At 30.2% G+C, this 477,616-nt stretch overlaps 81 protein-coding genes, 3 long non-coding RNA genes and 5 other non-coding genes across 130 annotated transcripts; 52 read left to right on the top strand and 37 right to left on the bottom strand.

The window, feature by feature from the left end:
* Positions 1-2,661: 2,661 nt before the first annotated feature.
* Positions 2,662-5,087, top strand: LOC124494503 (aldehyde dehydrogenase, dimeric NADP-preferring). Its single transcript, XM_047057680.2, has 3 exons — positions 2,662-3,392; positions 3,657-4,559; positions 4,619-5,087. The coding sequence occupies exons 1-3, from the start codon at positions 2,972-2,974 to the stop codon at positions 4,855-4,857; spliced, it is 1,563 nt and encodes a 520-aa protein (XP_046913636.1). The 5' UTR covers positions 2,662-2,971; the 3' UTR covers positions 4,858-5,087.
* A 4,114-nt stretch (positions 5,088-9,201) lies between these two features.
* On the top strand, positions 9,202-13,319 carry LOC124494502 (uncharacterized). Its single transcript, XM_047057679.2, has 4 exons — positions 9,202-10,280; positions 10,339-10,792; positions 10,851-11,364; positions 11,425-13,319. The coding sequence occupies exons 1-4, from the start codon at positions 9,612-9,614 to the stop codon at positions 12,662-12,664; spliced, it is 2,877 nt and encodes a 958-aa protein (XP_046913635.2). The 5' UTR covers positions 9,202-9,611; the 3' UTR covers positions 12,665-13,319.
* Positions 13,320-14,734: 1,415 nt separating this feature from the next.
* On the bottom strand, positions 14,735-15,535 carry LOC124494953 (uncharacterized). The gene has a single exon (XM_047058244.2). The coding sequence runs from the start codon at positions 15,414-15,416 to the stop codon at positions 14,844-14,846; it is 573 nt and encodes a 190-aa protein (XP_046914200.1). The 5' UTR covers positions 15,417-15,535; the 3' UTR covers positions 14,735-14,843.
* A 360-nt stretch (positions 15,536-15,895) lies between these two features.
* LOC124494955 (uncharacterized) lies at positions 15,896-16,496 on the top strand. Its single transcript, XM_047058246.2, has one exon. It carries the CDS (start codon positions 15,985-15,987, stop codon positions 16,405-16,407), a length of 423 nt encoding a protein of 140 aa, XP_046914202.2. The 5' UTR covers positions 15,896-15,984; the 3' UTR covers positions 16,408-16,496.
* Positions 16,497-17,104: 608 nt separating this feature from the next.
* Positions 17,105-17,841, top strand: LOC124494954 (uncharacterized). Its single transcript, XM_047058245.2, has 2 exons — positions 17,105-17,642; positions 17,706-17,841. Exons 1-2 carry the CDS (start codon positions 17,199-17,201, stop codon positions 17,763-17,765), a joined length of 504 nt encoding a protein of 167 aa, XP_046914201.2. The 5' UTR covers positions 17,105-17,198; the 3' UTR covers positions 17,766-17,841.
* Positions 17,762-19,915, bottom strand: LOC124494945 (uncharacterized). The gene is made up of 3 exons (XM_047058236.2): positions 19,601-19,915; positions 18,607-19,536; positions 17,762-18,531 (listed from the first exon to the last, which is right to left on the bottom strand). Exons 1-3 carry the CDS (start codon positions 19,821-19,823, stop codon positions 17,837-17,839), a joined length of 1,848 nt encoding a protein of 615 aa, XP_046914192.2. The 5' UTR covers positions 19,824-19,915; the 3' UTR covers positions 17,762-17,836.
* Positions 19,916-20,054: 139 nt separating this feature from the next.
* Positions 20,055-21,216, bottom strand: LOC124494948 (motile sperm domain-containing protein 2). Its single transcript, XM_047058240.2, has one exon. The coding sequence runs from the start codon at positions 21,170-21,172 to the stop codon at positions 20,315-20,317; it is 858 nt and encodes a 285-aa protein (XP_046914196.2). The 5' UTR covers positions 21,173-21,216; the 3' UTR covers positions 20,055-20,314.
* A 657-nt stretch (positions 21,217-21,873) lies between these two features.
* Positions 21,874-23,244, bottom strand: LOC124494949 (motile sperm domain-containing protein 2). Its single transcript, XM_075728910.1, has 2 exons — positions 23,076-23,244; positions 21,874-22,829 (listed from the first exon to the last, which is right to left on the bottom strand). Exon 2 carries the CDS (start codon positions 22,796-22,798, stop codon positions 21,962-21,964), a length of 837 nt encoding a protein of 278 aa, XP_075585025.1. The 5' UTR covers positions 22,799-22,829; positions 23,076-23,244; the 3' UTR covers positions 21,874-21,961.
* Positions 23,245-23,382: 138 nt separating this feature from the next.
* LOC124494950 (uncharacterized) lies at positions 23,383-24,510 on the top strand. Its single transcript, XM_047058242.2, has one exon. The coding sequence runs from the start codon at positions 23,668-23,670 to the stop codon at positions 24,355-24,357; it is 690 nt and encodes a 229-aa protein (XP_046914198.2). The 5' UTR covers positions 23,383-23,667; the 3' UTR covers positions 24,358-24,510.
* Positions 24,511-25,271: 761 nt separating this feature from the next.
* LOC124494947 (motile sperm domain-containing protein 2) lies at positions 25,272-27,896 on the bottom strand. 3 transcript variants are annotated; one of them, XM_075728909.1, is made up of 2 exons: positions 27,754-27,896; positions 25,272-26,278 (listed from the first exon to the last, which is right to left on the bottom strand). In XM_075728909.1, the coding sequence occupies exon 2, from the start codon at positions 26,246-26,248 to the stop codon at positions 25,367-25,369; it is 882 nt and encodes a 293-aa protein (XP_075585024.1). In that variant the 5' UTR covers positions 26,249-26,278; positions 27,754-27,896; the 3' UTR covers positions 25,272-25,366. The 3 variants fall into 3 exon arrangements, with proteins under 3 accessions (XP_075585024.1, XP_046914195.1, XP_046914194.1); XM_047058239.2 differs by lacking the exon at positions 27,754-27,896 and adding an exon at positions 26,375-27,079; XM_047058238.2 differs by lacking the exon at positions 27,754-27,896 and adding an exon at positions 26,464-27,079.
* Positions 27,897-28,434: 538 nt separating this feature from the next.
* Positions 28,435-29,385, bottom strand: LOC124494951 (uncharacterized). The gene is made up of 2 exons (XM_047058243.2): positions 28,839-29,385; positions 28,435-28,769 (listed from the first exon to the last, which is right to left on the bottom strand). Exons 1-2 carry the CDS (start codon positions 29,383-29,385, stop codon positions 28,630-28,632), a joined length of 687 nt encoding a protein of 228 aa, XP_046914199.1. The 3' UTR covers positions 28,435-28,629.
* Positions 29,385-38,484, bottom strand: LOC124494943 (uncharacterized). 2 transcript variants are annotated; one of them, XM_047058231.2, is made up of 6 exons: positions 37,146-38,484; positions 32,807-32,860; positions 31,848-32,735; positions 30,674-31,784; positions 30,308-30,600; positions 29,385-30,213 (listed from the first exon to the last, which is right to left on the bottom strand). In XM_047058231.2, exons 1-6 carry the CDS (start codon positions 37,201-37,203, stop codon positions 29,741-29,743), a joined length of 2,877 nt encoding a protein of 958 aa, XP_046914187.2. In that variant the 5' UTR covers positions 37,204-38,484; the 3' UTR covers positions 29,385-29,740. The 2 variants fall into 2 exon arrangements, with proteins under 2 accessions (XP_046914187.2, XP_046914186.2); XM_047058230.2 differs by lacking the exon at positions 37,146-38,484 and adding an exon at positions 34,635-34,737.
* LOC124494946 (splicing factor YJU2) lies at positions 38,440-39,918 on the bottom strand. The gene is made up of 2 exons (XM_047058237.2): positions 39,786-39,918; positions 38,440-39,723 (listed from the first exon to the last, which is right to left on the bottom strand). The coding sequence occupies exons 1-2, from the start codon at positions 39,807-39,809 to the stop codon at positions 38,785-38,787; spliced, it is 963 nt and encodes a 320-aa protein (XP_046914193.2). The 5' UTR covers positions 39,810-39,918; the 3' UTR covers positions 38,440-38,784.
* Positions 39,919-39,954: 36 nt separating this feature from the next.
* LOC124494956 (putative peptidyl-tRNA hydrolase PTRHD1) lies at positions 39,955-41,123 on the top strand. The gene is made up of 2 exons (XM_047058248.2): positions 39,955-40,131; positions 40,252-41,123. Exons 1-2 carry the CDS (start codon positions 40,062-40,064, stop codon positions 40,527-40,529), a joined length of 348 nt encoding a protein of 115 aa, XP_046914204.2. The 5' UTR covers positions 39,955-40,061; the 3' UTR covers positions 40,530-41,123.
* A 2,132-nt stretch (positions 41,124-43,255) lies between these two features.
* On the bottom strand, positions 43,256-50,462 carry LOC124494416 (proton channel OtopLc). 5 transcript variants are annotated; one of them, XM_075728907.1, is made up of 8 exons: positions 50,448-50,462; positions 49,414-49,665; positions 45,571-46,035; positions 44,958-45,491; positions 44,391-44,910; positions 44,252-44,333; positions 43,639-44,198; positions 43,256-43,570 (listed from the first exon to the last, which is right to left on the bottom strand). In XM_075728907.1, exons 2-8 carry the CDS (start codon positions 49,622-49,624, stop codon positions 43,444-43,446), a joined length of 2,499 nt encoding a protein of 832 aa, XP_075585022.1. In that variant the 5' UTR covers positions 49,625-49,665; positions 50,448-50,462; the 3' UTR covers positions 43,256-43,443. The 5 variants fall into 5 exon arrangements, with proteins under 5 accessions (XP_075585022.1, XP_075585020.1, XP_075585019.1 ...); XM_075728905.1 differs by lacking the exon at positions 50,448-50,462 and adding an exon at positions 49,777-50,285 and having other exon boundaries at positions 44,252-44,330; XM_075728904.1 differs by lacking the exon at positions 50,448-50,462 and adding an exon at positions 49,777-50,284.
* Positions 46,215-48,424, top strand: LOC124494417 (uncharacterized). Its single transcript, XM_047057576.2, has 3 exons — positions 46,215-46,821; positions 46,884-47,744; positions 47,813-48,424. Exons 1-3 carry the CDS (start codon positions 46,215-46,217, stop codon positions 48,268-48,270), a joined length of 1,926 nt encoding a protein of 641 aa, XP_046913532.2. The 3' UTR covers positions 48,271-48,424.
* A 3,928-nt stretch (positions 50,463-54,390) lies between the features above and the next one.
* Positions 54,391-64,484, top strand: LOC124495060 (secretin receptor). 6 transcript variants are annotated; one of them, XM_047058371.2, is made up of 12 exons: positions 54,391-54,760; positions 55,174-55,687; positions 60,737-60,902; positions 60,983-61,478; positions 61,707-61,755; positions 61,871-62,146; positions 62,220-62,376; positions 62,472-62,532; positions 62,623-62,692; positions 62,944-63,186; positions 63,304-63,555; positions 63,658-64,484. In XM_047058371.2, the coding sequence occupies exons 2-12, from the start codon at positions 55,196-55,198 to the stop codon at positions 63,946-63,948; spliced, it is 2,553 nt and encodes an 850-aa protein (XP_046914327.2). In that variant the 5' UTR covers positions 54,391-54,760; positions 55,174-55,195; the 3' UTR covers positions 63,949-64,484. The 6 variants fall into 6 exon arrangements, 5 of the variants coding, with proteins under 5 accessions (XP_046914327.2, XP_075585017.1, XP_075585016.1 ...); XM_075728902.1 differs by having other exon boundaries at positions 54,970-55,687; positions 61,719-61,755; XM_075728901.1 differs by having other exon boundaries at positions 54,970-55,687.
* Positions 64,485-64,583: 99 nt separating this feature from the next.
* LOC124495067 (uncharacterized) lies at positions 64,584-65,086 on the top strand. The gene has a single exon (XM_047058382.2). It carries the CDS (start codon positions 64,643-64,645, stop codon positions 65,000-65,002), a length of 360 nt encoding a protein of 119 aa, XP_046914338.1. The 5' UTR covers positions 64,584-64,642; the 3' UTR covers positions 65,003-65,086.
* LOC124495061 (uncharacterized) lies at positions 65,001-67,126 on the top strand. The gene is made up of 2 exons (XM_047058376.2): positions 65,001-65,066; positions 65,135-67,126. Exon 2 carries the CDS (start codon positions 65,136-65,138, stop codon positions 67,059-67,061), a length of 1,926 nt encoding a protein of 641 aa, XP_046914332.1. The 5' UTR covers positions 65,001-65,066; position 65,135; the 3' UTR covers positions 67,062-67,126.
* Positions 67,127-67,184: 58 nt separating this feature from the next.
* Positions 67,185-69,238, top strand: sll (adenosine 3'-phospho 5'-phosphosulfate transporter 1). Its single transcript, XM_047058378.2, has 3 exons — positions 67,185-67,779; positions 67,863-68,186; positions 68,249-69,238. The coding sequence occupies exons 1-3, from the start codon at positions 67,533-67,535 to the stop codon at positions 69,199-69,201; spliced, it is 1,524 nt and encodes a 507-aa protein (XP_046914334.1). The 5' UTR covers positions 67,185-67,532; the 3' UTR covers positions 69,202-69,238.
* Prosbeta1 (proteasome beta1 subunit) lies at positions 69,203-70,065 on the bottom strand. The gene has a single exon (XM_047058379.2). The coding sequence runs from the start codon at positions 69,975-69,977 to the stop codon at positions 69,264-69,266; it is 714 nt and encodes a 237-aa protein (XP_046914335.1). The 5' UTR covers positions 69,978-70,065; the 3' UTR covers positions 69,203-69,263.
* Positions 70,066-70,149: 84 nt separating this feature from the next.
* On the bottom strand, positions 70,150-71,181 carry LOC124495066 (uncharacterized). The gene is made up of 2 exons (XM_047058380.2): positions 70,515-71,181; positions 70,150-70,437 (listed from the first exon to the last, which is right to left on the bottom strand). The coding sequence occupies exon 1, from the start codon at positions 71,179-71,181 to the stop codon at positions 70,543-70,545; it is 639 nt and encodes a 212-aa protein (XP_046914336.1). The 3' UTR covers positions 70,150-70,437; positions 70,515-70,542.
* Positions 71,182-71,475: 294 nt separating this feature from the next.
* LOC142597355 (uncharacterized) lies at positions 71,476-71,929 on the top strand. The gene has a single exon (XM_075728899.1). The coding sequence runs from the start codon at positions 71,476-71,478 to the stop codon at positions 71,794-71,796; it is 321 nt and encodes a 106-aa protein (XP_075585014.1). The 3' UTR covers positions 71,797-71,929.
* A 76-nt stretch (positions 71,930-72,005) lies between these two features.
* LOC124495062 (ATP-dependent RNA helicase DDX24) lies at positions 72,006-73,842 on the top strand. The gene is made up of 2 exons (XM_075728898.1): positions 72,006-72,285; positions 72,334-73,842. The coding sequence occupies exons 1-2, from the start codon at positions 72,020-72,022 to the stop codon at positions 73,571-73,573; spliced, it is 1,506 nt and encodes a 501-aa protein (XP_075585013.1). The 5' UTR covers positions 72,006-72,019; the 3' UTR covers positions 73,574-73,842.
* Positions 73,843-75,548: 1,706 nt separating this feature from the next.
* On the top strand, positions 75,549-79,693 carry mrj (DnaJ heat shock protein family (Hsp40) member B6 mrj). Of its 5 annotated transcripts, XM_075729297.1 has the most exons (6): positions 76,573-76,728; positions 76,835-77,029; positions 77,868-78,130; positions 78,209-78,318; positions 78,378-78,771; positions 78,837-79,693. In XM_075729297.1, the coding sequence occupies exons 3-6, from the start codon at positions 78,063-78,065 to the stop codon at positions 78,949-78,951; spliced, it is 687 nt and encodes a 228-aa protein (XP_075585412.1). In that variant the 5' UTR covers positions 76,573-76,728; positions 76,835-77,029; positions 77,868-78,062; the 3' UTR covers positions 78,952-79,693. The 5 variants fall into 5 exon arrangements, with proteins under 5 accessions (XP_046914497.1, XP_075585412.1, XP_075585414.1 ...); XM_047058541.2 differs by lacking the exons at positions 76,573-76,728; positions 76,835-77,029 and adding an exon at positions 75,549-76,335; XM_075729299.1 differs by lacking the exon at positions 76,835-77,029 and having other exon boundaries at positions 76,600-76,728.
* A 380-nt stretch (positions 79,694-80,073) lies between these two features.
* On the top strand, positions 80,074-81,860 carry TyrRS-m (Tyrosine--tRNA ligase, mitochondrial). Its single transcript, XM_047058408.2, has 3 exons — positions 80,074-80,465; positions 80,518-81,244; positions 81,309-81,860. The coding sequence occupies exons 1-3, from the start codon at positions 80,320-80,322 to the stop codon at positions 81,828-81,830; spliced, it is 1,395 nt and encodes a 464-aa protein (XP_046914364.1). The 5' UTR covers positions 80,074-80,319; the 3' UTR covers positions 81,831-81,860.
* Positions 81,792-83,387, bottom strand: Smu1 (Smu1 spliceosomal factor). Its single transcript, XM_047058405.2, has one exon. It carries the CDS (start codon positions 83,385-83,387, stop codon positions 81,840-81,842), a length of 1,548 nt encoding a protein of 515 aa, XP_046914361.1. The 3' UTR covers positions 81,792-81,839.
* A 1,567-nt stretch (positions 83,388-84,954) lies between these two features.
* On the top strand, positions 84,955-91,430 carry BRWD3 (bromodomain and WD repeat-containing protein). Of its 2 annotated transcripts, none has more exons than XM_075729302.1 (2): positions 84,955-91,105; positions 91,165-91,430. In XM_075729302.1, exon 1 carries the CDS (start codon positions 85,339-85,341, stop codon positions 91,018-91,020), a length of 5,682 nt encoding a protein of 1,893 aa, XP_075585417.1. In that variant the 5' UTR covers positions 84,955-85,338; the 3' UTR covers positions 91,021-91,105; positions 91,165-91,430. The 2 variants fall into 2 exon arrangements, with proteins under 2 accessions (XP_075585417.1, XP_046914528.2); XM_047058572.2 differs by having other exon boundaries at positions 84,955-91,109.
* Positions 91,431-91,535: 105 nt separating this feature from the next.
* On the top strand, positions 91,536-92,444 carry LOC142597393 (uncharacterized). Its single transcript, XM_075729303.1, has one exon. It carries the CDS (start codon positions 91,669-91,671, stop codon positions 92,320-92,322), a length of 654 nt encoding a protein of 217 aa, XP_075585418.1. The 5' UTR covers positions 91,536-91,668; the 3' UTR covers positions 92,323-92,444.
* Positions 92,445-92,516: 72 nt separating this feature from the next.
* On the top strand, positions 92,517-93,421 carry Pfdn6 (prefoldin 6). Its single transcript, XM_047058576.2, has 3 exons — positions 92,517-92,728; positions 92,807-92,931; positions 93,020-93,421. Exons 1-3 carry the CDS (start codon positions 92,600-92,602, stop codon positions 93,141-93,143), a joined length of 378 nt encoding a protein of 125 aa, XP_046914532.2. The 5' UTR covers positions 92,517-92,599; the 3' UTR covers positions 93,144-93,421.
* A 134-nt stretch (positions 93,422-93,555) lies between these two features.
* Positions 93,556-96,561, bottom strand: LOC124495236 (uncharacterized). Its single transcript, XM_047058573.2, is given in 4 exon segments — positions 93,556-94,140; positions 94,254-94,721; positions 94,723-95,375; positions 95,378-96,561. Coding segments are annotated over 4 exon segments (2,337 nt in total). The 5' UTR covers positions 96,009-96,561.
* Positions 96,562-97,590: 1,029 nt separating this feature from the next.
* On the top strand, positions 97,591-100,091 carry LOC124495237 (uncharacterized). The gene is made up of 5 exons (XM_047058574.2): positions 97,591-98,151; positions 98,212-98,532; positions 98,601-98,736; positions 98,804-99,271; positions 99,333-100,091. The coding sequence occupies exons 1-5, from the start codon at positions 97,774-97,776 to the stop codon at positions 99,446-99,448; spliced, it is 1,419 nt and encodes a 472-aa protein (XP_046914530.2). The 5' UTR covers positions 97,591-97,773; the 3' UTR covers positions 99,449-100,091.
* Positions 100,092-106,444: 6,353 nt separating this feature from the next.
* LOC124495324 (uncharacterized) lies at positions 106,445-143,741 on the top strand. Its single transcript, XM_047058685.2, has 9 exons — positions 106,445-106,786; positions 110,929-112,388; positions 114,438-115,014; positions 121,984-123,737; positions 139,842-140,372; positions 140,452-140,538; positions 140,595-140,741; positions 140,807-141,823; positions 141,955-143,741. Exons 1-9 carry the CDS (start codon positions 106,669-106,671, stop codon positions 143,341-143,343), a joined length of 7,080 nt encoding a protein of 2,359 aa, XP_046914641.2. The 5' UTR covers positions 106,445-106,668; the 3' UTR covers positions 143,344-143,741.
* LOC124495327 (uncharacterized) lies at positions 124,057-125,115 on the bottom strand. The gene is made up of 3 exons (XR_006959284.2): positions 124,977-125,115; positions 124,852-124,905; positions 124,057-124,692 (listed from the first exon to the last, which is right to left on the bottom strand). It is a non-coding gene; the product is annotated as an uncharacterized LOC124495327 (long non-coding RNA).
* Positions 134,275-135,909, top strand: LOC124495326 (NDP-glycosyltransferase YjiC). Its single transcript, XM_047058688.2, has 2 exons — positions 134,275-134,918; positions 134,991-135,909. Exons 1-2 carry the CDS (start codon positions 134,294-134,296, stop codon positions 135,791-135,793), a joined length of 1,428 nt encoding a protein of 475 aa, XP_046914644.2. The 5' UTR covers positions 134,275-134,293; the 3' UTR covers positions 135,794-135,909.
* Positions 143,742-144,456: 715 nt separating the features above from the next.
* On the top strand, positions 144,457-147,447 carry LOC124495325 (nose resistant to fluoxetine protein 6). The gene is made up of 7 exons (XM_047058687.2): positions 144,457-145,420; positions 145,487-145,734; positions 145,793-145,886; positions 145,967-146,225; positions 146,301-146,497; positions 146,559-146,706; positions 146,770-147,447. Exons 1-7 carry the CDS (start codon positions 144,495-144,497, stop codon positions 147,322-147,324), a joined length of 2,427 nt encoding a protein of 808 aa, XP_046914643.2. The 5' UTR covers positions 144,457-144,494; the 3' UTR covers positions 147,325-147,447.
* Positions 147,448-155,581: 8,134 nt separating this feature from the next.
* Positions 155,582-167,661, top strand: LOC124494964 (uncharacterized). Its single transcript, XM_075729033.1, has 5 exons — positions 155,582-156,003; positions 160,449-161,424; positions 164,922-165,027; positions 165,706-165,854; positions 165,943-167,661. Exons 2-5 carry the CDS (start codon positions 160,953-160,955, stop codon positions 167,499-167,501), a joined length of 2,286 nt encoding a protein of 761 aa, XP_075585148.1. The 5' UTR covers positions 155,582-156,003; positions 160,449-160,952; the 3' UTR covers positions 167,502-167,661.
* LOC142597365 (uncharacterized) lies at positions 167,520-170,304 on the bottom strand. Of its 4 annotated transcripts, none has more exons than XM_075729037.1 (8): positions 170,146-170,286; positions 169,678-170,079; positions 169,530-169,612; positions 169,345-169,435; positions 168,877-169,246; positions 168,408-168,700; positions 168,083-168,263; positions 167,520-168,007 (listed from the first exon to the last, which is right to left on the bottom strand). In XM_075729037.1, exons 2-8 carry the CDS (start codon positions 169,894-169,896, stop codon positions 167,706-167,708), a joined length of 1,539 nt encoding a protein of 512 aa, XP_075585152.1. In that variant the 5' UTR covers positions 169,897-170,079; positions 170,146-170,286; the 3' UTR covers positions 167,520-167,705. The 4 variants fall into 4 exon arrangements, with proteins under 4 accessions (XP_075585152.1, XP_075585153.1, XP_075585150.1 ...); XM_075729038.1 differs by having other exon boundaries at positions 167,520-168,263; positions 169,678-169,823; positions 169,917-170,079; XM_075729035.1 differs by having other exon boundaries at positions 167,520-168,263.
* Positions 170,305-171,943: 1,639 nt separating this feature from the next.
* LOC124494797 (uncharacterized) lies at positions 171,944-174,389 on the bottom strand. Its single transcript, XM_075729034.1, has 6 exons — positions 174,083-174,389; positions 173,845-173,963; positions 173,636-173,747; positions 172,995-173,389; positions 172,612-172,861; positions 171,944-172,537 (listed from the first exon to the last, which is right to left on the bottom strand). The coding sequence occupies exons 1-6, from the start codon at positions 174,323-174,325 to the stop codon at positions 171,968-171,970; spliced, it is 1,689 nt and encodes a 562-aa protein (XP_075585149.1). The 5' UTR covers positions 174,326-174,389; the 3' UTR covers positions 171,944-171,967.
* A 389-nt stretch (positions 174,390-174,778) lies between these two features.
* On the bottom strand, positions 174,779-176,878 carry LOC124494965 (uncharacterized). The gene is made up of 5 exons (XM_047058258.2): positions 176,501-176,878; positions 176,362-176,444; positions 175,856-176,292; positions 175,409-175,722; positions 174,779-175,345 (listed from the first exon to the last, which is right to left on the bottom strand). Exons 1-5 carry the CDS (start codon positions 176,690-176,692, stop codon positions 174,779-174,781), a joined length of 1,593 nt encoding a protein of 530 aa, XP_046914214.2. The 5' UTR covers positions 176,693-176,878.
* A 443-nt stretch (positions 176,879-177,321) lies between these two features.
* Positions 177,322-179,477, top strand: LOC124494967 (alpha-amylase). Its single transcript, XM_075729039.1, has 2 exons — positions 177,322-178,506; positions 178,604-179,477. Exons 1-2 carry the CDS (start codon positions 177,451-177,453, stop codon positions 179,108-179,110), a joined length of 1,563 nt encoding a protein of 520 aa, XP_075585154.1. The 5' UTR covers positions 177,322-177,450; the 3' UTR covers positions 179,111-179,477.
* Positions 179,478-179,807: 330 nt separating this feature from the next.
* Positions 179,808-181,938, top strand: LOC142597363 (alpha-amylase). Its single transcript, XM_075729031.1, has 3 exons — positions 179,808-180,351; positions 180,437-181,149; positions 181,229-181,938. Exons 1-3 carry the CDS (start codon positions 179,958-179,960, stop codon positions 181,697-181,699), a joined length of 1,578 nt encoding a protein of 525 aa, XP_075585146.1. The 5' UTR covers positions 179,808-179,957; the 3' UTR covers positions 181,700-181,938.
* A 200-nt stretch (positions 181,939-182,138) lies between these two features.
* Positions 182,139-183,706, top strand: LOC142597364 (alpha-amylase-like). The gene is made up of 2 exons (XM_075729032.1): positions 182,139-182,735; positions 182,833-183,706. Exons 1-2 carry the CDS (start codon positions 182,268-182,270, stop codon positions 183,337-183,339), a joined length of 975 nt encoding a protein of 324 aa, XP_075585147.1. The 5' UTR covers positions 182,139-182,267; the 3' UTR covers positions 183,340-183,706.
* A 307-nt stretch (positions 183,707-184,013) lies between these two features.
* On the top strand, positions 184,014-186,144 carry LOC124494966 (alpha-amylase). The gene is made up of 3 exons (XM_047058260.2): positions 184,014-184,581; positions 184,667-185,379; positions 185,459-186,144. Exons 1-3 carry the CDS (start codon positions 184,188-184,190, stop codon positions 185,927-185,929), a joined length of 1,578 nt encoding a protein of 525 aa, XP_046914216.2. The 5' UTR covers positions 184,014-184,187; the 3' UTR covers positions 185,930-186,144.
* A 114-nt stretch (positions 186,145-186,258) lies between these two features.
* On the top strand, positions 186,259-191,997 carry LOC124495301 (uncharacterized). Its single transcript, XM_047058656.2, has 7 exons — positions 186,259-188,257; positions 188,736-188,943; positions 189,171-189,751; positions 189,830-190,974; positions 191,066-191,167; positions 191,252-191,412; positions 191,480-191,997. Exons 1-7 carry the CDS (start codon positions 187,779-187,781, stop codon positions 191,963-191,965), a joined length of 3,162 nt encoding a protein of 1,053 aa, XP_046914612.2. The 5' UTR covers positions 186,259-187,778; the 3' UTR covers positions 191,966-191,997.
* On the bottom strand, positions 191,983-198,402 carry LOC124495300 (uncharacterized). Of its 2 annotated transcripts, none has more exons than XM_047058655.2 (5): positions 197,753-198,402; positions 195,686-196,619; positions 195,145-195,630; positions 193,092-195,092; positions 191,983-193,029 (listed from the first exon to the last, which is right to left on the bottom strand). In XM_047058655.2, the coding sequence occupies exons 2-5, from the start codon at positions 196,605-196,607 to the stop codon at positions 192,374-192,376; spliced, it is 4,065 nt and encodes a 1,354-aa protein (XP_046914611.2). In that variant the 5' UTR covers positions 196,608-196,619; positions 197,753-198,402; the 3' UTR covers positions 191,983-192,373. The 2 variants fall into 2 exon arrangements, with proteins under 2 accessions (XP_046914611.2, XP_046914610.2); XM_047058654.2 differs by having other exon boundaries at positions 195,686-196,636; positions 197,753-198,177.
* Positions 198,363-200,794, bottom strand: qin (tudor domain-containing protein qin). The gene is made up of 6 exons (XM_047058567.2): positions 200,728-200,794; positions 200,533-200,671; positions 200,084-200,429; positions 199,828-200,010; positions 198,954-199,776; positions 198,363-198,888 (listed from the first exon to the last, which is right to left on the bottom strand). Exons 3-6 carry the CDS (start codon positions 200,222-200,224, stop codon positions 198,689-198,691), a joined length of 1,347 nt encoding a protein of 448 aa, XP_046914523.1. The 5' UTR covers positions 200,225-200,429; positions 200,533-200,671; positions 200,728-200,794; the 3' UTR covers positions 198,363-198,688.
* LOC124494796 (scavenger receptor class B member 1) lies at positions 200,438-202,993 on the top strand. Of its 4 annotated transcripts, none has more exons than XM_075729027.1 (5): positions 200,438-200,522; positions 200,716-201,343; positions 201,418-201,586; positions 201,652-202,293; positions 202,356-202,993. In XM_075729027.1, exons 2-5 carry the CDS (start codon positions 201,007-201,009, stop codon positions 202,882-202,884), a joined length of 1,677 nt encoding a protein of 558 aa, XP_075585142.1. In that variant the 5' UTR covers positions 200,438-200,522; positions 200,716-201,006; the 3' UTR covers positions 202,885-202,993. The 4 variants fall into 4 exon arrangements, with proteins under 4 accessions (XP_075585142.1, XP_075585143.1, XP_075585145.1 ...); XM_075729028.1 differs by having other exon boundaries at positions 200,479-200,522; positions 200,984-201,343; XM_075729030.1 differs by lacking the exon at positions 200,438-200,522 and having other exon boundaries at positions 200,995-201,343; positions 201,652-201,665; positions 201,735-202,293.
* LOC124495231 (uncharacterized) lies at positions 202,800-203,811 on the bottom strand. The gene is made up of 2 exons (XM_047058568.2): positions 203,493-203,811; positions 202,800-203,358 (listed from the first exon to the last, which is right to left on the bottom strand). Exons 1-2 carry the CDS (start codon positions 203,666-203,668, stop codon positions 203,241-203,243), a joined length of 294 nt encoding a protein of 97 aa, XP_046914524.2. The 5' UTR covers positions 203,669-203,811; the 3' UTR covers positions 202,800-203,240.
* A 1,408-nt stretch (positions 203,812-205,219) lies between these two features.
* LOC124494461 (uncharacterized) lies at positions 205,220-207,416 on the top strand. 2 transcript variants are annotated; one of them, XM_047057631.2, is made up of 3 exons: positions 205,220-205,521; positions 205,614-206,339; positions 206,387-207,416. In XM_047057631.2, the coding sequence occupies exons 1-3, from the start codon at positions 205,315-205,317 to the stop codon at positions 207,350-207,352; spliced, it is 1,899 nt and encodes a 632-aa protein (XP_046913587.2). In that variant the 5' UTR covers positions 205,220-205,314; the 3' UTR covers positions 207,353-207,416. The 2 variants fall into 2 exon arrangements, with proteins under 2 accessions (XP_046913587.2, XP_046913588.2); XM_047057632.2 differs by having other exon boundaries at positions 205,222-205,521; positions 206,396-207,416.
* On the top strand, positions 206,849-209,438 carry LOC124494462 (acetylcholinesterase-1-like). Its single transcript, XM_047057633.2, has 2 exons — positions 206,849-207,443; positions 207,510-209,438. The coding sequence occupies exons 1-2, from the start codon at positions 207,382-207,384 to the stop codon at positions 209,305-209,307; spliced, it is 1,860 nt and encodes a 619-aa protein (XP_046913589.2). The 5' UTR covers positions 206,849-207,381; the 3' UTR covers positions 209,308-209,438.
* On the top strand, positions 209,414-211,333 carry LOC124494463 (lysosomal acid lipase/cholesteryl ester hydrolase). The gene is made up of 7 exons (XM_047057634.2): positions 209,414-209,903; positions 209,960-210,016; positions 210,078-210,167; positions 210,223-210,409; positions 210,478-210,634; positions 210,692-210,953; positions 211,025-211,333. The coding sequence occupies exons 1-7, from the start codon at positions 209,414-209,416 to the stop codon at positions 211,180-211,182; spliced, it is 1,401 nt and encodes a 466-aa protein (XP_046913590.2). The 3' UTR covers positions 211,183-211,333.
* LOC142597362 (uncharacterized) lies at positions 211,320-211,605 on the bottom strand. The gene is made up of 2 exons (XM_075729026.1): positions 211,483-211,605; positions 211,320-211,430 (listed from the first exon to the last, which is right to left on the bottom strand). The coding sequence occupies exons 1-2, from the start codon at positions 211,564-211,566 to the stop codon at positions 211,320-211,322; spliced, it is 195 nt and encodes a 64-aa protein (XP_075585141.1). The 5' UTR covers positions 211,567-211,605.
* Positions 211,606-213,293: 1,688 nt separating this feature from the next.
* Positions 213,294-213,399, top strand: TRNAG-GCC (transfer RNA glycine (anticodon GCC)). The gene is made up of 2 exons: positions 213,294-213,329; positions 213,365-213,399. It is a non-coding gene; the product is annotated as a tRNA-Gly (tRNA).
* A 447-nt stretch (positions 213,400-213,846) lies between these two features.
* On the top strand, positions 213,847-213,953 carry TRNAG-GCC (transfer RNA glycine (anticodon GCC)). Its single transcript has 2 exons — positions 213,847-213,882; positions 213,919-213,953. It is a non-coding gene; the product is annotated as a tRNA-Gly (tRNA).
* Positions 213,954-214,143: 190 nt separating this feature from the next.
* On the bottom strand, positions 214,144-217,948 carry su(r) (dihydropyrimidine dehydrogenase su(r)). Its single transcript, XM_047057791.2, has 7 exons — positions 217,807-217,948; positions 217,634-217,748; positions 217,223-217,504; positions 217,097-217,159; positions 214,742-217,030; positions 214,590-214,673; positions 214,144-214,515 (listed from the first exon to the last, which is right to left on the bottom strand). The coding sequence occupies exons 2-7, from the start codon at positions 217,691-217,693 to the stop codon at positions 214,291-214,293; spliced, it is 3,003 nt and encodes a 1,000-aa protein (XP_046913747.2). The 5' UTR covers positions 217,694-217,748; positions 217,807-217,948; the 3' UTR covers positions 214,144-214,290.
* Positions 217,949-218,130: 182 nt separating this feature from the next.
* On the top strand, positions 218,131-219,273 carry LOC124494594 (uncharacterized). Its single transcript, XR_006959228.2, has 3 exons — positions 218,131-218,254; positions 218,330-218,555; positions 218,624-219,273. It is a non-coding gene; the product is annotated as an uncharacterized LOC124494594 (long non-coding RNA).
* A 6,742-nt stretch (positions 219,274-226,015) lies between these two features.
* On the top strand, positions 226,016-231,201 carry LOC124496019 (uncharacterized). The gene is made up of 2 exons (XM_047059476.2): positions 226,016-226,164; positions 226,224-231,201. The coding sequence occupies exon 2, from the start codon at positions 226,401-226,403 to the stop codon at positions 230,997-230,999; it is 4,599 nt and encodes a 1,532-aa protein (XP_046915432.2). The 5' UTR covers positions 226,016-226,164; positions 226,224-226,400; the 3' UTR covers positions 231,000-231,201.
* Positions 231,202-231,262: 61 nt separating this feature from the next.
* On the top strand, positions 231,263-235,081 carry LOC124494897 (uncharacterized). 7 transcript variants are annotated; one of them, XM_075728954.1, is made up of 7 exons: positions 231,263-231,457; positions 232,450-232,527; positions 232,631-232,846; positions 232,909-233,116; positions 233,372-233,445; positions 233,548-234,052; positions 234,155-235,081. In XM_075728954.1, the coding sequence occupies exons 2-7, from the start codon at positions 232,516-232,518 to the stop codon at positions 234,163-234,165; spliced, it is 1,026 nt and encodes a 341-aa protein (XP_075585069.1). In that variant the 5' UTR covers positions 231,263-231,457; positions 232,450-232,515; the 3' UTR covers positions 234,166-235,081. The 7 variants fall into 7 exon arrangements, with proteins under 7 accessions (XP_075585069.1, XP_075585064.1, XP_046914136.2 ...); XM_075728949.1 differs by lacking the exon at positions 231,263-231,457 and adding an exon at positions 231,992-232,120 and having other exon boundaries at positions 234,325-235,081; XM_047058180.2 differs by lacking the exon at positions 231,263-231,457 and adding an exon at positions 231,994-232,120.
* A 1-nt stretch (position 235,082) lies between these two features.
* On the top strand, positions 235,083-236,550 carry LOC142597357 (uncharacterized). Its single transcript, XM_075728955.1, has 3 exons — positions 235,083-236,006; positions 236,247-236,257; positions 236,495-236,550. The coding sequence occupies exon 1, from the start codon at positions 235,166-235,168 to the stop codon at positions 236,003-236,005; it is 840 nt and encodes a 279-aa protein (XP_075585070.1). The 5' UTR covers positions 235,083-235,165; the 3' UTR covers position 236,006; positions 236,247-236,257; positions 236,495-236,550.
* A 1,197-nt stretch (positions 236,551-237,747) lies between these two features.
* TRNAG-GCC (transfer RNA glycine (anticodon GCC)) lies at positions 237,748-237,854 on the bottom strand. Its single transcript has 2 exons — positions 237,819-237,854; positions 237,748-237,782 (listed from the first exon to the last, which is right to left on the bottom strand). It is a non-coding gene; the product is annotated as a tRNA-Gly (tRNA).
* Positions 237,855-238,278: 424 nt separating this feature from the next.
* On the bottom strand, positions 238,279-238,384 carry TRNAG-GCC (transfer RNA glycine (anticodon GCC)). Its single transcript has 2 exons — positions 238,349-238,384; positions 238,279-238,313 (listed from the first exon to the last, which is right to left on the bottom strand). It is a non-coding gene; the product is annotated as a tRNA-Gly (tRNA).
* A 5,597-nt stretch (positions 238,385-243,981) lies between these two features.
* On the top strand, positions 243,982-264,545 carry LOC124494794 (uncharacterized). 3 transcript variants are annotated; one of them, XM_075729018.1, is made up of 10 exons: positions 243,982-245,108; positions 248,101-248,664; positions 250,024-250,328; positions 250,402-251,022; positions 251,100-251,701; positions 252,619-252,989; positions 257,838-258,532; positions 261,671-262,079; positions 262,137-262,321; positions 262,993-264,545. In XM_075729018.1, exons 1-10 carry the CDS (start codon positions 244,103-244,105, stop codon positions 263,830-263,832), a joined length of 5,598 nt encoding a protein of 1,865 aa, XP_075585133.1. In that variant the 5' UTR covers positions 243,982-244,102; the 3' UTR covers positions 263,833-264,545. The 3 variants fall into 3 exon arrangements, with proteins under 3 accessions (XP_075585133.1, XP_075585132.1, XP_075585134.1); XM_075729017.1 differs by having other exon boundaries at positions 261,671-262,321; XM_075729019.1 differs by lacking the exon at positions 262,137-262,321 and having other exon boundaries at positions 262,993-263,177.
* A 20,727-nt stretch (positions 264,546-285,272) lies between these two features.
* On the top strand, positions 285,273-337,199 carry LOC124494894 (uncharacterized). Its single transcript, XM_075729020.1, has 11 exons — positions 285,273-285,777; positions 300,087-300,196; positions 300,596-302,373; positions 329,720-329,860; positions 331,725-331,913; positions 332,949-333,064; positions 334,076-334,492; positions 334,560-334,829; positions 334,959-335,248; positions 335,304-336,351; positions 336,417-337,199. The coding sequence occupies exons 3-11, from the start codon at positions 301,590-301,592 to the stop codon at positions 337,092-337,094; spliced, it is 3,933 nt and encodes a 1,310-aa protein (XP_075585135.1). The 5' UTR covers positions 285,273-285,777; positions 300,087-300,196; positions 300,596-301,589; the 3' UTR covers positions 337,095-337,199.
* Positions 337,200-337,297: 98 nt separating this feature from the next.
* Positions 337,298-338,796, top strand: LOC124494898 (surfeit locus protein 4). The gene is made up of 2 exons (XM_047058181.2): positions 337,298-337,678; positions 337,738-338,796. The coding sequence occupies exons 1-2, from the start codon at positions 337,610-337,612 to the stop codon at positions 338,497-338,499; spliced, it is 831 nt and encodes a 276-aa protein (XP_046914137.1). The 5' UTR covers positions 337,298-337,609; the 3' UTR covers positions 338,500-338,796.
* On the bottom strand, positions 338,711-342,945 carry LOC124492797 (mucolipin-1-like). Its single transcript, XM_075729025.1, has 3 exons — positions 342,735-342,945; positions 342,520-342,679; positions 338,711-342,454 (listed from the first exon to the last, which is right to left on the bottom strand). Exons 1-3 carry the CDS (start codon positions 342,740-342,742, stop codon positions 342,281-342,283), a joined length of 342 nt encoding a protein of 113 aa, XP_075585140.1. The 5' UTR covers positions 342,743-342,945; the 3' UTR covers positions 338,711-342,280.
* LOC124495336 (U6 spliceosomal RNA) lies at positions 340,931-341,037 on the bottom strand. The gene has a single exon (XR_006959288.1). It is a non-coding gene; the product is annotated as a U6 spliceosomal RNA (small nuclear RNA).
* A 54-nt stretch (positions 342,946-342,999) lies between the features above and the next one.
* On the top strand, positions 343,000-345,319 carry LOC124492792 (pro-neuregulin-1, membrane-bound isoform-like). Of its 3 annotated transcripts, none has more exons than XM_075729023.1 (3): positions 343,000-344,205; positions 344,279-344,793; positions 344,858-345,319. In XM_075729023.1, exons 2-3 carry the CDS (start codon positions 344,730-344,732, stop codon positions 345,235-345,237), a joined length of 444 nt encoding a protein of 147 aa, XP_075585138.1. In that variant the 5' UTR covers positions 343,000-344,205; positions 344,279-344,729; the 3' UTR covers positions 345,238-345,319. The 3 variants fall into 3 exon arrangements, with proteins under 3 accessions (XP_075585138.1, XP_075585137.1, XP_075585139.1); XM_075729024.1 differs by having other exon boundaries at positions 343,001-344,536; positions 344,714-344,793; XM_075729022.1 differs by having other exon boundaries at positions 343,000-344,793.
* Positions 345,320-345,534: 215 nt separating this feature from the next.
* LOC124492803 (pro-neuregulin-1, membrane-bound isoform-like) lies at positions 345,535-347,981 on the top strand. The gene is made up of 3 exons (XM_075729021.1): positions 345,535-345,898; positions 345,960-346,256; positions 346,598-347,981. The coding sequence occupies exons 1-3, from the start codon at positions 345,721-345,723 to the stop codon at positions 346,729-346,731; spliced, it is 609 nt and encodes a 202-aa protein (XP_075585136.1). The 5' UTR covers positions 345,535-345,720; the 3' UTR covers positions 346,732-347,981.
* Positions 347,982-348,736: 755 nt separating this feature from the next.
* LOC124495034 (uncharacterized) lies at positions 348,737-350,978 on the bottom strand. Its single transcript, XR_006959250.2, has 2 exons — positions 349,425-350,978; positions 348,737-349,347 (listed from the first exon to the last, which is right to left on the bottom strand). It is a non-coding gene; the product is annotated as an uncharacterized LOC124495034 (long non-coding RNA).
* Positions 350,979-351,079: 101 nt separating this feature from the next.
* On the top strand, positions 351,080-364,243 carry LOC124495030 (oxysterol-binding protein-related protein 1). The gene is made up of 10 exons (XM_047058342.2): positions 351,080-352,648; positions 352,713-352,884; positions 352,986-353,167; positions 353,235-353,878; positions 360,642-360,861; positions 361,077-361,430; positions 361,629-362,304; positions 362,685-362,778; positions 363,309-363,478; positions 363,942-364,243. Exons 1-9 carry the CDS (start codon positions 351,320-351,322, stop codon positions 363,412-363,414), a joined length of 3,777 nt encoding a protein of 1,258 aa, XP_046914298.1. The 5' UTR covers positions 351,080-351,319; the 3' UTR covers positions 363,415-363,478; positions 363,942-364,243.
* A 7,896-nt stretch (positions 364,244-372,139) lies between these two features.
* On the bottom strand, positions 372,140-373,189 carry LOC124494431 (inositol monophosphatase 1). Its single transcript, XM_047057596.2, has one exon. It carries the CDS (start codon positions 373,148-373,150, stop codon positions 372,290-372,292), a length of 861 nt encoding a protein of 286 aa, XP_046913552.1. The 5' UTR covers positions 373,151-373,189; the 3' UTR covers positions 372,140-372,289.
* Positions 373,190-373,897: 708 nt separating this feature from the next.
* LOC124494882 (chromodomain-helicase-DNA-binding protein 4) lies at positions 373,898-380,721 on the top strand. Of its 2 annotated transcripts, none has more exons than XM_047058158.2 (7): positions 373,898-374,383; positions 374,441-377,327; positions 377,389-377,562; positions 377,625-377,766; positions 377,820-378,825; positions 378,893-379,026; positions 379,086-380,721. In XM_047058158.2, the coding sequence occupies exons 1-7, from the start codon at positions 374,263-374,265 to the stop codon at positions 380,595-380,597; spliced, it is 5,976 nt and encodes a 1,991-aa protein (XP_046914114.1). In that variant the 5' UTR covers positions 373,898-374,262; the 3' UTR covers positions 380,598-380,721. The 2 variants fall into 2 exon arrangements, with proteins under 2 accessions (XP_046914114.1, XP_046914113.1); XM_047058157.2 differs by having other exon boundaries at positions 378,890-379,026.
* Positions 380,722-381,911: 1,190 nt separating this feature from the next.
* Nup75 (nuclear pore complex protein Nup75) lies at positions 381,912-384,814 on the top strand. The gene is made up of 2 exons (XM_047058160.2): positions 381,912-382,470; positions 382,527-384,814. The coding sequence occupies exon 2, from the start codon at positions 382,759-382,761 to the stop codon at positions 384,736-384,738; it is 1,980 nt and encodes a 659-aa protein (XP_046914116.1). The 5' UTR covers positions 381,912-382,470; positions 382,527-382,758; the 3' UTR covers positions 384,739-384,814.
* A 136-nt stretch (positions 384,815-384,950) lies between these two features.
* On the top strand, positions 384,951-398,140 carry LOC124494883 (uncharacterized). 2 transcript variants are annotated; one of them, XM_047058159.2, is made up of 10 exons: positions 384,951-385,242; positions 385,308-386,086; positions 390,324-391,683; positions 391,740-391,971; positions 392,029-394,789; positions 395,443-395,671; positions 395,868-396,252; positions 396,950-397,323; positions 397,388-397,519; positions 397,575-398,140. In XM_047058159.2, exons 3-10 carry the CDS (start codon positions 390,869-390,871, stop codon positions 397,753-397,755), a joined length of 5,109 nt encoding a protein of 1,702 aa, XP_046914115.2. In that variant the 5' UTR covers positions 384,951-385,242; positions 385,308-386,086; positions 390,324-390,868; the 3' UTR covers positions 397,756-398,140. The 2 variants fall into 2 exon arrangements, with proteins under 2 accessions (XP_046914115.2, XP_075585130.1); XM_075729015.1 differs by having other exon boundaries at positions 385,303-386,086.
* A 353-nt stretch (positions 398,141-398,493) lies between these two features.
* Positions 398,494-399,598, top strand: LOC124494886 (uncharacterized). The gene has a single exon (XM_047058162.2). The coding sequence runs from the start codon at positions 398,494-398,496 to the stop codon at positions 399,505-399,507; it is 1,014 nt and encodes a 337-aa protein (XP_046914118.1). The 3' UTR covers positions 399,508-399,598.
* LOC124494887 (m-AAA protease-interacting protein 1, mitochondrial) lies at positions 399,529-400,596 on the bottom strand. Its single transcript, XM_047058163.2, has 2 exons — positions 400,092-400,596; positions 399,529-400,036 (listed from the first exon to the last, which is right to left on the bottom strand). Exons 1-2 carry the CDS (start codon positions 400,566-400,568, stop codon positions 399,557-399,559), a joined length of 957 nt encoding a protein of 318 aa, XP_046914119.2. The 5' UTR covers positions 400,569-400,596; the 3' UTR covers positions 399,529-399,556.
* A 121-nt stretch (positions 400,597-400,717) lies between these two features.
* Positions 400,718-402,418, top strand: LOC124494885 (uncharacterized). The gene is made up of 2 exons (XM_047058161.2): positions 400,718-401,577; positions 401,641-402,418. Exons 1-2 carry the CDS (start codon positions 400,731-400,733, stop codon positions 402,405-402,407), a joined length of 1,614 nt encoding a protein of 537 aa, XP_046914117.1. The 5' UTR covers positions 400,718-400,730; the 3' UTR covers positions 402,408-402,418.
* A 22-nt stretch (positions 402,419-402,440) lies between these two features.
* On the bottom strand, positions 402,441-405,774 carry LOC124494743 (uncharacterized). The gene is made up of 4 exons (XM_047058000.2): positions 404,819-405,774; positions 403,706-404,760; positions 403,335-403,627; positions 402,441-403,251 (listed from the first exon to the last, which is right to left on the bottom strand). Exons 1-4 carry the CDS (start codon positions 405,286-405,288, stop codon positions 402,754-402,756), a joined length of 2,316 nt encoding a protein of 771 aa, XP_046913956.1. The 5' UTR covers positions 405,289-405,774; the 3' UTR covers positions 402,441-402,753.
* A 5,580-nt stretch (positions 405,775-411,354) lies between these two features.
* Positions 411,355-414,821, bottom strand: LOC124495076 (protein apterous). The gene is made up of 6 exons (XM_047058400.2): positions 414,702-414,821; positions 414,487-414,604; positions 414,250-414,422; positions 414,165-414,186; positions 411,620-411,876; positions 411,355-411,539 (listed from the first exon to the last, which is right to left on the bottom strand). The coding sequence occupies exons 2-6, from the start codon at positions 414,542-414,544 to the stop codon at positions 411,393-411,395; spliced, it is 657 nt and encodes a 218-aa protein (XP_046914356.2). The 5' UTR covers positions 414,545-414,604; positions 414,702-414,821; the 3' UTR covers positions 411,355-411,392.
* Positions 414,822-420,043: 5,222 nt separating this feature from the next.
* On the bottom strand, positions 420,044-421,727 carry LOC124495077 (malonyl-[acyl-carrier protein] O-methyltransferase). Its single transcript, XM_047058401.2, has 2 exons — positions 420,683-421,727; positions 420,044-420,624 (listed from the first exon to the last, which is right to left on the bottom strand). Exons 1-2 carry the CDS (start codon positions 421,128-421,130, stop codon positions 420,176-420,178), a joined length of 897 nt encoding a protein of 298 aa, XP_046914357.2. The 5' UTR covers positions 421,131-421,727; the 3' UTR covers positions 420,044-420,175.
* Positions 421,176-423,595, bottom strand: CCT1 (chaperonin containing TCP1 subunit 1). The gene is made up of 5 exons (XM_047058397.2): positions 423,364-423,595; positions 422,885-423,308; positions 422,521-422,702; positions 421,894-422,320; positions 421,176-421,835 (listed from the first exon to the last, which is right to left on the bottom strand). Exons 1-5 carry the CDS (start codon positions 423,434-423,436, stop codon positions 421,274-421,276), a joined length of 1,668 nt encoding a protein of 555 aa, XP_046914353.1. The 5' UTR covers positions 423,437-423,595; the 3' UTR covers positions 421,176-421,273.
* Positions 423,596-423,707: 112 nt separating this feature from the next.
* On the bottom strand, positions 423,708-429,863 carry LOC124495074 (uncharacterized). The gene is made up of 6 exons (XM_047058393.2): positions 429,494-429,863; positions 427,975-428,708; positions 427,628-427,913; positions 424,726-425,307; positions 424,509-424,649; positions 423,708-424,449 (listed from the first exon to the last, which is right to left on the bottom strand). The coding sequence occupies exons 2-6, from the start codon at positions 428,406-428,408 to the stop codon at positions 424,222-424,224; spliced, it is 1,671 nt and encodes a 556-aa protein (XP_046914349.2). The 5' UTR covers positions 428,409-428,708; positions 429,494-429,863; the 3' UTR covers positions 423,708-424,221.
* A 91-nt stretch (positions 429,864-429,954) lies between these two features.
* On the top strand, positions 429,955-434,350 carry LOC124495071 (uncharacterized). Of its 3 annotated transcripts, none has more exons than XM_047058387.2 (4): positions 429,955-430,151; positions 430,236-430,426; positions 430,486-431,257; positions 431,308-434,350. In XM_047058387.2, exons 3-4 carry the CDS (start codon positions 430,507-430,509, stop codon positions 434,100-434,102), a joined length of 3,546 nt encoding a protein of 1,181 aa, XP_046914343.2. In that variant the 5' UTR covers positions 429,955-430,151; positions 430,236-430,426; positions 430,486-430,506; the 3' UTR covers positions 434,103-434,350. The 3 variants fall into 3 exon arrangements, with proteins under 3 accessions (XP_046914343.2, XP_075585056.1, XP_075585057.1); XM_075728941.1 differs by having other exon boundaries at positions 430,214-430,426; XM_075728942.1 differs by having other exon boundaries at positions 429,955-430,426; positions 431,314-434,350.
* A 561-nt stretch (positions 434,351-434,911) lies between these two features.
* On the top strand, positions 434,912-437,668 carry LOC124495073 (uncharacterized). Its single transcript, XM_047058392.2, has 3 exons — positions 434,912-435,220; positions 435,352-436,410; positions 436,467-437,668. The coding sequence occupies exons 2-3, from the start codon at positions 435,519-435,521 to the stop codon at positions 437,522-437,524; spliced, it is 1,950 nt and encodes a 649-aa protein (XP_046914348.1). The 5' UTR covers positions 434,912-435,220; positions 435,352-435,518; the 3' UTR covers positions 437,525-437,668.
* Positions 437,669-438,262: 594 nt separating this feature from the next.
* On the top strand, positions 438,263-440,141 carry LOC124494961 (ceramide synthase 1). 2 transcript variants are annotated; one of them, XM_047058255.2, is made up of 5 exons: positions 438,263-438,977; positions 439,038-439,218; positions 439,277-439,438; positions 439,493-439,640; positions 439,698-440,141. In XM_047058255.2, the coding sequence occupies exons 1-5, from the start codon at positions 438,446-438,448 to the stop codon at positions 440,022-440,024; spliced, it is 1,350 nt and encodes a 449-aa protein (XP_046914211.1). In that variant the 5' UTR covers positions 438,263-438,445; the 3' UTR covers positions 440,025-440,141. The 2 variants fall into 2 exon arrangements, with proteins under 2 accessions (XP_046914211.1, XP_075585831.1); XM_075729716.1 differs by having other exon boundaries at positions 438,298-438,977; positions 439,280-439,438.
* Positions 440,037-446,018, bottom strand: LOC124494958 (tetratricopeptide repeat protein 21B). The gene is made up of 25 exons (XM_047058251.2): positions 445,925-446,018; positions 445,810-445,869; positions 445,515-445,755; positions 445,393-445,457; positions 445,224-445,325; positions 445,069-445,166; positions 444,737-445,007; positions 444,580-444,678; positions 444,384-444,501; positions 443,925-444,322; positions 443,485-443,865; positions 443,222-443,422; positions 442,903-443,162; positions 442,774-442,846; positions 442,457-442,718; positions 442,263-442,392; positions 442,138-442,203; positions 441,850-442,072; positions 441,695-441,776; positions 441,434-441,634; positions 441,215-441,377; positions 441,108-441,162; positions 440,914-441,048; positions 440,622-440,846; positions 440,037-440,565 (listed from the first exon to the last, which is right to left on the bottom strand). The coding sequence occupies exons 1-25, from the start codon at positions 445,925-445,927 to the stop codon at positions 440,299-440,301; spliced, it is 4,179 nt and encodes a 1,392-aa protein (XP_046914207.2). The 5' UTR covers positions 445,928-446,018; the 3' UTR covers positions 440,037-440,298.
* Positions 445,987-448,248, bottom strand: LOC124494960 (L-sorbose 1-dehydrogenase). 2 transcript variants are annotated; one of them, XM_075729715.1, is made up of 4 exons: positions 448,125-448,248; positions 447,663-448,029; positions 446,336-447,598; positions 445,987-446,272 (listed from the first exon to the last, which is right to left on the bottom strand). In XM_075729715.1, the coding sequence occupies exons 2-4, from the start codon at positions 448,006-448,008 to the stop codon at positions 446,076-446,078; spliced, it is 1,806 nt and encodes a 601-aa protein (XP_075585830.1). In that variant the 5' UTR covers positions 448,009-448,029; positions 448,125-448,248; the 3' UTR covers positions 445,987-446,075. The 2 variants fall into 2 exon arrangements, with proteins under 2 accessions (XP_075585830.1, XP_046914209.1); XM_047058253.2 differs by lacking the exon at positions 448,125-448,248 and having other exon boundaries at positions 447,663-448,073.
* sli (slit guidance ligand) lies at positions 448,106-476,829 on the bottom strand. Its single transcript, XM_047058249.2, has 24 exons — positions 476,314-476,829; positions 467,971-468,821; positions 462,442-462,513; positions 460,627-460,698; positions 457,750-457,821; positions 456,963-457,034; positions 456,818-456,889; positions 456,676-456,750; positions 456,413-456,603; positions 456,155-456,335; positions 455,972-456,043; positions 455,335-455,406; positions 455,207-455,278; positions 454,714-454,785; positions 452,376-452,447; positions 451,993-452,307; positions 451,845-451,919; positions 451,626-451,769; positions 451,500-451,571; positions 451,230-451,396; positions 450,590-451,171; positions 449,231-450,535; positions 448,941-449,174; positions 448,106-448,883 (listed from the first exon to the last, which is right to left on the bottom strand). The coding sequence occupies exons 2-24, from the start codon at positions 468,216-468,218 to the stop codon at positions 448,636-448,638; spliced, it is 4,557 nt and encodes a 1,518-aa protein (XP_046914205.2). The 5' UTR covers positions 468,219-468,821; positions 476,314-476,829; the 3' UTR covers positions 448,106-448,635.
* Positions 476,830-477,616: the final 787 nt, after the last annotated feature.

The raw sequence follows: 477,616 nt of genomic DNA, 5'->3' as shown, positions 1-477,616 counted from the left end.
TGATGACGATGATAGTGACCGATATATATATTTAGTTATATAATGTACTTGAAATCTAAAATCCTTAATTCTTTTGATTTTGGAATCCCGGATCCGAATTATTCACGTATTCCAATAGATCATGAATGTTTTTTTTGTTTATTTTCATATATCCCGTACAACTGGAAAAAGCATCATCATTACATATATCATCATCAGTATTATTTCGACATCGACAATCATCATGATTCAATTCAATTATTATACACGCTGTTATGAACAACGGAAAATAATGTCCGGGAATAGTGTTTTTTTTTTCTTGTTCTTTCTCGTACGTAAATCTTTCAGTAACCAAGAAACAAAACAAAAGAAAACTAAAATTCAGATAGCATATTTTTTGTTCTTTGTTTTTTGATACGCTTTAGGGCTTTCTATGTTTTTTTTTCAATATATTCGTCGTCATACAATACCAATATATTAGGATCAAATGACAAATTGATTTTCAGTAAATATAGATTATTATTATATGAATATAAATCGTATTGTTGACAAATGCTTCAAAATTCGGGCCAGGTTACAAAGACTTATGTAAAGTAGTAATTTCTTTTCTATAATTTTGGATTCTACATTAAATTTAATGGAATTTTTTTTCTCATAATCTTCATGTACTGACTTTAATTCTATTTTTTTTGAAAGAATTTCATCCTAAGTGGAAGTTATTCGTGGATTATTCCAATTCCAAAGAAAAAAAAATAAATTTTTTGATTATTCTCGATGTTTTGGATTTTCAATTTCCTTTTATTATTTGTTGTCAATGTATTTAGATCAGCCGAAATGGTTGTTGTTGTAAATTTTTATTGTTTGAAAATTGATGTTGATTTTTTTCGTTTTGAAAATGTAAATGAAATTACTTTTTGAAATGAATGAATGAATGGATGAATGAATAAATGATTCAAATGTACTAAAAATGACAGGTAAAAATAGAAGAAATGATATGCAATTCATTGAAAAAAATACTGTAAAATAAAATCAATGTATCGATTGATTCATCATTATATTTACAAAATGGGAATAGGTAATTTTTTTTTTTTTTTTTTTTTTGGTCTTTTTATCTTTATTACCGGAATTGAAATCCATTCGTATAAGTATCACAAATGCACCGAATGATCATCATCATCATCATTGTTATTCCTAAAATATTCTATTTATTCTGTCATTTCTGACAAATAAGAATGAAAATTTTTTCCCATAACTCATAACGACATCTATCGTCGACGATAGAAAAGATTTATGAATATTTTCTCTTTTACAATTATGGACACAATTTCAATTTGCTAACTGTGTACTAAAATTATCAAATCAATGGATTCATCATAATCATGAAAATGGTGAAGAAAATGGTCAAATACACACACACACACCTCTCAATATACATTGTTGATGTCAGTTTGCTATTAGATTTCAATTTTTTTTTCTCTTGCCATGACTTGATCAGATCAACGTTTAGTGAAAAGTGAAAATCAAGGAAATCAACAGAAGAAAAAAAAATAAGAAATGAACGAATCTTTTTTTTTTTGACCATAAAAGGTGATTACTCGCACACACACACACACACAATAAACATTTACGTAAACGATTCAGTTCCAAAAAAGGATAATAATAATAAAAAATAAGAGGGAAGATTTTTTTTTTTTGAACAAATCATTTTTACAAAACAAAACAAAAAAATAAAAATAAAAAGACAAGACAATGGATAAAACGTGATGACGGCGGCGGTAACGCACACACAACACACATTTCGTAAACTGGTCCAATACTACAATATTTTAATTGGATTTTATTTATTTTCATTTTTTTGAATCAAAAAAAAAATGTTTACGGAAACGGATTGACAAGCAAAGATATCGTTGATTTTGTCGTATTTTATAGTTTCGTTTTCATTTGAGCTTTTTTTTCTCTGTTGTTGATTTTTTCTGGATCACCAAATGTAAAATTTATCGATTTATGTGATTATTTTCGATATATTCGATCCAATTAATATATTAGATGTATTGATGAAAATTTATTCATTGAATTGAATCTAAATAAAATTTCTCATTTTCTTATCGATATCCATTTTAATCGTTCGTATTTAATCATTGTCCAAAATTAGAGTCTAGACTTTGTTACCATAAAAGGGGAAGAAAGTTTTTTTTTCTTGTCCGATCAAAAAAAAAAATGTATATCGCTTTCGATTTTATAATAATCATCATCATCATAATCAACAAGTTCTAAACACAAAATATCTATTTCAAACAAAAAAAAAATGTTTCCATGTTTGCGGATGAATAAATGGCATCAAACAAACAAACAAACAAACACAAAAAAAAACAAAGCCAGAAAAAATAAATCAAGAGGCAAAATTAACCAAAAAAAAAAAAAAAGAGAAACCAGATGAGCCAGTTTGAGTCCATTCATCGGCATCATCATCATCATTATTATTGCTTGATGCTTTCTTTGATTTTTTTCTTTCTATCTATCTTCCTATCTTTTTACTTCTTACTCATTTCTATATTTAGAATTTATCTTGTTTCATCGTTTTTTTTTTGAAAAATTTTACCTTCTTACTTATATACCTTACGGGATTCGATTTAGGCCAATGTACCAAACATAAAATATGTCCGTATGTGAAAAGAGTCGAATATGATGATGATGATGATGATGGTGGTTGTTGTTGTATTAGGTTATTCACTTTCAACTTTGTTTTATGAAATCTTTGATGATGATGATGATGTGAGGCTAGCCATTGATTCAACCGTTGACTACTTTCGACGATAGACCATAGTGTCGTGAAATATTTGTCATTTTATTAAATTTTCAACGTAATAATTTTTTTTTCTTAAAATTGTTCCTGTGTGTGTGTGTGTATGTGTGTGTCAAGTGTTTGTGTGTTGTGGGTGTAAATATTTAATCTAAAGAATTTAATTTAAACAAAAACAATTTAATATACCTTATGATGATGGCATCTTCCACAATCATTAATGATGATTTTGAAATAATTACAAATGAATTACGTCGTGAATTTCGTACCGGTCGTACGTTACCTGTTTCATATCGTAAAGAACAATTAGGACAGCTATATCGATTCCTGGATGATAATCAAAACTTGATTATTGAAACATTGAAAAAAGATCTACGAAAACCATGGTTCGAAACTGTTATTGTTGAAGTGGATTTTGTTTTGAATGAAATTCGTTCAACATTGGCAAATATTGATCAATATTGTCAGAAAAAATGTGTAGCAAAATCGTTTACCACATTGTTTGATGATACATTTGTTCATCATGAACCGTATGGACTAGTCTTGATTGTTGGTGCATGGAATTATCCAGTACAAATTATTTTGGCGCCACTAGTTGGCGCTATAGCGGCCGGTATGTATGGTTTTTTATGATTCACTATACCAGATGAAATATTAGATCAATCATATAGTAATAATTTATATTATTATAAAATTCTTTAAAAAATTTAATCAAATCAGTTCAATAGGTAGTTTTATTTTGCTTACATACAGAGAAAATAGAGAGAGAGAGAGAGAGATGAACTCGTTTTTTTTTTGCTTCCGGTTTTGACTTTTTATTTTTATTTTTTTTTCTTTCCTGTTTTTGATTTATTGGTTTAACATTTATCGCCTGTAGGCAATGTAGCCATCATAAAACCATCAGAATTGGCACCGGAAAGCGCTCATCTTATATCAAAGTTATTGCCCAGATATTTAGATCGCCGTTGTTATCGTGTTGTCACTGGTGATGCTGAAAAATCAAAACGATTATTGGAATATAAGTTTGATTATATATTCTTTACCGGTTCCGGTAGTATTGGCCGTGTTGTTCATCAGGCTGCCGCACGACATTTGACTCCAACAACATTGGAATTGGGTGGTAAAAGCCCAATCTATTTACATGATAGTTTACCGCCATCAGCCATGAAAATTGCCTGTCGTCGAATGATCTGGGGTAAAATGATGAATGCCGGTCAAACATGTATTGCTCCTGATTATGTTCTTTGTAGTCAGAAAGTTCGCCATCAATTAGAACAACATTTAATCAATGTGATTGAAGAATTTTTCGGCCATGATCCACAAAAGACCGATGATTTTGGTCGTATTGTTAATCAACGCCATTTTGATAGGCTCATAAATCTTCTAAATACAAGTTCTGGAAAAATTTTCTATGGCGGTAAAATCGATGCTAATGATCGTTATATTTCACCGACAATCATATTTGATGTTTCACCGGATGATCCAATCATGAAAGAAGAAATTTTTGGTCCAATATTTCCATTCATAACAGTTCGTACGGTCGATGAGGCAATTCAATTCATTAATAAACGACCAAAACCATTGGCAATTTATTTATTTGCTGAAGATAAAGTTGTAACCGATCGTTTTATACAGGAAACATCTAGTGGTGCTTTATGTGTTAATGATGTTGTGCTTCATGTTTCATTGGATACATTACCATTTGGTGGTGTAGGCGAAAGTGGTATGGGTGCCTATCATGGCCATTATTCATTCAATACATTTTCACATCAAAAAGCCGGTATGTTCAATTAACAATTCTTTTTTAATCAAATAATAATCTCAAATAATTTTCAACAGTTCTAGTACGTGGATATAATGGTTTACTTGAAATTATTGGTTCAAGACGTTATCCACCATATAGTCATACAAAATTGGCACGATTATTACGTTTATTGAAAAAACGGCAGCTACCATTTGATGATATACCATATCGTTTGATTCTAACCGCTATTATATCGTTCATTTTTGGATTATTGGTTGCATATACATTAATCGAATCATTATCATCATCGTCATCATCATGTCATCATGCATAATTTTATATTTATGATTTACTATTGAAGATGTTCAAGTAGGGCATCGGGATCATTTCATTTCTTTCTCTATATTTTTCTTTTACCCTTTAAGCCTAATATTATTATTATTATCATTATCATAATATGTTTCGATTTTTGTTTGTTATATTTGTTTGTTATATTTGTTTTTCATATCTTTTATTTCGTTTTTTTTTAAATGTTTATTAAACTTTCATTTTGAATAATGATAATTCCATTTCATTTTTTTTTATTTGAATAAAATTCGATATAATTTAGTACAACTAATAGATAACTAAATGTAGAGTGTTCATTTTTATGAAACAATAACAATATATAGAATAGAATGAATTAAAAAAAAACTTGGTCGATTATTGTTTGGAAGGACATTTAGTGGTTGGTATATAATAGTTTTTTTTTCTTTGATAAATCCTCAAATTGTGATCATCATTACAGAATTGTTATTTGTGATGAATGATCCATTTTAAAGAATAATTTTTGAACATACGGTACACTTACGGTTTCCTTTCCCCCCTGTGCTCACTTAAACATGTACACAATTTTTTTTTTTTGGGGTCTCCCCTCTCTCTCTCTCTCTCTCTCTCTCTCTCTCTCTCTCTCTCTCTCTCTCTCTCTCTCTCTCTCTCTCTCTCTCTCTCTCTCTCTCTCTCTCTCTTTATTTCTCACTATATTCAAGATGTTAGCCTTGAACCAAAATCTTCACACGCACATAAGCACAAGTATTATTGCTTCCTGCATTCATATGGTTCAATTCATTCATTCATTCATTCATTCATTCAATTTCTAATGGATTCTGATTCGAATCCAAAAAAGTAGAAAAAAAACTGGGGAAATACGTTATGACACGTACATTTTTTTTCATTCACTCAGATACACACTTATTCATTCATAATAGACTTCCATGGTCATAGAAATATACTGCGAAAAAAAAACGAAACTGACACTCAATGATCATTCATTTTATTATACAATGGATTCTAGCTATGAATAATTCTATTGCATGGTTGAAACATTCATCATTCAATTCATCCAGAAGACAAAACCGGTACAAGTGTGTGTGTGTGTGTTTGTTATTCGATTAGAATGTAGAATAAATGAATGTATGGTCGATACATGTGTATATATTCTTGTAATCATCAATTTCAAATCATTTGCTTTCCGTTATTCAGTATTTTTCTGATGGTTTGGGTTTTTTTTGTGGTTTTGAATTTGATTAACATTTTTCATGCAGGTTTTCTAGGCAGAGAATGCTGATTGTTTTTGCCCAGTATAATCGTGTGTGTTTCATTTTGGTTGTCACTGGATAATATAATCGTCGTTTGATTTTTTTTTTTTGTTGTTGTTGTTGTTGCCCCAATAACCAAAATTCAAAGGGAAAAAAATTCAAGGATAATCCAAAAACCCATATACATAGTGTATCAATGATCAGATTATTCGGTTTGTTATTATTATTGCAATCAATTCCCAAGATATTTGCTTTTGAATGATCATACGATGATCAGCGGTTATTTTATCTTTAATCTTCAATCGATATATAGAAGAAAAAAATAAGGCTCATTCTCAAGGTTAATGAATATCCGGAATGATCACATGATGATGATGGCAATCATGATAATTATGTCGGATGTTCACCCCCTGGTAAAAAAAAGCAAAACAATATTCGTTCGAATTTTCATTTAATGAGAAATCAGAATCGACAGAAAAAAAAATTCCAAAGAATCCAGAGAATGTATGTAGGTTTTAATAATGGCCTTGTATTGGCGTCAAGATTCTTTTCCTTTCTTCTTGATTCTGATAATGTTAATAATAAAAAAAAGAAGAAAGAGACAAATCAAATCATTTCTCTCCTTGAAAAATTGAGAAGAAAAGAGTCATGTATGTATTTGTGTGGGTGTGATCGTCAGCATCCTATTCAGTCAGAATTTATTTATTTTCCGAATCTATGGGGCGGCTAAATATTTTCTTTCGGTCGACTGCCTATAGGGTTAGGGTCGGAAATTTTCTCTTTATTGTCAAAATCGGTTAAAGAACACCCGAAACACATATGACATATTATTATTATCGTCGATAAATTTTTTTTGCTATTATATCTTCGATTCGACCATCAAACACTATCATAATCATTCAACACATATGCTAAGGGGTTGGCTGTACGAATGATGATGATGATGATGGGAGGATTGAAAGAAAAAATTAGAAGACAGGACCAGAAAAAAAGAAACTAGATTTGGCCTAATTTCTTTTACTTTTTCTATGTTTTTCCATCATATACACCCCGTGTTCTTAACCTACTTTTAGTTTGGACCGTTTTTCCACTGTCTGCTATTTTATAATGGAACTGGAAAAATCGGAGTCAAACCAGCCATCCACAATGGTGCTATATGCATATAGCCGGTCCTAACGGTATCGGTAATTGTCCATTATCATTTGTGTTATTTGGTTCGGTTGCTATAACAAGTTAGTAGTGTCAATATATGTAGGATATATATCGTCAACGACGACGACAAAAACGACAACAATAATTTGTCTTCAAAATTTGTTTTCTATGGTTCATGATTTTTTTTTTTTGGTTAGTCTTTTTTTTCTTTATTATGGTTCAGATTCTGAACGGTTTCCATTGGTGGCGGCGACAAACGGAAACAAACCAACCAACAAAACATAATCACTGAAAAAAAGGAAGAGACAGAGCAAAACAGAGTCCTTATCTCTTTCTTTATTCCATATCTTTTTTCCTGCTTGTCATATGAATATACAAACACAGGCCTGTAAAGAAAAAACACCGACAAGTTTCAAGCCAAAATCTTCTTGAGGTCCAACGATAATATATCCAATCTTCTACTATAGAAAACAAGATCAATGAGATCATAGCTGCTGATTAGTGTGTGTGCGTGTGTACACCCACCATCAGGTTCCACCCAACACGCACATATTAATTGGGGAAGAAAGGGAAAAATAGAAGCAATAAATTTGTCATCAAATCAAATTAAAAATGAATCATCGACCTATTTTTGATCATCATAATAATATAAAGAATTGTAGTCTGTTTATATTTGTATGCATGCATGTGTGTGTGTGTGTGTGTGTGGTTATAATAAACAACAAACATATATAGAATCAATGAATCATTCTAATAGAAAAAAAAGAAAAAAATTCGGTCAATTTATTTGATCATGTAGTCATTTTTGAATCAAAAAAAAAATTTTAATATCCTCCCTTTTTCAAAATTAGAAATTCTTTATAAATGAACATATATAAACACAAAAGTTTCCAACAAGAATATTTTTGAGTTCCAGTTTTTTTTCTGGTTATTATTACTCATGATCATTAACTGTTATTGTTGATGATATTTTTATGTATGATTGAATTCAATCTTATCTATGTTGGATTCATCATTATCATCATCAAAAACAGATGACATGAAAATTATCTTTTTGTTTGCCAACCCGGTGTGTGTGTGTGAGTCAATATTTGACCATATCTACGAATAATAATGACTAGCCTTTTTAGACGTCATTTTTTTTATTTTATGTACACACACACACACACACACGCACATATTAGCTATCTAGTAGTCTGCGTTGTCGTTTCCGGTACAAAAATGATTAATTTCTGATGAATATCATCATACAGGAAGTGCATATGATTTTAACATGATGAAGACAGATTTGTGTTTTTTAATGTAAAAAAAATTGACAAAAAAAAATGTAAAATAAAATAAAACTATCATTATCTTCCTCTCATGTTTTTTTTGTGGTTCTAAAAAACATGACACCCGTTTCAAAAAAAAAGTAAAAAATCTGTTCCATATTAACACTGTGCGATTTGTACGCCCAAATCGATAATAATAATAATAATAATAGAGAATTAGCCATTTTTCACACTGATTGAAGTGTTGAAAGTTTGTTTGACGATAGCGCTGGCTCTTGTCCTTGATGTTGTTTTGAATCGAGAAAATAGAAAACAATTGTCCCGGGACCCGATTTTCTATCAATCTTTCTATTTCGAATCTTATAGCCATATTTTTTTTTCTTTGTTTTGTTTGGCATTGAAGATGATCGGAAATCAAAATCATCATTATCCGGACCGGGTTGGATTCTTTCTGTATTTCATTTGTTTCATTTAGCAGGGGTTGTTTGTCAGTTTAGCGCCTGACAAACTGAAATATTTAGAACCAATTTGATATATCATATATTGAAAGAAAGAGATAAAGAAAGAGAGAGAGAGAGACGGCGCACACATGGACAGCGATGAAAACAAACTACTAGAATAAACTTGATTCAATATTATTGAGGTATATCCATGTCTCTCATTTAACTTTGAAAATCTTTTTTCATCGGTTTCAATGCGACGTTCCATTTTATTATTTTATAAGAATCAGCTATGTATGGATAAACATTTGTCGGTTTGTGGTGACGGCACCATCAAACACACACGAGTTATTCAAGACTAATTAGAACGTGCGCGCGCGATTGTCTCATTTAAACTATCGACACCGACCGGTTGATTTCGAACGTAATGTTCGTTTTCATTTTATTCTTTTATCGATACGATTTCACCATAAGGCCTTTGAATCAGTATTATTTTGAAATGGATGATATATTATGATGTGATTTATTTCTTTTAATTCAAAATTTTCTCAAGTGATAATTTTATCGCTATAAATCATTCTGTGGCCATATCTTTGAATTGTGATATCAATTATTCTTAGTCATTTAAAAAAAAATGTGAGCAAAACAATGTCTTCAATAATTCGTGAACGACATCAACCAATTAGTGCCCAATCATCTACATCATCATCTTCGATTGATGGTGGCTATTCATCAGCATTAACATCATCATATCATCATAACGATCATAATAATCATCGTAATCAACAGCATCAAAATTCTTTATTGTCATCATCATGTGATCAGCAACAATATTGCCATTTATTTTCTGAAACTAATAATCATAATCTCCGTCATCACCATCTTCATCATCATCATTTTCATCATCATCATCATCATCCACATTCTGGATCAATTGGTCAGGTTGGAATCGGTATGGGTGGCATCGGTATCAATGGTAATAATGGTGGCGGTGATTGTAATACTAATCCAAGAAATTATTGTAAACTTGTATTCAAAATAACAATCGTATTGTTAAGTTTTGCCGGTTTTCTATATCAAGCAACCGATATTTGTGCACATTATTTCAGCTATCGTACAGTTGTCTATACAAATACAGAACAGGATTCATTAGTTGATTTACCATCGATTACATTTTGCTTGCCCACATATTTTACTAAACAATCATTGGAACAATTATATTCACCATACATCAAACGAAATCTAGAGGAAATGTCTGCATTTAAAAATCAATCAATGCTCGATGCAATCAAACCGGTCATCTATGAAACATTTCAGGTAATTAATTGAATTGATTTCTCTAATAATTTGTACTATGAAAATAATTGAATTATAGAAACAAGCATTCAAAGATCTAAGTGCTGCTCAAATTCTTGATCGTTCGATTTCTGATGATGGAATTATTGAATGTCGATTATTCTATCCACCTCAACATTGGCCCAATCTGACCAGAGAACGAATGTATGAAATCGTACAATATGGTCTGCCATGTGAAGAAGTGACCCAAGTCATTTCTTCCATCAATGCCAATGGAAAATGTTTCACATTTTTTAGTCAATTGCTCACCGATAATGATTCATTGAAAGCATATCATACTCAACATGGTAGCGATTCTCATCAAATGCTCGAATATCAACAATATCCACAGATGACAAGTTTCGCATCCTCATCTGCATCTTCAGCATCGACACGCTCAACCGGTCCGGTTGCACCACCAATCGTTCAACATTCCCGTTATGTACCTATTTCACATAAAATTTCCGTCAATCACGGTTATCGTTTTCATTCGGGTATGTAAAGTTATTATTTTCGATTAATAATTTCAATTCATTTATTCGATTATCAAAGGTCGTTTTATTCGTCTTCAAATACAATTTAATCGCAATCAATATACTGTGATTTCGGATGGTCATCAACGTGAATGTATACAAGTGCATCCACCATTTAAAATACCTTCTGAAGCCTGTATTCATTCAATTAATCCAGGAATGAGTTATGATTTTGTATTGACTAAAACAAAGGCCATACTACAGCCACCACCATATCAGACAAATTGTCAATCTTATCAGGCGGTTACACAAGCCGAAAGTGAACTTCTCGCATCAAGCAGTGATGCAAGTGAATTGAAAGAATTTTACCTTAAACCAATGTCAAGATCGGATTGCATCGATAAATGTATGATACATATCTATGAAAAATATTGTGGCTGTTTGCCTATACATATAAGTATATGGCAAAGAAGTTCATTATTTTTGAACATGTCCGTTTGTGATTATGAAGATTTCGAACGTATAGCGCCATGTTTAGAGAAAGAATTGAGTAGCACCTGTTATGATACATGTAAATCAGATTGTATCGATAGGTGAGAAAAAAAAATATTCCAAAAACTAGTTAAGCTAATATATTTAATTATGCTTTTTAGACATTATCATTTGCATGTTGAATCCAGAGTCTATCCATCGGATGAACAAATCAAACAGGCAACCGGTGTTGAACGTGTACGATTGAAACGTCTCAGACAGAGTGCAGCTACTATCAGTATATGGAGTAATTATCTGAGCGATATTACCTATGTTCATACGCCGGCAATGTCATTAATACAGTTGATTTGTTATCTGGGTGGTTTGGCTGGTCTATGGCTTGGCGTTTCCGTGATGACCGTTTCCGGTTGGCTAGCTCAACTTTATCCATTCATGCAGAAATGGAACTACAAACAACGTTATATTCTTCTTACAGCAAGACAGAATATACGTTATTTTTATGATTCATTCCGCTATAGACGTGCAGCTGAATCAAAGCTACCAGATTATCATAAAACATCGATGGTTGAAGATTGTTGTTATAATCGGAATAGTAAAACGTGTTGTCTACTTGATCATCATCATCAAAATAGTTGCTGTTCGGATGATTCTGGATGTTTTGATTTGAATGATAATCGAAATCATCAATATAATCATCCACCATCACGATCATCGTCAAGAATGGTGAAAGAATTGCATCATCAAAAATCTTCCTCATCACCCTCATCATCATCATCATCATCATCAGAATCGGCATCAGAAACCCCTAGTCATACTATCATGCATAAATCATCATCACAGACAGAAAATGATGAATGTGAAACTGAAGCGATACTACGAATGGAAGAAGAGGATATATTTCATCAATCAAATCATCATCAATTAGAACAATCATCTTCATCATCATCATCATCGAATAAATCATCTACAATAGATCTAATTGGTCATCAATTACAATCAACTAATATTAATAGTAAAAATGTTTCAAATATGAATCAGAATCGTTCTATAATCAATAACAGTAATGGTACTAATGATGGCGTTAGCGGAAGCGATTCATTGAGTCGTCATCATCACCAAAATAATCAACAACAACAAAATCATAATCAAATTCGTTCACATCCACATACGATTGCACGTCGTGCAGTTTATTGGTCAAATTATTCTTCAATGTCAACCTCTTCCGATGATTTATCATTAATTTCTTCCAGTACTAATAGTACTAATATTAGTAACTCGGGCATTAGCATTAGTGGTAATAATGGTGGTGTCAATGCATCAACAATTTTACGTCGTTTATCATTAATCAACAGTGCAAATCCAGCTATCAGTAATCTGGCAAGATATTCATATCGAGTTTAGTTTGATCATCAAATGGTCATTTTATATTATGAAATTTTTATTCCGTGATTGAAAAATATTGAGAAAATAATTAATTTATTTTATTTTAACAGTGAAAAAAATAATAATAATTATCATTACCATTAGAAATACATGCAGAGAAATACAATATATACCCTTTTGCTTTGAATTTGATTTGGAATTGAAACTAATACCATTATTTTTTGGAAAGCAAACAATGAAAAAATCAAAAAAGAAGAAAATCCTATCCCTATACACACACACCACACACACCTAAATAATTGTATTTTTGCTATATTTACAAAAATTTTATCATTATTATCAGATGTAAGGTATACATATTTTTGGATTCTTTATTTACACAACCAAACAGATTATATATTCTGATGATCGATTTACAAAAGATTTTCGATTCATTTACATCTATATTTATTTATATATGATGATAATAATACATTTACAATCCTATTTTCAATCGATATGCCATTACAAACAGTATATGTGTAATATCACAAAAACAAAACAAAACAAACAAATATAATTTCGGCAAAACCACGAGTGTCTTTCTTTTTTCTCCACCTAAATGAATTTTTCCTATCGACAGGTATCTTATTTTTTTCCGTTGGTTTAAAAAAAAATTGTTAAACTTTATTGAATTTTGTTGATATTATAAAGTATAAGTGAATGACAGTGTGGTTGTATGCCTGTATTCTATATTTATTTTTATAAAAAGTTATTATTATTACACGATTGGATACCAACACACAATGTAATGAATCTGTGATTAATTTATGTGTAAAACACTGATTGAAATTGTATGATGATGTAAGATGTTTTTTTTGTTTGTTTGTTTGTTTGTTGTTCATCATTATTGTTGATCTGAAAAATTCATTTGATTCAATCAACAGGGAAAAAACGAATAATTTTTTTTTTGTTAAATGGAATTTGTTTTATTCATCACATGTTTAGAATTATTTTAAAAACAATTATAGTTCATTAGGACAATATTAGATTTTCAAAAAAAAAAAAAACCAAAAAAAAAAAAAACAATACAACAACATGACCGACCAAATATAAATGAAACAATAGAAAAAAAACTAGGTCACTATCCTGAATAAAAAAAAACTACCTTGAAATCATCATGGCCAATAAAAATAAAAGTTAGTCAGAACCATTGAATATTTTTAATGATTTTTTTTTCGTTCATTTCAAAAGAATATAACCGATTTTTTCATTATGAAACAAAATTATTTTCGATTTTTTTTCTTCCTCACATTTATTCATTTACAGAAAACAGAATTCAACTGACAAAAAAAAAATAATAGATTTCATCATCACAAACATCAAAAAAACAACAACATATGAATAGAAAAATTTTCTGTGTAGTTGTGATATCATTCGATGTGGATAATTCACAATCAAATACATCAAAATTGTAACAGAATACGATGAATATAATAATAGAATCTATGATTGTAACAGTAGAATATTTTTCATTCGAAAATTTTACTTGATAATTTGTTATTATCAAAAATAATAATAAAAAAAAAGAAAGAAACACTCAAACATTAATCGATTGACTAATGTAAATGTAGTAAAGCTAAAGAGAAATGATCTGAATTCATTTGATCGATAATATCGATGTTCTTATATATGACCAAACAATAACTTTCAAAAAACATTGTGAAATGAAATCAATTGCCTTTGACCTATCCCCAATTGAATATGATTCATTTGAAAATGACAATATTCAAAAAAAAAAAAAATCCTGGAAAGGTAAACTTTTCATTCAAATGCTAAAAAAAAATAATGATAATGTCGATTGTTTGTTGTCAGGCAGACTGGCTGTGACTGTTTTTTTTTCCATTTCCATCGAAACATTATTTTAGTTCCATATAAAATGTGAACAAGTGAAGCTTTAAAATTGAACTCTCATAAATCGAAACTTGCGTGCCATATTCGTTTTTTGAAAGTCATTGGTCGAGTGAAAAAATGGAACAAGGTAAAAAATTGAGAAATTGCAATGATATTTCTAGGGAAATAATAATAAAATAGAAAAATTCAAAATAATTTCAATTCTCCCAGTCTTAAATTGATTTTTATTTATTGTTTTAAAACATATAAAGGTTAAGAATAAAAGAAATTAATGAAAATGAAGCCATTTGAATGAAAAAAAAATTCAAGCTTTTCGAGTTTCAGTATTATCAGAATCTTGATTAAACATTTTCACTTTGGATTTTGAATCAATTTTCAATGTACCAATATGAAATTGAAATCCCGTACCGGAAAAACGGTTAATTTTATTTGCAGTTCGTCGATTAGGTCGCTGGTGAAATTGGCAAACATTTTTATCTTCATCATCAGCATTTGGACAATCAATTTTAGAATCACAAATTTGGCTTATATCGATGCACATGCCAATAGTACCAGCACATGAATATTTTCCTGAACCACAACGATGACGATCTTCATCGTTATTATCATCATCATTATTATGATCATGATCACCATTAGTTGTTGTTTCTACGCTTGAATCGGTCGTACTGGTATATTTTCCCCAATCAAACGTTGTTCGTGTATGTTTGTCATAATCATAGGTTCCAGTGTGTTTACCCCAATCGTACGTGGTTCGCGATGATTCATCACCACCTGCAGTTAAAGATTCACTTGAGGTTTCGATATGGATTGATGGCATGGCCATAACTGAGATGACCGTCATGGTCAATATCAATGAAACTGCTGATTTGATCATTTTCAGTATTTCAAAATTTTAAATGAGAAAAAAAAATTAGAAGGAGTAACAAATTATAAAATTATATGATTTTATATATTGGATGGATTGAATGATGACAATTTATGGACGAAATATTGAAATATAACTCATCAATCTCATTATTATGTTATCAAAACACTTGAAAAATCACTCATGATGTTTTAAACTTTGGCCATTTGTCAATCATTAATTAATAAAACTATCTAATCAGTGTTTTTTGGATCGATTTTGTTTTTTTTTCTTTATTTGTGTCCGTACAGTGCATTTACCTGCAACCATTCAATATAATTAATTAAATATCGATTGCATCATAAATGTACCTTGGATTTCACCTTTACACCATTTTGATGATTGACCAATTGTTTTTTTTTTGTTATCTTAGGCAGTTATATATTTTCAAGTGTTTTTTTCGATTGACTTAAACAACAAATCCAGATTGCATTTAAATCCATTAGGTTTTACTTTCTATAAGTTTATTTAATGAATCGATTTTGCTTGATCCAACATATTTGTCTTGTAAATCTAATCATTCTTTTTTTTCAAAAAAATGTTTTCTTTCAAATCAATTGCAATTAGCTTGGCTTTAATAGTAGCTGAATTTTCTATCATTTCAGCCGCTTCGATTCCTGATGATTATTCTCCGCCTCAATGTAATCAAGCTTATGCTTGTGGACGTAATTCAACATATCGTCGAATGATCTGTATTGAAGTAAATCAATTTTGTAATGGTAAAATCGATTGTCCAATGGGTGATGATGAAAACAATTCCGTCTGTGAATCAATCATTCAAATGCGACAACAATTGCAACAAAATGGTGGCTTTGAAAATGATTTCTCCGGTACTGGTTTCATGTTTTCTGTCAATAATATGATCATTGATGGTGGATCGAATGTCAAGATGTTCAATCAAAATTCCGATAATAATGTTCCAGCAGCTGATGAAAATAACCAAATTCTTGCCAAGCATTAATTTTTTTTCCAATGAATGCTTTTTATTCATCAATAATTATATCGAAATATTCAAATAAAGAAACCTAATTTTTGCTATTACAACAATAATCAATCGACCAATCAATCAAATGAACAAATTTGTCATCAATGCACTGAGCCGATAGATAAAAACAAACAAATAAATTCATTATTGTTTGTCATGTGACAATTGTCATTGTCGTTTTGAAGATAGATTTCATTTTCGATTTCTAATACATTCAAATTCTATTCACTTTTTTGTTTACGTTTCTATTATTTGCTTTCATGGAAAATTGTTGACACAATTTTTACCAAACAGGAGACTAAGAATGAGAAAAAAAACAATATATTTCAAATTAATTGAATTGGATCGATCGATTGAATGTAATGATCTCAACATGTGGTCATCAATGACGTCGTCATTGGTGGTGGTGATGTCGATCAAATCAAATTGGTATAAATGGGCGGACAATATAATTCTTTTCAATTTTCAAATTCGGAGATTCTTTTTGATTCTATTACATTCATGACTTCTATTGACAATCGGGCAATTGAAGCTTGATTGATTTTTGATTATTAGATGAAAAACAACGACCTCCTATTTCTATATTAACAAAAAATTGATTCATTAGATATTGGTTATTTGTTTATACAGCTTATTCGATATATTCACCTGTTGATAAATTTATTAAATATGAAACAGTGATTAAGGTAATCAAGATTCTACAAAACTGGCGCCAACATCCACGAATAAATCATTTTATCCATTGTGATTGAACATAAAACTTCAAAATGAATGCTCGTATTTCGATCTTTTTTTTTGCCGCATTTTTCACTTTAACCATGAATTGTTTTGCACAAAACATTGAAACAGTTACACCTGAGCGATTGTTATCACATGAAAATACTGCCAAAATCGATGAGATGCAACAGCATGGTTTAAAATTACGAAAACGAATTTGTGAATTAGATGAAGATGAAGCTCGTTCATTGAATGATAAGATGAATGAATGTAATCGTTTGAATCATGTCTATCAAATTGAAGAATTATTAAAACAATGTCGACAACTTAAAGACATGTCTAAAGCACTCAACTATTTAGAATTCGAAAGACAAGAATGTCTTTATGAAGAATGTCATCTTGAGATTATGGCGTCTTCCGAATATAAACGAATTATGCAAGAATGGGAAAGATTATCACCTATGGAACGATTGAATCGAGATCATCAACGTTTTGTAAGTTTTAATTATCTATAATTTATTCCACTTGAAAATAACAAAATTTTTCCATTTGAATAGAAATGTGCAATTGAAGCTCTAGGAATCACTTCATCACAAACAATACAGCAACATTATTAATGGTTGAATTTTATTCTCGTGTGGAATAAACTACAGAATCTACATCAAATTCAACTTTTATGTAGTTCAATTCATGATAACAATAAATATTCATTTATAATGTATAAAATTATCTGGTTAAAGTCCAAATTATTCTCTTTGTTTGATCTGTATTGATCATCATATAACAATGTGTATAATGAATCAATTTCTTGTTCATTGATAATACATGGATTACAATTTTGCAAATAAACATCAATTATATCACAGATTAATTCCCTGTGAATTGGTTCATTCCAAAACTTTAATAATAAATCAAAGAGATAGGCAGTAATTAAAGCAAAATGCTTTCCTGACCATTTAGATTTCTGTGTTGAAAATAATTCTGGTACAGATTTTAGCAACTTTAATTGATAATTTATAGTAGAGGTTGAAGATTCGTGATCGAAATGAGCCATTAAATTAGTAAATAATCGTTCCGATTCAATTAAATTGGATTTGATTAAATTATTAAGTAGGTTTCTTAAATTATTCATTTGTATGAGATCACATTTATCAATGATTATTTGTAACAAAAACTTGTGTATCAAGTCAAGATTTGATCCATGTTCATCTTCATTGTTGGAAAAGGAAATGACATCCTGGACATTCATAGATGATGCATGCAAGATGTCGATCAATTGGTTTCCGAATAAATGGACCATATATCTATGAAGAAAATTTGAATGAACCATCACTATTTGATCCATAATTTGATGGAGGGAATTTTCTGGATCGACAAAAGTTCCTAATTTTGAAATGAAATAGAATTAAAAACGTTTACCATGACAATTTTTTAATGATAATAATTATATATACTAACCGTATAGGATTCTGAATGTAGTTTGACGAACTATGGTATTCATCCGAAAATTTGTAGAATCAAACTTAAGTTTTGAATCTAAAAATTGTTTGTCTAATAAAAGATGTGATTGGTTAAATTGTATAAATGAAAGCGATTTTAATGAGAAACGGTCGATTCGTTGACGAAATAATTTTTTCATTAGTGAAACATTTTCGACACTTTGATAAACCAATACAACAATTGATAAATCGAATAATCTTCGATGAAGACCTGGATATGATCGTAATTTATCCATTGTTATAATTTGAAAGATAAGGTCAAAATTCTCTATGGCTTGATTAGCTCGTATCCAAAGTGTCCAGAAGCAATTTGATTTTGCTTTTGTCATATATTCAATTGGATTTTCTATCGTAATCTCTAAGTTTTTGAGGATGAAATCAAATAACGGACTGTTATGATATTGATCAATATTTTCAACCATGAAATCAAAAAACCAAATGACAAAATTATCATCCCATTTTCGATGTTTGTATTGGTCGATTTCGTTTGAATGATTACAATTATCTTGTCCATCAGTGGCAATAAAAAAAACTTTTTCAATCATTCGATAACATTGATTCGAAATGTAATCACTGATCAATGTGAACATTTTTGTTTTTGAAATTAAAATTGAATCTGATGTTTGAATGAAATGCATATAACATTGGCGTATTGAGTTCCATAATGTATTAAAAAATTCTTCAGATTCACCATCCTTTAATAAAGATAACTGAAGTTGGTAGCATTGTTTCAAATGTAAAGCATATACTGTCAATTCAAGATCATGACAAATCTTGATGAATAAATCTAAATCAATAGAGAATTTACAACAGTCAAATAGTTCAAATACTGGTGTGAAATATTGCCGTATTTCATGACTAATGTCTTCGGTGTTTGTATTGAATAAAACTATAAAAACAGGAAAAACTTTAATAAAAATTGTAAAAATTTATGATTTATGATTAGGACTTACTTGAAGATAAAAAAATTTGTGTCAATTTGTAATCAATACGGCCAAAATTGAATGAATAATCGGGCGAAATTTGAAATGAATTTTTCACTATGTTTATTCGCAATAATTTCAAATGTTGGATGAAATTTTCATATTCATCATTGATGATTGGTGATCGATATGTAGAGAAAATGGTAGCCAATCTTGGCTTATCGATCGGATCAAAATCAAATTGTCTATTCATTTTATTTGAAAAAAAAGTTACATTCAAATTCAAAATCCAGCAATGGTAACATGTGATCGAGGAATGGTCAACTAATAAAATTGACGCTAGATGACGCGTTTGTAGAATTAAATTAAATTGGAATTTTCAAATTTAATTCCTTTTTTGAAATTTTGGTTATTTATTTAGAAAGACTTTAATTAATAATCATCCGATTCAATGTCGACCGAATCAAATAATATTGCTGAACTATTTTTACTTTTGATATTTATTATGGCTTGGATTTTATCAATTATAATGCTAGCATTTAATGGCATCATTTCTTATGGAATTACCAAAGAACATCGAATATTTATTAAACAAGCATCTCAGGCATCAATTCGCCATGAAGTGCAGTCAGATCTTTTGCTTAATATTGGAATTCCATTGGAATCTTCTAAAGACAAATAAATAATTTTTTTTTTCATTGATGATCATTAAATTTATTACACACACACACACATACAAATAAATCAATTCAATAACCAAATTTTTCTTATTTCTTCATCAGCTTTATCAAGAAACGGTTTCCATAATTTCATTACGTGATCAACGTCTTTTTCAGACCAATTATATTGTTGACCATAATCGTGCAACGTTAAACATTCATCGGGTACATGATGCGGATCAATTGAGCTATTACCACCGAGATATTTAGGTACATTATCTCGGTCAATATATTGAAAAATTTCATCATCATTACAAAATTTAAACATTTTTTCAATATCAGCCGGAATAATTTTTTTCAATTTATTCCAAATGGATGCTACAATCCAGGAAAAATTGTAAAGCATTATATAGTTCAAACCGGCCGGACAGCAACTGATTAGTTGTGTGATGCCCCATAAAGCGTAATCAATATCCAAATTATTCAGACCAATTGATTTCAGATCAACAATAATGGCCATACCTCGTCCTGAAGTTTTTTTATCCATAATCTCCATTTGAAAGCAAATAAATTGTTTAATTCTTTGATCAAGCTCTTTAATTTTACGATAAAAACGACAACGTTGGAAAACTACACCATTGCCTTGTCGATCGTAACCGCCATTGAAAATGAATCCAATTTTGAATAATTCTCTGGGAAAATACGTACATTTTAATTCAGGCATATCCATTTCAAGGCGGAATTTGAGCACATTGTCCAGTAGCTGTGAACTTTTTTCTACCGTTTTTCCTCGTCGAATAAATCGTTCCACAGCCCAGTCATCAGTTCGTACATATTCGATGTCCTTTTCATGGTAAAGTTCTTCATTATGTTCATATTGCTCTAATATAATCGAGCGAACTTGTTGAATTTTTTGCTCAATACTTTCAGGCGAAGGTACCATGATTGTTTGTTTCACAGGCTTCTATTCACTTTCAATTTATATGGCCATCAAATACAATTTCTAATCAATGACATTTATAATGATTAGTGTAATCAAAATCCATACGTCAATTTGAATTCAGTCAGATGTCTAATCATGCTATCAAACAATCTGCTGTTTGTTTTCCTTCACAAATTTATCACATTAGTAACATTTTTTTCTATTTGTTTTTGATATAAAATTTGGCCATAGTAATGAAGATTAGAATTTTATTGAGTTTTATTGATACAGATGTAATAAACTATGATAAAGTTACATTGGTAATAAGTTCCCAGCTATGATGGGTATTGGACACTATTGACAGATTGAATAAAGAATAAAGCTTTATTGATCAAGTATCGATCCCAGATATTCGATGGTTACTGATAATTTTAGGAATGGCTTAAATACTAGATTACAATCAATTAGAAACATTCATCAGGTTATAACATTCATTAAATCAAAGTCCAACATTCCATTTAACAATCGTGTTTTGAATTTCAAATATTTCACGACAAGCTTTTAGCATCATTGTAAATCTAAATCTAACTAGAAAAATATGCGATTTGTTTTCAATGATAATATTTAGTTATTACTTCCAGTTAGATCCGGTTTCGTATCTTTCCAATTTTACCCGTTTAGTTTTAACGGATTCAACAAAAAAAAACCAGACATATTACACATTTTTGACATTTCAAATAGATTTTAATCAGAATTTAATTCAAATTTAATTATCAATCAAAAAGAATCTTCTTCAGATTTCTCCTTTTTTCATTGATCCAATAATTTAATTTCATCTTCACATTTATCCAAATATGGCTTCCATATTTTTGTTATTTTATCGATATGTTTTTGTGGCCAACCTTTTTGTCGGCCAAATTCAGCTAGAGGTTGACAACCTTCCGGCACTAGAAAATGATTCAATCGACAATCGCCACCAAGAAATTTTGGTAAATTTTCTTTATCAACATAGTCGAATATTTCATCACCACTACAAAATTTCATTAAATGTGCCAAATCTTTTGGCAACAATGGTTTAACAAGATTCCATACAGTATTCATCATTCGTGGTAAATTATATATTAATACGTAATTAAGGCTGGCCGGACAATAATTTCCAAACGCTGCCATTCCCCAACGTGCGTAATCCATATCCATATTATCTATACCGATATTATTCAGATCAACAATAATTGCCATACCTTGTCTATTTGATTTCTTATCAACTTTATCCATTTGGTAGAGGACAAATTGTCGCCAAATCATATCCAATTCTTTGATTTTACGGTGGAATCGATAACGTATATACAAAACATCATTACCTTGTTTATCTTTGGTATAATCAAATGCGATTCCCATCTTGAAATATTCAGCTGGAAAATTCACATCACTTATTTTTGATATGCCTAAGTTATTTCGAAATTTCATGGTATTGATCAACATTTCAGCACCTCCTTGTACCGTTTTTCGTCGTTCCAAATACCGTTCTACGATCCAATCATTGGTTTGCATCAATTCAATAAGATCTTCATCAAAAGATTCTTGATCATTTTCATAGGCTTCACGAACAATTGATCGAAATTCATTGATTTTAGATTGCACACTCATGTTGATAATGAATAATAAACTATATTGAACACTTGTAAATGAAGAAAAAAAATCGGTATTAAAAAAAAAATCTTAAAACAACGTAACCGGCTATATATTTTCGAGGTGACTATAAAAATGGCATGTACATTATTATCATGACTTTGATGATAATTATTTGTAATCATCAGTATCATTGATGATTGGCAACAAGTGTTTAAAGCGATAGCAATAATGACAAGAGCAACACAAACAATAATGTTATCATCCATAAATTTAAGCTAAAATGTTTGAATACCTTTTTTCACTGCTATGAATGCTATTCACTGCTTTGAATTCATGGACACGAAACACGTTCTTGAAATTTTTTTTTCAAAATTTCATTTTACGTCATACATTTGATGAAAAACAAATAAATGTTATTTTTGTAACTATTCATTCTTATTTCTCTCTATAAAAGGATCTGTATCGAGTTTCTTTTTTTTGTGTTTTCAAAATTTTCGGATAAAATAAAAATCAATCAATTGTCATGGTGACTAATTTACAATTGGTCGTTTAAATTTGCTTTTAAATTAGAACAAAAAAAAAGTTACATACGCACACACGATTGAGCTCTAGAATGAAAATCGATAATCACTTGTTTTTTTTCAGGGCGGATGGGCGGTGGAGGATGGAAAAAAAGGAACAAAAAAAAGATGGATAGATTAAGTGTTTTAATCCATATAAATTTTAACAAAATATATGATTGATGGAGATTGACATTTTATTACCTTATTAATTCCATCATCGATCAATGATCACATTGATACAAACATACCAATTGATGCAAAACTCGACATCGACATCCGTTATTTATAAATAAATCGAATATTGAACATTCTTCTTGAAAAATGTGCCCAAAATTATTTATTTGTTTAATTCTTTTCATCACCATTGTATTTATTTCAACCATCAATGCTAAATATCAACCATATAATAATAGTAAAATTAGTATCGGATGCGAAACGGACGATGGATTCATTTTTTTACGAATTGATGAACTGATAATTAACAACAATAAAATTGAATGGAACCAATTAGTTTATAATCGATCATCGTGTTCATCCGATCAGATTATCGAAAATAAAAAAGAAACGACTATTGAAAAATTACAGCTAAAATTTCAACCTGAAATTGAAATGGATTTTGAATTCATCAAGATCAACAATAATACATATAAAATGAGAAAATTTGGCTTAATGATGAACGAAACAATTTATGGAAAAAATGCATTTGATTTACGATTTGATCATAAATTAACTATCGATAAACAGGGCTACCAATGTGATGATCTTGTCAACAATTTGGAAATCAATGGTACCAGTTCCTCCAATGATGATAATGATGAAGCGATTGTTCAATTCAAAAAATTTCAATTCGCCGCCTATCTTCATACAAAGAATATTACAGAAATTACATTTAAAGAATGCAACCCCTTACCTGGAAGTCAATTAGTACCTATTATTGTTGGCAGTGGTCTATTAGTTTTAATGGGCTTATGTTTGACCATTTATATTTTTATGCGATCACGGTCATCATAAAAATGTATTCGAATAATAACGAATTTTTTTTTCATTATTAAATTATTCAATATTAATAAATAATGTAGTTATTATTATATTTTTTTTCGTTAATGAACCCCGATGTTTGTTCAATCAATAAAAAAAAAATTTGTGACGCACATTTCTTATCAATTAAGATGCATTCTTTTTTTATCATTTTGATCATCATTTTTTTTTAATTTTGCAGATCTTCAATCATTCAAATACACATGTCGTGTTGAATCAAATATATCATCATTTGATAAAATATGCTGATCATAATCAGAGAAAAAAAATTAACACTACATCTTTTTGTAATTGGAAAACCGGATAATGGTCGATAAATCCATCACATGATTAGTCGGTAATCGATATTAAAAAAAAATTGAAAGACTACTTGTCTTTTGAAAGACAAAAAAAAACATCTGTTGATTTTATTTTTAATGATAATGATGATGATAATGTTCCATTAATTAGTTTATGAATTTTAAATTTTAAAAATTTTCCCTTGACTTTCAATAGTTTTTTTTTGTTCACCTAATTGATTCTTGATGTGCATTTTTTTTATGCTCATCAAGAATCGATTTCTGATGTAGAAAATTAATCAAATTTTTCACCAATTTACAAATGATAATGATAGATGGCATGATAATAGCTAAAAATCTGATATCAAATGAACAACAACAACAACAAAAAATTCAAACAACTCATGAAAGATTCGGATGAGAAAAAAATTAAACACCTTATTAAATGAAAACATTTCAAGGTTAATCATCATAGAAATAGAATTTACTAAATTCATACTAAAGAAAAGATGCAACCAATTGATTGATCATTTTAGACATTACAAAACAAAAAAAAACTTCAATTTTTTCACATTATCCTGGTTTCATGATTATGAAGAATTGGAAAAATTTCAAATTTTTAAAATCAATTTATTATTTTAAAAAGAATTTGCTTCACAGACATTGATAAAATTGTACAGAATATATGTTCGAATTGATAAAATTTAATCGTCTGATTGTAAAATTTTACTCTCTTCATCTGCTTCATCCAATAGTGGTTGAAAAATTTTCATAAATTTATTGATTTCTTTAAGTGTTTTTCCACGTTCTTGACCAATTTCCATTGATGATCGACAATTTTTAGGTACATGATGATAATTTAATCGACAAGTACCATCCAAATACATTGGTAGATTTTCACGATCGATATAATCAAAAATTTCATCTTCTTTACAAAATTTAATCTTGTTTCGTGTTTCGGCTGGTAACCAACCTTTGATTACATTCCATGCCGATTGAAATATCCATGTTAATTCATATACCAATATGTAATTGATACCGATAGGATAATAATTGAGCAATGAAGATACTAAAAACCAAATCATATCCATATCCATGTTCGATATACCAGCTCCTTTCATATCGAAAACGATACCTATACCATTACCATTGGTTATTCGATCCATTTTTTCCACATTAAAGAGAATAAATTGTTTGAATTCACGTTCCAATTCTTTAACCTTACGATGGAGTCGAATACGAAAATAAATCATACCATTGCCTTGTTTATCATTGGCATAACAGAACATTGTACCAATTTTATGAAATTCTTCTGGAAAATCGTCTTCCTTCAATCGAGGCATATCCATTTCATGACGAAATTTGAGAGTATTATCCAACATTTCTATCGATTCTTTCATGGTTTTTCGTCGACGAATAAATCTTTCGACAGTCCAATCATCGGTACGAACACGTTCAATATCACTTTCATCATATAATTCTTTATTCTTTTCATATTGTTTTTCAATATATTCACGAATTTCATTAATTTTTTCATCAAGATTTTCTATCACAGCCAATTGACTTCGAGTAGCTTCGGTTGCCATTATTAGCGGTCAAAGTAGATTATAGATAAACTGAATGATGAATAAAAGAAAATAATATAATAATATAGTCAATAATAATAACAACAAAGAAAATTAATAATCAAATATAATAATTATAAGTGTTACAATTTGAATTAATGAAGCAGTTGAAAGTAACGATTCATACAGTACAATAAAAATAAATATTAAAAAAATTTTTTTTTCTGTTTGCTTACAAATTTATTTATTTAGGCGAATCATACAGACAAAAGGATATAAACGAATATATGTAAAAACATTTTAAAATAGAGGTGGTCGTGGTCAAATAAACTGGCGGTAATTTTCCTTACACACATATACACATATGATAAATAATAAAATATTAAAAAATCATGTACGTATTCCATTCAACGTCATCAGTGACAATAAATTTTTTTTTTTCGATGGTTATGACGATCACAACGTACACTTGAAACACTAGCATTCATAAGACCAACCAAAGTGTATATCCTGGTTATAAACGATTAAAAAATCGTAATGACGAATCGGTCGTTATTGGACAAAATGATTAAATCTAGCAGTAATAATCTCACTGTACATTGAAAAATATTTAAAATGTAAATGTTTTTTTTTTGATTGCTGGCGGTTTATGGGTGAATGGAGGGAAAAAACTATCATCAGCTAAACAAAAGTTGTAGACTTGTTTAATTTTTTTTTTTAGCAGAAATTATTATTGCTGATAATTTATAATTTTGCTTTTTATCGATTGATAATAATCATAAAATCAATCAAAGTTGTATTGACGATCAAACATTTCTTTGACGTTTTTGGATGAATTAAACGATAAAATGCTTCAGGGTGTTTGCAAAGATATTTATATTTAATTAATTTGTTTGAAAATTCTTAGATCAAAAATTTTATGAGTTTTTTTTTACTAGATTAAATCGATGAAATGCAGAATTGAAAAAAAATAAAAAACGACTCAATTTTTTTTGTTGAGGGTAACTCCTTTTTCTTAAGAAATCAGGTTCCATTCAATAATGCAATGATTTTTTTTTACATTCATAATGACAAAAATATCGTTGAAAAGAAGGAAATATTTTGTGTACGCTTCATTTCATATTTAATAACGACAAACATTGTCGTAATCGAAAAAGGTTTTCCTTTCTTTCTTTTTTTTTAATTTTTATATATTTATTTCGTCATTTGAAAGTCAAGGGAATTTTTTTTGACCGTCATTTTTTTTTTTGTTTTTTGTTCATAAATAAAACTGCGTAGTTCCTTTTGTCGTCTATAAATATAATAATAATAATAATGTAAAGAAAATTCGATAAATTCAATTGTTGAGATAGTGATTGCATCAATCGAATCCAATAAATCGGGAAAAAAACTACAAAAAAGATGCTGAAGAAAAACAAAACAAATACGCAGTGGTAGCATATGATAATCGATTATGATGACTTCAAGAGATTCGAATACAAACACACACACACACACAAACACTTAGATCAAATCAATTCAATTACATGATTATGATGATGATGATGATGATTTGAAGGTTGCTTGCAATAACTGATTAAACACATGTAAATAGATACATCTTTTGAATGCATGACCAAAAAAGCAATCATTGATAATATTGTTGATATTTTTTCCAATTTTTTTTGCGAATTCGAAAATAAGATATGAAAATGTCAATATATAACGAAAACAAATCTTATGATGATGATTTCAGTGATAGAAAAAAAAATGGCAAAAAACCAAGACGAAAAATTTGGGAAACAAAAAATAAGAGATAAATAAATAAACAAACAAGAAACAATAATAAAGAAATTGAACTTTTAAATGTGAAAACAAGATTTCTGGATCGGTGAACAGTGCGACTGAACGAACGAACGAAAAAAGCCAGGCATCATGATATTGAATACCTGTTGAATTGTTAATATGGGACAATTGATCGGCCCAATTTCTCTTTGCTTTTTTTTCGTTCATTCACATTATTTTTTTGTGTTATCATATTACATCAATTTTTTTTAAAGCCCCATTTTGTTTTCACAAATTCATTTATTTATATTCGATTTGTCAATTTGAACATTTTCATTATCGTTTACTGGTGGTGGTGGTGGTTCTGCATCAGTGAATTTTTCTCATAACAATTTTCAACAATCAATAATTGGCAAACGATAATAAAAAAAATAGACTGAAACTTTCTTTCTCTATCTAAAATATCCATCAATAGCATTGGACCAATTTATTTTTATTGTTCAAAATCAAATTTCGTTTTTCAACAGTCATAATAAAATATTTAATGGGCTTTCGAATTTGAACAAATTGTTTCATTCATTCGAATAAACGAAATCACTTATAAAGAGATAAAAAACTGATAAAATGAATATTTAGAATCAATCCAGATATATGGAATCACTTTCAGGTGAGGTGTCACATGATCGTTCAATTAATTGTTGAGGATGAATAATATTATTATTCTCTGGTATGGTTGACAATTGATTACGATTCAATTGTGGCTGTCGTCGACGGATATCTGCGTGAGCAATGAAATTAAATAACAATTAATGAAATAAAATTTATATTAATTAAAAGATTGTCTTACTTTTGCGCTTATTTTTATCATTATTTTGATTATTACTAAATTCAATCAATCGATCAATAGCTTGTGATCCAATCTGATCGATACTATTCTTTTCGATCCATCGATATATTGGTAATAGATAACGTTTCATAATTAAACGTGAGCCATCAAAATGGCTAGAATAACACCAATAACCGAATAATAATCGTAATATATTGATGAATGGAATCGAATTCAATACGATATCTCCATAACGTTCGAATGGTATGAAAAATGCAAATACTGACCAATAGCTTAACCAACGAATTAATTCGGATTTATTTGCATTCGTATGGATAGCATGTATTGTTTGATATGATGGATAAAGATAGAAGATTAAATATGTTGAAAGCATAGAAAGATATGTTGTAGCCATTATCCAGAATATGGAAACAACGAATGCCTGTAGTATATATCGTTGAGGAATATTTAGACACTGTTCAATGTTCTCAATGATTCGTTGCAGCCACGGAATTCGGGGCAATAGACCAAATTGAATAAAATCTAATAATTTAAAATAAGTTTCCATTTTGTTTATTAAAAACTTTTTTTTTATGGAAAAATCAACAAATTTTCGACACAATTAAAAAAAATGAAACCCGAATAATTTAGATTTATATACAGAAAATAACAATAACAACATAAAATTTAACAACAATTGATTGACTTTTGATAAAACCCACCAAGAAAATAAATTGAATTAAACATAAAAAATTAATTAATATGAATCAACTACATTTTTTTACACACAAAAAAGAACAGGCTTGCTGTTTGTTTTTTTTCTTATTTTCTAATTCGAATGACTCATGATTAAGATTCAATAATTTCGGAAAATTTCTCCATATTACAAGCAAATGTTCTCGGTAAACACACAGTGGCTTTGATTATTTTTTGAATCCAGTTTTACCAACCCACGGATAATGTTTAGGACATTTTTGACAGGTTTTTAAGTATCTTGGTCCGTCACGATGTGATGTAGAACAAACTTTTGGTTGACGACAAGCTGGACGATCACTATAATCACATTGGAATGGTTGAAATGATTTGAGCCTTATTAATGGCGTTGGCTGCATCATCCATTGTAATAGCTGCCATTTTGTGACGAAATAGACGTCTTTATTTTTGCCAATATGATCAATAAATCGTAGGAATCCATTTTTATGATGTGCCGTATTAAACCATGCTGAATGAAAATAAAGTCCAAATGGTGCTTTATTCGAATGATAATGACGATTAAAGTTTTTCAATAGATTTTCAAATACACCATCTTCGGTTGACGGATGTGAACATGCATCGACCATTGAACAACGGCCGCCACGATGATCAATTAACATGACCATACCAACTTCCCAAAGTCCTATTGTTGTTTGTCAATAAATGAAAATTTTTTTCAGTTAATTAACATAAATAAAAAACAATAGGAAGAGTGTGTGTGCACACATGTCACTTACCAGGAAATGATTTACTTGGGCAAGGCGTAATCATACATTCATGATTCATTGCATAATCAAATGTATATGGCCAATATGGCGGATTATTTTCAAAAACAGGCAATGAAGAATCATATGTAAAATTTGCATCATAAAGCATTTCGTATTGTCGATTACCACCTGGTTGTAAAAATGGAGCCCGCATTCCTCTTACATCTTCATATTGAACACCACCATAAAGAGATAATATTTCACGTTGCCCATTAACTTCATTCAGCCATTTTTCTTTGGAAAATTTATCACCAAAGCTATGACTATATAGATATATAGAATCAATTAAAGAGTTAAGAATCAAGATAATTACAAAGAAAAATTCAAAAAAATTACGTGATTGTATGTGAAGCCATTTCATGGCCAACTGAATAAAGATTTTGTACTTGACTATAATCAGTCCATTCATGTGATACATAGAATGTACCAAGTATCGGACATCCGTTGGGATTAAATCGATTGGAAAAAATATCTTGATATAGATCCCAATTTAGTTCATTGATAGAATCATCGAATGTAATCATTACTAATTGTGCAATATCTTTCGGCTTTAAACCGGCTGGTATTGCTGATGAACCACAACGACAATAAGGCAAATGACAGGATTCTTCCGTACAACGTTCAGCATTAGTTCTTCCTCTTGTCATAACTATATCCGTTTTGGAATTTTTTAAATTACTCAATGATGACGTTCGTAATTTATTTGTCATCTGTCGTCGAGATGGGGCGGGTGTTGTTGTTGATGTAACAACCGAATGAGAAGCAGCTATACCATAATTGTGATAGAAATGATCATCAGAGAAATCGTAATCGTAATTTGAAATAGGATGTCGATGATTGTCGTTGTAGTTTCTGTTAATGGCAGTTCTTGAAAATGAAGTTATTGAAATTGGTGCTGGTGTTGTTGTTGTCGTTGTCGTCCTTCTTGTTATTGTTGTAGAAGTTGTATTTGTCATCAATGGAGTGGAAATAAATTGTTGTTGCGCAACAATCGCATTGTTTGTATTTGGCTTTCTTGGTGCCGACATCACCGGCCTTGCACCATATGATAAATCGAATGGTTGATTTCTGTTATGTTGATGATGATGAAAATTCATGGAAGTAACAGGCACATTTGTCCTTGGTGTTACGGCTGTTGAAAATTTTCTAGTTGTCGAATGTGTAATGAATGACTGAAATGGTTGATCATTGTTTAATGTAAATGACTGAGGCTGTAAATGTTCCGATGTAATTGTTGACAACGATTTCGCTTTATATCGACTTGTTAGATTAATTGGAGCACTATATGACCAATGATATGATGATGGTTTTGGTGCTGGTCGCCCAAAACTAGCTGATTGAATACGGAAATTTGGTGGGCTTTGAAAAGCCGATGAAATATTCGATGGAAGAAAATTGGGCAATGATCGTCGAAGATGTTTGGCAGCTGTGTTTGATTTAGAAATATCTAAAAATGAATGTAAATATTAAAATTCATAAATTTATCACAATCATCATAATGAATCATTACCATTTCGAAGAATATCAAATTCTTCATTTTCAGCAAATAGTGGACGAACTGCAAGGGTCAATTGGTTATTATCTACTCCGATCAATGGTGTTGCTTCAATTATATTGATTGTTGTTTCAGTGGATTGTGGTCGTGGATCTCGGATTTCATTATTTTCATTCGGAATGACGTTAACTCTATCTGTAACACTGTTATTAGTCCGGTTAGGAATGGGAATTGTAGGATTTGGCTTTAATTTCATATGTTTCAGTACAACTCGTTTACGTTTGGCTATAACCCTTCGATTGTGATGCTGACGATGGCGGGCGATCTTCATACGGCTTATCTGTAACATTGAAGGACCATAAAAATTTAGAAAAGATGGTGATGGTATTGCCGGTGACATTATATTAAGTGATGGCGAGACATATTTGGCTGTGACCATGGTTGCAGTTTTTTTGTTTTTGTCTTTTCCATCATCAACAACGCCATTTTCGTTGTCATTCGGAACGATGATTTCTTCATTACTTGTTATTAGATGATTTTGTGGTAAAATTATTTCTTGAAACGATGGTCGTCGTGATGATGTTATATTTGAATTTATTATTTGGCTAAGATGTTGACGATTATGATGATGAAGATGTGGACGTTTGAATTTTAATTTCCTATACGTAGGCGTTGTCATTACTACTAAATTTTCATTTTCGTTGTCAATGGAAGTGGTCGTAGACGGCTGACGACGTAATTGTAAATGTTTTGGAATTATGGATGCCGTAGTTGGTGGATTTGATGCTGGAATTTGTTGATTTTGACTGTTATTATTTATGATGAAACTATCACCTATTAATAATCGATTCCTTTCGACTAATATTATTGGCTGATATCTTGGGTGGTTTGATGATGAGCTACCTGAATACCGTCAAAATGTTCAAAAAAAATGATGAATTTTATTAATTCTTGTCATAATGAAACACACTCACCTATGGATGAATTTCTTATTTGTCTATGATCAACGGCCAATTTGGAATTGGTGGCTATATTTGAAATAATATGAATTATTCAAATATCATTATGAAAAAATAAAGAATAAATTTTTTAAAAATTCAATTTTGGAATCACACCTTTTTCAATTAAATTATCTCCTAAGAAATAGATCCAAAAAAAATTCAAGGACAACAAAAAAAACGCTATAGTCAACTACAAATCTCCACACATACATGGATTCATAATTTGATGAAATGATAATTTATATTTTGAAAGAGTACAAATGAAAATTTCATTGGTCAGACTATACAACTATACTTTATGATGATTAATACATTTGTATTTGGATTAAAATACGAATAGCATTCTGAGAATGTCAAAAAAAAACTGTGATATGAAACAACTTTTTTTCAAAAATCCAAAAAAACTAAAATTTTCATCCATTCATTGAAATTATGTTTTGTTTAAAAAATTCTTTTCACATCTATTACCATTTTTTTCTGTGTGTGTGTGTGTGTATGATTCATTTCACAATCATACAGACAAAAGCAATGGTGAAAAAGAGAAAAAAATCTGTTTTTTATCATTTAATTCAATTTTCAGTCATCATGGTCAAGCCAATAGGAGAGATGGGGAAAAAATGACCATTTCCATAATATGTAGGATTGAAAAAAAAATAGATTTTCTATTCAGTTTTCGCCTATGTCTGTCGAAATTTGTTTTTTTTGCTGTTGTTTGAATTTGTCGTTAGTTATCTATGTATATCAATGAAATAATTATCATTCGTATCTAAACTTATGATGATTATCATTATTATTTATACATATGTTGGTTAGTTTATCATGATTATTTAATTGAATGATTGATGGATAGATCGATTCGAATGCTGTGTAAACACAAACAACTACAAAAAAAACAAGCAGAAAGTTAAAGATCAAACATGACATGTTTTAAGTAAATAGGAAAACCCTTTAGGGTTGGGAATTTTTTTTTTTTTTTTTGACCACGAACTGAATAAAATTATTCAAAGTAAGAGATTGAAATATTTACATTATCTCATGAACACAAACAATGAAACATTGGAATCTTACGATTCTTAACAGCAAGCTTAAGTGTACAATTCATCATTGATTGATATTTTTCTTTTTTTTTCATATACACTATACTATCATTGGATTGTCGAATCTTGATTTGATTTGAATAATGTATACATTTGTACATTGAACACATACAGGGTAAGTCAAATAGAAAAAAAATTGCCTGTCAAAAAAAAAATCATGTATGTATAAATTGTCATGAGTTCAAAACAAAACAAAACAAAAACAACTTATTTGTTCAGGCCAAAAACGTCAAAATTAATACACATGATGATCAATCGAAATACAAACAGAGTCAAACTTGTTATGAAAAAATTAAAAAGGGCAACAAACACGACAACAACAACAACAAAAACAAAAACAAAAACAAAAAAACAAAATTAGATCACCAATCGATGCTCATTTAAACCAATACGGCAAATATGGATAAAAAATTTTGTTACAAGAATTTTTTTTGTCATTAATAAATATATAATGACAGACCGTTAAAAAAAATAAGTTCCAGTATCGGATCTCATGTGAACATTCACAACTTGACGCTTCCGTGTCATCAAACAACGATTATGATATGAAAAAAAAGAAATCAAAAATAATTTGTTCATCATCAACATCATCATCATCACCACCATCTTCAACATAGATGGACATTGGATATTATCATTATCATCATAAACATACGAGCAACAAAATGTATAGAAAATAATATAAGGCAAGACTTTAGATTTACCGAAACGTATTCCATTTTCATCGAATATGATGATTTGTGTGAATTTTTTTTTTGCTGTTGCTTTCAAAAACACAATCATCGAAAACGAAAAAAAACGAGAAGAAAAAACATTGATTTAACAAGCAATGAGATGATAAGAAGAAATAAATTATGAACAAAAACAACCTAACTTGTTTATTGTCAGCAAAATGATGATGATGATGATGAGATCGCATGTCAGATTTTAATTATCATTAAATGAAAGAAAAAATCTTTAGTCTATCTTAAATATTGTATGATATCACACACACACACACAAACAATCATAATGTTTGAATCTTTGAGAAAATAATGGCTACGAATAAAAGGAAAACATTGGAAAAGTGAAAGTGGAAATAGTGAAAGATTCATAATAATGTATGAATGGTCAGCTAAACAACGAAAAAAAATGACAAGATGATTATAGCCACAATGGTGATGAACGACTATTTTTTTTTTTTTTTTTTTTGATGTGTGTTGATCACAATCAAATTAGACATTCACATATGTATCGTCTTCCGATATGAATTGATCCATGTGCTATTCTTATGTGAATCTTATATATAGTTATTATTATCATAAATATTGGAATATATGAATGCAGACATGAAGAAGGTTGAAAAAACCCCATGCTTTAACGTTGATAATTCAATCGAATAAATCTGGCATTTTTTTTTCTTCACCTCGAACCGATAGTACGGAAACTAATAATAAATGATGATGATGATAAATTGTGTCCAACAAATAATAAAATATAATTGATTATGATTGATGAATGACAACAAACAAAAAAAAATGGTGAACAATAGAAAGATGGATGATGATTGCATATAATTTTTTTTCGAAAAGGAAAAAATCCAATTTTCAAGTAAAAAAAAAAGAAAAATTGAAAAGAAACAGGCAAATGAAAGAAAAAAAATCAAAAGTTTGTATGTCAAGATCATATGGATTGTGGTGACAAAAAATTTTTCGTTTTTTCTTTTGAATGAAAAAAAAATACAAACATAAAAGACCACATTTTATTTGAATGAATTAATCATAATATATAAATATTGTTGACAATTGATTTCTGATAAAAAAAAATTTCATTAAAAAAGGATGTATACCTTGAAAATTCCATCGTTTTTTTTTCTCGCTAATTGAATATAGAAGAAGAAGGTACAAGAGAAAAGTGGAGAAAAATCCTAATTTTATCTGAAAAGTGAATATTCGTGCCAATGTGATATTATGGTTTCTCATATACATTGGTATAAAAAAATTTCAAGATCACGACTCCTACCACTCTGTGTGAACATTATTAATCAATGAAAGATATACATAGCTATATTTAAACTAAATTTAGTCATCATCATAAATATTAAATGGATGAGTCAAAAAAAAAATCTTCATTATTGCAAAATCAAGGTGTAAAAATTAATTATACACTCACACCCATTACATATTATGATTTTATGGAAAAATTATAAAAAGCATCATCATCTACTCAGGTTAATCAACTATTGTTGTTTTTTTTTTGTTGCTCATCACCATCACAATTGATGGAAAATAATCAATTCTAACAGCAAATAAACTTTTTTCGGTCAAAAGAAAAAAATTTTCAAAAACACAAAAACTAAATCAAAGTTCATAGTCTATTTTCCTCATTCATAAAACAAAAAAAAAATCGTATAGCACGAATTTCAATCAAAACACGATTATTCTAATAAATGATCATATTATGATGAACAAATGATTATATGGATCAAGTTATTACTATTGACAACAATTCAATGATGTAACATGATGATGATGATGATGATGACATGCAACAAGTAGGATGAATATGGATTTAAAAAAAAATCTTAAATATCAAAACATCATATAATCATTATAATCGAATCGGATAAACAACGGGAAAAAAAATTTCATTGCTCTTCATTTTTCATTTATATTATCATAAATGGATCGTTCATTGGCTAGTGCTCAATTGTAAATTCATGCGGTTATCATACGCAATGAGAAATATGGAAAAATCTTTCTAATAGATGAACAAGAGGATATGCTAACAATAACCGAATGCACCATATAAAGCTTTATATTAATGAAACAAGCAAAAACAAATGTACAAGACAAACAATAAAAAAAATGGTAAAGATGATATTGGTGAATGTTTATGATTTTTTTTCCGCTTATAACATTGATCCTGAAATTAAAATTTTTTTTTTATTGACCTTACTCACTCTTTCCCTCACTAATGTGTGCAATATATTTTCAAATAAAAAAAAAATTAAACCGAATACAAAACAAAAACAAAAAAATTATGCCATTTTTTTCAATGATTCCTTCAGGGAAAACTATGATGACCTTATTGTAATTGCCATTTTATCATCATCATCATCAGAGATGATTAAAAAAGAAATAAAAGAAAAAAAAATCAATCAACTTTTTGGAGAAAAAAAAACATACAACCTTCTATAATAACAAGGAACAAAAACAAGGGACAAATAAACTTACCAAATGTAGTATGGATACAAAATCCAATGATGATTATGTTGGTGATGATTTTGATCATTGTGATGATATTATGGTGTTGGTTCAACGATGATGTTGATATTTCCGCATGTAAAATGAATTGACAATAAATTCAGGAAAAACAAAATTTACAATGAAAGTAAAAAAATTCAAATATTATAATGAATAATTTAGTATTGGGAAAAAATTATCAAATTAAAAATAATCATTATCGTTATCATCATAGTAGAATCGATTTTTTTATTTCGTTTGATATGAATTGAAATCAGATTTATTCATTTTTTTTCTTGAATTTTTATCAATGCAAATAAAGTGGATTAATCTATTTAACAAACAACAATGAATGAGAAAAGCCATGATTTGTCGAAATTGTAATCGACATTCTTCATGATGATGATGATGATGGTCATTGGTGGATGGGAATCGAAGAAAAAATAAATTGGAATGGATTATTTCATTTCATTTTCAATCGCGATATATACAATATATGCAAAGGTAACAAAAGCCGATTCGTGGAGAGAATATATAAGAAAAGTATATAAAATGAAAAATCAATACAAACGAAAGGCACCAATGTCGAAATGTGTTTTTTTTTCGGCTATAAAGGGAGAATGTATTTTCATATATGCACACACATTTACAATTAAACATTGAATCATGAACCATCTGAAGATATAAATGAAAGGAACATGATGATAATTTCTCTTTCATGATTTTCGATTTTTCTTTCTAACATCATCGTCCAAATGGCAAGCAAGGATTTCTCTTTTGCTCTTTTTTTTCTTCCAATTCCTTTTGGATCAGTGTTTTGTTGTTTTGAGTCGCTTTTTTCACAATTAAACAGGTTTCATTCATTCAATGCATACATGTATTATACATACACGAGCAGTGCGAATCGTATTAAATAATCAATAAAAAAATAAGTTCAAGAAATTATCGGTTGACAATTATCGGATGATGATGATGATGATAAAAAATATGAGATTAAATAAATTTTAATTTGAATTCATACATTGTCCATTTGGAAAAAATCATTCAATACAATGTTTTTAATATTTGAAAGCGGATCAACTAAACTTGATGGTTGTAATAAAGATTGTCGACATTCACGCAAATTTTTATGCTGAGATTTTTTTTCTCATTCATGATGGTTTTGCGTTTTTTTTTTTTTTTGATCGATCGCGTGCATAGTTAATGAATGATATTCACATCACATCATTCACAGCAAAGTTTATTTTATCTTTTTGTTTAGTGGATCATTGATAATCAAATCAATCAAATCAAAATAAATTTAATCATTAAAAAATCACAAATCAATGTTATGATTTATCGAATATATTTGAAAAATAACCAAAAATTCGAAATGGACATCATTAGACAACGTAACAAATTTTCATTTATTCAATTCAAATGAACAAAAATTTTTTCTGCTATTGTTTCTGTTGATATATTACATCACAATTTTGTATCAACACTTTTTGCCTAATTTTTACGAGCAAAAAATCCTTTTTTTTTCACAAAACTCAATGATGCATGATGTTGAACTGATTTCGTACATAATTATCATTATAAAATTTTATTCAATCTAATAATAAAAAAATATGGCCAAAAATAGCGTTTTTTAATCAGAATCACTACCCGAATAATCACATAGTGATGTGATGACATTAGATTTCGTCGAATTTGATGTATTGTTCTTTGATTGTAGTTGATCATCATCATCATCATCGTCAACTTTCACTTTTTTTTTGACAACTATCATTTTTTGTATTAGCTTTCGTTTATTTTTATTGTTGATTGATTTGATTTGGTCTTCATGGCTTGTTGTTGCTGTTGCCAAAATATCCGTACAAATTGGCCTTTGTTGTTCATTTTGAATCGATGATATTTCATTGCAGGAAGATGAATTCGGTTCTGTTTCATCAATTTCTTCAATGACTTCTTCACTTTCGCCATGCTCATCAGCACAGTCAGTTTCTTTATGGTGAAAGATTAATTTGATAAACATTTCATCTTCGGCTTCTTGTCGTTTTAATTCCTGTTCTAAATCTTCTTTCTTTTTCCGCAATAATTCATCATAATTGATGGCCACTTCACGTTGATTCATTTCTTTTATGTCTTCAAGGGCTTCAAGATTTTCCATTTCTCGACGTGATGCTTTCGTTCGATTCTCCAACATTTTCATTGGATTTAATCGTTCCTCTTCTTCTTTTTCTTTCTGCTCTTCGATCGCTTGTTGTTCGGCCAATTTTAAAGCTTTAAAATTAGGTGTGGCACCATGTTCGACAGTATAGTCATAGCTTTTAGGGTCCGTTTTAAATGTTATTTCTTGCATACATCGTGGACATTTAAAATAAAAACGAAATACTTTTAGGCCAAGATATTCTTCATTATCAACCGTTTCTTTGCGAGCATTAAATTTTTTTCCACGTGCAATATAATCTCCACAGGTGTTACATCGCATATTACATGGTGCCATAATTCGTACGGTGTATTGGCGATTTTTAGGCAGACGTAAACGTGGGATTTTCGATGGGTCAAAATCAGGTGGATAATATTTCTTTTTATAACAAAAATTAAAATGATTAATACAAATTAGATAAAATTAAAAATTTTACTTACATTTAAAACTTTTCTTTCAGACATTTTGCTTTCAAATTAATTTGAAATTCTCTTGAAAATAATCAAAATTAGCGTATTATAATGGATTCTAAAATTCTTCCAAAACCATCAGCTGTTTTACATGACGCAAAAACAAATCGATTGTTCACAATCGATAGTAAACTAATTCGTCAACATGTGAAAGTTTTGATGAATTGAAAATCTTTCAAAATTTTTTTCATTATTATTTCGCGTTAATTACCGTCCTTTAAATTGACAATTAGTATATCGAATAAGATGGCCAATAATATAGTACAATATGTCATTGTAAGAGGTGATTTAAAATGGCCAACCGGTGCTCTAATTGGTTTGTATTCGATTCTTTCACTTTGATTTGATCTGATTTTTTTTTTAATAAATGAATCTTTTTTGTTTTGTTTCCTATATTGGATGATAATAATCTATGATTAAAATCTGTTTATTTTAGGTCAAGGTTGTCATGCATCAGTAGCTGCTGTTTACAAATATTTGAATGAGCCAGAAACTGTAGAATATATGGCTAATTTGGATCGTATGACTAAATTGGTTTTAAAAGCCGAATCCGAAGAACAAATATTAAAAACAAGTGGATTGTTGACGGCCAGCAAAATAAAACACTACGTGTGGCGTGAACAGCCCGAAAATTTTGTTACATCATTGGCAACGGCGCCTTATGACCGGGATATTCTTCGACCATTGCTAAAAGACTATAAACTTTTTCGTTGATTTAGAAAAATGTTTTTTTTTATTAAAATTCAATTATGAAAAAAAGATTATTATATCAGTATAATTATAACATTGATTGATACAATTAAGCTTTATTCATTGATGCTTGTTCAAAATATGGTGGTGGTGGACAATTTGCTGTTCCTTGAGATGATACAGGCATTGGAAAATTCGTTGGGATGAAACCTGGTGGGGCCGGTGGTGCTTGTGTAGGAGGATATGGATTTACTCCCACAGGATTGATCAAAAACGAATTGTTGATCATTTGTGGTTGTGGCTGTTGATTTTGTCTTCGATTTATAACAACTACATTCGCAGCTGCTCGTCGTCTTCGATTCAATTGAGAAATTTTACAACAAAGAATGATGAAAAATATCAAAAATCCGATTGGTATAGCGGTAAATAAGAATGATGCCAGAACTCCAACACCATCATCGTCAAACGCCATGGATGGGTTAAAAGCCATCAACATCATCATCACGATGATTGATGAAAATTTTGCTGAATATCCCATTATATATCTAGGTTGATTTAATTTCAAAACAATTGATATAGAGTAGAAAAATTTTAACTCAAAATAATGTTATTTTGATTGAGTTAAATTGATGATTAATGTTATTGACAAAAATAAATGTAAAAAAAATGTATAAAGATTACGTCTTTGTTGCCAATGGTTACAATAGATAAGTGATTTCTTTTTTATTTTTAGTGAATTTTTGATTACGTAATTCTTGATCAAATCAAAATATTAATGTGGATTGTTCAAAACTCATTGCGTTTGAATTAGAAAAAAAACTTTATACGTTTTTCAAATATCACGTGTTCACAAGTGATAGTTTAAAATGAAAAAGGAACCGAACATTTTTATGATGGCATTCGTATTTACAAGATGACTCAAATGAGCCTTTCATATAGTGTGCTACGAGCTACTACTTTAGGATATAATAAACGTTAATTTTGATTTATTTATTTATTTGATAAGCAAAAACAATGATGAAATTTATAGACTTAATTTGTGAGAAAAATAAAATAAAATTATCAACAAAAAAAATGTCATCATCAAAATCTTGATGATATGGATTGTTGTTTATTGTTGTTATGATATTCATTATTGTTTGATGGATAATTATTTGGAAAAATATAACTATATGGCCGCTCCATAATGTGATTATTGTTGTTACCATCATCATCTGTCATATCATAATCGGGTGTAGCCGTACTAGTTGATCGTATCGATAATTTAATTAATTTTGGTCGTGGTATTTGAAATGGCTGATCCAATCCTCCATACAAACTATAATGATCATCAATTTGATTGTTTAACTGATGAATAGATTTACCCATCACATTTTTCAATGATAATCGCCGCAGATGAAGATTGTTACAATATGATTCTTCATTCGATGTTTGGTGATGTTGTTGTTCACTATTTGGATTATTCGAAATTTTCGTCATTTGTTTTGAACGAACAAAGTGTTTCCATAATGATGATATAAACCAAATTGTTATGGAAATAAACATTAGGCCAATGATTATTATTGTGGCCAAAATGATAAAATCAAATGAGTTCATTTTATCATATGAAACTATGAGAATTTGAATGGTTGTAAAACTATGAAAAAATTCGCAATTGCAACAACAATTTTGATTGCTACAGTTAGTGTCACTGATGAAATCATATCATCATCATCATTATTAATTGTAAGTATAAAAAAATCATCCTTTCAAATAACAAATTTTTTTTATTTAATTTGTAACTATAGCAATTAACAGCTATTTAATCGATAATCACAACAGCAACCAAAAAGATTAATGTATTACCTGGACCACATTTTGATCAATTCCATAAGACTTGTGAAATGATAAATTCATTTCGATTATTGAAAATTTCAAAGTTATCTTGTTTAAATCATTTCTCCATGTGGCTGTATTATTTGAACAGGATATTTTGGTGCTCGTGTTTCACAACAACAATGATAACATCCAATACAAGCAAAACAATAAATAACACAATTTAAGATGCTTCCGAGGATGACGACCAATAAAAATAATGTGCCTTCAAGCACCAATCCATCATGTTTCGATGTATGATTGAATGACTATGAAGCAAAAAAAAAAAATATGAATGAAAACCTATTCAAATTATATTCAATATATCGAGTCATACCACATCTTGACAGATATAATTTTCACATATTTGAAAACCTGGACATTTGGAATCATCATGACAAAAATTTTCTCGGGCTTGTATTGGTGGATTTGATGCTACCAAATGAATAAAGTTTACTAAACAAGTCAAGGAAATTGAAATTAATTTCACTTTCATCATGATAATTTAATAGAGGAAATATCTGCGTAAAGTAAAATATTTAAATGGTTATGATGATGGATTTTAGCTTTAAAATGAATGGATGGATTAAAGTTGATTATTGATATTGCCTTACTCTTTCAAATCAATAATATATACAATTTGATTCTTATCAGAAATTTTACAAAATCTGGAATCAATTTGTTCCTGTTTCCATGGAATTTATTAGAATTTAATAGAAGCCACTTATTATTTACATAAGTTTACTACAACTCACAAGAATGGTAAGTGTTTTGATATTATTCCAATTTTGTTGAAAATAAACATTTAATTAGCAAATTTTTTTTCATCATCATTAATCTTCGACGAAATTGCCTATCAAACAAAAACAACAACAACAACAACAATTCATACCAACTTTATGAGAATTTATGAAGTTTTTTTTTATTATCAATTATATCTAGTAAATGTAAAATGAATTGGTGAAATTTTTCAAAAAAAAATATATGTACATTTATCAAAAAATAGATATGAAAATCAAAATAATTTGACATAGTCAAAAAAAAAAAAAAAAACAAAACATATTCACTGTAACAAAATCATGATTCAAAGATATTCACTTTTGATTTTATAGGTACTTTTCCATATCTCACATAGGCTTACAGTTGAATGAAAACGATAAAATATAGTTAATGGTGTTGTCACGTGTGTAATTATTGTCCAGGCCCAGAAACTTTTGGAAAATTAAATTTAAAAAAAAAATTAATGAAAATATTTGAATATTTTCCATTGAATTATTACCCATAGAATGACATTTGAACCGGATTTGAATCGGCACGTCTTGTTTCCAATGTATTTATGGCCCACATGGAAAAATTACAGACCAATAAAAATGTAACCATTTCACGTCCCGGTTTTCGTCGTACTTGATCGATTGTCGATGCTTTTCTTTTGGATGCATCCAATATAAATATTGATTGCAATAATGCTTGTATAAGACAAGCGAATGCATTTATCAATACTAATCGGGTATTTTGTAATTGATTTATAAATTGTGCACCGATTATCGAAAACATTGTGAATATACAAAGGCCCGATTGTGCAATGATGAGCAAAATATTGTCCAATTCGACTCCACGATTACGATTATAATTTAATTCACGAACCTGAAACAATGCAATCAACGATGCAATGGCCGTTATACAATAAATGATCAATTCGACGATATGTGCCTGTAGAACGGCCAAATTTCTGTATTGATGTTTTTTGATGAAAACAAAAAATAGTATCAACGATATGATACACATAACCATTAAGAAAATCCCGGTGAATAGACCTTTATGAGCTTTTGCACAGTCGACCTGATAATTGTTCAAATATTAATTTGACTCAGTAAAAAGACGTTGCTACTTACCTGATAATGATGACGATGATGCACGAAAGTGGTCGTTTTGTTGAAATTCGAATATTTCGGACTATTCTTATGTTTTTCACTTCTAGAATAAAAACAATTAGATTATTCAAAATGATTTTTGAATTAGCCAAAGTATTACATTTCACTTATATTCTTCCACATGATGTATAGAATAGCAGCACAAATTAAACTGTATTCGATGGTACAAGGAAATAGAAATTGTGATGCGTCAGTCACCAATTCTCCAATGACATTTGATCGTCGACAATGACCAGTGGTGATGACATAATGATCATTCAAACTTCGAACAGTCCGATGTATTTCGAAAGTGGATGTAGCCATCGTTGTCGTTGACGATGTTAATGGCATTGATGTAGTTGTCAATGTTTTTGAAGCACTGAGCAACATTGATGGTAGATTATTATTATTATTGGTCCGATGTAATACCGGATAGGAGCCGACTGAATCAAGATAATCTTCTGATATTTCTTCAACAACATCATCAACATGGTCCCATGCGTTTGTTAGATCAGAACCGATGATTTCATGTGTTCCGTTCACCTGTACCATGACCATAATTTGATGTTTAGTTTCCTGAATGAGTACATGAAGCCATACGCAAATGTTTGTAGCAATCATGTGCATCAATCCAAATCTAGCTAAAATAAAATCCACATCAATCAATGTATCAATTGTTGCAACTTACCAATGAGCTTATGTCTTGCAATCAACACCCGAGAATTCATAAATATAAAATAAAGCTGTATGAATGTGAAAATCATATGTGAACTAGGTGTAAATCCATATATAAATGAATAACAATGTTCTTTTGATTCTAATTCAAAAAATTGCCCAAATTCAAGACCAGAATAAATCATTGATCCAACACCGAATGCAACGGCACCTACACGTAAATAGAATGAACCACATTGTGCTTGTTGTTGTGGATCAAATTCATAATGTTCTTCATCTATTGAATTATCTGTTGCATCGTGTGTATCATTATTGTGACCGATGCCAGTACCACCATCGTTATTTTTTTCACGAATCGTATTACGTACCATAATAGCCGAAATGGAACGACGAAATTTGGCAAATGGTTTACGTTTACGATTCAACAAGAATATGTAGACAAATATGAGAAATAATATGGAACCCATATAAAGATATAGATAAAATCCTTCATACCAACTTATAGGTATTCGATGTGATATTACTTCGGCGATTGGAAAACATAAACCTGTAAAATGAAATAGCAAAACCATAGGCATGACCAGAATTAAAGAATTGAATTTATAAAATAAATGATCATAACTTACCAATCACAACTAGAATTTTACAATAGATAGCGCTCAATAATGATACGATCCCATCGATTGGATCGAGATTTGGATCAGAATTATTAATCGAATTCAATAGATTATTATCATTATGGTGAACAATATTATTTTTAAGAATATTACTACTGCCACTATCGATAAGATCATTATCCACAATGTTGTTTGAATGCAGATGGCTTTGATTGTTTGGTGTGGCCAATGATTTCATCTCGATAAAACTGTTTTGTACACTTGGTGAACAATAAAATTGATTTGTTGATCCAACACCAAACATGTCGGCCATTCGAAGATTCAAACCTTCGATTTTATCGCGGGAAATATTCCTATTCAGATTGATACGTTGATCAATAGGATTTTCCTCTTTTGCGATTTGAATTTTTACGTTTTGAACTTTTAAATCATTTAGAAATGTAGCTTCACGTACACTGTTGGTTGTAGTTGAACCTAAATCATCATAAGAATAAAAAGAATGAAAAGTTTTAGCATTAATTCTAACCGTAAAAGAATGAAAAATTGAAACTTTCTTCCAATTGAATTTACATGAAATAATTAATTTTTTCAATAAATCAATTTTAGAATTTTTTTTTGCAATAAAACGAGAGAAATTGTCGATTAAATTTTTTATGCTCAGAATAAAATTCCATAATTCAACAGGAAAATTGATCGCAGAAACGAGCAGAGTGAAAATGAATAAAAATGGAAAAAAGGGCAAACGACAAAATCCAACATCATCATCACCATCATCATCATCATCAAGAAGAAGACAAAAACAATCCACAAAGATTGTTACCAAATCAGATGATGATTTACCATCATGGAGATCGGAATCATTTTCAGATATACCGAAATCCTATGATTCACCTAGTTTTTCTCATACAGAAAAACCAATGTCAAAAATAAGTCCATTAATAAAAACAAAAAAAGAAAAATCAATAACATCGAAATCATTGTCAATGAAGAATAATCGAAAACCGGTGACTACCAAATTACGACCAATCATATCGAAAACTAAATTAAAACATGGTGATAAGAAACGTGATACGCAGCCATTATCACCATCATCAAAAACAAAACAAATTAAGAAAAAAAACAAAGATACTAATAAAATAAAAGAATTAAAGGTGAAAACAATAACGAAGAAAGAAAAAATTTCCGAAACAAAGATAATCCCAAAATCTGTGTATGAAAAAGCAATCAGTAAACAAGTGAAACGTTTGACGACTCGAAGCGGTAAGTTTTCAAATTTCAATGTAGTGTAGTAATAGCTTTCATAAATTTTATTTATGATATAGAATTAAATGCTATCGCTAATTTATGTTTGAAATTAATGAGATATACGCCCAAATCGAATAATGATTCAATGGAAAAAAGGACAAAATTGTATCAATCTCCTCTGATTAAAGGATATCAGATCGTTGAAGCAACAACAACGACAGAACCAGGAAAGATAACAGAAGCTATTAAACGTGATATTACTACACTGAAAATTCATATAACTGAAACAGTACCTAAACAAATACCTGAAGATGTAACAAAAGTCCAAAATCTTGAACAAACGATGACTGAAGAACTTCCTAAAATCATATGGCAGCTCAAAGATGAGGAAAAACAATTAAAAGTCTTCGATCCATTTGGTGAAAGAACATCTCTATACTATCATCGACTTGAAGATTATGGAAATCTAAAGGAATTAGATACATCATCAGGTGGATTGGCAATTCGTTATAATCCATATCTTGATTGTCGACCTATATATCAACAATATGATCAACAAAACCTAGATTCGATAATTGAAATAATACCGGGATTAATCAATGATGAAATGGAAGAAACTTATATCACACCGATATCGATAGTTGATCTAAGAAAACGATCACCACCATCTTTAGAGCCAGTATCATCTTACATACAACCAACTTTCAAATGGATTGTAGCACCAACAATGGTTGATACAACAAACTCAATAAATGTCATCTATGATGATGATATAGGAAAAAAAGAGGGCACACAAATGTCTGCTTTTGGTGAACGAGATTCATTATTCTATCGAAGTCCATACAGTTATCCTATTTATGATCATTATGATGATATAAAAATTTCGTTCAATCCTTATATAAGAGGCACATCATTCTATAAGTACTACAATCTAGGTGGTAAGTGTGAATAAGACAATAATTATTTAATGTTTCATGGTTAAATATTTTTCTTGGTTTGAATTCAGAATTGGATACAATGATTGAGATTATTCCAGGAACATCTAACAATCATTATGATGATGACATTGATGGTGTTGTTGGCGGTGTATGTGTTGCTGGTCGAAAAATAAATTACTTTCAACAAAGTTTAACAAAATTTCAAAATACAACCACCACTCCTAAAGTTTTTCAACCAATGATGGTTCCTAGAAAACCGCCACCGCTACCACCACCACAACAGCAACAAAAACAACAATACCAATCATTGGGAAAAATTATATTTAAAGATATAGAAAAAAAGTTTACATCACCTATGAAACAATCGCCACCTTTTAAGTCTCCATCGCCTTTATCGACGATGATGAAGAATAAGACTGAAACATCAACCAATGAAGTGATGACAGTGGAAATAATTATTGAACCATTAGAATCAAAACAATTATCTTCAACATCAACAACAAAGGATACATTGAAATCAAAATAATTGTTAACATAACATTAATACTATACAAATGATATCGGAATATGAATTCTATTGATTCATGTTTATAATAATAATAATAATTTTAATGGTCATTCATGTTCTAATTCTAAATTTAATAAAAACTACAACTATAAATAAATGTAATGTAATAAAATTTTTGAATAATAATAATACGATGGGGAACCTATAGGGAATCCAGGAATTTTTTGGTTTTTGTGATATCAGAAAAAAAATCGAAAAGGCAAAAACCACACAAATGAATGAAAATTCTAATAAACATGATGGATTATCTATGGTTGTGAAAAATTCCATGGTCAATGACAGGTCATCGATTGATTCAATGAAAAATAAAGTACAATCCTATTTGAGGGAGATCAATAAAAGGATTCCGTATCAAGGTTTTCTTATCTATCGAAATCCAACATCAAAAATTTCGATCGAACAACCAGAACAAAAATTTAAATCGAAAGAAGAACGCCCAACAATACAATCAATTTCGTTGGGCGAAAAATTTGGTAGTAAAATTTTTTCACGTCCAACAACTTTATCCGTCGCCCAAATGATTCATGACAATGAATACGAAATTAAGCCCAACAACAATATCACGATCGACAATAAGCCCGAAAAGATTCGAAACAATTTGAAAAATTACTTTCACACACCGACAAAACGTCCAGAATGTTCATCAGCACCATCATCATATTCCAATGTTGAAAGTACAACGCCAACGATGGCAACAACAGTTCCAAAAACAAAAATCTCAAACGATTTTGCTGAAAATAGCTACAAATTCGCTGTCAATTATAAAAAATGAATTAAATGAGAAAAAATCAACATCATCATCTTCATCATAAATGATGAGAGGAAATGTCAATCAATTTTAATAATAATGTAAACATCATTATCATCATTATGATAAAACAATTTTAATGTTGAAAAATATATCAATATATCGATGGTATATATTTTATGAAATATCATCATCGTGATGATCATCATCAAATATTGATTATATACGATAATGATTAATAATTATTCTGTGAAAACAAAAAAAAAGGAAATTGAATTCTTTTCTCATATAGAAAGAATCAATCAAACCAAAACGGAATAATAAAACAAATTAGATATATAAAAAAAACTTACTACTACGTCGTCGTTGTTCAAACATAGTTGATGGTGATGGTGGTAATATGGTTGATGGTTGATGTATGATCGCTGATGATACACCAATGATTGTTGATTCTGAAGATCTAATTGGCGTTGATGTCTTAGTTGTCAATTTTTGTCGTTGTTGTTGTTGTTGTTGATGATGATGTATAACAGGCGTTAAAATTTGCATGGAATTTTCTGACATTGACTGCTGATATTGTTGTTGTTGATTGCTATTATTATCGTCTTGTCGTTTAAATGTAACCATCATCATTATGATGATCAAATCGAAAATAGCCAAAAAAAAAATAAAAATAAAAATAGGCTACAAATGAAGTTTTTTTTCTTTAAATATACTCAACACATAAAAAGTGATCAAAGTTGGTAGATCGCTATCGATAAAAGTCAAAAGTTCCATCAAATTTGTTTGTATAGAATGTTTTTTTTTTAATTTCACTCAATTCTATCAACATCATCACATGTCATCATCATCATCATGTATATATGTGGACTATATTGGAAAGAAACACAGTGGACTGATTGACAAAAAAAAAGCAATCCTCAATATATACATAAGGCCTATAGGCATGTAAATAATAATTGTCACTAACCATATGTATATACAAACATAAACATATCATCATCATCATCATCATCATACAATCAATTTCATCATCTTCGCAATGGCATAAACTATTTCAACAACAAAGAAAGTAAAATATTATAAAATTCACGAGTTTGAGCTCTTTTTTTTCTCAAATTGATGGATTTACTCTGAACAAATATGTACACAGCATAAAATCCATTCGACTCTGTTTGCTGAATGTGTGTGTGTGTATGTGGCGATTGTTGGATATAAAATAAAATAATTTTTTTTAACCAAAAAATGTATCGATTAAATTTGCATCTACTTTAAACAATAAATAATAATAAATATATTGTTGACAACAGAAATAAAGTTTATTGAGAACAAATATTGATGATTAAAAATCGAATCAATCAAAAATATTATAATATGATCAATATACATGATGATGATGATTATGATGATGATGATAATAATGATGTTAACACTGATGATGATAATGTTGATAATGATGAAATGATTGATGCCAGGATATTATTATAAACGATCAATATTCATATGGAATGTTGAAAAAAAAAAATTCAAAATAAACACTTTTTTTTGATATAATCAAAAATTTTGGCGAAAGAAATCAATCATTTTTTTTTGTCTTATGAAAGACATAGACAACTCCAATATAAAGAGCTTCATTGAGCTTATTTTCATTTTGTTTTAATATATTGATATATATGAAATGAAATGATTGGTGGGTGGGTGGTTGGTTGGTTGGTTAGATTAATTGTATATGTGAACTTTGATTGACAAATTTCATTTTTTGGTTTTTCAAATCATTCACATGTTATTGATTATTTGATTTTATATTTTTCTTTTGGCTGTTGTTGTTGTTGTTGTTGTTGTTGTTATTGTTATTGCTGACGATATCTAATCCACATATATATCATTATGAATTGATGACAAATAAAAAACGGAAAGATTGTATGTCAAAAATTACTTTCTGTTTTTTTTTAACAAATATTGAATGCTGTCGAAAACATTTCGGAAATGAATTTTTCGGACATCAACAAATAAAAACATGTCGATGTATAGGCTTGTTTTTTCTATTCTGATTTCTTGTTCCATAGTCTAGTTTTTTAGTTTGATAAAAAAAAATCCAACTATTGCTTATATTTGATCAAACAATTAAATGATGATGATGGTTGACATTTTGAATCTATTTCCATTGCCATCGTTTTTCCGTTTATTCTTTCCATTGCTCAATTCACGTATTGATGACTATAACTTGTCTTAATGTTAAATTAAATGGAATTTATCAACGGCAATAAATCCCCATTTTAACAATGTTTTTGTTTTTGGTTCCAAATGTTCATAAAATTTTTCTTATCAATACTTATTTTTCTATTGAATCAAATTTTGCACCGTTAGGATTTTCTGATTTTTTTTGATAGATTTCTTTTCCACCAATTCTAATGTTTAAACTAATGCAAAGAAAAAACGATGAGATTAAATTGTCCTAATTTATGTTAAGATTGACATTTGTAGAAACAAAACAAAACAAAAAAAAACCAAAAAAAAAGTGCGTCAATTTTCAAATTTCAAAACCCTGCTATTATGAAGAAATCTATGAATCCATTGTAATAATTAGAGCATCGATATGTTGATGTTGAAAATCTATAATGATAATCTAAAAAAAGTGATGCGAATAAAATTTCTCAACTGTGGATTTTTCAAAAGCTTTTTTTTCTGTTTGCAGCTACGACATAAAAATCCATTTGGCAAACACAAAAACAAAATGCTCATTAATTGATTTTGCTGTTTGGTTGTTTTGGTCATTTTATATTTTTCAACACAATATATTGACTGGTCATAGATGAAACAAATTGTGTTCCATTTGCAATTATAACAAAGAAAAATATGATGACCATTGAGATTCATTTTGCATCTGTATGGAATAACAAAAAAAAAATCATTTGACATTGATGAAATTTATGATTATTAACAAACATTGCAAATAACAACTAAATAATCTTCACTGTTCACTGATTTTAATGATTATTAGCCCGAATATAGTCGATGATTTTTTTTTTTTGGGAATCATTTTTGATGTTTGAAAAAAACTCCGGTGACAGCAAACTAAAAAAAAAAACGGAAGCGATTTATATGCGAATTGTTTTTTTTTTGCTGTTTTGTTGTTCAATAACAAAATTAATATGATGATGATCAAACGAAAAAACAATCGTTTTCACTTTTTTGTGATCGCCCAAGCATGTTTACATTGGCACACACACACACACACACACATCCACACCCACAGAAGAAAAATATTCTAAATTGAAAACACATAACAAGATGTTATTATCATTCACACTGCCTAGATGAAAAAATAGAATTCCATCAACCAAAAAAAAAAAAAGAAAAAAAAATAATTTTCATGCACACCCATCATAGAATCTGGATATTATATATTACAATAATGGTACCAACATGCGAAACTTACTTTATGACAAGTTTATTTTTATTTTTATTAGATTGCTTTTTTATTATTATTAACAACAACAACAAAATTATATTGTTCACATACAATTGCCTTGCCATAACCTGATGTTGGTCTTTTTAAAGTGATTCTTTCTTTTGTGTGTGTGTATGTGTGTGTTTGTATCTTGTATTCGTCAATGTCTTGACACATATAATAATAATCGACGTTTATCCAAAAATTATTTATGAATTAGTTTGTTGAACAACACGAAAATTGTTCAAATATGTTTGTAATATATTCCCGGTATAAAAAAATTTTCGTTTTATTTTTAATATTCTGATACTTGAATTTCATTGTATTCACCATCATTCATCATAATTATAGTTATTATTTGTTCTGGAAAAAATAACAATTCCATCAAAATGTAACAATTGATTTTTTATTTTCATTCACTGAATCTTGTCAAATTTGGATTATTGTTTCTAACATTGTTATAATAACCGTTGTTGTCATTCAAAACAACAACATTAAAATCTGGGCAATGTATTCCACTATTGATTGAATCATTATTATTCATGATAATTTGTTCATAGCTCCAATAATATCATCAATATGATTGTCATTACTATGGCAAAGAATAGAAAGTTTATTGTTAAAGAAGGGTCTGCCACACATGAACATTATCAAAATTCTGTAGTCATTATGTGATTATTTTATTCGCTATATGTGTATTACACTTGAAATTCAAATGTTCAAAAAAAAAGAAAGCAATTTGAGAATTTTCCTTTTTCATCATTGAAATGTAATTTTGCAAATGCTGCCAATGAAATAAGCTAATTTAATGTGAATAATATGACTCCCCGTGGATTGTGTTCACATCATTTTTTCCCAAAGTTTCATGGCATTTGATAACAACAACAACAACAACAACAAAAAAAAACAAATAGATTATGATGATCAGAATATATGAATTTTAGAAATGTTTATGAATACAAAATTGAAATGAACCCGAAAAAAATTATTAATTTTTTATATCATACATTTGTTATTGTTGAAATTGCTGAAAGACAATCGTTTCTGAATGGAACCCTTCTATCAAATTTTTTGGTTTTTTTTTGAATTCATCCAGTTTTTTTCTTACTGATGTTTAATTTGACTGAATGCAATGACTGAAATATTCGATTTTTTTTGAACAAATGGCAAACGAAAATACGCATCAGCATTTGTTTCTATTTACAGTAGTTTGTTATTTATTCAATTTTACACTATGGCTTAATAATGATGATGATGAGGATGATAATAATCATTATCATCAATGAAAATTTGAATATAATTTCGATTAAATTTAATTATTAAACTGCAATATCAAAAATTGTAAATTGGCCTTTCCACCTGATTCCATATGATTGTTAACATTCTAGATTCTAGATATCGAATAAGAAATGTCCGGTGAAATGTGTGAAGCCATTAATCGTTAAAACAAATAAATTAATTATCCAACTTACTCACCATTCGAGGGTGTTTTTTTTTCGAGCTACCATTACGATAATTATTTTTTGTTTTATTTTATAGTGTAAATAAAGTCCAAAATTTTCCAACATTTTTTATTGTGTCTGTGTGAATGTCTTGGTGGTCATTTTCCATGTTTTTTTTTTTGGTGTTTCCACTGTTACTGTTGCATCGCATCAATTAGATTTGACTATTAGATTCACTTTAGATAGATATTTATCTAAAGAGACATCGACAGTTGAATCTTGCGCATGTAACCACAATTTATTTATTTTTTTTTGGCTTTTAGACATGCGAAACTCTGTGGATCCTGAAACCAGAAGATACAAGACTACAAGACATATATATGATTCGTTGCCGGTGTTTTATATACAGTGTTTGCTATTATTGGACCAACGGGAGTTGTATATACACCAATGACGATGATCAACTGATATATTGAAACGCGCGTTTCTGACAAAATCATATTGACAAATTGAATCAATTTTTAGGGTATTTTTGTTTAATCTACGGAAAAAAGGCAAATCATTAATTTGAGATAAAGAGATGAAAATGTGACAAAAAGCTCGAAACTATCTTGTTCTTCGGATCTTCGAGTTTATTGCCATTGTCTTATTGAAATTATTAATTTTTCTTTTTGTCCAACATGAACACCAACGCTTGACAATGAATTGAATTCTTATTGATACGTAAACAACCAACAACAGAAATTATATTCAACATTCTTGATTTTCGAAAAAAAAACAAAATAAAAACTAGAATATTTTCTAGGGGTAAGTAGAATCGATTTTTTTGTTTTGCTTTTTTTTCTTTGTGTCATCATATTTGATTCGATAGATGGACCACAAAAGGCGGAGAAAAAATGTGAAAATCATAGCAAAAAAAAATATAATCGATTGATGTTTATCATTTTCAGTTTCATTTTCGATTCGAAAACTTATTTTATTTTTTGCCTTTGTATTTTTTTTTTTTATTCTAAAAGAATCGATCGTAGAATCTTTTTGTGACCAAATTTTCTGTTGCCAAACAGAATTGATGTAAATGTGTGGTTTTTTTCCATTTTCATCATCTTATGACAATTTTAATGCTAGTTATTTACAAACGATCTACAATTTATATTCTTTATTCTGTATTTTCAATCCATCAATCATACAATGTTATTGTGTCTGGTAACATGATAAAAAAGCAAAAAAAGTTTTGCAATAATAATGTTTAGGATGATGATGGAATTGAAGCAGTTCATAATGGCGAAATTGTCGCCAACATTGACAATGGAAACGATAATGACGAATTTCGACAAAACAGCCAACACGGAATCATTCTTCTATTCTAATCAACGTCAACGTTTTTATTATTGTTCATCAACAGAAAATTTTGGACAAATTCACTCCATTATCATTCCTAGCTATCGACAATATTGTCATTCGGTTCGGATCACCAACACTGAAAAGCATAAAAAAATTCACAAGAATTTAATCATCAACGGCAATTGTTTGGACAATTCTTCTTCACACTATAACCATTGGTCATTCATCATTATCTTTGTTGCAATTATTTTTATGTTTGCTGAAATCGTTTCATCCATGGCAACTTTATCTACAAAATCAATGACAATGGAAACATCAACTATTCCATTTTCAATGGAAACATCATCTTTGGCTACAATTTCCACATTATCATCGAAATCATCATCAATCAAAGTAAGCATTTCATTTTAATACTTTAATTTGAATGATGATGATTTAATATATAGATTATTTAAGGTGCTATGTATTACAAGCAATTTTTGAAACTTGCTATTTATGAATTAGAACATTTCAATAACAAAACTTTTCATGCCCTAACCTTTGGTGATCTCTATGATAATTTACAATATTTGAAATGAATGAACGAATGAATGAACAGTTGCAATGGACTAATTGTTAATTCATTTTGTGCTCAAGTTTTTTTTTCGTTACGAAAGATTTTTAATAGTGTGAAAATGGATCGAAAAAAAACCATATAGTCCACTTAATTTTGTATCCATTTCGAATTACAAGAGAAAGAAAAAATAATAACAGAAATGGTAAAAAACTCTTGTCGACCGGAAAGTTGAAGAGAAAAAACCGAACAAGCGGAAATAATTTCCTTCATTTCCTACTCTATCTCGTTGAAAATGTGATGATGGTAAAAAAAAATTCAAACATCAATATGGGTAAACAACATTATAATGATCAAGATATCAAAATCAGAATCAAAAAAAATGGATAATGATGGGGTTTCAAAATTAAAATCATGTTAATCATTTTTTCTTTCTTTCTTTTTGATGAACATAATTATCATCATCATCATCATCATCATATATTGCACTCGATATTGTTTATTTGGTTTTTTTTATCTTGCGTACATTCACCATATAAACAAGATACCAACATCAACCTATCGATTTTAATATCAATCAGCCATAATGAAATTTATTATGATTAGCATCCTCAAATCATATCATACGTTAATAAATCATTTTTTTCATCATTATTTTTTGACACTTTGAATTATATTCTATTTTTATTTCTTTCATGTTATTTTCAATAGATGTGTTGATATTATTTATCAAAAAGTAATGATTGAGATTGTCGTTGATTGATAAAAATTTTTTTTTTGTCTACAGTTGATGTCAATATTATTTTTACTTTTTACTCATTACCAATTTTTGGATCATAATTATGATGATGATGTTGTTGTTGTGTGTTTGTTTGATCTAATATCAAACTAATAATGCTAAAAAAAAAATACAACGACTAAGCAATAAGGCCAGCAGCTGCTATTGACATCCGTAATAATAATATTTTTTTTTTCATTTCGAAAGTTCAAGCCATTTTTATTTCTTACCATTCTTCATTCTTACTTGTTGATGATGATGGATTTATATATATATATTAAATATATATTCTAAATTCAGAATTGAACAAAATGTTGTTTGACTCTTGCTGCTAAGATTCTGTAGTATTATATTATGAGAATTCTTATTTCCTCATTCCAGAACATTTTTGTTTTTTGTTTCATAAATGCTTACGTTTGTGTATACATGTCTACGTGTAATGATGATTTATGATGATATATTTGATGGGAGATGTATTAAATTTCATTTCGAAAATATCCACACAAAATAGCCGAACATTTACTTTAATATAAATTGAATTGAGTTTATTATTCTTGATACATCTTAATAACGAACAAACATATAAATATTGGTGCACAAATTTCAATAGGTCAAAATCGCGTGTTTTTATATAAAATTAATGATCATAATTCGTATGGAAATTTGATTGTAAAGTTTCACAAATAATCAATAATTTATGATTACCCAGAACTATTATAAGACGTAACTATCTCAACGCTGATATTTTTTTTCATAAAACAACTATTATGCATAAGTCTATTTTTTCAACTTTTTTTGGTATAAGATTCACCTTATAGCCACGATTTTAAGGTTGTATGATCTAAGATTGAAAAATTCGACAGAACGACGCACGAAACATGTGTTCCGGGGATCAATACTTTTGATAAACAAAATTCTTTCACTCTCATACTGTTTGATGGACAAATAAATTGTATCAGTAATCTGACATTTTCATTTGCTTTTAATTCTTGTTTTATAAGAATTAATTTTTTTATTTTTTTCCGATATTCTTCATGAACAGTTATAACAATCTTATAGAATTCTTATGCATTCAATATATTGACGCAAATAATCGAATATATAAAGACTAAGATTATTCCATAGAACATTGGTAAAAACTTTTGACACAAAGTCATTGTAGTCATCAGTTATTATTAATCTTTTCCACTTTTATGACCTCATGATTCTTTCTTCATTTTCATTGAAATACAAAAACACAAATCTAAGAATATTTAAACAATCGAATAACATTAATTTCAGTGGATGATATTCGGATCGGTAAGTTAAAATGATAATTATTAGAAATTGGATTCTATATTTTTTGTTGTTGTTGTTACTAAGACACAAATCTATAAATTATTCATATAATTAATTTACTCGTATGAAGATTGAAATAAAATTTAATCATCGTTGTGGTCGTAAATGTTAAAAAGAGGTGAACAACGAGAAAAGAAAAATACAATTCCGAACCACCGGTAATTTGATATTATTGTTTTTAAGGCCTGAAATTTTTGCATTGTTGATTTTTTTTGTTGAGCACAAAATTTGATACTCGTTTGGAATTTTAACATTTTGACTAGGATTGCATAGAATTCTGGAACCTACCCACATACGCACACACGCAAACAAACACGCCCAACACACAATATGAGATTTACATCATTTCTACAATGATTATGATTATACATACTTAATTCTATGAAAAAAAGTTTCATTTGTCATTCATCGTAGAAATAATGTTAAACAAGAATAAATTGGTATTTTGAAAATTGAAAAAAACACATATTCATTCGTTTTGACTTTTTATCGTGAAATTAAATTTTTTTTTCTTATTTGTTTGTCAATGTGGATGCCAGGAACCAAAGATTCCTGCCAAGTTGGCCATCAACAACATATTCATTTTCAATTCAAAATGTTATTATGTTATTCGTTGTTGTTTATACTGTCTACTGTCTGGTTGATTAGCCGAATTTGTTAGATCACTTGAATTTTTTTTTTAGGACCAATGCGATTACAGAATATAACATCAATAAACATGTAAATAGCTTTATTTTTCACAAGAATTGTGACAACAAGTTGTAGACATAAAATTTCAATAATAACATCTTGATATTGGACAAGTATTATATAACGCAAAAAGAAAATGACATGTCGACATGATTGATCATCATCATATTCATTGCCACAACGAATATCATCCTTTCATTCATTTCTCATATGTAACAACAATGATCTATTGATCATACAAATTTTTTTTTCTCATTCAAATTTCATCAATTCTTCGTTCATTTGTTGACAAAAATTGTTGATTATTTTATTTGTTTGGTTTCATTTTCAAATTCAATTCAATAACCGTAGATCCAGTGGAACGAATTTGACATATTAGACATTTTTTTGTTTGTTTATTGTGTCAAAAAATAGCTTTCGGGAATATTGTCTTGGTTGACATGACAAACTCAAACACACACACACATACACACACACCCGATCGAATCAATAAAACAATCAATGGATCTATCAATTTTTTTCCATTCTATTCATCTGATCATTTCGGTTACAATGAATTAATTGAAAAAGCCTTACCGATTATAATCAAGTGTATAAATGAGCCTGAAGCAAATTTCATGTATCGAGTATAATAGAAATTTTAGTAATCATCTAATGATAGCTGAAAATAAAAAAAAAGTGTCTAGGTATATGGATTTTTCGGAACATTTTCAGAAATCACTTCAGTTACTTTAAGTATGAAATGAATATAACTCAATAATGTTGCAACAATCACCATTGAAATAAATAATTGATAATAATCATGAGAGGAAAAAAATAAATCAACTGAAAACAAACAAACAAACGAACGACCGAACGAAAAACATCAAGAATTTTCTCAAAATCAGGTTACATCATTGATGGAATTAATTTTTTCTCTTGTTATCTTTGCATTTAATAACGGAAACAAAACGAGATTCTTTTCAAAATCATATTCTGATGTTGCATTACGCATTTTCAAAATTCCATTTTTCAATTATTTAAAATAAAACTTTTTAAAACCCATTTTTTTTGATTCTATTATGGATTTTGTATGTTTTATGTGAACACGAGTGGAAAAAAAATTAGTTTTACTCCGCAAAAAAAATTGTCGTCAATTTTGAATAAAAAGAATAAATCAAGCAAAAAATAATTAGAATAAAAGCCAAACGCAAAAAAAACTGAACCTGGCAAAAATCTCAAATAACATATTTTTATTCACTGGATTTTATTATAAAAGAACATTTTCAATTCTTTCATTTATTTCATAAAACTTATGAACATGCAAATAAAATGGTAAGAATTTTTCTTCTTCTTCTTCTTCTATAAATCTTATAGCTTTGCCGAAAACAACTGGGAATATCATAATATTTTATCATTTTCACCAATGAAATGATTATTTTAGGAAAAATTTAATAATAATAATAATAATATAATGAACTGAATCCTAAGAATGATTGAATTCTATGATCACATATACATCTATGTCTCTATATGTTCGTCCATAAAAATTATGTAGATCAAAATGAAATTATCGTATGTCAGCGGGTTACCCGAACGACCAAGATGATGAAACTATTGTTTTTTTTTCTTTGTTTTTTTCATTTATTTATCAACATTTGTCAGCTGTTCAATGACAAATTTTCAATTACAGAAAAAAAATTCATCAATCGAAAAGCAATTTTTTTCAATATTTAGTTTTTTTTTTTTTGGTCGAAGCTAATAAATATTAATTTCAACAATAATCAATGTTGACAGATTTGTGAACCACTTAATTTTTTGTTTTGTTTTGTTTGTGATCGGCATATGATCAAGAACTATAGGTGGATTTGTCTTATTCTGAAATTTTTTTTCAGTATCATTTTGTATCAATTAAGAAATTCGGTCATTCATTCATTAAAACGAATCTCATGAGATTTTGTTTTATTACTAATAAAGTTCATTGACAGAATGGATAATTGAGATTTTTCTCCTTATTCTTTGAATTCTAATCCCGATTCTAACTTGCATTATTACTGGATGGTTTCTAATAAAAATGAAATAATTCTATTTTTCATTGATTCAGATGAACAACGATAGTCAAGAGATGAATACGAAAATAACGCAGATAAAAAAATTATCCGATCGTGATGAACAATTATCGGCATTGAACGCCGAAAAGGAACGTTGTGAACAATTGAATTTTGTGAAAAAAATGCCCATCGATTATGTTGATTATGATTCGAATCAAGGTTTGTAAAAAGTTTTCTCATTTTATTTTGTTTGAAATTTTTATTTTTATTTAATTTAATTCATATAAATCATCATAAAGATATTGATATGGGCGATGATAATGAACGAATACGTTGTCCAATCGTATGGGATGGTGCATTATGTTGGCCTGAAAGTCTTGCCAATCGTATTGTACATCAACCATGTCCCAAATATGTTAAAGGTTTCAATCATCAAGGCTGGGCATATAAGAATTGTACAGAAGATGGATCATGGTATTATAATAATGAAACTAAACGATATTGGACCGATTATTCCGAATGTATCATAACACATTCGGTTCATGCAGAAAATAATCATTCTCATCATTATCATCATCCTCATAATCATGCAACCGATGGTTGGCATTCAGGACAAACACATTCGTCAATGAACGGTGTTGTTGAAAATGATTTCTATGATGATGAAGATGAAGTTTCATCAAAAATGACCAGAATACGTCATCATTTACCAAACTTTCAAATTATTTCACATCTTGGCTATTCAATTTCATTCATTTCATTAGTGGTTGCATTTTTCATTCTTGTTTATGTCAAGTAAGCATTATGCAGTATTCCTACCTTTTGACCGTATTATATTTACTTATATATGCAACAATTATTTTGTTATGTTGTTTATGTTTTGGAAAGTCATTCATTTTTGTTTTGTTTTGTCTTGAAATTTCAAGATTCATTTATTAACAGCAATGTTTAGTTGTTTTACTAGTCCTATCCTCATCAGACTAATCATAAATTATTCAATTGTGTGTTGCATGTTAAAATTAGATTTATTTGCAGAAGACTACGGTGTCCACGTAACAGTCTACATATTCAGGTTGGTTGAAATTTTGTCTTTTCAACAGAATCAAAAACGAATTGTTTTCCCTTCGAATTTCTCTCTTTTCTGTTCTTATTCCTATTTCTCTCTCTTTCTCTCTCATTATCATTAGTTATTCATTTCATTCATTATGCGTTCCTCCATGTATCTGATAAAAACAAGTTTAGAACACTTTCCTTTTGATCCCAATCAATTAAATGTCAATTCAAAATTGAAACCAAATACTCCAAATCCATCGATATCATCATTTCATGATAGCCATCATAATTATCATCATCATAATCAACAGCTACAGAATTCCCTAATGAATAGTATGAAACTTGAAGATGAAAATGATTTGTCGAATTTATTGGGCAATTATGATTGGGAAAATTCTTTCCGTACTTCGGTATGATTTTTAATGTTGATTGGGATTTTTTAATTTCCTTTTTTTATTTGTTTAAACTATTAATTGATAACAGTCTATTGCATGCAAAGTATTCACAACTATATGGCAATATTCATTATTGGCTAATTATAATTGGATCTTTATGGAAGGCTTATATTTGCATAATGTTATTTTTCTTAACATATTTAATGATAATTCCAACATCATACCATATGTTATACTTGGATGGTGTAAGTGAAATTGATAATTTTGTTTCCAGTTTCAACATTAAAACATCTATACTTTATCTCTCCGTATATTGATGTTGAATTTTTTTATATACAAGGTCTTCCTATTCCGATTGTTACAACATGGGCATTAATGAGATCATTATATGAAGATACACGGTACGTCAATCAACAATTCAATTCAAAACAAATCGAATCAAATTTAGGTCAATCAAAAATTCAATTAAATATTTTTATTCTTTTATACAGTTGCTGGACAACAAATAGTAATTTGAAAATTTTCTGGATCATGCGGGCACCAATTACAATTGTTATTGTGGTATGTAGCTTTTTTTTAGTGAGATTTCAAATATTTTCAAATATATACCCTATATATATCCATCATCATCTACGATTTCACTATCATCATTAACATTAATTAATGATGCATAATTTAATTAAACTAATAAAACAAAACCAAACCAAAAAAATAATGTTTGAAACTAATCAAATATATTTGTTTTAATTTATATTGCGTTTTTTATTTTCATTTCTGGATACGAATTATTGATCAATTTATGATATATTTAGTTGAATTTTGTATTCTTCGTCAACATTATACGTGTATTATTTTTGAAAATGTTTGCTAAATCGGCGGCAACATATGCAAGAAAATATAAATATCGTACCTGGTTTCGTTCAACATTAGTATTGGTTCCTTTATTCGGTGTTCATTATATGTTCTTTTTGGCATTCACAACAATCACATTCAATTCATATGATATATTCGAAATTATCTGGCTATATACTGATCTAACATTTACAACATTTCAGGTATTTATTAATATATATATTTCATACATAAAATATTGAAATTATGAATCTGATATTTTTTTTGTTGTTGTTCAATATGAATGTTGTGGTTTAACTCATTCATCATATTTCAATCAGGGTTGTTTGGTTGCGTTATTATATTGTTTCTTCAATCATGAAGTACAAATTGAATTAAAAAAACTATGGCTATCATGTAAGCAACATTTCTTAAATAGACATTTTTCATTGGGCTATAATCATTCTACCATGTCTGGTAATGGAAACAACGGCCAACAACCACATACAACCAATCATCAGACAAATAATTTATCTAGCCGGATTACGAAACATTCGTTGATGTCTAATTGTAGCTCCTTCTTTCGTAGAGAGGTCTGTTTTTTATGATAAATTATAATAATAATAATAATCACATCATCGTAATTGAATTTATTTTTTTCTTCATTTTTTCGCCTATATGACTAACTTATGAAGACCGATCAGAATACATCGAGCGAATTGAATCGCTATTCCCTTCAATATCAGCAATCCCCACAACTTAATCAACCACCTAATAATCTACAGGAAAATCAACATGAAAACAACAATGAAAATGATGGTCATTTAAATGAATTAAATTTACCATTATCACCGTCTGGTGGACAAAGACGATTACATCATCAAACTCATCAAGTCGATAAAACGTACAATGTAGATGAAGAGGAAATGCCCACTGATCCAGATATGATCAACAAATTAATATTGATTGGCGAGACGGCCATCTAAGTCAGCCAATAAAATTAATCAATGACGAAAAAGGATTTAAAAAAAACTAAACGACATTTATATTCATCCATTTTCATTGAGCTTGTTTTACTCATTTATTTTCAGGATTCACACATTTTTTTCTGTACAAATAGATGAAAATAATTATTTTCCCATTCTTATTTGATATATATACCATCTTCAACAAAATTTAAAAATCTTTTTTCCCAATCTTTTTTCATTCATTGATGTCGAAAGTTGTCCACACACATTCTATATTTGTTTTAAAATTAAGCTAACAAATACATTGTAAATAACGATACAAAATCAGAACTGGAATCATTTCAAGAGTTTGGTCCTTACAAAAATACATACATATTATTTATTTAAAGAGAAAAAAGAACAAGAAAATATCCGAAAACAAATTAAAAATCACATATTTTCATTATATTTTTTTAGAAAAAAAAGAAAATTCCAAAAAATAAATTTCCAAAGATTTTCTGTCCAATGATTTGAAATGAAAATATATTCGAATTTAATAAAGAGAATTTGAACTATCCGTGCAATGATGATCTGATTTTTTTTTCATCATTGTATGAAATGATCGTTCCAGTCGTCAAAATAAACTTTCAGCGTATAAATTAATTAATTAACACGTGATTTATATTTTTTTTTATTATGAACAAGTTTGAAATTTTGACATTTATAAATCACAATGGATGAATCTGTACAGTTCGAAGATAAAATAATCGAAATTAATGAACATAGAATTAAATTACAATTCATTCGTATCTATCAAACATTCATGGTATGGATTGGTGATCCATCATGTCCTAAACTTGAAAGCTTAGCATTGGCTTTAGGTGTTAATTCAACATCGATCATTGCCAATCGGCAACAATTGGATTCGGTTGCCGATCAAGAAATGGCTAATAAATTAAGCCGTCGATTCAATGATAATCGTCCAGTATATGTTGCTTACAATTACTTACCGGCAATGGCAAATACTGAATTGAAATTGAAAATCGATCAACAATTAATTGAATTTATCCAATCCATTCACCATAAATCTTGATTTTTTTTATTGTAAATAAATTTGATTAATTCTTGTTGAATGAAATCGCTATCGAATAAAATCAGTTTTGTATTAAAATTTTAATATTCGTTTTATTATTTTACGAAAAATAAGCTTTCTTCTCCTATCTAGAATGCAACGAGGTAAAACAAAGTCCAAATCGAAAAAAGCTAAATCGGTCAAAAGTAGCAGCCGTAAATCGAACACGAAATCAAAATCTAAAAAAAATGCAACTTCATCAATCAATCGATCCAGTTTTACTGAAGCGTTGAGTTGCAGTACGATTGGAGCATCACAAAAATGTAAAACTCCACCATTGAAAAAGAAATCTAAAAATTCAAAATCATCAGTCGTCGATACGATGAGTGTATTGATGGAATGTAAAAAAATTCAAGAACAAATCGAAGATCAAACTATAGAAAAATGTTCCTCAATCAAAGAGATGAATCGTAAAGGATATAAAGTCGACATTAATAAAGGAAAGGATAATTTATTCAATGGTAGCGGTCCCGGTAGTCGTACGATGATGGTCAAAATTATAAATCTCAAACTGATGACCGCTCGATATAAACAAAATTTTGAACGACACAGTGTAAAGATTTATAAATTCATTGGAAAGAAACCGTTGTGTAAATCATTTCCAAAAATTTATGAAATATTTAATATTGAAAAAGTATATCTGATTTTCATGGAAACATTGGCAATGAAAACTTTGTACGATATAATTGTAGAAAAGCAAGCAATTCCCATACGGACTATACAACAATGGATACGACAATTGACTGAAGGCGTATGCGTTTTACAACAGTATGGTATTGCTCATCGATTCATTAAGCTAAAACATTTGGTTATCGATTGTGGACATATAAAAATTCTTGGCTGGAGTAAAGCAGTCCTATTCTGGGATAATCATAAGCAGAAAGCACTGCAACAACAAAAGGAAAAACGAATACATAAGAATAATTTCTTACCACCGGAAGCATTTCAAAATGTATATGATCCTTCAAAAGCGGATGTATGGTCATTGGGTACCATTATTGTATCATTACTTACACATCATTATCCATTTCATGTTCGAACGCGAATGACTTTTATCGATCAATGGAATATGTTCACAAAAAAACATCCTATCGATCCAGTCGCAAAAGAATTATGTGATAAAATATTTGTCATGGATCCACGAAAACGAATCAAAGTTGGTGACATTTTACGTGATCGATTTTTTACTACCGAAATTATGATTATAGAGAAGAATTCATCCAAATCATCAAATAAAAGTCGGAAAGAAAAATCCAAAAACGCATCAACAGCCGTCCATTCGGGTAAAAATGAATCAAGCAAAAAAGCAACATCGACAAGCAAATCAACAGAAACAAAAAGTAACAAATCGAAACAAAAGTCAACATCTTCTAAAACATCTAAAAAAGAAAAAAGTAAAGCCGAAAGTAATTATAGTTCCAAACAAAAAACAAAATTTACATCGAAAAAAATGATGAGCAAACCAGCAATCATAGCTACGAATGATTATAAAACAGCCTTATCATCAACATCTGATAAAGAAGTAAGCGAATCAATAGAAATTCAAGCAAATGAACCGACACTAAGACCATCATCAAATGTAAGCAATGGTGATATGGATGGTGGTGAAGAAGTGGAAGCAGATGAAATTGGTGGCGAAGAAGAAGAAGATGACGAAGGAAATATAACTAATGAAGAATTACAAGCAGCCGAAGAACAGGAGACATCTGCACAACCATCGGAAGCTGATGAAGCTACCGGTGAAGAGGTGAATCAAACGATGGTTGAAGCGGCTTCCGCTTTGAATGAACAAATCGTCAAAAGTAACACCAACTATAATAAAGATAGTGAAAGTGGCAGTGAACAAGCCGTTGAAAATGGCAATCCATCAGCCAGAATATCGAATACTATCGAACAACCAATATCGGAAGATAACAGTGGTGAAAGTAAAGAACAATCAGAAACAACATCGCAAACAACGTCATCATCAGCAGAACAAAGTTCAAGTTCCAAACAGGAAGAACAATCGAGTGAAAATTAGTGGAAAAAAATTTAATAAATTTTAGCAATAAATTCTGAACCAACAGATGGCGATCAGATAGAAAATTCTCTTTCAATGCTTTTTTGATCATAAATATAAACAAGCGACACAATATGATTATTTAGAGATAGAGAAGTGAGAGAAAACTTGTTGGCATATTTAGATTCAATGAATTTTTTTGTCATTTGAAGGATTTATTGATTATGATAATTATTGTGTAATGAATGTGTGTAATAAGTGTTTGAGCATTGTGCTAAAAAAATGGAATATGATAATATCAAATAACATTATATAATGTATAAACCATCGAATGTTGAAAATTATTATTCGAAATGAATACATGTTGATTGATCTTGCTTGATAATAATAAGAGAAACTTGAAACGTATCCTGTTTGCATTGATTCATCAATGTCTTTTCCTTTAATATTTGCCATTCGATTGATTTATCGCTGGCCAACGATAACAATATTATGTTTGTATCAATTTTGAATAGATCAATGTTTCGAAATCCAATATGCGCGATATTATTGATCTTTGTTTATCGGATCGAATTTACTTTAACCGAACAACCGTTAAATGATCATGATCATCATCCGATTCTTCATCATTCATCGTGGTTTATCCATTTCATAAAAAATCTTACCGATTATTTCGTTATAATAATACCAGTTGGACTTTTGGTTTTCCTAGCCAAACGAGATCTTTTACCTTCTTATGGTAGGTGCAAAATGATTTTTTTATATCAATATAATAATAATCTAATTCATTATGACGCTTGTCGGAATTTATTTTTGTAAAAGTTAAACACATACGATGGATAAAACTTTTGGTGTACGGTGTTCCTGCAAGCAACGAACTTCCATTGACCATCGAAGATGGATCACTATTGTTATCATCTGAAGCGGATGAAGAAAATCTAAAATCCAACAAACCACAAAAAGTGCGGGAAAAAAATACAAATGTTTTTCATTTATTTTATTGTTTTTTCGGACTACAAATTTCATTCTTAACATGGGGAATCTTGCAAGAAAAAATTATGACACAAAATTATGCTGTCCATAGCTCTTTTATTGATACACATTCAAATCAGATAACAGAGAATCTACTTTCGATAATTTCTGTCGGTAAGATTTATTAGAGCTAATCATTTTCATTTAAATTCTTATTGTTTTTTTTTTGATTTTAGATTCACTGGATCCGAACATGATTAATATAAAATTCCGAAATGCACAATTTTTAGTCCTCATCAATCGAGTATTAGCCTTCATTATTGCTGTGATAGTATTATTGTATCAACAGAATTACCATTCAAGCCACCAACATAAATCATTTTTTCGAACAAAACAACCACCATTCTATATGTACATCTATTGTTCATTATCGAATATTATGAGTAGTTGGTGTCAATATGAAGCACTTAAATATGTTAGTTTTCCGGCACAGGTTCTATCAAAAGGATGTAAAATGATACCGACAATGTTAATGAATCGAATTCTTATGGGTAGAACACAAAAACGTGAAGAATGGCTATTCGCTATTGCTATATCGTTTGGTATGTCCATATTTATGCTTAATGAACAACGAGAATCTCACCATGTGGATGATACAATAAATGATTCATTCACGTTTTCATCATTTATATCGGGCATCATCATTTTGGTTCTCTATCTAACATTTGATTCGTTCACATCGAATTGGCAACAATCACTTTTTGACCAATATCGATCATTGACGAGTTTACATATGATGGCCGCTGTTAATTTCTATTCGATCCTATTTACTTTGGTTTCTTTATTACAACAAAGCGATTTCTTTCCATCGTTAAGCTTATTATTTGCAAATCCTGCTTTGATGCGTGATTGCATAATATTATCAATATGTTCAGCCGGTGGACAATTGTTTATATTTCATACGATCTCAACATATGGTGCAATTATTTTCACTTTAATCATGACCTTACGGCAAGCATTTGCTATTCTTCTTTCCTGTTTTATCTATTCACATTCAATCACTTGGCTCGGTTTACTTGGCATTGTGATTATTTTCGCCTCATTATTTTTCAAATCCTATCGAAAATTTGATGAACGTAGATCAAAGACTAGCATGGTAAACAGTAAACAAAATCATCAAAATGTATAAATCAATGAATTAAAAAAAGTTTATTTAGAAATTGAAATATATGGGAAATATTCATTTCATAATTATCCTTCATGAAATTTAGGTAAATCACCAGATAATGTAACACGACGTTCAACACCTTGTTCAGTAATGATAGCCAATCTTGCTACACCACCACTTGATCCATCACGTGCCATAGCCAATGATAAAGCATTTGTTACGAGTTGACAACATTCTTCCTTATTCATTCCTGGTCGATATTGTGAATCAACATAACCATAGATATAAGTTGAACCAGATCCACCAATCGATACAGGTTGTCGCACGACCATGCCGCCCAACGGTATTGTATAAACTTGTGGACCATACCGACGATCCCATCCAGCACAAATAATTCCAGCAGTTATAGAATCACGATAATTGTAGCACATATCTCGAAATAGATTAGCGGCAATCGGAACTAATGCCGGTTCACCTGTTTCCATTTGATAAAAATCCAAATGATAGGCAACAACATCGGCTATTGCTTGTGTATCAGCCGCACTTCCTGATCGACATACATAAATCTGATCGGTAATTTTTGTCAATTTATCCGTAACACGATTTGCGATAAAAGAACCAGATGTTGTTCGCGAATCAGCTCCAACTACAACACCGCCATCGAATTCTAGGGCCATAATTGTTGTGCCAGTAGATACTGGTTCTTCGAACATACCATTAATGACCATATCTTCAAGATGAGTTTTGCCATTCGGAATGGCCGAAAGATCAGAAGCTATTTTCGGTTCAAAAGCCATCGTTTTTGATGTTCAAATTTTTTTGATTGTTGATTGTAATATCGCTCAAATGGAAAACAAATTGGCAAGTCATGACAATGAACTGAACTGTTTCAACAATGTGAGCAACAACAATGTTAAAATAGGCGATTGGATTTATTTCAATTTTTAAACTTTTTTATAATGAAAGCTATTTTCTTCTTAAATGGCAAACTTTTAATTTAAAAAATGATTAATAAATAAATAATAAAAATGTTTAAAATTGGCAAAATTTTAAGAATGCAATCTATTTATATGATTGAACAAAAGGCAACATTAACATTCGGCAACAATAAACACACCAGACGACCAAATGAAGTCAAATGTACGAAGAAAAAAGCTGGATCATCTTTGAATATGAAAGACAAAATAATGTCCAAAGTAAAATCAAAGACATTTATATCGAGAACTAAACGAACAGACAACAAAAATGAAAACCGATCTGCGAAAAAGAATTCCAGAAAAAGAAAGCATTAATTTATTTCATTTTTCCAAATTTCAAAAAATTTAAATATTTACAGATAAAATTCAAATGAAATGTTCAATGTTAAGCGACAAAATCTAATGGCCGATTAAATCCACCTTTTCGATTCATATATTGACGATATTTACGTTTCTGTAAGACATTAACAGCCGAAACATTATTTCCTTTGACTGGTTTACCTTTTGTCGAATCGAAACCAGCAAACCCCATCAATTTCATCATTTTTTGTTCTTCTTCAGTTTTACCTTCGAGATCTTTGTCAGTAATTTCCGGACGATTCATCAGATATTGAGGAACGGCTCCACTATTTTTTTCCGATTTTGGTGTTTTGGATCGCGATCTAGATCGAGAACGCCGACGAGCACGAGGTGATTGTGATCTACGATGATCATGATATCGATGTTGATGGCCACGATGATGTTTGCGTCCATCCCCTCTATCTTGATGCCGATCCCGATCATCAATTCCACTGCGTTCACGGTCATAGTTGCGATATCGCTGTTCACGAACTATTCGTCTTTCACCACCATCGCGTTCACGTAGAGGACTACGGGGATAATCTCGACCTGTTCGATGTTCGCGATGCGATCGAGAATCTCGACTTGTACCATTATCACGACCTCGTTCATGTTCACGTGGTCTAGGCCTTACATCATGACGGGAACGGCTTCGAGATGATGGTGATCGAGATCTACTACGCATTACGTTTATAATAATAATAATAATCAAATAACAGATAATTCGTGTGAATCCGAATTAATCCAATCAATACCTTGATTAAAAGAGAGAGATATTTCTTTCGAAAAATTCAATGTGATATCAACAAGATTGGAACCATGGATAAATACAATCGAGTAACAATCGAGCTCGCTTAAATTTTTTTCAAGACACCCACTAGATGACGCTACGGAATTTTGTTTTTAATGATCACACGCGTGTTTATTTCATGTTCAAAATATTTTTACTTGTTCTTTTTTGTTAATTTTTTCTTAAGAAATGACACGAAAACGAAAATCAAAGGATGAGCATCATTGGAAACCGGTGGCAATCGAGTGTGATGATGGTCTAACGGCAGAAGATTTCCAAGGTTTAGTTTCCATCGAAGAGCTAGATAATTATCAAATTGTTCGAGCTGAACCGAGTAAACCAGATGATGATAGGAAATCCGAAAAAGAAACAAAACATAAAGTCAAAAATATAAAAAAGAAAAAATTGATCAAGAATGTAAATTCATTTGTCGTGTCCAAGCAAGAAGATGAAGTAGAATTTAAAAGTGATGGCGAAGATGATGTTAAGTTGAAACGTAACAACGTTTAAGAACGGACAATTTGATAAAGCACGTTTTTTCATGTTTTTTTTGTCAGATCAGTTTAATTTTTATTTCTTTCAAATTATGAGCAACCAATAATAATAATAATAATAATAAAATTTAATTCGTTCATTTTCAAAACTGTGTTTATTCTTTTTCTTCGAAAGAAATTATCAATCAACTCAAATAATTTGCAAAATTGTAAAGTTTCGCCACAAAAAGACCTGGATAATGTCTGAGTGGAAAAAATTATCTGTACCAAAACCAATAATTCAATGTCTACGATCACTTCGGATGTTTACACCAACGGCCATTCAATCGGCTGCAATACCAGCTGCAATCAATGATCGTATGAATATTTATGCTGCCGCACCGACTGGTAGCGGTAAAACATTAGCATTTGCCATTCCTATAGTCGATCAAATTATCAAAGAAATGGATGAATCATCAAACAATGATCCTAAACTTAGATCGATCATTCTAACACCAACCAGAGAGTTGGCCGTCCAGATTAAACAACATATTGACAATATATGCAAATTTAGTTCAATGATCAAAGTGGCATTGATTGTTGGCGGTTTAGCCATACAAAAACAAGAACGAATCCTTTCTAGACAAAAACCACAAATCATTGTTGCAACACCTGGAAGATTATGGGAAATGCTTAATTCGAATACGGTTCCATATTTGAATCGCAAATCGCTTATCACCGACCTTCGATCGTTGGTCATCGATGAAGCCGATCGAATGATTGAAAAATCACATTTTCAAGAACTTGGATTTATCATCGATTTTTTCAACAAAGATGATTGTAATCCGTTAAAGTCTGGCAAATGTCAAGTGTTTATATTCTCAGCCACTTTAACAATGAATCGATCTACAAAGAAAAAACATCGATTATCATCAAACAAATCAGATCGAGATTCAATCGATTTAATTAAATCATTAAATCTTGACCGTAATACATTGAAAACATGTGATCTAACAGATGGTGGTCGAAGATCAAAGCCGGATGCCGAACATTTGACCGAATCAATAATACATTGTCTAAAAGACGATAAAGATCTATACCTATACTATTTCGTTCTGAATAATCCAGGTCGAACAATTGTTTTTTGTAACAGTATCGATTGTATACGACGCCTTTTGAACTTGTTTCGATTTCTTCGAATGAATCCCTTATCTATTCACTCATCAATGCCTCAAAAACGTCGCCTTACAAATATTGAACGATTTACCACAAAACGAAATTCATTGATATTCGCAACCGATGTTGCTTCTCGTGGATTGGACATTCCTAATATTGATCATGTCGTTCATTATCAGGTACCACGTTCGGCTGATATCTATATACATCGAAGTGGCCGTACAGCACGAATTAATAACAAAGGTTTTAGTCTAATTCTATGTGATCCTCGGGAGGAGGCTTTTTTTCTACGTAATTTTTCCAAAATTATTCATAAAGAATCCATAGCAGAATATTCGAATATAAATTCAAGAATATTGAAACGTTTAAAAGAACGTATACGATTAGCACAATTATGTGATATGCTGGAACATAAATTACGAAAAAATCGAACGGAAGAAAATTGGTTTCGAACCACTGCTAAAGCTTGTGAAATTGAATATGATTCTGATGAACAGGGTGATGATGATGTTGAAAATCAAAATTCCAGCATACGTGAACGTAAAGATTGTGAACGAAAATTAAAGACCTATGAACATGAATTATCGATTCTATTGAAGAAACCACTTCCGAATAGATCTTTATTAAATTCTAGCTAGTTATTTTTATACATTTTTGTTTCGTTATACGCCCAAAATGTATGTTTTTTTTGTTCAGATATTATCCTTTTTTTTCCTGTTTGAAATCAAATTCATACTATGACACCTACGTTGTTTTGTATTTTTGTGCGTATGCCATTTATCCCTCCTTCGAAAAAATATGGAAGCGTTTTTTCATTCGTATTTTTTTGAATTGATTATTTTTTAATGATTTACTGACCTTGCTATCTGAACAAAATAAAATAGATTTTCGATATTCGAATAGAAAATCGCTTTTTTTACATTATCCAAAATTTAATAACAGTTTCATTTAGATAAATTGATGATCAAGTTCACTTTTTTTCTTGCTATTCAAAGTCAAAGTCATTGGTTAATTTGATGTACTAAACAATTGGAGTTTTTAATCGATCAATTTTATTTGTGATTGAGCGAATTTTTTTTTTTTTGGTTGCAATCAAATGCCCAATTACATGATTGAAGAATAATGGAAAAAAGAAACCTACCTACTGGAAAGGTGAACAACCTAATTTTTGAATAAATAATAATAGCAATGTTCGTCCCAACGAATCGAATGAATCAAGTCGATCAAAAGAAATACTTTGTCCATTATTGCAAATTGTAAATACCATAATGTCCCTGAATTTTCTTATGGACCCTGGATCACCAATGGCAACGATATTCATCGAATTAAATACTGGTAAATACATAATGCTTTGAATTGCAAAACTAAATAGCAATATATGGCTGGAAATATTGTTGCATGTTCATATTTTTTTTACATATTCTTTCTTCGGTAAAGAGTCATCGACATATATGGTTGTCAAGACAACCCTTTTTTTTCTTTTCTTTTTATGAATACGAATCGAAACTACACATATGATGATGCAATATCAGACAATCAATGATATCGTGATGATCATGTTTTAGCGTTTACTTTGTCTATGCTATTATATCGGTTTTTTTATCAATTTTATTTCCGGGTACTCTTATATAACATTAAAAATTTCAAGTAGGAACTGGTATAGTTTTTTTTTCTAGTTATGAATACAACTAGAATGATGACCTCTCATTTGATCATGACAATGAATAATGAAATCTGGATGATATTCCAATGCTTTTGTTATCGGGTTCAATAAACGAATAATTGGAAATAATAGACAAAACAAAAATTCATTTACCGCAACCAAGTAAAGTTTTTTTTTCATTCGCAAAATCCATGAATTTCATAATCCGATCAAAAAAAAAAAAAAAATTAAACGTGCCATTATATAAGTATTTTTATTATTATTATATTATGACGTCTTGACCGTGGCAATATTAAATCCATCCATATGTCAAAAGCGTGCGTAACAAAAAAAAAGTTTGCAAAATCAAATATTGATCCAAAATATTTTTTTTTTTTTTTTGGACAGATGGCTTATGGATAGAAGAACAACAAAACAAAAAAAATTGTTCCATCAATAAGATCAATTAATTAGCTGCTATAGTAAAAGTATTACCCAATAACATTAACAACTGGTTGGTATTTGGATATTTAAATATATCATTGAATTACGATAGCATTAATGCATGACCACCATCATCATGAGCATTATTATTTTAATAATTTGAAGATAATGTTATAATCCAAAAAACAAAAACGCCATAATCACCATAATTATCAATGAATATATTGTAACCATACAAAAATACAGATATTATATTTTCAAATAGGAATGGTTTTTGAAAATATCAGCGTCATTGACAATAAAAAAAAACAACAACAGCATCAGTGATTACAAAGTCTATATAGCTACCATGATGATGATGATGATCATCATCGTTATTTGATGACGATGATCATTTGAATGGAAAGATGATGGAAACCAAGAGAGAGAGAGAGAGAGTCAAAATTTAAAAAAAAAACAAGAAATCCAATGTAGCTGCTATTAAAAAAAAAATCAAATATAAATGCTGCTGCTGCTGCTACAACATCAATGATCTTTGCATGTGTGATATATATAATGTCGAATGTTGATGCTGTCGTCATCATCGTTTTAGATGTAAACGCCTACGACTACGACGACAAATATCCAAAGCAATATTTGTTGTAGCCATAGCAGCAATAGTAGCAACAACAACAACAACAAAAAGTCAGTTAGAATATTGTGTATGTAGGTTTTTGCACGCGTTCTTGGATCAAAATTCAACATTTATTAATACACCAGGCAAAGCAGTCAGAAGAAAAGGAAAGAACGAAAGCCATTTTTTCAAATTTTATTTGTTCGTTTGTGTTACTCGATGATAACAACAACAAATTTTATATTGCTCAAAAAGTTTTCTCATTTCTACATTGTTTTTGCCTTTGTTTGTTTTTATCATCATCATCATCATCATTATATATGTCGTCCATCGCCATAATCCTGGCGTTTCGTCGACAACTCATTCATAATCCATTTGGAACGACACATTCCACATATGTTTTAAAATAATAATAAGATACATTGTTTCTTTCGAATCTATTTATTGTTGATGGTGATATTGAAAATTGTGTATCTATTATTTTGTTTTCGTTTTGGAAATTTACTAAATTTTTCGCAACTTGGTTCACTCATTGATTTATATGACGGTGGTAATGTGGAAAAATAATTATCTCAACTCATCATTATTATCAAAATAATTTCACATCCTTAATCCATATCATCAAAATCAAATCTATCTATTTCTAAATTAATTTCATTGTTTTTCATACAATTACATTGATTGTTATTTTATCTGAAGAGGTAAGTTTTTGCGTTTGAAATCATACATGTATTTTGAATGATAAATTTCGATTGAACAAATGATAAACATTGAATGACTGATTATAATAGCTCCATATCACTATCGTTTGATTGTTAATGAAAATTATCATGTTGAAAACAAAAAAAAAAAAATTTTTTTGTTGCTTGTTGATTGCAATCAAAAATACATTTTTTTATATTATATAAACTAAAAAACAAATAATACGAAATCATATCAAATCTTGTGAATCCAAAGTGAAATCCATATCATATAAACAAAAGAAACACTGTCACGCAAGAATAACGAAATCGTTTCTCGTTTTTCGAAAATAAAATAACTACGAAAAAAAAATTGAAAATCAATCAACCGAATCGTTGAAAATCATAATTCCAGTAATTATAATTAAAAAAAATTACGTTATCTCATCTCAGAAAGGGACCCAAGATTTGGGTCCTTGTCTGCTGCTGTATTTTTTTGTTTGTTTGTTTGTTTGTTTAGATTCAATTGATGAGCTCATGTTTAAATTCAAATTCGTGAATTCGTGATCTTTGAAAAAACGTATCACCATTTTTTTTCTGTGTTCCCATCTTTTCAGTTTATTGTAACAGTATTTGATAATCATTAATTTATTTTTAGTTTTGTTATCCTACCCTTTAAATCGTGTACTAAATATAATATATATTCTGATTTAAGGTAAGATGAAAAATAAATAAAAAAAAACTTGATCAAATTTCATTAATGACGATTATCACAAGAAAATATATAGTTTTTTTTCCTTCTTCATCCATCAGTTTGGTATAGGAAAACTAAAACCTTGTTTGTTATATGATCGTTCTTGGGTCATAAATTTTGTCACATGTTTTTGATATATTATGCAATATTTCGGGTGAAAAGTGAAAAAAAGAATCACTAGTTGGATTTTGTTTTTGATACATTTACCGCTACTCCATGAATATTGTAGCCGCCACCCAAGAATAAATTTTGACCATATATGAATGTGTACATTTACTTTCATTTTTGGGTCTAATAATTCAAACCACAAGTAAAAAGACATTCAACCCTTATGTTTTTTGTGTGTGTGTGTGTGTGATCAGTTCATTTATCTCGCCCATTTTTTTCCCGAATCGCATGCACAAGAATTCATTCATCCATTAAAAAAAAATTGTCTCTGAGTAAGTCAACCCAGAAGAAAAAAAAATGAACAACAAAAAAGTCATTGTCTTGTTAACAACAACAGTATAAAAAAAACATACTTAAACAGAAAAACAACTTTTACAGGATTTCGAATTACAAACTGTGACTGAAAAACGGGGCCAACTACCCCAACAAAATCATCTAATTATCATCATAGCAGTTGCATGATTGTCACAAGTCTAAGCATTTTTCCCGTCATAGTCATCATCATATATCTATACATTTGTTGCGTATAAAAACTGTTAGCTTTAATCAAAAACTTATTTATAAATTTGACAACAACAATAATTATTATTCAATTCAATTATAATTTTTTATTTGCTTTCAATTATTATAGATGCTTTACATAACAATTGAATAAAAAAAAATCCTGATAAAAAATTCTTTCATTGCGGATCAACTTGGAAACAAAACGTTTTTTTGACGAAATCCAACAAATAAAAACGACCAAAAATATTTTGAAACTACTCATATATCTGCCTGCCAACAACATCATCAAACGTGAGAAAGTAAAGCAAAGAACAACTTGAAAATGGCAGTCGATTATTATGAAATTTTACAAGTAACTCGTACGGCATCGCCTGATGAAATTAAAAAAGCGTAAGTTTTTTTTTGAGTGAATGAGAAATGAAAAAACTTGCTTAAGCTCATCTGTTTACTTTTCTATGGATTGTTTAGTTATCGCAAATTGGCACTAAAATGGCATCCCGATAAAAATCCAAATAATAAAGATGAAGCAGAAAAACAATTTAAACAAATTTCACAGGCATATGAAATTTTGTCTGATGGTTAGTCTATTTTTTTCATTCTTGAAACAATAATAACATTTGTTTGTTTGATGAAATAGATAAGAAACGTCGCCAATACGATAAATATGGTTCGGTCGATGATCAACAAGATTTTTTTGGCACAAACAACAATCACAATCCATTCGCATCTATGTTTTCATTTCGTGATCCACACGATATATTCCGAGAATTTTTTCGTGCTGATCCGTTTGCCGATTTCCAGCCATTTGGAGGTGGAGGTTTTCCCCCGTTTGGTCAAAACGGTTTTGGTTTTGGCAATCTACAACCATTTGTTGATCCTTTTGGCGTTGGTAATACCCATAGCTCTTTCACGACATTCACATCGGATGATCCATTTGCTCACATGAATGGGAATGGTATGCGTTCTAATGTCAAACGTACAACAACAACAACGACTAAATATGTGAATGGTAACAAAATTGAAACAAGAAAGTAAGTGATTATCGATTGAATTTAAATGAACTGTTCTAATTAAATTTTTCGTTCATAATAAATAGGGTGTTTGAAAATGGAAAAGAAACTGTCACTGTCCACGAGAATGGTATTCTCAAGTCAAAAGTCATCAAAGATGCACCACAAAATAATCTCAGTAAACAATCTATCAAATTCTAATCAAAACCATTCATCTTAATCCTAAAAATCATACACACACACACACACACACACATACATAATTAGTAATTGCTAACATACATACATAAATACAAATTTTACATTTTCAAAGATCAAACAATTTTAGGTTTAGACATGACCAATTTATTGTTATTTTACTATTATGAACAATTTTATTGCTGAAAAACGATTGATCTTTGTTCGATCAAAAAAAAAAATCCATAATCATTCCGATTTTCTTTCATTGTTAATTGTCAAGTTTTTTTTCCTGAATTTAGACATGATTTTTGCCACATTGCGCGCTCATACATACATAATAAACATCTCTTTTGAACAAGTATTAAAATCATTTTATTATTCATACATGAGAATTTATATGGCAATGGCACAAAACATAATAAATACAAAAACGAATTCTGATACTTTGAATAGCATAGATACATCAAAATAATTCATTATTCCTTGAATTGATTACATATACTTTTTACATGGAAAAAAAGAATCGCTTTATACACCATTGATTCCATAATTTTCAAAACATACACAACATAAAGACACCAACTCGTCCTGTTATTATCCATATTCACTACAGCCAATCATTTTGAAAATCCATATTGATACTCTTTTGTATATTATTTTTTCTTTTTATTTAATTTTATGGAATTTTCTCCAAAAAAAAAAAAAATAAATAATCAATAATTTAAAATGAACATTTATCGAATTCATTAAATCATCTTTACGAGAATCCTTGCCTATCTAAACATGAGTTTTTTTTTCTAAATATGATTCTTGTAATATTATCCCCTTTGTAAAAACTAAAATTGTGGTTGTTGTAAAATTATTCATTTGGTTGGAAAAAAACCTTGAATGGAAAAACGTTTTTTTTTGTGGTGGATTTATTTCAAGTTTGAATGATGATGATGATTTATGCTAAACATAGACATATTTTATTTGTTTGATGTTCATCATCAACATTGACAACGACTCACGCACTAATATGATAATTAATGAAAACTTGTGTGTGTATTGTGTGGTCGTTATTGTCGACAAACAGAAGCAATACACACATTTAAAAAAAAACTGATGATTATTGAAAATTTTATTAAGAAAAAGAGTAACATTGTTTGCCCACTCATGGAGAAATTTTTCGCGACCAATAGATATATAAACAAAATTGAACAAACAAATGATTCAAAATGAATTTTAAACGTGGAAAAAAGTTACATCTTTCATGATAATGGCGGGAATTTTCGATTTAAATCCGTGGATTATAAGAACGTCGTTTATGTATGATTTATATTTACATCCAATAAATGAAATACCATGTGACATGAAATAAACAATTTCATTGATCGGTTAACGTTAATAATGCAATCATTAATTGTCCGTTCCGTTTCGATTCTGAGATTATCATCTCAATTAATTAGCCAAAACTCATTGAAAAGATTTATTGGATCAAAAATTTATGATCAATTATCTTCGAAAGGATTGTTTAGTTCATATTTTCCTCAAAGGTAATTTTTTGTATTTTGGTTATTCTAATTTTTAATTTTTTTCTTCTCTCAGTGCTAATATCAATGAATTTTTATCACGAAAACAGATAATTTATGCCGGTTTTGATCCCACCAACAAAAGCCTTCATGTTGGAAATCTTTTAGTATTGATTTCATTATTTCATTTGCATCATCATGGTCATCGAATCATTCTACTCATTGGTGATGCTACGGCTCATATTGGTGATCCTTCGGGTAAAGTACAGGAACGACCTATTCTTTCTGACAATCTTATCGATTCGAATGCCTGTGGTATTGAACAAGACATTCAACAAGTCTTTGATAATTATCGGAAATATTTTGCTAAACATGTTGCTGATGATCGAGAATTTGTCATTCTTCGTAATAGCGAATGGTTTAACAAAATGAATGTTGTTGATTTTATCAACAAATATGCTCGATATCTTCGTATGGGTGATATGTTAAACAAAAGTGCCATTCGAGAGCGATTAGAATCACCAAGCGGTCTAAGTTTTGCAGAATTTGCCTATCAAACTTTTCAAGCATATGATTGGTATCATCTCTTCAAACAATATGGATGTCGAGTACAGGTTGGTGGTGTTGATCAAACAGTGAACATTCATAATGGTTATGATTTGATCAAGAAAATTGATCAACAACTTCCATGTGGATTATTCATTCCATTAATTACGGACAATAAAGGAAATAAAATTGGCAAATCCGAAGGTAAAGCTGTATTTTTAAATCCAGAAATGACGACACCATTTGGACTTTATCAAGTTAGTTATTATTTTTGTTTTAATTCTTCATGAGCTAAAATTAAGTTCATTTGTACAAAAATAGTATTTTATGCGAATACCCGATCGTGATATCAACCGTTTATTAAAATTATTTTCATTTCGGCCATTGGCCGAAATCGAAACGTTGATACTAAATCAGATGAAAAATCCAAAACCATGGCAATTACAGAAACGCTTAGCCGAAGAGATGACATTACTGGTACATGGACAAAATGGTTTAGATCAGGCAAAACGAATAACATCAGCATTGTTTGACAAAAATCTTGATCAATTAGGCAACCTTAATGAACAAGAAATCAACGATGTATTTGACGGTGTTCCTATCATTCATATGGAATTTATCGAACAACAAACTACCGTACTAAACCTGGCGATGCAAACAAATTTTTTTCATTCCGAAATTGAAGCAATCAATACGATTAAGGATGGTGGTTTTTATATTAATTATAATCGTCATTCTAAAGCGGATGATTTGATTGAAAATAAGCCAGAACATATATTAAAAAATCATATTACGATAGTTAGCTTGGGTAAACGAAATCATTGTTTAATAAAATGGTTATAATGAATAAAATTAAGCTTTCCATAATTTCAATAATCCATCAATACTATATGTAGCCAGAATATTCTGTTTGGGATGATGGCAGAGACCAATAATTTCAGCATCGGAAACTTCCATAGTATGATCGATCTTTCCAGATTGAATATCGAAACAATATAATTGTCGATTTTCAGCCACAGCATAAATGAATTCACCATGTGGTGAAACGGTACAGCAAACAAAATCTCCGCCATCCGCTACAGCATTTGTTAACGTTCGAACAATCTGTCCGGACATATTCATTATACTGATTGTATTGCTACGAGTACAGATTAGAAAATGTTCTGGTGTTTTCGGCATCAATTGTATGGTATTCACTGCAATTTCAATCGTTGCCGATCCAGATATGGCCGTTGATTTATATGAATTAACACATTCAGCATTTTTAAGATTCCAAATTTTTACCGTACCATCCGAACTACCACTTATGACATGATGTTGATCATTGCTAAATATAACGGTATTAATAAAACTTGTATGGCCACGAAATTCTTTAAGCATTTTTCCACTTTTCATTCCATGTACTCGCAATGTTCCATCATAGCTACCAGAAAGGATTTGGGTATAATCGCGATTAAATTGTATACAGGTGACACCTTTGTTATGTGCTTTATCATAACGGCGTATACACTGGCCAGTTTGAATTTTCCAGATTTTTATCTTACCATCTTGACTGCCAGAAACGAGCATTTCGGAATCTTTACTGAACGTTAAACACAGGACAGCATCATCCATCATCATGAATTGTTCCTGCGCTTGATATTTGAGATCTTTGCGGATTTTTCCAGTGATAAAATTCCATACTTCAATTAGGCCGTCAACGGTACCGGTAACCAAAAATTGCCCATCTGGTGAAAATGTTGCACATTCAACATGAATTTTATGGCCAAATTTAATCGTTTTGGATAGCCGTGTTGGATAAGTTTCATCTTCTTCCTCTTTTATTGATGTTTTACCACGGAACAGATCGATGGAGCTACCTTGTGGTAATAGGCCTTGGTGTTGTTGCCATTTTAATGCCTGACCAATGAGTACCATCAATCGTGATGATGGAACGACGGTAACATCTGAACTTAGACTCTGGGAAATCTGTGCACGTCGTTTTTCTTTGCAGCTTCCTTCTGGATAGGCTTCATATGGATCGAAATAACTTTTGGCCAATAAAGTTTCTAAATGAAGATATCGTTCGGCGTGATCATTTTTCAATTTTAACATAGGATCAGTTTGTCGTAGCAGACTTCGAGCTGCACCATATTCACGCATTTCAATCAATTCGATCACAATTTGTTCATATAAATCAATGAGTTTTTTATCCGGAAGATTTAATGGTTGTATAACTTTCAATACGGTTTCCCAATGACCATTTTGAATATCTTGTACGAATGATTCAATAGAATCGACCGTATTCAATTGAATCGATGATTCTTCTTCCAATACTTGCAATGTTCGATGAAGATTATTTTCTTTTAAAAATTGTTCAATCAATCGTATTACATCGGATGATTCGATTTCAATTGACATTTTTGTTTTGACAATAAAAATTTTATAAACAATTTAAAAAAAAAATCCCAAATAAAAAAAAGATATAAAAACACCCAAGTAAATAAATAGGTGTAAATAGCGTGATCAAATGATGAGAAGCTCAAATGAGAAACTCACACGCATCCAGACAACGGAAGGGTTCGTTTATATATAAACAAACACACACACACAAGAGTGTATTATTATTGAGAATTGTAAAAGTTGGAGAGAAAAAAAAAATTAAAAATTCAATATATCTACATTTTTATGGTCACTACTTTTGAGTGATTTGAATTATCATCTTAAAATAATAAAATAAATATAAATAAAAACTATGAGAAAATTAATAAAATCGAATCAATGTTCTAAATGGCCAAGTTGAATATGAATGAACGAAAATAGACAAACATTCGATCGTTCGAATGGAATTTGACTTTGGCCATTAGAATTGTTAATCGATAACCGTTATTTGAATTATCGGTAAACTTAATTTGTATTATTCAACACAATAATGTTGGTGATATGAATTATATTAAAATTATTTCGATTCAAATCATATGGATTCTTATGTCATATTTCTTTAGTTGACATGTTTACTGTATCATCATTGTTATTGATCATCCGTTCTCATCTGTCAAAATTTAGAATCACGTGGTATTTTGATTTTTTTTTTGTCACGTGGATAGCACATGGCTTAATATTGTGTTTCAGATGATAACCGATCGGATGGTCAAAAAATATCAAGAAATTGATTTGAACGCTTTGTTGAACGCAATTTGTAACTTAGCTTCGATTTTCTACATAATATCTTTCCATTTGTTCATTTTTCCTTTAATTGTTAAAAGTTCATGACCCAGGTCACTGTTTCCTATATTTTATTTGTTCATAAAATGGACCCAGGATCGATTATTAGTGTCTTTTTTCATTGAAACAAACATTGAGTCCAAAAAATGGTCTTGCTCTCACCAATATCAGCTAAATTTGTGTCATTGTCAATCTAATCGATCCTTAGGACCCTGTAGAATCAATTATCATCAAAAAAACAGGAAAAATTTAGAGAAAAATCTTCGAAAATAACGATCAAAATTTTTTAATTTCAATCAATGTAAATCAAAAATTTTTGAAATTTCCGAGTCACTTCCGGTTTTCATGGTTTTCACGTTGATCATGATTTCTACTTCCTATCAATGAAACATCGAAGAAGAAAGCTCAAACAAAAAAAAAACAAGACCCAACAAACGTAAAGGGAGGAATATAACAAATCACCTCAAATATCCTCCATCGTCATCATCATCATCATTCAATGAGCATATAACCGACGCTTGCGCCTGCTAAGACAAAAAAGTTTCTGTAAAAACCATTACATATATTTCAATCACAATTTTATTGTTGACCATATTTGATTATAATAACATTAATTAATACCACTACCAAATGTTAATATATGACATTGTTATACGTGCTATTACAGTGTTGTTGAATCGCCCTCTTTGTTTAGCTATGAACCACTACTACTTTACATTGATTTCTCAGTCAGTTGTTGGCCTTTTCTCATTTTCTCATTCGATGATGAGTCGTTGTCGTCATTTTCTTTCGCTCGTTTTACTGGCTTTAGCTAAATGTAATATTTAACCAATAACCAACAAGAATTCCTCATTATCCATTGAAACGAAAACGAATGAATTTTGATATTATTCTTTCGAATTTATAGAGAAACGATAATAGTTTTGTGTTTTGAATTTCGATCTCATTCAATTTTATTATTATTAATCCATCTTTTTAAAAAAAAACTGTGAACCAAGAACCAGATAAGTTATCGTTCAACGCTATGATTTTTAATCAACAACAACAGCAACGATTCGGCAATTTTGTCTCCTGATTCTATTCTTACCATCATTTATTGATATATAAATTTCTTCAATCAGAATTAAAATCAGTAACAATTTTACAAATGGAACAGGATAGCCCTTTACCATCATCATCATCATCAGATCATCCGGATGATCATACATCACATCAACAACAACATCAAGAACAAAATCAACAACAACAAAAATTAAGTGCACATCTAATACCGGCAACCATCGATGATAACATACTTAAACGTGAATTATATTTTTTAATTTATAAATTTTTGGAACGAAGTCCATTACAACAATCATTTCAAGTATTACAACGTGAATTAGAATCCAATGCATGTCTTTTACCACCACAATATGATTGGCGTACCGGTACGGAACGTTCATTGGAAGAATCTGGATTTGGGAAGGAAATACTCGAGCTAGCCATTAGGCAGCATCCACACATCACTGCCGATTATCTATTTCAATCACTAAAACAAGCACATCAGGCCTTAGGTCAAGTTGTGCCACCACCGATTGAAAATTCTATCGTTTCATTCCTATCAGCCGGACGTTTTTCATTGATACGACCTATACCGAAAAAATCATTAATACCGGAACAAGATGAACGTTTATTACCACGAAATCGTAATCCATATTCATTAGCATCTATATCCAATCATCGTAACCATGCACCACCATTGCCGTCACAACGTTTTTCATCGGTTCATTTTCCCGGGCATATTAGTCAAACATTATTCAGTCGGCAATTGGCTGGTCCTAAGCCCATAACGCATCTATTGCCAGTTGGATTCTATGAACAATATCAAAAATATAGTCGTGTACTTGGTCATCTTTCTTCCGTATTCTGTGTTCTTTTCGATCGTACTGGGCGATTTTTGGTGACTGGAGCGGATGATACTATCATTAAAATTTGGTCTGCATCCAATGGCCGTTTATTGGCTACCTTACGTGGACATCAAGGTGAAATAACCGATTTATCTATTTCACTTGAAAATGATATGCTTGCATCGGGCAGTTGTGACAAAAAAATTCGTGTTTGGGACCTACGTACGACTGCTTTGATCAAAACGTTAAAGAATCATGAAGATCAAATATCAGCTGTAAAATTTTGCCCACTTATGACACAGGATACTCGATATCTAGTATCAATCTCTCAGGATGGTAGTGTTTGTTTTTACAAATATGATGCTAAAACTCGCTTGTTTCAGGATGATCCGATTCGTTTTGTCGAACGTAAACGTCGCGATTCTCAACTAGTATCATGTTCGTTCTCGGCAGGTGGCGCCTTTTTTGCTGTTGGTTCAACTGATTGCAGTCTTTATGTTTTTCATGTTTCCGCACCGGCTGGTCCGGCTAAAATTCTTGAAATTGAACAACATACAGATCATGTGGATTCTTTACAATTTAGCAATCGATCAATGTTACGATTTATTTCTAGTGGTCGTGATGGTCTGGCGCACATTTGGAATTATGAAAAACAAAAATGGAATCATCTCAAAATTGATATAAATCAACGATTAGATGGTCGACCACCAGAACGTCGAGTAGAAATTGCTGGAACATCAAAGATTTGTGTTTTACGTGTTTGCATGGTTGCCTGGACAATTGATGATCGTTTTGTTATCACTTCATTAACAGATAGTTCGATTAAGGTTTGGTTTTCACATAATGCTAAATTAAAACATGTTCTTTATGGTCATGAAGATGAAGTATATATTATTGAACCACATCCTACTGATGGTCGAATTATATTGACCGCCGGACATGAAGGTGCTATAATGATCTGGGATGTTGTCACCGGCACAAATATAAAAACATTTTACAATGCATTGGAAAATTCTCAGGTTCCCGCATCATTGTTCGATGCTAAATGGAATCCGGACGGTACAATGTTTGCTGCGACCGATAGCTATGGACATTTAATTCTTTTTGGACTATCACCATCGAATCCATATGCCGAATTACCTGAACATATGTTTTTTCATACCGATTATCGGCCTATCATACGTGATGTCAATGATTTTGTTATAGATGAACAGATGCAGATTGCACCACATCTAATGCCACCACCATTTTTAGTCGATATTGATGGGAATCCCTATCCACCACGACTTCAGCGGCTAGTACCTGGCCGAGAAAATTGTCACGATCCACAACTTATACCGTTCGATGGTGGTGATCAACAAAATGATCAACAAGCTCAACAACAAGGAGCCCTTACTATTGACGATATGATTGAACGTTTACAGCGAGAACAACGAGGGCAACGACTACCAAGTGGTTCAGGAGATAATTCGGCTCCAACTTCAGCTTCTTCACCAGCTGCTGCTTTGCGAAATTCTCATTCGGTTGGTGACGGTGTACGTAATGCTGCCAATTTAGTCGATCCAAATAACCGTGTTAATGATGAAAATGGTAGACCAAATAGATTTCAAATGGGTATATTCATGCGAAAACCATTGATTATGCCGTTGCCTGAACGTGAAATCGAATTCATTCGTGAACGACAATGTTCGCTAAATAGAATGGAAGAAGAATATTATCGGGCAGAACAGAAAAAACGATCAAAAGAGATTGAACCAATTGAACCATTACCAAAATTTAAGCCATTTACACGACGACAACGAAGAATATTGTACCAGTCCAGTGGTGTCATACGTGCATCATCACGATCAAATCGTTCAAATACAAATAATGCCGATAGTAATGAACGTCGATTTGCATTAGTTCCGCTTGATGAAGATGATTCTAATGACGAAGATTTTACTGGTACATCAGAAGAGGAATCGAGTGATTCAGATGATACTACATCAGATTCAGATTGGAATCAACCATCAACATCACGTGATAGAACGCCATTCACAAATTCAGCTGCTGCTGTTGCGACTAGTGCTTCTACCAGTCGTAAACGCAAACGTCGTGGTACCGATGTTGATGATGATGATGAAGAGGAGGAAGAGGATCGTATTCAAAGTGATAATGATGATAACGCTCAGCATGGTCCTTCCAGTGATATAATCCTTTTAAATCAGCCATCAACTTCAAATGGAAACGATGGATCTATACGATCAAGACGGCAAAAAAATATCGAAGATATCCATAATCCATCTGAAAGACGTCAACGTTTTGAACAAATTCCTGTTGATCGTAGTGGGCATACATTTCGACAGCTTAGAGATGACCACCACCTTGATGAACAGTTTCGACCACCTGAATGGTTTACGAATAGTAAACCTAAACGAATGCCTTATTTTCCACAGATTGGTGATCGTGTTGTATATTTCCGTCAAGGTCATCAGAAATATATTGATGCAGTACGTGAAACGAAATGTTATAAAATTAATCTGGCAACAAAACCATTTCGATTACGTGGAAGTGATTCGGATGAAATATTTGCCAAAATTATCGGTATTCAATATCATGTCAAGCCACCACGTTTAGTTACACTGCGTATGGTTGTTGTAGATCCATTAGCTGAAGAAAACGAAGCTGAACAGCAACAAACAGCGAATAATGTTGATCCATCTTCATCCATTCATCATCCCCATAATGCCCAGCAACAATTTTCTATTCGATATCATGATCTAGATCATGTTTGTGATTTCATCATCCTGAAACAATGGTACGATATATCCGTTTCACGTGAATGGCGTATTTCTGACAGATTTCGATCAGCAATCGATGATCAATGGTGGATCGGTCGTATTCATTCGACGCGTTATACTGAAGCAAATTCTTATTTTCAATCAATCCAAGTTATTTGGTGTAATGGTGAAAAAGAATTATTAAGTCCTTGGGATTTGGAACCTCTAGAATCGAATCCAGATGATCCCGATCAACAAACACATGATGGTCAATCAGTAACCGATGAAGAGCGAATATCATTTTCAATGATTGATGATCAAGAATGGCCACTGGAACAACGTAATCGTGATCGTGAACGTATAATAAATGGCCTTTTACGTGTTATGGAATTTTCACATGCAGAAGAATTTGCCGCTCCTGTTGATCTCAATCAACATCCATTATATGCAATAACAATACCGTATCCGATGGACTTATCTACAATCATGTCGAGATTACGATCAAATTTCTATAGGCGTTTAGAAGCGGTTAAATTTGATGTGCGTTTTATTGAATCGAATGCCGCATTATATAATATGCCTGAATCACTTATTGTTAAAAAAGCCAAAATTATTACCGAATGTTGTTTACGTTTTATAGAAGATTCTGAATGTCAAGATCCGACACCAATCATGAATGAATTAAGTAATACTTATGCATCAGAATTAGTCACCGCTTCACCTGTCGATCCTACTCAACAACAGCAACAGCAACTCCATTCATCATCAGCTTCATCATCGTTTGACCAACAAAGGCCACGAAGATCTACACGTCGTATTCGCCCGGTAATGTTTTCTGATAGTGACATGGATGAAACTAATCACCAAGGTCAGTCATCGAGATCTGTCCGTGCCAAACGTAGTCATAATCGACATCCATACGACCATGATGATAATAATAGACCACGCAAAACATGGAAACAATTGTGTCGTGAACTTATTGATCAGATTTTCGAGCTTTCCGATTCTGAACCTTTCCGTGCACCTGTTGATCCGATCATCTATCCCAATTATGCGCACATAATCGATACACCAATGGATTTGACGACAGTAAAAGAACAGCTCCTAGCCGATATCTATGATTCACCGCAGGATTTTGCCAAAGATATGCGTCTAATATTTACCAATTCCAAACAATTCAATACAAACAAAAAATCACGTATTTATTCATTAACCATTCGATTGTCGAATATATTTGAAGAAAAGATGCGCTCAGTAATGAGTGAATTAAAGTCATCAAGAATGCTTAAGAATCGACAATCATCCAATGGTGGTCGCCGATCTGGTCGAAATAGTAGTAATGCAAGAATCAATCGCGGAACTAGTCGATATCCACAAAAATCATCATCATCGCTACCAATGTCACCGTCATTGCCTAGCCCTTATGAACAACAATTAAATGGGCCATCGACAAGTCGAAGACGATGTATGACACAGCAATTAATGATGATTGGTTCAAAACAACAATCATCATTGGCTATTGCATCTAATCATTATAATCAACAACAACGTTCTAGTCATAGAATTTCAAAATATTATTATGGTTCAAATTCGGTTGAAAAATATGGCCTTAGACATCGACGGAAGCGTATTCGAACGTATAAAGAAGATGATAGTAATGAAGATTTTGATGATGATGATGATAATGACGATGATGATGAATCTATGAATATTGATCAAAGTATTAATAATAATGTCAAAGGACATAGCGATAACAATAATAATAATACACAATCAATTGTTAATGAAAAATATCATTTACGGCGTAACAATAGAAAACCTCGACGATTCTATTCGGATGACGATGTAGAGGAAGAATCAGAATTACCTGAAGAAGAAGAAGAAACAAAAGATGAAGAAGATACAGATGAAAAGACAGATGTTGAAGATGATCGTGAAGAGGAGGAAGAGGAAGAAGAAGAAGAAGAAGAACAGCCAAATGATTCAGATGCAACTCAATTTGATGCAGATGATGATGATGATGATGACAATAAAGAAAATTCATCATCTCGTACCGGAACACGGAGGCCGATTCGAGCTGCAGCAAGAAAACGAGTAAATTATGATGAAAATGTCTCTGATTCTGATGATGAAATGACCGGAAATCGAATCCGTGAACTAAATGTTAGGCTACGGTCTCATTAGAACCTTTTCACCGAGCCAGACGACTCAGAACAAATCAAAAATCATCAAGTGTGAAAAGTTGTGCTAAAATTGATCCAGACAGCTTGTAGGTTGGTTTTTTTTTTAAAAAAAGAATGAAATTAATTTTCTTTTTCTTTCAAATAGGTTCAACAGTGGTCAGATTTGGTCATTGAATACAATATTGGTACGTGTTGATGTGATCTTTTCGTGAATGGTAACAACAATCAGAATAAGAATAAAAAAAATAGCTGATAAAGAAAAACAATCTATTAGTCCGTGAATGAAATGATTACGTGTGGATGTAAATAGCATGTGTGTGTGTACAGCTATGTAAACAATGCATTGAATGTCTTTTACAATCATGTTAACGAATATTCAGTATATTATAATAAATTAAGTGTGTATATCAATTTTGTGTTGTTAAAGTGTATGTAGAATGTAAACAAAAAGTGTTAAAGGATGAAGATGAAGATGCTATTCCACAGAGATTTAAAAATTATTTTTTCTTTTATTCTGATAGATGGCACTATTGTAGCTTGTCACTTTTACAATTTCTACGATATATTTTGAGCCAATACGAATCGAATGATAAAATTCTTGATGTAAATTTTTTTCATTTTGTTTCGTCAAATTACCTACACCTAAAACATGGATCTTTGGGGTGAAATAGAAGATTCTCCAATCGATACTAAATCTCAACAATTGTTGCTGAATTCAACTCCAAAAATTGTCAATCCCTCAGAATTTGAACTTCATGATCAACAAAGATTTCAAGCAAATCCATTGTTGGTTAAACATCATAGCACAGATTATATAATTGGATCCTCATCTTCAAACGAAATTACTAGCCCGTTCTTTGAAACACTTAAACTATTGATTGCCAAAGAACAACAAATTAATGATTATAAGAATGTTGAACAACTAAAAACAACGAAAAGCAACCATAATTCTGTTGCACAATCGATGCGTGAATCAATCATCATGATACTGACACACGTTGGCTTTGATCTTTCTCATGACCTCACCATTGATCTATTGGTCGATGTGCTCGAATATTATTTGAAATCATTTGGAAAATTACTACGTTCATTTACCGATTCGATCGATTTGCAATCACCGAATGATTTTTATGATATTATGGACAAAACTTTGCATCATATGAATGTACCAAATTTTGAATCTTTACGTAAATTTCATGAAGAACTTGTCGAAAATTATAATCGAGTAAAAACGGAAAATTCGTTTGAAGAAAATATCCAAAAAATGTCATGCCAAGGAACAAAAACAGCAGAAACAAAATGATGATTAGAAAAGAAACTATTCATGATAAATTTTTATTTTATTCTACTTATTCTTATCTGTGAATGAATTGTTTTGTATATACAAATTTTTGGAAATAAAATTAAAAATAAATGATTGTGAAATTGATAATTAGAATTAATTTTAGATTTTAGATATTTTCAACCGATTAGGTCATACCAACGAGGTAAGAATAGTCGATCTGGTTGAAATTATCATTGAATCACGCTGTTATTTTTATTCTCATATTTGAAAAAAAAATCCAATCATCCATATCAAAATGGACGTCAAACAGCAAATCACCGATGAATTGAATAAATTTCAAGCAATTAGAAATCAATGTAAAAAGATACTTTCACAACGTGGCCAATTGGAAATACAATTGAATGAGAATAAACTTGTCAAAGAGGTATTATTGATCGAAATTTTTTTTTATTATTCAATAAATTAAATTTTAAAATAATTATATGTCATTTCTATCAAATAGGAATTAGACTTACTCGAAGATGAATCGAAAACATTTAAACTAATTGGACCAGCATTAATAAAAATTGAATTGAAAGAAGCTCGAGATAATGTTAACAATCGTATCAAATATATTACCGAAGAATTGTAAGTTGTCATTTTTTTTCCCAATGGCCGGCAATAAGATTTTATACTCATTCAATTCATTTTCTATTTTTCTATAAAATTATAAAAGAAAACGATATGATCAAACATTGGAAACGTTGACTAAACAACAGGATAAACATCGTGATGCCGTTATGAAATTGGAGCAGGCAACACAGCAAGCTATGTCAGCAGTAGCATCGAATCCAAAATAAGAAACTCATTCGAATTATAATTGTATCTCTTTTTTTTGCAATTGTTCAATATTTTTTTTTGTCTAAATGAATAATAGCTTTAAGAAAAATGTCAAACAATGACACAAACAATCGGCAAGAAAATGCCATCAAAAAAAAAAAAAAATTCAATACAACATTGTACAATCAGCATATCTATAGAAAAGGATACATTAGATTTGTTTTAAGCTATTATTACTATTGTATGTTTCAACATGGATATGTATGAAATTCTGAAAAAATAAAAATTTTTATGTACAGTTTCAATGTGTGTCATTTTCTGCAAAAAAAAAGAAACAAAAACTAGAACATCCAACGAGAAGGCATCAACAGGTTATATGGCATGGCAATTTTTTTTTTGTTTTTTGTTTAACGAATGTCAATAATGACATCATCACATGAATGTATCATCAAAATGTCCATTATAATAACTTGAATAGGTACGAGCTTGAAACAATTCACGTATGAGCGAAGATTTTTCCCTTTCCAATTGTGTGATACGTTCACTTTTTCTTGTCACTTCATCGGTCAATAAACGATTTTGTTCTTTCAATTTGTTGACCAAATTTGGATTGACAACCAGTTGTCTTGGCTGATTTGGATCCATACGTCCGTTTGCTATTAATTGAGGTGATAATTGTGTTTCAGCTTGAGATGTTAATAATGATGGTAGGCCATTCAATGGTCTTATGGCAAGATTCATATGAATGGGAAAATTTTGTCCAGCATCACGTAATGCTGTTAAATGTTGATTCAATGTTTGTATACGAACTGCTTGGAAATTTATTCGTTCCTGATAAGCATCGATATTATTATAATCAGATGCAATCAGTGATGAACCACCTGAACGGCCAACAATATTGATTCGATCCTGTATGGATGATATTTGTCTCAAATACCATTTTTTTGTATGTTCGATTTCTTCCAATCCACGTATCAATATGTCTTTTTCCTGTTCAAGTTGTTGAAATTTTTTTACCTAATTTGCATAAAGAGAAAAAAATTCGGACATGATCATTATTCATCTGATTAACATAATTTATTATTTAAAAAATTAATGAAAAAAAATAGACAAAAAATCCAACTACTTACAGCATAAAGGTCGATCCCATTCGCACCCACGGTATGTCGGCGTGGTTCTCGTGGTAGCCTCTGTTGACGAATCGATGATCGTCGATGTAATGATGAGTTATGAAAACCACTCATCATGGCCATTGATTGATCATTATCGATATAATTGTGGTCATTGGTGATTGATATAACGGGAGCAACGAATTCTTGATCATTTAGTTTTTCATCATCATTGTTAGGCGAGGCTTGTAACTGGTTCATATTATTATTTTCACGATTTATATTTGATGTTGATGTTTGAGCTGATTTTATGACCAATGAACGTGGCCAATGAAAATCAGCACCGGTATTTTTTGTTTGTAGAATTAAATCATTGAATGATGGTAACGGGTGTTTACTTAGGATATTATCTCTCCAATTTTGTAATGTTTTCATTATGCAATTTCGAGGAACAGTTTTTGGTGCCGAGTTTCCATCAGTAATCACTTGTTTTGATTATCGGTGTTTGTTCATTGTTATCGTTTATTAAAGAATTTGCTGAACTATTATGATGATTATGTTGTTCCTTTGGATTCTCATTAGTTGCATGATGCTGTTGGTAGGTATGACTATGATTATGATAGATGTGTTTTTGATAATTCATAGGCAGTTGATGATGATAATTAGGTTGATCCGCAGTAACAAACGATAGTGACGAGGACTGAGAATTGTGCGACACATCTATCAAATGTGGCATACTTTTGGCACGACATGCTTGCTGATGTTGTAATGGTTGTGTTTGCTGTTGTTGATTATCATCATTAATCGATGGACGATTTCGTCCTGTTTGGCCATATTGACTTTCCAAATATTGATGATTGACCACACGTTTAATCTCTTCTAATTGATGTTGAGAAAGATGAGGAAATTGTTTGGCCGGTTTCGGTGGTGGTTTTTGTTGTTGTTGTTGTTGTGATTCTACATTCATTAATTCGGAATTTGTCGTCGTGGTAGATGTAGTTGCTGTGGGTGATTGGTCAGAATTTGTATGATGATTCACAATTAGAATGGGCGGCGGTGGAACTTTAGGTTTACTTTTGGCAGCCATAACTTGTTCATATGATGGAAGGGGTAACTTTTTAGCAGTTGGAACTTTCCGTTGTCAATCACTGGCTGTGAATGATGTGAATGCATTTGTTGAGGGCATGTGGCATTGTTTGTCAATTTAAGATTATTACTATAACTGATATTGTTATTATTCACTTCCACCGTTTTATTACTACTTGACGTTGGTGTTGGTGATGATAATGAAGATGGAGGTGGTGGAGCAAATATTTGTGGTTCTGAGGATGGTCGATCAACGGAAGTGGATAATGCTGGAGCAGGTGGTGGTTGTAATAATTGTGAACGACTACTATTACAATCAACACCATTGGGAATAGTGATGGATGAATCGGATGTAGCCATCGAACGACATTCATCATTTATTGTCATCATTCGAACATCATTAATATCAACTTGATTTTTGAGCAAACAAAGTTTAATACCGGCACAGAATCGATCAAATGTTAGCAGACCATTGGGTAGTTTAACTTTAGCTAAACAAGCAATCAAACCTTTAGGGAAAAATGGATCACCATCATCCTCTTCCCATTGATTGGCAAGATCGGCAAAACAAATTGTACCCAATTGTTCGGTATCCATTACATCGAACAATTGTTGTAATGCTGCAACAAATTGTTTGGACATTCCATGTATGAATGGATTATCTTCGGTTGCTTCACACAATTCAATCATTTTTTGTTAATTTAATCAATTTTTCAAAAAAAAAAAATTCTAATTCAAATGAAAAATGAACCAAGAACGTGTGATTGATGAATCAATTCTTTTCACTGTTTTGACAAGGTATCACATAATCATAATCAACTTCGTGGCCATCAATATTTAATATCACACCTGAATCTGATTGATTGATCAATCGATCATCCAAGTTGAACAAAAAAAAAAAAAATAAAAATCTCAATCAAAAGAAAACCATGAAACACTTCTTGATGATGATGATGTTGTCGATCGGTTGGCTAGTGGATTTTTCGATTGATCAATCCATGAAGACGTGGTTGGCTGTTCATCGAGTTTTTTTTCAACATTTCCATTTTCAAAAAAGGAAAAAAATCCACATACACTCACACATCATTGGGCTGGACACACAAATTTCATATATAATAACATTTGAACGAGCACTACAATCAAGTAGCATCCATCAGGTAAAACAAGAGCTTCAAATCGATGATGATACAAACATTGAATTGATTTTTATTAGAAAAAAAAAACACCAAACAGGTTGGCTTCAATTCATGTCAAAGTCCAGTATACTTGTCCTGTGTGTATATACTTTTGGTCGATCGGTTGGTTTTTCTTTTCGGTGGACTGATTATCTCCGTGTTTGTGTGTGTGTGTATGTATGTGTGCGTGTGTGAGTATTGTGCCTGAAGCCGTTCACATTTTAACAACGAACAAATGAACGAAAAAAGAGGTTCGATTGAGAAAAATGGCTTAGAACTTTTTGCTGAACATTGAACAAATGAATATACGAATAGAACGTTCAACGTTATAATGCATAGTAATGTTTAGTATGTCTTTGCAGCAGTGGCCTAACATTTTACGAACTATGACATTTTTTTTTCTCTCATGATTTAACAAAAGGACATATGGCTTGATTTATAACATAACGGTCTATGGAGAAAGATGATGATAAAAAAAAGATGGAAAACAGGCGACTTGTTGCTTAGAAATGTGATCTTAATACGAATCTATTAAACGTTATCATCACATAATGACATTTTAATTTTTACAAAAAAAAATTGTTTTTAAACTTTTAATTTTGAAAATTATAAATGCCCTAAAATCGCGTCTTATACAAAAAAAATGTTGATAGTCTTATTTTTATGGTAAATTATTTTGTTTTTTTTAATGAAAATTTCAATGATAATCATTGGAAATCATGATGAATATCATATGCGAAAAAAGAAGAAAATTTTTTTTTTGCATTAGATTTTGTTTGAATATCAGAAAAAAAATTAACAGCGGCCATTGGACTTTTTTTTTACAAATCCAGTTTGGCGCCAGTTTGTATATATCAATCGAATAAATTCTTGATTGACAAAGTTCATTAATAGGCTCGCAAGGTGGAGCAATATGCATTATCATTTCACAAACACACACAACCTACCGGCAATGATTGGAACCATGTGAAATTTTTCCGAACAATGATTATGGTAACAAAAAGAAGTGGCATCATAATAAATAGTGTGATCAGTTGTGGATTCTATCACACCGATAAACTACTAGATTGGTGGATTGTTGTGGCTAGCAGAACAGCATCGCCATCTTGTCTCGGTTTTTGACACTGTGTGTTGGACGGCTCGGCAATTTTTCTATGTTTGTGTGTGTTTTTTGTTTGTATTTTTTTTTTGCCATAAATTTTTGGTATTTTGTTCTTTGTTTTATATTCTGGTCATTTTGTTTATTATATTTTCAAAACAATCATTCGATTTACTAAAGTATGGCTTATCAACGACCATACGGTAATTATCCTCCACCGCCAAATTATCACCAAGGACCACCACCTGGTATGTCTCAACATCAACAACAACCACCACCTCCAAATCAATTTGGTGGAAATTCCGGTAGTGTAACTCAAACACAACATCAACCACCTCCTCAATATAATCGTAATGTTTGGAATCATCCGCCTGGTATGGCAGGACCTCCTCCTCCTCATCATGGACAACCACATCCACAATCAAACATAAGTCCATGGATCAATCAGAATATGCCACCACATATGAATGGATCACCATTTCGCGGATTCCCACCATCACCGGTACAACAATATCCAATGGATCGAAATCATATAAAACATTCACCAAACATGCGAATGGTAAACTTAAAATTCTAAAAAATTTTTAATCATAATAACATTTGTGTCATTCATTCATAGAGTCAGGGAAATAAACGTCAGGCCGATTGGAATTCAAGTTCACAGCAAAATCATCATCATCAAAATAATAACAAACGTAATCGCCCTAGTAATGTCAACAACAATGCATCAAACAATAAGAATAATAATGTTCAGAATCAGAATAATAACATTAAACAACAGCAAAGTCCAAGCAAACAGAACACTTCAAACAATAACCAAAACAACAAGAATAATCAACAACAAAATCGTAATAAACAATGGGTCAATTATAATAGCCCAAAAAATCGTTATAGTTTTAATAATAAAAAACGTATGAATAATAATGTAAAATCAAATCAGGTAAGAAATTCTTATTGAATGGTTTGATGATATAATCTAAATCAATCTTAAAATTTAATCCTTTTCAGAAGCAGCAAAACAATGCCAACAAAAAGAAAGAGTTATCTATTGTCGATGTCGATGGTAGTGAACAAAAACAACAGAATGAAGATCATAGTGAACAAATTGAAAAGTATTTCCAGAATGTGACCGGATTAATTTGCAGTATGTACAAAATGATTTCTCACTATGAACCAATTAAATTTCAATTATTATAATCTTATCCATATAGATCTTTGCAATGTATTTCTTCGAAATGTTCAAGATGCAAATGTACACTGTAAAAACAATGCCGATCATAAAACAAAAGTAGAATTAGAAATAAAAAAACAACAAGAAGAGGAAAAAAAGAAACTAATGGAAGAAGAGAAGAAAAAGAAGGAAGAAGCTGAAACTAAAACGGAAGCTAATGAATCTGCAAATGAACCGACTAACGCATCTGAAACACCGACAACATCTGATGCTTCAGCTACTGTCGCTAGTGGTAGCGGTGATCAGGAAACTACCGATGTTCAAAATGAATCATCAGTGAATGTCGAATCATCTGCAACGGAACCAGAAAACGCAACAGCTGTTGTAGTAAATACAACGTCTGAAGATAAAACAGCCGAAACGACCACTACATCTACTAATGATGAAGATGAAACGGAATCAGCCGAAGCATCATCGACTACTAATGTCGAATCAAAAGCAGATGAAGGTATAAACAAAAGTTTCACAAACATTATGATTAATTAAATTTCATTTTCATCCAAAATTAGATGCCGTTATGGCAGAACAGCCTGAACCACTGCAGCAACAAATGACCCGTGGTGGACGTGGCGGTGGCCGCGGTTATCGGGCTCGTGGTGGTCGTCGTGGTAGGGGGAGAAGATAAGCAAACTTCTGTCAATGAAAATTTGATCATCGATTCATGTACCTTAGATCATCTGGAACATATATTGACCATATTTAAGTCTTTATTTCAACATGTGAATTGGGTTTAGTATCGACCATCTTTTTCATTATCATTGTCATTAGAAACACTATAATTTTTCAAATTTTAGTTTGATATTGTATTTTCGGCGCTTAGATCGCACACACCTACACACAAACACAGACACACAATACATACATTACTTTATGTGTTAGTAATTTTTTTTTTATTTTAGACAATTACATTTGTCCTTATTGCTTCATCAACATTTTTAATCAAATTAATGATGTATCCATTACCTATCATTAATTATTTGAGAATTTTTCCTTTATAATCTATCAAAAGAATCTTGTATTACAATTTATTATTCGATACTCAAACAGAAACAAGAAAATGGAATAACAATCTCAGAAGCAAAAAAAAAACAGATTTCACATGGAAATATATATCTTCATCAACAATTTTTTTTTGTCACCCATTATATTTGCGGCTCTATAACTAATTTATCTATTAATGTATATCATATTGATGGGAAGATTTTTAATTTTTAATTCAATAAAAAAGTTTTTTTTTCATGAGAAAAAAAATAACTTCTGCAGATGTTTATCCATCGATAATTTTGAATTTTTACAGTAAAGAGTCAAATTTTTTATTTTTCGATTATAAAATTTTTTTGAAAATAAAAATATTTTACTTTATAGAAAATTATGTATTAGCATGTGGATTGATTTAATTTACGTTAGTATTATATACAATACACGTTCATTAATCCATATGTGTGTGTGTGAGTGAGTGAATGTTTTGAAGGATTCTGTCCAAAAAAGATGCGGATTCGATCAATTTTAAATGGATAAATTCTTGTTCTTATTTGTTTGTTTTGATTCGATAATGAAATGATGGCCTAAGATTTATTGTGGTTTTTTCCTCTTCTTATTCCATCTAATTCACTTTAATTCGAATTGGAATTATTCCCACAAATTGTTGATCACCAAGATGAACATCTGGGGATTTTTTTTTTAAATGATTTTTTGGATTTTTCTCGTTCTTCATCAATTCATATGGAATCTTTGAACAAGGATCATTTTTTGTGGTTTTTAATGGAAAATTGTGAATTTTTTTTTTACTATAAGCTTGAATTATTTTCATGAATGTTTTTGATTTTAGTTTTTTCTCCAAATAACTGATCATAAACATTTACACAAATGTGTTTACCATATGAAATGATTTGTCTTTTTTTTTTGAATTGAAAGAATTGTAAATCAAGAATAAGGGCCGAATGTACAAATAGAATTATTTCTGGTTTGATTTTAGAAAAAATTTCCTTGAAAAATAATAAAACAAAGACCCGATTCAGAAATTCGACCTAAATTTCTTTTCACGAATGATTGGGATTATGTGAACTTTAACCAAATGTCTGATTCGTTGTTGTTAATGGAAAAGCAAGTAGTATAGCCATTGGATCAAATCAAATAATAGCTAACGAATCGATAATCAAATGTACTCAACACACATGATTCAATATGAATGGCCAAAGGGATTCGAGTAGTAGTACTATTGAGCAGCACAAGAAAGAAAAATTTTTATACACACACACAGTTGGGGTCTAATGTGGCCAAACTACTTGTTGTTGTTGTCCGTTTGAATTTTGAATTCAAGTATTCAGCATCAAATGTCGACGGCCATCCAAAATGGGCAAAATTGCGCGCTTTAGAAATTGTTGGGAGGGATTTTTTTTTCGAGTAAGACGAAGAGAGAGAAAAAAATTAACTATAGCCACTATGGTCAGGTCGTCAACAAACTAGCTTATGTTCGGGTTTTAGCTTTTTCTTTCTTTCTCTCTTATTTATTTCGTAAAAAAAAATGATCATTCAATTTCATGTGGTCTTCATCGTCATGTCTTGTTTGTGTGTTCGAAGGCGAAAGCCTCGATATATTTCGAATGGTCAATATTTATTGGCCAACACAATGGACAACAACAACAAAAAACAACAGTGATTTTCAAGTCGACGACATCACCGAAATTTTCATCATCATCATCAAAAAATTATGTTGATGATGACGATGAAGAATGCAAATTATGGGAATAAAAAAAAATATTCAAATTATCTTGATATATGAATAAATGTGTGTTGCTGCGTGAACATATTCACTGCAGCAACTAATCATAATCATAATCATCATCATGATGGACATTGAAACTTCCATGACTTTATCATCATCATCAGCATTGTATCGGACATCATCATAGATTCAATTTATGTGTGTGTGTGTGTGTGTGTGTGTGTGTGTGTGTGTGTGTGTGTTTGTCTATGTTCGTTTGTTCTTCTTTCAAATTCATTTTATTCAAGTTTTTTTCGTATAAATGTAGCTCGAATATTTTGTTTTTGCTGCGATTTTTGTCCAATAAAGAAAAAAAACCGCCAATCTCAATAATGTGCATTACCAGAAAAAAATCATATCATTATCAACACAAGTGAATAAAATTTAACATATTCAGTCATTGTCACATTGATCAAATCGATAATCGGCCATTAGTTGACTTTGACACCAGTGAATTTTGTGAATTCGAATCAAACCATGTAAGATAAAGTAAAAATCATTTATTCGTCCGTCTTCAATGACCATCATGATCATAGATGATATGGTTATTGAGCAGCAAACAACAATCTGGCCCAATTTGGTCGATTTTAGAATTGAATAATAATGATTTATGAGTATAAATCTTATTTATTACGGATGATGTTAAAAACCTTCTAAACTTGTTTTCCATTCCAAATTTATTCATTTGATTCTCTTAGTTTGTGATCAATATTATAATTTTATATTTCAAAATTATAGATAATCTAAAATGTACTGTTTTCTTTTTTCCGGCCTATTCGATAACAAGAAGAAAAATACACAAAACAACTCTGATGTTTCTGGAATCTACATCATCAAAATTTTTTCCAAGATTAACTTATATAAAAGATGTTGATCTCTGATTGATTGACTGAATTGTTTATTGTATTGTCTTATTGTCTCTCTCTCTCTCTTTCTTTCTCGCTATGTGTCCATCGTCATTGTCATCGGATATCTTTGTTTTTGATATAATTCAAATAAAAACAACTAGAAAAAATATAGAGTTGTCTGTAAATGCATTATATGCAAATCATTTCATGTTATATCGATGAAAAATCAGTATTTTGATTTGATCGATTGGATTTTTGTTGTTATTGTTGTTGTTGGCCGCCCTTTCCGTTCTCGTGTTGATTGGTAAGTTTTGTTTTCCAATGATTTTAAATTTCCTTTTCGATTTGCCTGTTTGTTTGTTTTTTGATTTGTAACCTATTTCAACTTCGAACTGTGATCAATCAATAATTATCTCGTAATCCAAAAAAAATTACAGCGCTTGGAATGATCCAAAATCATTAGATCAGTGTTTCTTTTGATCAAATTGAATTGATACTCGATGTTTGAATGAAAATAATTTTATTTTTTCTTCAAAAAAAACCGATCAAATAATTATTTGTTAATTTCGGCATCTGATTTAAAAATGATACAGCATACACCTGCAACATTTACCCTTTATAAGACGATGATGATATAACCGAGGATTCATAATGAAAATTTTCTGTCGATTCATGACAAACAAATAGAAAATACTGCTGACGTTTGAATTTTTTTCCTTTGTTCTCTTTCATGATAAAATAATTCAATTGGTTATAGCGATATATCATACATATATCGTTTTGATGATCATTTGTTACCTGAATAGTTTTTGTTGTTGTTGTTGTTGTTGTTATTTATTGTATTTCACATTTCGCATTCCAATACAATTTATTTCATTTTGATGATTCACATCAAATATATTGATTATCGTTTTTTTTGTGTTTCTATTTATAATAAATTGATTCATTGATTCATCCATCAATCAATCAATCATTCATCGGATAAATTGATCGATCATCGATAAAATGGAATCATATTGAAACAACAAAATGATGATGATGACAGGAAAAAAAATTCTATTCAATTTTGTCACGAATTTTTTCTTCTATTCTTATTGCTTTAACATTAGTGTAGTTTGAATTTTTTGATTGAATAAATGTTATTTTCGAATGGATTTTTTTTAGAATTAAATTTTATCATTCATTGATGATGATTATAATGAATCAAATGAATTTGATGCATAAAAATGTGTGGTGTTGTTGGTGGTATAAATTCTTCTCGAAGAATATAATAATAATGATCATCATCATCGTCAATAACAATTAATCGATGATAAATCAATGACCTGTCCTCAATTTTTTTTCTTTTCATAGAAAAAAACCCTTTTTATAACTTAATAGCTTATGAATTAGTAAATGATGACCATTTAATGATCACTAGTAGTGATGGATGTTTCCATATTGTTCATCACAGTATGTATGAATTCATGCATTAATATGTCTTTTTCAAAATTTTTTTTTCTTTTGACAAAACCAAAATAAGTAACCTGAATGTTTATCATAGAGAGAGGTTAGGTCATATCATTTATCAAATCACCAATTGGACATTATTGTTATATTGCCGGTGGTGTATATCTATGATGATGATGATGATGATGATCATTTTCATTCATTTAGTTTTTTTTCCGCCTTGATCTATGAAAAAAGTTACGAATTTTTAAAATTTGTTTTCTCGAAAAAAAGTTGGATTAATTTTTTTTCAATTTATCCAATCATTTCCTATGTGGGTTGTGTTATAAAAATGTTCATAGTGTTAATTATGGTGTTTGAGATTTTGTTTGAATTTCTTTTCATTTCATTTCATTTTTTTTTCAACGAAAAATCTTTAAATATCTTCTTTCTCCAGCTTTTCAAGTTGTTGTTGTTGTTGTTTTTTCTTGTTGTTGATACTTATTATTATTTTTCGAGCATTTTGGATCATCAATTTTATTTTCAAATTTTTTTTTCCGATCCTTTCGTTTTCGTTTTTTGCGTTCCAGACGATGATGATAAAGACCGAAAAAAAAGAAAATAAATAAATGAAATATTTGAGACTCATGCCAGACACATGATTATGATGATGACGATGATGATGATGTTTGTGATAGATAATTGGAAGGAAAAATGAAAACAAAAAAAAAGAATGAAAAGAACGAATGAAATCGATGATCCTATTCGATCCAATCGAATTTCTGCTTTTTATTTTCAAATCATGTGAAAGGCGGTTGTGGTGGTGGTGAAGAAGAAGAAAAAAAGTTTTTTGTTTTTCTCTATTTACTTTGTTTTCAATAAAGATTCAATTTTTGTTTTTTTTTTTTTTTTTGATTGAATTCGACCATTGTTGTGAGATAAAAAGCAGTTTTTTTCATTTCTTTCTTATTATTTATTCTAGATTTGTGTTTATAAGTGTATTTGTTTTATGCTCATCTTTTTTTCTGGTAATTTTTTTTCTGGTGAATCTACAATTATATAGTCCAAGTTTGTTGTTGTTTTGTTTTTGATTCTATTCATCTGTATTATCAGTATTTTGGATTTTTGTTCAAAGTTTTTTTTGTTTGTTTGTCTGTATTACGATAATAAAATGAAAGTTTTGTTACTGAGGATTGCTGCCGTTGCGATCAAATCAAATCAAATCCATGTTTTATATACGAATGAAACTTATTGGAAATGTAGGAAAATAAAAATATTTGACGACAGATTGCATAAAATTTGATTTTCAGGTTAAGCAAATGAATGGATGAGACATTGAGAAAACGGTGAATCAAATAGACAAGGGTTTCACATTTTTTTCTGTTTTTTTTTTATTTGAATTTGACTTTTTTTTCGAGGGGAAAATGAACAAAAAAAACTTGATAAACATTTTTTTTCCTGATTAAAATTCATCTATTTTTAGCATCACATTCATTTATAATGTTCCAACCCGTTTTTTATCTCTCTCTCTCTCATTCATTCTAGTTCCTGTGTTTGATAATCAAAATATTTGTTCACATGTGGTAAATATATTTCCGCCATTCAAACTTATAAGTATTTCCATTTTATCAATCTTTTTTAATCTATGAAAATCGCATAAATATCATCATCATAAGTAGTATGAAATGTTGTTGTTGTTTTTTACTTTACTTTACTTTTTTTTGTTTGTTTGTTTGTTTGATTACCATAGTTGATGAAACTGTTGAGAGATGCAGACCAAAAAAAATGATTCCAATGATAAATTAGTATTTGAAAGAGATGAGAGATGGCCATAATCTAAAATTTTTAATAAGCAAAATAACTATAATAATAATGACGAAATATCTTAACATTTTCCGTTTCTTTTGCCTTTTTTTCAGATTAAATACGTATACATGGAAAAAAAGGATTATGGATCCATTTTTTGTTTGTTTGTCTGTGAAAAAAAATGAAAATTACCAACAAAAGAATCACCCAAATTGTTTTTTTCTATTGAATTGAAAATTTTGTTCTTTTTTATTTCTCCGTTTGAATACATCATTTGTCATTTCGACATCATCATCATTTGTAGTCGAATAAACATGTGGATTATCGTTTTCCTTTTTTTTCATATTCATTATTGTTCCACACACATATTGATCCAACATTGCAAAAACATGATGAACAACAACAAAAAAAAAGTATGAATAATCTTTTGGCCAACATCATTTGTTATTGTTCACGTTTTTCTTTTCCATTTAAACGGCTATTTATTCTTCATTAATTTTTTTTTTCATACATTCATCAAGTTCCAAAATATTTTTTCTCCGAATTTTCACTCCAAACATTGGTGCCCAAAAAAAAAAAAAAAATTCAATGTCATTTTTTTATATGTCAAACCAATTTTTATCTGTTGTTGTTGTTGTCTATCTCCATCCATAAGTAGAACAACAAGGAATTTTTTCTTTTGTTTTTGTGAAAAGTTTTAATGCGAAAAAAAAATTGTCACCACGAATTACTCATTCGAAAAAAAACGTTTACCATTTCATGACAACAGTGTGACGATCATTTTTATACTTACATCATCTTAATGATGATACATAATAATCTACTATCGCCATAATCATATTTGTGGTTTTCTTCATAAATGACCACAAATATCAATTTTTTCTTTTCCCTGTTAATGTCATAATCGTGCCATACACTTGGAGTTGTATTTACGAAAACAAGAAAAAATAATCTGAAAAAAAATTTAAATTATTCAACCCAAAAAAAAACTCATCTTCAATGCAGAAAACAATGTCTAAATCATCCGATTCAAAATCAACAACATCAGTACCGATTAAGATGATGAAATTGATTGAGATTATTCGTTCCAAATATGGTTATGGTTTCACATTGTCCGGTATGTTTTTTTTTGTTGAAAATTTTTCTTTTTTTTTCAATATTTTCTAATAAAAATTCCACTCATATCAGGTCATCGATATCACCTGTTATAGAGTAGGTTGACTGGTTTTTTATTTTTTATTTTATTTAGTATATAAGGAATAATTAGCTCGTTGAAATTCTCACACCTTATCAAAGTAAAAATTACATATACGAAACAGTTTTTTCTGCTTGATCATCCTACCTGAATTTCATTTCAAAATTTCAAAATTTAACAGCCATACAATATGGTAAAGTTTTTATATGTGAAATTCAACTTATTATGACTGATATTTTTTGATCACACACACACACACACATCATTACCAACAAAACAGGTGTTGAGAATGATCTTTCTTCCTCTTTGAATTTTTTTTGCACTTAATCAAGATCAAAATAAGAAATTCATAATTTAGATTTTGATTTTTTTGATATGAAATATTGATTGTGAGAAACAAAATTTTGTCTCCATTTTTTTTTTATTACTGTCGATTCATCAATTTCATGTTGATGATGTTAGAAATTTGTCGTTTTTTCAAAATGAAAAAAAAATCTGATCCATTTTAGATTTGATCCGATATGATCTTATCACAATTGTCAAATGGGGACATGTCGTTTAGTTTTCTCATCATTAAAATATTGGTTCCCAAATATTTGATTGCAAGAACACACACCGACAATGTTCAATTTGATCTTTTTTTCAATTCATTTCGTTTCGAATCAATTCAGCTTCATATAATCATCATTCTTATTGAGAATAGTTATATGAGAATTTGAATATTTTCATATGCATAAGAAACAAGATCCGTTTGACCTTTTTCTGGCATTTGGATTAATTTTTTTTTTGATAAATTTTCTTGGTTGATAATCCTAGACAAATTATTCTTATTGGTTTAAAATTCCTACGTTAATTGGATTAAAACGTATCATCATTCTAGGTTTTGTTTATCTATTCTTCTTCTTCTTCTTCTTTATCTCTCTGTATGTATGTTTGTTTTATCATTTTTTTCCTTCGACAATCTTATCCTGATTGATACAACAGCAATCGATACTTAATCCAATGATATGGTCATTCGTTCATTGAATGATCATATAATAGGATTATATATTGACTTTTTTTTTGCTTTTTTTCCAAAAAAAAATCAATTAATCATTCATTCATTAATCGTCATTTTAATAATAATAAAATAATTTTCAACCATAATGATGCTTAAAAAATTGCAAATAATTCCGCCTGAAAAATTGAACATGAATAAGTCAAACGAAATTTCAAAACATCAACAGGATGTCAGCTAAAGTCAGCAGACGAATTTGCAAACCACAAACAAGATGTTTGTTTTTTCGTTTTTTTTTTGTTCATCGTTTTCTGTCTAGAGATGGCCATTTCCTTTTCTTGATATTTTCCCAAGAGAATTTTCCCTTACCATTCATTTACATTCATGCCTTTGGGCCATCAATCATCATCATTGTATATGCACGAAACATGATGATCTGGTCTATAGACAAATTGTAATCAAATGAACATTGGTGGTGACAAATTCATCGTAAAATTTAGAATGACAACAAATATATAAATATAATTTGTTAATTAATGTGTTGGTGTTTTTTTTTCTAATTCAATTTTCATACGTTGATTTATATAATACATCTTCACCTGTAAATAAATTCCCAATACAATGACAACTGGGTTTCTCTATTCATAATTTCTATTCTTTAATACATCACCATTATTATTATCTTAATAATCAATAATTTAGATTATTCTACCCAAAAAAATTAATTAAAGCGTTTGTTATATATTCGTATTTCAGACATTATCATCCTGATTTCACAATAGGTTTCTACCAAAAAAAAAGTAAATAAATTAGCTTTACTTTCGTGAAAATAAAGTTATTAGCTACAAAGAAGTTTTTTTTCACCATTTTGATTATTAAGCTTATTAAGCTATTAGTGCTCATGTCTTAATATTCTAGCTTTTTTCAAGTAATAAAAAAAAACATTAAAAAATGTCATCATTTATTGTTTCACATTTTATATAGCGAAATCATGTCCAATGACATAACATTTTTGTAAAAATTTGGTCATATTTTGTTTAATTCTTTCATTCTTAATTTTTTTTTGTTTTAATATTAATCAGAATTCATCGATACTGTGCCAATTTCTTTTCACTCTTTCTATTTGAAGCGAATACTGTGCTTTCATTTATATTCTTCTGATTTTTGTCTATTCCACAAAATGGAAACAATGAAAAAAAAGCAAGTTTAGCACACACACACAATAACCATTTAGTAAAAATGTTTTATTGACAACACATTCTGGTTAAAATGGGAACAAATATCATTCTATCATTTACTATTTCGAAATTAAATTACCCGCGTCCTACATGTTTGTAAATGATAGAATAATATTACGGTATATTTACTTAATAATAATAATGTTCATCTTCATGATTCGTGTTCATGTTGGTCCAGAAACACCAATTCATAACATACATTAAAGAGAGGATAATGATAAAGGAATGAAATGAAAAAACAAAAGTTGAAAGTATTGACTTGCTGTCGACCTAAATCACACACACACATATATAACATTTTTTGTGTTTCTTTTTTTTTATTCCACTTGATGGTCACGCGATTCTTTATGTGTTTTTATGACTACTTGGTCTGTCATTTTTCGTTTCTTCTGGTTTAATTCGTGTCCTAGGTACCCAAATGGTAGTAACTCATCATCGTTGTTGGTCATTTTCATTCATTTATTCGTGTTAATCTAATAGGAGAATAAAAAATTTGACCGAAATAAAAATGTTCCTCACTTTTCAATTTATTCGTTACAATATTTTTTTTCTGTTGGTTGTTTAGGTGGTTGATATTATTTGGTCCAGAAAAAAAAAGTTATTTGCTGAAATGGATAAGCCTAGTTACTAAAAAAAAGTAGGAGAATTAAAATTAAAAAATTGTAGAAACTACCACTACACTTCCTATAAAAATTTGAATTGTTTTCCGAATCATCGTTCATTAGTTGTTAGACTCATCTTGTTTTGGCTTTTTATTTTGGAAACTTTTTTTTCATTTGTTGTAACAAGTTGCTAACCCTTTTGAATTTGCATAACTATATAATTTGATTGTTGCTAGGGTATAGACACGAATTCAAAAAAAAAGAAGAAGAAATAAAAGGTAAATGGTAGAGAAAAAAATTCATTCATAAATTGGCCTCATTTTCTATCTACTTTTGAGTATCCATTGGATACTCTAACTAGAAATTTTTTTTTATTTCAATAAATTCTTAGTCTGAAATTTTCTGAATTCTGATGATAAAAATCGCTATTTAATTTCAAATTTACATACAATTTTGGTCAAATTTTTATTGTTTTTTTTTCTTTTTTTTTTGAATTATCCATGAATTTCTCATCAAAAATATTGACAAAAAATGTCATGTCAGTCAATCGAACCAATCATAGATTTTCTAAAACCGTATATTGATTGATCGATATTATCCACTGTTGCTTGTTATTCATAATGATAGTGTTTATATGTCAATGTTCAATCATTGAAACCTGTTCGATTCTGGTTAGATGCCTATTTTTTCATTGAATGAAAAAAATTTCATGAAAATTTTTCTACGATGTCACCGGCACACACACATACATGACGCTGATTTTTGATCAGATTCTTATTTAATCATCACATTGTCATTGTTCGTTTCGCATTGATAGTAAAGATGATCCACACATTTTTTTGGGCGTCGATCATAATTATAATGAATTGTCCGCGAAATACGAATAGTCCGTTTTGTGGTTTTATTTGACAGGTCAAAACGAAAAACAACTACTTGCTTGATTGCTATTTGATAACTAAAAATAACTTGCTTTGGGCAAAAAATGACAAAATGCGTTTATTTTTCGTTTTGTTTTTCTTTCCATTATATTTTAACCATTTTACGTTTTATTGGCAAATTTTGTACAGAGAGAAAATTATTTCTAATGAAACAGGTCTCAGGTCATGGGTTTTCGATTATGTTTTTTGTCCATTCGTTAATTTCACTTATTCAATTAGACAGTAGAGATTTTTTTCTCATTTTTTTGAAAATAAATTTTAATTTAAACTTTTTTTTCTGATAAAATAGGTGAAATGCCATGTCGATTAACACATGTTAAAGGACATGCTCGTTTGGGTGGTCTTAGATCCGGTGATCGTCTTCATGCTGTAAATGGACAAAATGTTGATACATTTACACACGATCAGGTAGTCGAATTGATTACATCGGTTTCAGATGGACGATTATTGCTACAAGTTTCAGCTGCTTCTATCGATGATTCTTTTTCGTCATCATCATCATCATCATCAGCATCTTGTTGTTCATCTAGTGATGAAAATAATGATGACCAAAGGCCTAAAATTCATCGTGATAATCAAATACTAGATCAACGTCAATTTAATTCTACTTCCGCTAAAATTACGACTTCAGAATCAATATCAATGATGATTGATGAGGATAGAAAATCATCGATATCAGCTTTAACTACATCGAAACTTCCTCAACCACAACAACAATCCATTCAGCAATCATCGATACAAAAATATCGTCCACATCGAAATGCTAGAAATCATCATCATTATCATCGAAATAATCATCGTACTATACCTCACAATCATCGTAATTATCATACGAAAAAGCATCGATCAATGAAAAATAATCAATGCAAACGCCAACAGCAACAAGAGCCACAATCCTCAACCACAGCGACGACGATTTTAAGTCCATCGGAAACGTATCAAGATGAGTGTCGAATATCATCATCCAGGTATCATTATCGTAACAAACCTAGATTCAAAGATCATAAACGAAATAACCATCATCATAATCGATATAATAAAAATGGTGATCAATCATGCAATAGCGATGGTGATATTCATACTAATGTAGCCGAACATTTTGATGGCCTATGGAAACGAGCATCGAATCAAAGTGGAACGCCACAGCAAAAACAATCATATCATTCATTCAAATCAATCGATAATTTATTGGATCGATTTCAAAACTATGGCAATCATAAAGATGATGATGAATTATTGTTACATCAACATTATCGAAATCATCAGAAATTAGAGCAAAGAAAAATTCTTCAAAATATTCAACATCAGCAACAACAACAACAACAACAATCAAATAATATTACAGCAGAATTCAATAATAAGAAGCTATATCAAACGAATTCTAATCCACAATTTAATGAGATGAATTCTTTCAAAGTTCACACCGATGTTCATCATCATCATCAATATCAGCGAGGCTACCAGAATACTGATGGTAAATTATTTTCCCTTTCATTACAGAATGTCTCAATAGCAAATGATAAAGATTCGATAGCAAATGAACAACAATCAACATTTATGAATAAAAATAAGAATAAAATATCTAAAACAAAAACAAATTCAACAACATCAGGCTTCTCATCCATATCACAATCCCCATCATCATCTACATCCAATTCGCCAGGATCATCGCCAACATCGACCACTGAACGATTATTGGCCAATGAAAAGAAAATAAAGCCATCCGTAGCCAATATTGGACAGCATTTGGTGAGTTTCATGTTTCAAACTCAATTTTTATTTTTTTTCCATTCTATTCAACAATTTAATACAACAATTCAATTCAACAATTGGCTCCTTTTTGTTGTTATTGTTAAACAAAAAGCGAAAAGAAAAGCAAATTCCATTTCTCAAACTTGACCTAGTTTAGTTTCGCTTTTGTCATGATTTTTTTTTTTTTTTTGGATATCACCTGCGTTTTTTTGTTTGTTTCTTTGTATAAAGTAAATGTTTAAAAATGAAATAAAGAAAAAGTCTAATAGAATATCGGCTGACTATAACATCTCATATTTTTTTCAATACATTTCTCATGTATCATGTATTTGTCAATCGACTAATTGAGTTGACCTTATACTTGACTTTTCTTTAACGTTTTTTTTTATTTCAGTAAAAGAATGAAAACGTGGAATGGAGTGGATTTTTTTTTGTAGTCATTTGTCAACCGTCATAGGTTCAATCGTCATTGAAATCTATTCACACACACATTGAAGAATTCACTTTTCAAGATTGATTGATTGGATTTTATTAATGCCATTGCCATTATGATTGTCGCTTAATTTTTATTTATTTTTCATTTTTTTGATTTTTTTTTAAATTACACAATTTCATTATTTGCTTGTGAATGAAACTTTTTATTTTTTGTTTTTTTTTTTTACTCTGGTTAGTTGATAAAAACCACAACACACACATACACACAGAGCAGCCGGAAATCTCGATTTCTTACAAAAGAAAAGAAAAATACCACACACTTCTATTTGTCAATAACTTTGATTGTGTCTGAAAAAAAAATTTAGGCGAGGATTTCCGTCGTTTTTGTTTCGTGTGAAATAAAAATTCCATTGAAAATTGAAAATATAAACGCTGTTAGCTGATGATATGGTGATGAAGAAGAATATGATCCGGAAATCGGATAGACTATCGATCTCATTGGCATCAAAGAATGAAGGACGTTTTTTTCTGATGAACTTGTTATCATCCCAATCATCCATCTGGGTGTATCAAGCTGTGAATGGTTATAAATGTTTTCATTTTTTTTTTGTATTCGCAATTTGTGTTTATACCATCCATCCATCCATCTATTCAAAGACAGAAAAGAAAAGAATGGAGAAAAATAAATTGCAACAATCAATCACTTAACCAATTAACCTTTTCGATGCATGTGTGTGTATGTCGCTTTGCGTCATTTGAAAGATGTTTTATGTTCTTTCTTTTTTTCGATGTTGTTATTTCAACATCAAACTTGAAATTCTACTTATTCATTTTGGTCGAACTACTTTTTAAATTTGATCTTCTTGAATTCGTTTTTTTTTTCTTCACGCCAACGTCGTTGTTAGTTGAAGATAGTGTCATTTTCTTTTTCGATTTGGTTTTGTCCAAATTTTTTGCTTTCCTTTTTTTTCCTACTTCCAGAATGACGTTAAGAGTAATCAAGTCAAACAATTTTGCTAACTTTTTTTTTCTTCTTCATTGGCTTCTGGTCATTCTGGTATATTTCTATTGTCAAGATGTTGTGGCTTTCATCTTGTCACAGCAGAAGTAAAAGACAAAAAAAAACAAAATTTTCAACGACAAAAACTTGATAGCATTTCCATTCGTACAATTTTCATATTCGAATCAAAAGAAAAACAAACAAATAAATGAATAAATATTGCCGGAAAAAAAAAGAAATCTGAAATCATCATTGTTTTACTAGAACTTTCATAATATGGATAGTTTTTTTATTTTATTCTACAATAATATTTCACCATTTAAAGTAATCTGGTCTTTAACGAATTCTTGGATCAATATCTGGTACACATACGGAAAGAATAAAAAAAATCAAGCAATAAAAAAATCGATTTAATCGATTTTCAATCGATTGATTTTCATTAGAATTATCATTATCATTTGTTCTGGTCGTCAGTCTTGATTATTATTATTTTGGAAACACACAATCACACAATTGTCTCCTTGACCAGAAACAGAAGAGAAAAAACAATTTTGTTTTTTTTTGTTTGATGATTAAATTGTTTTTCTATTTTGTTTTGTTTTTTCTTTTAGTTGCAGCAGCCATCTTCCCAATCATCATCATCATCATCACCCCCGGAACTGTTTGTTTCAAATGCTTCAAGTCAATCAACAACAACAACTACATTAACCGATCGTGATCATCATTCACAAGCAATATTTCGTTCAATCGTTGAATGTATACGAATCATACGTTGTCATTATAATGATGATGATGATGATTATAATCATAATCAACATTGGATCAATATTCAATCAATATTTGATCAACATAATTCAGAAATCATTGATAATGATGATGAATTAAATTCACCATTATTGATTGCCATATATCCATGTGAATTATATTTATATGGTTCTGATATAAATTATCATATACGTGCCAAACAAATTATACAATGTCAACTATTAAGGCCAACCAGTAAAGAACATTTCGTATTAATGATTCGTGATGATAATGATGATGATGTCGATCGGATTCGTGCATTTATAATGAAAGTTTCATCAAACACCTGGCAATCTCATCATAATCATCATCATATAGCTTCACTATTATCAATCAAATGTACTCCGGATCCAATTTCCAATGATCATTGTCTTGAATTTCCTGGTAAGTGAATACAACCAAAAAACAAGGAAAATAAAAGATTTTTTTTTGTGGAATTAAAAAAAAACAGAAAAGAAAATTTACATATGAAAATTATCAACTGTGTTCCTGTCTGCCTTATTATTATTATTATCATCACTATTTTATTTTCTTCTGAATAATAATATCCGGTCTTTATTCAGATGGTGTATTATTCGAACAAAGCAAAAAAAAAACAGAATCTTCATAAGAACTATAATGATTACTATTATGGTTGTATTGATTTTTTTTTCATTAACCTGGAATTAGTTGTCGACTTCTCTATAATGATGATCATAATAATAATGACGATGACTTTATAGAATAATCCAAAGAAAAAAAAACTGGTAATTGTTATGTTGGTGGCACATGCACACACAGAAGCATTTGTATTTCTGTTTTGTTTTTTGGCTCAGTAACCAATTCATATATATGAATAACATGATAATTTTTTCCACTTTGCCAGTATTCCAAAAAAAATGATTTGCTTATTTGAATATATTATGATATAAAAGAAAAAAAAACACCAAACATCTTCATTATAATCATCATCATCATCATCAGTAAAATGGATCAGATAATATGTGTTTGTGCATCTGATTCATTATTTATCAATCATGAAAATGAGATTTTTTTTCTAGTTTTTCATCTTACTACTTTCCGAAAGATGGTGATTTCTCTCTCTCTTTCTCTCTCTCTTTGTGTAAGATCACCTTAACACAAATGATATTGTAATAAATTCAATGATTATAATGATAATGATAGTAGTGATGATGGTAGTAGTGGTTATTATTTTACATTATTTTATCCAGATATCAAATTCTATAATGGTGAATGAACAGTAACAGTACAAAAAAATGATTCTTTTGTGTATTGAATCAATGGAAAGTCACCCACCGGCAAAAATAAAAGTTAGCAAGAATTTCTCTTTCCACCTTCTTCATTCATTCATTAGAAAATGAATGAAAAAAAACATTGACACTCAAGGGAAATGGTATATGTGTGTGTGTGTGTGTGTGTTTACACTAAGTTCAAGAAACGACAAGAGTGAAACGAAAAAAAAGTGACTTAATAATACTGTATGTAAGAGAATAATGAGCCAAGAATGTTTGATGATGACATAGAAGTTTGTTGCAAAAATATGAGACAAAAAAACCTATGAAAAGAATCAATGTGTTCAAGAATCATTCGTATGAATCATGTATATTCTATGATTTTTTTTCTTATTCTTGAATCTTTAAAGATTGGCAGGTGATAATTTTTTTTTTGGTATACTGTACTGGTTTTTACTATTCTTTATACTATCGAACTTTGCGTTATAATAATTCTCACCATTCATTTAATTCACAATACTTTTGGATAATTTTCCTAAATTTTTTTCATTTTCTTATATGTGTAACAATATTGTAATTTATCGTTACTGATTTTATCATTTATTTTTCTTATATGAAAAGAAAATCTGTTTCTTAATTTTCCTATGGATTAGTTATCTATTATGTGTGTGTGTGTGTGTATGTTCTTTTTGAACTGAAAAAAAATAAAAAGAATATATTCATTCTGAAAAAGAACGAATGGGAAATATGGTTATGCAAAAAAAAAAGTATTATCGTTTCAAAATGAAGTCTTTTTATTTTGTTGTTATTGTGTACATAAATGATCGGTTCGGTTGTTTTTTCTATAGCATGTTGGGTTTTGTGTGTGTGTGTGTTTGAGTTTTTTTTTCAATAGAGTTTATTATTTTTTCCCTCACTGATTCTTCTCTCTTAGATGAGAATACCAACTTTCTTTGGTATTCTAGCTTTAGAATTCTTTCTCAAATTACCGGTGGAATGAGTAAGCAAACAATCAACAAAACCGAAACAGTAGCAGCACAGAATTTCTTGTTTATATGTGTGTTTGTTTGCTTGCTTATTGTTGTGTTTATATAATGGTTATTTTCCTGGGAATTGTAAAGATTTTTTTTTCTATTCGCATTTAGTTTTAGTTTTCAAGCATTTTTTTCTCCATTTTTCTCCTTTTTGCTTTTCAAGTGTAGAATGGAAAAAAAATCAATTTTCAATTCTTGAATGTAGTGATTGAACAATGATGATAATGTTGATGATATATGTTAACAGTGTGCATGAATAATTGTTTGAATTAATATCATTTGTATGATGATAATTGAGAATGAAAAATGAGTAAATCGTTCATCATCATCATCATCGTCATTCTGATAAATTCGATCGAATTCATGAAAAAATGAACACATGGATACACAGAGAAACGGTTGCCTAACTAGGTAATTTGTAATATGGAAAGTTTACCTACTATAAATGAGAAATCCCATAGGTCCTAGGATAATCGATATTCAAAGGGAGTGAGAGAGAGAATGGCGGATAAAAAGATTCAATCATATTGATTTTTTTATGTTTATGAAGAATCAGGACTTACTGGTGAAAAAATTCGAGAGTGTGGGAGGATTGCAATTGTGTGTGTGTGTGTGTGTATGTGTGTTTGGCTGGATGGGTGTTTATGTATACATGTATTGTTCTTTTCTCCCAATGTTTTTGTTGCATAAAAAAAACTTTTTTTTGTCCACTTTATTTTATCAATGATTATTTCCTACCCAAATGATTTCATTGTATGAATGAAAAAAAAAACATATATAGAGCGAATATGAAAGTCGTAACAATAACAACTATATATATTGAAATTCAAAAAAGTCATTGACAATGATGATTATGATGATGAAGACGGCGATGAATGGTACTTATTATTATGCAACAAAACAAATACCAATAGTCATCTCATCATCATCATCATCACCATCATGATGATGATTTCAACCATAATGGCTGGTGGTAGTGTTGTTGTTGTTGTTGTTGTGAAGTATTTCTCTTTTTTTTCATTCTTTTTTGTTGCTGTTTATTATGTTTGTTCCATAAGTTTCAAAATCAAACCAAAGAATATTATAAAAATAAGAAATTATGATGTATGAATGTTTATATGTCTGTGTGTGTGTGTGTGTGTGTGCATGTGGGCAAATGACTGTGATCATTTCTTATAGTGTTTATCGTAAAAGAATTGTAAAGTGGCAATTGTATTTCTGATTTTGACTATTTTATACATTTTTTTTATTTTATTTTTTTTTCTTATATTCTGCATTCTGTTTTTCTGTATTTTGTTTGATGAAATTTTTTCTATATTAAAAGTTTGATGATTTCTCTCGTTTAGTCTATATATTCAGGATGATTTTCGTTTCTGGAGCTGGAATATTACTGCAAGTTAAAGTTTCGTTGATTTCTGGATTTTCAATTTCGATTTTTTTTTGTTTTGTTTTGTTTTGTTCCAGATCAGAACCAAATTCAGAGAAAAAAAAGAACTAACATGTAATCTTTACACATTTTTTTCTGGTTCTTTTCGGCTATCATTATTTTAATTTTTTTTCCGATTTGATTTGATTTATTTCAGCGCCTCATTTGATTCCAAGAAAGTACATGTTTGTATATATGTTGAGGCTTTGTATTCGTTCCTTGTGTGTGTGTGTGTGTGTGTGTGTTTACAGATTCTTGGAACGTGTTTACTTTGGACTTTGTTTGAATACTCCAAACACACACATACACACAAACAAATCATGAACCATGAAAATTCTATGTACAATTGTTTCGTTATTATTATTGCCCTAAAATCACGACTATAAAACGTAACTATCGCAACTCTGATATTTTTTTCCATAAAATAACTATTATAAATAAGATATATATTATTTATCAACATTTTTTTTGTATAAGACGCGTCTTGTAGTTTTTAGGGTACTTTTAAATAATTTACATTCATTACTTTTAGTCATGATGATATATAATGATGATGATAATGATGGAAAAGTACTTTTTGGAAAATACAAATTTCAATTTCTTATGATCAGAACAACAACAACAACAGCAGAAAAAAAGGATGAGTTAAAAAAAATTATCTTCGTTAATCTGGTTAATAGATGAGTGAACAATAGAATTTGAATTGTATGTATATCAGGTACAACTGTACAGGGGGGCCCATTTATAGCAGGACACTTTTTGAACACTTCGATTCAAAATACAATAACTTTGCGACTACAAAAGCTAGACAAGTTCTGTTTTTTTTTTAAATAACAGTTATAGATTACATAACATCTCCCGAGTTTATTTGACAGATATTAATTCGTACCGGAAATGATACGACCAGTTTTTTCAGGTAATCAACGGCGATCGAATTCCATTTTTCATTGACTCGAGTCTTTAACTCGGCTATATTGGTTGAACGCGGGGCAATGAAGACAGATTCTTGTAATTCGTTAAATACATGTTCGATAACGTTCAAATCTAATGGGTTTCCGGGCCACACCCCTTTGCTACAAGTCTTCATACTTGCACCTTCGATCAAATTCATCGTTGACTTGGCCGAATGAACTGGGGCCATAACTTGTTAGAACATGATCTTTTTCTCATTCAGAAATAAAGTTTGGTTCTTCATAAACTCAAAAAAAATCGGTAAAATGGATTCTTCATGCATTTCGGCATTGATTCGGAGGCCGCAATTGAACACAGCAGTGGCGCCATACCACGGCTGCATGTCCCGTCGACAACCTTTTTTCTTTTCACTTTTTTGGAAACTGGATTAATCGGAATCGGTTATTAGTCACTTGTATGGATAACTGCATTATTGAAATTTATATGAGGATATAGTTCAATCGCAGATTCGTCAGTAAATAAGATGTGGGACCGGAAATCGTCATCGAGTCAAATATCGAGTTTCTTCAACGATTTTGCAGAAATTTTGCGGTTTTCGATATTTTTTTTTGGACAAAACTGGTTTATATTTTATTTTCCTTATTATTTTATCCCATTCTGCTTGTTTTAGATATCTTTGAATCGTTGATCAGGAGATATTACGTGGAATAGTAGTAGTAGCCAGTGGATTCGAATGTTTTTTAGACATTTGGCAACTGTTCGAGTTCCAACACCAAGTTCGTCCATTCTTTCACTTTCATTCATTTTCTTAATAGAATCTGTGATATTTTTCCTCGTTTTAAGCTTTGGTTTATTAAGAATTGAATTACGTTTTATCAAGCAATAAACCTTTGAACTTGCCATACCAGTTTGACGAGCAATTTTCGAGACAGCGTATTTACTTTTAAATAATTCTTGAACTTTACGCTTTTTACACAAAATATTTTGTTTTTTTATATTTAGAGTTTTCATATTTTGGTTTTTTCACAAAAAAAAGAATAAAAATATTCAAAATAACAAAAAAACAATTGTCGAAAAAGAAAATCATAAAAATCAAACAGCTGATCCGGGGCTGTCCTGATATAAGTGGGCCTCCCTGTACAGTACAAACTTTTTGTCAAACAATCAATAATGAAACAATATTCGTAACACAATGGGAAATATTATTTTTTGACAACTTGTCTATTGATAAATGACAACTTCGATATGGAATTTTTTTTCGCTCATTCATTTCGTTGTTTGTTGCTCTTTGTTTGTTTGGACATGGTATATATTCTATTACGAAGCAAAGTTATCATCATTATATACGAAGAAACTTTTTGCTTTGATTTGTATGTTATTTTTTTGAAATGTGAAGAAAAGAAACAACAACAACAACAACAATGACAAGCATCAATTTGACCAGCATTGAAGTTTCTTTCTAAATTCTGATTTTAACTCTTTCAATTCTATGTGTATTTTTTTCATTAATTTTCAATTCAATTTTCTTTTGAACTTTTATTTATGTTAGTTAGTAACTGTTTGGTTTCAGGGTTCGCCATATATAACAAAACAAAACAAAAAGTGATTTTCCCATTTGTGTTCCCTCATCTTTGCAATCTGGTTTCACTGTTTTTCATTTTTTTTCTTTTTATTTATTCTTCTAGTTCCAAAACACATAGTGATAAAAATGTCACGAACACTTTTTTTCCTCTTATATTCAATGAGTTTGTGTGTTTGTTGAAAGTGTATGATGCAAACTCAAAGAGTTTTCTTTAGGTTTTTTTTTCTTTTCAAGGAGTTTGAAATTTCTGTTTTTTTTCTCATTTCTATATTCTTGGCCATGAACATAATGTATATTATGATGGTAAATAACAACAACAACACAACAACATTAACAATCATGTTGTAACATTCAAACAAATAAAGAAAAAAAAATGTCTATAGAAATGGATGAAGAATAAACAACAAACAGCCAGAAGATTCTGTTCACAAAGTTCTAATTTTTTTTTTTTAGTTTTTTTTTGTAAAACTATTCATGTAAAAATAATTCATTCAATTTGTAACATTTTTTCCAATTTTTTTTTCTATATTAATATTTAAGTATAGCATTTCATTTTGCAGTCCATTTTCACCCACATTCTTTCTTTTTCTTTTATTCACAATTCATTCATAATATGTTAGTTTTTTTTTTGCAAAAGAAAAAGAATCCGCAAAGAAACTAATAATTCAACCATGAATGAAACTAAATACTACCAAAAAAAACACACATGCATAGACGAATCATTTTTCTTTTTTTTTGATAAAACTGAAATGATGATAATGATAGCGTCGGAAATAATAACGATGGCATCCAACAGCGAATGTTTCCATGTTTGATTTTATCTTATCAAATTCATTTATCCCCAATCAATTGATTGATTTGTGATTGAAAGATTGTCAAGAAACTTTTTCTACCCCCCCCCCCCCCCCCAAACACACACACACGATTCAAACCAGTTGTCATTTGATTTGTTTTTTTTTTCTTCTCTCATTGGTTTTATCTGATTTTCATCACTTTATCCCATCATCATCATCAATTTTCCGTTCACACATCCGCCTAGCATGTGATTATATAATTCTTGTTGATCCAAAATAAATAGATTTTTTCAGTTTTTTTTTCAATTTTCAATTTCTTATTATCGTAAATTTGATTATTTATTCTATTCATTTATCATTTCATTTTCTATAGAAAATTGTGAACCAATATTACGCACCATATATACACTATATCGTCGACATTTAGCCAATACTAATAAAAATAATAACAATAATGGAATTGAACTAAATCCTAGATCCAAAACAACAACAGAAACGAAGCCATCAAATGAAGACCAACAGGCGTCATTGACAACAACAACAACAACAACAGCAACATCGACGATGATGGCCAATGACCAGAACTTAATGTTACGACCTAGATTTCTCACAACAGATAAAATCCAAGGTCATTCTTTTATTACTTCAACACCACCACCATCATCATTCTCATCAATTCACACGGGTCATACGACGCAAATAAAAAAGAATTTAGCACAAACAATATCTGGTAGTTGTAGTAGTAGTAGTAATAGTTTTACGCCCATCAGCATTAAACATGGAACAGCAGCAACAATGTTAAAAAATGATTATACCTCTACGACCGAATTGGATTCTTTTTCGTCAAAACAACAACAATTCCATTTACCCGACATGCTCGGCCATGTGAAACAAAAATCATTATCATTGAAAGAACAGCCACCACCTCTTCCTCCGCCTTCATCGTCTTCTTCTACATCATTTTCAACAAAGACGACCACAGAATCTATGTCGAATATAAATGGTAGTAGTAGTATGATGATGGTTGAATCATCATCATCATCCAATTGTCAACTATCACAAAACAATCATCATAATACAGAAAATTCACATTTGAATTCGTTGAATTCATTGAACGTGATAACCGGGAAAAACGAAAACTTTAGTAACAGTGAAAGTAACGAAATTAATTGCAAAACTTCGATCAACGCCCGGTACACAGGTAGTGTCAGTCGTATCGATCCAAATATTACACCTGGCCAATTGCAACAACAACAGTCAATTATTTTACCCCCTAAAAGAAAATTGCCATCAAATCGTGAAACATATGATGAACAAAAATCAAATGAAATTTTGAATCCAAATTCATTATCTTATTCCTCGTCATTCGATGTTTTACCATTGAAAGAAAAAACCGATTCATTAACGAAAAATGATTGTTTTGTCAATGGAAATAATTCAATTCGATTCGAATCTTCATCATTATCATCATCATTATTACCAAGAATCGATGCATCTCAAAAGAATCAAATTACTAATTTTGAACTGAATCATTATGATTTTGAAACATCTAATCCACAACAGCAACAATATTATTTGTTAAATGTGGACAATGTACGACAAGCAGCAGAACGTTATCTTTTCCATCATCTACATAATCAAAATCAACATCAAAAAAATACAAATTATCGTCGTTTAAATAATAATAACCAAAAAATGAGTGATGATACTGATCATCAAATGAATATCAATAATAATAGTAATAATCAAAAACAAAAGGATATCCCATCAGAACAAAAACAGCAGCAGAATATAATAAATGATAAAAGTAGTTTAAATACTGATAAAATATTATCTAGTCAACAAACAAATACTGAAAATTTAACGGATAAAATGTCCATATTAACAATACAGCATCAATTTCATCGGCCACCACCGCAACCATCAACATCATCATCATCATCCACACAGCTACCACAACCATTAATGATTGACAATGATCAATTAAAATTAATTGATCATCAATCATCGACAAATGTTCATTTAACTGGTCATTCATTTGAACAACTTCATCACCATAATAATCATCATCAATGTTCACAACAATCACCACCTAAATCATGGTCATCATCAACAACAAATCCTAAGGTAGGTTATATAGTTTTATTTTATTGTAACTATGGCTCTTTGATTATTATATAAAACATTTCTTTTCCAGCAACAATTCTATTGTCATTTTATGATTCATTTTGGAAAAAATCAAGAATTTTTTCCCAGTTTTTTTTTGAATTCATTGAATTCAGTCAATGATGATGACCATTATCCTTTTCATTTTATTACATTATTATTATTATCATAATTTTTTTTGTAAAAAAATATTCTTGAAATATACTTCCAAATTCATTATGGAATACTAATGAAAAAAAGTTGTTATTTTTTTCATATTAAATTGAATTTTAAAATACACGCCAGGCTTGGAAAAAGTATCGAAATTGTTTTTTCTTTTTGATGTTTTGTGTCCAGGATATTTTGATTGAAATTAATGATGATTATAGCATAGAATAGAATGGAAAAAAAATTCATTCGTCATCATTGTCATTTTATTTTCCATAATAATGATGATGATGATGATGATGACTGAGTTGAATGTGTCCAGATTTATTTTGGACCAATGGACAATGATGATGATGGTAATGATTCTTGAAAATTTTTCAGTTGACCAATTTGGAATTCATTTTCGAATGGGCCGAATTACCAAGAAAAAAAATGTATATGAATGGGAAGAATTTTTTTTTTCTTTTTCTCTCATCGGTGAGTCGAATTTCAATTTCTGTCCATTGATGATGATAGACACCGTCTGCCAGTTTGTTTGTCAATCGAAGCATGTATAATATACTAATATTTTCATGGTTGATAGGAATGGAACCAGTTTTGTTTATTATTTGTTGTTGTAATGTGTGATCAAAGAAAAAATTTTTTTGATGATTGTCGATGATTATCAATAGTAGTAATAATATTGAACAAACGGCCATAGAAACCTTGAACAGTTTGGAAATTTCAAAATTTCAAAAAAACGCGGCTGATAAGATTCATTGTGAAAAATCTATAGAAAATAATAAACAAATAAAAGAGAAAATTTCAGATTCTAGAATTGAATTTTCAATCTATTGTTACTGTGCGGCTGTTTAATGTTGATGAAGAGAAAAATTCTTGTCATCATCATCATCATCATCATCATGATGGCCATCATGTGTTTTTTTACCTCATTAACACTTGTGAATTTTTCATTTATTTGCTTTGTACAAATTGAATTATGCTATATATATGAAAAAAAATACTTCATTATTATCATATGATTTCAACAAAAAAAAAATATTGGGATTCTACTTATCGGCAAAGAATTGGGAATTTTTTTTTGCAAACGAAAACATCGATTGTAATCGTATACGATGAATAAACCATTTTTAATTGAAGATTTTAACTCGTGTTTAAAGATGAATGAATGAAAAAAAAAACTAATAAAAAGTGATAAAAACTTTCGTGTTATATTAGTGTTTGGAATTTTCGAAAAGTTTACATAAACTTTTTCGTTCATTTATATTACCCTAAAATCGCAACTAATATAAGACGCAACTGCCGAAATGCAGATATTTTTTTTCGTTAAAGTAACTATTAAAAATAAGACTATTCTTTTTGTATAATACGCGTCTTATAGTCGCGATTTTAAGGTATTATTGCATTCTATAGAAAAACTTTTTACATTGAATTCAATCACACAGTATTTGTTTGAAAATCAATATATGATTATTATTATCACACCAAGAAAAGTTTTGTACAAACCTCTGTTTTTTTTTTTTTTTTTTTTTTTTGATCATGTGACTTGACCTTCAATTTTTCTGTTTTTTCGTCAACACATTTTTTTCATTTCTAAAGTAATGATAAATCAATGAAAATTATTCATTTAGATTTATTATTATTGATTGAACAAGAACAATGTCTCAACATTTCCGGTAATTGTTATATAAAAAAAATTAAAGAAAAAAAATTGAAATTTGTTTTCATCATCATGGAAATGCCATTTTCAGATCATCATTTTTTTATGTATAATAAAAAAAAATAGAAAATGTTTATTCATGTGTGTATGAGACTATAGTTGTCTGATCGATTCTGAACATTTCTAACATGCAAATCCTAAATAACACGTTTCATTTATATATATATAGCTATAGCTAATATCGACGACAACAACAAATAAAATGTGTATTGATCGATTGTCAATACAAATGACGTTTGTTTTTTTTTTTATTTTTATTTTGTTGCTATTATATCATTTTATATTTGTTCGGTTATCATTTATTTTTTTTTATATATCCCGTTAACGCTACCACTATAAAATGTAGTTGGTGTTGACATTTTGATCTGATCAGCAAAAACGAAAAACGAAAACGAAAACGAAAATAAAGAATTTGTCATTTTCATTGAATTTATGAATGAATTTACGGTTCCACAACAACGACAACATCACTAACGACAACCGAACAAAATTTTTTTGTCAAATTAAATTTTTTTTTTTACTTTACTTTACTTTACTGTTCATAAATTTTTTATATATTCATTCAAATTCTTTTCAATTTATTCATGTTTGTATGATAATTGTGATTGTCATTTTTTTTTCTATCCGTTTCACACGTTCATAACTGATAAGCTTATTTGAATTGAAATGGGAAAAAATTTATTTTTTCCATTATCAGAACACCGGATTTGTTGAGAGAAAGCGGCTTGACCCTAGGGAATTAATTTTTTTTTTTTTTTTGTTACTTCATCGACTTACTTACCTATAGTTGACATTTGATATTATGAATGTATAAAAAAGATATATATATATATATATGGTTGTCAATGATCATCATTATGGATGCAATTTTATTTTATATCATTTTTTTACCATTTTTGTTTTAAAAAATGTTTTGGAACGGGTTGTTTATTTAATCAACTTTTTTTTCACTGATATTCCTCTTGTTAACTAATTAATTTTATTCATTAATTGATTAACAAAACAAAAGCACACTGCTCAATTGAGCATTTGCGCCACAATTAATAATGCAATTCTCATGAATTACCTTCCTCTTGTTGTTGTTGTTTTTTGGTTATTTATTTTTGTTTTCTCAGTTTTTTTCTTGCAAATAATCAAACATTTATCTTTTGTAGAACATGTGATCTAAAAAAACGGTTGAAAAGTTGAAATTATCCTTGTGAAAATGGAAAAGGAAGGAAATGAATATGAAAAATATATTTGAAAAACCTATTCAGGGCTTTTTATTTGACAATAACAAATATTGAACATCGAGAAATCGATGACAATTTTGTTTCCGACAAAAATGAGTGGACAACGAAAAAAAAAATTACAACGATATCCAATAGAGGTGTTTCATTATTCTTTAAAATGTCTTCAGTGTTTATGTTTTTGTTTTTTCATCATCATTGGTTTTATTTTCTTTTATTTTTGTTCTTAATAATAGTTTTTGGTTGTGATCGATATGGATACATTGTATCAGTTGATAGTAAATTGATAATAAGGTATAGATTCTTTTTTTCTCTAGATCAATCGAATACGATGATGATTGATCGTACGATTCATCAATCAATGATGATGATGATGATGAGGAGGAGGAGGAGATGCTTTTCTCATGTATATCATCATCATTTAATGTTTTGGAAAATCTTTTTTTTTCAAAATTGTTGTTTACAATGATTACAATTCTTTTGTTTTATTATTATTATTATCTTTTACTGATTGATTATTTATATTGCTGATGATAAGAAACCGTTGTTTTTGTTATTATTTTGATAGCTTTGTTTTTTTTTCCTGTTTCGATGAAATTTATTTTGTCTACATTCTAGACCATTGATAGATAAATGATTTTTTACCATACCATATCCTTGAAATAATATCTATAGATTGGCCTTTAGTTGATGTGCGTTGTTATCATTATAAATCTTTTCATGGAAAATTTGTTTCCAATTTGTTTGATGTTTCATCTTCTTCAATAGCTCTTTTTTTCCGAATCATGATTGTAGTTATTTGTTCATCACCTTTTCGATTGAAGACACAAGTGCCTTGTTTGATAGTGTGTCTCTTGTATTTAAATAAATAGCCTTATCGACGAAAAAAAAACACCAGCAAATACTTTTTCTTTCTTTCTATCAGAAGAAAAACACAAAAACTTTTCTGTCTTCACATAAATCTTTGTTCAGTATTTTTTTTTCTATGGGTTTCATTTGATCCTAAATTGTCCATTACATTATTACATAGATTGATTTCGTTCTGATTTGATTCAAATATCACCGATTTTTCTCATTCTATCATTCTAGAATTTTTACCTACTTACACAGCACCACCACCCACTATGTTTAAACACAAAACAAACACAAATTTTCATTTGAAATCTATAGAAATCTTTTCTATTCAATGGATTTTTTCTCATGTTTGTTTTTGCATGTTTTTTTTCTGTAATGCTTCAAACTTTATTTCTTGATCAAAATTCAAAATCATAAGGATTCTTAATAGCAATGTTGGTCAATCAATTTTTTTTTTCAATGAAAAATAAAAAGTTTTCTATATCCAGAATTTTCGATTATCATTTTGAAAGTGAATTAAAAACTTTTCGATTTTATGACAAACAACAATTTGTTTGTTAGATAATCAAAATAAAAAAAACAAATTTCCAAGTAAATCGTAAAAAAAAAAATTTTTTTCCATCCATACAAACATTGCTTGAAGCAATCTAATCGATTTTTTTTTTCATTCATAGAGATAAGTTCATCATCATTTCAACAACATGTCGATTTTGAATATTTTAAAGTTTTTTCATTTTTTTTTCATTTCAATTTCAAGTTCAATTTTCAAAAATCGGATTACATCATATATATACAATCCAATAAAAACAAACAAACAAACAAACAAACAACACACAATTCATTCATTCAAATATATATATGGTGAATCACATGATGGTCGAATCATTTTGAATTTTTTTCTTCTCAAATTCTGGATTCTTGGTACGTGGTGTTGTTTGATTTTTATTTTATTTTGTTTAGTGTTTCCACTTTGTTCACTGTGCACGGATCCATTGTTGTCATTGTTCGTGATCAAATTGATTGTCACGTTGACATATACTGTGAATGAATGAAAAATAATGATTGAAAGTTTTTTTTCCTGTATGTGTGTCTGAAAATATTGTGAATTATTGTTATGGTTAGTTTTTTGTTTTTGTTGTTTTCCCGTCTGTATATTTATCGTATAGAATTAGTTTTTTTTTCTTTTTTTTTTGATTGAATATAATGAACATTGAAATGGAATCATTGAATCGACAATGAAAATTAACGAGAACAAAGAAAAATGAAATGAAATCTACATGGAACATGCAATTTCATTTCTGACATTCAATCAGATTTCTATTGGATCGAATGAAAAAAAAATTGGCTGATTTTGTTTTCTACTTTTTTTGATTCTGAATTTTGGATTCAACATTGTCAATTTGATGCTTTTGAATGCTACATGATGTTGATGATGATTATCAAGAATTGATCAGAAAATTGACGTAACGAGTAAAAAAAAATCCGTTGATGAATTCGTATTTTTATGCTTTCATTATTTCGCATAATGTTTTTTTTTGAAATCTAGAATCCTAAATGAGAAATGAACAGAATCCATTAGCATCAAATGAATGAATTCAGCTATATATATTGTTGTTTATTATGTTTTTATTCGGTAGTTTTTTTTCCTGATTCGATTCGATTCACATCCATCTACTATGTTTCAATATAAGAATGTGGCCTGTGGTGTTTCATTTATTTGCCTAATAATGTATGTGTTTGTGTGGAATTTTTTTTCCTTCTTCAATTGTATCGATTCCTATGATTCCTTTTTTTCGTTTCTCTCGAAACAACAATTGCAAATTACCAATCTATGGGTAAAATTTATTTTTTTTGATTTCTCATTTATTCCGTTTTTTTTATTCGATAATGGCATGGCATCAGTTTCTGGGCATCTGTAATTGTTATTACAATTGAGTGAAAAAAATTGAATTGAATTACAATGAATTGAGATGGATAGCTCAATTAACATTATAGGACACATTGATAATTTTGATGATGATGATGCAAAAAAACGATCCGTTTTCAATTCTATGTCTAATATTATTGCATAATTATTTTACTTAATCCGATTGGTGAAGCATTATATTATATATATTTGATTATTATGCTAAAATTTTCTTGTCTATCTCATACCATACAACGAATATTCAAGTAAAATAATAGTAAAAAATAACTCAAGCTGAATTTATGAATTCACATGATGGTGGATCTCATTTGAGTTTTACATGGGCATGATTTTCACTGTTTCAGTTTAATGGAAAAAAATTAAATTATTCGAACTAACGAACTGTTAAAAAAACTGGTTATATTTCATCATTGGTGCGATTCATTCAAATTGATAATATCATCATTTTTAACATTCAAAAAAATCGTATTGTCATTTTGATTTTTTCCCCTTTACATTAAATTCTTGTCCTGCATCTAATTTCACAGAATATTCTGTACATTATTATTATTGTCATCATCATGTTTTTTTTCTAACAAAATTAAATTCTCATATATTTTGAATAAATGTGTAATTACCATTTTGGGGACTGTCAATCTTATTATATAGAAATTGTTTCATAAGTTTGAATAAGTGCCAGAATTTTTAAATTAGGCTTAAATTCATTTATTTTTGTCGTTTTCGTCGTTTTTGTTGTCATGCTCGTTGTGTTGTTGTCATCAACTTTCCAAATGTCCATGTTCAAATTACTTCCTGGATCAAAGTTGTTTGTTTGTTTGTTTGTTTTTTATATTTTCTTAACTTGCCAAATCCATCAATTGCATCATATACGACAAATTAATGTTGATGTTATAGACCTATTTTGCCTTGGCCTTTTAAATGGGCTTTATTTTTTTTGCCATTACCAACCTAATTTAATAGTTTTTCACACACACACACACACAAAAATCGAATCAAACCATTTTTTCCAGAATTTTTTTTTCGTTCATTTCTTTTTTCTTGCCTGGAACTAAATTTTTTATTTTGTTCACTTTCAATTTTACATCATCATTGTCAAATCAACAAAAATGGCTAAATTGTGAATTTTACAATATTGAATCATTCTGTTGAATTACATCATCATCATCAAAGTTGTAATGTAATATAAAATGTCATTAATTGTACAAAAAAAACAGAATTTTTTTGTGTTAATTGTGAAAATGCGCAACCAAAAAAAAACAGATAGAATTTCTGAATTAAAAAATAGATTTCATTATGATGTGATAAGCTGTTTGAAACTAAACCTGAAAAAAACTTCTTCGTTTCTGGGACCCACATTCTTTTACTCTTGCCATTGTTCTATCAAACCAATGTTGACGATGAGCAAGCGCCTTACAAGAGACATGTGATTGTAAATGTCTCTGTGTTTATTTTTCGGGCTAATTTTTCATTTATAGAATCAATCTTACAATAAAGCTTTTAATTTCAGGTCTCCATCATCATTTTCTTGCAAATAATTGTGAAAAGAATGTTTGATTGAAACGAAACAAAACTCTATATACGATATATGATGGCCTTTTTTAATCAATTTTTCTATGTATTTCAATTGTACAACAAAAATATCATTCGAAAATGCCATAGTCAAGATTCTGTAGTTTTTTTTTGAAACAAGAAGAAAACCAATAACAAAGATTCATTATTATACGAATGTTATCATCGATGGATAGATAATGATGATCGTTAATTGATGGTGAAAACTGGAAATAGTAGTCATATTTTTTCATTGCTTGAATAAGTGATCATTATTATGATTGACGATGATGATGAAAATGATAATGATTATGGTAGAAAAATTGTCGAACAAGACTCGATTATTATATTCATCACATCATCGATTCGATATCATGTCTTATGTTGTCCGTTTTTGTTTTGCTTCTATGCTTTTTTCTCTTTTTGGGTTCATATATATTTCAATGAAATTGAAATTCTTACTCACTGATTCTTATTTTATTTCTATTGAACCATTTCGTTTTTTTTCATTCGTTGTCAAATTAATTATTTGCTCAGCATCAATATTAATAAATTACATGAAATCTCATATAATTTATATATAGAGAATATAATATCGTTAATGGTAAATCATTTTTATCGATTCCAGGGTATTTGTTACGCATGGACAACGAACAATTTCATTTTTTTTTAGTGTATCTGATTATACGGCTGCCATCACATATCGATCAGTTGAATGGTTAGAAAATTTTTTCCTTCATTTTATAGATTTTCATTTAACAACATTTCCAACTTCATTGTTATCATTAATTTGCATTTTTTTTTTGTTACCAGTCAAATTGATAATCAATAATGAATATGAAATAACTTTTATGATGATATGAATCCACCCCCACATTCGTTGATTATTATATTTGATTATTTTTATGGTGAAAATTCTCTTTATTGATAAATAATAATTAACGATAAGGTTAAATCAAATATGAATAATATTTTTCTTCCACTAACAAAATAAGAATTATAAAAGAATGCCCCCCCAAAAAAAACACACAATATTAAGACCGTTGCCATCAAGTGAGAGACAAAAGAATAAATTGATTGAATGATTTTTTTGCATCGCTTTTTTTCGATAATGAAAGTATTCAGTTATTAACCGATTTTGATTGATTCCCATAAGGATTGAATAATCATTGTTCATTCTTTTTACTGGTGATATTGTTGTCGTTCCTTTACACACTTCTCTATATATGGATTCGTTATAAAATTCTTCATCTTTATTTTAAATTGTTAGAAAAACACGCCTGATCATTATGTTTGCCAATTCATTTGATATTTGTTTTCCTAACAATCTTTGAGACCAATGATCTTTTGTCCATTTGAAATGTGAATGACATTCTTTTTTAATCACAATATATTGTCATCACTATTACAATTACAATAATAATAACAACAATATAGAATGCAAAACACATTTCTTGACTTACGAATTGATCTCCCAAAGATCAACAATCATCAATTTGATTTTGACTTTCTGTCTCTCTCTCTCTCTCTTTCCATGGATTCTTCCAATTATCGCCACAATTCCCCAATTTTAGCAACCATCCTAAAACACATTCGGTTTTTTCATTTGCTTTTTTTCTCTCTAATATTGTTAAAATATTCCTGGAATTTTCCCCTTTTTTACAAAAGAAAATCGCCTTGAAATTGTGTTGCTAGGCCGAATGATTATTTTCAAACATTTTCAATTAGTAACGGATCACGGATGTGTGTGTGTGTGTGTTCGTTTTGCTTTAACACTAAATTAGCTTGACATTCATTGGATGTAAACACAAACATAAACCGGCGCAAATATTTATTTGTTAGGTGTTGATGCAAGTGAATTGATTGAGAAAAAATATCTCAAATTCCTATGGGCAATGAAGAAAGTAAACACAAAAAATAACATTTTTTCTAGTTTTTCATTGATGGCCTATCATTAAATGGCATGTTAAATTCCATATTCAATGATCCATAAATCCTTAGAAAATCTTTCTTTTGGGACAATTTTTTTTATATTTGTAATTCTCAATGTAAATTGGTTCATCCGAAGAATTTACATATTGTACACAGTGCGAATTTTTATTCTTTATTTAAGAATAAAGAATTCTCTTTTAATTATCATTATTTTCATGGATAGATTATCATTTTGTTACTAAAATTTAAGAAAAGACAAAATTTTTTGTTTCTATTTTCAAAAATGAATTTTTCTTCGCATCATTTAATTAACATCATTATTAGCATTCATTTTCATTATAATCACACACAGAATGAAAAAAAGAATTTCGTTAATGTCAGCATGATGATGGAAAAAAAATAAAAGCCGATTTTTTCAGTCGATTTCATAACAATAGGATACTAGAATATTCTCCCTTTCTCCAGTTTTTTTTTCTAGGATCATCCATTTGTTTTTTGTTGTGAGGTTAAATAACCAGAAAAAAAACAATACAAAACAGTAACAAAATAAATTCATGATTCCCAGTTGAATGTTTTTTTTTTATTATCAATCCGTATCATAGTATTAGGATCATTATGATGTTAAATTGTTTGAACTATTCATTCAGTTTAGTCATTGAAACATTTTACCACTATGGATGTTTGGTTAATAACAATTTTTAATGAAATTTTTATCATCACATGTCCCTAATTTATTTTCCTGTATTTTTAGTTTCTCTCTGTCTTTATAGGATGATTTTCATATATGATAAATGTTTGTCCTTTTAGGACATTTTCAAATATCATATCACAATAAATGATTCACTTAACTGAGATCTGTCTTGATACTACAATCCAAAATGATTGACATGAAATTATTTGACCAAAAAAAAATGTTCGGAATACTTTGATGTTAATATTAATGATATCGGTACAAAATTTTAACTAAATATTTGTTTATCATAAAATAGCTTTGTATGCAAATGATGATACTTTGTTCTTTTGATAATGATAATTTGATATAAATGATTTCAACTTTTACTTGTATTATCTTAGAAGGCCAAATTATCCATATTTCCAATCTATCTTATTTATGATGAAAGTTTTTTGCTTATATAAACGAGAAAATATATCCAAATAAATGTATAAATCATTTTTTTTTTTTTGGATTCTTTCCGTGATTAAAACGCCAAGAATGTCTCCAACAATTAATACCAATAATAAACGATTGAAAATTTTTTTCTGTTCAGTTGATGGTGTTGGCCATATAAATGCATGTATTGGTATGGCACAAGCATTAGCCAAACGTGGTCATCAGATTTATTTTCTCAACAATCGTAATTTTATCTCTTTATTCGAAAAATTTGGTTTCAATGAAATTGTTCTTGGTCTTAAATCTGCTGCTAGTGACAAATCAGCTGAAAATAAAGTTATTGATGAAAATAATCATCCAGTTAAAGATGTTGAACTCAATGACATTTTTGCTGAATCTGGCTTATTGTCAGGTAAATCATCTTACGACCAATTGGATCTTTTTGACCGAAATAAAAATGATCGATTCTTTTGTGAAACCATGTACAATGATTTACGGAATATACATGAAGAAATGGCTAATATTATTGAAAAAGAAAAGCCTGATTTGATCATTATCGATTATCCATTAGTCGCTCCTTGTATTGCTTATGGTAAAATTCCATGGGCATTTTCATGGAGTGGCAATCCGATTCCAATTTATCATTCAGAAAAACTTCCTCCATTCACATCAGGTATGAAAAATTATTTTATTCTTTAAAAATACTCTATTTTTGTTTTTATGACATGAAAATTTTATAAAAAAGGCTATCCAACCTACGATAAAACTGGATGGGCAAAATTTAAAGCAAAATATGATCAAACAATTGAGCTATGCTTTGAATATTATCAAAATTTATTGAACGAGGAATTCGGCGGGCCTAAAATTACATCTCAAGGCTTTTTTATGCTATCACCTTATATGAACCTCTACGGTTATCCTGAAGAATTGGACTATACAGACATTGTGACATTACCTGATAATTACATTCGGGTGGATGCATTCTGTCGTGAATTAACCGAAACATTTAAACTTCCTGAGGAATTCAAAGTACAACCAAGTGATAAATTGATCTATTTATCAATGGGTTCGATCGGAAGTTCTAATGTTCAGCTAATTCGTAAAATTACTGCAACATTGGCCAAAACACCATACAAATATATTGTATCAAAAGGGCAACATCATGAACAAATTGAATTACCAGCGAATATGTGGGGCCGTGCATATCTACCACAGACTAAAATCCTACCATTGGTTGACATGGTCATTACACATGGTGGGAATAATACGGTTACAGAAACATTTTATTTTGGTAAACCAATGTTAGTCATGCCATTGTTTGGTGATCAATTCGATAATGCTCAACGCATCCAGGAAAAAGGTTTTGGTTACCGCATCAATTCACATCATTATGTTGATAATGAATTAATAGAAATGATTCATACGATACTTGATGATAAGAAAATGATTGAAAAATGTTGCCAAGCTGGTGAACGTTTACGAAGATCTGATTCAAAACAGAAAGCATGTGAAAAAATTGAATTACTTTTACAACGAATTTCTTTTTAAATTTATATTCATCAACAAATTTAGAGATATTAAAGTTGTCACAAGCGTCAGATTTTATCTGTATTAGTTCATTTTTCTTTTATATTAAAAAATAAATCCAATAGTTACTGATATGGTTTTTTTCTCGATTTTTATAATGAAACTCAATGATTATTTAGTGATCAATATCATTAACGGTAATAATATTTTCAACATTTGTTATTGAATTTCGTTTGAAAGTTTATTTTCATTTTTTTTCAAAACACTTAAATCTTCATATCTAGTTGATAATAATGGAAAAATTGTTATAAATTTCATTTCAAGTTTGTGATGGTATCGGTTTGCCATTCGGGTCATCGAATCTCCTTTCTAAACAATCGAAATTTTATCGAAACTTATCGAAAATATGGTTTTGTTGAAATTATTTTAGATGATTATGATCATAATAATAATAATAATAATAATGGCGATCTTGTTAAATCACATCCAATCAAATCTGTTCCCGTTACACAATCATTCGGTTTTTCTTTCCATCAAATTGTGCCATACGATCAACTAAATCTTTATTATCGGAATAAAAACGAAAATTGTTTCTGCAAGTTAAGATTTTAAAAGAGTTCATGAACAAATGGTTATTGTTATGTGGAATGAACAGCCGGATTTAATTATCATCGATAATCTATTAATACCTTCTTGTATAGAATTTGGTCATATTCCATATGGATCTATTCTTGGAGTGTCAATCTATTGCATATGTTTCAATCTAATTAATTTCCACCAATGATGCCGTTACTTGGTGATCAACATGATAATGCACAATGTATATAAGAAAAAGACTACGGTTATCGTGTTGATACACATCAATTCACTGACGATGAACTTGTACGATCAGTTCATAAAATTGTCAACGATGATAAAATGTTCGAAAAATGTCGAAAGCTTCGATAGTGAAAGCATGTTTTATAGTTGAACAATTTGTCTGGCAGAAAAAAGCAATGACCAATACATGAATTATTATTATTATAGATTATTATAGATATAGATCCTAAAAACAAATGAGGAGAAAACAATTTTCCAAAGTCAATAAAATTTTACAAGTCATAAATTTAAAGAAAAAAAAAGAATGGACATTCAATCCGAATCATTTTATGTCGTTGTTGTTATAATAATCTTATTGGTGTGGTTATATAAAATTGAAAAATATATTTATCCAAAATAAGATCCAATCTAGACAATCTGTTATGAAATTGTGGCCTGAAAAAAAATTTTTATGGCTTAATTCGAAAGTATAAAATTCGAAGTTATTTGTCACATCGTTACAAAATTTTCTCAATATTCTTTTTTCTTCTCATATGTTTAGGTTTTGCTAAAATTTTCAAGCCTACACTGGGTGTCATTATAATAATGGCTTGAAAAATAACTCGTAAATGAATACTCATACGCCATAGTGTTCTGTATAGAACGGATGTATCTGTCTGTGATGTGAATTGAAGCCAGATGTAGAAACATTCTAATATTGCTTATTTTGTGCTGCTAATGAAGAATTTCATCATTGCTTCTATACTCTAAAGATTACGATTCACTCTCACTTTGATGTTGGAACTCATTTACTGGTGCATTTCCATTTCGATTTGAATGAACAAAAAAAAAACGAATTGATGATGCAAACCTTTTTCCTGACCTTTTTTTTCATTTATTATTTGCTAACTGCTAAATACTCGCACAGTGTATATGTGATTTCCGCGAATTTTGGATTTCCTTGTGATCCATTTCATTCAATTCATTATCATATCATTAGCTTTTATCATTTGTTTGTTTTTCCTTTTCATTTTCATTTGTGCCGAGTTTATTTATTCTTATTTGGATTAGATTCATTTTTTTCTCTGACATTGCGTGAGGATTATCTTTGGAATCGCTTTGTAGCCATCACCACAATTATTGAATGAATGTGTTTTCGATATGTGTCAGTGTTTGTTCATGTGTGTGTGTGTGTGTTTGCGTAGGCGTTTATTTCTCCATTATATAATTATACTGATTTTTGATTCTTTGTCTTCCTTTGTTCAAATGTTTGTTGTTGAGCAAAGGTTCAAACAAAGAAAATTAATTAAATAAATGTGTGTAAAATTTAAAATTAAAATTAAAATTAAACTAGCCTAGCAAACACACAATGTAAACTGAGGTGATGTTTTATATTTTGAAAAAAAAATATTTTTGACAAAATTCAACTTTTGTTTATTTAAACTTGAAATTACAATGAGTGAAAATCAACGAAAAATTTCGAAAACAAATTCTTGTTGATGATTCTTTTTCTTCTAAAAAAAATATGAAAAATATTCAAGGACAATGTATGCATTCTTTTTTTTATCTTTCAATTTCCGCTTATTTAATATATTTGTAAATCTTGTTGCCAAAAAAACGTTTTTATCAATTTTCATTCATATTATTTCTTTTGACATTGCCATTTGTTGTGGCTATAATGGTAGCCAAAATAATGATAATTTCATTATGATCATACACAAACACACAAACACACACACATATGGTAGAAAAAAAAATCTCTGTTTCCTGTTTTGATTTATTAAAGCTTCAGGAAAAAATAAAACTCCCAGTGTTTATCAAGACATACTCCCTGATTTTTTGTTGTTGTTGTTGTTGTTGTAAATAAATGAAACAAGTCAGTCATCATTTCATATATGAGCACATCAAATCTAATCATATGATTCCTGGCATTAAAAAAAAAATAAATTCCAACATGAACCGATTCCATTGAATCCATTCGACTTGATGTTGTTTAGTGACAATAACAAGTAGTCCCGGCCAGTTTTTTCCCACAAAAACATTTATCCCGCTTGTTTCCGATCAATGAAATTTCTGATGATATCATGTAGTTCAATCTTTGTTTTTGTTTGCATGCAACAACAAAAAAAAAATGTTCATTGATCAACCAGAAAAAAATCGATAATTTTCAATACTAAAACAACAATTTTTTAAAACGTTTGCAAACTTCATCATCAATAAATCCGATGTATAATATCAAATAAATACGAATTTATTAAATGCGAAATTAGCATTTAATAAAAAAGAGGCATTAAAAAGTGACCATCATATCATAATACATGGCCAAAAAAAAAAACATTAAAATGGATAGAAATCATCGTGGCAATTTTTTCTTCCGCATTCGTTGTTGTTCTTGTTGTTACTGTTGTTTATGCCCTTTTCATTTCATTAACGACCATGATCATGATCATGATCCTAAATATCATAATAATTTTCAATCAAATTCACATGTTAAAAATTTGGATCGATCAGATGATCCAATAACAAAGAAAATGATTTTTCGTTTTCCATTCACCAATCATGCTCACAACAGCAATAACGACAATACATCATCGAGTATGAATTTATCTCGTCGAATGCATGAACAAAAATCTTCATCATTGAAATTATTTAATAGAAATAAGGATTTAATGATTGATCATCATCATCATCGACAACAACAACAGTGTCGAGCTTATGATGAAATTAAATCACGAACACGTAATTCAATGGTGTTAGATCAAGATAATAGTATTGGTTGTCTACATAATCATCTTGGTGCATTTAATCAAACAAAATCGTCCTGGACAATGGATAATCGAAATTTTCATTTTCAAATAACAATGGTGAATGAATGAATCGATTCAAGAAAAAAAAATTATTAGAAATTCTTTACGGGATATTTTTAGATTCTTATTATTTTTCTTCGAATCGGTCGATCATTTTTTTTATTTTTGTAAGATCTGTGACATATTTAGACAATACAACCGATTCTCATATATTTGTGTCTATTTTAGCACTAACCACAACACAATTATTATTGTTTGTTTATACGATAATCCTACTTAATTTGATGTACTTCAATGCTGTTGTTCTAAGAATCTGACGTAGTTACTATCAGTTTATGACGATTGTGATGATGATTCTTGTTATAGTCATTGTCATTTTTTATTGTTATTACAATTTATATGTTTATTTTCATGTTTTTTTCTACTTACTCATTAATGTGTTTTTTATTCATTTTTTCCTATAGGACAATCGTTATAATTTTGAACAACAACAACAGCAACAATTACGAAAACAAAAACAAACGAAAAAATTATCAAATAAACATGATCAAGATAATGACGGTAATCATATAAAAGAAATCATAGAAGAACATAGTGGTAAAGAGAATCAAGATCCATCCTGTCAGCAGCAGCAGCAGCAACAACAACAACCACAACAACTAATGACTAAATCCAACAAAAATGATGACGAAAATAAATCAAACAATGAAAATATCAATAAGTCACAAAATGTTCAGTGGCCAAGTAAGATTTACCAACAATTACAACATCAACAATCAGTGGCAGTTGATGAATATTGTTGTATGGATGGATCATCGCCACCTCCTTCAACTTCGTTTTTATTACATCATCATCGTCATCATCATCATCATCATCTGGATCAAGAACATGAAGAAAAACATGATGAACGTCCTATTGATGTTGGCTGGGTTGGCGGTTGGGCATCTGATTTTGACATTCTACTTAGTGATTCAATCGGTATCAAAGCTTTTACTGTAAGTATCGTACTTATCATCTTCATTAAGTAATGAATTTTACCTTGTTTTTTATTCACTTTGATTTTTACACATTTAGGATTTTCTTCGTAAAGAATTCAGCTACGAAAATTTGCAATTCTTTTTGGCCATACAAGAGTTTAAAAATCTTACTGATCCAGATGAGGTATGTAATGGATTGAGTAATGATTGAATTTTTTTTGATGATATTAAATTTTCCAGATACGGAAAAAATCTCATGAAATTTATAATAAATTCATTGCACTTTCGGCACCAGAACCTGTAAATGTTGATAGCAGAGCAAGAAAATCTGTCGAATCTGGCCTGAACAATCCGAATAACCGTATATTTTTGCTGGCAGAAGAACAAGTATTTTCAACTCAATATATTATGGTTAATTTTTTAATTAAAATTAATGAATTTATCCTTTCTAGATTTATAATTTAATGAAATTCGATAGCTACGTACGTTTCCTCAAATCAGATATTTATGAAAAATGTTCATTGTTAGATTTGAAAGGCGAATCATTGCCTTATGAAAATGATGATGCCATTATTGATGATACTAGCTGTGATACGTTATTGAATTTGGCATCATCTTCGGCCAATACTGTGATGACAAGTGGACGATCCGGTTATCATAGTGGTAAGAATAATCCGACCGCTGTTAAGAAACGACGATCATTTATACCTTGGGCCCGATTAAAATCATCAATTAATCATAAAGCAGCATCATTATCATCGATGGCTGCACCTTCATCCACTAAAACCGACATGTTTGGCTCAAAAAAACAATATATGATGAGAAAATTAACCAATTCAATTCATAAAATCCGTTCAAAATCATTGGATGAACATTTGACAAATCATGTGAATAATAAAACACAACAATCAATTGGATCTGAACCTCATAGTAATAATTCATCAATTGATAAATCATCCATCATTTCAAATGGACAAAAAAATCAATTTAATTCGGCTAGTCGTAGCTCATTAATGCCTAATAGTTCTGATTCAATCGATTCATCTGATCATAATGTATTTCCACCATCACCAGATAATTTGAAATCAGTGGAAATAGTTGATGCATCGTGTTCGCCACCAACTTCGATACCATCAACAATAGAACATTTGAAACGTCATTCCGAAAGTGATCCGGTTTCACCTGCGAAATTCGTACCTTCAGCAGTTGCTACGTCTTTAACTTCAACATCGACGACAGAAACTGCTGCCAATATTTCGATTTTCCCATCCTCATCTTCTTCTTCATCATTCAATCACAATTGTAATCGTGATAATTGTCATTTCTTGCGTATAGTTTTTCCTGACCGTTCACAAACAGTCGTTCCATCATCACCAAATGAAACGATTAATAATTTATTGAAAAAGTTGTTTGAAAAACGTTCATTAAAATATTTAGCTTGGGATGTTTTCATCACCGGTAATGAAAAGGTTAGTGTTTTTTCATCTTACGATGAAATTTTAATTCGAACGCAGATGTTTTCTCATGATTTTAGTAGATCATCAGCGTTTAAAATCAAATTCTTTTACAAAATTATCTAATAATATTTTCAATTTTATAGCCATTGGATTTATCCACAAATACTACACAACTGGGATGTGTTGAACTTCGTGTTGAACAACGTGTTATATTTCGTATTGAATTCCCAAGCCAGGATATTATTGGCGTCAAGACACGACCAACAAAACTTTGTTCAGAAGTATTTCATCCATTATTGATGCGTTATGGTTATCGACCAGAACATACTGTAATGACTATTGCTGAAACAGAACAAATAGTGCCACAAATGTCACCGGTATCAGTAATTGATGGCCAACATATTGTCGTCAGTTATTTTGATGATCTTGAAGAATGGGGTTGGGATACAACAAGGAATAACATTCCAGTTGCATTAAGTTTAGCTGGTAAATCATTTAGTGAGGATAGCAGTATAAAATCTAAAAAAAAAGATGAAAAATCAATGGGTGGCCATGCATTGATCGATCAACATCAACAGGCATCATCTGTGCCATCAGTGGCCACATATCATAATTTAGGTTCTATTCGTGATCATTTGTTGGCCAGTAGATATATTGCTGCCAAGAATAATCAAAGTAATAATTCAAATCTCGAATGCAGTCCACAACCAGATTCATATGATTCTCCTACAAATACATCTTCATCGACTCCAGGTGATGATACACAATCCGATATATTTTTTCGTGAATTAATGAAAACTGCTCATACGGTACCATCACCACCACGTGGCCCATCATCAACATCAACTTATTCGGCTGCCTATGGTATTATTAACAGCAGTTCTCCACCAAATGAGACTATTAATCGTTCTCAACCACCCCAAACACCGATTTCGAATACAAATCGAACATCATATCGATCATCCAATATAACAAATAATTCATCGCAACAACAGCAACATCATCAACGTAATCAACCTCTTCGGGATCTACAAAATCATCGACATTTTAAATCCTATCAACCCAGTCCATTGTCATATGAACCAGTGACTGTACCTAGAAGTCAAGAAATGGCTCGAAAACAAATGATGCCCGAAACTGAAATGAGTCAATCTGTTTCATCGAATTCGTCACCATCAATTAATACATTACCGATGAGTCATACTAATTATCAACATTCATTAATTAATCAGCCGGTGTCCATGCAGGAATCCGACAAATTAATCTTGTTACAACCAGAAAAACCGCCATTACGTCGTCAAAAATCTGATCCTCCATGTCGACCACCACCATTACCACCAAAATCAAATAACACGACGAATATGATGATCAATACAAATAATAAAGACACAAACACCATTTGTCCTCCACGACCCCCACCACGAACATCAATTTGTAGCCATCAAAATAAATCATTGACAAGTGATAATTGTCAAAAACAGTCCAGTTCATCAACTACATCGACCAATCCTAGTGATTCTAATTTAGCTTGATTATTCTTGAAGTTTATTTTGAATGATTTTTCAAATGTTATCAGTCAATTAAATAATAGAATCCAATATTTGTTTCTTTTTTTTACTGTTCAATCTGATGTTTTTAATCCTTTTAGCAACATACACATACATTTATGTACCGTACCGATATGTGTGTTATATTTTTCAAAAAACAGTCAAAATTCGAGTTATAAGTCTGGTTATCGATATTCATTATGCAAAATTATTGTTTGATTTTTTCAACACACACACACAAACCACTTATAAACCTCAGTTTTTTTCTTTACCCTTTTCTGATAATATATATTGGTTTTTCCTAAAGATTGATAAGATAATTATTTTTATTCTTCAAAAATTATCATTATTAATAAAAAAAAATATATATATTTATGCTTGAATTAGTGATGTAATGATCAATCTCAATAATGAAATGTTTGTTTCCATACCATTTGAGTTATTATACCTATATCTATCTATGTAACTTTTTTATGATAATTCATCATGGTTAAAGCAACTTTTATATACGGTTTTCTGATATTATGAAGTCTTTCATCTTGTCAATTCAAAAAGAAATTTTATGACATAATATAAAAAAAATTCTATAAGTTATCTAATAATCATCAATTATTCAAATATGTTTGAATTTCTAAATCATGCATAGAATTTTTTTTTAATGTTTGTTCCGTTGAACGTCAATCTAAAATGAATTGTTTTTATATTTTCATGATCTTCGATTTCAAGGACAACATTATTGATCGATGTATGGATGTACATGAATTTCTCTCCATTTCTCTTTTTTCGCACATCTCTTTTTTTTAAATTGATTCGTTTTGAATGGTGACATTTTTTTGTTTTTGTTCGATGTTTTTGATCGATGTTGGACTCTATACCGTTATTTGACTTTGTCAATCCATCTTTCACTTGTTTATTTGACTTGTCTATAGAAAAAAAAATCAGTAAACGATACAGGTTTCTTATCAAGATCAATAATGTTAATGATTGATGTTTTTATAGAACTCTCTCTCTCTCAATTTGTATTTTTTTTCATCCAAAGACTTATGTAAAAATTTATTTTGAAAATTATAAAGTAGCACGTATCCTCAATATTCAATCAGTCGATCAACGTTCATCTTAACCGACCCAATTTGTAGATGAAAAAAAATTTTTTATCATCGACAATGATACATTTAAATTTGATTGACAAACATTACGTATCAATGGATCATAAATATCGTTATTATTATCATCATGAAAGTGGTTTTCGCTTTAGATTTCGGTTTTATATTCTACTTTTAATCTCATTGACATTGCCACAATATTGCTCCACCAACGATGCAATTATCATCAATCATTCGGAATTCCTTTGGAGACCATTATTCAATGTTTCAAATGATTTTTTTGCACAAGCGATCCTACCTATAACATTTATTGATAACCAAAAATTTTTCTCCCAAAATAATCTCACTTCAACATGCCAAAATGATTTAAGAAAAGCCATTGAATCTACCTTGCATTTACGTGAAATATGGTCGATAAAATTATTTAATTCGTGGTCAAAATCCGTGATACCAGCTGGTATGTTTATGGGAACCTTGACAGATTATGGTGATTATGATCAATGTATGAGTATCATTGATGATCAAAAATCGAATCAATCATTGATCATTCCACAATATTGTTTGATTGATATGGCAATACCGATGCCTAAACCGCGCCCAACACCACACAATTATCATCATCATACTGAAGGTATTCTTCCTACCAAAGATTTTCTTGATAAAATTATCGAGCTTGACCTCATAGGCCATCATAATTCATCATCATCAACAATAATAAAACAAATGGTATTAGCACCGAATCCAACTATTTATGAATATTTAGCTCAAGTATCATCAAATTTTTACTATTCATTTATACGTCGAGGAATTTGTCTTCCCAGTTCATGTACAACAGAGGATGTACATACAATTATTAAAAAAAATTTTGGTCAAGAATTTGGATGGCGATTGAATACTGTGAGTTGTACAACAAAATCGTTGAAAAAATGGTGGCCCAATTTATTACAAAAATTTGCCATGTAAGTACATTTTATCTGATTTTTTTTTTTTGGTAACATAATGAAGAAATTTTTTTCGATTGATAGATTTATCATTAGTTCATTATTGATCATAACATTCATAGCTGCTATTTATGATCAAATGAGTAGTAAGAAAAATAAAACCATTAGTCGAGTAATTCTTATGTGGTTTTCACCAATTTCGAATACGAAAAAATTACTCTTCTCCAATACAGATGACGAAAATTTTAATTGCATTCATGGATTAAAATTTCTATCAATTTCATGGATTATCGTCGTACATACATTGGCCTGGATAGATTTGAATGGATTTAGTATGTTTGATTTATTCAATTGTCATTGTTATTTATTGAATTGAATTTTGAATTCTAGGAAATTCTTTTAGAATGAAAATTTTTCTCTCAACATTATATTTTCAGCCATTATTTAAAGGATTTTTTGCCGTTGAAACTTTTTTCTATCTCAGGTAGGCTAATTTTATATTGAATACTTATAATCTTATCAATTTATTAACAAAATTCACTATGACAAAAAAAAATTGGATAGCGGATTGTTAACCTCGTATAGTGCAATGAAATATACACGCGGTGATTACAAGAATTTGAACAAAACTACTTACATGTTGCTTCGCTATTTTCGTTTGACTCCACAGCTGATTTTATTTATGCTTTTATTGACATTATTTCCACCAATGTTTGATGGACCAATATGGTCACAATTGATGACTACTATTTCTAATCAATGTTCAAAAACCTGGTGGCATAATCTAATCTATCTACAGAATCTAATCGACATTGATAATATGGTATATTCCCAGTGTTCAAATAAACTAATTAAAAAATAATCATTCTATTTTTTTTTTTGAATATAACAATGATAGTGTGGCCTACATACATGGTATTTGGCTGCTGATATGCAACTACATTGGTTTTCATTATTTCCAATCATTTGGATTATTAAAAATCCTCGCAATGGTTTACTATTGACAAAATTCCTCATCATTATTTTTATATTCATTACGGGATTTCACATTTACTTCAAAAATCTACCACCAGGTGGCATTGTCACGACACAAAGGTATAATAATAAAATTGTAAGAATTTACTATTTTTATTAAATGAATTTCATTTTTGCATAGCGATATGCTTGAAGAAGATCGAACACCGGGAGCGTTTACCGATATATTTTTTAAACCATGGAGTAATGCTTATGTATTTTTCGCTGGTTTTCTTTTCGGTTTCCATTTGTATGATTCAAAACTTGTTCATAGTTTTTTCTGGACAAAGGTAATAATGACAATGGTGATCGATGAAATTTTCATTAATAATTTATATTAAAACTACAAATAGACCAAGATTGTCGCTTGTTGGCTATTGATCATCTATTCATATCTGTTCTGTATATACAGTACAATACCTTGGGTATACGGTCAACCATATAATCGAATTTGGTCATCCATTTTATATCCATTAAATCGTATTGTTTGGTCTATAATGTTAACGTTATTGATTTTTATGTGCATCACTCGACCACAATCAATGATTGCTAGGATTCTTTCATGGAAAGCTTTTCGTCCATTTTCACGTATGACCTTTTCCGTTTATTTGACACATGCACTTGTATTATATGTTGCACTTGGTAGTCGACATAATTTGATTGATTTGTCCATCACATCATTAACATTTTTATGTTTTTCAACATTACTTTCATCATATGCGTTTGGTTTAGTGTTTACCATTTTGTTTGAAAGTCCAATCATAAATTTGTTTGGTTACGTCAAACATGATCTACTTCGGCAACTTCAACGGCAACAATATTTGAATAACAAAAATAATAATGACGATAATGATCAAAAGAAACAAATGCCAATAACAAATAATGGAACGAATACATCGAATGTTTGAGTGAATTTATTACACAAATAAACATTAAATAATGAAAAATTGTTCTATGATTTAATTTCAATGATTATTTTTTCTAATGAAAGAAAAAACCTAAAAAAAAAATTAAAAAGTAACTCATATCCAGAATAATTTAATAATGGAAACGACCAAACATTTGTCAAGTGATATGATTAGTCAAAATGCTAGAAGAAATATCTTGAAAGATTGGAATGTGACATTGAAACTAGTACAGTATACCAAAAATAAATAATGATTGTCATGTTCATGTGTATGTGCGTGTGTGTGTGTTCAAATATTATTACCAGATATTCGACATAAAATTTTACGTTCCATTGTTTTTTTCGTTTAATCGATCTGGTTTCGTTGGAAACGATGACTATCATCAAACACAGATGATCATGATTATTCAAGTTGATGGTTTTTTTTTCTATTTTTATGGTTTCAGTCAATTTTTTTGTGAATTTCAAATTCTAGTTTGAAATGGTTTAAGCGAATGAAACGAAACCGGATCTTAAACTTTGTAAATCAAATGTAGATGAATAAAAAAAAACTAATTACTGATATAGAATGTTGAAACTCAAATGAATGTATAGATTGTCAACATTGTTTGTTTGTTTAACGACATACTTTAGTTCATTCAGTTATTTTTGATGATTTTTTTTTTCGTTTCAATCGAAATTAGTTTGAACCCTTTTTTGAATAGATTAGAAAAAGATTCTGGATGATTGTTAATCACGCTTTGTAACAAACCACCCACATAAGTAACATTAGTAAATAGCCATTCTTTGTAACACGATGGTTTCAAAATAGGAGAATCTTGTTTTTTTGGCCATATTGTTTTATTATATTGAAATGGATGGATACAAAGATGCCAAATGTCCATTAGTCAAATGGATTGTAGAACACAAGGTTAGAAACATTTAACCATTAGAAAAAGATTTTGTTTTTAGTTTTGTTATTTTTTTTCCTGAAACGTTGTTTAGATAATAAAAGAAACCTCAACATAACAAACCAGTGATAGTGAAAAATGAATAAAAAAAACAAGAAACAAGAATAAGAACCTATCATGTGACGTGCAATTAGCTCAACAAATTAGATGTCTGTTTTCTGGTTTGTTGCAATATAATTTCAGAATAACGTTACCCTATTCTTAATCATTGCATCACATTGTGTATTTGATTTCGCAATAATATTAGCAACAAAAAAAATCAGAACAAATTGAATGAACAAAAAAAGAATGAGATTCAGCATGGGAAAAATATTTTTTTTTCAAATTTTCCACCTAAACAAGCCTGTAAGAAAAATTTAAATAATATCTTTCCGAAACGAATAATTCATGACCAAACGAAATTTGAATAGAATTGGGCCAATTTTCAACTTTCTCTTATTATTATTATTTTATTATCATCATTGTTTGTAGTATGCATTATCCGTGCTGTATAGCAACTTTTTATTATGAAGCAGAATAAACTTTTCTGTTCGTTTGTTTCTTTAGAAATTTTCTCTTTCCAAAATCATTATCACCATAATTACGGTAATTGTGAAACAAGGTATTTTTAATGTTTTTTTTTCTTTTCTCTTTCTCTCTTCATTCATGAGATCAATTATTCGCTTCATTTATTCATTTTTATTCTCATTTTTTTTCCTACACTAGTCTGTTTGGTTTAATCAATAGGAACGGCAAAAAAAAAATATTAACAAAAATAACAAGTGAGAGAGAGAGATAGTGACGAAACAAAGAAAAATTCAACAGAATCAACAAGATAAATATGGAGAAAAATAGTAATTAATTTTTTGACGATATTCAAAATATGTTTACGTTGAAAAAAAACACTTTTTTTCTCCACAAACAATTCTAAAAAAAGAAATAAAAACAATCGATTGTTTTTTAGTAATAAATAATCATTCAATTCAAATAAATAAATGAATAAATTCTTTATTCATCGTTATCATTTCAATGATTTTATCATAAACTTATGATAATATTCATTTCGATAAAGATCTGTAGTGAATTTATCATTGTATCGATACTCTTTTTTTTATTGGAAAAATATTCAAAATTTTGTTTTTTTTTTTGTGCTTACGAAGCAAAAACAAAAAAAAATGGAAAAAGAAACAAATATGATGAGAAGCCAAAATATGTGTTCAAGAATATTCTTGTCAATGTGTTTGTATGTGTTTGGAATTTGATTTCGAATTAAAATACCATCAATACGTGACTTGAAAATGATTTGCTATTTGTATAAAAAGAAAAATTGTACATCTATGAATGTTTATTGGTTATACAATTTATACGATGCAAAGAAAAAACAAATATTTTAAAATGACCAACCTGAGAATCACTTCATTGTTAAAAAAAATTTTATTGATTTTTTTACATTGTATTGCTATTTGTCGTTTCAGATCTAAATCGGATTCATGAATTTTTGCTGAGTGAAGGGGTTTTGATGGAGAACAACAGCCGAATACAACACATGTGTCAAAAAGATATTTTACTAGCTGTCTAATTCGAATCCAGTTGTAGGCTGTGGTTATATTTTTGATGTGGATCGAATATTTGTGAACTACATTTTTTTTCATTGCTTTTAGAAAACTTTTTAAAGTATTCTTTGGTTGAAAATAGAAAAAAAAAATTTTTTGTGAAAATCGAATTTTGGATCTCAAATTTTCTTTTTTGTTTAATGGTATAACGATAGAAAAATTTTCGTGATCATCAATCAAACGAGCTATATTTTTTTTTCTCGGATTATTTTTCTCAAATCGACTAGAATCGAATCGAATGAATGATAGATGATAATCATGATGATGAATAAATGAATGATAGAGTTTATCCATCAATTCTAGACTTTTTTCTCGATTTTTTTTTCTGAAAAAATCTTATAAAATATTCGAATATTGCATGGAATGATTGAAATACACAGAAACATGTCAGAATCTAAAAACAGTGGTCGTCGGTTTATGACATGAACGGAATATGCGTGAGTGAATGATATGAATTTTTTTTCTTATCCGTATGAAATTTGTTGTCTTCAAAAATTTCGATTTCAAATTTTTTTTTACATTCTTTTACCAATAAAATTTTGTACATAATCATTGAACAAAAAAAAATTACCGGGAACAGAATCTTGTATTTTATCGAATGAATTATGATGACGATGATGACATGACAAATGGTTCAAATGAAATTAAATTCATTTATCCTTTTAGTCAAATATGATGCTGGTTGACATGATTGCCGACCAGGATGGATAAGTGAGACTATTCGTATACTCGTGTCTTCATCATCATCATTGTGATCGTGAATTAAGTGAAAATAAAGTCGAAAATAATGATGGATGTGATTGAATGGGCGAACAATAAGAAACTAGTGCTTTTTTAAATTGCTAGTCAAAAAAAAAACACATGATTTTTGATAGATAAAAGTGTAAAGAGGTTTGTCATAATAAAAAGTTCAGCGAAAACCATAGCAATAAAGCCAATAATTCTTGATTCGTTAGATTGTTAGAATAAGTGATGATATGGTGGGTGGCTACATCAACGTTTCTGTGTTTGATATTAAGGAACATAATATATGGCTTCGTTTTTATTTTCATTTTGAATTTTTTTTCATAAAAGTAGAAATTTGATAACTACGACTATTGTTGAATAATAAAATGTTTTTCTTTATATTTTTTTTTCATCAATAATATTGTGAAATGAATGTCGATGAAATGTATAATAGAAAAGATTCTTGTTTATCATTACAAAAAAAAGTATTTGATTTATGGTTATGTGACATCTTTTTTTTTGAAGATCACCATTTTTTTTTGTAATGACAATAACAAACAAGAATCTTACGATCAACGATCGAATATTATTGACCATGAAGTTGGATGAATTGAAATAATGGCCGATAAGAATGAGAGATAGAGCGTCATAAAGCCAGAGAAATGTTTTTTTTTCAACACACAAATTATTACCATCGTTTACAGTACACTATATCGATCTAATCCTCAACGAGAAAAAAATCATTCGAATAAATTTTTGAAATTGCACCGGAAACTACTCAGACATGCCTACAATAACCTAACAACACCGACAACAACAACAACAACAACAATAGTTATAGTTTCAGCAACCAACAAAGAATTTGTATGAAAAAAAAATTGAAAACAAATCCTGAAACAGCGAATTTTGTAAAAAAAAACTTTAGAGAAAAGCTGATTATTTGTCGAATAGTCGAATTGGCAAACAGATGAAAATTAAAAATGACTGTGACCGAGCCAAAACATAACATTAATTTAAAACTTTTCACAAATTCAATTCTATTTAACTTCTAAAAACGATGTTTTTTTTGCCTTTGAATTTGTTTTAATGGATTTATTCAATGTTTGAAATTTATTTTTTTAATCGTTTTTTTTTTCGTTCATTCTGATCATCTTGCCGTAACTAATGAGTTGATTGCGATATTATTTTGTTGAATTTTTTCATTTTATGTATTTGTGTGTATTGAATGAGTGGATATGCTAAAGTAGAACATCATTAGTAGTTTTTTAATGATCTGATAATGAAAATGATGATTAACAACAAAAATTCCATCCGATTTTGAATTCGTTAGCATCTGTACTTTTTCATTTTTATCTAGTTTTAAACGTTGTAGACATTGATGTTTTTTTTTGTTGCAAAAATAAACAACAGGAAGTAAAGTGAAAAAAGTTATCGTATTAATCGATATTTTTTCGGTTCGGTCGGTAGTTTTATTTTGATAAAAACACTTACACAAACAAAGAAGAGAAAGATTAATGTAATGTGTTTGCAGTAAGCTCTCTACTAATGAACAATTGCGTTACAGAAGAATGTTTGTAAGTCGAATTTCTTACCTAACATTTTAATGGTGACAATGCATTAAAAACGCTTCCATTCAAAATTAGGAAATTAATTTGAATATATATATGAATATTGAATATTGAAATGATAGACTTTCGCATATGTGTGTTTAATATAAACTAGTGAGAAAATTTTTTATTTTTCAAATTTTTAATGTCAAATTTCATCATTTATAAATGACGGAATTCATCAGTTTATTTGACAACCAAAAACCAACCATCATTGGTTGATTCTAAAAAAATAATCACATCGAGAATGTTTTTTTTTTTGCTGTTTAGCATCCATATATGCCATTCAGGGTTGTCATCATTAAGAATTTTAGTTATTTCATATTTCAATTTGATTTTTTTATTTTTATTTTTCTTTTACAAAATGTGACATTTTGTTTTTTTCTTTGTTTAGCTTCCATTATTGTCATACAACCGAATAAACCATCTTAAATCATATATAAAAAGTTTTTTCATATTGTATCAACATTCACTAACAATAGCTTTGTATAAACATAAGAAAATTGTAATGGAATTATAATTTCTTCATCGTCGAGTGGTTTTTTGTCTTCTATTCTTTGAGTGAAACATAGTGTAATAGTGAAAAATTGAAAATGTTTAAATTTTAAAACCAAACTAAATAACAAAAATAAAGAAGGTTCTGCTTATTATTGTTGTTGTTGGCGATGCCCTTGTTGTCAACTTGTGTGTATGCGTATGAAGAAAACATAATCCAAAAAAGGACATATTCTGGTAAATATAAATTAGAAATTTTTCTATTTGTTTTTGTTGCCGTTTCGATGATTCGAGATGGTTCGAGAAATCTTGTGAAAAGCTCAAAAATTTTTCTTTTTATCTTTTCTCAATAATATTTCTCATTTTTGATTGTTGAGCAATGGTTCGTTTCTTTACTTTTTTTAAGCCAATTTTGAAGAGAGGAACAAACACATAAAACAAATTGGGCTATCAACAACATTGAAGTGTTTATCTCTCTCTCTCTCGTTCTGCATATTTTATATTTTCTGTACATCATTTTCATCCGTAAAAAAAATAATAATCACTTTTTGATTTTTCACTCATTGATGGCTCTAGTTTTAGTTTTTTTTTTATTACTGAAATTTTTTCCAGAATTATATTTCATGTATTCTTCACGCATTGAAGAAGTACAGAATATAAATCATATTTGATCATAAAGATTTATTTGATTTGTTCAAATTTTTAATTTCTTAATATAAAATTGTTAGATACAAAGATTGCATGCCGATCATAACTATGAGTATAGTATATTATCGATTTGAAAAGTGGTTTCATCACTGAAAATATTCTGGTTGCTAGATAAATAATAAATTTTTCCATTATATCAAATATTTCTGGATTCTTCATTTTGATGAACACAGTTATTTCATCAATTAATTGAATCGAATTTTTTTTTCATCGTTGATTTTTTTTTGTAGAATTTCAATTGGATATTAATTTTCTTTTTCCATTTTTTTTGTTTGTTTGTTTGTTTACTTACTTTTTCAATGTTTGTGGCAAGTTTTTCTAAATTATATGATTAAAAATTTATGATGAAATAAGAATCTTTTTCAATATTTTGTAATTATTTACCACTTAAAATCATGGAAAGATTAGAGGATTCAACTATTAATTTATTTTTGTACTAAGTAAAAAAAAAAAATCTTCATAGCCATGTGCTTGACTTTTGTAATTTTTCTTCCAGTTTGATTCCGTTCTTTTTTTTTGGTTTTTATTTATATGTTTTACCACGTTGATCATTAGTTGGAACCTCGTTGATTTTTGTTTTTGTCAAGAATCATTAAGTTTTTCATTGTTATTTTTTCTACACTAATGTTTATCATTATTTTGATTCCAGTCTATTGTATCATTTGAAAAAAAAGTCACTGATCCATTTCAAAAAAAAATGTTTTTGTGTTTTGGTTTCGATATATTATCATAAATTAGTACGAATAAAAGATAAAAACATTCACCATGTTTTGAATATTCAAAAGATAAATAAATTATCACATAGTATCAACAAACGAAAAAAAAACAAGATGAGTAAGAGTAAAAAAAACATAAAAAGAATAATATAAAATGATGATGATTGCATCATTATTATCTCTGCGTAATTGTGTAATTTATTCATTCATATATACTATTCACAACTAACTAGCAAACAAATTTGTTTTTGAATTTGGATAATTGAATTTTTTTTTTTTGGCTTGTTGTTGTTGTTGTCATTATTACTTCATTTCACTAATTGTATGTGGCATGTATATAAGTGGATAAAAAAAAAGAATGTGAGAAACCGCAAAATTGAAAAAAAAAATTATTCCAGTATTTCTGTATGTGTGTGTTTGTGGTCCCAGAGTGATTTCGTGACGTGAATATATACATAGTGTAATAAGGATAAATGAAACGATATCAACATCATCATCTAAGCTGAAAGGATTTTTCAAATATGCATGCAATAATCATCCACAGAAAATTATAAATTTAATTAAATTATATTTTGATTGATGTTTTTTTTTGTCATACAGAAAATGATGATGATCATGATCATAATAATAATAATAATAATGATGATGATATCGTTGAAAATCATATGAAAAACAATGAAATTGCAATTCAAAATGAATGGATAAAGGACCGAATAACCGGAGACGATGAATAAGAAAAAAATGATGTGATAACAAAACGGAAATTAAATTTAATGAATCTGTGATGCTTGGATAATGGAAATGATTCTGGTCATTTTATACTGTCATTCTATATTCATGTATTGTGATGAATGTTTATAAGGTTCTTTTTTTCTGTTTGTTTGAAACCACTTATCGATAACCAGAAAAAAAAATTTAATTACAAATGAATCATTTTGATGTATGAACTGGTAAATAGATGGTTTTCGGTCAAATTTCAAACGAAACGAGATGAAATATTATTATCGTTGAAATAGGGAAACAACATGAAGTGATGAATCTTGATTTTTTTTCTATTTTTGTTTGTATACAATATTTTGTTCTTAAAACTATAATGTTAAATGATTCTTTCCAATTCTTTTCTTTTTTTAGTCTTTGTCATTTGTGATTCTTTTTTCAACAATATCTTTTTTCTCTTGATTATGTATTATCACTTTTAAATGTAGAAAAATTTGGCGATGTTTTTCCTATGTAGTTGTGTAATAGAACAATGTAAATGTTCCATGATGAAAAAAATAACACTCTCAACTGGAACAACAGTATTTTTGGTAAGTTTTTTCTTTAATTTCTATTCTCCACAGTTGTTGTAGTCTCTCATTCGCTATATAGAATCAAACATAAAAATCCACATATATATGAGTTCTGCTGTATCGTATCACATTATTTGTTTGGCGTTTTTGATTGTCGTTGCACACACATACACACACACACACACACACACACACAAGAACACACGCACTAATAAAGAATTGAAGAAAAAAATATTCATTTATGGTTGCGAACTGAATCTTTTTTCTCAATTCTTGAATGTTTTCATTCGATAGACAGATTTTACTGGAAAAGGATCCTTTTTATGAACCGATTTTTTTTCCACATCTGTTACTTTGTCAACCGACATTTACCATCAATTAAGTTATCGATACAAGAATTCTAAAATATGATGCTTGCCTGTGTGTGTGTTTGAATTTAATGAATGTTGTGTTTTCAAACGAAATTATTCAATAAATAATAAATGATTTTCTATAATCAAATAGCAACAACTAAATTAGATTAAAATTGCAAATTTATTCATTTTGTTGGTTGATTGGTGAATTTTTTTCATGTTCAGTATGCACATTTGAAATCTGGTATGTATGAATATGAATTTTGTATCATCCACAATATATTTAATCACTGTTGATTCATTATTTGATTATTTTAATGATGATAAAATTCATCGTCATTCCGTATTACATTTCATTTGTTCATTTCTGTTCTCAATTTATTCTATTCATTGATTATTAATAATAATCCTTATGGCATAAGAATTATAATGGATTTTCATCCATTATCAAATTGTGAATCTTTTTCTATGAAAATCACTATTTTATTCAGTGTTAAAATTTCTAAATAATTAAATGATGATAAATTTTTCATTTTTAGATTATATTATGATGGCTGAGATTATCATTTATTTTTGTTTTTTAACTTTGTTTGTGTTTGAATTTGAATCCAAATTTTATTTTTGAAACATGTGTTTTTTGTCTTCTTTAATTACTTTTGATAGTTCATTAATAATTTAAAAAATATTCATTCTAATTCACTGGAATTCTGTCATTATTTGTGTTTGTCATTGTAATTTTAATTGTAAGATTTTTTTTCAAAGGTTAGTTTGCCAGATATGGTAATGACATTCGTGTGTGTGTGTGTGTTTGATGGTTTCTGTTTTCAATAATGATTAAATAACAATCGAAAAAAAAATTCAATTTCAACGCGACAATGTATTTTTTCGTTAAATTTTTCTATAATCAAAACAACAAAATATAGACTTATAGACTATTAACTCGATAGTGGATCGTGTTGTTTTTGGTTATGCTATCGAAATGGCAATTTTTGGTCCCAAATGATTAATCCATTGTCAATTAATTAAAAACATTGGAATTCAAGTTTACATGCAAGAAATGATTAATGTAAAAGAATTGAAAAAAATATAAAGAATGTAATTTCATTGGAAAATGATGGTAATTATGATTCTGATGATAATAATAATAACAAATTAGATTAATTTAATGAACTTTACTCAACAATCTTTCATAGTCAATACAATGTGATTGTTTTTTTCTATATTTATATTTTCTAAATCCATCAAATTGTCCACAAAAAAATCGGTATGATCATGAAAATGTCTTTGTGTGTGTGTGTGTGCGTGCGTGCGTTTGGAATATCAAGGCTTTCTCAATTTGGTAAAAGCAAACTATATTGAGAATTAAAACGGTAAACAACTAAAAAAAAATTGAGCAGGTGGCACTTGACTTAGATCATAGATTATTTTTAAATTTTGTACTTTTTAACCTTGAATAAATTTTTTGAATATTTATCTTTAGACTTTGTCTGAAAAATTACTAAGAATTTTAGGTTATTTTTATCCTGAATTATACAAATAATAAAGTTGGTCAAACTAGTTGGATTTGTGAAACCACCACTTTTGTGAATGTGAGACGCATTCTCTTTGATCTATTGGTTGAATTATCATCCACTCAACAGTCATAGCCAATTTTTCAACAATATATGCCAAAGATTCATACTCTCTAAATCCCAATAATCTATAATATTTAATTTATTATTGTGTATTTTGTGACACAAGTGCCTTTTTGGCAGAGTGTCTTTTTTGTATTATTATTATGCATTCATGAATTTGTTTATATGCATGTGTTGGTACCACAAACATTTCTATATAAAATTCAGAATAACTAACTTTTCCCTCCTGAAAACACGGTCATCGAAGAAAAAAAAATCAAATCAAAATGCATTTACACACACACACATACACATCCATTCATACAATGAACCAAAGAAATGAATTTTGAATATATCGTACATATAGAGATTGAGAATATTTGTCATAAAGACTGAAGCTATTATCATCATCATGCTAGATTTAGATTTTAGATTTATGTGCGTTTTTATTTTTACTTATTATTTGAATTTGTCTATTCAAATTAGAAATTATTATTCATCTGATATTTGTTCATCAATCATCAACAATATTCTTTTTCAGTTTGTTTGTTTCTGACCATACATATTTCAAGTGGATATGTCAAAATAAATATAAGTTTTTTTTCCCTTACATTCAGATAGTTGTATAATTTTTTTTTCATGGTAATTTATATTCTGTGAATAATAATAATAATAACTTGTTGTAAACGTTTTTGTTTTCGTTCTTATTCGCTTTTTCATTCTTTAAGCAAATTTTTTTTTTGAGATTAATGCTGCAAAGTCAGCGAAAATCAGATAACAAAAAAAAATCGAAACATATTTGATCTTGTTTAGAATTTAATTTCATGGTAATTTAATTTTATTCTGTGAATAATAATAATAATAAACTTGTGAATGTAATTACACTTTTTTTGTTTTCTTTATTATTCGCTTTTTCATTTCTTTTGAAAATTTCGTATGAATTTCAATTTCATTTTTTTTTTGAGATTAATGCTGCAAAGTCAGCGAAAATCAGATAACAAAAAAAAATCGAAACATATTTGATCTTGTTTAGAATATGATAATCGGTACCGTTGCTTGTTCGAAAGACAAGGAAATTTTCTGATGTAAAATTCATCGATGAACCGATTCTATAGTATTTTAATTTTATTCTAGATTGTTTGAATGTTTTATCCAAACCTCACCTTCGTCTATGATAATTTAAACTAAAAAAAAATAAACATCCTTGAAGACCGTTCATCATCTTTGTTATTGGCAAACTTGATTTATATGAATGAATAAAATTAAACCGATAACCTCATTACACTTTATCGGTTTTCCTTACATATTAAACCATCTAATTGATATTTATCACCGTAAATAAAACTTGTGCTTATTCGTTATGTTTATCAATTTTGAAGTAAATCGAAATTTGAAAATTTCGTATGAATTTCATTTCATTTCATTTTTTTTTTTTTTTTTACTTTTTTACTATCTGTTTCTATCTGTGGTGTAACAATTTTCCTTGCATACTATTTCCATAAACTTTCAATTTTTTTTTGATTAGATTGAAAAAAAAAATCATTAAACTTTTTTTTCCATCACATTTTTTTCCACTTTTATAGTTTTATTCAATTTTACATTTAATTTAAATTTGAAAATATATGTATTCTTCTCTTTCATTTGAAAAAAAACACCAACATAAATGTAGGAAAAAAAAGAAAAATTTACTCTAAGTAAATATTCAGTTTTTTTTGTGTGCATAATTTTGTATTTTATGAAGGAAACTTTATTTGGTTTTTTGTTGTCATTGTTTTATACCAACCGGTATAAACAACAAGAACAAAAATCAGAATAAAATTCGTGTGTGTGTGTGTGTGTGTGTTTGTATGTTGGATTCAATGACGAAAAAACTTTGATTGCTAAATATTAAAAAACAAAAGAGAAGAATATTTACACAACGACACCAACATCAAGTAACCTTTTTTTTCTATATTCCTTTTTTCTCTAATCATATCTGGGTTGATTTCATCATTTATTCATTACACACACACATATTGACACAGAATGATGATTTTTTTTCGCAATAACAACAATGGTGAGATTTAAAAACAAAGAAAATGTGAAATTAAACAAAACTTTTTTCATATAAATAGGGTTATTACCAGACCCATGGAGTACAAAAGGATATGTCCACCTTTCAGAAACTTTCTCATATAACAAAAAAAAAATTTTTTAACAGATGTAAAGCTGTATTATTAAAAGCCCTATCTTGCAACCCTACACATAAGAATTGTAATCATTGATGATCTGTCTCTGTTAATCATCACCATTTTCATGGGTTTGAACATTTTTTTTATTAGCTAGTTAATTCTTGTTTTTTTTGATTCTTAATTCAAATTCTATACAATTGTTATTAATTTTCTTTTCTCTATTGTTTTATGAGATTATGTGTCGAAACAAATAAGATTAGTAGTGAAAAAAAAATAATGAGATCAAGATCAATAGCAAAAAAAAAGAAGAAAAGGAAAATGAATGAAATATCCATAAACAATAGTGCTATTCATCATCATAGTCAGAGAAAAAAAAATTATCAATCAAGAATAGATGCAAAACACACATACAGACTTACTACAAACTTGATGATGATGATGATGATGAAACAAACTCGACAAGATCATCAAGATCTTGATGATTTTTTCAATAGATGTTATTATTTTAGTTTTTTTTGTATTATGTATTATTTCAAGTCATTGCCATCATCCGGTTGTTGTTGTTTTTCTATGGAGTCATTGTGAAAGAATAAATGAATGAACAAAAATAAAGAACAAAATTAAATTTAAATCCTAAATTCCCTTCTGAATTGGTTTTTTCTTTATACTTAAAATTCAATTTTTTTCTATTGTTATTGTTGTTGTCGTTGCTATCTTGATCGTGTTTTTTTTTCATGATTCCAGTATCTGTGGTCATACATTATAGTTTTGTTTCATTTCAGTTCTTTTTTTTGGATAATATTAGAAACATTGTCCGATTTTGTTTGAGCATGCGTATGTTTGTATACCATTTATGAAATTATGAATTTGTCATTTTTTTTTCTTTTTCCTTGAATTCACTACAGATTCATCATCATATTGAATTCATGTGAAAATTCATCATTATCAAAACAACATACAAACAAGAATAACAAGAATAATAATGAGACGTTGTCAGCTTGAAAACAACAACAACAACAAAATAGAATGAAAAACAATAACAATGTCTGTTCTTTGTCATCACATCAACAATATTCTGAATATTCTGATTTTTTTTATATGATAACAAATATTTAATGTGTTTTATATTTGTATTTTCATTGTATACAAAAAACAAACAAACAAATAATGGATAGATGGATGGTGATGGAATGAAAATCTTTTATCGTTTTTATTCACCATTATTCATTTTCTCAATCAAATTACTGCTGAATAATAATGATAATTTGCATACGATTGATACAAAAAAAAGAAAAGAAATAGAATTACAAAAATATCAACAATAACAACAAGCTTAGCAGAGTTAACTAGTGATTTAGTTGTCACATCTAATTTGTTGTTGCTATCATTAATAATTATGATATAAAATCATGACTGAAGTGTCCATATTCAGTACAGGAGATAATCCGATGAATATTTTGACAGACATAGATCATCATCATCGTCATAATCATACTCATCAAGATACACATCATTTTCATCAAAATCATCAACAGGATTATTATCATCCTAATAATCATTATAATGAAAATCATCATCATCATCATTCAACTATACATCCAAATTTTAATAATCCAGAATTGGCCATTCATATTGATGATTATCAATTTTATGCAATCGTGATACAAGTAATACTTGGTATTACAACAAATGCAACAATCTTATGTTCATTAGCCATTAAAATAAGACGTCGTCGACGACAGAATCAACACGTAATTAATCATGGATTTGGTAAACAACAATCACAAATACCAGTGATTGATATAATCATCACATTGTTTTTCATCGAATCATTGCTTAAGATTCTATTTCGTTCAACAATACAGCTAGGATGTTTTTATGGTGAGTAAATCTTTTTTTCATTATTAATTAATTGAATCTTAGTTTCATTTTTTTGTCGTTGATATTTGGTTTGTTTCAATATATGAACACAATAAATTCAGATGAATTTAACAACAGAAAATTGAAACTTTATTCTCTGTATTTCTTGTGATTAAATGGAAAAAAAGAACAAAACATGACAAAACATTCACTAATGATTAATGTGTAATGTGAAATGATTTATATTGATATATTGGAATTGGAAACATTGTTGTTGTTTTGTTTTTCTCATAATAATAATAAATATATTATCATGTGACAAACTAAATAGGTAACAACAGCAACAGAATAATGTTGTTGTTTTTTCATCCATTTCAGGATAATAATTATTATTATTGGGTGTGTGTGATTTTTTGTTTCGGTAACCAATTTACTTTATTTTTGCGATGAACATAGTCACACACACACACACACCTACTTATCAAATACACAAACATTCAGGTGATTATAATGTATCGTCGTTGATGGATTGATTTTTTTTTTTTTTTGTCATCGATGAAGAATTTTTACTCCATATATTTTACAAATAAAATTCAATCGTTCGAATATAAATTGATAGGCATAATTTTTTGGTAAAGTTTATGTTTCCTTTACTGTGTATAAATTATGTTTTTTATTTAGTCTATAAAAATTATGGCCATCATCATTATTATTATCGGAAGTTTGTAGGTTTTTTTTTTTAATGAGAAAATATCATTTTATTGACATATATAATGACTTGTTTTCCTTCAATTTTATAGCAAATGCATCATAGGTAATCGACCAGTTTTTTCATCGTTCAATTGGTTCATTTTGTTATTATTATGTTCACTGTGTCTTGTTTTTACAGTTTTTTTTTGTGGGAGGTGAAACATATATTATTGTAATATAATATAAAACCTGAAAATTTGGTTTTGAAATTGAAATGATCAAAAAAAAAAAATATTTCGCAAATGTAACTCTGATTGTACATTTATTGATTACATGATGATATTTCGATTGAATTTTTTTTATTGTTATTTTTATTATTATTGATGTCGATTTTCAATTTATTATTATTGTGACCGCAAAAAGTGAAATAAAATTGAAATTGAAAATGGAAGAAATTTTTTTGACTATATAATATGGGAACCGGTGAAAATTAAAATATTGATTCGACTGAAATATGATTTTTTTGTATTGCAAAAAAAGAATATTGATCGTAAAAATGAGTATACCTGTAAAGGATGTTTTTATGTGATCAAGTCAATATTGGTTTGGTTTGTTTTGATAGATGTAATTGTGTGTGAAAGAAAGAAACTTTTTCCTTTGATTTTTTTTTTTTGGAAGCAATACGCGAGTATATTGGGAAAGAAAAAAAGAAATCATAAACATATAGAATTCCAAAGAATGCAATGAATAGTAAAAGTTTTATTTTCTACAAAAAAAAATTGAGAAAGAGAAAGATATTTTTGTGTGTATTTTTAGTTTCAATTAGTTTTTTGGTTGTGTCACAAATTGTCGAAAATAAAAATGTCGAATGCAAAATGGTCGAAAATATTTGATCGAAAATAATAAAGTCGAAACGACAAAAACGTCGAACAGACAAAAATGTCGAAAATAAAAAAGTCGAAGATTGAAATGTCGAAAATGGCTTGAGCCCTTATCCCTTAAAATTATCACTAACGAAAAAGACTCAAATATTATTTTTTCATTTCAATTCTGGATAATCACACATTAAGATGATAAAATTTTATTTTTATTCGAACTATTTGGATTCATATTATTATCAATTCACTTTATATTTTCATTCAAATTTGTTTGTGATTATTATTTGATTGTTTATCGATTTACTACAGCATCAAAATTATCTTTAAGTAATTATTGAAGAGTGGGTGATAAAAGGAGCATTCAATGTTATGAACGGTCTTCACAGGGCCAAAAATGTTTATTTTTTTCTAGTTTAGGTTAGGTTAGGTTAGGTGGTCTCGGTTCATTAGATTAATACAAACCTCACCTTCGGTGAGGTTTGGATAAAACTATTGTATTGACAAACAATCTAGAATAGAGATCAAAGTCTAAAATACTATAAATCGGTTCATCGATGTTTTACACTTTTGTCTCAGAAAATTTCCTTGTCTTTGACAATAATAAGTAAAGTCAACACTGACGTTCTCTGCATTAAATAAGGGAAAAGTCGCCACTGTGTATCCAGAATTAAAATGAAAAAATAATATTTGAGTCTTTTTCGTTAGTGATAATTTTAAGGGATAAGGGCTCAAGCCATTTCGACATTTCAATTTTCGACTTTTTTATTTTCGACATTTTTGTCTGTTCGACATTTTTGTCATTTCGACTTTATTATTTTCGATCAAATATTTTCGATCATTTTGTATTCGACATTTTTATTTTCGACAATTTGTGACAGAACCAGTTTTTTTTCACGTTGATTCTGCTTATCTTGGCATAATATTTTTTTTCTATTTTAGGATTCCTATATCAAGATTCTCATTTTATTCTCATCTTCATTAATATCAATGTTGTTTTTATCAAGAATGAAATTGGTAAATTTCTAGCTAGTTTCAAAACTTTTTTATCATCTTAGTGTAGATTTTTATCAAACTTTTATTATATATGTTTGATTCAGATAATAAAAAAGCTTTTTTTTGTTATTGCAAAATCATGTGATTATAAAAAAATAACCTGGTGTGTCTTGTCTACTTCAACCAAATGCAATCACTGTCTATCGTTATCGTATTTTACCATTTTTAAATTATTTTTGAAAAAAAACCTTTTTTGAAGAAAAATTTCCAAAGAATTCATTAGCCAAATGGTTGATTTGAAAAAACAAAAAAAAAAATTGATTTTATCTCTAAACATTTTCTGTTCAACAACCACCAAATTAATTTGGAAATTTTATCTTTCCAATTCTTTTTTGTTTCAATATCGATGTTGATATTGAATTTATTCAATTATATAATTTATTATTAATCAAATAATAAAACAGCGTTTTCTTTTAGAACTAAGAAACAATTGTATTTTTCCATTGCTTATCATCTCAAACTCATGAAATTCGTTTTCGATAATAGAATAAAATCATCAGTTTTGACTTTGTTATTTTTTTTCAACTTTTCATTCATTTTACATGAGATAGTTTCGCAAAACAATATTGATATTGATTAGATTATATCTAATTGAAATATAATCTATTTTCCATTTTGGTTTCATTTCACTATTTACAATAATGATCAATTCTATGATGGTAATGTTATTTAATTTGACCGATGATAATATTCTTGATATGGTCGATAAATCGAATACATTTTTTTGGAATTTAACTTGTTTTCTTTTTGACATATTTTCTTTCATACTTTTTTTTTTATTATGTATACATTAATGTTTTATTCCATCACATCCATTACGACTAGTATTTTTTTATGAGATTAGCACTAATAATGAATTCATCATTGTTTTTTTTTGTCATAATAATCAAATTGTAGGCTATTGCATCATATACAACGAAATACTTTGCTATCTACAAGGATTTGGCATTACATTCATGCATTATATACATCTATGGACGATGGCATTATTCATACATGATCGGTAAGTTTTTTTTTCTAATCAAACAGATCCCCCATAATATATATTCAATGTTTTTTTGACAGTTTAATGAGTGTTGTATTTTGTTTTCTTAGTTAATGGAAGGAAATAGAATTACTACCAAAATAAATCAGAAATGTTGTTGTTGTCGATATTGTCCATTGTTTTGATTTTTAATTAATTTTTTTCCTTTTACAAATACTCTAAATTGCTAATATTTGCTCTGATTGATTTTTTTGTTTGTTTGTTTGAGAATGCTGACAATGATGGTGAATTCGACTCGTAGTTGACTGGTTTCCGGTGCAATTACAGAATAATTTAAGACAAAAAAAATGAAAAAAAAGCTCCCAAGAATTTCACATTAATTCTTAGTCATAATGAATATATATTGAAATGATAGCTAAGAAAATACCAAATTCCACCTTTTCATTCATTCATTATTAATCGTAAACAGATTTTTTTTCTGTGATTATAATTTATCAATTATTCTATTCATCTTCTGTTTTATTTCCATGTTATATATGTACATTATCAATTATATATGAAAATTAATTTTTCATTTTTTTTTCATCCATTCGTTCGTCTTTTTCTCGATTTGTATTAATTAATTAATCATCCATATCATTCCATCAATCGTAATGTTCATTCAATAATCATGTTCAATATATAAAAACATTTCAGTTATATAAAACATTATAAACAACAGAGTGATTATCTTTGTAAATGTACACATATGGTACTATATTTGACAATGTCTTGTATAGTATTTTTAATTACATTACATCTTTGTGCACCAATCTATGGTTTTTCAAATTATCGTTTTCTATATGGTAAGTTTTAGATTTAAATCTAATTTTTTTTTGTTTGTTTGCTGTTGATGATAATGTCATATTTGTGTGTGTAATATATCCATTATAGATGAACTAACATGTGCAATTGATTGGTCCACAAGACATTCATGTCCATTCTATGTATATTCGTTGTTATTAATCACTGGGCCAGCATCTATACCATTAATTTATTGGATGATGAAAATAACTTATAATTCATATCGTAATAATAATATAAGAATCAATTGGAGAATGTTTTGTCAACATTATCGTTGTTGTTGTTTTCGTTCACAAAATAAAAATAATGTTGATGGTTCTATCGGTGATAATGGTGATGAAACAAAAAATTCCATATCCAATGATAATGATAAAGATAATTATTCTCGAACATCATCTTATCATCATCATGTACCTACAATACGTTTTTCTAAACATTCTGAACAAATTGAAATATCTACTCACCGACAACAACAGCCACATGTTCAGCAGCAGCAGCAGCAACAACAACAACAACAGAATCTAGAATCAGTGATTACCATAGCTGAATATAATAAAATAACATTTTCACCGTCTACAACAAAAGATGATAATGATAATTTTATAATTCCCTTATCAATGATGCCCATATCAAAGTCACAATCTAAGCCGCCTACATCATCACCATCGATAGAATCGATTAATCAATATTCAATGCCTATTTCAGTAAAAAAATCATGTGATCATCATCATAAACATTGTGTTTCATCTTCAACTATTGGTGAAACAATGAAATCCGAAACAACAAAAGCGGATATAATTGTTACATCATCCACATCAGCATCGATTACTTCGATAGCATCTAATAGTAAAGTTGCTATTGATATGGATGATAATGATAGTAATGGTAGTGAAAATAAAAAATGTTCACAAATTCATCGAAAACCAATTAAAACAATATTAAAATTGAAACGATCTTCTTTGTTATTAAAACATCGGACAACCACCACTGATCGACGATCATCACCATTTGGTAGTGGTTGTAAAACTCGCTGTTCCGATAATGGTAATGGTGGTAATCTTTCTTGTTCAACATCATCTGGGCTAGACAATCGTAGGACAGCAACAAGAACGAAAACAACAGTAGCAACTAGTTCCACACAATTTTCTCAACAACATCGTCAACAAAGTCGTTCAATTGTATTCAATGAAACAAGAGAATTAATTTCTATAACAATTTGTTCATGGATTTACATCTCAGGTTATTTGCTCAAATTATTCATCGATGGTTGTCATGCTTGTTTACCAACATTATTTCAAACAATGACTACTTCATCATCATCATCATCATCATCATCGCCGGAATCATCATCGAAATTCTTAATGTATCAATTTTTCATTGTATACATTAATGAAATGGCCTCTACCGTTTTATTACCTTTAATCATGTTGTTTACACATCCAAATCTACGTGTTATTCTATACGGATGTTTAGAATTATTATGGTCATCATTGATACGTTTAAGTATTAGATGTTCACGTTGTATAACATCATCATCATCTACAATGAGAACTGGTACCCATACGCCAATGGATACATTCAATCTGTCTAATGCAACAATCATTGATGATAAAGCCAGTCATCGACATCATCATCATCATCATCATTGATAAATTACGATAATTTCAGAATGGTTTTTTTTATTTCACAGATTTATTATTTATATAAACATTGTCAAGAAAAAAAAATTCATTCATTTTGCCATTGTTATCATGTTATTTATGTTGTGAATAAATTGAAAGAATTATTTTTAAAAAATGTTCCATTAAATCGTTTTATTTGTTGCTTGCTTAATTTGAACAGGATTGAGAATTTTATCCATTTATGACGAAATAAACTATTTCGACCATAAACATGACTATGGAAAGGCCCACGCCCAATAGGTAAATATAGATTAAAGACAATGTATTTGTCGTATCCAATGAATGTTCACCAATATTATTATTATGAAGAATTCTATTTTTAAAATTAATTTCTGATATTTCTTTTACATTAGTTTCGATATCGTTTATTGTTAAAATCCATTGATTTTGTAATCTAGACAATTCTGATTGTAACCAATTGAATTTAATCGATCTTCGCCATATCAGATTCCAGATTCCCATTCCATGAATAACTTTTGATAATTGACGTAAATAATGTTTTATTTTGTTGTCAAGATTTTTACGTATGGCTATATTTACTACCGTACCAGGTAAACCTTCGATTGATACATGAAGTTTAAGATTTTCATAAAAATTTTCTAATAATTGTGCACGTCCTCTATCAATGATCAATATATGTTGGCCATCCACTATCTTTTTTATAGTTTCCCATGTGGTTAGTTCAGCATTATTAACGGGTGTTATAAATTGTTCCAATTTCGGAAAATTCTGTCATTGATTTAAAATTGAATATACAAATAAACAATGTTTCTATTAATTGTAGTTTGATATTATTTTCAAATCAATCATTATTGGTTTTTTTCATTTTTGTCTCTTGCACCACTCCATAAAAAGAATCGAAAAAATTCTTGCCTCAAGAAAATTTTTTGCTGTCGTTGAATTTGGATTCAGGATGATCCTATAATCGGGATGTATTTGAAGAAATAATTCTAATTGATCAAAATAATCGATGGTTTGTTCTTTTTCCGATAAAAATAATGCCAATATGTCTAATGAGAATAATAATCGTAAAATCATTGAGCTAAATATCCAGATTATTAATGAATTTTGTAAAGTTTTTATGACCGTTTTTATTTTGAGTTGCCCCCATTGATGATAATGATGATCAGAACGAATAAGAACGGGATTTTTCCATTTGGGCAAATCTATTTGCAGACACACACACACAGACAGGAAAAAAAGAGGATATTAGATAAAGTAAAAAAATTAAATGAGACCTGAATCATTAATGATGATGGTGTTTTGTCATGAAGGTGGAGCAAAACATCGAAAAAAATGTTCCAATAATATACTCAGTTTTTATTCGTATTAATCATTTTACCTTGACCAATGAACAATGTAAACATATCAATCAGATTATTAACAATATGATGAAATCTGAGCCATTGATTCGAACGATTGCTACTATGATGAACAATAAACATTGATGGACAAAACTTTTCTTTCAAATTAATTGCAATTAAACATTCCAATGAATTTGTTAAAAATGTAAAACATAGGAAACTGGTTAATATTAATAACCAGATATCCAATGTATAAGCATGAAATAATCTAAATGGATCATCATTGATTAGATAATGTTTTTGAGTTAGCATTGTTGTGGTATGTTCTTGTGGAAATAATTGTTTATGATCCAATAATTGATGACGATTATATTCCATTGAAAACATATGCGGTATAAAATCAATCTTCTATCGAATGTAGCAACAACAACAACAACAACAACAAAAAAAACGAATCATCATGTTTAAAAAAAAAAAATAAAACATTCGAAATAAACTTTTCTTACATTTTGTTGTACCAATTTTAATATTCCGGTCCAGGAACCGTTAGATGTTAAATAGCCACCATAAGATTCATTGGAAACAACAAAACTTATGCTTTGAACATATAATAAATAAATTTTTCATTTAATTGGATGAAAATTATTGATAAACATTTGATGGGGTGTGATGATCATAAAAAATAACTAACCTACAACGATAATAATGTAACAACATTAAATAGATTTCATAACTTGATGAACAAATATATTGTTCACCATAAATGATGAAAATCTGAAATTGAAAAAAAAATTGAATTTTATCATAAATTGATAATAATATAACAAAAATGTTCATACCTCGTTTGGAAAAAGACCGGCACGTAAATTACAGCTAGTATTACGATCAACTTTTTCACGTTCAATTTGTGCAAAATTTTGAAAACTAGACATACTCCATGATATTGTTGATGAAATTACCGGCATCGAATTATATAACGAAATGTCTAATGGCCAAATAGTTTCATTTAGATCCATTTTAAAACAAAAATCATTGATCAATTTAGGTAAAATTGACATTTTCAAGAAAATTTTGTTACATATGTTTCGTAAATTGAATCAAATCGGTAATTGTTGACTATTATTTCTTCTTCTATAGTCATTATTTTTGATGTTGATGATTGAAAACTTTCAGTATACTCAATTAGTCAACTTCAATCAGATAAACAAGCAAAAAAAAGTGGAGATAGAGACGACAAAATTCTAGGTAGAATAAAAATACGGAACAAATTCAGTTATGAAGGAAAGAATCAGAGAAAAAGAAATTACATTTATGTTTGTTGTTAATGACACACAGTATACAGATGAGAATGCAGAATTTTTCTTGATGAACAAAATTACCAATCAAAACACATACACACGGTCAATTTATCATCATCGTTTATCGACTTTTTTGCTTGTTCTTGAACTCTTGCTGATTCGTTAGTTAAAAAACATACAAATGATTCAATGTTACAAAAAAAAAACAGCAACAACAAACCACACATAAAAGACAAATCAAGGAAAAACTTCAATCATTCTACTTCTAATGAAATGTATGTAAATCAAAGAATTTTTCATTTTCATTTTATGACATTATACATACAAAAATATTTTTAGCTTTTTCATATATTCAAAACAATTTTTTTTCATTTTTCATTATTATTCAATGGAAAATTTTGTTGTTTTGCATACATGTAGTTTTTTTTGGAGAAAAAAAATAAAAATAGAAATTGATTTAAGACAAGATTTCCAAGGAAAAACCTTTGAATATATTAAATCGATAACTAGTAACAATGGAAATACAAAAATGGTGGTTGTTTATGTAAAATTATGATGGGAAAAAAATTCATGTAAAAAACATTACATTTCCAAGCAAACAAAAAAAAGAAGAAAAATTCAAGTTTTTATGATAAGAATACATAATGTTTTTTGATAAGAATAACAATTATTAAATAGATATATCAAGCGAAGCGTTATAAACAACACTGAAATAACAAAAAAAAAACAAATGGTTTATTTCTTTATTTGGATCCAAAATGGATTCGTATACGAATACCATACGGAAATTTTTTTGGTTCGATTTCTTCTTTTTTTTCCTTCTACTCTTCTTTATTTGCACTTTGGCGTTTCAGTTTTTTTTCTGTGTGTATACATATTCTTTTTTTTCGCCAAATGTCATATGAACATTGTGGATAGAAAATAAAACAAAAAATAAAATAAAAAATATCGAAATTATAACATCTAAACATGTCAAAAAATATTTGGACCGTTATTGATTCACATATACGTTACATTCAGTTTTTGCAGTTTTTTTTGGTCATATTGTATACAAATATGTATTTGAAATATAAATCATCGGCAACAACAACATGCATTGTTTATGAAGATAATGTTATCACTTTTTTTCTTCTTATTTTCACAGTTCTAATTTCTTAATTGTTGTTTCGTGGATATGATCCAATTTCGCTATATCGATTCTTCTTCTTCAATTTTTTTTTTCATTTTCGTTCAATATAGCTTATCACTGTTGTCAAGTCAGTGATAATATTATTGTTGTTTTTCTTGTCACCATCGTTATGGGAAAAAAAATTTATTCTTTTTTCGCTAATCTTGTACTATTTTTTTTCTCGATTATGACGTCAACAAAAACGAAAAAAAAGAATAAGATCTCATCATCATCATCATCATGTTATGTTGCAGAAAGATATTTCTTTTATTCACATCTCTCTTCTTATTGTTATTGAGTCCATGTTTTTTCGTATGTGCGATACAATTTTAAATTAAGAAAACATTCGAATTTCTTTCTTTTCATATTCCTCTCTATTATTATCTCATTGCCTAGGATTCTAAATCCTTTTCTTAACTCTTTCGCATGATTGAATGTTCTGAAATGAAAATTGAAAGAAAAAAAAACACTTTTTTCTTGTTTATCATGATAAAAATGTGAATCATTCAATACACAACGAATCGATTGAAATGATCAAAGTTTATGAGAAAGTTTGTATGGTTTTTTTTAAATTTCTTCAATCACCCATTTTCCCAAGTTTTAATTCCTCTTCATTTTTTTTTGTGTAAAATTTTCGAATGATTATGCATTGTAATTTATTATTTACTTTAAAGTTATCATCAAATCCAAGCGATGTAATAATAATTCCAAAATAAAAATGATACAGGCATATATAATGGCAATTAAATAGAAATATACAAATAAAAACATATTTCGAGTGATTGCTGATCGTTTTTTTGTCGATTCATTTGAATGTTCATTATTATGTTCGATTGTCGTTCTTGTTTTTTGAATTCCATTAAATTTTTTTTGTTTCTCTAATCGTGTGTCTAAATTTTGATTCAAATAGGTTTTAAGCAAATTATAATAAATTAATTTCTTCCATATTGGTTGTAATAGACCATTGAAGAAAAGGATTCTGGATAATCGTAACAATATTTTCTTTTCAGGTTCACGTAAATCTTTACGTATAGCCATATTACCCAATGTATATTGAAAACCTTCACTTGATACATGTAAATCATAATTTCTATATGATCTTACTAACAAATTTGCACGTGCACGTCCCATAATAAGAAAATATGGTTCATTAACCACTTTATTAATAGTTTCCCATGTTGTCAATTGATGATTGGTTATTCGTACAATATATTTTTTAAGATGAGGATATTTCTGTTGAAAATTCAATTTGAAAATTAAATAATGTAATTAATTAATTAATTAATTGAATACAATAAAAGACTTACAAGTAAAAAAATCATTCCAGTTCTAGATTCAGAATTCATAAGAATTCGATAGTCATTATTGTTAATTAATAATTGTTCAAGTTTATAGAAACTATCGATAACTTTTTCTTTATCCGAAACCAATACGGCTAATATGTTTGATGAAAATAATAATCGAATAATAAACGAACAAAGGATCCAGAATATTAATGGTTTTTTTAATATTTGAATGGCATCACGCCGTCGTCTTATATTAATTTGATTTTTCCATCTAGGAAAATCTATAGTTTGGTAAACAAAAAAAAAGAAACAACAATTAGCGTTGATAAATTATTTGATTGTTTTTTTTCTGGAGGGGAACAAAAACGAAAAGCCATACGAATAACAAATGAGAAATGAATAACAAACCTTGTCCCATAAACAAAGCAAATATGTCACACACGTTGCGTAATAATCGAAAAAATTCTGATTCTGATTGAATTCGTATTTCACTATTCACGATGGTGGATGAATAAATTTCTTGATTATCAATGCCATTTTTGTATTCATAAATATGGTCATTTGTTCTGATTCTATCGGCTATAATTGTCATCAATAAAAATACTATGAAACTGATCGATATTAATAGCCAAATTTCTAATGAGAATATTGTGAATAATTTGGATAGATCATCATTGTGTAAATGTTGTTTATGGCTTAATATTGTAACGAGATGTTGTTGCGGTGTAATGAAATCCGTATCCAATATTCTATCACGTTTATCATTGCGAGAGAATTGATGTGGTAAAAAATCGATTTCCTAATACAATAGCATCGAATTAGAATTGAGAATCGTACAATTTAGTATTTTGATGAGGGGCAGATAAATGAAAAATCGATTATAATGGATGCAATGCAAAGCAAATTATTTCATCATCATTATTTAATGCAATCAATTCATCATGATTTTCTGTTACGAAAACATCTTAGAAACTTTTTTTTTCATTCGTCTACGGTAAAACCATAATGGAAAAAAGCTTTTAAAGTGTATATAAATGAAACAAACTTTATCCGCAATCATTTTCAGTATGCCATTCCAGGAATCGTTCATAAGCAGATATCCACCAAAATTAGCTTTGGATACGATGAATTTAATACTGTTCATATACGTATAAAAATAATCAATGAATATGAATTAGAATCCAAAAATAATGTGTTTTAAACATTTTTTTTTCGTTTTTGTTTTCATGACTACAGCTGTAACAGTAATATATACAGAGTTTATTTTTAGAATTATTTATTATTACTTGCCTACATCGGTAATAATGCAATAGCATCATATAGATTTCATAATATATTGTACAAATATAAGTTTGATTATTGATTATTTGAAGCTTTTTTTTTACCCATGAATATCCATGTCAAATATCCAAAGTTTTTTTTTCAGAAATCATTACACAATTTGAAATAAAATAAAATAATGAATTAATTTTTTTTCTAAAAAGATTCATACCTCACTTGGAAATAGTCCTACACGAAGATTGCACGTTGTATTACGTTCGATGAATGTTTCTTCAGTTAATATCATTGATTTGAATATAGCTGGACTTATGCTCCACGATAATTGTGGGATTCGATTAGAAAATTCTTGTATAATTCGATCAGATATTGGCCAAATGGTTTCATTTGATTGCCATTTAAAACAAAAATTTTCGATTAATTTTTTCATCATTTTCGATGATGATTGTTGTAACATTGTTTTGGATAATTTCAATCTTGACAAAATTATAATAATTTTCAAATTTCAATTGATATTCATTATTCGTTTGAAATCGTCCGATTTTTTTTTTGGAAACAGCTGCGCAGAAATGTAAATTCTAATTTTTTTGGTGTTATAAATGTTGTAAGTAAAAAATAGTAACATATGTACGAATCAATGTACATTCACTCAATAATAAATCATAGTACTTGTGAACCAGTTGATACAAATATATTGATTTCGAGACTATATTATCGATATGAACAATTTTTTTTCTGGATTTTATAAATTCTGTTACCAAGGTACAATTTCGATCATCATCGATAATGATAACCATTATTCCATTGTAATGCAACAGACAAGGTACATATCCTAATGGTGTTACAAAGATATTAATTGATTGAATATATGCCACAGAAAGGTAATTAAAAAATGAAAATTTTTCTTGATCTATTTTTTATTTTTCCTATTCAATATATAGTGTAATTGTTCTAGAAAAAATATAATCAATGATATTGCGATAGCCAATAGATAAAGATGGATCAATGATGATGCATTCGTTGCATTCGATGTACGAGTTTTCGATTCATTATTAAGTTGATTTCGTTTGAATCGTAATTCAGATTTCTCTTGGCTATAAAGATTTGTATTATTTGAAATTTTAAACTCTTGATATTTTAATCGTTTAATTTCGTTTTTCAGCCAATTATAACGAATAAGTTTACCCATACTTAATTTCCATATACCATAATGGAAAATTTTTTTCGACACTTCAAGCAAATGTGTTTTACCAGGTTCATTCAAATTTTTTCGTATAGCAATATTTGACATGGTTGATAGCAATCCTTCTTTTGATACATGCAGTTTAAGATTCCCATAGAAATCTGCAATTAAATTGGCACGTTCACGATCAACAATAAGGAAATATCGATCGTTAATTAATTTATCAATTGTATGCCATGTGGTTGCGTCTTCATATTCGATCGTAACAAATCGATCATCAAAACGGGCGAATTTCTGATCAAGCAGAAAAAGAAATAATCTTATCATTAATAGAGCCATATATTATGAACTCCTTACTGTGCGGAAATTTCTTCCAGTCGTTGATTGTTGTTCAACAAATATACGATAATCATTATGCTGCCATAGCCAAATACCTAGCTGTTGAAATGTATTAATCATTTGTTCTTTTTGCGATACTAATAAAGCCAATATATCAGTGGCAAATAATAATCGTAATATTAGTGAACAAACAATCCAGAATATTAATGAATTACGTAATATTCTTATTGGATATAAATGTTGGCGTTGATGTTGTGGTCGCCTTCGTCGACAATTATGTTGTTTCAATTTGTTACGTTGATCACAAATTGAATTTTTCCACTTGAAAAATTCTTCCCAATGATGATGATGTATACACATGAAACAAATTGATTAGTTTCAAATCAAATTAATTAGATTAATTATTTATTTTAGATCATCAATATGCATTAGGATAATTTGTATTATAGAATCAACAATACAAACCTTGTCCCATGAACAATGCAAATACATCGACCATATTATGCAATAAAAGGAATTCTGTCATTTGTTGATTAAAATGATGCTTGTTATCAAAGGGATCATTGTATTTTTGTTGAATTTTGTTCATCACATATATCGATAATGTAAAACAAATGAATGAAACAAAAATCAACGACCAAATATCCATGGAAAATGCCCGAAACAATTTCAATGGATCATCATCGGCAAGATATCGCTTCTGGCTTAATATTGCTACTAAATGTTCTTGTGGCATAAGAAATTCGTTATTCAATATTGCATTACGTTCATTGTTTCTGGATAACATATGCGGTATGAAATCGATTTTATTTTCATCAATCAATCGTAATATTCCAGTCCATGATGAACCGTTTGCGGTGAGAAATCCGCCATAATTCTCATCGGATACAATAAAGTTAATACTGTTTTTTTGTTTGTTTGTATGAGAAAAAATAAACAATGAATTTATTCAATTTCAAAATTTAACTTGCCTACAGCCACAATATTGTAGTAACATTGCCAATATTTCATAACTTGATGTACAAACATATTGTTGATTATCGATTATGACAAACTTGGGAAAAATTATTTGTTTTCCATTAAATGAATTTCCATTATGTTCATTCATACCTCATTTGGATATAATCCAGCTCGAAGTTGACAATTAGACTGTGTTGTATTTTTCATGTTATAATTAAAATTCCCAGATAATCGTCCAATTATTGATGAATCATTCATTTTACTCATAGTTGATGGCCATATTGTTCTATTTAAATCAATTTTAAAACAATAATCATCGATTAATTTGGCTACTGGTGACATGATCACAACACTGCTGTCCACTATAATGAATATATATCAAGAAATGTTTGGAAAATTATTTCAATTGAAATCTTCGTCTTTGGTTGATTATTGTAGAGTAAATGATTGAGTAATCATTCGAATGATTACATTCAAATTAAATCATCGATCATTTGACAGGTGTAAAATGACAGATTTTTTCACGCCAACATTATTCAGATTCAAATACATATTTTATTGATATTTCATGCTCTTTATTGAGACAATTGACAATTCCGAAAATTGTACTACGTTTGTCATCATGTAATGTTCAAGTACATTTTCAGACAAATCAAGTATGATTTTGTTTAGATTTTTTTTGTATTATCTGGATGAAAAAGAAGAAATTATCAATCATTCGATGTTTTAAATGAAATATTACTACTAATTTGATCTTTTTCATATAAATGAATGGCTTTTTTCATTTGTAATATTGATCACTACTAGTGATTCACTTGATGATTGACGTATCGATTACGATAAACAACCATATAATTATAAACTTTATCATAAAAAAACCTCCATATGTAGATAGAATATCTTTTTTTTTGACATTCAAAATTTTTGCAAGATGTTAGATTCATTTCATTCATGTATAATCAAATGATTTGACACGTTTTACCTCTTTTTCATTCATTTTATAAGATGTCCTTTTATTTCATTAATTTAAATGCTTAATTAATGATGAATAATGGACAATTATATTGTGTAATTCATCAATATAAAACCATTAATTCTTAATGGCATCAACAGTGATTCCAAGTGTATATAGTGATCCACATTTTATTGGTAATCGTAGAGTTATAACTCATTTAATGGAATGGAAATATGATGATATTGGTAATGAATGTGAACGTTTTCTTGGTCCTTATGGTTATGGTGGTGTACAGGTTTCACCGGTAAATGAACATGCCATTATGGATGGCCGACCTTGGTATGAACGGTATCAACCAGTTAGTTATGTGATTCAAACACGTAGTGGTAATGAACAACAATTTCGTCACATGGTACAACGTTGTAATCGCGCGGGTGTTCGAGTGTATGTGGATGTCGTTCTTAATCATATGACTGGTGGCCAACAAGGTCTCGGAACAGCTGGTAATTATTTTAATGGTCATGAGCAACAATATCCGGGTGTGCCGTTCGGACCTGAGCATTTTAATGGCCCTGAAAGTTGTCCTACCGAAAATTTGGAAATTATAGATTGGGATAATCCCGTTCAATCACGTAATTGCCGTCTATTCGGTCTTCGTGATCTAAAACAATCTTGTGAATATGTTCGCCGAAAACAAATCGAATTTTTGAATAAATTGATTGATTTCGGTGTAGCTGGCTTTCGTTGTGATGCCTCGACACATATGTGGCCTGAAGATCTGCAGAATATTTTTTCGCGCTTGAATAATTTGAATGAGGAATTTTTCCCATCGAATTCACGGCCTTTCATTTATCATGAAATAATCTATTATGGTGGCGGTGGTATTAATCCTAATGAATATATTTCATTGGGACGTATCATTGAATTTCGTTTTTGGAAAGAGATTACTAATGTATTTCGAGGTCATAACCAATTGAAATGGTTACGAAATTTTGGTACTGAATGGGGATTGATAGACAGTTCGGATGCATTCATCATGATTGATAGTCATGATCTACGTGTAGGTCATAATGGTGAACTTGGATTCAATATCAATTGTTTTGAGCCTCAATTACTGAAAGCGGCTACAGCATTTATGTTGGCATGGAATTATGGAATACCACGCATACTAAGCAGTTATCGATGGAAACAGATTGTCAAAGTAATGAAATATACAGATATGAATTTTCTCAACACAAAGAGAAAGTTGTTCATTTATCGATTTCTATTAATCAATCAATCATTTTTCCATTTCACAGGATGGCAAAGATCTAAATGAATGGGTTGGACCGCCTACCGATTTGTTTGGCAATATTATTTCAATAAAAATTAACCCAGATGAATCATGGAATAATCAGTATTGGATGTGCGAACATCGATGGAAACAAATCTACAATATGGTACGATTCAAATCGATCGTCGATGATGAACCAATTATAAACTGGTGGGATAATGGTGATAATCAGATTGCATTCAGTCGTGGCAACCGGGGATTCATTGCATTCAATCTACAAAAAACAAGATTAAATAACGACGATAATGGCAATGCCGACTATGACAAAAATCAACTAGATCTTCGAAAAAGACTACAAACAGGTCTACCGGCTGGAACATATTGCGATATAATCAGTGGTGATCGTGATGGTAACAAATGTACAGGTAAATCGATTATTGTTGATCAAAATGGATGGGCCAACATTTACATTGGTCATAATGAATTGGATGTTTTTTTCGCTACTCATTTGGAAGCTAAATTAACCGAATGATTTTCATTAAACATAGACAAACATTTTTTTTATCATTTTCTATGACTGTATACAGTTAAAATAATATAGAATTTCATAACAAATAAATACAGAATCTTATTGTATGTAGATTTCCTCAGGGAAATCAAAGCGATGTCGGAATGAAAAGAAAAATAATAAATACCGATACAGATATTTTTGATTAAAACTTTGTATTCATTGTACATAACCATTTGAACATTTTTCTTAATCGAAATAACACGACAATCTACTAGTTAGAATTAAAATTGTAACTGGAAACGAAATTCTTTGTAACATTATATGTTTATTTGTTATTTTGTTGTTGTTGATGATGTTAATAAAAATAATGTCCATTATTACAATGAAACTGAATTGAATTGAAATTATTAACTGGTTATTTATGATTCTTATCTAAACAATATTGATGTTTTTTTTTAAATCGATTCATTAATTATATACTTGAATTTGGTTTGCATCCTTGACACATTGCCAAATTCGACTCATTTTTTGGTTAAATTTTTTTTTCTAAAAAACACTTGAACATAAAAACGACAACATAATCATAGTTTTTTCTCAGATCATTATCTGTAGTATATACTTTTTTGTGTTAAATCAAATCCAATCAAAATAAAAATTTTTTTTTCGATTATAATCAACTTTAGGTTTTTGATATTAATTTATAATAATATAATATGATGTACATATCGAGTTTCGTTATACATGAGATTATCTGTTCAATGTTTTTTATAATTGGTTCAATTTGATTTCAAACACGTCGTTTTATTATTTGCTGTCAATCTATATTTAATGCAATCGTTTTTTTTCACTTTTATTCGTACATCCTATCATGTTGCCAAAATTTTTTTTCATATTGATAACTGTATTGACGTTGCTTGTTAGTTTATTTGTCAATGGCGACAGTAAATTCAGTAATCCACATTTTATTGGTAATCGTAGTGTTATAACACATTTAATGGAATGGAAATATGATGATATTGGTGATGAATGTGAACGTTTTCTTGGTCCATATGGTTATGGTGGTGTACAAGTTTCACCGGTAAATGAACATGCCATTATGGATGGCCGACCTTGGTATGAACGGTATCAACCAGTTAGTTATGATATACACACACGTAGTGGTGATGAACAACAATTTCGTCGTATGGTACAACGTTGTAATAAAGCCGGTGTCCGTATATATGTTGATATTGTATTAAATCACATGACCGATGGTCAATCAGGTAAATAAGTTTTTCTTTTGTATTGAAATTATTCGCTTGATTTTTATCAAATCTTCAAACATTATTTTTTTCATTATGAAAAAAGGCCTAGGAACAAATGGACATCATTATGATGGTGTAGCTATGCAATATCCTGGAGTACCGTTTGGACCAAATGATTTTCACGGACACGAAACATGTCCAACAAATGATTTAGAAATTCACAATTATTCCAATCGAATTGAGGCTCGAAATTGCCGTTTGGTGGGTTTGCGAGATTTGAAACAACAATCTGAATATGTTAAACAGAAACAAGTCGATTTTCTCAATCATTTGATTGATATTGGCGTTGCTGGATTTCGTTCGGATGCTTCCACGCATCAATGGCCCGATGATCTCCGATCCATTTATTCTCGACTACATAATTTAAACAATGAATTTTTTACAGAAAATTCTCACCCATTTATTTATCACGAGACTATTTATTATGGTGGCAATGGAATTAATTCAAATGAATACACATCGTTGGGACGCATCATCGAATTTCGTTTCTATAAAGAGATTACTAACGTTTTTCGCAATAACAATCAGTTAAGATGGTTACGAAATTTCGGTACAGAATGGGGATTGGTTCCCAGTGGAGATGCATTGGTTATGATTGATAGCCATGATTTACGTGTTGGTCACACTGGACAATTGGGTTTCAACATAAATTGTTTTGAAGCACGATTGTTGAAAGCGGCTACAGCATTCATGCTTGCATGGAATTATGGCATCCCAAGAGTGATGAGCAGTTATTTCTGGGATCAGATTATAAGAGTATATATAAACTATATTTTTCAACAATACTTTTGCTTTGATAAATGATAACACTTGTATTTTTATGCGAAAACAATAGGACGGAAAAGATGTCAACGATTGGGTTGGTCCTCCTACCGATCAGCATGGTAATATTCTTTCGGTCCATCCAAATCCGGATATGACTTGTAATCATGAATGGATATGTGAACATCGTTGGCGGGAAATATACAATATGGTTAAATTTAAATTGATTGCTGGTCAAGAACCTGTAAATAATTGGTGGGATAATGGTGATAATCAAATAGCATTTAGTCGTGGTAATCGTGCATTTATTGCCATTAATTTACAAAAAAATGGCAATGATCATGATAAAAATCTTCAAAAACGATTACAGACCGGCTTGCCGCCTGGAATCTATTGTGATATAATAAGTGGCAATCTTATCAATAATAGATGTATGGGTAAATCTATTCAAGTTGATAAGAATGGCCTATCCGATATCTATGTTGGCCACGATGAATTTGATGCATTTGTTGCCTATCACATTGGTGCTCGTGTGGAATCTTAATTTCCCAAGATGATTTTTTTCCCCACTTATTCAAGAATTTTGTCATATTCGTCTCACTCATCATCGTCTTTTTTTGGCAAGTTAAATGAATGGAATGACTTATGGTATTTTATGGTATGACAAAATACACATGAGAATTGAAAATTTTTTTTTTATTCTTTTACTCTTGATACAAAATGAAATGAATATAAAAAAAATTCCGTTATCAAATTCATCAATGGAATTCGTGGTTTTTTTATTTATATTTTTATTTTGTTGATTTTATATGTCGTTCTTTGTCTTTTTTTCATAGAATCGTATGAAGAGTTGAATGTAGAATAATCAAGAACTTTTTCCATCGAAACTTGATATAAAAAACGTGATAAAAACAGATACATTGTGTAGTAATGATTGAAACCACATCAATCAGAATATTGAGATAGACAAGAAAATTAAATAGCAAAGTTTTTTTTAGCTAAGAACATGAAAAGACCGATTCATTGGAAAAAAACGATGATGATGATGATGATCAATCTATATAGCAGGCCATTACTGAATCGATTTCACATCTATTCTTAACGAGCATTTGATGATGTTTGATGTTCAAACGGATTTTTTTATGTGGCCTGAAGATCTGCAGAATATTTTTTCGCGCTTGAATAATTTGAATGAGGAATTTTTCCCATCGAATTCACGGCCTTTCATTTATCATGAAATAATCTATTATGGTGGCGGTGGTATTAATCCTAATGAATATATTTCATTGGGACGTATCATTGAATTTCGTTTTTGGAAAGAGATTACTAATGTATTTCGAGGTCATAACCAATTGAAATGGTTACGAAATTTTGGTACTGAATGGGGATTGATAGACAGTTCGGATGCATTCATCATGATTGATAGTCATGATCTACGTGTAGGTCATAATGGTGAACTTGGATTCAATATCAATTGTTTTGAGCCTCAATTACTGAAAGCGGCTACAGCATTTATGTTGGCATGGAATTATGGAATACCACGCATACTAAGCAGTTATCGATGGAAACAGATTGTCAAAGTAATGAAATATACAGATATGAATTTTCTCAACACAAAGAGAAAGTTGTTCATTTATCGATTTCTATTAATCAATCAATCATTTTTCCATTTCACAGGATGGCAAAGATCTAAATGAATGGGTTGGACCGCCTACCGATTTGTTTGGCAATATTATTTCAATAAAAATTAACCCAGATGAATCATGGAATAATCAGTATTGGATGTGCGAACATCGATGGAAACAAATCTACAATATGGTACGATTCAAATCGATCGTCGATGATGAACCAATTATAAACTGGTGGGATAATGGTGATAATCAGATTGCATTCAGTCGTGGCAACCGGGGATTCATTGCATTCAATCTACAAAAAACAAGATTAAATAACGACGATAATGGCAATGCCGACTATGACAAAAATCAACTAGATCTTCGAAAAAGACTACAAACAGGTCTACCGGCTGGAACATATTGCGATATAATCAGTGGTGATCGTGATGGTAACAAATGTACAGGTAAATCGATTATTGTTGATCAAAATGGATGGGCCAACATTTACATTGGTCATAATGAATTGGATGTTTTTTTCGCTACTCATTTGGAAGCTAAATTAACCGAATGATTTTCATTAAACATAGACAAACATTTTTTTTATCATTTTCTATGACTGTATACAGTTAAAATAATATAGAATTTCATAACAAATAAATACAGAATCTTATTGTATGTAGATTTCCTCAGGGAAATCAAAGCGATGTCGGAATGAAAAGAAAAATAATAAATACCGATACAGATATTTTTGATTAAAACTTTGTATTCATTGTACATAACCATTTGAACATTTTTCTTAATCGAAATAACACGACAATCTACTAGTTAGAATTAAAATTGTAACTGGAAACGAAATTCTTTGTAACATTATATGTTTATTTGTTATTTTGTTGTTGTTGATGATGTTAATAAAAATAATGTCCATTATTACAATGAAACTGAATTGAATTGAAATTATTAACTGGTTATTTATGATTCTTATCTAAACAATATTGATGTTTTTTTTTAAATCGATTCATTAATTATATACTTGAATTTGGTTTGCATCCTTGACACATTGCCAAATTCGACTCATTTTTTGGTTAAATTTTTTTTTCTAAAAAACACTTGAACATAAAAACGACAACATAATCATAGTTTTTTCTCAGATCATTATCTGTAGTATATACTTTTTTGTGTTAAATCAAATCCAATCAAAATAAAAATTTTTTTTTCGATTATAATCAACTTTAGGTTTTTGATATTAATTTATAATAATATAATATGATGTACATATCGAGTTTCGTTATACATGAGATTATCTGTTCAATGTTTTTTATAATTGGTTCAATTTGATTTCAAACACGTCGTTTTATTATTTGCTGTCAATCTATATTTAATGCAATCGTTTTTTTTTCACTTTTATTCGTACATCCTATCATGTTGCCAAAATTTTTTTTCATATTGATAACTGTATTGACGTTGCTTGTTAGTTTATTTGTCAATGGCGACAGTAAATTCAGTAATCCACATTTTATTGGTAATCGTAGTGTTATAACACATTTAATGGAATGGAAATATGATGATATTGGTGATGAATGTGAACGTTTTCTTGGTCCATATGGTTATGGTGGTGTACAAGTTTCACCGGTAAATGAACATGCCATTATGGATGGCCGACCTTGGTATGAACGGTATCAACCAGTTAGTTATGATATACACACACGTAGTGGTGATGAACAACAATTTCGTCGTATGGTACAACGTTGTAATAAAGCCGGTGTCCGTATATATGTTGATATTGTATTAAATCACATGACCGATGGTCAATCAGGTAAATAAGTTTTTCTTTTGTATTGAAATTATTCGCTTGATTTTTATCAAATCTTCAAACATTATTTTTTTCATTATGAAAAAAGGCCTAGGAACAAATGGACATCATTATGATGGTGTAGCTATGCAATATCCTGGAGTACCGTTTGGACCAAATGATTTTCACGGACACGAAACATGTCCAACAAATGATTTAGAAATTCACAATTATTCCAATCGAATTGAGGCTCGAAATTGCCGTTTGGTGGGTTTGCGAGATTTGAAACAACAATCTGAATATGTTAAACAGAAACAAGTCGATTTTCTCAATCATTTGATTGATATTGGCGTTGCTGGATTTCGTTCGGATGCTTCCACGCATCAATGGCCCGATGATCTCCGATCCATTTATTCTCGACTACATAATTTAAACAATGAATTTTTTACAGAAAATTCTCACCCATTTATTTATCACGAGACTATTTATTATGGTGGCAATGGAATTAATTCAAATGAATACACATCGTTGGGACGCATCATCGAATTTCGTTTCTATAAAGAGATTACTAACGTTTTTCGCAATAACAATCAGTTAAGATGGTTACGAAATTTCGGTACAGAATGGGGATTGGTTCCCAGTGGAGATGCATTGGTTATGATTGATAGCCATGATTTACGTGTTGGTCACACTGGACAATTGGGTTTCAACATAAATTGTTTTGAAGCACGATTGTTGAAAGCGGCTACAGCATTCATGCTTGCATGGAATTATGGCATCCCAAGAGTGATGAGCAGTTATTTCTGGGATCAGATTATAAGAGTATATATAAACTATATTTTTCAACAATACTTTTGCTTTGATAAATGATAACACTTGTATTTTTATGCGAAAACAATAGGACGGAAAAGATGTCAACGATTGGGTTGGTCCTCCTACCGATCAGCATGGTAATATTCTTTCGGTCCATCCAAATCCGGATATGACTTGTAATCATGAATGGATATGTGAACATCGTTGGCGGGAAATATACAATATGGTTAAATTTAAATTGATTGCTGGTCAAGAACCTGTAAATAATTGGTGGGATAATGGTGATAATCAAATAGCATTTAGTCGTGGTAATCGTGCATTTATTGCCATTAATTTACAAAAAAATGGCAATGATCATGATAAAAATCTTCAAAAACGATTACAGACCGGCTTGCCGCCTGGAATCTATTGTGATATAATAAGTGGCAATCTTATCAATAATAGATGTATGGGTAAATCTATTCAAGTTGATAAGAATGGCCTATCCGATATCTATGTTGGCCACGATGAATTTGATGCATTTGTTGCCTATCACATTGGTGCTCGTGTGGAATCTTAATTTCCCAAGATGATTTTTTTCCCCACTTATTCAAGAATTTTGTCATATTCGTCTCACTCATCATCGTCTTTTTTTGGCAAGTTAAATGAATGGAATGACTTATGGTATTTTATGGTATGACAAAATACACATGAGAATTGAAATTTTTTTTTATTCTTTTACTCTTGATACAAAATGAAATGAATATAAAAAAATTCCGTTATCAAATTCATCAATGGAATTCGTGGTTTTTTTATTTATATTTTTATTTTGTTGATTTTATATGTCGTTCTTTGTCTTTTTTTTCATAGAATCGTATGAAGAGTTGTATGTAGAATAATCAAGAACTTTTTCCATCGAAACTTGATATAAAAAACATGATAAAAACAGAAACATTGTGTAGTAATGATTGAAACCACATCAATCAGAATATTGAGATAGACAAGAAAATTAAATAGCAAAGTTTTTTTTAGCTAAGAACATGAAAAGACCGATTCATTGGAAAAAAACGATGATGATGATAATGATGTTCAATCTATATAGCAGGCCATTACTGAATCGATTTCACATTTATTCTTAACGAGTATTTGATGATGTTTGATGTTCAAACGGATTTTTTTTCACACAATATATTTGTGATGAATGCAATAATAGCAATGATTCCTTCATTCTGTTTATCTCCCACTCTCAATTCCAAATTAAAGTTTACAAGTTTCAACTTCATTTAACTATATAGAAAATAGCATCAAATCACGTGAATAATCACATTGATTCATCCATGGATATATTCAAATTTTTTTTCTCACACATTTTCATTCTTGGATTCAAATTATATTTATTATTAGATTTTTAACTGAATTTGTTTATCTCATAAACATCAACACCCACGTCCATTCACAGACACACACACACACACACACACATACATACAAATGCATGAATTTCTAGAAAAAAAACTAATAGACTAATGGAATTTCTAAGAAGAAAAGAAAACAGTTATGATAAGATGGTTGTTTTTTCTATTCATCATCATCATCATCATCATCATTATTTTCACACTGATTACAGCCATGGTTAAACAGGATTTAATAATTTTATTTTTTTTCGATTAAATATAAATGCCTGAATATTATGAAAAAATAAATGTTATCGACACAACACACAAAAAACCATTAGCCAACCAACCATTTACAAAACCAACCAATACATATATGAATGAATGATAAAAATATCCAAAGCCAATATAATGTTGATATAAATTGAATTTTCAGGCAATAAACCATACAGTCAATTAGACGAACAAATTTTTTTTTTGTTCTCTAGTTTCCATTGAAATCATCTTCATCACCATTGATTCGTTTGTATTTTTTTTTTTTTTTTTTTGTCCAAAAAAATCAAAATACCACACAATATAAAAAAAAGACATTTGTCATTGATAGTATCATTGCACCTCCGAAAGAAAGAATGAAAATGTTTCGTCATTAAATCGGAAATCGAAATCGACAAACGAATATTTGGGTGAGAATTACATATTACGTTCATACATACATGTTTCCGTTGAAAACATTTCCGTTTTAATGAAAAAAATTTTATTAATAATAAAATGAAACTTTTTTTTATCATCTGTAAACATGAACATATTGAATATGAAATATATCATATAGAGTACTATAGAGTTTAATGAATGAAAAGAAAAAAAAATTTATTTAATTATATGAAAAATTATCGTTAATCAGATTTCGTTTTCATCTTCATCATCATCATCGTTTCTACATATTTTTTTCAGCAACATAAAAAGATTCGTATAGAGACAAAAAACGTTGTGAATATTTTTCCATTATAAATTGATTAATTAATTACAGGTCTATCAATGATCATTTTATTTTCATTATTTCTACTTCTATTCATCATCGTTATTATTATTATTATTATTGCCATAATATTCTCAACATCATTCCATAATTATAACGATTGTCAAAAAATTGAAGAACCAATAAATTGCAATAATAATGATAATAATAATATTGATAATGATGAAACTATGTCATCAAAAATAACCAAAAATCATTATCAAAAACAAAAAGAAGAAATGATGATGCCAACATCTTTGACGATAGGCGACCACCACCACCATCAACAACAACAACTAATGAATCAATTCGATCCAAATAATCATGATGATGATGGAATACATCGACCTCATCATAAACGATTTTCAAACAACTTATCAAATGATGAAAATAACGATCATTTTACTCAAAACGTTTTAGCCAATAAACTAGATCAATTTGATGATAAAAATAATAATCATAAAACAAACAAACGGAATGCAATTTATTTTGCCCAAAGGTAAGAATTGTGTATGAAGAAAAAAAAATATTGTTAGGCCTAAAATCATATTCATGGATGAATGAATGAATGAATCTGATTTCAGGTTATTTATTCTAGTCTACTTTAACATCGTCACAAATGATGATTTGATTCTTTTCAATTTTCCGAAATTTTTTCTTTATTTTTCAGTTCAATGAATCTTTTCGGCTACTTTTTTTTGTAATTTCTCATTTTCAGTTACTATTTGATTTTGACATTGGAACATTTTCGTAATATTCGATTATTTTATGGACAATAGAAAAAATTCTTCAGGTTTTTATTTACAATTCGGTTGCCCCATTGCCCCCAAAAAGCCACTTGACCGAATTCTGGTTTTTTAATCTACTTTTTCATAATGATTTTGATGTTATCTATTCGAATTTAAGAATTCTCATCATTCGAACTGCTCGAACCAATCTGATTATTCTTTTTTCTCGTCTTGATTTTTTTTAATTAGATCAATTAATTGTGGACCAGATAAATTTACACAAGCAGATTTATCATCATCAGAATTGAAAATGTTCACCATTTCATTATCATCATCACATGATGATGATACTGATAATGAGAAGGGAGAAAAAAAAGCTGATGATTCACAAGAAAATCTAATTAGCCGAGAAAAATTTGCCAATGACAATGTAATAGATAATGAAGATGCAGAAAAGGTTTGTTTGCATGAAATGCGGAAAAAACTGACAAAATTTAAATTTTAAATTTTCTTTTTCACTCAAATTGAAATGTCAATTTCTGGTTTTCAATCATCAATCTCCGATGCGTTCTTTTTCATTTTTTCAATCATTTTTTGTTCCATTTACTTTCTGGATCGTTCCATTCCATCGAAACAATATTCATTAATGAATATATGAAACTCATACCATGACATGAATACCAGACAATGATGATGATCAATCTTAATGAAGCTCATGGTGATGGTAATATTTATGAATGCAATGAAGAAAAATTCAAAATCACGAATTTAAATTCAAAAAACTTATCGTCATTAGTCGAGTTAGAAAAAATAACTATACAACCTGAGGCTGGAACAGAGAATCATCGACGCATACATTATGGTGATTGTATAAATCAAAACAAAAATTCAACTAAATTCGTCATTGATACAACGAATAATAATAATAGAAATAATGATGATGATGATGATAAAGACAAAAAAGCAATAATTGATGAAAATGACAATAATGATTCTATGTTGAAGATTCTTGAATTAAAATCAACTATAAAATCATTGCCAAATCAAATAATAATGTTGAATTCAAATTCAAACAATTCAATAGAGATGAATGATAATAAGAAAGCAAATAGAGATAACTTTAATCTTGCTAGCATACGACAAAGTATCGACAAATCTTGTTTGTCTGATGATGAATTGAATGAAGATGAAATTAAACAAATAAAATCTAATATTGGATATGGAAACGATGTACAAAAATTGAATAAAGAGATTGTGCGTTTGAGGTTTGTTAAATTAAATACTTATTATGAATGTATTAAGCAATTCTAATCACTGATATTTGCTATAAACCCATTCAATAGAAATATCAATGCTAAACTTCAACAGACAAATGGTTCATTACAGGAACAGATATTTGATATATTGAAAGAGGAATCCATATTAAATTTGATTGCTAACGAACAACAACAATCTACTAAATCATCATTATCGAAGCCATCATTTAATAATGTTGACAATTTTATTTCGAATCAAATGATATTTTCGATGAAATCATCATCAGCTGATTGTGTTGTTGATAAAACTAATAATCATTGTACCAATAGATCCAATAGTTTAGGGCGACAAACGAATGCATCGATCATTGGTAGACTATTTACTGGCGTTGAACCAATCAATATTGCAAAAATTCGTCGCCGATTATTTAGTTTCCATCAACGAGATGCATTTCGTTCGGATTTAATGCAATCATTGCCAACTAAACTTAATGAATCCAGAAATATGATTCCAAATCAAGATTCGAGGATTGCCAAAATTTTACATTTCAACAACATCAATAATCAAGAAAAACGACTTATGATTTCTCGAAATTTTAGTCATCAAAATTGGCATCATCATGATATGTGTAAAAATCAGGATAAATTGAAGACAAACAATTCCCATATGAATCTGCAATCTACACCAACAAATAACAGCGAAAAACTTAGACCACATAAGCACGGTTGCACAATGATTCCGTTCCAAAGACAAATGTCATTCGATGTTGATGATGAAGACAAAGATCAGGATAAAATTAAAAAATGCTTCCATCATCAAAATTCTCATTTCAAACATTCCATGAAGACATCGATAAACGAATCATTAATTCATAATATGCCGAATACTCAAGTTTATCATCATTGTTATTCATTATGTCAACATCAACATCATCATCATAAACAACAACAACAAAAACGTAATAATCCATTTGATGATAGCCATTACGTTGATTATAATAGCAATTGTATCAATTGTTTCAATGACGATAAAACTGTTGATGATAGCTATAGTTTCAATAAATCATTTAATAATGACAAGAAAAATAGCCTTAAGCGTGAAAATAATTGTAATCATTGTCGTGATCGTCATTCACTTTGTGATAAAAATATTCGGAATGATGTCATTGCTCGTAATATTAATGATGATGATGTGGATAACAATAGAAAGCCAAATGATGAAAAAAGTGATGGCAAGTTTATCTAGAAATAAAAAAAAATATTATTTACGATTATTATTATTAATAACAATCAACAAATATTGATTCTTACATTTTTCTATAGTGATAAAAGTGAAACATTCGATTCTTGATCGTTATTGTGATGTCGATGAGCATTTTATTTTTTGTCATAGAAAAATTACGATCGGTGAAAATGACTGCATTGGTAAGATAATGAAAATTATTTTTATGTTTTTTTCTTTTATTTACTTACCATTGCTTGCCATCTAAATTAAATACTTAAAAATAGTTCGTATTCAAACAAGGCCCCAAAGGCAACCGCCATCAAAACAAACACTTAAATTAATAATGATTGGTGATTCGACTGTGGGTAAAACATCGCTTATAAATCGAATTCGTACCGGGACATTCAAATCTGATCCATTTCCGACTATTGGTATTGATTTTCAGGTGAAAATAATAATAATTAATTGTTTCAATGTTGACATTATCATTATGATATTGATTTATTCCAAAGACCGTACAAGTTAAAGTGGATAATGAATTTTATGATCTTCAGCTATGGGATACTGCTGGTCAAGAACGTTATCATTCAATTACCAGAAATTATTACCGTCGTGTTGATGCTATTTGTATGGTATTTGACATTACAAAAGAGCAAACATTCCTTAACGTACGAAACTGGCTTACATCAATCGAAGATACTGTTTTCGAACCGATTCCATTGCTTTTGATTGGAAACAAATGTGATCTTCGTTACATTAACAATAAAGATGATAAATTAAGTTTCATATCTCGACAATCAGGTATACGTTTGGCTAATGAAATTGGACCGAATTGTATATTTATAGAGACTAGTTGCAAAACTGGTTTCGATGTCGATAATACAATAATTATTGCAATCAAAATGATTATTGCGAAACAAAATCAAAAGAATAATTGTAAAGTTAATGGTGGCATAAATGTAACACCGAAATCAAATTATACCAAAAAATGTTGTTGATATTAAATTAAATCCTATTTTTATCTTTGAACATAATAATTCATTCACAAAAACAGAATATTCTTATCAAATCAGATAAAGTTTAAAAAGTTGAATTAATTATCGCAAACATCAGTGGATGATGGTAATAACAAACACATGTTGATAATTCAAAGTTTTTGAGCAGTGGCGCCTTCTAGGTATTATACCTAAGAATTTTTTAACAAAAGATTTTTATTCAACAAAATACAAGAATATCCAAACTATAGAATTGTTAAAAAATTTTTTTAAAATCGTTGCTGTTAAATCAAACCATTGCACCAAAGAATAGAGAGACAGAAGATTTTTTTTCCGGTTATAAAAATGAAATTTTGTCAGTGAATAAAAATAAAAATTTAGCAGATTTATGATTGAATACAAATGTATGGCTCATATGGATATTTGATGTATAGTAAATTCATTATGACAAGACAATCCTGGTATTGTAGCATTTGATGGTGCTAATGTCCCATGATGATATAATATACGATCAGCACGAGTTCGTCGATTTTGATAAGGATTAGATTTGATCCATAATACTAAAAATGCTAGTAAACGATAGACGATGATATTGACAACCAGCATTAGTATAGAAAAAAATAAATCATCTTCTTCATGGGCTAGATGTAATTTATACAATATGACTTGTATTTGTTTTCGACCACATCGACCAAATCCATATTCTAACAAAATTAAAGCTTCAAATACGAAACGAAATGGTGATAAACAAGATAGGAACTGGTAAATATAATGCAAACGATGTACAGGTGATGTTGAATTGCTAAGCATTACGGCAAAAGTACTTAAACCAACAAAATAAGTTATAAGTGTAGTGAAATCACCGGTAGCTAAAATTGATAATAAATATCCAGCACCTTGTAAAGCCATTGCACCCAATATGAATAAGGCGACAATCCAAAAGTAGATACGTGGACGAACGACTTCATAGATATTAATTTCATAAGCAAATAGAAAAGCTATCAAAAACAAGGGCAATATTTCTATGGAAATTTTCATCACATAAAATGCACCAGTGCTATACCATCCTAGATATCGAAAATGAAATAAAATCAAAAAATAGTCATGAAATATCGTGATATTGTCTTACCATTACGATGTTCATTAAGAAAATAAACGAAATCTTTGGAGAACATTAAAGCACTCTGAAGCATAATCAAATTGAGAAACATGTTCAAATGAGTAACAGTATAGGCGAAATTTGTTCGTAAATCCGATTCATCTGTTAGTTGTTGTTCAGTACGAGCACAAGTATTATTAAAATCATCTTCAAGATTGATACAACCTGAAGGCAAAGCAATCTTAGGATCAAATATGAGGCCCATAATTAAACCATCAATCAATAAACATAATGGAAAGATTAATAGATGTATCCATTGGAATCCACGAATAAAATAACAATAACGAATGATTAATATCCAAATCGAATGTATTGAGAATCGTACACGATTATTTGGTATGCCATCCAATACCAATTGTGTTTCTTCATTCAGGTTGTAAGAATTTTTGTCAAGAATTTTTGTCTTAGTTGCTTGTACTAGATTTTTTACCTGAAAATTATTGTGGTCGAGACAAGAATATTTTATTAATTCTTCAATGGGAAACAAATCTTTATGAACATCATTACTGGCTGAATGTTGTGATAAATGTTGCCGTATTTCATTCGGATGTCCGGAATAGACACAAACACCACCTTTGGCTAGAACATAAACATCATCAAACATCATTAAGACATCAGTATTCGGTTGATGAATGGAGGTAATAATGCAAAGATTATGTAAACGTGCCAATTTACGTAAACAAGCCGTGACGACTACAGATGAATTGGAATCCAATCCACTAGTAGGTTCATCAATACAGATCAGATTTGGCATTCGTAAAGATGTTAATTCTATGCCTAAAGCTAGACGTTTTCGTTGACCACCGGAACATCTATCGACCATCGTATCTCTTGCTTCATAAAGATCTAATTCATTTAGGATATTCAATGAAATACTTTCATGATCCACGTGTTTTCCTTCGGAAACATTTTTCAGTCGTGAAGCAAAAATCAATAATTGTTTGGCTGTCATTCCGGGCATCAGATGACCAGAAACATCTTGTGTGATATAACAGGTTTTTGTTGGTGTGAATTTGCTTAGATAAAATTCACTTTCAACATTCAATCGAGTCTTTGATCGACCATTCAACACTTTTAACAGTGACGTTTTCCCAGCACCAGATGGTCCCATTAACGCATTCAATGTACCAAATCGGAATTGTCCGTTTAAATCACGAAGAATTAGTTTCGATTCGTGAATATCCTGAACTGATCGAATTTCATGAATGGATTTCGATGCAAATAATGTAACCGATCGCCATGCAATCATAAGTTTTTCACGTGAAAAATTTTCAAATTCAATTTCATCATCATTTTTAGTACGAGATATTCTATCCATATCAATTTCAAGTTTTTTAGGTGAATCAAAAATCTCCGAATAATATATAGGCAACAAATCGGCATCATGATTAGATTGGATGAATGTTTTTCGATGAATTCGCAAGCTGAAACGAATAATCATTACCAAAAATGTTACAATACGAATATAGGCAATAATGATGAGCGTTCTTTGTAATTCATTATATACGGTCAATGGATTGGTACCGAAATCTTCTAAAACAAATGATGTTTCTGTTTCTTGATCGCATCGATCTATTCCATAAAAGGCATAGATCAATCCATTTGTTATCGGTTTGATTGGTATAATTTCTGACATAATTTCTAGCACCGAGTTACCGTGTTCAAAAAAGAACATATAACCGGTACAGAATGTCATAGCGTTAATAACCGTAAGACCACCAAGAATAGCCACTTCTAAATATCCCAATGATAATAAGCTGAGAATATGTCCACTACTTTGTAGATATATGGCATATATCCAGATAAAATATACAAAATGTCCAAATCGAAACCAATTGATACGATTTTCATCCACATAGCTATGATCGACAAAGAAATAGATTGATGCAGTCATATAAACAGCCATTATGGTTATTTCAACAAGACGAACAATGACGAATGACCAATAGAAAACGCCCATACTATACCATTCTGTGGACAAATTTTTATCAGAATCATGTTTAGGATTCATAAGAAAACTTACGATTACGATGTTCATTATTGAAAACTTTTAAAATTGGTATGAATGAAATGCTCGATATGCATATAATGCCCATGCCAATAATTGCAATCATATACGCTTGATAAATCTTATATTGATCACTAAAAAACTGGGCATTTAAACGATCACGACAAGTAAAATTATGCATTGATTCTTCATCCATATTCAATGTATAACAAGTTTCTGCCTGAACCATTCGTTGATCAAACAATGAAGCCGTAATTAGAAAAATAAACGCATAGAATGCTGCCTGAAAAATTAACGTTCGATATTCGGCAATGAATACAATATTAAACATTCGACATAATTGCAGATAAAAATCAGTGAGGGAAAATATTTGATGATCATTTTTGACACCTTTCTGCATAAATTGTAACGTTGTAAATGAAAATTTCTCATTACCCATTTGCTCTTGTTCTTCAAGCAAAGTTTTATTTGCCAACAGTCGTACATTCTTATCATTAATACCTAGATTTAGATTTTATTTTGGTAAAAAAAATGTATAAATGATCAGTGAACATACCTTGACAAGCAATTTTTAGGTAAACTTCAACAGGTGGCTGTTCCAAATCTTCCAGCATTTGTACAATCTCAGGATCAACGATTGTTTGTTTGAGCTTTGGGCGAAGATTTTCTGGTGAATCGGAATAAATGCATACACCACCTTTAGCCAGAATATATATTTTGTCAAATAAGGCCATTATTTCCGAACTAGGTGCATGAATCGAACATAAAATTGTCATTCGACTTTTGATTATTAATCGTCGAAGACATTGCATAACCAACAATGCTGCATGACTATCCAAACCAGTAGTCGGTTCATCAATAAATAAAAATGTTGGTTTATTAAGTGACATTAATTCTTGTGCAATGGCGATACGACGTTGTTCACCACCGGAACAATTTTCAAATGTATTATCCAATATAGTTTCATCTAGAAGTAATTCTTTCAAGACAGCTTGTGTATGTTGACAGAATCGATTTTTTTGTCCAGGATTTTTGAAACAAAATGCATAGTACAATACTTGGCGAACTGTCATACGACCAATAATTGTTTCATGTACGTGTTGTTGAATGAAACGAATTGAGCGACTTGATGATTCTCCAAAATAAATTTCTGAATCTTCACTTAAACCTGAATATAATGCACCATTCAGACAATTCAATAATGTAGTTTTGCCAGCACCACTTGGGCCAAGAAACCCATTCAAGCTATTAAAATGTAAATGGCCATTCAAACGATTAATAATAATTTGTCGATCACCACAACAATCGAAACCCAACACATTATTTGCAATTTCATAGCGAAGATTTTTCCATACAATCGAAACATCATTTATTGCCGGTAATTTCGGTTTTTCGTTATTATTGATCGATATTGATTCGAAAGTCGGATTCGTATAAGATGATGATATTGGAGTTTGTCGTTGATGTTTTTCCTTCATGGTTGTTTGAATCTGAATGAAATTAATATCTGTTTATTTATTATTTTGTGGTAAAGGTTCAGAAAAAAACTTCACACTTGCGTGTTTAAGAACAAGCAATAAAAAAGAACCCTCACTGAATGATTGATGCAAGAATCTATGATAGTTAGTGTATGCTGATTTTTCATGTAATCGTTTATAAACATCGATGTGAATAAATGTGTCCAACATTTGTTCAGCATTCAAGTTTAAGGAAAAAACATAATAACCATATAGATATATTATATTAAGCTGGTTATATACACAAACACATAATATTATGGATAGATGTCACAAAAAAAAATTTTTTTGACATTTTTTATAATGTTTTTTTTTTTTACTTTCTTGTTAGAAAAAAAATAACAAAAACACATCAATATATAAGCAATCTATCTAAATGTTTATGTCGATTATTTTCATAATTGATTTATGTATATGTAATATGTATTTGAATAAAAGTTTTTTAGTTTTATTTTGTTTTTATAATCATAGTTCTGATGTTTTGAATATCATAAATTGAATGTTTTACCATTCATTTGTATTCAATAATGATTTCATGAATGTTATTATGACCTGATGAATGTTTAGATAAGACGATTCCAATTGATTGGAATGATAGTAGTAAAATCATGAATTTTAAAATTGATCATATCTACTTCTGGAGAAGAAACTATTGAATATATTCTGAATTATCAAACACCGTGTGAAGCATTAAAAATTTTATGATAAAGATATGATAAAGTCAGATTTCACGCTATTTTGATGTTGGAAAAAAAATCCGCCGAATTTCATCTGTATAAAGAAATAATGGTTTCGATAGAAAAAATTCGATATTTTTCGAATTGATTATTGTAATACGTGTAATACACGTGATTTTCATTTTGTGTCCATCTGTGAGTTTGCATTTGATGATGAAATCTTGCCTGAAGACTGCATTCATTCGAATTTATTTTTTCAGTGTTTTTTTGTTTTCATCATCATCATCATCATTAAAATTATACTTTTCCCATTTTGACTAATTACATCCAAAACATCATTATCAAACACAAACTTTCTTTTTTTTAATAACAACATTGTAATGAAACAATTTAACAATAACAATTATTTTTAATAGTTTATTTTCTTACCTGAATGACGTTAAGGAAACTTTCATGTTATTTTACCCTAATGGTTTACCATCTATTTTATCAACCAACAAGTATAATACAATCTTCTTAACAAATCATGGACCATTCAAGAAATTCCTCAATCAAATCAATCCTGCTAAATATCGATGAATGATAAAAAAAATGATGAAATTTTCAAAAGTTGGATTCACATATAAGATGATGATAATGGAGTTTGTAGTTGATGCATGTTCATAATCATAATCTTTCATGGTTGTTGGAATCTGAATGAAATTAATATATTTGTTTATTTTTTGATAAAGATTCAGAGAAAAAGTTCACACTTGTGTGTTCAAGACAAACAATAAAAAAGAACCCTAACTGAATGATTGATGAAAGAATCTATGCTGATTTTTTCCATGTGAACGTTTTCAAACATCGATGTGGAAGAAATTTGCAATATTCGTTCATCATTCAAGTTTAATGAAAAAACATGATAACCAATATAGATATTTTTAAGCTGGTATAAAAACAAATATGATATGGATAGATGTCACAAAGATAAATTTGAACATTTTTTTTTGTTTTTTACTTTCTTTCTTGAATATCATTTATCCACAATCGAACAATATTAAAATAATGAGATTCGATTTATTAACTCTTACAGTTCAATGCCATCATTTAACGCATTGAGTCTAAATTTATAGTGTGAATTTACAAAGAAGGCGAATAAACCAGTTTAAAAACAAAAGTAAAAAAAAAATAATGATAAAATTCTCGTATGGAATTTTTTTTAGTCTTATTCTGGAGTAAAAATTTAAACTTTAATTATTATCTCCATACTAAGAAAATCTGGTTTTTTTCATTTTGTTAATTGACAACTATTCTACATTAATTTAAGGGTTATGATAAACGAACTTATACACATATATAAATTGGCTGGCCAATGATGTTTGCTCATCCATCGATATCGGCATAACCATTTTCAATTAAATAATCGCCAACATTAATATCGTCAACGATTAGTGAACATTTTAAGAAATGTTTCTCATGATTAAATTCCATGGTTATAACTTCTGCTTTCTGTTCACAAATTTTTTGTTGCAATTCCATAGTGGTTTCCATATTCCATTCTTCATTATTTTTTGGCACAACACCTATAGTAAAAAAAAGAATTTTTAATTAAATAAAAAAATCTATTATTGACATTAATAATTTATACCGTAAAGGGAGGCACGAACAGATCGTGCTGGAAATGTAGCAAGATCTTCTGGGATTTTATACAAATGTGTTGACTTGTAGAAAGCATCCATTCCTTTATCCATTTCAAAACAATTGTATTCATTTGTCTTATCATCAAATGATAGTATGAATACGCGAATATATTTATTACGATGATGATCAGCGATAGCACCGTATACATGTCCAATTTTAGGAGCGCTAATTCTTTGAATTGAATTACTGGTCATATAAGATTGTAATTTTGCTTTGAATTTTTGATAATCCGGATCGGCAATGAATTTTAAATAGAAATCATTTGGTGATGTCACCTGTTTAACTTTCATAACGAATTGAGCATATGATTCCCAAAGTAAAGGATGAACAATCATTATGGATGATGATGATATAATTGATTCTGAAAGATGGCCATCAATGCCTTTTTCAGATGATTTAACATTTGAATTTGTGGCGCCGTTTTTAGTAACGACCATTTCAGTCTTAGAATTTATCTTTGATTTGATAAATTTTGCCAAATCAATAATTTGATCATGATGTTTACAAAAGACATTAACTTTACATTGGTCCATATTTTTTGAAAATGAAATCCAAAAATCACTACTTGATAGAACAATTTTCTGTACAGCAAGATTGAATTCTGATTTTTCCGGATGATGTTCAATCATCTGATAATCTGCATCATCTAATCGAAGACCAAATTGAAATCCTTGAATTGGTAATTTCAGAAATTCAGGATTATCATTCAAAATTAAATCATTTTTATCGGCAATGTATTCATATCCAAGGTCCAGAAATAATACGCGATACTGAAATATACAAATGCTAACGATAATTAGCATAAATATCATATTACAAACCTTTCGACCTGCAAATAAGTCAAGTATTTTCGCACGTAAATACAAATCATAATGATGATCATGATATATAAAAAGATTTTTTATCAATTGTTCATTGCTTGCTTTTTCAATAAAAACCATTTCATTCCAAGATTTAACACAGTAATATGCATGCATATCACTCGATAATTGAGCAAAGGAATCCTTGAATTAAAAAGATTATATTAATCTGTAATCAGGAATTATTCATATTCATATTTATAATGGTTAAACATACTCGATATTTTTTGAATTGAACAAATATTTCATTATAGTTTAAATATTTAGTGATGACACAAGGGATTTTTTGATCATCAGGATTCGGAGATTCTGGAATAGTTTCTTGAAATAAACAAGATAAATTTAATTCTGATAACATTTTGTAAAATAAAATTTATCTTGAATGTAGAGCAGAGTCAATCTAAATTTTAATAAAGATGAAAGAAAGATGATGTGAGTCAATTAATTAATGAAACATTAATGATGATGATGATGATGATTCGCAAAAACAAATTTTTTTTTATTACGACTCATTAAATTTTGTCCCGTACATGAATAACGTGCAAAAATTCCATGGAAAATTTCTAATGGCAGTAAACATTTTTTTTTGTTTCAAAAGCAATAAAAATAAAAAATTATTCGAAGCTCGGTATGATTGAATTGGAATCAAAATTAAGGTAGGTTAACCTTTTGTATTTTTACTATTTAGTCAATTAAATGGATCATTGCTTTCAACGATGATGTATTGATTTATTTGTTTCATTAAATCAATCGTTATGATCTTTGAGTCGATTTTTGTAAATGTTTATCTGGATCAATTATACAGCTATATTGATATATAGAATTTTTTATTTTATAACAAAAATAAAGACTTCAATCAACCTGAATATCAATCGATATATTTTGAAACCTTAAAATGAAAAAAAAAGAAAAAGATGAGCAAGATGAAAAACAAAGCACCATTCATAAGATTTGAAACGAGAATAGATCTTGTCATGGTAACGGTTTTTTTCTATGTGTTTAACCGCATGATAATCACTATAGAGTCTATGGCATTGACGACCGAGATTCGATCGATTTTGACATTGAAATTTTTTTCATAACAATTTTAGAACTTATTATTATATTCACATTATAGTTGGTTAGAATGAAAACGAAATAATGAGTCGTAGTTCTAAATTATCAAAATCAGTCAATCAATCGATACATTTGTTTGATGAAAAATCTTCCATCATATCATTGCCAAAAATCAAAGTGATACCATTACCAGAACCTATTGGCCATCATGAACCATTTCTAGATGGGATAATTCGAAAAATGTCCGGCGTTTCAAATCTCGAAGATTTTGATTCGATACTTCGAATGAAAATGTTACAGAAACGAAAACAAAATCGATTTTGGCGATTTTTGAAATTAATCATAGAAATCACAATCATTTCTACTATTGTACTGTTAACTTTATATTCTTATTTGTTTTTCGATCCAATGTTCAATAATGGTTTGTTTTTATTTTTTTTCCTTATAATAATTTGTAAATAACCATATAGATTTTTATTCTATATATACTTATAGCTATCGAGTCAGAGTTGAACTTTGATCAAAATTCTCGAATGGCCATCATGTTGCAAAATCCATCATTACCTTATACAATTAAATACTATCTGTTTGGATTAAAAAATGCTCATGATTTTCTTCGTGGCCAACGGCCAGTTTTAGTTGAATATGGACCATTTGTTTACAGGTAAGTTTTCTTAATTTTACTATCTGAATGTATTCATAATATTCGATTTTGATCTTTGATACAAGGGTGAATACAAAACGTACAATTAATAAATGGAAATCCCAAACCGTTGAATTCACGGAACAAGCATTTTTTCATTTTGATCCAGATCATTCATTACCATTGGAAACCGAGTTAACTGTACTCAATTATCCTCTTTTGACAGCTTTATATATGGTGAAATCAATGATGAAAGAGAATTCTATTTTAGGATTCTTAAGTCCAGTTGTTCAAAATGTTGTAGCGAATGTAATCCGATCTAGTGGCGAGAAGATTATTGTACAGCGAAAAGCACTTGATCTACTCGATGGTCATCGAGTAAAGTTCTTAAAAAATGTTCAACGTATTTTGAAACCATTGAAAGCTTTGGGAATTACATTCAATTCAGAATTGGAAAATATGGACCTTGAACATTATTCGTACGGATTCGGGCCACAAAATTCTGGTCAAAAATCAGAATTATATGAACATTTTCGTCATACAAAAAGTGGTCATTTATTTGATGGCATTTACAAAGTGGCTGGTAAAAGAAAACTGAAAGATTTCCGTCCGCCATGTAATGAGATGAATGGTAGTTCTGGTTTATATTTTGGAATGCATTTGACAGCTCCAGAAATTTCATTTTTCAATCATAATGTATGTCGAAAAATTCGTCTGATAAAAAACCAGTAAGCATAGAAACAAATTCAGACCATTATTCGATTAATGAGATTTTTTCATTTCTCTATAGCACACATTATCATCAATCGTTAATCAAAGTTGTACGTTATTCTGTCGATATTCAATTGTTTAATTCTACAAATAAATTGAATCGATGTTATTGTTTACAATCCAAATTATCCAAATGTCAAGGATGGATAGATACATCACCATGTCTTGGACAATTAAAAGTTGGTTCTTCTTTTCCACATTTTTATAATAGTTTAAGACGACAAGAAACCGTAAAAGGTTTACAGCCCGATTATTCTAAACATATTGGATATTTAGATGTAGAGCCAAATATCGGCATGCCAATCAATGGTCGTATTGCCATACAATTCAACATGCATGTTTCATCCATACCAATCATTGGACTAAAATCCATACGTAGTACAATGTTGCCAATGTTTTGGGCCGAACAATCCAATACAATTCAAACACCAATGATTTATTGGCTAATGATTATATCAATATGTTTTGATTGCGGAAAACATTTTATTCTTTTTATTGGAACATTTATTACATTGATTTGGTTTTATCGATTTTTTAAACATTTATGATGATTTATTTTTGTAAAATTTTTATTTGCATAATTTATATATAATTTTTTTATATGTATAATTTGAACCAATTATTTGTGTTAATAAAAACAAAAAGTGTTTTTGCTAATTTGGAAGAAATTTCTTTCATTTTTATGCGAAATAAACTAGATAGGTTTTTATAATCAATTGAAAATAGCCAATTTAGTGATTGTATGTGAATTTGATTTAAAAATGATGATGATGATGAAACGCCAAAAAATTTTAATAAGACAAACTCGATGACTGAAAGGTAAGTTGTTTATGTGATGATGATGATGATGACTGAATGATAATAAACAAACAAACAAAAATTGGAAAAAATTAACGAAATCAATCTAATAAACATCATGTGTATAGCTTTGGCTTTTATCATGATCATCATAGGATTCTTCTTTGACCACAGTCAACGGTAATGGTTCTTTATGTACGGAATGTTCTTTTTTGATCGTAATTCTGTTGTGTGGGTTCAATACATTATTATTTTTATTTATTTATTTTTTTTTTTTTGTTGGCAAGGAAAATGAAAATCAATTATGAGTTTTTTAAAATTAGATCGATAATGAAAAAAAAACAAAAAAAAAACTTACGGTATTGGTAGTGGTAATGGCAAAGGTAATGGTGCAATTATCCTTTTTCGATTCAATAATGATAATAAGAATAATAGAAGCATACGTTTCTTTTGTTTACCAGCTTCAACTTCTTGTAATGATAATAATAATGTGACTATCAATATAGCCATGAATAGAATGTATACGAAACGCATTTTTTTTTGTTAGTGTTTTTCGGGTTTTTGTCTGCGTTTAAAAACACGGATGAACAAACAAACAAACAAAAAAACAAATAAAAAAGACAAAAAATTATTAACAAAACACACAACGTATGGACTAAATGATAAATTGTTAATATAATCAAAATCCATGATTTTTGAAACACTTTTATACTTTCCGAAAAAAACCGGATATTCATAAACATCATTTGCTACTCATTTTTCTGGAATATTTTGTTTTTCTGTTCCACCTGTTGAACATAAACAGTGTTTTCTTTACTCTTTTCGATTCAATTTTCGACTCTTTTACGATTTAACTATAATTATTTTCTAGTGTTTTGTATAAAGGTAACTTTTTTCGTCGCTAAATTTATCCTCGATTTTCTTGGTGAATTTTATCCGAATGCGGAAAGAAAAATCATTATTCGGTAGTTGTTTATTAACATGACATATCGGTATTCACTTATCATCTTCATAATCATAACCATCAATGATGATTTCATTTGTCACAAACGTGAACGATTTTAAATTTCAATTCAACACTTGGATGAATAAAATTTCCAAATCTTGATAATTTTTTTTTGTTCATATTTCCAATTCAAAGAAACACGTACCATCGAGTTAATCAAATATGAACATTATTATGGCCATAAACTAGGTTAAGGTTAAAAATTGCTGTGAAAACCATTTCAGTTATTAACCACACCATATTTTTTTTTGCTATCACAATATTGATCGAAAACGTTTTTTCGTTCATTTCAATTCAAATCATCCCATACCATCGTATTTTTGTCTGAAACATATCCAACATGTTCGGTTCATACATAATTCATTCACAATTTCTAGTTTTTTTTGTGATCATTGATATCAGTCACATCATTGATCATCATCAGCATCATCATTGAAGACCAAAATTAAATCTGCTAGTTTTCCGTATTTTTCATCTAAATATTTTTGTTTATTTACTAAAGATAAAAATTGGAATCACATTGATTTTTCACGTACTACTACTGACTACTGACCACTGCATGGTTTAGTTATATAGATTAATCAATGAATAAACTATTTATAGAATCAAAATCAAGTAAGGAAGAAAAAAAAGAAGATTATCTTCAAGAAAAAAAAATTGAAAGTGTGTTTTTACCACCAAACCAAAACACATTTATCACAATCCACAAATGTTCTACTTATAGAAATTTAAGGAAATACAAATCCTTATGATGATTAGGTGGTTGCAATGAATGGGCAAAACTATAAATGTTTTGTGTGTTTGTTTGTTTGTTTTTTTTTGTATGGCATCAATTAAAATGACGATGTCAGATACGATAAATGATGATGATGATGATGATGATGATAATGTTGATGGGAAAACCAAAATGGCTAGAAAAAAAAATAAAATAAATACTCACCGTCAAACATTTTTTTTATGAATATATTTTGTTTGTTTAAACTGTTGTTGTTGTTGTTGTTGTAAAATTTTTCAATGTTGATTCATTATTATTATTTATCTATTTATCATCGTTGAAAAGAAAAAAATTCAATGCATCATCATTTCACACATTTATAAATGACAATGTCAGATAATTTTTTCTTTTTCTTTTTTTTCTTTTCTTCTGTATGATTTATCAACAACATTAAAAACCATGGATCATATTAAAGTTTCTCATGTAAATGATAATCAACAACAACATAGTATAGTAGTAAAAAAAGAATCACAAACACGTTTGTCATTGTGTGTAATATGCAAACAGTCCATAAAAATTCTTCATAATGAGAATCACCAACAAGTTGTAATCGATGATAATGTTGATGTTGATGGTGACAAAAGAATCGTTTGTCTTCAATGTCAGGTATGAGGAAAAGAAAAATTTTTTTTTTTTATTCCAGTTGTCTTTTGTTTTAAACATGAAATCAATTTATTTTCTTCAATTCAATATGACAGAAATTTTATAATGAATCTATTGAATTATCAATTCATTCTAAATTCAAATGTGTTTGTAATGATTCAAAACCTTTTGATCAATCACCATTGCATTGTGATTATTGTCGATTTAATAGATTAAATCAATTAGCATTTAATCGAAAACTCAAAAATAATTCATTAGAAACAAAAGGAATATCCGAATCACGATGTAAACGAATTGAAACCATAACCGGTGGATATGCAGGAAAACAATTGATGAATGGCCAGCAATCATATAGAATTTATCATGCAATGAATGATGATAATGTCGATACAGATAATGTAAAACAACAACCATCCGAAGAGCAACAACAAACAATGAAGCATAGAATCAATAATAACAATATTAAAACAATTAAAAAATTAATTTTTCTTTCACCAAATTCCTTATCGATGTTTCCATTTATTTCCCAAAAATCTGGTTCTCAGCAATCAAATGCATATGACTCTCACAATCCGATGATTATTGTTCCACAATCTAATCGAAATGAAAATCAACAGCTTCAACAATCATCTGCTAAAAGATTGTTGATACAAGCACCACAAAGTTGTAAAAATGTGAATTTATCACAGAAAAAATTTCAATCAACAACGGTGAACAACAAAAATGGTCCGAACAAAATTTCAAAATCATCCATTCGTTTGAATAAAAAGAATTTTGGACAGCAAAAAAATGCTGTCAAATATCGATTGTTAGCTAACAAGGTAAGTTTCACAAATTTTTATATTGAATGCTGAGAAATAATTTCCAGACATTTCAGACAGAAGAAAACAAACAATTAAATGGTCAGGCTGTTGTTGACGCTTCTATGGATAATGATAAATTTCAATCAAATCGATACACAAATTTTTCACTGGTTCAAAACCCTATTGATATGGATCGAAAATTGTCCGAAGCATTAGCCAGTCTTGATTCAAATCGTATTTCAAAATACCGTTGCCCTTTGGAAGAATTATTTCATAATTGGACATTTTTCATCGATCATATTAGTATGATTTATTGGTCTTGTTTTGGACCGAATGAATTAAGAATTGAATTATTCATCAAGAAATTCTGGTCATTTTTAAATGATTTTCTATGCTTATATCGTAGTGATCAAATTAATGATCATGCCGTGATTTCATTAATCAAATCCATAAACGATGAATCGATAATACATATCAATCAGATTTTGTTATTGCATATTTGTTGGCTTAAATTTGGCCCATTTAACCATCAAGATCTTAAAACTAATTCACATCCTTGGTGGATATCTATCAAACAAGTTGTTACCAATATGGATAATGATCCAAATCAAATATCGAACAAAAAGTCAGTCTTATTGACTGAAGCATTGGATAATATTGGCGCCATTGCTGATCGTTTTCATGTGAACGATATTGAATTGGCATTAGTATCAACAATTCTTCTATTGAAACATTCGAATAATCAATCAGTAAAAATGATGAACAATGATAATGTTGCATGTCATGTATGTCATCGACCAATGTTTCGTTTACAACAATTATTTATGGCCATGTTGGAATTGTTTGTCGATGATCATCAACAATTAACCAATGTGAATGATTCTAATAATATGGCTGGATTATCAACTGCTGTTTATGCTGGTACCAGCAACAGCAACAGCAGCAGCAGCAGCAGTAATGGCGGCCTCACACAATTAATGCTGTTTTTGTCACCAGAATTGGAATATTTTTTTGCTTTATTGAATGCTTGATTTGTTTCTTCGTCTCTATATACTTTGAAATGAAAAATAATAAAAATTTTGCAATTATAATCAATTCCATTTTTACCCTCATACGTAAAAGGTGAATTTCTGGATGATGTGAATTTGTTTACAAATTGATTTTTTATTTTCATTTCTAAATTTTCAGTTTCATCACCATCATCATCATTATGTTTTCGAGGATTTTTTTAATCATTCTAGTTACCTGTTCATCATGTTTGGCGGAATCAAACGTATATCCGGAGATTCGAACACCAACGAACATTATTGTAGGCAAACAAAATCCTGTTCAAATTGGTTCAAACACTGTTTTGGTTGATCAATTCACTGGTATCACATATGGACATGCAAAACGATTTCAACGACCAACACCAGCATGGAAATTGGATACAACAAAAGTGAAAATCGATGCAACAAGACCAGCAAGATTTTGTCCACAGCAATCGGGTTTTATTGAAATGTTTAAATCGGAAATGACAGCAGAACAAAAACAAATGGCACGTATGAGCGAAAATTGTCTTCAATTAAATGTTTGGGTTCGTAATGTCACGAACGAATCATCATTTACATTAAAACCAGTGCTTGTTTGGTTCCATGGTGGATCATTCATATCTGATACAACAGCTCGTTTATTGTATCAAGGGCAGCAACTTGCAGCACGTGAAGATATTGTTGTTGTTACTGTTAATTATCGATTAGATGCATTCGGTTTCATGTATATTGGTCATCAGAATCAAACATTAAAGACACAAACCAATGCTGGTATTTGGGATCAATTATTAGCCCTGGAATGGATACAAGAACATATTGAATATTTTCAAGGTGATTCAAAACACGTTACCATTGCAGGATTCGATTCAGGTGCTACTTCAGTTGGACTTCATCTTATGTCGCCTAAAAGTCGAAGATTGTTTCAACAAGCTATCATGATGTCAGGATCAGTATATACACAATTGATATCGGCTCGTTCTGCTTGTAATATGAATGTAGCTCAAATGTGGGCTCAAATGGCTTCGACGATTTCTTGTGGTCATGAATGGACAGAGAAAACTTTGAAATGCTTGAAGCAAGCTTCAATTGATAAAATTTTACAACTAATCAATCCATTTGGTCCAGTATCCACTGGACCAGAAATTGTCATGGACCAAACAGATGACCTTTTTCCATTCGATACACTATCCGAAGCAATCGATCAGATTGATACATCAAAAATGGTAATCATGATTGGCTCGACTGATGATGAAGGAAGTCAAGTTTTACCGATGATGAATGATAAACTATTTCAGCAATTTATTTCTGATCAACAATTATCATGGAATGAAGCTATTGAACAAATGGTACAATTAACTACAAAGCTAGTGCCACCTCGTGGTTGTAATCATAACAAAGTGAACGGAGATGATATTGCCAAATGTTATCTATCTGATTCCAATGTGCTAAGGAATTTCAAAACAATCGGCCAATCTATTGGAGATTTCTATGTTTCCTGTCCGATGACATTGTTTGCCGAAAAACTAATCGAAAAACGACAAAATCCTGCTCAATTATATCAATATGTCTGGTCACAAAAATCTCGTCCAAATCGTTTTGCACCATGTTTGGAATGGATGGGTGCCTGTCATGGAACTGATGTTCTTATGATGTTTGGCATTCCGTTCATGGCATCCAATGAATTTGATGAAAATGATCAAAAAATCTCGAAAAAATTCATGAAAACTATTGGCCATTTTGTTCATCATGGTCGTCCAAATATTAAAAAATGGTTACCATGGACATGGAATGAAACCAATTCATTGCACATGCCTTATTCACAATTCATAGACGGTGTTTGGAAATTCGAAACAAATTGGAAACAAGATCAATGTCATAAAGTATGGGCAAAATATTTAATGACCAACAATGACGATAATCGGAATTTGACATGCAGGCGAGAATCATTTCAATAGTATATTATAAATAAATAAACTGTATGAATGCTGGTCATGAATTAATCAGAACCGCTTTAAAATTCAAAAAAAAAAAATTTCATTTTATCGAAAAAGTTTGAAATAAATGATAAAAATTTTATTCAATCAAATTTTTTGTTATTTTAGTTGCATCTATACTATGACGAACAACGTTGTCATTTTAGTGGTATTGGTCATTTTTGGCCTTCCAACATTAATCAATGGTGGTTCAACATTTGAACTTTATAGTGATAATCCGGATATTTTTCGTAATACAAGTGAATTAATTGAATCTCGTGGATTTCAATCGGAAACTCATCGAATGATTACCGAAGATGGTTATATATTGACAATGTTTCGTCTGATCAATCCATACATGAAACATAAACGTCCATTACAACCGATATTGATACAACACGGTCTCTGTGGTAATGGTGATTATTTTATTTTCTCTGATCATGAAGCATTGATCGAAGGTGGACAATTTTTGGATCTAAAAACATTACGTTCATTGAATTGTACCGGATTGGATAGAAATTCTGCCGGAACAAGCATAGCTTATATTTTAGCATCCTGTGGATATGATGTTTGGCTAGGTTGGTGATTTTATGTTAGTGTTAATTTTATGTTTTATGTTTTAATTGAATGTTAGGCAATTTTCGTGGCAATCGATATTCAGATGGTCATATTGTATTGAATCAAAAAATTGGTAAGAAAAAAAAACCTGAAAAATGCCAATCAATATGTTTTTATTTGATTTCAATTATTAGATCGTGAATATTGGTCATTTAATATTGATCATTTTTCTCATTATGATACACCAACACAAATAAATTATGTACTCAATTACACTGGAAAATGTAAGTAAATGAACGGAAAATATTTCATAATCAACCAAAATGCTTGTATTATTAGCACATTTGACTTATATAGGACATTCAATGGGTACAACATCAATTTTGCAACTATTAACGGAAAAACCTGAATATTCTAAATATTTAAAACCTATTATTCTGATGGCACCGGTTACTCATGTTTATCATATACGATCACCAGTTTTATTGTTGGGAGCTTATACACCGGCACTTATCAAATTTTTTGAGTGGGTTTCCATTATTTCTTTATATCGAATTCTTTTTAATTAATTGGTTTGAAATCTTTTTATATTAGGAAAGCTAGTTTACCATTTTTTGGTCTACCAAGCCAAATTTGGGCTCTAGTCGATCAATTATTTGCAACATTTATCTGTGGAAATTCATTGTTCAAACCATTATGTGCATTAATTGTGTTCATCATCAATGGATTTGATTATCCTAATCTAGCACCGGTAATTTTCAACACTTTCTTGATATTGAAATTCTAATTGAATATATTTTTTTTTTAGCATATTATACCATTCTCAGCAGGACATTTTCCCGATGAAACATCGATGGCTGCATTTGCACATTGGGCACAACGAGTTGTTTACAATACTTTCAGTTACTATGATTATGGTGTCGAAGAGAATCTCTCACGATACGGAACAGATATTCCACCAATCTATAATTTATCTAAAATTGATTCGGAAAATATTATGCTTATTTCCGGTATAAATGATTGGCTAGCCGATCCGGATGATGTTGATATTTTAAGAAGTCAATTGAGTGGTCAGTTTAATATTATAATATACTATTTATTAATTTTCATTAACAAAAACAATTCTATATACTATATATAGTTCGACCGTTGAAAGATTATGTTATCCCTTATCAGCTATGGAATCATGCAGATTTTCTGGTCGGAACGAATCGTGGTTCTGAACAAAATTCAGTCATATTGCAATGGCTTTATGAATTTTTTGGTGAAGTAGCACATGATCATCATTATAAAACATAGGACGACCAATAATCAGTTGATTCATCAATGAGAAAAAATGAGAAAAAAAATATGTAGTTATGCTATAGATAACCTGATTATTCGATCATCAACAAAAAAAACTGATTAATCAAAAAAAAAAAAAAAATAAAATCATATTATTTATCCACGATTCTTACCCAACCATATGTGCTCCAAGTTATCGAAGAATCATTCAATAAATTAAATCCTGAATTTTTACCAATTAAATTCTGGCTTATCATTTCCAACTAATAAAAAAAAAAGAATTATTCGAAAGTATATTGTGAAAACGAAACAAACCTTGATCAATTTAGCGGAATATTTTCCAGTCATAAAATTTGTTGAAAGAAAACGATTGTTCATACGACCAATCTGTTTATTCATATTTGATAGTTTTGAACACCACCAGATTAATGTAGTTAAATAAAGTGTAATGAACATCGTGCATAAAATAAACGGAATAATAAATACTAATGGTAATTGTGTAAAAAGTAAAACATAGATACTATATGAAATGAATATACAATAACCAGAAATTAATACACTGATAACGGATCGCATCTGTTGATTATAACGACGAATTTCAGCATTTAATAATGAATATTGTCTATTAATTCTTAATAATCTGACATAGTATTGAAGTTTAAATAATCCTCGAATATTATTCCTTAATGTGTTGATTGTTTGCTCTAAATCTTGAACTATTTGATAATATTTTAGAAGAATATAATGAACAATAATGATGACAAGAATTGGTGTTGCAAAAACAGCTAAAACAATGATAAATATTGTAATAATCAAAATAAAATCAAACAATTGTAATCAACTTACATGGATAAACGTATGCCAACCAGAGAATAACAGTGAAAAACCAGAAAATTACCCAAAATATACTACGTTCAAATAAATTTTTATCAAAAATGTCATAGATAATCATAATGACAACAAAAAAAGTTAATGATTGTATCATCGTACTGACTGCTTGATAACATAATGATCGAAATCTTTTGAATTTTTGATATTGCCAATGATTTAGACCGAATTTTTCGAAATGCATGAAATTACGATTATCAGCATGGTCAACACCATTCTCAAATTGTTTGTTTTGATCTTGAATCAAAAATATTGTTAAAAATTCATAATCTTTTTGATGATAATTAAATGTTAAAATGATGATCATCATATGAATGGTACCCAAAATTATTAATGCCTGACTGAAATTCTTGTGAACATCGGTGGGTAAAAAATCCACCATCAAACAGAATGGATAATAATTTAAATAATCATTATGTAGAAGAAAAATTACAAAACATCCAGTCACTAGTATGGATGGAATGAATGAAATCCATAAATGCCAACATTTTCGTCTTATAGTTTGTGATTGAAGATTTTCAAAATTTTTGAGATTTTGATGTTTGATTTGTTTGGAAAAATTTGACCATACTGAAAATCGAGACCAATAATGGAATAATTGAGAAAATTTTGATGTTTCCATTTTTAAATTTTCAATAATTATTCAGTTGAACATAAACATGAAAATTGTTCCTGTCATACATTCGAATCAATTTTCTATGATGAAAAAATATGTTGTTTTCGTTTACAATTTAGCTAGAATTTCAATGATCAACAAAATGAATGCACATGATTTCAATTCATTGGAAAAATCATTATCATGTACTTTGAGAGTTTATTTTAGTTCTAACAATAACTACTACTAAATAACTATATTTAGACCATCTGTTGGGATTTCCCACATCAATGATAGTGAAAAGACAATCAGTTTTGCAAGAAAAATAAAAAAAAAGAATCAATAATTGAAAATTCATTAAAAAATGTCAATTCTGATTGCTTCAAAGATTTTATGAACCATGATTTTAGTACCATATTTCATACAGTAAACGCATGGATAAACGAGATGGAGTCGTTGTTGACTCTCTTAAAACTTGTTTTTTCTGTCCATAGTCATCGGGAAAAAAGAAGTCTTAGTCAGACAAAGATCATCTTAAAATGATCTAACACAAAATCATAATGAACAAAATGGTACCCGAAACAAATACTATTATTCAATGGTTCAAGACGGTTTAGAGTCGATTAAAAATGTTCGATTACGTGCGTCGTTGGTTCAGTGGTAGAATGCTCGCCTGCCAACAGTTGTGGTTCATTTCCGCCGGATCCGGAAGTACGCGGGCGGCCCGGGTTCGATTCCCGGACGACGCAATTGGCCATTAAATTTTTGTCCAAAACAAGCTTTTATTATACTTTAAACTTTTCAAACGAATCGATCATGCCACTCGATCGATAAAAAGGTATTATCTTTTTTTTATTGTTCAGAATATACGCAGAACATTCATATTCAAAATGTGTTGAGAAAAACCGGATATTTTCAATGAACATTGACAGTCTGCGTGGTTTGGCTGCATTGATGGTTATTATGTCTATGATGATTTACTCTTTTCTAAAAAAACCTGTTTTCATTTTCATCATCATGTTTGAGATTTTTGAGATTGCTTGAGATTTTTTCAATGCAATATTCAGAGAGTTGATTCAAAGAAAATGTCATCTAAAGCGGTTGTTATTATCTAATGACCAAAAATGGCTCAGATTGTTTCAGATTGTTTCAGATTGTTCTTCCGAAATTTGAATTTATAAATTCTGAATAATACAGCGTCGTTGGTTCAGTGGTAGAATGCTCGCCTGCCAACAATTCAAGGATCATTTCCGGCGGATACGGAAGTTCGCGGGCGGCCCGGGTTCGATTCCCGGACGACGCAATTGGTCAATTAATCTTTTTGACCAATTTCCAAACGAATTTTGAAAATCTGGTTCAAATGTTAATTCAAAATTTACTAATTGCGTGAACTAATTCTAGATGGCGCAATAGACTGTTTTGTGAAATTATTATCAAACCGCAATTTTGATAGCGCCATTCTTCAAATTATTAATAGGTACATTCATTTGCGATCAATAATCATTGAACAATAAATTTATTGCGATATTATATTAGTCATTCATAAAATTTGACGAAAAACAAAGTTTCAAAATATCAATTCAAAACATTATATTTCTTAATGATTTTTTACTGAGAAAAATGTCTGACATTCCATATGTTTAAAACGAATTGATTATTGGCGGTATACCACGTTTCACTTTATGCGGTCCTAATTTTGGTACCATTTCAATGCAATCAATAATTGGACAAACAGAATAACATAAACTGCAACCAGTACAATCATCCGTTACTTCTGGCAAATGTGTATTTGCATCGAATTTGATAGCCTGATAGCCAGAATCATTACATGTCATATAACATTTCCCACAATTGATGCACATGTCCTAAAAAAATTGTAACGATAGAAAGAAAAAAAAAATATTTTTAGTATAATGAAATTTTAGGCAAAAAAACCAACCTGATTGATTAATGCCACTTTTTGTTCGTTATTATTCAATTGATTAAAAGTTCCCATTTTTGGCAGTGAATAACCGATCAAATCCTGTCGAATGAATAAAATGGATTCGTGAATAAACTTTGTTGAATTTCTCATTCTCAACTGTGACATACTTTTAATTTGATTAAACAGATTGTATTTTCTTTATTTGCATTCAATGTTGATTCAATAAAAGGCTTACCAGGAATCGGTTTCCCTTTTTGATGAATCGGTGTCGGTGGTGATTGGAAATTCCATTTTTTATCATATTCTTCATTATTTAAACTTTTTAAATAAAGTAAGGTTTTCAATCCAGTTATAAAATCCTGTATGACGGTGAAATCTTGATTTTGAACAGCACTGCAAATTTGAAGTGCACTTGCACCAGCATAAATAAATTGTAATCCCGATTCTGCCGAATCGATACCACCAGTGGCTAGAATTGTCAAGTCAGGCACAGCACGGGCGATAGCCGACACGGCACGCAATGCCATTGGTCTAACAGCATTTCCGGACATTCCACCATATGTGGTACGAGCTTCGTTTCCTACTTTGGGCCATGGATTTCCATCGCTTTGTAGCCACATTAAACTTGATACCGTATTTATTACGGTAACACCATCAGCTCTTCCACGTTGAGCTGCACGGGCGATATCAACAATTTCGGTAACATTCGGAGTTAATTTAGCAAACACGGGTACGGTTGATATCGACTTGACCCATTTGCAAATATCTTCGACCATTTGAGGATTTTGTCCACAAGCTAATCCCATTCCTCTTTCACCCATACCATGTGGACAGCTTAGATTTAATTCTAATGCATCAGCACCCGATTCTGTTGCCATTCGCGTCAATTCAACCCAATCATCTTGATTATATTTAGCCATTATACTAGCGATTATAATTTTTTCTGGAAAATCTTTTTTCAATTCAGAAATACATTTACACCAGTAAGCGGCCGTTTTTTCGCTTATTAATTCAATGTTTAAAAATGAGCTTAAATGTGGCCCATAAAGATGATTAGATGTTGAACCACGAATAATTCGGGGGGATACATTTGTAACCAAATCTTTATCCAGACCAAATGTTTTTGTTAAAGCGAATCCCCAGCCTGCTTGAAATGCACGACGAATCATTGCACCAGAGGTGGTCGGTGGGGCACTTGCCAAACCAAATGGATTCGGGAAATGTACCCCACAAATATCGATGCTAATGTCAACCAAATCGATCGGTGTATACATTCGTGGTAATCTTGCTATAGGGCCAACATCATTGTTATGCTTACTTTGAAGATAACGATGAATAGACCATGCAGCCGTTTTACCATCATTAACGGCTTCTACGGTTGTTTCGGAAACTCCGGCCAAATCTCCACCACAAAATACCCATTCAATGCTTGTGGACATTGCATCAACATCGACTAACGGTAATCCAGTTTTTTCATTTATTTTTAATGGATATAATGCTTCGATCACATCCGGATCGGTTAATGCTGAACCAAAAGCTGATATTACAAATTGACATTTGATTTTTATTGATTGTTCCCGATCCTCAATAAAATTGCCATCCTCATCGATTTCTGTTCGATAAAATTCCATTGATACAATGCGACCTGATTCCATTTTGATATGATATGGAGACATGAATGGCATTAGTTCACATTTTTCTTCAATAGCCAGATTAACTTCTTCGGGTACAGCACGAATATTATTAAATCCTCGACGAAATACGAGCGATACTCGTTTGGCTCCACAACGAATAGCTGCCGTTGCACAATCGAATGCCGTATCACCAGCTCCCAATACAATTACATGTCCATAAAGTTTGGGAAGATTTTCCATTGAATCTAATGATTTTGATTCTCGTGAAACGGCTGGTAGAAAATCTTTCGATGTATAAAATCCATTACGAGAACTGAGACCATTGAATATAGAACTTAATTTTGGTTGAGGCAAACCAAGACCCAAAAATATGCAATCATATTTGTCCTGTTTACGAAGAGATTCCAATGTATAGTTGCGTCCTAAAGATTGATTTGGTAAAATTTTCACGCCTAAGTCACACATTAAATCAATTTCAAATTGAACAGCATGATATGGAAGACGATACTGTGGTATTTCAGTGGCACTTAAACCACCAAGAATTTTTTCTTTCTCTAGAATTGTCAGATTTGAATATCCAAGACGAGCTAAAAATGTTGCACAACTTATGCTAGATGGACCACATCCAATTAAGGCAATTTTAGATCGAAATACATCAGGCATCTGATTGATAGTCTTTAAACTTGGATCACGAATTTGTGGAACATTCATCTTTCGGAATACATCCACAGCGAAATGTTGAAGACCAGAAATATTAATTGGACCTTCTTCAGTGGCATACAAATTACAACCACCAACGCAAAGATTTGATGTTGGACATACCTAGGGTCGAGGAGGACAAAAAATTTTTTTTAATTGGAAAACTAGCTTAATAATAACAGTAAATACCATGCCACATGTAAGGCCAAGCGGATTGTCCGATAAAATACATTGAGCTGCTCCGTAATAATTCTGAAAAAAATAAATGATTGATCTATGTAATGATTGATCAAAATATATCAAAATGTTCATTACCCTAGTGGCAATCATGCCGATAAATGCCTTGATATCTAATTGAGTTGGACAACTCTTTTGACACGGACTATCGGCACATTTAAGACAACGAGCAGCTTCACGAAGTGCACCACGTTCACTTAATGTAGTTGGTTTGATATCATCAAAATTTTTGACCAATTTTGACCAATCACAATTACTACGACTACAATTACGTTTCCAATGCAATTTTTCTCGTTTAGTACGATGACTAGGAATAACGGTTGCACATTCTTGTACGCGAGGATTTAGAGAAAGTATGTCCTAGATAAAAAATTAAAAAATTCATTTCAAATAGTTGGATTGCAACATGGAAAAAATTTGATTAATAGAATCTATAGATAAAAGTGCAAATCAAAAATCAAATATTAATTATATGTTCATCATGCATACTTCAATGTCTTGTGAATCTTCGGTCAATTTGTGAATTTTTGCTGTTGTGTAATGGTCCATTTTTTTAAAATTAATTGTTCAATTGTGAATGAAGAAAGACGACTCAAAACTAGATCTTAATAAAAAAAAATATAATAATAATTTGAAGAAAATTAATGAATCATGAAGTTTACTATTATGATTGATGGATTAAATTAAAAATTATATCGAATTGAAGGAAAAAAAGTTTGCCAAACAAATTAGTCCAGACGTCGTTTCTCACGTGATCACATTGTAACTTTCATAATAAAAAAAAAGTTCCATCATTTTTGCCATGTTTTGATTTGCTATTTTCTTCATTGATATGACAAAGATTCACAATCTTAAACTAAATGCGTCATTAAGGATATCAATCAATCATCACCACAACGATCATCATAATCAAAAAATCAACAACAACATAAAACAATCACAGATGTTGTTTTTCAAACTTTTCACAATTCTCAACAAATTCATTTCTTTTCTGCTGATAAATAACAAAGCCAAACATTGACAAAATACTGAACTTTGTCAATTGGAAATTTTTCTTTTTGGAAATTAGACAAAAAAGCTGATCAAAAGAAAAAACATTTGTGGATCAAGGTTTTGTTGTTGTCGTGCTTTTTTTTGTTTTAAATTTCATCAATAAATTTTTTTTTTGATTTTTTTTGCCATTAGATGGCATTTCATATCTGTATACAGAAAAAAATGAGAAAAAACGCTAATTCATCGATCGAATCAATTAAGCAATCGAAAAAAACAAAAATTTTTCATCATCAATGATTGATTGGATTATCATCATCAAAGAAGATTCAGAAACAATTGGCAACATTTCGTCAATCGTCATTGAAATGAATTTTTTACGCTTTGTCTAGTAAATGTTAATCGATTTTTAATTGACAATGTAAATATAAATTCTGAATGAATATAGTGATAATAATAATAATCATTACCTTTTTTCAAATTATTCAGAAAAAAAATTAAATTGAATAAAATGATTATTTAGCCAATTTGGATCATCATCATCATAATCATCTTCGGTAACACACGAATTTCAATAACAAAAGGCCATATATATATTATATTGCAAAAGGAATGACAATGAAAAAGAAACATGAAAACCCAACATCAACATTGCTTTCAACAATTTCAACCATAATGATCATTATCAACACAGACACTGACAAAGACAGTCAGTTCTAATTTATTTTTGGAAATTTTTTTCTTTTCGGATCACGACCCAATCAACTATTATACTGGATTATTATTATTATTATTCATTCTCATCTTCATTATTATTAAAGGATAGAATATTTATCCTTGAAACATTTTTACTATATTGTTATATTAACACTATATGAATATTTGTAAAATTCAATGATAGAGTGAAAGCAAAAAAAAAAAAAAAAACAAAGACAAAAATTTCTCAACACATCATCAAAATATGTCGAGATCAAATCATCGTCATCAACATCGTATTCAAAACGGATGAAAACATTTTTTTTTTTTCATTCTCATTCTACCTGTGTGGACATTGTCCATAGTGCACAGCTATGCTAAATTGAGAGAGAGAGAAAAAAAAATATCCAAAAAAAAAAAAAAAATATTCAAACAAAAAAAAATACGAGGTCGATTTCCTTTTCGTTTGTTGTTTTTTCTACTTAATGCAACGGAATTTTTCCGTATTTTCATCGGTAAAAAAAATGTATATCATCAAAGATTTAAAATTATTAAATAAAGAAAAATATCTTCATAAGAAAATTTCAATATTTTTTCCCAATAAAAAACAAAACGAAAAAAAATGTTTGAAAATATCAGTCCATAAGATTTACGTAAGCGTTGATCCCCATCCTTCTCCTTCTTCACCTTAAATATAATTGCAATCAAACAAATTACATTCACGTATCTATGAAAATGAATAATTTTATCGTCATTTTTATCACATTCTCCCCATTTTAATTCAGACAAGAAAAAAAACAGCACAGAAGCGCCAACAAAAACGTGTTAATCAATCATCAAATAATATAATTATGTTATATATTAATTTCATTTTCGGTCAATCAAAATGACAATGATCATGATCAAACAGATGATCCAGATCAATAGATTGATCCAGGCACAAAAATAATTGGATTATCACTTATGGGGAAATTTAATTTTACAGAAAAAAATTGAAATAAATAATAATTAACTAAAAAAAAAAAAAATCAAATCAAATTACAATCATCATCAACGAAATGATCTAGTTAACAATAAACGACACAGTGACCATCATCATCATTGTCATCATAATGATGATGATGATCCAAAATCGAATAAACTTTATTTGCGAATGGAAAAATGAAAAATCTAGTCATTATGATCGTTATATCTTTTTAACAACAAGTTAACACTAAACACCATCTGCTATTAATTTGAAAATTCCTTCACAATCATCATGGATTGTATAAGCAGAGGTGGTGATAATGATGATGTATGGATGATCTAATCTAATCATCTGAAAAAAAATGATTTAAAAAATTTTTTTTATTTTTTTTTGAACCAATTTGCGTGGTTGAAAATTGTTCCAACATGCAACAGGTGCTAAAAAGAAAATCATTCATTTTTTATGTGCACGGATGATAGAATGAAAATGCAGCTGAAAATTTAAACCAGGCCATAGATTTCGATACAATGTTAAAAAAAATTATAAATTTGACATTTAGATTAAAAAAAAAAATTATTGTCATTTATATTTGTTTTCATAGGATCCTCATAAAAGTGAAACAAAATTATAAAGCTTCATAATAATAAATTGTTATATTAAAATGAATCGTCACTAATGGTGATGATTTGAATTTTAATTCATAATATCGATATGTGTTTTATATGCAATACGTGTGTGTGTGTTTGTGTCATTCAAAATTGATTCATTATATAATATTGGAATGAAAACAAAAAAAAAAAATTCTAAGACATTTACATGTTGAACTTTATCGATAAATCTCAAATGTCTATCATAATAATCAAGAAAATCTGCTATTTCTAATAATAAGATATCAAATCAAATCATCAGATCATTTACATAGTAAATCATTATTAAAGGTCATCATAAGACCCGATTTATTCAATAAAATTGATCATTTCAATATTGGTGAATCTTAATATAATGATGAAAAATATTTGAATTATGATATAATTCGAATGTCCATGGAAGAAGAAAAAAATTCAATGAGGATCTCGGACATTGGATACATTTAAAATCAATATGAAATATGTATCATCATCAGTGGAACGTGCACAAAAAAAAATCATCAATGAAACAATCTTTCAATTATTTCTTCAATTTACGGATGAAGTTAATGAATGAAATGAAATACTAAAATAAACTCATCAAATAGGATTAATGTAAATCAATATGGACATCGATGTTATTTGATTAAAATTGTCAAATGGCACAAATTAATCATCATCATTAAATTAATTAATCAATAGGAAAAAAACATGAAGAAATTTTCAAATGGAAAATTTTTTTAATTTTAGATTTAGCAGAGTATAGATGATAGTAAAGATGATTAGGATTCTGCTCGTGATTCGTCGTATTTATATAGCCCACTCACGAAAAACAGATATTCAATCCTTATCATGGATTCTTAAGCCCTTGTCCGCAAAAATAAACAGCAACGAAATATTTCATACACAAAAAAAAATATCATTCCCTCTAGGGGGGATTTATAAGCATCATCTCACGCATAGACAACAGAAAAATCATCATATTTCATCTTCATTGAAAGATGCTTTTTTGTATTATTATTGAATGGATCAAATTAAAATCGAATTAGAATTAAATCAAAAAAAAAAACAAAAAAACAAATGGTGACTTTGGCCTTGACTATTGCCACATACCATATGTAATATGTCCAAAATATATTCATACGATGATCATCATGTATAACGTGATTTGTCGTTCTATTTGAACAAATGTCGAATCTATATCATGTTTGACCATCGATTATAAATACTTAGATACTTGATGATGATTTTTATTATCATTATATTGTAATCTAGAAATGATTATCAGTATCATATGTAAATTTCAACAACACTACAGATGTTTTGTCGCTTCTTGAAATTTAATGAAGATTGAGGAAATTTAAAAATGTATATGTGATGTATGGCCATTAGAGCCAAACTATTTACGTGTCCATTTTTATATTTTTTTTTGTGATTACGATACATTTACTAATAAACATACATATGCGTGTATGTCTGTTTTTATCCACTAAACAAATGGACATTTATCATAATAGAATTTTTTTTGGTGATTATAAACAAAAAAAATATCTTTTTACCACGTTTTACCGTGGTTTTATTTTGTTCTTTATGACAACGATTAAACACGTTATATTGTATATATGACAATGTAATTTCTGTATTCACTCTGTATGAATGTTGAGTTGATTTCACCATCGTATTACGTATATATAGGATTGACTAACCGATTGAACGACCTCCAATATATATATTTTTTCAAACAACAAAAACAATAACAATTAACAGGTGTCAATGAAGATGAATTTAGAATGAGAATTCTCAAAGAAAAAAAAATATATAAACGACAATCCATTTTTTTTGATAAATGGATGGATGTGCAAAAATGTCGATTTTATAAATTAAAAAATTTTTTTTATATCAATTTAAATAAATGGATAGAAACAAGACAATAATTTCCTATATTCAGATGGACAAAATACAAAAAAAAATTGGCCTAATAATTGTTTATTGAAATTATAATTGGTTTTACATAGAAAAAATAGTTACAGTAGACATCATCATCATTATTGAAATGTAATCAAATTGCATATGAATAGACAATTTTGACGTCTTCGATGAATGACCATTCATCGATGATGATGATGATTATGATTGTTGAGACCATGACACTTATCTTATTTAGATTGAATGAATGAATAAAAACAAATGTTGTACATTGGTTATTGGAACAAAATGATAATAAACACATAATTAAAATGATGATGATGACAATGATGGCCTGCTTGCCTGTCTTAAAGACAAGATGATTATAATGATGGTCATAGTCAATGACCATCATCATCATAACTATACGTCAACATAAATGAGCACGTGTACTTGTCAACACGTGTTATTCTAACGAGAGATATGAAATTTTTTTTTCATATTGTATGTACTTGTCCATAATTCAATAAAATGGGTGCGAATAAATAGAGAAACGAAAATAATGTTATTTTCAATGAAAATTGATGGCCAAATTTTTTTCCCCAAATGATTAGCAACCGAAAATGGATTCAATAAAATAGAAATGTTTTGTATTGTTTTTTTTTCTATACTTTTGTTTTTGAAATTAATCAATTCAATCAATCGAATCTTGTTTCAGCCATTATTGATGAATGAAACAGGAAATATAATTCAATGGATCATCTTTCTTACAGCTGTCTCGATTTATTTGTCTATGTACATGTCGATTTTGGTCTATTTGATTTATGTTAATCAATAGAGCAATCATTGTACAGATTGACATGATGATGTTTTCTTCCTCACTCATCATCCATTTCATTATACACCATTTGCAAATAATTCACATGAAAAATACGATCACGCGTATCATATTTCCGAATCGATTCCTTTTCTCTGTCATTTTTTTTCGCAATATGCAACAAGTATTTCCGAATATTATGGATTCATTTGTAAATGACAGAGAAACAAAAAATGGAATTGGTGAGAAAAATCCAGTATCAATTGTTTGATAATAAGATTTATTTATAACTAATTGATATCTAAATACATCACTATTTTAGTCAGTTTTCTGAATCGGAAATGCGACCGGTAAATAAAACCAATTGAAAAGAAAGAGGCGGTACAGTGCCGCCCGAGTTTTTATAATATCATGAAAGCCATAAACTGAGCCTCTTTTTAATATTGAAAACATATGTTATCACGATTTCCGTATTAGTTCAAAGAAAAAAAATTGTGAATCCCGAGTGTTGATTACCGGGTCTGTTTTGTTGTTTGGCCGGCTTTTCTTTGCTTAAATATGTTGATGGTTTCGAAAAAAAAGAGTGAATACAAAATGAATTCAGTTTGTTCAGGTGGAGGGATAATTTAATTTCCATTCATAACTTTATCGAAAATTGTATGAAAATATATTCAATCTTGAAATTCCGAAATGGCCGCACCAAAAAATTTTTTTTCTATATTCATTTTTCCAATCATCATAATGATGGTATATCCGATTACAATTAACGGCATATTTATGATGATGATGATGAAAAAACAAAACATCAAAACTGGCAACATCGGGGATTATTAAATTACCGGAGACATACACAAATACTTGACTATTACCATGAAATTATGATCATTAAATTTATTATTTGATTTTCATCATCATCATTATGATTGTCGACAAAATAATGACGGAACATGATTTGAAATTCTGATAATTATTATTATTATTAAATTCATAATTATATAATCAATACACAAGTAAAATATCATTATGGTGCAACAAGCTATCGAGATTATTAATTTTATTATATATGATTATGATGTTTGATGATAAAAAACAATTTGTGATTTATGATTGTTGAAGATGGAAAAAAAATTGCTGTATAAAAAGATACCGTGGTTACTTTTTTTTGATTTTATTATTTTTTCCTGCCATAATACTGAATGATGATTTGAATCACTTGTTCATCATGGGCGTCGATAATTGTGTTGTCTAATTGTTTGTTTGTTGTTTTTTTTTAATAAGACACTATACAAAAAAGGAAGTAAGCAATGAAAAAAATCTGAATTTTATATTCAACGTAGATTAATTTTTGATGTTTTAAAATGAAAAAAAACAGTAGTAAGAGAATTGTATGAAAAAAAGCCAATTTCCATATTAATCATTTCCACTAAATGATGATGATGATGATTATCTTCATCATCATTTAATGGATAAATTGGCCATTCTATTGATTCGGTTATCCAACTAATTTACGGATTCATATCACATATTTTCCAATGAAAAGATAAATGTAGCAAATACGAAATTGACTTTTTTGAAAAAGATTTTTTTTTCTCTCTCTCTCTCTCTCTCTCTCTCTCTCTCTCTCTCTCTCTCTCTCTCTCTCTCTCTCTCTTAGTCGTCAATTTATATTTTTTTTTCTCCAACAACATTTCCTCTAAATCATCATGTTGTTGATGAACATCATCAAGTTGAACTTAAACCGTACCGATTTGATACGATTAAATATGTTAATGTATAAATTATTTGAGACAGATTTTCTATGTTTCTTTTTTTCGGATTTTTATTTATTTATCCAATCAAAATAATAATATATTAACTGACAAATCCAAAGATAAATCCTTTTTGAATGGAAATTTCCGCTGTTTAAATCATCATTATCATTATCATGTTGAATAATCTTTTTTTTGTTGTTGTTAATTTTTTTAATGTTTGTTTGAACAAATAAAACAAATAGTTGATTTTTTTCATCGTTCAAATCAGACAAATCTTTAAAACAAAAAGAAAAAAATTTCCATTTATTCCACATTGTATATAATCAATTTAAGTACTAGAAAAAAAAATGAAAATACTAATGATGATCGATTGACGATTCATCCTGTGTTCATAATAATAATGATAATAATAATTGAGTTGTCAAAATTACGAACAAAAAAAAATACAATTGTTTATAAACAGTTGGAACCTTGAGAGAAAAAAAAATGTCACCGACTTATTCTCCAAGACAAAACTCAAGTTTGGTCAAAAGAAAAATCCCAAATAATCGGTCAGCTGTAACTAAATGAATTTTTTGTTTTGTTTTGTTTGTACACAATGAAACACTTTTTTCTTTGGATTTGTGTCAATTCATTTATCGATCGATTTGTTGTTGTTGTTGTTGTTGTTGAATTTTGAACAAACACACACACATGTTTTTATAATATATAACGATAATGATTGTCCAAAATGTAAAATTAATTTAAAAAAATAAAACAACAACAACAAAACCAATCTATCTAGATAAATACACTCACTCATGAACGAGTGAGCGAGGACGTGCAAAAAATTTTTATAAATTGATAAAAAAAAAATTTTGAAATGAAAATTAAAACATAACCGAAAGGTATAATAAACCATAGAAATTGATTCTACATTCAAATTTGCAACAAAAAAAAAATCAATTCGTGAATTAAGCTTACAAGCTACATAGACATCTAACATAAAATCAATCAAGCTAATTATCATTTTAGAACATTATTACCATCAAAAGTCTTTTGAACGTGCACGTACAAGTGTTGATTTATTTAGTATAAAAAATTTGATTTGTATATGAAATGAAAAACAGTTTTTGTTGCGGTACATTGTTTGTGAATATGGCTGAATAGTCGAAAGCACATTTATCGAACTTTTTGATGTGAAAATCATTTTGTGTGTGTTTATGCTTTTCTTGTAATTTTGTGATTTTTGATCCAAGTGAAAATTATTAATGTTAACCCAACACTTTGTATGTTACCAAATTTTCTTTTAACTATTATAAACTAAATTTATTGTTCATTTTTTCAGAAATAAAGATTATAACTTTTTATTGTAACAAGTTTCTTTTATTTAAAGTGATTTGGCCTGGATTTGTATGAATTGAATTGAATTTATTGAATATCTTATTGAATCGAATTGATTTTTGGATTGAATTTTGAATTTATTGAATTGATCGTTTGAATTTGAATCTTGGATTATTGAATCATGGATAAATTGTCCGATCGAGTTTTTAAAGCAAAAATCACGAAATCTTTCAAATCGAAAAAGTTTGATCGAAAACTGGTGTCCGAACTGAACGAAGAATTCGAAAATCGTACGGCTGGACTTGATGAAGATGAATTGGAATTATGGAAAAAATATGACGATATATTGAAGGCAATGATCAATAATGTTAATCTGAATGAATTATTGAATAATGATGATGGTGATGATGACGTGGATCTAAATGAATCTGATGCTGATAATGATGATAGAAGTACTCATGGTAGTCATCTCGATGATGATGATCGTGTTTCGTCTAGTGGATCCAATCCTGATGCGAAAAATGATATACCGATTTACAAAATTGTAAATTCAATCAAATCGTTTAAGGATAATGTTGCTGAATGGCCAGCGTTCAAAAGTCGTGTTGAATCGCTGATTATTGAACGGAAAAATATTTCTGAAAGTTCAAAAAGAATCATCATTTCCGGTATTGTAAGAGGTAAAGCATCTTCGATATGGGATCGATGCGAAACCCAAAAAATGGATATAAAAAAGAGCTGGAAAGCCTTGTCGAAAGAATTCGAAGATCCTGAGCTCATAAATATGTACATCCAGTCGATGATACTGAAAATGACCAATGTGAAGGACAAATACGATACCGATGGTCTTGGAAAGATTGAAACGCAAATTGAAGAATTTGCGAATGCCATGTTTAACTTGGGTCCTCGTTATGTCGATAACACGTCCCAAATAGTTTGGAAAATTGCCAATAAATTTTGGAAAAAAGAATCAGAAAAAATCATTGCTGAATGTCAATCGTTGGACGATCTTGTGGAACGGGTTAAAAAGGCTCATCGCCATGCCCTAACGTGGGCACAACATAATGCTGAGCTTAAGTTGTCGGCAAAATCTGTGAAAAATGTTGAACCAAAGCCCAGAGTATCATCTGTTCGATCTGTGATGGCTAACCCAATGAAGAAATGTTTTTTGTGTGATAAGCCTGGACATATGGCTACCGTTTGTAAAAGTGAATTGTCCAGCTCCGATAAAAAGAAAATTGTATTTGATAAAGGTTTGTGTCATATATGTCTATGGCCTGGACACAAATCAATGGATTGCCGTCGAAAGGACGTAATAAAGTGTACATCATGTAATAGCAATCATCCGACATCATTGCATGGTATAAATTTTGCTGAAACTGAAGTAAAAACTGTGGCTACCGCGGACATGAACGTCGTGCGTGGTTCAACTGGATTTAATATTGGTAAATTCCGTGGCCGTATCGGCAGAAATGAATGTGACATACTAATAGATTCCGGCGCTGACGTATCAGTTGTTGCCAGCAATTTGGCTCCTTTAGAATGCCGGCGTAAAGTCACACCGATAAAGATTTGTGGATTCGAAAAATCCATGTCCCGAATCGTCGAACAGGTTGCTGATATAGTTATAACGCATCCTGATGGCAAATCAAACATAGAGGCCTATGTTTCTGATGGTGTCCCATTAAACAATGTTATTGTTGGTCGAGATTACATGGCCAAATTATTTCGTGATGGTCACCGTGTTTGGCATACCGTGTTTGGCGATATAGATCTTGAATCAATGAAAGTGATCAACGTTATTGAACAACGAAATGAAAAACGTGTTGTAAATTGGAATGAAAATGATTGTCCTGAAGAAGTTGATGATGGAAAAATGAATTTACAAATAGAAAAATTGGATAATGGTAGATTTAAAGTTAAGCTACCGTTTTTCTCAAGCAAAAGACCACCGAATAATTTTAATAAAGCGGTTGAACATCTTGATCGTCTGCAATCTCGTTTGAGCAAAAAAGGTCTTTTGGAACAATATGAATCTGAATTAATGAAATTTGTTGAAAATAATCATGCCGAGATTATTAATGAAACAGATGGGTATTTTATCCCACATCATGAAGTTGAACGACCTGATGCCGCGACTACCAAGTTTCGAATTGTATTGAATGCGTCATTCGGTTGGAATTCATTGAACGATTTGCTTTGGAAAGGTGAATCATTGAATTTGAATACATTGCCTCATCTTGTGAGAATTAGAATGGCTCCGTTTCTTTGTATTGGTGATTTACAAAAGGCGTTTTTACAAATCGTTATCGATGAATCTGATCGCCAATATTTACGATTTTTATGGAAGAATCAAAGTAATCAATTGATGATAATGCAAATGATTGTATTGCCATTTGGTGTTATTAGTGCGCCAGCAATATTGACGCAAGTTGTGTCAACCATTATTAATAACATGTCGTTGAATTCACGAAGTATTTTGGAAAATTCTATGTATATGGACGATTTGCTCGCCGTATCTCATTCAGAATCTTTGTTGTTGAATGTAATGAATGAAGCAAAATCATCGTTTGAATCGTCTGGTTTTGTTCTACATAAAATGGTCTCGAATTCTACATTTATTCGTGATTGTTTTGGAATCGAATCGTCAAGCTGTAAATTGCTTGGTTTGGTTTGGAATTGTATCGATGATTATTTGAATATTAATTGGAAAATCCCTGATAAAATTGATACGAAACGAAAATTATTACGATTTATTGGTCAACTATTTGATCCTTTAGGATTTTGTGAACCTGTGAAATTATTATTTCGTAAAGAATTTGCTACAATCCAGGATAAGGATTGGGATGATGATTTAGACGAAGAAATTGTATCCAAGATCAACGATCTTACGATTGGATTAAATGAATTGAATGAAATTAAATTTGTCCGTTATGTTGAAGATCTAAGGCAAGTGTCATGTTTCGTGGATGCAAGTTTTGATGGTTATGGTTACGCCATATATTTGGGAAAAGATCTGATTTTTGGAAAGTCTAAAATATCTCCACGTGGTCGAACAATCGTCGATTTGGAATTATTGGCATTATATGAAGGCGTTAAAGCCACCTCGCGTATTGTTGATTATTTGAAATATGTTGGCGAAGTTGAAATTTTTACCGATTCGCAAATAAACATTGATCGATTAAAATCGTCACCGAATGAATTTCAGATTTCGATTGCACGTCGATTGCTCTCGATTCTAATGACTGGGTTTGAAATTCATGCTAAGTTTCGGCACATAAGTGGTAAACTTAATCCTGCTGATTTGTTTTCGAGAGGATGTAACGCTGAACGTTATATTACCGTCAAACCATATGAAATCGATATTGATAAAATGATCGCTGATAGCAGTGAACCTGTTGTAACGAAATTGATTTGTACCATTCGAGAAACATGGATTCCTGATCAAACGGTGCGGAATTGGATGGACAAATGCGGTGTGATTTCAAAAATGACAAAATGGATACAACGATGTTTGAATTGGATGGAAAGTGCTACCGACCGAAAACCTCATTTTAGCGCTCTACATACCTTATACCTGATTTACCAACGTAGTGAATTGAAACGCGCAGATAATTTGGTCGATAAGAATGGACTGTTGCATTATTGGTCAAGAGATTTGGAAAATCGCCCTATATGGATTCCAAAAAATACAATTCTGGCTAACGAAATGTTGAAATTGGCACATAAAAAATCGCTTCATCGTGGATGTGAAATGTCATTAGCAATGGTTTTGAATGAAGTTCGAATTGCAAATGCTAATCGTCATATGAGAAAAATAATTAATGATTGTGTCTTATGCCGAATGATCCGAGGTAATGCAATTAAACAACCACTGGGACCATTACATGAAATTCAGAAACGGTTCATGAAGCCATTTGAATGTATAATGATGGATGCGTTTGGACCGTTAACTATTGCAAATGGTAAAAAATGCTATGGAATCGTTATTATGTGTCGAACAACAAAAGCGGTTAAAGTTAGTGTTCTCGAAAATTTGTCCGAAAATTCGTTATATGATACTTTGAGAACCGTGTGGAATCAAGTTGGATATCCGACGGAAGTGTGGTCGGATAACGCAACCAATTTTATGGCTGTTCGTGAAAAATTGAATAAATTGGCCCTATCTGGTCAAACAAATACTGTTAATTGGAAAACGTCAACACCATTGGCGCCTTGGATGAATGGTGCAGCCGAACGAATGATTAGATTGGTGAAGGAATGCTTGAAAATGTTGCCAAAAAAGGCCCGTTCACTTTTTTCTTTGCAACGAAATTTTAATTACGTGGAATTTGTTATTAACCAACGACCGATAATACAAAATGATGGCCGTTTTTTCTCTGCCTTTGAACTATGGATGGGTCGTACCATGAATCTAAATCAAGAAAATAATATGGACAACGTATGGGAAATGAAAAATGAGAGATCAAAATTTGTCAAAGAAGTTGCCAAATTATGGATGTCCCAATACCTGAAGAAATTGGCTCGAATGTCAACCAACAAATCGACTGATGTGCAAATTGGTGATTGGTTAATGTTGCCTGAATATCTGACTAAACGTTCTAATTGGCCTATTGGACAAGTAATGGAAGTCAAGAATGGTTCTGATGGCATATGTCGTACTGTAAAAATTCGAATTAATGGAACAGAATTGTGGAGACCAACGAATCGTTTGGTTTGGATATCACATTCTCGGCGGGAGAATTGTTGCGGTACATTGTTTGTGAATATGGCTGAATAGTCGAAAGCACATTTATCGAACTTTTTGATGTGAAAATCATTTTGTGTGTGTTTATGCTTTTCTTGTAATTTTGTGATTTTTGATCCAAGTGAAAATTATTAATGTTAACCCAACACTTTGTATGTTACCAAATTTTCTTTTAACTATTATAAACTAAATTTATTGTTCATTTTTTCAGAAATAAAGATTATAACTTTTTATTGTAACAAGTTTTTAATCAAAAAAAAATTTTTTTTTCATTTGTTCCGTTTCATAAATGTCATAATCTCAATGTATTTGTTGTTGTTGTTGTTTTTATTTTTTTTTTCTCTTTGATGATCATCAAAAGTATGATGTTGTTGATGATGATGATGATGATAATCTCGAAATGTTTTCTTGATCAATGTGTGTGTGTGTTTGTGTGTATCGGCATCCTTGATCATGTTCTTCAATTATTCTTATAAATGTATGTTGATGTTGTAAAATTATTTGATTAAAAAATTTTTCTTTTTTTTTTGCTTTTTCTATGACCGTATGGATCAAATTTTTTTGTTTCGTTAACATCATGATATATCCAACACGGCATGGAGGACCTTAATATTGAAGAGGTAATAATGAAAGATTGGATTTAGATTTGGATTTTGGAGAAAAAAAAACATTTCGATTTCGAACCTGTATATATGTTGTAAAGGGACCTGTTTAGTTCCATAATAAAAAAAAATCATTATGAAGCAATCATATATTACATACTAACAGATGCAAACACGGCCCAACAAATGATGATGAAGACTCTTCAACAATATTCGCTATTAATGAATCTCGCCCCTTTCTCTTGTTGTTGTTGTTGGGACAACACATTATGTACGACGTACGTACAGTGCCTACAGACAAGAAAAAAAATCCAAACTTTTGCACGTGAAAAGAACATTATGTTAGAGGATTTGATTTGAAGAAATTTTTTTTTTTTGAAGAGATGATGCTACAAAATAAAGAACAAGAAAAAAAAGAAAATTCTAAATGTCAAGTTATGAATGTGCTAAAGTATAAAAAGGCACCATTAAAATCATGGACCGAAAAAAAATTAATCTTTGATCAACAACAACAACAACAACGGTTTTTTAAATCGCCCAAAAAACAATTGTGTAAGTGGAGTGTTAAATTTTTTTTTCATTATCGTAACACTTGAGAAATCGGTTGGGAAAATCCCAAAAAAAAAAATATTCCGTGATAGGTGTTTATTTTATTTTTATTCAAAAACGTATTGTCCACAACACGGTATTTGTATGGTGTGTATGTGGCAAAATGGTCATCATTTGAATATTTTTTTTTGTTGATTGTAAAACATCCAATTTTTTCATAATATTTTAAACATCATCAACAGTGGACAATACCGAATCTGAAGTTTTTTTTTCATCCGTTTAATATACTTTGAATTATTTTTCTTACTACAATCATTAATTGTTTCAATAAGTTTTTTCTCTATTTTTTCCAGAATAATTTTTCAACAATATAAAAAATCCAGAATAATTCTATTATCATGCAGATCAAGGTGAATTTTTTTGATAAAAATATTGAAAAATCTCATTATTTTTTTCCGAATTTCATACCCGATAAAAAATAATCATCTTCATGACTCTTTTATCTGCATACAGTCTATCGTAAAAATTTCATTCATATTTGCCACATTTTTTACCACTTGTTTGGCACAAAAAGGTGGCTCATATGGTAAAACTTTATTGAATGAAAATCGTAGTCCAGCCCGTCAGATTCAACAACAACAACAACAACAAATTCTTCAACAAGCCGCTATTGCACCGAATGTTCAGCCAATTGTACAACAAACTTTTCAACCAGCTCCAGTTCAACAGGTAAGTTTGATTATTGATTAGCAATAAAAATATTTAATTTTAATTAAAAAAATTTTTCTTAGTACGAAGATGATCAAGCAGCCATTGCAGGTCCAATTCGTCAACGACCAAGTGATCAAGCAGCTATAGCTGCACCAATACCTGATGGTGATGATGATAATCAACATCCAGCACCTGAACCATATACATTTTCCTATGCAGTGAATGATGAACAAAGTGGTTCCGAAATGTCTCGTGAAGAATCACAAGATGCTAACGGAAATATTGTCGGTATGTTTATAAAATTAAAAGAAAACAAAACAAAAACTGAATGTGTCATACAAACGTAGAAAAACAAATACAAATTTATGATGATTCAGAAATCAGATTCGCCATATAAAGCAATTAATAGACAAGTAGGATTGAATCAAAATTTCAAATAAACAAAATAGGGGAGGTAACGCCTTATTTAATACAGTACATAATAGGTCATATCAAAATAAAATGAGAAAAAAATATTTACTCACGAATCATTTTCACTTTTAGGATTCTATCTTATTCGTGATTCTGAAAATCGTATGAGACGTGTGGATTATACCGCCGGCCCTGAAGGTTTTCGGGTAAGTTGACTTGTGTAATCCATTTTTGGAAATGTTACAAAATTTTCTTTTGAATTTCTATATTTGGATTTCGAAATGGTTTTTTTGGGTGTGGGGAAATAGGCCATAATCCGTTCTAATGAAGAAGGTCTAGCAAATAAAGATTCTGCTGATGCAAAATATGAGGTGGATGAAGTCCCAGCCGATCGACAAAATGCTGCTGCACTTGCAGCACAATCACGTTCACAAGCTGCCGGTTACGGACAACAACAACAACAAACAGGACCATCCGGTTCATTGAGTGGTTCATCGTATACGAGTGGTGCTGTTACGCCACAACAACCACAACAACAACAATCAAGCTATGCATTAGCCGGTAATGAACGTCAACGTATACAACCACAAACAATTAAAGGATCACCAAAAACGCCAAGTTCATTTGTTTCACCTGCACAACAACAAAGACCTGTTGCACCATTAATTAAACAAACATTTCAACCGGCTCCAATTGTTCAACAGCAACCAGCTCAATCCGATTCTTATTTTCCATCAAGATCATCTTCCGCCACTTTAGCTGCTTCTTCACAAGATTTTGAACATCAACAACAACAGCAACAAAGTGAAGAGGGTAATTATTATTTAATTTCTGAACCCATAATCCCTTAAGATTAATTTTATTCCTTGCTTCCAACCTTTTATTTCTCCTGGTTACCTCTATTATTCCGTAAAGCTTTCATTTGAAATCCAACATAAAAATATTAGCTCTCATCTAATCCATCCATTTACACCATCACCCACCAAAAATCATCATTTTTTAATATTATAATTCTTGTATTTGAGTGCCAAATTAAAATTTTTTCGTTGCTATGAATGCAAACAAAAAAAAAATAAAAAATCCAGAAACAGCTGCCATTCAACCAATCATAAATAATCATCATGCATCATCATCATCACATTCATCATCATTTCCATCACGAATAACACCAATAAGCCGGCCAGCTAGCCGATTACAGCCACAACAATTTGAACTAACACAACCATTTATTCAACAAGATTATGAAGAAGATCAACAACGAATGCAATCGACTAAATCAAAACGATGGGCATTACCATTAAATTTTTTCTTACCACAAGAATATCGTTCATGATCAAAACGATAATAAATACGATAACACATCAAAGAAAAAAAAACATAGTCATCCAGTAATAATAAATAAAAACAAATAACGAAAAATACACACACACACACACACACACACACACACACAGATAAATTTAATTCATTTACAAATTTTTCTTCAAATCAAATTAAGTGGTTTGTGGTGGTGGTGGTGGTAGTAATGGGGCTAGCAATTTTGGGAAATTAGGATTCATTCGTACCAAACAGATAAACAAACAAGCGTCCATATGGAATCAATTCATTTTTTTTTTTTTTTGCTTTAATTTAATACCAATGTGTGTGTGTGTGTGTATGAAGATTTTAAATTGTTTCATCATTCAAAGATTTGATACATTTGCATATATAATAATAATATATTGTTCCTTGTATAAAAATTAAAAATCAAATTTTTTTTTTAAATTTTTGTCAATATCATACACACATTGTTGATTATTTCGAATGAATGAATTAAATCAAATTTCATCAAGAAAAACAAAATTCGAAAAGTTTTTGTTTTGTTTATGATTATAAAAAGTAAACAGAAAATATAATCAACATTTGGAATGATTGAATCAATCGATTATGATGAATCAATTATGGTTCATAATGATGATAGTAATGATGAAATTGGAAACACTAGTAGCATTGAAATTGTCAACCAGCACTATTACCAGTACTACGACAACTAGTAGTAATAATTTTATTATTCCAGTAGTTGAAACATCAAATACATTGGTGGTGGTAACGACAAATAATCCAGAAAGTTTAAATGTAACCATTGTATTGATCATAAGTTTTATGGTTGGCTTTTTCATTGGTTTAATCATCTTTCTATACTATATTCTTTATTATGATGGTAATGGACGTTTATTATTTTCCGATCAATCAGAAGCTCAAACAGAGGATTTTTATCAATATTCATCTGAAACATTGATACCACATCCTACGATAAAATCAACAACGACGACGACAACAACAACAACAACAACACAAACACCAACACCAACTTCATTAACTACTTTATCCACTACACCTAAAATAGTTAAAGCAAAAACAAAAACTGAAAAAACAGCTAAAATTACGAAAAAAGTGAAAAAAATTAAACACCATATACCATTGTTAGAATCATCAAAATCAACAACAAAATCTAAAAATAAAAAATCAAAATTCAAGTTATGGATATCATGGATAATAGGATTTCTAACGAAACACATGACAAAACGTCGATATTCATCATCATCATCATCATCATCATCATCATCGCCAATTACAAACAAATTTTCAATGAAACCTTTAACAACAATCACATCAAAAGTGTCATTTAAAATAGAAAAATCAGCAACAAAAACAACATCGACAGCAACGTCGTCTTTATCGAAAACTATGACAATAATCACACCAAAAAACGGAAACAATGTATAATGTATAAATCACAATGTATCCATCAATATAAACAATCGAATTGAATAGGAAAAAAAACATTTGTTATCATGACCGAACGATGGCGGATCATATACGCTTATACACATGATCGTCAATTCTTTTCAATACAAACAAATATGTGTAGGTAATGTCATGATTATTTAGGAAAAGAATAAAATAAAAAATTGTAACCACAAAAACAACATTGACGGCCGAAAGTTTTTATTTTTTTTTCATATAGAATCAGGCTAGGTGAATTTTTATGCAATTTGAATGTTTCTTTTTCCGGGAAAGTAGAGGAGAGAGAAGTAGTGGGTAGAAATAGGGGGAAGTATACAAAATCATCATCATCATTTATTTGAATATTATTTTGGTTAAAGAGGCAAAAAGAAAAAATTGGGCCCATTGAAAATAATCAACCTAATTTTTTTCAATTTACAAAAAAATGACAATATTCTGAGTTGAGAATTTTTTTTTTTCAAAAAACAGGGCAATTTGAAATCAAATGATCAAAAAAAAAGCAATAGAAAAAATGATGCAACGGCAATGATCCGACAATCTCTCATCATCATCATCATAATATGGACCATTAAATTCGCCAATTTTTTCGGGTGATGTAAAAAAAATAACTGGACTGTATTGTCTATATATATCCAATGGTCCATCATCTGCCCATTAAGATGCATGTGTGAGTAGTTCTGGAACATCAAAACTCTCTCTTTCTTTTTTCTTTCTAATAGTTTACTGTCACACCGTACAGAACTAATTTCTTCAACCAAGTTTTTTTTGGTAAAATAACCTAAAATAACTACAGAAAATACATTTAACAATCAGAAGATAAACTCTTGACAAAACTCAGAAAACTTACAAATAAATAATACCGGGCATGAATTTGCCGACAAATGATTTGATAGAAAAAATTATGAAGTTTTGTCCTCACTTGTCCACATTTATGATGATGATACATTTGGAATAATTATTGTTCAAGTGAAAGTTCCAAAACAGCTAAAGAAGTAGAACTGAAAATTTACTCTTTGTGTGTGTGTGTTTGTCATCATCATCATCATCATCATCATTGCCTTCAATTGCAATAAAACTTTTTTCTTTTATTTTCACATCAAACATGAAACTCTTAATGGATGACGAATAATAAAAATGATGATGATCACATAACGTTTTGATGGACAACAAAATGGACGAAAAATGAGCTAATAATGGCGTGGCTACCAAGTATAGTAGAATTTATTATTCCCAATACGTGTATTTTTCAAACAAATTGAAAATGATACATTTTCATAAATTTTTATTGTTTTTATTTGTGTTTTTTGTTTGAATTTTTTTTCTATTTTTGTATAAAATTCCTATTTATTGGTATATAGGAATTGTTATTTGTCCTGAATAAAATGAATGAAATAAATTATTCTTTTTACTTGTTCTGTATTGGTCGATAATATGGCAAAAAAAGTTTACCATGACCATTATCATTGCGTCGCTCGGGAATCGAACGCAGTATATAATATCGCAATAAATTTATTGTTCAATGATTATTGATCGCAAATGAATGTACCTATTAATAATTTGAAGAATAGCGCTATCAATATTGCGGTTTGATAATAATTTCACAAAACAGTCTATTAGCGCCATCTAGAATTAGTTCACGCAATTAGTATATTTTGAATTAACATTTGAACCAGATTTTCAAAATTCGTTTGGAAATTGGTCAAAAAGATTAATTGACCAATTGCGTCGTCCGGGAATCGAACCCGGGCCGCCCGCGAACTTCCGGATCCGGCGGAAATGATCCTTGAATTGTTGGCAGGCGAGCATTCTACCACTGAACCAACGACGCTGTTTTATTCAGAATTTATAAATTCAAATTTCGGACGAACAATCTGAAACAATCTGAGCCATTTTTGGTCATTAGATAATAACAACCGCTTTAGATAACATTTTCTTTGACTCAACTCTCTGAATATTGCATTGAAAAAATCTCAAGCAATCTCAAACACGATGATGAAGATGATAATGAAAACAGGTTTTTTAAGAAAAGAGTAAATCATCATAGAAATAATAACCATCAATGCAGCCAAACCAAGCAGACTGTTAGTTTTCCGGTTTTTCTCAACACATTTTGAATATGAATGTTCTGCGTATATTCTGAACAATAAAAAAAATATATATTACCTTTTGATCGATCGAGTGGCATGATCGATTCCTTTGAAAAGTTTAAAGTATAATAAAAGCTTGTTTTGGACAAAAATTTAATGGCCAATTGCGTCGTCCGGGAATCGAACCCGGGCCGCCCGCGAACTTCCGGATCCGGAGGAAATGATCCACAACTGTTGGCAGGCGAGCATTCTACCACTGAACCAACGACGCACGTAATCGAGATTTTTTTAATCGACTCTGAACCGTCTTGAACCATTGAATAATAGCAAACCTTTCGGATACCATTTTGTTCATTATGATTTGATTTTGTGTTAGATCATTTTAAGATGATCTTTTTCGGACTAAGACTTCTTTTTTTTCCGATGACTATGGACGGAAAAAAAGTTTTAAGAGAGTCAACAACGACTCCATCTCGTTTATCCATGCGTTTACTGTATGAAATATGGTACTAAAATCATGGTTCATAAAATCTTTGAAACAATCAGAATTGACATTTTTGATTGAATTTTCAATTATTGATTTTTTATTTCATTTTTCTTGCAAAACTGATTCTCTTTTCACTATTGTCATTTGATATAAGAACAAAATTTGGTATCCATTTCAAATCAGTGAAAACCTTGTGCAATAATATTGAGAAAAAAAAATGAAGAGATCATATAAAATACGAAAATCTGATTCTATCATCATTAGGCAACGTTGTAGTATCCATACAATGAAAACCTGTTTGACTAATGTGTATGTATGTATGAGCGTGAGCCAAATCATCACCATAATCATCATGTTTAGATCAAAGATGATCATCGAAGTTTGTGCATAACATATGGGCAGAATTTCGTTTACAATTCCTAGAACTATTTGGAAACTAAAAATAATGAGAATAAAATCGAAGAACAAAGTTTTTGCTTTGCAAGTGAAAAATAGATATAGAGAAGCTAGCAATTCTCGCAATTCAGAAATTTTCTTGTGTTTTTTTTTTTTGGCTCAAAATGATGATCATCATCATCAACGTCAACCATAAGAAATGAATATTAATGGATCATCGAAATTTTCGTTTCAGAAAAAAATTGTAATCGTTTCGTCAGAGAATATATTATTTGCACATATTTGATAGTGAAAAAGTTTCAAAAAGGGAAAAAATTTCTTGAAAAAAGACCAAAGTTTCATTATTCCTAGATTTTCTTCTTTTTTTTGTCAATTCTACACACACACACATACGCCCTAAAAAGTGTTACTCAATGAAAAAATTCTTTTACATTTAATTTTATCATAATAAAATTAAATATATGATTGAAAATCATGAATGGTTAAAATTTGATGAAAACATGTTTCAGACACTAATGTGTTACCATCCAAATAATGGGTCATGGTTTTTCTTCAGAAAAAAGCCATCATCATCATCATCATCATCAGCTTGATCTTGGATTTTTCGATCGACGATTTCTTTTTTTTCTGGAATAGTTTTCCCATTTAAAATTAGTGTTCATCAATCAGGAATATTTTTGAAAAAATTTTTTTCAACATTCACTTTTTTTTGTAGGTGGTTGATGGTGTGTTTATTCTGTTCTAAATCCATTTGTTTCAATATTTTTTCCTTTCTTTTCATTCCAAGTTGATTTGCCATTTTTTGTTTAATATGTGTGTATCGCCAATTTTTTCCAGTATCATTATTTAATTTTTTCTCCATGAAAAAATTTTTTTTTTTTCATAATCGTTTACAGTTTTTTTTAGGCTGAAATAAAGAATTTTTCATTCAACAATAGAAGAAAAAAATCGATAAACCTAATGTATGTTTTTTTTGGTAAAAGAAAAAGAAGAAGGTGAAGAAATACGGTATACCATGATCGAAACAAAAATTTATTTTGAAAATATGATTAGTATGCATATGTGAATAAAATGTGTTTTATTTTCATGAATTTTTTTTCTATATGAATATTCGCATTCTCGCTTTGTATATATAGAATAAATAATGTTATGAATTCATTTTTCACTTTACAATACTGTTTTATTTTTGGATCGCGGGCATGTGCCACCCACACACACACACACACATACGTCATACATTCCAAAATGTCTTTTTATTTCTTCCAAAAAAATTCAATTTAACTCTCAATTTGATTTTTTTTTTCATTATATAACGGTTTTTTCTTATAAATTTTAATTTACGATGCTATTTACTTTGGTCGTGATCAATGGGAAAGGAAAAATGGTTAAAAAATGTGACAAACTATTAGAATAGAATCTGTTTTCGATCCATATGTGGCCATGAAATTATAACGAATTAGAAAAAAAAATTGGCAGATTGATGGTATTGAGAAAAAAAAGGATATCAACAACAGCATCTGATCATATATGAATCGACTTTGAAAAGACTAAAAAAAACTTTGAAATAAACTTGGTCCTTTTTTTTGCAGGAAGATTCACAAAACAGAAATTATCTATCCTAATACAATTAAATGAGTACATAAATATTGTGGTTTTTAAATCCAAAAAAATTACTAAAAATACAGATGCATTAAATGGTGGAATAATTTCCTATAGGAACCATTATAAAATTCTTTATCTTTATTTATATTGAACTAATCTTAATTCTTTCTGAAAAAATAAATTTATTAACAATGACGGAAACAAAACAATAATAATAATAATTGCAGTTCATATATGTTGTAGTGAGAATATATGACTAAACATAGATCACACCATTGGGGAACAATTTCAATAAATTTTGTGTCTGTCTGTCATCCAATGAGCTTTAAAAATTTTGAAAGAGTGTAAAGTGAAAAGAACATTTCCGGTGATACAGATTTGCAAATATTTGAATCACCATTAGGCATTACATAATTTATAAATATAGAGAATATTGAATATTCATATAAAAATAGATGAAAGATCATGAAAGTAAATAAGATTGAAATGTACATTCATTTTTTTTGTCATAAAAATTCCAATTCCATGATTTTTTCATCGGCACACACACACACACACACACACACTAGACATTGTGAATATTTTCTTTTTAGCCATAAACATACAATTGAGGACCTAGATTACTCATTTGACAATTGACCATTGATTTCATTCAACACACACACACACACACACACACATATTTATCTATCAGATCATTTCTGAAAAAAACGATGGATCGGTTTTTCCTAACGAAACATGAATTCAACATTAACAATGGCTAGTATAACAACAATGACAACAACAAAAACAACAACAACAAAAATTGTCCGTTTTCCCAGGAGATATAAATGACAAAGAAGAAAAAGACAACCAAAAGTAAGTGAAATGGATCAAACATGGAACTTCGTAGGGACATAATAAGACCTCTTCAAAAAAAGGAATCTTTACTTCATGATCTATGTATATGAGTGTGTGTTTGTGTATTGTCGTTTTGATCTTATTCTTCATTGAATTTTTTCTATTCAATCAATCAGTTCATGTACAGCTTTAAGGAAGGAATAAAATTGAATGTCAGGTTTGTTTGTGCTGCCCATAACACTGATGCTTGTGTCGAATTATTCAATTCATTCATGCTGAAATGGCAAGTCAAAAAGTTAAAAAAAATGGTCTTTTACAGTATCTGTATGATTCTTTGAAGGAACCTAATATGGGGAGAGAGAAAAAAATTAAATAAACGAATAAAAAGGATCAGCAAGGACAAGTCTATTCATTCAAAAAAGCAAATCAACGAGCCATGATGGGCTTCAAAATTCTCATTGGAATTTGATAAAGACGTTATTTTTTCTGGTGTAAATACTTTGTGTATACATATAATTAGAAATAAAACTATTATCTATGGCCTACCAATATTAAGCTCAAAGATGCAAACAAGATGATAATGTTGAAAAGAAATTGAGTATAGTAGGCGAGAAATTATTTCAATTATAACCCTGACACATACATACAATACTTTAGCATATCTCTTTTTGGAATCTCTGGTCATCAGATCTCATCGGGCTTGATTTGAATTTCTATTCAACAGTCCATTAGAAAAAAAATACAGTGATTTCAAGTAAACTAGAGAGAAAAAAAAAATGTCAAGTGCCTGTCAACTAGGCAATTCTATGCATATAAATCAATGATGGAATTCATGGAATGTTTTGTTATGATGTCATATTGCAAACAAGAAAAAAACCCAATTTATGTAAATGGACTTATGATGGTCAATCAAGATCACTAAAGATTGAAATGTGAACCTAATAATAATGATGATGACCATTATCATGATAATAATCAATAACAATTGTTAAGAAAATTTTTATGGCTGATAATCATCATCATCATCATCAATGGCATACATTATACACGTGGTCATATTACATATATTACATAACATGGATCGTTTTCGAGTAAGAAAAATGATAGAAACAAAGATTCCAAGCTCAAGAGAGAGAAAGAAAAAAATCCAGATGACGAATGATTCGGAAAATAGAAAAACAAGTATGGTGTATGGTTCTCACTTGTATATTTTTTTTTTTTGCTATACTTGTGTTTTTATTCTGTTTTCATTTTGATAATAATGGATATATTTATGTGTGGCTGTTGGGATGCAAATGATGACCAAGAGAAAAAAAATGATACAAGATAAGAATAAGAATGATGAACGATCATCGTCAACGAAAATGGCATCGAGATTATGACGTCGAAAATTGGTTGACATGGTCGCCGCCATCATCAACATCATCATCATCATCATCATCATCGGCTACGACCACAAATGCCAAATGATTGAATATATATGGTAAAAAGGCCCGGCTCAACATTACCGATAGCCTTGATCATCGTCGGATTTTGTTAGTGTGTTCCAAGAATATTTGCAAAACAATTTTGAAACTTTATTATAAACAATTAATACCACTACCACACGAATCAAGAATACACTACCATTACTGTCAAGATATAACTATTACAAGTGTTGTATATTGTTGGGTTGAACTTGTGCACGCATTTGCGATTCGGATTTTTTTCCTGTTCACAAGTTTCTTGTTTGCCAAATAGAAAAAAAACAATTCAGTTATAATTTAGCCGTGAAACGGATTCAGGCGCGAAAAAAATTGAAAATTTCACCAAAAAAAAAAAAAATCAACTCTGGTCAGCCAATAATGAATGAAAAAAAAAATTTCAATCGGCAAATATTCATTCTATGATCATCATCATCAATTCTTTTTGTTAAATTCTTTTGAACATAATCCAACTTTTTACTCTCTTTCCGTTAAACATCTTTGTGTTTTTATTATTAATGTTGGAAAACATTTTGGGTGCATAATTCGTTGATTGTCATTTTTCACTTTTACGGGAACGGAAAATCATATTCCTAACTTTTTTTCTTATTTAAATGTTTGTGTGTGTGTGTGTGTGTGCGATTCAATCAAGAATCGATTTATGAACAAAAAAAAAATATAGCAGTCATATAGACAGCCGCATTCATCATGTTTGAATTGATAATTGTGATTATTGTAGACTGCAACAAAAAAAAACTGAAATCACTATCATCATGTCAATAAATATTTATTGAATTTCCTCGAATTTTCTTTCATCTTCAATAATATACGAAAAACAAACTTTCTTTTTTTTCCTTCTATCTTTAATGTTTCATTGATTCAAATGAAGTTTATGTGTTGTGATGTTTTTTTTTTGTTTTGTTTTCATCCATATTCACAATTTGAATGATTGACAATCGATAAAAGTTTTTGTTTTCCGTTTCTTGTGTTTGTGAATAATCCAGGAAATCAAATAAAGATGAAACAAAAAAGTTTAATTTCTCATTTTGATGATTATGATGATGATGACCAATTATCTAGTTTCCGATTATGATTAACAAAAAAATATATTAAGAATATAAAATGTTGTCAAACATTTCATTAATAAATGAACAAGTTATTTCGTGGTCATTGATAATATTCATAATTACGACCATGATTTATGAATATGATAATCAGCATGTACAACAACAACAACAACAACAACTGCAAACCAACAAACAAATCAACAACGACAATTAATAAAAGTGGAAAATTTTTCAATTTTCTACAATACATTATTACTTTATGTTTTTACAGTTTAATGTGTGTGAAAAAATTAATGTTTTTGTGCCTTCTAGAATCGAAATTGATTAAATTATTAAAATTTCAACATCATAATAATCGATATAATCGAAAATTTTCAATTGTCATTATTGTTTTTATTTTGAATTTTCTTATTTTTTGTGCCTTATTAACCACAACGATGCCTTCTTCATCGATATCACCAATATTATTTGCCAATGCATTTATATTGTCTGATTCGGATAAATCAACATCATCAAAACAAACATCATTCTATAATGATGGATTACAATATGGCCATACATCACAATCAAGATTTAATAATTACAATGATGATAATGATGATGATGATTATTATGATTTTGAACGAAAATTATCATCAACAGTTGTGAAAATTAAATATGGTCTATTACAAGGATTACTTGTACGAATGGATAAAATGTTTAGCAATTCAACAAAAACAACAAAAAATCATCATCATCATCATCATCATCCAATACGATTACAACCAGTAAAAGCTTATCTAGGCATACCATATGCATCGCCACCAACCGGTGCCTTACGTTTTATGCCGCCCGTAACACCTGCACATTGGCGTGGTATTCGTTTAGCAACAGAGTTACAACCACTTTGTCCACAACGAATACCATATGCTGATCTAGTACTAAATCAAACAACATCAACTGAAGCGTTGAAATTAATGCCATTAGCACGATTCGAATGGTTAAGGCGAATCGTTCCAAGAATGTTGAATCAAAGTGAAGATTGTCTTTATCTTAATATTTATACACCGGATCTAGGATCTGAATGGCCAGAAATAAAAAAATCTTCAGTGAAAAAAACTGATTCAATTATTGTTGCCGATGATGGTAATCAACGTCAAGGTAAATTAATAAGTCATTTATCTTTTTTTTTTATTTTGAGAGAGAATTTTGTTGATTCACTATTCGTCCGGAAATACTTTATGTTATCAAAAAAGAAAATAATTTACAAATTTAGTGACAAAGAAAAAAATAATTAATCATTCAGAAAACAAGAGTAACAAACGCCCGACATTGGCAACAAAAAATATTAGTGAATATTCACAGTATAATAATACCGATATATCTAAACTAATGGAATCATTGAATCAATTTTTTTGATCTTCGATCATCATCATCATCATTATTATGATAATCATAAACGATATTTGTTCAAGTAGAGAACAGAAAATAACTAATATGCCCCAACCACAACAAGCCTATTATATATATTTTTTGATGATGATGATTATCATGTGTTTGTTATGGAAAAAAAGGAGCTGAAAATTAATGAAAAAATGGTTTTCGGCTTTTTTTTCTTGCTTCACGTCTTTTTAGCGTCACTCCAATTAATTGATTAATCAGGACTCGTAAAGTTTGTAACGTTTTTTTTTGGCTCCAGATTTATTCTTATCGGCTTTATTTGGATATGAAATTTTTTTTTCTTCTACGAAATAGAGAGAGAGAGAGAGAGAGAGAGAGAGAGAGAGAGAGAAAATCATACGATTAGGTTCGAAAATATAATCATTATAATCATGAAAATAACTTCAATTTGAATACACAATGTGTATACACAAGAATTGATCCGTTTTTTTTGCATAAAAGAATCTTCCTTGCACGCAAAGGTCGCATACAGTTATGTTATTATCACGTATTTCTTTTCTGTTTTTTTTCTGGTTGTATTTCACGCTTTGTTACCTCGTTTCATATTTACAATTCTGATAATTTTTTTCTCTCGTTTCTAGTTTACTATCTAGTTAGTAAAACAGAAAAAATTGACATCAAAAAAAAAAAAAATCTTCAGAAAAAAAATGTCAAGAAAAAAATGTCAGATTATTAGGACAACATACGGTAGGCCGCCAAAAATGATGTCAAATGAGAATACAACTTAGCTATGTTATATTCTATTACTGATAGTAACAGCAACCAGTAAGCGAATAATTTTGTAAAGTAGAAAAAACATTACATTATGGCTTGAAACTTGGTTGCATGCAACATTTCGATCCATAATATGAATATACTGGCCAGAATTGAAAAATGAATGACAAAATCGATTCAAACATTTAGCACATTGGTCTGATATAATGGTGATGATCTTTTCCCGAAAGGCAATGGATGGTTTTTTTTTTGGATCGACAATTTTTTTTTTATTTCTTTCTTTCTATTCGCTCAAGACTGTTGCTTATGATAATAGTAAATGTTTTCACTTTTTTTTCTATTGTGCAATTATTAAAACAAATGAGGATTATAGTGTATTTCAATGGTTGGCGCTTATGTTTGTGTGCGTTTGGCATGATCATCAACGACAGAATGACATTGAGTCCTATTGGTTAACGAAAAAAAAGGCCCGAAGATCCGAAAACCAGAATAAAAAGAAAAAAAAGAAATTTTCTTCTTATGATTCTTCGTGAATGATGATGGATAAAACTTATTGTTGTTTGAGATCCATATATATCCAATTGCGAATTGATTTACTGTATGGAATATTTTTTTTTCTAAATACAAATTCTGTGTTTGGGTCGATTTTCTTCCTAAATGTGTGTGTGTGTGTTTGTATTCCATTTAATTGAAAGTGAGATGTCTCCCTTTTTCTCTTTCTCTCATCGATTGAATTCTATTCTTTCTTTCTATGTTGATGAAGATGATGACTTAGGATCAGAATCAATAGGAATCGTTATCAACATCATCAAGACCACTTAGTCCATGTGTGTGTGTGTGTGTGATCATCGTTTATTCATACATTCATGTATTTTTTTTCTATTTCATTTTCAATTTTCACTATGTGAAAAATAAGTATATTTTGTCTGTATGTTTTCATATTGAAACGTATAACATCAACGAATGTCATGTTCCTTTCATATACACACACACACATACACAAAACTAAACATGTTTATCTGATTCTTGTTGATTATTCGAATTATTCGACCACACATTTAATGGTTATGATAAAATTCAATAATCGATCTTTGATTGATCTTTGATCTAGCATTTTTCTTCCCAAATAAAAAAAATACTTGAATCTGTTATAGAATTGGTTTGAGTTCATAGTTGTTTTTGTAATGTCATGTGAAAAAAATTTGTTCAATAACATTACAGTGGTATATATCATTACATTATACAACCGCTACCAATAATAAATCATTATTATATCATTGTTAAATCCATATATGGTTGACTAAATATATACAACATATATGAACAGAAAAAAGTGATTATGATGATCGGCAAAATTGTTTTTGACAATAATAATTCTTATTAATTCAAATGAATTGCGATTTGAAAAAAATTGACAAATTTTTTTTTCACTCATTCTCACAAGCTTTATTCTCTCTAGCTCTCAATAGCTATCATTAAAAATGAAGTGACAAATTCAAAAATTCATTCTTCATAAACCAACCTCTATGTGGATTTACCATATATATACTTTTGTAGCGTATTCCTTATTTTATGATTATTTTTTTTGTTTCAAGTTTTGTCAATAATGCTAGGTTATTATTATACTTTGCTTTATTGAATTGGAGTTTGTAGAAATTTGGCTATTATCGATACACCATTGATTATCATCATCATTATCATCGTCATCATCATCGTCATCGTTAACGAGAGCGACTGCTGACAATAACAATAATTTAGAATCCATTTATCATTGAAAGTTTCTATTTTTTTATATATTTTTTTTCACAATCAACATTTACAGTTTGAAAATTCTTTTTTTTCTATCATTGAAGTGAAGTGAGAAAAAAAAGGACAAAATAAGCTGGAAATAAGTAGAAATTTAATTTAATTTAAAACTTATAATTTTCTATTCTATTTTCGTTTTTTTTTCTCACTCTCACTCTTTTTTTCTCCATAGTTAATGACAATGATGACGGCCAAGACAACGATAACTATCATCATTACTATCATTATCACCAGCAACACCAAAAAAATAAGAAGCTTGAACATCAGGCCGATTCGTCATTGTCGTTCGGGAACAACAACAACGATGATGATCCAGATACGGAAACAATTTTGAATGAAAATGATGATGATGTTGATGACGATGATAATGAATCCAATGACGGTGATAATGATGATATGAATGATGATGATGATGATGTTGATGATGATGGAGTTAAAATAACCGAAGAGAATCTAGATTCAACTAGGTTTACTGATGAAGATGATGTAAATAATAATATACATCTAAACAATCGTGAATCTATACATCCTGATAATGATTATGATAATGGTCAAATACGAAAACAACGTCGGCAAACATCATCATCATCATCGTCATCAAAAAAATTTCCTGTAATTGTATTTCTAACTGGTGAATCATATGAATGGAATCCTGGATCATTATATGATGGATCAATATTGGCTAGCTATGGACAAACGGTTGTTGTTACATTAAATTTTCGTCTTGGAATTTTAGGTATGTTGATATTTTTCTTGCACAATTTTATTTATCGATTTTCAATCAAATTTGTAACAAAAAAAAAAAGAAAAAAGTCATAAAAATCAAAACAAAAAAAAAGAAAAGAAAAACCATTGATCGCTGTGGTCAAATAATAAACGATCTGAAGCTATAAAACAGGCAATCATTTCGCCGTTTGATTTTATCCCATATAAGAACGAGAACATAAAAGAGTTTGTGTGATGGAAAATGATGATGGACATAAATCTTTCAGCGGAAATACCAGAATCCATGAAATAATGACATTGTTCTTAAAATGTTTCATGTTTTGTATGAATGGCTAGAATTTATTCTTATGAAAGAATATGGTGGCATTTTCCCATTTAGTTGTTATGATGAATTTTCCCCTTAAAAATTATTTAATGTGTGGTGGTTTATTTATGTGATAAGAAATTTTTTTTTCAAATGGTAAAAGCGTGTGAATGAACGATAGTAAGTAAAAACAAGCAGGTGATAGCGAAAAAAAAAAAACAAAACAAAATTTGTTCTTTTCTCCCACTTAAACTATATCCGATTAGTTGCAGCCATATGTCAAATGTCATGAACATATATGACAAACAAAAACAATGTAGCCGGCTCAGAAACAATATTATGTCATACTAATAATCTATGATCACAATGTTTTTTTTGGTTGGTTGAAATCGATTTTAGTTTAGAACGCATTAAAAAAAACCATTCACCATCATATAACAATAACATCTAGAGAGTCCAGCATAAAAACCGCACATGGACACATTCTGACTTATCATAATATGGCATATATACTGTGTAAATAATGTGTATTTTACCCATAGGATTCATTGTCACATTGAAGTATAGGACTGAAAAATAGGGAAAAAACGAATACAAACAAACACTTGAATCTATAGAAACTTAGAAAAAAAAATAAAAATTATTGCGTCCATCACTGAGATAAAAATGTTGGCCACAGTGATATGTAGTCCCAATGCGATATATATCTAGTGTTTGTGTGTATGACATCAACAAAAATGTGGGAGAACTTTTACTCGAATGAATGCATTTCAATCGTTGTCGTCAAAATTTCTCTTGTTAGAAAATATAGAAAGAAAAAAAATTGCCGATTCGAGAATAATTTATTTCAAGTTATCACTTTTTTTTACAAAACAAAACTATGATGATTCTGATTCTTTGTAATATATATGATCAGTTGTGTTTTGTTATTGAATTAAATTTTTTTTTGTGTTCTTTGCTTTGCTGGTTATTCTCTTGTTGTAATTTTCAATGATCGTCCATTTAATTTGCCTTTCATTTCTTGGTTTGTTTGCCATATTTTTTTTTGGTTTTGTTCATTTCAAGGATTTTTGCCGGCAAACATCGATGGAACTATGCGTGGAAATTATGGCTTAATGGATCAAGTAGCAGCATTACATTGGATACAGGAAAATATTGAACACTTTGGTGGTGCATCCAATAACATAACGATTGTTGGCCATGGTTATGGGGCTGCATGTGCACATCTATTAATGTTATCACCAATGGCTAAAGGTCTATTCAATCGTGTAATTCTTATGAGTGGTTCAGCATTATCGCCATGGGCCATAGCTCGTGATGCTAATGTATATGCAGAACAAATTGGAAATCAATTAAATTGTCCAATCAAGGTATATTCATATATTTTCAATATCCGATTGCGTAAGAAAAATTTAATTTTAAATTATTAATTAAATTTCATAGAAAACTTCACTAATCATTGATTGTCTTCGAACACGAACGATTGATCAATTACAATCGGTCAATTATCAAGTGCCTGATCATTTGACTGGATTTGGTCCAATTATTGATGGTATTGTTGTACCACAAGAGCCAAGAATTCTTATGTATCAAATGCGTCAATCAATATGGCTAAGACAAAATTATCAACAACAACAACAACAACAGAATCAATCAGAAACAGCAATTCCATCTTGGTCAACTTTATCAGCACATTTACACAGAATTCATTCTAATAATGGTGCTCGATCATCATCATCATCATCATCGAATTCTAGAAATCATCATATCATTAACATTTCAAATAAAATGTCTGCATCCTCATTACCAGTAACAGCAGCATTCCAACAACCACAACAACAACAACAACAACAACAACAACAACCACAACAGTCATCAACATCATCATCATCATCGTGGTTTTATTGGACAACATCCATACCAGATTTAATGGTCGGTGTAACCCGAGTAGAATCACCAACAGCCATATTTAGCTCACATGAAGAACGTAATGGAATTTCAGTGGCACGTCGTGATCGATTATTACGAACATTAGTACGTAACCTTTATGATTATCATCAGCAGGTATGTGTGTGTGTGTGTATAACAAAGAAAAAAATCTAGGATCAAAAATTTGATTTAATAAAACATTTCATTTATAGGCCATTTTTTATACATTAATCAATGAATATACGGATTGGACAAAATCATCAATTGAACATCCATTAAATTTAATGGATTCATTGATGGAATTATATGCCGATGCATTGGTCGTTGCACCATTGATTGAATCATTGGATCATCATTATGCCCAATCGTCATTATCAACGACAACTACAACAACAAATTCACCAACAGCATCGGTAACACCTGGTGGTAGTTCATCATTTACTACAGACACACCAAACACCTATTTTTATGTTTTTCAATATCAAAATGATCATTTTTCTAAACAAAGTTATCATGAACGTATTGGTGCAGCCTATGGTGATGATATTGCCTTTATATTTGGTGTTCCATTCATACTTTATTATCATGGTGATAATTATTTTTTCCATAATCATAACCATCATCATTATTATCATCAACATATGGCAAAAATGAAAAATAAATTTCGTTATCCAATATTGGACATATCATCTAATTGGTATCCATCATCATCATCATCATCATCATCAAGTACATCATCATCGAATAAAACTATAAATGAATTAGAATTATGTCAACGATTCATATCCTCGTGGATTAATTTTGCTATACGTGGGTGAGTTAAAAATTCTAAATTACATAGAAAATAATAATAGAGTAATGATCAATTAGAGCATTAGAAAAAAAAGTGATGAAAACTTTTTAAAACACAATAAACATGTATATACAGAAAATAAAGTGCTAAAAAATAATCATCACATTCTACAATAGCATTTTGTTAACAATTATTTGATCAGTTCTTGTTAATTTTTATGTTGAAAGCAAACAAGCAATTCGTTCGACCATCATGGATGACAGAGAAAAATAAATAAATGACCTATGTTTTTGAAAAAAAAAATTTCATCTTTTCATTCAAAATTTCAGACAGAATTCTGGATCAAATTCAAATTCCTATTGTTATATGGAAAAATTTTTTTCCCCCTTTAGTTTGCACATAATTACATGGTTATTTGAAAAAACAAAACAAAACAAAGAGGAAAACATTTTTATTGTAAAAAAATGTGTTTGTCATTTATGTCTATAAATTGTATATATATATGAGCCAAACAATTAAAAGAAAAGTTCTGTGAAAGCTAAAAAAAAGCCTTTTGCAAATTTTTTTTTGTTTTGTTTAGAAAATAATTCACATACATATACTAAATTATCTTGGTTTTGACTTTCCACCATAAATGCCAGAAAAATGCGCGCCACTGTAATGTTGGTTTTTTATTCATTGCATTTTTTCGAATGATTGATTTGATATTCAGTGTTTTCTATTTTTTCTCTGTATGCATGCATGTATGTATGTATGTATGGTGAAATTTTAAAATTAATTAAAAATTTATTGATCATTCGAGACATGAAATAATGAAAAAGAAAAATAACCGCGTTCATACAAAATTAATCAAAAAAAAAATCGATTCGATTCAATTCTAACAACAAATAAAAAAAAATAATTAACAATTAATGATTTATCTTTGTCGTTCTCATTAGGAATCCAAATGATGATGATGATGATGATGATAATAACAATAATAACGAAAATAACAATGATTCACAGATTCGATCATCATTGTCAAATCATCCACGTCATCATCGTCCACATCATTCTCATCATCATCATCAACATCAACAACAACAACAGCAACAATATTTCTTGTCTTCATCAACGTTACAATCAAATGAAAAAAGAATAACAAAAACTCATGATCAATGGATTTTATTCTATGGTTATCAAACAATACATACATCATGGCCATGGCAATTGAAAACAAAATTATCCAACAATAACAACAACAACAACAACCAACATCAACAACAATGGCCACAATATGATACGACCAAAAGAAGATATTTACAATTTGGTGAGCAAAATAGAATTTTCAAACACACACACACACACACACAAACGTTAATAATGGCTAGGCTAGAATAATCTTTCATGGGCCATTAGATTACACCAAAATAAAATTTCTCACAATAGAAATAGGTTTTTTTTTATTTTCATTTTTTTTCATAAACACATTTATTGTGTGTATATGTGATTTTTGATAAAAAGTTCAAACAATGAAGCAGAGAAATGAAAAAAAAAATCACAGATAAATCTTCAAATAAATATATTGTAAGAATATTTCTCACATTTTATTTGAATTATCATTATCAATGAATGGTGATTGATTTGATTTGATTGAGAGAATATATAAAACTATATTCTCTCAATGTTTTGATTTTTGATAGCAATACGAATATGTCATTTCTAGGGTACTGCTATATCAATGAAAAAAAAACAAGAAAAATTGTTGAGAAAAAAAAATGATTCAGAATTCGTGCGTTTTTTTTGCAATCAATCGGAACCAAAAAAAAAAAAAAAAAAAAAAAACACGATAAAAAACCAAGAATAAATACGCTAGTACAAATATGAATGTTTGTGAAAAGATAACAAGGAATAAAATTATTTATTTTTTTTCATAACGCACAGTTAAATCGAGAATAAAAACGAAACGAAACTATTGCTTGTTGTAGTCAGAAACACGCAAAAATACACACACCAATTTGGAATTTTCAGAACCAGTGAAAATAATTCCGTAATATGATTGACACATGTGTATGTGTGTGTGTGTAAGTAAAAGCCGGCTATCATTATCATATCATTGATATGAAATTTTTTTTTCAACAACAATATAAATAATTGAAATTGAATTGAATTGGATATTGTGAAATCTTTGCCATCAACTTTTCAGAAAAAAAAAATGAAAAAAATTGGTTTCAAAAGAATTTTTTTCTTTTGTACTTTGTGTTCAATTTGTACAAGTAAATTGAGTGGGAAAAATATATATTTTTTTGTCCTTTCTCACTTTAGTTATCAATTCAATAGTGATGGAAATATATATAATAATATAATCAAATAAAATTGTCAATAAATGCATCAGAATTTTGACAAGAAAAAAATATAGTTTGAACTTTCAGAACAACAACAACAACAGCAACCAGAATAAAATCGGGATTTGTAATTCCATTTAATTCTTTAAGCATGAAAATCGTTTCTACTATGGATAAAAAAACCATCAAATGCAGCCAACCGAAATCGAAACGGATTGACAATAAATCAATTCATAATAAATGAAAAAAAAAGATTTCAGATCAGGTGTTGTTGTTGTTGTTTTTTTGCTGTTATTTCGCTTCGTTTTCAATAATCTTTACATTATAGAAAAAGTGAAAAAATTGCTCAATTTTTTTTATTAACGGCTGTGTGTGTGTGTGCGTGTGTGTTTATCAAAACAACAATCACATTGAACATGTGCATTTGTTGCAGCAAAAAAAGGCAAATTCTCGATTTTCAATGAAACAAACAAACAAAAAAAAAATTGAAATCAACAAAAATAAGTTGTCGATACAGATTTGTTTTTTCTTTTTCGCCTCATTCTATTTTTTTTTTTTTGAAGGGAAAAAATTTTTTATTGCTCAATTTCTACCGATATTACTGTTTTTTTTGCACTTGCATCCAACAACACGAATACACATACACACACAATTCTACTGACGTGAATGTGATCTAGTTCAAGTGAAAAAAAACACTGATTCTGTATGGAATCAGAGGGAATAAGAAGCAAAAAAAAAGTTAACATTTTTTTTTCTTCCTCTCACATTACTATTGGATTTGATGCATGAAAACCTACGGGGTGTACTACGAATAAGGGGGGAAGAAGAGAAGAGAAAAAAGTAATGACATAGAATTGAAAAAAAACTTGAGGAGAAAAAATTGCTTCGAATAGAGCTTTGACTTTGGGTTTGGCTTCGGTTCTTGTCATTCATTCATATGTATTCAGATATATCGTATAACGATGAATAAGAAATGAAAAAAAAAGAAAACGATCCAAACGACCAAATGTTTGAAGCAGATTTGCTTGCTGATCAAAAAAAAAAAAAAAAACGGCGACGACGACAACAAACACGATGATGACAACAAAAAAAAGCAGAAAAATAAAATAGAATAAAATAAAATAAAATAAAATAAAATAAGAAGCAAACGCTATTCTGGACCGGAATAGTAAATTGTTGTCTTCGTTTCGTTCTGTTTTTTTTTCTCTCTCTCTCTCTCTCTCTCTCTCTCGAATTTTTCCATTTTGTTGTTGTTGTTATTATTATTATTGTTGACTGGATAAATTTCAACTACAACCAAAAAAAAGGAAAAAAAACTACGAGAATATCTTACTTTTACTCGCTAGGCTTAATTCGACACAAAATAAAAAAAAACTTTGCCCCATGATAAAGCCGTTTTTTGTGTTATCGCGGGAAATTTCATTTATTCTGGCTTTTATGAAGGCGAAAAAAAGAGAAAAAAATTTTATCATCATCATTGTTGAAAAGATGAATCTTAGAATATGGAAGAATGATAAAGTAATACTATGATGATATGAAATCTAGAATTTTTGGAACCGAAGAAAAAAAATGAAAATTTCACACTTAAGGAATTTTCGTTTTTTCTATCATCGTTGAAGTATTCAAATAAATAATATTGATTCACAAACAAAAAAAAAGTTTCGTGAGAATCGTTGAAAAAGTTTTCTATATTCTCTGATGATTCTCTGGTCATATTATTTTTTTTTTGGTTGAATTCAATCAATCGAATTTTGTGTGTGTGTGTGAGCTTGTCGATCCAATCAATTTCAATGAAATCCATGACAAGAGACGAAGATGTTTCAAACAACTAGAAATTTAAAAAAAAAATTCGAACCAGTATCTCCGCTACTAAAACAGGATCGAAAATGTTTCAAGTGTGTGTGTGTGTCTATCGATGAATGAAAATTTGAAATTTTTAAATAAAATTCGGCAAAAACAACAACAATGAAGACGATAAAACAAGTTAACATTAGATAGAGAGAAAGAGAGAGAAAAAAAAAGAAATAAAACGAAACAAAAACTCCAAATATTCGACTACGAACTATACAATTTTAGTTGCTTCATTAGTCATTAGTGTTTGTTGTGTGTATTTGTTTGATTTCAAGAATCATTCGTATTGATCCCCCCCCCAATGTTATACCACACCATAAACACATAGTTAGCTCTCTATTTAGATTTGATTTGCTTTTACGAATTTATAAATCAAAAAAAAAAAAAAACAAAACAAAACAAAAAGAAAAGAAAAGCGAAAATAAGAAAACTTTTCATCATTTGTCGAATACAATACAATAGAATATGATCAGATCAAACGAAACGAAAGCAAAAAAAAAGAATAGAAAATTGAAGCTATACAACACAAAATGTAAGGAATCATTTTGAAAATGAAATCAACAACAATTCTCGCTCGTTTTCAATTTTCTTTACTTTATTTTACATCACTGCTGCTAATAATAATAATAATAATGTTATTCCCACAAAAGAAAAAAAAAGATGCCGAAAATGTCGAATGTTATGAAAATAACATCAAATCGAAAAGAATCAATGAATGAATGAATTGAATAAATGAATGAAAGTTATAACACAACAGGAGAACGAGAAAATTAATGAACAAAATCAGACCACCACCTCTTTCTACTATCATCTTCATTCATTGTAGTCACAATCAGTATTCTTAACGATATTTTTCTCCTTTACTTTCAGACAATTCTTCATGATGATGATGATGATGTTGATGAAAACCAAAATAATTGAATGAAATGAAAAAATGTGTGATGTGAATGACACCTAGATATGATTCGTCAACTTGATAAGGTCTTTTTTTTAAAGTTTTAAAGTTGATTTCAATTTCAATACATCTATATTTGAATGTGAATTAATTTTTTTTCTGTTATTAGAATTGGAAATCTGTTTGTCATACGTCGATAAAGACGTAGAGATAATACGGTCTGAATACATAAAAGAAATGATTCAAAGCATAAATCACCGATAGGATTATACTAGTTACTATGTGATAGTGATAAATATAAATTGAAAACTTTTGTATACAAATAAAAATACATACACGCCTCAAACAAAACAAAACAAAAAAAAAATAGGATGACCACACAAAAAAGTTTGAATTCGAATTGTCCACTTGTGCATCTACCAAATGCTTGTACAATTTGAATACATAGAAAGTTGTTATAAAGCAAGTATCCATCATATAGATAGATCAGATTGATGGATAGAAAAAAAGAATATTCTTGTCGATTTATAAAATGAATAAATTGAATTCATTCATTCAATTCCGGTTATATTTATATAAATAGAAATAAAGAAAGAGAGAATATATAACTATTTTGTATTTGATATACAGTATCAAGAAAGACGAAAAAAATATTTGTTAAGACAAATATTTGTTTTTCGGCATCAACATCTACATTTACAATACACACACACACAGTGAGAGAGAGAGAGATAGATCAAACAAATATGATGAATAAATGAATGAATGAATGAATAAATTGTGATCCTAGTTTTTGATTATTTAGTGACGAATACTAAATACACACCCACACAATGCTATTGGTCCAAAGGATAAATGAAAATAAAAATTCATTAACAAATTCATGAATTTTTATGCTTCAATATTATTTATGCATTCATTTTTATTTATATTCATCGTTTTTTTTATCATTTATTTTATCGTTTTTTTTCTTTTATCGATAAAATTTTCAAATTCAATATTGAAATTCTAATTCCATTATCTGAAATTCTTTTTCTTTTCACATACTTACGCACACACACACACACATACCGATGCATAAATAAAGGACAATCATCAATCGAATCGCGTGATCATTATCATAGTCATCGATTGTCGATTTGGTTATCGTTAATACCACGATTACATGTACCAATCGAGCTTAAAGATTCATCAATAATGCCTCTTTATGGATCAATCGATTCAATGATGGAAAAATCAATAGATAATGTTATCAATAATGATAATGATAATGATTTGCCCGGTGGTTTTGAACTAGATCAAGATCAATATTTTTATCTAAAACATCATTTATTGCCTGATCATGAAAATATAGATACATATGATGGTAATGTTAAAGAACTACCGATAAAAATACCCGAATCAAAACAATGGCAACAGAAACATTTACGACGAAATATGACAAGTTTATATGAACAACAACAACAAATGCTATATGGTCGTATTTATGATACAATGACCAATGTAATCATTAATGATGGTTCATCATCATCATCATCTTCAGCCGTATTATTGACAGGAATTCGTCCACAAATGTCTACATCACAGCAACAATATGCACGACGACAGATTGAATCGAATAAAAATAAAATTCTCATACCGGAACTAGTGGAACAATCTGGTTCGAAAACATATCCATCGAATCAAAATAATAACATTGAAATTGATGATGATAATAATTTAGCCAACAATATGATTCGAAAAAATTCTGATTCAAAAAGCAATAATTCACAATCACATTTGGTAAGTTTTCATTTTTTGTTTTGTTTTGTTTTTGAATGAAAGTCACAAAGAATCCTATTTAATCACAATTCTGTCAATTTGTTTGCATCCTGTTCATTTTTTTCAAGTTGTCAGATCTAATTTTGAATTACAAATGAATAACAAAATTATGTATAAATATTGGAAACATCGGTATAGTGATGATGATGACGACGATGACAATAGTTTTGAGTTTGTTCATGTATTCACATTCAGTTGTCAGTGGAATAATATAATTTCACATCTGAAAAATACTACAAGAAAATGAAAAAAAAGTGGGTGAAAGTACAACAAATGAACTATACTAACTAACGAGTAACCAAGTATGAACAAGACAACAACAACAAAAAAACCGGGAACCGACATAAGAGTAACCGTGTGAAATCATCATTTAACATGAACATCATCTTCATCATCAAAATAAAATGGATGAAATGAATAAAAATGCAGTGGGAAAACAAAACAGCAAAAACAACTTTAGAATTAGCATTATTAAATAGTAATAAGAACATTAGGAATTCTAGTTGTTTTTTGTTGTTGTTGTTGTTGTAAAATCCTAATGGGGATGATGGGTGTAAGTGTGTGTGTGTGTTTTACACGTATCAGAGAAAATTCATTTCATACATGATGATGAGTGAGAAATAAGTTCGGACCAAAGGAAAAAAAGGGTAGAATCTAATTAGGAAAAACAATCAGAATGAAAAGTCAAGAATCAGAAAGACTAAGAGATCTACAATAGAATTATGGTGGTTGAAAAAAAAGTTGAATAAAAAGGAGTGATAGGATAAATTCCAAGAACAAGACTTTTTCTAGTTTATTTTTGAAAGAAACAAAACAAAACAAAAAAATTTTCCTGGCGTATTTAATGCCATTGTTATTGTTCTCATGCGGTTGTTATGATGACATAGCAAAGGGCATTTTTGGTGATCAAAATTCTCTTTGCTATGTTTGTTTGTTTGTTTGTTTGTGTATGTCTTTTGAGACTTTGTAATATTTTTCGGTTTCCGTTTTGTTGTTGTTGTTGTTGTTCAACTGTCTATTCTTATTGGGATGGTTCTCAGAGTTTTTTTTTTGTTTTTTTCTGTTATTGAGATACAAAAACGAAAAACTCCAACAAAAAAGAAACAAAAGAACAATTGAATAGAAATCAAACAAAACAAATAGAAAAATAACCAAAAATAATGAACAAAAGATACTAGGAGAGGCCATTTTTTTCTGCCTTAAACGCATACAAAACGCAAGTGAGAATACATGGCTGTATAAAAGAATCAACATGAACTTGATCATCTTTGTAAACAAGTTCAAAATGTTTAATGTTAGTGAAACGTGATAAAAAAAACAATCCAGAATACATGGATCATGATCATCATCTTCATTAACATACAAAGTTCTATGTAATTCAAGTTTTTTTCTCTGGAATAGTAACAAACAAACAAACGAAAAACAACGACAAACAAACAAATATTGAGAAAATATGGTCCGAACAAAAAAAAACTATAGAAAAAATAGATTTTTTTTTACAAAAGCTGTTGTTAGAATCATGATGGTGTTGGCATAGAAAAGTTTAAAGAGGCAACATTGATTAAATGCAAAATAAGCCAAAGAATCTCATACAATCTGTCTAAACGAATGAACGAATCATTTTCACCTCACTTTCTTTTTTTTCCTACTTTTTCTGATATATTCCTTTCGTTCTTATTATTCTTCATCTTAGCTATTATCATTATTATATGCGAAAAAAAAATTTTGGCATCTGTATTATGCAAGTATATATTATACGTGTTTCTGAAATGTTTTCCTAGAATTGATCATCATCATTGAGTGTTGTTTTTGTCTTTCTTGTTGTTGTTGTCTTCGTCGTAAGATGCATTTAGTGATCAACTTTTTCATCATTTTCTTGCATTAATATTTACATTACTGGATAACAACAACAAACATCTTAAACAATTTATAGAAAGGAAAATGAATGAATGAATGAGTGAGAGAAAATTATGGAAAAATCTATTCGTATAGTGACGAAGAATAATCGAAACTAGTGAAGCATATTCTTTCACTGATTAATAGCTATTAACTAAATTAAAAAAAAAAATTATAATAAATTCACTGTATAAAAGACAATTGCGACATGACGACGGAAAAGTGAAAAATATACAGAAATGATTGAACAAATGAATATCATCATCATCATCATCATAATCAATAGCTGAACATGAGAAAAAACACCAAAATTCCATCATTGATATATTCATCATTGAGATTATTTTTTGAAATTTTATAATAATCAATTGAATGATGTATGCATCTGCATACAACAATAATGGTAATATATATATGAAAGTATAGAAAAATCCTAATAATTGGCTACAAAAAAAAAGAGAATTTGAATTTCAATTATCCAATAACATAAAATATATATTCAACAACTACGAAAACAAATAGCTAGATGTATGTAATTTACAATATAAGAGGTTTTTGTTATTATTATTATTACTGTAATGATGTAGATAGAATCATAATATTCTGTTTACTATTTACTGCGATTGGTCTTGTCGAATGTCCAATGTTATTGTTATTTGTTATTCAATACTTTAATCGACAATTGTTTTTTTGTCGATTGTTGTTTTCGTCGTCTCCGTCTTCGTTCGTTCTGTTCGTAGTCGTTTTTGGGTCATTAGTTATTATTATTGTTTTCATTTATTTCCATCGACCAAACGACATTTGATTGAAATATCTAGAATTCTGAAACGATTGCCTAGATATTTGTCGTAAAAAAATATTTGTTATTGTCGATGAAACTGACATTTACAGAATCTTTTTTATTTCTTTCATTCCATTATTAAAACCATCAATACTAAAAGTAATATCAATGAAATTGTTTGCAATGGAATGATGGAATATATGATGGAACAAATTCATAGAAAAGAATTTTCGAACCATCTTAGCTTTGTTGTACATTTTTGATGCAATTAATCAATAATTAATAATCTGGATTTTTTTTTGCTTTTATTTTCAATTCATTTCATAATACAAATTGTTATGATCTTGATTACATATTTTGGTCATGACATCCCCATGGATCATCATCATCATCATCATCATCATCATAATGATATATATCAGGAATCAACATCAGCTGTATCGGCACATCAAATTCCATCATCATCATCATTTGTATCCGAAACATATAGCACCTTAGTTTATATTTCATTCATAATTGGTGGCTTACTATTTTTACTCAATTTGATTATCGTTATTGGTGTATATCTGCAGATGAAAAATGGCCGCCAACGACAACAACAACAGCAACAAAGACGAAGAAGACGAGGACAACAAGAACAAAAATTTGGTACAACATTAGAAGATCAAATAACTATCACTGATCAAAATCAACAACAACTACTACAAACATCACAAGAACATTTAAATTGTGGTAGTAGTGGCGGTGGTGATGGTATTAATGGTGGCGTTGACTATGATGATGATGAATTCCTGGAAATGGCTACCACCACTATGGCCATAACTACAAATGGTCAGTTTATTTGTACACCAAGTAAATCCATTAACCAAAATCTACAACAACAAATAGAACACTGTCATAATAATCAAAAATCATTGAATAAAAATCATCATAGAAATGTAAATAATAACAATGAATCGACCATAGTGAAACAAAATGATATCAACAGTGGATACAACATGATTAAAAAATCTACATTACCACGGTCAACATTAAAAGTTGATCATCATAGAATAACTGGCTATAAAGATAAGGTAAAAAAAAAGAATAAACCCTCGAATCAAATCCCAAAATAAAAACCTAAGCAAATGAAATCAACAATCAGAATAGGCCAATAATGGGTGGAAGAAAAGCGGTCATATTTTTACTTTTATTTTTTATTTTTTTTTGTATGCCCAATATTATGATTAGAATTATTATTCTTATTGGTAACATAGTAGTCATTTGTGCATTTTATGAAAACCATGAAATGAATGCAATTTGATTGAATTCAATGGCCAGAATAAAACATGAAATTATTATTATGTTATTACGATAATAATAATAATAATAAATAGATATATGAAAGAACCGAATGTTTGACCCAGATTGCCAAAAAAAAAGAAAGAAAAATAAACAAATAAAACCGAGAGAAAGAGAGAAACAAATAATTAAAAGTCCCAAACACCAGGTACATTGTTTCATATTACCATATTTCAGCTAGATGAAATAAAAAATGAATGAAAAGATTATAAGCAACCCACAAAACAAAATCCTTTATTTTCCATCATTTTTTCTTTTTTTTCTATTATAATTGTTAATTAGAGAACATTTCTTAGAAGAGTAGTGGATTGTGATTGAGGATTGTGTAGTTTATCATTATTCTGATATTTGAATAAAAAATCTTTCATTCATTCATTCATTCATTCATTCATTCTATTTATAGTTATCAACAATATCAACGACAACAAGAACAACCACAAAAGATGAAACACGAAACCATCAACACCATCTTCATCATCATCATCATCATGTACATCAAAATAATTTCGATGGCGATAATGATGTAGAATTGTTACATTTAGCAGAGAATTCAAATGTTGTTGTTAGTAAAAGCGGTGAGCAGCAACAACCATATACAAATCATAATTTGAATAAGATTATTTCTGCTAATGCAAATAAGTTTCAAACATTGCCTTCAAAATATGGTAAACAACAACATGAAACATCCAACGAATTTTATACCGATTCTGAACCAATGATTACAACAGCGGCAACAATTTCCGAACAATCAACACCATTGAAATCAATATTAAAAAATTCATTGAAAAATCATCATCACCATCATCATACTCAACAACATTTAGAACCGGAAACAACAACAACTTATTTGGTGGCAACCGATTCTTATCATGTAATCGATCCAAACGCTAGCAATACAAATTCATTGATATTTTCATCATCAGATTCACAATTTACGAATCAATTACAAGATGGACATACATATTTGGATGGAAATGATTTTGTTGGTTGTTTTCTGACAGCTTCATCAACAACGATTGCACCTAGTGGTTCTCATACTAATGAATATCATCATCATCATCATCAACAACAACAACATCATAATGATGCACAAACATCAACAAATACGAATGATACAACGATCAATGTACATCATCAAGATTTAAGTCAACTACCATATATTACATTAACCGAAATGTATCAGCAACAACATCAACAACAACAACAACAGCCAAACAATAACCAAGATACGGATGGATCATAGATATACAACACACACACACACACACGCAAACACAAACGGCCATTCGACTAAAATTAAATCTAGTTGGTAAACATAGAATGAAAGAAAAAATATAAACTATGAACAGCAGGATATTTTTATCCAAAACCTTTTGTGTGATGAAATATTTCACATGAAAAAAAGGAAATCAGAATCGAAAAAGAAAAAAAATAGTTTGCTTCTTTCAAAAAAAAATGTAGGCGGTTACATTATCAATGTTGTTGTTGTCAACACTTATTTATTCCAGGATGATTCCATAACTTGCACACACACACACACACACGCACACACACATCTGACCAAAAAAAAAAAATTCAATGACAAAGTTCCAGCAAACAGCAACTGGAATTTTTTTTTCAAATTTTGTACATCATGCGAATATTTCGAAATAGCCATAAGCTAAAGAAAATAAAAATTCATTCATAGTATCTATGTTGTGTGTGTCTGTGTGAATTAATTCAATAAAGCCCTAGAATACAATTGGATGTGAATGAATGGATTCGTTCGAGACAAAGACATACACAATGTGAATGAAAAATAACGAAAAATCCTCTTAAATATTTATACATTATTATCATTATAATAATATAATCTAATGAACTGAATTTATAAACAAACAAACCGAAATAAACAACAACAACAACAACAACAATACACATCTATAACAACAAATATTGTCCAAACAAAACACCAAAAAAAAATCGACAGATCATATGGACTGAATTTTTTTTATATGTATTTAAATTATAATAAAGAATTTTTTTTTCGCTAACAATAAAACAAAAGAATGAAAAAAATTGCTTGAAAGAAATTATCGAAAAAAGAAAACTAAAACTTTTCCATTCATCATCATCATAATCATTCAAAGAATTGGTAAGATTGCAAAAGAATAAACTTCACTTTTAAATTTTACAACAAAATCTGTCTCCACTATATCGCATCGTATAGAACAGTGTTTCCCAACCTTTTTTTCTTCGCGTACCCCCGGGGGTTTTTTCTTTACAAAATTCTAGTACATACAAAGTTATCATTTTGCATATCCCACGAACCCCCAGGGGTTCGCGAACCACCGGTTGGGAATCACTGGTATAGAATATAAACGCGGAAAAAAAATTATTCTTTAGCTGAACGTGTAGGCCAATTGATGATGATGAGGAATTTAAATGAAAAAAAATATAGATTTTCAACGATTGCAAATACACACATTCGTTTGTTCACACACACACACACACACACACACTCAGCTTAAAAAAACTTTCATTTTGCTTTTTGCTACTTTGATCGAAAAAAAAAATTTTTGATTGAATCAAGCATTTCATAATTATAATTCTTTTTATTTTAAACAATTTTGGAATTCAATTATATAGCAATGATGATGATGATGATGATGATGATGATGAATATAATTAAATTTGCTCAACATTTATTTGTCAATCCGGAATTTTATTTTAAAGCAAAGAAAAAAAAGGGAAAAAAATAAAACTAAATATATGATTATGTTGTTTTATTAGTGGAATAATAATAACGATTCATAACAATTCTATTCATGCGAGCGCCCACATTCTGTCTGTGTACAAAAATGAAAAACCATTTCCATATGAAATTTTATAATCAATTTTTTTTCAATGAAAATTATCATCTGAATATATTCCTATCAACAAACAGAATGCAAACATACACACACACACTCACACCCAAGGCAAATGTAAATGATAAAATTGAAATAATAAATTTTTTTTCCAACTATTAGAACTGGCAATGTTGTCAAACATTAAAACTAGTGACAAAACAATGATGAATTTGTTTTTTATTTATTTGCTTCAATTCCACTAAAGGGAAATTCATCGAATTTATCCACAAAAAAATATCGTCTGATCAAACAAACATATGAATATCATCACTATCGATAATATGGCCAAAAGCATTTGATTCGTATCAATACAAATTTTAATAACAATTGATTCATTCATTCATAGTTTGTCTATTTTTTTGTTCTTTTTCTTATTCTTTCAAAATGCACCATATTTATTGCTTTAGGTTATTTCATTATCATCATCGTCAACATCGTTGCGTAGTTAAATTACCTTTTTGTCTAGCGAAACTACAATTCCATATTAATGCGGGCAATTCATTGGAAATTAGACACTATTATCGATATAAAATATAACAGAAATCTTTGCAAAAAAAAATATCCTAAAACACAACGAACCAGTCACGTTTTAATCGATTTTGCACAATGCAACAATCTCCGAACAATGAATTTTGAGCCAAAAAAAACCAGAGACCAAAATCGATAATATTAAAATAGGAAAAAAAATGCAATGCATTTTAGTTGGTTTAATTCGACGCTGCTGATGATGATGATAATGATGATGAAAGTAGCAAGCAAAATTGGGAAATAATCGGAAGTAATAATGATGGGGTAATGCCAAAATGGTAGTGTGATTGTGATTACAATTGGTGATGATGATGTGCAAATGTAGGCTGAGAAAAAAAGATTCGTAAAAGGGGATTGAAATCAAATCAAAAGTATCTATACAAACCAACACGTTCGGTATAAACTAATTTATATATTCAATGGAAGGGAAAAAAGAAACTTCTCTCTCTCGACCTCACAACACACACATAAATGCAAAGGAAGCAGAAAAAAATCCGTGTATTTTCAAGCAGAAAAATATACGGTTCCAATATGGGAAATGGAAAAAACGGGGCAACAGAAAAAAAAATTCGTGTCGGGTTCAACAAGCTTTGATGTTAAAGGAACTGTTACACATACACACACATTCAATTACATAGGCACACACACACACACAGATCATTGTGATCAGCATATCAGATTTCCTTCTTCAGAATGTTTTTTTTTTTTTTTTTTTTGGATACAAATAATGAAAAAAAGAAAAAAAAATTTCTACCCCAAAAATAGCTGTACAGATTGAATCGATCAAGTTTCAATTCTCACTCTCTGGTTGAACCGGAATATAAATTCTATGTGTCTTCTGTTTCCTTATAGGAAAGAAAGAGAAACGAAATGAAACCGGAAACGGAAATTAGGTTCTTCTTCGTTTTATTATTATTATTTTATATGATGATATAGCCAATGTGAATATGGTGGAGAGAAAAAAAAAATCAAAACTCCATTGAATATGGTGAACCGAAAGGGTGAAAAAAAACTAGATAAAATAATTGATAATGATAAATGTGACAAAAAACGTTCGAAAAAGCCAAATATCATGTGATGATGGAACGATGAATGAACCAAATGATGAATTGAAATGGGTTGTTCTCAATTCAATATTTGATGTGCTTGGTTGAATGAAATTTTGAAAAAAAAGAATTTCATTTGAATCTGGTATTTTTTTATACCAAGAAAACCCAATTACATTCAATCATAGTGGAATTTATTTTATGACTAACGATGTTATAATCCATATCAATCAGTTTCATTATCTTAACACATACATTTGAATAATGTAAAAGATTAAACGACAAAGGCAAAAAAAATTCAATCTTATTACGATAACGAGAAGAAACAATCATAAAACAATTTTGAAATGAACAGAATATTCGGTTCTTTATAATTTTTTTTATCTTTCGAAAAAAATGATGTGTCAATGACAAATGATGAGATTGATAAAGAAAAAGAGAGAGAGACACTCATCCGATCCATATGAATGGACCATAAAAAGCAGCGTGAAACAAAAAAAAAATAAAATAAAAAACGGAATATTCTTGGCATCATCATCATAAGCGGTGAATATTTGTGTGTAAGTGTAAAAAATTAATAAGACACAACTAGAATTTGAACAAAAAAAATTGCCGAACCACGAATGAGAAAACTCTAGTGAAAGATACGATGATTGTGATGATGACAATGATGAAGAATTGAAATAAAATTCTGTGAATGGAAATTTCTCTCTTGTATGCAGCTTCTCATTTAGTTGTTCATTTCAAAATTTTTTTCTTCTTCATTTTCATTTTTGTAGCTTTTTTGTTTGGCAAAGTGAAACCTGCCAAGTAAAATTTTTATTCATATCTATTCAGTTAGTATTCAATGAAATGAAGAAAAAAAAAATTCAATTCAATGAATAGCCTGGCATATTTTTCCATTTTGGTTTTTTTTCCTATTAAAGTTGTCGGCAAATATTCTATATGGATATAACAAAGAGAATAAAATCGTCCCAAGTGCCGTGTAAATATGTTGAATTGGCCATAAAATAGAATTGCATTCCCCATTTCCCTTTCCCACGTAAAATGATGATCAAAACCATAATAATAATAATTTCAAAGACAAAAATGGAATGAATGTAATGAAAGCACCAATGTAATCTGTAAGATCTAGTTGTCCATCTGTATGAAATGAAAATCAAGACTGAGTTGATGAAATTTTGCTAGGATTTATTATTGCTGAATTTGAATTATATATAGTATATATGTATGAAACAGAAATCAAATTCATTAATTGTTGTTGACATTCTTGTTTATCATATATAAACAATTGCTATGAAAATACATTTAAACAAATTCTAGGCACATGATAATTCGATGTGGCAATAAGGGGAAAGGAAAAGAAATTTTGAATTCTCCCGAAAGAATTGCAATAACATTAAGGTCAAGGAATGAATTCTCTGTATTTGTTTCATTTTTTTCCTTTTTATTTTCATTTTTTGCTCATCTAAGCAAAAAAAAATGAAAATATAAAGGACAATCGAAAACAAATTGGCAAATCAATGGATCAAGACAATTGAAATTGAATCCGTAACTTTGAGAAAAACAACATGAAAATACCAAAATGTAATGTTGTTGATATTGTTGTGTGTTTCGATGTCGATAGGCACAAAAAAAATTCCCCAGGAATAAGAATCCCATTTTTAGCTGAAATAATATAATATATATGGCAAAGTAATAATAAAATTAATCGAAAGAAAGAATGTTAGAATTCAGAATCTTTATTTTTCTACGGATCAATGTTGTTGTTATTATTTTCGATCATTCAAGTCCGAGGTGATTTAAACAGAATCCAGATGAGAATAAAAAAAAACATCTCTAAAGCTTTTAATATATTTTCTAACTTAGAAAAAAATATTTTTTGTTTTTGTTTGGCGTAAATATAAAACAATATAAAAAAGGAAAAAACAACAGAAACATCCTGAAGAATATTCTAAAACACAATTTTTTTTCATCTGGCTACAATATGTTCATTTTTTCAATCATTCACTGAAAATATTAGATTTTGCCGTTTGGTAGACCTTACAAGTTTGTTATTTAATTTCCGCAAAAGTGAAAAGTGAAAAAGCCTCATAGGAAAATGAATTTGTTCATATTTAAGTTTATCTATGAAACCACCACCGACAAAAAAAACAATAATTCAATCGAAATATTTATCATTATTAGAAAGCAAATTAACGCAATAAGAAAGAAAGAAAAATTTCATTTTTCAATAATTTTTTCCGAAAAAAAGTTTGAAAAAGAAACCAAAATGGTTGTTATAAAAAAAACGAATATCTATATGGAAATGCTGAACCAACAATCAAAATAAAAAGCAAAGAAAAAAAAATTCCGTTTTTGTGGGTGAATGATAAATCCCAGTTGGAAAATCGTCATCAACATCAAAGAAGCAGCAATCATAAAAAAATCCCATTATCAAATTTTATTATGGAATAAATTCATAAAACAATTTGAATTGCTTGGTGGAAGAGAAACACAACAACAACAACAACAAAAAAATCTGACTGTCAATCATTTTCACACACACACACACACACACACACACACACATTTACATTGGACCGTCATGATGATCATCAACATCATTTAGAATATGGATATTCATTGGAGGATTTCAAAACTAAAAAAAAAAATGAACAACTTGTGACAACTTGACACACACCTATTTAATATCATCGCTTGTAAAAATTTTTAAAAATCGTTTTTGAATTTTTTTTTTATTCCATAATCAAATGACTGTCGCCGTTCAAGGCATCACTCATTCATTGAAACCAATTTTTTTTTTTTGCTGGAACAACCGAAATACTTGAACGAAAATCTATTCTTTTTCATTTAAAAGAATTGCAAATTCTAATTAGAAATCCATTTCATTGATAAGGAAAAAAAGAAAAATTCGAATTCTCATCCAAAAAGACAGTAAAAACAAAAAAAAATTGAGATGAAATTGTACGAATTATCGAACGAATAGAATAACACACATACATAAGGAAATTTCGTTTTTTTTTCATTTTATTTTCAAACAAAAAAAAACGATGTAAAAAAATAAATGAGCATGATGACTGACTCCTGACAATGATCTTTTCTTCAATTCTATCGAAAAGTCAGAGAATCAGTCATTCGGTTAGTTAGTTAGTTGTTAAGTTACTTATAGCTTATTAGAAAGAGAAAAGACAATCAAACGAGAAATGAGAATCTAATTAGAACTTTAACAACCACGACATGATGACACGATGATGATGATGATGATGGTGGTGGTGGTGGTGGTGGTGATGCTGGCAACGGCTAAAATGATGCAAAAAAGCAATTAATTTATCCCAAAAAATTGTACGAAAAAAAACTATTGAAACAAATTATAATAAGAGTGTGTGAGGGATCAATTCAAATGAAAACTCGTCGTATAATAAATGAGGATTCAGGCAAAAAAAGTGTCGAGAGCGTTTTTTTTTTGGTGGATAATTTCGAATATTCTATTGTATACATCATGATTGTCTTTATGTATAAGACCAGAAGTCAACAGAAATCCGTAAAAGCCACTCAACAATAATAAAACTATGTCAAAAAAAAAATCGACAATGAAAACTCAAATGTGAAAGATATCCACAGGGGCCATATATATCGTTGTCATTGTAATTGATAGCTATGACAATTTGAATCTTTTTTTTACTTGAAAAAAAATTAAAAAATTGAGATGAATGTAATGAAATGATAAAAAATAAAATTTTGTTTCAATTTTAAATTTCACCAGAAGTGAATTATTGAGCAAATTTTTCAAATATAAAAAAAATATTTCAACAATTCAGTTGATTGTCAAAGTCAATTGAAAATGAGTATTTAATAATGAATAATAATCGTGGTTATATCTTTATTTCATCGGATTCTGAATAATATTCAAACATCAACAAAAAAAAGCCTAAATTGATTTATATCAAACACAGAAAGTGTGTAAGAACAAATTTCACCATAAAACAAAAGATAAAAATGAAGATTGTAATGAATAAATGAATGTATTTCATTTAGAATAAAATGACAGATTATAGTCATCTTTCATTTTCATTTTCAATTCTCATATTTTTTTTGAAATGCCATTTTACGCTCAACTTCAGTTGTCCAATTATTATTGTGAAAACAAAGAGCAAAAAAAAAAAATGCTAAAAATGCTGGACAGTATTTAGAGTCAAATTATTTATTAGCACAAATCGTGAGGAGTATGATAGCGGAAAAAAATAAAAAAATATTTCTCCGTCTTTTCTGATGTTGTTCTGATGTTTGTCGATTAGTTGTTTTCTATTGATTTTGGAACATTTCACCATAGATGATAATAATAATAATAATATACATACAGGAATTCCAGAATTTAACCGAAACAAGCAAGAAATCGAAATTGGCGTTGGAATTTCTTGTTTTTTCTTTTTTTTTTTTTTTTTGTTTGTTCATTTTCAAATTTCTTTGATATTCTAGAAAAGATGTTCTTCGAATAAAAAAACAAAAATTATTCGACCGAGAAATGAGCAAAAATAAAGGAATCGCCTACAGATCAGATAGATAATATGAGGCGTGTCATGAACAAGACGAAAAAAAATAACAGAAAAAACCGAACATGAATTGATGATCGTCAAACATTTCATCAAACAAAAAAAAGTTTTTCATTTGTTAACAAATAAAATTTTCATTGGATTCTGAATTTTTTTTTTACTGAGTAATTTAATATTTCAAACTCATACAATGTATTTTATTAATAGTAAATCTTGTTGATTAAATTTTAACTCTAAAAAAAACTTCAATCGAATCAAATCATAAACATGGAGAAAATTTCATAGAAAAAGTTCAATCAAAGCGGCAAATAATGAAAGAAAATTTTTTGGATCGAAAAAAAACGAAACCAAATCAATAAATATAGATCAGTTTTGTCTAATAATTTTTGTCAGGTAAGTGAATCATAACGGTGTGAGTGATTTATAAAAATTTACCAATTTATCTTTACAATATAAACTGATTCTTACTGGATCAAAATCAGGAATAGAAAGCAAAATTTCATATTGATGTAGTGTAATAGTTCACCAAGATTTTTCGTGTGAAATAGAAATCCTTGATCAGAAACAAAACAAAACATAAAAAAAAGAACAATTCATTTCAATTGAACTCATCTCTCTTTCCATCTCTCTCTCTCTCTCTCTCTCGTTTTTTTTTTTTTTTTTTGTTAAAATTTTTTAGAAACACACAAAAAAAAGACAAAATATTCTAGCATAAGAGAGATTATGTAATCAAAATAAATTGATGATGATACTCGAGCATGGACCTTTTATCATAATCTTGAACACAAACTATGATGATGATGATGATGAGTTCTTGTTGTACAACTAGAAAACAAACCAAAATTGAACCAAAAAAAATAAAAAACAGAATAGATCCCAAAACTATGAAGAATGATAAAAATGAAAAGAAAAAGAGTGAAAAGAAAAAGAACAAGAAAAATGAAAAATTATATTTTGTTTAACAATGTCAGTTTTTTTTTGTTATAACTCGAACAAGTTTGTTTGTTTGTCTCTAGAATCTCTCTCACTCTTTCTCATTAATCATTGGGTGTAAAACAAGAATGAATGAATGTGAAAAAAAACGATGAGAAAAAGCGTTAATTTATATAAACAAGGTTCACAATATCTTGTCAACCGATGGCCATTTATATATCATTGTTGCTATCTCATCATCATCATCATAATTATCATTGTTATTATTATTAACTGAAACAATTTTTGATAAACATTATGGTGTCTATGATGATGATGATACGAATTCATTTATATTCGAATTTTTTTTTTTGTTGACCAGCATTGAATTCTGGACACTTTTTTTTTGTCAACCAAATTTTATTTATTTTTGAATGAAAATCTTCAATGAAAAAAAACGGCACTTGTGTTACACACGGTATAAGAATGTCGAAAAAAATTCTACATAATAAAAGAGGAAGTGTGGGAATGAAAAAAAAACCACAGAAAAATAAACAAAATAAATGTGATTCACATAGGAAAAGGAAATGAACAAAATACAAACATACACACACACACACACATAAATAAACAACAAACACAATTACAGAAATACAATACACAAGAAATGTTGAAAAAAAACATAAAAAAAATTTCCTGTTTCACCATTTGATTTTGATTCGATAATGATGATGATGATGATCAAGACGATTTTTCAGTGAAGTGAAAAAAAAATTGATGAGCCAAAAACAGCAACAACAACGATAGAAAGAATTAATCCAAACGGCGTCAAGGGATGTAATGATCCATCAAAAAAAAGAAAAAAAAAAGAAAAACATTTTACAATGATCATATATAAACTGGACAAAAATATACAAAAAAAAAGTTTTCTTCATCATGATGATATACTCAAAAATAAAAATCTAGAAAACACGATGGAAAAAATTCCGGTTCAAACATTATGGGCTTTTAGTTTGTTTTGTTTTTTTTTTTTGGTCACATTTATAACCTCATTTCAAGTCGATTTTTTTTCAGTAGCAATCGAAAAATTTTTTTTGATGGCGAACAATTATTGTTATTTTATGACAAATTCTGGACCAAGAGCAGAAAAAAATACGACAGATACAATCCATCATCGGCGTAGAAAAGACAGAGACAGAAACGATTCCAGAATATGATCATTAATTTGTAATTCGCGTAAAATAAAAAGTAAAAAAAATGTAAGTGTAAAAATTATATTTTTTTCTTAAAAAAAATCACCAACAATTCTTGTAGAATCTAAATAATAAAAAAAAAAACAAAAATAACAATCAATTCTGTGAGCAATTTAAAATTCAAACTATACTTGTTCAAAAAAAAAATAATAATTGATAATCTTCTTATTCAAGTATCGATAAACAAATTGATGAAAATTAATCTCACAATTTTTTTTCAATCTAACAGACGAAAATTGTTGATAATGATAATAATAAAATTGGTTATTATGAGTAAACAAAGATTAGTTTACATTGACAACAAACAAACTTTCCTTATTGATTCCATATAATAGATTATTATTCTTGGATAGTGTTTGCGGGAAAGAAAAATTGGGTAATTGCAATTGGTTGAGAAAAAAATCTTTTTTTTGTAATTCAATTAAACAAATCCGATAGATTTATCAATATTGACCCATATGTATCGAGAACAATTACCGAAATGAAAATGACAATTTCAACATTTCAATCCAAATGTAGGAGGAGTGATGGAGAATTCCTAACAAAGGCGTAACAACAAAAAAAAACATGAAGTAAAAAAAATGTGATCAATTAATGGGATTAATACAGATTTAATGAAAATAAAGTAAAGAGATTTGATTAAATCAATCAAAATCAAAAAGGTTCATTCCATTAGGTGATGAAATATGAACCACATATATTCAATCCACATAGATCAGAACAAAAACAAAAAAAAAATTCCATCGATCAAATGATAATGTCATTTGATGGCCAAGAAAAAAAAATGAATCGATTGAAGAATCAATCAATCAAATCACATTTTGTCCAAAAAAAAAACGGGCAATCAAACAACAACAACAACAGCAAAAGTTCAATAGATCAAAAAGAAAGTAAAAAGTGTAACTGGTAATGGATAAGATCACCAAATCAAATGGACACACACACATCAGAACCATAGATCAGATTAATGAGAAAGCATTTGACCATTTCATTTGATTTTTTTTCTTCTTCTTTTCAATTTATGTCGTGTGTATCGATACGACGACATTTTGCAGATGATGATGATGATGATAATGATGAGATGACTTATTGCCATCGAAGCAAAGAATCAGGCAAAAAAATACTGAAAAAAAGAAACGAACCAAGCGAAACGAAAATGACCAAATATGTCATCCACAATGATCAATCGATCAAATTGAGTTGTCCACAAACATGCCACTGGGTGTCTGTGCGTATATGTGTTTCAAAAACCAACCAAAAAAATCAGATGTCTGTTTTGAGAATTTTTTTTTTCTTTTCCGCTTGACCAGAACTCATATTTCTTATTCAATAAACAACATATGACCAGCCAAAAAAAAAATAAACGAATTCAACCAGAAACCAAAACTGTCCAATAAATAGAAAGAGAGAGAGAGAGAGAGAAAGCGAAAGCCAGGGAAAAGTTTCAATAACGAAAAAATAGAAAATCTTTAAATTTTACAGCACTTTTCATAAAATGATTATAATCAACCAGAGGGTTTGGTTAGGAAAACAAAAACAGACGACAGTTAGGTCCGAAAAAAACCTACATAAAAAGGATTTCGTATTAACTACATTCAATTTGCAGTGAATCTCGTGAAAATATGTGCATCGAAAATGCAATTAATCTATATATGAATGCAATGAGAATGGTGAAGAAAATATGATTCATGCTTTGATTCCTTTGAGAATCATATTCCATTAGATTCAAATGGAGAATAAAGATAAAAATCCAAATGAAATAAATACCATCAGTTTTTTTTGCTGGAATTTTTCTTTTTCTCAGTAAAAACATCATCATCATCATCATCATCATCACAATGAAATGAAAAAAAAATCTTATGTAAGAAATAAATTAAAAAACTATAGCATTTCTCATTTTTTTTTCCAATTATCAATATATAATAGTAATATTCAATTAAAAAAAAGGTAACGGACCACCAATCTATCCTGTTTAGTTGGTTAGATAGGCTATATGATGATATTCGGGTATTATTACCGACAACTATTATTATTACTCTATCATCATTGGGTTTTCATACTATCATCGTGTTTCTTGAAATTGATTTTTTTTCTCTATCAACGAATTATACTTTATTCGAAAATAACGGTTGCTAAGTATAAATGATCTATTTATATAGAAAGTAGTTGGATAATACGAATATCGTCAAACTATACTATAGAAATGAGAAAAGATAAAAACATTGGTACATGGAAATATCGATGTCAAATTATTATTATTTCTTCTACTTCTATGCTTCTATTATTATTATTATTATTATCATACGATTCAGAACAGAAAAAAATTGTGATTTTTTCATCTTTACTAACGGATCTCTTTTTTTTGGTGAAAAAAAAAAGATTTTATGCCAATCATTCAATTACAAACACACACACACACACACGTATTACCGATTATGCTTGGATATCAAATAATTTTTAACGATAGCCTTCTTTCATTCAATCACTCAAATGATTCCGAAAACGTTATAGACGCTAATATCGTCAAATAAGTATTTTTTTTTTATTTGGAATTGGAAAAAAAGTTGGAATTTCTTCGATTAGTAGACAATAAATGAAATAATTTAATATTTATCATTATCGGATATTATTTGTATGTATTGATTGCCTAAAAACATACATGGACGAAAACAACAACAGAAACAGAAACAAAAACCAAGGAACCAAAAGTCACAAATATATAGAACAATAAATGACGACGAAAACAGGTTTGGAATATTAAAGACAATATACAAACGAACAACAACAATCATCATGATTAGATGTGTGATCCAGAAGAAAACGAAAAAAAAACTATCAAAATAAATGAAAATGGAATAGATCACAGTACACAAACAACACACACACACACACACACAATATGTGTGGGCTAGAAAAAAAAACGAAAATTCTACTTTCATCAAATGAATGTAATCAATTTATGATAAGATAGAAGATCTTGAAATTAATGAGAATAATAACAATAAACAAAAACCAATGATGATGATGATGATGATCATCATCATCATCATCAAAAATCAATTTCATTTTTTTTCTGCAACGAAAAGGTGAAATAAAAACCGATATATTAAAGTTGTCGATCATATAATGGCTTTTATTTTCATTTTTTTTTTTTTTTGGTTTTCCATACTTATTGTTTGTTTGTAATCAGAAAATGACGGAATCTTCTTCCATACATATTCTATATATATATATGTACAAGTGCGTGTGTTAATTGAATGCATGATCAAAGATGGATACTGAACAATAAGATGATAGCAAAAAAAAAAGAAAGAAAGAAGAAATAATTTCGAATGCCAACCACGAATACTTTTCAAAAAGAGAGAGAGAGAGAAAATGAGGTAAAAAACGAAATCCTAAGAATAAGACCAATATCAACGATTTTTTTGTTGAATTTCAAAATTATTATCATTACTAACTATACTATCATCATCATCATCATGTTTAAAGTATGTGAAGACAAACAACTTGAAATTTCATTCTTACACGTCCACGACCTGTGCGTGTGATGGGTCTGATGACTTGATGTTGATGTTACACATTTTCATCGTTTCACAGACAGAATTTCAGATTTTTATTTTTGGTGAAGAAAAAAAAAACTTCCTAAAACGAACGAAAATAAAAATAAAAAGCAAAGTTGGTGGTCCTTGATGATGAAGATGGAGATCATCAAGTTGAATGTTCCAATAGAGAATAGTTTCAGCGATAAGAGTGAAAACATTCCAATTGGTAATTGGAAAAAACTATGGAAACCCAACAAACAAATGTAATTAGTTCTAGTAGTAATGTATTATATTTGGAAATTAGTTTCATATATATATATGGTTTTCTAAATTATCGGACAATCGATTTCATTCATTGGATTGGTCATCATCATCAAGATCAATATGAATGAGCTTAAACGTCAATAGTATTGTTCTATTTAATAAATATGATAGAATCCGTAATAATTTTTCTTTGTTTTACTGTTTAATCAATCAATTTATATCAGTAAAAATGAGGAAAAAGTTTTCAGATCAAAATGTTTGAATCACAGACATAGACAAACACAAACACACACACACACACACACACACTTGAAACTTATCAATTATCATAAAAGTCTAAACGATTTTCAAAGTTTTCCAAAAAAAAAAAAACGTTTATTAACGTCGCTGTACTAATCTTTTTCTTTGGAACAAATGGAATTTTTCTCTTTTTTTTTTGTTTCTTCATAGGAATTCAGTCTCAATATCATGTATTATTAGAAAAAAACGACGACGATGACGACATTGACATTAGTCAATTTGTTTAATGTTTGAATTTAACAATGTTCTGAATTGATAAAACTAAAACATGATGATGATATATAGAATCAAATGAAATGTGGTTGTGCATTAAAAAAAACTAAAACAAAATCCTTGACCGGCCAAACCAAAAGAGCTATATGAATCAATGATGATGCGAATGAATGTCATCATCATTGTTATAATTTAGTTAATTATGCGAACAAAACAATAAATTTTGTCATATAGCATTCTGGAATGGTCACTTTGGTTTGTGTGTGTGTCGGAAAAGAAGCAGAATTTTCATTTTCATTCACACCATGGACAGTAACGAATAATTATCAACAATAGAAGAGTGGATTTTTTTTTCGTTCGAAAATTCAAAAATCTGTTGACATGAAATTTTTTTTTATATTAATATTTATGATAATTAGATTTGAAAATTTCCGGGATTACAAATATGTTACTTGGAAACTTGAAATTTCACATAACACAAGTTAATCATGATGGAACAAAACAACAACAATGATGATGACAAAATTTAAAATTTTAGTGAGTAGAAAAAAATAAAATGAAAACCACTTGGAACACTTTTTTTTTGACAATGTTTTGATCTCGAAAATTCTGCAACAGAACAGCATGGCCATCTAGTGTACAATATTTCAATTCCATTGTTTTCATTAAAAAAAATTCCTGTAAATTCAATTAAATATATTATATTCGATTAAAACACAAGGATTTAAATTTCAACTGTACCAAAGAATCAAAAATGTTGGATCATCGATTATGGTTTTTAAATCTTTTCATAATCTGATCCGATTTCTTGATCTGATTATAGCAATCGTAATTTGTGATAAAAATGTTATGGCCAATAATTTCAACGATAGTCATCATCATCATCATCATAATGTAAATGATACAATCATCAATGAAAATGATGATAATCAATTAGAACCATATGTAACATGTGAATATCATACACCGATGCCAATCATATCCGAGGTAACTAATATCAACGATTTAGCTATTTCTTCAAATTATCATTTCTGGATCAATATCTTTCCAATAATTATGGCCATAATTGGTGTATTATTTGCATTTACGTTACTCGCACATTTCATGATTAATAGTTTACCAATGGAAGATCAACAAAATCATAGAAATACAATCAATCTGGATAATCGATCATCAACATTGAATTCAGTAACAACAACAACAACAACAACGACCAATAATTGTCAAAAATCATCATCATCATCATCCTCATCGGATAATTCATATCCACCTTTATCATCGCAAACTTTGTCATCAACAATATCATCATCAAATCGATCATCGATTATCATGAAATAATCGATTATAAAAAAAAGGTTTTTGTTAAAAAAAAGTGTTGTTTTTATCTAACCATCACGAGATGGCGAGGTTTTCGTTTTGTTTTGAAACGAATGAGTTGAATTTTTTTATTCTTCGGAAAAATGTGGCTGAAAATTCTGTCGGCGTTTTTTTCTCTTAATTAATAAATGTAACTATTTTTCATTTCATTTTTTCTTGTTCTGATTTTTTTTATTGTCCATATATTCTTTATTAATCGAAGGCGAAGATCAACTTAAAAAAATTCTACACAATGAATCCAAATCTTCCACAATTTCATTTAGAATCTTCATTTTTCGATCAACCATAACACAAATGAATGAATAGAAGTCATGAATTGAATTATCTTTGTCAAAAAAAAACGAAACGATAATGATGATGAAGAGATGGAAAGAAGCATCCATTGAAATATATGGGCCAAAAACATTTGTTCATCTTAGATCAAGTAATTGTCGCCCAAATAGACAAATAGCATCATCATTTGATCTTGTCATCAATTCACTATAGCAGTTCTATGATAATTTGATTATTTTCATATACAAAAAAAGTGAAAACTCAATGCTCGATGATGATGATGATGATGATGACATATATTTTTATTATTATTTTTGAGTTCAAATCCTAACGATGAATTGGATGGTTGTGATTCTGACTTTTGATTGGGATTGCTGTGATTTTCTTCTTTTCTCAATTCGCGAATTCCCTTTTTTTTCTGTCTTGGCCAATTTGTAGTCGATGATTTTTTTTTTCGTTGGATTCTTTTAAGAATTTCTAATACAATCTCCTGTGTTGTCCTTTTTTTTGTTTCTATTGAATTTCCAGAATCAAATGTTGATAATAACAATTTTTTTCTAATGGCCATTCTTTACACATGGCATGAAGAATTTCCGTCTCATCCACAAATTTTTTTTTGTTGCTCTCAATTGAACCCACCCATGGACTTTCAATAATTCACGCAAAGAGATATTAATGATATTTTACTTTAATTAATCCATTGAAATGAAATGAATTGAAATGCACAAAGTCAACAATATTGGAATGAAATGATGTGTGTGTGTGTGTTTTTTTTGTGTTCAATGGCGGTGGGTTGCCATGCAAAAACAAGAAAAAATTTTTTCAAAAAAAATGAAGAATAAAAAACTATATATAACAAAACTCTATTGATTGTCCAGATGTGGCCCTTTTTTTGCTCATATTTTAAAAAACCGACAGAATCATATATTGTGACTTGGCATCGTTTAAGATGAAAATTCACAATTCAATTCATTCAACCAGATCAGTGATGTTGGGGGCAGATGGTTGACTAATTGAATACTATAGTTTTTTTTTGGATTCATTTTTTTCTGCTTAACTATGATGATGATGATGATAATGGAATCAAATATCGTTTGGTTGGCTTGATTCATTGTCAACCAAACGATATAATCAAAAATAAAAAAGAAGAAACGCTACCGTTGATAATAATGAACATTTAAAGATTTTATGGATTAGATGAATGAAATGAAATGGATGGTTGAATGTTTTCAAAAAAAAGGCGAACCCATAAGAACATTTTGCACACACACACACACACACATTGTCGTTGGCAATCATATATAAAGAGAATCTCATTGCCATCGACAATATGATGGATCGTTTCAAGAAAAATTTATCCTTCTGCTGCCCATCATTATTATCATCATCATTTTGTGTGATATTTTTTTTTGAAGACTATAGATTCATGTGTTTACATTCTTCGACTCCCCCCCATCCCAACATCACATTAATATCAACGATATGATCGGTAATTGAACTGTTAAGTCACAATACAGTACTGAACAGAATAATGGTCCTTCAAGAAAATAAAAAGAATTAGGCAAAAATTTTTTCTCCTCTTCTTTATTTCAATGTTCTTGTCTTGATGATGATCTTTAAATTTAAAGTTTTTTTTCATTTTTTTTTCAAAAAAGTTTCTTCATGTCTTTTCTTTTTGCGAATTTTTTCTCTTTTATTTGTTCATCGAGTGATATTTTTAACAGCTCCTAGTTAATTGTTAGCAATTCCAAAATATGTCACCCAAACAATGCTATGCAATGTCATCGTAAGAGATGGTGTAAGGTTCTGCTAAATTTTTTTTTTTTTTTTTGCTTCTGACAGATGACAAATTTCATTTTGATTGGTTTTTTTTTTCTTTGCTTATCGATTAATATACGAACAATATATGTAGCAAGGCAATTGCTAACGCAAATCACAGAAAAAAAAAGAATATAAATTGTTATGAATATACACACACACACACACACACCGATAGCCGTCATCCGTTGTTCCATTGTTTCAATGAAAAGATTTTTTCTTGTCTCAATTTTTTAAATCCAAGCTTTCAATTCAAAAGCTCATTCAATTTATAAAAAAAAATTTCCTTCATCATCCATTTATCAGTGTCAAATTCTAAGCTTTTTTGGTCAACGACAATGATGATGATTATGATGATGATGATGATGGTGACAAACAAAGAATAATAAAAAAAAATAAAAGAATAGAGAACTTTTCAATTTTCTTCCGACCAATGATAAAAAAAATAAAATTAAAATGATGAAATGATTATGAGATGAAAATGAAATGAAAAACATACAGATGATGAGAAAAAAATTAAATTTAGCATTATCATCATCAAAAAACAACAATGATAGAAAAAAAAGTGAGAGATTCTACTCTTGGGAGTTTGTCGTACGTATTTATAGTGTATGTGTTTTTTAAACTTGTCCTGTTTTTGAAACTTTTCAGCCGTTTGACTTTAATAAAAAAAAAAAAATAAAAATAAAAAACAGAAATACACATAACAACGGCAATACAATACAAAATATGAATACAAACGACTGTCGTCGTGTCGTGTACTAGACAAATTATGAAAACGAGTCAGGTTTCATAATTTCATTCAATTTTTTTATATTCATGAAATCTTGAAGAATTTTCTGTTCTTTGTTTCCATAATTTTTTTTTTTTTTTTTTGGTGAACAATCAAGTCATAAATCAAAATTCTCTTTTTCACTTCACTCACTGTTTCCTATTTTTCATTTCATAAAGATTCATTGAGTTTTCTTTCTTTTTTTTTATAGTGAAAATTTTGGCTTGTATACCCCCTCTATTTCGAATGTATATAGATTTTAAAATAATTGAATATAGCCTAGTGTTGAGAATATCTGTGTGTGTGTGTGTGCATGTAATACCGGATACATTACGGACACGTATACGATCGAGAGAGAATAAAAAATTTTGTGCCAAAATGGCAAAAACAACAACAACAACAATTTGACAATGATCGCTTAAAATAAGTGTAATAGCATGCTACGAAATTATATGAAAAGTGAAAGTCAATCTTACTAACAGCCAAATAATTGTCAAGAGATCCATGATTCTGATGTACATGTGTGTGTCTGTGTGTGTGTATGTTTAGTATCTTCGAAGTTGTGTCTTGTTCATAATTTTATGTGATGTGAATGTGGATCTTTAGCAAAAAAAAAAAAATTTTCTATGAAAGAAAATTTAAAGTGAAGCGAATAAAAATGAAATTTTTCGGAAAATTTAATTTTGGTTTTCAAAGTTTTGTTGTTGTTGTTGAGAACACACACACACACAACTTACCGCTCATTTTTTTTTTATTTGGTTGTTTTTTTGTGTTGCCTTTTCCTTCATTTAGATTGGATGAAGACAAGTTTGGAAATCTGGACGGTGTGTGTGTCAACACATTCAAGAATCTCGTACAAATAAACAAACAAAACAAAATTAAACAAGACAGGACAGAATTGAATGGAAAAAAATTGCTCTTTTCTTGTCTATCTGATTACTTGTAGAATCTGACATAAGAATTCATTTTTCATTTCTGTTTTTGTTCATGTAATGAGAAAAATTTAATTTTTTTAAATCCATACTCACACACACACGCACATTTTTTCGTGGCATTATGATTGCATGAGTACATTATTACATCATGGCTACAACTTCATTATCGTTTCATTATCATAATCATTTTTTTGTTCTTTCCTAAATTTGATGAAAAAAAGGATAAGAGATTTTTTTCACAAAACCAAAAAAAAAAAAAGTTTATTGTCCGGATACTGTGACTTAATGTAAATTAAATGGTGGAGAAAAATATTTTGCAATTTCTTCAAATCATCATCATCATCAATAATCAATTGATATCCGGTATTGATATCGATATATTTGATATTTCTGTATAAATTGAATTGAGGGAAAAAACACCATTAAACCCAATGGTCATGGTTTTGTTAGGTTTGTATTTGGAATTTTGTTTTGCTTCAAAAAAAAAAAATATGAAATACGGAAATTCAACTCAATTTACAGACAAACACACACACACAAACGTAACAATGGTAAAAAGAAAAACATTTCTCACAAATAATTCCAGGAATTTCTTTGGTTATCAAATCGAATCAAAAAATCAACCGGAAAAAAGAGATGTTTTATTCTATACATTTCTCAAAAAAATTTTCAATTGTAAAAAAAAATTCTTTCAATGATATAAAAATGATGGTTATTCGAAATTGCATTCATTTTGTGTTGTCCTTTTTTATGCTTATTCGTTTTGCGAATATTACAATTGGTTAAAAATGCATCGGAAACTGTCGGTTATCAAATCAATAGATATATCACACAGCCAGACACATTCATAGACATGTTAACGTTTTATTAAAGGTTAAACAAAATGAAAAAAAATCGATTCCTATATCATTGTTTCGAAATCAAGTGAAAAAAAATCAATATTTTGCACTTACAAAATAGAAAGAGATGTTTGTATTCCAAATGTTCATTCTTGTTCATGATCAAAACATTATTTGACTTTATAGAATTCAATCATATTTAAAATATATATTCATAAACAGTGACAAAATTCTTTGAGTTTGAGTGAATGAACAGAATTTAACATTTATTTTGCATTGTTTTTTCATTCTGTCATTAACTCTTTTTTTTCTGTGGACTTTTATTTTCATTTGAAGAAAGTTGTTTATTGTTTTATCATTGTTTTCTCATATAATATAACCATTTTACATTTTGTTTAATTTTATTTCTGTAAATGAACTACAAAAAGTTTTACATGTTCTTTGATTATATAATTTGGCTATATGTAGGTAAAAATAAAATAGATGATGATAATAGTGTATGATCACGAAACACGTAATTTCAATGTCTGAAAGTGGTTTTTTATGTATATATCACTAATGGAAAATTCGCAGACTTTTTTTTTTTTTTTTTTCGATTTTGTATGTGTGTGTGTGTGTGCATCTACCGGATTATTTTTTAGGGAGTAAAAAACGATCAATGAATCTTAGATGATTATTCTATTCTATGTTTGTATGATTGTAGATGACAAAAGTTAAACATAATAAAAATGATGATGATGACTACACAAACTACACACACACACTATTTCCTTTTTCAATTTTTGTTTCCATTTTTTTTTTTGATTAAATATACAGATGTTTACTATGATTATTGTCGGAAGAATTTTTTTTTGTTTCTTTAAAATTTTTTTTTTAAATTGGTCCCCGCCATGATCATAGACATCATTGTTATTGTTTTGGCGCTCATTTTTTTTATCCGGAAGCAAAAATTCTTCAATTGTGCGCAGTTGTCAGTAACAATAATAATGATCATCTTTGATCAATGCTGCCAGTTCTTTTGGAATTTTCACCACCTCTTCAATATTCATTCTTTTACATATGTGTATATATAGGTTGAGAGTATCAGTATTCACTATTTTTGCTTGGTCCAAAACCATTTTACAAAAAAAAAACTGCTTTTTTGTTGGTTCTTAATAGCTGTGGTACACAGTTGACCGTACGACAGCTTTCAGTCATGATCGGTTGTTTCATTATCATCATTTTTGAAATCGAAAATGATTGATTCATTTTTCATCTTTATGACAGTGAAAATTATGAAAATAATTAACAAATTTTGATTCATTGTTTGTGTAATTTTTGTATTTGAACATCTATGACATTTGACATTATCGTTTTTTTTTCTCTATGACAATGACATGAAGTGAACAAATTTGATTTCAAATTTTCAAATCAATTCACCTGATATATTGTGACATTACTACAACAACTTATATTACATTGATTAGTTTGTCTTTATTTGGTGGTTAAATTTATTCTGATTGAAATTAAATTATTATTATTATTATGATCAAATGCATTGATCATACCAAAATTCTCAAATATAATCATTTTCTTTGTAATTATTATCAACATTATTATCGTTTGTGGCTAAATGTTTATGTTTCATGGATATATAATAGTTTTTTATATCCATATCTCCGTATATATAGCGGTACGTTATTTGCGAATTAACCGACATACATTTAATCGGATTATTTATAATGATGATGATAGATTTTCAAGATGGAAACATCAGAATTTTTCTCCTGTCTTCTGTCCAGTTTTGTTTCGTTATTATTTTTTTTTGCGTTAATTTCATTTTATTTTTGTTCTTTCTGCTTCTCAATTATCTAGTCCCAATTTTTTTTCCATTGGTTCGTTTTTTTTTAGGAAGTATACAGATATCATTTCTTTTACTGTTTATGATTATGATTGTAGATTTCAAGAATGCCGACAAGTGAATTTGTTTATGTGTATTTATTATATTGATATTATGGCAACAATTTTTTATTTCATTTATAAATAAATTTTTCTTTTTTTCATAGAATTGGATTACTATCCATCGAAATTCTTCGAATAATGGATGAAAAAAAATAAGAAGCAGCTGTATAGAGAATAAAAAATAATTTTTGTTTTTTTTTATCTAGAATACAGAAACATTGAACAGAATTCGTCATTTTTGTTTTATTTCAAGAATTATGGTTTGTGTGTGTGTGTGTGTCTGCCCTGAAACAAACATTTCTTTCAGTATTTTTTTTTATAATGAATTTTCCAAATTTTTTTTTCTTTAGAAATTGTCTATTCTGTTGTCTAGAATGATTCTATGTTTGAATTTATTTTCCCATTTCCAATTTCCTTATTCGGATCAAAATGTATGTTGGTTATTTCTTTTTTTTTTCAATCATAAATGATGTTATATTATGGTTTATTCTATGTTTTCTACTAAGGACTAAAAAATTTAAATCAGAAAAAAGATCTACTTTTGTTCACAGAAAGGGTATAAACTCAATACTATGAAAAATTCTGAAGCCGATTCATTTTATAATGGATTGTAAAAAAAAATAAAAAAAAATCCCTTCGAATTTTTTTTCTACAGAATTAACCATTACTTATTGGAAATTTTTTTTTATTTTCTGGTCAATGTCAAAGGCAATCGACTTGGTTGTGTGTGTGTGTGTGTGTGTGTAAAGCCTAATAATCGGATTTTTTCTACTTGTGGAAATTCTACTGAAAAATGAATTTTTTTAAATATTTTTTTTCCACTTCAAATATCAAATATAAACAACCATTTATTGTGTATATCCTTTTGTCGTTGCTGTTCAGTTTATTTCAATTAAAAATCGGTGAACAGAATCCAAAAGCATAAACGTTTGGATATTTTTCCGGCCTCATTTTGATTTTAAATAACCTTTTTTTGGAAGATATCTATTGGATAAAGTTTTGATTACTTTTGTGCCCGTGATAATGTCTATATCTGGTATTTGATTCAATTTTTTTCTCTTCTAATTTAATTATAATAACAATGTGACAATCAATCATTCAATCGGTTGATAAATTGAAATCATTTTTTTTCAGCTATTCCAGCATATTCTCTTTAATAATTATCAAATTCTTTCAATCAAAATGAATTTATGAATGAATAGAAAAATACATATTTGAAATATCAGAACGGTTATTGAAAGTCAAACGATATATTAGCATTTACATAATTATTATCTTAATGCAATCAAAATCAATAGCAAAATTACTTGTGCCAAATGCTTGTATTTTAATTGAATTAGTCTGCATTTCAATTAATAATTGTATGTGATTTTTTTCCATCTTTTCAACCGATATACTTTGTATAGAAAAATGTAGAATCTGTATGTGACTAGTGTTTGTTTCACACACATATGATGATAAAAAAGCCAGATTGCTATTTGTTTATGTTATTCTTTCTTTATTCTTCTTTTTCATTAAATTGCTGATTATGATAAAAATTTTTTTTTGTTTATCGATATTTGTCATTCAAATTATGATAAAGAAGAAATTTTCCATTTTGAAAACAGCATAAAACCACCGTTTGTTTTGAGTATCAAAAAATTCATTCATCCACATAGAATAACAAGAAAAAATTCTCTCTTTTTTGTCTCCTCTCACTGTTTACTACCACCATGGTCCCATTGGAATTTTATTTTTATTTTCATTGTCAATTGGTAGTCATTGATATCAATATGTGCTAGAATAATAATTGAAAAACATCCCAAAAAAATATTGTCGCTCTGTGCAATAAAAAAAACCAACCAACACAGAAAAAATATGTGAATAATCAAACTCTTTTTTTCACTTGGTGAATATAATGATCACAAATCAATTTTACTATTGAATTGTATCAGTAAATTATCAGCACAATGATGTCTCGGTTTACGAGACCATACTGATGTGTATGGTTGGACAATAAGTCAATTTTCTTTCCTTGATACTATCCTGGCATTTGTTTATATAATTGCTAATGTACTGTGTAGTTTAGTTTGTTCATATCGATGAACTTATAACCCATTATTTTCTATTCACATTTATTCTCAAAAATTATTTCCATTCTTTTCAATGATATTTATTTCGAATATCTATTATTCGTTTTTTTCCCAAGTGTTTTCTCATACTCAGTTATTTTTGTTTGGATATCCAAACGATCAATATTGGTTCTTTTCTAGCTGGTTTTGTTTTTTTTTGTTTCCTTTTTTATTCTTTGAATTTATTCATATTATCATCATCATCATCAACAACATTGAAAAAAAAACAAAAATTCATGATCAATACGAAATGCATAGTCATTTTATCATCATTCCAGGAATTGAATTTGTCCTTAAGGTCAATTTTTTGCATTTGTAAATTAGAAATTTTTTTTCGCAATTTTCTTTTGTGAAAAAAATTCCTTCACTTTGAAAAAATCACACAGACGGAATCTTCTGGATTTAGATTTGGAATTTATTTCTGAAATTGTCAATTTTTATTTTGTCGTTATTATTGCTGGTTTTGTACATTCTTCAGACTATTTTGTTTGTTTGTTTGTTTATTCGTTTTATGTGGGTTTTTTTTGTCAAAGAATTTGATTTGAATAATTAAATTTTTTTTCAAATGACTTTTTAAAGTGAATTTATGAACAAAAACAACAATGATGACATTGACAAATGTTTTTGCATAATAGATGAAATGGAATGGAATTGGAATGAAAATGCCAATGGGTTTTTTGTCATTTGGTTTTGTGTTTATCTTCACCATCCATTATTATTATTATTATGTATATGAAGCATGCATATACAGGTTACGATCGAAATACGATCCTTAGATTTAATTTCCGTTTGGAATTTAGTCATACTCCCATCACCACACACACACACACCCACACACACAATAGATAATAATGTAATTTTGGTTGAAATAAAAATATTTATTGATTCAACTGATCATTGTTTTTTTTTGCCTCTATGCATGTTGTTGAGAGTATATAAAGGGAACAAATTGAAAAAAATAGATCCAGAATAATATGGAAATTGAATTATTAACAAAAAAAAAAAATTTTCTCTCAACAAAAATCTTGCTGATCCACTATCATTCATTGTTTCGTAAACATCCAGAATATTGAAATGAACAATGACAACGACAAATTCTTTTTGAAAAATAAGATTCGCTTTAATTTTTTATGATAAAAATTTAATTTTACTTTCGTCTATTTGCCTTTTGTGTGTTCATTGTTTTGTTCATTCATTCATTCATCAATAAACAATAATGTTAAATATATCTTTTATGGTTAACCATGGTTGTTTGGTTTTCATTCATTTCAATCAATTCTTTGTTATATATTCTCTTTTTTTTATTTATTTTATTTGAATTCATCATCAGAGAAAAAAAAAACTACACTGTTCACTTTGAATTTTGCAAAATTTTTTTTTTGTTGTTGTTATTCTGATTCTCAAGTTTTATAGTTTTTTGTTGCATTTTTTTTCATCGATCCACTGTTTCCTCCGATAACGAATTGGCCAATATTTTCATTTTTTTTGTTTGTTTTCTGCCTCGAGTCACACACACATAAAATGAAATAGAATATATTAAATTTCTATAATTTTTAATTTTCATTTTCACCCCATGATAAAAAAAATTGTTGTTGTTGGTGGTGTTGTTTTTTTTTTTGCAGAATTTCAATGTTGGTGATGAAACAAAACGGAAAAAAATGCTACACTCAATTGTTCTGCCTATAGCTATATCGGATATAGAAATTCTATCAAGAGGAATCTACCAACAACAAGGGAATCATAACCATCATCAATATTATTTTTTTCGGAACTGTTTGTTCGATGTTCACAAGAATATCAAAAAAAAAAATCATCAATTTCGATTCTAAAATTTTGTATTGAAAAAAAACGATACAATATTGTTTCCCAATAAAATTGGACCGGATTTTGACAATTATTGGGAACAGTGAAAAGAAAAATTCTGATTTTCATTTGGTCATTGGTTTTTTGTACACTAGAATTTTTTTTCCTGTAGTAAAATATTTGACAACAACAGATGATTCTATTGGTTTTGTTTCCTTGTAATATTATGACCACATATGTGTGTGTGTGCTACCCAGAAAAAAATAATCGATACATGAAAAGTTATTATAATATTTGTCGTTGTTGTATTAATCCTCAATTTCCTTTGAAATGAACAGAATAAAATCATTTTTTGAACTTTGATTTCTGTGTATGTGTATCGATTTTGCAAAAGCAACAACTAAATGTCATTTACGGACAAAAAAAATAATGCTAAAAATCATAATCATCATTACTGATGATTTCTTTTTTTTCTCATTGTATTTAGATCATTAAAATAAATTCATTGATCAGTATCAAATAAATTTGATGTGTAAGTTTATATCTAAATCATCATCATCATGTATGATCGAAAAATAACTATGGTCAAACAAATAGAAAAAAAATTGATGGAAATCTATCCGAATGAGCTAACAACAGAAAAAAAATAAATGAAAATAAAATAAAAAATCGAATTTCCTATAATAATGATAATTATAAAACAAGATAGAAATATTGTTGGAATTTTTTTTTCTCATTCTTTTTTTTCCAGCCATTTTGATTCGATCATCGATTAAAATGAACGCCTACATTCCAAAACACAAAACAAACCCAGTAACATCACTGGGAAAAAAAAGGATAAAGTCATCACACACAGAATTCCACTGGCCATATATTGCCCAATGGTCAATTTGTGAAAACGACACATCATGTTTTTTTTCATGTTGGTTAGACCAGACGAAAGTTTAAAATTTTTTATTTTTTGAAATATTAGTGCAAATAACAAAAAAGGCGTTGTGATTTTTTTTCGGAATCTTTATGTTATTGTTGCTTGTAATTTTTGTCGCCATTGTTGTCATTGATTTTCGATTAAATCGAAAATCAACTCAACCAACTGGCTAATAGGGCTGTATGTTTGGTATTTTTTTTTTTGCTTTAAAATAGTTTTTCTTTTGTCCGATCCAAAATAATTATTGATGAAATAGTTGTGTTTATTTATGGAATTTTTTTCCTGTTATTATAAAACTTTATATTTTTAACTTTGTTTAGAATTTTTTTTCTATGAAAATCAGAAAAAATTCAGAATTTACATTTACCACTTTTCTTTTGTTATAAAATGTACCATTTTTTTACATGAAATTTGTCGGAAAAAGTTTCCACTCAAAACAAAGAGAAAAAGTCTTCTTTTCATTTATTCAGAAGACAAAATTTTCATCATTGTTCCTTTTGGATTCTATTACAAAATGCCAAAAACAAAAATCATCATCTAAAGGACCAAGATGATTCAAATACGATTCTATTGGTCTGTTTGAAAGCCAACAAAATTAAAGTCATGATAACTTTGGAACAAAATTTCAGAAAGGATTTTTCTCTATCTACAGAATAGAGAATCCATTGAAGAGTATGAAGAAAATAAGGAAGAAATTCTTTCCTTTTCTAGCAAAGAATAAAAAAAAATTCTTCAATTATTCATCTGAAAGAAGAAAATGAAGTGTTTTCATCATAAGATTTTTTTTTGTTATTATCAATCTTCACAATAGTAGCCGTTGGTCATTTTTATAATTTTTTCATATCTTGTTTATCATGAAGATGGTTAAAAATAGATTCTGTGTAATTCTGTCAATTCGTGTGAACCAATCGCAAACGATGATGATGATGATTATAATCTGCGGTATTACATGTACATACAATTTTTTTCTGTCACTTTTTTTATGTGTTGGTGTCATTATTCTTGTTTTTTTAACACTATAATTTTCAAATGTTTTCTTTTTTTTCTGCCTTAAATCATCATTATTTATGATGATGATGATGATGATGATGACGATAGCCATGATCATCATCAGCATAACGATGAAACACTCATATGCAATGTGTGATATGTAATGTTACAAAATAACGAAAATATAACAGTGAACGAGAGAGAGAGAGAGAGAGAGAGAGAGCAAAAGCATCTTTCATTTTTATACTTGTCATCGGGTGAGCAAAAAAAAAAAAAAAATGATGATGAAAAAAAAGAAGACAGAATATTTCTCACTAAAGCTCTATTCATTTTTTGTTCAGCTTGATTCTAAGTGTTTTCTTTTTTTTCGGTGAATGAATGATGAAAAATCCGAAAGCAAGGCAAATTTTTGTTACAAAAAAAAAAATGTTTAGAAGAGAATTTTTTTTCATAGCTAAAAAACATCTTTTTTTTCTTTCTTCATGTCCTTCATCATCATCAACATCAATGATGATTATGATCATCATCATTATCATCAGCACTGATTGAATGATGACAAGAAATAAATTGAGAATAACGGTCATTTTTTTCCTGCGTATGTAATGTGGATTTTTGTCCCCTACAGATATGGCTGAGAACCTTTGGATTTTATTTTATTTTTTTTTTTGTCATCATCATCGCCATCATCCGACAGAGATCAAGAATTACTGAAAGCTGTTAGTTGAACGAGAATAAAAAAAACCAAAAGAATCTGAGTAACTTTTTTTTCACGATCAAAATTAAATTTGATTTTTTTTTCTATGACAAAAATTTCAAATATAGAATTGCTAAGAAAAAATTCTAATCACGGCTAAAAATTATATCCGAAAACACTTGGCTTGCTATTCGCCGCATTCATTCATCCATTCAACATACAATTTATACACAAAGCTTTTTAGACATAAAAAACGAGTGATGTATTTGATCAGCACATCATCATGATGATGATGATGATGATGATGATGATCGTGTCGTGATCAGTGGTTATTCGTAGTATGACCCATCCATACAATCAATCTATGCATTAAATTCTTTTTAGCCATTTGTTAAGCCGTATCAAAAAAAAAGAAAAAGAAAAAAAACGAAGACCAAAGAATAATGATCTGAACATGCAGTTTTTTTGAATCACATTGGCTAGTGGTTTTGAATTCATTCTTTATCAGAGTATTGTTTGTTTGTTCGTTTTGATTTTAGTAGTTTTTTTCACATATATTCAATCCAATGATCCAATGTTCAATGATGAAAAAAAAACGAGAGAGAAGTGTTTTATTTTATTTTGCTTGCTAAAAAAAATAGAGATTATTTTTATCCTGATTCTATTCTGATGTTATAATAATAATGTTGTTATTATCAGTTACGATTTTTTTCTTCTTACACACAAAAGAATTGCGATCAAAATCAAATTTTTTTTTCAAACATAAAATTCTGTTGGTCGGTGAATTTTTTTTTTCTCTCTCATATAAAGTTCTTTTACCAGTTGTAATGGGTGACACATATGCATTGTCCATTTCTTTTATTTTCTCCCGATCGAATGCTTAGAAGAAGAAGAAGAATGATTGCAAGATGTCAAAAAACACAAAGATTTTTTTTTCGTAGTTTGAGATTAATTGACCGTTACGCTTTTTTTTCACTGAAATGACAAGAAAAAATCAACTTGGATATTTATATTTGTATTGTTCGGGATGAATCATCTGCGATCGAACAGAAAATTAAACATTGTTCAATTTGAATGTCCAAAACTTTTTCTTTTCAATTGAATTTTTATTCTTATTTTTTTTTGTCTGAAAAACTGAACAATAATTTCAAAGTTTTTTGAATCTAATTTTGAATTCTCAAATTATATTGTCACATTTTGATCTACAATGCAAGTTTAAAACTTATTTTGAAGTTTGAATTTCATGAGGAATCCAATTCTCGGAATTTTCACATACGAATTATGTGAAATGCATTGAAAAGCATTTAGGATTGTTTGTTTGAGGAAAAATTTTCTTTAAATTATAATACAATTTCTTTGTTGATTTGCATATTCTGTTAAGGGAAAAAATTTTTTTTCTGTTTCATCATCACAAAAGAAGAATAATTCCAAAAAGATTATCTACCATTATCATTTATCGAAATGAAAATAGCCAAACGATGGATCCCATTTTCACTATTCAACCGTTTTAATTACTGCATTTTGATTATTTTTTTCCACTTTCAATGTCCGTTTAGTTTCACTATATCCGAATGCCCCTTTGTTGATGTTTTTTTTTCTATTACGATATCCCCATTTCACCCTCCTTGTGGTTTGTATTCTAGTTGTTGTTATTAGCATCTGATGTTACATTTGGGATCTAAAACCATCATATTCATTCATCTGTTTTATATATTTGTTTTGATGATTCGCTGGTGAATATTATAAATAAACATCTGCTGCAATAGAAAAGTTTGTTCGTGTGTCTGTATGTGTGTTGTGTGTGTGTGTGTGTGCCTGGCCAATTGGAATTGAGATTTTTGCCTCAGCCACAAATCTATTGCATTCGAATTGAATGAAAATATATTATACCTCAATATATGAGCAACTCATTATAAATAATTTGGATTCAGATATGGCCATGGGATTTCTAACTACAAAAGTTTTCACATGTTTTTTTTTCTTCTTGATCTTTCAGTCTTGATTTTTTTTCGTCTACAAAAAAACTTGTTTTTTTTCAGTTAATTATCCAAAATGATGATGATGATGACAATGTTTATTGAGTTTCACAAATAATTTGTTGGAAATGTTTACTGAGAATGTTTTATTTTTTTTTAAAGTTAACCACGTGATGACAACAACAACAATTTCATCAGAATTTTTACAGATCCTTTTTTTAAAAAGAAGTAAAAAAGTTTTTAAAAAATTTTCATCCATACACAATTAATGATTCTTTTAATCATGATCATAATGCTGATCAGATTCTATAAATTATACAGTAAAAAAAAGAGACATCTTGTAACTTTTTTCTTTACTTTTTGTTTTAATTTGTTTGCACCATCAAATTCAATGTTCCTGATCCATGAAAATTATCATCAATTGCAAATGTTTTGTGTATATTTTTTTTCTAGTTGGTTACATTCATGTTTATATGTAACTTTCGTTTAATTTGAATAATGATAATCTCGATTTGTCATTCTATTTTTATTTTCATGCTATACTCAATATATCACATACACATACACATACACACACACACAGATATATAGATTGGACCATGTGTTTATGAGTGAAAAAAAAATCTATCCACATTACAGAGATAGGGCAGACAATTCCTGCGAAAAAAAAATCATCATCCATCAATCCATGATCGTATACAAAATTCATTCCGACCACGAAGAAGAAAAAGAATTGTTCGTACAAAAAGGGAAAAAAATTTATACTTTTTTTCAGAATCGATTTTTTTTTATAAATATATCAGAAAAGTACATATTATAGACTTTTTTTCTACGTTGTTTGTTTGTAATTTACTGTTTTTGACAACTTACTTGAATCAAACAAATTAGAATATTGTGGAAAAAAAACTTTAACAAAAAACAACATCAATATCATCTATTCAAGAAGAGAAGGATATAGACCTTTATTTTGCAACCATACTTGACATCAGCTGAAAGCAAAAAATTTCACATACAATCAGAATAATGTTTGGCCTCAATTTTTCATTTATTTATTTATTTAAATTTTCTTTAAAATTCGATTGTTGTTGTTGTTGTTTGTTATTTAAGTGATTGATAGATTCTTGTTGTAAGTCAATAACAAACACACAAAAAATTTTATCGATCACATTATTTTGATAGATCCTTCAGGATAAAAAAAAACTATTATTATTAACATCGAAATGATCTGTAGAAAAAAATGGTTGCCTAGTTTATTGAAAATGTGCTTCATTTTTATTATTTTTATTATTATTATTATTTGATTATCATAATAATAATGATGATAACGATAACGATAATAAAATGAATGAATATTGAGTTTTGGTCCAATTGAATCTTTTGAGCTGGTTGTTATTGGTATCTGTGGACACACATAATAATGTCTGACATATTTGATGCTTTCATTTTTTTTATAGAGATATTATCATCAAATTTCGGATATTAATCCAAAGATATTATGATCATTTGCTTTTTATTGATCTTCATTTTCAATTATTATTGCGTTAATCCATTCTAAAAAAATGTCCATAATTTTATATTATTTCTGAGTTTTATGAATTCTACATTCTAAAGACATAATCATGGTAATAATATTGCCATGATCATTATTGTAGCAATTAACCACTAGTCGTTTGTTTTTTTTCTTTGCTTATGCCCAACAAAAAATTCCATCAACATATTCAAACAATGAATCAGTATGATTGGTTGGAAAAAATACAAATGAAATGTCGATAATGTGCTATTAATATGTTTGTCCAGTTTTTCATGCTGCTGCTAGTTCTTATTGCGAATTTCAATAATTTCTAAAATGTAATTTATTCTTTATTTTCACACTATTATCAGAATAATTTATAAATCACTTTCTATTCCAACACAATCAATAAGTTATTGGTTTTTGAGCTGATTTAATTGGATTTATTTGTCCCAACTTTAATTTGTGTGTTTTTGGTGTTTAAATCAACATTTTTTTCCGAATTTTAATCATCCAACATTGATTCAGCTAAAGAATCAGAAGAATCAAACACACACACACACACACACACACACACGCAAAGCCTATCAAATCATTAAAAGAATTGTAGTTCATGAAGAAAGTTTTCTGATATTCATTCCAATTTTGTTATGCAAAAAAAACAAATTCTTCTTTTTTTGCACTTTTTTTTTCGCATGAATTATGCCAATTGCTGATATATTGATTATTTTGATTGTATGCATCTGCAATCATTCTGAATAAATATCATCAACTTGAATGAATGAGGAAATTTTTTCCCCTACATTTGATTTTTTTTTTCGCCATAGTTCAGAATCATTTAGGCAAATATGATGAAAAACTTTTTCTTTTCTTTCTTTCCACAAGTTTTTAATTTCAAATTCCTAAGATTTTCTAGTAGAAGAGTTTCTAAAAAATTTTTGTTTGTAATTTTAGCAAACACAACAAGTTTTATATAAACAAATCGGAGTGTATTTTTTTTGTCGCAAATGTTGGCCAACATTTTTTTCAAATTGAAATTTTTAGATAATTATGTCCTATTCTATTATCGCATCATTGACTTTTTTTTGATCACGTGGCAGTTTTCTTGTATTGTTTTTTTTCTTTGGTAAGATTCTTTCAAATTCTTGATCTTTTTTCAATGATGATGATGATGGCATCATTGAGAATATAGAATTTTTGATTTAATATTTGTTTTTTTTTTGGAGAAAAATCCAAAAGAATGCACTAACACGACTTTAAAAATCCATTAAACATTGCGACCAATCCTCCTCTAACTTACTTACGGAAGATCATCATTATATAATAAGTCTATATAAAATCGTTACACAGTTGCAAGTATTTTTGAACAAACGAAAAAAAACATGCAGATGTTTTTTGATTTTTTTAAAAAAATTCTCTCTCTCTCTCTCTTAGCATCTTTAATGATCTATCAAAATGTTCAAAATAATGCACCGACAAAATATTGTTGAATAAAACAAAACAAAAAAAGAGAAAGAAAAAACCTAGTTCAAAAATTCAGTCGTGTGTGTGTATGTTTTAAGAATCACAAGATTTGTGTTTCATTCATGTTCACTTTCCAAGAATGGTGATACAACGGAAGAGAATCCCGGCTATAATCAACAATAACTTACTTATTCATGATTTCATTTCATTTTATTTCATTTTTTTGTTGTTGTTTTTGATTTTATATTCCACAAGCCGAGAATAAAATATGCTTGCTTTTCATTTAATTTCAAGATTCAAAAAAAAATGAAGTTTAAATCTTCAAGATTCTGGTGCTGTTTTCTTTCTAATTTTAATTTTTTTTCTTGTTTCTCATTTTCTTTATTTCATTTCTTTGTTCCTAGAAAAAGGTAACAACAACAAAAAAAAATTCCGTGATTCACTCCTTTTTTCACGTGAATGAAGATTAAAAGTTTAAAATTTTTTTCTCTTGTGTGTCTACTGTTAATTCATCTATCACCGTCTTAGGATTTTATTTTTTTTTCTCCTGAATGTGTCTGTGTTTTTTTTTTCATTTCCATTTTTTTCTCATTTCATCCATTCATACTGATTTCATTTTCAGTTCAGTGCTATTTCTTTGCACAGAGAATTTTAAAATTGACTTTTACTTCTTTACTCACTATTATTTTTATTCACTTCACAAATGTAATTTTACAATTTTAAAATGAGAGAAAACAATTTCAACACCAAATTTATTGTCAGATTACATTTAGATTACATAGGTACAAATTTTTTTTTCATTTTTTTCCTCATATGCAACATAGGTAATAATAATAGTCATTATCTTGCCTCAATAATCATTTTGTTCATATTTTAATCAACAATAGGAATCCAAAACTCCATGGCAATCCAATTCATTATAACAATCTAACGAATAAAAAAAAATTTATAAAATTAGACATTTTTAAATGAAAGACAAGTATACTTAGGAAAAGATATGCATTGTCCTGATTTATATAAATTGTGTTGTAAAACATTTCATTTTCTTGGAAATCAAACAATAGATTTTCTGTAACATTTTTCTTTGATTCCAAGCCTTTCTTTTTTTTTATTACTTTGATATAACCAAAAAACACATAACTTAATTAGTTTTTCTTTTATGTGAAAATGCGATATATCTCTAACTTATTCAGTTTTTTTTTGTTTTGTTTCGACACTTGACTTTGGCTATTCATTTCCATTGGTAATTCTTTTTTTTTCTTGTCGCTAATTTTGTTCTGCCAGTTATGCTTCTTCAAATGGATCTGTTCGATTTATTCGCTTGGAAAAAAATCGTATATGAACAAAGAAAAAAGTAAAGCGCTCAGATTTCACTTGGAAACGATTTACGACAGTGAAAACAACTTTTTCTCTTTTTGTTTTTTTTTGCTGTTGCTTTCGTTTGTTGTTTACGATCGAATTGGAATGGAAATTTCATTTCAAATGATGAAGAATTTAGAAACAGAATATGAATCAAACAGTTTTTTTTCGTCTAATTTTTCTTGTATATATGAATTATTATCTTTGATGTAAAGAATATGATTCTCATCAGAGTATCAATGATTACATTATACATATAGACTAACATAAAATATCTGGACACTTTTGATTGTTTTCTGCATTGATATTGTCCATATAAATGTTCAACTATGAATTCTCTGAAAGGAACAGAGAAAACACACAAAATAAATCTAATTTATTCATGTGGTTTTAGGATCAGAAAAAAAGATTCAACATTGATGACCAATTATATTAATGAAAATTAAAATTTTCAAATCCGATTGAATTTATATGATTGCAACCAAATATTTGTAATAATAATGTAGATGAAATTTGTTTTTTTTTTTCATTATCAATAATCGATTACAATCTCATTTGATTTCTTCATATTTCCAATACGTTACCTTATCATCATTTCAATATTTTTAATAGCATGGAATTTTTTTTATTCCATTTGCAATCATTTTTCCATCGATAATGATAAAAAAAAGAAACAATTTCTTGTCATTAACTCTAAATTATTCTTTTATTCTTCGTATTTTTATTCTATAGAATAAAAATTTTCTTATTATTCAACCAATCATTGCATATTTTTTTCCATCATTGTCATTTGTCGTTCATTAATTCAATTAAACTAATTATTATTTCTGTTCTAATTAATTAATATAATGTGTTTTTTCTTTTCTGCATTTTTATTCTCGATTTTTTTTTCTTATTTGCAACAAATTAAGGGGTGTAAAATTCCTGTATTTCCATTCCAAGTTCTTACTATCGTATAGTCTATTTTTTTTTGTACGTTACGTAGCATGAGTCTGCATGTAGTATTTTCTTTCGTTTTTTTTCCACATTTGAAATTCTTCTGCCTCGTCAATATTCCAAAGACGTGCACTATAGATATGAAAAGAAATCATGTTGCTCACAATAACAAGCCGCCGATGCTAGAACTAGCTAGAAATGAAATACATTTTATTCCATTCCAGAATTGTTGATTATAATTCTTTCATCATTCATTTTAACTATTTTAGATTCTCATCTTTGAACTTTTTTTTTCGTTGTTGGCCGTTTGTCCATTGCCATACCAATATTCTGATGACGATGATTTTTCTCAATGAGTACATAGAATTTGGAATTTAAAGTAAGTAAAAATAAATCTGTAAAAATTCAACTGAAAAAAAACAGCCAACACCCAGCTGGAATTCTTACTTGGCGAGAAAAAAAAATTCATTATTCTTTTCATACTTTGTTTTTGCTTGTTTAATCTAAATTTTTGTAGTGAAAATCATTTTAAAAAAAATTGTTTTTAAAGGTAACTTGTACGCTTCAAAAACTATCGTTTAAATATTTTTTTTTTAATTACAAGAAAAAAAATTAACATAGATCAGATACTAAAGAATTCCGATTCCGGCCAAAAAAAAAAAAAATTCTTTTCATTCACACACAAACACACGCACACGCACATCAAAAAAAGTTTTCCAGAACCAAATAAAAAGATTTTACCGATATTTTTCTTATCTTTTTCATCCATCCGCTCTAGCTTTTTTTTCATGGACCTTTTATTTGTTGACATAAGATGATGATGATGATGCGACATGTTTTTCAATTGGAATCACGTAATGTTTTCGTGTTGATATCGACCAAATCATTATCATTATCATTATCATCCTCATCATCAATGTGATCATCATCATCATCATCCGATTTATGTGATGTGATGTGCTTGTGACATAATGAAACAATAAAAAAAAGCCACCGTCTTTTTCATCCTAATGATTAACAACCAAATGGTACAACCACATCAGACATTTATTTCTGCTTGACAAAGACAAAGGAAAAAAATTTGCTTACGATTAAATTTTTTTTTTTGAAATGTGATTTCATATTTTTTTCGTCAAATAAAAAAAAAGAAAAAAGAAAAAGATAAACAACCGAAAAATTTTTTTTTCTCAGAAATTACATCTTATGAAAATCCAATTCAATCAATGATTGCACACACACATTATCATTTTGAATCACAAATCTTTATGCTGACCGAAACAATAACAAAAGAAAAAAGATTGTCTTCAGCCTACTGCAACAACAAAAATAAAATACGCCACCATGTTTATTATGATAATAATCAGATTAATGATGGCCAACATTGTTGCTGTTGTTTGTGAAAACTTGCGGGCAATATGATTTTATCATTCATTCATTATCAGATATGTTTTTTTTGTGTGTGTGTGTTGGCCAGCCTTCTGTTATCATAAAACGATCCTAATGTTTTTCTGAAAGTTTTTCTTTTGATTGCCCGTATCAAAACTTGAATTTCAAAAATTTATCTTTTTTTTTATTTATGATTTAAAATTTTCAAAACTAACGTCTTAAAACCTCCATTATTTATTTTTTTTTTTTGGTTCAATGTTTGTGTTCATTCGTAATTGGTTGTGTTTATTCATTCTGTTATCTTTTGTTGTTTTTTTTGTTGAAAATATACTTTAAAATCATTAGTTAAAATATTCATTTACAAATTATCATTTATAACCACAATTATGTCAACATTTCATCATCATCATCATCATCACCATAATAATCGTCATAGTATAGAATCGTTTTGTATATATGACCATAAATCATCATCATCATCCATTAGAGTCTATCAATTTTTACAATTCTCATCCTTGTTATTTTTATTGATGCCCTATTCTGCCAAAGCATTTAGTTCATCATCATCATCATCCCAACAACAATCAATTCTAATCGAAACGATTGCTCATCAATATGCAAATAGTAATCTTAAGCTATCATCATCGCAAAATATTGCTACCGAATCGGTTACATTATCACCACGAACCATACAAACAAAATATGGTTCAATACGTGGTCATTTAGTTAAATTATCACGAAACAATAATAATCAACAACGTTCCTTATCTTCAACTTCCTCATCGTCATCATCATCATCATCATATCCACAAGTGTCTTCCTCATCACATACATCATCATCCATAGTTCTATCGGATGTTGAAACATATTTAGGTGTACCATATGCAACACCACCAACCGGCGGTTTACGTTTTATGCCACCGGTTACACCAACACATTGGCGTGGTGTACGTCTTGTAACACGTTTACGTCCAGTCTGTCCACAGCATATACCGGCTCGTGATTATCATGCTATTCGTTCAAGAAATGAAACTGAAGCCTTACGTTGGATGCCACGTGCTCGTTATGAATATTTACGTCGTCTTATACCGATGCTTGGCAATCAATCGGAAGATTGTTTATATCTAAATATTTATGTTCCCACACCTTCCACTAATCGACCATCATCAGGTAGTTATGTTGTACTTTTTATTTCATTTAATTAGGGTTACCATACGTCTGGATTTAGTCCGGACTTTTGTTTGAAAAAATATGGTAGCCCTACCTTTAATCAATCACATAAATAAAGCTAGATACCTAACATTTGATGATCATAAATCATTATTCAAGTCGATTCAAATCACGTTTCTCTATTTCTTTGAGAATTTAATGATCCTTGCCTTTTTTTTGTTTTTGTTGTTGTTTTATAAGTCATATTGACTGATGCCATTTACATAATGTATCATAATGTCTTTCAGTATTCATATAGATTGTTTATTTTGGTGTTGCGAAAAAAAAACAAATTGTCAAAAAATATCCATTTTCATATTTTTCACCAGTATTCTCAAAAATTCTAAAACAATAAACCAAATATATATGATGGTAACAAAATCAAAACATGGATGGCTACCAAAAAAAAAAAAAAAACAAAACAAAACAAAACAAAACAAAAAAACATTAATCACCGCTACATTCAATGAACTTTTTTTTCAAAATATCTAGGCTTAGCAAATGAGATGATCAATGATTTTTTGTTTTGCATTTATTTTATTTCCTTTTCTCGCGCATAAAAGTATAGGAATAGTGTGGCCATTGATTTTGATTGACCTATAGAGATTTATATATGCAAAATACAGAACACTTCTAACAATTTATTCAATTTGGGTTTGTTTTATTCTGATTACAAAAATGAACCGTACCAAACACTCATTTTTGGATTCGAGCCACGCTAATTTTCAATTATCGATTCTCACATTTTTTTCGACTTTTTTTTTATCTAAAGTTATTATTTTTTTTTTTTGATATTCCAATTCTACTATATATTCCGTTTCTTTTTTCTCTTTTTTTTTTGCTATTCATCATCATGATGATCATAACTATTTTGTTGGAAATTTCAGAATATTTTATTTCTGGTTTGTTAGTTGTTGTTGTTGTTGTTATTTTTTTTCATATATGCACCAAATCAAATCATCGAACCAATAAACATGAGTCTATGTTCTATTATTATTAATAATATGGATCTAACAGACCAGAATCTCAACAAATCATTATTTTTTTTCTTTTTATTTTGTTATTTGAATGTTACAATAGACGCACAGACATTGGCACACCATATTCCAATTTCACAATCATTATTATGATTGCCATGTTCATAATATTGTCATAGTCATGTCATATATGAAAAAGAATCTATCCATTATGCATGAAAAACTAATAGGCCTTGGATTCAAGAGTTGAAAAGAGACAAGAAAAATATTTATTGCTTTTCTTGCAATCATGATTGTTGATGATGATATAAAACTTGGAATAGTTTTTGTTTCTATCCACCATAAAGGTGATTTTGATTATAATCAAATTGATTATGATTATCTGATTGTTGTTGTTAGTCAGAATAGACAATAAACTTGAAAACAAACAATTATATACTTATGGTCAGCTCGTATTTGAAAATCTTTGTAATTTAGATGATTTAATTTTGTATGATATTCTGGTGAAATCAACAACAACAACAACAATTGCTATAATAAACAGCCGGAAGTTATAAATAATTTTGATATCAAATAAAAATGAAAAAAATTATTATTATCATTGTTATTGCAATGACTACAACATTGAATTTTCTTTGCATTCGATGCGTTAAGATGAATGAATATATATAAAAACATTCCATTCAGATTCATACACAAAGAAAAATTGGTTGAAATAAAATTAAAATCTGATAAACTGAATACACAAAGTTAGTATTCAGTATATCTGAGATTGGATTTTAGTGACAAAAAAATTTGACAACATTGGTCAATGTATGGTTGGAAAATTGAAATGAAAATTTTCATATACAATCCAGTATATTCGATTTATCGATTTATAAACAACTCTTTTTTTGATTCTTTTTTGAATGAATGAGAAAAAAATAAAAAAAATTTTTCCATTATTTCTCAGAAAATGTTTTTTTTCCTTAACTCATTTTGTTTTGGTTAGCCACAATTTGTTGTTTTGTATGTTGTTGATGATGATGATGATATCCATTACTATGATGATGGATACTAAAGATTTGCATGTATGTGTGTGTGTGTGTGTGTATGTTCAAATGAAAATTTTATCAAAATAATATTATCGATTCAATATAATTTTATTTTTCAACCATCATTATCAACATCTGTTTGTTTCGTATTCTGTATCCGAATTTTTTTTGTGCTGTTTTCTTTGTTCTGACCATTCAATTTTGTGTATATTGAAAATGATCATGATGATGATGATGTAACAATTGTAAATAAAGGAAACAAAACCAAAAAAAAAAATCATTGAATACATGCATCATTTTTATTTTGGCTCCGGAAAAAAAAACGTTTCAAGTGTGTTATGTTGTATCATCATCAAAAACATCAGTAAACGTTTCATAAAATCAGTGAATAAAAAAAAAGATTGAAAAATTCAGATTCTTTGTCGATCAAAAATTTTCGATTATTTGTTTGTTTGTTTGGCGTTCAGCTGAAAGGTGTTGATGTACTGTCGATAACGACAGCTAAAAAAAATGAAATGAAATTCGTTTTCATTTTTTTGTTACATGAATTTCAAGTTATTGAACGTGATATTCTTATTTTTTTTTCTTCAGTTTTCAATAGATAGACCAATGTTTTTTTTTTGGTCATTTGGCATTTATGTAAGGCCAGAAAACAAAAAATTGTTAGCATCCATTCATTGAAATCTAGCCGCGTAATGTTCTCGTATGTATTCGTATCATGAATTGAAACAAACCAAACGTTTCTTTTTTTTTTGTCTAGCAAGTTTTTTGTTGTTGTTGTTATTATTATGATAAAAAAGGAGTTTTTTTTCATAGAAAAAATGAATGAATGAATGAATGAATGAATGGATGAAGTACATGAAAATGAACTAAGTTTTATTATGGCACAAAGAATTGATTTATCCATTTTTCAATGGTATTTATCATTGAATTCTGATCTAGGCTGATGATGATGATGATGATGATGATCCACTGGCTGTATTTTTTCTTCTTTTTCTTCTTCTTTTTTTGCTTCACCACCCGTATTCAAATGGAATATAAATGATGAAAAGCAACAACAGCAACAGTAATAGCAAAAAAAAAAAAAAAAAGAAAAGAAAAAAAATAGAAAAATTCAATAAAGTGTAAAGTGTACGCGTGGAAAAAAAATAGAAATGAAAAAAAAAATTTTCAACAATATCAAAATGGCAAAATCTAACCGAATATATTTCGGCTTCATCATCATAATATAAAATAGGAACCAACAACAACGGTAGTATAGATATTATTATAGATTTTACATTCAAGATATGGCCATTGTGTGTGTGTATGTGTGTGTCTGTGTGCCTTTGTCGTTTCAGATTGATTCTGCTTTCATATTTTTTCATTCGTTGTTTTTTAACCCATGTTATATTTCATCATCATCACTTTTTTTTAGCGAAAAAAAACTAGCTCTTATCAATATAACAGTATGATGACGATGATGATGATAATCGTTGAATAAAAAAAAGTTGAATAAAAATTGTTCAATATATTAATATATTGTAATTCTGTATATAACCGGTATCATGTTTTAGTGAAAAAGAGCCATTTTTTCCCGGAATAACGAGAAGTGGTTTATTCTTTACTTTTTTTTGCATTTCTCATTTGTATGTACCAATCTCAAATTCTAAAATTTAAAATTATTCTCCATTATCATCATCATCTTTGATCATTCAATCGAGAATATATTAATGTAAAAAAAACGTTCACTGAAAAAAAATGTAATAAACTGCTATAAATGATGATGATAATGAACACTCGATTTTTTGATCATTGTCAAAATCTATATTTATAAATGTGTGTGTGTGTGTGTGCGTGTGGTTTTAAATGATTGTCGATATAATAGAAAAAAAAATCTTGTCACTGTGGTTCTAGCCCCAAACATTTTCACATGAATGACAATTTTTTTCAATAATATGAATTTCAATAGAAAAATGTTATTCGGATTCGATCAATAGGTTAATCTATTGTTTTTTGTTTGTTTGTTTTTTTTGTTCAATTGATGAAAAAAATTTTACAATCCAAAAACCAGAATAAAAAGACCAGCAACATTTTCTCTTCATTTATTTTTTTTTTTTTTTGGTCGTCAGATGTTTGGTTTGTATATCTATTTTTGCCCCATTGAAAAAAATGCTCTAGACTATGGATGATTATGGTGGTGGAAAAAAAATCGCAAGATGACATTATTTTTTTTTCTCACCAAAAAAAAGATGGGCACTTAATTTTACTTTGTTGTCATTTTCATAGTTTGTCTTTGTTCATGAAAAAGTGCAACCGATTTTTTTGTTCATACTGTTCCATATAGGTTTCTGAAAATTTTTTTTTTTTTTTTTTTGGAAAAATAAATAAATAAATCTCGATCCCAACATTAACCAATAGACTTGAGAACTAAATAATAATGATGTTGAAACGAGTTAGAAAAAAAAGAAATGAATACCCGGGAAAGAGAATAAGAAGGCAAAGGAAGTCTATAGGCCAGATGTAGCAGATGTGAACGACACACACACACACACACGAAGTATCCAAATGATATTTTAAGAATCCCACTATTCCTGCTATATTTAAATGTTCAACTCATGGTCGGTTTTTTTCCAACCGTGTTTGTGTATGAGTAAGTAAAGGGGTTTTTTCTTATACACATACATATTAAAGCAATTGTTCATTCTATCAGTAAATCATTAAGAAAAAAAAGAAGAAAGGCCCAAGAACACGACGAAGTAAAAAAAAAACAAAAACAAAACGAAAAGAAACATTTTTCTTCCCGGAGTTGTTCATTGAATCTCAATCGAAAAACGATTTTCGTTTTCTTACTATTCTTACTTTTTTGCCCCTAAAACTGAAACGACAAACTTGCTTTACTGCGATTTACTAGGTTATGCTATTCAAAGATAAGCTCCAACATAGATGATAATGATAGTGGTCGTTTAATTCCTCCATAAGTAATCGAATCTTACTCTCCTCTTTATCTTTTCTTTTATCGATTCGGTTCATTCGTTTCTGGTTAAACGCTGATTTTATTTTTTTGTATATTCATTTCTATTAATTGCCTCCCCCCCGCCAACACACAAATACACAATCATCATCTTTTCCTAAATGGTCTTATAATTAAATTAATTACAATCTATTTTCTATATACCAGTAATCTGTGTCAGATAATTTTGAATTCTTTAATCTCATACATATAGCTTTCAAATCAATAACCATTAGAATAATGAATTAGAATAGTTAGTATTAAAAAAAAATGGAAAAAAATTGCTTTGCAGAATTAGTGAATGCATTTTTCTGTCTGGATACTGAATGTGGCTTTGTGATCAATATTTAAAATTGGCTAAATTTTCTTGTTAAACAAAGGAAGGAAAAAATTATCATCACTTTATCATCATATTAAGAGATTTTTTGTTTCGTGGTTTTCAAACCAAACACTATCCATTAAAAAATACCCCACCCCAAAAAAAACAAGACAACCAAATATCGAGAAACCAGAAAAAAATGATGCAGCAAATGATGCTTAACAAATGATTTTTTTTCTCTTGTTTCATTTACTCACACAAGTTGATCTTGTTTCTTTCGTGTTGTTTGTAGATATTTAGCAATGAAAATAAATTTTTTTTTTATTATCATTTTTCATAACACTTTGTATCGTTCGTCTTTATTTTGACCGATTTGTTTTCAGGTCTAGCAGAAAAATGTTCATCCATTGTCGTCGTATGATGATTTGTTTTTTTGTTTTTTTTATTTTTTTTCAAATTTTTCTCATCTTATTTTGGTTTTTCTTAATGTTTTTTTCCATAGAAATCCTGTATGATACAAAATCTATGGATGAAAAATGTCTCAAAATGAAAATTTTTTATTTTCGTTCAAAGTCAGTTTATTCACAGTACAGTATATGTACGATGGAATTTACTACAAAGTAGTCGCAGAATATCATGAAAAAAAATTCTTACAAACATCAAAATGATATTTTGAATTTTTTTTTCTGTATTCAATTCATGGAATCATATCCTTCGTGGTCCATGTATTTATTTATTTTTTATTTTATTTTTTTTTGTACGTTTGGTTCCATTCGAATAGTTATATTGATATTCTGTTTTTCTCCCTTATTCATTCAATCCAATTGTTTTATCATTTATTCTTTGCTGCTGGGATTTTTTTTTTGTTTTTTTAGTTCCGCTTGGCATTTGTATCTTTTTTTTCGGTATACACAGCTTAGTTTATAAAGAAAAAAAGAAAAATTTATTTCCATGGTTGCTTGAATTCTTTTTTTTTTGGAAATCATTGATTCAAGTTTTTTTTTGGCCCAGTCGGTTTGTATTTGTACGTTTCAAAAAAAAAAAAAAAAAAAAAAAATAGAAAGAGAGACTGACAACAACAACAACAACAAAAAAATTCAACGGTATAGATTTGACTTTGGATGAAAAATTATGGCGATTTTTTTTTCAATTTTTATTTTCAATTCTATTCAAAAAAAAAAAAAAAAAAAACAAAACAAATTCTTTGGTTTTTATTTTTGTGTTGGTTGATTTGCAACCAAAGAATCTATTACTAATCAATTGGAAATAATCGACAACATTTGATGAATATTGTTGATTTTTTTTGTTAAAGTTTTTCCATTCTGTTATTCTATTGTTCATTCACAATGGGCTTTAATTTGTTTCAAAGTTTTTTTTTGTAAAGTTAATGTCCATGAACAACAGTAGTTTTAGTATAAAATAATGAACAGGATTCAATCTTTTTTTCTTTGTCTGTTTGTGAAGTGAAACTCATAATTCTTTTTATTTTTTTCTGTTTGAAAATTGTAAAAACAAAGTAGAAAAGAAACTTTCATCTTAATTCGTTATTACGCTAGACAAATTGAAATACAAATCTTAATTTTGAGGAAAAACCAGATTTTCAGTCTATTCGTTTTTTTTCCTTTTCAAAGACCTTGTTACTTGAAAGAAAATGAAAAAAAAAGTTCGACAATGCCTACGGGTCATCGGATTTTTTTTTTAAATCATTCAGTTCAGTAAAGAAAATTGTTGCAATTTAAATGGCACACATTCACACACACACATAGGGCAATACCATTTACCCTAATGGTAATAATAATATTGTATAAAAAGTTAAAATCACAACTAAATCGAAAATGGTTGAAAATTATTTTTTTCCCATTCTCTCTCTCTCTCTCTCTCTCTAATTTCGATTAAGTTTCATTTCCTTCATTTTTTTTATTTTATTTAATAATTTGAACAAAACAATACAGCGATACCACGGTTAACAATTCGATACATGGTCATCGTTTTACCAGTTCACAAGTTAATCGATGTATCAATGTATATAGGCTGAAACTTGGGTACAATTTTTCAAGTGTATGGAATTAATTTTTTAAAATTGAGTAATAGGAAAAAAACAGTAACACGATGTCGTATAGAGTGAAACTTTTTTTCTACAAAGTTTTTTCTTCAAAAAAAAAACACTAAAATCAATCTCAAAATTAGTGTTTACATTTGATTTAAAGTTTTTTTTTGTCAAAAAAAATGCTATTGATAATAATAGTTTTATTGAAAATAAGAGGTTTTTTTTAGTTCAGATTGATCAAAAGTTTCAAGATTTGTTTATTGCTTGTTCCCCCCAAAAAAAAAAAACATTAATTAAAACTATTTCACCTGTTCGATTTTGGCAGCTGGTTTTTCTTTTGCTCTTAATTCTACCAAATTCTTAACGATGAATTTGATTCTATTACCAGATACAAATCATTTTATTTTGTTATTTTCCTATCTTCATGACAATCTGGTCATTTTATTTGAATACTTTCAACTATAGTGTCGGTTAATTTTAAATTTTTTTTATTTTCTTTTTTTTATTATTATGTGATGAGAAGAAGAAGAAGAAGAAGAATGATCCAATAAATCATTCTACTCATCTCACATCATTATAGTAGCCGGTAGCCACATTGTATCATAAAGATAGGAATACATAATTATGCATGCATATATATAAAAAACAAAAAAACAAAATTCCGGCATAATAAATGAATTTTCACTTCATTTTGATTCATTTTCTTTTTCTTGATAATGAATATATTGGCTTTTATTATTATTATTATAAAGTAAAAATCTTATACAAAATACTGTAAAAATTATACGTACTATAAATCATTCGTTTACATAATGGTTTGTCCCAAATAATAATAGTTTCTTGTATCCATTGTTGTCATAGATTTTTTTTTCATGAGTACAAAATATGACAAATGTTTTTTTCTTTCCGTCCTTTTGGTTGTTTTTTGTTTCTATTATTCTAACTTTCTATTAATATTCACTTGTTTTTTTTATCATAAATTTTCATACGACAAGATTAAAATTTTTACATACACAAACACACACACACACACACACGAATAGACTTGTGTTCATTGATTCTTGAACTTTATGATTATTATCATCATTTGACTATGATAATCATTTATGATTATATAAATGTACAATACTTCTCTTGTTTTTGTTTGTTTGTGTTTGTGTGCATATTTCTATGAAAAAAAAACAATCATTTGACCAACACACTGGTACAGGAAGAAACATTGAACTTGTGATTTAATAAAAATTTACATTCACACATGAATTATATTTATTGAACTGAATTCTGTGTATTTTTTTTTGTTGTTTTATTTATTTAGAGCAAAATTTTGAAAAAAAATTCCACCAAATTCTTGTCTATAAGATCTGATGGGAAAAGAACAAATTGTTGTATGATTTGAGACAAAAATAACATTTTACAATGGTATTTCAAAGTTTGTTTCAGTAACCCCACATATATCGAATGAGTATTTCGACAGTCACACAAAAACCACTGATATTCTTCATTTTGCTTGTCTTTGTTTTTTTTTCATTTTGGTTTTCGGCTATTTGTCGTATTGTTTTTTTTCACTGGAACGTGCCATCTAAAACGTATTTACCATTCGTGTTGTGGATGTGCATTTCGGTTCGGATGTGTGTGTGTGTGTGTGTCTGTGTTTAAAGCATTAAATAAAACAACTAACAAATTATTTGCTTTTATTTTTCCATACTTTCATCAGTATAATACTAATAAAATGTAAAGAATAAAGAAAATAAAAACGATGCAAAAAGATCCTCTGTATGTGTCTGCGTTTGTGAAGATGTTTCTTTGTTGGTGGCCAAAGATTTTGTTTTTTTTTTGGCCGCTCTATCCCTATGTTTGTGTATAAATATTTTCAATGGACAATTGGTTAACATCAGCAAAAAAAAAAAAAAAAATAGAATTTTGATGGCTTTAGCCTCTATAGATTCGTACAGGTCCCAAGAATAAAGGAAAAAATAAACGTGATTCATTGATGGCCTTAGAAAATTGAAAAAATGGCAATATGATTCTGAAGAAAAAAAAAGTCAAATACCATCATATGAGTAGCAAGTAAAGAATAAATTGAAAATTTTCTTCACGAAATCATTATAATGATGATTATGATGATAATGATGGCCGCTAATATCTATCGGCATTTCCTTTTGTGGAAATGAAAAAAAAACACATACATACATACATACATACAACTACTTGTATTTCAACTTGGAAAAACTTTTCCTGGACCAAAAAATTCATTCATTCATTTCTTTTTTCTCCTTTATCATCGAGTATTTAAAATGAATTTTTATACCATCTCTTTTTAGACTGACAAAAAATCTCTTTGAAAACAAAAAATAAGACGAATGACATTTACGACGACTACGACAATGATGATGATGATGGTTAACATTCATTTTTCTTCACAATTCATTCATTCATACTTTTGTCTTGTACCAAACAGTGATATGACTATAGTGTTTCCGAAAAAGATATGAATGTTTAAAAAACAAAAATTTTCACTTTCTTTCGTTTTTACTCATAAATATACTGATTCATTCATTCATTCATTCATTATAGGAAATGTAAAAAAAAAGATTCCTTATTCACAACTTCTTGTTGTACGTTAATGATAATGATTATGATGATCATAACCGTTTCAAGAATCATCAACGAATTCGATGATGATGATGATGATCGGTTGGTTGGTTGGTTAGTTGGTTGGTTGGTTGATTTAATGACCGGCCAGATTTTTGTTTCCTTTTTTTTGGAATATCTAGTAGAAATGTTTTCGGAAAAAAAGTTTTTAAAAAATTGCTACTCATAAAACAAAAACGTATAAATGCCGCAAAAAATAAGAAAAATGAAAAAAACTGGATTATTATGAAATCTTGTTTCCTTTTTTTGTTCTTCTGTTGTTGTTGTTGTTGATTATTTCTTTCACGCCTTGTTTGTTTGTTGTATCAGTTTCATTCTTCTTATTCTTATTATTATTATTATTAATATCATCATAATCGTTGTCACGATTGTTCTGTATTATTATTATTTATTGTCAACATTGTTGTTGTTGTTTCGTTTTCGTTATAATCGTTTTTTGGTAAAAGAGTTAGTGTTGTTGATATTATACTGTACATGTGTGTGATTCTGTGTTTGACATGCAAATTACTTCATCATCATCATCATCATCAACATAATGGCTATCATTTTCTTCATATTCTTATCATTATTATTACGGTATATCACATATTCTTTATGAAACAATTTTCTCTTTCATTGAGAATAGCTTTTGAATAAATGAATGAAATGTTACTGAATATTTGTTATTATACAATATTGGATCATCATCATCACTAAGAAAATCGGTTAGAATAATAAGAAAAAATTACACAAGAATCATTGTTATGAAGAAAAAGTGGTTTGTAATATACGAAACAAACAAACAAAAAAAAACAAAACAAAATGTATGCATTCACTTGAATATGGATTTTTTATGTTGAATTTTTTTCTCTTTTTTTTTGTTTGATTTAGAAATATTTTTTCGATATGTGAAGCAATTGTATATTGTAGAATTTTGTTTATAATAATGATAATGGTAACCATACACGCAATTTTATAATAATAAATCGAAATATCATACACACTGGATACACAACAATATGACAATCTGACATCATACATACTGGATTTTTTTTTGTTGTCTGATGATCACTGTTTCGAATACTGTCTGTATTTTTTTTACGCAGTAATTTTCGAGAGAAAAAAAAATTTTTTTGTTTCTTATTTTGCCACGTTTTTTTTCGTCTTTCTTTTCCATACTGCTTCGAATAGAATATTTTTTACTTCTACATAGAATGATCATAGTATTTGATGTAAACTGAGAATATCAAAGAATGTAGGTTTCATTTTCGTTTTAGTCTACTCAATTGACAACGTTACGTAACAATAAGAAAAAAAATAGATTCTAGTGTAAATATACGAAGAAATAAAGAAAAAAGTTATTTTTGCAATATAGATTAATGGGTTCTAAAGATAGATAATGTGTCCCCATCGTATCCAATGATAATAATAATGCTAAAAGAATAAGCTCGAAATGGATAGTGAGAAAGAAAGATCGAAAGTGAAATTTGTTTTTTGTTTTCATCTTCATCGTCTTTTCGTTGTGATACTGAATATTTGTATGATGGATATGATACAGATACAGATACGAATCACCATGCCACCACTATGAAACATTAAAAGTTTTTTTTTATTTCTCTTTCCAGCTTGTTTGGTTCGATTTTACTCAGTAATATTATTTTTTTTTTCGTTTATTTTTGTTATTTGAACATTGTCATCACTCTAAATACGATGATAATCTTCTTGGTTCTTATTGTTGAACATGAACAATTTTTCCGGTTTAATATTCAAATATCAAATTTTGACCAAAAAAAAAAAAAAAAAAATGAAATGAAATTGGATATTTGAATGCTGAAATACTTGATGTGAGAAAATTTTTCTTTCTCTTTTCTAAATGAAATTAGCACACATACACACAAGTAAGTTTATGAAAATCGAAATTCTAGACTGACAAATATTGATATAATATAATTTCATGATCAAGATTCGTTAATGTCCAATATTTGATGATGTCCAGCTGTAGAAAATTATCATTGGAAAAAAATGAAAATTCTTCATTTTTTTCTATTTTTATTTTTATTTCAAAGAGTTTTTCGCTCCAATTCATTCATTCACATTATTCATTGATTCACAATGTGGCCAGTTTTATTCATATTTTTGTTGATGATGACGACTGTCAAATGGCGAATTTTCTTCAGAAATTTTCATGCTATAAAACCCATCATCATCATCATTATTTTCATTTTTATTCACTTTTTCAAGTTTTTTTTATACATTTTCGTTTTGCGAAAAAAAAATCAAAAGTAAAATGAAAAAAAAACTTTAAATTATCCACAAATTTTCTATTCAAAGAATAAGACATCAGTACATTTTTGCCTTAGCGGCAAAATGAATATAAAACAAAATAAAAAAAAACTTTGCAGAATGCGAACTTTTTTTTGTTGTTTATTAAAAATAAAAAAAAGAATTCTTTCTTTGCTTTGCATTCTGTTGATTATGGATTTGAATTTTTTTCGCTTCTATTTTTTTTGTTGGTTGTTGGTTGTGAACAGAAAAAAAATGAATTTAACAGAAGACAGAATTTAGTGAGAATTTTCTTTTTCACACTATCTGTCTATGGCATGATTGTTTTGGATCGTTTCGTAAACTTGTTTCCACCATCATCAGTGATTATATTACAACAATGATGACGATAATGAAGTCCATTGAAAAAATCGATACTTTAAATGACAGTTTTCGTCATCATCATCATCATCATTTTGACAACGAATTGTTTCTAGTGAAAATAACCAACGAAAAAAAAGTTCTACATTCTAAAATACCGATAGTATCGATAGTACCTTATCGATTTTTTTTGAATCAAAAAAAAAAAAAAATCGCCATTATCCTTTGTGTGATAATCATAACCATCATCATGCATATATGATGATCATCGTGTTGTCATTTTAGTTCTAATTTCCGTATTTCAATAACTGAATTTTTGACTGTCATATTAAAAAAAAGGAACACACTTTCGATTGGAAACGTATGGCTTACCCATTCCATTTTATTGATGTTCAACGACGACCAACTGAATAACTTTAAATATCAGATTTGATAACTGATTTTTTTTTGTTCCAAATGACTGAATCCACAATGATCTCGTGATAAAGAAGAAGCATGCATGGAACAAAGAAAACTTTGGACATTAAATTCTAAATACATGGACAATCTGTGTACGTTATGATGATTATACGTTTTATCTTACATTATCGAAAGTTGATTTCACACACACATAGTCGTTATAGTGATTATTATTATTATGATGACGTGATGAACAAAAGAAAAATACACAACTATCGAGCCGGTATTCGGTCCCATCGGGATTTTGGATCCAGGCTGATATTTCTTTTTTTGGTTTTTTTTATTGAGCATTTTTTTCTCTCTTTTTTTCTGGTTATCGGATGCTTTACTACTTTTTACCACAAATAATACACACTCACACAAATAAAGTAGTTCAATCACTTTACCCCCTTTGTAGAAGATTATTGTCTTTTGATGATTGTATTGTATTCGAATACAATAATGGGTGGTGGTGGTGGTGTTGGTGGTGATAAAGAAAATGAATTACAATAGCAATGATCGCTGGTGATTTTATTGATTATCAATTAGTATCTACTATTGTTTGGACCACTGTTGTGCACTACTCTTTTTATCTCCTCTTTTTCTATTTTCTCAAATCAAAATCGAATGACGTCCAATGGACAAAGTCAACGACAAACAAAAAAAAAGTAAATTGTCCATCTATTGAATTGTATTTTTTTTTCTGTTCAGATTACTTTCAATTTTTTTTCTATTTTGTCGCTGAGTTTGATATTTTTTTTTTTTTTTTGGTTTTTATTGAATGGACAAAACTTTTTTTTGTTTTGTTTTGTTTTGTTTTCCAAGTCGATATTGCGATTAATTGATTAATCTGGGCTAATTTTTTGTTTCTTTTGGTTGTATTCGAATAAATAAATAAATGAATGAAAGACACGCACACACACACACAATCGGAACAAATCTTTTTTTTCGCCTCTTTTATTTTCTAGTTGTTGTTGTTGTTGTTGTTTTTTTATTGAACAACAAATTTCATTGGCTGTCCATTCCGGGTTAGTTGTTTTTTTTCCATTTCTGGATCGAATTGTTTCAACAGACATTCAGATACCAGTGTGTGCTATCATCATCATCAGCATTATCGTCATGATCATCACCACTATACAACCCGAAAACAAAACAAAAAAAAATTCGTGATGTTATTAAGAATGTTTAGAATCGTGATCGCTGATGGCTAGTTGTTTTTTCAGCAATGCTAGCATACATACACACACACTTATTTTGTTTAGATTTCGATTCGAGTTTCTTTAATCAAGTTATTTGTATCTCATCGTACTCGTGATGGATTCCATACTATTCTGTTTGTTGTTTTGTTTGTACATATATATTGTATATGTGTGTTTGTTTGTGTATTTATTTTTCGTCTAATCTTGCATACTTTTGGGACCGAAAATGCATTTATAGTCAGAGTTTTTTTTTCTGTCTCTCTTTTGTCATCATTGTTTTGGACAAAAGAGATCTCATGGCAAAAAAAAACATGAAAGTTGAAGCGGAATAATAATGATGGAAAAAAAAGTTTTCATAGTTCCCATGAGTTTTTTTTCCATAGTTTTTTTTGTTTTGTATACTTAGCTTCCGATTATTCGTAGTTTTTCTTTTACATTCTTGTTTTTTTTTGAATCACTAAATTGTTGAAAATGTCGACAATTTAGTGATTAATTTTTTTTTTTTGGTATCGGAAAAAGCTATTTCTATTTTTTTCCCATTTGAATTGTCGATTATTATTATGCTGATAATGAATCAGAATGTAGAATTTGTCACATGGCAGTATACATGATGATGATGATGATGATGATGATTCGACATAACCATGTGTAAATGTCACAATTTTTTTGTTGCATCACTCTTTCGGGTAACATTGGTTATCATAACATGAAATTGTTATTTACATTTTCATGTTTCAATCTTATCATCATCATCATCATCATTCGAATTCCATTGTCGTTTTTATTGTCTCAAAAACAAAACAACTAATTCAACGTCGTTCAAACGAAAATAAAATGTAGCATCGAATGTTGTTTTTTTTATCGCTGACGTTTGCAAAACATTGTGTGATGAATTGTGTGAACATGATATATTGGACCAGTTTGAAAATGAAAATGTCATCAATGTTGTTTGTGGTTTTTTTTTGTTTCTAGTCATTTCATTAATTCTCATCATTGATGTTGTTCAATCGAGATTTTTTTTTTAATCACATTCATCATGATTTCAATTTTTTTTCCATCCATATCTGATATTTATACAGATATTCATTCATTTTTTTGTCTCATATAAACATTATTTTTAATTAATTTCTTTTTTTCTTTCACAAAATAGTTCATTTGATCCTGATTTTTATCCAAAAAAAAAAAAAAAAAAAAAAAATTGGCCCAAATCAATACGGCTGCCAATGAGAAAAAAAAATTTGTCATTAAAGGCTTAATTTAATGAAGATGAATTCAGATTGAATTTCCTTTCATATATCAGTTCTATATATTTATTGATATTTTTTTCCCACAATTCATTATTCATAGAGACATGATTTTTTTCGTTGCCATTTATGCTTTTAATTTCAAGTTTTCTTCTTGAATAAATATTTGATATAATTTTTCCATCATGATGATGATGTTCGATTTCATCATCAACATTTTTATCGATTTTTAGATATAAATTTCCTGTATAATGCGATTTTCATTATCACACACACACACATACACATACACACTTGTAGACATTATTTCCTATCTATGGCTATGAAATAAATAACCCTGAAGCATAAATGTCCTTTCCAATCCATATGGTTTGAATCGAATCGAATCGAATCGAAATAGAAATAGAAATAGAAAAGAAAAAATGCAATAACAATAGCCATGAATGAGCATGATGTTTATTATGAGAATCCAAAATGATACTATTATATAAATATTTCTTTTGAATCGAAAATTTTCATTCATTTCAGAATTTTTTTTATGGTAAATGTCATGAATGTTGTTGTTCGATGGTTGTCCGTACCGTATTTCATTGTGATTGTATTATTCCATAGTAATTCTTATAAAACAAATTAAACTTTTTACATGTTTCAATGCCAACATTTTTCATCTAATAATACGAATTTCTTATTTTTTTTTACATAATTCATTATTAATAACCATATATATGATGAAATGAATGAATGAACAAAAATTTTGTTCATCATCTTAGAACGTTTGTGCATTATTACTGGTGATATTTTCATTTTCATTCCACGTTTTCATTTTCTTATATGATGATGGTGGTTCCACATGAATATTGGATCTCATGAAAACGGAACCAAGAAAAAAAAGTAAATCGATTTTTCTCTTCTTTTTTTCCGCTACTGTGCCTTTGTCATTCTATCAACGAATATCAGCGCATCCAATTCTATACATTCTTTTGCCAATATAAAAAATACACACACACACATATAGTTGACTTTTCACTTTTATTATTATTATTATTCGCGTTGGTCTCGCTTTTTTTTATTCGATTCTCAAGATTCTTTGAGCCAAATATATCTTTGTCTGTGTGAGTGTTTGGGTATAAAATCACTACTAAAAAAAAGATCCAGTCAAATGGAATATGGAATTTTGTTTTGCCCCTTTTTAATTGGGTGCTATATTTTTTTTTTGCTTTCACATATTCTTTTTCTACTTTTATATTTTCTATACACTAAAAAGGTTCCATGGAAAATGATTCTTTCTTTTTTCTTTTGTTGTTTTTTATTTTTTTTCTCCATTTATATATCGGTTCAATATACGAATTTTGCCTTTTTTTGACATTTTATCACACTTTTAATAATGATGATTATGATGATGGCAATGAATTTTTTTTTCGTTCGAAAATTTAAAGTATCGATTTCCATTCTTCAGTTTCTTAGTTATTTTTATCGCACACCCACCCACACACACACACACAAAGATTACACAAATGATTCATTGAATTTGTTTTGTTTGATTTGTCTATTTTTTCTTGTTGCTAAAAAAAAAAAAAAATTCTTAATGATTGTCATAATGACTGACCTATCGAGTGAATGATGATTAAGATGTTGTTAAGGTTACGGCAAATTTTATTCTTCATTTTCATTTTTTTTGTTTGCCACTAATGTAGATTCCCAATGGTACACTTGATGTTTTTATTATTTTCTTCAAATAAATGGCATAATATTGTGAATTCTGTATCAAGTAAGTATACATAGATGTCGATGTAACGGTTATTAGTTCATAGGAAAAAAAGAGGGGGAAAAAAATAAAAATCGAATTCCATTCTTCCGTTTTTTCAATTTTTAAAAAAAACTAAAACTGAAACTAAAAAAAAATTCCTTTTACCATCATCATCGTTTATGACAGCAAACAAAACGGATGTCATTTGACATTTTCAAAACATTTTCTTGGTTTTACCCTTTTTTTTCTTTATTTTTTTTTCAATGAACACAATCATTGTTGGAAATGAAACTATTCGACAAAAAAGTTTTTTTTTCTATTTTGCATTATCTATATATATATATTCAGCAATTCCTTCATTACCAGAATTTAAAAGCCCACCAATGTGTCTGTGTGGCTATGTGAAACATTGTTCCTAATTAGTTCCAGTCCACTTAAGATACCAAATTTTATGTCCCCCGTTGAATATATTCTCGCATATCAAGTTCAATTCAAGTAAGTGAGTGGTGTATTGTTGCGATACAATCAAATTTTTTTTTGCAATAGTATACCACCTGACAAACATTTACAATTAAACTAGCTCCCGTTTACAATGATAACCGGATTTCATCTCATTTTTTTTGGGTCTTATCTTTTTTGAAATTTTTTTAATGGAACAAAAAAAAATATAATCTTGAACCATGAAAAAATTCTTTAAATGAATCCACCGACGAGCCCTTTTCTACTTTCATTGACTTGATCATTCACTCTCTCTCTCTCTCTCTCTCTTTTTAAAGAAAAAATGCTCATTTTCCAAAGCACACTTTGTAGTGAATGTTCACAGAATAGAATAAAAACCTATAATTTTCGGTGAATAATCTAAATGGGCAAATTCTCTGTGTAGAATTGATGATGATGATGATGATGATGATGAAGAATTGAATTGTTTTAATTTGAAGTAGTACTCAAAGGATGTGTAGTAATTTTTCTTGTTGTTATTCTTAATGGGCTATTTTGAATATGGAGAATAAACACAAACAATACCATAAATGCATAAACAAAACAAAAAAAACAAACTTGAAATAGCCAAAGAATCGAAACATAATAATATGAGTCAATTAAGATATTGAATGTGTGAAAATGGAAATTTGTATTTTGTGATAATAATCACATTGAATGTGATGTGTCATAACAATAATAATAATTTTTCTTTTACTATTGTTTTGTATTGTGTTGTAAATGGGTGTGTGTAGGTATAAAATATTTGATCAATAATTGATCATTGAAACAAAAAAAAACAAACAAACAAGAATTACATCATCAGCATCAAAAGTTGTTGTTTTTCATATTACATAAAGTTATTCTTGCTCTTACCACATTGGAAATAAAAGTTTCGTTTTCTATATATAAATAACACAAGTAATAATAATAACATTTGTTTTTTTTCCATTGATATGTTTTGTTATTGAAAAAAAATGGAAAAGAAAATATATGAAAAAAAACACACACACACACACAAAACACCCATTTACACACATATTTTGTTGTTGTTTACAGAATCCTTGACATTTTCTACTTTTTATTATTATTATCGTTTTTTTTACATTCGGATCAAAAGATCTGTCTGTCTGACACCAAATATATAACTGATGTTCGTTCAATGAATAAAGATGGATAAATTTTGTTAGGTCGTCAGAATTTTTTTTTTCTCGATCATCATTGTTATATGTTTGTTTGTCTGTGTGTGGTTGTGTGTGTGTGTGTGTGGTGAATTCAATAAGTTTTTGGTGTTTTTTTTTTGCTATAGCTAAGCAAAAAATGAAAAATAAAGAATTGACCCATTCCCATCATTGAAAAAAATGGCCAATTGCAATTGTGTTTGTAATGCTGTTGTTGTTGTTGTTTGATTTCAATTCAATTTTTCATTTGATGGTTTTTTTCTATTTGTTGTTTATTCGATCTTTTCCTTTCTGAATTATTCGATTGTTGAATGGATGATTTAGCCATCATGATGATGATGATGATATCTGACTGTCAGGCCTGGATGGCTGATATTTGAATGTATTGGTAGCCATATAAAGATTTTTAGGCTCAAAATGAGTTTTTTTATTACTTTTTTTTATCCTTACGTAATATCACCGATAAGAAAATGAGTAGTGGGAAAAAAACGAAAGAAAGTGATGGAACAAGAAAACGATGATTTTCACAAACAACTTTTTGTTTTCTTTTGTCTCATAATAAAGTTTGTTGATGTCCATACTTACACACACACACACACACAGTGGAACTTAAGCTCCGCTCCAATTCTTTTTTTTCGTTCTTCTTCTTCTCTATTGCCATTCTTCATTTCATAGAAAAGGAATTGCATAGCAGACATTAAAAATAACACAGATCATGACGATGGCTTTATGATGATGATGATGATGATTGTCAAATGTCGTTATATTCATCGTACTCATGATGATGATGATTTTATTCTACAGAAAGTATCGCTCTCTTTCTCTTGGTTCTTCAGGCAAACATGATACAGCAGAAAAAAAACATCTTGTGGAATTTGCCTGCGTAATAATATCTTTATGTTTATGCATGTTTATGTTTTTGTATGTGCTTAATGATACGAGATGGCCATAGGAAAATCAGCTGCAGCAAAAAAAAAATTATCTTCTGTTTCCTGTCCGTTATTTTCTCACTATATATCTGTAGGTGTGTGGATCATATTTTTAGGATTTTTGTTGTTTTTTGGGTAATCATTTTATTATGTGAAAAAAACAACATTCATTTATACAATTCTGGTTTGAACGTTCTACGTTTGTTTTTCTCTGTTTGGTTTACTAAATTCTTCAGTCATCATCATCATTCCTTTTAATCCTTATTGTTGTTGTATTTGTTGTTTTATTCTTATGGCTCAATTGCTCATCATCATCATCAAAATTATTGTTTTCTTAGTTTGGTTGTTATTGTTCGTATTTTTATATTCTTGATTTGAATTTATACATTCAGAAGCCAATTTAATAATTTAATACCAGAAACCGAAATTCATTGTCTTATTACTGGTCTTTGGATTTTTTTTCGCTCTATTAGTTTGTTTCTACTATTTTTTTTTGGCCATATTGTACAAATACATTGTTTTGATATGATGATAATCATCATAAAGAATATTTGTCTACATACAGTGATTATAATGATGATGATGATGATGATTAGTCCAAATAGACCGAATCACTGGGCTATAAAAATGAAATTTCATTCCGTTTCATGCATTCTATGGTGGCTTATATTCAGGAATCTTATATATCATCATCATCAGAATCAATTCACATTTCAACCATCCATCCATCTAGCGGTCTATCCATATTTTTTTCAGTCAGTCATCATCATCATCAATCATCAATGGATGTCTATTCTATTCCACCAAAACACATTTTGAATTGATGATTCTCTTATTATTTAGCTTTAGTATAAAGCAGAATACATCCACCACTTTTAGCGTATAGAGAAAACCTGGTTCTTTACCGTTATTAGTTGTTGATGAATTTGGCCTCAATCATACAGTGTGCGTTTGTTTGTATTTGTATCATTTCGTTTTTTTTTTTGATATTCGTTTCATTCGTTTGTTTTATTTTTTTTTTTTTCGTTCTACATATATTTATGTGTTGAATTCTTTTTTTTTATTATTTCTATAGAAATTTTTTCCAAGTTTTTATTCGTTTGTGTGTGTGTATGTGTGTGTTCCAATTGGATCCATTATCTTAATAACCCTGTGGATTTTTTTTCCGTTTTTTTCTTTGGTGAACACAAATATTCTTTGCATGAGGCACAACAAAATGGTATGAAAAACAAGAAATAAGAAAAAAAACAAAAACAAAAAACAATATCATTTGGATGATGATAGTAGTGGTTGGATAGAAAATTGAAAAAGAAAGAAAAAGTTTTTTTTGTAACAAGAAATGCAATTGATTTCAATTTCATTCGTCATCATCATTTGTATGTGAAGATTTTGACGTGTTTTTCGTTGAATTTTTTCTTCTCTTTTTGTTATTGTTTCTGTTTTGCCATGTGTTTTTTTTTCTTCTTCATTTCTTTTTTGTTACTTATAGTTGAATTCTGTAATCAAAGAGAAAAAAAATTTGCAATCCAATTGGATGGTTATTGAATATGATGCCACTGGAATCAGATTCTTTAAAAAAAATTTGTTTTTTTCAATAATTTTTTTCTGTTTTTTTTGAATATTATAATCGAACAATTTTTTTGTTGTTGTTGTTGTTGTTGAATAAATCCTCCATCATTAACTGGTTTTTGTCTTCATTTTTTTTTACTGTCTCTCTCATGCTTATCGTTTTCACCCTTTTTTTTTGTTTATGCTTTATTCTGCATGTTTTTTTGAAAAAGAAAATTTATTTTTTTTCCACCATCTTTTCTCGTTTCATTAATGTTGGGGTGTTTATATGAAAGAGAGATTTTTATGCATTCAAGATAGTTTTCTAATACAAAGCAGACAATGTTTTAATAGACCGAATGACTGAATGATTCTTAATTCGTCTGGGTCATTTGCCCATTAATGAGTGATCGTTAAACATTTTTTCTTAATTCCAATTTTGTTCTTGATGATTCTATCAACATTTTATGTAGAAATATTTTTTTTTTTTGTTATTTCTTCAAACGAATTTCATTCATTGATGAAACACATAGGACTATTGCCAAAAAAAAAGACAACAATCGATGTCCATAATGATGATGATGATTATCATTATGGTTGGCACCATAATGATGATGATGATACGCATGATGGTGGTTGTATTTCCATAGCATGGAACCATAATTCTTTGGGGATCAATTCTTTAAAATGATCGACCATCATGAACAAGGAATGTTTGATGAGCAAGGAACGGTCATTTTTTTTTTTGATGACTTAACATTTGTTATTCTTGTACAATGAATATTTGTGGATTCCTGCAAATTCAAGGTTAAAATCTTTTCATTTGTAAAGAGTGAAAAAAAAATCAAAAAAAGTTTCACACATTCTGGTCTATGCCATTTATTTCAATAATATTTTTTCATTTCTATGAAAAAATGTCTCGACAACCGAATTTTTTTTTCTTATTGTCTACCACATTCGTTCATACATTATTATGATCTGTCAATGTTTAATTCAATAAGAAATTTTAAATGATTGGAATTTACATTTGAAAAATATTTGACAATATTTCCGTTTATTTGAATGGATTCTATTAATAAAAAATTGGTTTTTTTTTCACCGAAACAATCATAAGAATCCTCATAAATTTGTATAGATTTTTTCATCACAACATAATTATGGTTGTGTGTGTGTGTGTGTGTTCAATACGCCCATCATCATCATCATCATCAATATTGGTACCCGGAAAATCTTAACAAAGAAAAAACTTGTATTAACATCCTCATTGTTGCAACATTATGTTCATTGGCATTATATTTATTTCTATTTATATTACTGAATAATGGTAACAAAACAAAAACCAAAAAAAAAAAAAAAAAAAAAAAATATCAATGATTATTTTTCGTGTTTTTCTTACATAAATCGTAATTTGTGACCTTCCATGGCAAACACACATACACACACACATACATATGGATTCATCATCATCATCATTTACATATATGTGCCAACTGATTTGTTTCATCTTCTTTCGTTCTTATCATTCTTGTTTTGTTTGGAACATTTTTTTCCTCAATAGTAATCATCAATGTGGATCGTTTAAATGCATTTCTGTTTCTAGAGAGGGGAAACTAAATTGTCTTTTTTTTTCATATAATAATCATCATCAATATTTGTTGTTTGGATGTTTTGTTCTGTTTATATGTTTGGATTGTATCCATTTTTGTCGTATAATATCGTATTTAGTCAAAATTAGTTTTTTTTTTGTTACAAATGAATTGTATATCGATATTTCCTATCAATAATAATAATAATGATGATGATGATGATGATAATAACAATAAAATTTCTCTTTCACCTCTTTCAAGTACACCCACTTATTATTATTTGCTATTATCATGAATAATGTTTGTTCGTGTGTGTGTGTGTGTGTGTGTATGTTTGTGAATGTTTTGATTGTAATGATTGTCATATTTACATGAGAAATATATAGAAAAAAAACGTATAGTCATTTTTTTTGGGTTAAAAGATATAACATCATTATTATAATAATATGATGACGAAATCTCTTCAAATGATTCTTAATTTAAATCACATTGATTTTATTGCATAAAGAATGCGATTTATTCTTCAACAAGATGTGCTTAAGATTTTTTTTTCTTGCTTCAGGATAGTTAATTTTTTTCAATTGCCATGTTTGCAATGTGTTGATATTTGACATTTACAGTAACTTGTTCATTCTCGATCTCTGTCTTGTTCATTTGATTCGTGTATTGACAATTTATTCAAATAATAAAAAAAAATGAAGATAAATCGATCTGTTTTCCTACCGATGATGATTATTATTGTCGCTTGATGTTTTGATCAGAAAAATATAAACATAATTAGAATCGGGAAGAGAATTTCAATTCGAATGCCAAAAAAAACAAGGGAGAGAGTGGCAAATGAAAACTAATTTATGTATTCCATATCTAATATCTAGATCGATTTAATATTTCCACCTACATAAATCTAAAACCACAACCCCAAAAAAAAACTACGGCGAATGGTGTGTTTGAATAACTTGTCTTTATGAGCTACCAATGTATTTCCATCTATTAAATCGAATTATGAAATATGGAATTCTCCAATTGAATTACAATGTAGCTCAGGATCGAAAGTATTCGCCATATTGATGATGCTGATGATGGCTTTTTTTTTTTTTTTTTGGTTGCTTTGTTGGTTTGCAAAAAAAACTTAAAATTCAAGTGAAGTTGGCTTTATTTTTCTTTTTTAATATAGTCTAAAAATACTGAGATGACAAATAATCATGCTTTTGCTATGGATTCCATATTTTTTTCTTTCTGATGAAATTATAAAATTTTTCTTGTTTTTTTTTTTTTTTGGTTCATGGATAAAACAAAAGTCATTTTTTTTTCATTGTCCTGCAGGCCATCATTGGAATTCATCGTTTGATGAATTCATAATATTTGTCTTATGTGCGTGCGTGCTGTTTAACAATTTTTATTTGGTCGCTACATCACTATCATTAGAATTTTCAACACAAAAAAAATCTTCTACTTTGTAAAAGCTTCATGATCCAATATGATTTTTTTGCCTTTAAGTCACAAAAACAACAAGAAAAAAAATATGTTCAAACAACAATAAAAAAAAATGGGAACTGCTCAACCAAACATCAAGCTGATTTAGCCGAATTTTTTTCCAAAGAATTTTCCTGTAATTCGTGATCATCTTGTATCGATTATTATTATCGGTCATAATGTTATCATCGATCAATGATGATGATGATGATGATGATGCCTTGGAAAATTAATCAAACACATATACAAAACGCATCAAAATGCATTGAACAGCAGAAAATATATGGTCAAATGGATATCGAACATACATACAAAAAATAAACATCGATCGAAACAAATAACGAGAGGGAAAAAGAAAAAAAATTAATTCGATTCAATTTGATGAGATTGGCTCTTTTTGTTGTTTGGTTTAATTTGACTTGTTCATTTTTTCTTTTATTTCTCCATTTGAATCTTCTCCATTCCATCCAATAAACACTGAATGAATCGATCGATGTTTTTTCTCTTGGTTTTCATCTGGTTATTTCAAGAACAAAAGAAAAATAAAAATTCTACGAGCCTTTTAATGGTTGGGTTATTGATGATCATCAATAACTTAATGAATTGACAATCGTTCAATATGGCCATATAGAGCATGATTAGTTAGTGATATTTTTTTTTTTTTACATTTGTGGTTATAATCTTTTTTCAATCAGCCAAATAATACATGTTGACAACGGCTCTATGAATTTTGTTTTTGTTTTAAAAAACTATCATCTATTTCAATTGATTTCAGTTATTCATCATCATTATCTTTCAAAAAAAAATCATTGAATAAATATAAATTTTATCGATTTCTTAATATTTTTGTCATCAAAATCAAATCAAATCAAATCAAATCGAATTGAATTAAAACCCAATTCGTTGTAGTTTACATACAATACACAACACAACACTAGCATGAAAGAAATTCTGATTCTAAAAAACAAACGGAAATTTTCTTTTCCATGTTCACACACACACACACACACACATACACATGGTAAGAAAATCGATTTCGAAAATCGGAATAAATTATTTTGTTTGTCGACGTGTATCTTCTTTTTTTTATCACAGACACACGCGAAGCTTAGATTTACTCAAGAATGGCAATCTTGAAATTATTTTAGAATTAACATGATAGCTGCTATACAAACAAACACATTCGTAATAGATTCTAATCTTGTATAGACAAAAATCCAGTTACACGAATAACGGTAACATTTGTAACGAATGAATTCAAATTGTATATTTTATTTTATCATCATATTCACAAAATTTTTACAATTCAAATTAAGAAATAATTTTTTCATCTGTATCAGGATTCTGGTTCATTTTATTTTCATCCTGATTCTTGTGTTCACCATTATCATCTTCATTGATTTTGTTGTTGGTGTTGTTGTTGTTGTTGATGACGCATCGTAATCCATGTTTCGAAGCCCATTTTTTAGCCAATTGCCATTCTCGAAAACGTCGTGCACGCCATAATGGTAATTGTTCAATATAAAATTTAAGCCAAAATTTTTGTTCCATCATTATCAAGTTGTTTTCACCATTCATTAGTATTGGCGATTTTTTCCAATCGAATGCTGTTTGTTCGTAACAAGGTTTTTCTCTTTGAAACAATAACGGTTCCAACGATCTATTTTGACAATATTGTTCAAATAATGACCGATCTCCATACAATTCATAATAACAATTTCTGGTTAGATTCCATTCAAGTAACCATCGATGTATTTCTGTATTCAATACGGCTAATCGATGATTGAATTCATTCTTCGTGAATAATGATGATGATGGTGATGATGATGATAGTTTTTCACTAAAATAATAATAATCTTTTTTGATTGACAAAATAAACAGAATAAATGATACTAAAACCAATATGGCTAGTATCAGAATGATGATATTTTTTCTTTTGTTACTATTCATTTTTTTTTTGATGAATGATGTCAATTTATTCACGTGTATGTATGAAAGCCCACTACATATGATTTTTTTTTAATTTAATTTTATATTTTTGAAACAAAAACGTTTAATGATTTACATTATTTATGAATGATGCATTATCATCCGAGCCATCATTAATTTTTACCACTCGCTCTTATATATAAAAAAAAATTCATTCATGTTTATGTTTTTGTTGGTGTTGGATCTATTATCAAGCAAGCAAAAAAATTTCCTCATAATATAATAGAAGATAAATGAATAATATATGGAACATGGAATTATTCGAGAATGTTTTCTATTTTGTTTTAATTTAAATTATTAACAAAAGAGAAAAAAAAATTAAAGCAAATAACTAAATTTTGAAAATGAATAAATTCATTTGAACTTGGCTTTTGTGTCTGTGTGTGTGTGTGTGTGTGTGTGTGTGTGTGTGTGTAAAATATTTGATCCACAATGTTTGAAAATGATGAATGTGGTGAAAACGAATTCAAAGGATTAAAAAATAAACCCGGGTATGCGACAGATTTTTTTTTCTTCGTTGGCATGTCAACAACCAACTATTCATTAATTCTAACTAAGAAAAACAAACATGATAAATTCACTTTTTTTTGTGCAACATTCAATTCAATAATTCTGTCTGTGTTGGTGTATATATAGAAATGAAATTCATAATTATGATGAAGATGAAGATGATGGTAAAGTTAATTATAATTTAGCATTTTAGCTGAATCGACAATGTGTGTGTGTTTTTGTTATCCAAAAATCCTTTAGGTTAAAATTTTATTTATGTTGAAGATAATAGTTGTAGTTTTTTTTTGTATTAATAAATCATATTTTCTTTTCTCTCTCTTTCTCTATTTTTTTTTCATCATAGATTTACAACCATTTCCGGTTCTAGTCATACTACATGGTGAATCATATGATTGGCATTCCGGAAATGTTTTCGATGGATCCATATTGGCTTCATATGGACAAGTGGTAGTCGTTACTGTCAATTTTCGTCTTGGAATTTTAGGTCAGTATACAGTTTTTTTTCTTCATGCAAAAGATTTAATCCAACCAATAAACAAGACATTAATGTTTAGTCAATGGACCACCATGAACTATAAACCAACTAGTCACCACGGCCATAGACGTTGATCCATTTAATTTGCCTGACTACATTGGCCTTCATCATTTTGTTTTGCCTGATTTGACCAGAGCTTTTAAGAAAATTATCTTTTTCTTGACTTTCAATCATCAAGATTCGATGCTGGCCATTGCCATTTTTAAATCCGCACCAATAGTTTCTGACTACATTGTGTATGCACACATATTGCAATTGCTGCTTATGGATCTCTGGTATAAGGAGGAATTTTTTTTTCAAACTATCTACACAATAGAAAACAAAAACAACAATCAAAACAATAATGGCCGATTCTCATCTTCTCATTGTTGACTTTAACAATTCCGAATAAATGATTATTATCCTAATTCATCATCATCATCATCATCAGAATTTGAAAAACAATTCTTTCTGAAAAATATACAGAATAGGCAATAATTTCAACCATAACGATCATAGCAATAATCATTATCATTATTCGTTTGGAAAAAACAAATATGATGGCCAAAAAAAGTTACAAAATTTGACCAAAGATTAGTGAATTAAGAGTTATTATTTCGATTGAACATTCTCGCTCATTCGCTTTAGAATCTATGATTGCCAAAATTCTAAATTTGATCATTGAAGAATACAGACGAATCCGATCTTCAATTCCTATCGAATTTCTTTTTCTGTTCATATATTTATTCTTTTCATACTGACATACAATCAGACACAAATGCAGAAACAATTCAGAAGATAAATTCAAAGTTTTTTTCGATTCCGAAACAGAGAAAAAAAGTTTCAAATTTCAATTTTCTATTTCACTTTTGTTTTTTTTTCTCTCTTCAATATTATTAAAGGATCGGTCACATTAAATGTGTAATGATCTTGTTCTAGTCGAATGAATCACGTCAAAACTCGATTTATTCATTTCAATCCTATAGTATGCTTCTAGTAGTCTATATATTCGTGATTGTGTATTGAAAAAATCAACAATGCTAGAGGGAAACAAAACCTAAAGGGTAAAATATTTAGGCTATCCTGAAAAAAATGAACATGAAAAAAAAGTTTCCTGTTCATGTTGAATTCAATTGATAAGTCATTTTTAGTAATTTTTAGGTATTGGTTACATTGCAAATTTTATACTGTGTTTATTCTCCTATAGGCAAACATGGATCATGATAGATATCATTCGATGAATGACGAAACGAATTTCTATTTGTTTTTTATAATTGTTGAATTTTGTGATTGATCCAATACCGTATATACACACTAACGGGTAATGATCACTTCTCTGTTGATGTTGCAAACGATTTTCATATACATTTTATCATAAAATTGTTAAAAGAACCGATGCAATTAGTACTTTTGAGTGTCGAGAACAAAAAAAATCATTCGGTTTTTTCTTCTGAATGCACATGTATTAACCAAACAAAAAGTGAAAAATTTCTATGTTTCATGCTTGAATAATGATGATGAGTTTTTTTTCTGATGGTCAAGATGGCAAAAATAATAATTAGAAGGAATTGATTGTAAAAATCCCGAAAACAAACATGCACACATTCATACAGAAAGATAGACAAATAGTATTGTATAACATAAAATCCTTTCGTGGTTGGTGGCTGATTCCATAGTTCTAGTTTTTCAATTTTCTCTAATTAGTTTGTTTTATGGATTAAAAGTACATTTTATCAATTTTTAGTATCTGTTTATGATGGTACAATTCTCATCAACTTTTGTTTTTAATCGTTTCGTTTTGTTTATTATTTTTTCTCCATATGTGCTTATACAGGATTCCTCCCTGCTTTTGCCGATGGTACTATTCGTGGAAATTATGGCCTAATGGATCAAGTAGCAGCATTACATTGGATACAAGAAAATATTGGTGAATTTGGTGGCCAACCATCTAATGTAACATTGATTGGACATGGGCACGGTGCTGCATTTGTTCATCTATTGATGCTATCACCAATGGCTAAAGGTGGGTCCAAATTACAAATTGTTTTTTCCATTTGCATTCGATCTAATTAGTAACACTGAGAATATAAATGTATTTTCCACTTTAAATATGAAAATAATGATGTCCAATGAAAAATTCTTTGTAGAGCCAGTCATATATTAACGACAAATGATGAAGCGTTGAGAAAATGAATGAGAAAAAATGTATTTTTATGTGTATAAATCAAATAAATTCTGATACATTGAATCGTGATTCGTAATTCAATTCAATTCAATTTGAAATCATTTACAATTTTCGAATTCCTGGTAGATTTGAGCTAAAGCTTACATAAATACAGTAGTTCATCATAAATAGAATTTCAAGAAAGAATTTCTTTTTAAAAAAAAAAGTCTTGAAGACTGATTTTTTTCGATGTATGTTTCTTGTAGTTTTCGGCGCCTCTTTTTTTTCACACAATCTAAAATGCCATAGTGAATATGAAATTCGTCCGTAGTGTTTTATCTTACTTTTTACGCTTTGATAAGTTTTTTTTTCTCTTCACTACATCAAGTTGTTTTGTCAAGATGATTGCAATTTTGTTTGCAAGTTTTTTTTTCTTCTTACACTACTACCAACACATCCGCAAAATTATCAATCCCGTTACAATAACCATCGTACAACAATGTTTCAATGGAATCAAAAAAAAAAAAAAAAAATAAAAAAAAAAATTTTCTTTTGAAAATTCGATCTTCAGTTTTCAAACTACTACTATGATTTTCATCTGGACTGTAAAGAATTTAATGAATTGAAATATTTTCATTGAAAAAAAATCAATGTATTCATTTAGAAAACTGTTGTAGTTTGTTTTCGATTCATATCAAATCGATTCAAATTCTATTCATTCAAAGTTGTATGTTGAAAATAAAATAAAAAATAAAAAAATTTTTATCCAAAATTCATAACCGAATTCATTCGGAAAAAAATAAATGATTCTTTAATATATGATTGGAAAAATTTTTTTTTTCGTTTTTTTTTTTACTTTTTTCTGCTTTATTCAATGCGGGAAAAAAATCACAGGTTTATTCAACCGAGTGATATTGATGAGCGGTTCAGCATTGAGTCCATGGGCAATCGCACGCGATCCAGAACATTATGCTCGTGAATTGGGCAACAAACTAAACTGTACTAATTTGGTAAGTCAAATATTTTTTTTTTCTGTGATGATTTTAAATGACATGATATTTTTCTTTGATTCGATGATTGAAGTAAAATTTTTTTTTTAAACGAGTAATTTTTCTGTAACACAATGCAACAGCATGATGCCAAAGCCTATGATATAATTGATTCATCTTAGTTTCTTGTTTAATTCTTTTCAATAACTATGACCAACAAAAAAAAACAAGAGCAAAATCGAATTATAATCGAACCTAACTATGTCCAAACAAATCAGGATAGAAAAAACTCAATCGATACTCATTTAGATATTTTGTTTCTGACATTGAAGGCTTTGTTATTTTTTCTATGTTCATGTCTTGTAATTATCTTTATCATCAATTTTATAATCAGTTTTTTTTCTTATTGTTTTGGTCTGGTCATTTTTTTTTTTGATTCTATTCATTGCTGTCCAATTGTGTACCAGTTGGCATGGCATTAAGCAATCAATCGTAAGAAAGCCACTTCTGTTTGTGATGGCTGATTATGATGATGATGATGATCATAATAAAATAAAACAGAAAGTTTGTTGAGGATAATTTGAAAAAAAATTCCAATGTTTTTTCTTGTCCATCAATTGTTTTTAATAACTGTATTAATTGTCTGTATTGGCTATTCCTTTTGATTCAAAGAAAGAAATAGAAAATTCATTTCATATTAATCGAATCGAATAGTCATAAATTGGGTGATCAATCAAATGCACACATACCAATAAAAAAAAAAGTTTATTCGTTTTCAATGTGTGTTTTTTTTTCTTTCCATGGTTAGCGGTTTTTTCACTCTGTTCCTTTGTGATTATTAATCAAAATCGAATATTAATAGTGAATTGACTGATGAGAATTGAATTTAGTCCATCTTTGTATGTGTGTTGAATCGGTATTTAAGTTATTTTCCATTTGTCGAATCATAACATTTTCTTTATCATTTCTTTTTATTTGATCATTTACAATAATAATAATAATTTTTTTTCTTGTTATGTTCAATAAATGTAGGATGCAATGATCGATTGTCTACGTACAAAAAAAATTAGTCAATTAATTGCTCAATATGAAAACATTGCACCCGAACATTTGACCGCATTCGGTCCAATAATCGATTCGATTGTTGTGCCTTTTGATCCGGTTCATATCTATCATTATCATCAACATCATAATGATGAACTTTATCATTCATCATCGCCCTCATCATCATCATCATCATCATCGGAACGAGCTACAAATCATAATAAAGAACGTTCACATTTTGATCCATTAACACTGGCCCGATCATATGATCTGATGGTTGGCGTTACTGATGTTGATTCACCTTGTTTATTCTCCGATCAAGAATCTATTTATGGTGTTGAACCAGATCGTCGTGATCGTATACTTCGTACTCTAGTACGTAATCTCTATGATTATCATCAACAAGTAAGTTGATTCACTCAATAATGAAAAAAAATTGATGACAATTTTCTTTATTTACATGAAAATTTAGGCTATTTTTTTAATTTTATACAATGAATATTCATCATGGAATGCTGCCACTACTAATCCGGTTTCATATTCATCATCTTCATCGTATTTGAAAACGAATAAACGATCATTCGATATACTTGATTCGGCTAAATCCATACTGAGCGATGCATTAGTATTCGCTCCATTGGTCCGTATGGCTGATTTACATTCGAATGGACCATGGTCTTCATCATCATCTCAACAATCATCATTTGGTGGCCGTTTATTTTTTTATTATTTCGATACAAATGTAACGAAACGGAAAAATTTTGAATATTTTTTCAATTTACTAATAATAGATTTACCTTTTTGTTTTTTTTCGTTTTCGGGTCTCTGAACAAATCAAATCATGACGGGTATAAAAAAAAAATAACAACAGCAAGTGAGCCAAGAATCATTGTACAGTGAAAGCCGTATGTCTTTGGCATCATTATCATCGTCATCTTCTTTTTCTCAGTCAACCGATCAATTGCATTTGTCACCATCCAAGCGAATCGTCTGTTCTATTGAACATGATTTAGCCTTTCTATTTGGCGATCCAATTGCTCATCTCCAATTTGGTCTCAATAGTCAGGTTGGTCCATTCTATTATCCGGTCAATTTGACACAGACACACCAGATTGTATCAGAATTATTCATACAATATATTGTTAATTTTGCTCGTCATGGGTTCGTATTTTTTTTTGTTGAATTTGGATGCTAATTATTTTGATTATGTGTTTAGGGAACCAAATACTCGATCATCACATTTTACAACGACATCTTCATCGTCATCCTCGTTGACAAGTCGACAACAATCAAAAATCAAAAACACACTTACTCAACGACATTTTTGGCCTCGATATGATCTGGAACAAAAAAACTATCTATTATTGGGATCGACAAGTCCAAAACAAATGGATCATCGTCAAAATCATCGCCTTTCTCTATGGCTTAATCTTATACCACGATTGTTGATTGATGATCATGATTTTTATCAGACGAATTTTGGTGCCAATCTCACTACTGAAAATGAATCAAATGATCCAAACAATCCTCGTAATAACATCATAAAATCATCATACAAATTGCCATCTAGATTTTCGTATTACTCACGAAATTTTCCCAATTATTATTATGGTTCCACTAATTTTTCAACAACAGGAAATTATGGCGGAAACGATCGTGTGATTGGTGAAACTTCTAAACATGTAGCTGGATCAATGGCTATGGCATCTGAACCATATTCTAGCCAACAACAGCAACACGAAAAACAATTGTATAGACAACACCATCTTCTTGTTGATTACGATAATCCCAAATCCTATGATGGTATTGTTCGAACATTCTCAAATAATACAAATACCTTGAATAACACTAATAATAATAATAATAATACCGATTCCCTTGGATCAAACAATTCTCACAATGCATCAATCTTGGAAAATCATTCAGCTGCAACAGCGAATCTTTCATCTTCATTGTCATCATCGATCAATCATAATTGGTATAATGTTACACATCTTCCAATAAATTTATCAGATATTCATGGCGATGGAAATCGATTGTTACATACACGATATGATAATTCCGGTATGAGCATCGGTCATCCAATGTTTTATGGACCAGTTCCCGATGGTTCGGCATCATGGTGGTTGATTATGATTGGTGCCGCTTGTGCCATATTATTCTTTATCAATGTCATATTTTTTATTGCTCTTTTCTATCAATTAAAAAAGAATCGCAAAGTACAGAAAAATCAAAAATCTAATAACGACGACAAAAACGTTGAGGTAATTGACTCATCGATTCCATCATTTATTCGAATAATTTATTAATTTCTTATTATTGTTTATAGATAAATAGTATACAATCAAAATATCCTATATCTGGTGATCAATCTCCAAGCGCATCGGCAATGTTTAACAATAAATGTGGAAATAAATATCGTGAATCAACTCTAACCGATCAAAATGTGGATGATAATCTAATGATACTACATACGACAAGCAATAATACCAACACCTTTAACCGTAAAAAATCAAGTAATATAGATGGTCCTTCTTATAGCATGTATCCGGCACCTAGTGATCACAGACAGCCAATAAGTTTTGAATTAACACCATCGGATATAACGACAACTACTACATCAACATCAACAAATACATTGGGTAAACGCACAAAGACATTATCGTTTGCACATCAAGGACCCGCTACATCTGGTTTAAATGATCATCATACAACAATCCTATTGAATCATAATCCAGACGATATAGGTGGAACTACGGTTGCTACAGGAAATTATGTGCCTTTTTTAACCGCAACTAATTCGAATCCTACAACATTATCATCGTCGCATCAACAACAAGCAACATATTATTGCCTTCAAGTTAATGCAACAAATCATACAAATCCTAGCAATGATGCAGGTGATTATGGTGATCAAATGATTGATGATGGTACAACAAATACAATTCAATTGCAAACTCAACAGCAGCCATCATCAAATACTGGATATCATGAAATGTCCGTGTGAAAAAATTATCTATATTTAGCTGTACAAAGTTTTGTTTTTTGTAATTGTTAAAGTTTTATTCTGAATTGAAAAATGAATAAAAATCGATTTTTAATTGTTCGAAAACCTAGTCTAAATTTTTGTAATAAAATTTTGAAAATTTTGTGTCACGTCATTGATGAAGGGCATGTGAAATTGAGTTTCATATGTCCATGCAAAATGCTATGGCACAATCAAACTGCTGTGCTTACGTGTTCGTTTACAAATATTTTTTCTTTTAATTTTTTAATAGATTTGATGATCGATCGATGTGGTTTAGGATCGGTACAATAGTGAACTTTGAAAAGATCAAGGATATTCGCCAAAAAACCAACATTTAAAATTGAAATAATAATATTTCATACCATTCATATAGAAAAATTTATTCTTGTGATTCAACATTCAGTTTTTTTTGTTTCTCTTTTCCATTTTGAAAAAATAAATTTTGCAATAATTGATTGGTGATAATTTATCGTTTCTTTACTTGTTTATAAATAATGAACAATTTCATACAACAAAATCGTAAACAAGAATTCTTTTCCAAAGCCGAAGATTTTGCAGATGAGGTAATAATGATTCATTATAAGCGACAAATATTCATTATTCTTTTTCATTATACTTTCAGTTTCTTCGGCGTTCCAAAACGATATTACCGACCGTTGCTCGTGCATGTCTTGTATCAACATTCATTGAAGATGGTTTTCGTATGTGGGTACAATGGTCAGAACAACGTGATTATATGAATGCACAATGGCATTGTGGTTATTTTATTGCCACATTATTTGTCATAATCAATATGTTTGGTCAACTAGCTGGATCAAGCTTAGTGTTGACACGATTTTATGTTCAAGCAGCTTGTTCCACATTGTTTGGCATTGTAGTTTTACAAACATTTGCCTATTCAATACTATGGGATCTGAAATTTTTGATGCGTAATATGTCATTATGTGGTGCTTTACTTTTATTATTGGCCGAATCACGTGCCGAAGGACGATCAATGTTTGCCGGTGTACCAACTTTGGGTGAAAATAAACCCAAAACTTATATGCAATTATTGGGAAGAATTTTGGTGATTTTCATGTTTGTCACCGTTTTACATTTCGATATACATCCGTTGATTGTTTTACAGAATATCGTTGCTATTGTATTGATGGGAGCAGTAACTGTTGGATTTAAAACAAAACTCAGTTCACTCATACTTGTATTGTGGCTAACGGTTTTAAATTTCTATTCAAATGCATTTTGGACTATTGAATCTTATAGACCAATGCATGATTTTCTTAAATATGATTTCTTTCAAACATTATCGGTGATTGGTGGCCTATTGATGATTGTATTGCTTGGTCCTGGCGGCATTTCTATCGATAATCATAAAAAAGATTGGTAATGTTCAATGTTAATCAGAATGTCAATCTCAATCAAGTTTTATTCAGACAAATATAATTCGATTGAATTGAACCAAATATCATATGCCGCCAATGACAATCATAATCACCATTATAATTAAAATCGATGAGTTTATCATCAAACAAACTCAAAAAAAAACAACATGGATTTTCGTTTCTGTTCAAGTTAATAAAGATGTTTGTGTATTTGTCCATGTACAAGCATCTTTTATTTTTGTAATTTATTTCATTTTTTTTAATATTGATTGAAAAATAAAAAATAAAATGCATTTTAAGATTAGATATAGATGGCGCTTGATTGATTTACGAATTTTCTATCTTGCAAAATTGTTTATTTAAATGTATGGCTGTTTTCGATATAAGACGTTCTTTTTTCGCCATAAATTAACACAATTGGAATGTTTATTTTGTTTTTTTTCTGTATCTCAATACGGAACCCAAAGTAACCAAAAGTAACCCAAAGTAATCAGTAAACTCAGTAATCAGTAATTGATATAAAGAGAAATGTATGTATGCGGCTAAAAATCTATTGTACAGTTCTTTGGATGACGATAATCATGATAGAATCATCGGATGTAAAAGAGCAAAGCAAATTTATCAAGCATTGAAAGCAGGTAGCATCAAGGATCATCATCAGCCGAATGGCAACATTTAGACAAGATATTGATAATATCGAAAGATTGGTCACTACATTTTCTACATATCCAATTATTGTTTCTGGTGATTTTAATGCACATCATCGTGCTTGGGGTGGTGAGCTTATTGTGGATCTTTTGTGCCGTCTAAATTTGGTGATTTTAAATGATGGAACCATGACTTTTGATAATGGTCGGTGTCAGTGTGCTATTGATCTAACTTTGGTTAATCAACGTGCGATTGGTCATGTTTCCGAATGGAATGTTGAAGATATCATCATTATTAAAAATTATTATTGAAAACATCATTATTTTGTCGCCTTTTTCTGATACTGTTGCTGATCTTATGTCTGCTGATGATGTTGAAATGTTTACTAACAATTTGATGGTGTCTATCAAACAAGTATGATTCGAATCGTATCGTTGGTGATTGCTAATACTGTTCCGATTGACTTGAAGATTCAGTATTGGTCAGAAGTTTTTGATGCCAAAAATCTTTCTGCATCGGTATTTGGTTCTTTTCAATTACCATTAAAGTATGCTGATACAGTTCATCCGGCTTTGATCACCTCTTTTGATGTCCATGGAATTTTGTTCTGCTTTGCATAATTATCTTATATTCACGGATGGTTCGAAAATTGATGGTTTAATTGGCGCTTCTTTTGTGGTATTTTACCGGGATGATTGTAGTCCGGTGGCGATTCAATCTTTTCGTTTAGCTGGTCAATGTACTGTCTTTCAAGCCGAAGTTTTTGCCATCAAAAAAGCTTCGGAATGGATTGTTGCTAATAATATTATTGATGTTCAGATTATTTCAGATTTGAAATCTGCAATTCAATCAATATGTAAAATTTATTCATATAATCGTATTATACAGGAGATATTTCGAACTTTCACTGGTTATTGTGGTCATCTATGTTTTGCCTGGACGAAATCGCATGGAATGGAATAATCTATTCATTATTATAGCATCGAAGCTATCCGTTTGGCAAACGTATGACTTTTAATCAGCTGGAACCATTTGTCATGGGGTCGATGACGGCAAAAGCTGTTGAGAAGAAAGAGATCGAAATCAAAAAAAGGAGCCTGAGACCAAAAATATGCTGGCTATGGCAAGACGAAAGAAAAGTTTCAAATGTCACCAAGAAGGTCATATTCGACTCTATGGAGTCAGAGTACGATGATGATTTGTGGAACAATTATGCTCCGGTGGTAAACACCGACACCACTCGACTAGTCTTTTCAATAATCGCCACTTATGACATGGATATATAATCCAATTTGATCATGATGTGTATATCGAACAACCAACCGAATCGTCGAATCTATTTATCGCAACCAAAACACGACCCGATTTTCGCTTTATTGTATCTCGTTTTGTGGTCAAACCATTGGACGCGTACATGTGTGAAAGCTGTAAAACGAATTTTCAATCATCTTGCTGGCACACATAGTTTTGGTATACAGTTGGGCGCCGAAAATCCTATCGTGTTGAGTGTGCATTCTCTGATGCTTACTTGGCTGGTCGTAAAATTGATCCGCGGATATGTGGTGATGATGGCAAATGGACCGATATTGTGGCGTACTAAAACACAAAAAAAATGGTGGTGGACAACACGTCCGAGGCTGAATTTATCGCATGCAGTATGCAATCAATCAGCTATCGTACAATTGAATCAGTTGGCTTCCCCTTCTAAATTCAAACATATTGACATTAATGTTTGGGGTTCGGGAAACATTAAAATTACTTGAACAAGTTCGGAATCGAAAAAAAATAAAAAATTTGGAACGCTTCACGATTTTGCGCGTCATCCTTAATGCAGGGGCCATGCTAATCTTCTCTGTATCGTTCCAATTTTAGTATATGTCCAGCCGACACCGGACAATACAAAATGGATACACGGAACCCATTTAAAGTTTCCCAAATCAGACCACGGTTCTATTACAGTATTAATGATGCTAATTAAATACTTTGATGCAAGAAATATTGTTATATAGTATCCGGCGCAGCGTTTCCCAAAGTGTGGGTCGCGAGCCGGCACTGGGTCGCAGAAAAATTCAGCTGGGTCGCGGCGAAAATTGTAAAAACACAAAAAAATGTTGTTTCATATTATTACTAGTTGGTTATTCACTAGGAATAGTGCCAAAGTATATATTTGTGCTCTTTCATAGCGACGTTAGCGCGTTGTGCAATCTACGCAATTAAAAGTATCCGCTATCGCCGTGTGAAAGCTGGCTTACTATTGTCAATTCAATGAATTGAATTTAAATTTGCAAGGCTTTGGTTTAAATATCTTCAAAGTATCAGAAAAGGTCGCTGCAATAATTAAGTAACGACTTTTAAAAGGAAATTTTAAATCTTTTGAAACACTACATAAATTTATTGAAATCCATTCAAACTACGATGAAGAAGATTGAAACATCTTGAAACATTATCAGTTTCAATTCAAGAACATCTTTCGATGCTAATAAATAGTTTTAAAGACTACTTTCCGGGTATTGCCTCAAATAATATGAGCAATAAAGATCCTTTTTCTGTCGAAATTGAAAAGGAAGAAATGCTTAATCTTAGTGAACAAGAAGTTGATAATTTAATTGAAATTTCATCGATGATAATTTAATTAATCTTAAAAAAGTGTTTGAAACTGCACCACTAATTAATTTTTGGTTGCGCTGTCAAAAGGAATATCCAAAATTTGTTTTGTAAATAAATGTTTTTTTTTCATAAGGTGGGTCGCAAAAAATTTTAAAATCTCGTACCGGACCGTGGATTATGGTGAATTCTATCGAATATCAACTAGCTATAGATGGATGGACCAGATACCGAGACCGAGAAGCCCGATATCACCACGAACAGTGATGATGATAAAAAGACTGAAACAACAACAATGATCATAAAGATGGCAACAAAAACTCTTATGACGAAGGTTTCTGGTTTTTGGGATTGTTCTTTCGGTTGTGGCCATGATCACATTCTGGGCATATTTCAAGATGGCTAATGTTAAGAAGAGTCCTGGAAGTATTGATTCAATATGTATATAATATTCAATAGATAGGCTTTTAGAATGGTATAAATGATTTTTAATAATAATGAATAACTGGTAAACATGCTTAATTTATAGAACTATTACACCATTGATCGTAATCGTATAAGACTTGATTTTTTCACATCAGTGGAAAAAAATGTAGCAAACATATCATCACCGTTCATAATTGAAAACAAACATTCCAATGTTAGCTTAGCGTACGAAATTTGAGATGATGAGGACCCAAAACGACCGAACCACAAAAACAAAATCCTCTGTAAAATGATAAAATTTTTAAACAATTTTTTTTTATAAACTAATGATGAACAATTACACTAACCAATAAACTAAAAATGCACAGAGACAGAACCGCAAAACGTTTAGAAAAGATTTCTTCAATGTTACAATAAGAGAATGTTGTATGATTGAAAATAGGCAAAATAACGTAATATAATGGAAACCAAACCAAAAGATTACCAATGCCTAAAAATAGCGAACAGCTAACAGAAAAAAAATTATAACCAATTTAATTTGAAACATAAATATTTAACAAACCTATTCATCTTTTTTACTGATACAATTGGACTATCACCTTTATGGTTTCTACAAATTGATAATAATGATGAACCATTGTTGTAGTGAGAATCAATTGAATGCAAAACGAACAATATTTAATAATAAATATGTCGTGGGATCGTTTGTGAAAATCGGATTTTTATTTGTTGTCGAGTTGTGTGTGTTAGTGTTCCAGACTCGGAATTTTCGGCTGAAAAACGTGCTCGTTCTCTCTCACCGACATTCTCGGTCGAAATAGGGGAAAGTAGAAATAGGCAGGAGCATGCGCAGCCAGTAATGCTACATATATACAGTGATATAATACAAATATACAGTAATACCCCGCTTAACGCGGGGTTACGTTCCAAAAATATTGAGCGTAAAGCGAAACAACAGCGCAAAGCGGGGTTATTTTTGCATAATTTACATAATGCATTTTTACTCTTCATATACAATGTAACAATGTATTGCAATGTAATGTAATTGCAAAGCGTTATATCGAAACAGCGCTAATCGGGGCAGCGTTAAGCGAAGTATTTCTGTAATGTCGTAAAATATGATTGTTATATACGACCATAATTACGTTCTATATTATGGGGGAGGATAATGGTCTGGGGGAAAATTACCCCATCATTTATAAATTTGCCTCCCCCATTTACACACATTAACACATATACACGCATATACACATTCGACGTCGGTTCAAATCCCATCGCGGCCGCCTGGGTTAATATAAAAAATAGTCAGTGCTGGGGGTGGATAGTGGTTTGCGCATAATCACTTATAAATTTGCCTCCCCCTCGCTTATAAAACCTATTTGTTGGGGAGGATAGTGGACAATCACTTATAAATTTGCCCCCCAATTATTTATATACACATACACACTTGCGCATAAAGTAATTTAAAAAATAGTCAGTGTTGGGGGTGGATAGTGGTTTGCGCAATCACTTATAAATTTGCCTCTCCCTCGCTTATAAAACCTATTTGTTGGGGAGGATAGTGGACAATCACTTATAAATTTGCCCCCCAATTATTTATATACACATTTACACATTACATATAAATTAATTTAAAAAATAGTCAGTGTTGGGGGTGGATAGTGGACAATCACTTATAAATTTGCCTCCCCCTCGCTTATAAAACCTATTTGTTGGGGAGGATAGTGGCATGGACCATAATTGTCCAATCACTTATAAATTTGCCCCCCAATTATTTATTAAACAAATTAATCTCGAGTATCAAAATATGACTTTATTGATGGAACGACAAAAACGAATTAATAATTACAACTATCATTTAAATCACACAACACTTTATGTGTTGACTTTTTGTACTCGCTGTCTTTGTGCAAAAATGCTCGTTTTTTCTCAAGTTTCGTCTTGTTCATTTTTGATGAAATGATCATGAAATTCTCAACCATATCGAGTTATGATGATTATTTGGTACTGACAAATGTTAACCAATATTTCGGGTATGTCTCATGTTATGATAAATTTCACCTTGCAGTGTACACCGCAGACTTTCGTCTCTGTGTCTCTGTGCAGAAGTTAATCAAATTGAAAACGAGGTTTATGAATATTTCCTACGTGACCTATCACATGGAACAAAATATGAAATCTTTGTTAAAACTTAAATTTTGGCCGGAAGTGGACCACAATCACAAGTAGTGCTGAAACGTACACTTGATGGAGATATACCACCTGCACAACTTCTAATTGCAAAAGGAAACCACGTCAAATTCTATTTCATTACGATGGCATCAAGGAGATAATCGTAATTCGATTACAAAAAAACAAGACAAGGTTTGCTTTTAATTTAATTGTGGTATCGAATTTGAGGTTTAGATTAAATTCTAAATTTTTCATCATAATTTTCACCAAAACGCGGCGCTAATTATCTTATTGAAAACTTGATTTTGAATTTTCTGTCCAAAATACTTTTTTCGATTGTGTTACTCACATTCAATGTTTGGTTACAAGAAATTTGCCTGTGAAAATGCTGAATTTTATTTCCAAGTTTTTCGCTTTGATCATTTTTATTTCATCTGTTCACAGCGATGGTAAGTCTGTTTGTCAATTATTCATTGCTTCAATTAATTCAATTTTTTATCTTTTTAAATATAGAATCTCCAGTACTCGTTAAACTTTATTCAAAAAATGAACAAACCAAAGGTTCAGATCTTGTGTTGACTTGTAATGTAGCCAAAGGCAGTAAACCATTACGGTTTCAATGGTTCAAAAATGGTGTTGAATTATCCAATACTGGACGATCGACAATTGAAAATAAAGATATTTTCTCTTTTTTTACATTGAGAAATATCGATTCCAATGATGTGGGAAATTATTCCTGTGTTGTTACCAATAAATTCGGATTCGATAAACTTTGGATTCAACTAACGGTTACAGGTTTGAACAATTTATTCAATGTTTTTTATTGGCCAATATATGGCGCTAATTTTACCATTTTGTGGGTTATAATTTTTTTTTTGTTTTGCATAAAATAATTTTACCCATGAAATGTATACTTAAGTTTAAGAGTATGAACACACATTGTTTCTGACATAATAATAATTTTATTAACGGTGATTTTTTCAACTTTTTACTTTCATTCAATTGATGCTGGTAATTCATTTGAATTTTTGTTTTCGATGTTTCTGAATAAATTTCCTGCATCTGAAATTAATCTTTCCATTAATTCATCATACATATTACCATGTTCCATTTCATCAGGATCGACATCAATATTTTTTGAATGGTACAAAGATGATCATAAGAAATTATCTTCGACTGAATATAAAATTGTTATTTATGATACAATGTCATCGATTGTATTCAAACGTCTTAATTCAAATGATGATACCGGAACCTATACATGTAATGCCAGGAATGTTCATGGTACTGATTCGATTACAACAAAACTTGTCATACAAGGTTTGATTGCTATTTATTATAATCGTGATTTGCTTGACCAATAGGTGGCCCTTTTAATGCATAATTTGTTTTACCAAAAATTAATTTTTTCTGGTCATCTTCATTTTTTTCTACTTGAATTGATTATCATTTTGTTGTTGTTGTGTTGTGTTGTGAAATGTTTAAAAACATTCACAATGTTTAAATTGTTGCTGTTTTTCTGTATTTCATTCACGGTTATTTATGCTTCAAAAGGTTGGAGAATTTTTTTTTCTAATTTTACGTTTCTAATGTCAATCCCTTGTTTTTCCTTCAGATGCACCTCGAATTTCTAAATTGTTTTCAACAGAATTGAATCAATCTGAAGGATCAGTATTGAATATTCCATGTTCGGTTATCAGTGGTTCAACACCACTATCGTTCAAATGGTTTAAAAATGAACAAGAATTACTTAGACATAGAAATCCGGAATTATCATATCAGATTAAAACAGATAATTTTCTATCATTTTTAACCATTTCAAAATTGAAAGCTGCTGATTCGGGAAATTATTCTTGTATCGTAGGCAATCAGTTTGGAATCGATATTCAATGGACATTGCTTCAAGTGCAAGGTAGTTGTTTGTTTTTCCGTTTGTTTGTTTGTTTTTGATCATGTTTTCGGCCAAAACGCGGCGCTATCGATTCAGTTTTAAATCATTAATTTTTTTTATCTAAATTTACCATTGTTTGAGTGTTTTCACATAATGCTGTCTCTTTCTGTTCATCATAATAATCATAAAGCATTTTTCAAAATGTTTTGTCGGTTTAGTGGTCGTATCATTTTAAAATGGTGTATTCAAATCATCATTTTGTTAATATTCCACACGTTAATTATTAACGGAAATGGTAAGTTAAAATTAATTGAATTTACTTGACTTGAATTGATTTGTTTTCTCTGTTTTTTTTCTACCAGAATCACCATTACTTTTGAAACAATTTGCTCATTTAAGTTCGCTAAAAGGATCAGATATAGTGTTCACTTGTAATGTGGCCAAAAAGTCAACACATAAAGTGTTGTGTGATTTAAATGATAGTTGTAATTATTAATTCGTTTTTTTCGTTCGATCAATAAAGTCATATTTTGATACTCGAGATTAATTTGTTTAATAAATAATTGGGGGGCAAATTTATAAGTGATTGGACAATTATGGTCCATGCCACTATCCTCCCCAACAAATAGGTTTTATAAGCGAGGGGGAGGCCAATTTATAAGTGATTGTCCACTATCCACCCCCAGCACTGACTATTTTTTAAATTACTTTATGCGCAAGTGTAAATGTGTATATGAATAATTGGGGGGCAAATTTATAAGTGATCGGACAATTATGGTCCATACCACTATCCTCCCCAACAAATAGGTTTTATAAGCGAGGGGGAGGCAAATTTATAAGTGATTATGCGCAAACCACTATCCACCCCCAACACTGACTATTTTTTAAATTACTTTAAGCGCAAGTGTAAATGTGTATATAAATAATTGGGGGGCAAATTTATAAGTGATCGGACAATTATGGTCCATACCACTATCCTCCCCAACAAATAGGTTTTATAAGCGAGGGGGAGGCAAATTTATAAGTGATTATGCGCAAACCACTATCCACCCCCAACACTGACTATTTTTTATATTAACCCAGGCGGCCGCGATGGGATTTGAACCGACGTCGAATGTGTATATGCGTGTATATGTGTTAATGTGTGTAAATGGGGGAGGCAAATTTATAAATGATGGGGTAATTTTCCCCCAGACCATTATCCTCCCCCATAATATAGAACGTAATTATGGTCGTATATAACAATCATATTTTACGACATTACAGAAATACTTCGCTTAACGCTGCCCCGATTAGCGCTGTTTCGATATAACGCTGTGCAATTACATTACATTGCAATACATTGTTACATTGTATATGAAGAGTAAAAATGCATTATGTAAATTATGCAAAAATAACCCCGCTTTGCGCTGTTGTTTCGCTTTACGCTCAATATTTTTGGAACGTAACCCCGCGTTAAGCGGGGTATTACTGTATATTTGTATTATATCACTGTATATATGTAGCATTACTGGCTGCGCATGCTCCTGCCTATTTCTACTTTCCCCTATTTCGACCGAGAATGTCGGTGAGAGAGAACGAGCACGTTTTTCAGCCGAAAATTCCGAGTCAGGAACACTAACACACACAACTCGACAACAAATAAAAATCCGATTTTCACAAACGATCCCACGACATATTTATTATTAAATATTGTTCGTTTTGCATTCAATTGATTCTCACTACAACAATGGTTCATCATTATTATCAATTTGTAGAAACCATAAAGGTGATAGTCCAATTGTATCAGTAAAAAAGATGAATAGGTTTGTTAAATATTTATGTTTCAAATTAAATTGGTTATAATTTTTTTTCTGTTAGCTGTTCGCTATTTTTAGGCATTGGTAATCTTTTGGTTTGGTTTCCATTATTACGTTATTTTGCCTATTTTCAATCATACAACATTCTCTTATTGTAACATTGAAGAAATCTTTTCTAAACGTTTTGCGGTTCTGTCTCTGTGCATTTTTAGTTTATTGGTTAGTGTAATTGTTCATCATTAGTTTATAAAAAAAATTGTTTAAAAATTTTATCATTTTACAGAGGATTTTGTTTTTGTGGTTCGGTCGTTTTGGGTCCTCATCATCTCAAATTTCGTACGCTAAGCTAACATTCTAATGTTTGTTTTCAATTATGAACGGTGATGATATGTTTGCTACATTTTTTTCCACTGATGTGAAAAAATCAAGTCTTATATGGTGGTTTAGTCGCATTTATCTTTTCATTTCATTGTCCATAATACTCGATGCATACGAATCGGTTCGTATAAAGAAATCAATGACTTATCACAGTCAAATTCAACTCTAAAAAAATTTATAGAAGAATATCCAATGGAGAATTTTGATTCTGGATTCCATAATAACTCATTTGTTGACCAAATTCAAAACTATTTTCGAATCTGTTTTCGCTCATCGTCGAATGCTTCTTGACATATAAGAATTTAAATTTTACGACTAAAATAGTTATGATTTTATAACTCAACTTTTAATTAATATATTTAAATGAATAAAATATAAAATAGTGATTTAATTTACGAAAAATTATTTGATTCAATTATTATCATTTTTTGTCACATGTACAATATTCCATTGTTGTTGTTGGTGGTGTTGAAAATTATGATGCTGTAATTGTGGTGACATTATCATCATTGTGAATTCAATTTTTTCCAAACATCTTCCATTTTAGTTCGTTGATTAAAATTCATTGATTTATCACCGATAGAAACAAAACAAGCTGTAACTAATCGTACAAATGTCACAAATACTGGACGTTGACTAAATTGAAAAACATTAAAATCGATTCAGGAATCAACTATATAAGATTCAATATAATCGAATGCATCTTCCAATGAAAAATTTAACAATGTTTGCGATTCATCACGTGATAATGAAGGTGTTGTTGTTGTTGTTGTTGTCCGGTTAAATTCCACAAACGAACGTAATGGATTCGGTGTTGCATTTCTCATTATTGTACAATTTATTGTAGGTGGTGTTCGATTGATGTCCAATGAGATACTTTCGGTATTTGTGGTTCCATTTGGTTAATTGATAATGATATTATTATTGAATCGTTACTCGAATGAAAAAAAATATTGAAATTAAATAAAGGACAAGTTGTGGTGAATTGAAATGATATGAAAATCAAACTTACGTTTTTTATACTTCATTCATATATCATACCGAGAGAAAGAGAGAGAGAGAGAGAAAAAAAAACAACCGACCACAGACAGAGTATTAGTTTCAAGTTCAAATCATTCTTTCTCATATTCATCATTGCATCAATTTTTAAAATTATTATGATAGGTTTATACATGAAAAGTACTTGTATGGTGTGTATGAAAAAAACTAACCCAAAATGGTTAGTGCTAACCTTTGTGGGTTAGCATTGCAGGTTAGTACTAACCATTTTGGGTTAGTACTAACCCTACTTTTTTTTCTGTGATCATCATTGTTTGAATCAATTCATATTCATATTTGATGAAGAATGAGATTGAAAATTTTTATCAGACAAACATCTTGATGTTTTAAACCAATCATAATACATTCTATCTTCATTGAATTTTACATCATTTGTAATGATGATTTCTTCAGTTTTTGGATTATGTAATCCATAATTTGTAACTGAATTCGTATAACCAATAAACATTAATTTCTTTTTTTGATGTTTTGTCAAATTTCGAACGTTTTGATCTAGGTGATCTAAGTTGATGATGGTATGCTTCACACCCAAAGGTTTTTAAATGATTATAACATTTTTTTTACCATACAATTTTTAATATGGTGATTTACTATCATCTTTTATCCATGTATTGAATACATAAATAGATGTACACATAGCTTTAGCCCACAATTTATGAGAAGCAGATCCAAAGATTCGTGAATCTTTATTCGATCGAATTGTTGTATAATCTGAAATCACAATTTCATACTATTAGAATGGAGTATAAATTTAATATGAAAATCAAATAAAAACTTGATTTAGTTATAAACATAAACAAATTTCGCATGTTTAAAATTTTTTTTTCAATCCTAACCATTCATATATTACGTAACATTGAGTGCTCCAATTTACAGTAAAAGCTCCTTATTCGCGCTTCCTTCATTCGCGGTTTCACTATTCGCGGACTAAAAAAATGCGACCCAATTCCTATATTCGCGGCTAAAAATTTCTTTATTCGCGGATTTAATAAGTAAAATAAAAAATTGTGAGCGAGAAAACATTTCAAATCTAGTTTTAGACAATGCACCAGGTCATCCTCGCGAACTTGAAACTGCTCTGACTGCGGAAAATGACGAAGAATCTGTGCAAGTTCAATTTTTGACTGCAAACATAGCCGAAATCGATGAATTTGAAGCTTTGCGATTTCTTTATGAACATTGATCCGTCTATGGAACGAAGTCTTATTTTTAAGAGGCAAATTGATAATGCGACTGCTGCGTATCAGTCTGAATTGAAGGAGCTTTTAAAAACTGCCAAGCAAGAGAAAATTACAAAATTTTTCAAACCATTGCCTAAGCCTTAAGATAATTAATAAAAATGTTCAAAAACTTCAATTAAATTGATTTTTTATACACTTGTTTTTTTTATTTTGTCACCTAAGAACGTATCCCCTATAATCCCATATAAATTTCCATTCCTTATTCACGGTTTCTGTATTCGCGGCATATTTATGGAACATATACCCCGCGAATAAGGAGCTTTTACTGTATACAATTTTTAACAGCTTGTATAATATATTCTTGCAATTGAAAGTTTGTGTAAATTCATGACAATAGATGACACTAGAATAGATTGACTATTTCAACATTTTACGAAATGATTTTAAATTGAATGGCGTTGTTTGTGTGTTTACATTGGAAAGGTGTTGATGTATATATAAAAATTAAAAATCTTATCAATCTTTATATAAATATAAATAAATATATTGAAATGGTGATCGGATCATCATTCTCAATAGCTTTCATCTTTTGCCTTTGTTTACCGTTTTTTGTGCATAGTCAGAATAGTAATAAATTATCTATATATTCATTTAATTGATCAAAAAAATGTTTTCCTCTTATCAACCCAATAACAACAACAAACAAAACGAACAACAAGACGACAAAGAATCGACCATCAGCAATGCCGATTTACATGATGATCAAAAAACTGAACAAAAAATTCAACCATTAAAACTTGATGCTCAAGAATTCTACGATATCCATGAAGATGATCTTGTTGATTTTGAAACTTCTGAAGAATTCCTTCTACATTTTTCTCGTATCGGACAAGTGCAATTAGTGAAAAAATTATTAAGTCTTCGTAATGCTCATGAGATTGCTCTGAATATTGATTGTAAAGGTACAGTTAAAGCCAATTTTGGCTGGTCACCATTACATTTGGCCACATATTTCGGTCATTATGAAGTGGTAGAAATTCTATTGAAAAATGGTGCCGATGTTAACATACAAAATGAAGAAGGTGATACACCTTTGCATAAAGCAGCCTATACTGGCCGTGAAAATATTGTCATATTATTGCTTGCACATCAGGCAAACGTTTTCATTTCTAATGGTGATTCTCTTCGAGCATTCGAATTAGCTAAAACCGATTCAATACAGAAATTATTATCGGCAGCCGAAAAATTTGACATAAAACGTCGTGAAGAACGTTACCTTAGTGCAGCACGATCTGGACAAATTTCCGTCATAAAAGAATTGCTTGAAGATACAAACAATGGTATCAATATTAATTGTACTGATTCATCGGGCAATACTGCCCTACATTGTGCTGCTTATCGTGGACAGACCGAAGTAGTCATTTTTCTACTCAAAAATGGTATCGACACTGCGATCAAAAATAAACGCGGACAATTGGCTTCTAATGTGGCAGCGACAATTTCGCTAAAACAATTAATACAGGAAGCACATTTGTCAGTGATGACACCAAGAGTGGTTGCATCATTGAAAAATAAATCTGTTGCTCGTTTCGAAGGATGCCTTTTACGTAAAGCACGATTTTTTGGTTGGCGACCAGTATGGGTCATTCTCGAAAGGGGTGTGTTTTCGTATTTTCAAAATCGAGCTGATGCAGCTACCGGAGTCAGAAGAAAAGGTTATAAATATCTAGATAACGCCATTACCGAAGTCGTACATGATAATGTTGGCAATAATAATAGCAATAGTCCATCCATTTCGAGCTCAATATCCAGTAATCTTGATCATAAACATCAACAACAATCACCATCTCCACAGCCATTGTGTTTCATTATCATATTCGGTGATCGATCTCGAGCAATGTTAGGACTGCCGAAAAATCAGTCCGAACTTAATTTGCAAAAATGGATTAACGCCATCAATGATCATATTTATTTCAGCACGAATTTTATCAAACAAGTATGTTTTTTATATTTTATTTTTTTTGACTCAAATATTATTTTTTCTGAATAAATAACCACAGGGCACTCATATGGGCGATGATTCGGATGATGAAGAGGAGGCTGCCAAACAATTATTATCACCAATGGCCATACAGGATATGATAGTGACAGCGAATGCACATCAAAAAATTCTTGAACGACATATCAATGCATTACAGCAATTATTGAATGATGAGACCCTATTCTTTTCTCGTATGTTTTGAATGTATTTTTTTATTATTATTTTTATATTTAAATGATAAATATTGATGACAAAATATTGATTTTTTTCCTATTCATTTTCGAAAATATAGCTGAAAGAAATCGTGATGACCAATTTTCCAATGATAGTTTTCATTCAGTGCAATCAATAGATTCAATTTCTCGTTCTACAATACCTTCAATTAAATTTCATTTAAATTTGATTTTGGAATCATCAAAAAATGCCAACTCATCATTGACACAATGTTTAGTATTGATATCTCATCAGAATCAGGTTCGTAATTTATTATTTTTTTCTATCTAAAATTAATAAATTTTATGCTTACAAAATACTGATGTAGTCACGACAAACATTGATACAACAAGAACAGGAAAAGGTTCGTGCATTGGAAGAAGCTTTACAATTATTAGCCCATGAACATCATGATCTAGAACGATCAGTTACACGTTCCATTCTTAATTCTACTGCCAGACAGCAACATTCTATCTCAACATCAATGCCGACCGATGTTGCTCAAAATAATTCGATTATAGCTGATCAATCTATACATAATTCTAATCTAATATCATTGAATCAGAGTCTTGTACGATCATTTGCATGTCTATCGCAAACATCAATGGCGACCGATATGGATGAATTTTATGATGCTTTCGATGATGCGTTTGATGATGAAGATGATCATCATCAACATTCCAATTCAAATCCACAACATCCAGATCAAATTGTTCATTGTGATTCGTCATCAACTAATAACAATAACAAAAATAGTGATGATCGAATAATCATAATGGATAGTATTGATAATAAAAATGAACCATTAAATCAATTGAAAACATTGACAACATTTCATACTGCAAATGATAATAGTGAACAACTGAATGATCTTACAATCAACGATTCGATATCGACATTATCACCCGATGATGATGATGGTGACGCAGACAAAACTATTGCTTCGGATGATTTACCATTAAATTCAATGAGGTGGGCATAATTTTTTTTTACTATGAAAATCAAATTGTTCACGGAAAATTTAACGAATTATATTTTAGTGAATTCATAGTTACAAAAAAAATGTTTTTCCTCCTTTTTTTACGACAATGTTATCGTGCGTCTGCAACCATGATAAACATAAATGATGAAAAAAGTGGGTTGTAATACATTTTTTCTAGTTAGTCGAACACGAGGAAAAATTATCAAATACTTGCTGGCTGGCTGGTTTTTTCATCTGTTTATACTATTTGAAATTCTAGAGCCTATTATTATCACCGTTATCACGGTTATTAGTATTTTTTTTATTCGGTAAATTTATGATGAGACAAATTCAATTCTTTGTCATGTTTTGTTATTGCTGTTCGATTCTGTATTGAATGCCAATAAGTAATGATATTGGAATACAATGCTAATAATATATGCATGCATGCAGCAACCGATGATTTTATTTTCATTCAAAATTCAATTCGTGTCCGTGTTTGTGAATTTATAGAATCTAGCTTGTGAAAGAAAAGGAATAAAAAATAATTGCAATACATTCACATGGAGAGATTTTGTGATGGAAATTCAAACGTTGGAACGAAATCATACATTTTTGCTTTCCTGTTTCTCTCTGCTTTTTTTCGTTCGGGCGTTCTAGAAATTGAAATCTAATTTACTTATTTATTACAAAGATGGTTAGGAGGGATTCACAGGCTGTCTCAATCGAGCAAAGAATTGTACAATTGCAAATAAAAAAAAACGAGAATATGAAAAAAAATTCAATTTCAAATTTACCATTCAATCAGCCCCATCAACCATCCATTCATTTATTCATGTAGTAAATCGAATAATAATCTATGCCAGTGTTCTCCAAACATTTTTGTTTGCTTGTGTGGACCAATCGATAGGTACTGTAACATTTTTTAACGGACAGTTTCTTCCATTTTCTATTGATGCTTAAACTAATCCCAAGTTAGATGGCTGGACCGAAAAAGATAACTAGAGACAATTGGACTTTTTTTTAATTTGCCATTTACTCCTTTTTTTCTTATTCGTTTTTATAGTGTTATATATGATAATGGAAACAATCAATTGGTCTTGACGTTGTTTTGTTCGATAATAATTGCCAACACAAACTATGGAGTGTATTAAAAAAAAAAGACAATCCGAAAAATTTCGTTATTTTTTTATTATTATTATTTTTGTTTCTAATTTAAAAATCACATGAATGTAATGTTTTCTTTTTTTTGTTCTTTTTTATCCTTATCCAAAATTGAATGAATGAATGAATGAATGATGACAGAAAAAACAATCGAATCGAATTTCAATTTTGTTTGTTTCAATATTGATTAAACCATATGTGTGTATGCTTTACTATGTCAAATGTATATATAAATTGATTGAATTTGATTCTCAATGTCAAAGGAAAAGAAGAAAATTGTGTTTGTTATTCAAATTTTCAATTGGAATGAAATTTGTTTTAGAATATTTGTCAGATAATATAATTGCCGGTAAACAAACATTAAATAATAATAATAATTTATTATCACATAGTTAAATATTAATGTTGACATTTTCACAATTGTTTTTTCGAAAATTGGCATTTTTTATTTTGAATTCGTTTGGTTTTGCTCATATGATTTGTTCCATACATGTCATGTTTGTCAATGCACATTCTATGCTCTTCATTAACATTATAATATCAGATAAATAAACTATCTCTAGGAGTTCCAGTTCACTGGACCTCAATCTATTTTTTTTTTATTCAAATCCTATGATTTGTAACCCTGGAGATTTTTTTTCTACTTTATTATCCCGATTCATTCCATCTAATGATGATAATAATAACAATAATAAAAGTCTGGTATGGAATCTCTACCCTATGATCTGATTCTAAAAGATCATTTCTATCGAATTCTATGATTCTCATTTGGTTTTCCAATAATCTTCGGATATGGTTCAGTTGTCATAATTTTATTCTGTTTTTATTTTCTTGTTTGTTCTTTTCATCATCTTAAATGATTGCAAAAACTAATGGTATAAGTCTATTTTATTTTATGCTTAACGTTTGATTTTACTGTCCGGCACCGTATATATACGACAGATTTTTGTAATTCTTATTTTTTTTTTCGCCGTTGATCATAACACATTTATTCCATGAATGTGTGTCTTGTCGTGTTTGTATGTGAATGGTGGTGAATGTTAATGAGCCAAATAAACGTGAACCATTTTATTGTTATATATGTAGAAAAGCCCAAAAAAAAGAAGAAGATTCGATTTTTTATGGTTGAAAGAATATTCTATTTCGATCATAGCATCAGAATAATGATGATAAGCAATGTATTAATAGTTGTTTGCCTTTATATATATTCGAAACAGAAATTTGGACAGAGGATTTAATGCTTTCCATTCACTATAGTGACGTATTGACTGTGTGTGACTATGTTTATGTATAAACGGAAATGTTTTTTTTTTTATTTCAAGTAATATAATGAATATAAGAGTCTTATCATCATTATAATAATAATGATAATGACTGTAGTGAGATGATCAGAATGTTGTTGCTTTCATCACTTTTTTTACGAGATTTTTATTTATACGGATGGCTGTTTATGTTTGTTTGTTTGTTTTTTTTTTATTATCATATAAAACTGAAAAGAAAAATTTTTGGTGGTTCTTACTTGTTTTTCATAATCTATTCTTCTGGTTAATTTTGTTTCATTTTGTTGTTTTGTTTTTTCTTATTTCTGTGTTTATTTATTTATTTTTTTTTTTGAGAATTATTTTCATTGTTTCTTTTTATTTCCGTCTGTAGATCCATTTGTCAAATTGTTGATGTATGTTCCATATTCAATGTTGTCGTCGTTGATGTTTTTTTTTCTATTTTCATGTTGAATGATTCACTGTAATTCATCATTCAATCTTGTTTTGTTGCTTATTTTTTTACTTATTTTTTTACAACGACCAAAGAAAACGAAGAAAACATTTGTTTTTCAGTTTTCTTGTTGTTTATTTGACCGAATTTTTCTTCTGTTTGCTTCCGGAATTTGTTGTTTGAAAATTTATGCTCAATTTTTTTTTGTTGCCATAGAATGGTTCCTGTGATTAACATTTGTTTTTTATGTATTAGTTAATGATGATCATTATTATGATTACTGAAATTTTGTATATCTACCATGATGTTTTTTCTTTGTTTCGGGTATCAAATCTGATTGATTTTTTTTCCTTCACTCTTTTATGGAAAATTTTTTTTGCCTTTTTTTACCAGAGAGACCTTTTTTTAGTCTTGTCTGATTAGCAGATCTATTTATTTGTTTTTTTTTTGTGTTTTGTTTTCGTTTTCATTGTTATCGCAACAAACATATAAATAACAAAGAAAATAAATAAAGAAAACGGATCCAATTTAGAAGCCACATTAAACTATAGTTTTTTTGTCCTCTTTTTCTTTATTTATTTGTTTGATGGAAAAAAATTAGGCACCCACAAATATAAACATATAACCCGATAAAATTAGTGCGAAAAAAATCGAATTCATTTTGATGTCTGTATTTGTATATATATATATATATATGTGTGTGTGTATGCTTGTATGGGCATGAAGGATTCATTTTTTTCCAACTATAACTATGGCGCCATTATTTGGCCAACTTGATTCTATGGTTTTTTATTCATTTCGTATCTAATATTTAACGCGCACGCGGCAATAGGTCATCACCAAAGAAAGAAAGAGAGAGAGAGAGAGCTAAATGTTGTCCGCTGTTGTTTTGGAACTTCAATTTCGATTCAATGTTTTTATTCTCCTCATTGAACATAGCCACATGTGTTGGTTATATATTGTAATCTTGTACGTCGTTCCAAAAGGCCACTACCAACTAGCAACTGTTTTGGATATAGAATATTCTTTATGGGCCTATGCTTACTTGTTTATATATGTGTGTGTGTTTGTGACAATACCACACGTTGCCAACACAAACATTCATTTATCCATTTTCCTACAAAGCAGTTGCATTTGGTTTTCTTGTCATTTTTTTCTGTTGTTCTTCTTCGTTACTTTGTTGTTGTGTTTCAGGAACTACACGCGATGAAATGAAAAAAAAATCCTTGGACTAGAATATATCTATGTTTCAGTCTGCCAAATTGAATCGAATCACGCGGCTCCATAAACGCTATAAAATACACATTCTAGATCAGTAGTGTGTCTGTATGACAACAGAATTCATCTACACAGCGATACAGCAGCAGCAAAATAAAAAGTATAGAACGCAAAGGGAAAAAAGAGCAGTAACTGAATTTGGTTCCAGTTTTTTTCACATTTATTTATATTCTATGTATGTGTGTTATTATTTTGCGCTGGATTTTAGCGTCTGTGTCGGTATTATTCAATGCAAAACATAGTTATATTGAGAATATTATTGTTGTCATCATCAGATTTTTGTTTTCATTCATTCAATATTTGGTCATTCATGATATTCATCATTCGTCGAACATTTTTAACCATCGTTTTTTTTCTGACAAAACAAAATACTTTCAGCAAGTTTATTATCTAAATATCATTGTCATATAGTATATTATTTTGATCAAGGATAAAATAGCCATCAATTGAAAACCTACAATTTCTTCAATCTGATCAATTTGAATCATCATTTTTAGTGGATTTATTTTTTTCCTCGTTTCATCTTCATTCGATCACGACGACCTCACCAAAGTCTATTGCCGAGCCATTTTTTCTTTTATTATTTTTTTTTGCTGTCGTATATAAATATATTCGAGCTTCAACGTTTAAGTTTACTTTTGATTCTCTCTTCATTTGGTTTTTTTTTATTTCATTGGATCATTCCCGTGTGTATAGTTTTGTCAGAAATTGAAGTCATCATTTTATTTTATATGTGTGTATGTGACATTTATGATCGATTTCTTGGATAGCCATATATTTACGACCTGTCTTTAGAAAAAGGCGTATAAACTCTTTTATCGATTTTGACCAAAATTATCATCAGTCCAATACTTTGAAAATGATGAATTTTTTTTTTGCTTTGTAATTTTTGATCTTTGAACTTGACATTTTACATGAAGATTTTTTTCCTAGATCTCTTGTGGTAATATCGATTATTTAATGTTTGTCGATGGACTTGTAAATTTATCCCTTGTTTATATATTTGAATTGATGATACAAAGAAAGATATATAATTATCATCAAATAAGCTAAAAATAATCGATGAAGAAACAATTTGACATCAACAACAACAACAACAGCATTGACGAATGTAAAGATTTCATTTTCATGTGGATGATCCTGTTGTTGTGAAGAATGTGTTCACAATTCGGCCATTTACAATTCGTATAAAAAAACAAAATGATTGATTGAATTGAAACTATAAAACTTTGAACTTTTTTTTTTATCGTTTGTTTCAATATTTTTTGTTGCTTCACTAAGTGTGTGATAAATTATATCGAACGAAACGACTTACATCTGAAATACATATTGTATTCACCAAATGTGCCATTCTTTAAAACATAATTTTTCATATATTCGGGAAGCAAAAAAAAAATAAATTATCGGAGAAAAACGCTAATTAATATACATCAGCGTTTGTGTGTGTTTTTATAGATTGTTGCTCGGATTTTTTTTTTAGAATCCAAATCCATCGTTATTCTTTCTCCATTCAAGTAAATAATATCATATCATAATCAATTCATTGACGACGACTAAAAACGAACCAAAAAAAAACCATCCCGGGCACGATTATAGTACCCGGCCATCCATAAAAAATCATTCAAAACGACGCATACGTTGATACATTTGACCGCCACCCTATTAACACCATCATTGATCATCATATTTATTCTATTCATCGTACTAGTGTTGATTGCGATCGAAACGACAAATTCGATTGCAGCGAAAAAAGCTGCAGCTGCCGCCGCAAGGCGACGGCGACAAAATCGTCACAATAGTTATAGTAGTAGTGACGGACCAGATCCGGTCTGATTATTATCATTATTATTATTCATTCTTCTAATAATAGCGTCAGACCACAAATATAAAATATCAGACAGTTACTCAAGTAATCACAGCAACACGCTTACGATTGATTACGAATAATATCGATTCTATTTTCAACAAGTCTGACACTCAATCTAAATCGTAAAAGAAGAAGAACTTTAAGTCTTAAATGTTATTGAACGAACCATATCACATTGTACATGACAATAATATCAAATTATTATCGAACAAAAAAAGAAAAAGAGATGAAATATATATATTAATACATTAAAAAAAATCAAATTTCTTCATAATTTTTTTGTGTTTTACAATTGGAAACATTATCAACAATTGTCGTTGTTAACGAATCCAATCTTCTTCTGATTCAATCAATCAAAATCATTATCATCATTTCATGTTCTGATGACTATCAAATCTATAACAACAAAATTATGGAGAAATCTAGCCTTATTTTACACACCCTTAATAATAATAATAATAATAATAATACACCCAAAATGGATAGCAACAATGTTGAACAACACAGTGATTTATTGTTCTCAATGGAAAATTGTAACAAAAATCACCATGATAATGGTCATCATCATCAAGATGGTGACCATGTTGGTGCTTTAGCTAAATTTAACCACAATAGGTTTGTCATTTATCGTCTAATGTTATGAATTTTTTCTTCAATTCACTTTCAAAAATATTGATTAATTTTTCTAAATTATTATTATTATTTTTAATAACTATATTTTTGCTGATTTGTTTCTTTTTTTTTCGAAATAGCCAACATAGAGATCGTTTACCAGCACCGATGGTGCCTAGAGATGAAATTGGCCTTTGGAGTATTCTAAAGCATTGTATTGGAAAAGAATTGTCGAAAATAACATTCCCAGTGATATTCAATGAGCCTCTTAGTTTCTTACAACGTATGACAGAATTATTCCATTATACACATTATCTTAACATAGCCGATCAATGTGATGATATTGTCGAACGTATGGAGGTATGTTATGTTTTTGTTGTTGTTGTTGTTGTTGTTGCTCTAATGAATTGAATTGAATTGAATGATGCGATCTTAATCTTCAAAAAGAATAATTAATTATTATTATTCTGTCTTATTATGTTTTTTTAATTTGCTTTTTTCTTCTCATCATTTTCATTATATATTGTCATTCAATTAATTATCTTATTTATTTATTTGTATATATACATCTTTAGAACATCTGTGCATATATCGTTTCAGCTTATTCATCAAATTGGCTTCGACTAAATAAGCCTTTCAATCCATTATTGGGTGAAACGTTTGAATATGAAATAAAAACATCACAAACAAAAATTGTTTGTGAACAAGTTTCACATCATCCTCCAATCAGTGCCTGGCATGCTGAATCACCACATTTTATTCTTCGTGGAACTAGTGCACCAAAATTACGATTCTGGGGCAAATCGATTGAAGTGAAACCCGAAGGAACGGCAACACTGGAACTCAAATCCTGTGGTGAAATTTACACCTGGAAATCGGTCAATTGTTGTGTACATAATATTATTGTCGGAAAAATTTGGTTCGAACAGGTGCGTTTGATAGAATTCATGTTTATATTTATGATGATGATGAATCAAATTGTGGAACGGCAATGATTTTAGATTTCATCGTAAATTGATTTTTTTTGTTAATGTAATCCACATGAACAAATTCTTGTACGATTTTAATAATTCAATTCCAAAATCTTTGGGAATACTTTTTTTTTCTTTTCTTTTATTATATAATAGTATGGTACAGTAGAAGTTGCGAATCACATGAATCAATTCAAATTGCTCATCAATTTCAAACCGGCCGGTTGGTTTGGTTATGATCTAAATCGTTTGGATGGCTATATACAGAATGTAAAAAAAGAGAAGCTACGTTTTGTATATGGAAAATGGAATGATTATCTTAAATCTGCCAGCATTGAAGATTATGACGAATATCTGAAAGCTAATAATAATAAATTTCGTGCACCCGATAAGCCGATTGATATCGGTGCGAGTGATGGTAGCGGTCAAAATGATCATCATTCATTTAATCGTAGTAAAATGATGTCAAAATTGAATTCATTGACCAAACAGTTGACAGGATCGTTAGATCTTGGTGTAGCGATCGGTGGCAGTAGCAATGATCAACAGCAACAACAAACGGATGATAATAATCTTCCACCAGAAGCTATCGAAGGTGATATGCCTAAAAGTGATTCATCACATTCATTAGATATAAATAATTCTCGAATATTATGGAAAGCTGAACCAAGACCTGAACATTCGTCGCAATATTACAATTTCAATTGGTTTACATTCGGTCTAAATGAATTGCCTGGAGATAATAATGAACGGCAAGAATTATTAAAACGATTACCGCCCACTGATTCTCGTTTAAGACCTGATATAAGAAAATTAGAAGAAGGAGATCTTGGTAATGTATTTTTCTTGAATCAATATTATAGATAAAAATATATATAGATTTGGACATAAATTTTTACACAAAATTTGGTTGTTTTTGTTACTCCATTGCTTGGAGCCAACAAAAACAAAAAAAAGAAATATAAATGGATTCATCATCAACAACATTAATGATAAACTAAATGATGGCTAAACAATGATACATTCATGTAGCTAATAGATTCCACATGATACAAATGTAAAAAAAAATTTTGCTGTCGAAAATGATATTCGAAAAAAAAGAAGAATGAAAGAATTCTGAAAACTATACTTTCTATCATCAACATTATCATTAATAATAATAATATTTCTCTTTTTTTTTTGTTCGTCAAAAATTAAATCATGACATAACAGATGCAGCAGCTGCAGAAAAGAATCGATTGGAGGAAAAACAACGTGAAGCACGGCGATTACGGAAAAAGGGCAAAATGAAAGAATTTCAGCCTTTGTAAGTTTTTTTTGTTGTTGTTGTTGTTTGATTGCTATTTGTTCTTTTTTTTTCTTTACTATTCGTTTGTATATTTGTTTTTTGTTCTGTGTGTGTATTTTTCTGGTTGGTGAAATTCGAGATTTGAAAACATAACTACTGCTGCTGCTGTAGAGAGAATTGAAACAACATTTCACTCACGCAATTGTTCAGAATTTTTTTTTCGTTAATTTCTTTTTTACGTTTTGTTTTTGATAACTTTACTTTTCGAAATTTTTTTTGTTTCCACTTTTTTCATTTCATTTTGTTTGTTTATTCATGTTACTACCGTATTCAATTATACTAATTGCTTTTTTTCTCCATTTACAACTACTCAACTCAACTGAAAAATAATCAAAAAATAAAAATAACTGCCCATATAACTGACGAACTGTTGACAATCGAACAAACCAAACTTTATTTCATCGTTGGCATGTTATTCTATCATGATAATGATGGTACCCGTATTCAAACTTGATAATTGTTATGAAAATTATGTCAATGTCATAAAGGTGGTTTCGGCCTGAATTTAACCAATATACTGGACAAGAGGATTGGGTGTTTAAACAGGAATATTGGACCAAACGTGATTGGTCTAGATGTCCCGATATATTCTAAATATACAAAAAATGATTCTGATTTCGTTTTGTTTTTTTTTATCAAATAGAAAAAGGCTATAAAGGTATGTTCATGAAAAAGAGTATTTTATTCTATCTGTTTGAAATGAAGCCTTTTTGCTAAATTAAATACTGTTTTATAGGGAAAGCAATTTGAATATGTTTCATTCATTCAATTCATTAATCATGCTAAATGAATAAAAGGTTCACCAAAGAAAAAACAACAAAAAATATGGTTAGGGCGAATATATATTACATTAATCATTATCATGAATAGTAATTGAAAATTTGATTCTTGATCTCAAATTACCAAAAAAAAAAAAAATTATATGAATGTAGGTTTTCGAGCGTCACACCCTTTGATTTTATTTTAATTTTTCCACTACTCTATCTTTATATTTATGTTTTTTTTTGGTTCACTTATTGATTAAATCTCTTGGATACATTTTTTTTATCAAAATACTATAGAATTTCTAATTATAAAATAACTAATAATTATATATTATTCTTTTTTTTTATACCTAACAGCGTCTTTGTTCCAGCTCCTGGCCATATCTATATAATAATTAAGAAGGAATTTGTTTTACCATCTGTCCGCACTACCACATTATCAGAAAATGTGATGGCATTCAAAAATAAAAATTCCTTGAATTGTTGAAAAATATTATCAATCGGAACAAGAAGATTGCAGCCACAAAAAATTCAAATTCATCTTGACAAATGCTCAACTATTTTTCATTCAGTCTTAAACATTCTTATTATTATTCAATATAATAAATGAAATAAATTTTTATTATATACCATATAAATCAACAAAATAAATAGAAAAAGAAGAGGTGTTTTGAGATGATGATGATGATGATGATAGTGTGATTACAACACATGACATATAAACACATTTCGGATATGTGCAAGTGTACGAGTGTGGAAAATGTATCAAGTTGTAATGCAAAAAAGAAATACCCGATGAACATGAAGAATCTCAATTCAAATCTATTGGAATTTGGGCTTTTCGCTTGGCTGAATTCAAGTATATGTGATGTTGTTGTTGTTGTTGAACACTTCAACCAAATATACGACCTGCGAAAAAAACTTTTTCTTACAAGCCGTTTCAAAATAATATACAAGACAAGAAACTGACGTCCGATCGAAAAGAATAAAAAAAGACCGTATAAATCGAATCATTCTATCAATCAATAAAATCGATACATACAACGAAATCGAGCAGCTTTTCTATAACATCCTATTGTATATACATGAATCTAGAAGTTGATGATGATAACATAGCCACTTCTGTTTCATGAAAAAAAAAAGAAATTCGACTTTTACCATGTAAATGTGAAGGATAAGAAATAATCGAATTCTACTCAAGTGGCAAGATCGAAAAATAAAATTATTCATGTCGAATTGCAGAGAAAAAAAAACTTTTCCAAATGATGATGTAGTATTTGATCGTGGCATTGATGGCCCACTTACGATTCTTCATGATGATGATTTTTTATGATAACTGGGTGTGAACATATAGAAATTGTGGAAGAATCGTTGACCAATTATCATCATGATGTTGATTTGGTCTTGATCATCATTTATTATTGAATTTTCTTATTCTTGACTATATTCGATTGATCGGTTTGTCTATTATGGTTGTGGATGAAAAAAGAATAACAATTAGAAAATCGATTCAAGCTTTTTCTGGATTTTTCCGATTATACATTCTACAAAGCAAAACATCAGCCTATTGAGAATAATAAAAACAAAATTCTGATATTATTTTCAATGTTTTCATTGTTTTTTTTTGGTCATTATAAATCATTAAAATATCAGAGTTGGTCCAAATGTTTTTCGCCACTAACATTTATGTTGTTAGAAATGATGATGAGTTTGCACTTTATTTTACATAATGTTGTTCTTCGGCTTATCAATATTGTTATCATTATCATCATCATTATTGACACCATTTTCGATTTCTATTGACATTCATTTTACATTGGAATTTACATCATTATTATCATTTCTAAATCAATGATTGTTCATCGAGTATTGTTATACGATGACAACAAATACAACGACGTTTTGAATTTTTTTTTTTTTATTATAAATTTCAATCATAAATCAGGATTTGCGCAAATGTCGATCATATTTCGTTTTTTTTTCTTGATCTTGTCTTCTATCTGTAATAATTGTACACACACAAACAAACGATCAGAAGATTATTCATTCATATATTATTGTTGTTATTATTCTTATTCTATTGCTATCGTTACTTGTAATCCGTTTTTTTCTGTTGTTTCTGTTATTGTTGTTGCTGTCGTTGTTGTTGTTGTTGTCATATAAAATTGAATACGAAATTAATTCTTGATGATGATGACAACGATGACGATGATGATGAAAATAAAATTAAAGTTTTCAACAGAAAAAAAAACGAAATTATAAATGAAAAAAATAAAATAAAATAAAATGCCAAATTCAAAAAAAAACAAAATCATCATGACCATTATTTGATACACACATCAATTCCAGTTCTTATTTTTCGTTTTTGTTCTTTGTTTCCGTTTTTTGTTGTTGTTGTCGTTGTTGTCAACGACGACAATGTTGGAATAATAAAAATGGTGAAATACACAAAGAAAACGAATTGTTCAACAACAATCGATTCAATTCGATTAGATTCATTCATCTTAATTTTCTTTTCGTTTTTTTTTCGGGGCACTTTCGACATTTGTGTTTGATCAGAGTACGTTATATATTTTTTTTCACTTTTCTCTCCAATAATTAAAATTTCGTTTTTTTTTACTGAATGTCGCTTGTTTTTTCGTCAGCATATAATGAATTGTCTTTTTGTATTGTAAAATGAAAATACACGAGGGCCATATTGTTTTGTTTTGTTTTTTGTTTTGTTCATGGACAACACGACGATGTTGTCAAAAACACATTCTTCACATACACACCGATACTCGATATATGAGATGACAATACTACAAATCAAAAAATGGAACAGCAGTTTTTTTCATTGTTGTTCTTTTTTTTTGTTTTTCGATATGAAAAAAAAATTCTGGACGGAATTTTTTTTTGTTGTTCACAATAGAATTCATGATGACAAATAATAATAAATACCACTCCACATCACCAACAAAAACAAAATGGTTGAATTCAAATTATTTTTGTTTTTGTCCCAACAATTTGGAATGAACAAGTCGATTGATCATTGGGAATGACCTTTGTACAGAATTTTTTTTTTGGACCAACAGATTCACATATGGATTTTATCATCATCATCATCATTATAATCAATGATTCTTTTATTTCTAAATGAAACGAAAAACTTTCAAACAAATAAATAGTGTTGAATAATGTGTTGGTCGATGTTTGTATCCTAGCAATAATCAATCAATTTTCGACATTTTTTTCTTGTCGAATTTTAAATCCATCATTATTAGTTTATAATAAAATATCACTTTACAGAATCCATCAGTATACATTTATTATGTAACAATTGATTGATTTGGGCAAACATGTCAAATTTTTTTTTTGTTGGCTACACTTGGCTGACTTGATCTTCATTTTTTCCATGCGTGTATATTCTGTAATTGCCATAAAAAGGATCTTTTACTTTCATGTTAATCCATTGACAACACTTTGGAATAATGTGTTGCTGTGGATTCAGATTTTAATTTAAATGTTGTGTAATATATGATGTTTTTGGAGACAGTTAGAATAGGAAAAAAATGACAAATTTGTTTGACATACAAAAATTGTAAAAGTTTTCTTAACAATCTTTAATGTCTTTTTTTTGTATGATATAGAATCGACCACGAATTACCAAGTTTTTCTTATTATTCAATCAATCACAAAAAAATTATTTACTTTAAATAAATGGATGGATGGAAAAAAGTTTAAATCTGTTTAGAAATCGTTTCATTTCGATTCTAGCATTCTATTCTATAATCAGTATAAGAAGTTTGTTATCAATAATGTTTGTATATATATGTTTATTTGTCATTTGTTTTTATATATTCCCATTTTTATAAGTATCTCTAATGAGCTTTTTTTGTTGTTGATGTTGGAATTCATTTTTTCCCTCATCCACTTTCGTTACGACCTTCAACAGATTTATTATCGTTTGCTTTTCCATGAATTTTTCTTTTCGTTTTTGGCCTAGGAAATTTGATAATAATAGCTTAACGTTAACCGTACAAACACACATTGCAATTAGATTACTTGACGATCGACAAACTAATAAGGACCTGTGTAGTTTTCGAAAATTTCCTGAACTTGATGTTTTTATTACTATATATATTTGTATAAGAGGCCAATCATTTTCATCATCAAGAATTGAATTTCATTTTCAATCACATTTTTTTGGGATTTTCATTTTTCTTTCCTTCATAGTTCTGATTATATATAATCTACAATACAGTAATGCAAAAGAGAGGAAAAAATTTTTACAAACTTTGATTCTACATTCCCAAAATTCGTTTATTCGTTTTTTTTCATTTCAAATTCTGTTCTGGATTTACAGAAGTCTATTCCGAGCAAAAGAAGAAATTCATAACCAAAAAAAAAAAAAAAAAAAAATAACGGCAATTACCGTCATTATAGACCGAAATACACAATTTATTTAGCTTTTATAATCATAATAATAATAAAATCCATATACGAATATGTAATAACTGAATGTGGTCCAAAAATGAAATCATTTTTTATTCTTTCGCTGAATTCCCATCATCATTCCAAGATCTATATATATGGATAGAGAGAAAAAAATGTGATTATTATGTACATTACAGTTTTCATTATAAGGTTTGATAATTATCATTTTCATCAACGTCATCATCATCATTTGGGTGACGATAATCGTTTTTTTTCTATTTGCTTCTCTTTTTTTTCCAACCAGAATGGAAAAATAACCGAATAATCGTTTGGTTTTTTTTTGGAACATTTATTTGTTCATGTACCGTATATGATGATAATTATCATTTGCAATGATCATTTGCTACCACCACTGCTACTGATGTTATAAGCTATTTTCATAATTTTTATTTTCATCAACTTTTGTATATGTTTGCTTGCCGGCTGAATCTATATATATTTATTATTTATTATGTTGGTTGTTTTTTTTGCTGCATGAACATTCGACGGATGTGAATAAATATGATTTTATTTTTTAAATTTTTCTCATAACGATTGATTGAATCAAACGGAAATTTCAATCTACTTTTTTTGTATCGACCTTATTTCTATAAAGTCATTCACAATGATAATGATGATGTTGATGAGAATCGGATTGGGCGAACCCAAAAAAGCCAATCGATCTTTCTATTGCCTTATCTATCTATAGTTTTATTATTATTGTTATTATCATTATTTTTTCATCAAAGCTTCTGTTGTTTTGTTGTGTTTAGATCAAATCGACCAAATCGAATACAAGATCTTTCCTTTTTCTTTTCATTTTTTTTGTGGTTTCGTTGCTAGGCCACATTTTTTTTGAATCTTTTGTATGTGCGTGTATAGGTTTTGTCCATTTTTTCCGGGAGATTTCAACACATAAGGGAATAAAAAAAAAAGAATGAATAATGATAATCATATATATGGTCGAAATATCTCGATCCTCCTTTTGCTTCTAGAAAATGTCTTTGATCCGCCTTTGATTCTGGTTTGGTGGTTTTATTTAGTTCGATTTTCACTGATGGCTGTTGAAATTTTTTATTTCCTATTGAACGTTTTTTTTCGTTTTAAGATAATTTTCTTTATATTCCAATATCCATATACATTTCTTTATCTTTTATTCTTCCTATACACTGAATGTGTGGATGCTGATAATATGGGGTGAAAAATGATTTATCGTTTTGTATAAATCACATCTATCAATATATGTGGAATGTTCTTGATTCCATATTTTTTTTGGTTCATTTTCAAATCCAGTTTCCCTAAGTCTTTCTAACATCAATGGAAGGAATAGTGTAACTATAGTACACAAAAAAAAATTTTTTTTTTAAATTTACGACCTACCGGTGATTTACATTTATTTCTGTCGATTTCGTTGTTGATGGTTAGAATTCATTGGAAAGAATCGAAAAAAAATTATAATTCCTTGTTTGCATACACACAAAGTCATTGAGTGACTGTTATTGAGGTCATTCTTTTCTTCCATTGTTAAACGATATACATTTTTCTGTGAGAATATCGTTGACTGAGATACCATCACATTCTGGTATTGTTTTTGTTTTTATTTTTAAAAATATCGTTGATCGTTATTTCAATGCAAAATTTATTTTCATTTTTTTTTCATCTCATTCGATATAGTTTAAAATTGTCCACATTGACTATGAATTTTTTTTTTCTTGTTGTTGTTGTACATTTTATTGAAAAAAACTAGCCTTTATAATAATGTCATGATGTGCCCTATAGGGAAATCCATTAAATACCCGTATTATAATGATAGCAATGTTAAAAAAAATCGATAGATCGTTTGCCAAAAAAAAAATTCTTTCTCTTGTTGGTTTTCAGGATATTCGATTTTTAAGCTTGATTCTCATGTATATATGATTAAAAAAAAACAAGATTCATGATGCTCGTTTTAACCGAATCAATTTTTTTCGTCATTCATCTTTTTCTTTCCTTTTCACTACTCTTTCTCATCATCATCATTGTTGCTCTGGTTTTGGCTTCATACGAAATCAATAATAATACGATTCTTTCATTCATTCAACATTAGATAGGCATTTAACTTCAAGGAGAAATTTACTAGTGAAAGAGAAACGAAATTCTTTTTTTTTCGCACTGAATCCATAATATGGATTTGTTTAAGGTTTTGTTCATCTGTTCTATTTGACTTCAATGGCAAAATATGATGTGCGTATGTTTAGGAAGGGTGAAAAATTTCAACATTAAAAAAAATTGAAAAAGATAGGATTTTTTTTATAATGCAATTTTTAATCACACCCATCTAAAAATTGCCTGTTTTCGACACATGCACACGATTTTCAATTCACGTCTAATATTTTCCATTTTGAATTTTTTTTTCCACTGTCTCTCTTTCTCGTTCATGTTTGATGTCATAATACTTTTTTTTCATTGAATTTTTTTTTCTTTCTATCATTTCTCTTTATTAGGTTGGATTTACAAAAGAGATTAATCTCACCCGTGTGTGTGTGTGTGTGTCACTCGTATGTTGAATGAAATGAATCTATAGATATTCTTGTTTGAATTTCAAAAGTCTACACAGAATATTCTAGATCTTTGTTTGTTCTTGTCTTGTCTTGTCTTTTCTTAAGCTCTTTTGAAGAAACTGAAGTCCCTTGACGAATTATGGTGTTCTTTGTTGAAATTTTTTTTTGTTTTGTTTTCGTTCTTAATCTTGAACCAGCCATGACGAGAAAATAAGCCTGAAAAATGGTTTTGAAAAAATTTCAATATATGCCAAGAGAAAAATTGTCTGAAATTTTAAATGAAATTTTTTTCTCCATTGCAAGTGTTACTGTCGATTCTTTTGTCCTTGAATCGGTCGTTTGTCGAAATAATATCCTATCGATCCGATTAATTCACATTAAAGTAGATTCAATAGCTCCATATTCGTGGCTTAACATGATGATGATGGTGGTGGTGGTGGTGGTGGTGATGGGAATGAGGGTCATCATCATTATCAAAACTGATGATACCGACATGTTATTTTATAACAATGCCAGTCTAAGCTCGAAATAAACGAAATATTTTATTACATAATGATGACTCCAGAAACATTTTACAAAAAGTTCAATGCAAAAACGAACTGAACAGAAATTATGGTCGCTCTAACGACGATTCTATTTTATAAAATAAGCTTAAAGTTATTTTTCTATATGAAAAAGAATGAAATAAAGTTTATTGCCATTTCTAGTGGTTGATGATTTCAAATCTAGGTTTTTTTCATTTAAATTGTTTTTCTTATTACTATTCTTTTCAGGCATTGTTTTCTCGTTCTACGTTCGGAGATTTTTGATAAATGTAGAAAGAGCAAGTAATAAAGAATTTGTACTTAACAAAAAAATCCAAGAAATTGATCATGATGGCCAATTTGTTCGGTAGGGTTCAGCATTTTTATTGAAAACAAAAAGAATTTTAAAGAAAAATATGAAAAAAGTTTCAATTCTCAAATAATCTCTTTACTACAGCAGGATTTGTAACTTTTTTTCTCATTAATTCAAAAATATTTTCCTAAATTTCTCTCTCTCTCGCTCTCTGGTTTATAATTGATAGATGCGGTTTGATGCAAATCCTTCTTAGAATTTCAATGTCTAAACTGTTGTATCTTTTATAAAAGTTTTATTCATTTTGATCTCCAAAGATCTGTAGATTGTAGATAATATTTCATTTTTTTTCATGAAAAATCTAATTATTGATAATGGCAACAACTATTTATCTGAAATCAGTGGCATTGATATGATATTATTAAAAAAAATTGGCAACAAATCATTTCATTCTCTGGGGCTGCAAACCAAACCAAAAAAAAAAGTTTCTGACAACAAACAGCGACAGGACAAACTTTTTTCCTACAAACACGCGCCTTTTAACGACAATGATCAAACACAAACATCTCTTGTTATCGTTCATTTTTGTTGTCAATTTATTATTATAATAAAAATGTTTCAAATTTTCTTTCTATTTTCATGAAACATCTGCTACAACGAGAAAAAAAAAATATTATTTTTTTTCTATTATAAAAACCAACATTATTATTGGATTCAGAAATTTTGTCATAACGATTTTTAGTGACAATGTGTATGTTGTGTTTGTATTTTCATTCGTAAATAATTTATATATTTGTTCAACATTAGAAAATGAATTTGATAATATATAAAACAAAAAATTCAAAAAAATAAAAAAAATATCGCCATCTATTGTTAATGTTTGTAAATGATTCCTTGTGAACATTTTCGAAATAATTTACCAATTTTATTTGCCAATTCAAGATTACCGGTGGCCAGAATATTACCACCATTTGGATCAAATTTATCACCATGAATATTGAAAACATAACCACCGGCTTCTTTGATTATAATATAACCGGCAACCATATCCCAGATTTTTATTTTAATCATAAACGATGCATCAATACTTCCATCGGCAACCATACACAATGCCATACAACAGGAACCAACACAACGAAACGCTTTGCTTGGCCATATGATTGTATTAAACAGATCTGATGAAAAATTGACTGGAAATTCAGCTGGTGTATAACCGATTGGAATTCCCGTTTGAATCATAGCTTCGGATAATTTCTCGACATTTGATGATACACGAATCGGATAGCCATTACAAAATGCTCCACCGTTTTTGATGGCATGATAAAGTCGTTCTTGTCCAGTACAATAGGTAACTCCCAAAACAATTTCTTGATCAATTGCCAAAGAAATTGAAACACAAGACCAAGGAAATAAATGCGTAAAATTTGTTGTACCATCAATAGGATCGACAATCCAAGTTGGTCTATTGGATTCTAAACAATTCATTTGATTGCCATCTGATTCTTCACCAAGAAAATCATGATCAGGAAAACGATGACGTAATTGAGTGAAAATAAAATTTTCAATTCCAGCATCAGCATCGGTAACCAAATCTTTCATCGATCCAAAATGAATGCCTTTTTCCATCACATCGAATCCATTTGTTTGCCATTGAATTAATTTTTGACCAGCTTGTCTGGCTAAATTAATAGCAAAATCTAAATATTCTTTCAATAAGGATGATGATGATGACATTTCACAATAAAAGCAAACTGAACGAAAAAAAAACGCAAATAAAACTCATATTTCATTGACTTACAATTTTTTATTAAATTATATCTGAAATTAAAATATTTTCTATCATCACATGATATCGAACAACAAAAAAAATTGCGATAAAAATCTACAGCTATTATCGCTACGTTATCGTTGATGATTGTGATTCAATTTTTTTTTATGAATGTAAATCAAATCATTATGAATACCTTTATCATCATTAATACCGTATTTCCTTTTATTGTCGCCTATATAGATAGTTTATTTTAATAGTAATAGATAAATCAACTAGTAGTCCTTGCATTTTGAAATTCATAAACTCATTTCCATCTAGTTACTTTAACTGAATTTCTGGGTTTCAAATTCAAACAATTCAAATGATTTTCAGCGACTAACGCATTTACATAGGAAATCTATAATTCCCCTTAAAAGATGGTAACTATTTTACCGTTAATTAATACCTGATTAGATTAGAATTAGTTCAAACAAATGAACCTTGTTTTCAACTGGTGGTTCTTTCAATATTCGTAATTTGATTGTTTCGGATTTTGAATTTGATTTGGATCATCAACGTTTGGTGGCGCAACATAAAACATCCTTATACCGATAGGATGGACAGACGGACAGCCACACAGAAACAAGCATATATATGTGGCCGTGTACCCCGGTTGTAATAGCTCTCCCGGTTATTCTGTCTGTAATTAGAATGAATGTCCAGCCCCATTGAGTTTCGATCGCAAAGAAATCTCAAATCAAGCCCCTTTATCTCCGCATGGTGGCGTTAGCAGCTTTGGGGTGGTTAAATTCATGGTGGCTGGCTTGTTGGCTGTCTTTATATGCAGTTGCCATTCGCGGTGTGATCGTTGTCCTCCACTGGCTCACCACATTCGCTCCGTGTGTGTGTGTGTGTGTGTGTACGAGTGCATTGTGAGCAGTAATTCTCCCACGTTAACCAGTGGCGGCCATATTGGTGTTTTGTTTATCTAATATTTGGCTCCTCAATAATTGTTCCTTTCGTTTGATGTCCAACATTCACCTGTCCATCTTTACTATCGGATAAGCGTTCCAGAAACTCAGCATCCTTTTAAGTGATGAGTGATAGCGACAACAATAGTGTTGGTGATGATGATCAACAGTACACGGTCATTGATCAATCTTCATATGGCCAAGACAATGATGATCGCGATGGCGATTCCAGACATCACCGAAGAAGTAAGTGTCACTAGATTCCATTGTTCTGATTCTAATTACATGATTCTTTTAAAACAGGCCGACGACGAGAATCTTCGAAAATGAAAAAACATGAACCTATTGATTTGGGTGATGATTCTGATGATGATGACGATAGCTCTATTGCTGGAAATACAGCAGCCGGTCGTTATGAAGAGGACGAAGATTACCACGAACCTGGATCATCTTCAACGAAAAAGAAACGTACGAGTAGTAGTTCAACTCGCACTATGGCCTCCAACAGTAGCACTGGTCATAGTGACAATCGTAAAAAATCAAAAAAATCCAAATCATCCTCATCATCATCTTCATCGTCATCAAAACATCAGCTACAAGATTCAGATAATGAACAATCGATGGCTGCCGAAGATGGTGGCTCAACAACAGCGACTAGCCATGATGATCAACATTCGAACGGGCAAAGATTGCCTCCGTTAAAAATAAAATTATTGCCACCACGAGAAAAATCTAAACGATCCTCGAAGCGAAATAACAGAGATAACGAGGATTCAATTCACTCAGCCAATGATGATGATGATTTTCAAATGGATAGTCACCATTCTACTGGTATCACAAGAAAAAGTTCTAAAAGTTCTGCTCCTGATCTTGAATCATCGACAACATCTAATATACCAACACGCCGTTCAGAACGAATATTTGTTTCTAATGCCAAGAAAGTGGATACCGTTCAAGAATCAACGGGTGATGCAACCGAAGGTGTTGATAGTGGCGCAGGTGATGAATTAGAACCAGATTTCAAAATCGTTCATAAAGATGTCTGCAATTCTTGTAGACAAAGTGGCGAGCTAATTCTTTGCGATTATTGTCCACGAGCATATCATAAAGTTTGTCTCGACGACGATCTAGGTGCAAACGATGAGCTGCCTGATGACTGGTGTTGTCCTCACTGCCAAACTCACGGCAAACCAACTCCTAAAGAATTAAAGCAGCAAGTAGCCGCTATTGTTGCCAAAAAAAAGAAAAAACAAATGTCAGCTGCCGCAAAAAATCAGCAATCAACTTCTCAACAATCATCGACATATCCAAAAGCAACCGGATCCAGTTCCAAAGGAAAAGAAATTGAAAATCGTGACTATTGTGAAATTTGTAATCAATGTGGTGAGCTATTGCTATGTGATACATGTCCACGGGCCTATCATCTCGTTTGTATGGACGAAGATATGAAAAACATACCGGAAGGTCAATGGTCATGTCCATATTGTCAGGAACATGGTGTAGATGCTAGTAATGCCGAGCTTGATGCTTCCACTATCGAAAAGAGTGAAAAGGTTGAAAAGATTGTTTGTAAATCATGTCGGCAAAGTGGTGGTGACATTGTATTCTGTGCTTCTTGTAACACTCGTATCCATATTCAATGTTTGAATCCACCGCTCGACGAAATGCCCGAAGTTTGGCATTGTCTTGCTTGTTCAGTCGAACCATTAAAAGGAAAAGTTCAACGAGTCATCACTTGGCGTTGGAAAAAAATGAATACTGCTAAAGAAGATGAAGTTAATGGCGACCAGAAGACACAAATGTCGGCCGAAGATACAACGAAAAATTTGCTCAAAAATCTTAAAAATCGCAAACCTCGTGAGCGAGAATTTTTTGTCAAATGGAAAGACATGTCCTATTGGCATTGTTCATGGATCGATGAAGCCCAGCTTCAGGTATTTCATTCAAACATGTATCGTTTCTATGCACAGAAAAACGATATGACCAATCCTCCCATGTTCGATGAAGCTGGAATGCTAACGACAAATCTTGCTGAACCGAAATCAATAGACGATCTTGGTAGATCTTCGGCTGAAGAGCAACAACAGAATAAATTGTGCGAAGATAATCCAGCTGCACTTGCTGCTTCTATAGCAAGTAAACATCGTCGCCGTAAACGATGTAGTAATCTACCATCAGAAATAGAAGAGACATACGTTCGATATGGTGTGCGCCCAGAATGGTTACTCATACATCGAATCGTTAATCATCGAAAGAACAGAGGCAAAATTTACTACGTCATCAAATGGCGCGATCTTTCTTACGAAGAAGTTACCGCCGAACCTGAACCAGAAAATTGTGATTTTGAGATACCAGATTATCAGAAAAAAATTGACGAATATTGGAATCTTCGTCGATTGATCGAAGAAGAAACTTCTGTCGATGAAGAGAAGCTACGTAAATCTAAAGATCGCGATGGTGGTGAGAAACACCGAAAAAGAGATAAGCATCATGGCAGTAGTAAAAAATCAAAACTGTTTGGTGCACATCCAAAAACCGATCCTAAAAAGAAATGGGAACAACAACCAGAGTACATTCCTGAGCCGCTTAAATTACATGATTATCAGATGGAAGGCATCAGCTGGCTTAGATATTCATGGTCATCTGGTATTGACACTATATTGGCCGATGAAATGGGTCTAGGTAAAACCATTCAGACCGTTAGCTTCTTATACTCGTTGTACAAAGAGGGCCATTCCCGTGGCCCATTTCTTATCGCTGCTCCATTGTCTACGATAATTAATTGGGAGCGAGAACTCGAAGATTGGGCTCCCGATTTCTATGTGGTAAATTATACTGGTAACAAAGACTCACGTATCATCATACGAGAAAACGAATTAAGTTTCGATGCCGATGTCATACGTTCAGCAACTAAAGCCACTCGTATTCGTAAGCATGTACCTGTCAAATTCCATGTACTGCTCACCTCGTACGAATTGATTAATCTGGATTCTGCTTTACTGGGCTCGATCGATTGGAAAGTGTTGGTTGTTGATGAAGCTCATCGATTAAAGAGTAACCAATCGTTATTCTTTCGTACGCTCAATCAATACAGCGTTGGACATAAGCTTTTGCTTACTGGTACCCCGTTGCAGAATAATCTCGAAGAATTATTTAACCTGTTGAATTTTCTTAGCCCTGATCGATTTAAGTGAGTTTGACAATTTAATATTTAATAATAATGTGATTAATGGACAATTTATTCTTTTCAGTGATATGGATGGCTTTCTCAACGAATTTGCTGACATAGCCAAAGAAGAACAGGTAAAAAAATTACATGAACTACTTGGACCACATTTATTGCGACGATTGAAAGCCGATGTGCTCACCGGTATGCCTTCTAAATCGGAATTTATCGTTCGCGTTGATTTGGCTCCCTTACAAAAGTGAGTGCATATTAATTACTCTCATTTACTACAATCTAATCAATTTTTAACAATTCATTTAGAAAATACTACAAATACATATTAACCAGAAATTTCGATGCATTGAATTCAAAATTTGGTGGTAAACAAGTGTCTCTGCTTAACATTGTTATGGATCTAAAAAAATGTTGCAACCATCCTTATTTGTTTCCTGTCGCGGCTGAAGTAAGTAATGAATATTGTTACTTTTCCTAGTGGCTAATGTTTATTTATTTTAGGAAGCACCGAAAACAAAATTAGGATATTTTGAAGGCAGTGCGTTGGTCAAAGCAAGTGGCAAACTGATTGTTATGCAAAAAATGCTTCGTAAACTAAAAGAGGATGGCCATCGAGTCCTTATATTCTCGCAAATGACTCAAATGTTGGACGTACTTGAAGATTTTCTTGAAGCCGAAGGCTACAAATACGAACGTATCGATGGTGGTGTGACTGGTTCCGTTCGACAGGAAGCCATCGATCGTTTCAACGCTCCAGGTGCTAAGCAATTTGTGTTCCTGTTGTCTACACGTGCCGGTGGCCTCGGTATTAATCTTGCAACTGCAGATACGGTCGTCATCTATGATTCTGATTGGAATCCTCATAACGATATCCAGGCGTTGAGCCGTGCTCATCGTATTGGCCAAACGAACAAAGTAATGATTTATCGATTTGTGACAAGAAATTCGGTCGAAGAACGGATCACACAGGTGGCCAAAAAGAAGATGATGCTTACACATTTGGTTGTACGTCCCGGTCTTGGATCGAACAAATCCAATGCTACCATGTCCAAACAAGAATTGGATGATATACTCAAGTTCGGCACTGAAGAATTGTTTAAAGAAGAAGAGACAAAAGAATCTGAAATGATCCATTACGATGACAAAGCAATCGATGGTCTACTCGATCGGACGCAAGAAGGTATCGAACAAAAAGAAATGTGGGCCAACGAATATCTATCGTCTTTCAAGGTGGCAAACTACGTAACCAAAGAAGCCGAAGAAGTGGAAGAAGAACTAGAAGAAGTGGCTTCATCAAAACAATCCAAAGATGAAGCACAAAATGATCCTCATTACTGGGAAAAGCTATTAGGAGCCCATTATCTTCAGTATCAAGAAAACATTTCGCGTTCATTGGGCAAAGGCAAACGAGTTCGAAAACAAGTCAATTACTTGGATTCTGCTTCCGGACAAAATGATTTCCAGAATCAAGAATCCAGCGAAAGTTCGGACTTTTCAGTTCCTTCTGGTCAGTATTCTTTATTCACACATTTTTTCGATAGATTAATCTTCGTTTTAATTCCATACACTAGCAGATGCAAGTGAGAATGATGAAGATTTTGATGAACGAACAGAAGGTCGAAATCAAAAATTTACTCGATCAAACAAGAATGCACCGGCTAAAGAGAAGATGCCCCCACTATTATCATCGATTGGTCAAAACACTGAAGTATGTTTTGCGCTCTTTTTTCCACCCTTTATTCATTATTACTTTTAAATTTTCTCTAGGTACTCGGTTTCACGCCCAAACATAGAAAAATATTTCTTGATTTGGTCATGCGATTTGGTTTACCCAATCTGGATTACAATCTCACCGATTCACAATTTTTTATCCGTGATTTGAAAAATAAACCCGAAAAGCATTTAAGGGCCTATACATCTCTTTTTATTAACCATCTTTGCGAACCGGGTGACGATCCTACCGCATTGACATTCGAAGATGGTGTGCCCAAAGAAGGCCTGAACGTTAGCCAAGTATTATCACGTATCGGTATTATTTCATTGATTAAACGTAAAGTATACGAATATGAAACAAAAAATGGCTGCATATCGCTGCCAAATCGGCAATCCAAAACAAAGCCCAAACAAGAATCATCACAAACCACAGGCATGGACAGCAATGAACAGAATGCTGATGGCCAGAACCAAGCGAATGGTCAGTCAGCTGACAATCCAACTGATAACGACACGAAATCAGATTTTGATAATAAAATGAATGTAGACGAAACTGCAGTCAAAACTGAGCCAATACCTGATCAAAGCGAAAATAATGCAGTCGAATCAAGGGAAGATGACAAGAATGCACTGGTAAAACAAGAGGAAGATGTTGGTGAAAAAATGGATATTGATCCACAGCCATCAACTGCCGATCAACAATCGAATGCTAATAATAATGATAAGGAAGACGACAATCAAGTAAAAGAAGATAATAGTCAAAATGATGAAGATGATCAGGTTGGACCATTTGAATTCAACATCCAAGATGGCGGTTTCACTGAATTGCATACTTTGTGGTATTTTGAAGAAAAAGAACTGCAAAAACGACGTGAACATGAAATATGGAACCGACGTCATGACTATTGGCTTTTAGCCGGCATTGTCAAACATGGTTATGAACGTTGGCATGATATTACCAATGATGAAGATTTTTCCATCCTCAATGAACCTTTTAAGAATAGCGGTAATATTCGCGATAAATTCATGGAACGTCGTTTGCGACTACTTGAACAGGCATTAGTATTCGAGGAACAGCTCCGTCGTTTTACTCATCTATCTAATCTGGATGTATACATTGCCGCTGTTGAGGAAAAGAAGTTGGAAAAAACCGAAGCTAACGGTCATGATGGAGTAGACAAAAACTCGGTGGATGAACAGAAAGAAACAAAAGAAGATCAGAGATCGGATGATAAAGAAAAAGAAAAGAATGAAGAATCCAGTACCGAAAATGGTGGTCAAAACAAAGAGAATGAACCTTCATTGGAAGCTAAAAACCTTAATCCAATTCTACAACGGGCCAGTAATCAATTGGAAGACCTGTTGATCGATATGAAAAGTGATTGTGCACGAATACCGCAAACAGTTCAACGGATACCATCAATAGCCAATAGGTTACAAATACCTCCTCGTGCAGTACCTAGTAATAGTAGTGGCCAACATCATTCACATCAACCGCAACATACGACAATGTTGGCATCGAATTCATTGCTTTCGTCCAATCATCATCACCATCATCGAATTTGAATGCAAGCCAGATTCTTTATATCTTTATATTCTGATTAGTTTCATTGTAATTTGTACTCTTGTTTCTATCACTTTCGTCTATTTGCTTTAATAAATTGAACCAATTAAATTATTAACCCTTGAATTCAAGATTGTTTAATGAACTAAATGCGATCAATGAAATTGTTAATTAACGTTAAAATTCACTAGAATTTATCAAGTTGCGATATTTTTAAGTTTCTGCATGGCAACTTATTTGACAAATAATAAAGCACATTTATAGATGAATTTATCGGAAATGTTTTCAAACTGGTTTTACAATTACATCATGGTCCCAATTCCTCAGTAAAACTATTCGTCAGCGTAAAATTCTGTGAATACATAGATTTTTTACACATTTCAACCATGGTAACCAGTATCAAGAATGTCGTTTGTCAAATTTGGCCACAATCTATGAAAGAATTATTGTAAACCTATATATGATAGATTAGTTGACATTTCATTTTCAATAGTCATCAACAATTGGTGATTAACTATGCAGTACAGATTCTTTAGATTCTTATATACGGACTTGAAAGATATTGTCCACCTTTATCATGATCGGAATTATCGTCTTCGCCATAAATGGGAAATGATTCTGTTGTTCATATTGATTGTTCGATTGTCTTTCGTACCGCTCACTCGATTGAAATTTCAAAAATGGTGTTCTGTCTGGAACTATGATCCGATAAGCGTATTCATGATTAACGAATATGACCAACTTTATTATTATCTGTTTGTAATATGTTTAATGTTATTCATCTTGGGAATAATTGCTACAAATATCTTTCATTTTACTACACCGGTTGATACATGCACCATGCTCTATCCTTACGATTTGATTGTTCGTAATTTTGATCAATTTCAACAATGTATTTTGGATGATGACCAGAAAAAGAGAATCTGGCAAACAAGATTCGATCATAATATGAAATGGTTCATCGGTCGAGGACACTTGCCTCGAATGATCACAGAGTTTGCTTGCCGAATTTGGACCGATTGTCAATATCGATTATATTTCGATCATATTGATAAACAACTAATGAATGGCAAATTTCGATTGGTTTATTTTCCCTACATTGAATTTCGAGCTCGTCGATATTTGATTATATTGCAGATCTTATTGAACAGCTCCTTTTTCGTGTTGCATGTCATAGCTTTTCCGATTATGTGTCTACTATTCGCTCAATATTATCGAGGTCTGGCTGAACAATTCCATATGAATCGATGGTACAATAAAATATGGTTCGCTATCGAAGTGATTACACTCACTGATGCTGTTTATACATCAGTAGAATGTGGATTGCTGGGAGCAGGTATGGAATTGATAATTGGAGCATTTCATTATTTCCTAATAAACAAGTGGAATCCATCGCTAAAATCCATACGAATTCAAATGAATGCTATCAACACCAGTCAACGACGCCGTTGTCAAATGAATCGTGAGCTAAGTAAAATTCATAGAGATCATGGCCGCTTGTCTAAAATTTATCGAAAGGCATTTAGTGAAGCTTGGGGTTCTATTCTGCTAGTCTATCTCATGATCAGTATACCGATGAATGTGAGCATCATTTTACTATTGCGATCTGGAATTCTTGAAACCTTTGAATATATGTCTGGTTTTGTTGGTATCGTGGTACATACGATCATCACCATGGTGTTGATTGTTCCGATGTGTTTTGAAGTCGAAACATTACATCAAACTAAAAAAGACCTACCAGCCATTGTGCCCAACATAAGACACATAAGATTGAAGCTCAAATACGATGATTGGTATGGACGTCTAATTCATGGACCAAAATATGGCCCTGTAATTGCTACATTAGGATCGATAACATACAAAATGGCCTTAGAGGTAAAATACATATACTGATTATTAGAATCGTTTTTTAAAACAACTATATCTTCTAGCTATTAGGAATGTATATCGCTTTCTGGCTATTCACTTTAAGTCGATTGAAGAATCTCTAAAAGAACTACATTTTCGATGGTATCGATTCTATCGAAATATAAACGTGTTTTCTCGTGTTAGATTTCAATGAGCCTGATTTTTATGTGAATTTTTTAGTATTATAGTCATTTTTATCTTAATAAATCATAATTTATAAATCATAAACATATCTATACCATTAACTATAAAATAATGTCTCGGATGGAAAAGTCCAAAACTTTGATCCAAGTTTCCTCTGAAGATTGGCTACCAAATTCATGTTTATTTGCCAATTGTCATTCACGTGGTTTCATATCTGAATCTGGTGTTGTTTTTAATTTTGTGCAACGTTTATCCAAATGTCAAGAACCGTTGAGCCATTCGGAAATGATCAAAGCTAGCCGGAAATATCGTTCGGTCATACATTCATGGTACCTCAAAATTGTTGACGATTTAACTGCTCAGGATGGACAAATGACAGCAAACGATGATTTGATCCGACAATCGAATGTGTTACATCAGATGGAAATTGCCTGGCATTTGTGCGAAATTCTCTACATAAACGTTTCAAGTACTGGAACCTTGCTAGCACAATTATTGAATTGGATCAAATGGCATTTCACCTACTATGTAAAATTGGCTGACGAAATGATTGTGAGCAGTCTACCACAGATGCATGAAAACTATTGGGATATTATCATGTTTTTTGCCTTACGCGGTGATATGGAAAATGCGGCCCTATTGCTTGAATTGCATTCCGAATCCAAAAGTGATCCTATTTTTATGGTCGTTCAAGATTTATTGAAAAAATTTCCCATTATAAACAGTAGTAATTCATTTGTCATACATGAATATTATCTTCGATGGGGATTCTGGCATGAAAGCGTCGAACAAGCGATCGAGAATCATTCGACTAATACAAGCCAGAAACGTTCTCATCAACAGTTACTGTTGCTTTTGAAATTATTGGTTGGTGATTTAGAATCATTCAAATCAGTGAACCATCTTTTTCATTCATGGTATCAGTTGATGGTTTCATATGCCCTATTCACCGACCCTTGTCTTAAAAGTGATGTCGATATTCTCATAGAAAAAACAATGAACACCTATTATGAATCGTCCAACGATAGTGGAAAATCATTGTTCGATAAACTTATCCTTTCTTCATTGAACTACGATCTTATCGATGTTATTAAACAAAGTTCTCTATGCTTCGATGATAATTGGTGGTTCGTCACACATTTTGTCGACCTCATCTATAATTCGGCTCGTTATGCTGATTATCAGATTACCGATATTAGTTTGATAAGAGATTCGTTTGTAGTCAATTATGCCAATGCTTTGTTTGCTCACCGTAGAAGATTCTGGCAGTTGAGCATTGAATATCTGATTCATGTAGGTGAACAAGCAGCCGATCGACAACATTTTATCTTGGCTTCTTTGGAACGAGTTTCATTCGATTCAGAAAGTGAATTACAACGTTTGCTCACCACTTGTCGTCGTTTCGAATTTGGTCTATTGGAATTGTCTCTGTGCCGGCAACAAGCTCGAAAATGGTTACGTGGTTCACATCCAAAACTTGGTTCAGCTCTATTTTGGGCTATCCGTGCTAAAGATAAGTTGCTGATAAATCACATTGTCGATCAAATCTTGCGTCAATACCTTGAATCTAATCAGGATAATGATGTGGATGCAGACACTATCACTAACATTGGAGGATCAATTGTTCTATCTGAGCGGCTGATATTTCTCTGTAAATACCATGAATTCAGACAGCTATGTCAACGTGGCCAGTATGAATTGGCAGCCAAAATTCTCGTCGACGACATGATCACATCGAATGCCATACCAGATTTTTTTCAAACCAAAGTTATCGAAGATTGCCTTCCATTAATTCAGCCACAGAAATCACCCATTTCGATGTCCATGCCAGGGCCGTTACAACTAAATAGTAAACAGATTTCTAAACTTATCTCATCTCTGGAACAGGTCTTATATCGTGCTCGATCTCATTTTAGTCATGATGGCGACCAACTTACAATGACCATGTGGTCAGACCATTTCGGCAACCATGATCAACAGCAACGACAGGATAAGGAGGGTGATGAATCCTATCGACGTCGTATACAACGTATTGAAAATCAACTTCGCGTGGCTGCTGCCTGTCATCTAGCCAATCATTTTGTACTCTAATCTCTGTATTCATTATTTTCATTAAATATCCCTCACAATCATTGAAATAAACAATTCAGCCGGATACAAACCAAAACATTGGTCCTTGGCCAAAGCTTATGCGACTTGTGCACAGATGTCCGTTAAACAATAGTCATAGTCGGACCTAGCCCCTTAAAATCTCAGTTTTACAGAGCTCTATGGGCCATATGTCAATACATTTCCGGCCAGAAGTGTGTCAGATTGCCTTCGATTGTTGGCATAATGCTAAAGGAAAAGGGGCTGCACGGGCAATCATGTGGAAGAAGCATTTCTGCTAACAGCATAATTGTAAGGCATATATCCAGACGAATTTTTTTTTTTAATGTTTACATGCATTAAACTATGTCACATTTAAACATTTCAGTCTTTAATGTGACTTGATGCTGGTTAGTTGTGTGTAAATCATCAGCAGTGAGAAGAGAGCGTTTATATCCTCGTTTTGGCGCCAGTCATCGATTCTTCCTCGGTCATAACCTTTAACCGGTATCTTTTACTGAAAAAATTGATACTGTTTATTATTATTATCGTCAAGTCTATTCGTAGAAAAGACCGTCAAACTACATGTAGTATTATGGTGGTGCAGTAACAACGCCCAATACACTCGAATCACACATATGGATGGTAATCGTGTTTACTGGAACCAAGAATCGTATCAACACCTCTATTGTTTGATGAATTGTGCCACTACTATGTAATAATGCACCAGGATCCCGACTGATATCGGCATTTGTGAATATATGTTTGCTAGTGGTCACAACATAATACCGTTGGATGTGTGCCCAATATATCTTCTGGTATCGGCAGTGAACCACTTAAAACATACAAATACATACACTTGTCCCGTTTCTATTAAACGAATTCAGAATATGGTTTTTATTCTAGCGACCAAAATGTGTAGCCGCAATATTTTATTGAATCGATCAACACTACACATGTATGCAATAATAATATAAAGATGCTCTTACGATATTCGGGTCGAATATAAGTGAAAAAAGAATATTTAGAACAGTGCCAAATTCTATGGAATTGATGGCTGTATTTTGAGTATATAAAATGTTGACAAATATACATTGCTGTGTCTATGTGTGTGTGTTGATTTTAAAAAAGCAAAAGTTCATCCAAAAACAACATAATTGGTTTGTATAAAAATCAAACTTTTCAATGTGGTTTCTTATTTCGACCTTTCAATAATGGATCAATGATAGTCTTGCATTTGTGTGATTATTATTGTCTTATTATTATTGTATGATTGATTATTTGAGATATTTGATCACAAATGAGATTGCCTACCATCATCATCATCATCATCATCCATGCATTAAATCAAGTAAGTTTTCAATAAACCATTTTATCAACTCACTCATCAATGATATGAGTGTTTGTTTTATTTTCACTATTATATCAACTAAAATTTTTGATTTCAAACTGTCATCAATTACATTGTCCATGATATAACTGTCGTCACATCAAACAAACATATATAGATTTATTATAATGATTATCGATCATAAAATAAACGGAAATGACGATGTTTCCTTTTGATAGATCGATTTTGTTGATTGATTTGATGTTTTTGTCTATAATGAAAGTATGTGTGTGTAGTTTTTATTATTATTATTATAGCTTCGATATAACTATTGTAAAGGAAAAAAACAGCTTAACCGGAACTTGAAAGATCCGGTTAAACGTTAGTTGTAAACAATGATGTTTGCTTTGTAACACAATACTATTTACAATTGAATTTTTTTTTAATCAATAGATAGGCCTAGAGGCCATAAGTGATCAAAAAAAAAAAATTCATTCAGTTAGATTTTATAGTTCTAGTTCTTGTGAATTGAGATTGTTATGCCCACACATAGATTATTGTGACATACATATTAAATTTTGGTTGCCATAGCTTTACAATTCAATATAATTGGTTTGGCCGTATGGATGTTAATGAAATATTTATGAAAATATTCTACATCATTAAAGGAATTTGATGATGAATTTTGATATTCACATTCGAAAAATGGTGAGAGGCTGCTTCTAAGTTTTGAATTGAGTTACAAATGGACAAGTTTCTAGACTTGAATTATTAATTTTTTTTTTTTTGACATTTAAACATCATCTGAAAATTGGTTGTCTGGTTGGTTGACATTATTTTCATACAATTCATCATATAATTATAATAATCATTATAAAAACATCATCATCATATAACATGGAACAAATGATAACTGTGACTATTTGTGGGTCAATTGTGTTGTTTAAGCATTGTTGAATACCGCTCACCATTTGTGTTTATGTGTGTGTGTGTAAAGAAAAAAATGACAAAAACAAAATCTTTTTTTTGTCTTTCTCTTTTTCAAAATTCAGTTCAAACAAACATGTCGCCAAAATAATTTTCATCACTTTGTAATTATCATGAGTCAACTCTTTTCTTTCGTCGCAGTTTGAAGTATTTAGTCAATATGATGATTACTTGAATAAAAAGAACACATGAATCGTCAATTGTTTGTGCACAACCCACATAATGATTGAAACCAGAAGTATTTGTGTACACAAATATTTGAGCTTAAATTGTTTCTGAATATTAATTTTGTAAAAAAAAATGTTTACATTTTCATTTCCGGTTAAATATGGAGAGCCAAATTGACCGAGAATTAGAATAGATTCATAAATTGAAATAATCTATTTTTGGAATAACGACATTATCAAACAAACAGTAAAACCAAAACCAAAGAAAAAAAATTCACTTTCTGAATTGATAGAATTGTACAAAAACAGTACAAAAAATATATATAGATGACCAATGGCCATTCAAAATGACGCATTCAGATTATTTTTTTTTCTTGTTTGTTTAAAAATCATGTAAATGTAGACGTCATTTCTAAAAATAAAAATAAAAAATTTACCCACATCATTTTTTTTCTGTTCATTATGTATGTTTGATCAGCGTGTTTCTATATGAATGTATCAAATAATGGTGAAAAAAAATGAACCCGGTAGCTGATGTGACATTTCATTTTATTTTCTTTTGTTCCTGGTTCTATGCTATAAATGCATATCCGTTTCTTTTTTTTTGTTTATTTATTGATTTTCGAATCCTTTGTTTTTCCAAGTAACCACTTTTTCATTCTCATCATAATCATACACATTATGTGAACCATTTGAATCAATGAACTTTATATATGCTGTATATTTGAATAAAAAAAATTTGAATTTTTTTTTCATAATTGATAGTGTTGTCATGTGTGTGTGTGTGTGTGTGTGTGTGATGGTGTATAAGTGTTGCAAAAATTTTTCATTGATTGTCATCATTTTGTTTACTTCCTTAATCCGATTCACTTGAATTGTTTGTTTGAACTGTTTTTGGCTTTCTTTTATGCTATGAATCATTTCATTGTTTCCGGTGTAATTATTAAATCTGGCAATAATAATGTTGGACATGGTAACATTTGTTCATTCATTAAAAAAATTATTATACGAAAATACTACCATTGCCAATTCGTAAATGTGTGTGTGTGTGTGTGAGACAGGTATTTAGAATAAACTAATAATTTTTTTTTCTGTTTGTGAGAATTCATCTTGACATGTCGACATAAATGACGTTATGCATAATGGATATGCAACATCCATACAAAATTGATATAATTTGGTTAACATGAACAAACATTGCCTAATATTCCTATTGACTGTTGAAGTATGACGTCAAATGCAACCAACATTCATTCATTCAGTGTTTATGGTTCATACGCCTTTGGTTCCCTTTCCTGACAATTTGAATTGAAATTATAAATTGATAAATGCCATTGTCAATACTGATTCAGTTTCAATTTTTATATATATCAGCAGCCATCAACCATCCAGTTAGCTTGTTCCGTGTGAATATTCTATAGTTGCCAATCAATGGTGTAACGAAAAAATAAAAAAAAATCTCCCACAGTGGATCGGTAGACAATATCAGTGTTTGTGGATCCTATGAAGCGTCACACACACACACACACACACACACAAACACATTTTTTTAGGTTTCATTTTGATTCATTAAAAACATGTAAAATGATGTTAGGACAATTAGGATATTTTTTCTTTCGTTACATTCAGGCATGACAGATTTACTTTATTGAAAACTGAAAGGTCAACGTTATGTTTGAATTGAAAAAAACCTGCTATCCATTATATTTTTTTATTGTCTTTTTTTTAAAAAAAAAGTAGTACACACAAAAAAACGAAATTCTTATTCTTATGACACTATTTTTTCATTTCTAACTTAATTTATGATTTGTCAATTTTTTTTGTTTTGTTTCGTTTTTTTGGTTGTGATATGAGATGTCACCGATAGGCATACATAACTGACAGGATGTTGTTATGTTGTTATAATAAGAAAAAAGGCTTGGCCTTTGTTTTTTGTCACCCACACTTCCATATCATTTTGAATGTGATGAAATTATCACCCCCCACTATCTATCTAAGAATAGAATGAATCAAACACGTGATGGACATGGATATGGCCTATGGGTGTATATTTGTTTATTTGTATGTTGTAGGTACAGTAAAACGGTAGCATTGATGCTATACATTGTATAGTATACAATTTCTCTAAAAGACCTGTTTTTGAACAAGTTTTTTTTTGTCTGTTGGATAATAATAATAATAATAATGCTGGCCATATACTGGGAATGATAATTATATCCAATTACTGAAACACTGGCTGTCTTGTCGTGATTGTTACGCACACACACACACACACACACACATACACGATGATAATTACTTTACCATTGTGATTGTCGTTGATAACGTGAACAATCCATCCATTGAATAAATGTACATCATCTAAGAGAAAGAAAAAGAGAGGGGACAATTTTTTTTTCTATGACCAACCAACGTTTTCCGGTCATTAAATATAGTAAGACTGAAATAATTTACTATTCAAGCAACCAACCTGTCTTAACTATGATGAGCTACCTATGATTTGATTGTTGTTGTTGTTTAGTTTGAATAGACCATGATGATTGTCATACTGTCATTATTTTCTGTCGCATTGATGGTAATATCTTGAATATATTTGTCTGAATGGATGACAGGATGCCTTTATAATAATAGCAGGTTTCATTCATTCATTCTATTGTCCTAGAGTTTTCGCTTTTTTTTGTTGTTGTTGTTGTTGTTATTGTTTTGTTTTGTATCTTATTCTTTATGCTATGATTATTTTGGGCAAGAATTAGTTGCCAATAATCAGTAAATATATAACAGTTAATAGTGTTATTATTTTGTCAAAATCAATTTATTCAATCAATGATATCAAATCATTTATAGGATATTAAACAACCATTAGTGCAATAATATATCACACCATTTAATCATCAATGATAATGATAACGGTAAAATTTTCACATGCCATTTAGAAAAATCAATATTCAATATTTTCAATGAGTCTCTGTTTATAACATCAATTCATCATCATCATCATCATTCCAATTGACTTTTCATTCATTTGATTTCAATTATCTTCCATTATAATGATCTAATTGAGTTTTTTTTATTTCTTTTTGATTCTCACTCTTCCTATTATTTAGGTTTCCTATTTTTTTTTATTGTCTACTGTTATTTGCGTCCGTAAGGCATTATTTTCAATGATCTATTCGAATTTTTAAATGAACATACAATGAACAGAATTTCCTCCGGAACTAGAAGTTCGACCAACCTGCTGTCTTTTTTCTTTCTTGTTTCATAAAATCAGTTTGATTGTAAACTACTGACAAACGTTCTCTCGTGGCTATCTTTTTTTCTTCTCTTGTTGTTGTTGTTGTTCTGGAATCAAACCAAGCGTATCGTGGTAGATCAACTCAAACGACCTGACTATACGCGTGACGACGACCACAATACGACGTTCATTTCTCTTCATTTGATCTACACACGAGCAACATCAAGTTTGATTTTATCCATTCATTCATTTAGATTACCTTTTATTTTTTTTCATTCAATTCACCGCTTGATTGATCAGATCTGCCAATCGATTACCTTTCCACTCCATTAGTGTTGTGTTTGTTTGTTAGTGTGGGTGTGTGTGTGTGTTTGTGTAAAAAGAAACTATGTAAACGGCAATTTGAAACCTTTAAAGATGGCAAAGACGCCTAAAAACGAATCATCATTGGCGTCATCATCATCTTCAGCATCATCAGCGGTAGCCATGTCTACTATGGCTACAGCTAGTTTAGCATTTGTAGCTAATGGCAATCCTGCCTCTGTAGCCATTCCACCAGCCAAAAATCGTAAAGTTCCATTCAAAAAAGTTTTTTCCTCGAGTCAATTGACCACCAACAGCATCAACAATCAGCCACAACAACAACAAAGTCGGTCTTCAATATGTTCGATGAATTCGTTTCAGCTATTGAATCATGAGAAAAGCCATCTTAGCTCTAGTCTTCCGGGCATGTATGAACAGATTGCCGATGATGAGCAACGACAATCGTTGAGAACCACTAGTCAGAGACATGATGGCCATAGTAGTCGCCATCATGAAAAAGAATTCAATTTCAATGGTCATACAGTATTGACAAGACCTAAAGCTGTGATATCGACGTCAACTAGTAATAAATCTGAAAGTGGTCACCTGTTAAACACGATACCAATAGCAGCAATAGAACCATCATTGATAGGATCATTAGCATCATATTTGGCAGATCTAAAGCATTTTAATGCAGATAAATATTGCAAAGAAATTGAATTGATGCTAAAATATTTTGAAGATGCTGTCAGAAAGGATAAACTTGAATTACTCAATGGTTCCTGTAATATATTGATTGAAACAATTGCATTGAATTGTGCCCGATTACGTGATACCTATCTACATCTACAACAAGTTCAGCTTAGATTGCAGATTCTTTGTACGATTCATATGGAAGACAATGGCGATACGAATGTTTCTAACAAAAGGTTTGCCCAATTCGATAATTTTAAATCTGAATCAACTAACATTTTGTAATGCTCAGGACATCTCCCATCATTGAGGCTACAAATGAGCTCTACAAAAATCTTTCCGATCTTGTCAAATGGTCTGATGAGATCTATTTGCGTCAACAGGTTCGACATTTGTATAGCTCTGATATGGATCCAAGTCAATGGAACATGATGGATCATGCTAATGAACACAATGAACCGATTCCTCGCCAATTGATCGATGATGGTAGTCGAATTTCACGTTTAGTTTTCATTTCATTCAAGGTAAGTTCTAAAAACTATTTGGCCATAAAACTAATGAATTTTGTTGTCAATGCATAGAATCTGGTCAAAGCATATCGTAATCTGGAATGTGAATTACGAAAATGTTACCAAGACTATCTGTATAACAATTCCAAATTGGCTGATTACATAATGGCTGATGCAGCCAGTCAACGACTACAGGATAATGAAACATCCTTAGCTATGCAGGAATCAATTCAGCAAGCTATACGACGACGATCAATAACTCCACCACCCAAATATGATCGAATAGATTTAACGTTGGAAAACAGCCATCAATCAATTCGAAAAATGGCCAATGGATCGACATCGACCATCGCTTCTTTGTTATCATCAAATTCTTCACATTCAGCTACAACCAATAGTTCTACATCATCCACATCGCCATCCGCAATTTTCAGAACCCATAGATTCATTCCTAACATCATTTCGCATCAGGCTCAAAAGATGGCACAACATTTTGAATTGAAGAAGTTCCGTTCTAATGCTCAGCATGGGGGAAAAAAAGATTCATTATCCAGGCAGCAGGAAAAGGGCAGTCAGCAACATTTATCTGAAAATCAGACCATGCTCTCGTTTTTGTTCAGTCTTTCTAATTCATCTTCTTCATTGAAGCGTTCGGAATCTGCGAGTAATATTCATCGAATTAATACAAATATTTTATTACCTAAACACTTGTTGCAAATGTCAACGGAACCAAATTCTCCATCATCGAATCGATCACCTACATCTGACCGCCATCTTATTCCCCAACATCAACCCCGAAAACATTCGATCAATGAGGGTGTGCCGACAGACACTAGTCATCAAACTTATCAACCATTACCAACATTAAAACAAACTGTCGATTCCAAATCATTCGATGATCATCATTCATCAGATACGGGAACTTTGCGGCTACACCAAAGCCAACAATCGTCGAATTCACCAAAGAAGCAAACTTTAAAGACAAACTCTTCTTCTTCTCCTCCTCCATTGCCTCCCAAAACTTATAATCGTGGTTCAAATAGTACTACAACATCATCATCTTCATCTTTGAATAATTCCGGTCGCTCTTCGATTGCATCGAACACAAGTACCATGTCATCATCTTCATTGAATATGAGCAAAGATACAAACCTCAGAAATTGCCATAGTCGAATGAAAGATTGCGATTCAGGTTTCGGTTCATCGACATCAGGAATGCCATCGAATAGTAATCATTACCAACAACCGATCGAGAAACAAAATTCTATTGATTTTGCATGTCGAAATTTTGGAAAAGATCCAAAGACAGTTAAAGCTGAAGTGACGGCTATAGTCAGCAATACGCAAGACTCTGGTTATTCTCAAGTAACTTTGCGATCGAAAAAAAATGATCGCCGAAATCGTACAAGAACAATCCACGACAGTGTAGCTGATGATGAGAACAACAATTGTACAACGGCATCATCATCTCATACTATTGTGGAGTTGGATGGAAACAATGAAACTGAACGATGCTCATCATCGTCGCCACCACCATTACCAGCACCAGATTCTTTCCTATGTTCGGCCATAGAAACGCATGATTCTCTAACAAATAAGAATATAATGGAAGAGAAGGAAAATAGTGAAGAAAATATAATGCATAGCTACCCAAATCAGAATGCTGGCTCATCACCAACGTCTGAATGTTGTTGTTGTTGTTGTTCAAATCGATCGATGATTCGAACTTATCGAAAACCGGGAACAAATCGTAGACCATTATCAATGCATCAGCCATTGATAAAGAGCCGTTCATTGGCTGTGAATACCAATAATTCTATGCTGAATCGTCAACCAAGTAGTTGTTGTTGCTGTTCAACACAAATCGATGAATCTCATAGGCAACAATTACCACGAAGACCATCATTGTCAATGCATGAGACACCATCGTTATCTCCACCACCATTACCACCAAAACGTAACCTTCATGCTTACATGGGAATGGTAGGTAATTATTGTTCTCCTACCGTTGATCATTCTGGACATACAACACTTCGTGCAACCAAATCCATGTTCTGTGAAAAACCATCGCCTCTGCATATCAAAAATCATCACAATAGTCAAGCATCATCATCCAACAGTTCCATATCAACAGCAACCACATGTTCCAGTTTCTCATCGATTACTGATAGATTATCACAACCACACGATACATCCATTGTCGATCCAACCGATCAATATGAACATCTACCCATGGCTCCATCACCTCCTCCAGAATCTCCACTTCCGAATCTTCCACCCAGGCGCGGTCAAGTTATCGATCTATTACCACCTCCAATTCGATCACGTTCAACGGCTACAAATACTCAGGCAACCGAATGGCCAATTGCAATTTCATCAAGCGATCATGTTCAACCTCATTGTCAACACCACCATCCTCATCATGATCACAACCATCATCATCATCATCATAAGATATTATCTATTAATCCTATAGAATCAAATAACCAGCATGACCATTCTACAATCATAGATCAACAACGGTCTACGATAGAAGAACTAGATGAATCATCCAGTGATAATGATGAAGAAAGTATTGTAGATGAAACGAATCGAATTTGTTCATATTGTTCACTTGGAACTAATCATTCGGAAGATGAATGCATACTGGCTCAAGTAGATATATCATCCGAAATGTTTACGCTTGAAACGACAACTGATTCTGAAGGATCATCAGCAGATACACAAGCTGCACTTACTACGAATAGTAGTGAATTAATAACGACCGATATGATTCGTGGTGGTCAAATTGATGCTCTGATTATCAAAGCTACTCAAGCCAGCATGGATTCAGGTTAGTAAAAGTAAAATCTGATCATCTGTTTCAGGTTTAACCTACCCAACAAGCAAAAAATTACATCAAAAGGGCAATGTTATTATCATTCAGATGAAGACAATAAGGCCATATAATCAGAAAGCTCTCAAGGACAATTGCGATTAGACCATCTGTTCTCTCCTTTGCTTATGGTTTTATGTTAAAGTTTTCTCTCTCAACTCCTCCATCATTACAACAAATCCAATCCTAAGAGCAAATAATTGGTGAGAAAGCCATATGGATTCACAGCCATGAAAAACTTTTCTTCATTTGTACAAACACATATGCAACAAGCTTTTGCTTGGCAACAAGTGCATTTTATTTTCATACAAACGAAAAGTGAATATTTATGGCCATTGTGCGAATATTCCATTCATAACATTCCTGACATGACAACGGCCATTGATAGCACATATCGGGTTAGTCGATTCGGCACACTCGACACTTTTATTTAGCCAGCCAAGTACAACAAATCTTCAATGCAAAGCAGATTGAATCTACAAAAAATGCGACGATTCAACCCAATTATTATTTGTGCCATTAAATTTTTATGTTAATCCTCATCGTTGTTTGATACAGAATCCTAATAGATCAAATTTCATTCTTAATTATAACGGTTTGTTTGTCTTTAGATGATGAAACATTTGTCGATTGTTTCCTGAGCACATATCGTTCATTCATCTCGGCCAATGATCTCCTTACAAAGCTGACATTTCGTTATCGTTATTTTAGTGGTGGCCAAACATCATCATCATCATCATCATCGACTAATAATAATAATAATACAACAACCGATATTATAAGGCAATCCGTTGCCCGTAAAGTGGTTAACTTTATCACCCTTTTCATCGCCAAAATTTAGTAAGTCCTTCCAACATGTTTGTTACATTGCAATAATTTCATTTGATTTGAGTGGTGCTCATTCATTCATGATCGTGTGCATGAATTTCAATTTGATGATACACGATCATGTTCGATATACACCTTTGAATACTCCTAACTTCAACTGATACACTAAACATTCTTTTGTCCTTTATCTATTTTTTTTCTGTATAAGTATCTACGATTTCGATAAACAACTGTTGAATACAATGATGGAATTCATTTATCAACTTGTGAACAAAGGAGATCTGGTAAATGCAAAATTTTTGCGTGAAAAATGTTATGAAAAATTACGACTCAAAGAGCGTGAATTCCGTCGACAGCAACAACAACAACAACGACAATATCAATTACAATCTAATGATAGTTTTGATGGCCAACAACAAAATGATAACAACAATAATGTTGGACATGTTACATCATTCAAACCAATGACGGCTCCTAATGTGAATACTGTCGATATTGTTCACCTGAAAACGTGGAATTTGCTTGATTTTAAAGCTGAACATTTGGCCGAACAAATGACGTTACTTGATTCGCGGCTTTTTTATAAAATCGAGGTTTGTTTAATAATGCCATCTTATACGCCCTGATCTACCACCCACACACACACACACATATACAAACATATGTGTGAAGATAAAATTAGAAAAACGGCACATCTGTTGACGACCAACATTGACGAGTGAACAATCAATCAATGTCTTCATCGTTGATGTTCGATGTATGCCAAACATCCCACTCAATTAATATTGCCAGTGTCATTATATGAAACCAATAGTGTTTTCTGTTTAAACTTGTTTGGCTTTGTTTAGCCATCCTGATATATCGAAACCAATGGCTTCCTGGCCAATACCAGCCTTATAACAATCCTATAGTTGAGATATATCGATTAAATAAATACCAATAATCATTCCATGGCCCATGCTGTTGGCCTTTATTGAATGTGTGGCCCTACCAAGTTTGGATAAGAATTCAAAATATTTTTGCATGCCCAAATGATTATTATGCCTACTATGGCTTAATGATGATGATGCTGCCATTGTTTTTCAATGTTTGTTTGTGAACTCATCTCTATGTATTAGTTCCAGTTTTCAGTTTCATTTGTTCATTGAATTTATCGAGGGATCGAATATGTTGACTTTTAACTACATTAGCGTAGGCAGCATATTTTTCTTTGTTTAACATTTGATAGTGAAAGAGAAAAATACCCGAGTCTATATTATTAATCTAACAAATATTTTCATTCTTATTTAGCCTCCAGAGATCTTGATTTGGGCGAAAGAACAAAAAGAAGAATGTATCCCGAACCTTAGCACGTTCACCGAACATTTCAACAACATGTCCTATTGGACACGTAGCCAGATACTCAAATGCCAAGAACAAAAGGAACGAGAAAAATTTATGCTCAAGTTTCTAAAAATTATGAAATATTTGCGTAAATTGAATAATTTCAATTCTTATCTGGCTATTCTATCGGCAATTGATTGTGCTCCAATCAGCCGATTGGATTGGCCTAAAAATGTGACTGATATGATTAGAGAATATGGGTCATTGATTGATTCATCATCATCGTTCCGTACATATCGTAACATTCTGGCCAATTCGAAACCTCCTTGTATACCATACATGTAAGTTATACTTTGTCAATTTTTGACATCCCATTCACAATTTTTTATGTTGATTCCTTGACAGTGGCCTAATATTACAAGATTTGACATTCGTTCATATTGGCAATAGCGATATCTTACCCGATGGTAAGATTAACTGGTGCAAACATTACAAACAATACAAGATACTCTGCCAAATGGCGCAATTTAAACAATGGTAAGTAGACTATTGTTTATCCTCCCACATTAACAATTTTCTTTTACAATTACAGTCAATACTCAATCAACGAGAATGAAAATATAGTTGCCTTTTTTGGCAATTTCCAGGATTTCCTACCTGAAAATGTCATGTGGCAGATATCGGATTCGCTGAAACCTCGTTCGATAAACAGTTCAACTAGTCTGTCGGTGATGAATACCAATGCCAAAAAGAATTTGGTTCATAATGATTAATGGATCGTTTGAACAAACCTTTAGCAACCCTAGTCGCGGAAAACTGCCGCTGGTGACCAATTTTTAAAAAGCTAAAGAATATTACTATCTATTGTTGTTAATTATGATCCGCCGACAATTGTGTACATAATTATCTACCTGTTTGATTATTCATCATTCACTCTAATGGCATAAATACTACATTCAAAAACATACATTATGACTAAATTAATGTCAACGTTATTCATTTCAATCTGTTTGTTGTTAAAATTTTTATCCACAATATCTATCACAATGTTCTAGTTGTTTGCAAACGTTTTATATAAAAATTAATAATGGCCATTTCTGAATACTGGTCAGATTTTGTGTGTTGGCCGCCTCAAATAATAAAAATTTTGAACTCTGATGTATTCGAAAATTTTTTCACTCAGGTAAAAAAGAGCTTCTAGCTATTAAATTAGAACAAGTGAAAGTTTTGTTACAATAAAAAATTTTCAATTAATTAATAACCAGTGATTTTAAAATGAATGGAACCATATCTTGTAAGCAAAAAAAAAAAATAAATAATTTTTTGATCTTTAATTCGCGCGATATGCTTTTTTTCAATAAAGAAATCAAACGATACAATCGATAGTATGGAAATTGCGCCGTTTTTTCACCATCAACAACAGCATTGAACGGCGGCTTGCATGTTGTTTTAGTATTCAATAATTGTTATTCGAATTTCGTGAATTGAGCAAACTGATTTAACGTATCATCATGGAAAGCATTGAAGATTGTTTTGTCAAATTTTTTCTCCGACAAGCCCAAGAAATTGAACCTGATACCATTCAAACATTGATTGATCATGACTATCGAACAAAGTTGTCATTGACTGCTATGGATTTAGAACGAGATTTACCTTTGATCAAGGAAATTTCTTTGGCTCAACGATCCTTGTTACGCCGATATTTGGCTGCCTTACAAGAAAGTCAACCGTTTCAAGTAACATTGACCAAAGATCCACCTGTGGGCACGGTTTGTTACGACTATCAAATGGGCATCCCAATCAAGAAACGCAAATACGATGTCTACATTGCCGATCAAAGCTTTTCTTATTCTCAAGACAATGACAGAGATAATCCGGAAAATATGAACCGTTATGGAACGAACTTATCGGAAACACCATCAAAGAAAGTCTTTGATTCGATCGTACAGAGAATCAACAAACGAAAATCCCAAATCGGCAGTCATGCCAGTCCAGAAATGCAAACTAATACAGAACAAGACCAACAGATTGGCACTTCTGCTTCAACACTTAGAGTCCATTCGCCAGATATGATTGAATCGTCAACACGAATGGCTCATGATTTCGACAATATGCGTCCCTCGATCAACAATCATCGTAATGCACAGGAACAAAAACTATCGCAATTAACTGCTATGGAAGCATCGACAGTCCAGGATAGTGAGATGATTGAAGAACAAAATGTTAGTATTCGATCAAAACGAGGTAGAAAATCGCTTGTATCTCGAACTCCTTCACAGTTACGCTACGAAAAAATTCGACAATCGATTGCAGCTATCAATAACAATAGCGATGCTAGTGTCTCGCCTGAAGCTGTGGGAAAAACACGCCGATCAAAGTATACAGCACAATCAAAATCAGATTCTGAGAATGATGAGAAAAAACAAACTGTGATGACACCAGCAGAACGTGAGATACTGGCTCGAATTGAAGCAAAAAAACAACAAGTTAAAGTAAACACCAAATCACGACGAAGAAGGAAATAATGATACAGATGTTTTGATTAATTTTTCTGATTAATTGAATGATTTTACTTTACATATACAATTTAATTAAATCTTTTTCTTTAATGTGTAACAATTTTGTGATTATCCAATCAGTTTTTTTCATATCATCAACGCCGTGTACACCTTCGATATATTCACGTTGAAATTCATAATTACAAATGAATTTATGGTCATTGAATTCACGAAATAGTTCTCGTGCATTGATCTTTTGATTTGAACGAGCTTTCTCTTCTAATGTTTCCTGTAGATTTTTAATGCAATCGAATACGATAAATAAGTTGACCACATGTTTACGAGTGCCAGTAAATTCTTCTTTCATCGTGGTCACATTGATATGATGAGCGAAACATAGTACAATATCGTTGGCTTGTAGTTGAAATTCTTGACGTTGAGCCATGCTAAGCTTTTCATAATTTCGACGTATTTCTGTCAAGGCATTCGGTTCAATGAATCCTTCCAAATCATCCAGCTGGTTGTTGGCCAAATGCGAGGACACATGAATCAATGCCTGTAAACGACAATGAAAGAATGTAGATTTTTAATTTGATTCATAATCAACATACTTGCTTTGCACCTTCGACAAAATCTTTGAATGTAAAATTCCTATCAATCTGATTTCGTATGACCATATTGATAATGTAAAAATTCTTTAATGACATGAATAAATTCGGCATTCCTCTTGGTATAAAGTTCATCAGTAAAGGAATCGAACCTTGCTCATCATCATCTTCGTCACCTTTTTGGTTGTTCGAATCATCATCTAATTTCTCCGAAGTACCAGATGATGAAGAACTTAATGGTCGGATCGTTGTTCGTGATTTAATCAAAATTTTTTCCTTTATTTTATGGTTGACGCCTTTTGTCATTGAAACAATGGGATCAAGTGCTTGGATTATAGTTCGTTGTGATGAGAATTGTCTATTGATGCATTTAAACCATCGACTAGCGAGTGGTAATGGCCTGTATAAAAAGGGTTTGATGATAACCATTGCCTGATCAAAATAAACAAAATCAACTTCGAACAAATACGACCACAACATATGGGAAAAATGTCAGGGAAACACGATTGTTGAGAAGTTTTTCGTAAACAATTATTCGATATTTTGAATTCAATCGAACTTTATTCTGGGCTTATATATAAAGTCTCGTTAGTTACATTAATAAATGGCGATTACAATTCCTTGTTCCGTGATACTTGGTTCATGTTTTTCGAAAGTGATTTTCGACCAAGTGCTCCGTTTATAACGGTCGTGGCTACCTTTATCATATTTATTGTATTGATATGTTTAGTTCGTCTGTTCATTTCGCCATACATCCTGATGACAGTTTATGATGATTGTAACTTTCTTAATTATCAACATCAATACGTTCTTCGTTTGCTATTTGCCGGTATTTCATCTACATATGAACCCGAAACGACAACAGTTACCGTACGGATCGATCATTCAATTCGACGTTGTCGAGACATTCCATTCATGCCAGAAATAATGGATCGTGCCACTTTGTACAAAGGTCTACATTGTGCCAAAATATTCATCCGTACTTGTGAACGATATCAGGATATCAAATGTGTCACCCTGTATCATAATGGCCGTGGTTCAATATTGGTCGATTCTGTTGAGCTACAAGATGTGGACCAAGCTAATTCAATAATTGCTACTGTCCAATTTCCAATTGGCGAAGAGCATTTCATGCAAAAAGTTCGAGCCTTTCCATTTGGTCGTGAAAAATTGACCGAAATAGAAGATGACATACGACCCACAAGCAATGTAACCTGTTTGGAGACCTATTATTTCATTTATGCATCCTTGAACATTATATATGCATTGAATGCATTTACTTTCATGTCTAAATGTTCTCAACCTGGCGCTGAATGCCGTTTGCAGATGATATTCGTGCTTGGTTTGATTTCCTGTGGACTAAGTTGTGCTGCGTTTATTCTTCTCATCCTGCCTTTTCGTTATGTCATCAAAGTCTATTATCATAACAATATGGGTCGAGGATTCTGCAAGTTGGCACGATTCGTCTACCTACTGATTGTGCTTCTAAGTAATCATTTTTATTTCATATTCTTACCTATACTTACATTCATTTATACAATAATCGTTTTAGTTGGTTTCATGACTGCTGGATTCGCGTGCGAACTATCGACCAAGAATCAATTCCACAGAGTGAACGAAGCGAATCATTTGTTCCGCGCTGATACATTTTGGTTGGTGACCACCGGATTCAGTGTTTTCCTTTATTTCTGTGTCGTTTGCATGGCCATACCATTAGCCATTTGTATCAATTACATTCAATTACCATCCGACCAACATTGGCGTCAACAGCTACAAGATACATGGGCTCGTGCACAACGACATGGCCATGGACACAAACAACGACGACGTCCTGTGGCCAACAATCGGAATCGATGGCATAGTTATCGTAGTGATGAAGCACAATCGCTTGTAACTAGCCGCAATCAACCAGACAACAAAGGATATGAGGATGATCGTCGAATCACCACAACAACTGATACATCTACCGATATGGATAGTTATTATAATATGCTTATCAAACGTAAAAATGAAATTAAATCCATTTCAACATTCGTCAAACCAGGTTTGTTAGCCGGTGGAATACGAAGACATTTCAAACGACAACAACGCCAAACACCAGTCGGAGCCACTATCGCGTATGGACATGATAACTTGACATTAGGAAAATATCATAAGCCAACAAACGATAAGCCGCGACCGATTGAAAATAAGAAACAACCGGCAAGAAACGATTCACTACATCAATTTAGTTCTGCTGGTGAAGATTATTATCAATTAATGTTGAAACACCAAAAAGTTCGATCCGTATCACAATATAAAGCTTTGGCGAATAAATGATGATGATGTTCTAATTTGCGAACAGTTTATTACTTATTTTTTTTTATTTATTCAAAACATTCTAAAAATCGATCCATATATACAGCCCAAGTAATTTTATGCATTAATCATTGCTGCTATTTGCGCTTTATGCACGCGATTAATTGTTTATAATTGGTGTGTTATTCATTCATTCATTCATTCATCAATTGGCGAAGGAAAGTTTTTAAGTAGAACAATCAAAGTATAAGAATTGTGTGACCCTACTCTGTTTTTGGATCTCCTATTGACGACCTACTGATATTATTGAACACACAAAAATATTTACAAATCTGCAATTAGTTGGAAAATATTCTGTCGATGGTGTTCAGTATAATTCTTGAAAATTCATCGAGATCAGGTTTCCAGTGGCAATTGATGATGATGATGATGATGACGAAGAATTTAGATGATGATGATGATGGTGATGATGATGTTCATTCGTGTTCGTCCCCGATCCTCTTCCGCCACTTACGAAAGCTGCTGCTTCCTGTAAATTGGATTTTGATGATGGAATCGACTGTGGTGATGGTCCTCCTGCTGTAGCTACTGCATTCGATACAGAAATTATTGCCGCTTGATGACTTAACGATGAGGTATCGGCCGTCACTGATGATGGTGGTGATAGAGCAGCCGGTGATGGTGATGAATAAGGTCTGGTCGATCCACTAGGACTACTAATAATGGTTGAAGGCGTGGATGGATTATGTGAGCCGATTGCAGTGTTCAACATTGTCTGACCATTCAGGCCCAATTCATGTTGAGTATCGGGCATCATTTTCAGATTATTACGCCGCCATTTGGCACGAGCATTCTGGAACCATACCTACAAATTGACAGCCATTATCATCATTATATAATCTGTATACAATCACAGCATCCATTGTGAACACGCAAACACACACGTACCTGCAAGACTCGTTTAGACAATCCAGTTTTCTGGGCCAATGCTTTTAGGTCTTTAGCATCTGGATTTTGATTGATACCAAAATAGCTTTTCATCGTTCTTAATTGATGATGTTTGAATGATGTTCGCATTCGTTTTGTACGTTGATTCGAACTATTACCACCGTTACCGCTGCTACCTAATGATTGATGTGAAGAAAGACTATTCAATGCTGATGAGGCCAATTGTGAATTGCATGAATTTTCAATCGATGCAGCTAGACCTGACAATGGACCACCACCACCATCCAATGAATCTATCGAATATAGATTACACAATGGAATTCATAATCAAAAGATAAACATGCGATTATCATTTATACAATTCGACTTACTTGTCAAAACTGGACTATGAGCATTACGCGACGATGGTGCTGGTGGTGATGATAGAGATTCGTGTGATAACGAATTAATTGCACCGCTTTCCGGATCGGATTGTGAATGAGAATTGGAATGATGTTGCTGCTGGTGGCCATGTGAATGAGGAGAATTACTTAGCTGTGACTGTTGTTGATGATGATGATGATTGTGTTGATGATGTTGATGATTACTGGTCGTAACATTTTTACGTTTTCGTGGTCGACCTTTTCGAATACTTTGTCCAGTATTGGTCGTAGTGGTCGTCACTGATGTAGTTGATGGCGATTGACCATTCATAGAATTCTGCATTGATGATCCTCCTCCTCCTCCTACAGGTGTAGCTGGACTACCGCTGCCACCACCCCCACCGCTAGATAAATTTGTTATGGACAATGGTGAATAAGGTAAATGATGTTGACCCGTTGATGGATAAGGTGTGGCAGCCATAGTACTACAAATATCGCCCATTAGATGTGAATCATTAAGATGTATCGATGCCGATGGTGGTGAAGATGATGATAATGGTCCAGAGGAATGATGATGTTGTCCTAAATGAACTTGATGATGAAATGATTGATTCATGTTATGATAATGATGAAGAGCATTTGGTGACGATGATGATGATGAATGAGAATGGTGATGATGATAATGATGTACTGGGTGGGAGGTCTGCATATGATGATGACGATTCAGTAAATCAGATGGTGTCGATGATATTGAACCTAATGATGATGAATACAGTGTTGAATTCAATTGTGGTGGGGGTGTAGAAGTTGATTCATAGCAACGAATCGGTGATAAGGGAGGATTTCCTATCTGACCATTGTTGGTGGACAACATTTCATAATGGTTTCGACAATAGACAAGATTATCGCGGACACCAAACAGGTCACCTTGTGCAAGTGTTACATTACACCAGGCGCAAGTGAAACATTGAAGATGATAGACATTATGATCTCGGACACGCATAACCAATTCTGATGCATATATTCCTTCACCACAGCGGTTACAACGACGCATAGTGAATAGCCTGAATAGAAAACATGATTAATATTCTCCATTGTTCTATAAGACCTTGTCAATATTACCTGTAATAATCAGATTTACAAAATATGAGACCATCTCTTGAGAAGCAGCTTGGTTCAGCCTGAAGATTCACTTTGCACTGGGAACATTTGAGGCAAGATACATGCCAGTGTTGGTCAACAGCCGATAAATAATAACGATCAAAAATATGAGAACCACAGCCTGCACATTCAACCATTGAGTCACATTTGATCATTTGCATATTGCCGTTTTCGGGAATTGTTGATGCCTGTACAACAGTCGTTGATGATGAATTTGGCGATAATGATGAACCGATTGGAACCGAATCTGCTGCTGGATTCGTCATTATATCGCTCATCATGACCACTGATGATGTTGATGAGGTCGATGTTTTTATCGATAATGATGATGCTTCCTCCTTGATCATCATAGAAGAGGATGAAGAAGATAATGAATACGATGGTGATGATGAAGACGATGATATTGACAAAGACGATACAGGTAGAATCATGGCTTGATTGCACACCACCTTATTTCGTGATTTATAATGACTGTTGGTGATACTTTCAATAACATGTGGTCAATTGCTTTTGATGGTTGATAATGATTACAATGGCGAATCATCATCCGTATGCATCAATCAGATGTAAGGCTATGGTTCGATCGATTGCTCTATTGCATCAACACACACACACACACACTACAATTTTCTGTTCAACTTGAATCGTAGTTCATTTTTAGATCTATCCGTGTTCAACCCAGATCGAATTTACCGTTATACTATGGTTGTTGGGTGATTGTCGCGCCCATCATCCACTATTGTCATTTATTTTGCGAAAATAATTTGATCGTAATACCGAAACGAAAGAATTGATGCACACAAACACACACATATGACAAGTAAAAAACTATTCTGTTAGCCATAATGTTGAATAATATGAATCAAGAACTGTCTATAGACGATGCGTTGCACCAGAGTTCATCTGGACAAATAATCACTGCCAGAAAGTAAAGCGCCCGATTTTAAAAACATAAAAAACTCTGTCATTTTCGTATGTGAAACATTCATTCAATAACAAATGTTTTGAAATACATTTGCCAACCTTATTTGTTGTATTAATGCTCATATACAAGAACCGCCTTATGGACGGCCTTATGATGCCGCCCATCATAACAAAAGCATGTTACTGATAGTGATTCATTCAATTGAAGACGACTACGAACTACGAATACAGAAAAACCAAAACGATAAAATAAAGAAAGAATGAGAGTCAAATAGCAAACGCGCTTGAACAATATCGAGTTACGTCTTATAAGATTCATCATTTTTCTTGTTTTTTTTTTTTTTTTTGATTATAACGGATACGTTTTTTTGTGGGGATATATATAGCCATTCTATTGGTCGATATTATTAGATGCTTTATTCTTTTACATTGTGCCAATATGCTGGCGGCGATATTCGATTTGAAACACAACAACAACAACAACGACAACAACAACAACAACGACAACAACAACAACAACAACAACAGATACATGCATAACATTGAAGGTAACATAGCTGATGACAGTCAAAAACATCATTGATGATGATGAGCTACTAAATTATTAACATGCAACAATTCCTTGAATTCTATAAATTTGACAAAAAACTTGGTACTAGTGAAAAAAATAATGTTTAATTCGCAAAACTAGATTATGTTTCTTTGGCGGCAAATTTTTATTTTTTTTTTTTTTTGCATCGATGGTGACAATTGCTCGGCTATTGAAATAGATAAAAACGATAAGAATTATTTCAAAGTCATTTTTCGCTCAAATCATCAAGGTGTTGATCATCATTTTCATCATAGTAGTTGATTTTTTTTCTAATTCAGACTGATGATAGTATGGCTTCAAATCGATTCGACTTGGTCAAAATTGCGGCCGATTTATTTTTCTTTTAAAATGTGGCTTCACTTGTCACAACTAACAAAGTTGAGGGTTCATTATCATCATTATATGATGATGAACAAGTTTTCTTCGAAACATGTTCTCTATGTCCAAAGATTTTGGTTTCGATTTCGTTTGCTCTCATCATCAACATGTACATATCAATGGTGACATGGAAGCATGTAGATGCCGACCCTATGATATACGCTCAATGATCCCTGACAACAAAGAAAAAAAATATGATGACAATCTCAACATTGTCTATGATCCTGGATCGAGTTGCATGGATTGCATGACAATTGCAGCGATTCTGAATAGTGATCAGATTTGTTATACAAGCTTGTCTAGGATGATGATGATGATGATGATAGTGGTGTTTGATAATGATCAATGCCACACATATTTGAAGATGCATCTGTCGTTCTCGATGTCATCAACGATTATTTTTCAGAGGAAGAAAAAGAGAGAGAGAGGCGACAGTTACTATAGATATACTTTTTGAACCCAAGTTGATGACAAAATCTACATATCTCATCAACGCCAGTCAATCTTTGCTATGATATTGAGCTACATTCTTAGCATCAATTCTCTCTCTCCCTCTCTCTCTCTCTCTCTCTCTTAATGATGTTTGAATATTCGTCAGTTGGACAGATGATGATTTCTAGTTGCTTTAAGATATCTTGAAATGACACTTGTCACTTGTTGGCCTACTGATTTGCGGTAATGTTTGTCAGGGAAAAAACTAATCAGATTTTCACGAGGATGATAGAATCTGAATAAATAAGCACGATCTGATCAAAAAGGACAAAAAATTGATTGAGCATATTTGTAAGAATGAACATCATGAAAATGCTGAAAAAGGAATCAAGTTTCGAGAATTCATTCAAAGCATTTTTTGATCATACAACAGAAGGGTTCGCCATCACCAATTAGTCCATAAAGATCTCAACAACATCATGGAAGTCTATTACTTTAATAATCTGATCATATTTCATGTAACCTATCTAAAAACCGAATATTAATTTGAATGAACAAGATTTTGGTGGCAAATTTTTTTTTTGGCTATATGCACGTGTCCAACTGCTATGTTCCGACGGCGAATCTGAGAACAATCCTTGTCATCATCATTAACAACAACAGCACCATACAATGAAGCATACGATTTATGATATTTGGCTAATATATGGGCGCATACACACGACCCAAAACATTCATTCTTATTTTGCGGGAAAGACCATGGACCATAACCAAAAAAAAAACATCTCTGTTTTGTAAATCATTTAAATAAAAACACTTTTTTCTCCCTTTATTTTTGTTCCAAAATAAAGATAAAACACTCATACGATGTGTGCACCATAGTTTCTATGTTGATGCATGAGCAACTCCAAACTCCATAATGAGCAAGCAATCATTTCCATCTATCAGTGTGTATTGGTGTCGATACAATGTATATTCCGATTCAAGCAAAACATATTCTCCATGAGATTCGTTTTTTTTTCTCTTTTCATTTTTGCCCATGACATCTAGAGCAATTGTCGATCAATTGGTCGGAAGTTTCCGATTTTATTTTATTTTTTTTCGACTTTGATTTGATTGTCATCACGATCATGATCATCATCATCAATTGATGATGATGATCATGAGGATGGCACGCGACTTGGCATGTATGCCTTGTGAACACATATACACAATGATAGCACAATTTTCACCTTGATACTGGCGATGAAACTGTTTTGAACCACACACACGAACATGAACCAAAGAGGATGGACTAATCATTCAGGATTCTATTTGTTCGTCCTGTTCGGTGTGTGTATGTTGTATTTCAACTATCTTTTTGTCTCTTTTGCTCAATGTTCCAGTTGGTTTGAAAATAATTGGGATCCAGCGGTCTAGCCATACGCCATATTCACGGATGTACAGATATAATGATGACACTCGCACACACATAAACACAATGGCAATTGTCTGTCTTATGTCGTAGTATGACAATAACAAGCACTCATGCTGTGTATGATGATTTTTTTTTCTCTGGAACAGATAGAAACAATTTGCTATGGTACAAAATGGAACAAATAAACAAGGCAAGGTGCTTGTCAGCAGCTTTTTTTCGGCTTTAAGTCACGTACACTCAGGAATAACCGTACGATTGCAATGAATGTAGAATTTATCCCGAATGACTTATATTGGTATGTCAAATACAGAAAAAAAAACAAGAGTATTGACTTTGACATCTTTACAAACCAATCTTGGATGTTTTCATAGTGATGGAATCCTAAAATGTAGCATATTGAAACATAGATGGATGAGATATGATTATAGTCAGATTGAATAGATGAGGTCAAAATTTGTTGATAATTATCTGCTGCTGTCTTTTTTTTTATTTGATTTGATTCAATGTTGATGATTTATATGCCATCAACATGGCGAATAAACAAACAAAAATGAGAAAAATTTCATCTGTATAGCAATATCGACTTAATTGAAAAATTTTCAATCACAGATAGTAATCTGAAAATTTAATCCATTTATTCATCGCCGTTTTTCTGTTCAGTTCAGATAGCCCTACGATCAACATGATCGTCATCACACACACACACACTAGCCGAATAAAATTCAATTCAATCAGTATTTAACCAATAGGTAGGATTTCGCTATCACCGTCATTGGGTTGTGAAATTCAATTTGTCTCGCTTTTCTTATCTATTTTTCGTCATCTAGTTTTCTTTTTGATAAAAATATTATGATCTAAGTAAATAAGAACATATATTCTAGTTTTATCATCATGGATAAGGTTGAGTAATTTTACAGTTATTAAAAATTTTATTATTTTTTTTTTTGTTTATTTATTCATTGGTGAAGATTTATTTGTCGATATAATATAATCAGCCGGGCTTTGTTATGTTGTTTGTCGAGAAATTGTCATCATATTTAAATACTATGATGATGATAATATCGAGCTGAAAACAATCATTGATCTAGTTGGTTGAACACCGACACAAACAAATATTCCTATTGATGATCATTATATGTCAAACACTACTAGAAGTACATGAAAACAAAACTAGTTCTATATCCGTTTATCTTGACGACTACACATGATGATGATGATGATGATGATAATGATAATGATAATGATGGGATGAATGCCTCTAATGGATTGACTACCTTCGACTAACTAAGTTTTTCAACATTGGTGGTAGGTCTTTATTAAATTAGACCTGATTATCATAATTGATTACAATAAACAGGAGTCTAATTGCTATACATCTGTTCAACTAACTTTGGATTATCAGTGAAGCGGTGACAATAACATATATCCAATATATGAAGTATGAATAAATGAATACCCGAATTCCTAATAAATGGCTGTCAAAAAATGCCGACTGTGATTTATTCGTTCGCAATGTACAATGTACATATATGAAAAAAAACCGGAACGATAACCAATTATTGATAATAATCAAGCTGTTGATTCTGTCACCACCGGTGTTGTTTAGACCACCATACAAGCCAATTTTTTGTCTTTAGAATTCTATACACAGTTAGTCTAAAAAAATTACAATACATATTCCTTGTTCATCTGCATATTATTTCATATGAAAATAAAAAATCTTCATCTTCGTTATTCCCATCGCTATCATCTTCATCGTGATGATTCGGACAAAACAATCGAGACAATGAAAATGATATTCATATTCGATGCTTGTCGCTTCATTCCCATCGAAAATGAAAAGCAGCAGCTCATCAATCAAATTCATCTGTCTTTGATATTTTTGTTTTTGTTTTCTACCACCGATGCCTCGATGACGACAAATATACAAATCATCTTGACATAGCTTGATTCTCTCATTATTGGGTCATCACACAACTATACATTGTCAGAATCTTCTTCAACCTTCTTTTATATTGTCGTACGCGATTAACGAATTGATATTGAAAAAATATGGAAATAAAAAAAAATGTCTACAATAGAGAATATTCCTCTTTGTTGTCATAATCTTTGTGATCAAATGAATGACAGTCTAAATGAATGAATGAATGAATGAATACATAATTCTTTCATTTGTTTCCTTTTCAAATTTAATCACAAAATGAACATCAAAGATTTTAGTTCTTGTTAAATATAACTTTATACAGACATTTTATGTTATGCAGATGGTTCGACGTTCATATGATGATGATGATGACTATGAATATATAACTATTTACAGACATTAGCCTCAATGAATGCCAAGTTTCCGGACCATTTGCTAGCTAAACGCCCGTGTTTTTTGTGCTATGTGTGTGTATGTGTGTGTGTGTGTATTCAACATTATTTCGACAATGTCATTTTAGCATTGCAATAACAAACATTCACATTGTTAAAGCCAATGAGTATATGAACTCATCATCAGCATAATCGATATATATATTTTGTTATAATAACCAACTAGTGTATACGAGAATATAAATCAAATATCTAATTGACAAACAGACAGTGACTACGATTGTCTTGTAGTTGTCTGTATATAAAGTATTGTAATATTAACAATGTTACAATCAAATCAACCATTCAACAATTTTTAAGAACAAAAACAATAAATTGAGAATGGTAAACATTTTACTAAACATCGAAGCAATAGAATTTTCAAAAACTATAGTTTGATCCTCTCTCTTTATTATGATCAATATAAAAAAAAACTACTACTGCTGCTGCTGTTCAATGATCGCTATGGTTTGTGCAAATGATTCGGCTGCAACTGTACAGGCCATAACTTTGATTGGACCGACAATGGGCGGTCGTGACATCATCAATCTCGACCATTTGGATCGTTGATTTTGAAACCAAATCTATCATAGGATTTTGATAAAAGGTATTGAAAATTTTTTTATTTTTTTTTTTTTTTGGACAAGACTTATCATACACTTACTTGAAGAACACGTTTAGAAAGCTGAGTATGTTGTACTAATCGATACATTTCATCAGCATTCGGCTTATGTGTTCGTTTGAAACATCGGTGCAGTAAATCAAGCTGACATTTCTGAAAACTGGTCCTCATACGTTTTGTACTACCATTGGTCCATATACGACTGCATGAAGACGATTCTTCGAAATTTCGACCACGAAAATAACTATTACTTTCACCGGAATTCATTTCATTTGTTGTTCTAGCTATTCGATCAATAGCTATGAAAATGTAAAAAAAAACCATTATGCAAGAAACGACATAGATTTTCAACGAAATCGGTCAAAATAGAAATTCGACTAAAGATGGAATGATTTAATCTTAAACTACGTGTTAATATGTCACTGTACAATTGACACTATTGTACAAATCGAAAAACTACATCATATATTCAAATTTTCTTTAGTCCTTGACCATGATCACTTGCTGACATTTTAGCCAAAGGTCAACCATAGGCCATGAACACAGCAGGTTTCCAAAAATATATGCATATGAATGAACAAACAAATAAACAAATAGACACACAAGGTCCTTTTGTTCAAAAGCATTCGTTCTTGATCCATGATGATGGGTAACAATTGTCTCGATGGTCCAATATATTTATCAATAAGTGGTCCTATCAATCATGTTCATGATGAATTGACTATATGACAAAGTTCAAACAAATCGATGATGAATAAGAGAAATACGTATTACTTTTCAATAGAAATTTGAGGGATTCAAAAACAAAACGGGTTTCAAATACACAAAAACATGTTCAAGCTCAATGGGAAACAATGTCCAAACACAGTATATACAGTAAGCACGTGTTTTATTACCTATTTGAATTTTTTTTGAATATATATGCACACACACACACTCTATTAATCCAGAGGGTAAGAAACATAGAACCCTTAGTAAACACGTGACCAACTGATCTGGTCCGGATTTCGGTACTCCTCACTATGTAACTACTACCGATATACTCACATCCTTTTGACTTCGATCAAATGGTCTATTGATTTCTGGGGCCTGACTTGACTACATACTGTTTTTCTAGATATTATTTGGTACATAACATGACAGAGACCGCATTCATGTTTCATAAAGAATAAAACAAACGACAAAGCTAAACAATTGACTCTACGGGAACAAATATTGAGCTATAGCCAACAACCAGTAGCAAAGTCGAACGTCGGCCGTTGTTATCCTGGGTACAAAAGAAACTGGATTTTCAGTCGATAAACAAAAGATACTCTCTTTCCATGACAAATATTCGGTTAAAGGACAAAAGCATAGTTGTCTAAACATATTCAAATCGAATGGGATTTTCCCACCAAGCCTAGAATGTTTTTTCTGTCTCTAAGCAATAACATCGATCCACTGTGGAATATTGTGGAACATCAACTATTACTATCGAGATAAACATGTCAATCTATCGTGGTTGAGATCATCTTTCATTTCTTATTCGTCTTGCCTGCGATCATAATTAGCCGAGAATGTAGACACACATACACATTCATTTTACCGTTTGTCAAGTGTCGAATCGGTGGACATTTTTTTTTTTTTGTTGAATTGATTATACGTGCCAGAAAAAAAGAACCTTCGAATAAAACTATCTGTGAAAAAATAGACAATCGGCTCTGTTTGTTTCGTTTATGTTCAATTCGGTTGGCTTGTTGCTGGTAATATAATCGGATTTTCTTTCGTTCGGAAACACGAGAACCAAGTTATTAGAATCCAAAAGAATCAATAAGCCAGAAGAAAAAGAAAAATAAAAAGATGCACACGAGAACATCACGGCGATAGGCAAAAAGTTGCCAGATTAGTGTACACTACAACCTCGATGATGATGATGATGATGACGATGACTACGACCGTTCCAAATTCCGTTTTTCATTTGTATTTACGCTCATGTGTGTATGTTCGTCATTCAGGCGGCCTTGGAACTAATTTATATGCATTCAATGATGATGACTATAGGACCAGAAATCTTTTGCCTCCTCCTCTATATATATATACAAACACACATAACCATAACCAATAATAATCTGGCTTTTGAAGAATAGTAACTTTTTTTTATAAATTCAAGAATCGTATCGGGTTTTTTTTCTCTGAAGCCGATCTAGTTCTTTACTAATATTGGGTCGCGCGTGTGTGTGTGTGTGCGTCGTTTAAGCTGTTTTAGTTGTTTGTTTGTAGGATTATTTGAATCAAACGACAAGATACTGCATTGTTAGCTATGAATGGATAGATACTATGATCAATATCTAGCTAGAGCCATAGCTAAATATTGACAGTTTTAGACACAAATAGTCAGTTTCTCTCATTCAACACCATCATTTGACAGTTGACATTTTCGTTATGGATCGGGTCAAACGATTGTCATAAAATCGGATTTTGGTGATTGCAACAATCCGATTCTATTATGATCCGTTGAATTCTACAGCTGGAGCCAATTAGCTCGACAGAATTGAATTTCGTAAAGATTGAAAGGATAAAATTTGCTACTTTACATCAGACATTATACCTTGATTCGAACATTTCGATGACTGTAAAGAAGAGAAGCAACAAAACTGATTGAATGTTTGTTGTTCATCACATGTCTTACGTACTTGTCTTTGTCGTTGACAATAATGTTGTTCGCAATATATATTTAGTCCAGTATGGGTATTGGTTGTCAGGCCATAAAGTTCGCCTTTATGCAATTGACGTGAACATTCAGAACAGGTAAAACAACGTACATGGTAATGTATTAGTTGCTTATGACCATATGGTATTCGAAACGCTAATAAAATCATGGAGCCATGACATTAAATTTGTCCATGATCGACCGACAGGAAATAATTTACCCAATTCCAATGGTTCAATCAATTGTCCACATTGATAACAATCGATTTGAGCAGCCATAAGCCAAATTCCTCGTGAATTTCGAATCCCATTGATATCGATTGCCGCCTGTTGTTCATCCTGTAGCACGGGATATAGAATGACCAAGAAAACAAAAAAACAAAGAATAAAACTATTCAAAGTCAATAACAAAAGTTTCGGATATTTTTTCACTGACTCATTCATTCATGTAGACATGCATGCGTAGCTATCGTAAACGTTTTTGTTTGAGAAATTGGTTCTTTTGTAGCCGATCATGCATTCATGCAGGTATAATTTGCATTCATCTTTGAGTCCGGTACAACATCGAATGAAATTGATGATCCACACAAACACATAGGAACGTGTCTTGCTAATTTGCATAGTTGCATAAATTAGCATAACTTTGTTACGGATGTTTCGTCAATAATAACAACTTTTTCTGTTCTTGTTTTTGATTGTAATACGGGCTTGTTGATGAATATCGATAAATATATTCTCAAGCAAACATATTATTGTCATATATTTTGTCAGCCCTTTTCCTGTTTATTTGTTAGGGGTCAAAGTGTTCGATCGATATTGATCATGATGATTCAGCATCCGGATGTAGAAACAAATATTAGTGATGCATAGATTTAAATCTCTTATGTCCAATTTCCGGAGTTTGATTTCAACAATTTCTTCCGATAATGTTGACAATCGTCATGGCCACTACAATCAGGTGTTAGGAATCAGTAAATCGAATCAGAAACAAAAGTCTTAATATAGCAACAGCAATAGGATATCCTACTAAATCCTAATTATTAAATGAACTTTGAACTTTGCTCGACAAGCTTGCTACCGGACTATCGAACATTACATTTTCTATACCGTCTGTGAATTGTGAATGGTATTCGATTCGAAGCGTGGGAATTCACGATCATCATCATCAGCAGCATCGACATCGTCATCACTGTATCGAGTTTTGCAATTTGATTCGGCGTCGATTGCTCAAGTGATGACAATCTAGCCATCAGCAATAACCATTGAATCGAATTGGTCGGCATTGAAGATAGAAAAAAAATAAGATCACATTTGTTATGTATATGTGCGACAGTTTTTTTTGGCAACTAAACAACTATCACTAGTTGAACATCTAAAAATCGGACCGACAGTCCGACACAGAAGATGGTCAATCAAAGAATCAATTGACTTCAGACCAATCAAATAATCTGATAAGTGATTGAATATAACATTATCAACTTGATTGCACAGTTGATACCAATGCTACTGAACAATGTTTGATGACCAAGTGCAAAAATGACGAATGTTTCTGGTCTACGACAATGATGATGATGATGATGATGATGATAATGACCAACAAGAAAAAAGGGGAGAGTTTTTCTTCTTTTTTTTACGGATTCGTCGATGCGTGAATTATGTATTTCACGGCTGTCGTCAGTGGCAGATCAACCAATTCATTCAATTTATTTAATCCGTGGGCCCAATGGTAGATCCGCCACTGGCTGTAGTTGTTATAATAACCATACTTTTGGGTTGACATTTTCATTTAGAGAGACAAAAATTGCCGTATAAATTTTTCGGTGATGATGACTTTATTATGCTAATGAAAATCCATTTGCTTTTTCAAATAATATACGTGTCTGACATTTTTTTGTTTTGTTTTGTTTGACCTCTTTGATTTACCATTTCCCTATGGATGATATACAGACACAAACACACAAACACACGCACATATATAAACTCTCTAATACACGTGGCTGTAATTGATAAATGATCGTGATGCAGCAAACGGTCAGTCAATGGAATATCACATTGAATACACGCCCATATTAATATATTGATGAAAAATAAACTTACCATAAGATGATTGTTGATTTCTGTTTCGATTTTTGGTTACTGAAATATTAATTTCATCAATTTCAGGTCTTTATATACGGGAGCTATACAAATTGAAACAGATGAAAGTGTTGTGTGATAACAAAAAAAAAAAATTTTCTAAGAATATAGATAATAGCAAAACTAATTCATTTGCAATATAGCAACAATATATGACAATATCATTATCATTGAATTTCATTATTAAATATAATGAATGAAACGAAACTGGTGCTAGGTATTTGTCTGAATTAAATGAAAAAAAAGAAAAAGAAAAAAAAGAAGTCAAAACAATAAAGTGAACCGAATCGGAAAATCATAAAATAAATGCAACTAAAGTGAGAAAAAGAGAGAGAAGAAGCCTCATTCATCGATTTTCAAGTGAATTGGATCGATAGTTGTGATTTTATTGCGATCGCAAAAAAAAAACTTTTGATGATTTGCCCCGAACTACTAAGTTAAGCAAATCAATTTGAATGTAATACAATTGAATACAAAGCTCGATGAATGAATAATGTTTTTTTTTTTTTTGATTTTATGATTTTTTTTTTACTACAACGTTATGGTTGTATAGAGTCATTCGATGCTATTGTCACGTCGTAAAATGAAGGCCGATAAACTGGGCGAATAGACAGACAATTTTTTTTGTTGTTTTTGTTTTTGTTTCGATATTTCGACATTTGTATTCGTCTTATTTTCTGACCTGACTTGAAACTATGTGTCTAGTGTCATAGAATCGAATATCGATTCGTTTGAATTTAAACAATTTTTCAATCGGAATCTGGCTATCTGAATATTCAGCCATGTTAAATTTGTTGTTGGCGCTTGGCAAGCCTACATTATGAGTTACATCATTGCATTGCCTCGCCTTTATGTTCAATGATGATGTGTTTTAAGTAAACATTGTTGTTGAAAGAACTGTCAGCCTAAGCTTGTAAAATTTTTCACGACACATACCTCAATGTTGTTGTTGGTTCCGGTCTAATATCCAATCAATAGATACACGAACTTGGTACAAGACCTTGCGGTCTCGTAAGCAACACAAATACTGTCTAAACAGGTAGTTTGAACGAAACCCAATAGCCATATGATAAACTCATGAATTTGATTATAATCAAGATGAATCTTGATAGAGAACCGTGATGTGTACATCTGACAAGTAAATCGAATATATATGTGTGTTTCATGTGACAAGTCAAAATGATTGATACATTCATGCATCGTAATAAAACTTATCTGATGATGAAAAAATCGAGCATCAGATCAATCTATCATGAACCCAAATAGAACCTTCATAATCAAATCGTCTTGTTTCACTCAATTTATTTGGAAATTCGTTCATCACCTTAGATATAAGCATACCTCATGAATGGTTCAATAATGATGACCGTTCTATATAATTATCGTTCATCTCTAAGATGAATGATTGACACGGTCAACAAAACGAAAAAACCAAACAAACAAACAAACAAACAAATTTAGTCAAAATCAACCAAACATTCCATTCGGATGGTATCTGATTTTATGTATTTAACACCGTAGGGTGCCCAATTGTCGTTTTCCATGTTAAGGTGGATTTGGTAATCGAAAGTTTCGTTGCCTAAGCTTAAAATATCCATCAGCTACCGTGTTTATCATGTTCACCTAGTGACGATCATATCAATTGAATAAGACCCATTGAACATATAATCAAATGTGAAATGATTTATTCAACTGTGTATAATGTTTATAAGGTGGTGATGTTTAGATATAATCTATCATCATTGAAGCTGTATTATCAGCCTTATTGATGAATCAAGGAATAAACATTTCAATTGAAACAAATCGATGAGGACAACCAAAACGCGATTCATTGAACAAAGAATCATTCGTCGATTTAATTCATTCGGACAATTCGCTACATTTTCAATTTAATGTTATGCATATTCTGTTCTAATGACTACTGGATTTATTCATCATTCGATCGTATCGAATTCTCATCATTTGTAAGGCAAAAACTCATCGAACGAATAAATCAGACTTTAGGTTCGAAATTCACATCCCTCTCAATACAATCATCAAACATCAGAGAGATGATGCCGCCGTTCACCTGCTTCTCTAACAACTTTCATAAAATATTTCGTTCACTCATCTTCAACTGGCGGAAGCCATGGCCAAATAGAAAAAAAACGTCAGACCAAATGTATTGCATTGGCGACAAAAGAAAAATAGTGGAAAAGAATTTCATTTTTCAATAATGAACAAAAAAAAAGAGAAAAAAATTGATTAGATTGCACTAACGCTTTATGAACTATGGCAATTATGTCCGTTTATGATCATCATCGACATAAACATAGACTCAAAAATATATTATAAGCCAGTCAAGCAAGCAATGAACGCCTTTATATAATGATGATTATGATTATTATTTATTTTCAGATTTTCACTTATCAGTTTTCAGCGATGGGCGCTCTACTCATCATCAATTGTTGACACTATTTTGTTCATCGATTAGATTGAATTGTATACCTAAAGCAATGAAGTAATTGCAATTCAACTCAATTGTTGATTATTATGATAACCACCTCAAAACATTGAGAATCGATGATGATCACTATTATCAGTCAATCGATCGACATGGATATTATATGTTGGTCATGTACTTGTGCATAATTTAATCATCAACATCAAAATATTGGGCACCGTGTGATTAAGATGTTTGTTTGTTTGGTTTGGTTTTTTATTTATTTTGATAGAGACAAAGAGAAAAAAAAATAAAATTCGATACGATTTTGATGCGCCTCCACCTTGTGATCAATGATGGTCAAGTGATGGCAATACTTACAATCATGGCCGCCATTTTTTTTACATGTAAATTATTCAAAAATTTTGTTGTTATGACGTTACCAATCAATCAATCAATCAACATTTTTTTTATCCAATTGATTTGTATATCCTGCTCTCATCATCATAGACTCTCTCTCTCTCTCTCTCTCTATCTATCAGCAACTCATCTCGATTCTCATCATAACGAGTGTGGGCCAGTTAGTTTGTTCGTGGTCGCCACATTCATTCCTCATTTGATGAACAAACAAAAACAACAAAACATCAAGTTCTTGTTTGCGATTGCTCCTGTCCAAAACAAATACGGATTTTTCTTCGTTTGCATGGGCCGCCATAGCTAAAGAAAAATGAAGATAAAAAATCTTTGTGAATGAAGGAGAAATTCTCGAATCATGAATGAAAAACTTAACATGCAACATGCCGGATAAAACAAAAGAACCACAGTCATTCGACATGCATAATATAATGGCAGTTGTTTGCTAATGGTGAAAAAGGATCGTCGTAGGTGGATTGGATCGCCGTCATCATCGATTGTCATGCCATTCGGTCATGATTTGATCCATCATCGTGTCAAGTCAAGTAACTATAGATGATGATGACAACAAATAATGGCTTGCAAAGCATGTGATTTTTGTTTTGACAAAAACTTTGGATATTCTTTGTTCTGTTTCTAATGTTGTCTGACTGACATGACACGACACACATTCATTGGATGTTTGTTTTTGCTGTCCATCTCTTTTTTTTCAATCATCTACTCATTCATCAAGGCAGGCTAACACCATGTCAAGAATCGCATTTTGCTAGTATTAATAATGAGATCAACAACAATCAACCATTGAATCAATCATAATCAAGCGTCAAGTGTTTGAATTGTATTAAAATTAATGATGCTAGTTCATTGGAAATTGCATAAATAAACAAAAAAAAACTGAAAAATTCTCAAAACATGCAAACATTCTTTAAAGAATATATCTATTGACTGCCGGGCCCATATTTGGTCGTACAAAGCGATAAATACTGATATGGCAAATGATATATTTCATGTTCCTGTTGCCAACCATCTGACATTGAATGATCATAAACATTGTCGAAAAATTTGCTAAAAAATCTCAAACGTTTTGATTCCGGTACGAATGGAGTTAATGGATAAATGAAACGGATACAATCCTGTATTCGTTTCAACGTATCGAATTCCATCCGTTGTTCGACCATTTCGATTACTGTTGAGTTGTTGTCCATACGAAATCTGTATTTGTCAAGTAATTGTTTTAATTTTTCCATTTCTTTATTCCAATCTGGTTTTGTTAATTTGTACATTGAATCATCCGATATTCGCAATGACATCTCATCGGACATGAAGACTTCATTGCCAATTCGAAATAGATCACTCCAGAATGAAAATGTAACGCATAATATGCCATCTAGTAATCACAGATGAAATTATTTTTAGATTTTTTTTTCATTGTTTCCTAAGCTCACCTGGTTTTAAAATGGAATTCAAATTAGCCAATATGGTTTCTATATTTGGATCCATCATTCGAAATGAATGGATGGCAATAATCAAATCGGCAAAAGGTTCGCCATCAGAAAGACCATGTTTAATTAGATGTTGGCCAAAATCAGACTTACTAACATCTGCTTGAATGAAATGACCGCTTTGTTTATAATGACTTTGGGCATAATGAATCATGTTTCCATCGGATCCAATTCCCATCACATTACTGGATGGGAATGCCGTCGATAATGAAGCAGTGGTACATCCTGTCTGGCAGTCAATATCCACAATTTTACATGGCACTTGATCACACTGTTTTCGTATCACCTTTTCAATTATTCGATTTAAATCAAGCAAGCGAATTTTGGATGCCGATTTATCCAGGCATTCAAATTGTTTCACTGTCGTAAGCTTACACAATTGTTGATCCATTGCACTTGAATTGAATTGTCAGAAGTAATACGCAACACGAGTTCATTTGAAAATTAAAAAAATCCAAATCAATTTATTCGGAATTTCATAATTGTTGAAATAAAATATAAAAAAAAATTAATTTTCGAATCGAATTATTCAATTTAATCGTCGCCAGCATAGCATTGATCGCCTCCATATCTGTGGTCTTCTTTTTCTTTTTGAAGTTTTATCAAATCATCAATTCGTAGGATAGTAATTGCAGCTTCGGTTGCGAATTTTAAGCTTTTAATTTTCGAAATAGCAGGTTCGAGAACGCCCATCTTTACACAATCTTTGACCGAACCTTCAACCAAGTCGAGGCCAACATTTTTCAATGCAACATGTTCAGATTTTTGTTGAGAACTATTATGGTAGGCACGAAGTTTAGCCACCAAATCGGTTGCATCTTTAGCCGCATTCACGGCTAATGTTTTTGGTATAACCAACAAAGATTTAGCGAATTCAGCGATAGCCAACTGTTCTCTTGATCCAATAGTGGTGGCAAAGTTTTCCAAATAGACGGACAAAGCTGCTTCAACAGCACCTCCACCTGGTACTACTTTTTTTGATTCAAGCACACGTTTTACGGCACACAACGAATCATGTAATGACCGTTCCATTTCATCAAGAAAGAATTCATTTGCCCCACGAAGAATGATTGACGCTGAATTGTGATTTTTTGTTCTATGAAGAATTTCAAATCAATCAGGTAAATTATCCTATCATTCAAATTGTTACTTACCCTTTTACCAATATAAGTTCATCATCGGAAACTCTTTCTTGGACAACTTCTTCAGCTTCACCTAACATGGAAGCTTCGAATGTTTCTTCACCTTCCATGTTGGCCAAACTGGAGATTAATTGACCACCGGTAGCTTTTGCAATACGTTTCAAATCAATCTTTCGACAACGACGTACAGCCATTACACCACCTTCGAGACAATATTTTTGGCAAAGTTCATCGATGCCTCCGGTCGTTAGGATAACATTGGCACCGGCATTGATTATCTTCAATATTCGTTCTTTGGTTATGTCACTTTCTCGTTTACGCATGTCTTCCAATTTGTCTGGATCTGTGATCAGCATCTGGACACCCATTTTCATTTTTGCTTTTTGGAGCGAAAAATCCAACAGGGCAATCTTTGCATTCTTTATATATTTGGGCATTCCTGTTATTGTGATGGGATGAAAAAAAATCAAACATTAGTAACTAATTATCAATGAATCTATTATGTCTATATCGATCCATTGTTTCTCATATACATGGATAACAGAATTACAATCATTTGCATGTTGCATCAGTTGACCATTATTTTTAATCATCTGCTCAAATTTTGTATAGAAAAGGCATGTCAGAAGCATACTTTACCTTGCATAGCGATCACACAGTTCAAAGCAAATCCATTGATAAGCATTGATTCACGCATCGATTTACCATTCGCTTTAAGAACACGAATAGCTTTGACTGGATATTTAAATCCACCGCGGCCATCAGATTGTTTAATGATGGTAACAGCATCGACGACCATATTGGCAAAAAAATCTGAATCACTAAAAAAAATAATGTACGATTAGATCAAGTTATTGAAATGATCGGTGATAATCAAATTCCTTCCATTATTCTATCTGTCCGCATTTAATTTGTTCCCAGCGTATAATCCATTTCGCAAATTATAAATGCATGGCGAAATGGATAAAGTTCATGGGACAAGAAAACTGTCAGAATAACTTACGATCCAATCAATTTTGATGATAAAGACGTTTTAGCCGCGTTAATTATTGAGTCTTTTCCGAGATCATCCACTGAAAGGCAAAGATTCTCCTGAATATATTTCACAGCTTCTTTGCAGGCTAAACGATAACCAGAAATGATCGATGTCGGGTGAATTTTGTTTTGAACCAATTCATCTGCATTTTTAAGTAGTTCGGCCGCAATAATGACAACCGATGTTGTTCCATCGCCAACCTCTTTGTCTTGCAATTGAGCCAAATCAACAAGAACTTTAGCAGCTGGATGTTCCACTTCTAATAAGCTAAGTATAGTGGCACCATCATTCGTAATCGTCACATCACCAATATCATCAACAAGCATTTTATCTAATCCGATAGGTCCCAATGAAGATTTGACGACATTGGCGATTGCAGATGCTGCCATGACTATGAAAATTGATTAAATAAGTAAATTACAAAATGTAAATAAACAATAGCAAACCATTCTGTGTTCGGACATTCTGTCCAGAAATCCGTTGACCAGCAACTGAAAGTAAATTTTGTACAGCTGACATTTTCACCAATTGAACAATTAATATATCTAAAAAATGTTATAAATGGCTAAGAAATAAATCTGATCAGATGAATTGGTCATACAAGGCGTGTGTTTCAATCAGCTTCACAATGGAAATCAATATCAGCATGGCAATGATTTGATGATTCCCGAAAAGTTTATTAGTATGGAACCAAGCAAACAATGCCGAAAACTTTTCGGTAGACTCAGTCATGCGCTAAAGCTTTTACCTGCATTTTAATTTAAATATATACAAAGTTTATAGACATGATTTGAATGTGGCCATTTTATTTTTTCACAATGAACATATTTGTAACAATGATATATTGACATGATGATGACTGTAAAAGTAATTGAAAAACATGAAATGTTTTTTCAATCATTTTTTTTTTGTTCTCCTGTATAGTTTATTCGAACGAAAAAAATCCATGATAATCAAAAAAAAAACATGATGGACAATTGTCAACAATGGATGTTGTCACGGCCAAAACGGAATGACAGATTGAATCAATCCTCAATCGTATAACGGACCAAAATTTCAATTTCAAATGAAATTGATCGTTCTTTTTTGAAGGCTATACAATAATCATTTATTGAATGAATCGTATATATTGTACATAAAAAGCAAAATGATGGAAATCTGTTGTTTGGAAACGATCATCCATTGGGCCATACTTTTTTTTAAACATAAGCCCATTGAGTTAAGTTCACCATGGTTGCAGTTAATTCGAATTTATGGATTCCATGTTCGACAATTACATATTCGAATATTTGCACTCGTGTAGATTATTCGAAACTATTGTTGAGTAACATGAATGAAGATCGTCGAAGATCAAATTCATTTCTAGATTTTTCTCGCACAAGAAATTCCACATAATCTTTTTCTGGTGTATTATAATAAGCATGAGCGATCATTTGTGCCACTTGAGCATGGTTCATCAATTGAGTTGAATGACCATCCACCTCTAGGATAATATGACCAACATGTAGGTTTTCCGCTGCTGCACCACCTTCCTTTGGTATGAAAAACGGCTCATTGATTTGGTTGATCCCTGTTATTATGATAATCAAACCTGAATATTGATAATCCTTGGTTGTGATTGAGCCGATACATTTGATCCACCTTCAATAGCAATACCAAGAAATGGTTTGCTCTTTTTCACTTTGATTCTCCAACGGCCGTTTGGTTCCTGATGAATCAGGCGATTGTTACTCTGTTTCGAATGAACAACATGACAGATCAATAGTTGAACGGATTTTTCTATTCAATTTGCAATCATTATAACTTACCCTAACACGAAAAGAAGAACTCCGCTGTTGATTAGCTCGTACTGATATTCCAAACGATGGAGTGGATGTACAAGATGTTGCAGGCAATGATCTATGTCGACGAACAGGTAAATGATGATGACCCTGTGAAAGCCAGGTTTCATCAGGCCAGTATTCGGATAATTGATCAGGACTTTCGTTCGGATCAACAGATTCATGACCAATGCTCGGTATCTGTAACAAATTATGTCGATCGATGTTAATACTCGTTGCTGGCAGATTCGCATCATTTAGATCAATTTCATCATTATTCTGTTCGCCTAGTTGTTGATGTTCATTAATCACTTGTTCTACTTTTATTGATTCCGGATTAAAGGTTTCGTTCGTTATCCGATTTATCATAGTTTCTGAAGGTGATAATAGTGGCAGTGCATCATGTGACATCAACAATTGCATATGGTTATGACTTTTCTGTCTTGAACCAACGGGTGGTGATAAACATGGCGAGGATAACGTAGTGGTTGTGATTGCCGAACAACCTGTTGTCGTAGTGATCAAATTGTTCGAATGTTGATGTGATTGCCGTCCTCTTCCATCATTTACCTGAAGATTTTAAACGATAAAAAAATCAAACAAACAATGATAAAGGATTCATCATTATATAAGGGAGAGGGATATATGGCAACCAGAAAAAATGGCATTTATAAATTAAAGTTGAACCATGGACAAAAATTAAAAAATAAATAAAATGAAAAAGAAACATGTACAATGGCCATTCATCATTGTCATCATGTTGACAAGCAGCACACTATATTTATGTTTTTTTTTGTGAAGAATTCGATCCGATTGGATAATGTTTATGTAACAGTAAGCCATAATTATACCGATTATCTTTCTGTATAAATGTCATCATCATTAAATATGACAACATACAACAGGACACTAGGTCACGTACGTCGAAATAACTTTTGCTTGTTCTCGTTTTCTTTCTTTTTTTCTTTTTTTGACTATTTGATGAATGATAATGACATCGATTCACTGGTCCAACTAAATTGTCCACCTTTCACTCTCTTAAGCTCTCATTCGACAGTGATTACCATGGATTTGTTCAAAATGGTTCTGTTTGCATATCTCATGTGACAAAATTTAATTTCAATACCAAAAAATTCAAAATTATAATAAAATTTTTAGACAAATTTTTTTTTTATTTTACAGTTTGATAAAACCTGAAAATTGTTGATACAACAAAAACAATAATCAGAATGAAAATGATTTGAAATGTTTAATTTATATTTGTTCATCATTCTCAAGAAGGTTCCATTGGATATGATCCATTGTCGATCGAACCGTTGTTTATATTGGATCCGATCATATCAGCACTATTATTGTTTCCATTACTGTTATGACCGATATTATTGTTTAATGTTCCGGATGTAATAGATGGAGCCATATGTCGATGATCATCACCATCAAATAAATCCATAGCAATAACCGTTCTGCTAGACATCAATTTTGGACGAGGTATTCGTATGGGTTGTATAGTATCAAACCAAGTTTCCATTGTGGATCGATTATTGGGCATCGAAAAAAATCCAAAGTAATCAATAACATCCAATATCAAGTAATGAATGGAAATACAGCACTCTATGACCACCAAATGGCAAACACTCACTTCTGTCGATCAATTCAATTGAATACAAGTGGATTTTACAAAAAAAAATTAACTGTTTATGAATGTCGTTGTCATTAACTTGTATAATGATGGCCAAACATACAAATTGACATTGTTGAGAGTTCCATTTGTCGATCAAAATAGTTGATTTGTTCAATTTGCTTCAAAACATGTAACCAGCATACATGAAACCGTTGACACAAAGAAGCTGTATGTTTTTGTAAATTTTAAGAAATAAAAATGCACTTTGTAAAAAAGAAGAAAAAATACAACGACAACAATCAATCGATTTCGAACAAGATGGCAGAAAAAATGACAACTCTCAGAAGGCAAATGACAAAATTGACTCGACAAAATATAATAATTGATCAACCAAGCAAACAAAAAAAACGAAAGAGAAAGAGAAAGAAAGAGAATTCAAACTAGTCTCATCATTATCGAAAGTAAGAAATGAAAAAAAAGAGAGAAATAAAAAACGAGTCGAGTCTATTCGAATTGACTATGACTAGATGCAATGTTGAGAGAAAAATTGACGCCATGATGGCAATGATGATGATGGCTCCGTAATTACCTGTGCATAGTTATGACAAATATTAGACCAAATTCAGTATTTATACGCTTTGCTGGATCAGAGGACAACAATTGTGATATTTAATCACCCTTTACAATCAACATTGGTTTGACAGGAAATAAACCATTACACAAACAAAAACATTGGATCAATAAAACAATCAAAATACCAGTGTAAGCAAAATAAAAATCCAGTTAGCCAAATTGGTTATATGAATTAATATTATTATTAATAATTATTAATTATTAATGTTATTGAATCAAGAAGCAATTTTTATCACTTGGCTTATCTTTCATTGATTTATGACGATAAAAAAAATTAGATTACTGATCTGGCTCCATATAAAATGATGTAATAATCATAAATGATAATCAGAATCATATGTCAAGGCCGACATTGAAGGTACATGGAAAAATATCCATAGAATCCATATTTGAAATATTTTATTTGGAAAATTCTATGCTGTTTTTTTTTTTGTTTTAAATGTCAACACAAACCAAATGCCAACATTTTTTTGAAAATAGTTTACACATTTATAAAACAAAGCACGTCTATTGATGAATTGACAAGCAAATAGAATAAAATTTTGAATTTTTTTTTCATTGTAAAAATGTTTCAATTGAATCAAAAAAAAATAAATTGAATTTTGTTCAGAGAAAAACGTTTTAAGGGAAACTTACCGGGAGGATATGAAACGTTGATGGCATACTTGGTCGACGATGGATACCAACATCATTCAGAGAAAGACTATGTTTATTATTATTATTATTATTGGTCTTTGATCGTGGTGATAGATCTCTGGTACAATGTATACGATTAGATATACGAAACGGTGATGTTGAAACAGTTGTCATTGCACTACTATGTCGTCGTGGAACAACGATTAATTCATCTGATCCATCGGGTGAAACATTCCGTTGATCGAAAGGTATCATCATTAGACATTGATCACTATTGAATGATGCCCTGTGAATTACGATGCTTTGAAAATTGATTCACAAACAGTCAAATTTATCTTAGGACCTACCTTTGGCGAAAATATGAAAGACCAAGTTTTTGTTCATAACATTGATAATAGTTGTCATTATCATTCAAATAAGGATCCATATCTTGAGAATCGACTGCAATTGTAGGCCTCTCAGTCATCATTGCCATTGATGATGTGACACCGCAAAGATTGTCGACCATACATCCACTATTGGTTACCATCAATGTCGGTGGCGACGGAGTTGGTGTTGATCGTTGATGATGATGATAGTGATGAGGTAATGATGGTAATTGTCGATGACACGACGTTGATGGCCTTCTAATCTGTTTAATAATAGGCAATATCCGATGTTCATTGTCTTGAATTGATACATCGGAAAGATCTTGAAGATGTTGGCCAATATTTGATTCTGGAATCAATGAAGAATGTATGTATGGATTCATAGATAAAATTGATTGTATTGTTCGAATCATAGAGTAAAATAAGTTTGAATTTGATATTCACAAAATGACGATGAAACTATCACAATCGATTTTGAAAATGCAATAATCATTCTATGATTAAGTGTATGACTGTTGTGCATGAATTCTGGATTGTCACTGGTTTAGATACACTATTATTTGTTTGGTAGTTCCTCGATTGTTTTTTTGTTTGAACATTGTCATCGAATCGGAAAGGTTCGTTCATAATAGTAGAGGTCCAAACAGAAAGGAATGTGGTTAGCAGGCTAGTTTGTCTATATAAGACTTGCAAAAATGAAAGTTTCGCTTGCGCTATTCATGAATAAAACAAAACAAAAAAAAAACAGGCACAAGAATAATGGATATACATGACATGCTATTCTCGACATACATACGACATACTCGAATCTAAAATTAATCTCAATGTTGATGTATTTATTTACAATCATTTGTTCAACATTCAGTCCATCATAATCAATAAACATTTGAGCTTGAAACGAAAATTAATTATCACTATATGCATGTGTACAGCTGTAATTATGCAATGTACAAGCTTGATACAATTGAACGTTTTTTTTTAATTTTATTGGATACAAAAGGATTGATTCATTCATTAACTAACAAGTTATCTGACCATTATGATCAAATTGGAATGCATTGATGTTCAATTGACAATCGTATTCATAGCTTGAGTATATAATTGGACACCTATGCACAATATGGCTGCCTGCTCTTTGTTTTTTTTATCGATTCGTGCGTTCTATAGAGTAATGATTCTGCTATTTATCATGTGCATCAGAGCCAATGAGCAGAAACATTGGAAAGTACATACAATATAAAAAAAAATTTTGGATGCAAGTTGTATGAATGAATTCCCAATAAAACATCTATCATTCCAATCGATGCAATAACCTTGATAATTTGATCATATTGAACTATTGTCAATAAATAAAATGAATAAAATGAAATATTTGATTATAACTACAGATTCATTTTTATTAGATAAAGAATTAACAATGCTAATTCAATTGGCCACAATTTTTTTTTTTTTCAATGAATAATTTACATTACAATAAATCGAGATAAATAATAATTACATTTTTGGCACTAATTCTCACATCGATCACACATGGTTAGATGATTTAAGCTTATCTTGTATAGATGAATGTACGAGCTCATAATTCCCGGAATATAATCGGATCATGATATTTTCTGTACATTGTTCAACTGTTAGAATTTGACAACTCTTTTGGTTGCAGTTGACGTTCATGGATCTGTTTTGTACACTTTCATTTGATTCATGTACATGCATCTCTCAGGAAACCCGTTCGAAAAATGATAGATCTGTTCTAAAAAAAAATCCTGTATTCATTGAAACATGGTTAAAATCGTGATACTTGAGGCACAAACAAATCTGGAGTGAAAAAATACTATGTTGATAAGCACAATTCATTCGAGTCATCGTCCAATGGGAACAACAAAAATCAGCCAACAAAATGTCAAACTCATTATAATTCACAAAGATCATACTCTCACAAATTCAGCTGATGGATTGTTTTCAACTTTTAAATCGCCAAAGTTTGGGCAAAATTGTGTTTAGTTACATTGAAAATTGAATTTCTCGGTAAATATAACAATAAACAGCTTATGTAATCCTCTTTAAATATTCTAGCTCAAGACCAGAAAATCGACAGGAACCAAATCGAATCAAGCAATCAGTCACTGACGGTTCGGAAATCAGGAGTAGACAACTTGGTATGTTTACTTGAATAAAATTTCTTGTCTGTCAAGCCATGTATATCGTTAATGAAAAAAAGTTTCATCTTGACAACCAAATAGAATAAGTTGGGACAAGATTCTAAATGGCAAAACCGCACAATGGCACACAGTGTATATTTGGAACGTGTAAAATCAAAAATAACAACGGAATCAATCAATTAGTTTGCTAACAGCTGAAATTGTTGGATTATAATTTAATTTTGTTATAGATTAGCCGAACAATCATGGCCTTTATAAGAAACAAGTAAAATGTGTGAGCCATTTGTTAATGCGTGCGTGTGTGCTTTAATTCTATCGTGTCCTTTTATAGAATTTTAAAATAAATCGACAAATGTCCTCTTCATCGGAAAAACAATCGATCAACGACGATAGTAGTACAGAAGGTAATGGCGACAGCAACAAAAGCATTCAAAATTCCTTAAATGATAGCAAATCATCAATGTCGACGGCACTGACGGTTAACGAAGAAAATAGTGTGCTAATGGATATTGTTAAAGAACAAGTACAACGGACTTATGTACGCATCGAACGCAACCGTAACAACCCTAATCAATTGCTATATGTAACAAAACAAAGCCAAGAAAACTGGATTAAAGGAACAATTGATCCACCGGCTTCGCGAAAATCGGCTACTGTAATGTCAGCTAAAGCTAGAGAATGTTTGCTGCGATCGTCATTGACCAAAGCATTGATACCAGATGAGATTGGAGCAATTAATTTGGAAAGTCGAGGTACCAGTAATAGGAAAAAACAAAGAAAAAGGCGAAAAAATCGACGAGCAAAAACAGACTTGAAAAGTTATGATGAAATTCGGGATCGATATGAAACACAGGAACTTGTAAAAACAATCGAATTGGAATCAAAATCATTGGATAGTAGTAACAAAGGACGAGATAAATCTGAAGACAAGATTGACAGCCAAACAATCTTTATTACACCGAGTGAAAATTTGATTTGTACAGCCATTATTGAAAACGAGAAAATTGATGCAACAGAAAATGCTCAAGAAGACGCCATCACGGATAATTTTCAAAGTTTCAAAACATATCCGATTGATCAATTCAAAACAACTGCAGTAGCAGGTATGTAGATGTTGATATATTATTCTCATTTATTTATTATGATTATACAGCATCAGAATCATCCGATAAAGAAGGCGACAATGACAGCTATGAATCGTCCATGTTACTTGCCGTGCCTGATGATCTGGTTCAATGTCTTCAAGATTATCTTGAACAATTAGAATCAGAAAGTTGTTTGAATCGAAAACAACAACTAGAACCATCATCAAAGCCATATAGTTTGTATGTCACTCCAACCGATTATATTGTTCAAGATTTACCAAAACAATCGGAAGCTTTATCATCAGTCCCAATGCGAAAGACTGAATATGATGAACAATCTAGCCTTCATTCATCAGGATACATACCAGCACCGTCATCACTGAATGATGATTCAATCACAAGCGATCAATTCGAATCGGTCGATGATTCATGCAAAGTTGAAAATTTTAGATTTGAAAAATTGAATAAAAGCGTAAGCTTTTCACCTAGAACGCCAGCTGATTCAATGATTATTAAAACAAGATCTTCATCATATAAGTCAGACATTCCATATTCAGAAAATGCTTCTGTGAGCATATCAAAGGAGTCGGTCAAGCAAGAAAAATCTGATTTGAAAGTCCATTCATCACCTCTAGCTCGACAACCGGAATCAGCCCGTGAGCTCACAAGTGAAAGTTTACGCAATGATGAACAACAGCATGAATTAAAATCAAGTGAAGATTCTTACAAATCTATTCAGTCATCTTTTATTCCTAATGTTTTACAGGAACAACGAAAATCGGAATCTGATAAGATACGATCGTCTTATGAGCAAAGTTTCAAAACACCTTCATCATATGTTGCGGATGATGATGAGAGTTCGATGTTACTTCAAGTCGATCCTACTCTTTCCCGTATGATATTAGATTATATGTCGGAAACACCACCATCTCGATTAACAGAATCGGCAGATCAGCAATATCAATCGCCAAAATCTTTGGATAATGTGGAAAAATTTGATAGTAATGTGAAAAAAGGTCAGGAAAAAATTATAACATTGAAGAATCGTAAATCGCAACGACAGAAACAAGGTCAAAAGATGAATTTTATCAATGCCGTCACGGATAAAGATGATGAACAACTTGGAAATCTTCAATCACCATTGCCTACACCAAAATCTTCATTGAATCTATCAAGCAAAAGCATGTCTATGAAAAGTACTGTGTTGCCTAAACCGAAATCATTGTTAATCAAAGCTCAAACAACAATTAATGAAGATGAGTTTAGTGTCAACCACCGTTCGAGTCTTTTGGATCAGGATGAGCAAGAAATCGAATTTACCTCGAAAAAACCTGCCACATTAAAATTTACAGTAACTCCACCAATATCGAGACAGAAAGATAATGACCAATGGCGAACAGTAAAAAGTCCACCATCTAAAGCTATCGATATAGAACTAAAGCCGACAGCCACTGAAGTCACAGATCGATCAAAAGAATCTCTTTACACGAAAGAATTAATATTGGAATCAAATAAAAAACGAATTGCCAGTGGCAGTGCCAGTATGACACCTACAGCTTCATTCAAATCACAAATCACATCAATTATTAATCCAACGATATTGAAACAATCACAGGATGACAAAACGATTGTTGCGGTTGAAGATATCAATCGATCAATCCAGGTGGAAATTGAACCACTCGAAACGAAAACGGTTATTCTAACATCGTCAGCTTTAGCATCGGGTAAAGAAGAAGTGATGGTTGAAGCTGAATTGCTTAGCCCAGTTTCTCATAAAGAAACCTCCTCCACTCAATATTATTTGATTCGAACGACCGAAAAAAATGTGATGCCAATCGAAATAATATCGTCAACCCCAAATGATAAGCAACAAGAAACAGAGGCCAAAACAATCCAATTATCTCCTTCATTGCCGAAAAGCAGCAGCAGTGGTAGATCAGTGGAACATAAATCTTTGTCAAAGTCATTAAACATGAAAATTGATTTGAGCCCGTCAATCATTATTGCCAGACCAAAGACCACGCAATTTGAAACAAAATCTTTGGATGAATATAGGTCTAGCCCAATGCAACCCATCGTTGATTTGCATGATTCCACAAAATACGATATGATCGAAAAGTTGAATCAAATTTGTGAAGACGACAGTAGTAAATTGAATAAATTGCCATCACCAACTTCAAGCAAACGAAGATTGTATCGAAAAAAATTGGTATCTAATGTTACAACTGGACCAGCATCGAGAATTGTGACATCAGCTCGATTAGATCCTTTGCATCAATTATTATTGCAAGCCAAAATCAAACAAACGACAAAAGTTGATAAACAATCATCTGAACCGAAATCATTCATTATATCCACCAAACAGCAACAACTGCAACCGGATGAGCAGATCAATGATGATACTTTTAGACAAAAAATGGTCGATTTTTATATTAATGAAGAAGAATTTGCCAGTTCAAGCGAAGATTTAGCTAATTTGGAATTAGAGTTTGAAAAATTGCCGCCACCACCTTCTGTTGTTAATCCATTGATAATAGAAAGCGAAGTGGATCGAGAACGAAAGCAATGGCAAGAAGAATTAATAGTCAATAGTAAACGATTATTTGAACAAATCGAACAACTAAAGCATAGACAAAAATTACATTTGGCCAATCTACATCATATGCGTCGTATTTTGGAATCAAGCAATGCTAGAAAATTGAAACAGCAGAAACCGAAAGAAAATGACAATGATTCGACAGTTACAGATAGACAACAACCAATCATGAACAATGGTAATTTCTTAACCATTGTCACAGCAGCTGGAGCAGTAACCATAGCAGCCATTGGTGCCACATTTTTAGCTATTAAATATATGTTCTGAGTTCTGATTATATAAAAATCTAATTTTGTTTTTAGTGACTTGGTGGTGAGAAAAAGAGATGAATAGTTGGGGGGAGTGTATCTATGTTAAAATTATTGAAAAGTGTAGCGTAGCTTGTTTTTTCTTGTCTAATATGCGGCCGATAAAAAAAAATGAAAGAAAAATCAATCAACTGACCACATCTGACCAATTCAATTATTATAAATCATTAATCGATTTGGTTTGATAAATGTTTCTCGTTCATTTCAATTCAGACTGATATATTATATTGATCCCATCGAATTCTCGTTTTTTATTTGAACTAGAAAACCCGATACAATGTGAAATACAAATGAATTTGTATTGTAAATGGGTGTATGTGTGTATGTGTGTAGATATTATAAAAGAAATGACAAAACATTGATGTTGATAATGGAGAAAGTATAATCTCCCATCGCCATTGTTGATGCGGAATAGGTTTGGTCGGGCTGATATGGTTAGCATTTTTTTTCATCATTTTGTATCAATCTACTTTAGGTGATTATATGGTACAATATGGTCATCATCATTGTATATTCTCTGTTATTCAAAATGAAAAACAACGCCTTTACGACTATTTATAAGGCTTTCTCTACACAATCTATTATAAAAAATAATTTGAAATGTTATTATTATTATGATGTTCGTATCGGGCGATCGAAATCGTGCCGGTACAATACCAAGTTTCTATCTATAGTCATAACTCGTGGTACATGCGTGTTTTCATTCCTTTTTTTCTTGATATTTCGTAGGCCATTTTCGTTTTATTCATTATATTCTTATTCGGTATAGATTTTTTTCATACTGGATATCGAATACAAATGTAAGAGAAAATAAAATCAATGAACCCGTATCATATAGAAAACAAAGGATGACAATATGGATTTTGAAAAAATAATGATAAATACTGTGAAATTAAGAATGAATAACATGAAGATAAGCAATACTGTGGGCAAGAAAACGGATGGATAGGATGACAACCATTCTTCTATTGATATAGAAATATTTGACATCACGAAAAGAGCAAGAAAAAGATGATGACGAATGATGATGATGATGACAAGATTCGGATATTTCGGTCAGATAATATGCGCGCGTGTGTATGTAATATTGTATGTGATTTGTTGTCAATCGTCAATCGTTGCCTGTCAAACGACATATCTATTACATTCTTTTTTTTTTGGCCATAAACGACATCCATATTCATCACATCTGATTTTCACTCTAACAGATAATGTTGTTGTCATGATGACAACAAAGACCAAGTGGTGTTTGCCGCGATAAATGTTCGACGATCACGACATTCATTCGTTCCACGAAGGATCGGAAACATATCCGGACGGAAAGAACTTTTGTCAACATTATTCTGAATCGGATCTGTTCAAGTGAATTTTAATTATGATCGCCATTCATAGAATTCATCATCGAATTGTTGGAATGTTTGAATTACATTTAATGCTGTTATTCTTGATTGATACCGGGCCTATTGATCGAACAATGGCATTGCACGGTCTGGATGATTCAACAATATCTTTATCATGGCCTTCACCATTTTTTTCAAAGACTGCGCCCAAATTATTGACTGATAACCGTCGTTACTTAAGATATCACAATCTTTATAGTGGTCGTGGTCATCATTATTTACATCGACAACAGATAATTGGTAGATCAGCATCATCCATCACGAATGATTCAACCGTTATAATAACATCGCCTCCAAGATCAAATCAAATGTTTGCTGATGCCAGTAATTCGAATATTATCAACAGGACGATTATAACTGATCATTTTTTGTCATTGGCAGACTCGTTCAATGTTCATCCGCAACAACATGTTGATTGTCCACCTACAGAACTTGTTCGTCCTTGCAAATGTATTGAACATCGTAATGATTTATTTTTTCGAACATTGTTACGATGTAATGGGTCAGATTTCAAATATGAACGTAGATTCGAAAATATATTACTACGTCTAAGTAAACGTTTAGGCAATCGTCATTCGAAATATTTTGATTGGCTACATCTGACAAATATGGATACGGTACGTAAGATAACCAAGCATTTTTTTGCCGGAATTCGTTTTCGACATCTGATCATTGAAGATGCTCCACATTTAAAACACCTTCATCCGGCTTCCTTTAAATTGGTCACCAATTCATTACGATTTTTTTATGCATACAATACCGGGCTTGAACCATATCGAACACAACCAATGAAAGCTCCACTTGGATTGATGCGAAATCTGACCGAAGTACATATTGCATCTCGTAAGAATATCTGTCCACCTAAAGGTGAGTAATCATACAAAGAGGAGATAACATTTAATAGCCATTGATTGTTACAATAGAAATTATTTTCCCATGTGAATGTAATGTACGAAAAGATCAATTAATGCCATTCGGGATTGATCGACAAATATTACAAATTCGTTGTATCAATCAACGTGGAATTGTTTACAATGTGACCAATATATTCAATCGTTTACAAAAGTTAGTTGCCATGAATGCTATGAATGAAAGTAGTTCATTAAGAAAACATCATCCGCAATGGTATTTCGATGAGGTCATCTTACGAAACGTGACTGAATTGGCACTTAATTCATTCGGTGATGTGGCCATATCTGAGTTGCATATTGAACATGCAACCCGACTTCGTTTTATTGCTCGTCATGCATTTCCCGAAAATTCTACAATGCAAAAGCTGCGAATATCTGGCGCTAATTTCTCAAATGAACGATTGCCCGAAACTTTCGAGGCCATTAATAGCCTTAAATATCTTCGAAGTCTTTTTGTTTGGTCTTGTACCGTCGAATATATTCCTGAAATGGCTTTCTCTCAAAATCAATTCTACTTGAAAGAGATCGTCCTTTATGGCAACAACATCAAAGCGATTGGGTCTTATGCATTCGCTAATTTGCCGAATTTGGAAGAATTACGAATCGATGGCAACAACATTATTTTGGTGGACAAATATGCATTCGCTACCAACTATACAAGCTTTCATCCATTACGTTTAACTATGGTGGCCAACAATTTGAATGAGAATAGTTTTGCATTTATGGCCATGAATGGAGCACAACGTCCCGTTCATTTATCATTCGCAGAAATCGGTGGTTGCTATTGGAATATGAAATATCTAGATGAACAAATATTTGCACCATTTTTGGATAAATCGACTAATCGTGTATACATTGAACCAGAATGTGAACTTCAATGCAATGATTGCCGTATGAAATGGTTGATCGAAATTCCGAAACATGCACAGAAAAGAATAACATTGTTGACCGACTCTAATTATCGTAGCATTTACAATGTAACCAATGAAGGTTATGTACCATGCGAGAATGGCGTCAATCTATATGATAATCTAAATCAATGGATCATTGAATGGAATAATTGTCCATAATAAGCATCAAATTGTTATGGCACACCAATGCAATTGATGTTGTTGATTATCATCATCTCAAATATTTTTCATAATGTTAACGATTTTGTCATAATGTTTAATGTTTAATTTTTATTGAATAAATTCAATTTTGCCCACATTTAAAATTATTGAATAGCAAGCAGTAAATTTCATGTGAAATAAAAAAAAATCAACCAACATGGACAAAGAAAAACGCGACCAGAAGTAAACAGTATCTACAAACAAAATTTATTTTTAGTAACAAATGTCAGGGTTTGAATAAAATTGAATTGAGCTATGAAAAATGTAATGAGAAAAAAATCATAGGTCATGCAATGCTCCAGGATCAATAAATCTGGCAGATACGTAATCAAACATGGTATTGTATTTGTTCATGTTTATTCATTGAGTAAATATTGATTCAATCCATAATCGTCAGCAACCAATGATCAATGTTGATACACTGGAACAGTCCAAATTTGTGAAGATGGATCCATTAATGTTGCAACATGATTTTCATATTCTCAATATCCAGTTATCCTGGTATTGCAGTGTCATCTATAGGTGATACACGGTCATGAATGGGAAAAAAACTTGCAAAACTGGATTGGCTAGCTGTTTAATTATGATGACCGTCCAGTCAGATTAACCTTGGTCGATGTACAGACAAAACCGGAATCATTTTTCCATTAGCAACAGATCAATGTACGGATTTCAGGAAGCATCAACATTCTCATTAACTCAATGACCGAAGAAATGAATGCTTGGCATAGTGATTAAAGATTTCAATGTGAAAATTTACCATCAACAATTTTTCAGAAAATCAAACTTTAAATATCTTTTAATTTTTCTTATTTTAATGAATAAAAGAATCTTCAAGACAAGTGACATAACTCATTACCATTGCACTGTGCCGAGACGATGGATCGGACTAATAATACTGAATCATTGATCACGATGACAACAAATAATGGATCCAATGCTACTAATGCCATGAAGATGATGATAACGATCCAAGAATTGAATAATATTGGCTATTTGGATTTCATACAAGATTCCATAAATTATTTTCATAGAAATCTATATTCATTTCTATATAAAGAGTTCTTCACCGTTGTTGAAACGCGCGTACAACAACAAGAAAAACAAAAAAATTATTTCAGCCAAGAATTCCATATCGATTTAGCTGAAATGTTGCGACAAATAAATCGATTCGACGTTATTTTTGTCATCGGCTTGAGCATCGCATTGACAGTTGGACGTTATTTAATGACCAGATATGTATTCATGCCAGTCACCAGAATATATGGAATTGGATCAACGGATGCATCAAAAATACCGGAGAGTTCGTGGAAATTATTGTTTTATCTTTTCACTTGGATTACCAGTAGTTATTATATATTTGTTAAGAATGGTGGACAATTATTTTACAATCCGACCAATTTTTGGGATGGTATGTTGCATTTTTTTCATAACTATCTAAGCTGATTGATTAAATTCTTTACCGAAAAAGATTACTCAATCAACAATCCGGTCGATTCAATCACTTATACATTATATATGGTTGAATTCAGTTTTTATCTCCATTCACTTTACACGACATTGATGGTGGATGAACGACGAAAAGATACGAATACCTTGATGTTACATCATATAATCTGTGTTGCTCTAATATTCATCTCATATTGTAACAAGTAAGTCGTTTGCCATGTCATTCTTTTTTTTAGTGATTGCATTTATTCCTTTTTATAGAAGTCATAAAGCTGGCTTGGTCACTCTGTTTTTGCATGATGGTTGCGATATATTATTAGAGGCAACCAAATTAATCCGATATTTTAAAGTTCAACATGGCCGAACATATCAAACGGCTGAGATATTTGTCAACATTGGCTTTATTGCTTTTCTGATCACTTGGTAATCTTTGTTTTTATTGTGATGTCGTAATTCTTATTATTTAATGTCTACCAGGATTACTAACCGATTGTATTGGTTTCCAATTAAAGTCATTTATATGGCTTCCATTCAATTGGAAAGACTACGGATACGTGTACCGTTCATGACATTATTGGTCATCATGCTTTGGATCATATTATTTATGAATTTCTATTGGTTTTCGGTCGGTACATTTCTATGTTCATTGAAAGTTGATTAATTTTTTTTTATATACACACAGTTTGCCATCCGTCTTCTGTATAAAGTTGCTACGGGACAAATTGACGAACTGGAAGATAGCCGAGAATTTCATCCTCATCATAATCATCAGCAAAAGAAATCTAACGAAAAAGACAAAAAAGAGGAATGCAGAAAATTGAATTTTGATAGTGGTGTTTCTTTTCAAAATGATTTTTGCGATTCTTTGACGCCTGAGAAAGCAATCAATGAGAATGTACGAATAAATCAAAAAAAACCTGACCGACAGCATAATGATTCGAATGAATCTCACATCAGCAACAATATACAGCCAAGCTACAATTTACGGCAACGAAATCGTCAACGATAAAAAACGATCTACTATTAATTACAATTTTATTTGCTAGTAAATCGAAATTATCAGTGCAATAGAACTGATTTTTGTTCTTAGAAACCATCTTGAACAAGATTAATTTAGTTTTACAATGAAGATCTGTCTGTCTCTGTTTTTATTTGTATGTTTTGTAAATGATATTCATGTGTCATGTAAAAAAATTCACTAATTGCCATGATTCTTCGAATTGTCAGGAACATATAAGAATCATATGAACAACAATTACGCAACGGAATTAACTAACTTGGTTTCAACATTTGAGCATAGCAACACATTTATCAAGAATGTCTTTCTTAATTTTTGGATAGTCCGGATAACGGGACAGTATTTTTTGACAGATATCGATTGCTTCAGGCCAACGTTTTGCTTTCATATAATTGAATGCCAATTTATAGCCAATGGTCGGATTATTCTGGTTACAAAAATGCCATGCTTGTTCATAGTTATAAGCAGCGTCTCGATAGCATTGTTCTTTTTCCATTATGTAACCACTATATTCGTATGCTTTCGAACACGACTATAAAAACAAAAACGTAATTATATTTTAAAGTAAATTCTCAAAAAACAACTTACTCGATTATAGCGAAGAATTCGTTTCAAGAGTTCGTTGGCATTATCGAACTTGTTTGATTGTATGTGAATATCGGCTAGTAATAGCCAAGCTTTTTCCAGGTAATCACCTTCTGAATATTTCCAATTATTTTTAGCAATTCGTTTCAATTGGTTTCGAGCTTTTGGAGTTTGCTTAAGTGCCATATAGGCCATTGCCATGCTATAGATAAGGGCCGAATGTTCACACTTGACAATATAAAAAATATGAATACTTATAAGATTTTGCCATAAGAGCTTTTTGCATCTAACATACGTAACGTTCGTTGCTCAAATATTTCATTAAATCTGAAAGGACAAATTCAGCGTCGTTTTTCTGCTTTTTTGCTAACAATACCAAATTGTTTAGCAAATGTACGTGAAAGTCTTCCGGATTCTGTAATCTCAATACCTGACGAATAACAAACAATTGAAAAGAGAATAATCGATCAGTATGATATAAAGACATACCTCGACTAAGGTTTCTGCCGTTTTCAATGTCGAGTTCGATGATATTGAATTTGACCTGAACATATTAATAAGCTTAGCTAGTAATTTTGAGAGAAGTAAAATCAAACCTTTGAACATCTTGGTTAGAATCTACAGTAGAATAAGTATTATTGTTTGTCGTGATTGAATCAGGATGGATGCAAATTTCGATTATTAAAATGGTTGCTTCTTTTCCAAAGCGGGCATCATTACGAATCGTGTACAAATATTTGATTGCTTCATTACCGTCGCCTATAGTGGGAAAAGGATATTATGAGTGTAATCATAAGCAGCTCTCACCTGTATACCTGTATACCAGTGATATAGAGCTTTACAGAGATAGAATCCAGCTTCAAGTGAACCAGATTTTGCCATCGTAGATTCATCGTTGATACGTTCTTCAATGCCTGTGCATTTTTTACCCGCTTCATCTAATAGACTGACTATTGTTTGCAATTGACCACATCGTCGAGCAGCATCGATGAAACGCATCAACGCAATAAAATTAGCTTTAAAATCGAAACAAACCGTGAATGAAATGACTAAATTTTGTAAAAATTAAAGCTTACTTTTGTTCTTGTTCAACAATTCTCGATAGAGACTAAGAGCGCCTTCAAAATCTGCTTGACGAAATGTAATATCGGCCATCAACTGGGTGTTGAACATGTTTAGATAGAAAATTGAATAAATCAAATAAAAAAAGGCAAAACAATAATCTACCCACCAATAATGCTTCATCCATGTTGGCATTATTTTTCAATACATTCGTACAATAGGTGTGAGCTTGATCAAAATGATCGTTTCTCATTTCAATTTTAGCCATTTTCAAATATATTTCATCATTGTGACTATCAAATGATAATGACTCTTTGTATATCTGTAATGCCGATTGTTGATTATTATCATGATCGACTGACAACAACAGATCGGCCAAATGGTCACATAAACTAATTGAATTAATTGACAATAATTTTAATGGTATTAAAAAAGTGATCAATGAAGCATTGCATACTTGATTGAAAATTTTCGATGTTCTTCCAGTCGATCAGGATGTTCGACGGACAAACGACGCATCAGTCTGTGTATGAGATCGACAAACATCAAATACGGTCAGAAAACAATGGCATAATTAATTACTTTTGATTTTCATCATGAGCATTGCGTAATATTTGAATGGATTTTTCTCTATCACCTGATTGTCGATGAATTTGAGCTAATAGATTGAATATTCTTATTTTGATTATATGAGTATCGAGATCAATTTCATCTTTAAAAAAAAAATTTCATATTATTATTTTAACAGAAATTCATGATAAATTAAAATGACTGACTTTTGTTTGTATCCAATAATTTAATAGTTTGGGCAATAATATCCTTACATTGGTCATCACGGCCAAGACGATGAAGCAATTCGGCTAGATCGTAACAATAAGAAGGCATCTGGCCACTGGATTTGATGGCTGCTTTATAATAGGTAACAGCTCGTTCAAAGAAATGAGCCTTGATCAATGCCTGACCAACTTTACGTACAAGTGTCGAATCTTTTGGATTTTTCTTTACCGCTTGTTCATAGATTTCGATGGCTTTTTCAGGCTGTTACGGTGATCTCGATTAATATAACAAGTGTATAATTATGTTCTACACTCACCTGTAGGATATGCATATATGCATCGCCAAGCATCAACTGTGACTGTTGTGACGGAAAATTCTCCGCTATTTCGCTAGAAAAAAAATAAAGTGTGTGAATAAGCCTTGAGTGGATAGAATTAAGAATTACTGATAACATTCGGTAAAACGTTTCCGATCTTTATATTTGCTAAGATAGATGGCTGCCATCATTTTTTTGGATCTAATATAATGGTCTGCACCCATTGTTGCTGTTACATTACGCAATGTTTGCAACGTCGCTTCATAATCACCAGAATAGCAATCAATTCGTGCCTGTGATAGATAAATTCGTGCTCGCTGTTCCTGTTTTCCATCATAATCCGATGAAAATTGTTCACTTAATTTTTCTATAATTTTTCTTGCTTCAATCTAGAATGAAAAATTTTTTTAGAATGAATGATTAAGTAGATTAATGTATTGATAAATACAGTATTATTGTTTAATAAATGAATGTCGACCATTTCAAACATAAGGAATAGCTCAACATTCGTTGATTCCAAACGATCACATAACGTTGACTTGTGTGATGATTGCAATGCATCCTTCATTAATTGCAATGCTTCATTATATTTTCTTTCAAATTTCAATATCGATGATTTAGCCAATATGTAGGAAATTTCGTTACGTATCTGTATTTATAAATGAATAACATTAAAATTAAATTAAGCCACCTTTAGAAAAAAAAACAAACCTTAAAATCAAGAACGAGTGCATTTTCTAAACATTGATTAGCTGTCTTGAAGTTACGATCATATATTGATATCTTTGCCATTAATATGAATAAATCAATAAATTTGCCATCATATTGTAGACAACGATTCACTAGATTAGCTGCTGATCGTATCTCTCCAGACAAATATTTGATCATAGCCATTCGATATAGAATTTGTTTATGATTTGGCATAACTGCAGCCAATACATTTATGAATTGTTGTGCATAATGCAAGAACATAGGCACTTGCTGCCCCCTTACTAATGGTTCCGGTGCACATAGAGACAGACAGATTTGCACGATATCCATAACTTGATGGATTTGTAGATTAGAATAGAAATGTACTGAAAGTGGTTTCGCCTGATTTGTTGATCATTAAATGGAATCAGTTTTGGAAATAGATGCAACATTTTTTTTACCTTGAGTTGGTTGTAATGATTTAACAATTGCGTAAGATAGTTTTCGATCAATTTGCTATGATTCTTTTGTTTTCGACCCACGTGAGATTTTAGGCAAAGATAAAGCAAATCTTGCTGTTGTGGGAGAAGATCAATCGAATTCAAAGATTTGGTTTCATTTTTCGATCCTACATTGACCGTTGTCAATCCAGTTGTAGTTCTATTGAATTCTTCCAATTGATCAATCTCTTCGTATACTTTTGTCAAATTAAGCTTGTTATCTTCTCCAACATCTCCAGTCATTGAATCATGATCATGCTGCATCAATTTTGTCATCAATAAGCCCGATATCGGCTTCGAATCGGCAGGATTCAGTTTCATTGCATTTTTATAATGTCGTTCGGATTCTTGAAAACGCTCTGTTTATATACAAAACAAAATGATTATCCATTGAACATTGGGAAGTAAACTACTACTAACTTAATAAAGCCCATTGGAAAGCATTTTCACAAATATAATCAATATTTGTTGGATCCAAGAAAATTGCCCTTTCAATCAAAGACGATGAATGCATCAGAATGTTTTGGTTATTAAGTGCCTACCAAATAGATCAAAATAGTCATAGAAATTGAGAATCTACATGTAGATTTCTATATGCATATTGGGTTAAATTTACCAGACGAGCTATTAGTCGAGAACTCTCAAAGTAAATGTAGGCATTTTTCGGTTCACGTAATTCTAACGATGATATAAGATCTCGAATTTTGGACAAAGCCTAATTATATTAATTAATAAAACTAGACAATTAATAATGATATATTTCTTAAACTTACTGATTCTTCATTGAAATCCCAAGCAAGATAATATATGATGGAATATCGATGGGGTTCAATACAGTGTTTATCCAAAACTAATGATCGAAATGCCGAATCCATCATTAATTCAAATTCTTTCAACATTGCATGGACTTTTATCTTTTCAATTAAAGCGGGTAAAAATCTTGGATACATAGCAATTGCGTGATTGAGTTTTTCAATGGATCCTGAATAGTTATGTAATTTTTCCTCCACTTTGGATAAAATGATAAGCACATCTGGTTCATTTCTAATATAAAGTAAAAGTCAGTCCATACTGTGAGATTATCAATGGAAAATCAAATACGTACACATTGGCAAATAAATGCAAATAGCTTTTCAGTGATTTTTCATCCATAGAATCGTCGTTACAATGATTTACAATTAACCAGCCATAAAGAACTTTACCCTAAAACAAAAATATATGCAAATAAATGATTCTCGAAATCATATTCAAGTCACTTACATCTAGAAATGTACGATAATTTTGATTCAATTGTTCAATGTATTGACTAGCTTGTAAAAAGTTTTTTGATAGTAACAAGAATAAGCTCGCATAATATAATGTCTATTTATTTATTAAGTAAAAAATTTCACTTAATCTTTCAATCAGTTTAACAAAAACACACACACACCGTTTCGTTTGATTGTTCTTTCAATTGTTTCAGTCGTTTTTCCAATGAATCGATTGCATCCTTATCTATTAATCGTTATTTTGTGGTTATTATAAGCATAATACAATAAAAATATTACAAACCAATAATTTGACATTTGGAATGTGAATAAATGAGAGCCAATGTGGCTGCCATTGTCAAATCACGATCATTAACACAATTCTCAAATTCTCGTATCGCTTCCTGTATACGATTTTCAAATGCCAATGCACATCCGGAATAGAAACGATATGCTTGATCTCCTGGATACATTCTTTGGCCTTCAGATGCTAATGATGCCATCGTATGATACAAACCATTGAGACAATAATAATGTAAGGAGGACTTTTTTTGGAAAAATTTAAAAAATGTCGCTATCATTGAACATCTTGAACTTACCTTAACAATCTTGTCATTATTCGTATTTTCCATGTTGATAATATTAGTGAGAAATTCTTTCTAATAAATGGATTATGCATTTCAATTACAGAAAAAAAAACAAAAACAATATTACCATGGTAACCGTGTGACAACAATTTCAGAAAAAAACAAAAGAAAAATTTGTCGCTTCAATAATGATAATAATAATAAATTTATTTATTTCACATTGTTTTTTCAAAGTTACATATTAAAATCAATAAAAAGTCAAAATTCAATTGTTTGTTTTAAATATCATTATCATCGAGAATCATTTGAGCTCCGCGCTCAGCTATCATGGCAGTAGCGATCCAGGAATTGGCATTTATGATTTGCGGCATGATCGATGCATCAACGATGCGTAACTTACTAACGTTTAGAACATTTAGTCTTTCATCAACCACAGCATTTGGATCGGAACCGGAACCACATCGGCATGTACCAGCTATATGAACAAAATGAAAAATAAATACAATGGCCAAATTAATTTTGATAATTATGAACTAACCATGTCTAAACACTGCCACAGACGTTTTCCGGACAAAGCATTCAATATATCGTTCACATAATGCACCATTCAAAGGGCAAAGGTTTTCACATCCCGGAACCGGATTACCAATAAATTTTGCTAAATGGGCAAATGGTCCTTGATTTGTGATCCTAGTCAATACTTGTTTTATCCCATTGATCATGGCAGCCATATCTCTAGGGTCGCCCAAGTAATTGGGATCAATTAACGGATTGTCAAAAGGATCAGTTGAATTTAACCGCAGTGTTCCACGTGCACGCGGTCTAACCAATTGTACATCTAATGATAAAAGTCTACGCCCCACATATGGTCCCCAATACTCAGTCCAGGCTTGTTGATGTTCCGGTGGATATTGTGATAAAATAGTTGTCAGATTATCCCAACGATTATTGCTTCTAACCATTTCGGTCATAATATCTGGCCATTCTGTATCGTTATTCTGATCGCTGACTAAATAAGTAGCAGCGTTTGGAAACATTGTCAATGGTCCACGACTATTGACATAATAGTTATACAAATTCTGCACAGTCAATGAGACTGGTTCATATGATTGTCGTTGATCAGGAACGTCAAAATATAAAATGGTATTGCTGTGATCATGGAGATTTTTTCCCACCGGAAGATCCGTTACAACTCTTAAACCCAACTGTTGCAAATGCTCTCTAGGTCCTATTCCGCTTAACATTAGTAATTGAGCAGACGCAATCGTACCAGCAGACACCACAATTTCCTTGTTGGCCATGACTGTATAATTACGTCCGGCACGTTGGAAACGCACGGCTGTAGCTGTTGTCCCATCAAACAAAATTCGAGTTACATGTGCTTTGGTTACGATATGCAAATTGCTTCGATTACGATTAGAATTTAGGTATGCGGCCGAACTTGTTACTTTAATGCCTTGATTGATTGTGTGTTCAAACAATGTGACACCATTTTGAGTAAGACCATTGTTGACATCGATTAACGGATAGCCGGCCTGTTGAGCGGTTTTTATGTAAGCTATATGAGAAGGTAAATTATTAGATTCTGCCCAATCCGATGAAACGGAAATTGGCCCAAAAAAATTGTGGTTGAGTCGATAATTTCGGTCAGTTTGGTTTTCCATACGTAAAAAATAAGGCAAAATGTTTTTATAGTTCCATCCTCTACATCCAAAACGATAATCCCATTCATCGAAATGACGTGGATTTCCACGATTGTAAACCATTCCACTAATTGTCGTAGAACCGCCAAGCACTTTACCTAAACCGGAAGTAAGTTAGGTTAGGTTAGGTTGGTTAGGTTAGGTTGGGTTGGTTAGGTTTACCTACGGACATATGGGCTGGCATTTGATATGCCTGGCCTAAATTCGGTTGATACAGCATCGGATAATTCCAATCAATATCCGGATTTCCTACCCATTCATAATACAGGGCTGGGATATCAGAAGCAGCGGTTTCCGATCCTCCAGCTTCTAATAATAAAACATTTCCGGATAAATTTTCAGATAAACGTCTGGCTACTATGGCTCCAGCACCTCCCCCACCAATAATAATAAAATCATATTCAGAATTCCATGTAGATCGGGATGCAATTTCATAATGCAATAGCTGTCGTTGTAATGATAGAATCGAAACGGTCAGTAATTGTGTTGTTAGGCTAGCCATTACCATTACAAAAAAAGTCAACGAAGACTATATCAATATTAACATGGATTTTATCTCTTTTATATAATGCTGAAAAAACGACTGATACCAGCATCAAAAACACTTAATGGTAGACAAATTACCTTTAATTAACATTGTCATTTTCATGGTTTTTTGTTATGTCAATCATTATTATTACCATTCCAAATAATCTGCATCATCAAGTATTCGGGCAGTATTTACAAATATGCAAAAAAAAACTGAAACGAAAAATTATACAGGCTTCAAATTCGATCGAAACCCGAAAACACACACACACATACATTGATCAAATACAATTTACAACCAGAGAAAAAAAATAAAAGCGAAAAAAAATAAAATAGAAAAATGTCATAGATAGAGAGAGGTATGTTGTGTCAATTATGAGGGATGAATGTACCGTGATTTAATTTTTTTTTCACTTCTTCATGTAATTAGGGAATTGCATTGTGTAAATTTTTTTTTATACAAGTGATAATGATGATGATGATAATGAAGATGATGATGACCAGACTAAAATTGAGGTGATGGCAATGAAATGAAGATCATATCGTAATAATATAATTATATAATCTATAATAAGATCTGGTCCGTATCTGATCGGTCCATGTTGAATTAATAAAAAAGTTCTGTATATGTTGATGATTTGGCACTGCATCCACATTTTCTTATGATTTCAATTTGTTTCGTATATTTGGAACCATCATTACAAGCTAATTTGATACTACGTTTTTTAGTTTTTTGTGCCCGACATTGTGCTTCACCACAAGAACCAACACAGATGGCCATTTTTAATTTCTTAGTCGAACGACATGAATTTTCGTAATAGAAATCTCTTTTGATTTCCTTCTGACATGTTGGTGCTAAAAATGAAAACGATGATTAGTTAAATCATTTACTACAATGATATTAACAAATACCTTGATCGCAGAATGGTCCGCTATAACCTAATTTACATCTACAATGATAACTTTGTCCATCATCAGATGGAACACATTTACCATGTTGACAAAGATTAGCATGACAAGCATCCACTGGTTTGGGCTGTTCGTAATCCTCACAAGAACCATCGCCACCAATGATAATATCCTGTTTCTGCCGTGCTTGATTCAAATCGGGTGGATTCGAATTAATATACAATTCTTTCATGCAGCCTATGAAAACAAATGAATTATGTTAGAATGTATAAATATTAAATTAAACAACGAACCTTCAAAGCTAGTATCATTCCAAATATGCCATTTCTCTCGAACTTTGTTTCCAACAGTTTTAGGCATGCCTCCAATGTAGAATGGCTGATTCTCCACGTCCAGATATTCATTTTTACCTTCATTGATAATTGTACGCGTTGAACCATCATCGACAATCATTGTAAAGTTCTTCTTGATCAATTCGAAATTCACTTGATGAAAGCGACCATCGTTAACTTTTTCATATGAGAACATTGTTGACACAGGATAATTGCCTACATTCAAGCTGATACGGATACGACCTCTGAATAATTCTGCAGATAAATGATGACCTTGTTCACTTCCTAGATAGAATAAAATTCCGTTCTCTTTTTTGGTGATAAATTTAAACTTGATCGATAGTGTTGGTTTAGATTGCAAATTCATGTCTTGCACTAATTCAATGTAGGATCCAGATCGAAAAGAAACGGAAGAAATAACGTCACATCGTTTACCCGTATATCCAGGCGAACATTTGCATTGATAATCTGAAGATCCGGGTGGTAAAAAACATACGCCATGTTTACAATCATGGTGCTGGCATGGACTTGTTTGCTGATACAGCAGGTCTACGTTAGGTGCATATTCGCAAAATTGTCCCGAATAACCAACTGGACATTGGCATTCATAGCCAGAAATTTTGTCTAGACAGGTGGCACCGTTTTGACATTCATTAACAAGACAATCGTCTTGATTATCCGTACAATTCTGACCTGTCCATCCAGGTGCACATTCACAGTTATAATAATCATTAACTTCATCTCTTATACATTTGGCTTTGTTTTGGCATGGATTCCATTCTCTGGTCATACAGTATTCAATTTTCTTCTCGCAAAAGAATCCTGAATAACCGGACAAGCATTCACAACGGTATGAGCCAATATCATCGATACAAGTTGAATTGTTTTGGCATTTGTTATCTTCAGCACATTCGTCTACATCGATTTCACATCGATGGCCTTTATAACCTGTTGGACAGTGACAGCTGAAACGACCAGTCTCAAGAACCTTACAAGTACCACCATTATCGCATGGATTTCCAAAACATGCGTCGATCTTGTATTCACAATTCGTTCCATGGAATCCTGGTGCACACATACATTCGTAAGTGTGCATTGGTTGTGAAATACATGTGGCACCATTTTTACAAGGAAAAGTATAACAGGCATCACATTTCGCTAGTATGTGAGGTTCGGTTTTGCTCGCACAAATGAAATGATTAGGCAGTGCTGACATTAAAAGTTTGCCACGCATTGGACTTGGTTCGATACAACGTGCTATACCGTCTTTAAAAAAAATTCGTTATGATGATATCCGTGATAAGAATATTATCTACTTACTCTCTGTATTAGTTTTTTGTATCCATTCAGCAAGCCATCGCATATTGCAATCGCAATAAAATGGATTTTCACCAATGGCTAAATGTGTTATGACATTCAAGCTATCGAATGAACCGGTTGGAATCAATGAAATGTCGTTGCCATGAAGCGTTAGTTTACGAAGCGACATTAAACCTTTGAATGCATCCGGTTGAATGCATTGGAGCTTATTGTAACTGATGATCAACGTATGCAGTTTTGTCATATTTTCAAATATCTTTGTGGGTAGAATATTAACTTGATTGTTGCTTAAATCCAAAAGGTTGAGTTCGGATAAACGATTTAGATCCGTTGGAATTAGAGAAATCTCGTTCATATCAAGATAAAGTTCGGTTGTTGTGGTTGGTATATATTTCGGCACACGTTTCAATTTTTGTCGTGAACATCGAACAACTGTTCCTGAACATGTGCAACGTGAAGGGCATAGACCGTCAGGCCCACATTCAGCTTCTTCTTCGTCCTCATCACATCGAAAATCTCCTGGTTCAACATCTTCTATCGGTACATTAGCAACGTTTGCTGGCGAATAACATCGGATATTGCCTATGATTATTACAATGAATAAAAATCAAATTACTAAAAACATTTGAAATAAATTTACCAATCAGAATTTTATTATTATTGCTTTTCTTTCGTATCCAAGACGACATCCAACGTAAATGACAATTACAATTAAATGGATTATTCTGTAAATTTACTTGTAATAATGATCGTAGTTTGTCGAATGCACCAGATGTAATACAACGTATTTTGTTATCATTCAATGAGCTGTTATACATACGGACAGATAGACATCCGATGTTAAATGAACGAACAAAAAAGAATCGATATAATTGGTAATCGATATTGAAGAGTGAAAACATTCACTTACAGATAACGTAGATTTTCAAGATCGGCAAACGTATCGTTAGTGATGCAGGTAATTTGGTTGTCATGTAGGACTCTGTTGTAAGAGTAGAAAATGTGAAAGAAACCAACAAAGAATTTTCGTACTTACAATGTAGTCAGATTACGGAGATTAGCAAACATTTTTGGGCTGATTTGTCGTAATTGATTATTGCTCAATAGCAAATCTTGTAACATATCGGCACCATGTAATGAACCATCTTGAATCTCATTTAATTTGTTGTTTCGAAGATCACTACGAAGGGGAGGAATATGTAATGAATTCGATTCTAGTGAGTCGTTGTCCGGTCGGAAATTCAAATAGACTTACAGTTTTAAAAGATTGGGTAATCGTTTAAAGTAATTACTATTGGTCAAACGACGAATGCGGTTATCAGTAAGACGTCTAAGATTTTTATAGAAAAAATAAATTATTTCAATTTATTATTTCAAATTATTCAAATTCTCTGAGGACTTACAATTCGGTAGCAAATGTGGGTACATCTTCCGGTAGATGATGTAGATCCAGTCGTGAACAATCGACAATTGTACCTTCGCAAACACAATTTTTCGGACATTTATTATCCATACATTGTGCTGAATATTTTGTTCGCAATTCTTCAGTTCCTTTGCAACGAAATCTTTCTGGATTCAATTGTGTTAATCGTTTTCGGCTATTACGTTTAGGTTCTTCACAACGTGCATCCGATGTTTCCAGGTTGGGGCGTTCGCGTAGATAATTGGATAGCCATCGAAGATTACAATCGCATATGAAAGGATTTCTTCCTAAATGTCTATCAATCATAATGAATGGAGTGGTTATCATCTCTTAATGGTCTTAGTGATCAATCATAATACTTACAATGTTTGTATATTAATTAATGGATCGAAAATTCCTTCGGCCAATGATTGAATATTGTTATCGTACAATGATCTGCATGATACCGGAAAACAGAAAACATACATCAAAAAAAAAAAAAAAAAACAATGAAATACAATCGCTAGGATTAATTGACACAAACATTTGCAATTCAACTAATCAACTAACTTTCTTTTTCTATCTCATACACATTCGGATAGCTGTTATGTAATGTATGCTGGATTATCATTTTATTCAGCCATTCAGATAACAAGAAAAAAGTTTGTATTCAATATGATGAAAAATTGATAATAAACCAGATAAATGTAACATATGTACGATATTCATCATCTTAATGGACTATTCGAACTTACAAGATATATGATAAAACAATAAAGCTTATGGATTAAAAATACAGAAAAAACTCAAAAGGCTGATTATTAATTAATTGAATAACTAACAATAAGAGTAAAATATTTTTTTTCAACAACCAAGAATTGGTTATTATTTGATCAAATTCGATATATAACATACTGGTTTGTTCAAAAGTATTGAAATATGAAAATGAAAAGAAGGTAAACTCATAAATCATTCGATAAGCGATTGAATTGTATGTGAAATAGTTATGGCCAGTCTCATTATATTTGAAAAGAAATTTTCCTCATAATTTTATTTCTATTGGTCAGAGAGTATAGGATTAATCAATTTGGTTCAAACAATCGATTGGGGCCATTGATCATGACAATCCATAACGATAAACATTTGCTAAACACCATTAACTATTAGTCTTTGGTCTGTTTGGGCTATTTTCAATTTCTGATAGTGGTGTTCAGTGTGTCCAGACAATTTTGGAATAAAGTTTATGTATAGATAGGCAAATATATTCAAGTATGAAAAACACGGTAAAGTACGCCATGGCGTACAGAAACAAAAAAATAAACATGAATGATCAGTCGGTTAAAGCTCTTTTGCAGGGAGATACATCTATAATTTGCATGCAATTCCATGCCCGAATGTACTTTTTATGCTTTATTTGGCCATATATACCGGATGCAAATGGTATACCTGTGTACTGTAATGTGCTATCATTATTGAAGCTAGAAAATATAATCGTTTTTTTCTATTTTTATTATTATTCATACATTATCACTCGATCAAACAAGAATCCTGAATTCCAGAATCTTCATTATATATTGTTTCTGTGTGAGTAAGAGAATACTATAAAAAAAATGAGCCATACATATGGATAGTAACAAGAGAAACAGGTTATTTATCTAAAGATGAAGCCGCATCAATAATAATGTGGTCACCAACAAACAAACAAGCAAGCAAGCAATTTGTATGAATTGTATTGTAAATTATGTTGTGAATGCATATCAGTATAATGTGTTCGCGAACCAATCCTCCGTATTTGTGTGGTGTGAAATTAATTTATTCACCATGCATAGTTTTCATTGCAATAACTGTACATTTGTTTCCAAAAGATTTCGTAATTTTATTTCATTCTTCCGGTCGAATAAACAAAACAAAAATAAACTAGAAAAAGAATCATATGCCATTTGTTTTGTGGGTTTTTTTTTCTCTCAAATCTCACCACCTTACACATCACTATCATATTTATAGCGAATAATAGCCTCAACGGATATTTGGTTAGCAGGCCGAATAAGAATCCATATAACTTATGAGCTTGAGCAATCAAATACTAAAATCATGTGAGTATAACGGTTTTATTCTCAGATATTTTATAGAAGCAGATACCTTAAAAAAGTTTATTTTCGTCCAACTTCATTGCTGTGTTGAATTGCATTATGTGGAAAAATAATTTACGACCCTCATAGTTTTGTACGATTCTAGGATTTTTCAAAAAAAATAACAGTAAACAAATCTATTGAAGATATTTCAATGTTTATGTGGTATACAAATCAAAGAATCAATTCGTGTGAATCACCATCAGCATCGGTAGATTTGTGTTTGACAGATTTACAGTAAATGAAATACTGCAACTAAATATGCATGTTTGAAGCAAACAAAAATCTGAAGAATTTTCATCAACAAATGTACCAATCGAAATTAGCTATAGTAATCGGATTTTCAATGTTTTGACAATCATGTCTAATGTATGGAAAAAAAATTTTGATCAAAGCTTGATCAAAGTTCTTTTCAAAAAATCATCTTAAAGAAATAAGAATCCTTAAGTAAACTTAGATGTGTAGTATGATTTTACATTTTGTAAAAAAATTCAATTTACAAATATTTTCATTGGATTAAAGTACCTGAAGCAATGTTATTGAGTATGAAAAATAAAGAAATGTGTGTTGAAAGAAGACAAAAAAAAACTTACAAAAGATTCAAATGTTTGAGGTCAGCAAAAATTCCACGACGTAAACATTTGATCCTGTTCTTGTTGAGCAAACTGGTTGAAAATCAAATTGGCGTGAACATCGACATATTTTTGTTCCGTTTCGTTCAATTTTTCGATTTTGTTTTATTTACATTTAAAACGATTATCATCCAAAGGTCCGTTCAAAGCCCATCCAAAAGCATTCATCATCGAATCAAATCAAAAATAGCCGTCGGTTCATTCAACCACGAATAGAATCAGAACCGTATGGTCGTTTGTTTGAAGAATTGCATTTATTTATTTATTTGTTCGTTCATTCGTTTGTTCAAGTATTCAGGAATTGGTTTTGACATCGGCAATGATCATATCATTTATTTGAAATAACAGAAAAGCAAAACAAAGAGAAAGAGGGTTTTTTGTGTTAAAATGAAAATTCCGGAATTAATCCGCTATAATAGGAATGAAAAAAGAAAAGTTGCTGAATGACACTTACAGTAGCTGTATGTTGGCTAGACCTTTAAATAGGGCTTCCGGTAGATCAGTGATTTCATTTCCAAATAAAAATCTACAAATGAAATGAGAATAAAATAAATGGCAATGACAAACAAAAAGAATACCTACAGTGCATTCAATGATTTCAGTCCATGGAAAGCATCTTCGGCAATTCTTGAAATGTTATTCTTGCTTAAATCGCTGTCAATATTGAAAATAATTACAACAACTCAGACATTAGTTTTTATTTAAAGAATCAAGGAATAAATTGTCATTTATAATAATTACACAAGACATCATTTAAATGAGGGGTTTAATTATTATAAAAAAAATAGCAGAAAAGTGAGAAAATTCGCTAACCAGATTGTCAAAGAACTGCTCACCAACTCTTTCACTTATTCTCGATCATATCGAGCAGTTGATTCTACGTTTTTAGAAAAATTAATTTAACTTTTTTTTTCAAAGCAGGCTACAACGATAAAAATTTGCAAAATCAAAAGAAGTTTTTTTTGCCATATCGAACACAACGCGAACAATAGCCTATTATCTAGACTTCATTTGTTTTTTTCATTCATTATTTTTGTTTAGAACTTTGAAAGCGATTGAGTGAATCATGCCAGAGTGGCAAGGATGAAAAAAAATAAAATCATAATAGACAGAACAAGAAAGGACAACTGATTGAAGGATGGAGAATCTGGGTATTAAAATTAGCAAATGAAAAAAAAATGGAAACTTTCATTCTTTTTTTATGGTTGGTGCAACTTACATTCGGCCCAACTGACGATACGATGAGAATGCACGCGAAGGCACTTCAGTAATCGAATTCTGTTCCAATCGACTGCATTTGTATTTGCATCATAATCATTTGAAATGATTATTATCGAAATGTATTTTTTTTATTGTAAATATTCATTAAATTAAATTTCAATATAGATAAATGGTCACTCACATTTCGATGGCATTGTCTGGTATAAAATTCGGTATACGGGTTAAATTTCGATTGCGGCAATCGATGACGCCATCCTGACAGGAACATTGATATGGACATTGTGGCTCTATTCGACAAGATCTCATTATAGCCATGCCAGCATCATCATTCTGAAGGAATTCGTCATAATATGGTTGATCGCCTATTGATTGAGTAAATGTAAATGTGAAAACAATGCTTTACAAAACCTTTCGTATATATAAAAAAAAATATTCTTACAATGAAAATCTTTTGCCGATAATGACGAGATTTTCATTCCAAACAAATGAAATGGAGCCACACATTTGGCACTATCAATATCGAATCGTTGCTGTGATGATTGTTTATGTTGCATGATAAACAATTTTCGAAACCATTGAACTAGCCAGGCCATTGAACAATCACAACGGAATGGATTGTCGGCAATATGTCTATAACAATTAGATCCAAAATGAATCATTATATAAAGAAAGAAAAAGGTGAATAAGAAAAAATATACTTACAAAGTTTTTAGTTTCGTAGCCAATCCATCAAACACCGAATAGGCCAATGTTGTAAGATTATTTTTGTTCAATGTTCTACAAATGATTACAATGTATATAACAAATAATAATGGTGAATGGGGATTCGTTTATCATTACTTACAGGAATTCTAATTCTTTCACTTTACTAAAGGTTCCATCTTCGATACAGGACAATCGATTATTGTCCAAATGTCTGTCCAAATATATTTAATGACGTAATTGAATCAATCAATCGAAATCAAAATGTCTATTCGAAAACAACTTACAAGCTTTTCAACGATTTAAGACCATAAAAGACATTGGATGTCAAGCCCATGAGCCTGTTATGACTAAGATCGCTATTTTTGGAGAAAGAAAGAAAAAAAAATCAAAATTTATTACAATCCAAATTAATTTATTGAACCCATTTGATTTTGTCCACTTTCGGTCATTGTCTCTTTTATGCTGTAAAATCGAGTTTTTCATAATAAAAAAAAGTATGAAAAAAAACTAAATCGACAGTCCAGAATCAAATTGACACTGGACCCATCTTTCTTCTATTTTCGAAAAGCAGGAATCTCAGTTTAAAAAATCAGAAAAACTGTCTGTCTAGATTGTCAAAATGAAACAAAACAAAAAAATGAAATTTTATTCTCGATGTATTCTAGTTGGAAAAATCACATTGGATGGATACCATCGTGAAATTGGTTCAAGATGTTATTGTTTCATTTCATTTCCTACACACACACTATTACAATTTTGTCAACTGGTTTGTTATCATCATATGATGATGGTTGTTTAGAATTTTAATTCCATTTCAAATAATAACAATTCAATTTCAACACTCAATCAGATGTCAAAAAAAATGAACAATGACTGAATCAAAAATTTTTGCCAAACAATAATCGATTTGTCATCTTTTTTTTTCTTTTGATTTCAAAAAAATAAGTGCTTCACTTGAGTGAATTTTTTTTTTGTTCTCTCGTAAAACTTGAATATTCTGTCTATCTATTCTAGTGAATATATATTTTGTTTTGTTTTTTACAACACAACTAGTACGGTCAATGTACTTACATTAGGTGTAGGCCAAAATTTTTGATGAATACATTATCCGGTATATAGCGAAGATGATTACGACTTAGCCACCTGTTTTTTTTATAGAAAAAAAATATATATAAAAAAAACAAGAAATCATTCAACTCATGCATGGAACAATATCTCTGTAATATTAATTTCATTGTCACTGTTTGAACGGCAATGTTTGAATGCCATAAACATATGTAATATAACCAAACAACAGAATAAGAGAAATGAGAGAGAGAGAGAGTTGTCGAAGTTTTCAAGAATTGTAATTTTTTTTATTGAACTTTTTTTCCTAATAAAAATTGGATAGTCATAAAATCAGTTTCAATCAATTATCACTCGACTGATGATGGTTCATTGTTTGGTTCATTGAATTGTCGAAATCTATCACCAACGAATGGTACTTTTTGCATTAATTCACCAAAAGCATTTTTGTGTATAAGGGTGATCAATGCTATCAACGTTGGTAATGCAGCAATGAATGTTTCGGCAAAACCCGGAAGTTCAAGTGCTAATTCTTGTTTCAATTTTGGTGATGATAATGTTACTGTAGTAGTGGTGGTGGAATTGGCCATCGATTCATTCGTTTTTTGATCAACTAGCAGAGTTTTTGATTTTGTTTCGGATTCTAAATTTGATGATTGCTGTGAATGTAACTGGGTATTGACCTGTTTTTTTACATTATAACTTTTGACAATTTGTACCAATGATGTCAATGTCGGTAACGATGTGATCAATGTTTGTCGAAAGCTTTGATTCTGTTCGGTTGATGACGAAGATTTTTCCGATCTCTCAACATCATCGCTTTCTTGTTGCTGTTTCAATGTTTCAATGGAATAGACCAATGATTCGAGAGGTGCTATAGAATTAGCAATAGTTTCTTCATTTGCGATTTCCTCTGTTTTAACATCTTCACTTTGTTTTTCACTGTTGTTAGCATCAGATGTGGATCGAGCCAATTGATAGGCTACTGTACATAACGATAACAAGGTAGGCATTGCTTCGATCAAGGAATCGGCAAATGCGGGTAGCTGAATTTCATCACCAATAATCCGTCGTAACATAGCCGTTCCATTATTAACCGTTTTACGAACGATTGCCGTTTTTAGTGAAGATAATTTCGATAAGGATTGTCTATCGGTTTTCGATACATCATCATCCATACATACAGCAGCCATCTCGGATTCATTTATCGAACAATTAGTTATCACATCACCATTCGTATCTGGATTTATTGGCTGAAAAATTTCGGACACCTGTTCCATGATCGAAATAACTTCGGGCCATTTAGCCAATGCATTCATTGACATATTCCACAAATAACTAGTGGTCATTTGATCTTGAAACGAAGACATTTCAGAATAGAAATTTTTCTTTAATAAATAAAAAAATATGTCGAAATTAAGTGAGATTTAGCAAGCTAATGGCAAAATAAAAATCATGTACATAAGTTTTTAACAATGTTCAAATAGATTGATTATCATCACTATCAATATCAACTACTGAATCTTGTCTTGTCATTTAACGCCCAAACCCAATAATCATACGAGTTTATTTGTGTTGATGCCAAGTTTCACATGAACCCATTTTATGTATACAGTTCATCCGAAATGAATTATCACTGCATTTTAGATTTGCTATGATAATAATGGCAACCGAATTTATTCACAAACGTTTTTATTCAAATATATTATATTATTATTATATTTTAGCAGAAAAAAATAACAAGGTAAAGCCAATAGAAATGACTCATAACCTGATGATTTATTCTAAAACATTATTGATATGGTCTCCTGATGATAAAAAGAAATTGATTATTCGAACCCATGAAAATGAAGATTAAATCAAATCATCACATTTTTCAAAAAATCGCTTGCCTGATTGTTGAGCTATCTACTTGCATTTGTGAATATTGTTTTCAAATGTAAAGTTGTCACTTTTTGTGAAAGGTATTGAAACTTGGGAAAAAATTTCCCTTATTTTCATGACTTGTTTTCAAATACAACAATATGTTAACAAAAAATTATTACACCTTTATTAAAAACTCATCATTAAAATTGCCAGTTAATTTTACTAATTAAATGGGGAAAACAAATCGAATTGATGATGCAAATTATTATCACGATGACAGCCATGATGACGACGATGTCCATGGTGGCCATGATGATGGCCAAAGTGACCAAAATGGTGATGGCCATGGTGATGACCATGGTGATGACCATGGTGATGTCCATGATGGCCATGATGATGGCCAAAGTGACCTAAATGGTGATGACCATGGTGATGACCTTGTTGTCCATGATACAAATGATCTAGATGACGCCAATGATGTCCATGATGATGATGATGATGTTGATGACCATCATACCCATGGCGGCCCATTTGTTCTTCATGGGCTAAAGCGGCAGCTACTTGACGATCAATTTCTTCTTGTTGTGTTCGTTGTTCAGCCATTATTCTTGATGTCCACTTTGTTTTTGTCAATGTGTTGATTTGTTATAACTTTAAAATGCACAATTCTATCATCTATCATCAATCAACTTGTTTATATTGCTTTAAAAATTACAATGAGTAGAAAAATTTTCTCCTTTCTCTCTCTCTTTTCTGATTAATTTTTGATTGATAATTTCTCGGACATGCGTATATCAATCGAAAAATGTGAAAAATTGCATAATCAAAGTGCAATAATTACAGTCATGTGACAAGATTTTGTGTTTTATACGTATAGATTACGTTATTTAATCTCAAAAGTCATATGATGATAACCATAGTGCACGATAGTCATTTGCAATATCATAGTAATCAATTGTTTTACAATATTATATTACAATATATAATAATTAATATAAGAAACAATTAGTCACTTACAGTCTTTCCAAACTTTTGAGATCATCAAAAACGCCCGGTTCCAATGTCTGTACCTGGTTGTCCATGATTTGCCTGTGAAGCAAAAAAAAAAAAAATAATTCATTTGAAGTATTAAAAAGGTTGAATCATGATCATCATGATATATTGATGATATTTAGTCCTATGTGAGTCATTTAATAGCTAGGAGTTGTAATCGATTCTTGGCATCTATACAATTATTATTTTTGATCCCCTATGCGTAAACACGTGGTAATATGTGAACATAGCAATACTCCATAGAGGGTAACAGAGTTCCAACATACGCATGGAACAAACACGTGCAAGCAACTATGAAATATAAATTCGGGTATGATTCACCTATTGGATCGAGCGAACACGAGTGATGGAAAAAAGGGCCAATGACTCACAGATTATTCTGACATTCAATTTTCCGGGACATATAACCAAAATGTCTATAGACTGATGATGATGAAATTTGCTCAATGGTCCGATCTAGTTGAATTGAGGGAGTGAGGAAAGTTGAGTCATCATCCATACACTCTATAATGATAAGTACGATGAATCGATTTTGGATTCTATTCTGATTCTGAAGCCATAGGAATAGAATTTTGGGCAATGTACATTTTATCATTGTTATAATGAAAGATAGATAAAGACTGTGTAAAAATCAAAAGAATCTAAATGTAGAAGAATCAATTTTTGCATTGATTGGTAGTGCTAGAGAGATTGGAGCAAAGAAGCAATTCTGTAGGTCACGTCTATTATTAATTATAGCAAAGATTCGATGCTAATAGATTTTTCTTTTTTTTTCTCGAGCTCCAATCATACAAATGATTTATTGCCTGCCTTGTAGCAGCAACATCCAGGAAATTTAACGAATCAATGAAGAGAAACATTTTTGTTTCTCGGCAAACTAATCGCAATTATTCCAGAGATCCGAAGAAAATATTATTTCATTCGTTGAATTGCATCGTTTTTTTTCTTTGGTTCTGCCAACGTGTGATAACTGATAATGATTACAATTAATATTAATATAGCTGGAAAATGTTTGCTATACAAATCAGAGATACGGCAAAAAAAAATCAATTTGTGGTTTGACAGTTTTTCTTTTGCTTGTTTATTGCATCACAACAATTCAAGCAAAATCAGGCGTCATGAAATTTATAAAAGTAATGAATAAGAATTGAATTTTTTTTAAAATTCATTACGACAAGATATAGATTTTCAATGATAAATATGTGCATCTTTTTTAATTCGTTTGAAAACAACAACAAAAAAACTTAATTAAAATGCTATTAGGATTATTATGATGATTTTTTGTTTCACTGAAAACCATCCTTGGACAAAATGATTAAATTTATCGATAATTTTGTGTACAAATCAATATGGTTATACTGCAAGTGAAATAATGTAGTGCGTGTGTGTGTGTGCATTTCATTATAGACTGTCAAATGATCAGGTATCTGAAACATTTACAAACGATTTAAAAAGATGCTAATTTCATTTCGTTTTTGTTGTTGTTGTTTTTTTGTTCTCATAAATCATTTGGGGTTAACGAGAAAAAAAAATTGCAGCATCACTGATACTTTTACGAATGAAATAACAAAGAAAAAATGCTGAAATTTGGAAAAAAAAATTGAAAACGTTTTCTTCTGATTGCCGTCTCTTGTCATAAATCACAGACACATAAACATACGAGGCAATTAGTTATTAGCATGCAAATCAAATCAAAAAAAAAAAAAATTTAACAAATGCTTCACTAGCCATATGGATAATCCGTATGGAAAAAAGTATTATTAGTATTATTATACTTACAGAACTTTCAAATAAGGTAGACGTTGAAAATCATTCTGACGTAATACGGTTAGATTGTTGCCATCAAGGTATCTGGATAAAAAAAAGGAGAATAAGGAGGAGAAAATGAAAAAAAAAGTTATCATCATTATTTTCAATTTTTTTCAAAAACAATTATAATGACTATAGAAATCAGTATGATTCGATATTTGAGATAAAAAAGAGAGGAACTTTTTTTTAAGGAAAAAAATTTGGGCGCCTATCAAGGTGATGATGTGACTTTTTTTTTGGTTTGTGTGTGTGTATGTGATTTTGATTGTTATTTATGATCGAAATGTCAAAATTGCGAAGACCCATCAATACCCATTAGTGATGGTGTTCAAATACAAAGAAATGAATGTGTGTGTGTGTGTGTGTGTGTGGTGTGTGTACAACACGCAGCTATAAACGCTTATATGTTGTATGTCGATTATTCTCATTTAGATCCAGATTTGGAGATATTTTTTTCTGGATGATATATTTTTCTGAATTAAGTAACCGTTTTTTTTCCCTTCTTGTTTGATAAATATAAAATATATAAAAAAACGTCCTTGTTTTTCAATGATTTTTATTCGGTAGAAAAAAAATGAGCCAAAGAGTAACCGAATCGGTATCTAAGACAATGATGATGATGATGATTGAATTGAAGCAATGAAGCCAGTATATTCATAATGGCTTGGTTTCATGTCTTTCTATATGCACATCTATACATCATTGGAATTATTGAACCGTTCCCTACATATAACTATTGAACTACATTCGAAGAAGAAGAAGAAGAAGACTCAAAGATTTCCAAGCTTAAAGAAAAAAAAGCTGTTTCAAAATTCTAGCTACGGTACATTTAATCTTTATTTTTTCTGGGGCAAACAAAAAAAAACATTTATTCATTTCAAATTTCAACCCACAACCAACCAACTAACATTCATTTGGTATAAAGACTTAACTAACCAAGCGAATGAATGATGGAATAAAATGAGTTCCAAAAATATGGGCATACTATACCATATCGATCCAACAACAAACGGCAGGCACCTATTGACAATGAATATAGAGATGCTTGGATTGCATCTCATTTTTTTTAAAGTGTCGACCGTCCGACCAACTTAGAATAAAGAGTAATTCATTGAATTTATTCAAAGTAAAAAAAAAACGAAAAATTTCTTGAAAGAATGAAATGCACAAGAATAAAACAAATTAAAATTGAATTAAAACACTTTTGTCGCAAAACACTTAGCATTCACATTTTTGTTCTCTTGAAAAAAAAACCCGAAAAAATAAAAATCATTAGTTTTTGGTAACAAAAAAAAAAAAAAAAAAAATTTCTCAACACTAATGATTATGTCATTCGCTTATACAAAATACTCCTCTTTGACAAAATAAAGATGCATTAAAAATCCAAATGACAGAAAATGTCTGCAAATTATTATCATCATTCGATTTAAACCGAGGTGATAGACATAAAACAGACAATTTTTTTTTATCGTTCTCAAATATAATAATGATGAATTTCATACAAATCGGATTCACTGAATTCAAATTTCTAACTAGAAAATAATTAGATGTTTCAAATGGACAAAAAAAAGGTAGTCATTATTATTGAAAACAAGGTGAGAATGTGATTTAAACCAAAAAAAAAGAGAAAAAATTCAGAATTCTGAGGTTAATATTAGCTACTTTCGCTTTTTTTAAGATGAAAAATTCACATCACCGCCATCATCATCAAATTAAATAAAGAAAAAATCACGAACAAATGTCGTTTGTTTTCTCTTTTTTTTTACTAGGGGTCTATAAGGTCATTAAAATACAAACAAAAATGATAATCCATGTTCAAACAAATGTTCATACATAGTCTCTACAATCCAACATTAAAAAGCAGAATGACATCTCACATTGGTCAGGTGATCATCATCATAATGATTATATATGTAAGTTTGGCTGATGCATAATCTTCTTGGTTGGCAAATAAACAAATACCTAGATTTGTTGAACCTGAACTTTTTTGTATAAATAAAAAAAACGATAATGATTTCGGTGATGATGATGATAATAGGCTTCTTATAAATTTGACCTAATGATCAGCAAATGAGCGAAAAAAATATAATACAAAAATTTTTGAATTTAATCAATCTTCATTGGCGATTCACGTCTAATCACGATCGTCTGGTAGTCATTCTTAATAAAAGCTAAATTTTTTTTTATATTGGACATGTTTGATCGCTATCGTTTTCGGATTAGCAATAAATGATTATATGGCTAACCAAGTAAGAAAACAAAAACAAAAAAAAGAAATCAACGATCAAAAAAAAATTGTAAAGTAGAACAGCAACAACAACAACGACCAAAAGACATAAAAGACCATCAAGATGATCTGTTTCTGATTTGATCGGACATGTCCATATCAACATCAACATCAATCAACCACAACAAACTTGAAATATTTAGCCCAATTAGATTTGATACTATCATCAATGATGATGATGATGATGATGATGGCCATCATGACAACTCTTGTATTTGTTTGTCCGTTATCTTTGAATTTTCAACGAAATCATTACAATTTGAAAATATTAAATGTAAAATAAAAATGAGGAGGAAAGATGAAAAAAGGATGAAAAGCTCAGACAGTGGCTGTTGACGATGATTACCCATTCATTTGTGATGTAACGAAGGGAAAAAATGTTCTTCATGATGGTTTTTTAAAAAAAATTCAAACGTCATTCAAAACTTAATATTGTGAATGGAATTGAAAATTTTACGGCTGCCAGTATTAATTATATTACGATCATCAATTATTGAGGGTTAAATCATAAAAAAATGATAGTGGGTATCCGAAAACTTTTTGACAAGTCATCGATGAAAGACAAACATTTACTTTGAATTGATTTCTCTTAATGATAATTCAAAGAATGAAAGAATACATTGAAATGAATTGTTTGTGTCAATGTTGATTGGTCGTTGTCATCATAATTGCAAATAACAACTTATTAATATTTATAATCAATGAATGATAATGATGAACATTTCAAGTTTCTTGTATACAAAATAAAATCTAGCATGCATTGATTTCTGGTAATTCAATGTGTATTGAAAACATGGAAAAACTTGAAAATAATGACAATCAAATCTTAAATAGAATTATTGATTTATAGGGAACGTCCCCAATACAAGAATTGATACTGTGTATAAATAAAAAGATTAAACCTGTTGTCATTTGCAGATGATTAAATCGAAGAAATACCAATTATTAAGCAAAGCCATTATGATAGAATTGGAGTTTGCGCTTGATCAAAATGAATCCGCCTTATTCTGATGATATAAATGCAACAAACTATACGGGAAAAAAATATACCACCCACATAACAAAATATCCGGCCATCCCCCTTTTTTTCTGTAGAATAAACGCCCAGATGTTATTGAAACTAGACAATAATAACAACAATAACAAATGAATTAAGCATGTGAAATAAGAATCCGACACACAGTGGTAAGATGAATGGTAAATTGAAATAATTGCTTTTTTTCTTTTCACTTTTACACTTCGTCTATATTAATGATAATGAATATGAAGATGAAATTCATCAAACCATGTCATCAAAAAGAAAATTTTTGCTAAAAATTCATGATGAAGAATAGCATTCATCATTTATGTTCACAATGTTAACCAAAAAAAAAACACATCTGAATTGTGTATGTTTCGCGAAAACGATGTATTCGAAGCTTAAAATAGTCTCGAGAATATGGTAAGATTCTGTCGGGTGCAAGAAAAAAAAATTCATTCTTACGATTCTTCTTGTTAAAAGAAAAAAGTATAAATGTATTTTATGGTAATTGACAAACAAGTTTACAACAGTGAGAAAAGAAAAAGCAATTAGCAGTAAAAAAAACGATTATTCTGATTAAGTGTGATGAGCTCGTTTACATCGTTAACAATAATAATGTTAATATGTACACACAGTCAGTCGGATATTCCTCATTATCATCATCATCGTCATCATCATCATAATCCAAAAAAAACCAGTCGGCCACATTTATGGTGACCAAGATAAATGAATGCAAATAAAGATGGATGAAAATCTAATAATCTTGGTTGAAAAAGAAAAAGTTTTATTCACATTTTTTTGTCTCTTTCGTTCCTAATAATGGCAATAATAATAAATAGAAACTGAAACATTCATTTTGTATACCTTCAAGATCAATACAAGTTCAAGAACCGAAACATTGAAACATTGGTTGGATGATTGTTTCTCTTTACTAAATTGCTATGTAATCGAACCCATTATGACCAAACAACGATCATTTTATATCATTTTAGAATGTGATAACTTTTTTTTCTCAAATTATCAAATACATTGATGTTATGAGATGAGCATTTTTGTTGTCTATTGAACATAATATAAAAAGTTTAGTAGGGGACAAATAGATTCGTTGAATTGGTTAGTGGATTGTTTGTAATTGGATCGTAAAAATTCCAGAATGGCCTCTCTTTCAATAAACTTGGTTGGAACGATAATGTCTTCTGATTGTAAACAAATAGAACGCACCCTGGTTCAAGATGATGATATTCGGTCATAAATTAGTAACATACACACACTCAGAGAAAGAGATAGACATTTACAATCAACCAAACTGAAAATGTGTTTGAAAAAAAAATTGGTTATCCATCATGATCAACAACGAACAATAACAACACCCATTATGATGATCATGACACTCCTATTTTTGTTTTTTTTGTCGTAAAAAAATTTTGGGTTTGTTTCGCTCATCGTAAACAAAACGAACATAAACATACACTGCATATCAATAGCAACAACTGGTCATGTATATTTATTAAAAAAAGGCCAAACATAAACGAAACAAACAATGAAAAACAAATGACAAATATTTGGCTTTTGATTCTATAATATTCAAAGAGATAACTAGGCATTTTACACCTGCAAATTGGAACCTATGGTTTATTATTGTTCATGTATTGTATATATAACAAAATTGTAGCGAAATTGGACAATGCAAATAGAATTTTTTTTTAATCTAATGCTAAACTAGATTATAAAGAAAGCCAGCGATTCCACACATACACACATATACACACATTTATATCAATAATGATCCGCATCTACTGTAAATGGCAAACTATTGTGACTACTTAAAGAAACAAAAGGCAAACAATTGTGATGACAAATTGCCTAAAATTGATCGCCATTGGTTCCCGACAACTACGACAACATCAGCCAATGACATTGTTGATGACAGAACGGAAATTCAATTTGCCTATGATGAAAAGCTTTTCGCATATTGGACATATTGTTCATTCATTCATTTTGTTCTAATTTTCTTCTTTCCTCTTTTTTTATTGGTTATATTATAAATGGACAAAAGATTAATGGATGATGTCAAATGAAATAAAATAAAATAGACGCCCTAAATAGCTTGGTAAATGGCAAAATATAGACGACAAAAAAAAACCAAAACCTGTATACAAGCAAAACAAAATTGATATTGGCTAATACTTACAATCGTCGTACTTCCAATGGAAATGTTCGTGGAACATAGGATAATCCACGATGTGAACAATCGACAGTCAGACCTTGACAATCGCATTCAAGTGGACATGATGATAATTGAACACCATAACTATTCGAATCAAATGATGGTGATTGACCGATATCAAACAAGGCATCACTATAATGTGCGCCAAGTAATATGAACAAACATAGTAGAGCCAATGTGAAAAAATGCATGGCTGTTATTGTTGTCATCATTATTGTTGATCTTCGATTTTTATTAGTATGAATGAATGATTCACCAGTTACCAATGATGATGATGATGATGATGAGGTTAATCCTAATAACGACAAAACGGATGAAACCCAAACGGAGAAAATGGGCAATTGTATCCAGTTGATTGATCGTGAAACGGTAATGTTGTCGTTTAGGTTCCAAAATCCAAATCGTACCGTATTCTTATTTATGGTTGATGTTGAAGATGATGAAGACGATGATGATGAGGATCTGGATGACGATTCGCCTAAACTAATCGATTGTGATCGAGTATCAAAATTGGATACTGGATACACTTGCCCTTGTCGTTGTTTGGGTATCGATAGTCGGCAACCGCCGAATATAAACGATTGGATTTTGGCGAATATGATTGTAGCTTTTATAGTTGAAACTAACTACAGAATTCTTAATTTATACGCATGTATGAACACACACACATACAGAGCCAGGTTTTCATCAAACCATTCGCCAAGTAAATCAGTACTATTGAAAAAGAGTGAATAGCAATTACATGATGATTGAGAATCGAAACTGTTGTTGTTGTTGTTGTTGTGTTTCCTTCCGGTGCCGATGATAAGCAAGTCCTGTAAATATAATATAAACAAACATATTAGATAATTCTGTTAGACAAGACAATCAAATAAAGCTCTTGGGCATTTAACAACAATTTAGGAATGTGACCAACTCAAAAAAACAAACAAAAGAAATAATGCCATGGATAACCCAATTAGCACCACAGTGTGTGTGTAGGACCATTGTTACTCCTACGATCAGAAAAATATTTTCTATATGAAATGTGTGTAGGTGTGTGTGTGTGAATGTTTGACCAAACATAATGCAAAGTCAACATCGAAAAAAAATGTTATCCGGTATCAGTGATAAAATTTTTTAGTCGAAAAAAAATGATTGAACAGATTTTTTGTTTGTTTGTTTGGATCGCGGCAAATATGGAATGGATGCCATTGAATCATGATGATTCAATGAGTTGATGTTTTACATTAAATATGATAACGTTTTGAATGAAAAATTGTTCAATTTCGAAATGACAAATCGTGAAAAATGAGAAAGAATCAATTTATTCACAGTAAAAAAAATCGGTTATCCTAGAATGATAACAGATTTCAATTTAATTCAGATTCGGTCAGATAATCAAAGTAATCAATCTTTTGTAGCCATTTTTCAGTCAGACATGTAGGTAGATAGGTAGCAAGACCGGTACCGACAATATCAGGTATAATGTTGGTTAGCTTTAATTTAGATTTATATTCCCACAAAAAAGATGTCATACCACGAAGATCAAACAACAACAACAACAAAAAAACATTACTTACACAGCAAGATACTTGGAAAAACAAAAAATTCCTTGGTTTTTTAGTATATCGGAAAAAAAGGTCAACGGTCCTAAACACAAGGTTCTTGGGTCTTGTGAATAGAAAACATAGTTAATGATGGTTTTAATAATCATTGATCAGTTGATGGTAGCTACCGTCGGATGGCGGTTTACTGTGATTGATCACAATCGACCACCAGTGTGATGATGTGTGGCTTTGCCATAATGATAAATACGAAATGTGGCCATATGGTCAAAATTGATGGCCATGATCATTAAGATAAGATGCACATTTATGAATGTATGGCAATCATTCGACATGGTAAATGTTGATGGTCGTGTTGACATCATGTCGACATGACATTAACTACCACAAAATCATTGTTCAATGTGACCGAAGTGAAGAGATTTTAATCATCAAAATTGATCGACAGATTGATAGACAACGATAAGCTAGGGCTTAACCAGATTTTATTCCCATCAATAAATCCTGTCAGAACAAATGTTTGTTCTCGGGGCCAAGGGCCAGCCAAAACAAACGACATGGCATATTCTAATGACATCTTTTTTTTTGTTTCAATATTGCATATCTTTCTCCAAGATGAAAAACAAGAAAAGCCCTTGAAGATAGGAATCGTATTTGAATCCAATCCAATGCAGTCGTACATCAGCTAAACAACTGAAAGTAGCTATGAACAAGCAATATTTAGTTAAGAGAAGATATAAAAACAAGTTTCCAACATCAGGTAAACAAGTTCATGAAATGTACTTGCTTGTTTGATGGCCAGATTTTCATATTTGTTTTTCATCCAAAGTTTTCTTGTTTGCATAGAAGATGAAAAAACAAGAACCAAGCTTGAAATCAGAAAAAAAACGTAGTCAATATGGTGAAATAATCGAATAGATCACCATTTGGTAACAATGTTCATCAGTTTATATTCAGTAGGACCCATTCTATAGTATTAAATTTGGAGATTCGGGTGGGCCATTTTTATCATCATCATCATCATTAGTTCTGATTTTATTTCATTCGATTTTATTGATTACCCATCAAACAGCTGCAGGGGTCAAAGCAAAGCAAAGAAAAAAAAATCCGACAAATCAATCATCAATAAAGAATCTATGACCTGAAACTAGTGAGTTGTCAAGTGATGATGAAGACATCAAAACGAATGGAAAATTGCTTTACGAACATTTTTTTTATAATTTTTATAATGTGAAAAATGAAAATAAATTCAGCATTCAGGTGCCAATTCTCTCCTCAAAATGGTAAAAAAAAAACATTTTTTTATTTGTTGAGAAAGAGAGATATAAGGAGACAAATAAATGCCAATATGCGTGTATGTACAATAAGGCAATAAATTATCTGCATTCAGCTAGACAGTATGCTATTTGAAATTATGGATTTATATATTAATTATGTGCGTGTGTGTTCAAATGGTTTGTGATTCAAGTGAGAGAAGAAAAAACGATCTGAAAGACCATAATAAGATTTGAAAGTTTATTACATTGCACATGATCATTCGGATGGTAATAGGAGGGGAAGGAAAACTAATAACAGATGTCTTATTTCGGATGTTTTACTGAAATAAACATTTGGTGAACCATTAACTTTATCCGGTTTCCTATATTGAATATAACCTAACATAAATGGATGATAAGAAGGAAAAAAAACTCATCCGTTTCATTTGTGTTTTTTTTTCTATTCCAGTAGCAGCCAAAAGATTCATTATAATCAATTGTACATCCTTTTCACAAATGATACAAAATGATAGAAAAATGCATCAAAACGATCAGGTAACCAATCATTCGTATCTTGCCGTCACAAAAAAAGTGTCAATTTCGGCATATCATTGTCGGGCAATGTCCAAACACACTTTTGTATGTATGATGAATGACAATAGAATCGATATGCATGAATGCATACAATTTGTATGTGAATATTCGGCTTGTTTCACACATACATTCTTTATTTAGGGTGAAAGTGACAATTGATTGACTAATTGTCGAAAAAAAAGAATATTATGATTGTATGATATGGTTGTATAGAAAACAGTAGCTACAACAACAGTGAAACACAATCAACCAGCCAACCAACCAACCATCCAACCAACCAACCAACCAACCAACCAATCAGACAAAACAAGACTAAGACAAAGTGTCATAAAACCGTCAGACAAAAATGATTAAAAAAAAAATACAAAGCAAAAACCGCCAGGCCATCAATAAAATATGGCAATCTTCATCTTTCTTCCTGTTTCTTTTTTTTCTCAGAATTTTCGATTTTTATAAAAAAACAAAATCAAATTCCACTATAGTATTGATAGAAAATTCCAAGTTTGTCGCTATCAAAATTTTATATTTTTTCTAGTCATTCTCAATTATTCGCTGCTGAAATCATATTTGAATTTGAGCGTATCAGCCTGGTTTATGTGCTTGGAAAATTAATTTTATTTTTATTTTTTTCTTTTAAAAAAAAGTCAATAAGCCGATGGATCAATGATATTGGATGGTGGTCAGCATTAATGTAATTTGTGGTAGCAACAAAAAAATTATTTAAAGATATCCATATTGCTTACAAACGTGACAACCACTATCAATACAGGAGAACGATTGTGTCGAATCAAGAATAATAAGAAACATTATGGAGAATTATTCTATTCGGACTATTTCTCAATTTTAAATGAACTGTCCTGTTTGTTTTTGTTTTCAATTGAATCCAACGATGTTGGAATTCAATCTAAAAAGCCATCATAATCATCAAAACATTCTATTCTTAACTTTGGACATGGATATGCTAATTCAAAAAAAAAGATTGCTATGATGAACAATGGCTACACGATTTACCTCTTGTTTCATCCATAAATCAAGGAGAAGAAATGGATGCATGGAAAAGGTCAAAAGTCAAATTTCATTAACCTCATCATAATCATCATTGAATATGGACAATGACAATGATAAAAAGTAAATGATTGACTAGACAATATAAATACAAACATACACACACACAGGTAATACACAGATATTGGTTGTTATAGTCACTGCATCAACTCTCTCTTTCTCTCTTCCTTTTCCCGCCTATCTATGGTTTAAATGAAGAAAAAAACCAAATGTTTATGTAAACAAACTTAAGGGGAATAAGTCAACAGTCAATCAATCTACCACCGACGGGCAATGAAAAAACCAGCCAAAATCTTTCCGATTCTAGTCACATATACATACATATGTAGTACAGTAATAACCCGCTTAACGAGGGGGTTGAGTTCCAAAAATTTTGAAAGCGAAACAGCAAATTATTCTACGGTGGTTTAGCAAGAATTCTTTCACATCGTTAAACTAAAAACGACAGCGTTAAGCGGAGTATTACTGTAATTGTTCTTGTCATTGTGTTTGTGCAATGTTCTGACTGATTGATTAGGAGGCTACCAGATCTAACACATTCGGTAGAATATACAATCAGCATTCTTAAAGTTAAGATCGTGATCGATTCGAAAATTAAAAATTTTTCTATAGTTGATCCATTGATATTCCAATCTTTTTTTTGTTATTTTTTCTTCCATGAAAAGATGAAATTTTGAAGCCAAATTTACCAATAGAATCATATAGCAAAAGCAAACAAGGTGGTCTTTTTTTTTGATTATTACCTACATGTATATATTGGTCTTCGGAGACCAATCAACTTATTTTATCATGACGTAATTTTATCATTACGATTCATTTATCATCGAAACTTATCATATAGTATACTTATAGATTTTTGAAGCATTGAATCGTCATGGTCTCAATTTATACTGAGAAACTGGAAACGGTTATTTTTTTTCTATTCGTTTCAATCGAGTTTGACACTCAATTCAATCAAAATTGAATCGTTATTAATTCTCATTCACACACACACACACACAACCATATCCTAGATGGCTAGATTTATAAATCATTAAAATCTTTTTTTTATGGAAAAAAAATAAATAAATTCCCCCTCTCTGAAATGTAATGCAACAATTTGTTCTTCGAATAGCCTGTATAAGGATGGAAGAAAAAATCGCTGACAAATTTTCTATTTTAAATCCAATAAATCAATAGAACAGCGAAATAACAAATACACACGCATACAATGATTGCATGGAAATCAACAGTTTTTTCTTTTCACAATTGAAGAAAAAAGCAAATAGGCCATAACAATTGTGTTAACGAATAAGCTAATTTATCCAATACTGATGATGATGGTTATGATCGGATTATCGATTATTTTTGGGACCGGCAACAATTTTTGAACAAAGCTGGGAGGGGGATAGTGGTTTGGGTTGTTTGTTTCATTTGTTATTATTATGTCAACAAATGGCCTTGATTCACAATCAAAGCATGATTTTCAGAAACAGATTTAATAAGGACAAGCAATAATAATAATTTTTGATATTCTACAAATTGTAATTCGAATTTTTTTCTGTTTGTTTGTTTGTTGTTCAAATATATCGAATATATTTCCCATGTGCACACACACACACACAAACACTCAATCTCTATTGGCCCAGGTGAAAACACAAAGATTGATTGATGACTTTTGTATATATGGGAAAAAGCTAGATGATGATGATGATGATGGTCAACATAGCATCTAGCATGGTCATCAGCAACATCTCACGAATACATTTCAAAGACGTAAATCTTCAATTTCTCTTCATGCCATCATCATCATCATGTTGTTTGCTCAGGCAAGCAAAAAATGAACAAGAAAAAATCCAACTGATCAATGTTGATGACCATTTTTGAATTCTGGTAAACATGAAGAAAAAAAAATCCATACACTGTGATTGTATCTATGATACACTATGAACACTTCTTGAAATGTGCATATTTCGAATTCTTGTGATAATATACACATACCAAAGGAACTAAAACAAGAATGGAATGAGAATCATCATTCAGTCAATGTTGATTTGGTTTATTACGAATCAGAAAGCTAGAATAAAGTGCATAAAAATTCCCATAATAGCCAATGAATACACACTATCACACACATGAATCGATTTATCTATGGAATGCTTTAGAAGGGGAGTGCATTCTTTTGCCATTTTCATTGGAATTGAAAGAAAATGGAAAAAAATTGTACGCAATCATTTGTATACGAAACAAAAAAAACCAAAGAAGATTATTTTTGGGTGTGTGTGTGTGTATGTGTATTATATATTTGGTATGAATGAATGGTCGAATAAGTTGACAAGTGACCAGAAGCTTAAAAATGAGTGACAGATTGATTGACTAACTTAGATCGGTTTGTGTTGTTTAGGCTACTGGTTGTATAAATACATATGACCATAGCCAAAATGTTTGTGCCTGGTGTTCATTCGAGTGACTGTAATCAATTTCATTTCATTTGGTACAAACAGACAAGCAAAGGCAAATTTCCCCTTTGCCCAAAAAAAAAGAATATTGTGCATGACCAACAGAACCTCAACACATTCCGGCCGCAATGAAAAAGCAACAACTCGAAAATAGTAAATTTGACTTGAATTAAGTCAAGTGTAACACGACGAATGGCCACATAGTACTCATGTTTTTTCTTTGGTCATTCTTTTTGTTGTTGTTGTTGTTTTGTTTTTCTGTTTCAAGCAAACTGAGAAAACTAGTCTCATCTTCCAGTCCAAAGAAAATAAGAGACAAGATTAATTTGACAACGACAAAAAAAAACTCGAATGAACAAAACACGAAAGAAAAAACCGAAATCTAATCGAACGGGGCAGCAACAAGATGAACAATAACCAATGAATGGAAAATGAAACCCGAGCAATAGCGGTCGAAACCGGAAAGCTGGTCATTTATACCATATAAATAGTGATCATCATCATATACAACAGAAACATTATGAAATGAATTTCAGAAAAAAAACCGAACAAAACTAGAAAAAAAATTCTGCTTATGATGAACGACGATGATCAAAAAAAGACGACCACCACATATAACAAAAAAATAGATATGGGAAAATTAGAGGATGGAAAACCAAAAAAAAACGAAAAAAAATTTCTTTACTCTCAAAAATAAAGCCCGGGGACCGAGTTGCTTCCAAGCAAAAAAAAAAACTTAAGGATGTTCTCTAACAAAAATATAAAATGCAGCAAACGAATGAAACGGAGCAAATTAGTAGATGACACAGCGAGCCAATATGTGTGTATATCATTGTGTATATGGCGATGGGATTCTTTCTTTCTGCTCCTAATGATGGCGACGAAGCGATGAGAATGCAATTCGTCCATTCGAATGTATACATCACCTCATCATCATCATCATCAATGGCATTCGGGTCTCTATTGATATTGTGTATGTGTGTGTGTGTTTGATTATGATCCATTCAAGGCAGGCACATTTTATTACCAACCAAGAAAAAAAAATCGAAATGGAATGGAATTCACGAATTGATAAACGGCTGACAATAATGGACATTTGGCAGAAATCAGGATAGTTTGTTTTGACTGGAAAAAATTTTTTTTGTCTTGCAAATAAGGCTACTGTGTATATAAAACATACATACGGTAAAAGAAAATAATAACGAAATTCAATAAGAATGAATGAAGCTCTGAATTCTAGAAATCTGTGCGTGTGTGTGTGTGTGTGTGTGTGTTGATTACAGGCACACATTTACAATGGGTGTTTGATATTGTTGAATGATATTTTGGTTATCCAATTTTATCATTGTTATTGTTGTGTTTATTGACCTTAGATAAGGAATGAATCTGTTTGGTTTGTTCACATACCTTTTTTTCAGTTGTTCTTTTTTTTGTCAGTTATACCAATTGCGATTAGTTTCTTGCAATGATTGATTGATTGATTGTTTGGTATGATTCAATAAAGAACCGATTATCAACTTGGATCAATTTTTAATCATAGATCAAATTGCTTGACAGACACACACACACGCACACACATATTTATATAAACACATGTAAATAGCCTTGACACAAGAGGACACTTGATGAATAGAAAAGTAATAAATGGGGTTTATATTGATTACATTAATTCAATCAAACATATCAATATAAACTGTCATTTTGTATGATTTGAATAATAATAATAATAATAATTTTTTTTTAATAATCAAATTTTTCTTAAATAGAAAAAAAAATTTATTTTATTTCAAATTTATTTTGAATACGCGCCAATTGAAAAAAAAAACAAAACATTCACACAGAACACAGAATACACACACACACAAACACAAGAATAATCAATTGGAAAATCAACCTTTTTATAACGACATCATAGTAACAACTGATTTTCATTTGAGAAACAAAATGTGAATGTGTCTTTGAAAAATGAGAACAGGATCCAGTTTGAAATTGAATGCGCGCTGTCTATATTTTTTTCATTTCTTTTTCTTCTTTCAAGAACCGCCTCTTATGAAACATTCTACATTGTACTGTCAATTGTGCATTTGTATGTTTTATTGTAGTAGTAGCATATTATGATGATAGTTACAAACCATCCTACAGTACCATCTCTTTATATACATATACATAAATAGTTCATGTTGTGTTGTTAGAATTTGAAATAACCGCGCAAACATAGGCTTGACTGTAACAAAACAAAAACAAAAAAAAAAAACGTTCGACGATCTGGAACGAATACAAGCATCCAGGAACGATTCGTATTTTTTTTTTTTTTTTGAATATTTCTGGTTGATCCTGGTATTTTGGCGGTTGATGATGATGACCGCCTAGCTAATAAGTATCAATTTTTTTTTGTTGTTACTTGTATAGGATTGTTTGTGATGACTCACACTAAAATATGATGTAGAAAAAAAAACAGTGACGATGATCCCGCAAATGAATCATTCCTTTTAGGTCCCTATGGCCTCATCTAATGGTACCAAATATGTCATCAACCAACAAATATACAAATTCTTTTCTAAATGAATGAATCACTGTTAGTGATGAAATATGAATGAGTTGAAATTTTGATGATAAGAGGGAAGAGTAAGGTGGGCAAAACAAAACAAAACAACGGTGGCACGCGACCATAATTTTGTTCTTCATTCCAATGGACATCATCACCATCATG

The sequence above is a fragment of the Dermatophagoides farinae genome, chromosome 3, assembly GCF_024713945.1.
Source record: "Dermatophagoides farinae isolate YC_2012a chromosome 3, ASM2471394v1, whole genome shotgun sequence".
NCBI classification, from domain to species: domain Eukaryota; kingdom Metazoa; phylum Arthropoda; class Arachnida; order Sarcoptiformes; family Pyroglyphidae; genus Dermatophagoides; species Dermatophagoides farinae.
The sequence above is the reverse complement of the archived record's forward strand: the minus strand, read 5'-3'. Positions and strand labels throughout refer to the sequence as shown.

Excerpts from the sequence above, each read along its gene's own strand:
- sli (XM_047058249.2), bottom strand. The coding sequence starts at position 468,218 with ATGATGACAACAATAACAGCCATGCATTTTTTCACATTGGCTCTACTA. Across the intron at positions 456,044-456,154 it reads CCAGACAATGCCATCGAAAT|TCGATTGGAACAGAATTCGA; the intron begins GTGAGTGACCAT and ends ATACAAATGCAG. Across the intron at positions 451,920-451,992 it reads CCCACATTTGCTACCGAATT|ACGTCTTACTGATAACCGCA; the intron begins GTAAGTCCTCAG and ends TAAAAATCTTAG.
- LOC124496019 (XM_047059476.2), top strand. The coding sequence starts at position 226,401 with ATGGATAAATTGTCCGATCGAGTTTTTAAAGCAAAAATCACGAAATCT.
- LOC142597357 (XM_075728955.1), top strand. The coding sequence starts at position 235,166 with ATGATGAATCAATTATGGTTCATAATGATGATAGTAATGATGAAATTG.
- LOC124494956 (XM_047058248.2), top strand. The coding sequence starts at position 40,062 with ATGGCCAATAATATAGTACAATATGTCATTGTAAGAGGTGATTTAAAA. Across the intron at positions 40,132-40,251 it reads GCCAACCGGTGCTCTAATTG|GTCAAGGTTGTCATGCATCA; the intron begins GTTTGTATTCGA and ends TGTTTATTTTAG.
- LOC124494502 (XM_047057679.2), top strand. The coding sequence starts at position 9,612 with ATGTCTTCAATAATTCGTGAACGACATCAACCAATTAGTGCCCAATCA. Across the intron at positions 10,281-10,338 it reads TCATCTATGAAACATTTCAG|AAACAAGCATTCAAAGATCT; the intron begins GTAATTAATTGA and ends ATTGAATTATAG. Across the intron at positions 11,365-11,424 it reads AAATCAGATTGTATCGATAG|ACATTATCATTTGCATGTTG; the intron begins GTGAGAAAAAAA and ends TATGCTTTTTAG.
- LOC124492797 (XM_075729025.1), bottom strand. Across the intron at positions 342,455-342,519 it reads TGTGCATTTTTAGTTTATTG|AGGATTTTGTTTTTGTGGTT; the intron begins GTTAGTGTAATT and ends ATCATTTTACAG.
- LOC124492803 (XM_075729021.1), top strand. The coding sequence starts at position 345,721 with ATGCATAATTTGTTTTACCAAAAATTAATTTTTTCTGGTCATCTTCAT. Across the intron at positions 345,899-345,959 it reads GGTTATTTATGCTTCAAAAG|ATGCACCTCGAATTTCTAAA; the intron begins GTTGGAGAATTT and ends TTTTTCCTTCAG. Across the intron at positions 346,257-346,597 it reads GACATTGCTTCAAGTGCAAG|AATCACCATTACTTTTGAAA; the intron begins GTAGTTGTTTGT and ends TTTTTCTACCAG.
- LOC142597393 (XM_075729303.1), top strand. The coding sequence starts at position 91,669 with ATGGATCTTTGGGGTGAAATAGAAGATTCTCCAATCGATACTAAATCT.
- LOC142597364 (XM_075729032.1), top strand. The coding sequence starts at position 182,268 with ATGATGTTTGATGTTCAAACGGATTTTTTTATGTGGCCTGAAGATCTG. Across the intron at positions 182,736-182,832 it reads GATGGAAACAGATTGTCAAA|GATGGCAAAGATCTAAATGA; the intron begins GTAATGAAATAT and ends TCCATTTCACAG.
- LOC142597365 (XM_075729036.1), bottom strand. The coding sequence starts at position 169,896 with ATGTCAATTTTACCTAAATTGATCAATGATTTTTGTTTTAAAATGGAT. Across the intron at positions 169,247-169,344 it reads TAAAATTGGTACAACAAAAT|AAGATTGATTTTATACCGCA; the intron begins GTAAGAAAAGTT and ends TACATTCGATAG. Across the intron at positions 168,701-168,876 it reads TACATTGTTCATTGGTCAAG|ATTTGCCCAAATGGAAAAAT; the intron begins GTAAAATGATTA and ends GTCTGCAAATAG.
- LOC124494886 (XM_047058162.2), top strand. The coding sequence starts at position 398,494 with ATGGAAAGCATTGAAGATTGTTTTGTCAAATTTTTTCTCCGACAAGCC.
- Smu1 (XM_047058405.2), bottom strand. The coding sequence starts at position 83,387 with ATGTCAATTGAAATCGAATCATCCGATGTAATACGATTGATTGAACAA.
- LOC124494898 (XM_047058181.2), top strand. The coding sequence starts at position 337,610 with ATGAACAATTTCATACAACAAAATCGTAAACAAGAATTCTTTTCCAAA. Across the intron at positions 337,679-337,737 it reads CCGAAGATTTTGCAGATGAG|TTTCTTCGGCGTTCCAAAAC; the intron begins GTAATAATGATT and ends TTATACTTTCAG.
- LOC142597363 (XM_075729031.1), top strand. The coding sequence starts at position 179,958 with ATGTTGCCAAAATTTTTTTTCATATTGATAACTGTATTGACGTTGCTT. Across the intron at positions 180,352-180,436 it reads CATGACCGATGGTCAATCAG|GCCTAGGAACAAATGGACAT; the intron begins GTAAATAAGTTT and ends TTATGAAAAAAG. Across the intron at positions 181,150-181,228 it reads TCTGGGATCAGATTATAAGA|GACGGAAAAGATGTCAACGA; the intron begins GTATATATAAAC and ends CGAAAACAATAG.
- LOC124494967 (XM_075729039.1), top strand. The coding sequence starts at position 177,451 with ATGGCATCAACAGTGATTCCAAGTGTATATAGTGATCCACATTTTATT. Across the intron at positions 178,507-178,603 it reads GATGGAAACAGATTGTCAAA|GATGGCAAAGATCTAAATGA; the intron begins GTAATGAAATAT and ends TCCATTTCACAG.
- LOC124494503 (XM_047057680.2), top strand. The coding sequence starts at position 2,972 with ATGATGATGGCATCTTCCACAATCATTAATGATGATTTTGAAATAATT. Across the intron at positions 3,393-3,656 it reads AGTTGGCGCTATAGCGGCCG|GCAATGTAGCCATCATAAAA; the intron begins GTATGTATGGTT and ends TATCGCCTGTAG. Across the intron at positions 4,560-4,618 it reads ATTTTCACATCAAAAAGCCG|TTCTAGTACGTGGATATAAT; the intron begins GTATGTTCAATT and ends AATTTTCAACAG.
- LOC124494946 (XM_047058237.2), bottom strand. The coding sequence starts at position 39,809 with ATGTCTGAAAGAAAAGTTTTAAAT. Across the intron at positions 39,724-39,785 it reads CTGAAAGAAAAGTTTTAAAT|AAATATTATCCACCTGATTT; the intron begins GTAAGTAAAATT and ends TGTTATAAAAAG.
- LOC124495076 (XM_047058400.2), bottom strand. The coding sequence starts at position 414,544 with ATGGCTGCTCAAATCGATTGTTATCAATGTGGACAATTGATTGAACCA. Across the intron at positions 414,187-414,249 it reads ATTGTCAACGACAAAGACAA|TCATCGAAATGTTCGAATCA; the intron begins GTACGTAAGACA and ends TCTTCTTTACAG. Across the intron at positions 411,877-414,164 it reads ATCGAAATGTTCGAATCAAG|CTATTGATCGAATAGCTAGA; the intron begins GTATAATGTCTG and ends ACATTTTCATAG.
- LOC124495060 (XM_047058371.2), top strand. The coding sequence starts at position 55,196 with ATGTTTAGGATGATGATGGAATTGAAGCAGTTCATAATGGCGAAATTG. Across the intron at positions 55,688-60,736 it reads CGAAATCATCATCAATCAAA|ATGAACAACGATAGTCAAGA; the intron begins GTAAGCATTTCA and ends TCATTGATTCAG. Across the intron at positions 63,187-63,303 it reads TAACATTTACAACATTTCAG|GGTTGTTTGGTTGCGTTATT; the intron begins GTATTTATTAAT and ends TATTTCAATCAG.
- LOC124494943 (XM_047058230.2), bottom strand. The coding sequence starts at position 34,713 with ATGATTGTGTTTTTGAAAGCAACAGCAAAAAAAAAATTCACACAAATC. Across the intron at positions 32,736-32,806 it reads AATAAGAAATTCATCCATAG|GTAGCTCATCATCAAACCAC; the intron begins GTGAGTGTGTTT and ends GACGGTATTCAG. Across the intron at positions 30,601-30,673 it reads ATGGCTTCACATACAATCAC|TCATAGCTTTGGTGATAAAT; the intron begins GTAATTTTTTTG and ends ATATCTATATAG.
- LOC124494797 (XM_075729034.1), bottom strand. The coding sequence starts at position 174,325 with ATGTTACAACAATCATCATCGAAAATGATGAAAAAATTAATCGAAAAT. Across the intron at positions 173,964-174,082 it reads TAGGACTATTTCCAAGTGAG|CTTCAAATAATCAATAATCA; the intron begins GTATGAATCTTT and ends GTAAAAAAAAAG. Across the intron at positions 173,748-173,844 it reads AATTCTAAAAATAAACTCTG|TTTTTATACGTATATGAACA; the intron begins TATATATTACTG and ends ATTCATTGATTA.
- LOC124494945 (XM_047058236.2), bottom strand. The coding sequence starts at position 19,823 with ATGAATAGACAATTTGATTTTGATCCGATCGATAAGCCAAGATTGGCT. Across the intron at positions 19,537-19,600 it reads ACAAATTTTTTTATCTTCAA|TTTTATTCAATACAAACACC; the intron begins GTAAGTCCTAAT and ends CTGTTTTTATAG. Across the intron at positions 18,532-18,606 it reads TACATTCAGAATCCTATACG|GAACTTTTGTCGATCCAGAA; the intron begins GTTAGTATATAT and ends TTTCAAAATTAG.
- LOC124495061 (XM_047058376.2), top strand. The coding sequence starts at position 65,136 with ATGCAACGAGGTAAAACAAAGTCCAAATCGAAAAAAGCTAAATCGGTC.
- LOC124494897 (XM_075728949.1), top strand. Across the intron at positions 233,446-233,547 it reads CCGGCCCTGAAGGTTTTCGG|GCCATAATCCGTTCTAATGA; the intron begins GTAAGTTGACTT and ends GTGGGGAAATAG. Across the intron at positions 234,053-234,324 it reads ACAGCAACAAAGTGAAGAGG|AAACAGCTGCCATTCAACCA; the intron begins GTAATTATTATT and ends TAAAAAATCCAG.
- Nup75 (XM_047058160.2), top strand. The coding sequence starts at position 382,759 with ATGTCTCGGATGGAAAAGTCCAAAACTTTGATCCAAGTTTCCTCTGAA.
- LOC124495074 (XM_047058393.2), bottom strand. The coding sequence starts at position 428,408 with ATGATTCGAACAATACAATCAATTTTATCTATGAATCCATACATACAT. Across the intron at positions 427,914-427,974 it reads CTTTCATATTTTCGCCAAAG|GGCATCATTCAATAGTGATC; the intron begins GTAGGTCCTAAG and ends CGTAATTCACAG. Across the intron at positions 425,308-427,627 it reads CAACGTTTCATATCCTCCCG|GTAAATGATGGAAGAGGACG; the intron begins GTAAGTTTCCCT and ends TAAAATCTTCAG.
- qin (XM_047058567.2), bottom strand. The coding sequence starts at position 200,224 with ATGTTATCAGAATTAAATTTATCTTGTTTATTTCAAGAAACTATTCCA. Across the intron at positions 200,011-200,083 it reads TTCAATTCAAAAAATATCGA|GATTCCTTTGCTCAATTATC; the intron begins GTATGTTTAACC and ends TTTTAATTCAAG. Across the intron at positions 198,889-198,953 it reads TGTTCGTGCCTCCCTTTACG|GTGTTGTGCCAAAAAATAAT; the intron begins GTATAAATTATT and ends TTTTTACTATAG.
- LOC124494417 (XM_047057576.2), top strand. The coding sequence starts at position 46,215 with ATGCTCAGAATAAAATTCCATAATTCAACAGGAAAATTGATCGCAGAA. Across the intron at positions 46,822-46,883 it reads ACGTTTGACGACTCGAAGCG|AATTAAATGCTATCGCTAAT; the intron begins GTAAGTTTTCAA and ends TTTATGATATAG. Across the intron at positions 47,745-47,812 it reads TAAGTACTACAATCTAGGTG|AATTGGATACAATGATTGAG; the intron begins GTAAGTGTGAAT and ends GTTTGAATTCAG.
- LOC124494966 (XM_047058260.2), top strand. The coding sequence starts at position 184,188 with ATGTTGCCAAAATTTTTTTTCATATTGATAACTGTATTGACGTTGCTT. Across the intron at positions 184,582-184,666 it reads CATGACCGATGGTCAATCAG|GCCTAGGAACAAATGGACAT; the intron begins GTAAATAAGTTT and ends TTATGAAAAAAG. Across the intron at positions 185,380-185,458 it reads TCTGGGATCAGATTATAAGA|GACGGAAAAGATGTCAACGA; the intron begins GTATATATAAAC and ends CGAAAACAATAG.
- LOC124494950 (XM_047058242.2), top strand. The coding sequence starts at position 23,668 with ATGTGCCCAAAATTATTTATTTGTTTAATTCTTTTCATCACCATTGTA.
- LOC124495301 (XM_047058656.2), top strand. The coding sequence starts at position 187,779 with ATGATCATTTTATTTTCATTATTTCTACTTCTATTCATCATCGTTATT. Across the intron at positions 188,258-188,735 it reads GCAATTTATTTTGCCCAAAG|ATCAATTAATTGTGGACCAG; the intron begins GTAAGAATTGTG and ends TTTTTTAATTAG. Across the intron at positions 188,944-189,170 it reads ATAATGAAGATGCAGAAAAG|ACAATGATGATGATCAATCT; the intron begins GTTTGTTTGCAT and ends CATGAATACCAG.
- LOC124495071 (XM_047058387.2), top strand. The coding sequence starts at position 430,507 with ATGTCCTCTTCATCGGAAAAACAATCGATCAACGACGATAGTAGTACA. Across the intron at positions 431,258-431,307 it reads CAAAACAACTGCAGTAGCAG|CATCAGAATCATCCGATAAA; the intron begins GTATGTAGATGT and ends ATGATTATACAG.
- LOC124494882 (XM_047058157.2), top strand. The coding sequence starts at position 374,263 with ATGAGTGATAGCGACAACAATAGTGTTGGTGATGATGATCAACAGTAC. Across the intron at positions 377,563-377,624 it reads GATTTGGCTCCCTTACAAAA|AAAATACTACAAATACATAT; the intron begins GTGAGTGCATAT and ends CAATTCATTTAG. Across the intron at positions 377,767-377,819 it reads TGTTTCCTGTCGCGGCTGAA|GAAGCACCGAAAACAAAATT; the intron begins GTAAGTAATGAA and ends TATTTATTTTAG.
- Prosbeta1 (XM_047058379.2), bottom strand. The coding sequence starts at position 69,977 with ATGGCTTTTGAACCGAAAATAGCTTCTGATCTTTCGGCCATTCCGAAT.
- LOC124495062 (XM_075728898.1), top strand. The coding sequence starts at position 72,020 with ATGTCTGAGTGGAAAAAATTATCTGTACCAAAACCAATAATTCAATGT. Across the intron at positions 72,286-72,333 it reads ATTCTAACACCAACCAGAGA|TTCAATGATCAAAGTGGCAT; the intron begins GTTGGCCGTCCA and ends ATGCAAATTTAG.
- LOC124494958 (XM_047058251.2), bottom strand. Across the intron at positions 441,635-441,694 it reads ATTGTTGAACAAGAACAAAA|CTAATTTTATTGCGTTGATG; the intron begins GTAAGCTTTAAT and ends TCGATTTTAAAG. Across the intron at positions 440,847-440,913 it reads ATTTGAGCAACGAACGTTAC|TGTGAACATTCGGCCCTTAT; the intron begins GTATGTTAGATG and ends TATATTGTCAAG.
- LOC124495030 (XM_047058342.2), top strand. The coding sequence starts at position 351,320 with ATGTTTTCCTCTTATCAACCCAATAACAACAACAAACAAAACGAACAA. Across the intron at positions 353,168-353,234 it reads TGATATCTCATCAGAATCAG|TCACGACAAACATTGATACA; the intron begins GTTCGTAATTTA and ends ATACTGATGTAG. Across the intron at positions 362,305-362,684 it reads ATTAGAAGAAGGAGATCTTG|ATGCAGCAGCTGCAGAAAAG; the intron begins GTAATGTATTTT and ends ATGACATAACAG.
- LOC124495073 (XM_047058392.2), top strand. The coding sequence starts at position 435,519 with ATGATCGCCATTCATAGAATTCATCATCGAATTGTTGGAATGTTTGAA. Across the intron at positions 436,411-436,466 it reads GAATATCTGTCCACCTAAAG|AAATTATTTTCCCATGTGAA; the intron begins GTGAGTAATCAT and ends TTGTTACAATAG.
- LOC124494887 (XM_047058163.2), bottom strand. The coding sequence starts at position 400,568 with ATGTTGTGGTCGTATTTGTTCGAAGTTGATTTTGTTTATTTTGATCAG. Across the intron at positions 400,037-400,091 it reads TTGTCGAAGGTGCAAAGCAA|GCATTGATTCATGTGTCCTC; the intron begins GTATGTTGATTA and ends TGTCGTTTACAG.
- LOC124494794 (XM_075729017.1), top strand. The coding sequence starts at position 244,103 with ATGAATATGATAATCAGCATGTACAACAACAACAACAACAACAACTGC. Across the intron at positions 251,023-251,099 it reads TTTATGATTATCATCAGCAG|GCCATTTTTTATACATTAAT; the intron begins GTATGTGTGTGT and ends TTTCATTTATAG. Across the intron at positions 252,990-257,837 it reads AAGAAGATATTTACAATTTG|GACAATCATCAATCGAATCG; the intron begins GTGAGCAAAATA and ends GCATAAATAAAG.
- LOC124494463 (XM_047057634.2), top strand. The coding sequence starts at position 209,414 with ATGATAAAAATTTTATTCAATCAAATTTTTTGTTATTTTAGTTGCATC. Across the intron at positions 210,017-210,077 it reads TGTATTGAATCAAAAAATTG|ATCGTGAATATTGGTCATTT; the intron begins GTAAGAAAAAAA and ends TTCAATTATTAG. Across the intron at positions 210,635-210,691 it reads ATTATCCTAATCTAGCACCG|CATATTATACCATTCTCAGC; the intron begins GTAATTTTCAAC and ends TTTTTTTTTTAG.
- LOC124495324 (XM_047058685.2), top strand. The coding sequence starts at position 106,669 with ATGCAGAAAACAATGTCTAAATCATCCGATTCAAAATCAACAACATCA. Across the intron at positions 140,742-140,806 it reads TTTTGCTGGCAGAAGAACAA|ATTTATAATTTAATGAAATT; the intron begins GTATTTTCAACT and ends TATCCTTTCTAG. Across the intron at positions 141,824-141,954 it reads TCATCACCGGTAATGAAAAG|CCATTGGATTTATCCACAAA; the intron begins GTTAGTGTTTTT and ends TCAATTTTATAG.
- mrj (XM_047058541.2), top strand. The coding sequence starts at position 78,063 with ATGGCAGTCGATTATTATGAAATTTTACAAGTAACTCGTACGGCATCG. Across the intron at positions 78,131-78,208 it reads CCTGATGAAATTAAAAAAGC|TTATCGCAAATTGGCACTAA; the intron begins GTAAGTTTTTTT and ends TGGATTGTTTAG. Across the intron at positions 78,319-78,377 it reads ATATGAAATTTTGTCTGATG|ATAAGAAACGTCGCCAATAC; the intron begins GTTAGTCTATTT and ends TTGATGAAATAG.
- LOC124494416 (XM_075728904.1), bottom strand. The coding sequence starts at position 49,837 with ATGGAACTTTTGACTTTTATCGATAGCGATCTACCAACTTTGATCACT. Across the intron at positions 49,666-49,776 it reads GATCACTTTTTATGTGTTGA|ACGATAATAATAGCAATCAA; the intron begins GTATATTTAAAG and ends TTAAACGACAAG. Across the intron at positions 44,199-44,251 it reads ATCATCGTCATCATTATCAG|GTCGACTGTGCAAAAGCTCA; the intron begins GTAAGTAGCAAC and ends AACAATTATCAG.
- Pfdn6 (XM_047058576.2), top strand. The coding sequence starts at position 92,600 with ATGGACGTCAAACAGCAAATCACCGATGAATTGAATAAATTTCAAGCA. Across the intron at positions 92,729-92,806 it reads AGAATAAACTTGTCAAAGAG|GAATTAGACTTACTCGAAGA; the intron begins GTATTATTGATC and ends TCTATCAAATAG. Across the intron at positions 92,932-93,019 it reads AAATATATTACCGAAGAATT|AAAACGATATGATCAAACAT; the intron begins GTAAGTTGTCAT and ends AAATTATAAAAG.
- LOC124494951 (XM_047058243.2), bottom strand. The coding sequence starts at position 29,385 with ATGGAAACTTATTTTAAATTATTAGATTTTATTCAATTTGGTCTATTG. Across the intron at positions 28,770-28,838 it reads TGATAAAAATAAGCGCAAAA|ATATCCGTCGACGACAGCCA; the intron begins GTAAGACAATCT and ends TTGCTCACGCAG.
- LOC124494953 (XM_047058244.2), bottom strand. The coding sequence starts at position 15,416 with ATGATCAAATCAGCAGTTTCATTGATATTGACCATGACGGTCATCTCA.
- LOC124494955 (XM_047058246.2), top strand. The coding sequence starts at position 15,985 with ATGTTTTCTTTCAAATCAATTGCAATTAGCTTGGCTTTAATAGTAGCT.
- LOC142597362 (XM_075729026.1), bottom strand. The coding sequence starts at position 211,566 with ATGAATAAACAGATTGGTCGTATGAACAATCGTTTTCTTTCAACAAAT. Across the intron at positions 211,431-211,482 it reads ATTCCGCTAAATTGATCAAG|TTGGAAATGATAAGCCAGAA; the intron begins GTTTGTTTCGTT and ends TTTTTTTATTAG.
- LOC124494431 (XM_047057596.2), bottom strand. The coding sequence starts at position 373,150 with ATGTCATCATCATCATCCTTATTGAAAGAATATTTAGATTTTGCTATT.
- LOC124494885 (XM_047058161.2), top strand. The coding sequence starts at position 400,731 with ATGTTTTTCGAAAGTGATTTTCGACCAAGTGCTCCGTTTATAACGGTC. Across the intron at positions 401,578-401,640 it reads CCTACTGATTGTGCTTCTAA|TTGGTTTCATGACTGCTGGA; the intron begins GTAATCATTTTT and ends TAATCGTTTTAG.
- LOC124494462 (XM_047057633.2), top strand. The coding sequence starts at position 207,382 with ATGAAAAATAATAAAAATTTTGCAATTATAATCAATTCCATTTTTACC. Across the intron at positions 207,444-207,509 it reads TTTACCCTCATACGTAAAAG|TTTCATCACCATCATCATCA; the intron begins GTGAATTTCTGG and ends CTAAATTTTCAG.
- LOC124494948 (XM_047058240.2), bottom strand. The coding sequence starts at position 21,172 with ATGGTACCTTCGCCTGAAAGTATTGAGCAAAAAATTCAACAAGTTCGC.
- LOC124495066 (XM_047058380.2), bottom strand. The coding sequence starts at position 71,181 with ATGCGTAGTAGATCTCGATCACCATCATCTCGAAGCCGTTCCCGTCAT.
- LOC124495077 (XM_047058401.2), bottom strand. The coding sequence starts at position 421,130 with ATGGATCAACAATTGTGTAAGCTTACGACAGTGAAACAATTTGAATGC. Across the intron at positions 420,625-420,682 it reads GAATTCCATTTTAAAACCAG|ATGGCATATTATGCGTTACA; the intron begins GTGAGCTTAGGA and ends TGTGATTACTAG.
- LOC124494743 (XM_047058000.2), bottom strand. The coding sequence starts at position 405,288 with ATGATTCTACCTGTATCGTCTTTGTCAATATCATCGTCTTCATCATCA. Across the intron at positions 403,628-403,705 it reads TCATAGTCCAGTTTTGACAA|ATTCATTGGATGGTGGTGGT; the intron begins GTAAGTCGAATT and ends TATATTCGATAG. Across the intron at positions 403,252-403,334 it reads TGTCTAAACGAGTCTTGCAG|GTATGGTTCCAGAATGCTCG; the intron begins GTACGTGTGTGT and ends GTCAATTTGTAG.
- LOC124494796 (XM_075729027.1), top strand. The coding sequence starts at position 201,007 with ATGAGTCGTAGTTCTAAATTATCAAAATCAGTCAATCAATCGATACAT. Across the intron at positions 201,344-201,417 it reads CGATCCAATGTTCAATAATG|CTATCGAGTCAGAGTTGAAC; the intron begins GTTTGTTTTTAT and ends ATATACTTATAG. Across the intron at positions 201,587-201,651 it reads TATGGACCATTTGTTTACAG|GGTGAATACAAAACGTACAA; the intron begins GTAAGTTTTCTT and ends CTTTGATACAAG.
- LOC124495237 (XM_047058574.2), top strand. The coding sequence starts at position 97,774 with ATGGCTTATCAACGACCATACGGTAATTATCCTCCACCGCCAAATTAT. Across the intron at positions 98,152-98,211 it reads ATTCACCAAACATGCGAATG|AGTCAGGGAAATAAACGTCA; the intron begins GTAAACTTAAAA and ends ATTCATTCATAG. Across the intron at positions 98,533-98,600 it reads ATAATGTAAAATCAAATCAG|AAGCAGCAAAACAATGCCAA; the intron begins GTAAGAAATTCT and ends AATCCTTTTCAG.
- LOC124494883 (XM_047058159.2), top strand. The coding sequence starts at position 390,869 with ATGGCAAAGACGCCTAAAAACGAATCATCATTGGCGTCATCATCATCT. Across the intron at positions 395,672-395,867 it reads CTTTTCATCGCCAAAATTTA|TATCTACGATTTCGATAAAC; the intron begins GTAAGTCCTTCC and ends TTTCTGTATAAG. Across the intron at positions 396,253-396,949 it reads GGCTTTTTTATAAAATCGAG|CCTCCAGAGATCTTGATTTG; the intron begins GTTTGTTTAATA and ends ATTCTTATTTAG.
- LOC124492792 (XM_075729023.1), top strand. The coding sequence starts at position 344,730 with ATGCTGAATTTTATTTCCAAGTTTTTCGCTTTGATCATTTTTATTTCA. Across the intron at positions 344,794-344,857 it reads TTCATCTGTTCACAGCGATG|AATCTCCAGTACTCGTTAAA; the intron begins GTAAGTCTGTTT and ends TTTTAAATATAG.
- LOC124495300 (XM_047058655.2), bottom strand. The coding sequence starts at position 196,607 with ATGAAGGAAAAACATCAACGACAAACTCCAATATCATCATCTTATACG. Across the intron at positions 195,631-195,685 it reads CCTAAAAATTGCTTGTCAAG|GTATTAATGATAAGAATGTA; the intron begins GTATGTTCACTG and ends ATCTAAATCTAG. Across the intron at positions 193,030-193,091 it reads TCTTAATGAACATCGTAATG|GATGGTATAGCACTGGTGCA; the intron begins GTAAGACAATAT and ends TTCGATATCTAG.
- LOC124494461 (XM_047057631.2), top strand. The coding sequence starts at position 205,315 with ATGGATCATATTAAAGTTTCTCATGTAAATGATAATCAACAACAACAT. Across the intron at positions 205,522-205,613 it reads TCGTTTGTCTTCAATGTCAG|AAATTTTATAATGAATCTAT; the intron begins GTATGAGGAAAA and ends TCAATATGACAG. Across the intron at positions 206,340-206,386 it reads ATCGATTGTTAGCTAACAAG|ACATTTCAGACAGAAGAAAA; the intron begins GTAAGTTTCACA and ends AATAATTTCCAG.
- LOC124495326 (XM_047058688.2), top strand. The coding sequence starts at position 134,294 with ATGTATAAATCATTTTTTTTTTTTTGGATTCTTTCCGTGATTAAAACG. Across the intron at positions 134,919-134,990 it reads ACTTCCTCCATTCACATCAG|GCTATCCAACCTACGATAAA; the intron begins GTATGAAAAATT and ends TTTATAAAAAAG.
- LOC124495325 (XM_047058687.2), top strand. The coding sequence starts at position 144,495 with ATGAAAAAAAATTTTTTATCATCGACAATGATACATTTAAATTTGATT. Across the intron at positions 145,421-145,486 it reads TTATTACAAAAATTTGCCAT|ATTTATCATTAGTTCATTAT; the intron begins GTAAGTACATTT and ends TTCGATTGATAG. Across the intron at positions 146,226-146,300 it reads TAATCGACATTGATAATATG|TGTGGCCTACATACATGGTA; the intron begins GTATATTCCCAG and ends TAACAATGATAG.
- LOC124494949 (XM_075728910.1), bottom strand. The coding sequence starts at position 22,798 with ATGAGTGTGCAATCTAAAATCAATGAATTTCGATCAATTGTTCGTGAA.
- LOC124494965 (XM_047058258.2), bottom strand. The coding sequence starts at position 176,692 with ATGTCACCAGTAGCCAAATTAATCGATGATTATTGTTTTAAAATTGAT. Across the intron at positions 175,723-175,855 it reads TGCATTGTTCATGGGACAAG|AATTTTTCAAGTGGAAAAAT; the intron begins GTTTGTATTGTT and ends ATCATTGGGAAG. Across the intron at positions 175,346-175,408 it reads CTGGAAGAAATTTCCGCACA|AAATTCGCCCGTTTTGATGA; the intron begins GTAAGGAGTTCA and ends CTGCTTGATCAG.
- BRWD3 (XM_075729302.1), top strand. The coding sequence starts at position 85,339 with ATGGAACAGGATAGCCCTTTACCATCATCATCATCATCAGATCATCCG.
- LOC124494954 (XM_047058245.2), top strand. The coding sequence starts at position 17,199 with ATGAATGCTCGTATTTCGATCTTTTTTTTTGCCGCATTTTTCACTTTA. Across the intron at positions 17,643-17,705 it reads ATCGAGATCATCAACGTTTT|AAATGTGCAATTGAAGCTCT; the intron begins GTAAGTTTTAAT and ends CCATTTGAATAG.
- LOC124495067 (XM_047058382.2), top strand. The coding sequence starts at position 64,643 with ATGGATGAATCTGTACAGTTCGAAGATAAAATAATCGAAATTAATGAA.
- LOC142597355 (XM_075728899.1), top strand. The coding sequence starts at position 71,476 with ATGACACGAAAACGAAAATCAAAGGATGAGCATCATTGGAAACCGGTG.
- LOC124494964 (XM_075729033.1), top strand. The coding sequence starts at position 160,953 with ATGACTGAAGTGTCCATATTCAGTACAGGAGATAATCCGATGAATATT. Across the intron at positions 165,028-165,705 it reads GCATTATTCATACATGATCG|TTATATAAAACATTATAAAC; the intron begins GTAAGTTTTTTT and ends AAAACATTTCAG. Across the intron at positions 165,855-165,942 it reads AAATTATCGTTTTCTATATG|ATGAACTAACATGTGCAATT; the intron begins GTAAGTTTTAGA and ends TATCCATTATAG.
- LOC124494961 (XM_047058255.2), top strand. The coding sequence starts at position 438,446 with ATGGATCGGACTAATAATACTGAATCATTGATCACGATGACAACAAAT. Across the intron at positions 439,219-439,276 it reads TTCATCTCATATTGTAACAA|AAGTCATAAAGCTGGCTTGG; the intron begins GTAAGTCGTTTG and ends TCCTTTTTATAG. Across the intron at positions 439,641-439,697 it reads TGAATTTCTATTGGTTTTCG|TTTGCCATCCGTCTTCTGTA; the intron begins GTCGGTACATTT and ends ATATACACACAG.
- CCT1 (XM_047058397.2), bottom strand. The coding sequence starts at position 423,436 with ATGTCAGCTGTACAAAATTTACTTTCAGTTGCTGGTCAACGGATTTCT. Across the intron at positions 422,321-422,520 it reads CTGTGTGATCGCTATGCAAG|GAATGCCCAAATATATAAAG; the intron begins GTAAAGTATGCT and ends TCACAATAACAG. Across the intron at positions 421,836-421,893 it reads GAACTTATATTGGTAAAAGG|AACAAAAAATCACAATTCAG; the intron begins GTAAGTAACAAT and ends AATTCTTCATAG.
- TyrRS-m (XM_047058408.2), top strand. The coding sequence starts at position 80,320 with ATGCAATCATTAATTGTCCGTTCCGTTTCGATTCTGAGATTATCATCT. Across the intron at positions 80,466-80,517 it reads AGTTCATATTTTCCTCAAAG|TGCTAATATCAATGAATTTT; the intron begins GTAATTTTTTGT and ends TTCTTCTCTCAG. Across the intron at positions 81,245-81,308 it reads CACCATTTGGACTTTATCAA|TATTTTATGCGAATACCCGA; the intron begins GTTAGTTATTAT and ends GTACAAAAATAG.
- LOC124494960 (XM_075729715.1), bottom strand. The coding sequence starts at position 448,008 with ATGGTAATGGCTAGCCTAACAACACAATTACTGACCGTTTCGATTCTA. Across the intron at positions 447,599-447,662 it reads GCCAGCCCATATGTCCGTAG|GTAAAGTGCTTGGCGGTTCT; the intron begins GTAAACCTAACC and ends CTTCCGGTTTAG. Across the intron at positions 446,273-446,335 it reads TGTGGCAGTGTTTAGACATG|CTGGTACATGCCGATGTGGT; the intron begins GTTAGTTCATAA and ends TTGTTCATATAG.
- LOC124494947 (XM_075728909.1), bottom strand. The coding sequence starts at position 26,248 with ATGGCAACCGAAGCTACTCGAAGTCAATTGGCTGTGATAGAAAATCTT.
- sll (XM_047058378.2), top strand. The coding sequence starts at position 67,533 with ATGTTTGTATCAATTTTGAATAGATCAATGTTTCGAAATCCAATATGC. Across the intron at positions 67,780-67,862 it reads AGATCTTTTACCTTCTTATG|TTAAACACATACGATGGATA; the intron begins GTAGGTGCAAAA and ends TTTTTGTAAAAG. Across the intron at positions 68,187-68,248 it reads ACTTTCGATAATTTCTGTCG|ATTCACTGGATCCGAACATG; the intron begins GTAAGATTTATT and ends TTTTGATTTTAG.
- LOC124495231 (XM_047058568.2), bottom strand. The coding sequence starts at position 203,668 with ATGCGTTTCGTATACATTCTATTCATGGCTATATTGATAGTCACATTA. Across the intron at positions 203,359-203,492 it reads CCATTACCACTACCAATACC|AATTACGATCAAAAAAGAAC; the intron begins GTAAGTTTTTTT and ends CCCACACAACAG.
- LOC124494894 (XM_075729020.1), top strand. The coding sequence starts at position 301,590 with ATGTCAACATTTCATCATCATCATCATCATCACCATAATAATCGTCAT. Across the intron at positions 302,374-329,719 it reads CACTAATCGACCATCATCAG|ATTTACAACCATTTCCGGTT; the intron begins GTAGTTATGTTG and ends TTTTCATCATAG. Across the intron at positions 331,914-332,948 it reads GCTATCACCAATGGCTAAAG|GTTTATTCAACCGAGTGATA; the intron begins GTGGGTCCAAAT and ends AAAAAATCACAG.